At 41.1% G+C, this 576,716-nt stretch overlaps 4 protein-coding genes across 5 annotated transcripts; 2 read left to right on the top strand and 2 right to left on the bottom strand.

Moving 5' to 3' along the window:
- The first annotated feature begins 131,270 nt into the window (after positions 1–131,270).
- rnf32 (ring finger protein 32) lies at positions 131,271–203,609 on the top strand. Its single transcript, XM_073054884.1, has 9 exons — positions 131,271–131,358; positions 163,890–164,027; positions 166,103–166,370; positions 169,458–169,600; positions 171,634–171,666; positions 172,569–172,693; positions 174,756–174,864; positions 189,887–190,054; positions 203,272–203,609. The coding sequence occupies exons 2-9, from the start codon at positions 163,944–163,946 to the stop codon at positions 203,530–203,532; spliced, it is 1,191 nt and encodes a 396-aa protein (XP_072910985.1). The 5' UTR covers positions 131,271–131,358; positions 163,890–163,943; the 3' UTR covers positions 203,533–203,609.
- A 3,460-nt stretch (positions 203,610–207,069) lies between these two features.
- Positions 207,070–423,923, bottom strand: lmbr1 (limb development membrane protein 1). 2 transcript variants are annotated; one of them, XM_073054882.1, is made up of 17 exons: positions 423,657–423,923; positions 410,199–410,271; positions 400,660–400,699; positions 399,398–399,537; positions 387,351–387,454; positions 352,658–352,784; positions 350,268–350,336; positions 323,866–323,930; positions 313,984–314,056; positions 301,038–301,124; positions 291,469–291,545; positions 285,047–285,124; positions 264,586–264,659; positions 264,245–264,335; positions 263,131–263,197; positions 217,041–217,202; positions 207,070–212,497 (listed from the first exon to the last, which is right to left on the bottom strand). In XM_073054882.1, the coding sequence occupies exons 1-17, from the start codon at positions 423,717–423,719 to the stop codon at positions 212,412–212,414; spliced, it is 1,476 nt and encodes a 491-aa protein (XP_072910983.1). In that variant the 5' UTR covers positions 423,720–423,923; the 3' UTR covers positions 207,070–212,411. The 2 variants fall into 2 exon arrangements, with proteins under 2 accessions (XP_072910983.1, XP_072910984.1); XM_073054883.1 differs by lacking the exons at positions 313,984–314,056; positions 323,866–323,930.
- A 235-nt stretch (positions 423,924–424,158) lies between these two features.
- nom1 (nucleolar protein with MIF4G domain 1) lies at positions 424,159–498,332 on the top strand. The gene is made up of 11 exons (XM_073054881.1): positions 424,159–425,089; positions 445,921–446,057; positions 453,313–453,508; positions 456,947–457,270; positions 463,962–464,072; positions 478,870–479,031; positions 482,338–482,459; positions 486,992–487,124; positions 494,387–494,518; positions 495,942–496,051; positions 497,683–498,332. The coding sequence occupies exons 1-11, from the start codon at positions 424,277–424,279 to the stop codon at positions 497,858–497,860; spliced, it is 2,418 nt and encodes an 805-aa protein (XP_072910982.1). The 5' UTR covers positions 424,159–424,276; the 3' UTR covers positions 497,861–498,332.
- A 45,246-nt stretch (positions 498,333–543,578) lies between these two features.
- mnx1 (motor neuron and pancreas homeobox 1) lies at positions 543,579–548,085 on the bottom strand. The gene is made up of 3 exons (XM_073052958.1): positions 547,494–548,085; positions 545,154–545,314; positions 543,579–544,706 (listed from the first exon to the last, which is right to left on the bottom strand). Exons 1-3 carry the CDS (start codon positions 547,966–547,968, stop codon positions 544,419–544,421), a joined length of 924 nt encoding a protein of 307 aa, XP_072909059.1. The 5' UTR covers positions 547,969–548,085; the 3' UTR covers positions 543,579–544,418.
- Positions 548,086–576,716: the final 28,631 nt, after the last annotated feature.

The raw sequence follows: 576,716 nt of genomic DNA, 5'->3' as shown, positions 1-576,716 counted from the left end.
TTTATTTCTTATCCTTTATTCCCTTTACAGAAGAGATGCCTTCCATGACATGTCAAAGCTCTTCTGGTGAGAGCTTTCCCATAATGCCATTGGGTGGGCAGTTCCAATCTTTCAGCCTAGTGATACCAGCAAAACAAACGATATACAGTACTTCTAAACCAGGATGGCATGTGACTTATGGGGGAATCTTCAGATGGTTGTGTTGACTGCCCTCAGCGTTGTTGGTGGTGGTGGAGATCAGAGCTTTGAGGGATGTTGTTGGATTAGCCCGAGGGTGTAACAGCAGTACATTTTGTGGATGGTACAGAGGCTGGATGGTACCATCTGGAAATATCTGCAAAAATAAACACAAATTTTATTGGATGGCAGGCAGTTCCAGATGTGACCATCAGCCTCTGTACACTAGTTATGGAGGGAAAAGGTATTCAGTATGATTGATGAGGTGCGATCAAGCATTTCCCTCATCCTGGATAGTATCGAGTTGATACTGTACTTACCCAGGTAGGATGGGTATACTTCACACAGGCGAATTTGCAGGCAGGTGTGGGTAGTGGTTTTGAGGACAAATGGCGCTATTTATTGCATTTACGTTACAAGGGTTGGACTTCAGAAATGAGGACATATTATTACAGTTGTACAGGGTACTGAGGCAACCGCTACTGGAGCACAGTGCACTGTTTTGGTCCCCAATTTAAGAAAGGATCAATTGGTATTGGAGGCAACCCAAAACAGATTTATTAAGCTAATTCTGAGGATGAGTGGCTCTCATGGGTGGGTAAAGAAATGATCAGAATCAGGTTTATCATCGCTAACATAGAGTTAGTAGTGAAACTTGTTGTTTTTGTGGCAGCAGTACAGTGTAGGACATTTAAAAAATTTACTATCTTACATTCACAAATAAAATAAATAAATATTGCAAAAGAGGAATAGAGAGGTGGTGAACCGTTCTGAAATCTGATGGCAGAGGGAAGAAATTGTTCCTAAAATGAAAAGTGTCCAGGGGACAATACTATCTGGGTGAGGCCAAACACAAACTAGAAGAACAGCATTCTGCCTGGACACTCTACAACCTAATAGCATGAACGTTGAATTCTCCAGTCTCTGGTATTCCTTTTCTCTCTCCTGATCTACCCACATCCTCCAACACCAAACTCTCTTCCCACACCCATTACTTAACTTCCTTTCTCTTCCTCCACCTATTCTATTTGCCCTTCACTCACACCCCATTTGCCTATATTGGTTTCTCTTCGCCTTCCTTCCCCCATTAGCTGCTGCCCTTTGTTGGCTTCACCTATCACCTCGAGGCCACAGCCGTAATATTCACCTTTCTCTCCTCCATCTGCCAGTCAGCCCTCCTCACCTTGTCAGTACTTGTCCCACACCTCCGCCACATGCAGCAAGCAACAAAATGCATGGGTCTTACCTAACTAAGAGCTTCTGCCAGAAATGTTAATTCTCTCTCCACAAATCCTGCCCCACCTGCTGAATGGTTCCAGAACGCAGAATTGTGTTCAGTTCTGGTCACCTCATTATAGGGAGGATGTGGAAGCTATGGAGAGGGGGCGGAGGAGATTTACCAGGATGTTGCCTGCTTTGGAGAACAAGTCATATGAAGCAAGGTTAGCAGAGCTGGGACTTTTCTCTTTGGAGCGTAGAAGAACGAGAGGGGACTTGATAGAGGTCTACAAGATTATGACAGGCATAGGTAGGGTAGATAGTCAGTACCTGTTTCCCAGGGCACCAATAACAAGCACTAGAGGGCATATGTACAAAAATTAAGGGAGGGAAGTTTAGGGGAGACATCAGGGGTAAGTTTTTTACACAGAGGGTTGTGAGTGCCTGGAATGACTTGCCAGGGATGGTGGTGGAGGCTAAAACATTAGGGGTATTTAAGAGCCTCTTGGACAGGCACATGGATGAAAGAAAAATGGAGGGTTATGGGGTAGTGTGGGTTTAGTACTTTTTTTTAAGGATTATATGGGTCGGCACAACATGGAGGGCTGAAGGGCCTGTACTGTGCTGTAGTGTTCTATGGTTCTATGGTTGATGCTCTGTTTTTTATAATCAGACACAAAGAAGCAATCTAAAAGTCTGAAGAAATGGCCCCACATTGGTCACATCACCACGTGTACCGAGTCCCACATAACCCTGTTTATTTCCTTTCCTTTCCCTACTCCATCGCCCACTCACACAGTTCCCTCACCCTACTGTTCACATTTGCCCACCGCACCTGCTTTATTTGATTCCGCGCTCCACTTGCTTTCCCATCCAATTCTATCATCTACAGCCCTTGGTCACCTCCGCCTACCTCCTCCCAGCCTTTATCATTATTTCCACTCTTCCATCCTCCAGCTGCCTATCACCCCTCCCCATCTGGTAGTGTTGATCACTCAACTCAAGTATGATGTTCTCCTCGGGGATTGTCCACTGGGTCTTCCAGTGGCTGTAGAGGCCAGTCCAGGATCTGCATGGTCTGAGGGGCTTCCAGGCCTGCTCCCTTCACCACTTGCTGATCATCACTGGACTTAATCTGGGATGTTAGGATGGATTCCATTAATGGACAACACCTCTGTGTGACTTCGTTTAACACCAGTGATATTAATCCTGATTCTGATTCTGACTGATGCATATGCAGCCCCCACATGATCCTTGACAGATTGGGATCAGGGGCCAGTGGCACGGAATGCAAGACCACTGGAGACCTTTCACTGCTATTGTGATGGGTCACCATCTTACACCAACTCCACTGTTAAGGTCTTGATTGGATCACTCTTTGCCTGGAACCTCCCTCTTGACCTTATTGCCAAGGTTGACCCTACCAGGAACTCAGAAGCTTCCCCACCACAACAAGGTGATGATCCTCAGAGATCCCCATCTGGATCCACCTACTACTCTTCAGTTGTTACTCCATCCTTTTCCTTCGAATATCCCCAATCACCCCTCCATTTTCAGTCCAAATGAAGGGTCTTGACACAAAACATTGACTCTCCATTTCCCTCCACAGTTGCTGCCTGACCTGCTATGTCCCTCCGGCAGTTTTGTTTTGCTAATAAATTGGTCACTTTACAACAAAAGGCTGGAATACAATTTGAGTGAGTTTAGGTAAGGTTCTGGGCAGCACTCCTTAGAAAGCGTCAAGCCAGGTCAAAACCCAGCGGCTGAAACCCTGGATCTGAGTCTGAAGCCCACTGGAGAAGTTAAAGGTCTGTTGTCCATGAGTCTACTGAAGTCCTGGAGACCTGAAGAACTGTCTGTGGGAGTGGGTGGGGGGGATGGAACGAGCTTATTTTGCTGCTTGTTGTGTGTGTTTCGTTGTGTCCTGTATTGTTCTGCCGAGCATTGTGGGAATGCCATGTTGGCACAGAAATACATGAAGACACATGAGGGCTGACTACTGCACATGCTTGGGCTGTGTTAATTGTCAGCGCAAATGATGCATTTCACTGTATGTGTTGATGTACATGTGAAAGATAAATAAATAAATAAATCTGAATCCGAAAGCGTAAACTGGCAGGAGAAAAGATGAAGTGAAAATTCATCACCGGGATTCTAACAATCAGAAGGATTACAAATATAGTCTGAGATCACCCAAAGCATTTGAAATTTTGAGGATGGTGAGGATATTGCTGATAAGGTAAATGGATAAAAACGTTGTTCTTTGTTGGTGTGGTGATCTAGGATTGGAGATGATGCCTTAAGATCAATCACAAGGTATTCTGAAGTGAACTCAGCAATACTTGTTAATGTAAAACTTCTTAGAAGTGCATAACTCTTTCCCAAAGGAGGCAATAGATTTGATCTCAGTAAATGATAACAAATTTAATGCCTGTAGATTTTAAGCGATATAAAACCAAGTACCTGTCAGATCGACGGCAGATGGTAAGAGTAGGCTCCCTCACCTCCACCCCTCTGACTCTCAACACAGGAGCCCGTCAGGGCTGTGTACTAAGCCCCCTCCTCTACTCCCTGTATATCCATGACTGTGTCGCCACCCACAGCTCTAATCTGCTAATTAAATTTGCAGACAACACTACCTTGATTGGCCAAATCTCAAACAATAACGAGATGGCCTACAGGGAAGAAGTCATCTGTCTGACACAGCGGTCTAAAGAAAACAACCTCTCTTTCAATGTTGCAAAAACAAAGGAGCTGGTTGTGGATTACAGGAGGAATGGAGACAGGCTAACCCCTATTGACATCAATAGATCTGGGGGTTGAGAGGGTAAACAGCTTTAAGTTTCTTTGCATCCACATCACTGAGGACCTCACGTGGTCTGTTCACACTAGCTGTGTGGTGAAAAAGGCACAACAGCACCTCTTTCACCTCAGACAGTTGAGGAAGTTTGGTATGGGCCCCCAAGTCCTAAGAACTTTCTACAGGGGCACAATTGAGAGCATCCCGACTGTTTGCATCACTGTCTGGTATGGGAACTGTACCTCCCTTAATCGCAGGATTCTGCAGAGAGTGGTGCGGACAGCCCAGTGCATCTGCAGTTGTGAACTTCCCATGATTCGGGACATTTACAAAGACAGGTGTGAAAAAGGATCATTGGGGACCCAAGTCATCCCAACCACAATCTATTCCAGCTGCTATCATACAGGAAGCGGTACCACGGCATAAAAGCCAGGACCAAAAGGGTCCGGGACAGCTTCTTCCACCAGGCCATAAAACTGATTAATTCACGCTGATTTGAGTGTATTTCTACGTTCCATTGACAGTTCTATTTATTATAAATTACTATGATTGCACGTGGCACATTTAGACAGAGACATAACGTAAAGATTTTTACTCCTCATTTATGTGAAGGATATAAGAAATAAAGTCAATTCAATAATAAAGTGACCACTGAATGTAAGTTCGTGGTCTTCCAGTGCCGTAGCTCACCTACTTCAAGGTTTGATGTATTGTGTGTTCAGTGATGATCTTCCTCGCAACGTATCGTTATTTGTGTTATTGTCGCCTTCCTCTCAGTTTGAACCAGTCTGGCCATTCTCCTCTGACCTCTCTCAGTAACAAGGTGTTTTCACCCGCGGAAATGCCAGTCACTGGATGTTTTTTGTTTTTCATACAATCCTCTGTAAACTCAAAAGTGGGGGTTCCCAACCTGGAGTCAATTAACCCCTTGCTTGATGGTATTGTCCATGGCATAAAAAAGGTTTGGAACCCCTGCTCTAGAGACTGTTAAGCATCAAAATCCCAGAAGAATAGCAGTTTCTGAGATATTCAAATAACCCCGTCTGGCACCAAAGATTATTCCATGGTTAAAGTCACATAGATCACTTTTCTTCCCCATCCCAACTGAACATCTTGACCACGTCTGCATACTTTTCTGCATTGTGTTGCTGCCACGTGATTGGCTGATCAGATATTTGCATAAACAAACAGGTGTACAGGTGTACCTAATCAAGTGTAGATTAGCCACGAACTTGACAAATGAGAGAAGCACTTGGAGGAGCTGAATGGCTCACTTCTGTTCCTGTGTTTCTACCCTGTCAATATTTTAAGCACCAGAATTAGATCTTACAGTAGCACAAAACTTGTTCTCATAACTTAATAATTCTAACCCCTTTATGTGACATAAAGGAAAGTCACCAAAACGTTTTATGCCTTGTGCACAGTAGTTGTATTTGGTCAATAAAGTGGAGAAGCAAATTATAGCAAGAAAATTATGATATGAGGTAATAATGACAGCTGTAATACAAGTAATGTAAATGATTAATATCTTGTTTATACAACCACGTAACTTTCCACAGAATCACATACAGAATCACATCAAAGAGATTTTCATTCCTTATGAGACAGCCTATTGCCTGGGAGCCATGCTATTTCTCTCAAGCTAAGAACTGGTTGTAATGGAATCCAAACAGTACATACTAAAATAGTATAATCTGATCAAATCTATTACACAGAAGGTAGGCAGATCTCAGCCCTTGCAGATAATCGAAATATATGTCTCAACACTTCAGTGTGAAACATTTAAATACTGCTATGCAAGCAAAACACATTCAAAGGAATTTAATCATGCTCTTTAGTCCGTACAAAATTATCTTTGAAAATGTAAAAGACTTTCTTTTTGATGACAAAATATTAACAGGACTGTGTACGTTTCCTACAAGCTCACCTTTGAGTCCCAGCAGAAGTAGTCAAAACAGAGTGATGGATGAATGAAGAACAAAAGGCTCAGCTCCTGCTTGTTCTGATCTCCCAGAAAGAAGCCTTGATGGCATGTGACAGAAAAGGAAGTCTTACTTGTACAGTTGTGGAAAAAAAGTTCATTAGCTCCCAACAGATCATTCATTAGCTCCTAATAGTTCACAAGAAACTGGAGAGGGCTCACAATGGGAAACCAGATGCCTGCAGGTGCTACTTTCAAATTGTTTTGCTCGATGCAAGTAAGTACATGATAAATGTTAATACTTACAAATTTGATCTTGGAGATATATTTTGATCAGATATGCTTTCATTTACTTTCTGAGTTCGAAATTCCTGAGGGGTGGTAGCAAGAAACAGAAGATCAACTAGTTGAGGACGAGAATTTCTTCTGCAGATGATCTGTAGATGGGAGCCATTAATTCATGTCCCATGATACCCATCAAAAATATTTAGGACTTCCTTGGGATGTTTCTGATAAATACAAAGTGGTTAAAAACTTGATGAAAAATACCATCGAGAGCATCTTCAAAAGGCAATGCCTCAAAAAGGCAGTATCCATCATTAAGGACCCCACCACCCAGAACATGCCCTCTTCACATTTCTACCATCAGAGAGGAGGTACAGGAACCTGACGACGCATTCAACATTTCATGTACAGCTTTTTCCCCCTCACAATCATATTTTTGAACAGACAATGAAATTATGAACACGACCTCACTATTTTGATCCCTTTGTGTATTACTTATTTAATTTTTATATAATTCTCATGTACTTTATAGTATAATTTATGTTTTGCATGGTACTGCTGCTACAAAACAACAAATTTTATGACATATGTCAGTGATAATAAATTTGATTTTTCTTCTGATTCTGAAGACTGTACCTCTGCTTCATTGTGACATTCCTATTGTAGCAGGAGCCGATCCTCGGCCAGTCCATGTCACTCCACATGGTATCAGGAAATGGCTGAGAACACTGGCTACAGCAAGGGATATAGGTCCAGGCAACATGCCCACCAGAACTAGGCAAGCTACTGAGTGTCATGGTAGTGTAGCAGTTAGCCTAACATTTTACAGACCCATATGTAAGATGAGGGTTCAATTCTCACGCTGTCTGTAAGGATTTTGTGCCCTCTGTCCGTGATCACGTGGGTTTCCTGCAGGTGCTCTGTACATGCGACAAATAAAGCTAATCTTTCTCTTAAACTCTGACATCTACCTGGCAATTACCCACGTAATTATGCAGAAAATACAAAAGCCTGAAAGCACATACAACCAGGCTGAAGGACCATAAGAGCATACAGCTACTACCCCATCAGGCTATTAAATGGTTCCCTGGTACAATAAGATGGACTCTTGACTTCACAATTTACCTTATTATGAGCTTGCACTTGAGAGTGTACCTGAACTGCACTTTCACTGATGCTGTTACACGTTATTGTTTTAACTTGTTCTCCTTCAATGAACTGTGTAATGATTGAATTCTGTCAGAACAATATGCAAAACAAACTATTCACTGTACACTCTGTGGCCATTTTATTACCTGCTTTTTAACGGTAACATATAATCAGCCAATCATGTTGCCGCAACTCAATGCATAAAAGTATGCAGACATGGTCAAGAGGTTCAGTTGTTGTTCAGACCAAACATCAGAATGGGAAAAAATGGTGATCTAAGTGACTTTGTCTGTGATTGTTGGTGCCACAACATTGTGGGAATGGTTCACTTTGCTTCCTGTAATCTCCTGGGATTTTCACTCATAACAGACTCCTGAATGGTGCAAAAACAAAAAAAAAAACAGTGAGCTGCAGTTCTGTGGGTGAAAACACCTTGTTAATGAGAGAGGTCAGAGGAGAATGGCCAGACTGGTTCAAGATGACAGGAAGGCCACTAACTCAAATGACCATGTGTTACAACAGTGGTGTGCAGAGCATCCCTGAATGCACAACATACCAAACCTTGAAGCGGATGGGCTACAGCAGCAGAAGACCATGAACATACACTATATGTGACAATAACATGTGCCAATGCCAAAACCAAGCTTGTCCTCCTCATAAAAACAGCAAGACAAATTCAATCCAGCTGATTGTCAGTCTGCCCTTAATCATCACAAGTATCAGGAGACGTCATCAGCAGTGCTATCAAGCAGCACTTGTTCATGTCAACTCAGCTCTTGCCAGGGCTATGTACCTCCAGACCTCATAACACCACAGAGCAAAGTGTAGAATTTCAGACATCAGATGAGAGTGAAGGCCGTTAACTGAAACAAAAACAGCATTTGATCTAGTATGGTATCCAGTGCACTGGTGAAACTGAAGTGAGTAGAAAATAGTCCATTAATTATGCCATCTCTCACATGAATAACATGGAGGCCTAGTTAACTGAGCATGGTAGTGGGGGGTAAGCTCCCTCAACCTATTAAATGCTTCCAATAGCGTGCATCTTAAATAGCCTCTGACAACCAAGTCCAGCTCCTGACCATCACACGTGGCTTAACTAAGCCAGGCGGAAAAGTTTCTACTGACAGAAGAAGGGGAAAAGGCAGGTTGCTGCCACCTTAAAGCCAGTCACTTTGGGCAGATGAGGTCCATTAGCCGAGGTTGGCAGCTCATCTGGGAGAAGGCAAACACTGATCTCAAACCTCCACTGACTTGTGGCAATACCCACTCATGGGGAAGGCTTCGGGAGTAAACTCTGAGGAAAGATCCAGAGCTGGAATCCCTAAATCAAACCAGTGTTGAGTTCAATGCTGACTGGCAACTCCTACGACACTGCTGGTGCCAGAATGTATCGGACCTTGTTGTTCCTTTGGATTCATCAGCTGCGTGAACAGGGGGAGCCTGTGACATGAGCAAAAGCTTGCTCTCCTTATCGTATTGCCCTGCATATCATGTAGACAGCTGGGATGCAACACCCATGGTCGACCCCAGTCAACCGGGACCTCATTTGGAATGGAGGAGCAGACTCAATGGGACGAATGGCCTGATTCTGCTCTTAGGTCCTATGATCTTATGGTCTTAATAAAGCTCAGTGTTAGGGCTGGAGGTGAATATTCCCACTCCCAGGATCTCCACTGCAGGAGATCCTCAAGGAAGAGCCTGAGGCCTGACCATCTTTGGCTACTTCTTCAATCTCTTCAGAAGTTCAGAGGTGGGGATGGTTGCTGATGACAGCAGAACGTACAATTCCATTGACAACTCCTCAGCAAATGAACCAACCCAGGCCTGCATCCAGTAAGACCAATACACAAATTCAGGTTTGGGATATTAAGTGGGACAGAAGGGTCAGGCCTTCTACCACCTACCATTGATATTCTATAGCACTTCCGCAACCTGAAATGAGAATCATATTTGATGAGAAACTCTGCTGAACTAGCTACCCCATTCTCCAGCCTTCTCCACGTAACCTTTGATGCCCTTACTAATCAAAAACCTATCAACCTCTGCTTTAAATATACTTTATGATTTGGCCTCCACGGCCACCTGCGACAACAAATTCCACAGATTCACCACCCTCTGGCTAAAGCAATTCATCCACATTTCTGTCCTAAAGGAATTATTTGAATATAACTTTTATCTAAAGTGTTCTTGATATTGACATGCTTAGCCTAATGTACATTTCATTCTGGCATGAATGATCACTTCTGGTAATTTCCTGAAAATATTAGCATATGCCATTCTAATCCTGATGACAGAAACAAATTGCAGATAGTAATTGTGTGGAAATAAGCCTTCAGACTAAGGGGATTAGAACATAGAACATCGAAGAGTACAGCACCGGAACAGGAACTTCGGCCTACAATGTTGCACCAAACCAACTAAAAAGCAAATCAAAAATGTCCAAACACTAATTCATCCTACCTACACCATGTCCATATCCCCCCATTTCCCTTACGTCTATGTGCCTATCCAAATGTCTCTTAAAAGCCTCTAATATATTTGCCTCTACCACCATACCAGGCAGTGCATTCCAGGCATCCACAACTCTTGAGTAATAAACTTATCCCTCACATCCCCTTGAACCTGCCCACTCTCACCTTCAATGCATGTCAACTGATATTAGACATTTCAATCCTGGGAAACAGGTACTCTCCATCCACTATGTCATCTATGTCTCTCCTAGTCTTGTAAACCTCTATCAGATCTCCCCTCAGCTTCCAACGCTGCAGAGAAAACAACCCAAACTCATCCATTCTCTTGTGATAGCACATGCCCTCCAAACTAGGCAGCATCCTAGTAAACCTCTTCTGCATCCTCTTCAAAGCCTCAACATCCTTCATATAGCGGGGTGACCGGAACAGTATGCTACACTTAGATGGGTCCTAACCAGAATTTTATAAATTTGTAACATAACTTCTTGACCTTTGAACTCAATGCCTCAACTAATAACGGCAAGCATTCCATAAGACTTCTTAACCACCTTATCAACCTGTGTAGTCACTTTCAGTGGACTAAGAACTTGGATCCCAAGATCCCTCTGCTCAGCAACATTGTTAAGGATCTTGCCCTTGGCAGAGTATTGTCTCCTTGCATTTGCCCCACCAAGGTGCAACACCTCACATTTATCTAAGTTAAACTCCAACTGCCATTTCTCTCCCCATATCTGCAACTGATTTATATCATGCTATATTCTTTGCCAATCGTCTACACCATCCACAACTCCACCAGTCTTAGTATCAACTGCAAATTTACTAATCCACCCATCTACATTTTCATCCAGGTCACTTATATACACCACAAACAGCAGAGGTCCAATCACAGATTCCTGTGAAACCCCACTAATTACAGACGTCCAGCTTGAATAAGTCCCTCCAACCCCTACTCTATCTTTTATGCTCAAGCCAGTTCTGAATCCAAACAGCCAATTCACGGTGGACCCCATGCATCTTAATCTTCTCGATTAGACTCCAGTGAGGAATGTTGTCAAACACCTTACTAAAATCCATGTAGACAACATCCACTACCCTACCCTCATCAATCTCTCTCATCACCTTATCAAAAAACTCAATCAAGTTGGTAAGATATGGCCTGCCATGCACAAAGCCATGCTGGCTCTCCCTAATTAAGCCATGGGTTTCCAAATGCTCATATCCTTGAGTGGTCCCACCTTTTCCCTTGTTATCCTCTTGCTCTTGATGTATGTATAGAATGCCTTGGGATTCACCTTAATCCTACTTGTCAAAGGTGTTGGCGCGTGGCCAAGTGGTTAAGACGTTCATCTAGTGATCTGAAGGTCGCTAGTTCAAGCCTTGGCTGAGGCTTGCGTGTGTGTCTTTGAGCAAGGCACTTAACCACACATTGCTCTGCGATGACACTGGTGCCAAGCTGTATGGGTTCTAATGCCCTTCCCTTGGCACAAATCCATGGTCTATCAAGACTAACGGAGGCCTACTTACATACTACTTATCAAAGATTTTTCATGGCCTCTCCTGTCTTTCCTAATTCCCATCTTTAATTCCTTTCTGGCTCCTTTATGCTCCTCAAGTGCTTCGTTTGATCCCAACTTCCAAAGCTTTACATACTTTTCTTTTTCTTCTTGACTAAATTCATCACCTCTCTGGACATCCAAGGTCCTCCTATATTTTCATCCCCATTGTTTCTTCTAACAGGAACATCCTTTTACTCTGTGCAATTGATCCTTAAACACGATCCACATGTCTGATGTGGACTTGCCAAAGAAAAGGTGTTCCCAATTAATACCTCTTAGTTCCTGCCTACTGCCCTCACAATTTGCCCTATTCCAATTTAAAACTCTCCCACAAGGTCCATACCTATCCTTATCTATAAGAAGAATTAAGAAGTTGTGATCACTGTTCCCTAGCTGTTCATCTACTGAAAGGTTACCCACTGGCCAGGCTCATTACCCAATATCAGATCCAGTATGGGTCCTCCTCTCATTGGACTGTCCACATATTGATTTAAGAAACTTTCCTGGATACACTTAACCAATTCAGTCCTATCTAAGCTCTTTGCACTAAGATGGTCCCAGTTTATATTAGGGAAGTTGAAATCCCCCATGACAACAACCCCATCATTTTTTTACACATTTCCTTAATCTGATTATATATCTGTTTCTCAATGGTTCCTGGTGGTTATTAGGGTATCTGTAGTACAATCACATCAGTGTGATTGCACCCTTCCTATTCCTGAGTTCTACCCAAGTGGACTCAGTGTCTGACCCCTCCATTATGTATCCCGAGTGCAGCTGTGAAATTGTTCCTGATCAGTAGTGCAACTCACCCCCCTCACACCTACTCTTTTACTTCCTCCTCTATTTTTCCTAAAACTTTGAAAACCTGGTACATGAATCACCCATTCCTACTCCCCTCTCAACCAAGTTTCAGTAATGGCTACGACATCATAGTCCTATGTACTGATACATGTTCGAAGTTCATCAACCTTACCCATAATAGCATTGAAATATAGACGCTTCTATCCAACCCATCATACCTGTTATTTTGATTTTCCCTTTCAATACTTACCCTGACATCTACCTTCTGCTCCGATCCTTCCCTTACTGACCTGGGCTCTGGTTCCCAGGCCCCTGTAATACTAGTTTAAACTCTCATGAGTAGTGTTAGCAAACCTCACAGCCTGGATATTGGTTTTCATCCAGTTCAGGTGCAACCCGTCCCTCTTGTACAGGTCACCCCTTCCCCAGAAAAGGTTCCAATGATCCAGGAAATTCAAGCCCTGTCCCCTGTGCCAGCTCCTCAGCCACACATTCGTCCATACTGTCACCCCATTCCTACCTGCACCAGCCCATGGTGCAGGGAGTAATGTGGAGATTACGACCTTGGAGGTCCTTCACTTCAGGCTCTTTCCAAACTCTATATACTCATTGTGTAGGACTTCTTCCCCTTTTCTGCTTATGTCATTGGCGTCAATATGCACCACGACTTCTGGCTGCTCCCCCTCCCCCTTGAGCCATTCTGATACATCATAGTACCTAGCACCCGAGCAGCAACACACCACCCCCCGTATCTCTTGTGCGGCCACAGAATCTCCTTTCTGTCTCCCTAACTATCAAGTCCACTACCACACTGCTTGACTTCACCCCTCCCTGCAGAGCTTCAGAGCCAGTCACAGTGCCACCAGCCGGGCTGCTGCTGCTGTGATCCACTGGGCCAAACCTCCCAGCAGTATCCAAAGAGCTTGCTGAGGGAAATGGCCACAGGGAACCCTGCACTGACTTCTTAATCCTCTTACCTCTCCTGGAGGTCATCCATCTACTGTGATGGTAGATAAATCCCCAAAGCATGACCACGTGTATTCTAGGATGTTGTGAGGACCTAAGAAGAAATTTTTGAGGCCCTGGCATAGATTTTTGAGGACAGAGAATGGCAGGACCTTGCAGATTGTTATAATTTATGACACCTATGCGTATAGGTGCTTAATTCCCTGAAAGTGGTAACACAAATAAACAAGATTGTGTTCAATTCTGGTCACCTCATTATAGGAAGGATGTGGAAGCTATGGAGAGGGTGCAGAGGAGATTTACCAGGATGTTGCCTGGTTTGGAGAACAAGTCATATGAAGCAAGGTTAGCAGAGCTGGGACTTTTCTCTTTGGAGTGTAGAAGAATGAGAGGGGACTTGATAGAGGTCTACAAGATTATAACAGGCATAGATAGGGTAGATAGTCAGTACCTGTTTCCCAGGGCACCAATAGCAAACACCATAGGGCATATGTACAAAAATTAAGGGAGGGAAGTTTAGGGGAGACATCAGGGGTAAGTTTTTTTACACAGAGGGTTGTGAGTGCCTGGAATGACTTGCCAGGGATGGTGGTGGAGGCTAAAACATTAGGGGTATTTAAGAGCCTCTTGGACAGGCACATGGATGAAAGAAAAATGGAGGGTTATGGGGTAGTGTGGGTTTAGTACTTTTTTTAAGGATTATATGGGTCGGCACAACATGGAGGGCTGAAGGGCCTGTACTGTGCTGTAGTGTTCTATGGTAAGATGGTATATGGCATATGTGCCTTAATCTGTTGGGGTTCTCTGTACAGGAGTAAGAATGTCATGTTACAGCTGTACAACATGTTGGTGAGACCTCACTTGGAGTATTGTGTGCAGTTTTTGTTTACTATTTTAGAGGAAGGATGTGATGACACCAATTGCATCTATGTTGACACCGTTTATTTTTCAGAGCAGACTCGGCTAAACCTGGTCCTTTCTCAGCGGCTCAGCTGCGGCGAGTGTGAGTGAAAGTTGGGGGAGAGTTACAAGGAGCAGATTTGAAGCCTGTAGTCTGGGTAGGACCACTTTTTCAAAAATCTCGTCTATAATACCTCCAACCTTCTGAATGATCCTGAGTACAACCCCAACCCCAGCTCCAACTCCTTGACCCAGTCAGTCGGGTGCTGAAGTTAGATGCACTTCCTGCAAATGCAGTCATCAGAGAAACAGTCGGGTATCCTGAATTTCCATATCGGACAGGAGTCATTCCATTCTCACCACTCAGTACTAAAGAGATGGGGAAAAATGCTTACCTCTTCTTAACTGTGCCTGTTCACGCCAAAGCCTTCACACTCCACCAGAGGCACATTCCAACAACAGCCCCTCCGTTTGAGCTTGCCCTCCTTTTGCTTGCAGCTGTGCAGCCTGTGACGCCAACACTTACGGCATCAGCGCAGCCCAAAAAGATCTGCCTTGCCCAAATCTGCTCCTTGTAACTCTCCCCCAACTTTCACTCACACTCCCCGCAGCTGAGCCGCTGAGAAAGGACCAGGTTTAGCCGAGTCTGCTCTGAAAAATAAACGGTGTCAACATAGATGCAATTGGTGTCATCACATCCTTCCTCTAATATAGTAAACAAAAACTGCACACAATACTCCAACTGAGGTCTCACCAACATGTTGTACAGCTGTAACATGACATTCTTACTCCTGTACAGAGAACCCCAACAGATTAAGGCAAATATGCCATATACCTTCTTCACCATCTTGTTTATTTGTGTTACCACTTTCAGGGAATTAAGCACCTATACCCATAGGTGTCATAAATTATAACAATCTGCAAGGTCCTGCCATTCTCTGTCCTCAAAAATCTATGCCAGGGCTTCAAAATTTCTTCCTAGGTCCTCACAACATCCAAGAATACACGTGGTCATGCTTCGGGGATTAATCTACCCTCATACGTTTCAAGATCAGAATCAGGTTTATTATCACTGGCATGTGACGGGAAATTTGTTAACTTAGCAGCAGCAGTTCAATGCAATACATAACCTAGTAGAGAGAGAGAAAATAAATAAGTAAAATAAAACATAATAATAAACAAGTAAATCAATTACGTATAATTTATTTTAAAATGTGCAAAAACAGAAATACTGTATATTAAAAAAAAGTGAGGTAGTGTCCAAAGCTTCTAAGTCCATTTAGGAATTGGATGGCAGAGGGGAAGAAGCTGTTCCTGAATCGCTGAGTGTGTGTCTTCAGGCTTCTGTATCTCCTACCTGATGGTAAGAGTGAGAAAAGGGCATGCCCTGGGTGCTGGAGGTCTTTAATAATGGACACTGCCTTTCTGAGACACCATTCCTAAATATGTCCTGGGTACTTTGTAGGCTAATGCCCAAGATGGAGCTGACTAGATTTACAACCTTCTGCAGCTTCTTTCGGTCCTGTGCAGTAGCCCCTCCATACCAGACAGTGATGCAGCCTGTCAGAATGCTCTCCACAGTACAACTATAGAAGTATTTGAGCATATTTGTTGACATGCCAAATCTCTTCAAACTCCTAATAAAGTATAGCCACTGTCTTGCCTTCAACACATCCTCTTTTGTGGTTTCAAAGTATTTTAGGACTTCACCGTTCTTTTCCCTGAACTTACTAGCTTTGATTACCTTCACCATGGTAAATACAGGCAAGGGGTATTCATTTACAGTAAGTCCTCACCCCTCTCCCATGATTCCACCCATGGATGACCACACTGATCCTTGTCAGCTCATTACTACATGCAAAAATAAATAATGTGCTTGACATCTGCGAAAAATATGAACTTCTGGAAGCCAAGCTAAGCAAATATGAAAACAGAGCCCACAAGATGAAAAACTACAGGGTATACCACAACCATTCAAACAGACTTTTGTAATCTTCTGAGAGGGTTCTTCAAGAGGTCTTCGTATAAAGGGGGAAAGTTGAGTGTAATGCTCTTGCTTGTTATTGACTCTTCACATGTTTGATATTTACTACTCACTTGTTTATAGAGGTGAATAGAGTGGCATAGAGAATATATGGCATATTTGCCTTAATCAGTTTGGGCACTGAGTACAGGAGTAAGAGCGTCATGTTACAGTTGTTCAAGATGATGGTGAGCCCTCACTTGGAGAAGTGTGGGCAGTTTAGTTTTGCCCTATTATAGGAAGGTTGTAATGACAGCAGATGCGCCTACACTCGGTGGGCACTTTATTAGGTACACCTCCACACCTGCTCCGTTAATGCAACTATCTAATTAGTCAATCACATGGCAGCAGCTCAGTACACGAAAGCATGCAGACACCATAAGACCATAAGAACATCACACAATCAAGATGCAGTTGTGTGTTCGGAACAAACATCAGAATGGGGAACAAATGAGAGCTAAGTGACTTTGACCACGGAATGATTGTTGGTGCCAGATGGGGTGGTTTGAGCATTACAGAAGCTGCTGACCTCCTGGGATTTTCATGCTTAACAGTCTCCAGTGTTTACAGAGAATGGTGTGACGAACAAAGAATAAATCTGGTGAGCAGCAGTTCTGTGGGGAAAAAATGCCTTGTAATGAGCGAGATCCGAGGAGAATGGCCAGACTGGTTCAAGCTGACAGGAAGGTGACAGTAACTCAAATACGTTTCAGCTGTGGTGTGTAGAAGAGCATCTCTGAATGAACCTTGAAGTGTTTTTGCTACAGCAGCAGAAGATCACGAGCATACACTCAGTGGCCCTTTGATTAGGTACAAGGGGTACCTAGTAAAGTGGCTATTGAGTGAATATTGACAGCACCTTCTCAAGGACAATCAGGGATGGGCAATCAATCCCAGCTCCGCCTGAGAAGCCCACGTCCATTGAATGAATATAAAAGAACAACCTAGATGCCTCCAATAACTTCTTTGTTGAGCTATCAAGCCTGAGCTTCATGGAAGGAGGCATATTGTAATGATGGCATGCCAGAAAGAGCCGCAGAATGGGATAGAAAAATATGAGGCAGGAAGGAATAGAGGTAGATGTTGATATAGTGAAGTGGAGTAAAAAAAGATCATGCCCTTTTGGAGTGTTAGTAATGGCAGGGTGTTCGGTCCAACGAGCCTGTTGGGCACTCACCTAGTTCCAACCCAATTCTATGTTTAAAATAAATAATTTTAGCGCTAAAGCAACTTCTGCTAAAGTTAAATTAGTAGAAATAATGTTTAAAGTAAAAGAAGTGAACTCTTGCTCCCCGGTAAAATTTTCCTAATGGACCAGTACCCTGGGGCTTGCACTTGTACCGTACCATTGGACTGTGCATGTCTGCACCAAACACTATTCAGCTGAGCTCCACTGAGCAGTTCTTTAGAACAGGATTACTCTTCAAAGCCAAAAACTGTTTGAATCAAGCTCAGTGGCTCGATATAAAGGGGAAAGGATCTGATACCGAACGTACTTTCCTCTACAGTCCCCTTCCCTTCTAATCCAGCTCTTGGTGAGGGCTCCACATCTGAGCAGTCTGGGCTGGAAAGAAAGCCTCAGAATTGTCTTGGGGCCAATGCACTGCATTTGAAAAATTGCATGAGCATAATCCCCCAAGTTCAGACTGTCCCGATGCTGCAAGAAAAAGGGAAAGACAGTAATCAAGCCCAAAACGGCAGTGGGAATGAGGTCAAAGACTGTTTAAATATAAATGGACCAAGCTAAAATAGACTAGCTCAGGATCAATAAACTGAACTGGTTGGATTAAAATTGTACAGATTGCCCATAATGCTTAATAGTTGGGGGGAAATAGTTTTTGAAATGATAAATAATAGCAATAAAAATTAAATCAGCAATTGACCAAAACAGTAATAAATCATGAAGTTTATGTGTTACTACTATAGCTTGTAATGAGAGGAAATAAAAACCGTCTTAGGTAATTCACTTAGCTGTAAAAATAATCTGTTGTAATGAAGAGAAGATACCTAAGATACTGCTTTGATATTATATTAAATTGCAAATATTATTAAAATACATCTTTGTGTAACTTATAAATAAGACCTTATAGCTAAGTAAGCCAGAATCAAGTCACCTTTATTCTAAATATCTATTTGAATTCTGGGTATATTGGTCATGGATTGGGGTAAAGGTCAGAATATATGGAACACTGGAAAAGTGGAAAGAAAAGTAGTTTGAATGTTTCACCTCAATAACCTTTCGTCAGAACTGGGAAAGTTAAGAAAGCATTACCAGGTGTGTCCACACAGTTCATAACACACCCTTGGACTTATGACAAGATGTCAACCAATATTATCTTGTGGAAGAAATTATTGTCATTATATTCATTCAGCCGTTGTTTAAGCAGCTGATATGAAACAATACCTGTAAGAATATAATGACAAAGTACAGCTAGCTTAGAATTACAATCTAACAGTCACTCCTTTAAAACCAATTAACAGAACTACCTGGGCAATTACTGACTATGTGAGCATTTCACAATGTCAAGTGATTTTAATAAAATCATAGAAATTTTTGCAATTAATGGGAAAACTAGCAGCCATTCTTTCAGCTGCTATAGAGGATCATATCCATTCAAAGGTGTCAATTTGTCGCTTCCCAACTAATCAACTTTCCTGACAATTTCAGACCTACAATTGTGTAAAATTCAATATTTTAAAACAAAATCAAAAACCCAAGAATACATTTTGCAGTGATCTTTGTTTTTTGGTGATTTTACACACCTTTTGTGGACAGCAAACTAAAATATGTTCTACTCTGCTAATAGCATCTAGTTTATAGCAAAAGGCACAATGCCAGACATTTATAACCTCTTTCAGTTAATACACCCTCTAGCATCTTTTTTTCATGATGTGCGGTGATTTATGCTTCTAGACTAAGTCTTTGACTGATTAGACATGCACTATCTACAGAAGTAAAACATTAAGGTCATTAAAATTTCAATAGAAATGTTCTCTTAGCAGTAAGCACAATAGTGACATCTTGTGCCTATCAATACATCTATTAACTAGAGGCTGAGCTTTCCTTGTCTGTAGAGCTCTTCTTTCAAAGCTTGGGGAATATATTAATCAATACAGTTGAGGTACTTTGATTCAAGTATCTTTGATCTCTGCTCCTAAACCAATATTTTGCAACATGTTTGCATGAAAATTAGGGCAGTTCATTTTCTGGATCCATAAGGACAGGCTGAGATTTTCTACCCTCGGTGGCCACTTTATTAGGTACCTCCTGTTCCTAATAAAGTGACCGCTGATTGTATGCTCCTGGTCTTCTGATGCTGTAGCCCATCGACTTCAAGGTTCAAAGTATTGTGCGTTCAGAAATGCTCTGCTGCACACCACTATAATGGGTGGTTATTTGATTTACTGTTGCATTTCTGTCAAATTGAACCAGTCTGGCCATTTTCCTTTGCCCTCTCTCATTACCAGGGCATTTTTCTCCACACAGCTACCATACACTGGATGTTTTTTTTTTGTTTTTCACACCATTCTCTATAAACTCTGGAGACTGTTGTGCATGAAAATCCCAGGAGATCAGTAGTTTCTAAGATACTCAAACCACCCCATCTGGCACCAACAACCATTCCATGGTCAAAGTCAATTAGATCCCATTGGTGCCCCATTCTGATGTTTGGTCTGAACAACAAATGAAATGCTTGATTATATCTGCATGCATTTATGGACCGAATTGTCACCACAGTTGACTGATTAGATATTTGCATTAATGAGCATGTGTAGGTGTGCCTAATAAAGCGGCCACTGAGTGTATGTCATGTTTAGTGTCTTCCCGTACTTGTCCATGTGACTCTCATTGGCACTTACCAACTAAAGAGCGTTTTCACTGGTTTCCGCTTCACTGGTCTCTGTTTCAATTTATAGTTTCTGCAACAAAGCAAAAAGGCAGTGTTGCTGTGATAGAAAATGGCACTCATTTTTAGCAAAGTCGTCAGCCAGTTTGCTAAAGCTATCAATCTTATTGGTGGCTTAGATACATTCTTGACCCTTCCCCAAATAGTTAAATTCTTCCGTTTGGTTTAAAAATGTTAAGGCTTAATGATGGCAGAAAGCTTGATCTTTTGCTACATTAAGACACTTCTTTTCGATCATTTTCTTTTCTTTTCAATCTTCCTTTATTTATTACTTTTTAAAAACAAACATTGCAAAAGGGACATAACGATAAAGATAACAGTGGTGTTGTAAATAAAGGTGTGAGATGAACCAGACTGCCAATCCTGTCAAGTTCAATTAATGTCCATAGATGGAATCCTTCTTAATATTCCCCATTGGGTGTTCTACTCACTACGCCAGTCAAAGAACATTAATTAAGCATGATACCAGTAGGTTGGAGGTTGAACAATTTGAAGAGAAAGGATCAGGACAATTTAATAGCAAAACCTTTCAGATTAGGTTTGTTGAGAATTGGTAAATTGGTTTATTATTGTCACACGTACTGAGGTACAGTGAAAAATTTGATCTGTAATCCATCACATCAGTATATCAGGTTAGTGCAAAGAAAAAAGCCACTTAGATCACTTTGCTTCCCCATTCTGATGTTTGATGTCCTGATGAAAGGTCTCAGCCCGAAACAGTGACGATTCCCATCCATAGATGCTGCCTGACCCGCTGAGCTCCTCCAGCACATTGTGTGTATTGCTTTAGATTTCCAACATCTGCAGCACCTCTTGTGTTTATGTAGAATAAAGTGTTACCATTTCAGAGTAAGTGCAGTGCAGGCAAATAATGAGGTGCAAGGCCACAACGAGACAGTTGGTGTAGTCAAGTGTTTTTCTTGTCACATGAAGACAGAGTGGGATAGAAGCTGTCCTTGAGCCCAGTGCTACTTGCTTTCAGGTTTTTGTATCTTCTGCCCGATGGGTGGGGGGAGAGGAAAGGAATATCACTGGGGTGAGTGGGGCCTTTATGCTGGCTGCCTTTCTGAGGCATTGATAAACGTAGTCATCTATGGCTGGTTTCCGTGATGTGCTGAGCTGTGTCCACAATACTCAGCCTCAGACCATTGAGGTCCACAGGTGCACGTGTATCAGCCCCTTCCTAAGATCAATGACCAGCTCTTTTGTTTCGTTGACACTGAGGGAGAGTTTGTCATCATGACACTGTGCCCATCTCCTTCCGGTACTTGGACTCAAGATTTGGCCCACTGCAGCTGCATCATCATCAAACTTACGGATGGGATGGGTTAGAACAGATTCTAGCCATGCAGTCAGTGGTGTACAGGGAGTACACGAAGGGTATATGGATGCAACCATATTGAGAATAACTGTGATGGAGGTGTTGCTGCTTTCCCTTACTAATTGTGGTCTGTTCGACAGGAAGTCAAGGATCCACTTGTAAATGGAAGTACATGAGTTGTGAATTACTAATTACTCATAATTATGAATTATGAATTACTTCTGGTCAAGATGGCACAGAGGTGCAGTCTCCATCAAGGTTGTGCCTCAGATTTAGTTATTTTTGTTCCGTGTTTGAAGGGCAACAACGTGGATGAGTGACAAAGGACATCCGTGGACATACCTTATGTCGAGCCAACAAGGGCTGTGGACAAAGACCAGCTATGACAAGGTCTAGGGCCACCTGGGTCAGTGAGTACATCAGAACAGCAAGTCCAGTAATTGGAGGTCCATGCAGGCAGGAAGCATGAGGGCCAATGACCCCCAAAGTACTCAAGTCAGCGAGTTGGGTGTTCACGGCCTGTAGCTCAGGGTCCTGTCATCAGCAAGTCCTGGAGCTGGTACGAAAGATCAAAGCCTGAAGGTCAATCGGAAGTCCGAAAGTCGAGGCTTGGGTCTGTGACTCCACTGGGGAAATGAGAGGTATGACATTTGAGAGTCTGCTGGAGGCTGGAGGCCCAGAGGCAGTCTTGGGAGGCTAGAGAGTCTGAGGTTGGAGGACTGATAGTGTATGGGTGGGAGGGAGGTAAGAGGCTTGCTTTGCTGTCGTCATTTTGTTGCTCCTGTTCCATTGTTGCTGTTTGTGTTGCTCTTCTGAACATTGTGGGCATGCTACGTTGACATCAGAACGTGTGGTGATGCTTGCAGGCTACCTGCGGCACATCATGCATTTCATAGAACATAGGACAATGCAGCACAATACAGGCCATTCGGCCCACAATGTTATGCCGACTCTTAAACCCTGCCTCCCATATAACCCTCCACCTTAAATTCCTCCATAAACCTGTCTAGTAGCCACTGCATTTCACTGTATGTTTTGATGGAAATGTGATAAGTAAATGACTAGTATTTGAAAAGGTGCTTGCAACCATTACATGTTAAAATGGAAATACAATGCAAACATGCTGTGCTTGCACATTTGAGTTGATACAAGGTCAAAGGAACAAGAATTACATAGCGCCTTACCCATTTTACAAACATAAAATACTTTAGATCCTAGAAACCTGAACTAAAAAATAAAGGAATCCTTCACTGGTCAGGCAGCATTTATGGAGAGAGAAATAGAATTAATGTTTCATGTCAAAACCCTTGAGTGACAATCTGTCTATTATATTTGTAACAAAAAGTTCAGATCTAAAGATAGATACACAGATATAGAGCTCTGGATCTCCTGTTTCTTAATAACAGGACAGTGGTGTAGCCTTGCTCCTGATTTGAAAATCATTTAAGATTCTCTGCCATTAAAAAAAAGTAAAATTTAGCCCAATCTGCAGCTGAATCCCACAAGAGAGCAAGTCAAGTTGTAAGAAAGGTTAAGAATTATGGTTTTTTTAGTGAAAGTGAAAGTGAGCAAGAGTGAGTGTGGGTGTGGGTGTGAGTAAAAATGAGAGAGGCAGACACACAGAGAGAAAGAGAGAAAGCGAAGGGCAGAGAGAAAGAGAAAGGGAGAGAGAGAGACAGAGACACAGAGACTGTGTGAAAGACAAACAGAGAAACAGACAGGGAGACAGAGACAGTTTGAATGAGAGATAAAGAGAGACAGAGAGAAAGGGAGAGAGACAGAGACAAAGAGAGACAAAGAGAAAGGGAGAGAGACAGAGACACAGAGACTGTGTGAAAGACTAACAGAGAAGCAGACAGGGAGACAGAGACAGTTTGAATGAGAGATAAAGAGAGACAGAGAGAAAGGGAGAGAGACAGAGAGACAGAAAATGTGAAAGAGACGGGGAGACAGAGACAAACAGATAGAGAGACAGACAGAGATATAGAGAGACAGAGAGACAGAGACAGTGTGAATGAGAAAGAGACAGAGACAGACAGACAGACAGAGAGAGTGAGACAGAGACGTAGACAGAGAGAGAGAAAGGGAGAGAGACAGGGAGACAGAGCCTGAGATTGGGGGACAGACAGACAGAGATACAGCAAGTCAGAGCACAGGGAGGGGGAGAGTGAAATCACAAATTTCAGAGATATTAAAGAGTCACTGTCACCTTTCAGTTGCAAAGAAGACTGCTATTGGCAAGGACAACATAACTACCTAGCCTGCTCTTCTGCAAACTAGTATCACAGTCTCTCTTAAAACAACCAAAGGTAACAACAGGGACTTCAATTTATCACTCAAGCCAAAATTGTCACCTTTGGCAGATCAATACCTTGAAGACATTTACAAATCATGAGAGATATAGATAGAATAGTCAGTCTTTTTCCAAGGATATCTAGAGGATAGAGGTTTAAGTTGCGAGTGGATCTGAGATGCAATATTTTTTCATAGAAGGTGGTAGACATATGGAACAAGCTACCAGAGGCAGGTATAATTACAACTTTGAAAGATAATTGGATAGGTATGTAAATAGGCAAAGTTAATGGGATAATAGACAAATACAGACATATGGCATTAGTTCACGTAGGCATCTTTACCGGCAAGGACATTGTGCTGAAGGACCTTTTCCTGTACTATAAAACTCGATGAATCTGTGAATTAAAAAGTCTAAATTATAACATCTGGTTTTAAATGCAGAATCTCTGACAGAAGAGTGCTACCTCTGTGTTTCTATTGTTGACCATGTTTGAAAGGCTATGAATTCTGGCTTCTTTCCCTTCCGTTTCCAGTCCTGATGAAGGGTCTTGGCCCAAAACATCAAATGCATATTCCTCCCCATAGGTGCTGCCTGACCTACTGAGTTCTTCCAGCATTTTATGTGTCTTGCTCAAGAACGCCAGCGTGCGTGGAGTCTCTTGTGTTTATAATCTGGTAATGCCCAGGTGATATCCAAGAGTACCAAATGGAATAAAGTAAGCCCATCTACATCAGTTCCCAATGAAAAATTAAATTACTATGGTCTTGGATTTCTTAGTAAGAGATCTCTTAGAATAATAAGACTCCACGGTACAGAGAAGACCAAATGTTTCACACGGACCTTCTACCGCATTTAAATTAATGCATATTATTCAATTACTTGCCAAGCTTCTTTTTTAAAACATTTATGGTAATCATCATAACCATTCCTTTTTGTGTCAAATTCCACAATATGGGCACACAATCAGAAAACGTTATCAACAGGAGGCCATTCACCTTGAAGGACCCCTTCAAGGTGAAGGAGCAATTCTGTTAGTAACATTCCCCTGTTCTTTCCAATTACTCTAGCAAACTTCTGATTTTTAAGTGTAAACCAAAAATCAAACTGCTGGAGGAACCCAGTGTGTCAGGCAGTGTCTGGGGAGAGAAATGGATTGTCAATGTTTTAGGCTGAGATGCTTTTGGATTAAAATATAGATGGGAGATAGCTAGTATTCCACAGATGCTGAGTTCCTCCATTAGTTTGATTTATGGCCCAGAATCCAACATCTGCAGTCCTTTGTTCCTCAATTTTCAGGTATCCAATTTCATTTTGAAAGATATTAATGTAAGTGAAGTTCTTGGAAATGCTCTGAGAATGGAATAGATTGCTTTATTAATAGACATGCACATGTAGTACATACAGCATTCTTACTGCTGCTTCGAAGAATTTAATCAAATTCAGAATCAGGCTTATTATCACTGACATAGAATGTTGTGAAATTTGTTGTTTTTTTGCAGTACAATGCAAAATATTAAAATAATTACTATCCACGTCAATAATTACTATCCGTGACAATAAAGGAATATAAAAATATAAAAATCAGTAGTGCACAAGAGTACAATGGTGAGGTAGTGTTCTGTCATTCAGAAATCCGATGGCAAAGAGAAAGAAGCTATTCCTAAAACACTGACTGTGTTCCTTCAAGCTTCTGTACCTCCTCCTGATGGTAGTAATGAGAAGAGGGCATGTCCTGGATGATGAGGACCCTTGATGATGGATACTCCCTTCCTGAGGCATCGCCTCTTGAAGATGTTCTCAATGGTGGGAGACTAGTGCCTATGACAGAGCTGGTTGAGTTTACAACTCTCTGCAGATTTTTCTGATCTCGGGCATTGAACAACCCACACCAGACAGTGATGCAGCCAGTCAGAATGCTCTCTATGGTGCATCTGTAAAAATTTGTTGAAACCTTCAGTGATATTTCAAATCTCTTCAAGCTTCCAATTAATTATAGCCAATAGCATGCCTTATTTATGAATGTACTGTATCACTATTTTGGGACCAGGATAGATCTTCAGAGATGTTGAGTCTGAGGAACTTGAAGCTGCTTACCCTTTCCACTATTGTCCTCTCAATGAGGACTGGCGTGTGTTCCCCTGACATCTGCTTCCTGAAGTCCACAATCAATTCCATGGTCTTACTGATGTTGAGTGCAAGGTTGTTATTGAGACACAACTCATCCAGCCAATTAGTCTTACTCTTGCCCTGTAATTTATTATAACTGCCAATCACCAAGTAAATGTTGGTTTTGTGTGTGGGAGGGGGGAGTGTGACCTGCTTCCAAAATTTTCTTTAGGGGTCTTTCATGTATTTATGGGGAGTAGGGCAAGAGAGGCCAAACAAGAATGTTTTAATAATGATGTCTGGAGCTAAAATAGCAACAGTAAACCAAGGCAAGGCCAGACTGGGGATATAATATTGCGGATATTTAATTAGGTATTCTGGAGAAAAGAACGGACGTGAAGACTGACTCTCAGTTCAGGTTTAAAGATATCACCATGACCACAAATAATCGGCTTCACTTTCAGGGAGCTGAAGGGAGAGAGATGGAGTCAGTGTCTAATGGACAAAATTTCAGTCAGGAAACAAATGACAATGGTTATGACCTTCCCGGTATTCAACTGTGGATTCTTCTTCAACCAATACTGGATGGTGGACAAAAATTCTGACCATTTAGAAACAGTAGATAGGTCAAATGTGTAGTTAGCGTGTGGAAGTCTACTCTAAGTTTTCAAATGGAGGTGCAGAGGAATAACACGGAGATAGGAAATAATAAGGGCCTAGGCTTGGGAGACACCAAAGGGATCTGTGTCAGTATAGTAACAGCCTATTTTTTGACTACTTCTTTATAGCCAAGAATTGAATCTGCTGAGGGCAGTCTAATCCAGTTCAGGAGCAGTAAAGATGCTTTGGAAGTGGATTCTATGGTCATCATCATTATTTGCTGTGTCACATGAAGTGGGTGATTATAGTCTTGTGACTATAATTGTTCTGGGCAATTACTTCTGCAGAAGCGGTTTGCCATTGCCTTCTTCCGGGCAGAGTCTTTACAAGACGGGTGATCCCAGCCAGTATCAATACTCCTCAGAGGTTGCTTGCCTGGCATCTACTACCAACTGCTATGGCTTCACATGACCCTGGTTGGGGGACCTGCAGTGTAGCGGAGGAAAAGAGAGCGCCTTACACCTCCTTTGGTAGAGACTTACCTTCACTCTGCCACCCAAATGTGTTAAAAACTGCAAATGGATTGAGAAGGATGAGTGGGAAAGCATGACATGTGTAGCAGTCATCTAGGGTACCATTTGTGACTTTGGGGAGTGCAGTTTCAGTAGCATAATAGGTCGAAAATCTAATTGCAGGATTTCATTCAGAATTACCAAGTAAAATTCACATGAATTTGCATATTCCAAGACTTTGAAGGGGAAAAGAGGAACGAAAATGCGATATTTATTTGCAAGGGCCAATCTTCAGAAGGGAAAGGTGATGACATCATATCTAAGGTATCAGAGGGAACAGTGTCTGAGCAAAAAGAATCATTAATAATGTCAGCTAATATGTGAGCCGGTTGGATGGTTAGTGGGAATGAAGTCACAGAGGTAAAAGGTGGAGCTCAGGGTGAAATGAGCTGAGTTAATAAAAGAGCTGAGTTAATAAAAATTTACCCAAATGTATGAAACTTGCCAACTGCTATATTTTAATAAATCAATCCCAGAGGCCTGTCCTGAGGTTTGAGGACTGTCTGTGTGTGGGTAGGAGAGAGGAAAGGGGACTTGTTTTTTTTTGGAGTTTTGCTGCCTGTAGTGTTTTTTTTTTGTTGTGTTCTCTGTCGTTCTGCCAAGCAGTTTGGGTATTCTATGTTGGCGCCAGAATGTGTGGTGCTGCCCCCTGCACATCCAAAGGTTATATTGCCTTTCACCCTGTGTTCCATGTAAACGTGATAGAGAAATGAATCTGACTCAGAATTTGAAACAGCAATTTAAACTTAATAGAAAATAGAGTGTGCCCTAGGATTTTATATATATTTGTTTTATTGGATGCCATTTTGCTAGCAAGGCCATCATTTATTACCCATCTTAAATGCCCCTGATAAAATGGTGACATGTATTTTTTTTTTAAATTACCACAGTTCAAGTGGCAGACACCCACAGTGTTGACGGGTGTGAGATTCCAAAATATGGACTCAGAGATAATGCGGGAATAGCCAAGTAGTCCCACTTCAGGAATTGTGCATCGCCGGCAGAGAGTGGTGTCCGGATCTTTGTCCACCTTGGTGCTAGATGTTAAAAATAATCTAAAAATGCAGGCGCTGGAAATCTGAGCGTGTCCGAATACTGCTCAGAAGGAAAAGTGGCTGTGGAAGTGACCCACTCAGGGTCAGACGTATGTTCAAAACAGTCCAGCATTTTTTGAGGCAGTGTATTCAACATAAGATCATACAACCATAAGATTTAGGATCAGAATTAGGCCATTTGACCCATTGACTGTTCTGCCATTTCATCATGGCTGATCCATTTCCCTCTCAGCTCCAGTCTCCTACCTTCCCCCTGTAACAGTTCCTGCACTGACTAATCAAGAATCTATCACCTCTGCCTTAAATATAACCAGTGACTTGGCCTCCACTGCCCCCTGTGGCAAAAAATTCCACAGATTCACCACACTTTGGCTAAAGAAATTCCTCCTCATCTCCATTCTATATTGATGTCCCTCTATTCTGAAGCAGTGTCCTCTAGTCTTACACTCCCCCACCATAAGAAGCATCCTTTCCACATCCACTCTATCAAGGCCTTTCAACATTCAATAGGTTTCAATGATTCTTCTGAATTCCAGTGAGTACAGGCCCAGAGCTATCAAATGCACCTCATATGATAAGCCTTTCAATCCCGGAATCACTTTCGTCAAGTCAAGTCACTTTTATTGTCATTTCGACCATAACTGCTGGTACAGTGCATGGTAAAAATGAGACAACGTTTTTCAGAACCATGGTGTTACATGACACAGTGCAAAAACTAGACTGAACTACGTAAAAAAAAACAACACAGTGAAAGCTACACTAGACTACAGACCTACACAGGACTGCATAAAGTGCACAAAACAGTTCAGGCATTACAATAAATAATAAACAGGACAATAGGGCAAGGTGTCAGTCCAGGCTTCGGGTATTGAGGAGTCTGATAGCTTGGGGGAAGAAACTATTACATGGTCTGGTTATGAGAGCCCGAATGCTTTGGAGTCTTTTCCCAGATGGCAGGAGGGAGAAGAGATTGTATGAGAGGTGCATGGGGTCCTTCATAATGCTGTTTCCTTTACGGATCCTTTGAATCCTCTCCAATGGCAGCACATCATTTCTTAGATAGCCCAAAACTGCTCCAAGTGAGGCCCCACCGGTGCCTTATAAAGCCCCAACGTTACATCCTTGCTTTTATATACCAGTCCTCTTGAAATGAATGCTAACATCGCATTTGCCTTCCTTCCCACCAACTCAACCTACAAATTAACTTTTAGGAATTCTTACACCGGGATTCCCAATCCCTTTGAAACCTCATATTTTTGAATTTTCTCTCCATTTAGAAAATAGTCTACACTTTTATTTCTTCTACCAAAGAGCATGACCAAACATTAAGGGCATATCTTCAGGTCCATGCACTGACACATGAATGCTCTTTTCCTCTCTATGAAACAACCCCAATAAAGGCCGTGATAGTCTACAATTCCACATTATCTTTCCAAAAGTAAGTTGGCCTGGAAGTAACATATCTTACTGAATGGCAGAGCAGGAGCTGATCCTATTTCCTAAATTCTTAGGAGTATCTAGCATGTTTGAAGCTTTCACAGCCTCAGTAGAAAGCAACCCCCAGCATTAGAAGCGTGCTGTGTGAAGTTCTTTACTCAATCATTGATTAAACTCTGCACAGCAGACACAGGAATTAAGTCCCATCAGGGGAAGTAAGAGCAAAAAATGACCTCTAAAGTTTCATCCAATCACAGTGCGGGAATTCCTCTGGTCATAGTCCCTAACTACATAGGAAGCATTGTTTCCTCTATTAGGTGCTTCCAATGAAAGGTAAATATATTTCTTCACATTTTGCCAGAAGTGCAAGTGTATAATGAGCCTTGGTGTACATGTGCAATCTCAGAATATGTAGTATGAGGGTAAAATGCTACAATAATCCATTAAAAATTACAACCAGCAAGAGGTGATATAAGAGATTTCCAACTACCTGACTCATTCTGATGAAATTTCAAACATGAAGCTTCTGATCCTAGAATTTTTAGATGACCTAAAATATCAATGCTAGACGGCTTGCTTCAGATTTTCCACCTGAACATGATCAGGATGCAATCTGAACGAATACAAGACGATCTGCAGATGCTGGAAACCCAAGAAACACACACAAAATGTGTGGCCTCATCTCCTGGTGTCCACCCATTTCAATTCTACTTCCCATTCCCATTCCGACATGCACGTCCATGGCCTCTCTACTGCCGCGATGAGGCCACACTCAGGTTGGAGGACCTTACATTCCATCTGGGTGGCCTCCAACCTGATGGGATGAACATCAGTTTCTCAAACATCTGATCATTGCACCCCCCCTTCACCATTCCCCCTTTCCCATTTCCAACTCTCACCTTATCTCCTTACCTGCCCATCACCTCCTTCTGGTGCTCCTCCCCCTTCCCTTCCTTCTGTCCTCTTCTATCAGATTCCCCCTTCCCCAGCCCTTTATCTTCTTTCACATATCAACTGCCCAGCTCTTTACTTCACCGCTTCCCCCCTCCCCCCCCCCCCCCCGGTTTCACCCATCACCTACCACCTTGTACATCTTCCTCCCCTCCCCACACCTTCTTGTTCTGACTTCACATCTTTTTTTTCTCCAGTCCAGATGAAGGGTTTCAGCCCAAAACGTCGACCGCTTCCTCTTTTCCATTGATACTGCCTGGCCTGCTCAGTTCCTTCAGTATTTTGCGTGTGTTGCTTGCTACCAGTTCACGTCACTTCCCTTTCATTAAGCAAAGTATGATTTGTAACATTTGCAAATGTACCAATCAATCAGAGTACAAAAGAGGAACTTGCAAAGGCTCAGCACAACGAGATTCCAATCCATACTGATTGAAGTGTGAGTGTAATTTGGATGATTTATCCTCTTTGATTATTATCCATTAAGGTGACAGGGAGAGCGTACAATACGTTCTGTATTATTCAAATCACATACTATAGCAGTGCAATCAGCTTTCAGGGACACAAGAGACTGCAAGTACCGGAACCTGGAGCCACAGCCTGCTGGAAGAACTCAGTGATTCAATCAGCATCTGATGGGGGAAACGAGCTGTCGATGTTTCAGATTGAAAAATGTGCATCAAGACTGAATGGAGAGGGGAAATTTTATGAGGCTGGCTTATGAAGAATGGAATAGTAATTGATTAACTACCTTTAATGCAGAAAAGAATGCTGAGGGACAATTTTTTTCTTGCTTTGCACTTTCTGATAAAAGTAATTCAAGGCCCAGGGATATATGCTTGTAACACAGGTTACTGCCTCCTCTGCAATTCAAGTGGTTAGCGGAAAGCTTTAAAACACGCCAGCTACAGGACTGAGGAGTGATTCCCGCCAGTGTCTGCGAAGGAGTATGTACATTCTCCACCTGACCACGTGGGTTTCCTCCGGTCGCTCCAGTTTCCTCCCACATTCCGAAGAAGATGGTTAGGGTGAATGAGTTATGGGCACGCTATGTTGGTGCTGGAAGCGCGGAGACACTCGCAGGCTGCCCAGCACAACCCCTTGCTGATTTGATTTGATGCATTTAACTCTATGTTGCAACAAACAGAGCTAATCCTGATCTTTAGAGTCTTTCAGGAGGCTGCAGAAAAGCAGCAGCATTCTGACGGGAGTTCAGTACAGAGGGAGAAACACAGACATGACATGAACTCTTCACTGATAATAACTAAACAGAAATAAGGAAAACAATAAACACTAAACCAACAGAACCACTAACTAAAAACTCTCAAACTAACTGAAAACTAACACCATCACACTAAATCAAAAGTAATGACCTAGAACTAAATTAATTCCACTACTATAACAGTGTCTATGTAAATCACTAATCTTCTTTCCAGGAACATGGACTATTGTCACCACTGTACCTCAATCAAGACTTGGCAAGACTGAGACAACATGAAGAGATTTACATACAATTAATTCTAGTCAAATTTATTGTCATTTAACTGTATACTTGTATATAATATATATAACCATATAATGTATATAGAAACGAGACACTTCTCTGAACCTGACTGAAAAGTGCAGTAGTACACATAAAACACATAGCACAGGATAACTTATGAAGGCAAGGATACTGATGAATCGCACATAAATAACAAACTAAAGTGTATTATTATTAGTTCACAAGCAAATCGGAATTTGTGTGCACAGTACATTTAATAGCCAGCAGCATTTTCTGATCATAACAGAACATGGACTAACTATTACACCTGAGACAAAGTGGTCACTGGATCCGAACATGCCGCCATCTTGGATATCCATCAACAAAGAAACCCTTACAGGCTGGAATGTGTGTAACCTCACACACGTGATCCCTACTTTTAGCTGCCTGCCTACGAGAGTGGCCAGACTCCGCAGCAGTGTCCGCACGTCTGAAACATTCGTGATAAAGGAGCATGCAAACATGTGATTAGAGTGTAATGTGCTGTAAGGTTTCACTGCTAGTATAATGGTTTATCTGTAGCAGCAGTGTTTGGGTTATGATTAGAGATAACAGGGGCTTTGGAATGTGCGCCATCCAATGAAGGGAGTGTTGTTTCTTCGTTGTGTATCTGAGAGGAGGTATTTGTGGGCTTTTGTCGGCGAGAGATGAAGAGAGAAGATGCGAGTGGAGAGTTGGTAGACCGCAGGATGGAGTGGACTTGAAGTGAGGGTCCGGGAGTCGACAACGCTCAGAGGAGGTTGATGGGGAACAAATGGACAGACAACCGTATGCTCCAATGTGCATATTAGACTGTTTCATTAAAATGGGCCCTTTTTCTTTTTATTTTCTTTACTAACCCTACAGTCAGATTAGGACTTATAAAGCTCAGTCGTTTAATTGCATGTGGTGTACCGTCCGATCTTTCGCGGTGTGGATTTGTAACCGGGCAACACATCACGCAACATCCACACAGATGAGATTTCTCAGTTTGGCTGGGCTGGAGGCTGTCTCCCCCTAGACACACGCATGCTGGCCGACCCTGAGGGTTACAGGAGTATTTGCAATATCCACCTAGCTTCAGATTTCTCTGCCTCTCGCCCCCCCCCCCCCACAAATCCCATTTTTAAACAGAAGAATGAGAACCGGAGGAATTTTAAACTGCTGGCTTCAGACTCAACTCAAAGCAGCAACCACAGCCCTATGGTTCACTCACTTGACACTTACAACAACATGGCCAGATTCTGCTGCAGCTCCATTCACAGATATGCAGGCGACACCACCATAGAGGGCCAAAGCGTAAATAACAACAGGTCAGAATACAAGAAGGGGATAGGGAGCTTAGTAACATCAAGTTCTGACAACAACCGTTCCTTCAATGTCGATGTGGCTGTTCCATTTCTTTATGTGGGGAGAAGGGATGTGGGTGCTGATGATTATGCTGCTGTTCTTTTCTTTCTTGGTTTTGTGGCTATCCGGAGAAGGAGAATCTCAGAGTTGTATACTTTAATAATAAACGAGCCTTCGAACCTTTGAACGTATGAATGTCAGCAAAGCTAAAGAGCTGGCCATTGGCTTCAGGAAGAGGGTGGTGCATGTGCTATTGATTATATTGACAGTACCAAGGGTGAGCAGGTTGACAGCATCAAGCCCTTTCGTGTGAACAACAACTTTAGCCTGTCCTGGTCCAACCACACGGATGCTACGGGGCAAGAATGTGCATCACTGTCTACACTTCCTCGGAAGGCTAAAGATGTTTCACATTAACCCGTCGACCCTCACCATTTCATATAGTTGCTGTGTAGAAAGCATCCAATTTGGATGCGTCACAGTTTGGTAGAGTATCTGCTCTGCCCATAACCACAGGACACCATGAAGAGTTGTGGGCATTAATACATTATCTACACTTCTAGCTGCTTCAGTAAATGCAGCCGCCATAGTCAAAGACCCCACCAGACCCTGTCATTCTCTTTTCCTCCCTCCCATTATGTAAAAGGTACAGAAATTTGAAAAATGGCACATGCCACCAGGATCAAGAACAGTTTCTATCCTGCTGTTACAAGATTATTAAATGATAGCCAGTACAATTGGATGGACCCTTGACCCCACAATCCACCTCGTCATGGGCTTGTACTTTATTGTCTGCCTACATGTCAGTCTCTCTATAACTGGTCTACAGCAGATGCCATCACATTGGCTCTTCACACAACCCTGGAACATCTACACAGCAAAGATGCAAACATCAGGATGCTCTTTATCAAATACAGCTCAGCATTTAACACCATCATCCCCTCAAAACTAATCAGTCCAAGACCTGGGACTCAAGACCCCCTTGTGCGCTTGGATCTGGAATTCTTCGTTTGTGGACAGTTCAGATTGGCAAAAACATCTCCTCCATAATCTTCATCAGCACAGAAGCACCACAGGGACGTGTGCTTATCCCCCTGCTCTACTCACCTTACACCTTTGACTGTGTGGCTAAGTACAACTCCAACACCATATACAAGTTTGCTGATGACACCACTTTTATGGACCATATCAAAGGTGGTGATGAATCAGCATACAGGAGGGAGGATGACAATTTGGCTGAGTGTTATCATAACAACAACCTCTCAATGTCAATAAGACCAAGAAAATAGACAACACAAAGACCTATGTTCATCGCCTATAGTTCAGCATTTAACACCATCATTCCCACAATCCCAATTGATAACTTACAGAACCTGGGCCTCTGTACCTCCCTCTGCATTTTGATCCTCAGCTTCCTAACCAGAAGACCACAGTCTGTGTGGATTGGTGATAACATATCCTCCTCGCTGATGATCAACACTGGCGCACCTCAGGGGTGTGTGCTTAGCCCACTGCTCTACTTTCTCTATATCCATGACTGCGTGGCAAGGCATAGCTCAAATACTATCTACAAATTTGCTGATGATACAACCATTGTTGGTAGAATCTCAGGTGGTGACGAGAGGGTGTACAGGAGTGAGATATAGTGGAGTGGTGCCACAGCAACAACCTGGCACTCAAAGTCAGTAAGACAAAAGAACTGATTATGGACTTCAGGAAGGGTAAGACGAAGGAACACATACCAATCCTCATAGAGGGATCAGAAGTGGAGAGAGTGAGCAGCTTCAAGTTCCTGGGTGTCAAGATCTCTGAGGATCTAACCTGGTCCCAGCATATCCATGCGGCTATAAGGAAGACAAGACAGTGACTATACTTCATTAGGAGTTTGAAGAGATTCGGTATGTCTACAAAAACACTCAAAAACTTCTATAGATGTAGCATGGAGAGCATTTAGACAGGCTGCATCACTGTCTGGTATGGGGGGTGTGGCTACTGCACAGGACCGAAAGAAGCTACAGAGGGACGTAAATTTAGTCGGTTCCATCTTGGGTACTAGCCTACACAGTATCTTTAGGGAGCGGTGTCTCAGAAAGGCAGATTCCATTATTAAGGACCTCCAGCACCCAGGGCATGCCCTTTTCTCACTGTTACCATCAGGTAGGAGATACAGAAGCCTGAAGGCCCACATTCAGCAATTCAGGAACAATTTCTTCCCCTCTGCCATCCGATTCCTAAATGAACATTGAACCGGTGAACACGACCTCACTTTTTAAATATATATTATTTCTGCTTTTGCACAATTTTCTAATCGATTCAATATATGTATACTGTAATTGATTTACTTATTTATTTACTTATTTATTACGTATTGCTTTGAACTGCTGCCGCTAACGAATTTCACGAGACATGCCGGTGATAATAAACCTGATTCTGATTCTAACTCTGATTGTAGGCTTCAGGAGAGGGAAACCAGAAGTGCATGAGCCAGTATTCATCAGAGGATCAGGAGCAGAGGCGGTCAGTAACTTTAAACTCCCGAATGTCACTATCTCAGAGGCCCTGTCCTGGATGCCTTATTTGAATATTATTGCAAAGAAAGCATGGCAGCACCTCTACTTCCTCAGGACTTTGTGGAGATTCGGTATGTCATCAAAAACCTTGGCAAACTTCTATGAACGCGTGGTGGAAAGTCTGCTGACTGGCTGCATAATGGCCTAGTAATGGAACACCAATGACTCTGAGTGGAAAATCCTACAAAAGGTATTGTATTGGGCCCAGTACATCACAGGTAAAACCCTCTCATCCATTGAGCACATCTACATGAAACTTTGCCTAGAAAAGCAGCACCCAACATCAGAGATCCCCACCACCCAGGCAGGTCCTGTTCTTTTCTTGCTGCTGCCATCAGGTAGAAGGTACAAGAGCCTCAGGACTCGCACCACCTGGTTCGAGAACAGTTACTACCCCTCCACCATCAGGCTCCTGAACAAAAAGGGATAACTATAGTCATTCTGTTTCTGGTGTTCCCACGACTGATGGTCTCACTTTAAGGACTCCTGTGATCTCATGCTCTTGTTATTTATTGCTATTTATTTAAATTTGCACTTGCACAGTTTGTTGCTCATTGATCCTGTTTACCGTTACTGTTCTGTGGATTTGCTAAGTATGCCCGCAGGTACAATCTCAGGGCTGTATGTGCTGACATGTATGCACTCAGAGGTGTGGTAGGTTTGAGTCGCTTTGCTTGGAGAGGCCACTGGTTCAAGTCGCTGCTGTCAGAGGGGCCACTGAGTCCTTATGCTCCCGGAGATGCTGTTGAAATTCTGAGATTTATGCATTGGACTGTGATTCAAACTAACTGTTTTTCATATTGGCCTTTTTCAGTTCTATGTTTTTTTTCATGTTCTCACCTATTCTTTCTTGTTGCCGATTGCCGGGCTGGGGTTTGGGTTATCTGTTAGTTTTTGGGTGAAGGAAAGGTTGGAGGTGTTTGGGGTTTACGAGTTTTTGTTGCATTTTCTTATTGGGCAAGGGGGATTAATGATTTTCTTTCAACTACTTCTGTGGCTTTCTGTATTCTATGGCTGTCTGGAGAAGACAAATTTCAGAGTTGTATTCTGCATGCATACTTTGATAACAAAATGAATCTTTGAACCTTTGACAATAAATTTTACTTTGAACTTTGAACATTTTATTCTGCATTTTGTTATTGCTTTTCTCTTGTACTAGTTCAGTGTACTGATTTGATGAAATGATGTTTTTGTATGGCATGCGAAACAAAGTTAATTACTACATGTCGGTGCATGTGAAAATAATCAATTTACCAATAAACCGATTTACAGACATCACAATGGGTTTCTCAGAACTGCATTCGTACTTGGAAAGAAAGCCCCTTCCAAGGCTGTTCTTGTGCCAAAGCTCAAGCCGCAATTACAGGTCCAGTCACCTTCTCGAAACGGAGATTTTCAGTCAAATTGTTGATTACTAACCTCAAACTTTAATGTCATGGATTTCCACCGTTCCCATTTATTACTTTAATATTTACTAGATTGATGGCTCATCCAAATAATGCTATTTCAAATGCAACAGTAGTTCTTTCTCTAATGCACTGACGTCACCAAGCTATTTCCAAATGAGGAGGCCATTCAGCCCAATAAGCCTAGGCAAACCCAGCCAGAATAATCCAAAAATACTTCTCTGCTCCTTTCTAAATACTCTGTGCCTTGTCTTGATTTAAAATATTGAGTTTCTAATCTCTTGAGAGGCACAATATTATTTCAAGAAACCATTTCGAATTAGGTTATTATAGACGTAGTTTGGGTCGTAAAACAGGATTAATTAATAATCTCTGAGGCAAAGTGAGCACGGTTTAGAATTACATAATAAATTTGATGTGGTTAGGCCTGAAATAGGAAATAATTCAAAGCCAATTAAGGAGGTTCTAAGGGTAAATTTGCTGCGACAGATTGTGTAATTAGATAAAAATACCTGATAAAGAAGCACTTGTATTTGTGTCGTATCTTCCATAATCTCCAAATATCCTTAAGCATTTCACAGCCAACAAAGTAGATAAGTGGCTGTTCCAGTGACCACAGGAGTGTGATAATCAGTGATTTGACTGTGATAATACCATTAAATTTCAAGGGAATGTGTTAGATTCTTTCTCTGTTGAAGATGTTCATTGCCTGGAACTTGTGATATATAAAGATTACTTGCCATTTATCTGGCCAGGCTTGATATATGCTCAGGTTTTGCTGTGTGCAGTGAAAGACATCATTAACCAAGGACTTGCAAAGGACATCTTCTGATTACAGATTTTGCCACCAAGAGGAAATATATTCCATAATCATCCTGTTGTAAGAATTTTAAATCCCTTATTAAATCTTGCTTTAGTGCATTCAAGTGAAAATTGTTACATCATCAGACAGCTCTTTCAACTTGTGTTTCCAGTATTCTGCTTTAACATTTAACTGGAATGAGCTAAATTATACATAAAATTTCTATTGAGATCAATTGCAAATATAATATAGGACCCACTTGTCCTGAACCCATTGCTCTGACGCTCCATGCACGCGATTGACTGGAGGTGCAGTATCTGTCCCACAAGGCAGAGTGGGAGGGCATAAGTAACTGTAGGCCTCAACCAGCATCTCATAACATCCTGATTGACCCCACTGTCAAAGGCCTTTTTGAAGGCCTTTATATGTCTTAAAGAATCAGAGGCATTTATTTTTATTTTGTTTTACTGAGGTACAGCGCCCAACAATTCACGATTTAATCCTAGCCTAAACACGGGACAATTTTCAATGACCAGTTAACCTACCAATGGGCACGGCTTTGGACTGTGAGAGGAAACCGGAGCGCCTGGAGGAAACCCATGCAGTCACGGGGAGAATCTACAAACTCCTTACAGGCTGCGGCATGAATTGAACCCAGGTTGCTGGTACTGTAAAGCCTTGTGCATATCTCTATGTTACAGTGCCTCTGCTTTATTTAAATCTATTTGAACTGATTTTAAATCAGTAATCTATCAAGTAAATGTAATTGAAAAATAGAGAATTCATAATTTTATTTAACTAATACTAACTAAATCATTAAAATAGAGTAAAATAAAGTGCACAAAACAACCCATTTTTTAATCTAGGCCAAAAACCCAATTTCTACGCAATCAGCGGTGAATCCGGTGATATGCTACTTTACAAGAAAGGTCATGTGACTCTGGCTTAAGCCTGGTTAATTTTTTTTATCTCTGCATTTTCATTTTGTTCTAAATGTATTCTTTCTGGCAAAAATTGTGTATTGCATTCTTGGGGCAATTTCAAGGGAGATTTACGATCAAGTCTTTTTTACACAGAGAGTGGTAGCTGTCCAGAAGACTCTATCAGGCGGTGGAAGTGGTGGAAGAGTATACAGTCATATAGCATAGAAATGGACCCTTCAATATAACTGGTCAATGCTAACCAAGTTTCCCATCTAAGCTCATCCTATTTGCCTGTGTTTGGCCCACATACCTCGAACTTTTCCTCTCCATGTACCTGTCCAAGTACCTTTCACATGTTATTAACCAGTCTCCACCTCTTCCTCTACATTTTTCTCCCTCACCTTAGAACTATCCCCTCTAATTCTGATTGTCTTACCCAAAAAAGTCTGTGTGCACCAACCCTCCTCACAGATCCCTCTGGCATGATGAGTGTTTGGGACAAATGTTACACTTGCCCCTACACTTCCTCCCTCATCACCTTTCAGTGCCCTAAACAGTCTTTCCAGATGAGGTGACTTCACCTGTGAGACTGTTGGTGTCATCCAGTGCTTCCAGTATGGCCTTCTCGACATCAATACAGATCAGGGAATTGCTTTGTTGAGCAACTTCACTCTATGTGCTGCAAAAGGCAGCGTTTCCTAGTGGCAGACATTTCAATTCATCCTCTCATTCCCATTCTGACACCTCTGTCCATGGCCTCCTCTACAGCCATGTTGAGGACAAACTCAGGTCGAAGGAGCAACACCTCATATTCCATATCAGTAGCCTCCAGCCTGATGGCATGAACATTAATTTCCCTAACTTCTGGTAAGTTCTCCCCCCACCCCAACTCTTCTTACTCTTTCCCCTTGCCTCCCCTTCTTATTCTGGATTCTTTTCTCTTTGCTTCCAGTCTTGATGAAGGGTCTCATCCCAAAACATTGATTGTTTATTCTCCTCCATAAATACTGCCTGAAATGCTGAGCTCCTCCAGCATTTTGAGTAGCAGCAATAATTTCCTTCTATCCACTTATGAATCCCTCTAAAGGCCTTAAAGCCTTAAACAAGTCATCTCTTCACTCCCTACATCTCAGAGAATTTATCCTATTTTGTAAACTTTCTCCATATAGTTTAACTCTTCCAGACCAGGAACTCCTCAAGTTGAGCACTTTGGGAGAGGAACAAATCTATACAGTTGAGTGACAATAAACCTGAACTGAAACTTGAATTACTGTAGTGCATTCTCTCCAAAGCCCATATCTCCTTTGTAGTGCATGGCTCTGAGAATCCAATTTGGTCTACTTAGAGCTTTGTATATGGCATATCACCTTGCACTCCAAATATCTGTAAATAAAGGACAGAATTCCACTTACATTCGAGAGTATTTTCTATACCTATTCATCACATTATAATGATCAATGTACAAAGATTTGCCTATTTCTTTGGACAAACACTGCTATTTATTAAGCAAACACGAGGAAATCTGCAGATGCTGGAAATTAAAGCAACGCACACAAAATGCTGGTGGAACGCAGCAGGCCAGGCAGCAACTATAGGGAGAAGCACTGTCGATGATACGGGCCGAGACCGAGACGTTGACTGCACTTCTCCCTCTAGATGCTGCCTGGCCTGCTGCGTTCCACCAGCATTTTATGTGTGTGACTGCTGTTTATTAATATTTTTATATAATACCTTTTTCACGCACAGATTATCTCACATTTGCCTCCAGTGAAAATCATTTGCCAAAGTTTTGACCATTCACTCACTTTATTAATATTGCTTAGATTTGTGCTGTCTACAAAGCCACCTATCTTTGTCAAACTGACCCAGTGTAGATTTTTGTGGGACACCAGTGATCACATCCTGCCAGTTTGAGTACCCACTTTTATAGACAGTTTTATTCCCCCACTGCTCAGCCAATTACCTTTAAGGGTCAATAATCTATCTTTAATACCATGCATTTCAGCTTTAGCTAACAAATTTTTATGCAAGATCGTATCAAATGCCTGTAGAACAGAGCATACAGGGACTCTGTCTCCAACAGTACAGCACATCCACAGCACTGTGTTGGAGAGTCAGATAGACTTTTGTGCTCAAGTTTCTGAAATGGGATGGCCTATAGCTTTCCAGCTTGGAGGAGAAGTCCTATCAACAAAACCAAAGCTGACTTTTATTAATAGCACAAAGGATTCTACAGAAGCTGGAAATGCAGAGCAACACAGACAAAATGCTGGAAGAACTCAGCAGATCAGGTTGTACCTATGGAGAGAAATAGAGACTTGACGTTTTGGGCCTAGACTATTCATGACCCCTGATGTTTATTCCTCTCTATAAGTGCTGCCTGACCTGTGAAGGTCCTCCAGCATTTTGTGTGTGTTGCTGTGAATTAATAATGATGTGATATTCCCACTTTCATTTTAGTAAACTCTGGTGTACTCAGGGCAAAATTACTTTGAGGGGCAGTATATTAACAAGATCTCTAAATAATATATATGAAATTCACCTGTCTGATATTTTCACAAAATTGTTAAACAATTCAATGAACATATGAATATTAGCAAATGTATTTTCACACAGTTTTGCTTTACTCAAATATCGTAAATAATTTCTGAACCCAGCCAATTAGTCTTTGTTGAAAAAGGTGCAAGTAAACAGTGGACTGTTCCTCTTGATTTGAGAAGCTTCATTGGTTCGTGGTGGAAGCAGGCAGTTATGATGGAAAGCTTCGGAAAGGCTATGGTTCTCTCTTAAAGAAGACCCATGAAACATTAATCAAGACGTGCGATCAATAAATTCTGAAGTGCTGATTGCGCTCTGAGAGGTTTGCTGATTTGTGAGATAGTTTATCATTTGTATCATATTGTGTTCTTTATTCACAAAAAAAGGCAAGTGTTAAAACATACAAAGATGTGTGCCACTTAGCAAATTAATTATTAACAAAAGGAAAATGCAGCCACAAGGCTATGACTTCAATTGTTCACAAAAGGACAATGAGAAAGATTATTTCAAACTTTTTTACATGGTTTAAAAACCAAAAATTGTAGCAAAAGTCTTTGTGTTTTGCACCTAAGGGTAGATAATTAATGAGATAAGAACAGAAACAAATGAAACTAATTAATTATTAATTTGAAGAATGGCAGAAGATCAATATTGTTTAATTATTTAGGGATCTATATAAAAAAGAACTAAATGACTTAAAACTTGAGCTATGTCACAAGCTTTAATATTTCAGTAAAAAGTAGAATAGTTCTACAGGATATTTTTGGTTATTGTATTAAATCATTTATAGTGAACTAAAATCAAATGATCAGAATCAGAATCAGATTTAACATCACCGGCATATGTTGTGAAATTTTATGTCTTTGTGGCAGCAGTACAATGCAATACATGATAATAGAACGAAAAATAAAACTGTGAATTAACATAAGTGTGTATATATATATATATATATATATAAAATAAGTAGCACAAAAAATAGGAAATAAAAAATATAGTGAGGCAGTGTTCATGGGTTCAATGTCTGTGCAGAAGGAAAAAACTGTCCCTCAATTGTTGAGTGTGTGCCTTCAGGCTTTTGTACCTCCTTCCTGATGAATCCTAATTTCAATATTCAGTAATTCATTTTTAGAATCAACTTTTTATATTGAATACAAAATATCACTTGTACAACTCTACACTTGTAGAGTTTATACAAGTATTGAGAAAAAACTCTGCTCTAGACTTGTAACTTCACCTTATCTGGGCTAATACTGCTATCTCAGGCTCACGAAGAAGGGCACTTAAGAATTACACTCTATCACATGGATTTGAGAGGTAGAGTTGCACAATCCACAAAAACCCTACAAACTCCTCTTGTACTTGTTGTTATTAGAATAAAGCAAAAATAAATCTCAAACACAACCTTGAGCTTAAAATGAGATACAACTGATAGAAGAGAGTAAATTGAAAAGAGGCTAAGTTCAAAGATGATTGATACACTCAGTGGCCGCTTTATCAGGTACACCCATCCACCTGCTCATAAATGCAAATATCTAATCAGCCAATCACATGGCAGCAACTTTGTGCTTAAAAGCATGCAGATGTGGTCAAGAGGTTCAGTTCATAATCTGAACCAGGTTAGAGTCAGGTTTAATATTACTGAGCATATATCATGATATTTGTTGTTTTGTGACAGCAGTACAACAGAATATATAATAATAGGAAAAAACTGTGAATTACAGTATATATATATTGGTTTAAAATAAATAAGTAGTGCAGAAAGAGAAATAAAAAAGTAGTGAGGTACCATTCATGAGTTCAATGTCCATTCAGAAATTGGATGGGCAGAGGGGAAGAAGTTGCCCTGACTCATTGAGTGTGTGCCTTCAGACTCCCGTACCTCCTTCCTGATGGTAACAATGAGAACAGGGCATCCGCTGGGTGACAGGGGTCCTTATTAATGGATATCCTGGATACCACAGAGGCTCATGCCCATGATGGAGCTGCCTAAGTTTACAACTCTCTGCCTCTTATTTCAATCCCGTGCAGTAGCAACCCTGCACCCCATACCAGACCAAATACTAGAATGGGGAAGAAATGTGACCCAAGTGACTTTGAACATAGAATAATTTTTGGTGCCAGGTGAGCATCTCAGAAAACTGCCGACCTCTTGGGATTTTCACACACAACCGTCCCTAGTGTTCACATGGGATGATGTGACAGACTGAAGAAACATCCAGTGAGTGGCAGTTCTGTGGGTGAAAATGCCTTGTTTATGTGAGAGGTCGGAGAATGGCCAGACTGGTTCAAGCTGTCAGGAAGGTGACAGCAATTCAGGTATCCTCATGTTACAGCAGAAGCGTGCAGAAGAGCACCTCTGAATGCACAACACATTAAACCTTGAAGTGGATGGGCTGCAACAGCAGAAAACCACAAACATACACTCAGTGGCCATTTTATTAGGAACAGGAAGTACCTAGTAAAGTTTCACTAAGTGTATATCTTTTGATGAGTCCAGTAACTCCAGATATTACAGTACCCCTTGAGATGATATTACAACTTTAAGGTGCACATATTCTATTATTTCAACATGTGCAATTTCACAAAATAAAATTTGTCTTACGTTAAGTAAAAAAAAATCACAACTCTGACTCCAAGCAAAAATCTCCACAGGTAAGCAAGCTATTTTCTGCTATTTCTGCTACAGACAATGGAATGCATTCAAAGAATTGCCAAAAATCACAGATGTCAGTCAGTTATTTAGGAGAAGAATGATGGAAAAACGAGAACTCCAGCTTTAACAATAAAAGCTCCAACATGAACAAAGCTGGCCTGTCCTCCACACAGCTCCATGGGCAGACGGTTTTAGCCAGCTACAAGGCATTCAATGTTAGGCTATACACCATTTAGCAAGCACTCCATCACTTATAGTTCAAATTTTAGTTGTGGTTTTAGCCATATTTTAACACAGCACATAGATTAACTAATATTGACTGAAATCTACAAGTAACCTATTGAACCCAATTATTTTTAACTAATTTTCACATCAAATTATATGCATCTACATATTATATCCACACGTCTTATATTCACATATTAATCTCAGAGTTCTAAGAGGGTAAGCTGTCTTCTTTTATATGATTTCCAGCATAGTAGCAAAGATTGATAGTAAGATTTGATGTAATTCTTGTCCTTAAACTCTGTATTTTGTCTCAGTTACCAGTTCACAGACTTTCCAGCTTTAACATTTCCTAGGAAAGGAAATATTGTGTATGGTTTAATGGATACTCACCTTTTTTTTTACAAACATTTGTACTTAGGACCTGTGTTAAATAAATGAGTTAGCAATTTTTTCAACAATGTCAGAAGGGAATTCCATATCACCCTCTTAAATATCTGCATGCAACCATCACACGGGCACTATTTCATCTTCTCTTAAGCATCTGATACAAAGTTTTGTTTGTTACTTAACCAAATCTAAATTAGTTTACTTCTGATGTTTAGAGTTGAATTAATCAAGTGAAGTCCAAGTTAAGCCCCTAAACACTCATTAATGTTGGGCCTAATTCAAAGTGTCCTCATTTCATAACGTCTGCTAACTTCTCTCCCAACCTGTCCTCATCTTGCCGGTAGCTTGATCATATCTGCAACTTATCTCACAGCAAACTTGTTCTCACCATATCAGAGATATCACTTTTGTCCTATCCACTCATCTCTTTTAATCTCTGCAATTTAAAGCTAACTCATTTTCTGTCTTTCCCACTTTTGAGAGAGAATATGAACCACCAACTGTGTTTCTCTTTTTACAGAGGCTACCTGACATTCCAGCAATTTCTGCTTTCATTTCAGGTTTCAGCCGGCTGGTGGTGCAGTGGGATCAGCGCCGGACTTCGGAAGTGAAGGCTCCCAAGTTCGAACCCAGTCGCGCCCACCCCCCCGCCCCCGGGCACACTTTCCATCCATGCCAGGTTGAGCGTCGAGCTAGCCACTCGGCCTCGTAAAAAAACAGAGTCAGGAACATTCATACCGTGACCCGGTTAATCCGAAAGGAGACCAATCCTGACACCACGCGCCAGACAAGAATGGCTGACTGTCTGGTGTGAGAAGCTATGAAATGACCATCTTTTTGATGTTCACATTATTAAAATATTTACATTCAAAAGACCTACAGTATACAGAGGAGAAAACTAATCATGCCAGACAACATCTGTGAGAAGATGTTCATAGCTTCATTTTCTGTTAATGACAAATTTCTGTTTGAGGAGATTCAATATAGTTTGAGGAGCACTTGGAGTTTTGTTCAAAAATTTATTATCCTGAACTTACTTCTTTTCAAAATTAACGGTGGCATTCTTTTGCTAGTCAGTTAGAAAATTATCTCAGAAGACATTATTGACAATGTTCTGAAATAAGCAAAATAAAATTGAAGCAGCAATGAAGACAAGGCTAGGTAAGGAATCAGATTTGCTTCCTTAAAGCATAATAGTGAATTAGTAATGTACATAAAATGCTGGAGGAACTCAGAAGGTCAGGCAGCATCTGTGGAATGAACAAACAGTTGATATTTCAGACTGAAACCCTACTTCAGGACTGTAAATTATAGTGAATAATAAATTAGTGGCTTTATACAATAATCCACTAAAGTCACTATTGCCAGCACTAGCTTTTTGTTCCATATTACTTAATGAACTAAATTTAAATTCCATCCACAGTGGGATCTGAACTCAGTCTCCAGAAAACTGGTCCAAATTTTCAGCTTACTGGTCCAGTAACAGAACTACTATGTTAGTCGAGTCAGCTGTTCCAAATGTCCCTGCTGGGCAAACATTATAATGTGAGATTAATTGTCACATGTACATCGAAATGTAAATATGTACAGAGAAAAATGTTGTTTGCACATATGTGTACTTCTCACTGCCTCAGTAAAGCAACCAAAATAATCAAAGACCACACCCACCCCAAACATCCCCTTCTTCTCCCCCCTCCCGTTAGTAAAGATACTAATCTGTGGGTGTGGGTGGCAGGGTGGAGATACGTCCCCACCAAAGGAGGTGTGAGGTGCTCTTACCCTCTGTTATCCCACAGGTCAACCTTGGGCAAGGTGTAGCACCTGCTTAGCCCCCCAAACAGTCATGGGAAGCCATGAGAGCAGGCGGTGGATGGTCGTATGAGCAGCTGGTGCATATCACCAGTCCTGGTTATGCGACCGTTGGCATCAGGCAGATAATCTCAAGAGTATTGATAATGGCTAGGGTTACCCATTTTGTAAAGACACTGCCCAGAGGAAGGCAATGGCAAACTACTTCTGTGGAAAAATTTGCCAAGAACAATCATGGCCATCGATAGACCATGATCGCCTTAATCATAGAACATGACACATAACAAACGAACAAACAATGGGCTGAAAGCACGAGCCATCAGGCTCAAGGACAGCTTATATCCTGTCAGAATCAAATTATTGAATCATTCTCCAGCATGATAAGACAGTCTCTTGATATCACAATCTATGTAATGATATGCATCTTATTGTCTACCTGCACTTTCTCTGTAGCTTTTGTACTTTATTCTGTATTCTGTTATTATTCTACCTCAAGGCGCTGTGCAATGACAAGTGTGAAGAGTCTGCAAGACAAGCTGTCCACCATACCTCAGTACATGTGACAATAAGAAACCAATGAAATTGAATTCAGATGGACGAGGTTAACGTAGATGGGCATCTGTAAACCAAAAGTGCTATACACTTAGTGGCCACTTTATTAGGTACCCCTTGTTCATGGTCTTCTGCTACTGTAGTCTATCCACTACAAGGTTCAACATGTTGTGCATTCAGAGATGCTCTTCTGCATCCCACTCACTGGATTTTTGTTTTGTTTCTCTCGCCATTCTCTGTAAACTCTAGAGACTGTTGTGCATGAAAATCTCAGGAGATCAGCAGTTTCGGAGATACTCAAACTACCCCATCTAGCACCAACAGTCATTCCAAGGTCAAAGTCACTTAGATCACCATTCTTCCCCATTCTGATGTTAGGTCTGAACAACAACTGAACCTCTTGACCATGTCTACATACTTTTAAAGCTTGAGTTGCTGCCACATGATAGTACTATTCTAAGAAAAATCTTAGTAAAAATATGCCACTGCTGCCAATATAATGGAATAATTTTCCAACATTTTGTCTCCTTCATACAGGCTTCTTCTTTGGAAAGCTCTTGAAAGATTGTAACTGAGAATACAATTTACATGAGATAGCAGTCAAACTTGTTGCAATACTTTGTCTCTGGCTGTATTCAGTTCTCACCTTCTTTTGCCATATTCTTACTGCAACTCAGTCTTATATTGAAACTAATTACTAATGATTGTCAGCAGATAAACTCATGGGTTTCTTTAATTTTCCAGGTTTCAAATAAATTCTTTCACATTTCTGCTAGTTCTCCATTTCTTCCAGATCTTCTACCTCATTCTCTTCACTGTGTGTCATGATGTCTCCTCCATACTATTTGAGCAGTGATTGATAAGTTTGTGGCATAAGGTAGAAAGAATCAATTTTAGAAAACCTAGCACATTTATTTTTCAACATAGTCCCCTCCTACATTTACATACTTAGTCCAGAGGTCGTGGAAAATACGGATCCCTTCTTTGTAGAAGTGGTCCACAGCAGGCATGATTGATACGTTTGTGGCTTAAGGTAGAAGGAGATGAGTTATTAACTTCAAACTTTCTGCATTATCACTCAAAGAGTTACCATAGAACCATAGAACATTACAGCACAGAAACAGGCCTTTTGGCCCTTCTTGGCTGTGCCGAACCATTTTTCTCCCTAGTCCCACTGACCTGCACCTGGACCATATCCCTCCAAACCCCTCTCATTCTGTCCAAGTTTTTCTTAAATGTCAACTTAAATGTTGAACTGCACATACATGTAACGAGAGTGTCTTGGACCTCCAGGTGGTCCACAGCAGGGGTGATTGATAAGTTTGTGGCCTAAGGTAGAAGGAGATGAGTTATACAGCTCTTGTTACATGCACGTGCAGTTCAACTCTTTGAGTGATGATGCAGAAAGTTTGAAGTTAATAGCTCATCTCCTTCTACCTTAGGCCATGAACCTATCAATCATGCCTATCAACACATGGATGGATGTGCATGAGTGACATAGGAAGGAATTTAGCCTGACAAGTGCTCACATTAATATAAATCCACCTTAATGACACTGTTTTCTTATTTAGTCTCTTATTTTTCCTACTCTGTTCACCCACCAAATCAATAGAATTCCATCATTTTAAGTTTGACATGAAGGTCTCTTCTGCAAAGTATGTTTCTGCTTAGTAATTTTTCGCTGACAATATGCACAACAGCAGAGTGTTGTGCATATCCAGAATCCCAGGAATTGTGTTGCACCCACATTATGATGCTTGTAATTATCAAAGTAAGAGGGCTTTATTTTGGAAAGAGTGCTGGGCTGTGGCCCAGATCAACAGTTATTTTATTCACCCGAGACATTCAGTTCTATATCTAAAATTCCCTACATGTTAAATAATTAAAGGGAAGTGAACTCTGAAGTTCATTAACTAATCAATTTGCATTTCAGAATCAAACTATAAAACCTAAAACATTGGTGAATTCCAATTGTTCTACATTGGTATTTATGCTCCAGATTTGATTTCCTCCAGCCCAACTAATTTTGCCTTTCTCTCTAGTTCTAATATTTTATTTCTCATTTGTGCCATTTTATTTGTTTATCTCAATGAGCCAACTAGTGATATAGTAGCATCAGCTCCAGACTTTGAGGTAAATGGTCCCAAGTTCAAATCTGGCCATTTCCCTGTAGAGCGTCGAACTAGCAACTCCGTCTCGTGAAACACAGTCAAATGCTACAAAAACAAGAAAAATGCCACTTGATGTGCCACAAGGCGTGAAAAGGAACAGCAACAATCTTAATTTTCTACTATCAATCTACTAAGTTTTCTGACCCTCCATGAACAGTCAAAGGACAGAAAAGGTAATAACAATAAAAGGAATCTATGCTGACCACGTATTCCTCTGATCTCCACGTGACTGTGGGGTACTCCACATCCGCAATGGTGGGTCTCTGAAGAGAGTTATTACTGCTAGACCATTCAAAGCAACTGCTTTTATGTTGATTCCTTACCTGTTCAAATGTTGCACTTCAGTGCCATTGACTACGGGTCATCTGACTGACATTTAACACTTTCTTATTGGATCTGGTCCTGGCCAGCACCTATTTATTGTCTTTCTTCTGCAAGTGACAACTGGTAGATATTGGCTCTTTGTCCTTTTTGACTCTGGATCAAACCAGTAACCAGCTCAGACCACTCAGGGCAGACAAAGACTACACCATTCATGAACCTGCATTTTATATTACATCAAAGAACACCTCGCAAATAACTTCTTCTTTGGAAGTTATCTCTAATCCAGCAGATTACCTAAAGCATCATTGTTTCTACTTTAAAACACTGACCAAGCCAAGCAACTTCAGTTCACAAAATGGAGGATGCAGAGCAGCTTCACAAAATGGCAGTTTCCATTCCTTTGACCTTATGGAAAGACAAAGACAATTGGTCTGTCTGAGTACAGTGTATTTGATTCATTCAAATTCACTGATTTGAAGCCTGTAGTTCTTTCTGGCCAATACCACCATTTGGAGAAACAAATTATATTTTATATATATGACCTTTTTTGGTCACTCCAACTAATGTAATTATCTTCACTATGCATACCCTTTCAAACTCTTTCCTACTCTTAAAGACCTATCTGGTAACTTCTCACTATAAAACCTAGTCTGCTTACTGTTTCCAGACATATTCACTCAACTTTGGTATTAACTTTTGAAGCATCTTTCTCAATGTCTCTAGGGTAGCACAGGCCCAGCAATTTATGATCCTACCTTGCTGTCTATGCAGAGTTTGCATGTTCCTCTAGGTGCTTCAATTTCTTCCCATTTCACAGAGAAGTGCTTGTTTTAGACTGAATAACTTCTGAAAACTACTCCTGGTGCAGGTGGGTAGTAGCAGAACTGAGAAGAGGCAAGTTGTTGATAGGCATAGATTACAAAGAAACAAGTGGGGAAATGAGATTGCCTTGACTGTTGGCATGTTACCAATAAGATCCCTTTTACATCAAATGCAGTATCTTTTTATGAAATAATTTTATTCACAGTATCATATATCATTTTATCAAGATACTATAGAGATCTAACTTAACCTCCCTACTTTATTTTCCCACTTGTACCATTTTATTCCATCTCAACAATCTAGACTTAGATAAATTGGAAGAATGGGCAAAAAAGTGGCAGATGGAATCCAGTGTTGGGAAATGTATGACAATGCATTTTGGTAAAAGGAACAGTATTGCGGACTATTATCTAAATGGGGAGAAGGTTCAAACATCAGAGGTGCAGAGGAACAGCCATAATGGAATGGCTGAGCAGACTCAATGGGCTGAATGGCCTAATTTGGCTCCTACGTCTCATGGTCCTATGTCTTATAGATTTGCTAACTTGGGTTGTAGAGTAGCTTCAGCATTTTACAGCTAATTTTCAAACTTTGCCCTATTTTTCAGTCCAAGATTTTTCAACCATCAAGCACTCGTCTACACCAATCCTAATTTTCTCATGGCATCTCCATTAATTCCAGCTCATCAGCAGAAGAGATAATTTACCGGAGCCAATTACCCTAACAAGCAGTGTAACTTTGTCATTTAGGAGTAAGCCAGAGCACCTTGAAGAGACTAAACCCCTCCCCTCAACCCCACCATACATGCTCATCACTAGAGATCACCCAAGCCAAGGGGTCTCTGAGGTGGTGGTATTAATTGTGGTACCGCAATGGAGCGGCATAGTAGTACAACTGTTTTCTCACAGCTCCTGTGACCTGGGCTCAACTCTGACCTTTCTGTGTGAATTTTGAACACTCTCCCTGTGAACTGGTAGGTCAATTGGCCACTGTAAATTGTCCCTAGGTGAGTGATAGAATCTGGGGGAAAATACCATTATACTGGGGTAAATGCGTAGGCTAAGGGTCTCGACTGTGCATTCTGGTAATATCTATTTCTCTTTCCTTCTGGTTTGATGATGACTTAATTCCATTCCAGTTCTATGTAGTCCGGGGGTGGCTGATGATGTTAATGTAGGCACCACAGATACTTCCACAGGTAGGACAATAAACATCAGACATGACAGGTTGGGAGGGGGTGGCATGTGAGGTGCTGCACTACTTCTTCCGTTTGCCGAGAATTTTTATGTATTCCCTATGCACAATCTCTAAGTTCCCATTGCCCTCCTGAATGTTACTTCTCTACCTGGAGTGGCCATGAAACCAGGATTCCACACTGGGTATGTTATACTTTCCCAAGAAGCCTCTGAATCTGTTCCTCTGGCCACCTACTGTAGTTACCTCGCTATATGATGCAGCTCAGCATATGGAGGTTCATGAAAATGATTCCAGGATTGAACACCTTGTCATATGAAGAGCATTTGATGGCTCTGGGCCTGTAATCTTTAGAACTCAGAAGAATGAGGGGTGACCTCATTGAAACCTATCAAATGGTGCAAGGCCTCGATAGAGTGGAGGTGGAGAGGATGTTTCTATGGTGGGAGAGTCAAAGACCAGAGGACACAGCCTCACAATAGAGGGGCGTCCTTTTAGAATGAAGATGAGGAGGAATTTCTTTAGCAAGGGAATGGTGAATCTGTGGAATTCTTTGCCACAAGCAGCTGTGGAGGCCGAGTCTTTATGGTCTATTTAAGGCAGAGATTGATAGATTCATGATTGTTCAGGGCATGAAGGGATATAGGGAGAAGGCAGGACAGTGGGGCTGAGAGGAATATTGGATCAGCCATAATGAAATGGTGGAGCAGACTCGATGGGACAAACGGCCTAATTCGGCTCCTATATCTTATGGTCTTATACAGCCTGGTGTCAGGTGTGTGAGCCTGTACAGAGGTAGTCTAGGCGTAATTAGGGCTTCAGTGCTGGAGGTACAGGGCTCAGTAAAGGATACTGGCATTGTTTCATTTACTCTGCCAATATATTTAAAGGATTTGCATTATTGTTTCTCTCCAGTGCCTGTTTTGAAGTCTTTACATATCCATAGTTCATAGGCATATGGGAAGTCTGGGATCACTGTGGTCTATCAGGTATTTTTGTTAACCCAGTTTTCAATCTAGATCTTCAAATACTCTTGTCCTACACAGTCCAAGGGTGGCACAGTGGCATCAGCGCTGGACTTCAGAGCGACGGCTCCTGAGTTCGAATCCAGCCGGCTCCAAGAAACCTGGAGAGGGATGGGCTCTGCCAGGTTTCAGAGGCCCAGGGCACACCGTATGATGAGCCATCACCAAAAAGATCGGTGCAAAAAGCTCGTCATGACGGTGCCCCGACGACTCCACCAGGAGTTAAGGGCGCACACACAGCAGAGCACAGCATAAAAGCAACTATAAATTACAATAAGAAATATATTAAAAATTGAATAAATAGTGCAAAATGAGTGTTTACTTAAAAAGTTAAGTAAGTAGTGTATGGCTTGAGGCTCCTGTGTCTCCTCTCTCCATTTACCTCAGCCTTCACTGAGAGTTAGTGGTCCTCAATCTCTCGATTCGCATTACAGATCCTTATCGTCAAACACCAATGTTGGTCAGAGGGGACAAGTCAGTGCAGGACTTCTGTTCTATGGATGAGGCTATTCCTCTCACAGGCTTTTGTTAGAGTGGACCTCGACTCCAAACATGATCAGGTGCAAACACCGTCTGCATTGTGCAGCTCCATGGCCAAAGCAGGGCGACGCGGTTCTGGAGAGGAGGTGGCGTAGGGTGAACACTTCACAATGCTCCCTGTGGATTAGCTCCACTCTGGGGAAAATTTTGAAAGTAAGGGACAGCACTGTTGTGAGAATGATTGAGAAAAGTATAGTACGATATTCAAAGGACATGTGTCTGAGCTGTAAGAGCCCACAGAAACATTGCTGGTTTAATTAGAACTATTGTACTAATGCTTTGACTTATACAGGATCAAATAGTATACACAATTCAGGTTTGAGATTATTTGACCAATATTTTGGTTACCAGAGGATGTTTTAGATTTGTCTTAAAAATTTTACACTTTGAAAAATTATATCATATCATGGGATGTACAGTATGGGGTGTCCAGGGAGAGGTAACACCTCTGGTGAATAAATTGTTGTGTCCATTCCAGGGCAGCTCGCTTATCTTTGATCCCCACCAGACACTCATCTCTCACCTGTGCCTGCAAGTAGTTGCTTTGCATGCGACAGTAGCCATACCCCAGTACGTGGCTTCGACGGGCGGGCTAAATCAGCTGAGGGTAACCAGCAGCCCTCATACCCCAGTGAGAGAGAGAGAGAGACATGCCTATCCTAGCATGCAAAGTCAGCTCCAGCAGACTATGTGGATGAGATCTACAGTGAGATCCAATGGCCAGGAGAGGGGCTCTGCAACGCTCAGTGATGATCAAAGGGCATGACAAGACACAGAAGAAGCTATGGTCATTCACTGCAACCTAGAATGATCCCAGTTGTGACGCTTGACCGTGCTACTGGAGTGAAGCCGTGCCAGTGCAACAGCTTTTCCACTCTAAAAACTCCCCTGCACACGTTTCATGTCATCATTCCGACACGACAGACAACCACCACCGTGGTCCCATGAAATAATCAGGAGCAAGGCGCATAGAAATAATTGAGTCCAACGTCCAAATGATTTGTATATTCTGAGAGTCACAACTGTTTTAGCGCAGATCTCCCTTTGTTCTCTGTTAACCCGTCCTTCAGATCAGGTGATTTGTAAAAGATAAGGCCTGCAGTTCAGCTTCCTGACAGTTCATGACAACGGTCTGTTGTCACTTTGCCGTAGGTGATGCTAGGAGACGTATGGCTAACAGTAGATGTCTGAAACCTTCGTGCACACAAGCCTTATCATGGGAAATTGCTTCAAATGCACCTGGCAGACATGTGTTTCATTATCTTGAGACGACGTGCTTGACCAGGCTGTTAAATGACATCAGAAGCAAAATGTCATTCAAATTCTACATTGTGTGCCCTTTAGATGCAACCTGCTGCACAACAGAGTCCTTAACAATTGTTTCAAAGTATTCTAAAATGCAGTCTAAAAGGAAAATCAATGGGCTGTGTAGTGTACGGAAAATAACATCTGAGAATTTTTTTCAGGCTATAAATGCCACTTCATAATGTTCAACTGGAAGGAATAAAATATACTTTTCCAAAGTTCTGTTCTGAGGGCAAGGTGCTCCATATAGCAGGCTTAATGGAAAGGTACAGAGGTACAAAGGTAAACTAGCCAAGAATATAAAGGAGGATAGTAAAAGCTTCTTTAGGTATGTGAAAAGAAAAGAAATAGTTAAGACCAAAATTGGGCCTTTGAAGACAGAAACGGGTGAATTTATTATGGGGAACAAGGAAATGGCAGATGAGTTGAACAGGTACTTTGCATCTATCTTCCCTAGGGAAGACACAAACAATCTCCCAAATGTAATAGTGGCCAAAGGAACTAGGGTAATGGATGAACCAAAGGAAATTTATATTAGGCAAGAAACGGTGTTGAATAGACTGTTGGGTCTGAAGGCTGGTAAGTCCCCGAGACCTGATGGTCTGCATCCCAGGGTACTTAAGGAGGTGGCTCTAGAAATCATGGACACATTGGTAATCATTTTCCAATGTTCTATAGATTCAGGATCAGTTCCTGTGGATTGGAGGGTGGCTAATGTTGTCCTACTTTTCAAGAAAGGAGGGAGAGAGAAAACAGGGAATTATAGACCGGTTAGCCTGACATCAGTGGTGGGAAAGATGCTGGAGTCAATTATAAAAGAGGAAATTACGACACATTTGGATAGCAGTAGAAGGATCAGTCTGAGTCAGCATGGATTTACGAAGGGAAAATCATGCTTGACTAATCTTCTGGAGTTTTTTGAGGATGTAACTATGAAAATGGACAAGGGAGAGCCAGTGGATGTAGTATAACTGGACTTTCAGAAAGCCTTTGATAAAGTCCCACATAGGAGATTAGTGGGCAAAATTAGGGCACATGGTATTGCAGGCAGAGTACTGACATGGATTGAAAATTGGCTGGCTGACAGGAAACAAAGAGTAGCGATTAACGGGTCCCTTTCGGAATGGCAGGCTGTGACCAGTGGGGTATCGCAAGGTTAGGTGCTGTGACCGCAGCTGTTTACAATATACATTAATGATTTAGATGAAGGGATTAAAAGTAACATTAGCAAATTTGCCGATGACACAAAGCTGGATGGCAGTGTGAAATGTCAGGAGGATGTTATGAGAATGCGGGATGACTTGGACAGGCTAGGTGAGTGGGCAAATGTATGGCAGATGCAGTTTAATGTGGATAAATGTGAGGTTATCCACTTTGGTGGCAAGAACAGGAAGGCAGATTACTATCTAAATGGAGTCAGGTTAGGAAAAGGGGGAGTACAACAAGATCTAGGTGTTCAATGAAAGCAAGCATACAGGTACAGTAGGCAGTAAAGAAAGCTAATGGCATGCTGGCCTTTATAACAAGAGGAATTGAGTATAGGAGTAAAGAGGTTCTTTTGCAGCTGTACAGGGCCCTGGTGAGACCCCACCTGGAGTATTGTGTGCAATTTTGGTCTCCAAATTTGAGGAAGGACATTCTTGCTATTGAGGGAGTGCAGCGTAGGTTCACAAGGTTAATTCCCAGAATGGCGGGACCGTCATATGTTGAAAGATTGGAGCGACTGGGCTTGTATACACTGGAATTTAGAAGGATGAGAGGGGATCTGATTGAAACATATAAGATTATTAAGGGATTGGACGCGCTGGAGGCAGGAAGCATGTTCCCATTGATGGGAACTAGAGGCCACAGTTTAAGAATAAGGGGTAAGCCATTTAGAACAGAGATGCGGAAAAACTTTTTCACCCAGAGAGTGGTGGATATGTGGAATGCTCTGCCCCAGAAGGCAGTGGAGGCCAAGTCTCTGGATGCTTTCAAGAGAGAGTTAGATAGAGCTCTTATAGATAGCGGGGTCAAGGGATATGGGGGATATGGGGAGAAGGCAGGAACAGGGTACTGATTGTGTATGATCAGCCATGAAGGGCTAGAAGGGCCGAATGGCCTACTCCTGCACCTACTGTCTATTGTCTATTGTCATATTTTGCAGGTTATGGAAAAGGTTGAGCAAGTTAGAACTTTATTCCCTGGAGCATAGGAGAACGAGGAGAGATTTGATAGAGATATACAAAGTTATGAGGGGTCGAGGTATGGTAAATGCAAGCATTGGGTGGCGGGTTGGAGATACGTCTTATCTAAAAGAAGGTGTAAGGTGTCTCCGCTAGTCTGCAGGTCACCTTTGGGCAAGGTGTAGCACCTGATTAACACCCCGATCAAGGTTACATGAGGGCAAGGGAGAAGGTGGTGGATGTTTGTATGAGTAGCTAGTGCAAATCACAAGTCCTAGTTATGCGATCACTGATGCCAGGCAAGCAATCTCTGAAAAGCATTGATAACAGCTGGGTCACCAAACTAATAAAGACACTGCTCAGAAGAAGGTAATGGCAAACCACTTCTGTAGAAAAATTAGCCAAGAACAATCATGGTCATGATCACCTACATCATACAACATGGCACATAATGAGTGAAATGCAAACAGGCAGGCTTTTCCCACTGAAGTTACGTGACACTAGAACTAGAGGTCAAGGGTTAAGGGTGAAAAGTGAACATGAGGGGGAATTTAATCCCTCAGAGAGTGGTGGGAATGTGGAGTAAGCTGCCAGTGGAAGTGATAAATGCAGGTTTGATTTCAAAATGTAAGAGAAATTTGGATCAGTATATGGTTGGGAGGCTATGGTCTGGGTGCAGGTTGATGGGACTAGGCACAATAACAGTTCAGCACAGTCTAGATGGGCCAAAAGGCCTGTTTCCGTGCTGTAGTGCTTTATGACTATCATAATAAATAATTTCCTCTAATCTAAATTCCACTCTTCAGTTTTAACACCTCCTAAATTAAAATACCTTAGGTGTTAAAACTGAAATTATGATCATTGCCTGCACTTATTTCCATTTACAGTGCACCTTTGATGGAATCAAATAAGATTACTGCCAAGAAATAGTGTTCCATGTGACCCATTGTTCAGGTACCACAATTTGACACAAAATTTACATGCAGCGCAGGTATACATAATTTCAGTATGACAGCAGCATGGGTAACATGATAGCAAAGAAGGTGGCAGAGGTAATTAGAAGAGCAGGACTACCTGCCAAAATAGAGAGGAAAAGGACAAAGGACAAAGGAGTTGTGTAGAGTGCTGCAAGTAGGAGGCCATGTTTGCTAAGGGCCCTTAAAAAGCTCTTCATCTAGCGCCAGGGATGAGTGAAGGGAAAGTAGGCGCACACAGAGAACAGCCCCTGGCAGCAGTCACGTGCCAGATATGGCTTGTCGAGGAAAGAGCTAATTCATTAACTTAGTGATATAGCACGGAATAGGCCCTTCCAGACCTTCGAGACTCACTGCCCCAGTAACCCCCACAACCTCAATTAACCCTCACCTAACCACGGGCCAATTTACCATGACCAATTAACCTACCTGGTATGTCTTTGGACTGTGGGAGAAAACCAGAGCACTGGGGAAAACCCTTACATTCCACAGGGAGGATGGCACCAGAATTGAACACCAAACTCTGGAACACTCCAAGGTGTAACTGAGTCGTGTTAACCGCTGCACTACAATGGCACCCACAAAATGGCTGTATAGTGGAATATCAGAATATCCACCACTGGGATGAAAGCAAGTCTCCTCGATTCTGATGGACTGTCTCTGAAGATGAGAAGAAGACCAGACCAGGGATTTCACACCATCTTTTAGCAAAAACCCTATCCTGCCCTGCCTTTGCCAGGGAAGTGCAATATTGTGTCTCCACTTCTAGCCAGCTGTGGGTCTACAGTTTTGATTATATTCCGCTGTTTCTTAATGACTATTTAAAGAAGTAGTTTCTGAGCTTTATTTTTTGGTGTAACACTGTAATTTTTAGAGCACTAATAACTGCTTACAATGTTAGCAGTACTCTGCTGTCTGCTGTTTAATTGTCGATGTTATCCCATTTACTTTAAATGTAAATTCCTCCAGCAGAGCATCTTTTGATTGTGATGTGGTGTACTTCAAAAATGGCATTTCATTGCAATAATTGGCTCAGAACATTACAATCTTCATCAGAAGATGGCTGCCAATATTACTTTAAACTTGTAATCTTCTGCCTTTCAAACTGAAATGTGTACAAAGCATATTGAAGACCTACAAACGGCCATTAACATATTAAACAAACACGCATAACACTATTAGTTATCTTGTTTGCTCACCCTTAAGACTACGGCATGTAAAACAAGAACTCTTATTGATAGACAGCTTTGACATAACAAAGAAATTGAAAAAGCTGGAGTGCAGAGGAACACAAATCACAGAAGTTCAATGTGCAGATGTGGCAAGCAACAAGGGAAGGCAAGCAGTATGTTGGCCTTTAATCCAAAGTTCAAGTAAGATTTATTATCAAAGTTCATAGTGTATATGTCACCATTTACAATCCTGAGATTCATTTTCTTGTGGGCATAATCAATAAATCTACAGAATAATAACCATAACAGAGTCAACGAAAGTCCGCCCAACTAAGGCATTCAACCGGAGTGCAGAAGACAACAAACTGTGCAAGTCAAAAAAGAAGAAACAATAATTATAAATAAATAAGCTATAGATATCAAGTACATGAGATGAAGAGTCTTTGAAAGCGAGTCCATTGGTTGTGGGATCATTTCAGTGATGGGACAAATGATGTTGAGTGAAGTTATCCCCTTTAGTTCAGGAACCTGATGGTAGAGGAATAGTAACTGTACCTGAACCTGGTGGTATATGTCCTGAGGCTCCTGTATCTTCTTCCTGATGGCAGCAGCAAGAACAGAGCATTTACTGGGTGGTGGGGGTCCCTGATAATGGATATTACTTTTCTGCAACAGCATTTCATGTGAATGTGCTCAATAGTTGGGAGGGCTTTATCAGTGATGGACTGGGCCCTATCCAGTACCTTTTGTAGGATTTTCCATTCAAAGTCACAGGTGCTTCTGTGATGCAGCCAATTGAGAAACTCTCCAGCTCTCATCTATCAAAGTTTGTCAAAGTTTTAGATGTCATGCCAAATCTCCACAAACTCCTAAGGAAGTAGAGACACTACCAACCTGTTTTTGCAATTACGCTTATGTGCTGGGTCCATGACAGGTCCTCTGAAAGAATAACACATAGGAATTTAAAGTTGCTGACCCTCTCCAATGAGGACTGGCTCCTGGACCTCTGGTTTCCTTCTCCGGAATTGCCCGTGAAATGGCTTTCCAGAGATTGTCAATGTTTTGTAACTTTCTTGGTCACCGGATTTGAATGGCCCCTGATCTGGCTCTCAGCAGATTGCAGATCTCATCCAAGGCTTCTGATTGAGGAAAACACTGAATGACTTTGTGGGAGCACGCTCATCTACAGCTGTTCTAATAAAATCCATTACAACTATGGTGTATTCATTCAGATCCATGGATGAGTCCTTATACACGGCCAGTCCAGTGACTCAAAGCAATCCTGCAGCTGCTCCTCTGCCTCCTGCGACCACTTCTATGTTGTCCTAATCTTTGCTCTTTACCCTCTGCCTGTATGCAGATATGGGAAGGGCAGCCAAGTGATCTGATTTACCAAAACACAATCTGGGCATGGAATCGTAGGCATTCCTTATCTCAGTATAGCTGTGGTCCAGTGTGTTGGGACCTCTAGTGCTACAGGTTATATGCTGATGGTAATTCCAAGGGGACTTGACTAGAGGAGGAGATAGATACTTTTTTGATCCCAAAGGAAATTCCAATCTCTGAGTAGCATTACAAGTGCACAGATGTGAAAAAATAAGCCACCATAAACAGTCTAATTGGAAGGGGTCATTACATCTCCAGCTATGGGTTGACTTATTATGGCCAAGGATAAGAATGACCTCATATAGCACTCTTTGGAACAGAACAGTTGTCTTTGACTATTACTAAAAGTGCAATTACAAAGATGTCTTCCTGAAATTACACTTGTACCGGGTGAGACAGCACCCTGAGTATTGTCTCTCTCCACATGGAATTGTTTGAGAATTCAATGGAAATCCAGCACATAGATTCTGGGGTTGTGATATGAGGTCAAATTTAAAAGCAGATCCATATGCTCATAAATTCAGAAAAAAGTGAGAGGCAACCACATTGAAATTTACTCTTGCAGACCTTACTAGGGTAGATGAAGGAAAAGTGTTTTCTTTGGCGGGGTTTTTTAAAACCAGGGGTTACTATATTAAAGTAGGGAATTCAAACAATAACACACACAAAATGCTGGTGGAACACAGCAGGCCAGGCAGCATCTATGGGGAGAAGCGCTGTCGAAGTTTCGGGCCGAGACCCTTCGTCAGGACTAACCAAAAGGAAAGATAGTAAGAGATTTGAGAGTAGAGGGGGGAGGGGGGAAATGCGAAATGATAGGAGAAGACCGGAGGGGGTGGGATGAAGCTAAGAGCTGAAAAGGTGATTGGTGAAAGTGATACAGTCCATTGCAAACTGAGAAAAAGGTGTCCCGGAAGGGATTGTGATAGGGACGCCAGGTACCTTCTCATGGCGGAGAGAGTCACCCTCAGAGCTCGACGGGAGAAACAACGGGAGGCAGAGTCAATTAAATGTGAGTACCTGGGATCATCAGAAGGTCCAAATTGAGAAGCTCGAAAACGGATCCTGAAGCCGTCCTGAAAGTAGGGAATTGTCCATTCTTTAAAGGTTGAAAATAAGTTTCTTCTTTAACAGGGAATGTTCAGCTGAGTTGGTCTGAGATGGTTAGTCACTTACTGTTCAGAACCTGTTAACAGAAATTGATAGATTGTAACCGCAGTTTATTATAGACAGGATGAGGTGTAGGTTATTTGATTGCCTGTGTCTGCTCTGCCCTTCAGTAAGATCATGGACGATCTCCTGATAGTGCCTGTTTCACGCATCATCTCAATATATCTTGATTCTCTTAATATCCAAAGACCTAGCCAGTTTTGACATATATAACTCAGCAACTAAGTCTCCAAGGTGAATAAAGTTCTACTCACTCTCAGTATAGGATGGCCGATTCTTACTTTGAGGTTTTGATTTTGGTGCTGGACACTGCAGCCAGGTAAACATCAATCCACTGGGCAATAATTTAGTCAATGTTGACAAAGTTCTTGTCAAATGCCTTTGGATATTTTCAACCATAAATAGTATTACATGAATGAAATCATTCTCTATCATTCATTGCTCTCTCCCTATAGTTCTGGAAGTCATGCATTTTTGGATATTATGAGAATCAAAGGATTGTGGTTACTATAGAAAAGTAGCATTAAAATAGAACATCAGACACCAGGAGCTCAATGGTTCTGGTTTTGTGTTCTTAAAACATCAAAGTACTTCAGAAAAGCAGTACAAAACAACACTTGACACTGAGAAAGATATTGAGGTAGATTATCAAAAGCTTCATCACCAGGGTAGGTTTAAAACAATTTCTTAAAGGCAGAAAGAGAAATCGAAAGATGAAGAATTTGGGAAGAAATTATGAACTTGGCCCCTGAAGACACAAGAGCCAAACATATAAAGATTAATATAAGTGGTGTTGGTTGGTGGTAGAGTGGTGGGGGGTGGTGAAGGCGGGGTGGAAAGCACAAATACCAAAGGATTGAATGGGTAACGATCGCAAGACCATAACATATAGGAACAGAATTAGGGCATTCAGGCCATTCTGTCTGTTTCTGCCACCCAACCATGGCTAATTTTTTGAAACCATTCTCCTTCCTTCTCCCTGCAACCTTTACCCCACCTCCCCTTACAAATCAAATCAAGAACCTAGCAACCTTGGTTTTGAATCCACCCAGTGAAATGTAGCCACTGCTGTGCCTTCTTTGCCATTTCATAGATATGTTGGACCCAGGATTGATCCTCAGAGATGTTGACACCCAGGAACTTGAAATGGCTCACTCTTTCCATTTTCAGTCCCTCTATGTGACAGGGGGAAATAAAGCCATCAACAGATAATGGGAGCTGAATTGATATCAAAAGGATTCTCCCCCTTGAGATGTGCTTCCATACAAAGGAAGCTGTTATTGTCTTTGGCAACACTTAATTGAAATTTACCTAAGGGAACTCCACTAAAAGTGATTGCTGCCCGTGCTGTATACATCTTCGTTTACTACCTGCTCATTAATAGTGATTCGCGGTTGGCTGGTACATCTACAGCGTCAGGACTGGTAATACTAGAAGGAGATAGCAATCTGGCCCAAAGGACCTAAGTTCCAGCAAATTGCAATGTAAATTTACAATGTATGCACATAAATTGAAGGCATATTTGCTTTCTTTTAGTTACTTCCCAACATTTTATAAACCACTAGATTTTATTCCTAATATAATATTTACTCACAGACATCCGCTTTCCCTCTCTTTAATTAAGAGGTGCAGATGAAAAGAAACATTTTGTTCAGATCTCTGCTTCTTGATCTTTTATGGACCATTCTCTTTCAACCTAATTCTAGGTGTCCTCTTTGCAAACAGTCATTATAGGAACTCCCCCCCTCCCCTATTCTCATCTGCCCTACAACTAGTAGCAAGTTGCTGATTCAAATCACTCATTTCACTGATCAGTTATGAACTTTATAATAATTCCCATTTGGATACTTAATATACAAATTTAATTCACCAATTAAATTAAGCATTCTCCTATCACAACAAACAGGGAAATAAATAGAGTGTAAATGGTGCTGATGAAATCACCGGGTTACAATAGAGGCCCATCTTCTCCTCCTATGTATTTTATAGCAGAAAATCTGTCACCCTTATTGGGTTAAACCCATATCTGCATCCTGAGCCACATCAAACTGATTGCTTCTTAAATGTTCTTTGGAACAGCCAACCAAGCTAACTACTTCAAGGGCAATTAGGAATGGACAACATAGAACTGTACTGGTGTAAATGCATAGGGTGAGTGTCCTGTATCTATATTGTGATGATAGTTACAGATACAGTGGATTCCAGTTAATTGGGACACATCAGGACCAGTACATTTTGATCCAATTAACCAGCTGCCCCAAGTTAGCCAAAGTTTCATGAATACAGTTTAAATGTGTAACAAAGGCAAACTACCATGTAACTAAGTAACAAATTATGTGTTTGAATGAAGTTCAGAACAATTAGAACACTACCAATACTACTACAGTATTATAAACTGTGTATTAATTCCTAATAGTTATCGATGGAGGAAATCATCCAATGCACGCACCCTATTCTATTGATTGATCATAAATGAACAAAATTAGAGCAGATGCCTGGTGTAGATAATGGACTGCCTTCATACAACACTATCGACAATTGCATCCTACAAATTTTCATTTTCATTGTAACATTCAAAGTGATTGTTGATACCTTCAAATTCTTCATAGTTCCTAATATGTTAAAGTAGTGAAATTGATTCATTTTCACTCCCAGCCATTCCTGGCAAACTAAGCCTGAAAGTTTGAAACCACAATGAGCAAAATAACTCCGAATCATCTTACAGCTTATTTCTCACCAGCTACCAGTGACAAAAAAGTCACTGCTTTTTTAAATAAACACACACAACTGATGCTATTTAAAAACTGCTCTAAGCACAGTTCATTGTCCAATGGCCAAACAAATGCACACGTCTGATGCTAGTTAGAACCTGTTTGGCAAAAGTCTCCTGTCCAAATTAATCAGCAGAGCGTCCCAAATAAACAGAGGGAAGCCAGGCTATTTTCTTGATTAATTGTTGTTCTTTAAAGTTGTCCCAAATAAGCCACTTCCCGGAATATCCGGAATCTACTGTGTTTCTCGTTTCTTAGGCAGTCCTTTGGGTCTGAGGATAACTTGCTTCCGGTCTAGTTCAGCATGGTTCTAAAGTGGCTAATGAAGCCTACGTGGGAACCGTATGCTGTACACACACACAAAGTGGCATCCTGTGGCCTCATTAAAATGATTTCAGCAATCAGCTAGCAGGAACCAAAGTGTTGTAAGAACCATCGAATCCTGTACTGTAAGCAATCAGCACTATTTCAGGCCAGCCCATTCTGATTGTTGACCTGCATGACTTAAAGAGCAGGTCTTCTTTCTTTCTGAACTGGGACTTTCCCCTGTTTTAGTAGACAGAGCCCTTGATTCCATCTCATATATCTTCCATCATCTAAAGAGTAGGCTGAATCTGTTGTCATTCCATTTGTACTAGCAGATTGTGAAAGACATTACCAAATAATAAGGGTGACATGGTTGAGCATGGCACTACTACAGATTAGGGCATCAGAGTTTGGAGTTCAATTCCAGCATCCTCTGTCACATGAAATTTAGGAATTACATATTTCTTTTGGTAACACCCTGGGAAAGGTTTCACTGCTAACTTAATGGTAGAAGCAGTATTTGGATAGAGGTAATGGGTGCTTTGGACTGTGAGCTAGGTCCTTTGATCAGCAGGAAAGGTAGAGAGAAGATGCTGGAGACAACCGATCGTAGGATTTGACCCAGTGGGGGACCGTGATTCGATGGAGCCAGGTGATCGACTGAGGATCAGTCAATATGAATTTTGGGAAGAGTTGAGCTCTATAAAAACATAGAGACATAGATATAGTTCATTTTAATAGGTCAAATATGATGACAGAATATAGTATTAATGATAAGACTCTTGGCAGTGTGGAGAATCAGAGGGATCTTGGGGTCCGAGTCCATAGGAGACTCAAAGCAGCTGCGCAGGTTGACTCTGTGGTAAAGAAGGCATACGGTGTATTGGCCTTCATCAATTGTGGAATTGAATTACTTTACTTTATTGTCACCAAACAATTGATACTAGAGCATACAATCATCACAGCGATATTTGATTCTGCGCTTCGTGCTCCCTGAAGTACAAATCGAAGTAAATATAATAAAAATTTAAATTATAAATCATAATTAGAAAATAGAAAAGGGAAAGTAAGGTAGTGCAAGTCAGGTCCGGATATTTGGAAGGTATGGCCCAGATCCGGGTCAAGATCTGTTCAGCAGTCTTATCACAGTTGGAAAGAAGCTGTTCCCAAATCTGGCCGTATGAATCTTCAAGCTCCTGAACCTTCTCCCGGAGGGAAGAGGGACAAAAAGTGTGTTGGCTGGGTGGGTCGTGTCCTTGATTATCCTGGTAGCACTGCTCTGACAGCATGCAGTGTAAAGTGAGTCCAAGGATGGAAGATTGGTTTGTGTGATGTGCTGGGCTATGTTCACGATCTTCTACAGCTTCTTCCAGTTTTGGACAGGACAACTTCCATACCAGGTTGTGATGCACCCTAGAAGAATGCTTTTTACGGTACACCTATAAAAATTAGTGAGGGTTTTAGGGGACAGGCCAAATTTCTTCAGCTTTCTCAGGAAGTAAAGGCGCTGGTGGGCCTTCTTGGCAGTGGACTCTGCTTGGTTAGACCAAGTCAGGTCATTTGTGATATTCACCCCGAGGAACTTAAAGCTTTTGACCTGTTCCACCTGTACACCACTGATGTAGATGGGGTTGTGCGGTCCACTACTCCTTCTGAAGTCAACAACCAATTCCTTCGTCTTGCTGACATTGAGGGATAGGTTATTGTCTATGCACCATGCCACCAGGTTCTTAATTTCCTCTCTGTACTCAGACTCATCATTACCCAAGATACGGCTTACAATTGTGGTGTCATCAGCAAACTTATATATTGAGTTTGATGGAAAGTTGGCTACACAATCATGGGTGTACAGTGAATACAGCAGGGGGTTGAGTACACAGCCTTGTGGGGCACCGGTGCTCAGAATGATTGTAGAGGAGAGTTTGTCCCCTATTTTTACAGGCTGGGTCCTGTCTGTGAGGAAGTTGAAGATCCAGCTGCAGATCTGAGTGCTAAGACCCAGGTTCCGGAGCTTAGGAATCAGTTTATTTGGAATTATGGTATTAAAGGCAGAATTTAGGAGCTGAGAGGTAATACTGCAGCGATATAGGACCCTGGTCAGACCCCACTTGAAGTACTGTGCTCAGTTCTGGTTGCTTCACCACAGGAAGGATGTGGAAGCCATAGAAAGGGTGTAGAGGAGTTTTACAAGGATGTTGCCTGGATTGGGGCGCATGCCTTATGAGAATAGGCTGAGTGAACTCGGCCTTTGTTCCTTGGAACGACGGAAGATGAGAGGTGACCTGATAGAGGTGTATAAGATGATGAGAGGCATTGATCATGTGGATATTCAGAAGCTTTCTCTCAGGGCTGAAATGGCTAGCATGATTAGGCACAGTTTTAAGGTGCTTGGAAGCAGGTACAGAGGAGATATCAGGGGTAAGTTTTTTTACGCAGTAAGTGGTGAGCACATGGAATGGGCTGCTGGCGATGGTGGTGGAGGCGGATACGATAGGGACTTTTAAGAGACTCCTGGACAGGTATGTGGAGCTCAGAAAAATAAAGGGCTATGGGTAACCCTAGGTAACTTCTAAGGTCTATGCTTTCTATGTTTCTATGTTTCTAAAACCTACAGCACAATACAGGCCCTTCGGCCCACAATGCTGTGCCAAACATGTACTTAGTTTAGAAATTACCTAGGGTTACCCATTGCCCTCTAGTGTACTCTAACTTGTGCACATTTGACTGTTTAATTATAAAGGGCCTGTTTTGTTTCTTTTCTTTAGTAAACCTTTAGCTTGGAGTCATAAATATAATTCCTTTAATCGTATGCAGTGCGCAGTCTGTTATTTCTTGGCACTGAGTTGTGACAGGGCAGCAAATTACACAGCATCCACACGGACCCGTGTTTGGGGCTGGAGAGCCAGCTCAGTCTCACGGGATTGGTGGGACTGGAGTGTTATTCCGTAGACTTACACCACCAAGATCACCAGGGAGGTTTCATTTTTATAGATCGATGTGCTGTTTCTGAGCTGTGACTCTGGGACTAGGCAGTTTAAATATTTTGACACGGACTGGATGGCCAAAGGGCCTGTTTCTGAGCTGTAGTTTTTTTTTATGACTCTATATAGCTGAGAGCAAGCGCCCCGACTTTTTATCAACAAAACTCTTGAGACCTTCATGGACAAAACGAGAGACAGGGCAGAAGGTTCTTCAAAGACACAATGAGAACGTGGTAAGTAAAAACCAAAGAATGTGGATGCAAAGTGGAAGAAATGTAATCAATCATACCCATGCTCAACGATTACATTTCCAAGTCCATTCCCTCACCTACTGTTTCCATAGCCTCAGACACTACCCCCCAAAATAAATTTCTATCACTCATCTGCCAATACTCTCAATTAATCAGTCATGGGAACCAACACTCACTCCAATGTTCTACGTGACCCACCACCATATCATTCTATCTCCTACATCTCACATTGCTTGTTATTCAACGAGTGGTGCACGCGAGCACAATCTCACTCTTTAAGCGAAGTTTGGATAGTAGGCCAATGTATGGGTCAATGGGACAGTGCAGGTCAATGGGAGTAGACTGTTTCAATGTTTCAGCATGGACAAGATGGGCCAAAAGGCCTGTTTCTGTGGTGTACTCCGTGTACCGAGATACAGTGAAAAACCTTGTCTTGCATGCCATCCATTTCATTTCACAGTTCATTAAGCTAGTACAAGGGAAAACAATAACAAAATGCAGAATAAGATCTTACAGTTACAGAGAATATAACGTGCAGGAAAAGAACCACATCAACATTCAAAATACTCCAAAGACTAAATGGTACATCTCTATAATCAATTCTCTTTCAAGTTGACACTACAAGGACAAGTATTCTCTTTAGTTATCACTGAGGACTGTGTTAATCCTCTGTAAATCCTGAGTTTTCTGTGAATTGAACACAAAAGTTCCGATTGAGATTTGATTTGGTAGAATTGCATAATTGAACACTGATTGATGTTATAATCTGCTTACCTTATATATGCCTGAATCCTTCGTGGATCTGCAGGCATCATGGGATGTTTCTCCCAATGGGACAATCCAGAGGAACAAAAATATGGCCCATTAATTAGATACTTAGCAATGCTGTGTGTCAGAAACAAAACAGACTGTGTCTTGTTTCATCTGTGAAGTTATTCATCTCAGAGTGAACAGACAGAATCCTGTTTCCAATTCTGTCAGTATTCCCTGTTCTTCCATAGTTGAGAATCTTAGTGCAGAAGTCTGAGACTTTAATAGTTAATGATAATAGTTCCATTCGGAACAAGACCTTAACTCAGTCTTAATAACTCAGGTGTTTCAAAACCAACAGACTGAACAACACCTCCGCCCATTAACCCAATTCGCCACCCTCGACCACTATTACACCCACATCAGCCACTCCTCTCCACAGCCCCTTAGCACCCTTCACCCACCCATACACGACCACTTTTTACTTCCAAACTACACCTCACACCTACAGTGACACGCTCACTGTCACACTGTGTTTTCATATACCTGCTGCTACTAGAAGAGTTCCTTTTGCCAAGAGTCACTTTGTCACTCATTTCCTGTCAGAGTCACCTTTTGGACAGATAACCCTACATTTAGCATCACCTTATGTGTGTACAGTCTACGTATATAAGCTAATCTCATGTATATGCAGTCACACTCAAACAGTTATTTGTACAGTATAGGATTGCTTTTATATTTATGTTTTTTGTGTTTTTTTATATGCTGCATCGGATCTGTAGCAACAATCATTTTGTTCTCCTTTATACTCAGTACTGAAGAATAACAATAAACAATTTTAATCTTGAATTAATTTTTTTTAATTTATTGAGATACAGTGGCCCCTTCTGGCCCTTCGAATGGTGCTGCACAGCAACCCACCAATTTAATGCTAGCCAAATCATGGGACAATTTACAATGACCAACTAACCTACCAACCAGTAGTACATCTTTGCACTGTGGGAGGAAACCGGAGCACCCAGTGGAAACCCATGCAGCCACGGGCAGAATGGACAAACACCTTACAGGCAGCATCTGGTAACGGAAAAGAATGAGCAGTCTTTATGGAATACTTCTGCACAGTCAGATTTGATTGCAATTTAATTGAATTTCAGAAGAAACTTACAGTTTAGCATTACCAACTCGTCAAATTTCTTGTGATTCTGCACAACCTCATTTTGGAAGAGGGCGCACTTCAGGATGGGTGTAGAGACTGAAGATCTTTAGATACATGGAGAGCTCAGGAAAGCTGAGGGTGATCAGAACAGAGAGTTTAAACATAGAATTGTTCAAAATCATGAAGAGTTTTGAGATAGTGAACAGAAGGTGAAAGTTCATTCCATTTGTCTTTCTGCAAAGGTGTGGTTTGAATTACATTTGTGACAAAAGAAAAATTCCTGTTTGATTGGAGTTCAGTTCCCACTGCTGTCTGTGAAGAGTTTATACATTATCTCCATGACCATGTGGCTTTGCTCTGAGTACTTCAGTTTCCTCCTACATTCCAAGGATGTACGATTAGGGTTAGTCAGTTGTGAGCATGCTATGTTGGCTCTGGAGGCATGGCGACACTAGCGAGCTGGCCAGCTCAATCCTCACTGACTGATTTTATGGTCTTATGGTCTTATAGTCAAACAATGCATTTCACTGTATGTTTTAATGCGCATGTGACAAACAAAGCTAGTCTTTAATCTTTTTTGTTGCACCCCATCTACAGCAAGTACATCTTTCACCAATTAAAAAGAAAAATATTGTACACAGGCATGGTCACACCAAAGCCGTATTTAACTTCACCAGATTGGTCTTCTGATAATATTCCAACTCCTTTGAAAAAGGCAAAAGATATAATTGTTTTCCTAATTGCTTGTTCTGTCCGCATGCTCATTTTTTTTTTTCAATTCATGCACAGGGATCCTCAAACCTTCCTGAATACCCTCAACCAGTCTCTCACAATTTAAAGACAAAATATTTTTTGATAACACTGTGTCATCAAACAATCTGCTATACAGCAAACTGGATCAATTTAATCCAAAACAACTCATCTAAAGTACAGAAGCAAAAAAAAAATGCAGGTGCATCTGCAAGTAGAACAAAGCAATTTCAACAGGAAAAACACTGACTGGGAAATATATGCTTAGTAGCTCCTGTATTAGGCAAACCTGTATATCTGCTTATTAGAAACATAGAAAACCTACAGCACAATACAGGCCCTTCAGCCCACAAAACTATACCGAACATGTCCTTACCTTAGAGATTACTTAGGGTTACCCATAGCCCTCTATTTTTCTAAGCTCCATGTACCTATCCAGGAGTCTCTTAAAAGACCCTTTTGTATCCACCTCCACCACTGTTGCCAGCAGCCCATTCCATGCACTCACCACACTCTATGAAAAAACTTTCCCCTAACATCTTCTCTGCACCATCTTCCAAGCACCTTAAAACTGGTCCCTCCTGTGCTAACCATGTCAGCCCTGGGAAAAAGTCTCTAACTATCCACATGATCAATGCCTCTCAACATCTTCTACACCTCTATCAGGTCACCTCTCATCCTCCGTCACTCCAAGGAGAAAAGGCCGAGTTCACTCAACCTATTCTCATAAGGCATGCTCCCCAATCCAGGCAACACCCTTGTAAATCTCCTCTGCACCCTTTCTATGGTTTCCACATCCTTCCTGTAGTGAGGCAACCAGAACTGAGCACTGTACTCCAAGTGGGGTCTGACCAGGGTCCTATATAGTTGCAACATTACCTCTCGGCTCTTAAACTCAATCCTACGATTGATGAGGTCAATGCACCAAATGCTTTCTTAACCACAGAGTCAACCTGTGCAGCAGCTTTGTGTCTTATGGACTCGGACCCCAGGATCCCTCTGATCCTCCACATTGTCAAGTGTCTTACCATTAATACTATATTCTGCCATCATGTTTGACTTATCAAAATGAACCACTTCACACTTATCTGGGTTACATAAGAGATAGGAGCAGGAGTAGGCCAATCGGCCCCTCAAGCCTGCTCCGCCATTCAACAAGATCATGGCTGATCCAATCTTAACTCTAGTTTTCACCGAATCCCACAAGGCAACAGTGTCAACCAACAGGGCACCATGCCGCCCATTTTATTTTATTATTCATCCCGCCCAAACCCATGTGATCACCCAGGGAAAAAAAAACCGAGTTGCCAATTGAGGAGAAAAAATCTGGAAAATTCCTCTCCGACCCATCCAGGCTATCGAAAACTGGTCCAGGAGATCACATGGCTGATCTAAACCTAGCCTCATGTCCACTTACCTGCTCACTCACCGTATCCCCTAATGCCATTTTTATCCAGGATTGAACTCCATCTGCCACTTCTCAGTCCAATTTTGCATCCTATCACTGTCCCACTGTAACCTCCACACTATCCATGACACCCTAACCTTTGTGTCATCAGCAAATTTACTAATACATCTCTCCACTTCCTCATCCAGGTCATTTATAAAAATCATGAAGAGTAAGGGTCCCAGAACAGATCCCTGAGGCACTCCACTGGTCACCGACCTCCATGCAGAATGTGACCTGTCTACAACCACTCCTTGCCTTCTGTGGGCAAGCCAGTTCTGGATCCACAAAACAATGTCCCCTTGGATCCCATGCCTCCTTATTTTCTCAATAAGCCTTGCATGGGGTATCTTATCATATGCCTTGCTGAAATCCATATACACTACATCTACTGCTCTACCTTCATCAATGTATTTAGTCATATCCTCAAAAAAATTCAATCAGGCAAGTAAGGCATGACCTGGTCTTGACAAAGCCATGCCGAATATTCCTAATCATATTATGCCTCTCCAAATGTTCATAAATCCTGCCTCTCAGGATCTTCTCCAACAATTTACCAACCACTGAGGTAAGACTCACTGGTCTATAATTTCCTGGGCTATCTCTACTTCCTTTCTTGAATAAGGGAACAACATCCGCAAACCTCCAATCCTCTGGAACCTCTCCCGTCCCCATTGATGATGCAAAGATCATTACCAGAGGCTCAGCAATCTCTTCCCTCACCTCCCACAGTAGCCTGGGGTACATCTTGCCTGGTCCCAGTGTCTTAATGCAAATATCCAATCAGCCAAATATGTGGCATCAATCCAATACATAAAATCATGCATACATGGTCAAAAGCTTCAGTTACTATTCAGACTGTGTTGGCGCATGGCCTAGTGGGCAAGGCATCAGACTAGTAACCTGAAGGTCACTGGTTCGAGCCTCAGCTGAGGCAGCGTGTTTGTGTCCTTGAGCAAGGCACTTAACAACACATTGCTCTGCGACGTCACCGGTGCCAAGCTGCGTGGGTCCTAGTGCCCTTCCCTTGGACAACATCAGTGGCGTGCAGAGGGGAAGGCTTGCAGCTTGGGCAACTGCCGGTCTCCCACACAACCCTGCCCAGGCCTGGCCCTGGAAACTCCAGGCGCAGATCCATGGTCTCTCGAGACCGACAGATGCCATCACCACTGTTCAGACAAAACATCAGAATTGAGAAGAAATGTGATGTAAGTGGCTTTGACCGTGGAATGATTGTTGGTGCCAAATGGGGTAGTTTGAGTATCTCAGAAACTCCTGAGATACTCGCACACAACAGTCTCTGAAGTTTACAGGGAATGGTGTGAAACACAAAAAAAAATCCTGTGAGCGGCGGTTCTGTGGGTGAAAACACTTTGTTAATAAATGAGGTTTGAGGATAGAGGAGAATGGTCAGACTTGTTCAAGCTGACAGGAAAGCGGCAGTAACTCAAATAACCATGGATTACAACAGTGGTGTATAGAAAGCATCACTGAATGCATAGCATGTCAAAGCATTGAAGTGGATGGGCCACAGCAGCAGAAGACCCCTCCATTTCCATTCCTGTACCTAGTCAAGTGGCTACTGGGTGTAGTTATGCACAGTGTCAAGTGAATGCCAGTCACCAACAGCGGTGTCCCTAACCTGGCTGACAGAGAATCATTCCCGTTCTGGCTGATTAAATCATCGTCATCATAAGTAACCCATTTCAGAAGCATTTTGATTTTCTATTATTCTACAGCTGTGAAGCCATTGGGTCCTTGCCTTTAGGGTGCATTGCGTTTGATGGCATTCAGAAACATTCGGGGATTCTCATGCATGTACATAATCAGTTCAAATGGATTTAGTAATGCAAATATATTCCATCCTTTCCATCCCTGTTGCACCTTATATTCCACCAAGATTTACCCTGCAAGCAGTCTGAGCAAAACCTCAGCTGCGGTGTTGCAAATTCACATGTATTTCTTTGCAAGACAGTAGGAGGCCATCCAGCCCATTTTCTCTATCAGCTCTTGGGCCATTCTAATCCCAATTTACTTCCCTGCAACCTATTGCTCTAACATGTCCATCATCTCTCCTCTCGGCCCCTCCCCATTTTCCTGGACCCGGTGGAACTTACAGTAACTTACCAGCGTAGGGCTAGGTTAGAGGAAACCAGGGCACCCAACACAAGCAACACATTCACAGGGATAACTGCAAGCTCCTTAAAGACAACACCTGAGATCAGAATCGAAACTGAGTCAACGGCACTCTGCACTCTTCACAGAAGCAGGCTTAGGTCCAAGACCAAAATAAAAATAAAAAATGCTGGAAAAAAAATTAGCAAGTCAGGCGGCAAGTGTGGGAAGAGGAACAGAAGTCCACAGAGACCCTTCATCAAAATTAATTTTTTTAGCTTTTTATTTTCCTTTATGATTTTCTTAGTTTTGAATTTGCTGTATAGATTTTATTCTCTAAATGACAATATGAAAACAGATTCACCCTTTTAGTCATAGTAATATGGTACAGTACTGTACAAAAGTCTTGGGCGCAAACACACACACACACACACACACACACACCTCACACACACACACACACACACACACACACACACACACACACACACACACACACACACACACACACACACACACACATCACAGGTACTGTAGCTATATATACACTATATTACACTATATATATAGCTAGGGTACCTGTGACATTTGCACAGTACTATATTTGTCAGTGTAGAATGGGGAAAAATTTGTAAATTTCCCATTCTCAGTCCACAATAGAGACCTATATCTGAATCAGGTTTAACATCATTCAAGTATGATGTAACTCTCACTTCGGCTAGTGGCTAAATATAGGGGGTGATAGCCCATAGCCTGGCCAAACTTAAGAATTCTTGTCTGGGTGGATGCTGTGCAATGTGTCCCCCGTTACAAATCAGTACCCCGAAATAACTAATAGTACACAATATGGGATGAAATGATTAAGCTTTATAATTCTTACTTTGACCATGTGGTTAGTAAAGAAAACGAAAAAAAAGAAAAAGGGCCCGATCTTATGAAACAGTCTATTGCACAATGTTGGAGCTCACAGTTACACTGATTGTCCACCATCGATCTCCTTCGATCGTCGCTGCCCTTCAGACCCTCGCTCCAAGTCCACCTCCTCTGTCGGTCTACCAACTCTCTCCATTCACTTCTTCTCTCCTCATCTCTCCCCAGCAAAAGCCCACAAAAATCTCTCTTCCAGACTCACAAGAAAGAACAACAGCATTACAAACCCCGTTATCTCTAGTCATAACCCAAACATTGCTGCTACAGAGAAACCATTACATTATCAGTGAAACCTTACAGCATGTTACAATGATATGTCATGAAATTTGTTTTGTTTTTGTGGTAGCAGTACAGTACAATATATAAAATTACTACTGTACTGTACAAACCTCTTAGGTGCCCTCGCTATATATATGTGCCTAAGACTTTTCATAGTACTGTTGATACTATTGTAGTGTGGATATGATTACATTTGACAGATTATCATGCTACTTTGAGTATAGTTTAATCTTAACATCTGAAAGGTGATTCATTGCACCATCCATAGATTTCTAATAAAATTAATATAATAAATTATTTGTTAGCTTTGCCCTTGCAGGCTTTTAGGAACTGGTATATTTTTTAATCTGTTTCAGCTCTTTGACACAACATTTACTCTTGTCTGCCTCCTCCTGCCTAATTCCGAGCAGAATCCCCTGTTAGTTTGGAGCCTCCTGATCATGTGAAGCAAAAACCTCCTTTCCTCAACTTCATGCAGATGCACCTCCATTATGGGCCAGAACCAGTAAGGACTGCTGATTTTCTTCTTGGAATTGGTATTGGAATTTGGTTATTGTCACGTATATTGAGATACAGCGAAGAGCTTGTTTTGCATATTGTTTATACAGATCAAAGCATCGCACAGTGTATTGGGTAGAACAAGATGAAACAATAGCAGAATGAATGATAAAGTATAGTAGTTACAGAGAAAGTGCAGTGCTGGGAAACAAAAAGGTGCAAGATCACAACGAGGTAGACTGTGAGGTCAAGAGTCCTTATTATAATGAGGCACATTGTGAAGGATTCTCTGAAGGATATCAAGAATATTACAGCATCATGAAAATTTTCACAACTATCTCACAGTGCCATTTAAACTTAAAGGGAGAATAACTCTTGAAAACAAAAAGAAAAAAAAACACTGATTTGTTTAATTAATTTAGTTTCACTAGCTGCCAAACAGAGATTTAAACTCGAGTCTCTGGATCAATAATAGTTCAGGCCTTTGGGCATTAGTCTGGAACTCAGAATGCTGGTCAAGAAATTTTAACCCTGATGGTGCCATAACCAATTGGACAGCAGGCAATTACTTAACTTATTTTAAAAGCTCCTGCCTTACAAGCAATTGCACATGGTAAGGCTTCTATCTGAATATGCTTCCTCACCATCCACCATAATTGATGTCAGAAGTAAAACACAGGATCTATTGGCCAATATTATTAGTTTGTTAACTTTTAACATTGACGCTCATATTCCATACTTGCTACAGCCATTACTAAGAAATATCAAAAGAAGCCAAATGTCAGACAAGCAGTGGAACGTTTCCCAACCTTAATCATCTCTTTAACTTGTGAAATTTGATGGGTATAAACTCAAGCCTGTTTAGTTAATCAGGGAACAAACACTTTACTGGGATGGTGTGATGGGATGGGATGGATGGATCACTCTATTGCAATGTATACTCAGTGGCCGCTTTATTAAGTACGCCTGTAAACCTGCTCATTAATTCAAATATCTTATCAGCCAATTATGTGGCAACAGCTCTGAGCACAAAATCATGCAGACATGGTCAGGAGGTTCAGCTGTTGTTCAGAATGTGGAAGGAATACTGTATGATCTAAATGACTGGCTGTGGAATGATTGTTGGTGCCAGACAGGGTGGCTTCAGTACCTCAGAAGCTGCTGATCTCCTGGGATTTTTGCGCACAACAGTCTCCAGAGTTTACAGAGAATGGTGCGAGAAATGGAGAAAAACACCCTGTGAGCAGCAGTTCAGTGGGCGAAAATGTCTTAGAAACATAGAAAATAGGTGCAGGAGTAGGCCATTCGGCCCTTTGAGCCTGCACCACCATTCGGGATGATCATGGCTGATCATCCAACTCAGAACCCTGTACCTGCTTTCTCTACATACCCCCTGATCCCTTTAGCCACAAGGGCCATATCTAACTTCCTCTTAAATATAGCCAATGAACCGGCCTCAACTGTTTCCTGTGGCAGAGAATTCCACAGATTCACCACTCTCTGTGTCTTATTAATAAGAGAGGTCAGAGGAGAATGGCCAGGCTGGTTCAAGCTGACAGGAAGGTGGAGGTTGGTGGTTGGCATCCGTCTGTCTTGAAAGACAATGAGTGATGATTGTCATCATCACAAGCCTGGGTGGAAGATATGGAGATCATGAGATGTCCAGTCGTCAAGATCCCCCTCTTGGCCTCACCAGTGTAGTCCAAAGGAAAGCTTATGAAGTAATATGTTTGGCACCAGCTTGGATGCAGGAGCAGCTGGAAGGGGCTCCACTCCAAATTTGCTGCCTGGGTTTACTCCTGTAGCCTTCATCTCTCCTGATGCTGCCCACAAGGCAGTGGGGCTAGGGATCTGGTTCACGAGCATCAGGGTGTATCCACACACTGGCGGGCCTGCGTGCTACGTGTGCAGGGGACAGATGTCCTCCCCATCCTTTGTAGTTCAGCCTGAGTCCGAAAGGAGTTCAATTTCGGTGTGTCGCCGGCGAGGAGTTGCCTCCTGTTGGAGAGGCTGTGTACTGGCAGGGAGAGACTGAGACATTCAGCTCTCCTTTTTGCAAGATGACTATCCAGCGGTGGAAGCTGAAAGTGAGAGCGACAAGCACTACCCACTACTGGAAGGTGACAGTAACTCAAATAACTGGGTGTTACAACAGTGATGTGCAGAAGAGCATCTCTGAACGTGCAACACATCCAACCTTGAAGCTGATGGGCTACAGCAGCAGAAGACCACGGACATACACTCAATGGCCACAGGAAATACCCAATAACAGTACCACAGGAAGCAGCCTCAGAGTGTTTAAAACAATTCACCTTGCATGGTTTTGCATTGTAAAATTATAACTGGTCACAGAGTGCAACTTACAAATGCAATATATTTATGTTAAGTAGGAACTAATCATAGTGAGTGCATTACTCTGGCACAATTGTTAGTGATTGAAACTCGTGTCTATCACAAGGCAGCATTATAAAATGGATAAAAGTGTTTGCTTCCTTTGTTTATTGATGCTGACAGCAAGATTAATTATCTCTCCACTGAGACACAGAAACTGCCACCAAGACATGTCACCACTTATTGAGGAAGGCCTTATTCATTACATGTGACAAGCCTGGGGATAATGGAAAACCTTGTTGAAAATTTGTCCCTGTGTGATGCTCAGTAATATAGTTGGAAAACTGCAAGGTTTAACTGCCTATCAACTGAAAGGATAAAAAGAGGAATTTTCTGCCGAGGCTCAACAGGGAATCCAAAACAACGAGTAACTAATTTTTTTCTTTCAATGGACCTCCTTGAATTCAATTAATTTGCTCATTAGGGATTTAAGGAGGATTTGCTACCTAACTCGTTTGCACATTTGCCTTGAGACAAATCCAACAGCCACTGACAACATGCTTTCTTTGTCCTGTACCACACATAATTTGAGGGGAACATGTTTACAAACAGCTTAATCTGTTTGGTACAAATACCCTCTTACATTCTTTTGCCCTGTTAGAACCACGGGAATCAGTTGGAGGCTTCCAAAGTCCAAAGCTGGACTTTGGTGCAACCTGATAGCAATGTATACTTTGTTTGTACAAACAAACAGCACTCAGCAAATTGAATTTCCTGTCTTTTTTTTAATCGAATAAGTAAGTCTCACTTTGGTGCTCTTTGAGCTATTGATGAAGACTACAGATGCATTTTCTTTCCTCACTTCACACACATGGGCAATACCTTGGGCAAAGAGACACCTATTCAGTTTCTCCTTTGAACTGTTCTCCAATTTCTTATATTTAGGACCACTTTAAATGCAGTTAGTTAACCCTTTAAATGCTAGGTGCTGTGCAGGATGTGATTGCGTCTGCTTAATGTGGATTAATTGTAAGACAACATTTGAGAAAGCGGCAATATTTGCTTTCAGCCTTTTTGAAGCAATATGAAAAATGCAAAGGGGGCATTTGCCATGGCAAGGCATCTTTGCTTACTTCATACCCATAATGATTTTGGCATATAAGTGCGTTTATACATGATCAAAAAAAAGATAATGAAGTTTAAAACTGTCTTAACCCAGAATGAAGTGCTTTTGTGAACATTTCTGGATGCCTGGGCATCCATCGGAAAAAGTTCATGAAATTCGAAGTAATTTTTATTTATCAGAGTACATACATGTCACCACATACAATCCTGATTCATTTCCCTGTGGGCATACTCAGCAGATCTATAGAATTATAATGATAACAGGATCAATGAAAGATCAAGTAGAGTGTAGAGGACAACAGACTGTGCAAAAGCAAATATAAATAAATAGTAATAAATAACAAGAACATGAAATATCAAGATAAAGAGTCCTTAAGATGAGATCTTTGGTTGTGGGAACATCTCAAATGATGGGCAAGTGAATACAGTTCTTCCCTTTTGTTCAAGAGCCTGATGGTTGAGGGATAGTAACTGTTCCTGAACCTGGTGGTGCAAGTCCTGAGGCTCTCGTACCTTCCTTCTACCTGATGTGTAGCATTCACACCTATGATGATGAAATGCTTTGGGAGGTTGGTCATGGTTTGAATCATCACCTGTCTCAGGAAGGATCTGGACACAGCAATTTGCCTATCACCACAATAGTTCGACGGCAGACACGATCTCAATGGCTCTCCATGCAGCTTTGGATCACCTGGACAACACAAGTACCAATGCAGGAACTCAGCAGGCCAGGCAGCATCAATGGAAAAGAGTAAACAGTCAATGTTTCAGGCCGAGACCCTTCATCAGGGCGGAGAGGTTTTGGCCCTAAACATCAACAATTTACTCTTTTCCACTGATGCTGCCTGGCTTGCTGAGATCCTCCAGCATTTTGTGGGTATTATTTTTATTTCCAGCTTCTGCAGATATTCTCTTACCTAAGTCAGGATATTGTTTATTGACTACAGCTCAGCATTTAACATCATCATTCCTGCAGTTCTGACTGAGAAGCTACAGAACCTGGGCCTCTGGACCTCCCTCTGCCACTGGATTCTCCACTTCCTAACCAGCAGACCACAATCTGTGCAGACTGGAAATAACATCTCTACCTCACTGATAACCTACACTGAGAGTAGAGTCGTGCTTAGCCCATGACTCTACTCTCTCTACACCCATACAGTGTGGCTAGGCATAGCTCAAATGCCATCTATAAATTTGCTGATGCTACAACCATTATTGGCATATGGTGATGAAAGGGCGTACTGGAGCGAGGTATACCAGTTAGTGGAGTGGTGTCACAGCAAAAACATTGCGCTCAGTGTCATTAAGATCAAAGATGTGATTGTGGATTTCAGGAAGGGTAAGACGAGGGTATACGAAGCAATCTTCACAGAGGGATCAAAAGTGGAGAGGGTGAGAAATGACAAGTTCCTGGGTGTTAATATCTCTGAGGACCTAACGTGGATGCAACCTATTGATGCAGCTATAAGAAAGGCAAGCCAGCGGGTACATTTCATTAAGAGTTTGAGGACACTTGGTTTGTCAACTAAAACACTTGAAAACTTGTACAGATGCACCTTGGAGAGCATTCTGACAGGCTGCATCACTGTCTGGTATGGGGGGGGGGGGGGTGTTCTTCTGCGCAAGATCAAAGTAAGTTGAAGAAAATTACAAAATTAGTCAGTTCCATCATGGGTACCAGCTTCGGTAGTATCCAAGACATCTTCAAGGGACGATACCTTAAGAAGGTGCTGTCCATCATTAAGGATCCCCATTACCTAGGACATGCCCTGTTACCATTGGGAAGGAGGTACAGAAGCCTAAAGGCACACATTCAGTGATTCAGGAACAGCTTCTTCCCCTCTGCCATCCAATTTCTAAATGGACATTGAACCCATGAACAATACCTAACTTTCTGTTAAGTAACAATACCTTTTTATTTCTGTTTTTTTTTGCACTACTTATTTTAACTATTTAATAGACATATATAGACTTAATGTAACTCTGTTTTTTCTCTATATTTATTTAACATGCATTTAATTGTACCGCTGCCTTAAAGATTTTCATGACATATGCTGGTCATAGTAAGTCTGATTCCAATTCTGATTTTGAGGGCTGCAACAAGGAGAAGGCATGGCCTTGGTGAAGGGATCTCGGATGATGGGTGCTGCTTTCCTAGGACAGTGATTAATGTAGATGTGCTCGGTGGTTGGGAGGCTTGTACTGGGTTGAATCCATTACTTTTGTAGGATTTTCCATTCAAAAGTATTCAATGCCCGGGCAGAACTCCCCCGGATGGCATCAGCTGTACTGCGACAGGCAAAATCCATCTGCAGTAACATACTCAAAGTCACTGGTTAGAAAGATGAGTTCCTACTATCTCACAGAACTGCACTGTTTCTCCTGCACCTTAGATTAGATTATTTTAGGCTAGTTTATCTCATAAACAATAGATATCAATAGGTACACTTAATGTCAGAGAACTGTATACAATATACATCCTGAAATTCTTTTTCTTCATCCACGAAAACAGAGGAGTGCCCCAAAGAATGAAAGACAGTTAAATGTTAGAACCCCAAAGTCCCCCCAGCTCCCCCTCCCATGCATAAGCAGCAGCAAAGCAACGACCCCCCCACCAGCAAAAAAGCATCTGCACCCCCCACCGAGCACTCATGCTGCATCAAAGCTTCAATAAAGACACAGACTTGCAGTACACCAAAGACTACTCGTTCACTCGGTATTCGACATACCATACCTAATAAGCAAAAAAGAGGTGTTCCCGTTTCACAGCGAGAGGGGAGACATAACAAAACAACTCGCTGATTTACAGTGATAAAAGTCTGTTGCATCGCTTTTTCTGAGCTCCGTGCCCAAAGAACTCGGGTCCCTGGGCACACAGCCAGCATCCAGCTCGCTGCTTTTGATCTTCTGTGTACTCCCATGACACATCAGGCGACAGCACCGGCCTTGAATCAGCCCGTGTCCAGAGCTACAAAAGGCGCCCCAGGCATTCTTGGCATATCAAAAAGCAGCCAATCGTGAGGCCCCGACAGCGGGTCCCATTTCCGCAAAAAACCGAAGTCGGCTTTTAACTCCAGGTCAGGGTCTTTAAAAGAACCTTGAAAGGGAAAAAAGAGATATGAAAGATAGAAATAAAGCTGTATCTGAAGATGCAAGCAAAGGAGTCGCCGTTAGGCACCATCACCCTCCTAAGCTCCACCCACAAGGTCCATTGAAATTCCTTGTTCGCATGAAGTTCACACGATAAACTTCACATGGTAATAACCAATACAATGATGAGCAAATCAGCAGAATAGCACAGAAATTGCAACCTAAAATAGTGCAAAAAGAAATGCTGACATTTCAATAATGGAATATCCAAGAACAACACGAAAGTGGAAGCACAACTGGAAAGGTGGTGTAATAGAGTTATTGGTTCATGAATCAGAAGCAGTGGAGAAGAAGCTGTTCTTATTTTTGGATGGATTAGAGGCAGATACATTAGGGACATTTAAGAGACTCATAGAGAAGCACATGCATGAAAGGAAAGCGGAGGGCCGTGTGGAATGGAACGATTGGATTGATCTTGGAGTAAATTGGCACAACATTGTGGGTCGAAGGACCTGCACTGTGCTGTACTGTTCTATGTTTAGGATTCCAAGCTCCTATATCTTCTACCAGAAGGTAGAAGGGAAAAAAACGGAATGGCTATTTCAAGGGCCAAATATCAAGCTGCGTTCTTTGTCTCTCCTGAAGCTGTGACCTCCTGCTACCCCATCAAATACAACCTCATCGGTGCCAAGATTACTCCCAGCTTCCGATCATCAGCATCATTCCAATGTCTGCCAAGTCTAACAGTTTACTGCTGACTGCTGCATTTGTGAAATTACCAAAACTCTGTACTCAAAGGAAAACTTTATGTACCTTTCCTCGCGCCCATGAGAGCATGCAATTCCAGTTTTGGCACGGTTTTACACAGAGAAATATCACAATTGTGTGAATTGTACAATTGAAGATCTTGAAATCTATATGACTTACACAAACAATTAATGCCATTAAAAGGCAGCAAAGTAATTTCTAATCCTTTGCTTCCAATCTTCCTTTTCTGTTATCAATTTAGAACAGGCTTCCTATATTCAATGTATTTAGAAAAGCATAGTGGTGCAGCTCGTAGAGCTGCTGACTTATGGTGCCAGAGATCAAGGTTCAATCCTGACTGTTCGTGCAGTCTGTGTGGAGTTTGCCTGTTCTTCCTGTGACCTCAAGGGCTTCCTCTGAAAGCTCTGGTTACCTTCCACATTCTAAAGAATTATGGACTGGTAGTTCTCAGCCCAAAACATCGACTGTACTTGTTTCCATAGATGCTGCATGGCCTGCTGAGTTCCTCCTGCATTTTGTGTGTATTGCTTGGATTTCCAACATCTGCAGACCTTCCCTTGTTTGTAATTGGACTAACAGTATAATCAGCCAGTATAAATTGACCTCCATGTGTTGGTGAATAATAGAATCGTTGCAGTAGAATGCAGTTCAAAGTAAATTTATTCCAAGTACATATATGTCCATCACCATACACAACCCTGAGATTCATTTTCGTGCAAGTATACAGAGTAAATCAAAGAAACACAATAAGATCAATGAAAGACAACACAGAACAGAATGGATGAACAACCAATATGCAAAAGACAACAAACTGTGCAAATTCAAAAGAAATATTAATAATAATAATAATCAACCACATGTACCCCCAGTCCTGAAACAAATCCAGACACATCAGTAACCGAGATTAGGCAGTGTTCTGGTCAGCGTCAGCTCCCCATGTTAGAAGAGGCTGGAACTAAAACCTGGCTGTAGGAATAAAAAGCAATACCCTTCCACTTTCGAAATGGAGAGATGTCTATGGAACAGAGTGATACTTCGCTGCCTGGGGACTGCCAGAGCCTGCCTGGAGCTGGCGCTGGGTGTGATAGTAAGCAACCGCTAGTGGTGTACTGCTGAGTAGGCGGGCAGGCACCGGGGAACCCGGAAAAGATACTGCCAGCACTCAGGATAGTCCATCAGTACCACAGGCTGCGTCTGCCACAAGTGCTCCTCAGGCCACTTACAACTGACACCGCTCGAACAGTTAAGAGAAGAAAGACACCCATGAAATGGTCATTAGAAGTAAACACACTCATAGTGTGAATATATTACTGAGTAACGGAACTTGAGGCCGACATGACAGGATAGAGGGAAAACTTGAAGTCTTACCGGCTTGAGCTAAGAGAAGAAGGAGGAGAAGGAGAAGAGGAAACAACTATCAAGGTGAAGAGTCCTTGAAAGTGAGTTGTTAGGTTGTGGGACCAGTTCAGAGATGGGGAGAGGTTGAGTGAACCCTGTGGTTCAAGAACTCGATTGGTGAGGGGTAATAATTTTTTCCTGAACGTGGTGGTGTGGGTCCTGAAGTACCTCCTTCCTGCTGGCAGAAACAAAAAGAGAGCATGGACAGTGTTATGCTTTGTAACTCCAGAAACTGATTGAATGGAAAACCAAGGAGGTGGGATGCATGTCTATTTAGTTTCCTTTCCTTTTTTTAGTGAGGCGTGCACATATGACATGGTGACATAACGATGTATGCCATTCACATACTTCCTACATACATGCTGAAATGAATTATGTAAACAAACAAAGAATGCATGTTCAAACAATGTATTTACAAAATTACTCAAGTTGATTGAACTGCTAGATGCAGTACAGCCTGGATGGTGGGGGGTCCTTGACGGTGGATGCTGCTTTCCTGTGAACTCGGCAGCATCTGTGGAATAGAGTAAAGAGTCAATGTTTCGGGCTGAGACCCTTCATCAGGACCGGAAAGGAAGGGGAGAAGTATGAATAAGAAGTTGGGGGGACGGGTGGAAGAAGTACAAGGTAGCAGACGTGTGCAAAATGGCAGAGTTGTGGGTGAGGGGAGCGTTGATGTTGGAGGAAGGGAACGCTTCTATTTTGTGCACATCTGCCCTCACCCCATCCTCCTGCCACCCCGCCAGGTAGAGGGTTCCTCCTGTCCTCACCTACCACCCCAGTAGCCTGCGCATCCAGCACATAATTCTCCATAACTTCCGCCATCTCCAACAGGATCCCACCACCAAGCACATCTCTCCCTCTCCTACATTTTCCATTTTCCACAGGGATCGCTCCCTACATGACTCTCTCGTCCACTCATCCCTCTCCTGGTACTTACCTTGCTAGCAGAACAAGTTCCCTAGCTGCAGTCACAAGGAGAATGTACAAACTTCTTACAGTCAGCATCTGGAATCAAGTCAAGTCAAGTCAAATCACTTTTATTGTCATTTCGACCATAACTGCTGGTACAGTGCACAGTAAAAATGAGACAATGTTTTTCAGGACCATGGTGTTACATGACACAGTACAAAAAACTAGACTAAACTACGTAATAATAAAAAAAAACGATATCATTGGCACAGTAAAGCATGACACTTCCTGCTGTGATCCAGTGTTGCTCTATATTGTACAGGATACTCGTTAGTTATTCCTGTCCATGGATTTATTCTGTTTTTAGTCTTTACCTACTAATAAAAGGACCAGATTCATCCTCATCGTCACCACCAAGCAGGCTGCTGGCATCCACAATTATGAACGTCACACAAAGGAGACAGCCTGGATGTGATGCTACATGATTTCCAGGATGTGATAGTAGACAAAATGTTTACAATGAAAAGGGATAATTTAATAGAAATATTCACAACCCTAACTACTGCAGAGAAGGTGAATGAATTAGAAGTGATCTTCCTTAATGCTCTTCCCAGTTCTCAATCAGAATTTAGAGAGTACTTTCAGTGAATGTCCACTATGGAGCCCTAAGGGAATCTGTCCACATTAGATTTAGTACAGTGACGGTATTTACATATCAATGAGTTATGTGGGCTTAGCAAAATAAGCTTTAGTTTTAGCAACACTGCAAAGAGCATAGTGAATGCTAGGAACAGATTGTCAAAAATGGAACAAGACCTACTATATCAGCTAATTAAAGAAATCTGGATATATATCTAGCAAAGAATCTCAATATCATTTAAGCAATATTTTATCTCAGACTATATGAATGGATGAGCAGAGATATAGAACATAAGACCATAACAGATAGGAGCAGAATTGTGTCATTCGGCCCATAATGTCTGCTCCCCGTTCTATCATGTCTGATTTATCATCCCTCACAACCCATTCTCCTACGTTCTCACTGTAACATTTGATGTCCTTACTAATCAAGAATCTACCAACCTACGATTTAAGTATACTGTATCCAATGGCTTGACCTCTACAGCTGTCTGTGGCAATGAATTCCACAGATTCACCACTATAGCCATCTATTCAATCGATTCATCACAGAACAGTACATCACAGTACAGCCCCTCTGGCCAATGATGTTGTGCCAATCTTTTAACTTGCTCTAAAATCAATCCAACCCTTCTCTCCCACACAGCCCTCAGTTTTGCTTTCATCCACGTGCCCGTCTAAGAGTCTTTTAAATGGCTCTACCACCAACCCTGGCAGCAAATTCCACACACACCCTCTATGTAAAAAACCTACCGCTGACATCCCTCCTATACTTTCCTCCAGTCACCTTAAAATTATGGCCCCTCACATTAGCCATTTCCATCCTGGTAAAAAGTCACTGGCAGTCCACTCTATCTACGAGGGGTGATTGATAGGTAGGAGGAGTCAATTTTAGAAAACCTAGCACATTTATTATTCAACATAGTCCCCACCTACATTTACACACTTCGTCCTGCGGTCGTGGAGCACATGGATCCCTTCTTTGTAGAAGTCAGTGCCTTGGGCCTCCAGAAAGTGGTCCACAGCATGGGGTGATTGATAAGTTTGTGGCCTAAGGTAGAAGGAGATGGGTTATTAACTTCAAACTTTCTGCATTTTCACTCAAAGAGTTGAACTGCATGTGCGTGTAACGAGAGCTGTATAACTCATCTCCTATTATCATCTTATACAACTCTATCAAGTTACCACTCACCTTCTTTCATTCCAAAGAAAAATGCCCTAGCTCACTCAACTTATCCTCATAGGACGTGTTCTTTAATCCAGTCGGTGTCCTGATAAACATCCTCTGCACCCTCTCTAAAGCTTCCGCATCCTTCCTATAATGAGGAGACCAGAACTGAACATAATATTCCAACTGTGGCTTTCTCAGAGCTTTATAGAACTGCAACACAACCTCCCTGCTCATGAACTCAAACCCTGACTAATGAAGACCAATGCACCATACTATTCCCTAACCAACTTGCGCCTCAGCTTTGAGCGATCTACGGACGTGGGCCCCAAGAACCCTTTGCTCCTTCACACTGCTAAGAAGCCTGCCATTAACCCTGTATTCTGCCTTCAAATTAGACCTTCCATAGTGAATCACTTCACACATTTCCAGGTCGAACTTCATCTGCTACTTCTGAACACAGCTCTGCATCCTATCAATGTCCCATTGTAACCTACGACAACACTGGCCAAAACACCATAAATCTTCATGTCACCTACAAGATTACTAACCCACCCTTCCACTTCCTCATCAAAATCATTTATAAAAATCACAAAGATCAGGGGTCCAGAACGGATTCCTGTGGAACATCACTGATCCAGACAGAATATGCTCCATCTACCACTACCCTCTATGTTCTGTGTCAACATGCTCCAGCCGATTAGCCTGCCCTGCCCATACATTTGCTAAGGTCCTTCTCACTGGCAAATATTGGAGCAAAGTTTTCATTAAGTACCTCCCCTACCTCATCAAACTACAATCATGTTTCCTCCTTCAATCCTACTCTCAATCTTGTCATCCTGCTGTTCTTCAAGTATATAGATAGATAGATACTTTATTCATCCCCATGGGGAAATTCAACATTTTTTCCAATGTCCCATACACTTATTGTAGCAAAACTAATTACATACAATACTTAACTCAGTATAAATATGATATGCATCTAAAATCACCCTCTCAAAAAGCATAAATAAATAGCTTTTAAAAAGTTCTTAAATAGTTTACTAAAATACAAGTATATGTACAACACTTTGGGATTTTCCTTATTCCTACTCACCAAGGCCTTCTTATGAACCCTTTTAGGTCTCCTAAGTTCCTTCTTAAGCACCTTCTTGGCAACCTTGTAAGTCTCAAGAGCCCTGTCTGATCATTGCTTCCTAAAGCTTAGGTATGCTTCTTTCTTTCTCAACTAGATATTCCACATCTCCTGTCAATTATGGTTCATCCACCCTACAATCCTTCCTCTGCCTCAAATTGAAAGATCTATCCAGAACCCTGTGTAAGTGCTCCCTAAACAACTTTGGCATTTCCTTAGTATTATCAGTTCACAATTTACGCTCCCACGTTCCTGCCTATTAGAGTCCTGTAAACTACAGTGTAATAAGACGATAAGATATAGGACCAGAATTGGGCCATTCAGCCCATTGAGTCTGAATTGCCATTTGATCATGGCTGATTTATTTTCCCTCTCAACCCCATTCTCCTCGTACCATTTGATGCCCTTAGTAAAGAACCTATAAACCTCTGCTTTAAGTATACCCAATGACTTAGCCTCCACAGCCATCTGTGGCAATGAATTCCACAGATTCAGTACTGCTTAATTAAGGAAATCCCTCACATCTCTATTCTAAAGGGACATCCTTCTATTCTAAGGCTGTGTCCTCTAGTCCTAGACTCTTGGAAACATCCTCTGGATGTCCACTCTATCTAGATCTTTCAATATTTGTAGCTTTTAATAAGATCCACCCTTCATTTTCTAAACTCCAGTGAGTACAGGCCCAAAACTATCAAACAATCCTTTCATTCTATATTTCATGGGGAAGAAAGAGAAGGGGGAAAGTATTTTGCAGTTATGAAATTACATTTTGGCAAAATCATCAATGCTATGCTTCAGCTTTATAAAATCTTGGTCAGATCTCAGCTGGAGTACTGTGTACATTTCTGGTTACCAAGGTAATAGGAAGAATGTGATCATGCTGGTGAGAACGTAGATGACATTCATTAGGGTATGAGGAGAGACTGGAGAAGTTAGGTATGTTCTCTCTGGAAGCCAGGATATTAAGAAGGGACATGACTAAGGTCTCAGGAAAAATAGGATTGACTGCAGGAAACTTTAACCATGTCAGAGATAGATAAAACGAGACAACATAGGTTTAGGGTAAGGGAGAAAAAGATTTACAGGGGATATAAGAGGGATCTTCTTTATGCAGAGAGTGGTCTGCAGTTGGCCAGAGATCGAGGCCTAGTGTTTGGTGATTGGCATGTCCTGGGATGAATGCTGAGGACTGAGGCATGAGGGTTGATTCGGAAATCTGAGTCTGCGAATCTCTGTGAGTCCACTGGAGATGTCAAAGCCCAGTGTCTGCAGGCCCGAGTTGGTGTCCGTTGGAGGCTGGAGGCCTGTCCTAGGGTTAAAGGACTGTGGATGCATGTGGGTGGGAGGGAAGAACAGGGTTTGGTTTTGCTGTTGTTTTGTTTCTTGGTGTGTTCTGACTTGTCCTGCTGAGCATTGTTGGCGCTGGAATGCGTGGTGACCCTTGCGGGCTGCCTCCAGCCCACACTCGGGATGTTAACACAAACAACTCTCTTCACTGTATGCTTCAATGTACACCTGATAAATAAACTTGAATCTTTAAATCTTGAAGCTGGGGTGCTGACAGCATTTAAGAAGGGTCCTGATTTTTGAATGAATCACTTCGACATAGCAGGCTATGGACCAAGAGCTGGGCAAAAGGATTAATATCAAAGTTCAAAGTAAATTTATTAATGAAGTATATATATGTCACCAAATACTACCCAGAGATTCATTTTCTTGCAGGCATTCACACTTGAACAAATAAGTACAATGAAATCAATGAAAAACTAGAAACAAAGAGAGATGAGCAACCAGTGAGCAGAAGACAACAAGCTGCAAATAGAAAAATAAGTACATGAATAAATAGGTAAATAAATAATAGTGAAAACATCATTGTAGAGTCCTTGAAAGTGAGTCCATAGGTTGTGTTCAGTGATCAGTTGAGTGTTGAGGTGAGTGAAATTGTCCACATGGGTTCAGGAGCCTAATGGTTGAATAACTGTTCTTGAACCTGGTGGTATGGGACTTAAGGCTCCTGTACTTCCTTCCTGATGGTGGAAGTGAGAAGAGAGCATGGTCTGGGTGGTGGGTCCTTGATGATGGATGCAGCTCTCTTTGTAGATGTGCTCAGTGGGGGTGCAGGGGGAGACTGGGCCGTATCCTCTACTTTGTGTAAGCTTTTCCACTCTTGCTCCCCCGTGTTTCCATACCAGTCAGGATTCTCTCCACTATGTGCAAGCTATAAAAGTTCATGATATGCCAAAGTTGCATGAATTTCTAAGGAAGGAGAGGTGCCACCATGCCTGTAATACAGAAGGATGTCCACTGCTCAGGGAGGACAAATTGAGCCAAATGGCCTGTTTCAATGCTATACGATTCAAAATTTTTTATATTTATAAACCAAATGGCCTTGTTATAAGAAAATAGACTATAAATGGGAGCAGGGTTAAATGACTAGCCAGTGATTATTCCTTTATATTGCATGGTAACTGCCTTCACCTGCTTCAGCTATGATAATACTGTATATCTTGGTCAAATAAATACTCTTCTGTATAAAAGAAATGAGATTGAAATGGACAATTGTCAGTAAATCAGATGCCTTCATGCACTATTGCATCAGCACTTGGCACCTACTGATCTTAATATCTACACATCTTTCCTCTATCATTTTGACAACACTCTACACCAATAGCTTTCATTCCTTAAAACTTGATGAAAATGTGTGATGTTTTTCTGAAACATGAGAGGAAACTGCTTATCTTTTAGATGGTTGTACCTTTGATGCAGGTCCAGATATGTATGGAATGCACACATGCTCATTAAGAAGCATTTAGAGTATCACTTAACCTCTCCCAAATGCTTTACAATAACTGATGTCCACTTTGCACTTGGAGCCAAAGGAAAACGAGTCCATTAAAACTGTGGTTTTGCTAAATATGTAAAATTCATTATCTGCAGCTGATGCATGAACATGGTTTCCTCATTTACAAAAAATGAAAATAAGCAAATATGTAAGTGAACACAAACAAATCTATCAAAATTTACATCTGAACTCATCCATAGCAAAGTTGTTTGTGACTACTCATGCATTTTTATTATTTCAATGTGGTCTTGCCCTTTTATATAAAAAAAATCCCATATCATAACCTTGGCTTCATTGATGAGAGTAATTTTGTGCTTTGAAACTTGACTACATATTCAAAGACTTTCTTTGAATGACGGTCATGCACAAAGCTGAGTAGACATCTGGAGGGTCTTTCTCTGGAATGAACTTCTGTGCAAAGCTTTGGAAAGTTAACAGGTCAATGTGAAGGATCCTGCAAAGCATGATAGTGTAGTGGCTAGCACAAAGCTTGACAGTACAGGCAGCATGGGTTCAATTCCCACCACTGCCTGTAAGGAGTTTGTGCATTGGCCTTGTGACCAGGTGGGTTTCCTCCCTCAGACTGATTGGGAGGTTAATTGCTCATTGCAATTTGTCCCATGATTAGGCTAGGGTTAAATCGGGGGTTACTGGACAGCATGGCTTGAAAGGCCAGAATGGCCTGTATCTCAATAAGTAAATACTGCAAATATATCAATAAATACTATTCAAAGAGAAGATAATTGCTCTCACATAAGTTTTCTTTAACTTCAAAACTGATTAACTGTTGATTCATTTTCTATTTACATGATCTTACTATGAGCTATTTGGCTGTTATATTTGCTGATGGCTTGCTATGGAAACACCAATGCCCAGGAACAGGAAGTAGGGGATACAGCCCAGTCCATCAGAAGAAAAGCCCTCCCCATCATTGAGCACTCTTACAAGCAGCACTGCCACAAGTAAGCAGCACTACCATCAAGGACTCCCATCATCCAGACTATGTTGTCTTTTCACTTCTACCATCAGGCAGGAGGCACAGGAGGCTTATGTCCCATGCCACCGGGTTCAGGAAGAGTTATTACCCTGCAGTCATCATGGATAACTTCACTCACCTCAACACTGAATGATGTGTTAAATTAAATAGAAATGCATTTTTAATAGATGTATTAATCAAGGCACAAAATGGTTATTCTCTCCCCTTCTCCTCCGCTTATCTGCCCATAACTTCCCTCTTGTTCTCTTCCTCCTTCCCTTTCTCCCATGGTCCACTGCCCTCTCCTACTGGATTCCTTTACCTCTTCTATTTATACCCTGCTAGTTTCTCATTTCATCCCCCTCCTCGAGCCACCCACTTTCTCCCTCACCTGGTCTACCTACCACCTACCAGCTTGTACTCATCCCCCTCCCTTCATCTTCATTTTCTGCCTTCTTCCTATTTCCTTTCTAGTCCTGACGGAGGGTGTCAGCATGTAACATCCATCGTCACTGCCTGACCTGCTGAGTTCTTTCAGCATTTTGTTTGCACTGATCAAATGATAATGCAAGCTTTCTATTTAGAACCATAGAACATTACAGCACAGAAACAGGCCTTTTGGCCCTTCTTGGCTGTGCCAAACCATTTTTCTGCCTAGTCCCACTGACCTGCACCTGGACCATATCCCTCCATACACCTGTCCTTACATAAACTTTCCAAGTTGTGGGTGAATGAGAATACCTTTAATCAGAAAATTGTCATTTGTTTATTTCCATGTATTTTGCCATTGCGCATACTAATATCTCAAGTGAAAGGAGGCCAAAGTCACTGAACGTTCTCTTGCTAATTTCCATTAACATTGGCTGATGATTTGGCAGCATTGTATTTCCATGCTTCTGCACAATTTTTCTGTGCTTTTCCCTGATCTCCCATTAGGAAAGTCCTATTGAATTTCCATTGAAGAATCAACATTACAGTCCAAATGAGACCTTTCGTGAAAGGTCTCAACCCTAAATAGCGGATGCTGCCTGAAACATTGATCCACTGCAGCTTTTTGAGTGTTGCTCAAGATTCCAGCACCTGCATTCTCTTGTGTCAATATTTCATGTATCTGGCAATGTTGGTCAGCTGACTGTCTATTTATGATGGAACAAGACACCATATAAAAAATACCAATGTATTGTTAGAAATTGTCTTTCAGCTAATTGGTGCTGGTAGTCCCAGTGAAAATGAAGGAATAGGAATGGGGCAGGGAAACTGAACCAAAGCAGAAGATCAGTCTGAATCTTGCCAAATAAGGAATTAGGCTTGAAGAGTCATATGGCCTACTTCATCTCCTGTTTCTTATCTAAATACGCTAGATCACCAGCCAGGCCAGAGTTGAATACACATAGTTTTATTTTAAGATGCAGGGTGTATTTGCTCACATTGCTCTGGACATCAGGGCGATGTTGGCACAGGCAACAAATTTCGATTTCAATTTTAGATTGAGTTTTATTTTTTGAAAATTGGGCATACAAAATCAGATGTGTAACCTGGATCTTGAAGAAATTTGGATTCTCATTCTGAGTTGTCAGATATCACTGTCGCTATTTCATATTTTAGGGACATAAAATTGTAACTGGATTTCCATAAAGCAACTAAAAGCACTTGAGCTCAATCCAGTTATTCTACAGATCATGACCCCTCTGGGCATCCCGACCTATTCATATAACTTCTTGAATGTAAGACTAGGCATAAAAACTCACCAAGGACAATCAAATTTATTCCATATTTACAAAGGTCATCAATATGAATGTTTACTTTTCATAGAGGGGATATGAATAGAGACTCACTAATATATACTGAATTTGCTATCTGACTTACTGTTTTTATCTGTTTTCAGTTTATATCTGCATGTTTATCCATTTCTTGCATTTAAAATTATTACTGAAGTTATTGTATATAAATCCTCAGTCACATCTCATCAGTCACATTTCCCTGATCCAACAATTTTCCATTGGGTCTATTATCCAATTCCCTCATGGAATCCCTGAATGATTTCACTTCCACCATCTTTGCAAACAGTGTAAGCTAGTTCATGACCACCGCCTACAAAGAAAGTGTTTTCCTCACATCTTTCGCCCAAAACATTAACTATGTAATAAGACAGAAAAGCTGGAAATTCTCCACAGGTCAGGCAGCACCTGTGGAGAAGTGAAACAGAATTAATGATCCAGCTCAATGGGTTTGAACAGAGCATCTGTTTCAATGAAAGGTCGTCTCTTTTCTTTTCCCAGATGCTGCTTGACTACCAAGTATATCTAATGTTTCTGCTTCATCGCCGATTTCCAGCATCTACAATAGGACAGAGTTTTTATGTGCATACATGGAAAAAATCATTGAGGGGAGACAGTGTAAACTAAATGACACTGTTCTAACTGCTTCACATCATAGTTTTTAATTAAATTTCATCCACTAATTGTGTGGCCACGATAGCACACTATCTATACCTTCTTACAATCTATTTCTCTCTTCTCTATTTTACTTTGCGTCATCTGCAAAGTGGAAATTGTTATGTCATCCAGATGCCTAACTCACATCTCCCCAAACAGATCATTTAAAGGAAGATCAGCGAGTCCCTCGAGGTCAAAGGAAACACTTCAAAGATAACATCAAAACCAGCCTGAAGAAATTCAACATTACATCTAAAAACTGGGAAGCATTGCACTCAGTAGATACACCAGAGAAAATCTGTTCAAGAGAGAGCTGTGCTGCACGAGAACAACCTCCGCTGTGCCACAAAGAACAGGTGGCATCTGTGAAAGGAGAGACTGAGAAACCAAAAGAGCCAACCACGATGGCCCCAGAATATGTGGATCCCGGACCAGGCTCTACAGCCACCAGAGAATCCACCAATAGACAACCCCTTAGGGGAACATTATACTCACGTGAGCGATTGCACTAATATTTAAAAAGCACTGTTATCACTGACCCCTGGAGAGTAGCACCTCAAACAAAAGAGGCTTCAAAAATATTTATGAAAACAGAAAAATAAAACTTTCCACAATTTACTAAATATTTCCAAAAGAGAATAAGTTAGGATTAGATCTAGAAGGCCCTTGTATCCAATTTTTCTGGGATAACCAACTCTTTCACTCTCATGTTATCTAAAATTGGCTCTTAAATAAGTCCAGTAGATTGCTTCCATCATATTCCCTGGCGCATTTTTCCAGCTGCTGGATATACACTTTAAATGGTTACACTCCAGCAACTATTTCAGCATTCTCCTTCACCCGTGTCCTCTAAATCTGTTCAAAAAACAGATCCTGAAAATTAACAATCTGCCTCAACCACTACAAAGAGAAAGCTTCACAAACATTTTCGTTTTCTGTTTTTGTTCTTGTTTCGGTTAAATATGAGACCCTACTTGCCACTACCAGTGCCAATGTTCTTTGATGCTGTTGCTTTGATATATTTTCACCTGGCATTTGCAAAACCATTACTTAAAGCTGCAGCAGTTGTGTAGCAATGCACTTTGATGAGGTCAGCTGAGATCTGAGTGAGGAAATTTCCATGGAATCCAGGACTATAACGTATGTGGATACAGTCAGACTTCATTAAGCTAGCTATACAAATTGTCAATAAATTATCTTAGGTCTAAATATTATTTTAAAGAACTGAAGACATTTTAACTTATCTTTAATATCTTATAATAATAGATGAAGATAATCAGATGAGTTTTTAAATATAGTAAGACCATAAAGCACAGGAGCAGAATTTGGCCATTTAGTCCATCAAGTCTGCTCAACTATTCAGTCATAGCTGATATATTATTCCCTCATAATTCCATTCTCCTGCCTTCTCCCTGTAACTCTCCCACTACTGGAAACATCCACTCTATCCAGGCCTTTAAATTTTCAAGTACATTTATTGTCAAAGAATGTAAAAATTATACAACCTTGAGTTTTGCTTGCTCACAGGTAGCCACGAGCAAGAAACCTGAAAGAATCCAAATTAAAGAAGAAAAATAAAAGATCAGCACTCGATGAGCAAGAGAAAAAATACTAATCATGCAAACAATTGAAGTAAACAACAGCATTCCGAAGCAAAATTGAGTCCTCAGATCTGAACCCCAGAGCAATCTAGAGTAGGCCCAAAGCCTCACTTGTCAGTTCATAGAACATAGAATAGTACAGCACATTACAGGCCCTTCGGCCCACAATGTTGTGCCGACCCTCAAACCCTGCCTCCCATATAACCCCCCAACTTAAATTCCTCCATATACCTGTCTAGTAGTCTCTTAAATTTCACTAGTGTATCGGCCTCCACCATTGACTCAGGCAGTGCATTCCATGCACCAACCATTCTCTGAGTAAAAAACCTTCCTCTAATATCCCCCTTGAACTTCCCTCCCCTTACCTTAAAGCCATGTCCTCTTGTACTGAGCAGTGGTGCCCTGGGGAAGAGGCGCTGGCTGTCCACTCTGTCTATTCCTCTTAATATCTTGTACACCTCTATCATGTCTCCTCTCATCCTCCTTCTCTCCAAAGAGTAAAGCCTAGCTCCCTTAATCTCTGATCATAATCCATACTCTCTAAACCAGGCATCATCCTGGTAAATCTCCTCTGTACCCTTTCCAATGCTTCCACATCCTTCCTATAGTGAGACGACCAGAACTGGACACAGTACTCCAAGTGTGGCCTAACTAGAGTTTTATAGATCTGCATCATTACATCACGTCTCTAAAACTCTATCCCTCGACTTATGAAAGCTAACACCCCATAAGCTTTCTTAACTACCCTATCTACCTGTGAGGTAACTTTCAGGGATCTGTGGACATGTACCCCCAGATCTCTCTGCTCCTCCACACTACCAAGTATCCTGCCATTTACTTTGTACTCTGCCTTGGAGTTTGTCCTTCCAAAGTGTACCACCTCACACTTCTCTGGGTTGAACTCCATCTGCCACTTCTCAGCCCACTTCTGCATCCTATCAATGTCTCTGCAATCTTCGACAATCCTCTACACAATCTATAACACAACCAACCTTTGTGTCATCTGCAAACTTGCCAACCCACCCTTCTACCCCCACATCCAGGTCATTAATAAAAATCACAAAAAGTAGAGGTCGCAGAACAGATCCTTGTGGGACACCACTAGTCACAACCCTCCAATCTGAATGTACTCTCTCCACCACGACCCTCTGACTTCTGCAGGCAAGTCAATTCTGAATCCACCTGGCCAAACTTCCCTGGATCCCATACATTCTGACTTTCTGAATAAGCCTACCGTGTGGAACCTTGTCAAATGCCTTAATAAATCCATGTAAAATCCACTGCACTACCCTCATCTATATGCCTGGTCACCTCCTCAAAGAACTCTATCAGGCTTGTTAGACACAATCTGCCCTTCACAAAGCCATGTTGACTGTCCCTGATCAGACCATGATTCTCTAAATGCCCATAGATCCTATCTCTAAGAATCTTTTCCAACAGCTTTCCCACCACAGAAGTAAGGCTCACTGGTCTATAATTACCTGGACTATCCCCACTAACTTTTTGGAACAAGGGGACAACATTCCCCTCCCTCCAATCCTCCGGTACCATTCCCGTGGACAACGAGGACATAAAGATCCTAGCCAGAGGCTCAGCAATCTCTTCCCTCGCCTCGTGGAACTGCCTGGGGAATATTCCGTCAGGCCCCAGGGACTTATCCGTCCTAATGTATTTTAACAACTCCAACACCTCCTCTCCCTTAATATCAACATGCTCCAGAACATCAACCTCACTCATATTCTCCTCACTGTCATCAAGTTCCCTCTCAATGGTGAATACCAAAGAGAAGTATTCATTGAGGACCTCATTCACTTCCACAGCCTCCAGGCACATCTTCCCACTTGTATCTCTAATCGGTCCTACCTTCACTCCTGTCATCCCTTTGTTCTTCACATAATTGAAGAATGCCTTGGAGTTTTCCTTTACCCTACTCACCAAGACCTTCTCATGCCCCCTTCTTGCTCTTCTCAGCCCCTTCTTAAGCTCCTTTCTTGCTACCCTATATTCCTCAATAGACCCATCTGATCCTTGCTTCCTAAACCTCATGTATGCTGCCTTCTTCCACCTGACTAGATTTTCCACCTCACTTGTCACCCATGGTTCCTTCACCCTACCATTCTTTATCTTCCTCACCAGGACAAATTTATCCTTAACATCATGCAAGAGATCCTTAAACATCGACCACATGTCCATAGTACATTTCCCTGAAAAAACATCATCCCAGTTCACACCCGCAAGTTCTAGCCTTATAGCCTCATAATTTGCCCTTCCCCAATTAAAAATTTTCCTGTCCTCTCTGATTCTATCTTTTTCCATGATAATGCTAAAGGTCAGGGAGCGGTGGTCACTGTCCCCCAGATGCTCACCCACTGACAGATCTGTGACCTGACCCAGTTTGTTACCTAATACTAGATCTAGTATGGCATTCCCCCTAGTTGGCCTGTCAACATACTGTGACAGGAATCCATCCTGGACACACTTAACAAACTCTGCCCCATCTAAACCCTTGGAACTAATCAAGTGCCAATCAATATTAGGGAAGTTAAAGTCACCAATGATAACAACCCTGTTATTTTTGCACCTTTCCAAAATCTGCCTCCCAATCTGCTCCTCGGTATCTCTGCTGCTACCAGGGGGACTATAGTATACCCCCAGTAGAGTAACTGCTCCCTTCCTGCTTGAAGCTTGACTGGACTGCCAACACAGATGCCTTGTGCAGGAAGGCACAGAGTCGAATGTACTTCCTAAGAAGGTTGGCGTCATTCAATGTCTGTAGTGAGATGCTGAAGATGTTCTATAGGTCAGTTGTGGAGAGCGCCCTCTTCTTTGTGGTGGCGTGTTGGGGAGGAAGCATTAAGAAGAGGGACGCCTCACGTCTTAATAAGCTGGTAAGGAAGGCGGGCTCTGTCGTGGGCAAAGTACTGGAGAGTTTAACATCGGTAGCTGAGCGAAGGGCGCTGAGTAGGCTACGGTCAATTATGGATAACTCTGAACATCCTCTACATAGCACCATCCAGAGACAGAGAAGCAGTTTCAGTGACAGGTTACTATCGATGCAATGCTCCTCAGACAGGATGAAGAGGTCAATACTCCCCAATGCCATTAGGCTTTACAATTCTACCGCCAGGACTTAAGAACTTTTTAAAAGCTATTATTAATGCTTTTTGAGACGGTGATTTAGATGCATATCATATTTTTTTTTACTGAGTTAAGTATTGTATGTAATTAGTTTTGCTACAACAAGTGTATGGGACATTGGAAAAAAAGTTGAATTTCCCCATGGGGATGAATAAAGTATCTATCTATCTATCTATCTATCTATCTATCTATCTATCTATCTATCTATCTGTTCCTGACTTCCACCCATATTGACTCAAAAGAGGATCCTGCTACATTACCCACCCTTTCTGTAGCTGTAATAGTATCCCTGACCAGTAATGCCACCTCTCCTCCCCTTTTTCCCCCCTCTCTATCCCTTTTAAAGCACTGAAATCCAGGAATATTGAGAATCCATTCCTGCCCTGGTGCCAGCCAAGTCTCCGTAATGGCCACTACATCATAATTCCATGTATGTATCCAAGCTCTCAGTTCATCACCTTTGTTCCTGATGCTTCTTGCATTGAAGTACACGCATTTTAGCTCTTCTACCTTACTACCTTTATACCCTTTATTCTGCTGCTCTTTCCTCAAAGCCTCTCTATATGTTAGATCTGGCTTTACTCCATGCATTTCTTTCACTGCTCTATCGCTCCGGGTCCCATCCCCCTTGCAAATTAGCTTAAACCCTCCCGAACCATGCTAGCAAACCTACCAGCAAGGATATTTCTCCCCGTCGAGTTCAGGTGCAACCCATCCAATCTGTGCAGGTCCCACCTTCCCCAGAAGAAATCCCAATGATCTAAAAATCTAAAACCATGCCCCCTGCACCAACTCCTCAGCCACACACTCAACTGCCATCTCCTCCAATTTGTACCATCACTATCACATAGCACTGGCAGCAATCCTGAGAATGCCACCCTTGAGGTCCTGTTCTTCAGCCTTCTGCCTAGTTCCCGAAACTCACACTTCAGGACCTCATCCTTCTTCCTGCCTATGTCATTGGTCCCAACATATATCACGACTTCTGGTTGCTTTCCCTCTCATACCAGGATGTCATGCACCTGGTCAGAGACATCCGAGACAATCCAAGTCACGGCTGTGATTCCGGAATCTGATGGGCGTTCCGTTCCATCTTAAAATAGCCAGAGCACCAGTCAGAGGCTGAAAGGTCCAAGTCCACGTCCTAACTGTTCAGCTCCTGCTTGGTTCTGGTGACAGTGCAGCAGAATAACCCTCACTTTAATCCCCAGAGCAGGAATCTGTTCCCTCACAGGTTCCACCTTCCTCTCCCCGGGGGCTAGTTGGACAGTGTCCAGCGGAGTGCGGGGTACGTTGGAACGCAGAGACTCCTTTCATAAGGTAGGCTCATCTTTAAACGTCAGGCGACTTGGCATTCTCCTGAGGCACCTGAGCCCGCTCAGCAGTAGTGAGACACAAGGGTGTATGAGGATGGTTTGTGAGGCCAGGAAAGGCTTAACCAGGAATGCCTTCCACTGCAGCTTTCAGTAGCATCCTGGAGATCAGACAACCCCGAGCGACAGGAGCTGGGTAGGAACCTCAGACTGTCCGCCCAAGGTCCGGGCAGAATGCTGATTATCCGGGGTTGCCAGCAGATTGCTCTTTCCTGAGCCCAGGGAGGATCTGGACTGGCTCCATGTGGATCAGAGCAGCTGCGGGAGCCAGCTGCTGGATTGTCTGACCCTGGCAGAGTGTCACCCCGTCGATCAAACACTGACAGGAGGCAGTGTGTCGCCGAAAAAGAGAGACCCAGGAGAGGGTTCAGGTCTATCAGAGTCCCGGACCCTGAATATACTGTCTCTCTGGAGACAGACTGACTTAGCCCCGCTCTGAGTTTGGAACTGGACAATGTCCACTGTACACTTCACTCTCTGAGCCTGTGGAAATGATGTGAGCCCCTGGTGAAGGACACACCAACAGTAGCTGTCGGCGCTTGGGGGCAACCAGACTGATTCTGGTACCAGTGGGCAGAGACTCCTCAGAGCCAGCTGGTGCCAGGCAAGGACCCTTCCTCTATTCGGGGAGGTCTGGGTACCAGTGTGTACCGGGGTTTACCTGACAGTGTGGCCTGGGAGGGGAGCAGCTGGTTGGCGAGTGGCCTGAATCTACTCCTTCCACTCTGCACCATCGGGTGGAATAACTGGGGGGATCCTCTGAGACTCTGTTTGCCTCGGTCTCAGTGTGGATGCCCCAGTGGCATTGCCCAGAATTGACCGAACGGATCGGGCGCTCTGCAGTGCAGAGCGGTAACTCCGAGCAGTGCCCAGCTGAGCCTGGAGCTGCAGCAGGGTCAGTTCCTGTTGCCGATGCGGGGTCACAGTGGCTGGACATGAAGGTCCATACCGGGAGAGAACCCGTTGTCAGATTTCACCAGTTAGCACCGAGAGGTGGATAGGACATAAAGGGACTGACCCGAGGAGCATCGGTTCAACTGCAGTCCGGATCTGCCATCTCAGGTTTGTGTGGTGGACTGGTGACTCACGGTGTCATCACTGGCTCATGCGGAGAAAGCCTCCGTTTCACCGCGCTCACCCAGATGCAACAGGGTCTGGCAGTCTTGTCCCTCCGGGAGAAGAAAGAGGAAGTAAATTCACCGGCTTACAACTAGGCAATGACAGGTCTGTTTCCACTTCAGAGTCTCAGATTTCACAGCACGAGAACCGGTCCACACCTCTTCACAACCCTGTCTACCTGTGTCGCCACTTTCAGGGAAATCCGTACTTGTGTCCCTTGGTCTCTCTGTTCTACAACCCTCCCTGGGACCTATCATTCACTCTGTGTGTTCTGCTTTGTTTTGCCTTCCCAAAATCTATCACATCATGCTCATCCCTATTAAGTTCCACCTACAATTCCTTGGCCCACTTTCCCAGCTGGTTCCTCTCCCATTGTAACTTTAGACAACCCTGACTTTCACCACACACCAACCCTGATGTCATTCACAAACTAATTATACCACCAACATTCTCCTCCAATTCGTTAACACACAGAACAAACTGCAGATCATTTCAGGATGACAAGAAGACCGTTTACGCTTCGTAGGTTTGCCAATTTGCAGTTGGACATTGGGCACCGTCTTCAGACAGGCCCAAGGGGGAGGAGCACAAGCTGAGAGGTGAAAGGTGAGACCCGATGAGGGGAAGGTGAGTATGTGGGGGAAGTAGGTTTTAGTAAGAATCTGGGAGGTGATAGGTGGAAGAGGTAAAGCACTGAAGAAGAAAGAATCTGATAGGAGCACAGAACATTTATTGGGAGAAAGGGAAGGAGGGGTGAGGGCACCAGAGGGAGGAGTTTCCCATGCTCACCCAGATTTCTGGAAGTCTTGTCCCTTTGGAAGAAAGAGAAAGTAGAGTCACCGGCTTGCAACTGGACAATGACAGGACTCTGTGCAGTTGGAGTCACAGATTCACACAGCCTGAAAACCCATCCACACCTTCCTCACTACCTTGTTTACTTTCAGGGAACTCTGTACCTGTACCCCACTATTTCTCTGTTCTACAGCTCTCCCCGGGTCCTGACATTCACTCTGATGTCCTGCTCTGGTTTAACTTCCCATTCTATCTGCTCTCAAGGGTACAGGCTCATTCTCCTTTCACTCTCTCAAAACAATCCCACTCCAGGCCAACACCATTTTGTCTCACAGACTTCCATTTTGTTTTAGCATATACCAAGGAGGAATCACATTGAACTCTTTTCTTACAGGGAGATTCAGTGCTAAAATGGCCCTTGGAAACAAGAAAATGGCTGAAACATTGCACAATTGTTTTTCCTATTTTCATTTGACGTTAAAGATTGAGAAAAAAATGGAATATTAAAGGGAGAAACATAATTGAATCATGTCATACTTCTGGGAGCTTCCTGTGATCATTGTCCCACACTTGGGATCTTGCATCAAACACTCCCAATGTCTCACTGGGTATCTGATGGTCTTTTTTTATTATTCTTTTCGGGTTTCATTGCTTAAGGGCTGCATGTAAGATGAATCTCAAGGTTGTATAATATATACATACTTTGATAATGTACTTTGAACATTGAACTAACCTTTGTGCAAATGCCATACAACTCCCGGAGACCATTTGCAAACTTTGTCCCTTACAGGTGCACTGCCTGTAAATAGTGTCCCATTCGTGAGTGTCATGAATTCTAAATAGAAGAAAGGCCAATTTTGATGGTATCAGAAAGGATCTGCAAGTGTGGATTGGGACAGATTGTTTTCTGGCAAGGGTGTAGTTGGTGAGTGGGAGGCCTTCAAATGTGAAATTTTGGAAGTACGCAGTTTGCATGTTCCTGTCAGAATAAAAGGCAAGGATCATCTGCAAACTTTGTCGCTTTCCAAGTGCACTGCCTATAGTGTCCCATTTGTGAGAGTCACATTCCTGGGCACTCCGGGTACACGGTCCCCCTTCAGTGAATGTAACTGCCTCCACTATTCCTACAGGCATTAGATAATTGAAGTGTAAAAATATATTTACTTTCGTTGCTCTCAGTTCATAGTGTCCTTAACATCTTCATCCTACAAGAACACAACACAAAATGCTGGAGGAACTCAGTATCTATGGAGAGGAATAAACTGTTGACGTTTCATGATGAGACCCTTCACTCAATGCTCTCTATGTTCTTGATCCCATTGCTGATGTGAAGAGTTTCCCTCCCTCTGCTCCACCTACATCCTTCACCAATGTACTTTTCTCTGTCAAATCCCCAGCAAATTTGCCTATTCTGAGAACAATTCCAGAATCTCCAATCCATGCACAGAACATATGTCCTTCATTGGTGGAAACATTTCAGTAAATTTTTCTACTCCCACTCTAGATCTTAATTTATTTACTAAAACATGGCCCCCAGCAGAAAGACATTTGCAGAGTTCAGTAACCCAGGTTTCATGCTGAGCTCGGGTACTGCCTGGTGGAGTTTGTCAATTCTCCCCATGACTATGTGGGTTTCCTCCAGCTGCTCTGGGGTCCTCGCACACCCCAAAGCAGTGCGATTTAGTGGGTTAATTATCTGCTGTAAGTTGCCCCTCGTGTGGGTGGCAGGAGAAAATTTTGAAGGGTTATGTGAAAGGGAATAGGTTACAGGAAATTAGGTGTGGGAACGGGGTTGACTTGGAGCTGGTACAGACCTAACACCATGAGACCATAAGACATAGGAGCAGAATTAGGCCATTCGGCCCATTGAGTCTGCTCCGCCATTCTATCATGGCTGATTTATTATCCCTCGCAACCTCATTCTCCTGCCTTCTCCCCAAAACCTTTCACTCCCTCACCTATCAAGAATCTAACAATCTCTGCTTTAAACATACCAAACAACTTGACCTTCGTTGCCATGTGTGGCAATGAATTCCACAGGTTGACCACCCTCTGTATAAAGAAATTCTTCCTCACCTCTGTTCTAAAGGGACATCCTTGTATTGTGAGGTTGTGCCCTCTGGTCTGAGATGCCTCCGCTACAGGAAACAACCTCTCCACATTCACTCTAGGGTTGCAAAGAATGCCTTTGGCACATTGGCCTTCTTAAATCAATGTATTGAATACAGGGGTTGGGATGTTATGTTGAAGAAGTAAAAGATGTTGGTGAGGCCTAATTTGAAGTATTATTGTGCAGTTTTGGTCATCAGCTAGAGGAAAGATGTAAATAAAATTTAAAGAGAATGTTCCCAAGACTGGAGGACCTGAGTTGTAGGGAAAGAATGAATTGGTTAGGACTATGCCCTAAAACATAAAAAATTGAGAGGAGATTTGATAGAGGTATACAAAATTATGAGGGGTATAGATAGGGTAAATGCAAGCAGGCTTTTTCCATTGAAGTTGGGCGAGACTACAGTTAGAGGTCATGGGTTAAGGGTGAAAGATGAAATGCTTAAGGGGAACTTGAGGGGAACTTCTTCACTCAGAGGGTGGTGAGAGTGTGGAACGAGCTGCCAGCAGAAGTGGTGGATGTGATTTCAGTTTCAACTTTCAGGATAGGAGTACAAGGCGAATGAACTTAGAGCATGGATCAATACGTGGAACTGTGACGTTGCGGCCATTACAAAGAGACTTGGATGTCTCAGGAGCAGGAGTGGCTACTAAGTGTGCCAGGCGTTAGATGTTTCAAAATGAACAGAGAGGGAGGCAAAAGAGGTGGGGGTGTGGCATTGCTAATGAGGGATAGTGTCACGGCTGCAGAAAAGGAGGAAGTCATGGAGGAATTCTCTACTGAGTCAGTGTGGGTGGGAAGTTAGTAAAAGAAAAGGGGCAATAACTCTGCTGGGTGTTTTTATAGACCTCCCCCAATGGTAACAGGGATATCAAGGAGCAGACAGGGAGGCAGATTCTGGAACAGTGCTATCATAATAAGGTTGTTGTGATGGGAGATTTTAACTTTTCTAATATTGATTGGCATCTCCTTAATGCAAGGGCTTTAGATAGAGTGGAGTTTGTTAGATAGATAGATAGATAGATAGATAGATAGATACTTTATTCATCCCCATGGGGAAATTCAACTTTTTCCAATGTCCCATACACTTGTTGTAGCAAAACTAATTACATACAATACTTAACTCAGTAAAAAATATGATATGCATTTAAATCACTATCTCAAAAAGCATTAATAATAGCTTTTAAAAAGTTCATAAGTCCTGGCGGTAGAATTGTAAAGCCTAATGGCATTGGGGAGTATTGACTTCTTCATCCTGTCTGTACAGGTGTGTACAGGAAGGTTTCCTGATGCAATATGTAGATAAGCCAACTAGAGGAGAGGCTGTACTTGATCTGGTATTGGGAAATAAACCTGGTCAGGTATCAGGTCTCTCGGTGGGAGAGCATTTTGGAGGTAGTGACCACAACTCTATCTCCTTCACAATAGCACTGGAGAGGGACAGGAGCAGACAACTTGGGAAAACATTTAATTGGGGTAGGGGGAAATATGATGCTATTAGGCAGGAACTTGGAAGCATAAATTGGGATCAGATGTTCTCAGGGAAATACACGGCAGAAATGTAATACATGTTCACGGAGCATTTGTGTTGAGTTCAGCATAGGTATGTTCCATTGAGGCATGGAAAGCATGGTAGAGTTAAAGAACCATGGTGTACAAAGTATGTAGAAAATTTAGTTAAGAAGAAAAGCTTCATCATCAATAGGGACAGGAAAAGTACCAGAGGACGGGAGGGTTGGAAATGTCGTTCCCTTGTTCAGGAAAGGGAGTAGAGATAACCCAAGAAATTATAGACCAGTGAGTCTGATTTCAGTGGTGGGCAGGTTGTTGGAGAAGATCTTGAGAGGCAGGATTTACGAGCATTTGGAGAGGCATAATCTCATTAGGAATAGTCAGCATCGCTTTGTCAAGGGCAGGTTGTGCCTTACGAGCCTGATTGAATTCTTTGAGGAAGCTACAGCAGTGGATGTAGTGTATATGGATTTCAGTAAGGCATTTGATAAGGTTCCCCATGCAAGTTTCCTTCAGAAAGTAAGGAGGCATGGGATCCAAGGAGACCTTGCGTTGTGGATCCAGAATTGGCTTGCCCATAGAAGGCAAAGGGTGAGTTGTAGATGGTTTTTGTTCTGCATGGAGGTCGGTGACCAGTGGTGTTGAACAGGGTTCTGTTCTGGGACCCCTCCTCTTTATGATTTTTATAAATCACCTAGATGAAGAAGTAAGAAGGGTGAGTTAGTAAGTTTGCTGATGACACAAAGGTTGGGGGTATTGTGGATAGTCTGGAGGGTTGTCAGAGGTTACAGCAGGGCATCGATAAGATGCAGAACTGGACAGAGAGGTGGCAGATGGACTTCAACCCAGTTAAGTGAGAAATGGTTCATTTTGGTAGGTCCAATTTGAAGACAGGATATAATATAAATGGTAAGACTCTTGATAGTGTGCAGGATCTGAGAAATCTTGGGGTCCATGTCGATAAGACACACAAAACTGCTGTGCAGGTTGACAGTGTTGTTAAGAAGGCATATGGTATGTTGGCATTCATCAACTGTGGGATTGAGTTCAAGAGCTGTGAGGTCATGTTACAGCTATATAAGACCTTGTTCAAACCCCACTTGGAGTACTGTGTTCAGTTCTGGTCACCTCACTACAGGAAGGATATGGATACTATAGAGAGAGTGCAGAGGAGATTTACAAGGATGTTGCCTGCATTGGAGGGCGTACCTTATGAGAATATGTTGAGTATACTTGGTCTTTTCTCCTTGGAGCGACGGAGGATGAGAGCTGACCTGATCGAGGTGTATAAGATGATGAAATGCAATCATGTGGATAGTCAGAGGTTTTTTCCCAGGACTGAAATGGCTAACACAAGGGGGCAAAGTTTTAAGGGCTTTAAAATAGGCACTGAGGGGATGTCAGGAGTAAGTTTTTCACACAGAGAATGGTGGGTGCGTGGAATACACTGCCAGTGACGGTGGTGGAGGCGGATACAATAGGGTCTTTTAAGAGCCTCTTAGATAGGTACATGGAGCTTAGAGAAATAGAGAGCTGTGCACTAGGGAAATTCTAGACAGTTTCCAGAGTAGGCTACATGGTCGGCACAACATTGTGAGCCAAAGGGCCTGTAATGTGCTGTAAATTTCTATGTTCTAGGATCTATATATATAGGTACATGGCTGGGTTGGGTATGGAAGGTTATGGTCCGGGTGCAGGTTGATGGGACTAGGCAGATTCATAGTTCAGCATGGACTAGATGGGCTGAAGGGCCTGTTTCTCTGCTGTAGCGTTCTATGACTGTAGGGGGCATGACCTACTGGAGGGAGCTGTAGTGACTGAGTTTCTGGCATTGAGTCCAGTTTTGTGACTCAGAAGGGTAGGAGGGAGAAGAGGGGTGCATTAGTGGTAGAGGATGACGGGTGGAGTTTCTGGGAGCAATTCAGAAGGTACAGGATAGATGGGGGATTTCAATATACAAGAGAAGGATTTTGTAGAATGCCTGCGAGATGACTTTTTAAAGCAGCTTGTGGTTGAATCCACAAGGGGAATCCCAAAGATGAAGAAGTATCATAAAGGGAGGATGAGGCAACTGTGGCTGACAAGGGAAGTCACAGACAGCATAAAAGCAAAAGGGAGGGCATACAATATAGCAAAAACTAGTGGGAGGTTGGAGGATTAGAAGCTTTTAAAAACTAACAGAAGGCAACCAAAAAGCCATAAAGAGAGAAAAGATAAAATATGAAGGTAAGTTAGACAATAATATAAAGGAGGATATAAAAAATATTTTCAGATAGGTAGAGTAAAAGAAAGGTGAGAGTGGATGTTGGAGTGGCAGTAATGGGCACAAAGAAATGGTGGATGATCTTAATAAGTATTTTAGGTTGGTTTTCACTGTGGAAGGCAGTAGCAGTTTGACCGAATTTGACAGTTTAAGGGGCAGAAGTGGGGATCTTTGCTATTACTAAGGAGAAGGTGTTTGGAAAGGTGAAAGGTCTGAATTTTCTGATCGCCAGTATTTTAAAATGTTACAGTAACTGCTATACTACCATGCTGTCTGATAATACTTAAATATTTAATGTACAAGTTTGAAGATTGCTTATTGTCATTCTTCAGAACACAGTGTAAAGGAGAATGAAATAATTGTTACTCTGGATCCGATGCAGCACAAAAAAAACATAATAAACATAAAGAACTCTTTTCATTGGATTGTATATACATACAGTCCTGTGACAATAAACTTGAACTTGATTTGAAATGTAATAATAAAAACAATCCTATAAAACACAATGTACAAGTAACTGTCATACACATAGACTGATTTATGTACATAAAGTGACGCTTGATGATGAGGTTGCGTTGAGGAGGTTGGGTTAGTGGGTGGAGGTGCTGATCAGCCTTACTGCTTGGGGAAAGTAACTTTTTCTGAGTCTGGTGGTCCTGGTGGTCATTATCATTGATTAATAAATTATTAACAGTAATTATGAACTTGAAGGAAAAGGAATAACTCCTGTTGCTTATGTGTGTGTATTCACTGGTTTACTATTGATAAAAGTATAAGAGACAGATGGAAATATATGAAGCATTTTAGAAAACCTGTTCAAAAGTTACTAACATTAATCTTTTAAAGACAATTGGAAAATGACATTATTTTTAAATAGTATTGTTATTGTAACCATTTACTATCCAAAACTGATGTGTACACTAGGTCTGCGATGATTTCAAAATGTATAATGCAACAATACATGTTCCTGCAATCATCTAACTGGCTCAAGTCAGTATGAGATTGTTACCTATGAAAACAGTTCAGTACTCTTGGGTTGTAATTCACTGCTTCATTTGACAGTAAAGATACTGCTTTTATTATGGGCTTGGCTTTAAGTAATTGAGGGGCAGTATTGCATGCCACTGGCCAATAACATTTATGTGTATGTCATGTTGAGCATATGTGCCATAGATTCACAAAATGTACTTTAGGTGATGTATCATCAAAAAGCAAAATGAATGTCACATTTCACCGATCATTTATTTGGTTAGAATTAAAAAAATAACATTGTGCTTCATACATCAATCAATTGCCAGAGATGGTTTTTCTGCATTTTCTGTTTGTCAATAAATAACCAGCAATACTTTCCCAATTTTATCCACTTAAAGGGTATTTTTACAACTGTAACAGGAACAATGGCAGTTGAACAAAAACATTCTCAACACATTAGTGGTCGCAAAAGAAAAAAGTACCCATTTGTCGCTATGGAATGTTTTTACATACTCTGTGTTTATTCTCACCATCTACCCAGAAAATATTTTGAATATTGCACAGTGACGTATTAACTGTATTTCCAAATTTTCTGCCCTTTTCTACTAGCAAGCTGTTTTTGAATGAGGTGGGCGAAGCAAGAAAGCACCAAATACACTGTGGAGTCATTTGAAACATTTAAAACAGACTGAGTCCTTCAGATGATCAAACCACTGTTTTGGCATGAAACAAAGTGCACAAATAAAACAGTTATGTTTGGGTTAGCACCACTGGTTATTTGTCCATGGTAGGCATCAAAGCAATGTCTGTTTGTCTTCTTACTCAATGCAACTATATGCTAAATCTACCACAAATCATTATACAGCTTCGTAGGGTTTGAACCATTGCTATTTCTTTCCAGTAGCTTTCCCATGCCTTAAGGCCAATTATATAGTTTATAACATTATGTCTTCTTGACCAATACCAATTAAAATACACTTGTTCAATAGATACTAATCAAGAACATAACATCATAAAAACAGCAATGTTAAAAGTACTCAGCTATTTTGTAATGCTCTTTTGTTTGATGTATTCATGTATGAACATAGAAATCTACAGCACATTACAGGCCCTTTGGCCCATAGTGTTGTGCCAACCATGTAACCCACTCTAAAAGATACCTAGAATTTCCCTACTGCATAGCCTTCTACTTTTCTAAGCTCCATGTACCTATCTAAGAGTCTGTTAAAAGACCCTGTTGTATCCACCTCTACCATCATCGCTGGCAATGCATTCCAGGCACCCTTTCTGTGTGAAAATCTTACCTCTGACATTCCCCCAAACTACTTCCACGCACCCTTTTATTAGCCATTTCAGCCCTGAGAAAAAGCCTCTGGCTATCCACATGATCAATGCCTCCCATAGTTGAATGACAATTGAACTTGAACTATGATGAAGTTGCGTCTGCAAGAAGAGAAATAGGGTTCTATATCCTCTAGAACGTTGAGCAATTACCAACTGAGGTAGCACAGTTGAGCTGGACTAGGACAATCACCAGCCATTGGATGGTCGAATGTTCAATTCCTGCCACTGTCTGTAAGGACTTCGTACTTTCTCCCCATGACTGGGTTTCCTTGGGGCTTTCCAGTTTCCTCCCATGTTCCAAACGTGTCCAGTTAGGTTAGGATTAGTCATTTGTGGGCATGCTATGTTGGTGCCAGAAGCGTGGCAACACTTGTGGGCTGCCCCCAGCACAGTCCTCGCTGAGTTGATTTGATGCAAATGACACATTTCACTGTATGTTTTGAAGATGGTGAATGTCACACCACTGTTCAAAAAAGGATGTAGGCAAAAGGCAGGTAACTACAGGCCAGTTAGCTTAACATCTGTAGTTGGGAAAAAGCTTGAAGCTATCATTAAAGAAATAGAAAAGCACCTGGAAAGAAGTGAATCCATCAGGCAGACGCAGCAGGGATTCAGCAAAGCCAGGTTCTGTTTGACAAACTTAGTGGAGTTGTTTGAGGATATAATGAGTGCAGTGGATAGAGGGGAACAGATAGACGTTATTTACTTGGAGTTCCAGAAGGTGTTCGATAATGTGCCGCATAAAAGACTTATCCATAAGATAAGGATGCATAGAGTTGGGGGTAAAGTATTAGCATGGATAGAGGATTGGTTAACTAATAGAAAGCAGAGATTTGGGATACATGGGTGTTACTCTGGTTGGCAATCAGCAGCGAGTGGTGTACCACAGGGGTCGGTGCTGGGCCCGCGACTGTTCATGATATACATTAATGATCTGGAAGAGCGGGCAGAGTATAGTCTATCTAAGTTTGCTGATAATTCTAAGTTGAGTGGAAAATCAAACTGTGCAGAAGACATGGAGAGTCGACAGAGAGATATAGAGTGGGGACAAGGGTCTGGCAGATGGAGTACAATGTTGATAAATGCGAGGCCATCCACTTTGGAAGGAAAAATGAAAGAGCAGATTATTATTTAAATGGTAAAAAACTTCACATGCTGCTGTGCAGAGGGACTTGGGAGTGCTTGTATATGAATCACAAAAGGCTGGTTTGCAGTACAGCAGGCTATCAGAAAGGCAAATTAAATGTTGGCCTTCATTGCTAGAGGCATTGAATTTAAGAGCAGGGAGGTTATGCTGTAAATGAAAAGGGTACTAGTGAGGCCACACCTGGAGCACTGCGTGAAGTTCTGGTCTCCTTACTAGAGGAAGCTTTGGAGGTGGTACAGAGGAGGTTCACCAGGTTGATTCCAGAAATGAGGGGGTTAGACTATGAGGAGAAATTGAGTCACCTGGGACTGTACTCCCTGTAATTCAAAAGAATGAGAGGAGATCTTATGGAAACATATAAAATTATGAAAGGGATAGATAAGATGGAGGCAGCGAAGTTGTTTACACTGGTAGGTGAGACTAGAACTAGGGGACAAGATTTGGGGGAGTAGATTTAGGACGGAGATGAGAAGGAACTGCTTTTTCCAGGGAGTGGTGAATCTGTGAAATTCTCTGCCCAATGAAGCAGTGGAAGCTTCCTCACTATATGTATTTCTGCTTTTAATTTAGATTTCCAACATCTGCAGTTTGGTTTTTGATTTTCGTGGACATGACATCTCTTCATACACAAATATTATTCAACAATGTGTCACAGAAAAGGCTGTTAGATGAAACTCAAATGTCATCTTGGTCTGCTGTCTTAAAATATAGAAAATAGAAATTCAAGTACAGCAGTAAAGTAGAATGTTAGCATTGTAAGAGACATGATTCAGTTTTCTGTCTGTATTGCGTTCTGTGTTACATGTTTATTATGGAAACTTGAGAGGAGGGCATAGTAATAATCAAATAGAATCAAAGGAATAAATTTGTTTGTGGCAATTTGAGGCTACGGACCGATGGATATCATAGCTTTTGCTGACCACTCAGTTACGCTTAATTTATACGTAAGTTCTATCACTTCAAGGTTTATGTTTGCTAATTGCTAATAAAGGATCGAGTACGTATCTTCAACTTAGGGAGCAATCATTACTGCATCTGGGGGCACATCATTCAAGCACAAGTCTGTGGGGTTGCTGCAGCGGCAATTGTTTTGGTTAGAATTGGCTGCCACAGCAATATTGGCAGGATGGATTATGTGGGTAAGACTGTAAGTAGATTGGTGAGACATCATTTGGAGTATTTTGTGGAGTTTAGCTATGATATCAGTGTCGTATAATTTCCTAGATTGATTAGCAGATTAAGTCGGTTCTCAAAATTAAGTGAAATGCAGTGGGATTTAAGGCTGATTTATACTTGTGCGTACAGGCTACACCGCAGCCTACGCCGTAGCCCTGATTTTCACTTCTGCATCGCTCTGCACCGTAGCGAGGAGGTGTTGGTGTGCACCAAAACGCTAGTTGGTGGTGGGGTTTCAATGCCACTGTGTCAAGTTTCTTCATGACAGACATGGACAAGGGAATGCATTTCAAACATTTTCACATGTCAGCAGGTAGATTTGACGATTTGGTTCATCTGTTTCGCATCGGCGTACAGACATGGCAGAGAAGAAGCAACCAGAAACGCGTAAGAGGATGCTGCCAAGTGGACCAATCACAGTTGTTGCAGTCATCATCGCCACGACGCGTGAGTTACTTTTTTGGGGAGGTGCACATCACCCTACGGCATAGGTACGCAGTACCTATGGCGTAGATGCAATGCACAAGTATAAATCGGCCTTTAGAAGGAATAAGTGGTCTGAACAGGGAAGATGCTGACAACTGTTTCTTCCAGCCAGTTCTAAAAGGCAATAGATAAGAGTCAACCATTTAGTGCTGTAATAGGGATTTTTTTTATGCAGAGGTTTGTAAATGTTAGCTATCCCTGCATTAGAGAGCTATGAATACTGTTTATACAGAGGGAAGATCAATAATTTGCTGGACACTAAAAGAAATAGAGGATGTGGGGAAATTAAGTGGAGCAGGTGGCAACCAGCCACGATCTAACTGAATGGCAGAGTGGAGTCAAAGGCAGGACAGCTTCCTGCTTCTATTTCTTAAGTTCTTATTACACTGGAGTTCCTCCTCCTGTTAGTTCAGAACAATCCCAAACAGTGTATTATGACTGTACCAGTGGAGTGTTGAAACCATGACTGTAATGTTAGCAATGTACAAACTAGTAAGCTACACTTTATTTCTAATGCTTTTTACACTGCATTTTGACAAAAGCCTCTTTCTGAACATTCTGGTTGACCTAGTGAATACATAGAGACCTACTGGCTCCCCCTGCTGTAAATGTTAATAAGTAATAACATTAAAAGAACAAGATTATAAATGTTTGATATTTATTTGATTAAATGAAATTCACTTCTCTCAGATAGTAAAGCAAAGAGACTTAAACAACTTTTGATCACTTGCTATTCTGAATTTTTTCCAAACAACGATGTTATTTTCCTACATTGGAAATAAAACAACACTGTGAAATATCTTTATCTAAGAACTTTATTCATTTTATTAACCAATATTGATATTTTTGTACAGATCTTTTTTTAGAAGATGCAACACAGGGGAGATTTGTAAATGGGTCAGATCATGCATGATTCAAATTAAATTAATGAAATCTTCAGAGACTACAGTATATTTCTGAGGCAGTTAGGTAGTGCTGAGCATTTTCGCAATCAAATGCCATGCTAGAATTTGGGAATATTATAAAGGAGCTTCCCCATTGTGAAAAAGGAATAAAATGTGTCAAGTGGGGCCAAAGTTGTGCAAGTCAGAATGCTACTTGGAGACTAGCAGAGGCAAAGGTATGATGTGTGCTACTTGACAGTTCTAAATTGACAATGCTGAAATTCTAATTGGAGCTTAATAAGAATAAAATTAATCACCCAAAATACAAAAGTGATTCATATGTCTTTTTCCCTGCTGTTATATTCAAAATCGATATGTTCATTCTATGTGGCAAGTGCGCGCTGGCGTCCTGCTGCCGAATGAATAGATCTTCCATAAAACACTAAATGGTTAGATGAAGGGAACAAAATTCATTTGTTGACCCAGTTGAATTAACCCTTAAAAGGGAATGGACACATTAAATAAAAAGCAAAAAGAACTTAAGGGTTGCTTTGTACAAAGGTCATGATGGCCTTGTCGAAAAAGAAGTATCTTTTAGAGATACAGCGCAGAATAAGCCCTTCTGGCCCTTTGAGCCGTGCTGCCCAGAACAACCCCAATTAAATCCCAAGTTAATCATGGAACACTTAACCTACCTAGTACATCTTTGAACTGTGGGAGAAAACTGGAGCACCCCAGGAAAACCCATGCATTCCATGGGGAAGACATACAGACTCCTTACAGAGGACGCTGGTGCACTCTGACACGCCTAGATGTCATAGCATCATGCTAACCGCTACGCTGCGGGGCTGACCATACTTGAGTGCAGTTGGAAGATCCTTGTTATATGGGAGTGATACTGGAGGTAGGAAATACATCTTCAGTAGGGTGATCCTGAAATAGCAGAGAGCTCATAGGATTTTCCCTCCAACTAAGACTGAAAATGAATCCAACAGAGGTACTGAAAATAACAAAAGGAATAGAGTAGATAAGTGAGGACTAATTATTTCCCTCAGTAGGGAATGGTTGCAAGATAGCTTCTAGAAAAGGGTAATTATGATTTTTAAGAGCTTTTAGGCATCCAGCATGGAAGTAGGGCTTCAATCCAATATTGGACTCATAAGCCACTTGAGAGCCCATAAACAGATCAACATCATCCTCAACCTCGAGGGATAGCCACGATGACGAGGGCTTCCCGCCCATTATTTCCATATGAACCATCAAGCACCAATCTACATTAATCTAAAATAAAAATAAAACAGAAAAGCATAATAAATATAAATACATATGTATGTCCATAAAGTGATGCTAGCCATAGGAGTGTCTATACATAAAGTTTCTCTGACAGGAAATGATAAAGTAGTAGTGGTAGGGAGGTTGTAGGTTAGTGGGTTGAGGTATTGATCAGCCTTTTCTTGGGGAAAGTAACTGTCTTTGATTCTAGTTATCCTGATGTGGATGCAATGCAGCCTCCTCCCTGATAGGAGTGGGACAAACACTCCGGGAGCGTGAGAATGGCTGGGATCCGATGATGCATTGGGTAGTTTTGACTACCTGTTGCTAAGCATTCTTGCTTGCCACAGTGCAGTTTCCATATCATGCAGTGATGCAGCATGTTAGGATGCTCTTTACTGCACATCTGTACAAGGTCAAAGTCTTGATTCATCCCATTACATCACAGATATTACATAATGGAAAGTGGAGAGACAATCCAAACCTCCTGCAAGTAGCAACAAATTAGATCCCATGTCCCTTCGCCTTCTGGAGGTACAGAAGCCTGAAGGCACACACTCAGAGATTCAGGAACAGCTACTTCCCCTTGCCATCTGATTTCTGAATGGGCATTGAACCTGTGAACACTACCTCACTACATTTTTTAGTTCTGTTATTATGCACTATTTATTTTAACCTAACTATTTCATGAACATATATATACTTAACATAGCTCAGCTTTTTCTCTCTATTTATTTATCATGTATTTCATTGGACTGCTGCCATAAAGTTAACAAATTTTACGACATATGCCAGTGATATTAAATCTGATTCTGATTCTGAATCAGCCAATTATGCGGAATCTGTTAAATGCGTTACAAAAGTTTATATAGATGTGAATTCCCTGCCTTCATCAGTTTTCTTAATTACCTTCTCAAAAAGCTCATTCAAGTTAGTAAGGTAGGATTTCCCCTACATAAAACTATGCTGACTATCTTTGATCAGTCCCTGTCTTTCCACATTTACATAGATTCCTTCTCTTAGTATTTTCTCGAATAATTTCATTACCACCTAGGCCTGTAGTTACTTGGCTTATATTTGCTGCCCTTCTCACAAAGGGAGCTTTGCAAACCAGCCATTTTCTGATGTCTAATTGTGCAATCTTTTTACCCCTCTAGAAACAACAGTCATCTCCTCACAAGGCCAGGTCAGTTTATAAAATGCCATGAATTGGTGGTAGGTAAGCCAAGATGAAAGTCAAATAAAAAGGTCTTTAGAAAGCATTTATAAATAAGATAAACAATGGCCCTAGGGAAATAAAGGCACGTACTGAAATCCATTTCGATGACAGTTTTAAGAAAGCACCTTTTATGTATTGCTGAGCCCACCTTTGCTGTGTCTTTTTGATTGGATTGTTTAGCTAAAAACGCAAGCAATGTCCACAGTCTAGCCTGCTACTGCAGCCCTTTGATTTCAGTGAATTAAATCTTTAACTAACAAATTGCTCCACAGCTTTGTCATGAGCAGAAAGGCAAAGGTCTGTAGTTTCCCGCAAGAGCATACAAGTCTCATAAATGTACTGGGCCTTCCTACTTATAAGTCAGGACTGTTGTTGACTTACCGGCTGTTTTGACTAACTGTGCACCTCAGTGGCTTGTTGCTTCTGCCATCTGTGTTTTTGAGTGCACCTAAATCAGATCAAAGTTGAAACCTTTTTCTTAAAAAAAATATGCAAACCACAGCATGACAAATAACATACCTGGTTTGACACTACAAACAAAAAATAATGGGAGGAAATTACTTTCAGTAATTCAAGAAAAGAATTCAGAGATCCTGTGTGTTTTAATGCTGCTTATATCCCTGAAAAATCAATTAGTTCTTGTTAATTAAAATAATACTTCGACAGCTTAAATAACATGTTTCCAAGTTGAAGATATCAAATAATTCACATGTTCATCTAAGACTGGAGTCTTCTCTTAACAAAGTCATTTGCATTGAGTTGATTTCAAGCAGGCATGTTAACTTTTCTGTACCTAAAGCGACATTTCTTTAGTTTCAAAATTAACAGTGGTGGATTAATATATGGAATTGTTGTCTTCATTTCTTAATCAAGCCATTTTCTTTTATCTATTCTGAAACTACTAGCTGTCGTTGGAGTGCACTTACGTATGTTCCAGCTAGCTATGAAGTGGCTATTTGTCCTCTGTTAAATGAAATTGAAATAAAACAGAACTTTCATAGAATTTCATCACAGGTTTAGCTGTACTTATTGAGGTAGAAAAAAAGTTAGTGCTATTCTGATGAACGGTCATTCACTCCTTCCCCCAACCCATCCACAGCCAGCGAAGGAATTTTGGCATCTTTATGCTTATAGGATGATGGAGTCATACAGCATAGAAAAATGTAATTTGGCCCGAAGTATTCACTGAACAGTTAGCATGTTATTACAACTGAGTTGATCTTTTTTCCCACCATGGGTTGGATTTTGTACTAGGGAGTAAATAAATAGGATTAGGGATAACAACAGAGAATCCTGGTTGATGTTTCTCCTGATCAGCCCAGAGATCGCAAGGATAATTGTAGTCCAGCTGGGAAGAGTTAATCCCTATGAGCCGCAAAATGGTTCTGAGGCCTGCAGGTCTGCATGGTTACCCTGTTACCGGTCTACTACACATCAGACCAAGGTTTCCCACCCTGGCGTCCACGGACCTCTTACCTAATGGTATTGGTCCATGGTATAAAAAAGGTTGCGAACCCCTGCACCAGAGTAAAGTGATTTTTATTTGGTTTCAATATTAACAGTGCCAGATTAATACATTCATTTTGTAACCTTTGTTGAAAATAAAGTTATATGCTATATGTGGGACGGCAAGGTAGCGTAATGGTTTGCACAATGCTCTATAGTACAGGTGACCAGGGTTCAATTCCCATCACTGCCCATAATGTTCTCCCTGACAGTTTCCTCCTGGTGCTCTGGTTTCCAAAGTCCAAAGACATTGGTCATAGTAAATTGTAGTGTAGTGGCATCAGCACCGATTTTCAAGGCCAGTGGTCCTGGGTTCGAATCCTGCTAGCTCCTCACACGTTTCCCATCCGTGCTGGGTTGGGTGGTGAGCTTGCAACTCAGCCTCACGAGAAAACAGACAAAATGCTAAAGAAACAACAAGGTTGCCATCCAATGCACCACAAGGCGCGGAGAGGAATAACAGTTATTCACTCCCAAGTCAATTGTTACCAGTGAATGATAATTATAATACAGAATTAATTTGAGTAGTTAGCTGGTTACTAAGAAAAATGTTCTCCCTCCTCTGCTGGGCGCGCTAGAAGATGGTAGTGTCATTAGGCATAAAATCACAGCCTAATCAATTCAATCATCTGATATCTAAAAATTAAAGATGAGCTTTATTTGTCACATGCACAGTGAAACATGTTGTTTGCATCAATGAAGAATTTACGTCATGCAAGACTGAGTTTAATTTTCTGGGTAAGGCCAGGCTCAGCACACCATGGCCTAGCCTCATAGATCATCTGTTCAGCCTCTTTTTATTTATTTATTTATGTAGATACAGCATGGAATAGGGCCTTCTGGTCCTTCCAGCCCTGTTGCCTGGCAACCTCCTTTGATTGACCCTGTAGAAGCCGCTGCTTCCAAGTGCCCCACCTTATCTGTAAGTCTTTCTCTCACCAGTTGGTGTCTTTGCATAGGTTGAAAGATCCTAAAGAAGAACTGTAAAACACATTCAGATATGGATGTTGTTATAATATTGGTTTACTTCAGTTTAATTTATTTACAAAAGATAAATAGTGTCGATGTTGAAAACCTGAAATAAAAACAGAATATACTAAAACACTTACTGCAGGCAGGCAGCATCTATGGAGAGATATATAAAAGTGCTCCAAGTCAATCATCTTTCATCAAAGTAGGAAAGGTAAGAGAGAAATTAAATTTTAGTATGCCGTTTCTGCTTTGTTATAGTCACGCATTCTGTAACATGAATGCACAATCAACACAAGGCACTAGAATGATTGTGCCAACGAGAGCAAAACAAAGGCAAATGCGATGTTGGCATTCATTTCAAGGGGAATAGAATATAAAAGCAAGGAGATAATGCTGCGCCTTATAAAACACAGTTAAAGCTGCACTTGGAGTATTGTCAATGGTTTTGGGCCCAATATCTCAGAAAGGATGTGTTGTCATTGGAGGTAGTTCAGAGGAGGTTCATGAGAATGATGCTGAGAAAGAAGGGGTTAATATATGAGGAGCATTTGGCACCTTTGGGCCTGTACTCACTGGAATTTAGAAGAATGGGGGGGGGGGGCGATCTCATTGAAACCTACCGAATGTTGAAAGGACTAGATAGGGTGGATGTGGAGCGGATGTTTCCTATCATGGGGTATCCAGAACTAAAGGGCACTGCCTCAAAATTTAGGGGTGATCTTTTAGAACTGAGGTAAGGAGGAAGTTTTTTTAGCCAGAGAGTAATAAATCTGAGGAATGCTCTGCCACGGTCTGCAGTGGAAGCAACGTCCGTTGGTATATTTAAGATGGAAGCTGATCATTTCCTGATCGGTCAGGACATCAAAGGATATGGCAAGAAAGCAGATGTATGGGGTTGAGTGGGATCTGGGATCAGCCATGATGGAATGGCAGAGCAGACTTGATGGGCTGAATGGCCCAATTCTGCTCCTATGTCTTATGGTCTTATGGAGAGTACCTAACACTAGATCTTAAATTTGCAGCAATAACATAATTTTATCTAAAGTAATATCCATATCATGCTATACATTCAGGCATACCTGACTGGCACTAAAAATATGGCTCTCATACTGCTTTCTGAGCTTGAGTCCAGGAGTACTGGCCACAGAGACAATGAGAACAGAACTAGCGGAAAGAACTGGGGATTGAAAGAATCAATGCTGAGGGATTTTGGGAAACAAAAATCTGACCCAGTGGTGTAATAACAACAACTTCTCCATCAAAGTCAATAAGACCACAGAACTGATTCAGGGGGGGGAATTCAGGAATTCAGGGATTCAGAGGTCCATGAGCCAGTACCTATCGGAGGATCAGAAGTGGAGAGGGTCAGTAACTTTAGATTCCTGGGTGTCACTATCTCAGAGGACCTGTTCTGGACCCATCATATAAATATAATTGCGAAGAAAGCATGACAATGCCTCTACTTCCTCAGGAGTCTGTAGACGCTCGCCATGTCATCAAAAACCTTGGAAAACTTCTACAGATGTGTGGTGGAGAGGGTGCTGACTGGCTGCATTACAGCCTGATATAGGAACACCAATGACTTTGAGTGGAAAATCCTCCAAAAGGTAGTGTATTGGACCCAGTACATCACAGGTAAAACCCTCTCAACCATTGAGCACATCTACATGAAACATTGCATAGAAAAGCAGCATGCATCATCAGAGATACCACACAGGGCATCCTCTTTCCTCGCTGCTGCCATCTGCTAGAAAATACTGGAGCCTCAGGACTCGCACCACCTGGTTCAAGAACAGTTACTACCCCTCAACCATGAGGGATAACTGCACTCATTCTATTTCTGGTGTTCCCACAACTGATGGTCTCACTTTAAGGACTCTTTATCTTGTTATTTCATGCTCTCGTTATTTGATGCTATTTATTTATATTTGCAATTGTACAGTTTGTGTTCCTTGATCCTGTTTATAGTTACTGTTCTATAAACTTGCTCAGTATGCCTGCAGAAAAAGAATCTCTGAGTTGTATGCGGAGCATGTATGTATTCTGATAATAAATTTTACTTTGAACTTTGAACTTTTTGAGATTTGGGTGATCTTAGAGCAAGATTGGGAGGGGTGATAACCTGATTACTGCAGCATGCAGATAGTGGGTGAGGTGGTTCCTGAAGGATGAAGAGAAGGAATTCATTTACCTGGCCAGCAGCCCAGTCCATTGGAGGTCCATGTTTTCCTGGGAATGCCCAACTACAGAGCAGAACAAGGAGTGGTACGTTAAGGGATCATATTAACCAGTGAGCCCTGAAACATCAGTTTGCAAGGGTGTCTCATGACTGATTAAATTTCCAGATTAGCATTAAATAACTCAGAAGAGTTCATTACTGCGTTTCATTGGAGATACAAAATAGAAGGATTTTTGCATCAACAAAATAAATCAACATTTTGTTATTGATTTTAAAGGTATATTTATTAATGGTTCAATATTGTTAACATAACTTTTATAGCATAGCGAAGATTGAGATTGTAACATTCCATGAAGATTACATCATGTTAAGGTTGAGAAAACTCCTGGTTAAAAAAAAACTTCCACTGAGGAATCAGTGAAAAAATTGTATTTCATTGCTTTATGCATCTGTCAAGTTTACCCTGTGTTACATCTCCCTTTGTCACTGCAAAGCCAATGATAAATCTGCACATGAGCCTACAAAGTCAATCATTATTGCCCACGTCCTCATCAAACATTTTTTGCTTTGGTAATGAACATGTCAAGGTTGACCCTCACATTGTCTACTCTGAGATTATTGAATCACATACACAATGCTGGATCTAAATGCTCATATTTGGGATAGTACTTTCTCTTTGAAGCCTGACCACTTTGTTCAACTGCCAGTCACTTCCCTTTCAACTATAAACATCACTTACAGTTGATCCTCTGGTTTCAGTTCCATGCTTCTCACTAATTTTACATGTACTAACCTTTTGTATTGCCTCAGGATGTTCCCGTTTGTGCAGGTAAATGTGATGTTTGGCAGATGCTGTCAAATTGCTATTTCCCCCATATAGACGGGCTCTGAGGCCATATCTGTACAGGTGTACAACACCTATGCTTTGTAATTTCTCTTCTCCCATTAGTAGTTACTCACATGACCTGAGTTACATAAAGACAGGACAATTATATCCATGGTTATATCCAAAGACGCTGTCAAAGTGGCTTCTAAGTTGTCACCGTGAGACACGTAGTCATTTCTGACCAATTTACTTTCTATACACATAAAACCTATCCAACCCTACAGGGTAGAGAAAGCATAAAGTTATTCAAGTGTCTTTTTGCCCCCAAATTCAGAACCCAACACATCGACAACATACAGCTATGTGACCACTTCATGTCATTGTTATTTTATAATTTACAGTATTACAAGGGATGTCCATCAGTTTGAATTAAAACTTCGAACACTGCTGTCTTAGTAATCATTGCATTGTTATCACTTTTGCAATCATAAATTCCCCTTCTCCATCAGAGGATTCAGTGATCTTTAACTTGTTTAAAATTCATTCAAAAGGCTTTATTCAATTGCAGCCCTTATGTTGATACATACCAATATCGATTCTTTCAACTTTAACCCTCAATGTGCTTCTTTTTTCTGTCAGTGTCTTCATCTAAATGTTCCTGCAATCCATAAGTATTTGCTCAAACACTTGTTCTGGCAAATCACTAAAATTGTCCTCAAAACCTATGTTTAGTCGCCTATTTAATCATCTCTTCCATTTTTCAGGGAAATACACAACGGAATGTGGAGGTTGTTAGGGAGCATTTGCATGGGCTTCTAGATAGGTTGCTTGCATTGAAGCCAGGAAAGGATGGTAGGGCTAAGGAATCATGGCTGAGAGCTAGAAGGGGACATGCAAAGGACTTGGTGAGAGGCAATAAGGAAAATCCCAAGGCATCCTAGACGAAGAACAAAAAGTTGACACAAGAGGATAGAACCAATCAGGGATAAAGGAGGAAACACGTATCCAGAGTCAGTGGAGTTAGGGGAGGACTTTAATAAATACCTTGCTTCTGTATTTGCCAGTGAGAGAGATCCTGACTTTTCTGAGTACAACATAGAACACGTTGATATGCTGGAACTTGCCAACATTAAGAAAGAGGATGTGCTGGAACTTTTGAAAAACATTAGGATCGGTAAGTCCCTGGGGCAGGACAGGATATACCACAGGTTATTACAAGAAGTGAGGGAAGAGACTGCTGTGCCTTAGCAATGATCTTTGTGTCCTCACTAGCCAAAGTAGTGGTACCAGAAGACAAGAGGGTGGTAAAAGTTATTTCTTTGTTCAAGGAAGGTATAGGGATAATCCTGGAAATTATAGACCAGTGAGTATGACATCAGTGGTAGTAAACTATTGAGAAGATTCTTCGAGACAGGATGAAGCATTTGAAGAAGTACAATCTGATGCCTCATGAGCCTGATTGAATTCTTTGAGAAAGTGACAAACACATTGATGAAAGTAGGGCAGTGGATATTGATATTAGTAAGGCATTTGACAAAGTTCTCCATGGAAAACTCATTCAGAAAGTCAGAAGACATGGGATCCAGGTAGACCTGGCTGCATGAATTCAGAATTAGGCTTGCCCAAAAAAGGCAGATGGTGGTAGTAGATGGAGCATGTTTTGCCTGGAGGTCTGTGAGTAGTGTTGCCTGCAGAGGTCTGTTATGGGATCTCTGCTCTTTGCAATTTTTATAATGGCTTTGATGAAGTGGTGGAAGGGTGGGTTATTGTTTGCAGATGACATGAAGATTGATTTTGGCTGGTGTAGAAGGTTGTCATAGGTTAGAAGGCGACAATTATAGTACACAAAGCTGGGCTGAGAAGTGGCAGATGGAGTTGGAAGCTTTAGAGAGGGTGCAGAGGAATTGCTCTGGGGTGTAGATATTTCCAGCATCTGTAGCACTTCTTGTGTAAATGATTTACTGCTCCACTACAAAGTCTCTTCGAGGTATGCCTACTGTGCAGAAGTTTAACTCTACTCTTTGACAGGAGTTCAGTGAAACTCTCTCTCATTGCTCCCCCTCTGTGATCACCAATCACCTGACACTTTATACTTCTTCCTCCCCTCTCCCCACCTTTTTATTCTGACTTCCTTTCCAGTGCTGATGAAGGGTCTCGGTCCGAAATATCTACTGCTTACACTCATCCATAGATGCTGCCTGACCTGCTGAGCTCCTCCAGCACATTATGTATATTTCCAGCATCTGCAGTACCTCATGTCTAAAATTTACTACGATACTGCCTAGATTAGAGAGTGTACCTTATGAGGAAAGTTAGAGCAAGCAAGGGCTTTTCTGTTTGGACCAAAGGAGGATGAGAGGTGACTTGATAAACGTGTATAAGATAACAAGAGGCATAGAATGCTCAGCTTGAACCTTTTACCCAGGGCAGAAATGGCTAATAGGAGTGGGCATAATTTTAATGTGATTGGAGGAAAGTATTGAGGTAGATTGTTTTACTCAGTGAGTGTTGGTGCATGAAACACACTGCTGGGTGGTGGTTGAAGCAGATACATTAGAGACATTTAAGAGACTCTGAGCTAGACACATGGATGAAAGAAAAGTGGAGGGCTATATGGGAGGGAAGTATTAGATAGGCTGAAGAGCCTGAACTATGCTGTACTATTCTCTGTTCTATTTTTCTTCCCAGTTAAATATGATTTGAACATATTGGGGCAAATATTGAGAAGGTCCACTGGGATACTGTTCTTTAAACTGATATATCAAACTCCAGTAGCCTCGGTGTTTACTAATAATCAAAGATCTCCATTTTTTCGTTTATTTCGGGGCACTAGACAAGGTTGTCCTCTTAGTCCATTACTATTTAACATCGCCTTAGAACCTTTGGCAATTGCCATCAGAGAATCACATGATATTTTGGGTATTAATCGTGGAACAGATATTCATAAGGTATCTTTATATGCAGACGATTTATTATTATTCATCTCTAATCCTGAAAAATCTATTCCAGCAGTCTTATCATTGTTGGCTCAATTTAGTGAGTTTTCTGGGTATAAGTTAAATCTTAATAAGAGTGAATTGTTTCCTGTGAATAAACAGGTCCCAAATTATGGTATTTTACCTTTTAAATTAGCTAACGATTCTTTCACTTATTTAGGGATTAAAATTACCAAAAACCATAAAGAATTATTTCGGTTTAATTTTTTACCCTTAATTGATCAGATTAAAGGTTTGTTTACTAAGTGGTCACCATTATCTTTATCTCTGATAGGTAGGATTAATGCTATTAAGATGGTTATTTTACCTAAATTTTTATATGTTTTTCAAGCGGTACCAATTTTTATTCCGAAATCCTTTTTTACTAATGTTGATTCAAAAATTTCTTCATATATATGGCAGAATAAAAATCCCAGGTTAGGTAAAATATACTTACAGAAGACAAAGAAGGATGGTGGGTTGGCATTACCCAATTTCAGATTTTATTATTGGGCAGTTAATATTAGATATTTGATATGTTGGTTGAAAGAATGGGATGGTCCTTTTGGCCCTCATTGGGTGAGTTTGGAAACCAAATCGGTTTCTGCTTATGCTTTGGGTTCTATCTTAGGGACATCTCTCCCTTTTGCTCTTTCTAAATTGCCGAAGCGAATTGACAACCCGATAGTTAAATATACCTTACGTATATGGTTTCAATTTCGGAAATTTTTCGGGTTGACTCAATTCATGTTAAATAGTCCTATTGTATCTAATTGTTTTTTCCATCCCTCAATTATAGATCATGCTTTTTTGGCTTGGAAAACTAAGGGATTATTAAGATTTTCCGACTTATTTTTGGACAACTGTTTTATGTCCTTTGAGCAACTAGCTAATAAATATAATTTGCCTAGATCTCATTTTTTTAGATACTTACAGGTTAGGCATTTTTTAAGTACGGTACTTCCTTCGTTCCCAAATTCTCTGTCTTCAGATACTTTGGAAAGTTTGTTTGAACTAAACCCTTTTCAAAAAGGGCTTATATCAAAACTTTATAATATAATTATGAAGATACGTTCAGTGCCCTTTGATAAGACCAAAAATGATTGGGAAAGAGAACTTAATCTTATTATTCCTATTGAGAATTGGGATAGAATTCTTAAATTAGTTAATACTTCATCTATATGTGCCAAACATTCATTATTACAATTTAAGGTTGTACATAGGGCCCATATGTCCAAGGATAAATTAGCTCATTTTTATTCTCATATAAACCCTATTTGTGACAGATGTCATTTAGAAATCGCTTCTTTAACTCATATGTTTTGGTCATGTCCACTTTTGAGAAAATATTGGAAAGATATTTTTGATATTATTTCGGCGGTATTGAACATTGATTTACAACCCCATCCTATTACCGCAATTTTTGGTTTACCGATGATGGACTTACTTCACTTATCTCCGTCCGCCTGTCGAATGATTGCTTTTCTCACTTTGATGGCTAGAAGATCTATTCTGTTGAATTGGAAGGAAATTAATCCTCCCACGGTATTTCATTGGCTTTCTCAAACTATGTTATGTTTAAATTTAGAAAAAATTAGAAGTGCTGTATTTGATACTTCTATTAAATTTGAAAAGATATGGAGACCATTTATTCAATATTTTCATATGATGTAATGGCCCTGTGCCGGGCTTATTGGTTTTTTTTTTCAGCCTTAATCGTATGTATGTTGAGAGGATCGGAGTTGACGTCATTGATGTTTATGTATACTCGTGAGATACTATGAACAGCCCTTTTTTTTTTTCTCTTTTTAAAAGATTTTTTATTTTTTTTTCTTTTTGGTTTTTTTTTCTTTTTCTTGATACTAGATTAGTAGATTAGCTAACTTCCTTAGATAGATTTTTTTTTTTTCTCTTTTTTACATTATATATTATGAAATATTTAAACTTACCTTGTTCATATATATACTATACGGTTTATGTTTTGGGAAACTTACTTATGCTCTATTCATTGTTTATGTAATACTTTATGTATAATGGGAGTCTATATATTTGTAATCCCTTACCATTATTTGAATTGTATCTCATTCATAATATTTTAAATATTAATAAAAAGATTGAAAGAGAGAGAGAGAGAGAGAGGGATACTGTTCAAAGTTCAAAGTACATTTATTATCAAAGTATGTATATTTTATACAGCCTTGAGATCCGTCTCCTTACAGGTAGCCACGAAACAAAGAAACCCAGTAGAAACAATAGAAACACATTAAAAATAAAATAAAATCGAAAAACACCCAGTGTGCAAAGAGAGAGGAAAAAACAAATTGTGCAAACAATAAGGGCAAGCAAACAACATTCGGAACTGAAGTTCACAAAGCCAGGCATTCATTACAGCTGATCCAAAAGTCCACTAGTTGCAGGCCACAGCCTCAGTCAAGCCCCACAGAGCAGCGAGCCAAACCAGACCATCCTCGCCTCCGATCCCAACACCCTGACCATTTTAATCTGGCCCGGCACTTAAACCATCCAAATCTCAGGTCATTCCTCAATCTCTGCCACTTTGATACGCCCTCAGGCTCGAGCTCCGCTGCCTCGATTTGGCTTTTCCAACTTGGCCCAGCTCTTAAATCCATCAAACCTCAGATCCTTCCTGGACTTCGCCTCGCCTCAGCTCTGCCACATTGAGTTGCCTCCAAGTCCGCTCTAACAACTCTGGCCCAGACACGCTGCAACCATTATGCCTCTCTGAGGCCCCAGCCCACACTGCAAAAATGCTAGGCTGTATAGGCAATACAGCTCAACTCTGACAGGGAAGCCACAGGCCACTCTTTGCAGTGATTGTTTACCAGCAAAAGTGTGAATAGCAAAGTATTGAGTTGCTTTCTTTGTTTCATTGACCACCAGCAAGTAGTCACAGAACTTCAGCAGCACCATCTTAAACCAGAACGTTTCAGGCCTATTCACATGGTGTATTGAGAAAATAGGAAGGAGGAAACAGGAATGCTGAATCAGATTGATTGCATTCCAAAGATAGCAGTGCAGTTGCTAAATTAAAGGCTACCTTATTAATTAAGTAAACAACAATAAAATGCCTATTGATTCTTTGTGGACAAGGACGTGTATCAGAAATACTTCAAGATTTAATTGAAGCAGGCCAAAATGGCATTTGGTTACCCTATAGAATGAATGCTACAAGTTATAGACAGAGGTGAAGATTGAGGCATACAGTTGCCTAAAGACATATGAATCAGAAATTGTGGGCATAGATTGGATGAGTCACTCAGTTTAAAGAACTGCAGGTGTGAAACTCTTAGCACTGGACAGTGAAGAGAGTCGCTCAGTCTTCAGACTGTACTGATTGTGCAAGAAGTCAATAGCTCGCCAACTGGAAGACCCTGACCTGGAGTTACACGCTGACTTTGGTTCCTTGTGGGAATGGGACCCGCTCTTCAGTGCCTCACGTCCGGCTGCTTTTCGGGACGCCGGACTTTTGTGGCTCTGGAGTTGGGCTGATTCAAGGCTGTTGCCACCACTGACTGATGCGTTGAGAGAACACGGAAGTGCGGAAGCAGCAGTTTGCTGCTGGCTATGTGCCCAGAGACCTGAGTTCTTTGGACACAGGGCTCAGAAAAAACGATACAACAGACTCTTAACACCATAAATTAGTAAGTTGTTTGTTATGTCTCCCCGCTCACTGTGAAATGGGAACACTTCTTTTTCCCTTATTAGGTAGAGAGAGAGTCTGTGGTATGTCAAATACCATGTGGATGACATGGGGTACTTTGGGGTACTTCAAGTCTGTGTCTTTATTTATGCTTTGCTGCTCGCTTGAGTGCTCGTGGAGGGTGCTGATACTTTTTTGCTGGTGGGGTTGCGGAGGTCATGGCCTTGCTCCTGTTTATGCGTGGGAGGGGGAGCTGGGGGCCTTTGGGGTTCTAACATTTAACTGTCATTCATTCTATGGGGCACTCCTGTTTACGTGGATGTTTGCGAAGAAAAAGAATTTCAGGATGTACATTGTATACATTTCTCTGACATTAAATGTACCTATTGAACGTAATGAAGTGTGAAGGGATGCATTTTGGAAGGTCGATTTTGAAAGAAGAGTACAGGATTAATGCACGATTCTTAGCAGTGTGGAGGAACAGAGGGATCTTTGGATGTATGTCCCTAGATAGCAAAATAATCATGAAAAATTAGAGTTTGCCACTTAACGGTATGTGGATCATGAAACAAGCAAAGATCTATCACAACAAACTGAAAATTGAAGGAAATTGTGAATATTCTGCAGGCTGATTGCAGAAATGTAAGAAAAAGCACAGCATTAAATTTGTAAAGATTTTTAAAATTGTAAGCATTAAAGTGTCTGCTGATTACAAAGCAGCAAAGAAATTCATTTGAGTTTGCCAAGATTGTTGCTGATGAAAATCCATCACCAGAAGAAGTCACCAGTGCTAATTGATTTTATATTTTACATAAAACCTCAAAAAAAAGTAAAATAAAAAATACAGTGTACTGTAACCTTCTAATCAAAACATAACATCGTTGGTGGAGGCTGAAAGCCCACTATTGTTGTTATTGTTCAATGGCTGATTCAGGTACTCTCCCCATGCTGCTGTGCTGCTTTTGTTACCCTGCACACATTCTATTTTCATTATATTAATGGTATGTAATATTTTTTACTGTTAAGTACATATGTTGATGAACAAGTGTAAGGCAAACACTATTTACCAGTAACACATAAATTCAGAGTCAGAAATGATGACAATCCCAAAATGTCCCATTTTATACTCCATAATCCAAAAAAAATTTGAAATCCGTAACACTTCTATCCCCAAGTATTTTGAATAAGGCATACTCAACCTGTAGATGCCAGAAATTTAAGGGTAAAACAGAAAATACTGGAAACATTCAGCAGATCAAGCAACATCTGAGGAGATAGAAAAAAAAATGTTTCAGGTCTGGTATAAGGGCTTCAACTTAAAGTGTTAGCTGTTTCTCCTTTCTCAATTGCTGCCTACTCTGCTGGGTGTTTACAGTATTTTCTGGTATTAGAAAAAAATATAGTCCAGGATGTGCACAGTAAATAGCAGACAGTTCCCAGAGGGCAGATTACAGATAGTGACATAATAGTACCATTGCAGATGGAATTTGATGGTAATTCATTTGAAAAAGAATGTAAAACTTGGCTGAAACAGCTGAACAGCAAATTTTACTGGGGAGGAGATAAGCCAGAAGATGGGTCACAGCATGAAGGCCATAAATTATAGGAGCAGAATTAGGCCATTTGGCCTATCGTCTGCTCTGCCATTCCTTCCTAGCCAATTTATTATCCCTCTCAACCCATTCTCCTGCCTCTCCACGCATATTTGGATTCTGCATATGATCTTGAAGTCTCTAAAATGCCCCTATCCAACTGAGCAAGAGACTTCTAACACTATAAATCTCCACCTTAGCCCTAAATTAAAACAAACCAAATACCCACACAGAGACCGTCGTTTGAGTTACCAGAAGAATCCTGCGGGAGTTATCTAATAACGACATAATTGAATTTGGAATCCGAATTCAACGAGAAATAAATGCATATCATTTTAGAACCAAGAAGGTATTTAATTCATCAAAGCCACGAAATTTAAACTACGCAGGCTCCGGTTAAACTGATAAAAGCGGGGTTAGGATCGAGTATAAAAAATACTTTTCCCCCAAAATAAGAAACCAATTTAAAAAGTTTCCCCCCAAAATATACGGTATATTGTATTATTACTTTCAAAGAGCTCGAGTTTGTTTTAGGTGAATATTGGCCGCTGGACCGTTGCTAGGTAACAGCCACCGCCTGTACTCGGGCTTGCCTGCTTCCTCCTTCCGCCGGGGCCGATTTTACTTCTTAAATTAACGGGGTGTTGTTTGTTCGACGTTCCTTGTGTATGCGGTTAAGAAGGTGTGTGATCTAGAATCTGCTAAGTTTTATTTAATGTGGATAAATATGTTTAGACTCACTGCCGTTGAGCTTCGTGTGACGGCCACAATTACTGCAAATGCACGGGCTCAGGGAGTTTGGAGCAGTACTGTTTCCCAATGCCTAACCCCATATTTGCCAGCTTAGCCCCCACTGTGATCACCCTAGTTCATTATATTACTAACCGAACCTACAGCATTACTAGCCTAACCCTACCTTTGCTAGCCTAGTCCCCACTATGACCAGCCTATTTCATATTATTACCAGCCTGGAACCCAATATTACTAGGCGATCTCGACCATTCCTAGAACATAGAACAACAGTCCACTATGTTAAGCCAACCTTTTAACCAACTCCACGATCAATCTAACTCTTTCATCCTACATAGCCCGCAGCCCTCCATTTTTCTTTTATCCATTTGCCTAGTTGAGTCCCTTAAGTGTCCCTAAAATATCACTATTACTGGAAGAACATTCCTGATACTTTCCACTCTCTGTGTAAAAACCTTATCTGTAACATCTCCCCTAAACTTTCCTCCTTTCACCTTAAAAGGTTGCCACTTCCACTTTGAGAACAAGATGCTGGCAGTCCACTCCTGTACTTCTTTGATAGTTTAGGTATTGGTCTTGGTTTATCATTGTCAAATGTACAAAGATACAGTGAAAAAACTTTTTGTTTTGTGTTTCATTCATATATAATTACAAGTCATTCCATACATAATTTATTGTTGGTCAGTCCTTAAGTCAAGTCTGACTCTTCATGACCTCATGGACTCCTGCACACCAAGCCTTTTTGTTGGAAACTGTCTCTCTAAGATCCCCCAAGATCATACACATTGAGTAATATTATCTATCCATCATAGCTTCTGTCGTCCTCTCCTTCTTTTACCTTCTGTTTTACCGAACATGAGAGTATTCTCCAAGGAATCCTGTCTTCTCATGATGTGGCCAAAATATTTGAGCTTTTGCCGCATAATCATGCCTCCTAGTGAGCAGTCTGGCTGTATTTCTTCAAGTATTGACTTGTTGGATCTTCTTGCTGCCCAACAAACTCTTAACAGTTTCCTCCAGCATCCAAGTTCAAAGACGTCTACTCTTTTGTATTCAGCCTTTCTAATAATCTAGCTCTCACAGCCATATATCACAACTGGAAATACCATAGACTTGACTATATCGATCTTTGTAGACAATGTTAGGTCTCTACTCTTTATCTAAATTTGCCGTTGCTACCCTCCCCAGAAGTAAACACCGTTTAATATTGTGGTTGCAGTTACCATCTATAGAAATCTTTGAACTGAGGAAGACATAATACATAATTCCATCAAGGTAATAAACAATGTAAAATATCATTGTATTTACACAGGAAGTGCAGTGTAGGTAGACAAAGTGCTAGAGCCACAAAGACATTGATCTGGAGATCAAGAGTTCATCTAATAGCATATGAGAGGTCTATTCAGGAGTCTGATAACAGTGTCTGATGGTTCGTGCTCACAGGCATTTGAAGCTTCTTCCTGACAGGAATGTAGAGAAGAGGAAATCACCAGGGTGAGAAGGTTCCTTGATTATATCGGCTACTTTTAAGGCCTTAAAATATTGGAGTAGATTTAGGCCATTTGGCCCATTGAGTCTGCTCTGCCATTTCATCATGGCTGATCCAGTTTTCCTCTTAGCCCCAGTCTCCTGCCTTCTCCCCGTTCCCCTTCATGCCCTGTGGGACAGCAGAGAGTATAGACAGAGTCAGTGGAGGGAGGTTGGTTTGCATGATGGACTGGACTGTACTCATACCTCTCTGTAAATTCTTGGACAGACCAGTTGCTGAATCAGTTTTTATGCATCTGGATGAGATCCTTTCTGTGGTGCATCTATAAAAATTGGTAAGAGTCATTGATACCAGCATTACCAGCCTAGCCCTCACCATTACTATGTAAACCCCAACAGTTGCCAGCTTAGCAGCCCCCCAACCCAAACCATAATAAGTTCATAAGACATAGAAGCAGAATTAGTCCATTCAGTCCATCAAGTTTTCTCCGCCATTCCATCATGGCTAATTTATTATCCCTCACAATCCCATTCTCCTGCCTTCTCCCTATAATATTTAATGGCCTGATTAATGAAGAAACTATCAACCTTCACCTTAAATATACCCATTGACTTGGCCTGCACAACCATCTGTGGCAATGAATTCCATAGATTCATCACCCTCTGGCTGAAGAAATGTTTTCATCGCCTCTTTCCTAAATTGATGTCCCTTGTATTCCAGGGGTTTCCAATCTGGTGTCCACAGACCACTCAGTTAATTGTAGGGTGTCCATGGCATTAAAAAAAGGTTAGGAGCCACTGCTCTGTTCTGAGGCTGTCCTCTGGTCCTACACTTCCCCATTCTTGTAAACATCCTCTCCACATGCACTCTATCTAGTCCTTTCAAAATTCAATAGGTTTCAATGGCATCCCCTTTCATTCTTCTAAATTCCAGTAAGTACAGTCCCAAAACCATCACATGTTCACACTAACATTTCAGGGATCATTATGAACCTCCTCTGGACCCTCTCCAATGCCAACACAACTTTTTTTAGCTAAGGAGCCCAATGGCTTACAGTACTCCAATATCTTATAAAGTCTCAGGTTTACCCCCTTGCTTTTGTATTCTAGTCCTCTCAAAATAAATGCTAACATTGCATTTGCCTTTCTTACCACCAATTCAAGCTGCAAGTTAAACTTTAGGAATCCCTGCACAAGGAGTCCCAAGTCCCTTTGTACCTCTGATTATTGAATTTTCTCCCCATTTAGAAAATAGTCCACGCCTTTATTCCTTCTACCAGGATGCATGATCATGCACTTCCCTACACTATATTCCATCTGCCTCTTCTTTGCCCTTTCTCCCAATTTGCTTGGGTCCCTCTGAAGACACACCACTTCCTCAACACTACCTGCACAACTCCACCTATTTTCATATTGTCTGCAAATTTGACAAAAAAAGTCATCAATTCCTTAATCCAAATCATTGACATGTAATGTGAAAAGAAGTTGTCACAACACCGGCCCCTACGGCATACCACTAGCCACTGGCAGCCAGCTGAAAAAGGCCCCCTTTATTCCAACTCTTTGCCTCCTGCCAATCAGCCAATCTTCTATCCATTACTAGTATCTTTGTTGTAATACCACAGGCTCTTGTTAAGCAACCTCATGTGTGGAACCCTGCCAGAGGCCTTCTGAAGATCCAAGTAAACAACATCCACTGATTCTCCTTTGTCTATCCTGCCTGTTATTTCCTCAAAGAATTCTAACAGATTTGTTAGACAAAATTTCCCCTTAAGTCAGCATTTACTTTGGCCATTTTTATCATGTGCCTCCAAGTACCCCGAAACCTCATCCTTAATAATAGACTCCAACAACTTTCCAACCACTAAAGTCAGGCTAACTGGTCTATCATTTCTTTTCTTCTGCCTCCCTCCCTTCCTAAAGATTGGAATGCCATTTGCAATGTTCCACTCCTACAGAACTTAAGGACTACATGAAAGCCAAGAAAGGTCATCTAAGGTAGCAAAAGTGAGTGGGAAGTTGGATGATTGGGAAGCTTTTAAAGTCTAACAAAAGGCAACAAAAAAACCTTTAAGAAAGGAAAAGATGAAATACGAGGTCAGACTAGCCAATAATATAAAGCAGGATACCAAAAGTTTTTTCGGTTATATGAAGAGTAAAAGCGAGGTGAGAGTTGATATTGGGCCACTGGAAAATTATGCTGGCGAGGTAGTAATGGGGGAGAAAGAAATGGCAGATGAACTTAATCGGTACTTTGCATCTGTCTTCACTGTGGAAAATACTAGCAGCGTGCCAGTGGTTCATGAGTGTCAGAGAGCAGGAGTGAGTGCTATTGCTATTACAAAGGAAAAAGTGCAAAGCAGACTCAAAGGTCTTGAGTTGGGTAAGTCACCTGGGTCAGATGGACTACATCCCAGAGTCCTGAGAGGGATTGCTCAAGAGATAATGGATGCATAGGTAGGGTCTTTCAAGAATCACTTGATTCTGGCATGGTTCCAGACGACTGGAAGATTGCAAATGTCACTCCACTCTTTAAGAAGGGAGGAAGGCAAAAGAAAGGAAATTATAGGCCAGTTAGCTTAACCTCAGTGGTTGGGAAAGTGTTAAGAGTCTATTATTTAGGATGAGGTTTCGAGGTACTTGGAAACTAATAATAAAATAAGTCAAAGTCAGCATGGTTTCTGTAAAGAGAAGTCTTGCCGTACAAACCTGTTAGACTTCTTCAAGGAAGTAACAAGCAAGGTGGACAAAGGAGAGACAGGGGATGTCATTTACTTGGATTTTCAGAAGGTGTTTGATAAGCTGCCACACATGAGACTACTTAACAAGATAAAATTCTGTGGCATTTCAGGAAAGATGCTGGCATGGATAGTGGAATAGCTGACAGGAGGCAGCGAGTGGGAATAAAAGGGGTCTTTTCTGGTTGGCTGCCAGTGACCAGTGGTATTCCTCAGGGGTCTGTATTGGGACTGCTGCTTTTCACATTGTTAGTCAAATATTTAGATAATGGAATTGATGGCTTTGTGGCAAAGTTTGCTGATGATACAAAGATAAGTGGAGGGGTAGATAGTGCTGAGGAAGCAATGTGATTGCAGCAGGACTTAAACAAATTGGAAGAATGCGCAAAAAAGTATGGAATACAGTGTTGGGAAATGTACGATAATGCATTTTGGTAAAAAATACAATACTGCAGACTATTATCTAAATGGGGAGAATGTTCAAACATCAGAGGTGCAGAAGAACTTGGGAGTCCTCGTGCAAGTCTCGCAGAAGGTTAATTTATAGATTGAGTCTATGGTAAAGAAGGCAAATACAATGTTGGCGTTTATTTCAAGGGGAATAGAATATAAAAGCAAGAAGATAATGCTGAGCTTTTTGACATGAGTCAGGCTGCACTTAAGAGTATTGTCAACTGTTTTGGGCCCCATTTCTCAGAAAAGATGTTTTGTCATTGGAGAGAGTCCAGAGGAGGTTTACAAGGATGATTCTATGAATTAAGGGGTTAACATATGAGGAGCTTTTGGCAGCTTTGGGCCTGTACTCACTGAATTTAAAAGAATGCAAGGTGATCTCATTGAAACCTACCAAATGTTGAAAGGACTAGATAGGGTGGATGTGGAGAGGATGTTTCCTATCACAGCGGTATCTGGAACTAGAGGGCACAGTCTCAAAATTGAGGGGCAACCCTTTAGAACAGAGGTAAGGAGGAATTTTTTTAGCCAGGGAGTTGTAAATCTATGGAATGCTCTGCCACGGATTGCGGTGGAGGCCAAGTCCATGTGTATATTTGAGGCGGAAATTGATCATTTCCTGATGGGTCATGGCATCAAAGAATATAACTAGAAGGCAAGTGTATGGGGTTGAGTGGGATCCGGCATCAGCCATGATGGAATGGCAGAGCAGACTCAATGGGCTGAATGGCCTAATTCTGCTTCTAGGTCTTAATTATACTAGAATTTAGTGATTCTTGAAAGATTATTACTAATGACTCCACAATCTTTTCAGCTACCTCTTTCAGAACCCTCGGGTATAGTCCAGGTGATGTATCCACCTTCAGACAGTCTATTCTATCGTTATCAGCCTCATCTCCACTTTTACTAGCTTAACCATGTCAGTACCACTCTTAACTCTAATCCTTGGCATTTGAAATTTTATGCTCAGTTTTGGTCACTCAGCTGCAAGAAAGCCGCCATTATTGAGCAGAGGAGATTTACAAGGATGTTGCCTAGTTTGAGAGACTGAGTTATGTAGAGAGGTTGAGCAGACTGTGGTTTTATTGATTGGATTGTGGGAGAATAGGGGTGATCATATAGAGATGTATGAAGCCATGAAGGGATTAAATGCACTCAGTGTTTTTCCAAGGGTTGTGGAATCAAGATCCAGAGAACATAAGTTTCAAGTGAAAGGAGAGAAATTTAATAAGGTCTGAATGGGAGTTTATCACCCAGGAGGTGGTATGTATATCAAATGCACTGTCAGAAAAGGTTGTCAAGGTAGGTACATTAACAACATTTAAATGACCCTTGGGCAGCTAATTGGATAGGAGAGGTTTAGAAGGATATGGGTCACATGTGGGAAAATAAGAGTAGCTTAGATGTTTGTCTTACTTGGCACAGACTTGTTGGCCAAATGACCTATTTTCATGTTGTGTGACTCTACAACTCATGACCATGCTTCCTCAAAAATAACATCCTAATCCCCAACTTTCAGCACAGGTTTCCCTCCCCCTTCCCAACAGTAATACCCTGATGCCCAATTATCATCATAAATTCTTTCCGCTCCTGACCATCTCCTGAAACTACTCGGATCTCAGCACTAACCACCAGCAGTAATGACATATGGAATAAAAGCAGGAATAGATCATTCAGCCATCAGACCAGACACTCACAAGATGTTTACTTCTACATCACTTTCCTACAATTGTTTATCTTTACTATCTAAACATCAATCTTCCTTGAATATACTCAGTGACTGAATCTCCACATCACCCTTGCATAGAGAATTCCAAAGATTAACTACCCAATGAATGAACAAAATTATTGTTATTTCTCCTCAATTATTATGCCTTTAAAGTGGGATTAGTGAATCCTAGTTTCCTAGTTACACAGAATATCGAACATAGGAACAGGCTCTTCAGTCAATATTGTCAGAGCAGAACATGATGCCAAATTAAATTAAATCACTTCTGTCTGAACATTCTGCCTGAACATAATCCTTATCCCTCTCTATTCCCTCCAAATCCATGTGCCTTTCTAAAAGCCTCTTGAATGCCACTATTGTGTGTTTGCATCACTACCCTCATCCAAGCACACACCACTCTTTGTGTTAAAAAAAGACTTGCTCACTCATCTTCCTTGAGCTTTCCTCATCTCAGCTTAGTGAATGTTCCTAATGAAAGGTCTTGGCCTGAAATGTCAACTCCATAGATGCTGCCTGACTTGCTGAGTTCCTGCAGCATTTTGTGTGTTGCTCTAGATTTCTCTTGTGTTAAATGAACATCTTCTGGTATTTGACATTTTTATCAGGGGAAAGGGTTCTGACTGGTTACTCCGTGCTCCTCATTATTTTATAAACATCTGTCAGATCTCCTCTCATCTTCTGATGCTCCAGATGCTTCAATTTGTCTGACCTCCGCTTATAGCTCATATTCTCTAATACAAGTAGTATCTTTGTAAATCTCCTCTGTTTCCTTTCTACATCCTTCGGGTAGTGGGACAACCGGAATTGCCCACAATACTCCAGCTGTGGCTTAACTGAAGTTCATTATAAATGCAGTATGACTTCCTTACTTTTATACTGAATCCCCTAACCAAAGAAGGCAAACATACCATATGCCTTCTTTACCACCATATCTACTTGTATGGCCACTTTCAAAAAGCTATGGACTTATCCCTCTACAAAAAACGATGTTAATAGTCCTGCCATTAACAGTATACTTTTCCTTTTGTATTTGACCTCATTAAGTGCAGTACCTACATGCCCAGAATAAATATCAGCATAGGCAATATCATTATACTTAATCTGACAAGCCATTTAGAAATTTCAATAAGATAACGTCTCATTTTTCCAAAGTTGGAAGTACAGCCTCAGTCTTCTTAAACGCTCCTTGGAGCATAAGACTGCCAATCAAGGAGTCAATCTGGTGAATCTTACTGCACTTCCTCTTTTGTAATACTGTATATCTTTTCTTGGGTACATATTGTTCCTGAGTTGTTCCCACCAGGGCTGTAAATAACTGGAGGAAGAAGTCTCTACTTCTGTACTCAAATCCTCTTGCAGTAAAGGCCAGTGTACAATTTACCTTTCTAATTGCTTGCTGTAACGTCATATTAAATATCAATCATTCATGTACAAGGACATCTACATAAATCTCTGAAATTTAATATGAAGGTAGAGCAAGCAATTAGATCCCTCTGAGGGCCAACACTCTTCAATATCTCACCACCAGTCACAGCCTACTTATCAGAAAAAGACTTGTTTTTCCTACATGCTATTTTCAGTTAAACATTTCACAGCCCATGCCAGTGTACCAACCTGACACTATTTTCAGATTTTGTATAATAATTTTTTGCATAAAATTTTATGGAATATCTTCTCAAAATTCAAATATACGATTTCCTATTATCTAAACTGATAGTTACAAATTTAGAAAGCTATCAAATTTATCAAACCCTAACTTCCTTTCATAAATGTGGTTTTTTGCTAAACAACCCTATTATTATTTTCCTGGTGCTTTGTTAACATTTCCTCAACAACATTGCCCCGCATTTTCTCTACTATGAATACCAGTGCAATGTGTCTCAAGTTCCAATTTTTTTCTGTCCCTCACTTATGTGGTAAGATTACATTTGCCTTCTTCTAATCTGTAGAATCTGTAGTATTTTTTTAGTTTCAATAATTGGGAAGCCCGGTAGAATAGTGGTAAGCATAAAATTTTATGGCAGCAGCAATCTGGGTTAAATTTCCTCCACCGTCTGTAAGGAGTTAGTATGTTCTTCCATGGGTTTTCTCTGGGTGCTTCAGTTTCCTCCCACATTCCAAAGACTAGCATTAGAACGTTGTGGGCATGCTATTTTGGCACCACAATGGTGACACTTGTGGGCTAACCCAACACATACTCATCCTGTGTAGGTCGTTGATGCAAGTGATGCCTTTCACTGTATATTTCAATGTACATGTGACAAGCAAAGCAAATATTTTTTTCTTAAAGCTACTACAGTATTTCCAAGGCCCTGGAATGTAGATCATTAGATCCAGGGGATTCATAACATTTTCATCCCATTAATTTCTCCAGTCCTAATTCCAGAGTAATATAAATATCTTTTAGGGCTTCCTTCCTTGTTGATCAGTATTTCAAGGAAGTGTTTTGTGTTTTCCTCCATGAAGATAATACACATACATACTCATTTTAATTTCTCTGGAATTCCCAAAAATGATTTCTCTTGATTCTGAATGTAAGGGACATACAATAGTTATTTTTTTCCTGTTTATATAGCTGTAGAAGTATTTATGTTTCTTTCAGACCATTTTTGTATACTCCTTTCTTTTTTCTTCACCACTAACTTGGTCCTCCTTTGCTGAATTCTGAAACTTCCCCAAACTTTACCCAACCTGTATTTTTCAGGAGAATTATAAACCTTTTTCTTTGCCACTTTAACTTCATAATATTCAAAGCTGATCATCTATTCCTATTTGTTGTAAAGAAATATGTATTTATGATCTATGTATTCTTAACTATTCCTCATTTACCTGTTACCCTTTTAATTTCCAACACCAACAACCCCCCCCCCCCCCCCTTACCAACTCCTCTGGTAATTAAATCCCAAAATATGATCTTCAATACCAACACTTATTGAATTGAATTGACTTTATTTCTTACATCCTTCACGTATGAGGAGTAAAACTCTTTAAGTTATGTCTTTATCTAAATGTGCAATCTTAGTAATTTATAATACATAGAACAGTCAATGTAACAAAGGAATAAACTCAAATCAGCGTGAGCTAATCAGTCTGATGGCCCGGTGGAAGAAGCTTTCCTGGAGCTTGTTGGTCCTGACTTTTATGCTGGTACCATTTCCTGGATGGTAGCAGCTGGAACTGTTTGTGGTTGAGGTGATTCAGATCCCTAATAATCCTTTGGGCCATTTTTTCACACCTGTCTTGTAAATGTCCCGAATCATGGGAAGTTCACAACTACGGTTGCGCTGGGCTGTCCGCACCACTCTCTGCAGAATCCTGTGATTAAGGGAGGTACCAGACAGTGATGCAGCCAGTCGGGATGCTCTCAATTGTGCCCCTGTAGAAAGTTCTTAGGACTTGGGGGCCCATACCAAACTTCCTCAACTGTCTGAGGTGAAAGAGGTGCTGTTATGCCTTTTTCACCAAAGAGCTAGTGTGTACAGACCACGTGAGGTCCTCAGTGATGTGGATGCCAAGAAACTTAAAGCTGTTCACGCTCTCAATCCCAGTAAGTGAGGGGGTCCTGCGTAGTGAGTTCAGGGAGTTAGGTGCAAAGCTGAAGGGCAGGACCTCCAGGTTAACAATCTCAGGATTGCTACCTGTGCCACGTGCGAGTGAGGCAAGGAACAAAAGGATTATACAGATTAATACGTGGCTGAGAGGATGGTGCAGGAGGGAGGGCTTCAGGTTTTTAGATAATTGGGCTTTGTTCCAGGGAAGGTGGGATCTGTTCTGACGGGACGGTTTACACCTGAACTGGAGCGGTACTAACATTCTTGCAGGAAAGTTTGCTAGTGCTTCTCGGGAGGGTTTAAACTAAATTTGCAGGGGGCAGGGATCCAGAATGCGAGAGAGGATAGTGAGATGAAGAATAAAGGACAGGTGGGGACTACACGGTTCCGGAATATTAAGTGTGTAGTAGAGAAAGGTGAGGCGGAACAAGTGATAAGGAGGACACATGTACAGAGGGATGGTCTGACGGAACATGGAGTTAAATGTGCAGAAAGAATAAGTAAATTTAGGAAGGACAACAAAATTCAAGGGGCGTATAGCCCGATGGGAGTTCAGGGAGCTGAGTTAAGCACAATAGGCAGTGATTTAAACAGAGAGAGGAGAAATGGGCTAAAAATTCTATATCTGAATGCACGAAGTGTCAGAAATAAGGCAGATGAGCTTGAAGCTCAGGTGCGAATGGGTAACTATGATGTTGTTGGGATAACGGAGACATGGCTGCAGGGAGATCAGACCTGGGAAATTAATGTACAAGGGTATACGTGCTATCGTAGGGACAGAAATGTGGGCAGAGGGGGTGGGGTGGCCCTGTTGGTGAGGAATGAGATTCAGTCCTTTGCAAGGGGGGACATTGGATCAGGAGAAGTAGAGTCTGTGTGGATAGAACTGAGGAAAAGTAAGGGCAAAAAGACCCTAATGGGTGTTGTCTACAGGCCACCAAACAGTAGCATGGATATTGGGTGCGTTGAATAGGGAGTTAATATTGGCATGTGGCAAAGGAAATGTTGCAGTAGCTATGGGGGATTTCAACATGCAGGTGAACTGGGAGAATCAGGTTGGTGCTGGACCCCAGGATAGGGAGTTTGTAGAGTGCCTACGGGATGCATTCTTGGAACAGCTTGTACGAGAGCTGACCAGGGACAAGGCTATTCTGGATTTAGTGTTGTGTAATGAACAGGATTTGATAAGCGATCTTGAAGTAAAAGAGCCATTAGGAGGTAGTGACCATAATATGATGTTTTTATCTACACTTTGAGAAGCATAAGGGCAGATTGGAGGTGTCAGTGTTGCAGTTGAACAGGGGAGACTATGGAGCCATGAGGGAGGAGCTGGCCAAAGTTAACTGGATGGATATCCTAGCAGAAAAGACAGTGGAACAGCAATGGCAGGTATTCTTGGGAATAATGCACAAGGTGAAAAATCAGTTCATCCCCCTGAGAAGGAAGGATTCAAAGGGGGGAAAGGGGCCACAGTGGTTGACAAAGGAAGTCAGAGATTGCATAGCATTAAAAAAAAGGAATTATGACAGAGCTAAGGTGAGTGGGATGACATGATTGGGAATTTTTTAAGGAACAACAGAACTTAACTAAAAAGGCAATACGGGGAGAAAAAATGAGGTACAAACGCAAGCTAGCCAGGAATATAAAGGAGGATAGCAAAAGCTTTTTTAGGTATGTGAAGAGAAAGAAGATAGTTAAGAACAATGTTGGGCCCTTGAAGAATGAATTGGGTGAAATTGTTATGGGGAACAGAGAAATGGCAGAAGAATTTAATAAGTACTTTAGATCTATCTTCACTAGGGAAGACACAAGCAATCTCCCAGATGTATGGATGGGCCAAGGACATAGGGTAACAGAGGAAATGAAACAGATTGACATTAGGAAGGAAACGGTGATGAGTAGACTGATGGGACTGAAGGCTAACAAATCCCCAGGTCCAGATGGTCTGCATCCTAGGGTACTAAAGGAGGTGGCTCTGGAAATTGCAGATGCATTGGTAATCATTTTCCAATGTTCCTTAGATTCAGGATCAGTTCCTGAGGATTGGAGAATGGCTAATGTTATCCCACTTTTTAAGAAAGGAGCGAGGGAGAAAACAGAGAACTATCGTCCTGTCAGCCTAACATCAGTAGTGGGGAAGATGCTAGAGTCCATTATTAAGGATGAAATAGTGGCATATCTAGATAGCAGTGATAGGATTGGGCTGAGTCAGCATGGATTTACCAAGGGCAAGTCATGCTTGACTAATCTATTGGAGTTTTTCGAGGATGTAACCAGGAAGTTAGACAAGGGAGATCCAGTGGATGTAGTGTACCTTGATTTTCAGAAGGCATTTGATAAGGTTCCACATAGGAGATTGGTGGGTAAAATCAGAGCTCATGGCATTGGGGGGAAGATATTGACATGGATAGAAAACTGGTTGGCAGATAGAAAGCAAAGGGTAACGGTGAATGGGTGTTTCTCGGAATGGCAGGTGATGACTAGTGGGATGCCACAGGGCTCGGTATTGGGACCACAGCTGTTTACGATTTACATCAACGATTTAGATGAAGGCATTGAGAATAATATCAGCAAGTTTGCTGATGATACTAAGCTGGGTGGCAGTGTGACATGTGATGAGGATGTTAGGAGAATTCAGGGTGACTTGGATAGGCTGAGTGAGTGGGCAGATACTTGGCAGATGACGTTTAATGTGAATAAGTGTGAGGTTATCCACTTTGGGAATAAGAACAGGAAGGCAGATTATTATCTGAACGGTGTAGAGTTAGGTAAGGGAGAAATACAAAGCGATCTAGGAGTCCTTGTTCATCAGTAACTGAAGGTGAATGAGCAAGTGCAGCAGGCAGTGAAGAAGGCTAATGGAATGTTGGCCTTTATTACAAAGGGAATTGAGTACAAAGCAAGGAAATCCTCTTGCATTTGTACAGGGCCCTGGTGAGACCACACCTAGAGTATTGTGTACAGTTTTGTTCTCCAGGGTTAAGGAAGGACATCCTGGCTGTAGAGGAAGTGCAGCGTAAATTCACAAGGTTAATTCCTGGGATGTCCAGACTGTCTTACGCAGAGAGGTTAGAGGGACTGGGCTTGTACACGCTGGAATTAAGGAGATTGAGAGGGGATCTGATTGCAACATATAAGATTATTAAGGGATTGAACAAGATAGAGGCAGGAAATATGTTCCAGATGCTGGGAGAGTCCAGTACCAGAGGGCATGGTTTGAGAATAAGGGGTAGGTCATTTAGGACAGAGTTAAGGAAAAACTTCTTCTCCCAGAGAGTTGTGGGGGTCTGGAATGCACTACCTCGGAAGGCAGTGGAGGCCAATTCTCTGGATGCTTTCAAGAAGGAGCTAGATAGGTATCTTATGGATAGGGGAATCAAGGGATATGGGGACAAGACAGGAACCGGGTATTGATAGTAGATGATCAGCCATGATCTCAGGATGGCGGTGCAGGCTCGAAGGGCCGAATGGTCTACTTCTGCACCTATTGTCTATCTATTGATGTCAATAGGGGTTAGCCAATCTCCATTCCTCCTGTAATCCACAACCAGCTCCTTTGTTTTTGCAACATTGAAAGAGAGGTTGTTTTCTTTACTTTTTTTTACTTTTCTGTGTCAGAAGATGACTTCTTCCCTGTAGGCCATCTCGTTATTGTTTGAGATTTGGCCAATCAAGGTAGTGTCATCGGCAAATTTAATTAGCAGATTAGAGCTGTGGGTGGCAACACAGTCATGAGTATACAGGGAGTAAAGAAGGGGACTTAGTACACAGCCCTGAGGGGCTCCTGTGTTGAGAGTCAGAGGACTTGGAGGTGAAGGAGCCCACTGTTAGCACTTGCCTTCGATCTGACAGGAAGTCTAGGATCCAGCTGCACAAGGCAGGATAAAGGCTGAGGTCTCTGAGCTTCCTACTGAGCCTATATCAAATGATGGTGTTGAATGCTGAACTGTAATCCACGATCAGCTTTCTCGCATAAGCATTCTTCTTCTCCAGATGTATAAGGACAGTATGTAGAGCAGTGGCTATTGTGTCATCTGTTGATCAGTTGTGTCAGTAGGCAAATTGTAGGGGGTTCAGTTTGGGTGGTAGCATTCCCATACTCTACATTAAATTTCTAATTATCAACACCCTAACTTCATTAATTCAGCATTTGTAAAAATTGGCATCAACACCCTAACGCTAGCACTTCTATTTCATGTTTCCTTACAACATAGAAGCAAACCATCATACCATAGATCAGGGGTGTCAAACTCATTTTAGGTCACGGGCTGGATTGAGCAAAATGCAGCTTCATGCGGGCCGGATCAGTCGGACGCGTGCGAATGCAGCTTTCGTTGCCTCCGTTTTTTCAGCCTGCTCTCATGTGTCTCAGTCTCTGCTATAACTACAAAGTGTTTCACTTTACAAATTCCGTTTCTTATGAAGAAGACTGCCGAATAAACACTAAGAACCCTGAAAACCTGGTACCTGAATAAACTCAGCATTAGCCATATCATACGCCATAGGCGCTTCGATTACTGGGGCCAGCTTTAATAGTAATTAGATATTATCTCGCGGGCCAAAGATAATTCCACCGCAGGCCGGATTTGGCCCGCGGGCCTTGTGTTTGATGTATATGCCATAGATGGTCTCATACCATTCTGGTTTGTCCTATTTCCCCACTTACTTCCCTAAAACCTATTCTCTCTCCATCAATACCACAAATTTCCCAGCAGACATCTACACAGGAGCCATTTAACATATTAACCAGCAAACTTTAGGGACAGAGTAATAGTGGGTGATGGGGATGTTCCAATGTACACTACTGGAACATCTCCATCAGTCCTCTGTATTTATGCCAACTATAATGCCTATCTCTGCTAATCTCGCTTTCCTATATTTATATTCTCTATGCCCTGCTCTTTCAAGTACTTATTGAGAGGTCACTTAAATGTTGTTACTGTTCCTGCCTCCACCACCTTATTTGCTGCTTCCCTTGGGAAACATACAGTGGCTATATATCCAATCTAAAGTTCTTATAACTTTATACAGCTCTTATCATGCAACATTTCACCCTGTTTCATTCTATTGAAAAAAGATCAAGCCTATCCAGTATCTGATAGCTCAAGTCCTCCGATCCCAGTAACATCATTATGATTTTTCTCTGCACCCACTTTATGTCCTTCCTACAGTGTGGCAACTTGAACTGTATCCAATACTCAAGAGCAGCCAAACTGTAACAAATCATAAACACGAGAAAGTGTGCAGAGGCGGGAAGTTCAAAGCAAGATACACAAAAATGCTGGAGGAACTCAGCAGGTCAGGTAGCATCTATGGACAAGAATAGAGAGTCAACATTTTGAGCCAAAACCCTTCTTCAGGACTAAGAAGAAAGGGGAAAGATGCCTGAATTATAAAGTGGTGGTGGTGGGGGAAGAGACTAGCTGGAAGGTTATAGGGGAAGCCAGGTGGATGCAAAAGGTCAAGGGCTGGAGAAGAAGGAATCTGAAAGGAGAGGAGAGTGGATTATAGGAGAAAGGGAAGGAGGAGGGGACCCAGGGAGAAGTCATATGCAGGTGAGAAGAGGTTATAAGTCAGAATGGGGATAGAGGAGGGGGTGGATTTGTTTACCAGAAGGAGAAATTGATATGCCATCAGGTTGGAGGATACCCAGGTGGAATACAACATGTTGCTCATCTACCCTGAAGGTGGCCTCATCTTGGCACAAGAGAAAGCCATCGACTGACGCATCAGATGGGAATGGGAATTAAGATGTTTGGCCACTGGGAAGTGTTGCCTGTGGTGGAGGTGCTCGATGAAGCAGTCTCCCAATTTACAATGGGTATCACTGCTGTAGAAGAAGCCACATCGGAATCACTGGGCAAGCCCAGCAGATTCACAGGTGAAGTCTTGCCTCACCTGGAAGTTTGGGGTCTTGAATGGAGGTGAGGGAGGAGATGTATGGGCAGATATAGCACTTAGGTGCTTGCAGGGATAGGTGCCAGCAGAGAAATTAGTGAGGAGGGATGAATGGACTAGGGAGTGATCCCTGCAGAAAGTGGAGGGCAAGGGTGGTGGTAAAGGTATGTTTAGTGGTAGGATTCCTTTGCAGATGGCAGAAGTTGTGGAGGATAACGTTTGGATGCAAAGGCTAATGGCGTAGTAGGTAAGGACAAGAGGAACTCTATCACTATTGAGCTGGTGGGAAGATGGGGTGAGTGCATGTATGGGAAATGGAGGAGATGCGAGTGAAGGCAGCATCAATAGTGGAGGGAGGGAAACTGTGTTCTTTAAAGAAGGAGGACATCTCTCATGTTCTGGAACGGAAAGCCTCAGCCTGGGAACAGATGCGGCAGAGGTGAAGAAACTGAGAAAAAGGAATAACTTTTTTACAGGAGACAGGGTGGCAAGAGGTACAGTCAAGATAACCATGGGAACCAGTAGCTTTATAAAATAGGCTGGTTGACAGTTTATCTCCAGTGATGGAGAAAGAGAGATCAAGAAAGGGAAGGGAGGTCTCAGCAATGGGCCAAGTGAATTTAAGGGCTGGGTGGAAGTTAAGAGGCAAAGTTGATAAAATTGATGAGCTCACTACAGGTGCATGAAGCAGCATCAGTGTAGTGTAGGAAAAGGTGGGGAGTATAACCGGGGCAGGCTTTCAACATGTTTTGCACAGGTTTAAGTCTTATACTCAGTACCATAGCCAATGAAGACAAGAATGTTGTACATCTTCCATGACAATCCTACATCAACCATGTGTACCATTCCTTTCATTCTCCATCATACTACCAATTTTAGGGTCATCAGCAAGCCATTTCATTAGGTCACCTTCATTTTCATTCATTAATATACTGTATCTGACAAGCATCAGAAGGACCCAACACTGAAACCAGAGCACAGAGGAAAAACTTACACATTCGCATTAAATTCCTTAGTTCTTCGCACTAATAATTAATATTGTTACCCTAATGCTTCTACTCTATTCTACAGTGTTACCATCATAACACTGGCATTGTAATCTACATGATCCTCTTTCCATTCCTAATACCTTAATTTTAATCAACATAACATGTACTCTTAACCCAGTTCCCTAACCAATAACAGCAGCAATTTAATCTCAAATCCCATCCCATCACTATTCCCAAATGCCCACCTTGGTCCAAAATTCCTGCATCTTCATTAGATACAGGAAGTTTTTATGTTCCAGGTGGTACAACAAGCCAAGCATATTAAACTAAAAACCATACAGCATAGTCATTACTGTCAAGAAATTGTGGATCTTGCTAAGTAGAGAAAGGGTTTGCTGGATAAAATTTCCTTTGTACGGACATATTGCCAACAAGTGCTTTAAATTTACATACATTAGTAGGCAAACTGAAATGCTAGCCATAAATAAACTTATTTATTTATTAGTATTATTATTTATTTTGTTTTTGTCTTCTATATTATGTATTGCATTGAATTGCTGCTGCTAAGTTAACAAATTTCACATCAAAGCCAGTGATAATAAACCTGATTCTGAGATGTAGGGCAAGGTTATGATAATTAATTGCTAGAAGTAGGTGATGGTTGACAATATTTGAAACTATTGTACAGTTACTCACATCCTGTGAAATGGTGCTGTTTGCAGAAGTGAATTATAGACAAGTGGTAAGCTGAGCTTCCTTTTTTTAACAAATAACAGCTTGTAAAATCTGGCCCAGTGGTTCAGAAAAGAACAGGACAAAATTAATGATTTTCCTTCTTTCAAATTGTTTCAACACAATAAGCATGTCAATCGAGAAGTACAATTGAATAATGCTGTTTTTGTTGATATTGTATGATTGCAAATTGATTATTCCTTGAGCAAAATGCAATGGCTATTTTCTTTTTTATTATTATTATTAATCTGTAAAGTTACCTAAGCCCATATATTGTACTTGAGCATCCTTGCAGCTGTGATGCATCTTCTTATCACATCAATTATATATGATATCATTCCATGTACAGTGTTCCCTTTGAAACTACATGGGTTCCCTTCATCAGAGATACTCTCCAAGTCTTTGATCCTCTCATATTCCTGAACCCCTGAGAATCTCAGATCCTACCAATTCCCAAATGGACAAGACCACCTCAGTGTACTTGAAACCTATACATTGGCCATGATTTCTGTTCCACCCCTGGCCACTTAATTGATGGCCTGCTCTCATTGTAAGCACACATTCTTCAAGACTCCACCACTGCATCCCCTAGTATTTTGACATACCTCAGCCTTTGATCAGAAGCCCCAATCCTTCTAAATAACCCATACTACCAATGCAAGACCTTATCAGACTCCGCCATCAAACCCAGAGTCAATTCCAAGAGGCAGGATTTGTTATTGAAATTTATATCTTACACTATCATTTGAGAGCACTGGAATTTCAAGTCTGTCTTCATAAGATGCAACTTCAAGAGATTTTGTTTTAAATGAATTATAAATCCATTGGAATGCAAAAAGGATCTAGGGATCTCCTCGTCTGCCTGCTGCGCCTCCGCCAGTGCTTCATAGTCTACCCCCTGGGACAGGGCTTGGATGTTAGGGCGGGAGAGGGCGTCCGCCACAACATTGTCCTTTCTCGAGACATGCCGGACATCCGTCGTGTATTCAGAGATGTAGGACAGATGTCGCTGCTGGTGGGATGACCAGGGGTCGGATGCTTTCGTGAACGCAAAGGTAAGCAGTTTGTGGTCTGAGAACGCAGTGAAGGGCCTACCTTCTAAGAAGTACCTGAAATGCCGGATTGCCAGGTATAGCGCCAACAGTTCCCGGTCGAAAGCACTGTATTTGAGCTCGGGTGGTCATAGGTGTTTGCTGAAAAACGCCAGGGGTTGCCAGCGACCCTCGATGAGTTGTTCCAGCACTCCACTGACTGCCGTGTTGGATGCGTCCACTGTGAGGGTGGTAGGGATGTCCATTCTGGGGTGCACTAGCATCGTGGCATTTGCCAAGGCTTCTTTGGTTTTGATGAAAGCGGCAGTGGACTCCTCGTCCTAGGTAATGTCCTTGCCCTTACCCGACATCAGGGTGAACAGCTGAAGGGAAGAAATGGTGGTAGAAATTCACCATACCCACGAATTCCTGAAGGCCTTTGATTGTGTTGGGTCGGGGGAAATGGTGGACCGCGTCTACCTTGGCGGGCAGAGGGGTTGCCCCGTCTTTAGTAATCCTGTGGCCCAGGAAGTCAATGGTGTCGAGCCCGAACTGGCATTTGGCCGGGTTGATTGTCAGGTCGTATTCACTCAGTTGGGCGTAGAGTTGACTGAGGTGGGACAGATGCACCTGACGACTGCTGCTGGCTATGAGGATGTCATCCAAATAGATGAAAGCGAAGTCCAGGTCATGTTCCACTGCGTCCATTAACTGCTGAAACATCTGTGCGGCATTCTTTAGGCCGAACGGCATGCAGAGGAACTCGAAAAGGCCGAAAGGGGTGATGAGTGCCGTTTTGGGGACGTCGTCTGGATGCATCAGGATTTGATGGTATCCCCAGACGAGGTCTACCTTGAAGAAGATCCGTGCGCCGTGCAGGTTTGCTGCAAAGTCCTGAATGTGCGGCACAGGGTAGCGGTCCGGTGTTGTAGCCTCGTTCAGCCTGCGGTAGTCGCCGCATGGTCTCCAGCCCCCTGTTGCTTTGGGCACCATGTGCAGGGGGGAGGCCCATGGGCTGTCGGACCACCGTATGATCCCCAATTCCTCCATCCTCTTGAACTCCTCCTTCGCCAGCCAGAGCTTGTCCGGGGGAAGCCTTCGAGCGCGGGCGTGGAGGGGTGGTCCTTGTGTCAGGATGTGGTGCTGTACGCCGTGTCGGGGCATGGCTGCCGTGAACTGCGGTGCCAGAACCGATGGGAAATCTGCCAGGACTCTGGTGAAGTCATTGTCAGACAGCGTGATGGAGTCTAGGTGTGGGGCCGGCAAATGGGCTTCACCCAGGGAGAACGTTTGAAAGGTCTTGGCGTGGACCAGTCTCTTCCTCGGCAGGTCGACCAGTAGGCTGTGAGCTCGCAAAAAATCCGCTCCCAGGAGCGATTGGGCTACGGCGGCCAGTGTGAAGTCCCACGTGAACTGGCTGGAGCTGAACTGTAGCCACACCGTACGGGTGCCATAGGTCCTTACTGTGCTGCCGTTCATGGCCCTCAGGGTGGGACCCGGTTCTCTGTTGCAGGTGTCGTAACTCGTCGGAGGTAAGACACTGATCTCGGCTCCGGTGTCGACCAAAAAGCGGCGTCCTGACTGCTTGTCCCAGACATACAGAAGGCTATCCCGATGGCCAGCCACCGTAGCCATCAGCGGCGGCTGGCCCTGGTGTTTCCCGGGAACTTGCAGGGCGAGCTACAGCAGCGGGCTTCTGTGCCCCACCGCTGGTGGTAGAAGCACCATTGTTCGTTGGTCTCCTCACCCCTGCCTTTGGGGTTAGCGGGCTCTGCGGCCAGGTCTGGTCTGGTTTGCTGCTGGGAGCGTGGCCTGGTGATCTGTGCGACGGACGCCCCACTCTCCTTCTTGGCTTTCCACCGCACGTCCGCCTGGGCCGCCACCTTCCGGGGGTCGCTGAAATCCGCGTTGGACAGCAGCAGGCATATGTCCTCGGGCAGCTGCTCCAGGTATGCCTGCTCAAGCATGAGGCAGGGCTTGTGACCTCCGGCCAGGGACAGCATCTCGTTCATCAAAGCCGACGGTGGCCTGTCCCCCAAACCATCCAGGTGCAGTAAGCGGGCACCTCACTCGCGCCGCGAGAGTCCGAAAGTCTTTATGAGCAAAGCTTTGAATTCTGTGTATTTGCCGTCTGCTGGGGGCAATTGTATGAACTCCTCAACCTGGGCGGCTGTCTCCTGGTCAAGGGAGCTCACCACGTAGTAGTAACGTGTGGCATCCGAGGTTATCTGCCAAATGTGGAATTGGGCTTCTGCTTGCTGGAACCATAGGTGAGGTTGCAGCGTCCAGAAGCTTGGCAGTTTTAACGAAACTGCATGAACAGATGCAGCGTCGTTCATCTCCGGTCCAAATATCGTTTGGGCTGTCGGGGTCACCAATTGTAGCGGTGTGCTACACGCAGCACTGAAATAACGACACGGAGTCGGTGAGCTGCAGTTGCAAAAGAGGTTTATTCAAACTTGGTGGCCTCACTTTAAAGCCTTCCTGATCCCGCCCTCCCCGGGCGGGAATGCTGTAGGGGGCGCGTATTCACAGTCCCGTCCCGCGCGCGGGCTTTTCCCCTTGCTGGTGAAGCAGGCTTGGCGCCCTCTTTGGGACCAGCCTCAATGCCGGCGCGCGCCGCTTTGTGAGCCGGTTCGAGTGCGCTGGGAAGTGGGTCGCCACAGTATTTTATTTTTAAAGAGTGAGACAAGATTGCTTCCAGCCCAAATTGTGACTCACTCCAAAGAGACAGAGAGACCTACTTAACAAGTCTGGAGATTATCCTCATTATTTGATCACATAAAACTGGTTTGTGGAACTGCAGTTTATAACAATCACTTCTCAATTACACGTTATAACTTTCAGTAAGCAAGATGCCTGCAGGAGTTATCTTGAGATATGCATGTACTTTACACGTAGCTGGTAAGGTGTGCAAGAGGTTTTGTTTCATGTCCTAGGAGAACTCCAAGAAGAAAGGAAAATGCATTCATATACTGTACCATCTTTTATGACTTTGGCTTGTAGCCAGTTAAGTATTTTTGAATATTACATTTGTTTTAGCATAAGAAATGTGACAGCTTGTTTTTATATAGTAAGAACTGTCAATTGACATGTGATTGTGACCAGCTAATGTGCTGTGGTAATGTTGCTTGATTGGTAAGTATTGGCCAGAATTCCAGGCAAAGCTCACCAGCTCTTGCATTGAATTACATATAACTTTAACCACGTGGCTATTTAGCATTCCATTCTAACCATTGGCAAATCTTTTAAACTTCCCTTGTGTTTACTTGCCTAATTTCTCTTTACCTGTTTTATTCCCTTTATCATGTTCATCCTCTTGCCGCATCTTCTCTCTGTGTAGAGAGGTCAATGTTTTCATTATTCACTTTAGAAAGAAGGTTCATTTTAATTTCCTATTTGATTCCTTTCTGACTACATTATTAGGCCTCATTGTTGGCAATGTAGAACAGTCCCTGTTTCAAACCTTGTCCAGTGCCACTCCCCAATTTTTTCTCCATTACATTGATTATTGCATTTTTTGCTATTTTCTGCATAAACACAGAACTCATCAGTTTTTATCACTTTTGCCACTAACTTCCATTTGCTTTTAAATTCATGTGAGCAACTTCTGACATTTCCCTTTTGTAACTCCTACTCAAAAGCTAAACTATCCACTTACTGGGATAACGGGGAGAGAGAGAGAGCCTGCGGTATGTCAAATTACCGAGTGAACGAGTAGTCTTTGGGGTACTGCAAGTCTGTGTCTTTATTGATGCTTTGCTGCATGTTTGAGTGCTCAGTGGAGGGGGGTTGTCGCTTTGCTGCTGATCCATGGGAGGGGGAAGCTGTGGGGGGGAGGGCTTTGGGGTTCTAACACTTAACTGTCATTCATTCTTTGGGGCACTCTGTTTTTTGTGGATGTTTGCGAAAAAAAGAATTTCACGATGTATATTGTATACATTTCTCTGACATTAAGTGTACCTATTGATATGCAGTACTATGCAAAAGACTTGGGCACAGATATATAGCTAGGGTGCCTAAGACTTTTGCACAGTACTGTAAGTAATTTTATGTATTGCACTGCACTGCTGCTGCAAAAGAAACAAATTACATGACATATGTGAATGATGATAAACCTGATTCTGATATGGGTCTCGATTGTGGACTGAGAGTGAGAAGGGGACAGGGAGAGGGGAAGAAGCAGGAAGCACCAGAGAGACATTCTGTAATGATCAATAAACCAATTGTTCGTAATCAAATGACCTTGCCTGGTGTCTCAGGATTGGGTTTGTCTGCACAGACCACAACCCCCCCACCCCAGCACTGCTTCTGTACCACATGTTCCACATCACTCCCACGGCACTCCACCCTCACCATTCTCAATGTCCTTTGCTCCTGCCAGATTTACCAACTCACTCTGTACTGCACGTTGACAAATACAATATTGTGCAAACATCTTAGGTGTGTATGTTTTTATATAAAAATATAAAATAAGAATAGCTAGTGTTTCTAAGACTTTTGCATAGTACTGTATAGTGGATTTCCTACACTTCCTACAAAGCGAAACCCTATAGTATGAATGGCAGCGATGCTTCACTACCAGATGAACTCAACGCCTTCTATGCCCGCTTTGAAAGGGAGAACACAACTACAGCTGTGAAGATCCCTCTGTCTCAGAGGCCGATGTTAGACTGTCTTTAAAGAGAGTGAAACTTTACAAGGCAGAAGGTCCCGATGGAGTACCTGGTAAGGCTCTGAAAACCTGTGTCAACCAACTAGCGGGAGTATTCAAGGACATTTTCAACCTCTCACTGCTATGGCAGAAGTTCACACTTGCTTCAAAAAGGCAAAAATTATACCAGTGCCAAAGAAGAATAATGTGGGCTGTCTTAACGACTATCACCCGGTAGCACTCACATCGACAAGTGATGAAATGCTTTGAGGGGTTGGTGATGACTAGACTGAACTCCTGCCTCAGCAAGGACCTGGACCCATTGCAATTTGACTATCGCCACAATAGGTCAACAAAAGACGCAATCTCCATGGCTCTTCTCACAGCTTTCGACCACGTAGACAACACAAACACCTATGTCAGGTTGCTGTTCATCAACTATAGCTCAGCATTTAATACCATAATTCCCACAATCCTGATTGAGAAGTTGCAGAACCTGGGCCTCTATACCTCCCTCTGTAATTGGATCCTCGACTTCCTAACCAGAATACCACAATCTGTGCAGATCGGTGATAACATATCCTCCTCGCTGACTATCAACACTGGCGCACCTCAGGAGTGTGTGCTTAGCCCACTGCTCTACTCTACATATACACATGACTGTGTAGCTAGGCATAGCTCAAATACCATCTATAAATTTGCTGACAATACAACCATTGTTGGTAGAATCTCGGGTGGTGACACAAGGGCGTACAGGAGTGAGATAGGTCAACTCATGGAATGGTGCCACAGCAACAACCTGGCACTGAAAACATCAGTAAGACGAAAGAGCTGATTGTGGAAGGGTAAGACGAAGAAACAAATACCAATCCTCATAGAGGGATCAGAAGTGGAGAGAGTGAGCAGCTTCAAGTTCCTGGGTGTCAAGATCTCTGAGGATCTAACCTGGTCCCAACACATTGATGTAGTCATAAAGAAGGCAAGACAGCAGCTATACTTTATTAGAAGTTTGAAGAGATTTGGCATGTCAACAAATACACTCAAAAACTTCTATAGTTGTACCATGGAGAGCATTCTGACAGGCTGCATCACTGTCTGGTACAGAGGGGCTACTGCACAGGACTGAAGGAAGCTGCAAAAGGTTGTAAATCTAGTCAGCTTCATCTTAGGCATTTGTGGTGAACTATGTATACCTGTCTGGACACGCCCCTCTGCTGACTGCTCCTGTGGCTCCTCCCACAGACCCCTGTATAAAGGCGATTGGAGGCACTGCTGCTCCCTCAGTCTCCGAGATGCCGTGCTCCGTTTTGCTGCTAATAAAAGCCTATCGTTCACCTCCCGTCTCCGAGAGTTATTGATGGTACATCAATTTTATTAGCAGCAATTTTAAAACATGGAGAGCATTTTGAGACCCGACAGATTGGATCTCAACCCTCAATCCCAGGAAGCTGGCGATCCTTTCGAACTCTGGCTAGCATGCTTCGAATCGTACCTGGAGGAGATTCATGTGATCGACCCTGCCACGATGCGCAGGGTTCTCCTCTCCAGAGTCAGTGCAAGGGTCTACTCCATGATCAGAGACCAAACGGCATGGGGGTCGCCATCATGGTCACCGCCATCTTGCCTGCCCACCGCGTGTGAAGCATGGGGGTCGCCATCTTGGTCGCCGCCATCTTGCCTGCCCGCCGCGTGCGAGGCATGGGGGTGGCCATCTTTGTCGGCACCAACTCGCCCCACCTCCGACCCACAGGTGCTTACCGGGCACCAAGACAGCGATTCAACTCTGGCCTTTGTGACCCTCGACCAAAGCGCTCCACACCAGCTTGCAAGGTCAATGATGGACATCCTGGTGGAGGGGCACAGGACTAGCTGCCGATTTGACACGGGCAGCACTGAGAGTTTTATTCACCTGGACACGGTGCAACGCTGTGGACTCGTGACACAGCCGGTAAGCCAGAGGGTCACCATGGCTTCTGGATCGCATTCCACAGACATCCGGGGGGGTTGTGTAGTGACACTGGTGGTGCAGGGCACAGAATATCGGGACTTTGCGTTACTGGTCATGCCTCAACTGTGTGTGCCTGTGCTATTGGGGTTGGACTTCCAGAGCCACCTAAAAAGTGTGACAATGGAGTATGACAGGCCCCTCCCACCACTCACTGTCAGAAATCCTCAGTTCTGTGGGACTTCGTCATATACCCCGCTACTGACCACACACACACACCAACCCGCACATCCCACCATGGATGTTTTTTAATATACAGTATTTCTGTTTTTGAACATTTTTAATAATCTATTCAATATACATAATTGATTTACTTGTTTATTTATTATTATGTTTTATTTTATTTTTTTCTCTCTCTCTGCTAGATTATGTATCGCATTGAACTGCTGCTGCTAAGTTAACAAATTTCATGTCACACGCCGGTGATAATAAACCTGATTCTGATTCTGGACTTACACCACCATTCCCACAACTACTTAGATAACTCCTCTTCCCCCCATCTTCTGCAAGGATTCTATCCCTTTCTTCCAGTTTCTCTGTCTCTGCCGCATCTGCTCTCAAGATGAGATCTTGCGTTTAAGGATATCTGAAATGTGTTTTTTTCAGGAAGCATGACTGTGGCTGTTGAAGCCTTATCTTACACCTGTTTCTCATTCGTCCACTCTCCACCCATCTCTGTGTGAACAAAGCTGACATAGAGATCCCTTCATCCTTGCCTTTCTTGATATAAGCCTCCACTTCCAGCATATTATCCTTCACAATTTCCATCAGCTGAAGTGACACCTCCACCACCTGCCCCATTTCCACCCCACAGAGACCACTCCCACCGTGATTCCCTGGTCTACTTATCCCTCCCCATCAACCCCTCCAGAGATCAAAGTCATCTGTGTTTCGAGACCCTGATGTGGCCTTCTGTACATCAGTAAAACCAAGCACAGACTGGGCACCTATTTCACAGAGCACCTATGCTTGGTCCACAGCGGCTATCCTGAGCTCCCTGTTGCAAGTCATTTCAATTCCTCTTCCCACTCTCATTCTTCTCAATTCTAGCATGATACTCAATGCATACTGGAGGAACAATACCTCATACACGAGGAAATCTGCGGATGCCGGAAATTCAAGCAACATACACAAAATGCAGGTGGAACACACTATGCCAGGCAGCAGCAGCCTGGCCTGCTGCGTTCCACCAGTGTTTTGTGTGTGTTGAAGAATTCCTCAGAGTCTGCTTGAATATTTTACAATCCATGACATGAACATTGAGTTTTTAGGTAATCCTCCCTTTGGTGAATGCATCTCTTTTTTAATCCCTTTCCCCCACCTCTCTTTCTTCTGGTCCTCCTATTTTTGTTCCCTTTCCCTTAACCATCCCTGCTTCCTGTCCCCCAACACCCGCCCCCCAAATCCAACTATCCACTACACATTAGTTCACCCACTGTCTCCCCCCCCCCATACCCCTTCCCCATTTGGTTCTGGTTTGGGATACATCTGCCATTCACCTCTCCCTTAATGTTTCCCATTATCACCTTCAGACTAAAGCACTGGTAGCCCTTCGTGTTTTGTTTTATCTCCCTCAAGCAGCTGTCTCCAACCTACACACTTCCCCTCCCCACATCACTCCATCTGCCTCTCCATTTTGTTTTGTTGTCTGTCTCCCTTCTTACTCACCTGTCACTGTATCCCACCTCCTACTTGTTACAACCTGCCTGTCCACCAATCACCTCAGATATCGGTCTCACCTCTCTCCCTCTCTATACGAGCCATCTGACGTCTCCGCTCTCACTTTTAAAGCAGAATTTCAAGATGAATCACTGGTATTTCCCTCCCTCCCACTGAATGAACTCAACCCACTGAGCTCTTGCAACAAATTGTTGGACTTCTAGTTCACCCCAGAAGTAGAAATGTGTTCATTGTATCTCTCAATCAGAACCATTCCTTCCATAAAGTCTTTCACCAAGTTACCCAACAGCCTTCTATTTTCAATAGTGACTACCTACATTGAAATTGAAATAATATCAGGGATCTCTGATTTCCACTCTACTGACATGGACTCTGTTTAACTTTTCATTCAAAAGTTGATCCGCCACCCCCCCCCCCCCCAATAATCATTGGAAACTTGAAGTTGATAAGGTATATTTCAACAGTAACAGTTACTCTTTATCTACAGTATTTATAAACTGAGATTTGAAAAGCTTTACAGGATGCTTCACAGAGTCATAAGAGTGGTCGGGGGTAGGGCATGAAGGAAAATTAACTATAATCTGATAAAGGACATTTTTAGAAATGCCTCTAAAATGGTTTTGTAGTCAACACTTGTTTACACAGCATATGAGGAACAATATTAGAGCATTTGGATCGTCCATGCAGGGTTTCAAGAATTACTTTCCTGTGCAATCTGCCATGGTGATTACTCTTCAGCTGTGGTCCTCAGTGGGAAGTCTGCTTCAGACAGTGTCTTAAATCTGCTGGTATGCTTAGGTGGGGTCAAAGAAGTATTCAAGGTTAAGCTGAGAAGGACTGGATGAAGTAGATTGTTTGCAACTTTCCAAAGAAAACACAGAGCATCAAATACAGAGATATCTGGCCTATCAGCGGCATCAACAGAGCTTTACCAAGAGGGATTTCTCACAGGTTAGCGGCAGTTATTTAAAAAGGGAGCTTCAAGAGCGTTTGTCCATTGTACATGGCCTATCAGCAGCTATAACCAGAGCACCAATCGTGAGTTAAATAGCAGGGAAGGTTCCAGCATAAAAGGGAGACGCTGCCTAGTGGAGTGGTTATCAAAGGAGTGATCTGAGGCAGAGTAGTATAACGCTTTGGCGATAACAGGTTGAGGCGAGGTAAGTTACCTGTGAGGAATAGAAACAGGAAGGATGTCTGTGAGGCTGGGTTCTGTACTGGATGTCAGATGTGGGAAGTTCGGGACAATCTCCCGGATGCCACATCTGTGCCAGGTGTGTTGAGCTGCAGCTCCTTAGGGACCATGTTAGGGAACTGGAACTGCAACTGGATTACCTTCATCTAGTTAGGGAAAGTGAGGAGGTGATAGAAGTTATAGCCAAGTAGTCACACCAGGGCCTCGGGAAACAGGTAAGTGGGTAACAGTCAGGAGAGGGAAGGGCAAGAGTCAGATACTAGAGAGTACCCCTGTGGCTGTGCCCCTTAACAATAAGTACTCCTGTTTGAGTACTGCTGGAGGGAGGGGGGATAACCTACCTGGGGGAAGCAACAGTGGCCGTGTCTCTGGCACAGAGTCTGGCCCTGTGGCTCAGAAGGGTAGGGAAAGGAAGAAGGCAGCAGTAATAGGGGACTCTGTAGTTAGGGTGTCAGACAGGCAATTCTGTGGACACAGGAAAGAAACGCAGACAGTAGTTAGCCTCCCAGGTACCAGGGTCGGGGACGTTTCTGATCACGTCCACGAAATCCTAAAGTGGGAAGGTGAACAGCCAGAGGTTGTGGTACATATTGGTACCAATGACATAGGTAGGAAAAGGGAGGAGGTTCTGAAAACAGACTACAGGGGTTAGGAAGGAAGTTGAGAAGCAGGACCTCAAAGGTATTAATCTCAGGATTACTGCCTGTGCCACGTGACAGTGAGTATAAGAGTAGAGTGAGGTGGAGGATGAATGCATGGCTGAGGGATTGGAGCGGGGGGCAGGGATTCAGATTTCTGCATCTTTGGGACCTCTTTTGGGACAGGTGCAACCTGTACAAAAAAGGACAGGTTGCACTTGAATCCCAGGGGAACCAATATCCTGGCAGTGAGGTTTGCTAAGGTAGTTGGGAAGAGTTTAAACTAGAATTGCTGGGGGGTGGGAACAAAACTGAAGAGTCAGAGGAAGGGGCGGTTGGCTCACAAATAAAGAAAGCTTGGAGACAGTGCGAGAGGGAGGATACAGTAGGCAGGTGATAGAGAAGGGATACACAGACTAATGGTTTGAGATGTGCCTATTTTAATTCAAAAAGCATCATGAACAAAGTGGATGAGCTTAGAGCATGGCTCAGTACTTGAAGCTATGATGTGGTGGCCCTTACAGAGACTTGGATGGCTCAGGGACAGGAATGGTTACTTAGAGTGCCAGGCTTTAGATGTTTCAGAAATGACAGGGAGGGAGGCAAAAGAGGTGGGGGCATGGCACTGCTGATCAGAGATAGTGTCACGGCTGCAGAAAAGGAGAAAGTCATGGAGAGTCTCTGGGTGGAAGTTAGAAACAGGAAGGGGTCAATAACTCTACTGGGTGTTTTTTATAGACCATCCAATAGTAACAGGGACATCAAGGTGCAGGTCGGGAGACAGAGTCTGGAAAGGTGTAATAATATTAGGGTTGTTGTGATGGGAGATTTTAATTTCCCAAATATTGATTGGCATCTCCTTAGTGCAAGGGGTTTAGATGAGGTGGAGTTTGTTAGATGTGTTCAAGAAGGTTTCCTGACCCAATATGTAGATAAACCGTCAAGAAGAGAGGCTGTACTTGATCTGGTACTGGGAAATGAACCTGGTCAGGTGTCAGATCTCTCAGTGGGAGAGCATTTGGAGATAGTGATCACAATTCTGTCTCCTTTACCATAGCATTGGAGAAGGATAGGAACAGAAAAGTTAGGAAAGTGTTTAATTGGAGTAAGGGGAAATATGAAGCTATCAGGCAGGAACTTGGAAGCATAAATTAGGAACAGATGTTCTCAGGGAAATGTACAGAAGAAATGTGGCAAATATTCAGGGGATATTTGAGTGACATTCTGCATAGGTATGTTCCAATGAGATGGGAAGAATGGTAGGGTACAGGAACCGTGGTGTACAAAGGCTGTTGAAAATCTAGTCAAGAAGAAAAGAAAAGCTTACAAAAGGTTCAAAACAATGAGGTAATGATAGAGATCTAGAAGATTATAAGGCTAGCAGGAAGGAGCTTAAGAATGAAATTAGAAGAGCCAGAAGGGGCCATGAGAAGGCCTTGGTGAGCAGGATTAAAGAAAACCTCAAGGCATTCTACAAGTATGTGAAGAGCAAGAGGATAAGACATGAGAGAACAGAGCCAATCAAGTGTGACAATGGACAACTGGAGGAGATAGCTGAGGTACTTAATGAAAGCTTTGCTTCAGTATTCACTACGGAAAAGGATCTTGCCAATTGTAGAGATGACTTACAGTGGATAGAAAAACTTGAGCATATAGACATATAAGAAAGACGATGTGCTGGAGCTTTTGGAAAGCATCAAGGACCACAAGATGTACCCCAGACTACTCTGGAAGGTGAGGGAGGAGAATGCTGAGCCTCTAGCAATGATCTTTGCATCATCAATGTCATCAATGAGGATGGGAGAGGTTCTGGAGGATTGGAGGGTTGCAGATGTCATTCCCTTATTCAAGAAAGGGAATAGAGATAGCACAGGAATTATAGACCAGTGAGTCTTACTTCAGTGGTTGGTAAGTTGATGTAAAAGATCTTGAGAGGCAGGATTTTTGAATATTTGAAGAGACATAATATGATTAGGAATAGTTAGCATGGCTTTGTCAAAGGTAGGTTGTGCCTTACGAGCCTGATTGAATTTTTTGAGGCTATGACTAAACATATTGATGAAAGTAGAGCAGTAGATGTAGGGTATATGGATTTCAGCAAGGCATTTGATAAGGTACCCATGCAAGGCTTATTAAGAAAGTAAGGAGGCATGGTATCCATGGGGACCTTGCTTTCTGGATCCAGGACTGGCTTGCCCACAGAAGGCAAAGAGTGGTTGTAGACAGGTCATATCCTGCATGGAGGTTGGTGGCCAGTGGTGTGCCTTAGGAATCTGTTCTGGGACCACTTCTCATTGTGATTTTTATAAATGACCTGGATAAGGAAGTGGAGGGATGGGTTAGTAAATTTGCTGATGACACAAAGGTTGGGGGTATTGTGGATAGTGTGGAGGGCTGTCAGATTTTACAGTGGGACATTGATAGGATAAAACTGGGCTGAGAAGTGGCAGAAGGAATTCAACCCAGATAAGTGTGAGGTGGTTCATTTTGGTAGGTCAAATTTGATTAGTATTAATTTGAAATAGTATTAATGGGAAGACTCTTGGCAGTGCGGAGGATCAGAGGGATCTTGGGGTCCAAGTCCATAGGACACTCAAAGCTGCTGTGCAGGTTGACTCTGTGGTTAAGAAGTGGTACAGTGTATTGGTCTTCATCAACCGTGGGTTTGAGTTAAGTGCCGAGAGGTAATGTTACAGCTATATAGGACCCTGGTCAGACCCCACTTGGAGTACTGTGCTCAGTTCTAGTCACCTCACTACAGGAAGGATGTGGAAACTATAGAAAGGGTGCAAAGGAGATTTACATAGAAACATAGAAAACCTACAGCACAATACAGGCCTTTCGGCCCACAAAGGATGTTGCCTGCATTGGGGAGTATGCCTTATGAGAATAGGTTGAGTGAACTCAGCCTTTTCTCTTTGGAGCAGCGGAGGATGAGAGGTGACCTGGTAGAGGTATATAAAATTATGAGAGGCATTTATCGCGTGGATAGTCAGAGGCTTTTACCCAAGCCTGAAATGGCTAACACAAGAGGACACAGTTTTAAGGCACGTGGAAGTAGGTACACAGGAGAGGTCAGGGGTAAGTTTTTTACACAGAGAGTGGTGAGTGTGTGGAATAGACTGCCTGCAATGGTGGAGTCATCAGAACGATAGGGTCTTTTAAGAGACTCCTGAATAGTTACATGGAGCTTGGAAAAATAGAGGGCTATGGGTAATCCTAGGTAATTTCTAAAAGTAAGTACATGTTTGGGTCAGCATTGTGAGCTGAAGGGCCTGTATTGTGCTGTAGGTTTTCTTTTTTTATGATCAGAGAAAAGTTCCATGATGACAGTCATTGGTGGACCCTTTCACAGTGGCTCTGTAGCAATCTCTAGAGATTCTGGAGCAAGGAGAACATTTCCCCTTTGAAATATAGGGGGCCAATGGGGACAGAAAAATAAAAGTCATACTAGGAACAGGAAGGAGAATACTGAATAAAAGTTGTATTAGACAAATTGCATCTTTATGGAATCTTTGTGTAAACTGTATTAAATAAACATCTTTATTTTGGCAACAGGGCTTTTCTCTGCCTTTCTGTGATTGTATATTAATGTATGAATCAAAAGTGCATTGTATAAATGGGAATAATTTAGTACATTTATAATGTAAATAATATATTAATAATGTTTGTTTTATTTTAGATAAACTTCTGGATAAATGAAATTTCCTGTTGAGGTCAAAGCTTTGCTTTAAATATGGATTTAAGTGCAACAATATCCAAATCACTGAGCACATCTTTGATGCCAGGCCCAAGTAGCAAAACACAGGGGAAGGATAAGGTACATGTTCGAACTCTTGAGTATTTGGCTTTATAAAGAGACTCTGTTAACCACTTTCCTATTCTTTATGATATATTCTACAAATAAAAAAATATTTTCTTCTTACACAGAGGATTCACTCAGTCACGTTTTACTTTGTCTAAAATTAAACAGGTTAAATAACGTTATTGTATTTTTTTTGACCTGCCGAGGTGGACTAAGCATTCGAATATTCTGAAGATTGAAAAGTTAGCACTTAACCAAAACAAGAGTTGTTGTATCCACAACCTCTAGTTAAGTTAGGAGGCATTAGCACCAATATTTCTAACTCCTTTCCTGCTGCTTTGTTAGACTGCCAAAAGCCTCTCTCAAGTAATGTCATTGCATATAAGCCTCTTGAGTCTGCAGCTTTCTAATTGTTCACCATGGTTGCAGAACACAATGTGTTCAGCTACAATGAAAGTGCAAAATATTTAATTGTATCCCTTTTGCATTATTTGGCAAGGTCAGCTGTATGGGATCACTGCTTTTGCCCAATATTTTTCTTTGTTATTTGTATTCCATGCCTTCATTTGAGCGCCTAGAATCCACAATTGCAACATAAACTGCAGTTACTTTCCATGGCTACTCAAACAGCAACTTCCAAGCGCATAACTTCTACCAGTAGGAAGGCTAAGAAGGGAGGCAGGTGCACAAGTTCATTGCTCACTTGCAGGTACCCCTCTAAGTTACAAAACATCCTGATTTGAAATTAAATTTCATTCCTCCCCGACTCTAAATCTTGGAAATCAGTGTGGAAGAACCTTCACAAGAAGGATTGGCTCATCACCACCTCTCAAGGGCAGTAAAAACTGACCCTGCAAACAATGCCCCAAAAATGATTGAATGAATATATAACATGGGCTATAGCAAAATTTGGAAACTGTTTTATTACTGTTTAGGACAACATTGTGGTATGGCTTTAACAGAAACGTCAACTGCAGCTTGTTTGCATGTTTATTTAAAGAAGCTTGTTATGATTATTTTCTTGTCGATGACAAGTTCCCTTCTTGGCAAATATTGAATAACTAATTCCAAAATTATATATCTTTATTTCTGATTATTAATATTTCTGTAAAGAACAGATTACTGTCTAGATTTTAATCATGATTTAAAAGTGCTTCTGTTCTCCAAATTATGGCTTATTATGTTTTGAACCACATTTTAAACAAAGATATTTGACCTCTGTTGCATATGCTAGGATTTGTTCAATGAAAAACTGCTTTTGAAAGCTTAATTTACTTCTTATTCAATGAATTCTGCATTCCCAAAGATGCTCATTAGCAGTGATCTCTATTCATTACATTTTGTTATGGTAATATTTTGAAATTCAATGGAGAAGAAAAAGGCCAATTTAAATTTAATATGTTTATTATCAATTTTAAACTCCCTAAATCACAGGGATAATATAATGCTAGAGTAATACTAGTATCTGATATGTGAGTCCCTTACAAGTGGCTGGAGACTGAGAAGATTTGTAATGAATATTAGCCTGTACCTTTTCCTGGTTTTAACTGCAGAAGACCTCTTCGAAGGTATAAGTTATAGCCAAGTCTTACAGACCAGAAACTGTTCTTCTCAGATCTCATTAAAGAGGGAAGGATATGTATAATTTGTATATTTGTTTGTTAAAATAGCATTACGTCTTTTGTGCTTTACGCCTTTGGGCTGATTGTGGTAGCTCCAGTTGAATATAAAGGCTGACTGTACATAGGACCCCTAAATCGGAAACTGATTGAGGAAGGAGAGTGTTTATGGGATGTAATTTAGCACATAAACACTTTCATTTCTCAATCAGCTCCAATGTATCCACCAATGTAGTTAGGCTTTCTGGAATTTAGCAGGGAGAGACGCAATCGTTTTTTTTAATGAGCTCTCTTAAAATAGACCATAAAATTTGTAAGGGGATGGAAGGAGAGCAAGTCATGAAACATTAAATGTATACCCCAAAATAAGTGGATAACAATTTGTTGGACATAAGTTACTCAGTTAAGAGGGCTTCTCAAATAAAAAATAATTAGTTGTTCTTGCATTCTCATTTCCATTGTACCCTTTAGCGTATTTCCACAAAACCAGACACCACAGTGCTCACTGCTGTAGCTTTGCAAGATCACATTATTAGGAATCTGCAGCTCCAAAATCATTCATTGTCTGATACTTTTAAGACAAAAGAACGGAATAAAATGAATTGTTACAGGCTTGTAAACCGAAACACTGTGAAGCCTGTCGTGGATACAGGGATAAAAAGAAATGAAAAAAAGGAAATAAAGGAAGATGAGGAAAGAGAGTATGTTTTGGATCCAAAACCTCCAGGCCTTACTTTAGGTAAATATATTTAACATTTCGTATTTCAGTTTTATTAACTTTGTAGGGTACAATGTGCAACGAACCTTGTGGATGAGATGGAAATATGAAGTCCATAGATAGGAAGTTGTTGAAGCCATTATTCCTACTTAATGCAACATGAGATAATTTATTAACATTACAGAAATTATTTTCACCCATTTTAAGGTTTGCCATTTTGAAGCGGACTCATTGATTCAGCTGCTTCAGAGTCAAAAACAACGTTTAATAATGATCGCAGCACACACAAAATGCTGGTGGAACACAGCAGGCCAGGCAGCATCTATAGGGAGAAGCACTGTCAACGTTTCGGGCCGAGACCCTTCTTCAGGACTTTTAATAATGATATTTTCTAGAAACTTTTTATGATATTTGATGCAGTGAAGATATAAAATTCTGTGTGCTTTGATAAGCAACTTAGCAGAAAACTAAGTTCTGATAATGTCAGGAAGTATCTCTACCTCCATCTCTCAATGACTTACACAGCTTGTTGGCAGCACTGCACAGTGACGCACCTGGAAGAGCTGCTCGCCCCTAGCTCTGGTTACCTGGATTCAGTCATGACCTCCGGAGCTGTCTATGTAGTGTTTGCACAGTCCCCTTGTGCATTGTCCCGTTGCTCAGGTTTCATCCCAAACTATACAATAGTTAACTAACTGAAAAGTGGTCACTGCAGAGATAAGCAGTAGGAATGTGCAGTAAATTGGGGAAAATGTGGAACTAGTGTAGATGAATGCTTGATTGTTGGTGGTGAATGAATAGCTGAAAGGCTTGTTTTCATGCGGTATAACTCTGAAATGATTCTACATTGGATGGCTCTACCAGTAGCCGTATGAAGATGGTGCAGAGAGGCTTCACAGGAGTGAAGAATAGATGAATAGATGAGAAAGAATATAATGTAAAGCAAAGCAGTCATCCAATTTTAAAGATGAAAGCACTGAAAAATAAGGTAAATGGTGTGAAATAGTGCAAAATCAAAAGATGATTGATATTCAGAATGATGTCAGTGTACACACTGAAATTTAATGAGTACGAGAGACATCTTGTTACAATTATATATAGCCCACTTGATGCTACAAATGGAATACTGAGGACCATTCTATTTTCCCTGCCTGAGGTATACCTGCAGTTGAGGAAGTGCAACAAAGGTTCACCAAATTGATTCCTGAGATGATAGGCATGTCTTAAACTGGGAGATTAAATGACAGGACCAATATCCTTCTGAATTCAGAACATTGTGAGAATATAAAATTCACTTGAGATACAAAATTCTGTAGGGCTTCATAGATGAATATTGTGACAATGATATGTCTGGCTTGGTTTCTAAAACCAAGGATCACGGTCCCAAAGTAATTGTTGGCCATTCAGGGCAAATGAGAAGATACTCATTCACTCAAATATTTGCGAATCTTAGGATTTCTCTGTGCGAGAAAGCTATAGAAGCTCAGTTTCTGAGTACATACATGATACCAGATGACAGATTTTTAGCTATCAAGTGAAATGAGGTTGCTGCAGAAATTGAATTGATTTTATTTCTTACATCCTTCACATACATGAGGAGTAAAAGGCTTTATGTTACAGCTCCATCTAAATGTGCAATAATAGTAATTTATAATTTATGATGAACAGGACTGTCAATGTAACATAGAAATACACTCAAATCTGCGTGAGTTAGTCAGTCAGGTGGCCTGGTGGAAGAAGCTGTCCCAGAGTCTCTTGGTCCTGGCTTTTATGCTGCAGTTCTGTTTCCTGGATGGTAGCAGCTGGAATAGACTGTGGTTGGGGTGACTCAGGTCCCCAATGATCCTTCAAGCCTTTTCTTCACACCTGTCTTTGTAAATGTCCTAAATCATGGGAAGTTCACAACTACAGATGTGCTGGGCTGTCCGCACCACTCTCTGCAGAGTCCTGTGATTAAGGGAGGTATAGTTCCCATACACCAGGCAGTGATGCAGCCAGTCTGGATGCTCTCAATTGTGTCCCTGTAGAAAGTTCTTAGGATTTGGGGGTCCATACCAAACTTCTTCAACCGTCTAAGGTGAAAGAGATGCTGTTGTGCCTTTTTCACCACACAGCTGGTGTGTACAGACCACATGAGGTCCTCGGTGATGTGGATAGCGAAGAACTTAAAGCTGTTTACCCGCTCAACCCCAGATCCATTGATGTTCAAATGATGCAGAAGTAATAGATCAGTCAGTTCCTTAGGTTGTTATAGACAGGGGCTGATAGTGGGGATAAGCTCTTGCTACCTATTAAATGCTTCAAATGGCATGTGCCTCAAATAGCTTCTGACAACCAGATTCAGCTCCTGCCCGCCACATGCAGCTTAGCTACTAAGCCCAGTGGAAGAAATTCTACTGACAGGAGGAGCAAAGGTGGGTTATTGTCACCTTAAAACTAGTATCTTCAGGCAGATAGGGCATGTCAGCTGTGGTTTGAAGCTTACCAGGAGAAGGAAAACTCTGATCTCAAACTTCAGCTGCCTTGCGGCTATACCCACTAATGGGGAAGGCTTTGTGAGTAAACCCCCGAGAAAAAAATCCAGAGCTGGAGTCCCTAATGCAGATCTACATAGAATTCAATGCTGAATGGCAACTCCTGCAATGCCACTGGTGCCAGACTGTATCATGGAGAGGGTGAGCTTGCTGTCCATACTGTACTGCCCTACCTTTAAGTATCACATGGATGGCTGGAGTGCAGCACCCACGGGCAGCCCCACCAGTGGAGGGTCTCAAATAGATCAGCCATAATCTTACTGATTGGTAGAGCAGATGCAACGTTCTGCTTCTAAGTCCTATGTTTTGAGTGTTTGCCGGCCTTGTGCATGGACTAAAATATTTTTGTTTGAGTGTCCTTGATTTGAAACAGATGAATATTAAACTTCTGCTGGTAATGCCGTAACTGGGATTTGTGCATTCTTAGATAATGCATTTGTAAATTCGATTTAAATATCTTCATCTTTTATTATTTCCACTTATAATTGTCAAATAGCAAGATAATTGGATGAACTCGAGTTTTACTTAGAGCAAATTCTGAGACATATTTCTACTATCAATCTTATCCTTTCAGCTCAGAAAATGGGTCTGGTTGAGGCACCTAATGCACCCTTGACAGCTAATGAGTGGCATCTAGTAAAGAAGAGATCTGTACAACAGGGAGATTCAGCACAGCCTTGTGCTATATGCAGAGAAGAATTTGGATTACAACAACAAGTAAGCACCTTAACTGATTGAAGAGAAAAGCATTTTTACTGTACCAGAAAACCTCTACACTATGCGACAATGTTGCGATTTAAGTCACTATGTACTTGGAATTGTGGTTAAGTATCCCTTATCTAAAATGCTTGGGGCCAAAGTGTTTTGTATTTTTTTCATATATTTTTTGGAATATATAATGAGATAGCTTGGGATCGCCATAATTTCCGACTCTGAATTTATGTACTACCAATGATTGTGTTACACTTGTTCATCACACATATGTACTGATGAAGCCATTCAGTGTGTTTGATTTTCATCAGCAATGATCTTAGCAAACTCATCAATGTTTTTCTCTGCTGCTTCGTGATCAACACTTTATCACCACAAATCTTTAAAAATTTAATACTGTGCCTTTTCTTAAATTTCTGCAACCAGCCTGATGAATATTCACAATTACCTTCAATTTTCAGTCCATCGTGATAGATCTTTGCTTGTTTCATGATTAGCATGCCATTAAAACAGCAAATATTCACTCTGATACTGATGAATCCACTCTTCCAATACACAATCAAGATCTTCGTTTTTTTTGCTTTATGTAGATTGTTTTTCTAGTTTTCATTAACTTCTGTTCATTACGTACTGTATATGAGGTCACTTCTCAGAACTGCCCGTGGTGCGCAGAGATCTACACATCACCTGGGAGCCTCCCCAGCAACTTGTGGAAATTTCCATTTGTGACTTCATAACAGTGCTCAAAAAAACTTCCAATTTTGGAGGCTTTTGGATTTTGTAATTTCAGATAAGTACTCAACCTGTAGCTATAAAAACACTGAATTCCATACAATGTATTGAAATCACAAATATTGTTTCCCTTCCAAAATGTAAATGTGTATTCTATTCTGTTATGATCACAAAATACTTCAGGTGGTTTACTTTGATTTCATTTTAAAAATTGAGTTAATTTGGGATTATTTTCTATCTCCTTACAAACCTATTGCCAGTATATGTCCTTCTCTTATGGGGATTAAGACCACCAGGACTTCAGTAGTCTCTCTAAGTGCTTGAATTTAAATAAATCTACCTAAAAAATGTTGGTGTATTTCCTCACTAAGAGGGAACATCCCACAACTATTTGGCATGCCATCTAGTGGTGTAGGAAATGCTGAAATTAATCCAAGTAGTTTTGCTTTTTATATAAATAGTACTAAATACACGATGCCTCCCTCTTTTGATGGTCAGTTAAAACAGGTGTTGTTAAATTTGTTAATTTGAGCCTAATGATTGTTGAAAAATTCCTTCAGGAACCATGTTATAGTTAACATTTTATCTATCCATGGAGCCGGGAAGAATAAGTCTGCTCCCATCAATTCCTTTGTCATGCCATTTTGTCACTTTGCTTAGTATTGAATCACTTTTAGGCTGAGTTGTCAAGGATACTACAGTCATACATGAAATCAGGTCATTATTCCTTGACATATTTGGACTGTGGCTCTGAACTGCTACATCAAAGCCTGAAAATAATTAAATGAGCAAAGCAAGCTCCAGAAAGCACAACTTTAAAAATTTAATTATTTACAAAATGGTAATAAAACTAAGAACTGCTCCCATTAAGAAAATGCCAATGAAGAAGTCACATCGTTAAAAATAACTCAGCTGTTCACAGATGCCCCTCAGAAAAAGAAACCTACTTCCTTAACCTCACTTGGCCAGGTGTGATTCTAATCTTTCCTGTGAAGAAACTCATCATAGTTGTATCAAACTCTGCTAGTAGCATTCAACAATCCATTAGCATCATTGAGTAACTAGGAGAGGCAACCAACATGGCCTTTTTCTCAAGAACACGAGTTTTAAAAAAATAATTGTATTGATGATTGCCAGTCTTATCATTAAGAATCCTGATCATTTCTGTCATTGTCTGCCATTAGGAATCCTGATAATTTCTTTAGCATTAAAGAGGGTAACATTAAGGGGAAACATTATTCAGTACTTTTTATACTCATACATAAGATTACAAATTAATGTACAAGTATTTTTTTTCTGTGCAACAGGTTTTGCTGTCTTGCTCACATGTTTTTCATCGGGTAAGTACAAAGGTTTGCAGGGAAATAATGAGAATATCTATAAATAAATAACAATTTGATAATTTGTGGTGCTTGGGGAAATAATGAAACCCAGATTTAGGGTTTGCATGAACAGAGAGATTTGATATTGTTTTTAGTTGTAACAAATAACAATCAGCAAAACAAGCCCAAAAATTGCTTTATAAAATCGATACAGCACAGAACCGTTATTAAGACTATCCTGGCTCCTATTACATTAGTTTATTTTTCTTGGTTACACTTTGTATTGCGAATATGTTTTGTATGTCAATCATGCATTTTTCATTAAGAACATTGCTTCATAAATGTGGATTATGTAGTGACCATTTACGTTTGTCATGAGCACATGGTCAGTGATATCAGGGATGGGATGGTAAAAATGCAGAAATTTTTCCTTTTAATTTTTATCTTTATCCAGTACCTGGGTGTTACTGGCAAGGCCAGAATTATTTTTCTTTCCTACTTGCCGTGGAGAAGGTGCTGGGGATCCATCTTCCTGAATCACCATCACAATACTGCTAGGTCCTGATTTACAGCATTTAGATACAGCAATGATGAAGGACTGGAGGTATATTTCCAAATCACAGTAATCTGTGAATTGGAGGAGAACCTGCAGGCTTATTGCCCGTCTTTCTTGATAGTAGAGGTTGAAGATAAGATAAGATACTGCAACTGTAGTCTGAGCAAGGTAATTGCAGTGAGGTTGGTGGAAAGGCCTTGAGGTGTCACTTGGTAAGGCACTTACCACAGAATACCTAGCCTCTGATTTGTGTTTTTTTAAAACCTACTTTTTATTCAAAAATGGCTTTTGAGGATCAAAAATAGTAATGTAAGGAATTCCTGAATTTCACAATTTACTTATTATATTTAATTTATACCTTAAGATTTGTCTGCAAGCCTTTGAGAAGTTCTCTGGGAGAAAGAGTTGCCCCATGTGTAGGAAGGAACAATACCAGACCAGGGTAATTCATGATGGAGCTCGCCTATACAGAACAAAATGTGCTACAAGGTACCTTATTTAATTGAAGCATCTCATTTGTAGATACTTTGTTGTGTTTCAAAACTGTTAATAGGGTGGAGGCAAAATGAAAGTCTTGTTCCATGGAGAAAAGTGAGTATTTTTTATGCTAAGAGACCATCCTCCTCAATTTGAGGGAGACTGAAGTAAAGAAGTTTCCTTCCAGTATGTAAGGAAATTTTGGTGATTTTATTATTGGATTTGTTTGTGCATCAAAGGTTTTCTACACATTGGCTGTTCTTGCTAGTCATGTGTCTATTCAAAATTAAAACAAGACTTAGAATCATACAGCACTGAAATAGGTCCTTTAACCCCACCTTATCTATGCTAACCATGATACTTATCTATGCTAATCTTATTTCCTTGCATTAGACATTTCCTAAGTACCTGTCTAAATGTCTTTTCGATCTGCCTCCATTGCCTCGTCTGATTTTCTGATCCTCTATAAGATCAACCCTCAGTTTCCTACATTCTAGGTGAAATAGACACAGTGTGTCCAATCTTTCCTGAAACTACAGCCCTCAATTCCAGACAGTATTCCGATGAATCTCATTTGTACTTGCTTTATTGCTTCCACATCCTTCATGTAGTGTGGGGACCAGAATTGTACATACTTTGAGAAATAGTACAACAACACACACAAAATGCTGGAGGATCTCAGCAGGTCAGACAGCATCAATGGAAAGGAATAAAGAGTCAGAATTTCAGGATGAGACCCCTCATCACCCTCAATACTTTTTCATTTTTTTTACAAAAATTTCAAACTTACTTTTCCATAGATGTGAACACGAGGAGTCCTGACGAAGGGTCTCGACCCGAAACGTCGACAGCACTTCTCCTTATAGATGCTGCCTGGCCTGCTGTGTTCCACCAGCGTTTTGTGTGTGTTGATTGGTTTTCCATTGATGTCCTTGGATTCAGTTTCCATTATTGCATTATCAGCGAATAGCTATGTGGGTGCTGTGTATCCTGACATCACCCCTCAGATGCGGCAGAGACTGAGGAATTGATAGAAGGGGATGGCATTTTTACAAGTACAGGGTTGGAAGAGGTATTGTCCATCTAGATGTGAGAGTCAATGGGTATATGAAAGACATGAGTAGATAATTTGTTTTCAAGCAAAAGAGACAGATTGAGAAAGAGGAGAAACGTGTCAGAAATGGACCAAGAAATTTGAGGGCAGGGTGGAAGTTGGAGGCAAAGTTGATGAAGTTGACAAGATCCGAGAACAAGTGCTACACCTGCCTCTACACCTCCTCGCTCACTACTACTCAGGGCCCCAAAACAGTCCCTCCAGGTGAGGCAACACTTCACCTGTGAGTCTGTTGGGGTCATTTACTGTAACCTATGCTCCCAGTAATTTCCCCTTCACCATTCCCCATTCCCCCCCTCACCTTATCTCCTTACCTGCCCATCACCTTTCACTGGTGCTCCTCCCCCTCTCTTTCTTCCATGGCTACGTATCCTCTCCTATCAGGTTCCCCTTCTCAAGCCCTTTATCTCTTTCATCAAACGACTTCCCAGCTCTTTACATCTGCCCTCCCTCCTCCCACTTCCACCTATCACCTACTACCTTGTATTTCTTCCTCCCCTCTCCCACCTTCTTATTGTGATTTCTCATCTTTTCACTCCAGTTCTGCCCAAAACATTGACTGTTTACTCTTTTCCATAGATGCTGTCTGCCCCGCTCAGTTTCACCAGCATTTTATTTGTGTTGCTTAGATTTCCAGCATCTGCAGATTTTCTCTTGTTTGTGAACAGTAAAGTAACTGGCTTTTCTATATCTTTTCAATTTTCCAATAGCTAGTTTTTTAACTAAATCTCTGATCTTTCTAAATATTACTAAAGGAGTAAATAATCGTGTCAAATAAAGTTAGCCTAAGTATTACTGAAAGACATAAATTGATTGATGCAAGCAACCCACACAATGATCTCCCTGTTTCCAGAATTAAGAATTGTATTCCAATGGTACATTAAGCATTTATTTGACAATCTCTTAGTATTGGAGGATCAATTTTAATGTTGGTTTAACAATTCACACTTTTTAACTTAGAATTCAGAGTCACTGGCGTGGATATATTGTTCGCAAATGGTACAAGCAACTGAGGCACACTGTGCCTCCAAAAGACAAGAAATTACGAAAGCGATTCTATGAAGACAAGGTATGGTGATAAGCTTATAATTGTTATTGTAAATAAGCAGTGAATCTCAACCATCTGAAATAACTGGCACTTCCACTTCTGAGTTCAAGCCTAGTTCACAATGGCTTAGATAATAAAGTATTAGCAACTTTTCTAAGTCTAGACATTTGGGCAATCGTCATCTGGTTGAAAGTTTGAATACACACTAATCAACTTAGGGAAATGGTGGAAAATGTGATATAAATTATTAATTAATTTGAGACGGTAAATAGTGTTATTTATTTTTCAGCATTGCGCCAATGCAAACGACAAAGCCAGCACAGTAAAATAATGGCAGCTTTTAAGAATAAAAGAGTGGCTTGGACAATACAATCAAAGCATTACCTTTATATAGAACTTTTTGCATCCCACAATCAATGATGTACCTTGAAGTACTATCATTCTGAAGTGTAGAGAAATATTAGTTTAACTCATTGATGAAATTATAGGTTTAAATTTTAAAACTGGGATGGCCTTTTAGAGGACAGCAGCGGCAGCAGTTAGGTCTGTGGCAAAATTGGCTCTGTTGCACAGCAGGAGAGGATGGAGACAAAGAAGATTTAGTGATAGGAGAATCAACAATAGTGGGACAAATGGGAGATTCTGTGGCTGCAAGCACCACTGCAGGATGGTATGTTGCCTCCCAGGTGCCAGGGACCAGGGTCAAAGATTTCTCTGAGCGTTTGCAGAACGTTTTCGGGGGGTGGGGGGTGGGGAAGAGGGCAGAGGTCATTGCACACCTTGGTACCAATGATGGCATTGGTAGAAAAGGTTAGTCATGCTAAGCGAACATAAGGGATTAGGCAGAAGGTTAATCGAGCAGGACATCAAGGGCCGTAATCTCTAGCTTGCTTCTGGTGCCATGTGTTAGTGAAGGTAGAAATAAGAAGGTACAGGAAAATAAGGACCCCCATCACACAGGACATGCCCTCTTCTCATTGCTGTCATCAGGGAGGAGGTACAGGAGCCTGAAGGCAAACACTCAATGACTCACGAATAGCTTCTTCTTCTCTGCCATCAGATTACTGAATGGACATTGAACCCACGGACACTACCTCACTACTTCTTTCTCTCTTTTTGCACTACTTATTCAATTTAGCTTTTTTAATATACGATATATCTATCTTTCTCACTGCAATTTACAGTTTTTATTATTATGTACTGCCGCCGCATAACAACAAATTTCACAACTATGCCAGTGATATTAAACCTGACTGATTCTGATAAATGAGTGGCTGAGGAGCTGGTGCAGGAGGGAGGGGTTCAGGTTTTTGGACCATTGGGATTACTTGGGCAGAGGTGACTTGTTCAAGAGGGACTGGTTGCACCTGAGCATTGTACCTACAGGAAGAGTTGCTAATTCCAATCAGGAGGGTTGAAATTAGTTTGGCAGAGGTGGTGGAAACCAAAGCAGTGTGGCAGATGGGCAAGTTGAGGCAAATATGAAAGCTGAAGTGAACATGTTCAGTAGACAGGACGGCTGGACCAAGACAGGAAGTGAGGAAGGTTTGATCGACTAAACTGTATTTATTTAAAATAAAGAAACCTACAGATAGACAATAGGTGCAGGAGTAGGCTATACAGCCCTTCGAGCCAGCTCTGCCATTCACTGTGATCATGGCTGATCATCCACAATCAGTACCCTGTTCCTGCCTTCTCCCCATATCCCTTGACTCCGCTATCTTTATGAGCTCTATCAAACTCTTTCTTGAAAGCATCCAGAGAATTGGTCTCCACTGCCTTCTGAGGCAGAGCATTCCACAGATTCACAACTCTCTGGGTGAAAAAGTTTTTCCTCATCTCCATTTTAAATGGCCTACCCCTTATTCTTAAAATGTGGCCTCTGGTTCTGGACTCCCCCAACATCGGGAACATGTTTCTTGCCTCTAGCGTGTCCAATCCCTTAATAATCTTATATGTTTCAATCAGATCCCCTCTCATCCTTCTAAATTCCAATGTATACAAGCCCAGTTGCTCCAATCTTTCAACATATGACAGTCCCACCATCCCGGGAATTAACCTCATGAACTCCCTCAATAACAAGAATGTCCTTCCTCAAATTTGGAGACCAAAACTGCACACAATACTCCAGGTGTGGTCTCACCAGGGCCCTGTAAAACTGCAGAAGGACCTCTTTGCTCCTATACTCAACTCCCCTCGTTATGAAGGCCAACATGCCATTAGCTTTCTTCACTGCCTGCTGTACCTGCATGCTTACTTTCAGTGACTGATGAACAAGGACACCTAGATCTCGTTGTACTTCCCCTTTTCCTAACTTGACACCATTCAGAAAGTAATCTGCCTTCCTGTTCTTGCCACCAAAGTGGATAACCTCATATTTATCCACATTAAACTGCATCTGCCATGCATCTGCCCACTCACCCAACCTGTCCAAGTCACCCTGCATTCTCATAACATCCTCCTCATATTTCACACTACTAACCAGCTTTGTGTCATCTGCAAATTTGCTAATGTTACTTTTGATTTTTTTTAAAAAGATAAAGTAGAAGACCTCAAGTTATGCTATCCAAGGCATGGGACTGGGGCATTGTAGCATTAACAGAGACATGGTTGAGTGAGTGTTAGGATTGACGGTTCTGTGTTTGAGGGTATAGATGCTTACAGATGTGATAGAGGTGGAGATAAGTGAGGAAGAGGTGTTGCATTTTGCTTAGGGAGAACATCACAGTGGCACTTAGACAGGATATTCTTGGAATCATCCTCTGAGGCTGTTTGGATAGAAATTAGAAATGAGATGATCACTTTGACAGTAAGTGGAATTAGAGGGTAAAATATGTACAAAGAACGCAGATAGCTGTAAGAATAAGGACGTTGTAGTAGGTGATTTCAACTTCACCCGTATTAGCTGATACTTCCATAGAGCAAAATTAGTTTTATGTATCCAGTAAAGTTTTCTTGAACAGTGTGCAAGTGCTCCATCTAGAAAGTGGTAACAAACTACCACCTGCTGGAAATAAAGTAGGAACAGTAACTGAAATGTCAGTGGGGGTACAGTTTGGAACAAGTGGCTGTAATTCCATTAGTTTTTCCATAGTTATAAAAAGAGATAGGACTGCTCCACAAATTGAAGCTTTAAATTGGAGCAAGGCAAATTCTGAAGATACTAAACAAGAGCTTGCAAAGTTTGTTTGGGAGTGGCTGTTTGCAGGTAACTGGCTGTCCAGAAAATGGAAGACTTTTAAAAATGAGATGGGGACAGTTCAGGGACAGCATGGTCTTGTTAGAGTGAAGGGCATGGCTGACAAGATTAGGGAATGTTGGATAATGAGGCAGACTGAAGCATTGGTCAGGAAAAGGAGATGGTGTATATCAGGTAGAGGCAGCTGGAATCAAGCCAACCCCTTGAAAAGTAAAAGAGCTATAGGAGTACACAAGAGAAATCAGGAGGGCAAAAAGAGGACGTGAGATTGCTTTGGCAAATAAGATAAAGCAGAATCCTGAGAGATCTACAAGTATGTTCAAAGCAGAAGGGAACTAAGGAACAAAACGTTCTACTTAAGGATCAAAGGAATCATCTGTATGTAGAGCCACAAGAGAAAGGCAAAGTGTTAAATGAATATTTCCCGTCTGTACTTACTGTGGGTAAAGTTGGAATTAGGGGAAATGAATAATGATGTAACACACAGAAAATGCTGGAGGAATTCAGCAGCCCAGGCGGCATCCATGGAAAAGAGTATAGTCGACGTTTCGGGCTGAGACCTTTTGGCCAGACTGGAGAGACAAATATGAGAAGTAGAGTTAAAAGGGTGGGGGGGGGCGGGGAGGGAGAAACACAAGGTGATAGGTGAAACTGGGAGATGGAGGGGTGAAGTAAAGAGGTGGGAAGCTGATTGGTGAAAGATATACCAGGCTGGAGAAGAGGGAATCCAGTCGGAGAGAACAGAAAGTCATGGAAGAAAGAAAGGGAGGGAGGAGCACCAGAGGGAGGCAATGGGCAAGGCAAGGTGAGAGAAGGAAAAGGGGATGGGAAATAGTGAAGAAGGGAGGGGGAGGGGCTGCGGGGACATTACCAGAAGCTTGAGAAATCGATGTTCATGCCTTCAGGTTGGAGGCTACCCAGCCAGATTATGTGTTGTTCCTCCAACCTGAGTGTGGCCTGATCGTGACAGTAGAGGAGGCCAAGGATGGACATAGCAGAATGGGAATGGGAAGTGGAATTAAAATGGGTGGCCACTGGGAAGTCCTGCTTCTTCTGGCAGATGGATCATAGGTTCTCAGCAAAGTGGTCTCCCAATCTACGTCGGGTCTCTCCGATATACAGGAGGCCGCACTGGGAGCACCAGACATAGTATGTGACCTCAACAGACTCACTTGAAAAGACTCTTTGGGGCCCTGAATAGTAGTAAGGGAGGAGGTACAGGGGCAGGTGTAGTACTTGTTCTGCTTGCAAGGATAAGTGCCAGGAGGAAGATCATTGGGGAGGGACAAATGGACAAGGGAGTCAGGTAGGGAGCGATCCCTGTGGAAAACAGAAAGTGGGGGTGGGGGGAGGGAAAGATGTGCTTGGTGGTGGGATCCCATTGGAGATGGTGCAAGTTGCAAAGAATTATGTGCTGGATGCAGAGGCTGGTGGGGTGGTAGGTGAGGACAAGAGGATCCCTATCCCTGGTAGGGTGGTGGGAGGATGCGGTGAGAGCAGGCGTGTGTGAAGTGGAAGAGATGCGTTCGAGGGCAGCAATAATGGGGGAAGAAGGGAAGAAAGACATCTCCTTCATTCTGGAATGAAAAACCTCATCCTGAGAGCAGTTACAGTGGAGGTGGTGGAATTGAGAGAAGGAGAGGGCGTTTTTACAAGTAACAGGATGGTAAAGGGTATAATCCAGGTGGCTGTGAGTGTCAGTGGGTTTATAATAGACATCAGTGGTTAAGCTATCTCCAGAGATAGAGACAGAGAAATCGAGAAAAGGGAAGGAAGTGTTGAAAATGATGCAGTTAAATTTGAGGGCAGGTTGGAAATTGGAGGCAAAGTGAATGAAGTCAACTGGTTCCTCATGAGTGTAGGAAGCAGTACCAGTGCAGTCGTCAATGTAGCGTAAGAAAAGTGGGTGGCTAACAGGGTAGGCTTGGAACATAGACTGTTCCACGTACCCAGCAAAAACGCAGACATAGCCGAGATCCATGCGAGTGCCCATGGCTACACCTTTTGTTTGAGGGAAGTGGCAGGAGCCAAAAAAGAATTTATTAAGAGTGAGGACAAGTTACGTTAGATGGAGGAGAGTTGTGGTGGAGGGTACTGGTTGGGTCAATGATGTGTTAGAACATTTGTAAATTACAGTAGAGGAGATACTGGCAGTGTTAAGGTATGTTCAATGTTCAGGCCCCATGGCCTGAAAAAGTTTATACTTGGACATTGTGGAAAGCTAATGAAAGGCTTTGGCAGAGAAATTAGCAACTGGATGATAGTTAATATTGTGTCTTTATTTAAAGAAGGGCTGCAAGGACAAGCCAGGGAACTACAGGCTAGTGAGTCTAATAGCAGTGTTGGGAAAGTTACTGGAGGGAATTCTGAGGGGCAGAATACACCAGCATTTGGAAATGTGTGTTCTAATTAGGGATAGTCAGCATGACTATGCGCAGGAAATCATATCTCACAAATATAAGTTTTTTTTGAAGAGGTAATGAAGACTGACAAAGGTAGGGCAATAGACACGGCCTACATGGATTTTAGCAAGATGTTTGACAAAATCCAGCCGTTCTGGAAGGTTAGATCATGTGAGATCATGGATAAATTAGCCAATTGGATACAAAATAAGCTTAGTAGAAGGAGACAGAGGGTCTCCTGTCTCCTCCTGTGAAGGATTGCCATTCTGATTAGAGGCCCCTGACTAGTGGTGTGTGCAGGGATCAATACTGCATCCATGCTTGTTTGTCATCTATGCTAACAACTTAGATGACATTGTTTTTAACATAAGTAGTAAAATTGCAGATGACAGGTGGTGAAGGATTATGATGCAGAACATAGAGACCTATTGGGTACAAGTACATAGTTCCCTGAAAACAGGTAGACAGGGTGAAGATGACAACATTTAACATGCTTGCTTTAATTAGTCATGGCTTTGAGTACAGGAGTTGGAACATCATGTTGTAACTGTTCAAGTCATTGGTGAGACCACCCATGGAGTATTGTCTGCAATTCTTGTCACCCAGCTTTAGATCTTATTAGGAAGCTTAATGTAAAGGAACCCTTAGGAGGCATAATATGATTGAATTCATACTGCAATTTGAGAGGGAGAAACATAAGTTCCATGTATTAGTACCGCAGTAGAATAAAGGGAATTACAGAGGCTTGAGAGAGGAGCTTGCCCAGGTGGATTGGAGGGGGATACTGGCAGGGATGACGGCAGAGCAGAGACAGCTGAAGTTTCTGGGAATAGTTCAGAAGGCGCAGGATAGACATGTCCCACAAAAGAAGATGTTCTCCAATGGTAGGGCTAGGCAACCGTGGCTGTCAAGAGAAGTTTAGGACTGCATAAAAGCCAAAGGGCATACAAGTTAGCACAAGTGAGTGAGAAGTTAGATAATAGGGAAGCTTTGAAAATCCAACAAAAGGCAACTAAAAAAGTTATAAGAAGGAAAAAGATGAAATATGAGGTCAGACTAGCCAATAGTATAAAGCATGATACAAAAAAAAATTTCAGTTATATAAAGAGTAAAAGGGAGGTGAAAGTTGATATTGGACACTGGAAAATGATGCTGGTGAGGTAGTAATGGGGGACAAAGAAATGGCAGATGAACTTAATCAGTACTTTGCATCTGTCTTCACTGTGGAAGACACTAGCAGTGTGCCAGAGGCCCGTGAGTGTCAGGGAGTAGGAGTGAGTGTCAGGGAGTAGGAGTGAGTGCCATGGCTATTAAAAAAGAAAAAGTGCTAGGCAACCTGAAAGATCTTAAGCTGGATAAGTCATCTCGGCCAGATGGACTACATCCCAGAGTCCTAAGAGAGGTTGTTGAAGAGATAACAGATGCATTGGTTATGATTTTTCAAGAATCACTTGATTCTGGCGTGGTCTCAGAAGACTGGAAGTTTGCAACTATCGCTCCACTCTTTAAAAAGGGAGGAAGGAAAAACAAAGGAAAATATAGGCCAGTTAGCCAAACCTCAGTGGTTGGGAAATTGTTGGAGTCTGTTATTAAGGATGAGGTACTTGGAGACTTATGATAAGATAAGTCAAAATCAGAGAAATCTTGCTTGACAAATCTGTTGGAGTTCTTCAAGGAATTAACAAGCAGGGTGGACAAAGGAGAGGCAGTGGATGTCATTTACTTGGATTTTCAGAAGGCATTTGATGAGGTGCCACACATAAGCTGCTTAACAAGATAAAATCCTATGGCATCACAGGTAAGATACTGGCATGGATAGAGGAATGGCTGATAGGCAGGAGACAGCAAGTGGGAATAAAGGGGGCCTTTATTGGTTTGCTGCCAGTTACTAGTGGAGTTCCTCAGTGGTCAGTATTGGGACGCTACTTTCACATTGTTTGTCATTGATTTAGATAATGGAATTGATAGCTTTGTGGCAAAGTTTACGAATGATACGAGGATAGGTGGAGGGGTAGGTAGTGGTGAGGAAGCAATGCAATTGTAGTTGGACTTAGACAAATTGGAAGAATAGGCCAAAAAAGTTGCAGATGGAATACAGTGTTGGGAAATGTCGATAATGCATTTTTGGTAAAAGGAACAATAGTGCGGACTATTATCTAAATGGTGAGAAGTTTCAAACATCAGAGGTGCAGAGGGTCTTAGGAGTCTTTGTCCAAGACTCGCAGAGGACTAATTTACAGGTTGAGTCTGTGGTAAAGAAGCCAAATGTAACGTTGCCATTTATGTCAAGGGGAATAGAATATAAAAGCAAGGAGATAATGCTGAGCCTTTATAGGACACTAGTCAGGCCGCACTTGGAGTATTGTCAACAGTTTTGGGTCCCATATCTCAGACTGGATGTGTTGCCATTGGAGAGAGTCCAGAGGAGGTTCACAAGGATGATTCTGGGAATGAAGGGGTTAACATATGAGAAGTATTTAGCAGCTTTGGGCCTGTATTCACTGGAATTTAGAAGAATGCAGGAGGATCTCATTGAAACCCACCAGATGTTGAAAGGACTAGATTAGGTGGATGTGGAAAGGATCTTTTCCATGGTGAGTGTATCCAGAACTAGAGGGCACAGCCTCAAAATTAAGGGTCAAGGTGCAACCCTTTAGAACGGAGATATGGAGGAATTTCTTTAGCCAGAGAGTAGTAAATCTGTAGAGTGCTCTGCCACAGACTGCGGTGGAGGCCAAGTATGTGGGTATATTTAAGATGGAAGTTGATAGTTTCCTGATCAGTCAGGGCATCAAAGGATATGGTGAGAGGCAAGTGTATGGGGTTGAGTGGGATACAGGATCAACCTTGATGGACCAATGGAGCAGCCTTGATTGGCCAAATGGCCTAATTCTGCTCCTATGTCTTATGGTCTTATTGTGTAATAAAGCTGAAAAGGGTACAGAAAAGATACACATGGATGTTACCGTGATTGGACAGCTTAACCTATGAAGAGAGGCTGGTTAGTATGGAACCATTTTCTCTGGAGTATAGGAGGCTGAGGGCTGATCCCATATAGCTGTGTAAGATGGTGAGTGGTGCATTTCTCAATGGTCACAGTCTTTTTCCCAGGGCGGCGTAGTCTAAAAGCTGTGAATATATATCTTAAGTTGAGAGAAGAAGCATTTAAAAGGGGAAATTATATTTCCACACAGGTGGTGGTGGTTATGTGGAATTACCAAAGGTATTTGCAGAGACAAGTACAAATACAGTGTTTAAAAGGGATTCAGACCGGTACATGGAAGGGAAAGATTGAAAAGGATATGCATGCAAATGGAATGAGTTCAGATATCTTGGTTGGAATGAATGCATTGGGCTGAAGGGCTTCTTTGCATGCAACACAACTCAAAACGTGACTCAGAATTTATGGCATTTGTCAATAATTACGTGTGATATCTCATGGTCCACCAGAAGTAAATTTGAACTCTGATGTAATTTGGGAATGTTAGATTAAAATAGAATTCAGTTGTCCTATTACACTGATAAGAATTCCTTTGGAATAATTGGTCATATTTGCACATTCAAAATTAATTGAGGAGAAACTAATTATATTTTTAACATATTTATTAGTGCAGCCTGATTTAGCTATCATTCTACAAACACAGCTTTAAGTTAATCAGAACATTTGTTCAGAGTCTTAAAATTCACAAAGTTAAAAAAGAAAATAAATACAGTAAGCAAACAATTCTAAAACCTACTGAGCTAACAAAACTGCACCATTATACTTTGGACCAATTAGTCAAATAATATTGCAGTTTGTGGATTGGAAATACCCACTGTTCACATGTTTAAACACAAGTTATATCAAACAGCTTTGGACAGCTTTATGGTTTGTGTTGGTGATACAGTAGTTTCCAGTAATCCATTTAAGTTTCTTAATAATTTAGATCAAAGTTGCCTAAAAGGTCACTGAAACTTTGTTATACCAATACACTATACAAGAATGTTTACCTGAGTGAGACGTGTTCCTTGGAATGTAGGGTTCTTCATGGTACAGTTCTTTGATCTTTATCTATAAAATCTTTGTACAAATGTCATGTAATTGAAGTATGACCATTTATTGCTGCAATTAAATCTATTCAAATGCATCATATTATCAGCAGCTTTACTGGTTGTATAGATGTTTTTAAAAGGTGGTAAGTCAGAGTCTTTTGAGAAACAATTTGCTCAGCTTCATTTATTTCCCACAAAAGGAAGGCAGCCTTGTTTCAGGATTTGAGCAATTTTGACTCAAATCTCACCAAACAGTGTAATGGTTTTGAGGTTTGCTTAGTCGGGGAGCTTCCTTTATCACTCAGAGATAGCAAACAATCTGTTGCTAACTTGAAGAGGTTTTGAAGAGTGTGACTGAGAAGATATTAAACCAATCAAGTCTTATCTTCATTGATATGTTGTAAATTCCTTGTTTTTTTTAGTTTAGTTTTGAGGCTTACTGGAGGTCAACACATTAGTAACCAATTTGTTGGCGTTTAAATGAAAGTTTTCTGAAGTGAGCAAAGTCCACCAACTTGCATTTATTTAGACAGTTTACAGATTCTGAAATAACTTCATATTGACTCTTCCAAAATTAAAATAGTGATAAATTATAAATGTTTATTCTGCAAGATTGTTTATAACTGAAAATAGCATCTGAAAGTCAGTGCAATATCATGAGCTGTTATGTATACAAAATTAAAGAAAAATGAACATCTTGCAATTTTAGTTTGATTTGCTGAGGGTGAATTTGAAAGGCTACCATTACAATGACATGCTCTTTTTCTCTCTCCTGTGATGTCTTTCAGACCCCACGTACTGCCACAAAGCCTTGCATGCCTCAATCCTGTCACTATCAGGACACAAAATGCATGCATGAATCCAAGCACAGATCCTGTTATACCCTAAAATTTCTAAAAAGTTGCTACACTTCCTGAGCACATACTTACCCCATTTAGCTAAAACCTACTTTATGTCATCAAACATTGTCCTATTATACTTTGAATCTTAAAAAAAGTTCTAAGTAATAATATGTAATTCTAAAATCAGGAATCATAATCTAGATAGGGGAAGAAACACGGGTGGAGGAGACTTCTCGTGTACCTCAAAATTCAAAATAAATTTTATAATCAAAGTACATATATGTAACCCTGAGGTTTATTTTTCTGCAGGCATTCTCAGCAAATCTATAAAATAGTAACTATAATAGGATTAATGAAAGATCAATGTATAACTATCTGCTAACCTCATTATAATTTGGCAGATTTGGCCAATTGATGAATTTTCAAATACTTTTTGTATACATGTGGCCTTATAGATTGTACTACCCTGCACTGTTTTGTGCACTTTATGTAGTCCTGTGCATGTCTGTCTGTAGCCTAGTGTAGTTTTTATGCTGTTTTACATAGTCTAGTGTAGCCTTGTGCTGTCTCACATAGTCTAGTGTAGTTTTGTGTTGTTTCATGTAGCACCAGGGTCCGGAGGAACGTTGTTTTGTTTTTACTGTGTACAGTACCAGCAGTTTGTGGTCGAAATGACAATAAACTCGACTTGACTTAAACAAAGTATATTCTGTAGGGAGGCTTGCTGCTTAAACCTAAATGATGAATGTCCACATTAGGAGGAATTAAGAATGTAGCTGATGGAAGAAAGAAATTGATTTTGATTTTAGACGGTTTAAATAGCTTTAAAATTTGTCAGTCTTTGCAAGGTTAGTTGGTGGGAATCGATGCAGGCAAAAAGGAAAGCAATAGCTAGTCTGATGTCAAGCCATGAAATAGGGAAGTATTGGCAGATGCTGAAATGCTGCAGCTCCTCATTCTTTAATCATTGGCTGATGATATCTGTCCACCAAATGGATGGATGATTAGCATCCCAGAATTCTTCCAGGAGAAGATGGCATGGCAACATGTCTGGTAAGACATGATAACAAACTTTTTTTTTTCTTAACTTGACCCCCCAAAAAAGCTGTTGGAACATCTCAGTAGGTCAAGCAGCATTTAGGGAAGCAAAGGGATGGCTGACAGTTTGAGGTCAAGACCTTGGATCAGGATATCAGTTTTTTGCTCTAGTTTCTAGCATCTGCAGTTTGCCTTCTACTCAAACTAATCCACTTATGATGCCATAGCCTTGGCCCTCCAGTCCATTCTGTCCCACTTAGAAAATGATGCTTCATAATCCAGAAGGTTGTTCATTGATTTCAGGTCAGCGTTTAACACAATCATCCCTCAGAGTTAGGTGGGTAAACTGTCCTCGTTGGGACTCAACAACAAGCTCCGTAACTGGCTCTTAGACTTCTTGACAGAAAGACCCCAGTCAGTCTGAGTTAGCAGCAACATCTCAAGCTCCATCACACTGAGCACTGATGCCTCCTCTCCCCCCCCCCCCCCCATAGTTGTGTGTTCAGCCCGCTGCTGTTCATGCTGCTGACTCTGCACTGCCAGATCCAGCTCAAACCACATCATCAACTTCACTGATGATACAATAGTGGTTGGCCTCATAACAACAATGATAAGTTGGTGTACAGAGAGGAGAGTGAGAGGCTTGTCAAATGGTGTAAGAGCAATATGCACCCGAGTCTCAACGTGGACATGACAAAAGAAATGACCGTGGACATCAGGAAGGAGCAGGCCAACCACTCTCCATTGCACAGCAATGGCTCTGCCATGGCGAGAGTGAAGAGCGCAGCTTTTTTCAGTGCATACATAATGGATGAACTAATCTCACCCCACAACACCTCCTCGTTAGTCAGAAAGACACAGCAGAGTCTACACTTTCAGAGCAGATTGAGAGGCGCAAGGTTCCCTGTCCCCATTCTAACAACTTTGAACAGGAGCACTATCGTGAGTGGCCTGTCTGGCTGCATCATATAGGAATTGCAAGACATCAGATCACAAGACCCTACAGAGGATCACCAGGGTCTCCCTCCCCCAGTATTTGTGACATTTACTGGGATTGTTGTATACGGAGAGCCCAAAACATTGTTGAGGATCCCTACCACCTATCCCATAATCTCTTTGACCCACTACCATCAGGCAGGAGGTACAGGAGCATCAGGATAAGGACTGCCAGACAGGGTAACATTTCTTCCTCCATGCTTTGAGACTAATGAATACCCTGCTACCTCATCACTAGGACAGTAAGCTGTTTACTGTTTGCCTATGTGGCACAATGTGCTCGATTTTGAATTATATTTTATTAACATACTTGTGGTAAAATTCTCCCCATAGGACAATCCTATCCATTCCAGGGATCAACCTGACAACATTTCATTATAGAAAGAACAGTACAGCACAGAAACAGGCCCTCTGGCCCACAGTGTTGTGTCGAATGAAATAGCTAACTAAACTAATCTCTTCTGCCTACACAATGTCTGTATCCTTCTATTTTCCTCACATTCATGTACCTATCTCAACATCTCTTAAAAGTCCCTACTATTTCTACCTCTATTAGCATCCCGTCCATTCCCCTCTCCATGTCCCTCACATCTCCTTTGAAATTACCCGCTCTCACCTTAAATGTGTGCCCTCTGTTATTATAAAGATGTTGTCTGTCTATGCCCCTCATAATCTTATAAATCTCTATCAAATCTCCCCTCAGCCTCCACCGCTTAAGGGAAAACAACCCAAGTTTGTCCAGCCTCGCGTAGCAAATGCCCTGTAATCTAGGCAACATCCTGGTATGCGTCTTCTGCACCCTCTTCAAAGCCTCAACATTCTTCCTGTAACAGGATGACTGGAACTGTGTGAAAGGTGCAGCCCATCAAGAGTTTTATGAGCAACACACAAAACATGTTGGCGGAACTCAGCAGGCCAGGCAGCATCTATGGAAAAGAGTACAGTCGACATTTTGGGCCGAAACCCTTCAGCAGAATTTCCGGCATCTGCAAATTCTTGTTTGTTTTTAGTTTTATAAAGCTGCAACATAACTTCCTGTACTTTACTGCAGGTATAAATTTTCTGCTTCCAGAATATTTCAAGTGAGGGGTTTGGCCTAATCTTTTTCCACTTTATATTTTATGCACCATGTCCCTATACATTCAGTTACTTTTTCCAAATTTATCGCTTTCGGTCAAATCATTTTAAACCAAAGATATTTTAATTTCTTGTAATGCCCAATTCATTGTTGACTGAGCCCAGTACTCTAGGATGTTCTGTGCAGCTTTGTAAAGATAAACAAATTATTTTTCTGCATTTCCTTATTCCCCAATAAATAATTTCTTCTATTACAGTGTCAGGAAGCCATGTAAGTTTTTTGCTAATTTGTTATTCATACATCTATAGAAGCTTTCACAGTCCTTCCAGGTTTCTTGGTAACTTACTCTCATGTTCTACTTTATATTAACAATTCCTTGGTCTTCCTTCACTGACGTTTGAGGTTTACTTGATCCTCTGACTCACTGTACTTATTTCCGCAACCATTACAAGTCTTTTCCTCAGCTAATGCTTTCTTTAACCTCTCATCAGATACAGCTGGACCACTTATCTCGGTTGGCTTAGGTGCCTTAAGGTACATATATTTGCTATCAACTATGTACTAATACCTGAATTGGAAGCTGTTTGCCCTCTAGTTTTGGACTGCCCTCTCCTAAGTAAAAGACTATTATCTTATCTCATATTTCAAAACCCTTCATAAGGTTGCCCATCATTAGAGTCATAGAATAGCACAGCACGGAAACAGGCTCTTCAGCCTGTCTAGTCTCTGTTGAACAACTTAAGCTGCCTGCTCCCATCGACCTGCACAGGGACCATAGCAATCAATAACCCTGTCATCCATTTCGCTATCCAAACTTCTCTTAAACATTGAAATTGAGCTCACATGCACCACATGCTGTCAGTTCATTCCACACTCTCAAGACCCTCTATGTGAAGAAGTTTCCTCACATGGTCCCCTTAAACATTTCACTTTTCACCCTTAACCCATGACCTCTAGTTGCAGTCCCATCTAACCTCAGTGGATAAAGCCTTCTTGCACTTGCTCTATCCATAACCCTCACAATTTTGTGTACCTCTATCAAACCTCCCCTCAATCTTCTACATTCCAAGGAATAAAGTCTGGCCAACCTCTCTCTACACTCAGACCTTTTAGTCCTGGCAACATTCTTGTAAAATGTCTTCTGCATTCTGCTTTGATATTAAGATGGTTGGACTGGTCATGTCTATTCGAAGCCCTGCTATAAATAAAGTCAGTGGACATCAAGGCAAAATACTCAATGATTGCAGTCACATGTACAAAAGGAAGATTAATGTATTTGTTGAAGATTATCCCTTATCTTAACTCTCTCTTTCCATTGATGCTGTTAGACCTACTGCTTATTTCATGCATTTTTTTTATTTGAGATTTCCAGCATTTTTACTTTTGCAACTGAGCTGTCAAGTTCTGTTTCTACTGGCAGTCTACTAACCAACATTTTTATTATATATCTCCACAGTTGCACGAGATTAATGACAGGTTAGTGAGATCGTGCAACATAAATATCGATGACCTGTTTTCTGAAATTGACCACTCAGTGGCTACAAGCAGAAGGGTGTTGCAGCAGTTTGAGAGACAATATGTTCGGACCATATCTGAGGAAGAATGGGTGCAAATACAGATTAAGGTCAGTAACTGAAAAGTGTTCTAGTTTAATTATGGAGGCTTCACAGTAGCTATTAACTCTGAATATGTCATTGCTGGACAGATACCGTAATGCAAACATAAACCTCAGAATTCAGAAAGGTGTTCTTGCAGTGACCAATTCTAAAGGAACAAAACATGAGCAGGTAGAAAGGCAACTGTCATGCAAGATTTTCTTTATCTGTAGCACCTAAGGATATTTTTTCATGATATCAAGAACATCTGCCTAAAGTCATGATGATAAAAATTAATTGAAATGAGATGGGAGGGGAAAGCATGTGGAAGCTCCCCGAATGCCAGCAGTTTTTGATGAACCCTCCATAATGTTAAGCATTTTTTCTTTCTTATATTTGTTTTCCATTAGAAAATCAGTTCTAATGGAATTAAACCATTCAATGGTATCAGAAGTTATTTAATGCACATTGTTCATAAACTATTATACTGAGCCCACCAAGCTTTTGAACAGGAGAGGTTCTCTTTCCCCCAAACCCCATGTTTTTCCAGCAAGTTCAGATATCAGATAATAAATCTTGCTGGGAATATTCCAACTGCTGTATTAGCAGGGAAGCCTTTCCTAGCAGCTAGCAAATACAGCAAGCTTGCAATAGTCCTGGATATCCAACACAGGCTCTTGACAGCACAACAGATCTGGCCTCAACTAATGTGTTGAAAGCAATGCCATGGGTGCCTTTGGTCACTCTTTCTGATAGAGCTCCTTCTGGGAATCGCACCGTTGATAAGGAGGAGAATTACCCTATGCATTTCTTTAATGACCCAAGTAAAAGCACCACGCAAGTTCAGGTGGTTTGGCATGTTGTTCTTTTCAGCACCTGTAGTATCACATTAGTGCTGGAAGTAGTCTTTTTAGACCATAAGACCATAAACTACAGGGGCAAAATTAGGCCATTTGGCCCCTCAAATATGCTCCACCATTTCATCATAGCTGATCAACTTTCCCACTCAGCCCCAATTTCCTACCATCGCCCTATAACCTTTCACACCCTGACTAATCAAGAACCTATCAGCCTGTGCCTTAAATGTACATCAAGATTTGGCCTCCTCAGCTGCCTGTGGCAATGAGTTCCACAGATTCACCACACTCTGGATAAAGAAATTCCTCCTCATTTCCATTCTAAAAGGACACCCCTCTAATTTTGAAGCTGTGTCCTCTGGTATAGACCCTCCCACCACAGGAAACATCTCTCCACATCCTCTCTATCAAGGCCTTTCACCATTCAATAGGTTTCAATGAGGTCACCAGTCATTCTTCTAAATTCCAGTGAATACAGGCCCAGAGCCATCAAACACTCGCCATGTGTCAAGTCGTTTAATCCTGGAATCATGTTCCTGAACCTCTGTTGAACCCTCTCCAGTTTCAGTACATCCTTTCTTAGGTAAAGGGTCCAAAACAACTCACAATACTCCAAGTGAGGTCTCACCTGTGCTTTATAAAGTCCCAACATTACATCCTTGCTTTTATACTCTATTCCTCTTGAAATGAATGCTAACATCACATTTGCCTTCCTCACCACAGGCTCAACCTGCAAATTAACCTTTAGGGAATCCTGCACAGGCGCCTCAGATTTTTGTACTTCCTATCTATTTAGGAAACGGTCAACCCTTTCATTTCTTCTACCAAAGTGCATGAACATACACTTGCGACACTGTATTCCATCAGCCTCTTCTTTGCCCATTCTTCTAATCTGTCCAAGTCCTTCCTTAGCCTCCCTACTTCCTCAAAACCACCTGTTTCTCCACCCATCTTCCTATCGTCGGCAAACTTTGCAACAAAGCCATCAATTCCATCATCCAAATTACTGACATATAACGTAAAACGGATCAGTCCCAACAGAGACCCCTGTGGAACATCATTATTCACTGGCGACAACCAGAAAAGGCTCCCTTTATTTCCAGTATTTGCCTCCTGCCAGTCAGCCACTGCTTTATCCATGCTAGAATCTTTCCTGTAATATCATGAGCTTGTAGCTTGTTAAGCAGCCTCATGTGTGGCACCTTGTCAAAGGCCGTCTGAAAATCCAAGTACACAACATCACCCAATTCTCCTTTGTCTATCCTGTTTGTTTCTTCTTCAGGCAAGATTTTTCTCTGAGAAAACCATGCTGACTACAGCCTATTTTGTCATGTTCCTTGAAGTATCCTGAAAGCACATACTTCATAATTGACTCCAACATCTTGCCAACCACTGAGGTCGGACTAACTGAGCTATAATTTCCTTTCTTCTGCCTCACTTCCTTCTTGAAGAGTGGAGTGACATTTGTAATTTTCCAGTCTTCCGGAACCATTCCAGAATCTAATAATTCTTGAAAGATCATTATTAATGCCTCCACAATCTCTTTAGTCACCGCTTTCAGAACCCTGGAATGTACTCCATCTGGTCCAGGTGACTTATCTACCTTCAGACTTTTCAGTTTCCCAAGAACCTGCTCTCCAGTTATGGTAACTTCACGCACTTCATAACCCCTGAAACCTGGAACTTCCATCATACTGCTAGTGTCTTCCACAGTGAGGTCCATTGCAAAACACTTAATCAGTTTGTCCATTTCCTTGACCCCCATTCCAACCTCTCCAGCATCATAGAACATAGAAATATACAGTGCATTACAGGCCCTTCAGCCCACAATGTGTGCCGACCATGTAACCTACTCCAGAAACTGCCTAGAATTACCCTACTGCATAGCCTATATTTTTCTAAGCCCCAAAGGGTCTCTTAAAAGACCCTATTGTATCCGCTTCCACCACCCTCACTGACAGTGCACTCCATGTATCCACCACTCTCTGTGTGAAAAACTTAACCCTGACATCCCCCTTGTATCTACTTCCAAGCACCTTAAAACTATTCCCCCTCGTGTTAGCCATTTCAGCTCTAGGTAAAAGCCTCTGGAAATCCACACGATCAATGCCCCTCATCATCTTATACACCTCTATCAGGTCACCTCTCATCCTCCGTCACTCCAAGGAGAAAAGGCTAAGTTCACTCAACTTATTCTCATAAGGCACGCTCTTCAATTCAGGCAACACCTTTGTAAATCTCCTCTGCACTCTTTCTATAGTATCCACATCCATCCTGTAGTGAGGCGACCAGAACTGAACACAGTACTCCAGGTGGGGTCTGACCAGGGTCCTATACAGCTGCAACATTACGTCACGGCTCTTGAACTCAATCCCATGGTTAATGAATGCCAACACACCAACATGCCTTCTTAACAACACTGTCAACCTGCGCAGCATCTTTGAGTTTCCTATCGACATGGACCCCAAGATCTCTCTGATCCTCCATACTGCCAAGAATCTTACCGTTAATACTGTATTCTATTATAGTATACTTCAAGCAGTATTCTATAATAATATATTCTGTATTCCAGCAGCCGACATCCACTCTCACCTCTCTTCTACACTTTATTTACCTGCAGAAACTTTTGGAGTACATTAAACATTATTTATGCAGTATTTGAAATTTAAGTAGTATTTTGGCATAATTTCTGCAGCACAAAAACATTGTGAAGAACAGGTAAAAAGTGAGATTATTTAAAGTGACAATATACATTTAAACAATTAAAATAGTGAATGAATTTATTAGGCTCATTAACACAAATTATATGAACTGTGCTTTATTCATGATTACTACTGCACAGTGAAAACTGAACACTGATAATCCTACTGGGCTGCAATTGGATCAGAACTTTACATGGAGATTTTTAACTTGAGAATTCAGCATTTATCTTTAATACTCTTCCCTACTTTTGACAGAATTTGGAACGTTCTATCTGAAAATGTAACAAAACCAGTTCCATAAATAGTTTGTGAGGAGTTGAATAGATTCAGTTATATTATTATTGACATTCAGTACTGTGGAAAAATTTTAGGCACATGTATACTGTGGCTAGTGTGCATAATACATAATTTTATGTATTACACTGTACTGCTGAAGAAATAAAAAGAAATTTGATGACTTTTATAAGTGGTGATGAACCTGATTCTGATATGGTTCTCTACTGTGGACTAAGAGTGTGCTCACAAAGACTTACTGTACATTCCCAAACCAAAAGCCGTGGATGAACCAGGAGGTACTTTGTCTGCTGAAGGCTAGATCTGTAGCATTCAAGTCTGGCACCCCAGGCCTGTACCAGAAAACCAGGTATGATTTGTGGAGGGCTATATCAAGGGTGAAGAGACAATTTCGAACGAGGTTGGAAGTGACATTGGATGCACAGCAACTCTGGCAGGGTCTGCAAGACATGACTTCCTACAAAGCGAAACCCAATAGCATGAATATCAGTGATGCTTCACTACCAGATGAACTCAACGCCTTCTATGCACGCTTTGAAAGTGAGAACACAACTACAGCTGTGAAGATCCCTGCTGCACCTTGATGACCCTGTGATCTCCGTCTCAGAGGCCAATGTTAGACCGTCTTTAAAGAGGGTGAACCCTCGCAAGGCGGAAGGTCCTGAAGGAGTATTCCCAACCAACTAGTGGGAGTATTCAAGGACATTTTCAACCTCTCACTGCTACGGGCAGAAGTTCCCACTTTCTTTAAAAAGGCAACAATTATATCAGTGCCTAAGAATAATGTGGGCTGCCTTAATGACTGTCGCCCGTTAGCACTCACATCTACAGTGATGAAATGCCTTGAGAGGTTGGTGATGACTAGACTGAACTCCTGCCTCAGCAAGGACCTGGACCCATTGCAATTTGACTATCGCCACAATAAGTCATTGGCAGACGCAATCTCAATGGCTCTCCACACGGCTTTAAACCACCTGGACAACACAAACACCTACGTCAGGATGCTGTTCATCGACCATAGCTCAGCATTTAATACCATCATTCCCACAATCCTGATTGAGAAGTTGCAGAATCTGGGCCTCTGTACCTCCCTCTGCAATTGGATCCTCGACTTCCTAACCGGAAGACCACAATCTGTGCAGATTGGTGATAATATATCCTACTCACTGACGATCAAGACCGGTGTACCTCAAAGGTGTGTGTTTAGCCCACTGCTCTACTCTCTAAATACACATGATGTGTGCCGAGGCATAGCTCAAATACTATCTATAAATTTGCTGACGATACAACCATAGTTGGTAGAATCTCGGGTGGTAACGAGAGGGTGTACAGGAGTGAGATATGCCGACTAATTGAGCGGTGCCGCAGCAACAACCTGGCACTCAACATCAGTAAGACGAAAGAACTGATTGTGGTCTTCAGGAAGGGTAGACGAAGGAACACATACCAATCCTCATAGAGGGATCAGAAGTGGAGAGTGAGCAGTTTCAAGTTCCTGAGTGTCAAGATCTCTGAGGATCTAACCTGGTCCCAACATATTGGTGTAGTTATAAAGAAGACAACAGCTATACTTTATTAGGCATTTGAAGAGATTTGACATGTCAACAAATACACTCAAAAACTTCTATAGTTGTACCGTGGAGAACATTCTGACAGGCTGCATCATTGTCTGGTATGGAGGGGCTACTGCACAGGATGGAGAGAAGCTGCAGAAGGTTGTAAATCTAGTCAACTCCATCTTGGGCACTAGCCTACAAAGTACCCAGGACATCTCTAGGGAGCGGTGTCTCAGAAAGGCAGCATCCATTATTAAGGCCCTCCAGCGCACAGGGCATGCCCTTTTCTCACTGTTACCATCAGGTAGGAGATACAGAAGCCTGAAGGCACACACTCAGCGATTCAGGAACAGCTTCTTCCCCTCTGCCATCCGATTCCTAAATCGACATTGAATCTTTGGACACTACTTCACTTTTTTAAAAAAAATATACAGTATTTCTGTTTTTGAACATGTTTTAATCTATTCAATATAGATAATTGATTTACTTGTTTAATTTATTTTAATTGATTTACATTATTTATTTTATTTATTATTATTATTTTCTCTGCTTGATTATGTATTGCATTGAACTGCTACCGCTAAGTTAATAAATTTCACGTCATATGCGGGTGATAAGAAACCTGATTCTGATTCTGAGTGTGAAGGGGATAGGGAGAGGGGAATCATGGTTGGGAAGAGGGGAAAGAAGGGAGGGATCAGGAAGCACCAGAGAAACATTCTGTAATGATTAATAAGCCAATTATTCGGAATCAAATGACCTTCCCCTCTTCCAGCTTCTTCCCCTCTGCCATCCGATTTCTAAATGGACATTGAACCCATGAACACTGTTAATTTTTTATTTCTGTTTTTTTGCACTACTTATTTTAACTTAACCTTTTAAAAGACATATACAGTCGGCCCTCCTTATCTGCGAGGGATTGGTTCCGGGACCCCTTGCGGATACCAAAATTTGTGGATGCTCAAGTCCCTTATTCAACCTGTCGCAGTGCGGTGGACCTTAGGGCCCAGTGGAACCCAAGACCTTATTTAACCTTTCTCAGTGCAGTAGACATTAGGACCCAGCAGCAGAGACCTGAATCCGCAGTGTTTCTGTTCACGAAAATAATCACGATAACGATTGAAAATAAAGTGGAAATAATAAAGCGATCAGAAAGAGGTGAAATGCCATCGGGTCATTGGAAAAGCGTTAGGCTACATTGGTCAACGATCGGAACAATTTAAAAGTATAAAGTGAGAAAGGCTGTGCCCCGATGAAAGCTGCAATTATTACTAAGCAATGCAGTGGTTTAATTATTGGGTTTTGGGTTTTTGATCCTCCACATCAACCCGGCACAGTGGAGAACGCCCTCGATAGCGATCTGTCACTAGATCGAACTCGGGAACTTACCAAGCCCGGCGCTGAAACATACATTCTTAAGTGTTTTATATGCATAGAGAGGTAAAATATATACTATATACAAATGCAAACGTTCGACTAACTGACACTAAATCATACTGGATGTATCTGTTTCGACTTACTTAGTAAGAGAACTTCCGAATTTTTTCGATCCTGATACACGAAAACCCATGCACATCCTCCCATACACTTTAAATCATCTCTAGATTACTTATAATACCTAATACAATGTAAATGCTATGTAAAATAGTTGTTATACTGCATCATTTAGGGAGTAATGACAAGAAAAAAAGTCTCTACATGCTCGAACAACAAGTGCTGGAAGAGCACTTCCGGGTTTTCGCGATCCGCGGTTGGTTGAATTCGCGGATAAGGAGGGCTGACTATATATACTTAATGTAACCCGGTTCTTTTGTTCTCTATATTTATTTATCATGTATTTATTTAGAAAGAAGGCATGGGATCCAGGGAAGTTTGGCCAGGTGGATTCAGAATTGGCTAGCCTACAGAAAGCAGAGGGTTATGGTGGAGGGAGTACATTCAGATTGGAGGGTTGTGACTAGTGGTGTCCCAGAAGCATCAGTTCTGGGACCTCTACTTTTCGTGATTTTTATTAACAACCTAGATGTGGGGGTAGAAGGGTGGGTTGGCAAGTTTGCAGACGACACAAAGGTTGGTGGTGTTGTGGATACTGTAGAGGATTGTCGAAGATTGCAGAGAGACATTGATAGGATGCAGAAGTGGGCTGAGAAGTGGCAGATGGCGTTTAACCCGGAGAAGTGTGAGGTGGTACAATTTGGAAGGACAAACTCCAAAGCACAGTACAAAGTAAATGGCAGGATACTTGGGAGTGTGGAGGAGCAGAGGGATCTGGGGGTACATGTCCACAGATCCCTGAAAGTTGCCTCACAGGTAGATAGGGTAGTTAAGAAAGCTTATGGGGCATTAGCTTTCATAACTCGAGGGATAGAGTTTAAGAGTCGTGGGGTAATGATGCAGCTCTATAAAACTCTGGTTAGGCCACACTTAGAGTACTGTGTCCAGTTCTGGTCACCTCACTATAGGAAGGATGTGGAAGCATTGGAAAGGGTACAAAGGAGATTTACCAGGATGCTGATTGGTTTAGAGAGTATGCATTATGATCAGAGATTAAGGGAGCTAGGGCTTTACTCTTTGGAGAGAAGGAGGATGAGAGGAGACATGATGGAGGTATACAAGATATTAAGAGGAATAGGTAGAGTGGACAGCCAGTGCCTTTTCCCCAGGGCAACACTGCTCAGTACAAGAGGACATGGCTTTAAAGTAAGGGGAGGGAAGTTCAAGGGGGATATTGGAGGAAGATTTTTCACTCAGAGAGTGGTTGGTGCATGGAATGCATTGCCTGAGTCAGTGGTGGAGGCAGATACACTAGTGAAATTTAAGAGACTACAAGACAGGTATATGGAGGAATTTAAGGTGGGGGGTTATATGGGAGGCAGGGTTTAAGGGTTGGCTCAACATTGTGGGCCGAAGGGCCTGTACTTTGCTGTACTATTCTTTATTCTGTGTTCTATTGCAATGTAATGCTGCCATAAAGCTAACAAATTTCACAACATATGCCGGTGATATTAAACCTGATTCTAATTGTGATTCTGACTTTGCCTGGTGTCTCACAGCTGAGTGCATCTGCATCGGTGCCATCCCCAACCCTTGGCACTCCTTCTCTGCCACCTGTCTCACCCCCTCCTGCAGCACTCCACTCGCCATTCCCAAATTCCTTTCCTCCCACTGGATTTAAAAACTCACACTCCACTCAACATTGACAAAAAACAATACTGTACAAAACACTTAGACACCCTAGCTATAAAACATAGAAATAGATAGATAGATAGATAGATACTTTATTCATCCCCATGGGGAAATTCAACTTTTTTCCAATGTCCCATACACTTGTTGTAGCAAAACTAATTACATACAATACTTAACTCAGTAAAGAATATGATATGCATCTAAATCACTATCTCAAAAAGCATTAATAATAGCTTTTAAAAAGTTCTTAAGTCCTGGCGGTAGAATTGTAAAGCCTAATGGCATTGGGGAGTATTGACCTCTTCATCCTGTCTGAGGAGCATGTAGAAAATAGGTGCAGGAGTAGGCCATTTGGCCCTTTGAGCCTGCACCGCCATTCAGTATGATCATGGCTGATCATCCAACTCAGAACCCTGTACCTGCTTTCTCTCCATACCCCCTGATCCCTTTAGCCACAAGGGCTCTATCTAACTCCCTCTTAAATATAGCCAGTGAACTGGCCTCAACTGTTTCCTGTGGCAGAGAATTCCACAGATTCACCACTCTCTGTGTGAAGAAGTTTTTCCTCATCTCGGTCCTAAAAGGCTTCCCCTTTATCCTTAAACTGTGACCCCTCGTTCTGGACTTCCCCAACATCGGAAACAATCTTCCTGCATCTAGCCTGTCCAATCCCTTTAGAATTTTATACGTTTCAATAAGATCCCCCCTCAATCTTCTAAATTCCAGTGAGTATAAGCCTAGTCGATCCAGTCTTTCTGCATATGAAAGTCCTGCCATCTCAGGAATCAATCTGGTGAGCCTTCTCTGTACTCCCTCTATGGCAAGAATGTCTTTCCTCAGATTAGGGGACCAAAACTGCACACAATATTCTAGGTGCGGTCTCACCAAGGCCTTGTACAACTGCAGTAGAACCCTTCTGCTCCTGTACTCAAATCCTTTTGCTATGAATGCCAACATACCATTTGCCTTTTTCACCACCTGCTGTACCTGCATGCCCACCTTCAATGACTGGTGTACAATGACACCCAGGTCTCGTTGCATCTCCCCTTTTCCTAATCGGCCACCATTCAGATAATAATCTGTTTTCCTGTTCTTGCAACCAAAGTGGATAACCTCACATTTATCCACATTAAATTGCATCTGCCATGAATTTGCCCACTCACCTAACCTATCCAAGTCACCCTGCATCCTCTTAGCATCCTCCTCACAGCTAACATCTCCGCCCAGCTTTGTGTCATCCGCAAACTTGGAGATGCTGCATTTAATTCCCTCGTCTAAATCATTAATATATATTGTAAACAACTGGGGTCCCAGCACCGAGCCTTGCGGTACCCCACTAGTCACTGCCTGCCATTCTGAAAAGGTCCCGTTTACTCCCACTCTTTGCTTCCTGTCTGCCAACCAATTCTCTATCCACATCAATACCATACCCCCAATACCGTGTGCTTTAAGTTTGCTCACTAATCTCCTGTATGGGACCTTGTCAAAAGCCTTTTGAAAATCCAGATATGCCACATCCTCTGGCTCTCCCCTATCCACTCTACTAGTTACATCTTCAAAAAATTCTGTAAGATTCATCAGACATGATTTTCCTTTCACAAATCCATGCTGACTTTGTCCGATGATTTCACCTCTTTCCAAATGTGCTGTTATCACATCTTTGATAAACGACTCTAGCATCTTCTCCACCACCGATGTAAGACTAACCAGTCTATAATTCCCCGGTTTCTCTCTCCCTCCTTTTTTAAAAAGTGGGGTTACGTTAGCCACCCTCCAATCCTCAGGAATTAATCCAGAATCTAAGGAGTTTTGAAAAATTATCACTAATGCATCCACTATTTCTTGGGCTACTTCCTTAAGCACTCTGGGATGCAGACCATCTGGTCCTGGGGATTTATCTGCCTTTAATCCCTTCAATTTACCTAACACCACTTCCCTACTAACATGCATTTCTCTCAGTTCCTCCATCTCACTAGACCCTCGGTCCCTTACTATTTCCGGAAGATTATTTATGTCCTCCTTAGTGAAGACACAACCAAAGTAGTTATTCAATTGGTCTGCCATGTCTTTGTTCCCTATGATCAATTCACCTGTTTCTGACTGTAAAGGACCTACATTTGTCTTGACCAATCTTTTTTTTTTCACGTATCTATAAAAGCTTTTACAGTCAGTTTTTATGTTCCCTGCCAGCTTTCTCTCAATCTTTTTTCCCTTTCCTACTTAAGCCCTTTGTCCTCCTCTACTGATCCCTGAATTTCTCCCAGTCCTCAGGTGTGCCGCTTTTTTTGGCTAATTTATATGTTTCTTCTTTGGACTTGATACTATCCCTAATTTCCCTTGTCAGCCATGGGTGCACTACCTTCCCTGGTTTATCCTTTTGCCAAACTGAGATGAACAATTGTTGTAGTTCATCCATGCGATCTTTAAATGCTTGCCATTGCATATCCACCGTCAACCCTTTAAATATCATTTACCATTCTATCTTAGTTAATTCACGTCTCATACCTTCAAAGTTACCCTTCTTTAAGTTCAGAACCTTTGTTTCTGAATTAACTCTGTCACTCTCCATCTTAATGAAGAATTCCACCATATTATGGTAACTCTTACCCATGGGGCCTCGCACGACAAGATTGCTAACTAACCCTTCCTCATCGCTCAATACCCAATCTAGAATGGCCTGCTCTCTAGTTGGTTCCTCAACATGTTGGTTCAGAAAACCATCCCGCATACATTCCAAGAAATCCTCTTCCTCAGCACCCTTACCAATTTGGTTCACCCAATCTATATGTAGATTGAAGTCACCCATTATAGCTACTGTTCCTTTATTGCACGCATTTCTAATTTCCTGTTTAATGCCATCCCCAACCTCACTACTACTGTTAGGTGGCCTGTACACAACTCCCATCAGCGTTTTCTGCCCCTTAGTGTTATGCAGCTCTATCCATATCGATTCCACATCCTCCAGGCTAATGTCCTTCCTTTCTATTGCGTTAATCTCCTCTCTAACCAGCAATGCTACCCCACCTCCTTCTCTTTCCTGTTTATCCCTACTGAATATTGAATATCCCTGGATGTTGAGCTCCCATCCTTGGTCACCCTGGAGCCATGTCTCTGTGATCCCAACTGTATCATATTCATTAATAACTATCTGCACATTCAGTTCATCCACCTTGTTACGAATGCTCCTCGCATTGACACACAAAGCCTTCAGGCTTATTTTTACAACACTCTTAGCCCTTATACAATTATGTTGAAAAGTGGCTCTTTTTGCTTTTTGCCCTGGATTTGCCTGCCTGCCACTTTTACTTTTCACCTTACTACTTTTTGCTTCTACCCTCATTTTACACCCCCCTGTGTCTCTGCACTTGTTCCCATCCCCCTGCCACATTAGTTTAAAGCCTCCTGAACAGCAGTAGCAAACGCTCCCCCTAGGACATTGGTTCCAGTCCATTCCAGGTGCAGACCGTCCTGTTTATACCGGTCCCACCTCCCCCAGAATTGGTTCCAATGCCCCAGAAATTTGAATCCCTCCCACTTGCACCATTTTTCAAGCCACGTATTCATCTGAAATATCCTCCTATTTCTACTCTGACTAGCACGTGGCACTGGTAGTAATCCAGAGATTATTACCTTTGTGGTCATACTTTTTAATTTATCTCCTAACTCCCTAAATTCACCTTGTAGGACCTTTTTTTACCTATATCGTTGGTACCTATGTGCGCCACGACCAGTGGCTGTTCACCCTCCCATTCCAGAATGTCCTTAAGCCGCTCAGAGACATCCTTGACCCTTGCACCAGGGAGGCAACATACCATCCTGGAGTCTCGTTTGAGGCCGCAGAAACGCCTATCTATTCCCCTTACAATCGAATCCCCTATCACTATAGCTCTCCTGCTCCTTTTCCTTCCCTCCTGTGCCGCAGAGCCACCCATGGTGCAATGAACTCGGCTGCTGCTGCCTTCCCCTGATGAGACATCTCCCCCAACAGTATCCAAAACAGTATATCTGTTTAGGAGGGAGATGACCTCAGGGGACTCCTGCACTACCTGCTTACTGCCACGCTATCTAGTGGCCACCCCTTCCCTTTCTGCCTGTGTAGCCTTTACCTGCGGTGTGGCCAACTCACTGAACGTGCTATTCACGACTTTCTCAGCATCGTGGATGCTTCAGTATGAATCCAATTGCAGCTCCAGACGTATGTTCCTAAGACTCGTGCACGGTACTATATGAAATTTGTTTTGTGACTGCAGTACAGTGCAAGACAAAGGTCAAATTATAAGAATATGGCAATGATATGGCTACAATCAAAAAGTAATGTTCCACTATTTAGCAGTGGATAGTGATATTTGAAATGGCCCTGCTCAATGTCAAGAAGCCTTGTTTAGAAAATGTATTGTCTTCTTAAAAAGCATCGACCATTGTGGAAATCCTGGTACATTAAATACAGCAATTACACTGAAAATTTTGTTTTTGTTTAAAAGGGACCAATACCTCTACCAAAGTAGTAGACTGAATAGTTTGATATTTAGTGAATTTTAAAAATAAAAATTCCGTTTATATCTTTGTTGAGTATATTCAGTATTGTGTAGCCATTATAGTAAACTTACATTTGTTGTTTTGTCAAATGTGTTTTTTTTAAACCTATTTTCAGGCAATCCAGAGAGAAACATTTGATTGTCCAATTTGTATCACCCCATTGGATCACTTAAGCAACATATTGTACCAAGCTGAAGGACCTGGCAGAGGAGAGAAAAGTGGTTCACTTGTGCGTCAAACAGTGCTACTGTCTTGCTCACACACCTTTCATTACGCTTGCCTGCAGGCCTTTGAGGACTTTTCAGAGGGAGAAAACCACATTTGCCCATTATGTAGATCAACCTATGAAAAGAAGATTTTGAGTAACAAGCTATAAATCTCTACTCTGTCCAAAAAAAGGGAATTTTCATCCCTGTTCATTTGAGTTCTCAATAAACTTGATGTGTCAAATCATTTTTGAGAAGATTCCTATTCCTCGTGGATCTCTCTCCTAAAACTAAACTTTATAAAGATAATAGAAGTATAAATGCTTTGACAATTTAGGGAATAGATCATCTTTTATCATAATGAACTCCACATACTATATGTTTCATGTCTTCAACAATTTTTTCCAATTGTTTCATGGTCAGCTTGAAATTCTTGATTTCTGACTGCTTCCCATATTAAATCTGTTTATTCTACTCTGTAATGGTACATAAGCATTCTACCCATAATATGCTGCATCACAGATGATTAACCACTAAAAGCCCACAAGCTGCCTGTTTACACTGAGGCCACTATTCTCATTGGTTGGAATAGTTGGTTGAATGGGCAAATTATGGTCAGTTTGTCAAGAAGCTGCGTTTTTTTAAAAACCAGAGATCTCATCTTTTGACAGCCGAGTCAGATGGGTATGTTTCCTGTGGATGCTGCAGTTATTTGCCACTGAGATCCAAATTTAAAAGATAGACTCGTCACTGCATCAAATCATTCCAGCATTGTGGAAACATACTCTTGTCCCTTTTCACTCCTCAACAATTTAGAATGTTGACCATATTTAATGTGCTTTTTTTATTCCAGAGAATACAAATATTCAATTTTAATTGTTATATTAAAACCCTAAATATTAAAAATGCATAATATTTCATTTCTCTGTCAATAGTAATGCCAGCATCTTTAGCAAGACCTCATAACTACAATGTACCATTCTACTATAATCTTGGTGAATTTATAACCTTTACGCTTCCCTTTACTGGACTGACCAAAACTACTGTGACTTGACTTTACAGATGGATGCCAAACCATTGTCTAGAAATGTGAACCCTTTATTCCTGCAACTATTCCCAATTTATCTAACATATAGCTTAGGGATTAATTTGAAAATGACAATCATTCAGGGCACGTTTCTACATTTTTAAACTCCCTGTCCAAGACAAAGTAGAAATATATTTATACCATTGGTTCAAATTTGGCCAATGCTGGTTGACTGGCTTCTTTCCTCCCAAATGTTTTCTAAAAAAGTTTCATTACACTCCTCACAACAGTAGGGAAACAACTTATCATCTGGGAGCCATAGTCAACATCGACATTATAAATAGACATGTCAGCACGATGCACAACAGTATAATGCTTTATAGCACCAGTGATCAGAGATCACTGGATGTCATTGAGGCTACTTGTTACAAAATGATGCATTTGACAGCATAATCTTACCAAAAGTTCTGCATAGAAGTGCAATTAAAAAGCTTTGTACGATGAATGAGAAGCTTCATTCTTGCGAGAGTTGAACACTTGATGGAATTTGTTGAGCAGTAAATATTTTTCAGCTCAGTGGATATATAACAATTCACTTCAGATTTTAAAAATTCCCCTTAATTGACATGGTCACTCTTCAGTCCAGGACCAATGCTGTATCAGGTCCAACTCTACATCAATACAGTATGACCTTAAATTTCTTCTGTTGAATATCTGAGGAAACGTTTATTGGGACTGGGCTAAGAATTTTATTTTATGCCGTAACAAAATAAGGAATCATTCCAGCTGTTTCTCAAATTGTTTCAGCCTTACAATTTTTTTAAAAAATCCTCAGCTAGTACAAACATTCTAGGCAGATAATACACAAAGGCAAACTATGGCATAAATGAAAGTATTTTGTAATCTGATTCTCAAGCCAAACAGATTTTAAATAAAAGGACAAGTTTTCTTCACAGCCTTGAATGTAGTTACTGTCTGATCTGGATATTTTCACTCTTGGGTAGAACACATTTCAAAGTTCAAAGTAAATTTATTATCAAAGTACATACTGTGTATGTCATCATATAAAGATTTGTTTTCTTGTGGGCATCTTCAGTAAATCTAAAAGCCATAATAAAATCACTGAAAGACTGCACCCAACAGGGTGGACAACCAGTGTGCAAAAGATCACAAGCCATATAGATTCTTCAAAATTGCACTATTTAATATTTAAGATGATGTAATGTTAGAAGCCAAAGTAGACTTTAAGTGAAATAGTGACAGCTGAGCAGGAATTGGAGAGTAGAGCAGCCAGCCAGCAAAATATTCTAATATAGTGTGAAGTTTATAAGGACATGGCTGAGGACTTCGGTAGAGAAAATGGGTGAAAGGGTCAGTAACTTAAGGATATGCAGATTATTTGCTAGGTTACCTTTGTAACTTGCAGGAGATTTGGGAGATTTCTCCTTAGTGGTTTTACCGTAGTTCAAATTTCTGATCTAACGTGTGAGGCACAGAGATTCTTCATTAGCAAGAAAACTCCTGGATTAGAGAGCATATCTTAGGAGGAAATGTTGAGTGAACTGGGGCTTTCCCCTTTGGAAAGGAGGATAAGATACGACTTGATGGAGGTGTGTAAGATTATAAGTGGTACAAATAAAGTGAACATTCAGTGTTTTTTTTCCCCAGAGCAACAATGGACAATACCAGAGGACATCCTTTTAAGGTGACTGGAGGAAGGTTTAGGGGAGATGTCAGAGGTAGATTTATTTATTTTACACAGGGAGTGGTAAATGTTTGGAATGTACTGCCAGGGTCATGTTTGAGGCAGATCCATTAGGGACATTTAAGTAACTCTTAGATAGGCACGTGGGCTGTGTGGATAAGAAGGGTTAGATTGATCAGGCAATGTGTGAGGGAAGGGTTGAATTTGCACAATACTGTCTAGTGCATATATTCATGTTTACATCAACATTGCTAAGGGAGAGAGGGTTGAAAGCTTCAAGTTCCTAATGTAACACCATTAGTAGCCTGTCCTGGTCTAACAATGTAGATACATGGCCAGGAAAGCACACCAGCATCTCTACTTCCACAGGTAGCTAGGGAAATTTGGCATGTCCCCTGTGACCAATTTTTATGAATAAACTACAGATGTATCTATCTGAATGTATTATGTCTTGGTATGATAACTGCTCTGCCAGAGACTGAAAGAAACTGAAGAGTTATAGACGCAACTTGGCACATCACAAAAATCAGCCTGGCCTCCATGGACTTACACTTCTCGCTGCCTCGGTGAAGCAGCCAGCATAATCGAAAGACCCCACCCATTCTGGGCATTCTCTCTTTTCTCCTCTCCACGTGTGGCAGAAGATTAAAAAGCCTGAAAGCACTTACCTCCAGGCTGAAGGACACCTATGTCATGGTTATGACTATTGAACAGTTCCTTTGTACAATAAGATGGCCTCTTCACCTTGTTAAGGCCTTGCACCATATTGTCTTCCTGCACTACAATTTCTCTAACATTTTATTCTGTTATTGTTTTCCCTTGTACTGCTGATGTGATGAAGTATTCTGGGTGGACAGCATGCAAAACAAAGATTTTCACTGTATTTCAGTGCGTGACCATAATAATAACAAAACCACATTACCCACACAACACTGCATTTTGACAGATTGAATAAATATGGAGAAGCACATGACACACAGTTAACTGAATTTATTGTAAACACTGGAGTCACAATGTAAGATTTGATTACAAACTATTTTACAAAATAAACTATAAACATAAGATAGATGCAATGTTGATGTTACATTCTCAGTTGCAACAATGAAACAAGGCTAACATGCAATATGTCAATAACTGGAACACACAGGATCTGTACCCTAGATATCAAAATTATCCTAATGAATTGGCAGCTACTGGCTTGAGTTTCTGCAAGCTACATCTGATTAAATTCTGCACAAGAATCTAGTTTGCATTAGAATAATGTGTAACAAATGTAATTATAAAAAATGTTCTACTGATATGGGCGCTATTGGGAAGCAGCATTTGAGAGATATAGGAACCAGCTACTCGTCAAAATCTTTGGAATGCTGAGCAAAACGACTGTTAAACTGCTTACACTATATGATCATTTCCGGTGTACAGTAGAGGAATCTCGACTTAGCATGAGAAAACAGATGTTTACTCCTTTATGGACAAAAAAGAACAACCAAGTGATGAAAATAGTTCACACGAGTCCGTCATACATAACACAAAAGCTCTGCCATAACACAAAGAATAGATAGGTAAAGCTAACATCTTCAGTAGCCTACTAATATGTTGGAAAATAACAACTGTTGTTTTATTTCCACCATATCCAGCATAGTAACTAATATTAATGGGGTGTCTACACACCTATAACATAATTTTAAGTGCCCAAAAGAAAATTAAATGTTAAATTTTGGTAAAGCCTGAGCTGCTTGGCATTCACAAACTATCACACTATTTGATAATAAGAAAAATTATTGCTTGTTTATGAACAGATCCTTTCTTGACTCTGCCTAATTTTTCATAAAATGTCACCATCTAAACAAAAAATTGTTAAGAAAAATCAGAACCCTTTTCAATACCACTGTAAAATTCCTATTTAAATAACCAAGTAGGTGTTTCTCAAAGCAATTGCATCAACACATTGAATCTAAACAAACATGACTCTTCGCAGTGATGTAATTACAACTTCAGAGTTGGTAATGGAAACAAATACGCAGCTGCCAATTCATCAAACTGCAATCTACCACTGAATATTGTCCACAAGAGGAAACAATCTAAAGTGTTGTTTCACAGCCTAGTTCTCAAAGTTTTCACATTTGAAATGGTTGGATTTATATACACATTTGAAAAAAGGTCACAATATGCTTCCATTTATTTTCCCAGTAATCCAACTATGAATGGAAGTCAGATAAATTCCAAGTCTGCAGACACCGGTACAACTATGGCCTTTATCCAACATTAATTTTACTGGTATCACATAATGGGCTGTTCTAAGTTTACTCAAACAGAACAGAATTATCTGTATTTTGCAGTTCCTTTTAATTGCAATATAACAAGAAAATATTTCTACATGTCAGATCACAGTACATAAGACAATAAAGATGCAATTTACTATAATGAGCTCCATCAATATATGTACACAAAAATTGCTACAAAAATGTGATCAAAAGATAACTCACAAAAACAACTTTGAATTGAGAGTTATGAAGAAAAATCACAGTGTATTTGTCATTAAAGAAACTCTTCATAGGTAAGATGCTGGGATGTTTGTAACTGGTTAACATAACACCACACACGTAGACATTTTTGGTCACTAAATAATTGTACATAAAACAGCTATGAAATCTATTGGACTGATTTTTATTATCATATCAGGACCTTTTGGTTTCAGTAGCAAAGCCAACTAAACATTGGAGATTTGCTAAGGTAAAAAGGTTTGCTAGGGTAAAACTCGTGACTAAAACAAAAGTTATGGTACATTTCCTGACAATCTGTTGCCTTTCCTCTGATCTTGTTCTTACTGCACCAGACTCACAAGTAGCTGTCACCAGGCAAAAACCAAATTAACTCAAATACTGCCTGTCATGATAACTTGTTTTTATTTTCATATTCACAAGTTTGTATTTTCAATGCAGGAGAATTCTGTGCTAGCAACTTTAGACTGTATTTACTTCATCTTGTGCATTCACACCACTGGCTTTTCTAATTCATGCTTGGTGAGAATGATCTCCGTGGATATCCTCTTAAAAAGCAGCCAACTTCCATAAACCAGCAGGGCACTGCTGTCTGACACACTGGTCCAGAATGCAAACACACTGATCAGCTGTCACTTAATTCCTCTTGAGCTGATGATGAAAACCTGATAATAGCTTATATGCCTGCAATAACTTTGTCTATGAGATTATGGTTTTGTAGCATTACCATCCCCTCCCCCACTCCGCCATCCCTACAAATTATCATAGGCCTGCCTGCCAACATAATGCATTCCTCTCACATAGAAAGTGCCTCAAATTCAATGGATTAAACACTGCTTCCTAGCCCTCTCTCAGGAATGTAAAACTTTTCAATGCAAATTAAATTTGAATTCTAGCAACATACAGCATAGCACTCTTAAAAAGTACAGGAAAGCAATATCACACTAACAGTTCTTTCCCATCCCCCCCGGGGCAATCCCACCAAAAACATGCTAGGTCCCTAAAACTGCTTCAGTAAGTGATGGATACAGGTCTGCATTTGCTGATGATGCTAAAAATCCTTGATGACGTCTGATTTCATTATAGCAGTAATCTTTATGCAATTTTATTAGGTTCAGCTAAGGACAACGCCATCAGCCTGTGCATATTTGCATCCAAGTGACTTCATTGGAAACTGGAAGCAGTTCCACAGGCAACTTCTACAAGGAATTATCACCACCAGGTACAGTTAAGGAACAATGAGTGGTAATGAAGTAAAATAGAATTGAGAATATACAATATATTGTACTATCAATACAACAGAAAACAGTACTCAGACCACAAACAATTTAAATGGCAAGAGCAGCATGTGTCAAGGTTCTCATCAACATTTTGAAGATTCACCAACATGTTAGTGATTCAGAGATTTTAAAACTTACAAAAAAAGCCAAAGCAGCATAAAATGGGATTTATTTTGCTCTCCCATTCCAAACTTCCCATTTCATTGAAAAGGCCAAGCTAAATTTCCCACACACCTAAATGTACTCCACAGTCAATCCTTTTCCTATTCTTTTCCTGAAAGCAATGTTCATGTGGACAGATTGTCTGATACTGGTGAAAAGAACCTTCAGTCAGACATTGCTTCAAGTTATTTCCACACCACACATTTAACCTAGAACTACACAAATGGATTTGTCAAAATGGATCACAGTTAATGTAAACAGAACTAGTATTTAACCTTGATGCAAGCAAGGTCTGTGGAACTCACAATGTGATCAGCATCTTCAAATATATTTGAACAACACATCTCATCTTCCTGGAATAATGCTATCGTTATTAGTTTTCAGCCCAGTTTTCCAACAGCAGACTAGGAAAATGAAATTTCTCCCCAACAATCCAAAATCACTTACATTCCAATGACAAATATGAAGCATTTTCCAAAAAATACTTCCTACACCAATCAAATTAATCTGTTTGGGTAACAGTGATAATTACAGCATTAATTTAGTAGTGTTTAGTTTTTCATACAAAAACAACTTAAACAATTCCTTTTTATCTGGAACCTGAAATACTACCACATTGAGAGGCAACTCAAATATTTCACTAAATGGGTATCAACTCAAATAAACAAAGCCATTAAACAGAATGCCAAGTGAAATTACTGAAGAATTGAGAAATCAACTTGTGGTTACATAGCACCTTTCTATATCCTCAGTATATCCTGTTCACTTTACTCTCTCAGTATTTTTAAGAATGGTTACTATTATCATGTAGACAACATCCTATATGCATATTTAGGAGAAAAATACTGAAATAGGTTGTAGACAGGAAGTGAGTTCAGGGATAACTCAATTTACATTGCTGGTATCATCCCAAATTAATCACCGGTATAAAGGATGTTCGGTAAAGGTACAAAATGAGTATATCAGATTTTGAATATTGGCAAACTTGTTCCTCTCTCTCCTTTTCTTCACCCCCATCCCTGCCAAGTGCATAGGTTAATTTGCAAGTGTAATAATATGCAAAACTTTTTTGGGATATCCTTTCACATTTGGATCAGACCACCACAAATCACCATATTGTGTTTACAATTTTCAAAAGAAAATAATGTTAATCGTGGTTTAGAAGGGCTTTATGTAATCCATTTAGTAGTGAGCCAGGAAATGGTTACAGAAAATGCTTTAGGAATGATTTTCAACAAACAACTTGATCTGGGATCCCCAGTAGCCAAACTTGTGGCCATTTAACCTTTTTCAAATACAGAAACCTCAACAAATTCAAGCCTTCCCTTGAAGTTGACTCCAGCATAACTATTTAACAATATCATGCAGTAGGGCATTAAAACTCATTGCACTGTAGATGAATATTCTAAGCTAACCACACAATAAATTATTATTGATATAGGGGAATTATAAAATTAATACTTCAAAACGTTGGATATAAATTCCTAGCTGATCTGTACACCAGAATGGGAAAGCCAGGCAGAATCTTCACAGCAATCAGTTCATTTAACTCCATGGGCCAAGAGGTCTGACAGCACCCACATCTTTTCATCAGAACCAACTGAAACCTGGACCATGTTGGGAAACTGCAAGAGCAGAGGTTTCCAATTGCTAGCATAAAAGAGCATTTACTTAATACCTACAGTAATCCATTTGGAAGTTTTACTTTTTTAAAAAATACAATAGCAGACTGAAAACCAATTTGTTGTAATGCAATAGAAGAGCTTAGGCAACAAACTAAACAGATTTTCTTTCTGCTGACTGTTACTTTCCTGTATTCAACAAAGTACAGTGACTAGAATTATCACAGAGTTCAAGCTGGCTCAACTGGAAAGTCAGATTCTGTTCAAATGCAGTAAATGACAACAGCTCCCCAATGTCAATGCGAGTAACAGCCAGAATTCCAAAGATCTCCAAAATAGCACACTTGCAGTTAAGACATTGCCAGAAGTGGTTCAGGGCTTAGATTAACAAAGATTTCAGGGACAGACTAACCAACTGGCTCTGAAAAGAATCTTTAATCACAGCCAAATGGATCCCAAATTGTACTCTGATGTTTTGTAATGGTTAGTCTGAGTGCTGCATGACACTTCAAGCTAACTTGGCACATATTCAGAATCTGACTGCAAAGCAGGGAGACCTAGACATTTACCTCCTGTGCATTTCCTAGTTTGAACTTTCCCACAGCTGAACCTTTAATTCCTTCTAGCAGCCGAAAATAAATGACCATTAAGACTCAAGATGGTGGAGTGGAACGTCATCCAACTGAATCATTTGCTTCCTCCTCCCTTCTTTACGCACACACAAAGTTGTCTTTAAGTTGCCGTTGGTAATCTCAGAATGATTTTTGATGTCCATTTGCAGAATGCAGGACCTTCTCCGTATCTTTTGTTCTATTTGAAAGATGCAAATTATTCAGACCTAGAGAGAAAAAAGAAAATATAGTATTTAAGATTCATACAGTTTAAGTCAATGATGTACAACCATTATCCCTGTATTCAAGTTCATTGCCAAAGACATTTATGCTTAGTATTTTGGCAAAAAGATTGAAAAAACATTTTGCAAATATTCACACCACATGGAACAAGATATATTTAATAACATCTTCATAATCTAAAAGCCCAATATTGTAGATGCTGAAAATCTGAAATAAGGCTCAGCAGGCCAGGCAGAGGATAGGGATCAAAGAGTTGATATCTCAGTTTGTCAAAATTGGAAAAAGACATTTAAGCAAATGAAGGAAATTACAGAAAAGTTATTAGTTAGCAGTGAGGGAAATCCTAGGCCATGGAATAGCATCAGAAATGATGCAGGATTTCAACCTGAAAAGTCAACAAGTCCTCTTCCTCCCCACAGATTCTGTCTGTCTGCTGTGTTCCTCCAGTAGATTTCTTACTAATCCAGATTCCAGCACTTGCAGTGTGTTGTGTCTACATAAAACTCTGTTTAGGCCATATCTGGAATGGAGTTTGTGCAATTCTGATCCCCACACTATAATAAGGATCTGACCACACTGGAGAGGGTGCAGAGAAGATTTGCCATGTTGCCTGTGATAGAACACTTCGGTTATGAAGAGAGACTGGACAGGCAGAGTTTGTTTTCCTTGGAACAAAGCACACTCTAGAGTTACGTAAAATTATAAATGACACATATAGGATTGACAGTAAGCCACATCCCTACAACAGAGGTGCCCGTGGCTATAGTCTATAGGACAAGTGATTTAAAGGGATCTGAGGGACATCCAGGGGTTGTTGCTTTCTGGAATACATGAAATTCAAAGTAAATTTATTATCAAAGAGGGTTCTCAAAACACCTAGGCAGCAGCTAGACAAGCAGCTGAATTGCCTAGGCATAGTAGGATATAGTCCAAGAGCTAGTAAGTGGAATTAGTATAGATAGCTGGTTGATGATCAGTATAGCCACAGTGGGTTGAAGGGCATTTACTGTACTGCACATTTCCATCAAAGGGTGAAAGTTAGTTGTACAAGTTAAAGGAAGTGGATATGAAGAAACAGAACTGCCCAGAAATTCTCGTCCCTACAAAGGGGCATCAGTGGGGTGGAAAACTATGCACTGTACAATTCCTGATTTGGAGATAAGGAGCAACATTTGGGGTTGGTGGAAGATTTGGTGCAACACAACAAAGTGTTGAGTAAGCCTCAAGGGTTTACTTATCGGATAAATAATGAACCAGAATACCTAGCAGTTAAGACAAGACTGTCCCAACAGTCCCAAATGGTCAAGTCTCCCTCCACTGCTTTCGACTGACTGACTTGGAAATCATGCCTGAAATACGTTGATGAATCATACCAGTCAAAATTCCAGGAGGATGCAAATGATGATTGCCAATTACATTTCGAGGCAACAGGAGCAGCACAAGTTTTATTTATTTATTTAAATATACAGCGAAGAATAGCTCTTTCTGGCCCAATAAGCCACACAGCCCAGCAACCCACCTATTTAACACTAGCCTAATCACAGAACAACCTACAATGATCAAATAACCTACTAATTAGTACACCTTGGGACTGTGGGAGAAAACTGGAACACTCAGGTGAAACCCACTTGATTCTCGGGGAGAATGTACAAACTCCTTACAAACGGTACCAAATTTGAACTCGGAATTCTAGCACACCCCGAGCTGTAGTAGCATTGCACTAATCGCTACACTATTATCTTAAATTGTTGAATTCAGCACAGAGCTTTAAAGGCTGCAATGTGCCTTGCTGAAAAAGGAAGTTTATTTTCATCAATCTGGTGTTTAATTTTAATGCAGCCAAATAGGAAGGGACAGAACACCAAGTTGACAGATGACCCTGGGCGGTCTGAATACAAGTATTCTGCAAAGCAGCATCTTGATTTGCACTTGGTTGTGCTATTGTAGAAATTAAGTTCTGAACAACAAATACAATATTCCAAATTACCAGCATAATTAAATCACTTCCACGGAATAGAGCAACTCTAAGTAGTCAGCAAGAGCAGTACTCTGCTATCTCATCAGGAAGGCAAAGTGAGAGCATGCACACAAAATTTACAACTTTGTGACATCAGGGACACGCAACGCGTGTGGCAAGGTAGACAAATCATAACAGATTACAAGTCCATCCTGCACGTCAACAACAGCAACAACTCCCTTCCTGATGGGCTGAATGTCTTCTATGTATGACTTCATGCAATGAATGATGTGACATCGAGGAAAGCCCACTCTCCCCCTGAACAGACTCCCTGTTTGGCCACAGCCGAGGTGAAGAGGATCCTAGCCAAGGTAAACCCATACAAAGCTGTGGGGCCGGACTACATACCTGGTCAGGTGCAGAGGGGTTGTGTGGCCCAGCTAACAGAAGTTTTAATATACATCTTTAACATCTCTTTAAAACAATTCACTGTCCCTGCATGCTTCAAGGTATGTGCCCAAGTGAGTGACAGTAGCTGGCTGAAATGATTACTGCCCAGTGGCACTGACTTCAAAAATTATGAAGTCCTTTGAAGGCCTGGTAATGGATCATATAAAATCCCCCTTCCAGCTAAATTGGACCCTTTCCAGTTCATCCACCATTCAAACCAGTCCACTAATGAGGCCATAGCCTCAGCCCTCCACTTCTTCCTGTCCCACCTAGAAAACGATGCCTCATACACAAGGATGTTGTTGATCAACTTCAGCTTGGTGTTCAGTACAATCACCTCTCAGAGGTCGGTGGGTAAACTGTCCTCGTTTAGGACTCTTTTTGTAACTGGATCTTGGACTTCTTGACGGAAAGACCCCGACAATCCAAGTTTGCTGCAACATCTCAAGCTCCATCACACTAAGCACTGGTTATCCCCAGGGCTGTATTCTCAGCCCAATGTTGTTCACACTCCTGACTCAAAATTGCATTGCCAGATCCAGCTCAAACCACATCATCAAGTTCACTGATGATACTACAGTGGGTGGCCTCATCAGCAACAATGAAAAGTTGGCAATACAGAGAGGAGGCAGAGAGACTTGTCAAATGGCGTGGGAACAACAACCTGAGTCTCAATATGAATGAGACAAAAGAGACAACTGTGGACTTGAGGAAGGCACAGGTCAACCACTCTCCATTGCACATCGTTGGCTCTGCCATGGAGAGAGTGAAGCATGCAGAGTTCCTTGGTGCACCCACAACACCTCCTCATTAGCCAAAACGACACTGCAGCATCTTCACTTTAAGGAGACTGGAGCACCATCAAGAATGCCCTGCCTAGTTGTATCATTGTGGGGTTTGGAAACTGCAATACATCAGACTGCATGATCACTACCCCCATTTGTGATATTTACCAGGAATGTTGTAGATGAAAAGCCCGAAGCATTGTTAAGGATCCCTACCACCTACCCTACAATCTCTTAGACCCACTACGATCTGGACAGAGGTACAGGACCATCAGAATTAAGTCTGTCAGACTGGGTTACAGTTTCTTCCCTCAGGCTGTGAGACTAATGAATACCCTGCCACCACTGAGGTCTCATCACTGGGAAAGTAAGCTATTTACTGTTAACCTGTACAGCAGACTACATATATTTTGAATTATAGTTTATTAACTTATTTATGATAATAATTTGTTTTACATGCCATGTGTGATATATGTTTTATGGGTGCACTGTGGTCTGGAGGGACATTGATTTTGTTTGGTTGTATGTACATAGTCAGATGACAATAAACTTGAGTCTAGCATGTGTATTTGCATAGTGAAAAGGGAGAGAGCAAAAGGTCAAGCTTCTCTCTACTCCAATGCTACTTGACCTGCTGAGTAATTCCTGAAATTTCATTTTTATGGAAATTTCAGAATTTCAGCATCCACAAGGATTTACCATGTAAAACAACAAGAAATACATAGAAATGCAGAAAACTGAAAATTTACTTGTGAGTTGATGGAAACAAGTTTGAGATCCACAAAAGTTGCAGTTTAACTCAATAATTATACACTTTTAACTTCCCAAAAGCCAAGAAGAGCACAATCCCTCCCAGCAGTTTGAGCCAAAAAGAGTACAGATTTTAATAAACCAGTACAAAGCTACATCTGTAGATGTAGGCACTCATTCTGATATTGCAATTTTTTGCATGAAGTGTACTGATAAAATATGTATACCTACAGGGTATTACTTTCTTCTATCATTAACCATTCAGAAAATATCTTCATGATCAATCTCAGCACGTACTGCATTAATAGTTAACCACAACAGGCACCATAACTTGTGTCTAGCACATGAACTTGCATCATCCAGTTAATTTAATAGCAACATAAAATTGTGATGCCAACTTTAAATTAAACAGAATTTTTAATGCTAAGCAAAGATATGAATTTTAAGATATGTTAAGAGGTGAGAAATTCAGCAGTTACAATGCTTAGTTTCAATATGGGCTGAAGGGCCTGTAATGTGCTGTACTATTCTATGTTCTATGTTCTAATATTGAATGAAAGAGGGTTAATAGTCATTGCCCCTTACCTAAAGCTTTAAGCAGTTCTTCTCTGACTGCGGATGTAAATTTTCTGATCAGGCACAGAGTCGTTACCACAGCAAATAACAGGTTGTAAGAGAGTACAATGTAAAAGTTGCCAAGCCAATTGAACCTTCCAAAGTCTCCAAGTAGGTCAAATCTGGTTATTCCTGTTAAAAACAAGTATTTGCAAAAAATAACTAAGGAGATTTCACACAAAGAATGTAACATATCAGTCATACTCTCTGATACAAGCACACATTTCTGTATATCGAGAGCAAAAACATGATGTTTCAAAATAATGCTGGTAATGCTTGGGAGCATATACTCAAGACAGCATTTGACATTTACACTGTTAATGAATAAATTTAAAAGTTCAAGTTAAATTTATTATCAAAGTACATATATGTCATCACTTACATCTCTGAGATTCATTTTCTTCTGGGTATACACAGTAAATGCAAGAAACAATGGAATCAATGAAAGGCCACACTGAGCAGGACGAACAACCAATGTGCAAAAGACAACAAACAGTGCAAATACAAAAAGAGAGAAAAAAATAAATAAACAATAAATAGAGCACCTAAGATAAGAGTCATTGAAAGTCAGCAGGTTGGTTGTGGGAACAGTTCAGTGATGGGGGGAGTGAAGTTATTCCCTGTGGTTCAAAGCATGATGGTTGAGGGATAATAATTGTTCCTGAACCTGGTGGTGTGAGTCCTGACGCTCCTGTACCTTCATACTGATGGCAGCAGCAAGAAGAGACAATGAATAGGATGATGCAAGTTTCTGATGATAGATGCTGCTTTCCTGCAACAATGCTCCGTACAGACGTGCTCAATGGTGAGGAGGGCTTTACCCATGATGGACTGGGCTCTACCCACTACTTTTCATCAGACTTTCCGCATGAAAGGGTCTAAACTGTGCAATGGAAGATGATGCCAACTATTATTTGCTTGGCTGACATTTAGTTTCATTGAATTCACTGGAAGTAGACATTTGGTTGGCAGAGAACATTATGCCACCTGTTTTGAGTTACAACTGAAAGCAAAACTCCACTGTATAATGGAGTGACATCTCCACACGGCTTATTAAATTTTTGATCCTCATTTTAGTGTTTTTTAAACTTCAAAGACCAGATATAATTATGTCCTTATACACATTTTTCTGTGCAAGGAATTTTATTCAGCTTCAGATACTAGAAATACCGAATTGAAATGGGGAAGATTTTTTTCTGCTCGTGGATTAAGTTATACTGACCATAACTGCAGTAGCCCAGCTATTACAGTAGCAAATCCAACACAGTTTAAATGGAAGGAATGGTGATGTTATGCAGTTGGTGCATAGTTATGTGCAATAGAAGCTAATTTTCAGAGAGCTGCAAATTCTTTTGGCATCTGCAGCCTTGTGCGATGATTAGTAACATCTTTATTCATAGAGCACAGGGAGAATCAAATCTTTTTTTAAAAAAGTTTTGCATTCATCTGTCCCAAAATTTCTATTTTAAAGCAATACAACTACAATCACCTTCATCTTTCCACCAATATCATATGATTTCCTTTGTTCCTAAAGATTTATTGATCAGTCTATTTTAAATAAGCTCTGAGGTGGAGAATTCAAACAGATGAACCAGTTCTTCAGTCCTAAATATATTACCTCCTATTTACCATCCCTAGTTTGACTTTTTAGCCAAATACTGCAGCTTCTCAGTATCTACTTTTTAATTCTTTAAATTTTCAAGTGCAATTACTCTTTAATTCTTTTAAATTAAAAAAGTGTAAGTCCATTGTATGCTTTTGATTAGCCAGTTCGTTCAAGTACATTATTTAATTTGAATCTGGTTTTGATGATATCGTTATTACTTCTTTAAGTTGACAGACGTGAGCACAAAATATGATTGGGATGCTTCCTAGAGTACAGTAAATGACAGCCTAAAACTAAAACAAAAAAATTATAGAAACACTCAGTAGGTCAGGCCGCAAATGTACAGTAAGATGCTTGAATCAGAAGTTCAGATCAATCACTCTTCAGTAGAACTGGAACTGTGAGAAAGCAAGTACATCCAGTACCTGATAAAGTGGCCACAGTGCATATTCATGGTCCTCTGCCATGGTTTGAAGTGCTGTGCATTCAGAAATGCTCCTCTGCATACCACTGCTGTAACGTGTAGTTAGCTGAGTTACTGTCAGCTTGAACCAGTCTGGCCATTCTGCTTTGACCTCTCTCATTAACAAGGCGTTTCAGCCCTCAGAACTGTCACTCACTGGAAGTTTTTTTTTCATTTTTCACACCATTCTCTAAACCCCCCAGGCAATCACCAATTTCTTAGATACTCAAACAACACTGTCTGGCACAAACAATTTTTTCATGGTCAATGTCACTTAGATCATATTTCTTCCCCATTCTGATGTTTGGGCTGAACATCATATGAACCTCTTTACCATGTCTGCATGCTTTTATGCATTGAGTATTGCCACATTCTTGGCTGATTAGATATATACATTAGCATGTACCTAATAAAGTGGCCATTGAGTAAATTGTGAAGTGGCAGTAGGTTGGAGAGAAAATGCTTACAGCAGGGTGGAGACCAAAATTATATTGACTACATAATTTCTACCTGTGTCAACAGTTAGAGGAAAATTTCAGTTGAAAATTTAAAACAAGAGCATATACTGGCAGCAACTGAGAGAGAAGAAAAGTAAATTAATTTTAAAATTAATTTTAAAAAGGACTGGAAGGGAAAGGGACCTAAAATTGTTGAATAGAATAGTCATCTCTGATATTTGCCTCATTGGAAGATGAGATATGTCGTAAGGCAAGGAACATTGGAAAAACACCACAATGGTGTAAGTGTAACTGAATTAACCTGACAGCAAGGTTCTTCTTTGTGTAAACTGGACATGAATAATAACCTCATCACAACTGAAAAGAAATAAAAGACCCTAAATTCTACGTACTAACAGCATTTACTGTTTCAACATAAGACAAGAGTTCGGCTGATTCATACAGTAATCTTTTAAGAGTTCATTCTTCTACATCTTCAAAAGTGACAGATAGGAAAAATGTTCTCATAAGCCACAGATCTATTACTTAGCATAGCTTTAACCGACATTGAATAAAATAAGGATATGATTTTGGAACAAAGCCAACACAAAAACATTATAGCATTGGATATGATTACAGTATTAGAGGCTTAATGATACCTAGATTCCAATATATCAAGTATAGATTTCAAATTGAATTAAAAAATACTTGGCTCACATTCAGGAAATAGCTGTTCAATATTCTCCCAGTCATAATATTTTAAACCATAGACTTCATCAACTTTATATGAGAGGCATAGTTGCTATAACAGAAGATTTTTAGCATATGTCAAATAGTGTGCAACACCAAGGATATTTTCCTAATGTTTGATTCATAATTGTGGACGTTAAGATGTGTTTAAAAACTGCTGACTATTTTACCATTATGTAGCAAGGCATTTTGTCATTTTGACCAATGAGAAAAAAAATCTGCAAACAAAAACTGCTTACAAGATTCCTTTTGTATTAATGTTATACCCTAAATGCTGCACAAGAATGCAAGTAGTATTGAAGTAACAGACATGGACGAGTATTGCAAATACCTGCTACTTGCATGTTTCAGTATTAAAGGCTCTACCATAAGCAGTCATGCCATAAATATTAAATCCACATTGATATCTACACATCTGTGCATTTTAAGACAATCTCAAAGGACCTGTGGATAGAAGACAGTTCTCCCTCAATTTAAATTAGCATACATTACACTGTCACATCCAATTGTGCGTCAACCCCATAGCAGGCAGCGCCACACACCTACAACATCCAGTTCACGGTGATGCTTTGTAGAATGCGTAACAGGCAAGGCAGAGATCAGTACATGATCAAGTCCGCTGTCAGTTTTTGGCACATCACCAAGCATACTGGCTAAGGGGAGATACTTTTCATCATGACTGCCTTGAAGTGCTGGCTGCTGCTGGGACATGAACCCAGTGACAAAGCTCCAAGGCAAATGTTAAATCTAGCACCAAAAGATCAAGATGAGCCAATATCTTAGAGCATTCTGATGAGTGAAATATGTCCATTTTTGTCACACTGGAGTGTGCATGACTGATTACTTTTCAGCTAGAGAAAGATAACTCCATTATGCACCTTAAATTGTATCATAGTAATTGGGAAGAGAATGTTCAAAAAGAGTCATTGTGCGCAACAATATCTATTGCTAGCAATCTATTTGAACTAGTAAAATGAAGCCACATTTGCTTTAAAGAAATTGAGCTTTCCATCTTTTTTTTGTGCATATTATTAAGTCTTTAATCCCGAGGAAACTATGTTGGCTGAGACACATAAAGCCAAGTGTCCTTTATATCCATCCAATGAGCTGAAGGAATCACTGTCTGCTCAGGTTGCTGTATTTCAACTTTAAAGGCAAGAGAAACTATTGGTTAAGTAGATACTTTCTCCAGCTGCTCAGAGACCATTTGCACTGGGCCCTGCAGGGGAAATTTAGGAGGCATTTTGATGCCAAGTTAAGCATTAGTTAGCCAGATCTAGCCTACAGCAAATGACATTCAAAGTCCAAAACGACAAAATAGTAAGCAGAATAAAAAATACTTACCATCTCAGTTTTACACATTAATTCATAATGCATACCTACCTCCTGTATTAAATATGGGAGAACATCATACACAACTCTTTAACCCACTACCGTCAAGAAGGAGGTATAAAAACATCAGGACTAGGCCTGACAGGCTGGGTAACAGCTTTTTCCCCTCAGTCTATGAAACTAATGAATACACAGACACCACTGAGGTCCCGTCATTAGGACACCGAGCTGCTTACTGTTCACTGTTTACCTATACTGTACTTTACAACATTGATTTTGTAATTTATTAACTTATTTATAGTAAAAGATTTTGGTTTATGTGCTGTGTTCGATACATTTTGTGTGGGTTTACCATGGTCCAGAGGAACATTGCTTCACTGGGTTGTATATATTCACAGTTAGATGGCAATAAACTAGAACATCCTTACCACATCTACTTATCTAGGTCTTTCAACATTTGAAAGGATTCAATGAGATCCCCCCTCATCCTTCTGAATTCCAGCGAGTTCAGACCCAGAGCCATCCAATGTTCCTCGTATGATAACCCTTTCATTCCTGGAATCACCCTTGTGAATCTCCTCAGGACCCTCTCTAATGCCAGCACGTTTTCTAAGATGAGGAGCCCAAAACTGTTCACAATACTCAAAATGAGGACACACCAGTGCCTTATAAAACCTCAGCATCACATCCTTGCACTCGTTTCCTAGACATTGAAATGAATGCTAAAATGGCATTTGCCTCCCTCACCACTGACTCAATCATCAAGTTAACCTTTAGGGTGTTCTGCACAAGGACTCCCAAGTCCTTCTGCATCTCAAATTCCTGGATTTTCTCCCCGTTTAGAAAATAGTCTGCGCATTTATTACTACTACCAAAGTACATGACCATGCATTTTCCAACATTGTATTCCATTTGCCACTTTCTTGCCCATTCTCCTAATCTGTCTAAGTCCTTCAGCATTCTACCTGTTTCCTCAACACTACCTGCCCCTCCACTAAACTTTGTATCATCTGCAAACTTGGTAACAAAGCCATCTATTCCATCATCTAAAACATTTATATACAGCATAAAAAGTAGTCCCAACACCGACCCCTGCGGAACACCACTAGTCACAGGCAGCCAACCAGAAAAGGATCCTTTTATTCCCATTCGCTGCCTCCTGCCAATCAGCCAATGCTCTAACCACATTAGTAACTTTCCTGTAATACCATGGGCTCTTAACTTGGTAAGCAGCCTCATGTTGCACCCTGTAAAAGGCCTTCTGAAAAGACCAAATATACAACATCCTTTATCTATCCTACTTGTAATCTCCTCAAAGAATTCCAACAGGTTCATCAGGCAGGACTTTCCCTTAAGGAAATCATGCTGACTTTGTACTATCTTGTCCTCTGTCACCAAGTACTCCATCACCTCGTCCTTAACAATTGACTCCAACATCTTCCCTACCACTGAGGTCAGGCTAACTGGTTTATAATTTCCTTTCTATTGCCTTCCTCCTTTTTTAAAGAGTGGAGCAATATTTGCAAATTTTGAATCCTCTGGCACCATGCCAGAGTCCAATGATTTTTGAAAGATCATTTCTAATGCCAATCTCTAACGCTACCTAGGGTGTAGTTCATCTGGTCTGGGTGACTTATGTACCTTTAGGTCTTCAGCTTTTTAAGCATCTTTTCTCTTGTAACACTAACTGCACCCACTTCTCTTCCTTCACACACTACAACATCATGCATACCGCTAGTGCCTTCCACAGTGAGACTGACGCAAAATACTCACTTAGTTCGGCAGCCATCTTCTTATCCCCTATTATTCTCCTGCCTCATTTTCTAGCACTTCTATATCCACTTTTATTTCTCCTTTATTTTTAACATACTTAAAAACTTTTACTATCCACTTTGCTATTATTTGCTAGTTTGCTTTCATATTTCATCTTTTCCTCTCAAACGATTTTTAGTTACTCTCTGTAGGTTCCCAGTCCTCTGTCTTCCCACAAATGTTTGCTTTGTTGTATGCCCCTTCTTTTGCTTTTACAATAGCTTTGACTTCTCTTGTCAGCTATGGTTGTACTATTTTACCATTTGAGTATTTCTTCATTCTTGGTATACACATGTCCGGCATCTTCTTCATTTTTTCCAGAAACGCACACTATCGCTGCTCTGCTGACATCCCTGCCAGCAGTTCCTTCCAATTTACTTTGGCCAATTCTTCTCTCATATAACTGTAATTTCCCTTACTCCACTGAAATACTGCTATATCAGACTTTACTTTCTCCCTATCAAATTTCAAATTGAACACAATCATATTGTGATCACTGATTCCTAAGGATTCTTTTACTTTAAGCTCACTAATCGCCTCCAGTTCATTACATAACACCCAATCCAGTATAGCTGATCCCCTAGTAGGCTCAATGACAAACTGCTCTAAAAAGCTATCTCTTAGGCATTCAACAAATTCACTCTCTTAAGAACCATTACCAACCCGATTTTCCCAATTGACCTGCATGTTAAACTCTCCCATAACTACCATAACATTGCCCTTTTGACTTGTCTTTTCTATTTCCTGTTGTAACCTGTGGTCCACCCCCCAGCCACTGTTGGGAGGCCTGTATATAACTGCACCAATGTCCTTTTAACTCTTGCATTTTCTTAACTCAACCCACAAGGATTGAACATCTTCTGATCCTATGTCACATCTTTCAACTGATTTAGAAACTGAGAAAAAACATAGAAAATTTACAGCACAATACAGGCCCTTCGGCCCATAATGCTGTGCTAAACACGTACTTACTTTAGAAATTACCTAGGGTTACCCATAGCCCTCTAAGCTCCATGTACCTGTCCAGGAGTCTCTTAAAAGACCACAATTGTATCCACCTCCACCACCGCTGCTGGCAGCCCATTCAATGCACTTACCATTCTCTGTATGAAAAGCTTTACCCCTGACATCCCCTCTGTACCTACTTCCCAGCACCTAAAAATGTGCCCTCTCGTGTAAGCCACTTCAGCCCTTGGGTAAAGGCTCTGACTATCCACCCAATCAATGCCTTTCATCATCTTGTACACCTCTATCAGGTCACCTCTTATACTCTGTTGCTCCAAGGAGAAAAGGCCAAATTCACTCAACTTATTCTCATAAGGCAGGGGTGTCAAACTCATTTTAGGTCACGGGCCGGATTGAGCAAAATGCAGCTTCATGCGGGCCGGATCAGTCGGACGCGTGCGAACGCAGCTTTCGTTGCCTCCGTTTTTTCAGCCTGCTCTCATGTGTCTCAGTCTCTGCTATAACTACAAAGTGTTTCACTTTACAAATTCTGTTTCTTATGAAGAAGACTGCCGAGCAAGACTGCCGAATAAACACTAAAAACCCTGAAAACCTGGTACCTGAATAAACTCAGCATTAGCCATATCATACGCCATAGGCGCTTCGATTACTGGGGCCAGCTTTAATAGTAATTAGATATTATCTCGCGGGCCAAAGATAATTCCACCGCGGGCCGGATTTGGCCTGCGGGCCTTGAGTTTGACATATATGTCATAAGGCATGCTCCCCAATCCAAACAACATCCTTGTAAATCTCCTCTCCACCCATTCTATAGTTCCCACATCCTTCCTGTAGTGAGGTGGCTAGAACTGAGCACAGTACTACAAATGGGGTCTGACCAGGGTCCTATACAGCTGTAACATTACCTCTCAGCTCTTGAACTCAATCCCACATTTGATGAAGGCCAATACACTGTATGCCTTCTTAAACATACAGTCAATCTGCACAGCAGCTTGGAGTGTCCGATGGACACAGACCCCAATATACCTCTGATCCTCTGCACTGCCAAGTGTCTTACCATTAATACTATATTCTGCATCATATTTGACCTACCAAATGAACCACCTCACACTTACCTGAGTTGAACTCCATCTGCCACTTCTCAGCCCACTGTAACCTCTAACAGCCCTCCACACTATCCACAACACCTTTAACCTTTGTGTCACCAGCAAATTTAATAACCCATCCCTCCACTTCCTCATCCATGATTTATAAAAATCATGAAGAGAACAGATCCCTGAGGCACACCACTAGTCATCAACCTCCATGCAGAATATAACCCGTCTACAACCACTCTGCCTTCTGTGGGCAAGCCAATTCTGGATCCACGAAGCAAGGTTCCCTTGGATCCCATGCCTCCTTACTTTCTCAATAAGCCTTGCATGGGGTACCTTATCAAATGCCTTGCTGAAATCTATTTACACTACATCTACTACTCTACCTTCATCAATGTGTTTAGTCACAGCCTCAAAAAATTCAATCAGGCTCGTAAGGCACGATCTGCCTTTGACAAAGCCATGTTGACTATTCCGAATCATATTATGCCTCTCCAAATGTTCATAAATCCTGCCTCTCAGGATCTTTCTCCATCAACTTACCAACCACTGAAGTAAGCCTCACTGGTCTATAATTTCCTGGGCTACCTCTACACCCTTTCTTGAATAAGGGAACAACATCTGCAACCCTCCAATCCTCCAGAACCTCTCCCATACCCATTGACGATGCAAAGATCATTGCCAGAGGCTCAGCAATCTCCTCTCTCACCTCCCACAGTAGCCTGGGGTATATCTCATCCAGTCCCGGTGACTTATCCAACTTGATGCCTTCCAAAAGCTCCAGCACATCCTCTTTCCTCATGTTTGCTCTTAATATTTATAATCTGATCCCATTCTTTACTAGTAGAGCCACACCATTCCCTCTGCCTACCTTCCTATCCCTCCAATACAACGTGTATCATTAGACATTCAGCTCCCAACTACAACCATCCTTCAGCCACAATTCAGTGATGGCCACAACATCATACCTGGCAATCTGTAATAGTGGAACAAGATCATCCACCTTATTTCTTATACTATGTGCATTTAGATACAAGACCTTGAGCACCATATTTGTTATCCTTTCTAACTCTGCATCCCTAATGATTTGATATTCAGCATGTTGGCTGCAACCAAGTCCCATCACCTGCTTGCCCCTCCTAATAATCTGACTGCATGCTATCTTCATTTTTTTACCATCCGTCCTTTCCTGAGTCCCTTCATTCCAGTTCCCACTCCCCTGCCAAGTTAGTTTAAACCCTCCCCAACAGCTCTAACTAACCTGCCCATGTAAATATTGGTCTCCCTTGGGTTCAGGTGCAAACCATCACTTTTGAACAGGTGATACCTTCCCCCAGAAGAGATCCCAATTATCCGAGAACCTGAAGCCCTGCCCCCTGCACCAGTTTCTCAGCCACGCATTTATCCTGTTTCTACCCTCACTGGCACGTGGCACAGGCAACGATCCAGAAATTACTATCCGGAAGGTTCTGCTTCTCAGCTTTCTACCTAGCTCTCTAAACTCTCTTTTCAGGACCTCATTGCTTTTCCATCCTATGTCACTGGTACCAATATGTACCAAGACATCTGGCTGCTCCCCCTCCCTCTCCAAAATGCTGTGGATGAGCTGAGACATCCCTGACCCTGGCACCTGGGAGGCAACATACCATCCAGGTGTCCTGTCATGTCCACAGAATCTCCTGTCTTCTTAAAGTTTGCTGCAATTGTATATTTATATTGGTCAGGCTGCGCTTGGGAGTATTGTGAGCAGCTTTGGGCCCCTTCTCTAAGAAAGGACATGTTGACATTGGAGGGTCCAGTGGAGGTTCAGGAGAATTATCTCAGGAATGTAAAGGTTAGCATATGAGGAGTGCTTGATAGCTCTGGATTTGTATCACTGGAATTCAGAAGAATTATAGGGGATCTCATTGAAACCTATCAAATATTAACACACCACACCATTGAGTATATTGCTATTACTCTTTGACTCTAGCTTAGAATTGCATCTTCATCAGCAGTTTGAATTAAGCCAAAGGGCCTGTTTCAACGCTGTGTTGCTCTATGACTCTGTCTTAACTTAATGCAACTGGAGTTTGAAGCAAGGAACTCATCTTAAAGCCAGAGACTGAAATGAATGAAATTCAGTCGCTATGTACAAGTCAGAAAGAGGAAAATCAGTTTTGTAAGCCAGCTTAGATTGGAATATTTGACTTTAAAATAACTGGATAAGGCCAAGGTCAATTTGTGTAACATGTCATCTAATCCTTGTTTTGTAAAGATGCTAAACAAAGTTCCTTGAGTGAAGATAGTATAGTTGCAGAGACATACAGCACAGATAAAGGATTTCAGCCCAATATGCCTATGTCAACTACCAACCACCTATTTACATTAATTCTAAATTCATCCTTTTGTCCGTCTCACATTGTAATCAATTGCCCCAGATTCTCCAACTCACCTACATACTAGTGTCAATTAACCTATCAATCTGCATATCACTGGGATATTAGAGGAAACCCTCAGACAAATGTGTGAACTCCATGCAGACACTACCCAAGATTAAGATTGGAGTTCTGATGCTGTGAGGCAATGGCTCTACTGGCTGGACCATTGTGCCACTCAATGTGGATGGACAATGAATAATAGCTTTGACAAATCTCCAAATATGAATTAAAAATGTTGTTTTCATCCTCATGAAAGCACATGAAGTTTCATTGTTAAACATAGGAGCAGGCAGCATCATTGTACCTAACAGCAAAGGCACGGATTCCCAACCATTTTTATGTCATGGAGCCTTACCACTAACTAAGAAATCCATGGACCCCAGGTTGGGAACCCTTGAGCTAAGCAACTGTAGTGATTCAATCAAATGTAAAATGGATTAGCTGTAATTCCTTTCCTTGATTTGTACCTTAATACAAGTTACATTACAAAGCCTCTCAAAAACATTTTCCAAAGATTCAATTGGCATTAATAACTAGAGCAAGTACCAGTTGTAAAACACTTGTAGTTACAAGCATATTAATCATTCCTAATTGTGACTACTGGAATATGCATATGTGACAATGTGGCATTGAAACCAGATGTCAAAGTTGAAGTGATTGAGTTGATAAAAGGAAATACTCCATTGATGATATATGAGTATAGCATTGAATCCAAACTAAGAAAATAAACTATTAAAAAACTGCAGAGAAATGCACCTGCAAAAGTTCCATGACAAGTTAATTGGGCATTTTTTTAATCTGTTGAAGAATTCAAGAAAATTGTGAATTTGAAGAAAATTTGCTTATTGCTAAGCAGCACTTTAGGTATATTGACAGAGAACAAAAATCAATGTGAGGGTGAAGTGTATCAAATGTTGCACATTGAAGATCACATGTTTGCAAGGTGGATAGAAATATTTCAATAGAACAATGCATTACTTATGATCAAACATGCATGTCCCTGTCATGGCATCTTAGATAATGATATCTATGGTAACAATGAATACCGCATTATGGGAGTCAAGGAATTTCAATGTGTTTGAAAGAAAAATAAGTCATGACATGACATGATGTTCAAACTTCAAACTGTTGCACAGGAGAAACATATCTTTCTGGCATTTGCCCCAATCCTCACCTTTCAAAGCTGCTAATATACAATGTGGTTCAGAAACAATTCCACTTTTAATCTGTGGGTTTAATTAATGAATAAAATGACAGAGGAAAATACTTCATGTGACTGTTTTTAAGTGTACACGACAAGAAAGGAATTACAGCTTCAAGATGTTACAGTTTAATAAAAGGGTCATTAAAGTAAATTAGTGTTTGGAATAAATATACTAGAAACAACAATGTTGCATCTTCCACGAACGATTTCTTAAAAGAAGAAATGGTGGGATACACTTGATTAATTCCATAATGCAACAGATGGAAAGTTTTAGTCGGGAATAAAAGTTACAGTGATTTGACCACCATGCTCCTTGTCAGCAAAGTTCCCTGCTGGAAATGCAGTCCTTATATCCTAATTATATCAGTCATGAACAGATGCCTGTGGAAAAGTAAATGGAAAAATTTGATAAGCTGCTGAAGGGCTATAAAGCAAACACATGCGACTGCTTTATATTTTGATGAGTTGGGTGGAAGATAATAAAAGTGGATTTAATAAATGAAAGACAAGACCTGGCATGCCACTCATGTCATTAGTTACCAGATAAATGACATCTCTGGAACGGCAGTCAGAATGCTAAAGCAGCATTCCACTCTCAACAGTTTTACAATCACAAATATAAAATTAATCGAATCGAAGTAATAAGGTCCCATTTATTTCAACACACAAGTATTATTAAGGTGATAATTTTCTTTCTAGTATCAGTGAGGAGGTATTTATGCTGAGCCTTTGTTTTCATCCCTTCTGTTTCACATAATTTTCATTCTTTTTGCTCTCAAACATAATATCTGCCTTACATCTAATAAGATTATGGACAACCTGCATCTCAATCTCCTTCAAATGCTTTTATTCTTTATCCCTCAGTACTGTTGGTTAACAAAAATTGATCATTCCATTTTTTCCATCTGCCCTTTAATATTAATAAAAATCTGTCTGATGAGCAACTTCCCATGCCATAATTTGGAAAGGAACAGAGCTATTTTGAGCTAACATTTCTTCTTTTTTATCCAACATGGCTAAGAGATTTGCTAATTAATTAACTTGCTAATTATCTGTTTTTTCATAATGAATTATCAAGTATAAATTTCCAATGAAACAGCCTACTCATCATAATTCACAGGTCGTGAATGTAAATTGGTTCTGAACTACTTGGGAATGACTATCAGACATTGCATGCTTTATAAATATGCCACTCTTCTGGCACTCTGGTTCCTATCCCCTGCAACTCTAGTTTAAACCCCACTGCATAGCATTAACAAACCTTTCGACTAGGTTATTCATCCCTCTCCTGTTCAGGTGTAAACCGTCCCTTCTGTACCAGTGCCACCTTCCCTGGAAAAGAGCCCAATGATTCTAAAATCTTATGGCCTGCCTCCTACATCAACTCTTGTGTAGACTGGATTTGTTAGTTAGCAGAACGGATAGGAGGTTCTGTGTACAAGAACAAGATTCCTGGATGGTATGCTGCCCCAAGGGGTGCCAGGATCAAATCCTCAGCATTCTGAAGAGGAAGGATAAATAGCCAGAAGTCATGGCCCTTGTAGGTACCAATGACATGGGTAGGACAAGTAACAAGGTTCTGCATAGGGAGTTTGGTGCTAAGTTAAAGGGGGAGACCTCCAGGGTTGGGATTTCAGGATTGCTACCCATGCCAGGTGCTAGTGAGGCTAGAACCAGGAAGATTATACAGTTTAATACATGGCTAGGGAGTTGGTGTACAAGGGAGGGCATAAGATTTTAGGATTTTTGGGGTCTCTTCCAGGGAAGATGGGACCAGTACAAAAGGGACGGTTCGCACCTAAACTGGAGGGTGAAAAATATCCTAGTGGGAAGATTTGTAAATGCTGCATGGTGAGGTTTAAACTAGAGTTGCAGGAGTTGAGAACAAGAAGAGTTAGTGGAGAGATTGTGGAGGCAGATGTTGGTAAGACCTCAGGCAAAGTTAGGAATCAAAAGGTTGAGCATGGTGCAACAATCGAAAAGGGTCAACACAGGACTGAAGGTGTTGTATCTGAATGCACACGGTATATGGAATAAGGTAGATGAATTTGCAGCACAGTTGCAGATTGGCAGGTATGATGTTGTAGGTATAATTGAATCATGGTTGAAAGATTATAGTTGGGAGCTTAATGCTCAAGGATACACATTATATCGAAAGGATAGGCAGGAAGATAGTGTTGTTCTGTTGGTAAAAAAATAAAATCCAATCATTAGAAAGAGGTGACATAGGGTCAGAAGGTGTTGAATCATTGTGGATAGAGCTAAGGAACTGCAAGGGTAAAAAGACCCTAATGGGAGTTGTATACAGACCCCCAAACAGTAGTAAGAACTACAAATTACAATGGGAGGTAGAAAATGAATCCCAAAAGGACAATATTACCATTGTCATGGGGGACTTCAATATGCAGGTAGATTGCTGGGTTTGTGCTGGATTACAGGAGGGGGAGTTTCTCGAGTACCTGTGAAATAACTTTATGAGCAGCTCGTGGTTGAGCCCACTGGAGGATCAGCTATTCTGAATTTGGTGCAATGCAACGAACCATATTTGATTAGAGAGCTTAAGGTAAAAGAAGCTTTAGGGGAAAGTGATCATAATATGTTCAAATTTGCCACAAAATTTGAGAAGGAGAAGCTAAAGTCAGATGTGTCAGTATTACAGTGGAGTAAAGGGGATTAGAGGCTTGAGAATGGAGTTGGCCAGAATTGATTGGAAAAGAACACTAGCAGGGATGAAGGCAGAGCAGTAATGGTTAGAATTTTTGGAAGAAATTTGGAAGACACAGAATATATACATCCCAAAGAGGAAGAGGTATTCTAAAGGAAAGATAATACAACTGTGGCTAGCAAGTGAAGTCTAAGCCAACATACAAGCCGAAGAAAGGGCATATACAGTGTCATGCAAAAGTTTGGGCACCCCTGGTCAAAATTTCTGTTACTGTGAATAGCTAAGCGAATAAAAGATTACCTGATTTCCAAAAGGCATAAAGTTAAAGATGACACATTTCTTTAATATTTTAAGCAAGATTACTTTTTTATTTCCATCTTTTACAGTTTCAAAATAACAAAAAAGGAAAAGGGCCCGAAGCAAATGTTTGGGCACCCTGCATGGTCAGTACTTAGTAACACCCCCTTTGGCAAGTATTACAGCTTGTAAATGCTTTCTGTAGCCAGCTAAGAGTCTTACAATTCTTGTTTGGGGGATTTTCGCCCATTCTTCCTTGCAAAAGGCTTCTAGTTCTGTGAGATTCTTGAGCCGTCTTGCATGCACTGCTCTTTTGAGGTCTATCCAGAGATTTTCGATGATGTTTAGGTCGGGGGACTGTGAAAGCCATGGCAAAACCTTCAGCTTGTGCCACTTGAGGTAGTCCATTGTGGATTTTAAGGTGCATTTAAGATCATTATCCTGTTGTAGAAGCCATCCTCTTTTCATCTTCAGCTTTTTTTTTTACAGATGGTGTGATGTTTGCTTTCAGAATTTGCTGGTACTTAAATGAATTCATTCTTTCCTCTACCAGTGAAATGTTCCCCGTGCCACTGGCTACAACACAAGCCCAAAGCATGATCGATCCACTCCCGTGCTCAACAGTTGGAGAGGTGTTCTTTTCATAAAATTCTACACCATTTTCTCTCCAAACATACCTTTGCTCTTTGTGGCCAAAAAGTTCTATTTAAATTCATCAGTCCACAGGACTTGTTTCCAAAATGCATCAGGCTTGTTTAGATGTTCCTTTGCAAACTTCTGATGCTGAATTTTGTGGTGAGGACGCAGGAAAGGTTTTCTGCTGATGACTCTTCCATGAAGTTCATATTTGTGCAGGTGTCGCTGCATAGCAGAACAGTGCACCACCACTCCAGAGTCTGCTAAATCTTCCTGAAGGTCTTTTGCAGTCAAACAGGGGTTTTGATTTGTCTTTCTAGCAATCCTACGAGCAGTTCTCTTGGAAAGTTTTCTTGGTCTTCCAGACCTCAACTTGACCTCCACCATTCTTGTTAACTGCTATTTCTTAATGACATTACGAACTAAGGAAACAGCTACCTGAAAATGCTTTGCTATCTTCTTATAGCCTTCTCCTGCTTTGTGGGCATCATTTATTTTAATTTTCAGAGTGTTAGGCAGCTGCTTAGAGGAGCCCATGGCTGCTAATTGTTGGGACAAAGTTTGAGGAGTCAGGGTATTTATAAAGTTTTGAAATTTGCATCGCCTGGCGTTTCCTCACAATGACTGTGAACAAGCCAAAGCCCTAACAAGCTAATTAAGGTCTGAGACCTTGGTAAAAGTTATCTGAGAGCTCAAATCTCTTGGGGTGCCCAAACTTTTGCATGGTGCTCCTTTTCCTTTTTTTTACTCTAAAATTCTACAAAACAAAAATAATACACTAATTTTGCTTAAAATGTTGAAAAGAATGTTTTATCTTTAACTTTATGAGTTTTGGAGATCATTTCATCTTCTACTCACTTAACTATACACAGTAAGAGAAATTTTGACCAGACGGCCACTCCTTTGCTTGTATCTAAGGAAATAGCTCTATTTCCATCTTTAATATCACTATTTTTCCCTTTCAGGGTCCCTTTGAAGACTCTGACCTGGAGTTAAATGCTAACTATGGTTCTTTGCAGGAATGGGACCCACTCTTGGGGATCCACGAATGGCCATTGTTGTTCAGCATGACAGAGGCTCGGCCAAAGAATCCAACTCACTCACCACCATTCAGGGCCCCAGACAGTCCTTCCAGGTGAGGCGACACTTCACCTGTGAGTCAGCTGGTGTAGCATACTGCTTTACCCCACCCCCTCCTGTCTTCTATCATTTCAGATTTCCCCCTCCCCCTCCTACTTTCAAATCTCTTACTATCTTTCAGTTATTCCTGACGAAGGGTCTCAGCCCGAAACGTCAACAGTGCTTCTTCCTATAGATGCTGCCTGGCCTGCTGCGTTCCACCTGCATTTTGTGTGTGTTGCTTTCATCATTTGATAGGTTTTAATAAGGTTACCCGTCATTCTTCTGAATTCTAGTGAATACAGGCCCAGAAACAATAAAAGCTCATCTTATGACAAGCCATTCAGTCCTGGAGTCATTTTCATGAACTTCCTTTGAACCTTCTCAGTTTCAGCACATCTATTCTAAGATAAAACTGCTCACCAGTGCCTCACCAGTGCTTTATAAAGTCTCAACATTACATTCTTGCTTTTATTTTCTAGTCCTCTTAAAATGAATGCTAACATTGCATTTGCCTTCCTCACCAGTGATTCAACCCGCAAATTAACCTTAAGGGAATCCTGCACAAGGACTTCTAAATCCTTTTGTACCTCTGTTATTTGTATTTTCTCTCCATTTAGAAAATTCTTAACCTTTCATTTTTTCTACCAAAGTGAATGACCATACACTGTATGCCTTGTCATTTCTTTGCTCATTCTCCTGATCTGTCTGTCCTTCTGTAGCCTCTCTACTTCCTCAAAACTACATGCCCTTCTACCTATCTTCATATTGTCTGTAAACTTTGCAACAAAGCCAATCATTCCATCATCCAAATCATTGACATATAAAGTAAAAAGAATCTGTCCCAACATAGACCCCTTTGGAACACCACTAGTCACCAGCAGCCAACCAGAAAAGGCTCCCTTAATCTTCATTCCTACTAGAATCTTTCCTGTAATACTATGGGCTTGTAGCTTGTTAAGCAGCCTCATATGTGGCACCTTGTCAAGGGCCGTCTGAAAATCCACGTACTCAACATCAACCAATTCTCCTTTGTCTATCCTGCCTGTTATTTCTTCAAAGAATTCTGACAGATTTGTCAAGCAAAATTTTCCCTTGAGCAAACCATGCTGACTACAGCCTATTTTATCATGTGCCTCCAAGTCTGCTGAGACCTCATCCTTGATTATTGTCTCTAACCACTGAGGTCAGGCTAACTGGCCTTTCATTTCCTTTCTTCTGCCTCTCTCCCTTCTTGAAGAATGGAGTGGCATTTGCAATTTTCCAGACTTCTGGAACTATTCCATAATCTAGTGATTATTGAAAGAATCTACTACTACTACTAATAATAATAATAAGTACTTTATTGATCCCGAGTGGGAAATTATTTCAAAACGACTGCCACAATCTCTTCAGCTACCTCTTTCGGAACTCTGGGGTATCTGGTCCAGGTGAGTTATCTATCTTTAGACCATTCAGTTTCCCCAACAGCCCTCTTCCCTAGTAATGGTAACTTCACACACTTCATGCTCACCGACACCCGGAATTTCCACCATACTGCTAGTGTCTTCCACAGTGAAGACTGATGCAAAATACTTATTCATTTCATCCACAATTTCATTACTACCTCTTCAGCGTCACTTTCCGGCAGTTCAATATCCACTCTCGTCTCTCTTTTACACTTCATGCATCTGAAGAAATTTTTGGTGAACTCTAATATTATTGCCTAGCTTACTTTCATATTCCAATTTTACCTTCTAAATGACTTTTTAGTTGCCTTCTGTTGGTTTTTAAAAGGTTCAAAGGTACAATTTAATGTCAGAGAAATGTATACAATATACATCCTGAAATGTTTTGTCTTCACAACCATCCACAAAAAGAGGAGTGCCCCAAAGAATGAACAACAGTTAAATGTTAGAACCCCAAAGTCCCTCTCCCATGCATAAGCGGCAGTGAACAACAATCACCCCTCCCCCCACTGGCAAAAAAAAGCAACAGGACCACCACCGAGCACTCAAGCGTGAGCAAAGCAATAGCAAAGACACAGATTTGCAGTTACCCCAAAGACTTCCCTTTTCACCCAGTATTCAACATACCACAGGTTCTCTCCCTCCCTAGTAAGGGGGGAAGAGGTTTCTCCATTTTCCCAGTGAGCAGGGAGACATAACAAACAACTCACTGGCTTACAATGTTAGAAGTCCGTTACGTCGCTTTTTCCGAGCTCTGTGCCTGAAGATCACAAAGATCCCGGGTCTCCAGGCACACAGTCGCAGGTAACCTGACGACACATGGGTCTCCTGTCGTGACACCAACCATTGATCCGCCCATCTCCAGAGCCCCGAGATCCTAGGCATCTGCATCCGAGTGAAAGTGTAAGGGCAGGTGTAGCACTTGTTCCGCTACTGCGTGCGGTGCTCCCGGTGCGGCCTTTTATATATTGGTGAGACCCGACGCAGACTGGGAGACCGTTTCGCTGAACACCTACGCTCTGTCCACCGGAGAAAGCAGGATCTCCCAGTGGCCACACATTTTAATTCCACATCCCATTCCCATTCGGATATGTCTATCCATGGCCTCCTCTACTGTCAAGATGAAGCCACACTCAGGTTGGAGGAACACCACCTTATATTCCATCTAGGTAACCTCCAACCTGATGCCATGAACATTGATTTCTCTAACTTCTGTTAAAGCCCCTCCTCCCCTTCTTACCCCATCCCTGATTTATTTATTTCCCCCCTCCTTTTTTTCCTCTCTCTGCCCATCATTCTTTGCCTGTTCTCCATCTCCCTCTGGTGCTCCCCTCCCCCTTTCTTTCTCCCTAGGCCTCCCGTCCCATGATCCTTTCCCTTCTCCAGCTCTGTATCCCTTTTGCCAATCACCTTTCCATCTCTTAGCTTCACCCCACCCCTCCCGTCTTCTCCTATCATTTCAGATTTCCCCCTCCACCTCCTACTTTCAAATCTCTTACTATCTTTTCTTTCAGTTAGTCCTGACGAAGGGTCTCAGCCCGAAACGTCGACAGTGCTTCTTCCTATAGATGCTGCCTGGCCTGCTGCGTTCCACCAGCATTTTATGTGTGTTGCTTGAATTTCCAGCATCTGTAGATTTCCTCGCAAATGGTGAAAGGCCTTGATAGTGGTGAATCTGTGGAATTCTTTGCCATAGGTAGCTGTGGAGGCCAAGTCTTTGTGTACATTTAAGGCACAAGTTGATAGATTCTTGATTGGTCAAGGAATGAAGGGATACAGGAGAAGGTAGGAGATTGGCGCTGAGAGGAAAATTGGATCAATCGTGATGAAATGGCAGAGCAGCCTATATCTTATGGTCTTAAAATTACCAAAGCTTCCTGGCAATTTTAATCCATCAGTAAATGTTTCTATACTCTAATTTCCATCATTCTAATGATATTTTCTCAAAACATGAAACAAAAATAAAAGGAAGTGAACAGAATTAGCTGCCCAGATGACAAAAAAGTACTTCAGTTAAAAACACATTGATTAAATTTCATCATGTATGAAACAAAGATCAAGAACCGTGCAAGAAAATTTGGACAAGTGTTTTCTCATATTTGCTTCAAAGTTTCTTGAACAGGCACCACAGGCATCAAATGTAATAATTTAACAGGTCAATAGCGGACTACAGAAACCTAACGCCCTATCCTGGCCACCACAAAATGAGAAAACTGTCTACTTCCTCATTTCTGGACAAATCTCATTACATAAAGATTAAAATCATTAAATATTATACAAACATAACTTCCAGAAGACAAATTTCTTTGAAGTGTTATATTCTGCTCTTGTGGCCAAGCCATGGAAATATTATTGATGGTGCATACTCAGTTTTTAAACAACTATTAAAAGGTTAAAAGATCACTAGAAATTGAGATAATTAGACAAATCATTATCATTCATAAAAATTCTCCAATTTAGACAATTCAGTTATAATAACATTTTAAAAGTAATCATCTTAAATAATTATCAAGCAGCCTTCTCCATCACACAACTGATATAGAACTGCATTATTACAAGAAAACTTTCTAAAATTTCCCCCACATTGTAGGCTGATCCAGAAGATTGAGGTGCATTTGACTTAATAAATTGTAATCAAAACTAACCTGGCCTTGGAAGAATGTAGTTGTGGATGGGTGTTATTCAGACTGGAGGTCTGTGTTCAGTAGTGTTTGTGATATACATGTTCTGGACAAAAACATATGTAGCTTGATTTGTAAAGTTTCAGACAACACAAAATTTGACAAGAGTTATGGATAGTGAAGAAGGTTGTATTCAGAATATTCAGCAGGATATTGACCAACTGGAAATGTGGGCAGATAAAGAGCAGAACTTAAATCAGACAGTTGTGAGGTCTTGCATTATGGGAGGTCAAAAGTCAGATGAAAGCATACAGTAAATGGCAGGGCCTTTAGGAGCACTGATGTACAGAAGGATCTTGAGGTACAAGTCTGCAGCTCCCTGAAAACCTCAACAGGACTAGATAGGGTAGTGAAGAAGCATACTTGCCATAATCAAAGTTTTGAGTATAAAAGCTGGGAAGTCATGTGCTTCTGTATTAAACTTTGGTTAGTCCAAATTTCAGAATCAGAGTCAGGTTTAATATCACCAGCATTCGGCATGAAATTTGTTATTGAAATGTAAAATTCTGCATGCATTTCTGCTCATCGCATTACAGGTAGGATGTGGAAACTTTGGAGACAGTACAGAAAAGGATCTCCAAGATATTCCCTGAATAAAAGACATCAGCTTTAAAGAGAAATTGGTCAAACTTGGATTGGTTTCTCTGGAGTATTGAAAGATGAGAAGTGAAATAACAGAAATATATAAAATTATGAGAAGCATAGATAGGGTAGACAGCCAGTATCTTTTCCCCAGGGTGGAAATGTAAATAGAAGATGGCATTAAGATGGAGGGAGGGGCAAGGTTAAAGGAGATTTATGAGGGAAGTTGCATTCTTGCACAGAGAGTGGTGGGCACCTGGAACTTGTTGTCAGAGGAGAATAATGGAAGCAGATCAATAATAACATTTAAGAGGCACTCAGACATGAGCAAGCAGCAATTGGCAGGTTATAAACTATATGCAGCTAAATGGAAATAGTTTGGATTGGCATCATGGTCAAAACAGAAACCGTGGGCCAAAGGGATTGCTTCTGGTCCATTTCAATCAGCTCACTGCACTCACACGTACATCCAAAAACATTTTTGCTTATGAGTTAATAGTAAGAAAGGAAACCTGAATAAGATTTGAACAAAGAACATTCTACAAGGACTCACTAAGATCAACAATCTGAAATCCACCTCCCAAATTATTATTCAATTCTCTTCCCATCTGAAAAGCTAAAGACATGGAGTGGACTTGTTCAATAACTGAGGATATTTTACACAGAAGGATCTGGGTCCACAGCCACAGGTCGTTTAAGACCTTCATTGGTCCTGATGAAAGGTTTTAGTCCTAAACAAAACTATTCATTTTCATTCACAGTTGCTGCCAAACTTGATGAGTTCCTCCAGCATTCCATGTGTGTTTCTCCAGATTTCCAGCATCTCACGTGTTCCATACACCCACCTACTTAAATCTTTTAACAATTTTGTATATTTCCAGAAGATTACACATTATTCATCCAAACTCTGGAGAAAAGTATGCTGTTCAACTCAATTTCTCCTCCTTATAGAATGCCCCATATCCAGAACCCACATACTGAACCTTGGTTGTACTCCCTCTTTGGCAAGTATTTATGAAGAAAGAAAAACAAAGAACTAAAATTAGTTTTACAGCTTAATGCCCTATTTAATGGAAAGTAGATCTACCCTTAAACTCCAGGTTTTCGCAATTAAAGAGTATTTACCCAACAGCTTCTTGAATCATAATGTTAATTTTCTATGATTTGCCTACAAGGCAGTTCTGTCTATCTTGAAACCGATGTATGAACAACCCACATTATCCAGTCTTTCACAATTTAGAAAATACTACCCTACTTTTCTTCTACAGAAGGGAAAAACTTTACATTATATCCCACTATTCATATTCTTAAACAGCAAATTACTTGTATATATACACTTTTACAGGTTTTATTTTAAATGTGTTGTTCATTGCTTACTCAATTTCTATAGCCAATAAACATGCAAATATCACACTCGAGTCTCTTGGCCAAGTCACTGATAAAGATTATATACAAATCCTGGAGTCCCGATCGATTTAATACAGACCTGAAACATTAACTGATTTTCTTTCCACTAATCCTGCTAACCTACTGAATGCTGCAGGCATTTTGCATTTTGATTTCAGCATTTTCTGTTTTTTTCCCACTTTAAAAAAAATTGGAGGAGAAGAATTTAGGCTATTTGGCCAATCAGGTCTGTTTTATCCTTCGATCAAAGCCGATATTTTTCAAAACCATTCTCTTACCTTCTACCTGTAACCCTTAAACCATTTACTACTCAAGAACCGATCAATCTCTGCCTTAAATACACTCAATTAAGGCCTCCACAGACCTATGGCAATAAATTCCAGGGATTTACTGCCCTCGGGTTAAAGAATTCCCTCCTCATCTCAGTTTTGAAAGGAGGTCTGTTTAATATGAGTCCGTCCCCTCAGATCCTAAATTCTCTTACTCGTGGGAACATCTTCTCCACATCCAAGCATTTCAATATCTGGTAGGTTTCAGGTTCCTGAACTAGGACTTCCATTTGTATTTATGGTTTTTGAATTCTCTCCCCAAAGTTTATAACTGCACACTTCCCCATGCTATAATTCCATCCGCCACTTCTTGGTCCACTTTTGCAATTTGTCAAAATCCTTTTACAGACTCCCTGCCTCAACAAGATTACCCATTCCTCCACCTGTCTTTGCAAACTTGGCCACAAGGCCATCAGTTCCTTCATCTAGATTATTAATGTAGTGTATAACATGGGAAAAGTTGTAATCCCAGCACTGATCCCTGTAGAACTCTACTAGTCACTGGCAGCCAACATGAAAAGGAACCCCTTATCCCCACTCTCTGACTTCTGACAGTCAGCTAATCCTCCATCCGCACAAGTACTACCCCTCTAACAACACAGGCTGTTACCTTTTTAGCAGTCTCATGTGGCATCATGTCCAAGGCTTTCTGAAAGTCTAAGTAAATAATGTACATTGACTCTTCTTTGTATAACTCCATCAATTACTACTTGATAAAAATGACTAGCTTCATCACTTTGGCAAAATACTACAGATCTAGAAATCTGAAATCAAAGTAGAAGATACTTAGCATGTCAGGCAGCATCTGTGGAATATGGAACATTTAACATTTCAGATTGATGACGTTTCATTGATACGAAATATTAAGACCTCTTCTCTCAACACAGATTGCCCTGTTTTTATTTCTGTTCATTACTCCTTTGTCTTCAATGACCAATCCAATATACCTCAGCCTGATAGCCACTCATTCTTATCAAATAATCTTTTCTAAGGCATCTTAGCAACTGCTTTCTGAAAATCCAAATACAATTCTTCCTCTGGTTCCTACATATATACCTTTCTATGTACTGCCTCACAGAACTCTTCACACCATTTCTCTTTCAAGAACTGTGCTCATTCTACTATTTTATGATTTTCTAGGTACCCTGCAATAGACTTTGCCATTTTCCCACTCAACATCAAATTATGAATATGAATACATAATTATACAATTTCTTTCTCATCTATAAATTTCCCAGATTTCCCAGAGAAATCCAGAGTTTTTGAATCATTATAGACTAGGACCCCAAAAGCATGAAATTATTTAGCTTTCTCACTCTCCTCCCACCTAGAGCCATTACTTGGGAAATTCAAATATGCCAATGCATAATCACTTCCTTCATATTTATTCTTTCCCTCCTTTATTGCTTCTAATTTAGATGGTTTACAACTCAATGATCTTTTCACCTTTCTCAAGATAAAACACAATTTTCCCTCACTGAACAATCAAAACTACACCCGTCTGGAATCTTTTCAATCTCCACACTGTTTTGCGTATTGTGTCGCAACCTTTGAATTTGCTAAATGCATTTATTTCTTTTCATCTATTGAGTGCCACTCAGCATAACCTACAAAATGATGCATCTTGATATTTTCTGAAGCATTGCTTGAATCACTGTATTCTAATACATCCCATTAATCTTGTTTGGACAGCTGTGTCCGTGCATTTGGTAGCAGAATTTTAAATTGTTCAATCACTTCCTTTTTTCTCCCCTTCTATTCTTTACATAAATCCCTATAGTAAACGATTCAGGAAACTCATTCTTTTAGTTAAAGAGATGGCTGATTTTTGCCAACATACTAACTTCTTAGTCACAGCATGTGCTATGATACAAAGCCTCACATGCAAATTACTTTAAATAAAAAATTGGCTTAGGTGTTTAACAATCTTCATTAGACCAAGCTGTTTTCTTTCCATGTCGAGATTTGATCACAATGAAAAAGACTTTGTAATCATCCATAAAAATCTTCAAAATTGAATCTTATCTGTGATAACTCATTATATACAATGAATATACTTCCTGACATAGAACAGACATTTTTATACATCTTGTTTTAATTTCTATATTTTGGAAATTCACCAATTTGAACAATATTAATTTCAAAATATTTTCAATATCCCTCTATTAAATATTAAAAGGATTCTTAATATTCTTAATATGGTGGAGGATTACAAATACCTGGGGATACGAATTGACAATAAACTGGACTGGTCAAAGAACACTGAGGCTGTCTACAAGAAGGGTCAGAGCCGTCTCTACTTCCTGAGGAGACTGAGGTCCTTTAACATCTGCCGAACGATGCTGAGGATGTTCTACGAGTCTGTGGTGGCCAGTGCTATCATGTTTGCTGTTGTGTGCTGGGGCAGCAGGCTGAGGGTAGCAGACACCAACAGAATCAACAAACTCATTCGTATGGCCAGTGATGTTGCGGAGGTGGAACAGGACTCTCTGACGGTGGTGTCGGAAAAGAGGATGCTGTCCAAGTTGCATGCCATCTTGGACAATGTCTCCCATCCACTCCATAATGTACTGGTTAGGCACAGGAGTACATTCAGCCAGAGACTCGTTCTACTGAGATGCAACACTGAGCGTCATAGGAGGTCATTCCTGCCTGTGGCCATCAAACTTTACAACTCCTCCCTCCGAGTGTCAGACACCCTGAGCCAATAGGCTGGTCCTGGACTTATTTCCACTTATCATAATTTACTTATTATTATTATTATTATTATTATTATTTATGGTTTATATTGTTGTATTTCTACAGTATTCTTGGTTGGTGTGACTGTAACGAAACCCAATTTCCCTCGGGATCAATAAAGTATGTCTGTCTGTTTTGCTGAATTCCATCAGAAACTGCTTTCTTGATTTACTTTATTGATACAACCTAAAATAATTGTAACATAAAATGCATCATGTAGTACTGAACATACATTCATTCAATTTCCCTTCCATTTAAGTCAACAGAAAAAAATTCTGGAAGTAGAAAAAGATATAAAGCTACTATTGTACCAGTGTATCCCACCAGATCAAAATTCACCGATGTGGGTAGTTTTCAACTGCAGACCATGAGCGGGGCAGCAATAAACAATACATACAATATCATGAGATGCTACAAATTTTGAAATTTTGGCTGGTACAATCAGAAAAAGGCAAGTTTTACAAGTATAACTTTAGTGCATCTCCACAAAAAAAAAGAGAATTAAATGTAATTTTAACTGAAGTACTTTTGGTTACCAGGTTTTTAGCTATTGTGTGGTGTAAAAGCTCATTTTCTGAGCACAACTGGTTGAAAGAAATAGAGGCTCGAAAGAGAAGAAGACAGGCATTGTAGTAGACAAGTACTACTTAGAGATGAGAATTTTAGGTTGTTAAATCCATACCATTTCAATTTGGGAAATTTCCTATCAGCCTCTATAATTGCTCATATATCTGGGACAGAGACTTTTATTTTATTACTTATTCGGAGGATGTCAGCTTCACAAGCCGTTTCAACATTTCATTGCTCGTCCCTAGTTAACTTTGAGGTGGTGGTGGCAAGTCAGTCTTTTTGAATGGCTGCAGTCACTGAGGTGTCAGTAAGCCTGAAATGGTGCTAGACAGGGAATTCTAGCAATCATGAAGAAACAGTGATAGATTTCTAGGTCAGTACAGTGGTTTTATACACCTTTACAAGATTGTCCCTCATCCTCTTATGCTCCAATGAATAAAGTCCAAATCTCTCTCCAAAACTTATCCCCTCTAGTCCAGCAATATCCCCACATATCTTCTCTACATGCCTTCCAGCTTAATGCTATCTTTCCCATAGCAGTGTGACGGAAACTGAACGCAATATTCCAAATGTGGCTTCACCAACACCTTGCACAGCTGAAACATAACATTTCACTTTCCATATTTGAAGACCTGACTGATGAAAGTCAGGATGCCAAAAAAGCCTTCTTCACTACCCTGATTTTCTGCAAAGCTACTTTCAGGAAACCATGCACTGGTACCCTACATGTCTCTGTTCTATTTCATTTCCCAGGGCATTACTGCTCATTCACCATCACAAACTTCAATACCTTGCACTTTACTGAATTAAACTCCATGTGCCATTACTCAGCCCACCTATCCAGCTGATAAAAATCCCTCTGTAAATTGTGATTATTATCTTCAATTTCTACAAAGTCTAATTTAGTGTTATCTACAAGCTTACAAACAGAACCTTGTTCATTCTTATCCAGATCATTGATATAGATGACAAATAGCAATGGGCCTAACACTGATGCTTGGGGAACAATAACTACAGGACTCCAGTCTGAAAACAATCTCTCATCACCAACACCATCTTTTCCTACCATCAAGCCAATTCTGTATCCAGTTAGCTAGCTCTCCCTGGATCCCATGAGATCTAACTCTCCATAGCAGTTAACCATGCAGAACCTTATCAAAGGCCTTTCTGAAGTCCGTATAGACCACCATACTGCCCTCATAGAACTTCTTGGTTACTTCATCAAAAAAACTCAATCAAATTTTGAAACATCATTTCCCATGCACAAAACCATGCCGACTATCCTTACTCAGCCCTTCTTTCCAAATGCTTGTATAACTTATCCCTCAGAGTTGGAGATTAACTACTCAATAAAATGACATTAACCTGCCAAAAGACAAAGACAGAGAATGACAGAAATACTCAGCAGGTCAAGCAACATTTGCACAGAATGAAACCGAATTAATATTTTAATTCAGTGACATTTCATTAGAACCATAAAAAGTTAAAAAGTAAATATGTTTTATATTGTAGATAAGGGAAGAACACAAAAGTTCAAAGTAAATTTATTATTAAGCCACATCTATGTCACCATATACAACCTCGAGGATAATTTTCTGTGAGCATACCCAATAAATCCATAATATCGAGAACAAGAGATGAAGAATCCTGGAAAGTTAGTCCATAGGTTGTGGGAATACTTCAGTGATGGGGCAAGTGAAGTTGAGTGAAATCATCCCCTTTGATTCAAGAGCCTGATGTTTGAGGGGAAATAACTTTTCCTGAACCTGGTCACGCAAGTTCTGAGGCTCCTGTACCTTCTTCCTGATGGCAGTAGCAAGAAAGCATGACCTGGACGGTGGGGTTCACTGAGGATGGATGCTGCTTTCCTACAACAACACTCCGTATAGATGTGCCCAGTAGAGGGGAAGGTTTTCCCCATGATGGTCTGAGCAGAATCCACTACTTTTTGTAGGATTTTTCGTTCAAGGGCATTGGTGTTTCCATACCAGGCTGTGATGCAACCAGTCAAAATACTCTCCACTGCACATCTACAGAAGTTTGTCAAGGTTTTGGATGACATGCCAAATCTTCACAAACTCTGAAGGAAGTAGAGGCACTACCGCGCTTTCTTCGCAATTGCACTTGTATGCTGCGCCCAGGATAGATCCTCTGAAATAATAACGAGGAATTTTAAGTTGCTGACCCTCTCCACTTCTGATCCACGGATGAAGACTGGCTCATGGACCTCAGGTTTCCTCCTCCTAAAGTTAACAATCAGTTCCTTAGTCTTGCTGACATTGAATAAGAGGTTGTTGTTGCAGCACCACTCAGTCAAATTTTCAGACTTCCTCCTATACGCTGATTCAGCACCAGCTTTGATTTGGCCTAAGAAATCTGCAAACTTGAATATGGCATTGAAGCTGTGCTTACCCTCACAATCGTAAGTATAAAGCGAGTAGAGCAGATGGTTTGTAGTGCACCTGTGCTAACGGAGATTGTGGAGGAGATGTTGTTGCCAATCTGAACTGACTGGGATCTGCCTAACCGGGATAAAAGACTGAATACAGGACAAGTGTTGCCAGCTGAGAGGATGGTGAAAAGTTGTTAATGATGACTGATCAGATGGAAAAGTAAATAGAAGGAGGAGGTGGATAAGAGAGAAATAAGGACTTGTGAAACAGATACAAAATATGACAGCTGCTAGAAATCTGAAATGAGAATGCTCAAAGTACCCAGCAGGTCAGCCAGCATATTTGACAGAAAACTACTTGATGTTGCAAGTTGATGACACAGACCTGAACTGACCTGTTGGATATAAACTGGAAAGGCTCATTATGTGGAATTGGTAAATTCAATATCACGCTCTGACTGCCTGGCAAGAAAGTGAGACAGTGTTTTTTGAGCTGAACGTATTCTGAACAGCACAGGAGGTCATAACAGAGAGGTCAAAGTGGGAGTGGAGATGAGAATAAAAGTGACTAGCAACTGGAAACTTAAGGCACTTTTGTTAACTGACCAGAGGTGTTCCACACAGCTGTCGCCAAATATGCCTTTCATTAGGAGCATGAACGTAGTACAGCCAAATTGAAAGTAGTACAAGTGAATCTATTGCATCACTTGGAAGGCATGCCTGGAGTCCAGCTTGGTGGGCAAGAGATGAAAGAAAAGTGCCACAAATCCTGCGATGCCTTGGAAGATACTGTAAGATGGGAAGCAAGAAGTGGTGAAAGTGAAATTGAATGTAGAAGGAATAGTACCTTCAAAAAGGAGAGTGGAGATGTGTCTGTGGTGGTGTCATGTGAATTTGGTGGAAATTATGAAAGATGATCTGTGAATGTGGGAGCTAAAGGGCAAGAAAAGAGGACAAGGGAAACATAACCCATGCCCTGGATGGAAACTGCAGGGGTGACAGCACAAATGCAAGTGATAGAACAGAAGTGGTTGAAAACACTGTCAGTTATGGTGGAGGGCAAAGAGCAGTTAATGAAAAAGGAAGCAATCTCAGAAACAATATTGTAGAGGGCAGCTCATTATATTAATTGATGATACTCTTCCAATACTTTTGAATTCTAACCCATGTGGAAAATTTGGATTTTGTTTCAGGGGAATACAGAACTGCAATCTCATTCATGCATTCACTCCCCAAAACAAGTGGATCATGCAAACACAGACAGAGATGGACCAGAGACAACGCAAACACAGAGTACAGTTAATCATGAGGAAGTGACTCAATGATCATTACAGCACAGACAGTTGCCATTTGGTCCATCAATCTTGTAACTAAGTTTCTGTAAAAGAACCATTCCCTGCATAAAACTGAGAAGAAAATTGTTGACAACTTAGCTATTGCTCATAAGCAACCACAAATCCAGAACGTTTACTAGGATCGAATTTTGCATTCCACACTTTGCATAGTTCCAAAGTTCAGACTTGAATCATTCCTTGATCATTACTACAGCACTTTAAAATGTTCCTACAGTGTTTGCGTAGCATTTTTTGAAATTCTAATAAACCCTGCTTCAGTTGCTCTACCATCCAAGTCAAATATTGTTCCACACATAAAACTGTCTATGGAATAAAATAAGTAGACCATTCTTTGGCTAGCCGATTATGTGTGACATACTCTATTTATCCACTGAAGACAAAGAGCCATCCAAGATAGAGGAGTCAGCACAGCAAAAGACATTTAGATCAAATCATTCATTTGTGTACTTTCTCCACAAGTTAACCTGGTTTAATCCCACTAACTTGCTTTTTCCCCTTTCCTCCACAGTTTCTCTTTATTAAACAAGTATCTAATTCTCCTCCAAAAAAAATTAGTTGTTGAATGGAGAAAAATTAAAACAGTCTAGTTCCTCTCTGCAAAATGAGACAGTAGATTAAGATTCCAATTAATTGGCCCACTGGTTAATTGGGGCAACCTCTTATTTGAGACAACTCTTAAAGAACAAAATCTGATCAAGAAAATAGCCTTCATTTATTTGGGACACTATGCCACTTATTTGGGACAGGACACTATAGACCATAAGACATAGGAGCAGAAGTAGGCCATTTGGCCCATCGAATGCTCCACCATTCAATCATGGACTGATCCAATTCTTCCAGTCATCCCACTCCCTTGCCTTCTCCCCATACCCCTTGAAACCCTGGCTAACCAAGACCCTATCTATCTCTTGCCTTAAATGACCCAATGACTTGGCCACCACAGCCGGTCATAGCAACAAATTTCACAGATTTACCACCCTCTGACTAAAGTCATTTCTGCACATCTCGGTTCTAAATGGATGTCCTTTAATCCTGAAGTCGTGCCCTCTTGTCCTAGACTCCCCTACCATGGAAAATAACTTTGTCATATCTAATCTGTACAGGCCTTTTAACATTCGGAATATTTCTATGAGATCCCCTCTCATTCTCCTGAACTCCAGGGAATACAGCCCAAGAGCTGCCAGACATTCCTTACACAGTGACCCTTTCATTCCTGGAATCATTCTCTTGAATATTCTCTGAACCCTCTCCAATGATGGTATATCCTTCCTAAAATAAAGAGCCCAAAACTGCACACAATACTCCAAGTGTGGTCTCAAGAGCGCCTTATACAGCATCAACGTCACATCCCTGCTCTTATATTCTATACCTCCAGAAATGAATGCCAACATTGCATTCGCCTTCTTCGTCACCGACTCAACCTGGAGGTTAACCTTTAGGGTATCCTGCAGAAGGACTCCCAAGTCCCTTTGCATCTCTGAATTTTGAATTCTCTCCCCATTTAAATAATAGATTACCCATTTATTTCTTCCACCAAAGTACACGACCATACACTTTCCAACATTGTATTCCATTTGCCACTTCTTTGCCCATTCCCCTAAACTATCTAAGTCTCTCTGCAGGCTCTCTGTTTCCTCAACACTACCCGTTCCTCCACTTATCTTTGTATCATCACAAATTTAGCCACAAAATCCATTAATCCCACAGTCCAAATCACCGTAAAAAGCAGCAGTCCCAACACTGACCCCTGTGGAACTCCACTGGTAACTGGCACCAGCCAGAATAGCATCCCTTTATTCCTACTGTTAATCAGCCAATGCTCTGCCCATGCTAGTAACTTCTCTGTAATTCCATGAGCTTTTATCTTGCAAAGCAGCCTCATGTGCAGCACCTTGTCAAAGGCCTTCTGAAAATCCAAGTACACCACATCTACTGCATCTCCTTTGTCTACACTGCTTGTAGTTTCTTCAAGAAAAATTACAGCAGGTTAGTCAGCCAGGATTTTTTTCAGGTACCCAAGCTGGCTTTGGTCTATCTTGTCATGTGCCTCCAGATATACCGTAATCTCATCCCTAACAATCGATTCCTACAACTTCCCAACCACAGATGGCAGGCTAACAGGTCTATAGTTTCCTTTGTTACGAAGGATGAACAACTCTGATGGGCAGAAGGGTGCAGAGTCACCCATGCCCCCCCCCCCCTTTTGGAGAATCGCAAATCGCTACTATTTTGATGCTGGTATCAAGGAAGTAAGAGAGACAAAGGAAATCTGCCAGAGCAGTTGTTATTGATAACAGCTCATGAAAGTTAATGAGAGAGAGACACACAGCTAAGAGTTACCCAGGGTGGATCGTCTCCTAGTGACAAAAGAGGGGCGGAACCATTGATTACTGCTATTGTCTTTTGGAGAAGGATTGTTTACTTGGTACTGTTCTATTCATTGAAACCCCTCAGCGGGCAACCAGAGTGGGCTGGTTTGATGGGTTACATCATCCCAACCTGATTGACACCTGAGACCCCGTGAGTGGGGATAAAAGTGAGGTCTGGGGAACACCCCTCAGACGCACCAGGAGAAACGCTAGTGAGCAGCAGAAACCCACGAGACAGTGTGGGACATCGGAGACTGAACGAAGGGTCAGTAAATTTTAACTCTCAGTGTTTATAGTGAGACCGGTGGGGGCTTGTGTGTGTGTCCACCCTTGCCTGGGTGATGAGTCTACCACGGAAGAACGGTCTAGCTAAAGGACGGAGGGGTCACACTTGAATGGCCACAACAACAACGCATCGACGGATCAAAATCATAAAGGAAGGTTGGCATTATAATAGCTGTTACTGTTCACATGTTTTCTCTCTCTCTCTCTCTCCAACAATTGCAACACATCGACAAACAAATACCGCAGCCTGCATGAACTGAACTGAACTTTATATTTCCATCTGACAATTCATTATCCCCTAGACAACGATAGAGCTTGTTTCATTAGTGATTATTATTATACCCGCACTTTTAGGTTTAGTATTACTAACGTATATTCTCTGTATATTCGCATTGATATTATTTTGTATATTTTTGCTAATAAATATTGTTGAAAATAGTATAACCAGACTCCAACGGACACTTCTATCTTTGCTGGTAAGACACCCAGTTACGGGGTACGTAACACCTTTCTGCTGCCTCCCACCGTTCTTAAACAGCGGAGTAACATTTGCAATTTTCCAGTCATCCGATACAATGCCAGAATCTATCAATTCTTGAAAGATCGTTGTTTATGCCTCTGCAATCTCTCCAGCTACTTCCTTCAGAACCCAAGGATAAATTCCATCAGGTCCAGGAGATTTATCCACCCTCAGACCATTAAGCTTCCTGAGCACTTTCTCAGTCGTAATTTTCACTGCACATACTTCACTTCCCTGACACTCATGCATGTCCGGTATACTGCAGATGTCTTCCACTGTGAAGACTGATACAAAATACGCATTCAGCACCTCTGCTATCTCTGCATCTCTCATTACAATATCACCAGCATCATTTTCTATTAGTCCAATATCTACCCTCAACTCTCTTTTACCCTTTATATACTTAAAAAAAGCTTTTAGTATCTTCTTTGATATTAGTTGTCAGCTTCCTTTCATAATTCATCTTTTCCTTCTTAATGACCTTCTTAGTTTCCTTCTGCATTTTTTAAAAGCTTACCAATCCTCTACCTTCCCACTAGCTTTGGCTTTCTTGTATGCCCTCTCTTTTGCTCTGACTTCACTTGTCAACCACGGTAGTGTCCTTTTTCCATTCAAAAATTTCTTCCTATTTGGAATATATGTCTTGAACTTCCCTCCTTTTTTTGCAGAAACTCCAGCCATTGCTGCTCTGCTGTCCTTCCTGCTAGTGTCCCTTTCCAGTCAACTTTGGCCAGTTCCCCTCTCATGCCATTGTAATTTTCTTAATTCCACTGAAATATCGACACATTGGAATTTAGTTCTCATTCTCAAATTTCAAAGTGAACTCAATCATATTGTGATCACTGTTCCCCAAGAGTTGCGTAACCTTAAGCTCTCTTATCAGCTCCAGATCATTGCACAACACCCACTCCAGCAGAGCCAATCTGCTAGTGAGCTCAACAACAAGCCATCCCTTAGACATTCTACAAATTCTCTCTCTTGAGGTCCAGTACTAGCCTGGTTTTCCCAATCCACTTTTATGTTAAAATCCCCAATGATTATCATGACATTGCCCTTCTGACATGCCTTTTCTACCTCCTGTGGTAATTTGTAATCCACATCCCAGCTGCTGTTTGGAGGCCTGTATACAACTGCCATTAGGGTCCTTTCACCCTTGCCATTCCTTAACTCAACCCACAGAGACTCTACACCTTCCGATCCTATGACTTCCCTTTCTAATGATTTAATATTATTTCTTATACACATGGCCACACCACCCTCTCTGCCTACTAACCTATCTTTCCAATACACCATCTATCCTTGGACATTCAGCTCCCAATGGCAGCCATCCTTTAGCCAAGTTTCAGATATGGCCACAACATCATACTTGCTGATCTGTAGCTGAATTTCAAGATGGTCCATTTTATTTCTTATGCTGCGTGCATTCAAATATAACACTTTCAGTCCAGTATTTCTTGCTTTCTGTTTTAACTGTACCACGCCTCTATTGCCCTGCAAATAATCCCATTAGCTGTGATTATGCCTCATTTCCTGCCAGTCCTTTCTATCATCTCTGTCGCACGCTATCTTTGAGTTATTTCTGCTTTCCCTTTCCTCAGCCCTATCACTCCAGTTCTCATCCCCCTGCCAAATTAGTTTAAACCCTCCCTTACAGCTCTATTAAACCTGCCTGCTAGGGATATTAGACCCCTTTGGGTTCAGGTGTAACCCGTCCTTTTTGTACAGGTCGTACCTCCTCCAGAAGAGGCTGCAATGATCCAGGAAACCGAGGCCCTGCCCCCTACAGCAGTCTCTCAGCCACGCATTAATATGCCTGATCATACTATTTTTGCGCTCATTAGCATGTGGCACAGGCAGCAATCCTGAGATTACTACCCTGGAGGTCCTGCTTTTCAGCTTCCAACCCAACTCGCTGAATCCTGTCTTTAGGACCTCCTACCTTCTTTTACCTATGTCACTGGTACCAATGTGTACCAAGACTTCTGGCCGTTCACCCTCTTCCTTCAGAATACTCTGCACCCGATCCAAGGCATCCAGTACCCTCCTGGCACCTGGGAGGCAACACACCATGGGGGTATCTCTATCAGGCTGACAGAACCTCCTGTCTGTTCTCTCCCTATGGAATCCCCTATGACTACCGCATTCCTCATCTTCTCTCCCTTCTGCACCACAGAACCAGGCTCAGTGAAGGAGACCCGATCACCATGGTCATTCTCTGTCAGGTCACGCCCCCTGAACAACATCCAAAATGAGATAACAATTACTGAGGGTGGGCGGCCACAGGGGTGTTCTCTACTATCTGAGCTCTTCTCTTCCCTTCCCTGACAGTCACCCACTTGTCTAACTCCTGCAGCCTTGGGGTGATTAACTCCCTGTAGCTCCAGATCCCTAACACGGTCTCTCAGGAGCTGCATTACGGTGCACCTGGTGCAGATGTGCCCATCTGGGAGACTGGAAGATTCCCAGAATTCTCACATCTGACACCCAGAGCAAAGTACTAACCCTACAGACATGCTCCCTATTCCTCAAAAATACAAGGAAAAAAAAAGTCCACTTACCCATCTACCTCGCCAAAGCCCGAATGAGTCAGACCACTCCATCTATGACCATTCCACGAGGCAGTGTCTCCCTTTTATACCTGAACCTTCCCTGCTCTCCAACACAGCTGTTGCCTAACTGTTTCTAACTAGTGCAGTTTCATGCACCTGTGTGGCTGTTAGATACTACACCATACTAAGAGAGAACAGTTTTAAATAATGTCCCCATTCCTGATGAAGGGTCTCGGCCCAAAACGTTGGCTACTCTTTTCTCACGGATGCTGCCTGACCTGCTGAGTTCTTCCAGCGTTGTGTACATATTCTTAAATAATGTCAGTTGTATGTGTTCAAAAATCAGTGACTCTTAGTTTGCAAGAAATAAACAGAAAGATAATTCAGAACTATTTTCAAACATTGAAAATATGTTTCACTATGGTTTCAAACATTTAGGTCGGTAGTGAAAATGAAATGATGGCGCTACGAAGAATTAAGGCATTGACAATCATCTTAAAGTTACACTGAAGATGGAAAATTTTGTGCACCTTTGTGGCTGTGAGATACTACAAATGCTTAGAGTGAACAGCTTTTAAATTGCGTCAGTTGCGTATGGTTGTATTACGTTATTCATTTGGGTCGACCAACGCAGAGCTAAAAAGCAATGGTTTTTGACACTATATAGGAAAGCAATGAAGGTAGTCCATTATCTGCACTAGCTGTCTCTGTCTCGCTGAATTTGTTCATTTACAATCAAAAGAACACAGCAGTGTACACTGTATGAATTCTGCTGTCAATAACTATTAGGAACTAATACATTGTAGTTATATTGGTAGTGTTCTAATTTGTTCTGTACAGGTTTCCCCCGCAATCCGAAGGTAGAGCATTCCTATGAAACCATTTGTAATCCGAAATGTCGTAAATCGAAGAAGCAATTACCATTAATTTATATGGGAAAAATTTTTGAGCGTTCCCAGACCCAAAAAAAAACCTAACAAATCAAAGCAAATAACACATAAAACCTAAAATAACACTAACATATAGTAAAAGCAGGAATGATATGATAAATTTACACCCTATATAAAGTAGAAATATTGTAGGTACGGTGTAGTTTCACTGATCAAGCTCGGGAAGGCAGCTAGCCAAAATCGATTTGGAGGGGGAAAAAAAAAAATCGGCACATACACGCATATGTACGCACATGCATACACACATACACGCATACGCACTTACACGCATGCACAAACAACTACCCGCACAAGGCTTCATGGTCACTGTAGTCTTTCTCAGGGTAAACACACGTATAAAGCGGGCATCTTTTTTTCGTAAAAGCGAAAATCCTCTTTGGTTAGCAAAAGCAGGTACTAATGTAAGTCTTTCGTAACAGCGAGTTGTCGTAAAGTGAACGTTCGAAAAGCGGGGGCCACATGTACATTTAAATATGTACATAATTTGTTACTCAGTTAAGCCTAGTTTGTTTTTTTTAAGCAAGAAGGCTGAGAGTGGAACGTCTGAAGGGATTTTTGAAGAGAAGACATTTTACTACTCGGGGTTAAGAGAGGCAAGACTGCGCAGGCACATGACATCAGCCATGTAGAGAATGGGAAGACTTTAAAAAGAAGTCCGCCATATACAGCGGGCAGTGGAGTGAGAGGGCTTTGGCGAAGAAGGGTCAAGGCAAACAACTGATTCGCAGAGACTCACAGATAACAGTTTTCGACTTCCCCATGCACATTCCCTTTCTCCCATGGTCCTCTTCCGCTAACATCTGTTGCTCTGACATGGCAGGTGAGCTCAGACCCGTGCCATGCTCCTTCTGCAACATGGGAACTCAGGGAGGCTGACAGTGTCCCTGAAGACCACATGTGCAGGAAGTGTGTCCAGCTGCAGCTCCTGATAGACTGCATGACAACACTGGAGCTGCACATGGACTCACGTTGCAGCATCCGCAATACTTGAGCGGTGTTGCAGGAGGGAGGGTTTCAGATTCTTGGGGCATTGGAACCGCTTCTGGGTGAGGTGGGACCAGTACTGTCCGAACGGTCTACATCTGGGCAGGGCCAGGATCAATGTCCTAGGGAGATTATTTGCTAGTGCTGTTGGGGAGGCTTTAAACTAATATGGCAGAGGAAGGGGAACCCACACAGAAAAGACGGAAGTGATGCAGAGAACCAAAGCTAGAGTTAGTGCAGAAAAAGAGTAGAGTGCATAAAAGTAAAAAGCAAGAATCACATAGGTCACTAGATTCTAAAAGGACAATGAGTATAAAGGCATTTTATCTAAATGCCTGTAGTATTAGAAATAAGGTTACTGATCACAGATCAGTACCAAGGGATAGGATTTAGTGGCCATTACAGAAACCTGGTTGCAAAGTGGAGATGACTGGGAATTAAATATTCAAGGGTATCAAGTAATACGGAAAGATAGGCAGGAAGGCAGAGGAGGTGGAATGGCACTCTTGATTAGATCTAAGATATAAGATCTACAGAGCAGAATGTTGAGTCCATCTGGGTAGAGATTAAGAATAGTAAAGGGGAAAAAAAATCACTAATGGGTGTTGTCTATAGGCCACCTAATAAAAATATTGCAGTGGCAGAGGCAATTAACCAAGAAATAACTGAGGCTTGTTAGAACGGAATGGCAATTGTCATGGGGGATTTTAACTTCCACATAGATTGGGTGAATCAGGTTGGTCAAGGAAGTCTTGAGGAGGGCTTCATAGAATGCATCCATGATGGCTTTCTTGAGCAGCATGTTAGTGAACCTACAAGGGAAAATGATACCTTAGATCTAGTCCTGTGCAATGAGACAGGTACAATTAACTATCTTGTAGTCAGAGATCCTCTTGGAAAGAGTGATCATAGTATGTTTGAATTTCGCATACAGATGGAGGATGGGATTACACTAGTTAGACCGAAAACTAGTGTATTATGCTTGAACAAAGGAGACTACAACGGGATGAGGGAGGAGTTGGCTAATGTGGATTGGGAGCACAGGCTATTTGGTAGGACAATTGAGGAACAGTGGAATACTTTCAAAGAGATTTTTCACAGTGCTCAACAAAAGTATATTCCAGTCCAAAGTAAGGACAGTAAATGTGGGGAGAGCCAGCCTTGGATAACTAAGGAAATAAAAGATAGTATCAAATTAAAAGCTCGTGTGTACAAAGTCGCAGAGTAGTGGGAGACTGGAGGATTGGGAAAACTTTAAAAAGCAACAGAGAACAACTAAACAAGAAATAAGGAAAGGGAAGATAGAGTATGAAAGTAAATTAGCACAGAATATAAAAACAGAGAGCAAAAGTTTTTATAAATATATAAAGCAGAAGAGGGTGGCTAAAGTCAACATAGGTCCCTTGGAAGACGAGAAGGGGAAATTGACATTGGGTGATAAGGAAATGGCTGAGGCATTGAACGACTATTTTGTATCAGTCTTCACAGTGGAGGACACGTCTAATATGCCAAAGAATGATGTTATGGACGAAATGGGAGGTGAGGACCTCGATAAAATCACTGTCACTAAAGAGATAGTGATGAGAAAACTAGACGGCCTGAAGGTAGGTAAGTCTTCTGGTCCTGATGGGATGCATCCCAGGTTGCTGAGGGAATTGGCAGAGGTTATAGTAGACGTGTTGGTAATCATTCATCAAAACTCTCTAGACTCTGGGCAGGTCCAGGCGGATTGGAAGACAGCAAATGTCAGGCTACTTTTTAGAAAAGGATGTAGGCAAAAGCCGGGCAACAATAGGCCAGTTGGTTTAACATCTGTAGTCGGGAAAATGGTTGAAGCTGTCATTAAGGAGGAAATAGCGAAACATTTAGAAAGGACTGGTTCCATTAGACAGATGCAGCATGGATTCAGAAAGGTCAGGTCTTGTTTGACAAACTCACTGGAGTTCTTGAGGACATAATGAGTGTGGTGGATATCATATATTTGGATTTCCAGAAGGCATTCAATAAGGTGCCTGACAAGAGACTTATAAATAAGATACAGATGCATGGAGTCAGAGGAAGTGTATTGGCATGGATAGTGGATTGGTTAACCAACAGAAGGCAGAGAGTTGGTATAAATGGGTATTACTCCGGTTGACAGTCTGTGGTAAGTAGGGTACCGCAGGGGTTGGTGCTGGGCCCACAGTTGCTTACCATTTACATTGATGATTTGGAAGAGGGGATTGAGTGTAGCATAGCAAAATTTGCTGATGACACTAAGCTGAGTGGAAAAGCAAACTGGACAGAGGATGTGGAGAGTCTGCAGAGGGATCTAGATAGGTTAAGTGAGTGGGCCAAGGTCTGGCAGATGGAATACAACGTTGGTAAATGAGAGATCATCCACTTTGGAAGGAATAATAGAAGAGCAGAATATTATTTAAATGGTGAAAGATTGCAGCATGCTGTTACGCAGAGGGACTTGGGAGTGCTTGTGCATGAATCGCAAAAAGTTGGCTTGCAGGTACAACAGGTTATTTAGAAGGCAAATGGAATGTTGGTCTTCATTGCTAGAGGGATTGAATTCAAGAGCAGGGAGGTCATGCTGTGGAAAGCGGCCAGTGAGTGAGTGGGCCAGTGAAGGAGTGGAGATTTGAGGCTTTGACTGGAGAGATTCTGGCAGTTCTGGCAGTTGGACTGTGCAATCAAGTCAATCAAGATTTGAATAGCTCAGCAGAAAGCCATTGATTAGACAATCAAGATTTGAATAGCTCAGACTCAGCAGAAAACAACTGATTGGGCAATTGAGGTCAGGTGACCAAGCAGTTTGAAAAGCTCAAAAAAAATAGAGGGTTACCTCAAGCGGAGCAGCCTGTAGAAAGCGGCTAGTGAGTGAGTGGGCCAGTGAAGGAGTGGAGATTTGAGGCTTTGACTCGAGAGGCGGAGGACGAGCTTCACTACAAGTGAGGTAAGGCCTGGTAAGTTCCTTTCAAAGGAGAAAGTTTCAAAAGTTGAGGCAAGTATTGGGTAGGTCATGGCAGCTGAGATTGGCCCCGTGGTTTGTTCATCCTGCAGCATGTGGGAAATCAGGGATACTTCCAGTGTCCCTGATGACTATGTGTGCAGGAAGTGTGTCCAACTGTGGCTTCTCGCAGACCGCATTGAGCATCTGGAGCTGCGATTGGATTCATACTGGAGCATCCGCGATGCTGAGAAGGTCATGAATAGCACGTTCAGTGAGTTGGCCACACCGCAGGTAAAGGCTACACGGGCAGAAAGGGAAGGGGTGGCCACTAGACAGCGTAGCAGTAGGCAGGTAGTGTAGGAGTCCCCTGAGGTCATCTCCCTCCTAAACAGATATACTGTTTTGGATACTGTTGGGGAAGATGTCTCATCAGAGGAAGGCAGCAGCAGCCGAGTTCATTGCACCATGGGTGGTTCTGCGGCACAGGAGGGAAGGAAAAAGAGTGGGAGAGCTATAGTCATACAGGATTCGATTGTAAGGGGAATAGATAGGCATTTCTGTGGCCACAAAAGAGACTCCAGGATGGTATGTTGCCTCCCTGGTGCAAGGGTCAAGGATGTCTCTGAGCGGCTGCAGGACATTCTGGAATGGGAGGGTGAACAGCCACTGGTCGTGGTGCACATAGGTACCAACGATATAGGTAAAAAACGGGATGAGGTCCTACAAGGTGAATTTAGGGAGTTGGGAGATAAACTAAAAAGTGGACCACAAAGGTAATAATCTCTGGATTACTACCAGTGCCATGTGCTAGTCAGAGAAGAAATAGGAAGATATTTCAGATGAATACGTGGCTTGAAAAATGGTGCAAGGGGGAGGGATTCAAATTTCTGGGGCATTGGAACCAGTTCTGGGGGAGGTGGGACCATTATAAACAGGACGGTCTGCACCGGGCTGGACTGGAACCCATGTCCTGGGGGAGCGTTTGCTACTGCTGTTCAGGAGGCTTTAAACTAATGTGGCAGGGGGATGGAAACAAGTGCAGAGAGACAGAGGGGTGTAAAATGAGAGTAGAAGCAAAAAGTAGTAAGGTGAAAAGTAAAAGTGGCAGGCAGGCAAATCCAAGGCAAAAAGAAAAAAGAGCCACTTCAACATAATTGTATAAGGGCTAAGAGTGTTGTAAAAACAAGCCTGAAGGCTTTGTGTGTCAATGCGAGGAGCATTCGTTACAAGGTGGATGAACTGAATGTGCAGATAGTTATTAATGAATATGATACAGTTGGGATCACAGAGACATGGCTCCAGGGTGACCAAGGATGGGAGCTCAACATCCAGGGATATTCAATATTCAGTAGGAATAAACAGGAAAGAGAAGGAGATGGGGTAGCATTGCTGGTTAGAGAGGAAATTAACGCAATAGAAAGGAAGGACATTAGCCTGGAGGATGTGGAATCGATATGGGTAGAGCTGTATAACACTAAGGGGCAGAAAACGTTGGTGGGAGTTGTGTACAGGCCACCTAACAGCAGTAGTGAGGTTGGGGATGGCATTAAACAGGAAATTAGAAATGCGTGCAATAAAGGAACAGTAGTTATAATGGGTGACTTCAATTTACGTATAGATTGGGTGAACCAAATTGGTAAGGGTGCTGAGGAAGTGGATTTCTTGGAAGGTATGCGGGATGGTTTTCTGATGGTTTTCTGAACATGTTGAGGAACCAACTAGACAGCTGGCCATTCTAGATTGGGTATTGAGCAATGAGGAAGGGTTAGTTAGCAATCTTGTCGTGCGAAGCCCCATGGGTAAGAGTGACCATAATATGGTGGAATTCTTCATTAAGATGGAGAGTGACAGAGTTAATTCAGAAACAAAGGTTCTGAACTTAAAGAAGGGTAACTTTGAAGGTATGAGACGTGAATTAACTAAGATAGACTGGCAAATGATACTTACATCATACATGGCTGTGTATGATCAGCCATGATCACAGTGAATGGTGGTGCTGGCTAGAAGGGCCGAATGGCCTACTCCCGCACCTACTGTCTATTGCCTATTGTCTATTAAAGGGTTGACGGTGGATATGCAATGGCAAGCATTTAAAGATCACATGGATGAACTACAACAATTGTTCATCCTAGTTTGGCAAAAGAATAAACCAGGGAAGGTAGTGCACCCGTGGCTGACAAGGGAAATTAGGGATAGTATCAAGTCCAAAGAAGAAACATATAAATTAGCAAAAACAAGCGGCACACCTGAGGACTGGGAGAAATTCAGAGACCAGCAGAGGAGGACAAAGGCCTTAATTAGGAAAGGGAAAAAAGATTGTGAGAGAAAGCTGGCAGCGAACATAAAAACTGACTGTAAAAGCTTTTATAGTTACGTGAAAAGAAAAAGATTGGTCAAGACAAATGTAGGTCCTTTACAGTCAGAAACAGGTGAATTGATCATAGGGAACAAAGACATGGCAGACCAATTGAATAACTACTTTGGTTGTGTCTTCACTAAGGAGGACATAAATAATCTTCCGGAAATAGTAAGGGACCGAGGGTCTAGTGAGATGGAGGAACTGAGGGAAATACATGTTAGTAGGGAAGTGGTATTAGGTAAATTGAAGGGATTAAAGGCAGATAAATCCCCAGGGCCAGATGGTCTGCATCCCAGAGTGCTTAAGGAAGTAGCCCAAGAAATAGTGGATGCATTAGTGATAATTTTTCAAAACTCCTTAGATTCTGGATTAGTTCCCGAGGATTGGAGGGTGGCTAACGTAACCCCACTTTTTAAAAAAGGAGGGAGAGAGAAACCGGGGAATTATAGACTGGTTAGTCTGACATCGGTGGTGGGGAAAATGCTAGAGTCGGTTATCAAAGATGTGATAACAGCACATTTGGAAAGAGGTGAAATCATCGGACAAAGTCAGCATGCAAAATCATGTCTGACAAATCTTATAGAATTTTTTGAAGATGTAACTAGTAGAGTGGATAGGGGAGAGCCAATGGATGTGGTATATTTAGATTTTCAAAAGGCTTTTGACAAGGTCCCACACAGGAGATTAGTGTGCAAACTTAAAGCACACGGTATTGGGGCTATGGTATTGATGTGGATAGAGAATTGGTTGGCAGACAGGAAGCAAAGAGTGGGAGTAAACGGGACCTTTTCAGAGTGGCAGGCAGTGACTAGTGGGGTACCGCAAGGCTCGGTGCTGGGACCCCAGTTGTTTACAATATATATTAATGATTTAGACGAGGGAATTAAATGCAGCATCTCCAAGTTTGCGAATGACACGAAGCTGGGCGGCGGTGTTAGCTGTGAGGAGGATGCTAAGAGGATGCAGGGTGACTTGGATAGGTTAGGTGAGTGGGCAAATTCATGGCAGATGCAATTTAATGTGGATAAATGTGAGGTTATTCACTTTGGTTGCAAGAACAGGAAAACAGATTATTATCTGAATGGCGGCCGATTAGGAAAAGGGGAGGTGCAACGAGACCTGGGTGTCATTGTACACCAGTCATTGAAGGTGGGCATGCAGGTACAGCAGGTGGTGAAAAAGGCAAATGGTATGTTGGCATTCATAGCAAAAGGATTTGAGTACAGGAGCAGGGAGGTTCTACTGCAGTTGTACAAGGCCTTGGTGAGACCGCACCTAGAGTATTGTGTGCAGTTTTGGTCCCCTAATCTGAGGAAAGACATTCTTGCCATAGAGGGAGTACAGAGAAGGTTCACCAGATTGATTCCTGGGATGGCAGGACTTTCATATGAAGAAAGACTGGATCGACTAAGCTTATACTCACTGGAATTTAGAAGATTGAGGGGGGATCTTATTGAAATGTATAAAATTCTAAAGGGATTGGACAGGCTAGATGCAGGAAGATTGTTCCCGATGTTGGGGAAGTCCAGAACGAGGGGTCACAGTTTAAGGATAAAGGGGAAGCCTTTTAGGACCCAGATGAGGAAAAACTTCTTCACACACAGAGTGGTGAATCTGCGGAATTCTCTGCCACAGGAAACAGTTGAGGTCGGTTCATTGGCTATATTTAAGAGGAAGTTAGATATGGCCCTTGTGACTAAAGGGATCAGGGGGTATGGAGAGAAAGCAGGTACAGGGTTTTGAGTTAGATGATCAGCCATGATCATACTGAATGGCGGTGCAGGCTCGAAGGGCCAAATGGCCTACTCCTGCACCTATTTTCTATGTTTCTATGTTGCAACTATACTGGGTACTGGTGAGGCCACACCTGGAGTACTATGTGCTGTTCTGGTCTCCATACTTGAGGAAGGATATACTGGCTTTAGAGGCAGTGCAGAGGAGGTTCACCAGGTTGATTCCAGGGATGAAGGGGTTAACCTACGAGGAGAGATTGAGTCGCCTGGGATTATACTCTCAAATTCAGAAGAATGAGAAGGGATCTTATAGAAACATACAAAATTTTGAAAGGGATAGATAAGATAGAAGTAGGAAAGTTATTTCCATTGCTAGGTGAGACTAGAGCCAGGGGACATTGCCTCAAGATTCAGGGGAGAAGATTTAGGACGGAGATGAGGAGAAACTGTTTTTCCCAGAGTGGTGAATCTGTGGAATTCTCTGTCCAGGGAAGCAGTTGAAGCTTCTTCACTAACTATATTTAAGAAAGAGTTAGATAGGTTTTTATACAGTAAGGAAATTAAGGGTTATGGGTAAAAGCCAGGTAGATGGAGCTGAGTTTACGGACAGATAAGTCATGATCTTATTGAATGGCCGGGTGGGCTCGATGGACCGGATGGCCTACTCCTGCTCCTATTTCTTGTGTTCTTCTGTTAAACTATTTCCATGAAACTTCAACATCTCAATATGTCCTAATTAACCAGAATCCACTGTATTTTATAATTTGTCCCTTAACTTGTTTTTGAATCACAAGTTTATGCTCTCACATTTACCATCTCACCAACAAGACAGAGTATTTCACCACTGTAAGCAAGTAATTTTATTATAACCCACTGAAATGTATAATACACTTTCAAATTACCAGTGATAAGTAGTTATGGTGGTATATTTAGTAACAATGGCAGAGGAACGCTACGCCAACTCACATTGCATCTGGCTTGAAAGCAACCCAATTTCCTGACAAACACTAGTATAAGTGCAGTAGTAAATACTATTCTCAAGATTAATTATTATAATTAATCTTACCCAAAGTTCTTGACATTACAGGGAGTGCTGAACTCAGAACCAATATCGAAACACAATTTCCAATAATCTGTTGGACAGAGAAAGCATTTTCATTAAAACAGCTCCTTAAGTTTCTGACTTGTAACTTGTTTAACTTTACTCTGAAGGATTTTTAACAATCAAGCTCCATTTGTACTTAATAAAATATCCCAAAACAGAAAATGACTGCTATTGTTTGAATGAATACCATGCATAGGAAGATATAATAGAAATGTAACAGAACTCTTTATCTCTACACTGATCTAGTATAAAAGCTAAACAATGGACAAATCTGCTTAGTGGTCAACTGTGATGCATACCGCCTCAGTAAAAGAAAATCAAATATCAAATTCAGCAACAATTAATCCTCTTCAATAAAAGTATTGGGATTAGATACCAATCATGGTAAAATAACTTGTATTTAGGACTTTAGTCTACCTTATGCTTGAAGCTTCTTATCAAACCTTCTAAAATTTTAAGCTGTATTGGCATCTTAGTAGGGTACAATACATAAAACAGTACTGGTGCTTCATTGAGATTTGCAACCTATCCAAATAATAGACAAAAGGGACCACTGCAATGTCATTACAGAGCTTATTTTATAGCATTGGTCTTAAACTGCTAGTTTATATATGCAAATCAGAGATGGCACCATCTGTCTCAAAGTATTTCTGAAGTTTTAAATCTTCAATCTTAGTGGTGTGCTTTGAAGAATAATGTTCTGTGGACACTCTAAATAAATTGGATTCTATGACTTGCATGCTAGCATTAGAGATACAATTAGTTCAATTAAAGTTACTCATTAGCAGATGTTCCCTTTGAGGAAAAGTCCTTTCACTGGATTTCTATAGATAGTTAACAAGCCTTTCCATCCCAAGCTATTTACAAGTGAATGGACACTATCCAAACCAAACAGAGTACATCCTTTTCCTCCACTACCTAGTTTTATGAAAATCTTCCCATTTATGTTTACATACCACACAAACAAATATTATCATTGCAAGTGAGCCATTAAAGGTAATTATGTGAGGAAAAACTGCCAGCTGTGTAGTTACAAGAGGGGCCACAAATACATCATCACCACTGTCCACCATACCTTTGTCATGGTTGTATCGTCTTTTGTGGGAGCGAGGACTGCAAAAAACCGGAGGCTATAGAAGCCGACGACAGAGGACACCATCAGATAGCTGTGAGAATTAAGGAGAACCTCTGCAGGATGAGGAATGCAAGGGTTTCATTCATATCATTTGCCACCCCCTTCACTTCCTTAGAATGGGAAATAACAAAGAATTTCACTGAAGTGTCTCCATAGTAACATGGCCCAAGCCTTCACCACTGTTTATCTAGCTCTAACTCTTAAGTAAAATACCACTGTCCCAGAAAACTGCATATAATACTTGTTAACAGACATGACTGGTTTTAAGAAAAAAAGGATACAAAATCAGGATGATTTCAATCGCCGCACCAACAAACCCAAATGCAGACAGAGAGGCTTTACCAAGGCCTAGTTCCTGAAAAAGAAAAATGTTTTTCTCCCATGAAATAAATCTAAATACCCAAACACTGCATTTTAGACATAACTTGGAGAAAGTACATTAAAACAATGGCTACGCTTAATCTTGAAACCAACAGGTCAAAGTGAATAATCTCATCCCTTGGAATAGTTGTAAAGGTGCAGAATCATAGAATTTTATTAATTTAAAAAATGAAAAATACAAAATCAGGTGTACCAGAATATAAAAAGGACTGATTTTGTTTTTTTAAAAATGAATATTGTTCTTTGCGTCAAATAACTAAACTGTTGTTTAGTTTCTAGTTGACATCGGAGTTTGCATATTAATGTTTGCATAGTTTGGATCATATTAAATAACCTGTTTGTAGAATTTGCATTTTTAGCTTTTTCCTCTCCAAAATTCTAAATTTCCTTATTTTAGTTTTTTTTGTTGAGTCAATAAATTAAGTGCCATGTGCCCTCTGAAGTGGGTGCAAATGACCCTATTGGTTGCATTTGAATGAGACCTTCATTTTCTATTGATACTTACTGATAAACAACTTGTCATGTCAGTTTTGTGTGTGAGAGAGATAGCCATTTCCAGCTTTGCCATCACTAAGATAGTGCGAATTACAAACACCTGAGAGAAAGATATGACTACTACAAGAAATAAACCTAATTACTGTTTTTTAAAAGAGCATTTAAAAGTAGAATCCTCACCTATATTTTTGCAAGTACTAAAAGACTTTGACCATATATAGAACCATCATTCAATGTATGGTAAAATAAAATCTTTTACTATTAAGCAAGCTTATTTTATAGTTTCAGTAATATATCAAAACAATTTATTTAGAGGTCTGTATTTGGATAAACTGTTATGAATAATTAAAAGATTATGACTGATTAGCAGCACATGATCTGCCAGCTAATGAATATCACAGTTTTTGTTCAATCAGTAAAGCAATAAGGAGTTACAGAGTGACACCATGTGATAGATACTATTATGTAATGTATTCCATGAAATGAGAAATACACTGGAATTTGCCAAACAGCATTCAGTTAAAAAGTTTTAAAGTAAAATAATACAAAGTAGCCACAAGGCTATCAGATTTTCATATTAAACACAATTAATTGACTGCTGCCCTTCATGGAAGGAAACTTGTTACTTAATTACTTTATCTGATTTACATATGACTGCAATACTCAAAATATTTTTAGTTGGTCACTTCAGTGACCATTTAATTGCACTGAATCACTGAGAACAATAAAAGAGAACTAAATCAGGCAGACACAAGTAGTTTGTAAAGGCTCTCCACAACCCCCTCAAAGACCACTGGACATAGGCAACACATGACCTTACACCAACCATCACATACAATCCAAAATTGAATTATAACATTCAACTGCTTTAAAAGAACAGACAACCTCCAAGAAAACAGCTGTAACTAAAGAGACCCCTCAAAAATGTGCAAATTAAATAAGTGTACTTATAATTAATATTTGAACCAGATTTATACATCTTAGTGCTGAGCTTGCAGAGAGTGATGGGACATTTATATTAAAAAGTGAAATTAAATCCGTAGTGCAAAAAAAGCAGCGAGGTAATGTTCATGGGGTTCAATATCCATTCAGAAATCTGATGGCAGAGGGGACGAAGCTGTTCCTGAATCATTGAGTGCGTGCCTGCAGGCTCCTGTACCTCCTCGCTGATGGTAGCAATGAGAAGAGGGTATGTTCTGCATGCTGGGGGCTCAACAATGGATGTCATCTTTTTGAGGCATTGTTCCTTGAAGATGCCCAGGAAGTTAGTACCCATGATGAAGCTGAACGAGTTTACAACTTTTAGCAGCTTATTTCGATCCTGTGCAGTGCCCCCACCCCCATATGAGATGGTGATGAAGCCAGTTAGAATGCTCTCCATGGTACATCTGAAAAAAATTTGCACGTGTCTTTGGTGACATACCAAATCTCCTCAAAGTCCAAATAAAATATAGCACTGTTGTGCCTTCTTTGGAACTGCATTGTTATTTTGGCCCTGGATAGATCAGAGATGTTGACACCCAGGAATTTGAAATTGCTCACTCTTTCCACTTCTGATCCCTCTATGGAGACTGGTGTGTGTTCCCTCGTCTTACCCTTTCTGAAGTCCAATATCAATTTGTTGGTCATCTTTGTGCTCACCTATTAACTGATATTTGTATCAATGTTGGTAATAATGGAAAGGTGGATTAATTCGGTTGTGCTGCTACACTCACTTCAACCTGTCCTTATTTGAATAACCCACTGAGCTAAATCACTGAAAGTACAAGTAAACCTCCATCTCACATGCAAAGTAGCAATCCCAGACTAAACTTAAATCACAGAGAGATGCTCAGCAACTATGGCAGGGCTTGAATGTCATCATCTCCAACAAAGCAAAACCAAGCAACATAAATGTCAAGATTTTGATCCCAGATGAACTCCATGCCTCATACGCTCACTTTCACTGACAGAGCATGGAGATACTTTCACAAACCCCCACATCTCCGATGACTTTGTGATCTCGATCTCTGAGGCCGATGTGAGAGCATCCTTCAAGAGGGTGAATTCAATGAAAGCATTTGGCCCAGGCAGCATACCTGGCCAAGTATTGAAGACCTGTGTTATACAACTAGCTGGAGTGTTTTCAACCTCTCATATGGCAGTCTGAGGTACCCATCTGTTTCAAGCAGGCTTCAATTATGTTGGTACACAAGAAGAATGTGGTAAGCTGCCTCAATAACTATTGTCCAGAAGCACTTATATCCACTGTAATGAAGTGTTTCAAGAGGTTGGTCAAGAAGCATATCATCTGCCTGTGGAGTGACAAGGGTTCCTTGGCAGTATCATATCAGAGGATCTGTCACGGTTACCCTATAACCAAGCTGTTGAACCGGTGTGGATTAACTTCACTCTCCACAACTCTGAACTGATTCTTCAATCTACAAACTCACTTTCAACGACCCTGCATTTTAAGCTTTCAGTATCTTTTTATTTACACAATTTCTCTTCTTTTGTACAAGGATCTACACTAATTGATGGTCAAAATCAAATTCTATTTCATTGGCCTTCCACTTAGCTCTGGAACACCTGGACAATGAAGATGGATACATCAGGATACTCTTCATTGACTACAGCTCAGCATTCAACAATATCATCCCCTCAAAACTGATCGCTAAGATTCAAGGCCTGGACCTTGATACCTCCCTGTACAACTGAATCCTTCATTTCCACACTTGCAAACCCCAGTCAGTACGGATTAGCAAGAACATCTTCCGCAGACTCACATCAGCACAGATGCACCAAAGGTTGTGTGCTTAGGTCACTGCTTTACACACTTTACACATATGATTGTGTGGCCAAGTCCAACTCCAACGCTGAACTAAGTTTGTGGACAACACCACTGTTGTTGACCAAATCACAGACAGTGACAAATCAGCATACAGGTGGGAGACTGAAAATCTGGTTGAATGGTGCCACAACAACAATCGCTCACTCAATGTCAGCAAAACCAAAGAGTTGATTATTGATTACAGGAGGAGGAAGCTGGAAGATCATGAGCCAGTCCTCATCAAGAGATTGGCAGTGGAGAGGGTCAGTCGCATTAAATTCCTTGGCAGTATCATTATCAGAGGATCTGTCCTGGTTACCCTGTAACCAAGCTGTTGAACCGGTGTGGATTAACTACACTCGCCACAACTCTGAACGGATTCTTCAATCTACAGACTCACTTTCAATGACCCTGCAACTTAAGCTTTCATTATCTTTTATTTGACACAATTTCTCTTCTTTTGTACATTAGTTATTTGTCAGTCTTTGTTTATGCATAGTTTTTCATAAATTCTATTGTATTTCTTTATTTTCCTGTAAATGCCTACAAGAAAATTAAACTTACAATAGTATATAGTAACATACACATACTTAGATAATAAAATTTTACTTTGACTTTGAGTAAAGAATGATAACAGCTGCAGAAACGGCCATTCGGTTTTCTTTACCACAGCAATTTAGTTAGTCTAACTCCCTGTCTTGTAGCCTTACCATTTTCCCCCTCTTTCAAAACATTGAGCCAATAATCCTTGGGGTGCGGGGAATGTTCAGATTGTTGTTATCAGCATGATCAGTACATCTCACAAATTTTTAGGGAAGGGTTGAAAACAAAGGAGAAAAATTCTGTGCAAAGATGTACCATTTTTAAATGCTGTCACAATTCCCAATCCCTTCAATGGGGATGGAAAGAACAGGAAATTAGATGAATTGTTTAAAACCTCACTGACAAGTTATTAGCATGATTAGTCAGAGTGCACAGCCAACATCAAAAGAAACCAAAACTGAATTATCTTTTTCCAAAGGAAAAAGATATCGTATGGATTAAAAGGTATTTTGTTGTACTTAAGAACAAGGATCCTGTCACAACAGATGAAAGTATTTACTGGTAACCAGTCACTAACAACCTATTTACTAAAATCAGACTAAAAAAGGTATTTACACTGTACATGACCTTGTACACTTCAGAGTGGCAAATTCAATACACTTCATGCTGCAACAAACACCAAAGAAGTTGCTTTGATGCTTATGTACTACAGTGCAGAAGTTCATTATCTTGAAACATTTAGCGTTCAATAAATCCATATTTTATCAGCTGCATTTTTTGTATTTCTTATACGCCTTTCATGTTTCTTCTGTGCTTCACACATCAGTACTAAAAACAGGTGAAGTAGTAATCCAGCTTTTTGAAATCATATACCATCCTATGTTGAAAAAAAGGTACAAAAAGAAATTAAGATCCCAGTACTGATGGTTAAAGCAAGCTCAAAAGTAAGTCTCTTTCTGTTGACGAACTTCTCTTAACTTTCATGAAAAGATAAGAACATTGTTGGTTTATAAAGAATTAATTTTACAATGGAGAAAACAAAAACTGGCAGGTATTATGATAACTTCAAACATCTCCAAATTCCTCAGCATAACTTAGGTACTTGACAGAAAGATAATCAATGTCATTTGTGACATTAAAATACATATGTGCAAGCAGAGGTCACAAGGGCCAGTGATACCCCCCTCAGTACACAATCGGTGATACCAGAATTCGAGGTCAAGTGTTAGGGGTCCCGACATGAGCAAGTCTGGAATTCAAGGCCTGCAGCTCAGGGTCCTCATTGGTTAACATCAGCAAGTCCTGGGAACGGAGATGGAACCTTAAGATCAAATGGAAGTAAAGGCGCAATGGGTGAAGCCCAAGGTCTGCAAGTCCACTGAGGAAGTCAAAGGCCTAATGCTTGTGAGTCCACTGGAGGCCTGGAGACCATCTGTTCTGGGGTTAGAGGAATGCATGTCCACGTGGATGAGGTAGGTAAGAGGCTTCTTCTGCTTTTGCTGCTGTTGTTGTTTGTATTCTGTGAATATAGTCGGCCCTCCTTATCCGCGGAGGATTGGTTCCGGGACCCCTCCCCCGCAGATACCAAAAATCGCGGATGCTCAAGTCGGTGGACTTAGGACCCAGCAGAGCTCCGGAGCTTATTTAACCTGTCTCAGTGCGGTGGACTTTAGGACCTGGCGGAGCTCATTTAACCTGTCTCAGTGCGGTGGACTTCAGGACCTGGCGGAGCTCATTTAACCTGTCTCAGTGCGGTGGACTTCAGGACCTGGCGGAGCTCATTTAACCTGTCTCAGTGCGGTGGACTTCAGGACCTGGCGGAGCTCATTTAACCTGTCTCAGTGCGGTGGACTTCAGGACCTGGCGGAGCTCATTTAACCTGTCTCAGTGCGGTGGACTTCAGGACCTGGCGGAGCTCATTTAACCTGTCTCAGTGCGGTGGACTTCAGGACCTGGCGGAGCTCATTTAACCTGTCTCAGTGCGGTGGACTTCAGGACCTGGCGGAACTTATTTAACCTGTCTCAGTGCGGTGGACTTCAGGACCTGGCGGAGCTCATTTAACCTTTCTCAGTGCGGTGGACTTTAGGACCTGGTGGAACTTATTTAACCTGTCTCAGTGCGGTGGACTTTAGGACCTGGTGGAACTTATTTAACCCGTCTCAGTGCGGTGGACTTCAGGAACTGGCGGAGCTCAGGACCTGCCACCCGCAGTGTTTCTGTTCCAGAAAACAATCACGATTGAAAATAAAATGGAAATAATAAAGCGATCAGAAAGAGGTGAAACGCCATTGGTCATTGGAAAAGCATTAGGCTACAGTCGGTCAATGATCAGATCAATTTTAATAGAGCATGTGAAAGCCCTGCCCCGATGAAAGCTACGATAATTACTAAGCAACACAGTGGTTTAATTATTGAAATACATACGTTTCTTAAGTGTCTTATATGCATAGAAAGGTAAAATACTATATACAAAGACAAACATTTGACTAACTGATGCTAAATAATACCGGATGTACCTGTTCCGACTTAGAGAACTTCCTTTTTTTTTCCGATTCCCGATCCGCAGTAACCTATGCACATCCTCCCATATACTTTAAATCATCTCTAGATTACTTATAATACCCAATACAATGTAAATGCAATGTACATAGTTGTTATACTGTATTGTTTAGGGAATAATGACAAGAAAAAAAGTCTGTACATGCTCAAACAACAAGTGCTGGACGGAGAACTTCCGGGTTTTCCCGATTCATGGTTGGTTGAATCCGCGCATGCAGAACCCGTGGATAAGGAGGGCCGACTGTACTGTGGACATGTTATGTTAGCACAGGAATGTGTGGCGACACTACAGTGCTGCTCTCAGTACATCCTTAGGTTATATTAGTTTTTAGTGCCGGCAATGCACATCACTGTGTTTCAATGTACAATTGAATTTGTCAGAGTACTCAAAAAATGGGAATGAAGATGAACATTTCTAAAACTTTGCAAATGTACTAACCCAGACATGATAAATATTATAGAAAAACAAATTAATGGTAGGGTGTTCAAAGATATCATCAGAGAAAAGTTCTAGACCAAATTATCATCTGACACTGATATAGGGCCACTCATTGGATTTGCATTCCATAACTTGACAAATTTATTTCAGTGAAACTACAGGAAGCAAAAAACTACATTGTAAGAAAGCAAGTCATTTTAGGATAAAATTGCATTTCAAGCAAAACAAAGCCTACATTGAAATTCTTATAATTTATTTATATAACAGTATGGCACAGAGCAGGTCCTTGCAGCCCTTCGAGCCATGCCACCCCAACAACCCTGATTACCCCTAACTGAATCAGGAGGCAATTTACAATGACCAATTAACCTACCTAGTATGTCTTTGGACTGTTGGAGGAAACCAGAGTACCTGGGGAATATCCACACATTCCACAGGGATGACGTACAAAGACTCTTTATAAAATGGTGCTGGAATTAAATTCCAAACTCCAGCAAGTGATTACAAAGGACTTACAAAACATAAATATCATTACATAGGCTCAACATGGTGTTACGAAAGGGAAGTTTATCTTCAAAACAAATTAGAACCCTTCAAGGATGTAATTGCAAAGTCAGTTAAAACCAGAATATGCAAGTCATAGAGTAGTACAGCACAGAAAAAGGCCTTCGCCCACCTAGTCCACGCTGAAAGTATTTAAACTGCCTACTCCCATCGACTTTGCCTATTTAACCTGTTTAAACTAAATTTGCAAGGGGCGGGGATCCAGAATGTGAAGAGGATAGCGAGAGGAAGAATAAAGGACAGGTGGGGACTACATGGTTCCGGAATATTAAGTGTGTAGTAGAGGAAGGTGGGGCGGAACAAGTGATAAGGAGGACTCGTGTACAGAGGGATGGTCTGACGGAACATGGAGTTAAATGTGTTGAAAGAATAAGTAAATGTAGGAAGGACAACAAAATTCTAGGGGCATATAGCCCAATGGGAGTTCAGAGAGCTGGGTTAAGCACAATAGGCAGCGATTCAAACAGAGAGAGGAGAAATGGGTTAAAAATTCCATATCTGAATGCACGAAGTGTCAGGAATAAGGCGGATGAGCTTAAAGCTCAGGTGCGAATGGGTAACTATGATGTTGTTGGGATAACGGAGACATGGCTGCAAGGAGATCAGACCTGGGAAATTAATGTACAAGGGTATACGTGCTATCGTAGGGACAGAAATGTGGGCAGAAGGGGTGGGGTGGCCCTGTTGGTGAGGAATGAGATTCAGTCCTTTGCAAGGGGGGGACATAGGGTCAGGAGAAGTAGAGTCTGTGTGGATAGAACTGAGGAACAGTAAGGGCAAAAGAACCCAAATGGGTGTTGTCTACAGACCACCAAACGGTAGCATGGATATTGGGTGCAAGTTGAATAGGGAGTTAACATTGGCATGTGGCAAAGGTAATGTCGCAGTAGTTATGGGGGATTTCAACATGCAGGTGAACTGGGAGAATCAGGTTGGTGCTGGACCACAGGATAGGGAGTTTGTAGAGTGCCTACAGGATGCATTCTTGGAACAACTTGTACGAGAGCCGACCAGGGACAAGACTATTCTGGATTTAGTGTTATGTAATGAACAGGATTTGATAAGCGATCTCACAGTAAAGGAGCCATTAGGAGGTAGTGATCACAATATGATAAGCTTTTATCTGCAATTTGAGAAGGATAAGGGCAGCTCGGAGGTGTCAGTGTTGCAGATGAACAGGGGAAACTATGGAGCCATGAGGGAGGAGCTGGCCAAAGTTGACTGGATGGATAGCCTAACAGAAAATACAGTGGAACAGCAATGGCAGGTATTCTTGGGAATAATGCACAAGGTGCAAAATCAGTTCATCCCACAGAGAAGGAAGGATTCAAAGGGGGGAAAGGGGCCTCAGTGGTTGACAAAGGAAGTCAGAGACTGCATAGCATTAAAAAAAAAAGGAAATATGACAGAGCTAAGGTGAGTGGGAGGACAGATGATTGGGAAGTTTTTAAGAAACAACAGAACTTAACTAAAAAGACAATACGGGGAGAAAAAATGAGGTACGAACGCAAGCTAGCCAGGAATATAAAGGAAGATAGCAAAAGCTTTTTTTTAGGTATGTGAAGAGAAAGAAGATAGTTAAGAACAATGTTGGGCCCTTGAAGAACGAATTGGGTGAAATTGTTATGGGAAGCAGAGAAATGGCAGAAGAATTTAATGAGTACTTTAGATCTATCTTCACTAGGGAAGACACAAGCAATCTCCCAGATGTATGGATGGCCAAGGACATGGGGTAATAGAGGAAATGAAACAGATTGACATTCGGAAGGAAACAGTGATGAGAAGACTGATGGGACTAAGGTCCAGATGGTCTGCACCCTAGGGTACTAAAGGAGGTGGCCCTGGAAATTGTGGATGCATTGGTAATCATTTTCCAATGTTCCTTAGATTCAGGATCAGTTCCTGAGGATTGGAGAATGGCTAATGTTATCCCACTTTTTAAGAAAGGAGGGAGGGAGAAAACAGAGAACTATCGACCTGTTAGCCTGACATCGGTGGTGGGAAAGATGCTAGAGTCCATTATTAAGGATGAAATAGTGGCATATCTAGATAGCAGTGATAGGATTGGGCCGAGCCAGCATGGATTTACCAACGGTAAATCATGCTTGACTAATCTGTTGGAGTTTTTCGAGGATGTAACCAGGAAGTTAGACGGGGGAGATCCAGTGGATGTAGTGTACCTCGATTTTCAGAAGGCATTTGATAAGGTCCCACATAGAAGATTGGTGGGTAAAATCAAAGCTCAGGGCATCGGGGGGAACGCATTGACATGGATAGAAAACTGGTTGGCAGATAGAAAGCAAAGGGTAGCGGTGAATGGGTGTTTCTCGGAGTGGCAGGTGGTGACTAGTGAGTTGCCACAGGGCTCGGTATTGGGACCACAGCTGTTTACCATTTACGTTAACGATTTGGATGAAGGCATAGAAAATAACATCAGTAAATTTGCTGATGATGCTAAGCTGGGTGGCAGTGTGACATGTGATGAGGATGTTAGAATTCAGGGTGACTTGGATAGGCTGGGTGAGTGGGCAGATACTTGGCAGATGGCGTTTAATGTGAATAAGTGTGATGTTATCCACTTTGCGAGTAAGAACAGGAAGGCAGATTATTATCTGAATGGTATAGAGTTGGGTAAGGGAGTAATACAAAGAGATCTCGGAGTCCTTGTTCATCAGTCACTGAAGGTGAATGAGCAAGTGCAGCAGGCAGTGAAGAAGGCTAATGGAATGTTGGCCTTTATTACAAAGGGAATTGAGTACAAGAGCAAGGAAATCCTCTTGCATTTGTACAGAGCCCTGGTGAGACCACACCTGGAGTACTGTGTACAGTTTTGGTCTCCAGGGTTAAGGAAGAACATCCTGGCTGTAGAGGAAGTGCAGCGTAGATTCACGAGGTTAATTCCTGGGATGTCTGGACTGTCTTACGCAGAGAGGTTAGAGAGACTGGGCTTGTACACGCTGGAATTAAGGAGATTGAGAGGGGATCTGATTGAAACATATAAGATTATTAAGGGATTGGACAAGATAGAGGCAGGAAATATGTTCCAGATGCTGGGAGAGTCCAGTACCAGAGGGCATGGTTTGAGAATAAGGAGTAGGTCATTTAGGACAGAGTTAAGGAAAAACTTCTTCTCCCAGAGAGTTGTGGGGGTCTGGAATGCACTGCCTCGGAAAGTAGTGGAGGCCAATTCTCTGGATGCTTTCAAGAAGGAGCTAGATAGGTATCTTATGGATAGGGGAATCAAGGGATATGGGGACAAGGCAGGAACCGGGTATTGATAGGAATTGATCAGCCATGATCTCAAAATGGCGGTGCAGGCTTGAGGGGCCGAATGGTCTACTTCAGCACCTATTGTCTATTGACTTGCAACAGGACCATTGCCTTCTGTACCCCTACTATCCATGTACCTCTCCAAACTTAGCTTAAACGTTGAAATCGAGCTCACATGCTGGCAGCTCATACTATACTCTTACAACTCTCTGACTGATGTTTCCCCTCATGTCCCACTTCAAACTTTCATCTTTTACCTTTAACACATGACCTCTGGTTGCAGTCCCACCCAACCTCAGTGAAAAAAGCCTACTTGCATTTACCCTGTCTATACCCCTCAATTTGAATTTCCAAATGGCAAGTCATAACAAAGCACATAAAGTTTATAAGATATCGGTTCATAGGATTGATAGTGATGCATCTGCCCCAGCAACTTGTGAATGCAGAGTCATTAATTTCAAAGCTGACATAAATAGATTTTTGAACCAGAGTGCAAACCAAGGGTTACAGGTTTCAAGGAGAAATTGGGATCAGATCCACTATAATCTTTCAGTTAGGGGAGCAGACTTACAAAGGCTCAGCTAGTAGAGCTGCCACCTCACAGCTCTAGATAGATAGATAGATACTTTATTCATCCCCATGGGGAAATTCAACTTTTTTCCAATGTCCCATACACTTGTTGTAGCAAAACTAATTACATACAATACTTAACTCAGTAAAAAAAAAATATGATATGCATCTAAATCACTATCTCAAAAAGCATTAATAATAGCTTTAAAAAGTTCTTAAGTCCTAGCGGTAGAATTGTAAAGCCTAATGGCATTGGGGAGTATTGACCTCTTCATCCTGTCTGAGGAGCATTGCATCGATAGTAACCTGTCGCTGAAACTGCTTCTCTGTCTCTGGATGGTGCTATGTAGAGGATGTTCAGAGTTATCCATAATTGACCGTAGCCTACTCAGCGCCCTTCGCTCAGCTACCGATGTTAAACTCTCCAGTACTTTGCCCACGACAGAGCCCGCCTTCCTTACCAGCTTATTAAGACGTGAGGCGTCCCTCTTCTTAATGCTTCCTCCCCAACACGCCACCACAAAGAAGAGGGCGCTCTCCACAACTGACCTATAGAACATCTTCAGCATCTCACTACAGACATTGAATGACGCCAACCTTCTAAGGAAGTACAGTCGACTCTGTGCCTTCCTGCACAAGGCATCTGTGTTGGCAGTCCAGTCTAGCTTCTCGTCTAACTGTACTCCCAGATACTTGTAGGTCTTAACCTGCTCCACACATTCTCCATTAATGATCACTGGCTCCATATGAGGCCTAGATCTCCTAAAGTCCACCACCATCTCCTTGGTCTTGGTCTAGAAACCCAGTTCTTTCCTGATCACAGGTTCTGTCTGGCTGCAGTTTGCACATTCTCCGTGACCATGTGGGTTTCCTCAGCTACTCTGGTTTCTTCCCTCAGTGAGGGTGGGAGAGGGGGCGAGGGAGAGAGTGGGGAGGGAGAGAGAGAGTGGGGATATGGAGTGGAAGAATTGCTAAGTTACTTGGCTGCTGTAAACTGACCTTGCTGTATGAACAAATGTAGTGGAAGAATCTGCTTTACTTTAATTTCAGTATTTTAATGACTGTAATAATTAGACTCCCCTGTCTTGCACACATTTTATTTTTCCTTTATTCTCCATACTTTTTCATGCAAGGACAAGGATTAGAGGGCCAACTGACGGAAGAGAGTTGGGGTCTTCCTGCCAAGTTCCACAATTGAGCAGTTTAGAGACCAGAAGCCAAAACTCTTTTCAAAATCCTAATTAGATTTATCACTGATGTACATGTTGTGAAATTTGCTATTTAGTGGCAACAGTACAGTGAAAATATAAGCCATTTTCTTGAACCTTTGTATTGATTCTTCTTCTTTCTTACAAAAAGAAAGTACAAAACTTCACAATAGGATTTCTTGATTTGATGAGTCTATGCGAATTGGCATATGGCCATCCTATCAAGCCAATATCACTGAGTCATCAACCTAGAATACACAGCTTTACTTATTTCCAGTTCCACTTGAGCCATGTGCAATGAGACTTGCAAATCCTTACAAGATTCAACTTAGAAGAACAAGCTACTTCATGATTCGTTGCTCTGCCAGAACTATTTGATCATGTGCACGCTCATGACCATAGCCCAAATACAGACTACAAACAAAAATTTCAAAAGTGGCAAAAGCTAGTCTGAACATAACCAAAGTTCTTGTAAAAATATATATACTTTCCTCAGATTCTGATGAAAGAATGAATTCAGTTTTATATAAAAAAGTGGTTAAAAATTTATACGAGGATTAAAGTTAGTAATGCATTCTATTTCATTGTAAATCATGTATTTTTTTAAATTTGAGTACATTTTTAATTATGCCTACAACGTACAGCATAGTAAAGTCTTCTTTCTTGAATGACAGTTTTGGTAGATCCTTCCATCATTACCTTATATAATCTGACTGCCTTGCTCTCACATTGAAAGGCTGGTCTATTCACTTACTTCACCCACAATCAGAACCTTATACAGGTTCAAACCCACCTCATCTCTTTGTGCAGTTTGTTTTCATCCTAAATGGAACCCCCCCCCCATTGTTTCATCTGGTATAATGATTATAATATAGAAACATAGAAAACCTACAGCACAATACAGGTATATTTCATATCACTCCTTACTCTCCGTCAGAACTCAGAATCAGAACAGGATAATTAACATTGGCTTACATGACACGGGTGGTGGGCTGGAGATATATCTCTATCGAGGGAGGTGTAAGGCGTTCCTTCCCTCCACCAGCCTGTAGGTCACCTTTAGGCAAAGTGTCACACCTGCTTATTCTCCAGATCAGTCACATGAACCCATGGGAGCAGGGAGTGGACGGTCATATGATCACAAATGCTGGTGCATAGTTCTGGTTATACAACCACTGACACCAGGCAAACTATTTCTAGGGAGTATTGAAAATGGCTGCTAGGTCACCTGTCTTATAAAGACACTGCCCAGTAGAAGTCGATGGCAAATCATTTCTGTAAAAAAACTTGCCAAGAACAATCATGGTCATAAACCATGATCGCTCACATCATACGATACAGTACATAATGATCATCGTATGACACAAAATCTATTGTAGTGTGGAGGAAGTACACAGCAAAGATATAAAATTACTATAAATTACAAAATATACAAAAAAGGAATAATGAAATAGTATTCATGGATCGTTCAGAAATCTGATAGCGAATGATATCAAGCTGTTTCCAAATCATTGAATGTGGGTCTTCAGACTCCAGTACCTCAGCCCCCAGTAGTAGTAACAAGAAGAGGGCACATCCTGGATGGTGCTAATTCTCACCCTACTCTTGTTTTCTGCAAGGTTGGCATTTATTTCAAGGGGAATAGAATATAAAAGCAAGGAGATAATGCTGGGCCTTTATAAAACATTACCGTAGATTCCGGACTACAGAGCGCACCTGATTTTTAGCCGCTGGCACTAATTTTAGAAATAAAATCATTTTTTTAAATGTAAAGGCCGCACCGGATTTTAGGCCGCAGGTGTCCCACGTTGTAATATGAGATATTTACACAGAAAGATATTACACGTGAGGATTTTTTTAACTTTTAATTAAATCCATATGGTAACAAAAACAAATACATATTGCAAATGCTTTTTTTCGAACCGTGCCCGTACGCGGCTACTTTTAAATATACGTTGCGTATACTTCTTTACTGAACAACATTCCAATATCTCCTAACGACTGGTAAAAAATATATATACTGCAGCCTACCAGGAAAAGTTATTGATACCTTTAACTTAAAAGCAGATTTCGCTCGGATCCAAAGCCGCTCGCGGAATCCGCTCCCCCCTCCTTTCCGTTTCATCGCAAACGGCATTTAAAAGCAGAGTTCGCTCGGATCCAAAGCCGCTCGCGGAATCCGCTCCCCCCTCCTTTCCGTTTCATCGCAAACGGCATTTAAAAGCAGATTTCGCTCAGATCCAAAGCCGCTCCGCCGCTCGACCCCCTCCGTCCCGTTTCATCGCAAACGGCATTTTCCCACAAGACGCCGCGAAACCGGGTGTGTCGTCATAGCATCCCGCGATGTAGTACAGAAAACAAATATAGTTAAAACTAAGAGGGTAGGTAGCACAATGCTTCGAGTGTTTTCCATGTTGATGAGGGTGAGTACAAATGACTGATTTACAATAATTTAATTGTGAAAGTGCGCTTGATTTATCGTACAATTTCATTGGACCTCTGTGAACTACTCATCAATTTTATTGGTCTACTGTTACGAGGCAAAATGTTTACGAGGCGGCATGAAAAAAACTTTGCATTAGCCGCTCCGGATTATTGGCCGCAAAGTTCAAAGCTGTTCAAAATGTGGGAAAAAAGTAGCGGCTTAAAATCCGGAATCTACGGTAGTTAAAGCTGCACTTGGAGTATTGTCAATAGTTTTGGGCCCCATATCTCAGAAAGGATGTGTTGTCATGGGAGAGAGTCCAGAGGAGGTTCACAAGAATGATTCCGGGAACGAAGTGGTTAACATATGAGGAGCATTTGACAGCTTTGGGTCTATACTCACTGGAATTTAGAAGAATAGGGGGGATCTCTCTGAAACCTACCAAATGTTGAAAGGAGAGGATTTTCCTATGGTGGGAGTATCCACAACTAGAGGGGACAGCCTCAAAATTGAGAGGCTACCTTTTAGAACAGAGGTAAAAAGGAATTTTTTAGCTAGAGCGTAATAAATCTATGGGATGTTCTGCCACAGACTTCAGTGGAGATCAAGTCCGTGGTGTATATTTAAGGTGGAAGTCGATCATTTCTTGATCGGTCAGGGAATCAAAGGATATGATGAGAAGGCAGGTATATGGGGTTGGATGGGATCCAGGATCAGTCATAATGGAATGACAGAACAGACTTGATGGGCTGAATGGCCTACTACTGCTCCTCTGTCTTATGGTCTTATAGAAGCAGGATGAAAATTAGAACTCACAGCGATATGTTCCTTATGTCATAGGCTAGGTTGATAGCCAAAGTTCACAGACTTATCCAAAAAGAATGGACCTTGCCCCTTATTTCTGTAAAATCAAATAGTGGATTATGTATTAGTAGGAAACTATAAACTGTAGGGGAGTAGAATTCAAAAAATAATGGGGATCCTTAGAGAGGCACATGGATGACACAAATATGAAAGGTTATGTAGGAGGGAAGAGTTATATTGATCTTAGAGAGAAAGGGTAAAAAGTCAGCACAACATCGTGAACCAAAGGGCCTGTACTGTGTTGTAATGTTTTATGTTCTATATACTTTGAGGAATCAAATTGAAGCAGTTTATTTTAGATTGTGGAATGAGAAAGTATCAATTAATAATCTTATAGTGAAGGATGCTGTGGAAAGAGTGTAAATATTTCATCTCGCATATTCATACCCACACTCAGCCTGTTCATATACCTTTGAAGTCTCTTTGATTACTCTATATTTACATCCCACCTAGTTTAATATCATTAGCAACCTTGGAAATGTCATAAAAACAAGAGATTCCACAGATCACACAACAAAAGGCTGGAGGAACTCAGCAAGTCAGGCAGTATCTATGGAGGGGAATAAACAAACAATGCTTTGGGTCAAGATCCTTCATCAGGGCATTGGAAATGTCAGTTTGTTTTACACAACCAAACTGGTGATATGGATCATGAATAACAGTACCCAACTATCACAGCTTGCCCACTTGAGAAAGACCCATTTGTCCCACTCTTTATTGTCTAAAAACAAGTTTCCAAACCATGTCAGTACAATACCCCAATTCGATGTGCTCTAACTTGCTTAATCATCCTCCAGAGTGGAAACATCCTCTCCACATCCACTCTACCTAGGCCTGTCAACATACAATAGGTTTCAATGAGATTTTCCCACATTCTTCTAAACTCCAGCCAGTATAGTAGTTAGTTAAATGACAATAAACTTTACTACAGAGCCTAGAGCCATCAAACACTCTTCAAATGTTAACCCTTTCATTCATGGCATCATTCTTACGAATCTCTCCAATGCCAGCACGTATTTTCTTAGATACACAACCTATAACCCTTCATTTTTCTTTCATCCATGTGCCTATCTAACAGTACTTTTTTAATGTCCCTAGTTTATAAGCCTCTACCACCACCCCTAGCATCACCTTCCAGACATTTGCAACTCTGTAAAAAAAAACTACCTCTGACATCTCCCCTGAAACTTTCTTCTACTATATGCTGTACTACTCTATGACTCCATATTGGGGCTCATTAGCTCTCAATGGACACCACCCCTAAAATGGCTTTGGAACACCAAGACAATGGATTCCGGTTATTTGGGGCATCGGTTAGTTGGCAGCCACTTACTTAGGACAACTCTTAAAGAACAAAAGCTAAGTGAGAAAAAAAGCCAGGATTAACTTCATTTGTTTGGGACGTTATGCTGCTTAATCGGGACAGAACAACAAGAGACTACTGCCAAACAGTTTCTAACTAGTGTCAGTTACATGCACTTGTGTGGTCAATAAACACTACACTGTGCTTAGATTTTAAATAGCATCAGTTGCATTTGTGGTCAAAAATCAGTGATTTTTGTGAATGACAGTTAGCAAGAAATAAGCAGTAAGACAACTCAAAACTGTTTTACTCGTGGTGGTTTCAAGCATTCTGGTTTGGAGATGCCAGTAACCTCCAGGAGTGAAAATGTAACGATTTCACTACTCGAGCAAGTTTGGAGCAACAAAGAATTTGAAGATATCAACAATCATCTTGAATGTTAAAATGAAAATGAAGATTTGGAGTGGGTAATTGTCAAAAGCATTTTATGAAGGCAAACTATTATCTGCACCAGATGTTTGCGGTGATTTTGTTCATTTACAGTCAATCAAAAGAACATGGCAACGTAAACTGGATTAATTCCTCCATCGATAACTACAAACGTTTGTATTAGGAACTAATATACAGTTTTATAGTACCGTAGTAGTATTGGTAGTGTCCTAATTTGTTCTGTATTTCATTTAAATACATAATTTGATACTTGATAGCTTTTAACAATTTCCAATAAGCTTTGGCTAGTTAGGGAAACCACTTAATTGGACCAAAATGCAATAGTCCTGATATGCCAATTAACTGGAATTCAAATTCATCCACCATTAGTAACCTAAATGTGCTTTGTGGCCATAATGGCTTTCACAGTCTGAAATTTATTTAATTGAAATCCACTGGAGCTTTTCAATGGCCTCATAGTAGTTGATACTCATGCACTTGGTTGAATGAGCTTAGAACTATTGAATATAAAATTATAAATATAAACTATATAAAAACATAAGTGAATGAAATATTAAAATGGTTTTCAGTATTGGCCAATATGTAACTACAAGGACAAAAATGAGAAAAGTGACAGAAATCAGCACAAAGTGGCTGGTATTGCATTTGAACAGATAATGTTCCCTGTTACTCAAATAACTCCTTATACTATTCAGAATGATTCTCTTCTACAACCATCATATTTTTAACATATTTTCATCCCATTTAATACCTGTACCTTTTTCTTCACCACTGATGACCGATACACATTTTTCTAAAGTATTCTCAAAATTTAAGTTTATACAAGAAAGGAAGAATATAAATTTTTAAATTTCAGGGCATTCCAAAGAATCTACTTCCCACACAGTCAGATACTACAAAAGGTAATGGGAATAGTGATTACTTAATGGAACTTTTGTTGATGTTGGGGTATATGTTGGACACCATCTTAACGAAGAACTACCCCCGTGCACATGTTTTTCTTTGAAATAATGCCACAGGATCTCTTGAAAGGCGCAAACTTAAGAGATCATAGAGTGCAGTGGCACAGCCAGTAAAAATATTGCCTAACAGTGTCAAGGATCCAGGCTTCCATACCATCTATACAGCTGGTACATTCTTGTGGCTGCCTTGGTTGCCACCCACATCCCAAAGATATGATAGTTGATAGGTTTATTATCCCCTGTAAATTTTACTAGGTGGCAGAATTGAAGGGAGGAGGGAATGCTCTGTGAACAAAAGACTTGATAGGCAAAAGAATCTTATTCCATATCGTAGGAAAAAAAATGAAAATATGGGCAGATAGGCCATAGTTGACGGTTCATCAAAGAGGAACCTTATCCAACATCACAACACTTACTCAGCTCTGCTCCATTATATGCTCATATCCTGAATAAGAACAAACTATGTCTCTGGTAACCTTGCAAACAGTGTTACAAAACCACAATCTGCTCATGTTGGAAACATCTTTGAAAATCCCCACACTGTTTGAAGATAATTTTCTTTTTTATTTTCTTCAATCTTCAATTCAAGTATTTATTCTGAATAGCATTTAACAACTTCAGATAATTTAATTCCTACACATAATTACTTTTGATGCATGTAAGGTTATGAAGCTAACAAGACTATAATGCTAATGCATTCAAAGTCAAAAATTGAGTTCTAAGTGGAATTTAAATTTACAAGACTATTCCACATTGATATTATACTTTTAAATTAATAATTGATCTCATTGGTATTCCCAATGATTACCATATTTAAAATTTTCTATTCAACATCTTAAATGTCTGTATTTAATGTACCAAATAGTTGGCATAAAAAGCTTAATCCATTTCCAAAACTCAATTCCATTAAAAATGGCAAAAATTAATAAAAACATTTTGACATTGAATTTAAGGTGTCCAAGATTTATAATAGATAGAGAGATGTACCATGCTTTATTATCTGCAACACAACAAAAACAGTGTAATACTTTGAAATCCGATAAAGAGGAACACCTCAATTTACTTTGATTTTTTTTTTACTTTTACTTAATCCCTCCTAGAACTAGATAACTCTCAAGTTATGGCTTAATCTTGGATCCAAACGTAAAAGGCATTGGATGCTATAAACCTGAAATAAAAGCAAACTAATAATTGAACAGAATTCAAATCCAAATTCAGGTATTTTAAAACCCAAATTCAGACATTTTAGATTAAAACACCAATAACTCACTTCAAAAGTACTTTACTGGCTCTGAAGCTCTTTGGGACACCCTAAAAGATGTTTATAACAGAAAATGCAGAAATTCATAACATGTTTGTTATGAAAATATATTATATTTTCCGATCATCTTTTTACAGCAGATAGACTAAATTCAATCAGCTGTACATTCAAATGCATCAAGTGTTAAAATTATTTTAAGCCAATTATCAGTCATTGGTAGTTTGATAAAACAAGTTTCTAAGCTCAGCAGAGGGAGCTTCTTCTCACAAATTGCTTTAGTGCATTAAGAGTTCTGCTTGCTAGCCAACCTCAAGTTACTTTTCTCAACCCCACAAGCTTGAATGTATGAAGCTGCAGAACAGAGAGCAGCTGTATCAGTGAACCATACAATATGAATACACTTTGTAAAAGTACTAAGCTGAGTATTTAAAATAAAACTACAGTATATACCATTAATCTATATTTTTCATATATTTATGTTCAACAAGCATCTAATGGAAAGGTCAAACAAAAGGAAAATACAAGACTAAACTCAGCAGAAGACAAATCAAAAACTACAATTAAAGGTAAAAAGAGATCAGTGCAGCATCCAAGTGTAAGGATATCAATGGAACATTTTTTTAAAAGCAATCCATTACCTGTGATCCTTTTGGCATTGCAGTTTCATCAACCAACAGAGTAAGAATATTGAAAGCAACCAAGAGGACAGAGATGGTCTGAAAGTTGTAATAATGGGGAAAGATATTTATTAGTTTCAGTAATTATTATGCAATTATAATTTTTAAGAGACAAGTTGGAAATAATACAGAATTACCTTAACTGAATTTGCAGAATGAAAATAGTTACTGTAAATGGACAGCACAAATTTGACAGATTTATTTACTTTAACGATTTACAAAACATTCCTTGTACACCTGCCAGCTCATTGTTACGGCTGAAAGGCAATGCCAATTATAAAGAGCAGGGCTCATACATCCTTGGTTATCTGCTCACTCACACCAAATACTAACAGAGGCACCACACCATAATCTTGCCGTCTGTTACTTTCACTCCATATAACATAATCTACTTTTGGAGGTAAAGAAAATTTAAAAATTACCAGAGATGCAGAGATTACCCTCCTGAGTTATGACAATAATGGAAAAAATTATTATAACTGGTGGTGCGGCAGTTACATTAACAGATTACAAAAACAGAGGTCTGAACAAACATCAGAATTCAAACCTTGCAGCTACAGAATTTAAATTAATATTATGGAATTTATGGGAAAATCAGGATAACTATTAAAAAATTAACAAATTTCCATAAACATGTCCTACAGAGGAGGAAATCTGCCTTTCCTGGCCATTTGGGTCAATATGCAACTCTAGATCTGCTCTCAGCTGTTGACATCAAAGTACCTGTAGTCACTCAGCTGGACCATTACCACTATATTCAGAATTTGATTGCAACAGTTCAAGAAAGTGCTTCACTGTCACTTTCTCAAGAACAAGTATAAGCAATAAATACTGGTCTTGCCAGCAATGACCAGTGCCTGAAAAATCAGTAGAGCAGGATATGAATTAAGCCCAATTCAGGCCATGGGGGTGCAAGAGCTGAGAAAGATCCAGTCAGGTAGCCAGACAGCATTAAAGCTGGAAGAAATAAAATCTGAAGCACAAAGCCTTATTAAAATACTTAACTGTATGACCCAACAACAGGATTTGGGTTTACACACACAAAATGCTGGAGAAACTCAGCAGGTCAGGCAATTATCTATGGAGAGGAATAAACAGTCAGTGTTTCAGACGGAGACCCTTCATCAGAACTGGAGAGGAAGGAAGAAGCTAGAATAAGGAGGCAGGATAAGGGGAAGGAATACAAGCAGGCAGGTGATAGGTGAAGCCAGGTGAGGGAGAGGGAACGAAGTAAGAACCTGGGTGGTGATAGGTGGAAATAGTAAAGGGCTGAAGATGGAATCTAGTAGGAGAAGAATGGATCATGGGAGAAAGGGAAGGAGGAGTGGCACCAGAGACAATAGACAAGTGAGGAAAAGAGAAGGGGTAAAAGGGAAGTCAGAATGGCAAAAGAAAGAAGGGGGTGGAAAGAGAAATCACTGAAAGTAGGAGAAATCGACAATCATGCCACCAGGAGACAACCTAGAGAGAATATGAGGTGCTGCTCCTCCAACCTGAGAGTGGTCTCATCGTGAAAGCACAGGAGGCCATGGACTGACATGTCAAAATGGGAATGAGGAGTGTATTAAAATGGTTGGTCACCAGGAAATCCTGCCAGTTGCAGACGGTGCGAAGGTGCTCAAGTGAAGGATCTACGTTTGAAGCTTTCAGAATTTTGAAATTCTTCATAATCCAAACCTATCAATTTTGAAATTATTTCATAGTTTCTGACATGCATATTTTTCCATGCACAGGACATATGCAACAGTTTACACTTCACTCTAATATGGCAAAAATACCAGGCAAGAAAGAAAGGTGCAGAAGGTCAACACAAAGAATACAAAGATATAAAGTTTATAGAGAAATCACTGACTAAAAACTTCAAGAAAAATGACAAGATAAGCTATTAATCAAGTCTCCTTACTAGCTTATTTATAATATGCATTTAATTTTCCATTACGTGTTGTAGTAAATATAAAAATAAATGTGTCTCTCATAAAACTACCTTTGTGTAATCACTTGTTAAAAGATTATAAGATTACCCCCACCCTGACTTCCCACATTAACATATTTTTGTTGAATTATATCATTGTTACAGTAAAATCCCAGATAAATAGCTAACTTAGTTTACAATGTTAAGTTCAAAAATAAACCAGCCATGTTTAACATATAAAAAACTATGTTGAAAAAACATTTCTGCATGAAACTGTAATTCTTTGGTTCACATTGAATCAAAAACAATTTGTGTTGACAAGATATATGTTAAGAAACACTTAGCCTCAAGTAGCACAAAGCACAGACTGTGTAGAACCGAACATTGGCTTACTGGATGGTCTCGTATTATATCTCAATACTTTTGTTTTCATAAATAAACATTATGGTAACAAAAAGTTCTATTTATGTTATGTAATGCATACATATATACAGTACATTATAGTAAATAACAGAAAATAAAAATTACAGAATTTAAACTGCAACAATTTTTCTGTGCATTATTTACAAATGTTTATTTCAATCAACTGTTGTGGCTTAAATAAGGAATGAAACTGATTAGAACAGCATGATTTATTCTGTTGTTAAAGGAGCCAGAAAAGTTGAAATGGTATTTTATATACACCATCCAGCACACCAAGTGATTCTTTTTGTTCAAAAGCAAACAGTACAGTTCAACAGCTCATCTAGCCACTGATCACTTTTGACAAAAATACTTCCATGCTGAGTAAAACAGGATTATGTCTTCAAAGCTTAATAACATGGTGGCAAAAACTGTCCAGATGCACTTATCAAAATGATCAATTAAATCAGAAAGGTTTTTTTTGTACTTTAAGTCAAGTACAGATCTTTTTTTTTTAATGTTCTTTCCCTGCACCAATTGTTTTGCACTTCTTAAAAGTGCTAACTTCTTACAAAGAAAAATAAAAGATGCCAAAGCATTGACTGGTACATCATTTGAGAAGACATTTCTAATTTGACCCTTCTGTAGAATTTCTTTGTTATCTACTTAGTTTTGTACAGCTTTGTCACTAGCAATGCCAGTAATAACTTACGATCCCTAGTACCCATGAGGAAGCTCTACTGAGCCTCCTTCTTGAACCATCTTTCTTGGTGATTTGGTTTATTACTGTCACATGTACTGAAGTACAAAAAGAAGCTTTGTTTTGCATGACATCCTTGCTGGTAGATGTTGCAGGTTTGGGATGATGTGCTTGATATTGTAGATGGTACAGACTGTCAGTGTATAGGAAATTAATGGTTGGGGTGCTAAATTCAATAGCAATCAAGCTAGTTGCTTTGTTGTGGATGGTACTAATCTTGTTTTTTGCTGGAGCTGCACTCATCTATAAGAGTTATCTTCATCACACAACTGAGTCATACCTTTTAAATGGTGTGCAGGTTTTGCAGTATCTGGTGAATTATTCTTGAAGTGTCTCTAACCTATTCTCGTAGCCATATTCTTGTATGCGGCTTGTCCAGTTGTTCTTCTGGTCAATGATGACCACAAACATCAAAGAAGATCCAATGGATATATTTTTAGGCATTTGCAGAATCAAATGGGATGTCTTGGTTTTTATTATGCAAGGATCAGTAAATAGATACTTTACTCCAAATACGTACAAAATATAAGAGTGCACCTGAAATACCGTATACAATTTTGGTTGCCTTGCATCAAAAAGTAAGGATAAACTTGATATAAAAGGGTGCACAAAGATTCAGAAATGTCAAATAAATTGAGATAGAATAGAGAAGACCTATATTCTCTGGAGTTCAGAAGAACGAAAGAAGACCTCATTGAAACTTATAGGATAGATGCAAAGAGATGTTTCCCTTTGCCAAAGAGTCTAGAATCAGGGGTCACAATATCAGAACAAGGGATAAGTCATTAAGAAAGAAGCTAATGAGAGTTTATTTCTCTAAAGTAGTTAATCTTGAGAATTATCTATGTCAAAGGATCGTGTTATTGAATTCATTAAAGATGCTGATTGATAGATTTCTGTATATTAACAGAATCAAGGGATATGGTGATAGTGTAAACAAATTATATCTGATCTTCTCCCTCAGCTCCACTTAATTAAAGATGGAGCAGGCTTGACGGGCCAGAAAGCTTACAATATTTTACTGAATGGGAAAGCATAAGAAGCCAAATAGTCTCCACTGCCCTTCCATTTTTTTGTTTTCAAGGTTCAGAATTATTATCAAAGTATATACAGTCGGCCCTCCTTATCCACGAGGGATTGGTTCCGGGACCCCTCGCGGATACCAAAAAACGCGGATGCTCAAGTCCCTTATTCAACCTGTCTCAATACGGTGGACCTCAGGACCCAGCAGAACCCCAGACCTTATTTAACCTGTCTCAGTGTGGTGGACATTAGGACCCGGTGGCACAGCTCTGAATCTGCAGTGTTTCTGATCACAAAAATAATCATGATCACGACTGAAAATAAACTGGAAATAATAAAGCAATCGGAAAGAGGTGAAACGCCATCGGTCATTGGAAAAGCGTTAGGCTACTTCGGTCAACGATTGGAACAATTTTAAAGGATAAAATGAGAAAGGCCCTGCCCCGATGAAAGCTACAATTATTACTAAGCAACGGAGTGGTTTAATTAATGGGTTTTGAGGTTTGGGGTTTTTGGTCCCCCTGGTGCTGAAACATACGTTCTTAAGCGTTTTATTTGCACAGAAGGGTAAAATATATACTATATACTACAATAAACGTTTGACTGACGCTAAATAATACCGGATGTACCTGTTCCGACTTACTCAGTAAGAGAACTTCTGATTTTTTCGATCCTGATCCATGATAACCCACAGACATCCTCCCATATACTTTAAATCATCTCTAGATTACTTATAATACCTAATATAATGTAAATGCTATGTAAAATAGTTGTTATACTGCATTGTTTAGGAAATAATGACAAGAAAAAGAGTCTGTACATGCTCAAGCAACAAGTGCTGGAAGAACACTTCTGGGTTTTCTCAATTTGCGGTTGGTTGAATTCGCAGAACTCGCAGATAAGGGGGGCCCAATGTATATCATATACAACCTTGAATCTTAATTCTGCAGCTCTATATTAAATAAATCTCTCCAACCCAAACTTTCTGTTCGAGATGCCAGGAATGCAAAAGTTGATTAGAGTAGCTTTGAGGGCATCCATCGTAGGTTACATAACTCAATATAGACTGATAGAACCTTTAAAAAGAGCTCATCATGCACAGGAAACATTCAGCCACAAAGGGATATTTAGCTATAGATTTTTATGAGTAAAAAATTGAAGAACTTAATCATAACACCAAAAATTATCACCATCATCAAGAACTAGATCGAAAAGGCTAATATCACTACAATTTATAATCTGGTCATTCAATTTCTCATTTCATCATGCCATCCAAATCTCCTTCAATTTCCCATTTAAACAATACTGTTCAAAGCTGAAAAGCTACAGTCAATGCACCATGTGGATCATTTGTTTTATTCCAAGTGAGGTTTTTTTTTAAATTTCCTTTGGAATGCATGAGATTTAGAGTTGGTAATGTGTTTATGTCCAACCTTGTGACACTGGATGGATAAGTTAACAAAGCTGTTAATAAAGCAAATGTGACCTTGGGCTTTATAAATAGAGCATAAGAGTACACATATGCCAAGAGGTTACATTAAACTTACATAACTCAATAATTCATGAGTTATATACACTTAATGTAATTGGAGGAGATTTGGATAGCACAATGGCAGATTTACCAGAATGATTCCAGGGATAAGAGATTAAGAGTTCTGAGGAAAGACAGAAGCTATATTTGTTCGTTAGAAAACAAGTTGAGAAAAGACTTAGTAGCATAGTTAACATCATGCAGTGTTTAAATAAAACAGATAAAAAATATTACTTGAGGGTAAACCAGCAAAAGACAATACTAGAGAAAGCTTGAAAATCAAAAATAAAATGCAGATGTTGGAAATCTGAAGTAAAAGATACAAAGTGCTGCCCAGATGCGGGGCCTTTGATCTGAAATGTTAACCCTGTCTCTCTTTCCACAGATTTTGAATCAAGTGAAGCAGTGAGAAGAAAACTGGATAAATTCTTGATTAGTAGAATTTAGTTTTTTTTTAAGTGTAATTTTATTGTAAAAGAGCCTGAACAGGCTGAACATAGTAAACATTTTTCTGTCCTGAACTATAGTACACAACCTATCCATTGATTAAGTTGAAAATGTGATTAAAAAAACATAAATAGAAAGTGCTAGAAATACTCAGCAGATGATGCAGCATCTGTGGAAACAGAAATAAAGTCAATGTTCCAAATAGAAGCCTCTTTGTCAGAACTGACTTTGACTTTCAGTTGCCTATGGAAATAAATGAAAATAAGATAAAAGTTCCAAATGAAATAATGAACAACAAAACAGCTTACCGTTCCAGATAATAGTATCAGCATGACAACAGGATAAACCAAATTCCTCTCCCACGCAGAAGCTTTCTTGCGACGCTCTTGTAAGAGACAGACATAAGATTAGATAGTAATACAATTGTAATGTGGTGTCGTGCCTGAATTGTAAACCAAATTTAGGTATACAAAATTGTTTAAAGAAATCAAAATACCTCAGAACAAGCCAATTCCCCTGTTTAATATGGGATAGAGAAATGCCATTTCTTTCTGCTTGCCATCTTATACCTTGCAAGGTAGACTTCTTAACATTAAGGTTATTACATTTAAGTCTATTCACCCTCTCACTTGAGAAACTATAAATAAGTAAATGGAAATCCATACAATTTGCCACCAATAGGTCTGCTTTCAACTGCATTTACTCTCAAGATTCAGTAACAAAAATAGTTGATGAGGGAAATGTGGTTGGGGAAAAGGCATCTGAAGAGGCTTGTAATGATGTACATATGGACTAGTTACTAAAATTGAAATCATGTGATCAAAGTGGTGTTAAGAAAGCAGAGGGCAGTAGAGAGTGCCTGCTGTACAGAATGGAGTGGGTAGCGTAGCCATATTCCCCATGGATCAGCGTTGGGACCATAGTACATGCCTGAAGTTGGGTCTTGGGGCACATTTTAAAAGTTTGCCATTGATACAAAACAAAACATAGCAAGAAAAGTAAAAATATTGTTGCAGGTGCCAGGAGACAAGCACATGGAATAGATACACAGGTGCCAAATGATATCTAAAAAGAAGTGTGAAGTGATTCAATTTAGGAGAGATTGGTGCAGTTTTAACAAGGATCTAAAGATACCTGCAAAATCCTTTTAAAGATGACAGGATGAGTTCAAAAGACTGTTTAAAAAGGGATACACAATACATAGCTTTGTGAAGGCATATGGTATAAAAGAAAGCTATCTGTTGAGGACTCTAGAATCTAGTGGCAAAAGACTATAATGAAATGTCACAACGTGAAAACTTTGTTAACCTTTTACAGATACATACTGAAGAATAAATGTGACATGCTAGAGCCAGAAGTCAGTGATCCCACAACAAAGCTTCATAATAAAGTCCGGGGCCATACATTCAAATCCAGTGAAAGCAAACAAGGAAACCCACAAATGAACCCATTCTCAACCATGACAGAGTCTCCAGCATGTGCAGCAGATGAGACCAATATATGAACTCATTTTCATTGCCAAGTAAAAGAATACTTCAGCTTCCTTCCAAAGACCCCATACAACTACCACCTGCACCCCCATCACATCACAAAGTCATCAGCCAGTTCAATTCATTTCATACTAAAAGAAATGGATAATTAACATATCAACAACCAAGTTAGGTATGTCTACAACATTTAAGCACTGGATAAATACTTGAAGCACCAGAGAACTGTTAAGTCCAAAGTGAATTTATTATCAAAGTTCATATATGTCACCATATATAACCCGAGATTCACTTTGTTGGTATACTCAATAAATCCAATAACCATAATAGAAGCAATGAAAGAATACACAAACTGGGTATACAATCAGTGTGCAAAAGACAATAAACTGTGTAAATATAAAAAGAGCACGGATAGACAGAAAGCTGTATCAGTGAGTCCACAGGTTGTGGGAACATTTCAGTGCTGGGACAAGTGAAACTGAATGAAGTTATCCCCTTTGGTGCGAGCCTGATAGATGAGGGGGAATAAAGTGTTCCTGAACCTGGTGGTGTGATTCCTGAGGCTCCTGTACCTTCTTCCTGATGGCAGCAGTAAGAAGATAGCATGACCTGAGCGGTGGGGGTTCCTGAAAATTGATGCTGCTTTTCTGCAACAACACTCCATGTAGATGTGATCAACGATGGGGAGAGCTTTACCCGTGATGGATTGGGTTGTATTCACTACATTTTGTAGGATTTTTCGTTCAAGGGCATTGGTGTTTCCATACCAGGCTGTGATGCAGTCAATATAGTCTTCACCACATACCTACAGAAGTTTGCAAAGTTTTAAATGATATGAAAATCTTCACATATTCCAAAGGAAGTAGAGCTGCTGCTGTGATTTCTTCATAATTGCACTTACATGCCGGGCCAGGACAAGTGCTCTGAAATGATGACACCGAGGAATTGAAAGTTGCTGACCCTCTCCATCTCTAATTCCCCAATGAGGATTGGCTCATGGACCTCCAATTTCCTCCTGTTGAAGTCATTAATCAGCTCCTTATTCTTGCTGACATTGAGTAAGAGGTTGCTAAGGCACCTCTCGGCCAGATTTTCAATTTTCTTCCTATATGCTGATTTGTCACCATGGTTGATTCGGCCTACAACAGTGGTGTCGTCAGCAAACTTTGGTATGGCATTGGAGCCATGCTTAGCCACAAAGTCATTAAATGTAAAGCGAGTAGAGCAGGGAGGCTAAGCACACAGTCTTGTGGTACACCTGTGCTGAGGGAGATTATGGAGGAGACATTGTTGCCAATCCAAACTCACACGGGTCTGCAAATGAGGAAATACAGGATCCAATTGCACAAGGAGGTATTGAGGGCAAGGTCTTGAAGCTTATTGATTAGTTTTGAGGGGATGATAAAATTGAATGCTGAGTGGTAGTCAATAAGGACCATCTTGATGTATACACCTTTACTATACAGATGTTCCAGCATTGAGTGAAGAGCCAATCAGATGGCACCTGCTGCAGAGGATCCAAGTTGTTTCTTAGGCATCTCTACCAAACTCTCAAACTACTTAATCACTGTGGATGCAGGTGCTACTGGATGATAATCACTGAGGCACATTACCACGTTCTTCACAGGCACCAGTATAATTAAAAACAGCTTGAAGCGAGTAAGCATCTCAGACTTCCAATGTCGGGGTCAAAGATCTCAGTGACCACTCCAGCTAGTTGATCAGCACAGGTCTTTAGTTCTCAGCCAGGTATCCTGTCTGGGCCTGTTGCTTTCTGGAAGTTCATCCTCCTGAATGATGCTTGTATATCAGCCTCAGAGACTGAAATCACAGGGTCATCAGGGGCTGTGGCAGTTCATCATAATTCCTCCATCTTTTGACAGTCAAAATAAGCATGCAATACATTAAGATGAGCTGGAATTGAAGCCCTGTTATCACCTATGTCACTTGATTTTACTTTATAAGAGGTGATACCATTCAAGCTCTGCTACAACGGTCAAGCATCCTTTGCTGATACAAGTTTAGTTTGGAAATGCCACTTCGTCCACGAGATGGCTTTCCATAGATCGCACGAGGGGACATAGCCTCAAGATTCGGGGGAATAAATTTAGGAAGGAGATGAGGAGGAACTGCTTTCCCCAAAGAGTGGTGAATCTATGGAATTCTCTGTCCAATGAAGCAGTGGCGGCTACCTCAGTAAATATATTTAAGACAAGGTTGGATAGATTTTTGCATAGTAGGAGAGTTAAGGGCTATAGGGAAAAGGCAGGTAGGTAGAGACGAGTCCATGATCTTATTGAATGACACAGTGGGCTCAACAGGCAGAATGGACTAGCCTTGTTCCTGTTTCTTGTGATCTTATGTACCTGGTCCTCTTGTAAATTTCTTGGTCACCAGACCTGAATGGTGAGATTGCAGATCTCATAGAACATCCAAGGTTTCTGGTTGGGGAAGGCCTCTGAATGAATTTGTGGGGACACACCTATGTACAAATGTTTTTATAAAGTCTGTAACAGCAATGGTGTATACATTCAGATCCACTGATGAGCGTATAAGGAGCGTATCAGTTTGTGTATAAGGAGAAGGTGGGAGTGGAGGATGCTATCACGTATTTGCTGCACAAATCACTCTCTCACCTAGATGGGGTCAGTGGTGCTGTGAGGATTACATTCCTGGACTTCTCTAGTGCCTTTAACACCATCCAGCCCAAGATCTTAAGGCACAAACTAACGGAGATGGGAGTAGACTCTCACATGGTGGATTGGATAGTGGACTACTTGACAGATAGACCTCAGTATGTGCGGTTGGGAGACTGTAGGTCTGACACGGTGGTCAGCAGCACAGGAGCGCCGCAGGGGACCGTGCTCTCTCCGGTCCTGTTCACCCTGTACACATCAGACTTCCAATATAACTCGGAGTCCTGCCATGTGCAGAAGTTCGCTGATGACACGGCCATAGTGGGGTGTGTCAGGAATGGACAGGAGGAGGAGTATAGGAAACTGATACAGGACTTTGTGATATGGTGCAACTCAAACTACCTGCGTCTCAATATCACCAAGACCAAGGAGATGGTGGTGGACTTTAGGAGATCTAGGCCTCATATGGAGCCAGTGATCATTAATGGAGAATGTGTGGAGCAGGTTAAGACCTACAAGTATCTGGGAGTACAGTTAGACGAGAAGCTAGACTGGACTGCCAACACAGATGCCTTGTGCAGGAAGGCACAGAGTCGACTGTACTTCCTTAGAAGGTTGGCGTCATTCAATGTCTGTAGTGAGATGCTGAAGATGTTCTATAGGTCAGTTGTGGAGAGTGCCCTCTTCTTTGTGGTGGCCTGTTGGGGAGGAAGCATTAAGAAGAGGGACGCCTCACGTCTTAATAAGCTGGTAAGGAAGGCGGGCTCTGTCGTGGGCAAAGTACTGGAGAGTTTAACATCGGTAGCTGAGCGAAGGGCGCTGAGTAGGCTACGGTCAATTATGGAAAACTCTGAACATCCTCTACATAGCACCATCCAGAGACAGAGAAGCAGTTTCAGCGACAGGTTACTATCGATGCAATGCTCCTCAGACAGGATGAAGAGGTCAATACTCCCCAATGCCATTAGGCTTTACAATTCAACCGCCAGGACTTAAGAACTTTTTAAAAGCTATTATTAATGCTTTTTGAGATAGTGATTTAGATGCATATCATATTTTTTACTGAGTTAAGTATTGTATGTAATTAGTTTTGCTACAACAAGTGTATGGGACATTGGAAAAATAAGTTGAATTTCCCCATGGGGATGAATAAAGTATCTATCTATCTATCTATCTTACGCACAGCCCAGTCCACCAACTCAAAGCAATCTTGTAGCCACTCCTCTGCCTCCCGTGACCACATCTTTGTTGTCCTAATCTCAGGAGCCTTGCTCTTTGGCCTCTACCTGTATGCAGATAGGAGGACAGTCAAGTGATCAGATTTCCCCAAATGCAGAGTGGGCATGGAACGGAAGGCACTCCTTATTTCAGTATGAACGTGGTCTAGTGCATTGGAACCTCTGGTGCTACATGTAATTGACCACAAGATCATAAGACATAGGAGCAGGATTAGGCCATTTGGCCCATGAAGTCTGCTCTGCCATTCCATCATGGCTGATCTTTTCATTCCTCTTCTCAAAACCACTCCCTGGCTTTCTCCCCATAAAGTTTGATGCCGTGTCCAGTCTACAACCTATTGCAGGGCAGCACGGTAATGCAGTGGTTAGCAGGACACTTTACGGTACAACCTATTGAGCTCTGGCTTACATACACCAAATAACCTGATCTCCATAGTTGCATGTGGTAACAAATTCCACAAATTCACCACCCTCTGGCTAAATAAATTTCTCCACAGCTCTGTTTTAAATGGATCCTCTCTGTCCTGAGGCTGTGCCCACTTATCCTGGATCCCCCCCACCATGAGGAAACATCCTTTCCACATCTACACTGTCCAGGTCTTTTAAAATTCAAAATATTTCAAGTCAAGTCAATGAGGTTCCCCCCCTCATCCTTCTAAATTTCAGCAAGTACAGACCCACAGCCATCAAACTTTCCTCGTATGTTAACCCTTTCATTTCCAGAATATTCCTTGTGAACCTCCTCTGAACCATCTCCAATGCCAACATGTCATTTCTTAGATGAGGTACCCAAAACTGTTCACAATGTTCAAGGTGAGGCCTCACTAGTGCCTTATAAAGCCTCAACATTACATCCCAGCTCTTATATTCTAGACCTCTTAAAATGAAAGCTAACATTGCATTTGCCTTAATCACTACTGACTCTACCTAAAAGTTAACCATTAGTGTGTTCTGCAAAAGGACTCCCAAGTCCCTTTGCATCTCAGATTTTTGGATTTTCTCCACACTTAGAAAATAGTCTACACATTTATTGTTACTACCAAAGTGTAAGACCATGCATTTTCCAACATTGTATTTCATTTGCCACTTCCTTGCCCATTCTCCTAATCTGTTATACCCGTTTCCTCAACATTACCTGTCTCTTCACTAATCGTCATATCATCTGCAAACTTGAGAACAAAACCATCTATTCCATCATCTGAATCATTGATACACAGCATAAAAAGAAGCAGTCCCAACACCGACCTCTGCAGAACACCACTAGTCACTGGCAGCCAACCAGAAAAGGATCCTTTTGCTCCTACTTGCTGCCTCCTACCAATCAGCCAATGCTCTAACTTACCTGCAATACCATGGGCTTTTAACTTGGTAAGTAGCCTCGTGAGTGGCGCCTTGTCAAAAGTCTTCTGAAAGTCCAAAGATACAACATCCACTCCATCCCCTTTATCTATCTTTCTTGAAATCTCCTCAAAAAATTCCAACAGGTTCATCAGGCAAGATTTTCTCTTAAGGAAGCCATGCTGACTTTATCCTATCTTGACCTGAGTCACCAAGTATTCCATAACCTCGTCCTTAACAACTGACTCCAACATCTTCCCAACCACTGAAGTTAGGCTAACTGGTCTATAATTTCCTTTCTGCTGCCTTCCTCCTTTCGTAAAGAGTGGAGTGACACTTGTAATTTTCCAGTCCTCTGGCACCATGCCCAAGTCCAATGATTTTTGAAAAATCATTACTAATACCTCCACAATCTCTACTGCTATCTCTTTCAGAATCCTAGGGTGCAGTTCTTCTGGTCTGGGTGACTTGTGTACCCTGAGGTCTTACAGCTTTTTTGAGCACCTTCTCCCTTGTAAAAGTAACTGCATTCACTTCTCTTCCCTCACACCCTTCAATATCTGCCACACTGCTAGTGTCTTCCACAATGAAGACTGATGTAAAATACTCATGTAGTTCATCTGCATCTCCTTGTCCCCCGTTATTATTTCTCTGGCCTCATTTTCTAGTAGTCCTATATCCACACTCATCTCTCTTTTATTTTTTTACCTACTTGAAAAAGCTTTTACTATCCACTGTAATATTGTTAGCCAGCGTGCTTTCATATTTCGTCTTTTCCCTCCTAATGATTCTCCTAGTTGCTCTCTGTACGTTTTTAAAAGCTTCCCAATACTCTAACTTCCTGCTAATGTTTGCTTTTGCTTTTACATTGGCTTTGACTTTCCATTTCAGCCAGTTGTACTTTTTTGCCATTAGAGTACTTCTTCGTTTTTGGAATACATCTATCCTACACTTTCCTCATTTTTACCAGAAACTCTCACCATTGCTCCTCTGCCATCATTCCTGCCAGCATCTCCTTCCAATTTACTTTGGCCAATTCCTCTCTCATACCACTGCAATTTCCTTTACTCCACTGAAATACTGTTATGTCAGACTTTACTTTCTCCTTATCAAATTTCAAGTTGAACTCAATCATATTGTGATCACTGTCTCCTAAGGGTTATTAAGCTCCCTCTTTACCTCCAGTTCACTGCATAATCCAGTATAGCTGATCTACTAGTAGGCTCAGTGACAAACTGCTCTAAAAAGCCATCTTGTAGGCATTCAACAAACTCACTCTCTTGAGATCCATTACTAACCTGATTTTACCAATCGACCTGCATGTTGATATCTCCCCTGCATATTGAAATCTCCCATGACTATCATAACATTGCCCTTTTAACACACCTTTTCTATTTCCTGTTGTAATCTGTAGTCCACATTCCAGTTACTATTTGGAAGCCTGTATATAACTGCCATCAACATCCTTCTACCCTTGCAGTTTCTTAACTCAACCCACAGGGAATCCACATCTTCTAATCCTATGTCACATATTTTTGATGATTTGATACCATTCTTTACCAGCAGAGCCATACCACCCTCTCTGCCTACCTCCTATCCCTCCAATATTATGTGTCCTTGGACATTCAGCTCACAACTACAACCATCCCTCAGCCACAATTCAGGAATGGCCGCAACATCATACCTGACATTCTGTAATTGTGCAGAATGTCCACCTTACTTCTAACAATCCGTGCAGTAATATATAACATTTTGAATACTATATTTGCTACCCTTTTTGATTCTGCAGCCCAAATGCACTGATATTCACCCTGCTGGCTGTAATTTTGTCCTATCATTTGCCTGCCCTTCCTGACCATCTGACTGCATGCAATCTCTGATTTTTTTTAACCATCCGTCCTATCCCGAGTCCCTTCTTTCCAGTTCTCACCCCCATGCCAAAATAGTTTAAACCATCCCCAACAGCTCTAAGGACCTGCCCGCAAGAATATTGGTCCTCCTTGGGTTCAGCTCCCCTATCATTAGCTCTCCCCACTTCTCCCTCTTTCCCTTCTGCACGATGGACCCATTCATTCCCCTGGGAGGTCATCTCCCCACAAGAGTCTCCAAAATGGTATACTTATTTTTGAGGGAAATGGCCACAGGGTGCTCTACACTAACTGCAATGTAGGGGTGAACTACTTCACTATAACTCTGATCGACTATTTCCTCTCCCATATGAGCCAAAGGTCATCTAGCTGCTGCTCCAGATCCCTAACACGGTCTTCAAAGAGCTGCAGCTTGATGCGCTTCACACGGACACAGTTGCCTGGGATACTCTGGGTCTCCCAGGATTCCAACACCTGGCCATTTACTGCACTAGGTACAGTAAGAGGAAATAAAAAAAGCAGGGATTTCTTCAAGCAAGCCTGACTGAAATCTCTGACTAAGATATGAAATGCATTCACATAGACTGTTTCTTGTTTGGAGATGGCCTCATGCAGTATCTAAAGCACTTGATTATAGTTGGCCACTGGAGGTATACAAACTGTGCTCAGGATCACAGAGAAGAAGTCTCTTGGTAAGCAGAATGAAAAGCATTTATTCATTAGGTACTCATGGTCTGGGAAACATGAGTTCGACAAAACCACCTCATCAGAACACCACAGAGAGTTTATCATAAAACACACACCTCCTAGAATACTACTAGAATTGTAGGCTACAAACCAAGTGCTAGTGAATGGAGGCTGAGCAGACAGCAGATGTTGGAATATGAAGCAACTCACAAAAACAACGTAGGAACTCAGCAGATCAGGGAACATCTATAAAAGGGAAAGGATAGTCAAAATTTTTGGGTTAAGACCAAGAAGAGTTGATCTAGGGAGGGTGTGGCTTGAATATTCTCCCTGTAACTTGTGTCAGTTTCCTCCCACGCCATGAAGATGCAAAGACTGGTAGGTTAATCAGCCGGCCACCTGAAACGTAGAATCGGTGGAGTTTTGAATGGAAGATGGAGAGAATGAAATGATGGAAAGAATCAGGTAAATGAGTGGCTGCTCCTCAATGAAGACTGTGGGACACAGGACCTCTTTCCACACTAAAACCCAACTTATCCTCTTCTATCCAATTTTTATTTTTTGCCAATCTGTCCATCATCTCTACTGTTCTGTAATAGCAGTAAAATAAACATGAAATATACCAAGCTTTGACTTCTTGTTTCTTACAGCATCTAATTCCTGTTCAAGGTCCTCAGAATTGTATTTTAAGTAGGATGTCATATAAGCACCTGAGGAAGGAAAAAAATCGTATTAATTTCTAGTAACAATCATGAGTCACTTCTTTAAAGCTGACATTTACATAATTCTAACATCTAAAAATACGACAGATTCACATACAGTATTCAGCCTCTTTTCATTCATTGCTAACATTCAGAAATATCAGAAGGTAATATCTAGTATATTACTAATATACTGTTAAATATCAGAAGGTAATATCTATTAAAGTGAAATAAATCAGTGCTCCACACTGGTGTGCTAAACCAAAATTCCTGTTAAGCATATATGTCAAACTCAAGGCCCGCGGTGGAATTATCTTTGGCCCGCAAGATAATATCTAATTACTATTAAAGCTGGCCCCAGTAATCGAAGCGCCTATGGCGTATGATATGGCTAATGCTGAGTTTATTCAGGTACCAGGTTTTCAGGGTTTTTAGTGTTTATTCGGCAGTCTTGCTCAGCAGTCTTCTTCATAAGAAACGGAATTTGTAAAGTGAAACACTTTGTAGTTTTAGCAGAGACTGAGACACATGAGAGCAGGCTGAAAAAACGGAGGCAACGAAAGCTGCGTTAGCACGCATCCGACTGATCCGGCCCGCATGAAGCTGTATTTTGCTCAATCCGGCCCGTGACCTAAAATGAGTTTGACACCCCTGATCTATAGGTTATATCTGTTGCAAGCTTGGTCATCTGAATTACTCCAAAATCCAACTGTCCTTCAAATGCAAAAATTCTTATGACACATCAAGCTAGGCAAGTTAATGATACACTTATTTGTAATAACAATTTACACTTTTCTCAAAATACTGCAATGTACTTAAGCTTCCTAGATCTACGTAGAACATCCAATCACGCCTACATTATTGGGGACATTATGAGAAGGATTTGCTGGTCATCTGGTTACAAGCTCACATGGCACCCACTTGGTAACAGCCTCTTGTATAGCACCATTTCCCAAGAAAAATAATTCAAATCTTCATACTGTAGCTTTAAAGGATTGAATTCTCCACAGTGACCAATATTCATCACCACCTTCGATCCGTCCAACAACAGTGGTGTTGTGAGCAGACTAAAATATGGCATTGGAACTGTAAAGGCCTCACAACAGTCATCAGTATAAAGTGAGTAGAGCAGGGAGTTAAGCACACAGGTTTATACTTTACACTTAAACCCTATTCACTTTATACTTATGACCATGAGGTTAAGCACAGCTCCAATGTTATATTCAAGTGAGCTGATGACACCACAGTCATTAGTCAAATCAAGGTTGGTGACAAATCAGCACATAGGAGAGAGACTGAAAATCTGGCTGAGTGGTGCCACAACAACCTCGAACTCAATGTCAGCAGGACCAAGGAGCTGATTATTGACTTCAGGAGCAGAAAACTGGAGGTCCATCAGCCAGTCCTTGTCAGGGGATCGGAAGTGGAAAGAATCAGCAACTTTAAATTCCTCAGTGTTGTCTTTTCGAAGGATCTGTCCTGGGGCCAGCATATACGTGCAATTACAATGAAAGCACGACAGCACCTCTACTTCCTTAGGAGTATGTGAAGATCCTACAAGACGTCTAAAATTTTGACAAACTTCTGTAGACATATGGTGGAGGGTATATTGACTGATTGTATTATGACCTGGTATGAAAACACAAATGCCCTTGAATGGAAAATCCTACTAAAAGTAGTGGATAGGCCAAGTTCATCACAGGTTAAGCCCTCCCCACCACTGAACACATCTACACAGAATGCTGTCACAGAAAAGCAGCATCCATCATCAAAGACACTCACCACCCAGGCCAAGCTCTTTTCTCGCTGCTGCCATCAGGAACCTGGTACCAGAGCCTACTAAGGACCCACACCACCAGATTCAGGAAGTTATTACCCTCAACTGTCAGGATCTTGAACTAAAGGGAATAACTTCACACAACTTCACTTGCCCATCACTAAACTGTTCCCACAACCTTTGGACTCACTTTCAAGGACTCTTCATCTCATGTTCTCAATATTTATTGCCTATTTATTTATTTGCACAGTTTGTTGTCTTTTGCACATTGGTTGTTTGTCCATCCTGTTGGGTGCAATATTTCACGGATTCTATTATGCTTCTTGGGTTTACTGTTTTACTGGGTTGTATATCGTGACATTTATGTATTTGCTAATAAATTTACTTTGAACTTGCATAAAGGAAACTTGCAGAATGTCTTAGCAATGATTTCTTAGCAATAAGGAAATAGTAAGATGGCTCCTATATGATTAGCTTGCTGAAACTCAAGTTTGCCCCATTATAATTATGGCAATGTTCATTCTACGACTCTTTAAATTTAAGGGGAAAAAAAACACATTTTCATATTAATCCTTTTATTCTCAACTCATCACCATCTATCTATAATGTGGCTCAGATGGGGATATTATAAAATTAAATTACAAAGGAATGTAACACCAAAACCACCAACTTTTCATTCAATTGCCTAGAGATGATTGCTGTTACCATGCAGAAAACAATAAATGTGTACAGCATAAACCCCTGTGCACCGCCAAGATAAGAACATTTGTGGGCATTGTAGTCAAAAGCTTCTAAAGGGTGTGTACACCAGCATAGCTCTTCTTACTTGGCTTCTGAAAAGCAAAGACTTTTTCCTGTGACAACTAAAGATCAGCTGAATTAATGAATGAGTACATTTATAAAAAAATAAAACCACCAGAGAAAGAGCAAGACCTAAATAAAATCCATTAAGAGGAACACTAAGAAGAGGAGCAAGAGGACGAAGCCGTTGGAAAGCAAAGCCTTCAAGTATTATTGGCCTAGGGAGTACCAAATACATTAGAGACTGCAGTCTTTTGAACTACAAATATATTTTGCACCTCACATATTCTGGATATGGGGCCTCAAGTAGTCTTAGTCATGAGACTTCTTAATCAATATACTGGATTCCCTTTTCTCAATGATAACATGCCATTTGACAACCCATATAGAATCTACAGCCAGGAGTGCCCATTGCATAGACAAACAACACTTTACCATTGCTAGCAACATAAAATGCTACTGCTATACTTTAGTTGGAGGCACTGAAAAACTATGCACCACCTAAATTTACGATTGGGCACACATAATGCACTGAGTTCATCAATCTACCTTGACAAAACTATGCTGTATGATTCACTCCAATGTGCTACAGGGCAACATAAATTGTTGGAAGTTAACTGTGAATTTGAAGGCTAAGCTGAGGGGACCAAGAGAATTGCACTTGAATCAATAACCAAGGTAAAACACCATTAATTAGTATGTAAGAAATACAGCTCGAGGTAACCTTGGCTTTCATGTGTGTCAGATATAGAAACTCCGCAACTTCTTATGTTGTGAAATTCCAAGTGCAGGGTAGGCATCAGGAGGAGTAGTGTTTAAAGGTGGCACAGCACCATCACCTTCTGAAAAGCAATTTGAAATGGGCAATAGTGGCCTTGCCAGTGATGCCAAGGTCCATAAAAGATGTATAGAACTATGGTATATAGCTCCTCCAAATCCATTAAGGCAAGTTCAGTTCAATGCAAATGGCCAGAGACCAAACATACTGAATTACCAACACTTTGCAATTGCAATAATAGCAGTCACTTTATAAGGCACCTCATCTTGGCATCAGATACCATAATTTACTGAAGAACATAATATTTCTACTATTATTATTACAGAAAATAATAAACTATTATATTATATTTCATCAACAATACTGCAATAGTCAGAAATATAAAGGATAAATTACAACAATTTTTACCTTTGTTATGGACTACACATTTTACAGAGGTCAAAACAGTATAGCAAAATTGCACACATGAATTTTATAGATCTACACCTTTAAAACAAAACAAGGCATATTTCTGACTGGAAGAGAGGACAGGGTAAGCATATTGGAAAGTAATGATTAATAGTTAATTGCTCAATTCAGAACAATACAATCTTCTATAACAACCACAACTCATTGCCTCAGCTGATGAAGGCAAGTATGCTAAATGCCTTAATACTGAAATTAACTCCCTTGATTTTCTCCACTTTCCTAAGATCTATTCACCTTTTTCTTGAATGCACTCAGTGATTGAGCCTCTTGATAAAGAATTCCAAAGATTCACAACCTTCTGAATAAAGAAATCTTTTCTCAGCTGTCCTCAATCACCAACACCTTGAGGCTGCAACCCACAGGTCTAGACAACCCAGCCAGGGAAACCATCAACCATCTACCCAATTAAATTCTCTACAAGCTCAGTGTGCTTCAAAGAAGCGTCTTCCCACTTTGAGGCCCAGCTTTCTTTTTAGATCATAAATGCACTCCCACTATCATAACTCTCAACCCCCTTGGGTAAAAAGACCAATCTGCTTGCTCTATCTGCATTGAACAATTAACATACTGGTGTATGTGGTGACACTGGTGTCTCTGAAATGCAGCACCTCTCAAACTCTCAGCATTTCAACAGCATTATTCTTTTTTCAATTTTCCTTGACACGTTTTTTCCACAATATCTTGCCTTTTCCCTGACCAGGCATGGCCCAAGATATACCACTGATGGCTCTATACATGCATCTTTTCTTAAAGAGCACAAATCCCCTCTCAGTTATCATCACTGTACATGCTGAATGCCCGAAGTCATGGTTGGAAGCTCATCTAGAAGGTAAATTCAAACCTCTGATGCTTTGCGGCTATACCCACTCACGGGGAAAGCTTTGGGAGTAAACCCACCGGGAAAAATCTGGAGCTGGAGTACCAAAGGCAGTCCTACATTCAGTTCAATGCTGACTGGCAACTCCTGCAACACTGATGATACAGAACTGCATTGGTCTCTGCCATTCCTTTGGGTTCATCAGATGCATGGAGAGGGGGAGCTTGCTACATAGGTAACAGCTTACTCATCATATTGTACTGCCCAGGCTGTATAAGTAGACAGCTAGGATGCAACACCGTGATTGAGGCCTCACTCATTTGCTGATTGAAGCTTCCCTCAGTTGTTCAAAATATTTTCAGATTTTCCTTCTTGTTTTGTTATTCCTATATGACTTTCCATGGAACACCATTACACACTGACAGCCAACCAGAAAAGGATCCTTTTATTTCCACTTGCTGCCTCCTACCAATGAGCCAATGCTCTAACCATGCCAGTAACTTTCCTGCAATACTATGAGCTCTTAACTTAGTAAGTAGCTTCATGTGTGGCACCTTGTCAAAGGCCTTCTGAAAATCCAAATATACAACATCTACTACATCCCCTTTATCTATCATACTTGTAATCTCCTCAAAGAATTCCAACAGGGTCGTTTGGCAAGATTTTCTCTTAAAAAAAATCCATGCTGACTTTGTCCTATTTTGTCCTTTGTCATCAGGTACTCCATAACCTGATCCTTAACAACTGACTCCAATATCTTCCCAACCACTGAGGTCAGGCTAACTGGTCTATAATTTCCTTTCTACTGCCTTCCTCCTTTCTTAAAGAGTGGAGTGACATTTGCAATTTTTCAGTCCTCTGGCACCATGCCCAAGTCCAATAATTTCGAAAGATCATTACTAATGCCTCCACAGTCTCTATCACTACGTCTTTCAGAATCCTAGGGTACAGTTCCATCTGGTCTGGGTGACTTATGTACCCTTAAGCCTTTCAGCTTTTTGAGCATCTTCTCCCCTGTAATACAGGTCCACAATCCCTTATCTGAAATTCTGAAATCCAAAAAGCTCCAAAAACCGAAGTTTTTTTGTGCCAACAGCTGACATCACTCAGGCGTGACGTGGCAACACTAGCAGAGGCCACCAGGCGTCAGTGGTGGCTCAGTGCTCGTACTGGTTACACATGCATTTGCTGTTCGCTGATATTTTGTGTTCACTGTTGACTTTGTGTTTAATTTCACAGTGAAAATGTCAAAAAGAGCTACAGATACTCCTATGGGTAACAATAAGAAGAGAAGGAAGCATCTATCATTATCAATAACACAAAAAGTGGAGTTATTGCAGAAGCTTGATCGTGGTGTGTCTATGAGGTGTCTTACTGAAGAATATGGTGCCAGAACTACCACTGTATATGATTTAAAGAAACAGAAAGACAAGTTACTGAAGTTTTATAGTGACAGTAATGTTCTACATTTATTCCAATAAGTCATTTACCATTTTGATTCAGTTCGTCTAAAGCTGTATATTTTTGTTTTATTGAATGTTTTTGTTGGAAATAAAAAAATTTTCTTGTCATTATTCCCTAAACAATACAGTATAACATCTACTTACATAGCATTTACATAGTATTAGGTATTATAAGTAATCTAGAGACGATTTAAAGGATGTGCCTAGGTCTGGAGCTCCGCCGGGTCCTTAAGTCCACCCACACTGAGACAGGTTAAATAAGGGACTTGAGCATACGTGTTTTTTGGTATCCTCAGGGAGTCCCGGAACCAATAAGGAGGGATTCAGAAATCTGAAAAATTCTGAATTCCAAAATGCAACTGGCCCCAAGGATTTCAGATAAAGGATTGTGGACCTATAGTTACTGCACTCACCTCTCTTCCTTCACACTCTACAAAATACTCACTTAGTACACCTGTCATCTCCTTGACCTCCATTATTATTTCTCCAACCTCATTTTCTAGCAGTCCTATATCCATACTCGTCTCTCTTTTTTTTTTGTTTTTTTTTTTTACACACTTGAAAAGCTTTTACCATCCACTTTGATATAGTTTGCTAACTTGCTTTCATAACTCATCTTTTCCCTTCTAATGATTCTTTTAGTTGCTCTCTGTATGGTTTTAAAAGCTTCCAAATCCTCCAACTTCCTGCTAATGTTTGAATATAGAACATAGGACATAGAAATTTATAACACATTACAGGTCTTTCGGCTCACAATGTTGTGCCGACCATTAACCTACTCTGGAGACTGCCTAGAATTTCCCTCGCGCATAGCCCTCTATTTTTCTAAGCTCCACGTACCTATCTAAGAGGCTCTTAAAAGATCCCAAATGCTTTGTTGTATGCCCACTCTTTTGCTTTTACATTAGCTTTGACATCCCTTGTAAGCCACGGTTGTACTATTTTGCCATTAGAGTATTTCTTAGTTTTTGGAATACATCTCCCCTACACATTCCTCATTTTCCCCAGAAACTTTCTACATTGCTGTTCTGCCAACATCCCTGACAGCATCTCCTTCCAACTTACTTTGGCCAAATCCTCTCTCAACCCACTTTACTCCCCTGAAACACTGCGATGTCAGACTTTACTTTCTCCCTATCAAACTTCAAGTTGAATTCAATCTTGTGATCACCATCTCCTAAGCTTTTACCTTGAGCTCCTTAATCACTTACATTACATAACACCCAATCCAGTATAGCTGATCCCCTTGTAGGCTCAACAACAAAATGCTCTAAAAAGCCATCTCATTGGCATTCAACAAACCCACTCTCGAGACCAATTACCAACTTGATTTTCCCAATCAACCTGCATATTACAGTCTCCCATGACTATCATAATATTGCCCTTTAGACGCATCTTTTCTATTTCCCGTTGTAATCTGTGGTCCACATCCCAGCTACTATTAACTTTCAACATAACTGCACAAAGATATTGTATATTAATTATTCTGTATTAAATGTAAAGGAAGACTTGTGGCACTTTCAAATTTCCCCCCAAAATTAATGATCTTCTCAAAACAATCCAAAACTAACAAAAATTGTTAAGCACTGTGAACTTTTCATTTTATGGTCAGCTTCAAAAGTTAATAAGGTCATTTAAAAAAGGGGTTCACAAAATACTTGTGCAAGGACTAAAGAAATTTTCAATCTTTCTTAATATTCACAACTTTTTGACTCCATATAGAAACACAGAAAAACCTGCAACACAATACAGGCCCTTCAGCCCACAATGCTGTGTCGAACATGTACATACTTTAGAAATTACATAGGGTTACCCATAGCCCTCTATTTTTCTAAGCTTCATGTACCTTATCCAGGAGTCTCTTGAAAGACCCAATTGTATCCGCTTCCATCACCATTGCCAGCAGCCCATTCCACGCACTCACCACTCTCTGCGTAAAAAAAAATACCCCTGATATCTCCTCCGTACCTATTTCCAAGCACCTTAAAACTGTGTCCTCTCATGTTAGTCATTTCAGCCCTGGGAAAAAGCCTATCCTGACTATCCACACGATCAAAGCCTCTCATCATCTTATACAACTATCAGCTCACCTCTTGATATATGTTTAACAATATCCTACAAAAATTATTTTTCCCTCAAATACATATAAGCTCCGCAATTAGTAATATAGTTTGCTAACAAAATGATCAAATTTACTTGCTTGGGCTTGTTCAGATACTTAATGTGGGCTCACAATTGAATCAACTATACAGATCATTTAAAATCACTTAACAGATTAATTTTGTTATCTTCCCAGCTCTGAGACAAAGATTCAGTTGCTCAAAGAAAAACATCCAAGTGGCTTGACTGCTAACACCCCCAGGCAACTGGGAGAGCGACACCAATTAGTTCACTCCTAACACTGTAAGTGGCATCAAATACAACAACCTTTCATCTTCATTGAATAGGTAATGAAAATTAAATGTCTTTGATCAAGTAAGCATTTGTGCCCACCACACCCTGTGCTTCTTGAACTTGGAGAACTAATAGCTATAAGCAGGGGGGCAAACCACTCTTATAATTAGAGATGTCTATTATACAGGATAAATCATTTAATTGTTCCACCTATTCAACATACAGTGAAATTATCAAAAATGGTCTTTAAAAATACGTCAAGTTATCAAACCAAATGGAAGAACAAGTCACCAGAGCTTATTACATCTTGTCAAGCAGAAATTTAAGTTCCTGTTTTAAGTTTCAAATAGGAAAAGGATCATCTTATTATACGATTCAGTGTCACAGTATACACTGTACATCTCTCTGATGAATACATTTATCCTCTCTTATGAGCAGGTACCACTCTTCAGATACATATCTAATTCACTGAAGTTCTTCAGGGAAGAAAATTGTTGTCCTTATCCATGCATGATTTCAATATACTGTAATTGTCTCTTAAAGTCCTATAAAATAATCTATATACACCAAGCCACTGTGGATAAGGAATACATACTGGTCTTGCCAAGGATTCCTAGGCGGTGTTGAACACAATTCTGAAGACACTGGCTTTTCACACTGTTTTCACAAGTCTTCATTCCATTTTGCTTCTATTCATAATCTCGCTTCCTTTTCCCTCTCTGACTTAAGCCCCATGTGTACACATCATCATAACTCAATATCAAAAATACCTGTTCTCTACAGTAATGAAATTAAAGGGAGTCAAAAAGAAAAAACATTTAAGATGTAGATGAGGAGATGAATGACCAAGTTATTTTAAGGCCAATTACTGGTAAATGGGATTGGAATGGATAGCCTTGGTTGGCATGGTGACCCAAAGGGCTCGTTCATTTTTGTAGTTCATGACTATGACTAAAATCTCCCTGAGGCCTTCATTCCTCACAAGGTTACCAAGTGTTTTGTATACAATTTATGGCACTCATACCATTAATGAAAACTAACAAAAAACAAGTAAGGAATTCAGAAGAAACTTCTTTAGTTTACTCACACTAGTGAGAATGTGCAGCTCAGTATCAGGGTGTGATTCAGGCAAACAATATAGGTATTTTTCTTGGGAATCCAAATAAATGAGGGGATAAATATTGATGGAGATGAAAAATCAAGGTGACAAGAGAGACAAGTTAAACACAAAATATTTGTATGACTGGTAGGGCAAAATGGCACATGGCTACATAACCCATGCAAAATGACTGTGGTGACAAATAAGTTAATAGATGAAACTTGTGCTCAGTCAAACCAAGAAACACTGGAAGTTGTGTCTAAAAATGGATATATTGCCAAAAATGATATATTATTCATTATAAGAAATGGTACTTCTTTTTGCCTTCTCAAGTATATAAACATCTTTAAATTTTTATTTAGGTAAAGTTTTTTTTAAAAATCCAAATAAAGACTAAAACATCAAATATCCACTATGAAAGTACAATTTCTTTTTATATTTTCAAGGCATGAAAATCAGTTGATCTTCATTTGTTCAATAAGCTCTAAGTTTTTATCAGAAGAAAACTGATGTTTTATTATCATCATTCGTTGGATCTTCGCTGTTATTTTACTTTAAATAGTAAACAGTCACTTTGCATCAATACACCAGTTACTTGGTGCATACAGCATCTTGGCCTTAACCCAGTGGATGAAATATACAAGAATAATCGAAAGTTCAACAAGCCTGCTAAAAGCATCACAATGTCTTTTCATGTATCTATACGTGGAGGACGTGCACAGCCCATGAAGCCACCCACAGTTAAACATTTATCAGTGCATCTTTTTATAACAAGCACAAAAATAAGTTATCAGTAGAAAGTTCACAAACTATCAATATTGTATACGCAGTCCAAATATGTTTGTTACAAAACAAACTACATTTCATATTTTCTTTGAAGTTCCAGGTCATCTGTTTTTCTTAGGACATGGCCAATATTTAATTCTATTTACAACTCTTCAGAAAACAAAGATGTCAGACACGTAGGCAGCAAGACAAAGACACCATTCAAGTACTCTAGTCAATAACCATCTTCATAGGTGAGAGTCCAACTACCTAACCTTGAGGGATGCCTGGGACCTGGGAATGCAAGTACATAGTTCCCTGAAATCATGATGTTGGAAGACAGGGCAGCGAAGGCAGCCACCAGAGACGGCACAGAGTATAGGAGTTAGAGCCTTATGTGGTAGTGGTACACAATATCAGTGAGGGCACATGTGGAGTACTATATACAGTTTTAGGTATTTTGATATAGCAAAGACATCATTAAGTTGGAAACAGTACAAAGAAGGTATATAATAATGTTACCAGGATCTCAAGGGGCTAAGTTTCAGGGAGAGGTTGGGCAGGCCTGGACTTTTCTTTTTAAAAACCATGGTGTGTAGGAGACTGAGCTGTAACCTGATAAAGGTGTACAAAATCATAGGGTGAATGAACATTCTTGTTCCCAGAGAAAGGCGACCAAAACTAGAAAACAGATTAAAAGTGAGAAGTAGAATCAGAATCAGGTTTAATATCAATCACTAAATGTTGTTTTATAGCAGCAGTACATTGCAGTGCATAATAAAACAATAAATTACAAAAAGAAATATATATATTTATTTCTTATTGTCCTGGGTGATGCTGGTCCTTAATGATGGACATTAAGGCATTGACTTTTAGAAACATAGAAAATCCACAGCACAGTACAGGCCCTTCGGCCCACAATGCTGTGTCGAACATGTATTTACTTACTTTAGAAATTACCTAGGGTTACCCATAGCCCTCTATTTTTCTAAGCCCCATGTACCTATCCAAGCGTTTCTTAAAGGACCCTATTTTATCCACCTCCGTCATCAGCATGCACTCACCACACTCTACTTAAAAAGCTTACCCCTGACATCTCCTCTGTACCTACTTCCAAGCACCTTAAAACTGTGCCCTCTCATATTAACCATTTTGAAAATGCTGGGGAGGCTAGTGTCATGATGGAGCAGGCTGAGTTTACAACTTTCTACTACATTTTCCGATCCTGTGCAGTGGGCCTTTCATATCAAAGATGCAACTAGTTTGAATGCTCTCCACAGTACATGTGTAGAAATTAGTGATAGTATTTGGTAACATACCAAGTCTCCTCAAACTCCTAATGAAATATAGCCACTGTTGTGCCTTCTTTGCAACAATATGTTGGCCCAGGATAGATCTTCAGAGATGTTGACAGATCAGAACTTGAAACCCTCACCTTTTCCATTACTGATTTTTCAATGAGGACTAGTGTGTGTTCCCTCAACTTCCCATTCCACAATCAATTCCTTGGTCTTACTGAAAGTGAGTGCAAAGTTGTTGTTTCAACACTACTCAACCAGCTGATCTATCTCACTCCTGCACACCTCCTCATCACCATCAAATTCTGCCAACAATAGATGTCTCATCGGAGGATTTAAAGATGGCATTTGAGCTGTGTCTAGCAACACAATTATGGGTGTAGAGAGGGTAGAACAGTGGGATAAGTATGCATTCTTGAAAATTCACCAACGTTGATTGTCAGCAAGGAGGAGATGTTATGTTTTGCGAAGTAAAAGATTAAAAAATGAATTGAGGGGCAAGTTTTTCCACAGAAGATGAGCTGCCAGAGAAAGTGGTTAAGGCAGGTACAATAACATTGAGCAAGTTACTCAAATGAGCAGATTAACAACTTGACCAGTTCCTGGAATGGGCAGGTTAAACAATCTAGACTTGTGTCAGCTAGAGTTTAGCAGAATGAGAGGGGATTTAATTGAAACATCTATATTTTTGAAATGGTGGATATGGAGAGATGTTTCCTTTATTGGGGAATTTAGAACTGGTCACATCAGATTAGCCATGATTTTATTTAACAATGAAGCAGATACAGGGAGCTGAGTGGCCAACTTCTGATTCATAGGTTTGTAATTAAGCCTATTCAGACAATACACAAATAGGCAAAATATATATTTTTTCTCTTCCTTGCTTCTCACAGTGCTCATAATTAGCATCAATAGGAGGTTCATAGACGCTTTCTTACCGTCTCAGGAGAACCAAGAGCTAAAAGTTAATCTGGTTATCAATTAATAAAGGCTGTGATAGAAATTGATTGTACATTCTGTTCCTTTTCTTCTGGAATTGTGACCATTAATCCCATTACAAAGCCTAATGTTTCTAATATAAATCAGACTGCTTCTAAAAACTGAGAGCTTCATGCAGTTTATCATTTCAATAAATTATCTGTTCTCAGTGCAACTTATCAGTTATCTGCCAAAATGCAAAAAAAAAATTACCAGTCTGGACTGCATACCATTTAATCTCCTTATAAGTGCTTCCTCCTGAAGGCCAGTACAATAGATTTGCTCATCCAGGTCCTCTAAAATCTGAAATTATAAACAGTTAAGCTAAATAAAACAGTTCTTGGTCACAGTTTTAATTGAAATACCCACAAAATTAAAAGAATTGTTACATCATTGAACCAGCAAACATGGGGGAATTTAAAAACTGGTAGCTGGAATTTAGCTGAAATTATCCAAATGCAATTTCTTGCATTTTCCTTGCATAGCTTATATACTTTTTTAAATTATTTGTTCAGTGTCATTTTGTAAAAAAAAATCTTTCAACCATTGTTTATGATAAGCTCTTGGTAAAATATTATATATTACTGTATCTCGAGTGAAATTCCAAACCTTTCAAGACCATTTTACCAACTGGAAAATGATCTTTTGTGTTTCTTCTGCTCAAAAATTCTAACTGTTTAAACTCCCAAATACTCCAGCCTTACCTAATAATTATAACTTTTCTTTCCTGTCATCATTTGAGTTGCAGAAGATGCAACACTTGTCCTTACAATTCCTCCCTCATCACCATCCAACGACCAAACCAATCTTTCCAGGTGGGGCAAAGGTTCACATGAGCTCTTCCAAACTTGTCTTCTGCATTCAGTGCTCCCAGTGTGGCCTCAACATCAATGAGATCAAGTACAGTCTCGGCACCCATTCTGCAGAGTACCTACGCTGAATCCACAATGGCCATCCTGAGCTCCCAGCTGCCAATCATTTCAAATCCCCTCTCCATTCCCACACTAACCTGTGCATCTTGGTCTTCTCTACAACCAGGCTGAAGCAAAATGCAAACTAGAGGAGCATCACCTTATATTCCACCTAGGTACTCCACAACCCAATAGCATTGAGTCCCCCTCCCTTTTACCTCTCTTCCTCTCCCCTTACCTTTTCTTCCCTCTTCTCCTTCTGATCTCCCATTGCTGATCCTCTTCCTACCCTCCTCTCAGCCTCCCTTCATGCATTTTTGTCCACTCCTCCTTTCTAGTCCCATCCAGCCACTTCACACACTGGTTATTTTTCCCTCTGGTTTCAACTGTTGATTACCTCTCCCTGCTGCTCCAATGGGTCTCTCATTCTAATCTCTTTTCCTTATATGAATCCAGTTCTGATAGCACTTCGTGTTCCTGCTCCTCTCTCTCCAGCAGCTGTCATCCACCTTCACAAATCTTCCCCCCCCCCCCCCCCAATCTTACTCTATCATGTTTTCTCATCTTTTTACTCTTTCTCATCTGCTGGCTACATCTACCATTCACCTGCCAGAGTCTTCCAATTCCACCCTTGCTCACCTCCCTTACCTGGAAATGTCTACATCAGTACTGTGGAGCATTTTAACTGGCTCTATGACCGTCTGGTATGGCAGTGTGAGGGTCTGGAGGACTACTGCACAGGATCGAAATAAGATTCAGTCAGCACCATCAAGGCACTAGCCTCAGTAATATCCAGAACATCAAGGAGTGAGGTTTCAAAAAGCAATATCTATCATTAAGGACCCACATCACCCAGGTCATGCCTTGTTCTCACTGCTACCATCATGAAGCCTGAAGGCACAAACTCCACAACTCAAGAACAGTTTCTTTTCATTTTCCAACCAGTTTCTGAATGGACATTGAACCCATGAACACTAGCTCACTACTTAGTTTATTTCTATTTTAGTAGTACTTATTAACTAATTAATATATATATTTACCATAGTTCACATTTTTTCCTATTAATAGGTATTACACTGTACTGCTGCCGCAAAGACAACAAATTTCACGGCATATGCCGGTAATATTAAACCTGATTCTGAACTACCTGCCCCATCACTTTACACCTTCTTCAGTCCACCATCAACACAGAATCCTTTCTTGCCAATCCCCTTTTCTTCTTTGTGCTGGCCAGTTCACCTCTCAGTTACGATGTAGGGCTTCGACCTAACATGTCGACAATATTTTCCTCCCTCAGATGCTGCTCAACATATTGAGTTCCTCCAGCAGATTGTGTGTTGACCATTTGAATTCATCTTTCTGTACTTTTGATCAATAAATACTTAAGAGTGCCAGGCTTTAGGTGTTTCAGAAAGGACAGGGAGGAAGACAAAAGAGGTGGGGGTGTGGCACTGCTGATCAGAGATAGTGTCACGGCTGCAAAAAAAAGAGGAAGTCATGGAGGAGGTATTGTCTACTGAGTCTCTGTGGGTGGAAGTTAGAAACAGGAAGGGGTCAACAACTTCACTGGATTTTTTTTTAATATAGAGCACCCAATAGTAACAGGGACAACGAGGAGCAGATAGGGAGACAGATTCTGGAACGGTGCAAAAATAACAGGGTTGTCATGATGGGAGATTTTAACTTCCCCAATATTGACTGGCATTTCCCTAGAACAAGGGGTTTAGATGGGGTAGAGTTTGTTAGATGTGTTCAGGAAGATTTTCTGACACACTATGTAGGTAAGCTTACAGAGGAAAGGCTGTACTTGATCTGGTATTGGGAAATGAACCTGGTCAGGAGTCAGGTCTCTCAGTGGGAGAGCATTTTGGAGATAGTGATCACAATTCTATCTCCTTTACCACAGCATTGGAGAGGGATAGGAGCAGACAAGTCAGGAAAACATTTAATTATAGAGTAAAGGCAAATATGAAACTATCAGGCAAGAACTTGGAAGCATAAATTGGGAGCAGATGTTCTCAGGGAAATGTACGGCAGAAATATGGCAAATGTTCAGGGGACATTTGCGTGGCATTCTCTAATGAGACAGGGAAAGGATGGTAGGTACAGGAACCATGGTGTACAAAGGCTGCTGAAAAGCTAGTTAAGAAAAAAAGAAAAGCTTACAAAAGATTCAAAAAACTAAGAAATGATAGAGATCTAGAAAATTATAAGGCTAGCAGAAAGGAGCTTAAGAATGAAATTAGGAGAGCCAGAAGGGGCAATGAGAAGGCCTTGGTGAGCAGGATTAAGGAAAACCCCCAAGACGTTCTACAAGTATGTGAAGAACAAGAGGATAGAATAGGACCAATCAAGTGTGACAGTGGAAAAGTGTGTATGGAATTGGAAGGTGTAACCAAGGTACTTAATAAATACTTTGCTTCAGTATTCACTATGGAAAAGGACCTTGACAATTGTTGGGATGACTTACAGTGGATGGAAAAGATTGAGCATATAGTCATTAAGAAAGAGGATGTACTGGGAGCTTTTGGAAAGCATCAAATTGGATAAGTCACTGGAACCGGACAAAATATACTCCAAGCTACTGTGGGAAGTGAGGGAAGAGCTTGCTGAGAAACGATCTTTGCATCATCAATAGGGACGGGAGAGGTTCCGGAGGATTGGAGGTTGCAGATATTGTTCCCCTATTCAAGAAAGGGAGTAGAGATAGCCCAGGAAATTATAGGCCAGTGAGTCTTACTTCAGTGGTTGGTAAGTTAATGGAAAAGATCCTAAAAGGCAGGATTTATGAACGTTTGGAGAGGTATAATATGATTAGTAGTAGTCAGCATGTATTTGTAAAGGGCAGGTCGTGCCTTACGAGCCTGATTGAATTTTTTGAGGATGTGACTAAATACACTAATGAAGAAAGAGCAGTAGATGTAGTGTATATGGATTTCAGCAAGGCATTTGATAAGGTACCCCATGCAAGGCTTATTGAGAAAGTAAGGAGGCATGGGATCCAAGGAGACATTGCTTTGTGGATCCAGAATTGGCTTGCCTACAGAAGGCAAAGAGTGGTTGTAGACAGGTCATATTCTACATGGAGGTTGGTGACCAGCAGTGTGCCTCAGGGATCAGTTCTGGGACCCCTTCTCTTTGTGATTTTTATAAATGACCTGGATGAGGAAGTGAAGGGATAGGTTACTAAATATGCTGATGATGGGGGTGTTATGGATAGTACAGAGGGCTGTCAGAGGTTACAGCAGGACATCGATAGATGCAAAACTGGGCTGAGAAGTGACAGATGGAGTTCAACCGAGTTAAGTGTGAGGTAGTTCATTTGGTAGGTCAAATTTGATGGCAGAATATAGTATTAATGGTAAGACTCTTGGCAGTGCAGAGGATCAGAGGGATATTGGGGTCCGAGTCCATAGGACACTCCAAGCTACTGCACAGGTTGACTCAGTGGTTAAGAAGGCATACAGTGCATTGGTCTTCATCAACCATGTGATTGAGTTCAAGAGGAAATGTTACAGCTGTATAGGACCCTGGTCAGACCCCACTTGGAGTACTGTGCTCAGTTCTGCTCACCTCACCACAGGGAGGATGTGGAAACCATAGAAAGGGTGCAGAGGAGATCTACAAGGATGGGTCTCAGCCCGAAACATCGACAGCGCTTCTCCCTATAGACGCTGCCTGGCCTGCTGCGTTCCACCAGCATTTTGAGTGTGTTGCTTGAATTTCCAGCATCTGCAGATTTCCTCGTATTTACAAGGATGTTGCCTGGATTGGGGAACATGCCTTATGGGAACAGGTTGAGTGAACCTGGCCTTTACTCCTTGGAGCAGCGGAGGATGAGGTCACCTGATAGAGGTGTATAAAATGATGAGGGGCATTGATCATGTCGATAGTCAGAGGCTTCTTCCCTCAGTGCTGAAATGGCTAACACAAGGGGGCACACTTTTAAGGTGCTTGGAAGTAGGTACAGAGGAGATGTCAGGGGTAAGTTTTTTTTTTAAACGCAGAGTAGTGAGTGCATGGAATGGGCTGCCGGCGACGGTGGTGGAGGCAAATACAATAGGGTCTTTTAAGGGACTCTTGGATAGGTGCATGGAGCTTATAAAAATAGAGGGCTATGGGTAACCCTTGGTAATTTCTTAAGTATATGTTCAGCACAGCATTGTGGGCTGAAGGGTCTGTATTGTGCTGTAGGTTTTCTATGTTTCTAGTCACTTTAAATTCCTAGGTGTTACTATCCCAGAAGACATGTCCTAGACTGATCATATAAATATAATTGCTAAGGAAGCATGACAGCACCTCGACTTCCACTGGAGTCTGTGGAGATTCAGCCTGTCATCAAAAACTATGGAAAACTTCTATAGATGTGTAGGTGGAAAGTGTGCTGACTGGCTGCATTACGGCCTGGCATGGGAACACAAATGCCTTTGAGCAGGAAATCCTACAAAAAGTAGTGGATTGAGCCCAGTACATCATGAATAAAACAACATGAAACGTTGTCATAAGAATGCAGCATCCAATAACAAAAGTCCTCACCACCCAGGTCATGCTCTTTTTTTTTGCTGCTGCCATCATGTAGGTTCAAGTGCCTCAGGACTCCTCAACCAGGTTCAAGAATAGTTACTACCCCTAACATCAGGCTCTTGAATAAAAGGAGATAACTACACTCATTTAAGGACTCTTATTTTGTTATTTCATGCTCGTTATTTATTGCCATTTATTTATATTTGCATTTGCAATTTGTTGTTCATTGATCCTGTTTACAGTTACTGTTCTATAGATTTGCTAAGTATGTTCACAGAAGAAGAATCTTCAAATTGCATGTGGTGTATGTGCTCTGATAATAAATTTACTTTGAAGTTTGAACTATGGTATTCCAGTTTACATTATTCCTTGCTTAATGTTATGACATCCTCCAGTTCTTTGTATTTTCTTTCTGAAGCTCTTAAGAAAGATTCAGTTACACTTTTGGTTATTACCGTACTCAAATTCTTTGGTATTCATTGTAACCTTAATTATTTTATCAGTGACACCTGATCACAAATAGCCAAATATGTTTAATGGGTCAAGTGACCTACTCCTGTTCCTATTTTCTGTGAATATGCCCTTAGTTTCTGAGATCCACCCATATGACCTCACTTGAAGAACTTGCTGAGATATCCTATCTCCTTATTGCAGTAATGGACTCCTTGATTAACATTACAACACCACATCCTCTTACTGACAGTGCCTGGTAACATTTCAGAAGTTCAGATGGATGAAAGTATAGAGGTCTATGCTCCAGGTTCAGGTAGATGGACTCAGCAGAAAATCAGGTTGGCATGGACTAAATGGACTGAACAGTATGTTTCTGTATTAGAGCTTAATAACTTTTTAATTTATTTAACATGCACTGTGCCAAGTATGAGGCTAACAGTGAGAGAACAGGACCCTCAATGAAGATGTGAACATACGTGTAAATTGACATTACCACCCATCTTAGGTAACTTCCTGGGATCGAGGATAACTTGCATCAACTGCTGAGATAGCCAATGAGAAAAATCTGGGATCCAGAGACTGCCACTGATGGGAAAAGGTGGATTATGAGGTAATGTGCTCCTTCTGCTGCTTCTGAATGGGCATTGAACCTATAAACACTACCTCCCTACTATTGTTTTCTCTTATTGCACTATTTATTTAATTTAACATTTTATACACACACACAGTAAAGTTTTTATTATGTATTGCAATGTACCTTTGCCACATAACAAATTTCACTAACATATGCCAGTAATATTAAACCTGATACTGATCATTCCAAATTCTCCTCCTCCACTGAGTGGTCATGCAAAGATTTCCATCAGTCAGTTGCATTTCTTTATGGGATGTTTGAATAGATTCTCAAAACCTTCCTCTGTCCACTTGACAGTGAATGGATTAGAGCTCCCATTCTAGGAATCTGATGACAAGAATGCAACTATGTAACCTGCTAAATTTAGTCAACTGAATGTAACTAGGGGTCCAATGCTGGGACTGGAATGAATTTATCAGGAGTGATCATGATGAATATCCAGATCAGCTAGTAATTATTTCAGGACTGCACACATAGACTGCCGCTTTAGGTTTATCCAACAACAATAATAACTGCAAAACTTTCTTATTACATCTTACGCATTTGCTTTTCCATCAAAGTCTCTGTATTCTAAGCATTCTCCAAAGGGACAAGATCAGTGCTTTTGGTACATTGACTTGGGTACAAGTTTCTTTTTTTTTTGAAAATCATTAGGGACTTTACAGTTAATTGAAGTGAATGAAAAAATGGGTAGTTTGGCATGTACAGCACCACAGCAGAAAGCAAGCACAAAAAGTCTTTGGTGACTTTTTAAATGAATAATTAATATTTAATTTTCTATTTTCAACTGAATTATTTGTTAGTTGACAGTTGAAATGGAAGAAACCCAACTAGAACAATAGAGACAAGTTGAAATTATTACAAATTAAATCCAAATGCATAAAACTTGTGCTTATGAAAGCACATTACTTTACATTAAACAAATACTATTTGCAACATTATTCTATTTGGACAATTATCTTTTTTGCACATTGGATCAAAATGCTGAAACATTAATTTATTTATACTCTCAAACATTGAAAACATCAATAGAATTGTAGTTTAAAAAAAAAGAGGAAATAAAAATTAGGGTTGATCATGTGCATCTTTAGCTGGAGTATCCAGTGCAAGACTTACCCTCTGGCTTCAATATTCTTCATTTTGAAAGAATTCAGCATCAACTTTACAAAATACACCAACATTACAGCTATAAAGCAACTTATCAGAACCCAGGGCATAATAGAACAACTACAGAACAGTGGTTTTCACATCATTCAAGAGTCATCGGTCACATCTCATTTATTTTTCATGGATAAACATTTTCCAACTTCAGCAAATTCATGTTCTCCTTCAAAAGAACAGCCCATTTTTACTGAATCTGTAATACTAGTTCAACTTTTCTCTCAATTCAAACTGCACAACTCTTGTTTACACTTTTTGCATGTTCTTTTGTTTCTTCAAAAAGCTCAAAGTTCAAAGTAAATTTATTATCAAAGTATACCATATATAATCTCTCTCATTTTTGTTCCTTTTTTCCTCTTTAAGTAGCCCCATTAATCAGATTATCTGCACAACCCCAGCCACAATTTTTGATAATATTGCCTTGCCCTTCACACTCCTCACACAGCTTATATGCAAGTTAAGAAATTCAGCTGAAATTAAAAGATGAACTATGTTTTACTTTAAATTAATGCTGCCTGATTTAAATGGAATTTTTAGTATTTTTGCTTTTAGTTCAGATTTCCCATTTTCTATTCATAGTCAACACATGTACCAGGGCAACATAGCAGTTAACTTCAGAAACCAGTTTTGATCCCACCTCAAGTGCTACCTATGTTGAGTTTACACATTCTCTCCATGATTGTGTGCATTTCCTTCGATTTTTTTGGTTTCCTCCTTATCTCACAGACACACTTGTGGGTTACTTAGTAAATTGAAATTACTCCTTTGATGACTAATGTGAAAAAGAATCAAGAGGAAGTTGATGGGCATGTAAGAGTTATTGCAGGATGGAAAAACATTGAAAAGGATCGCTGTAAGGACAAAAAGGCTTTGTGTGTGGGAGATCATTTCTTTTGGACTTGACTGATTTTTTTTTGGTGAGGTGATGAACAGTGCCAATGAGGGCAGTAGATTCAGTTTATAAGGACTTCAGGAAGGCCTTTGATAAGGTACCACATGGTAGGCTGTTAGATCACAAGGAATCCAGACAAAACTGACAAATGGATTAAAGTGGAAAGTTGACAGTGATGGTGGAAGTTTGTTCCTTGTCTGGATGCTATGACTAGTGACCTGCATCAGGAATCACTGCTAGCCCCATTGCTCATCATCTATATCAGTGACTTGGATGAGAATGTACAAGGCACAGTGAATAAGTTTGCAGATGGCACTAAAACACATGGTATAGTGGACAATAAAGGCGACTATCAAAAATTATATTGGGATTTTGATCAGCTGAGTATGTGACTGGAGTAATGACAAATGGAATTTAATTTGGATAAGTGCCAGGTGTTGCTTTTTTTTAAAAAAAAGCTGCCAGAGGAAGTACAATAACTACTGTTAAACATTTGCTCAGGTACATGGATAGGAAAGCTTTAGAAGATTATGGTCTAAGTCCTGGCAAATAAGACTAGACTGAATGGAGAACCTCATTCATCACAGACCAGTTGGGTTGAAGGGCCTATTTCCATGCTGTTTAACTCAGATCAGAGATGTAGAAGGAAAATAAAAAGAAAATTTGAAAGAATCACAAGTATGGTAGAAGGATTAACACTGATTCAACTGATAATCATCATATTCCAATTTATATTCTTGCCTTATTATAATGCTACAAACTGAGGCCAAGGAGAAAGAAAGAAACACCACAATAGGATGTAATATCCGTTAATACTTGAACTCTTGAAAATGCATAAAATGGAGAATTGACATGCTTGTTGTAACATTGTGACACTAGGATTTGATTTGGTTTGACAGCTTCTGTTTTAAACGATTTCCACTAGAATAACAAATGTGATCACTATACATTTACCAACTTACAGAAAAGCAACATAAAAAACATTTTAAATGGAGAATAAGACAAAACAGAAATGAGATTAAATGAAAATAATATAAAAATTCATGGCTTGAAAATTACCAGCTCATTTGCTCTTTTGTTGGCCTTATAAGGGAATATTTCACAAATCAAACCATCAACAAGCTTGTCCAAGTTTCTGATGATCTCTTACAACCTTACAGATCTTGTTAGTGATTCCAATTAGAGCATATAACAAAATATGACAGAAGCTGTCAAGCTTGAATGCTTTGTGATGAGAGATACATGGCTGAAATGCACATATTATTATGCATATATTCCTTCAAAAAAAAACAATAGCACAACTTGTGGGCATGTTAATGTGTAATGTTTGCAAGCTGCCCCAAGCACATCCTTGGGAGTGTTGATTGTTTACACAAATGATAATTTGACTACATATTATGATGTACATGTGACAAATTAACCTGTATCTGAATCTGAAAATATCTTCAGTATGTACATAAGGCAATTTACAAAGAGACACTTTTTACAGTAGCACCTTACAGCAGAATTATTATACTTAGTAATTTTGATTACTTACAGTTGGCTTTACAAGTAACTGTCCCATTACTGTGAACATTCTGGAGAGACCAACCGGAGTACATACTGAAAAGAAAAAGGCATTTACAGTACCCCATTCACAAAATAATTAAATTAGTGCATTAAGATTCTCCATTAGAAATCAGAAATGTGAATTTCAGTATATACAGTGTTGGCTATGCTGCCCTCTATTATAGGTGTGAACACATACTTATGGCACGAACAAAGCACTTAGAATGAGCATGAAGTGCTGAGGTAATCTCTGTGACCTTGTCCTCAATCTAACAGTCAAAGGTTCACTTTTCCATGTCAATATTACTAATTTTCTATTGTGTAGCCCACAAGGGAAGAAAATTCTCTTGATGCAATGATCATCTTTCATTATCTAGTTTAATTTCAAGATTAACAGGTTTTGTCTAGCAACTCATAACCAGGCTTCCAGGAGACAACAGATTATGATTAGCCGAATTCAGTATCATCACAATCCGTATAAAGTGGATGATCAACTTAATGGTCTTTGCAAGGTTCCCACCATCACCGCTATTTTCAAACAAGATTCAGTGTGCAATATTAAGTAGCAAGTGTACCTAATACAGAAAACAGTAAGAGCTACCAATAACAGGGCAGAACAGTTACATAATCGGTTGGCATATTATAACAGTGCCAGCAACCCTGGGTTAATTCCGCCACTATCTGTAAGGAGATTGTTTATTCTAACCTTGATCGTGTGGGTTTCCTCTAAGTGCTCCAGTTTCCTCCCACATTCCAAAGATGTATGGGCTAGTAGCTTAATTGGTCACATGGGTGTAAATGGGCAGTACAAGTGTGCTGCACTAGAAAAGCCTGTTATTATACAGTATTTAAATAAATGATGTGCCATCGGTGGTGATAAAGATTTGCTGTTCAGAATTAACTGGGTGGCTAACTAGGCTGTTGTTCAATAGTACGGGGGCAAAATGCTGCAACTCTCAACAACACTAAGAGATCCTTTACTGCATTGACTCAAGATGCTGCACCACCAAAGGTAATTGAGGGATAATTAATGCTAGGCTTGCCAAAGATGTCCACTTCCCTTGATTTAATAAAACAATTATCTAAATACCATGATCACATTCAACAAAGACAATATGAAACACATGATTTTTTTAAAATCTACTATAAGAATCAAAATACCAGGGCTACTCAGCATTCAATAGCAAAGAGTAAACAGTCAACATTTCAGGCCAAAACTGGTCTCGGCCCAGAACATTAAGTGTTTACTCTTTTCCATAGATGCCACCTGACCTGCTGAGTTCCTCCAGTATTTTGTGTGTCTTGCTTGAGAAATCTGCTTGATACAACTCCCAGCAAAACAAAAAAAATCCTGTCCAACTGAGTCACGAGAAAGCTGAAAACTATGCCAGACTTGACCATACATTCCATGAATTACATTTACTACAATGCAAATGAGATTTATCAAATTTGTACAGTGCTGCTGCAAAGTCAAATTTCTCAAAGCAAAAGTCAGGAGCAAATTGGTGGCTTGCAAGATGGAAAGACTCAAGGGCTTTGAGTGTGCTCAAGTGTGCTTGCTTGCTTGCTCAAGGGCACACTGAAGTGTGCAAGGCTGACATAAGGAATAGTAACCTGTGAAAGTGGAAGAGTTTAACAAGTTCTTTGAGAAAGTCTTAGTTTAAAATAAACATTTGTTAATGATCCGGAATGATACGACAGGAGGGTCTGTAATCTCTTGCTCATATAGGAAAATTAATTTTTATCTCCAAAGCCTTTAAATTATATTGTCTAATCAACATGTTTGAGTCTTAAAACTGAAATAACTGGCAATAATCAAATGCAATAATCTTGTTCACAAGGTCCTGCAGATGTGGATGACTGGGATGTGATTTGAGACAATGCTGCCGGTGCTTTGAAAAACCCAAATCATTGGTATATGCACTTGAAATTTTGTCATAGAGCATATCTAACACCGAGAATTAGACATCAAATGGGACTAGTTCCTGACTTATATTGCTCATTTTGCCCCCATGGAACTGTTGGCTCTTTTATTCATGTTGTATGGGAATGTCCAGGGATTTTTGGTTTGTGGGGGAAGGTTATCAGTACTCTTACAGAACTAATGAGGGTACAATTACCAATGGATCCTGCTGTACATCTTCTAAATGATGACTCCTACCTTTCCCTTACGGAAAAAACACGCAAAATTGGGCTGGCAGGTCTGACTGCAGCTAAGAAGATTGTAGTCCAGCGTTGGAAACCTCTCCATGATATTTCAAGTACTCACTGGCTTCGGAGCTTTTTGGACATTTCTTACCTGGAATTATCATCAGCAAGAGTAAATGATGCACGACCAAACACAATCTTAATGTGGACAAATTTGATATCTAACTTAAAAGATCTTCTGTTAAAATAGGAATGCTCTGTCTGTGTATGCAAAGACAGAGGGTAGAGGGGGGTGGGGATGAGGGTTGGGGTGGCTGGGTTAAACAGTCAAAATATAATCGGCAACTGGTTGTATTGAATGTAATTTGTTGGTGTTGCAATAAAAATCAGTGATAAAAAATTACAGATAATTAAAAATTAAATAAAATCCAATGTGAAATACCATTATAAAGAATAGTGCATTTGATAAAATGCTGCATCACAGATTACTTCAGAAAATTAAAAAATGATACTGCCTATACTGAACTTTTAAGTAGGTAGGAGACTGGATGGCCAACAAGAAACACTAAACAATTGCAACTGGCAAGATGTCATGAATACATTGGAATTAATGCAGGTTGGAAGATTGCTAACTAGAATGGGTAGCTTGACTAATGTGGAAAATTGAACACATTAAACGTATCCCCTAAAGTTCAGGACTTGATTGAGGTGTAGGACCTGGAGAGGTCTAAATAGGGTGGATGTGGAAAGGATGTGGGAGAATCTAAAACTAATGAGTCACTGTTTAAAAATAAGGTGTCTTAATATTTAAGATGGAGTCTTGAAAACTACCCAAATAGAGTTTTTGAATATTAAGGCAGAGAGAGATAGATAAATTAATAAGAATAGCCAGGGCTAAGAGATTAGAGGAATGTTAAGCAACTGTGGCTGAAAGGAAATTGATCAGCCACTATTTTTCTAAGTAGCAATTAAGGCTTGAGGGCCTGAGAGGCCTATACGTGCTTTAATTCATTTTCAGGTTTGTAAGCCTCTTATACGATTTTGACCAATCAAATCCCGTCCAATGATCCTTCCAAATAAGCTACATAATCTGAGAGGCAGGATGCAATGTATGCTCAAGCATTCACAACACAACCAACCTCAGTGATGAGTTCAAAAGTAAAGCAAAGGATACACAATCTATCTATAGAAAGTGATAAAACCAAAATATAAAAAGTTTAAAGTAAATTTATTATTCAAGTACATACATGTCACAACATACTACCCTGAGATTCATTTTCAGGTAGGCATTCACAGTAAATACAAAGAAACACAGTAGAATTGATGAAAAAATGCACAGAGATAACAGACAAATAACCAATGTGCAAAAGGCAACAAACCATGCCAATACAAAAAATAAATAAATAATAATAAATATTGAGAACATGGTTTATAGGGCTCTTGAATGCAAGTCTAAAGGTTGTGGAATCAGTTTGGTATTGACGTGACTAAAGTTATCTGCACTTGTTCAGGAGCCTGATGACAGAAAGGTAAAAACTGTTCCTGAACCTGGTGATGTGGGAGCTTTGGCTCCTATACTCCACCTTGATGGGAGGAGCAAGAAGAGAGCATGCCCTGGATTATGAGGGTTCTTGATGATGGATCTGCTTTCCCATGACAGCATTCCTTAATGTGTTCAATTGTTGCGTGGGCTTTACCCGTGATGGACTGCGATGTATCCACTACTTTTTGTAGGATTTTCCATTCAAGGGCATTGGGGTTTCCATACCAGGCCATGATGCAAACTGTTAATATACTCTCCACCACACATCTATAGAAGTTTGTCAAAGTTTTAGATGACATGCTGAACTTTTGCAAACTTCTAAGATTGTACAGGTGTTCCAGTGTTTTCTTGACCCAAGACAAATCTTCTGAAATGATTAACCGAGGAATTTAAAATTACTCTCTCCTCCTCAGGTCCTCCAAAATGACTGGCACATGGACTTCCAGTTTCCTCCTCCTGAAGTCAATAATCAGCCCCTTGCTCTTGCTGACATTGAGTGAGGAGTTGTTGTTATGACACCACTCAGCCAGATTTTCAATCTGCCTCATATGCTGATTTGGCACCACCTTTGATTTGGCCAAGAACAGTGGTGTCATCAGCAAGCTGAAGTATGGCATTGAAGCTGCACTCAGCCTCACAATCATAAGTGTAAAGCGAGTAGAGCAGGGGGCTATGCACACAGTCTTGTGATGCACCTGTGCTGATGGAGATTGTGGAGGTGTTGATGCTAATCTAAAAGGACTGATGTCAGCAAGTGAGGAAATAGGGGATCCAGCTACACAAGGAGGTCTTCAAGCTTATTGATTAGTTTTGAGGGAATGATAATATTGAATGCCGAGCTGTAGTCAATAAAGAGCTTTCTAATGTATACATCTTTACTTTCCCAAAGTTTCGGGATTGAGTGAACAGCCAGTGAAATGGCATCTGCTGTTGACCTGTTATGATGGTAGGCAAATTGATGTGGATCCAAAATGCACCTCAGTTCTAACGAACAACTGCCATTACGGCAAGTTACTGTGTTCTTCTTGGGCACTGGTATAATTGAAGCCTGCTTGAAGCAGATGGGTACCTCAGACTGCCGATGGGAAGGGTAAAAGGTATCAGTAAACAGTCCAACCAGTTGATTAGCACAGGATTTCAGTAGTCAAACAGGTTAACTGTCTGGGCTAGATGATTTTTAGCGGGTTCATCCTCCTGAAAGCAAACTGTGGTGTACTAGCATACGAGGCGAGCGGTTCTGGGTTCAAATCTGGCTTGCTCCCTGCATGCTTTCCATCCATGCTGAACTAGCAACTTGGCCTCAAAGAAGACAAAAATGCCAAAGAAACTGAAAGGTTGCTGCCTGATGTGCCACAAGGCACAGAAAGGAACAACAACAACAAACACCCTCTTGAAGGATCTCTCAAGTTGGCCCCAAAACTGAAATCGCAGATTGCCAGGGCTGTGTGAGCTCATGAAGGTGCACTCCATGTTTTGTCAGTCAAAGTGAGCAGAAAAGGCATTAAGCTCATTTGGGAGCGCAACCTGGCCATCCCATCCATTGCTTGTTTTTACTTTGTAGGAGATGACAGCATTCAAGTCCTGCCACAGGTGTCGAGGATGTAATTCAAGTTTAATCTGGATTTGCCACTTCACATGTGAGATGGCTTTCTGGAAGTCATACCTGGACCTTTTGTATTTTCCTTGACAGTTAGATCTGAATGCCGCCAATCTAGCCCGCAGTGGATTAGTTGTAGTTGTAGTGATAGTGGTAGTAGTCACATCTCTGGCACCAAGACTGGACCCTCAGCTCAGAAAGGAAAGAGGGCAAAGAGGAGAGCAGTAGTGATAGGGAATTTGATAGTTAGGACAGTTAAGAGGTTCTGTGGGAAAGATCGAGAATCCCAGATGGTCTGTTGCCTCCCTGGTGCCAGGGTCCGTGATATCTCAGATCACGTTCTTGGTATTCTCAGGAGAGAGGGTGAGCAGCCAGATGTCGTGGTCCACATGGGGAGCAATGACATAGATAGGAGTAGGGATGAGGTCCTGAAGAAGGAATATAGGGAGTTAGGAAAGAAGTTAAAAAGCAGGACCTCAAGGGTGGTAATCTCGGGATTGCTGCCCGTGCCATGAGACAGAGAGGGTAGGAAGAGGAAGTTGTGGCAGATGAATGAGTGGCGGAAGAGTTGGTGCAAGGGACAGGGGTTCAGATTTCAGGATCATTGGGATCTCTTCTGGGGAAGGTCTGACCTGTACAAAAAGGACGGCTAGTTTGGCAGGGGGGTGGGAATCAGAATGTGAGTGCAGGGATTAGGGTAGAAGGACAAGGGTATGATGTTATGTGTTCTGAGTTGGTGAGGAAGAACAGGCAGGGGACAAAACATAAATGTAGCCAGTTAGAGGGTATAAATTGTGTCTATTTCAATGCTAGGAGTATTAGGAATAAAGGGGATGAACAGAGCATGGATCAGTACGTGGAACTACAATGTTGTGGCTGTTACTGAAACTTGGCTGGAGGAAGGGCAGTATTAGATGATGCAGGTACCGGGGTTGCATTACTGGTCAGGGATAGTATCACGGCTATAGAAACGGAGGACACAGAGGGAGTGTCCAGAGTCAGTCTGGAAGTCAGAAATAGGAAGGGATCAATCACTGTGCTGGGAGTAGTCTATCGGCCCCCTAACAGCCCTCTGGACACCGAAGAGCAGATAAGCAGGCAGATTTTAGAAAGGTGAAGGTAATACAGAATTGTAGTTATGGGTGATTTCAACTTCCCTCATATTGACTGGCACCTCCTGACTGCAAGGGGGATAGATGGGGCTGAATTTGTCAGGTGTGTTCAAGAAGGATTCCTGACACAGCATGTGGACCAGCCGACGAGAGGAGAGGCCATACTGGATCGAGTTCTAGGTAATGAACCTGGTCAGGTGGCAGACCTCTTGGTGGGGGAGCATTTTGGTGAGAGTGACTACAACTCCCTCAGCTTCAGCATTGCTATGGAAAAGGATAAAAACAGATAAAATGGGAAAGTGCTTAACTGGGTAAGGGCTAACTATGAATGGATGAGGCAGAAACTAGTGAGAGTAAATTAGAAACAGATGTTCAAGGGTGAAAGCAGAGAAGTAATGTGGAGGAAGTTTAGGGACCACTTGAGCTGGGTTCTGGATAGGTTTGTCCCACTGAGACAAGGAAAAAATGGTAGGAAAAGGGAACCGTGGCTGACGAAACACGTGAGGCAACACGTCAAGAGGAAGAAGGAAGCATATGTTAGATATAAGAAGCAGGAAGCAAGAGGGGCTCATGAGAAATATAGGGTAGCCAGGAAGGAGCTTAAGAAAGGATTTAGGAGAGCCTGAAGGGGACATGAGAAGGCCTTGGCATGTAGGAACCCCAAGGCGTTCTATGCATATGTGATGACAAGAATGAAAGTGGGGCTGCTAAAGGATAAAGAAGGCAACGTGTTCCTGGAGGCAGAGGAGGTTGGGGAGGTCCTAAATGAATACTTTGCTTCAGTATTCACAAGTGAAAAGGACCTTGATCAGGGTGAGGTCGAAATAGAACAGGCCTGTGTGCTGGACAATGTGGAGATTAAGGAAGAAGTAGTGCTGGAACTTCTTAAAACATCAAGATTGATAAGTCCCCAGAGCCGAATGTGATATACCCCAGGTTCCTGTGGTAAGTGAGAGAAGAGATCGCTGGAGCAGTAGCTATGATCTTTGAACCCTCTTTGGCTGCAGGGGAGGTGCTGGAGGATTGAAGAAACAAGTTCCCTTGGTCAGCAGCACTGGGGCTCCACAGGGACTGTCGTCTCCCTTTCTCTTCACCATCTACACCTCGGACTTCAATTACAACACAGAGTCTTGCCATCTTCAGAAGTTTTCTGATGACTCTGCCATAGTTGGATGCATCAGCAAGGAAGATGAGGCTGAATACAGGGCTACGGTGGGAAACTTAGTCACATGGTGCGAGCAGAATCATCTGTAGCTTAATGTGAAAAAGACTAAGGAGCTGGTGGTGGACCTGAGGAGGGCTAAGGCACCGGTGACCCCTGTTTCCATCCAAGCGGTCAGTGTGGACATAGTGGAGGATTACAAATACCTGGGATACGAATGGACAATAAACTGGACTGGTCTAAGAACACTGAGGCTGTCTACAAGAAGGGTCAGAGCCGTCTCTATTTCCTGAGGAGACCGAGGTCCTTTAACATCTGCCGGACGATGCTGAGGATGTTCTATGAGGCTGTGGTGGCCAGTGCTATTACGTTTGCTGTTGTGTGCTGGGGCAGTAGACTGAGGGTAGCAGACACCAACAGAATCAACAAACTCATTCGTAAGCCCAGTGATGTTGTGGGGGTGGAACTGGACTCTCTGACGGTGGTGTCTGAAAAAAGGATGCTGTCCAAGTTGCATGCCATCTTGGACAATGACTCCCATCCACTCCATAATGTACTGGTTAGGCAAGGGAGTACATTCAGCTAGAGACTCATTCCACCGATATGTAACACTGAGCGTCACAGGAAGTCATTCCTGCCTGTGGCCATCAAACTTTACAACTCCTCTCTCGGAGTGTCAAACACCCTGAGCCAATAGGATGGTCCTGGACTTAGTTCCACTTGGCATGATTAACTTAATATTATTTAATTATTTATGGTCTTATATTGCTATATTTCTTCACTATTCTTGGTTGATGCAGCTGTTACAAAACCCAACTTCCCTCGGGATCAATAAAGTACGTCTGTCTGTCTGTTTGTCTAAAAAAGGTAATAGGGAGAATCCTGGGAACTATAGACCAGTGAGTCTTATGTCGGTGATCTGCAAACTATTGGTAAGGATTCTTAAGAATAGGATCTATGAGTATTTGGAGTACAGTCTACACAAGGATAGTCAACACGGCTTTGTGAAGGGAAGGTCGTGCCTCATGAGCCTAATAGAGTTTTTTGAAGAGGTAACAAAAGAAATTGATGAGGGTAGGACAGCAGATGTGTTCTACATGGATTTTAGCAAGGCATTTGACAAGGTCCCCCACGAGACACTCATCCAGAAAGTCATCAGGCATGGGATCAGTGGAACCTTGGCTGTTTCGATAAAAAAATTGGCTTACAGGAAGAAAGCAGAGGGTAGTAGTGGAAGAAAAGTATTCTGCCTGAGGGTCGGTGACTAGTGGAGTGCCGCAAGGATCTGTCCTGGGACCCCTGCTCTTTGTGATTTTTATAAATGACCTGGATGAAGAGGCGGAAGGATGGGTAAGTTTGCAGATGACATGAAGATTGGAGTTGTGGATGGAGCTGTAGGTTGTCGAAGGTTACAAGAGGATAGAGACAGGATGCAGAGTTGGGCAGAAAAGTGGCAGATGGAGTTCAATCTGGATAAGTGTGAGGTGATGCATTTCGGAAGGACAAACCAGAAGGCTGAGTACAGGGTTAATGGTCGGTTACTTAAGAGTGTGCATGAACAGAGGGACCTTGGGCTTCAAATCCATACATCCCTCAAGGTCGCTGCACAGGTTGATAGGATAGTTAAGGGGGCCTATGGGATGATAGGCTTCATTAATAGGGGGATTGAGTTCAAGAGTAGAGAGGTCACGTTACAACTTTACAAATCTCTGGTGAGACCACACTTAGAGTATTGTGTTCAGTTCTGGTCACCTCATTATAGGAAGGATGTGGAAACTATGGAGAGGGTGCAGAGGAGATTTACCAGGATGCTGCCTGAATTGGAAAACAAGTCTTATGAGGCCAGGTTAGCAGAGCTGGGTCTTTTCTCTTTGAAGCGTAGAAGGATGAGAGGGGACTTGATAGAGGTCTACGAGATTATGAGGCGCATAGATAGGGTGGATAGCCAGTAACTGTTTCCCAGGGCACAAATAGCAAACACCAGAGGGCATATGTACAAAGTTAAGGGAGGGAAGTTTAGGAGAGACATCAGGGGTAAGTTTTTTTTTGTTTTTGTTTGTTTGGTTTTTTTTTTTACAGAGGGTTGTGGGTGCCTGCAGTGACTTGCCAGGGATGGTGGTGGAGGCCAAAACATTAGGGGTATTTAAGAGCCTCCAACCTGATGGCAAGAATATTGACTTCTCTAACTTCTGTTAAAGCCCCTCCACCCCTTCTTACCCCATCCCTGATATATTTAGTTTTTCCCCCTCCCTTTTTTCCCACTATCTCTCTGCCCATCACCCTACCTGTTCTCCATCTCCCTCTGGTGCTCCCTTCCCCCTTTCTTTCTCCCTAGGCCTCTCGTCCCATGATCCTTTCCCTTCTCCAACTCTGTATCCCTTTTGCCAATCACCTTTCCAGCTCTTAGCTTCACCCCACCCCCTCCAGTCTTCTCCTATCATTTCGCATTTCCCCCTTCCCCTCCTACTTTCAAATCTCTTACTATCTTTCCTTTCAGTTAGTCCTGACGAAGGGTCTCGACCCGAAACGTCGACAGTGCTTCTCCCTATAGATGCTGCCTGGCCTGCTGTGTTCCACCAGCATTTTGTGTGTGTGTGCAAGTAAAAATACTACTGAGAACATGAGTTGTAATGGGTTCTTGAAAGTGAGATCATAGATCATAGAATCAGTTAGAGTAGTGGTGAATGAAGTTATTCATACCAGTTTAGGGGCCTAATGTTTGAAGGGTAATAACTGAAGCGTTAAGTAGCAATCTATTCCCTAAAATTATAGCCTTTATGAGGTAAAAAAAATTTAGGGATGTAAAACAAAGCTGACTAAATCAATTCAATGTATAGATCAGTATACAAAAGAGCCCAAGTGGTTGAGGGGAATCCAAATGTAGTTTGTTTCAAGTTCAAATGATTTCTGATATTGTGACAAATACCTTCCAGACCTTCTTAATAAAAATCAAAAGTTAACTGACTCTCCAAGCCTAACTGATTAAAGTTAATTCAAGCTGCTAATGGATGCATATTGTATATAGTTACATATACACACATATCCATATATGCACAGACTGTATATATACACACAGTGATTTGATAAGATGCTACATTCATTAACACATTACTGCAATGTCTATTAAACAAAACCGAGGAAAATAACCTGATCCACAAAAACATTGGAGGGTTTTGAAAGATCTTTGATCTTTTTGATGGGTACTTTGTGGATTTCCCATTACTCCACCTCTCTGACAGAAGGGTGAACGAAATTATGGCCTTCTGATACAAGAACAAGAATTAAGCTTCAGTTAAAATTTCAAGGATGAAAGAATATTCCCTTCTCCTGTCTGATAATATGGCAGGTGTTTTAATTCCACCTGGAACTCACCAATTCTCAACCGAAACCAGGATTACAACACATATCCTATAATACTGAAAAGTTCTTATTTTTTAAAAAAACATTAAATTCAAATACAATAATTTATACAGAATTTCGACACGTTAAAGCCTGCTTTATAAGTCATCAACACAAGAGATTCTGTAGATTCTGCAAATTTTGAGCAACACACATTAAATGCTGGAAGAACTCAGCAAGTTAGGCAGCATAGATAAAGAGGACTAAATAGTTAAGATCTTTCATCAGTTCTGAAACATCGACCGTTTATTCTCCTCCATAGATGCTCCCTAATTTGCTAAGTTCCTTCAGCATTTAGTGTGTTGTTTAATATGTGAACCCTTTTCCATTACAGCAATCAAGAGATTAAAGCGAGAAACTTCTCTCCACTGTGTAAACTGGAAATTCAGCCCTCAGCCTGTTTGCATGAGAAATTATATTCAGTTTGGGCACCTGTATATTGTGGTAGTTCAGTAATTAAATTTGCCCTTAAAGAACTTGCATCACTATCAGAAAATCTAGACTATGGAATTATGAATTTGCTCTTAGAAAACTTGTGATAAAAGTCATCTTTTGTTTATCTCTTACCTTAATACATGTGCAGATGACATGGCTTCATGTTATGAAAAATAGTGGTAACAGACTATTTTCTAGTTTATGTAAAATACAGAGAAATTTCTATGTATAGTTATTAAAAATTTTAGTCTTTGCCTTTAATGAACAGCAGTGCTCCTGCTCAATATACCTGTTGGGGACAGGTATAATTTCTAAGATACTTGTCTGAAAATCTTTCCAATTCTTGACACACAAGTGGCTAAATAAAACTGTTTTTAAAGTGAATTTTGCATAATTTCTTTCCTAATTTATATTGACTGCCTTATGATCTCTATCCAGTTAGGGTTCCATTTACAGAGCAAATTTCACACAAGCTATGCTCAGTTCTGGTCACCTCACTACAGGAAGGATGTGCAAACCATTGAAAGGGTGCAGAGGAGATTTACAAGGATGTTGCTTGGATAGGGGAGCATGCCTTATAAGAATAGGTTGAGTGAATTCGGCCTTTTCTTCTTCGAGCGACAGAGGATGAGAGGTGACCTGATAGAGGTGTACAAGCTAATGAGAGGCATTGATCATGTGGATAGTCAGAGGCTTCTTCCCGGGGCTGAAATGGCTAGCACAAGAGCGCAGAGTTTTAAGGGGCTTGGAAGTCAGTACAGAAGAGATATCAGAGGTCAATGTTTTTTTTTAAAAACACAGAGAGTGGTAAGTGCGTGGAATGGGCTGCCAGCGGTGGTGGAGGCAGAAACGATAGGGTCTTTTAAGAGACTCCTGGATGGATACATGGAGCTTAGAAAAATAGAGGGCTATGGGTATGCCTAGGTAGTTCTAAGGTAAGGACATGTTCGGCGCAGCTTTGTGGGCCAAAGGGCCTGTATTGTGCTGTAAGTTTTCTATGTTTCTAAGCTTAAAACATCATAAAACCCTTGTTATAGCAATGAAACAGCTGTTATAACTTAAGAGAATGTAGCAGACAACTAAGTACAGCTACCATCAATGGGTGGATAAATCTATTTCAGTTACGCTGGTAAAAGAATATACAGTGGCCTAGGCATTCGGACAACTTCTCTGCATTCCTGCAAGTAAAATTCAGGAAACTTTTACTCTTACTCAAGAAGAGGCACAAGGTACTCCTATCCAAAAGTTAGGAATAGAGGTAATGTTCATCAATTTATATTGTCGTCTTTTAGAGTATTAGTTGAACACATTAGCATGCTGATCCAGAAGCAAAATTATCATCCCCGAGCAATGACTAACACCTAGCATCAAAACAACCTCTGGCATGGTTAGTACCAAGGGTTTGAAAGGAACTGTTGAAAGTTAAACACAAAGTACACTGCAGATGCTGTGGTCAAATCAACACGTACAAACAAGCTGGATGAACTCAGCAGGTCGGGCAGCATCCGTTGAAAGGAGCAGTCAACGTTTCGGGCCAAGACCCTTCGTCAGGACTAAAGGAGGAAGGGACAGGGGCCCTATAAAGAAGGTGGGGCGAGGGGGAAGGTGCAGGTGAAAAACCAATCAGAGGAAAGATCAAGGGGTGGGGGAGGGGAAGCTAGGAGGGGATAGGCAGGAGAGGTGAAGGAGGAATGTAAGGGGAAAGCACTATGGTTAGTAGAAGAAGGCAGAATCATGAGAGGTGACAAGCAGCTAGAAGAGGAGGCAGAGTGCCCCTGCCCCCTCCTTCTTCAGTCCTGACGAAGGGTCTCAGCCCAAAACGTTGACTGCTCCTTTCAACGGATGCTGCCCGACCTGCTGAGTAACTGTTGAAAGAGTTTGTACAAGTAATGACAGTACAGTTAATTGCCTAAGTTTTCTGAACTTCTAGTGGTTGCTGGGATAACTATCCCCTCAAATCCATGTTCTCTTGTTTTTGATACTCATAACATGGGAAAAAGATTCTGACCATCTACCCATATCACTACTTCTTATGAATTCATATAATTCTGTTCAGTCACCCTCAACTTTGTTTCAGGGACTGGTATTGGTTTATTATTCTCACATGTACTGAGATACAGTGAAAAGCTTCTGCATGCCACCCAGCTAGATCATGGACGCATAATTATGAGGTAATAAAATAAAAACAGAATGCAAATATAGCATTACAAACAGAGAAGTTGGGTAAATAAAGTACAAGGCCAAAATGCTATAGCTAGGGAGATCAAGAGTTTATCTTTACCATAAAAGAGGTCCATTCAAGACTCTGGAAACTGTCCTTGAGCCTAAAGATCTGCGTTCTCAAACTGCTGTAGTTTCTGTCCAATAGAAGGGAGAGAAGAGGTGGGAAGGATCCTTGATTACGTTGGCTGCTTTCCCAAGGAAAAGGGAAGTGTAACAATCAAAGGAGCAGACTGACCAATGCCTTATGAAGCCTTACCATTACATCCTTGCTTTTAAATTTCTGTCCTTTTAAACTGAATGCAACATTCTATTTGCCTTCCTTACCACCAGCTCAACTTGCAATCTAACCTTAAGGGACTCCCAAGTCCTTTGCAGTTCTGATTTTTGATGTGTGTGCATGACCATACAATTCCCTACACTGTATTCCATCTGCCACTTCTTTGCCCATTCTCCCAATCTGTCCGAGTCCTTTTACATACCACCTTTGTCCTCAATGCTACCTGCCCCTCTACCCATCTTTGTATGATCAGCAAACTTGGCCACAATGCCATCATTCAAGTCATTAACATATAACGTAAAAAAAGTGATCCCAACGCCAACCCCTGCTAAACATCACTAATCACCTGCAGCCAACAAGGTCACCTTTATTTCCATTCTTTGTCTTCTGTTAGTCAGCAAATCTTTTATCCATGCTAGTATCTTTCATGCAACACCATGGGTTCTTATCTTGTTAAGAAGCCTCATGTGCAGCAACTTGTCAAAGGTCTTCTGAAAAACCAAGTAAACAACATCCACTGACTCTCCTTTGTCTATCCTGTCTGAAAGATCATTACTCATACCTCCACAATCTCTTCAGCTACTTTCAAACCCTGGAGTTAGTCCATCTGGTTCAAATGCCTTACCTACTTTAGACCTTTCAGCTTCTCCTTAGTAATAGCAACAACACTCACTTCTGCCCCCTGACACTCTTGAATTAATGGCTAGTTTCTCCCATAGTGAAGACTGATGCAAAATACTTAAGTTCATCCACCACTTTTCTCCCCCATTACTACCTCTCCAGTGTCATTTTCCAGCAGTCCAATATCCATTTTCTCCTCCTTTACTCTATGTATCCCAAAAACAACTTCTGGTAACCCCTTTTATAATATTGGCTAGCTTTCCTCCATATTACATAGAACACAGAACACAAATTTACAGCACATTACATGCCCTTCCTTTCTCTTATGGCTTTATTTTTAGTTACCTTCTGTTGGTTGTGGGTTTTTTTTAAAAAGCTTCCCAATCCTCTAACCTCCCACTGAAGTTTGCTATTTTATAATTTTTGCTATCTTATATGCCCTCTTTTTTGCTTTTATGCTGTCTTTGATTTCCCTCATAGACCAGTTATGTCATCCTCTGTTTAAAATACTTAATCTTTCATATGTAGGCATTCTACAAATTCTGTCTCTTGGGATCCAGCGCCAACCTGATTTTCCTAATCTACCTGCAAATTGAAATACAGACATACTTTATTGATCCCGAGGGAAATTGGGTTTCATTACAGCCACACCAAGAATAGTGAAAAAATATAGCAATATAAAACCATAAATAATTAAATAATAATAAGTTAATCATGCCAAGTGGAAATAAGTCCAGGACCAGCCTATTGGCTCAGGTGTCTGACACTCCAAGGGAGGAGTTGTAAAGTTTGATGGCCACAGGTAGGAATGACTTCCTATGCTGCTCAGTGTTACATCTCGGTGGAATGAGTCTCTGGCTGAATGCACTCCTGTGCCTAACCAGTACATTATGGAGTGGATGGGAGTCATTGTCCAAGATGGCATGCAACTTGGACAGCATCCTCTTTTCAGACAACCCCATCAAAATCCCCCATAAGGCACCAAGTAAAGTTGAGACTGACAAAGATGAGAGCAGAGGATGGGTGGTTGTTCAGCAATGGCTGCCTGCATTTGACTGGTCTTCCTCTCCCTGTCACTAACTGCTGTCAGAGGAAAGTACAGGAATCTTGGGATCTACTTTGCAGGGATTGATCGGTGAGGCTCGCGGCTGTGGACCCATTTTCGGAGGATTTAGCTTCATGTTGCATGTGTTTCTGGATTCTGGTTACTGTTTTTTGCTGTTTGAGTGGTTTGATCAAAGTACTCAATGCAGGCTTTGGCAACAATTAGCTCTGTAGCTTGTAATCAGACAGCGACGCTGAACTGAACTAAACTAAATATTGGACTCTTGGCTTGATGCTTGGTTTCTTGGTTATATGTTGTTCGCTCGCTTTTTGCCATTTGCACAAATTGAGGTTTTTTTTAAAGTGGGTGTTTGATGTTTTCTTTGAACGGGTTCCATGGTGTTTCTTAAGTTTCATGGCTGCCTGTGGGAGGACGAGTCTCAGACTTGTATTCTGCATACATACTTTGATAATAAATGTACTTGGACTTCAATCTTCCGATCCTATGTCACTTCCTTCTAAGGATTTGGTTTCATTTTTTACCAACAGAGTCACACCACCTCCTCTGCCTACCTGCTTGTCCTGTTAATACAATTTGTATCCTTGAACGTTAAGCTCTCAACTATGATCTTCTTTCAGTCACGACTCAGTGATACCCATAATGCCATTATCTGCCATTGTTAACTGCACTACTAGATTATCTACCTTATTCCATATACTGAATACATTCAAATATAAATATTGTATTTATCACCCTTTTTCAGTTTGTCCCCATGTTACACTTCAACTCATCCCACTGACTGCAATGTCTCACTATACATTGCAACTACTTGCATACTAATGGCCCCATCCTCAGCCCTATCACCCAGTTCCAGTTCCCCGTATGAGAGGTTCTAATGGGAACACTCTAAAAGTTCATCACAGACTCAAATGGAGGAAATGGCCTTTGTGCCATAGGATCTCACTTTCCTACTTTCCTGTTGTTCTCTTGCATTATTGACTTCTTGGTGCTGGAACCAGTCATTTCCAATTTTCCATTTATTCCTTGGTTACTCAGCTAGATCTTCACTTTTTTTTTTAAATCCCCCCCACTCTTGCCATTTATCTGTGGTGAATTACTAGCCACTAGACACCACTCCTTCAGAAAATAGAAATGAGGATAACCAAAAACAATATGATCTTCCTGAATTATGATGCTTAAGGCTTATATAAAACAACAAGCACACAATTAATGCATAATCAACAGTCCATTTCTTCACACTAAGAAACAAAACAGCTCGGAACTGGAAAAAGAGACATCAGGGAAAAAAAGATATTGATATACCCTGTAAATATAGCTATACAAAATATAAATGGAAATTGGTTCAGCACTCAAGACCATCAAAATGTATAATCCACCACACTACAGCTCTGAACCTATGTATCTGATTAAAGCTTACAGGATATGCTAACATACAAGCTACACAATATGAAATGGTCATGTTAGAAGCTCAGGAACCTAACTTAGTTTGCCAGATTATTTTGGACCAAAATAACAACCATGGTATGTTGAATGGGAAATGCGGCCAATCTCCTCACTGTGTGCATTCCACACATAATTAAATCAATTTGTACCAACACCCATTGACCAAGTTCTTCATATGTGAGTCCAACTGTGAAACAAACAGATCTTTAATAGAGCAACAATACATCATATACCAATTTTTGATGAAGGTTATTGAGACTTAATAATTCTTCAATAATTTTTAAAATAATTAGATTAATGCACAAATTAATTCCAATGTTTCATATATACGACTGTGGTAAGAATGCAGACAGTTGTGTTAAACTTTTTCATTAATATTTGACCACTGCATTCGAATGTGAAACAAGTGGAATATTGCAACTACATTGAGCAATATAACACAAAATACAAACCAACAACAAATGCAATACACCATTTGTTTTGCCACATGTTTGCTCCATTTAGTTATCAAACTTGAAGACTAGTGGGAATGCCAAACAGAAATCCCATAGTTGGACTAAAAATGAAATTTTCAGACTAATGTTTATTTTCCCAAAGATCTTGTTTGCACACCCAAAATATTCTCTTGGGATCTTTACACAGAAAGGAGGAATCGGGCAACATCAGGTCAGCTAATGTAATATTCATGGACAATGGAACATATTGAAGACTATAGGGAGTTTGCCTAACACTCTGTGGTAGATGGGTCCAAATGACTGAACATCAATCTGACTTGCGCATGAGTAGACTTCCAATTATAGACAATGAAAACCATCTTCCAGAGAAGAAGGCACAGTTGCTCATCATTTCTTTCCCCTATGAAACGACTGCCCAAATTCTAACAATCCACTTTCCGTGAAACAGCAAAATTATTAAAATTGACAATTCTGTGTTGCAAAACAAAAACTTCCAATCATAAAAAAATGTAAAATAAGTATGATTACAATAATCAATAGTCAACTGTTCTGATATTTCACGGTAATCTTTCTTCACTTCTCCAAAAAGGGAAGTAAAATTGCAATCACTGTGCTGCAACAGGTTAACATAGGCCAAGCTCACTTAGATTTGAAGTGCTAAAATAATACTAATATTCACTTGCCAATTGCTGCTGAAATATTAGCCATGGTTCTGCAATATCAAAACACTAGGGACTCAATTGTTCCACTGCAGTTTAGAAAGTCATTAGTGACCTCTGCTGGTTGATACACAAACATACAGGAGCAGCCTGACGTAAATATGATAAATGCTCCATGTGAGGGGCATACAGTAACAGAGAGACCTTGGAGTGTATGTACATTTTCAGATTCTTTAAAAATTAGCATGGCAGTTAAATAGGGTGGTTTTAAAAAGGCATGGGGGAATACTTTCCTTTATTACCCGAGACACGGAATACTAGATATAGTAAATTTCTTGCATACTTCTGCTTCCTTTGTATTACTTTAGTTTCAGAGTGACTGATGAGACTAATATGGGAACGATAAACTCTAGAGCACTCCTTTAGCTGCTCAATGCACAGCTTCAAGATACTTCCAGTGTCTGTACCTGAGGTCTATAATGTTCCTCCACTTTGTGTAGTCATGGTCCAGGAATTCCCACCTGTCAATGGAGATGGCAATTTTTTTTTGAGAAGGCTTTGAGCACATTCTTGAATCTTTTCCTGCTTACCTGGAAATTTTCTCCCCAATACAAACTGGAATAGAGCTCCTTTTGTGCAAGTCTGTGGTGGGCATGCAAATGATAAGACATGCCCAACTGAGCCAGAAATGTTAGCCTTGGAGAAGACACTGTCAAGTATTCATTTATCCTTTCAGTGAATTCGGAAGTTACTGCAGAGAAACAAATTGTAGTATCTTTCCAGTGCTTTGCCAGCTACAGTGGTTCCAACCTCAGAATTGTATTGAATGTTCATTGCCGCCTGGTTTAATGTCAACTGTAAAAGCCTTGATTTTCACAATCAGCTTTTCCTCAATCAATAGTGGTGCTAGTGAATTCCATCAATATCTGCCTTCACTAAGAGGCAAAATCGTACTTAGGAGTGGTTGACCATGTTCTCCAGGGTCTTAGAGTGAAACTTGTCAGAAGGCAGTGTTGCTAAGTTTGGGTAGGTTGGTAGTTGACCTTGTCTGGTGGATATCAATTGAAAGACAATGTTACAACACAGGAATCAAATCTTGGCTTGGAACTGCTCCATTCATGGGCAAATGTAAGAATAGTTTACATACTTCAGCTCAGCTTCTGTGATTCACATGATCTTTGTTCTCAACTGCAATCTATGCATTTCCTTTTAGTTCAGAAGATTAACTGCTGAAAGAAGTTTGTTGGGTGAAAAGTACAGCAACGCCATGAAAATTTTTCCCCAGGGCTGAAATGGTTGCCACAGGAGGGCACAAGTTTAAGGTGCTGGGGAGTAGGTACAGAGATGTCAGGGGTAAGTTTTTTTACTCAGAGTGGTGAGCGTGTGGAATGAGCTGTCGGCAACGGTGGTGGAGGCGGATACGATAAGGTCTTTTAAGAGGCTTTTGGATAGGTACATGGAGCTTAGAAAAATAGAGGGCTATAGGTAAGCCTAGTAATTTCTAAGTTAGGGACATGTTCAGCACAACTTTGTGGGCCGAAGAGGCTGTAGTGTGCTGTAGGTTTTCTATGTTTCTAAGTACTACATTCATTTTTCAGCATCATCTTAAGGAAATATGCAACTGCACTGGAGAGAAGGCATTTGATATTTTAGCTACAAGTAATAGAGAACTGAGATTGCTTTCTTCGTAACAGATCTGACTGAAATAATAATTAGATATAAGCAATTACAGGAGCACTAGATACATTTTATAAATTCAAAACCAAAGTACATAGATTTCAAATATATTGGAAGGAGGATTAGAGGGGAGATGAGGAGAGATTTCTATCCCTCTATGCAAGGAGTAGTAGAGATCTGTGACTTACTGCGTGAAAGTGTGGTAAAAGCAAAAATCTTCACCACATCTGAAAAGTACTTGGATATGTACTTGAAGAGCAGAGCTTCAACTCACACACACTGTACTTTTTCTGTACAGCAAACTTACTATGATTCCAAGAGCTTTATGAATACTAACTCTCAAAATGCAAGATTCACCTGAAAGAACATAGATTTGCATTGACAATCCACTTTTAGTAAGAGATTGAATTGATTCATAAAATTCACAGAATCTTATAGCAGACAGCGGACACGTTGAAAGAATCACCCAATTAGTCACAGCCTCATTCCTGCTCACTCAAACAGCCCTACAAATATTTCAAGTGTTCATTCAAATCCCTCCTAATAGTTATGAGTTAAATCCTTCCATCATTCTTTTAAAGTCAGGCAATGCAGATATCAACACACAGTCTAAAGACCAAGTCACCCTTTTTATTTGTACCCTCTCATTGTTGATCATTTTGTAACTCTAAAGCAATTTTCAAGTGCAGCCCATTAAACCTTGTATGATTTGGCATACCAAATCTGGCCTTAGTGCTACTATGGTGTAGCAGTGATTGCTGCTGTTTCTCAGCCGTGGAGATTCCATTCAATCCTAATCTTGGGTACTGTCTCTGAAGAATTAGTCATGACTGCACGGGCTTTCACCAAATGCTATTTTCCTTCCACATCCAAGATATACTGGTTGAAGCATTCTTTAAAGGCATGCTGCTAGATCAAGTCAACAAGTGGGTGGCACTGTATAGTCACAATTTACCGTACCAGCAACAGGGGTTCAATTCCCACCGACATCTGTTAGGAGTTTGTATGTTCTCCTCGAGACCACACGCTTTGGTTTCCTCCGACATTCCAAAGGCATAAAGGTTAGGGTTAGAAACATGCTCTGTTGACGCCAAAAACATGGTGACACTTGCAGGCTTCCCTCAACACAACCTTGTACTGTGCTGGTCGTCAACGCAAATGATGCATTTTGCTGCATGTTTCAAAGTACATGTGACAAATAAAGCTGATCTTTATGCTTATCTTCTGCAGATTGCCCCTTAATGAAAATAAGCAGCAAAGAAAAAAAAAATCAAACAGGAATTGACAAGAATTCAAGAGAGAGAAGCTGTGGAGTGGTAGACAAGACCAGCTCTATTGCACTTCGTTATTTCAGTGACTTACCAGTAAATTTCCACTATCAATGTCCCTAAATTGCACCATCTAGAATTAGATAACATATTGCAGATGGGGCCTAGCCACCATCATGAAGGGAGTAACATACCCTCATTTTATACCTTGTGTCTCTCTGGTTACATATAATGTATGCCTTCAAAATAGCCCACTTAACATGCCCTGCCATCTACCAAGTCTAGACCTTTATGTTCTTGCACCTAATTCATAACCTCACTATTGTCTAATCTCTTCCTCCCACTAATTGATCAAAGCTGCAGTATTTTAATAGTGAGATCATCAAAAAATTATGCCTAAGAAACTGATAACCCATTCTTCAACGACTTATTTGCTGTGTACTCCATCTAGTGGCAAGACTGGATATTAGTACAGAAATTATAGAGACCGATCCCAACTGCCTTAAAATGGTGTTTTAAAACTGAACACAGATGTGTTAGAAGGCAACTCCTGCCTGAGAAGAAACTTGGATCCACTCCAATTTTCCAGTCATCACAACAGGTCAACAGTAGATGCCATTTCATTGGCTTTCTACTCAACGCTGAAACATCTGGACAGTGAAGATGCATACATCAGGAAGGTAGTCAGTGACTACAGCTCAGCATTCAATACTGTCATCTGCTCAAAACTAATCAACATACTTCAAGACCTAGGCCTCAGTACCTCCCTGTGCAACTGTATCCTTGGATTTCCTCACTTGCAATCACCTGTCAGTTCGGGGTGGCAGCAAAATCTCCTCTAAAATCTCCATTGGCACAGGTGCACCACAAGGCTGTGTGCTTAGCCCTTGCTCTACTCGCTTCACACTTATGACTGTAAGGCTAAGCACACTGTCACTGACAAAATCAAAGGTGGTGACGAATCAGCATATGAGGAAGATTCAAACTCTGGTTGAGTGGTGCCACAACAACCACCTCTCAATGGCAGCAAGAACAAGGAGCTGATTAATGACTTCAGGAGGAGGAAACTGGCAGTCCATGAACCACCTCATTGGGTATCACAGGTGGAACGGGTCAGCACCTTTAAATTCCTCGGCATTATCATTTCAGAGGATCTGAAATGATCCTGCAAACAAGTGCCATTAGAAAGAAAACACTGCAGTGCCTCCGCTTTCTTAGTTTACGAAGGTTCGGAATGACAACTAAAACTCTGACCATCTTTCATAGATGTGTGGTAGAGAGTATATTGACTGGTTGCACCATGGACTGGTATGGAAACACCAATGCCCTTGAATGGAAAAGCCTACAAAAGGCTCAGTCCATCACGGGTAAAGACCTCCCCATCACCGAGCGCAACTACATGGAGTGCTGTCACAAGGAAGTAGCATCCATCATCAAGGATCCCCACCGCCTCTGTCATACATTCTTCTCGCTGCCATTAGGAAGGTGATACAGGAGCCTCAGGACAGTGCAGAAGCAGTTATTATCCCACAACCATCAGGCTCTTGAACCAGCAGGGACAACTGCACTCACCCCATCACTGAACTGTTCCCACAGCCTCTGGACTCACTTTCAAGGTCTCTGCAACTCATTTTTGATATTTATTGCTTATTTATTTACTAATAATATTTTGAGGGCTTTTTTTTACATTTTGTATTCACAGTATGCCATCTACTGCACATTGGTTGCTGTCCATCCTATTGGGGGCCAGTTTTTCATTGATTCTATTGTGTTTTTTGTACTTACTTTGAATGCCTGCAAGAAAATGAAACTCCGGGTTGTATATGGTGACATACATGTACTTTGATAATACATTTACTTTGAACCACTGAATTTAGGATCTTGGTAACTAAGTGTATTGCCACCAATGATGGCATAACATAATTTTTTAAAAAAAGGTAATCAGGAGATCCAAGTTAGTGAATGACAAGTGTTCCTTGTACTCAATTATAGACCAAACTCTATAGTAAGCATTTATGTGCTTGAAGAAAAATTTCTAGAAGGAGTTTCCCCAGTTCTTTCAAAGACACTCTGAAGATACCCAGTAATAACCAATCCACACATTTTACCTGGTCATGAATTGCCTCAGGTACTTGCAGTGGGTGCTCCTCCAATCCAGGTGCTTGTACTCCAATTTTTCACAAATATCATTAGGCAAGAACATGTGCTACTTCAACCAGCTGTAGGCTAGTGGGGTCTTCCTTTAACCTACTGTGTTTGACTAGAAGTTGCCAGTCATACACAAGTTATTCTACATTTGGATTCTCTTGCTCATAATATCAAAATTAAACTTTACCATTGCCAATGATCCATGCTATGTGTTTTTAGTTGGAAGAAAAATTAGTTAGTTCTGAGACCCAGCCTTTTCAGGTGAAGCAGCAATCATTTGCCCTCCTTCCAATCTAACATAGCCTCATGTATATTGGAGAAAAAAGAGGCATATTGAATAATCACTTTATAAAGCACTTGCGTTCAGACCACAGTTGTAACCCTGAGCTTCCAGTGCCTGCCACTTTAATTCACCATCACATCTCCACTATGACCTGTTTCTTTCTAACAATGTGGAAAGGAACAATGCACGCTCAAGGTACAGAAGTCTGAAGGTACACTCAGCAATTCGGAACAGCTTCTTCCCCTCTACCATTCAATTCCAACATTGAACCCTTAGGCATTACCTCACTTTTTTTTAATATATATATATTATTTCTGTTTTTTGCACGATAATCTATTCAATTACATATACCGTAATTGTTTTACTTATTATTTTTGTTGTTCTCTTCTATATTATGTATTGCATTGCATTGAACTGCTGCTGCTAAGTTAACAAATTTCACAACACATGCCAGTGATAATAAACCTGATTCTGATTCCTGGACTCTTATCAAATTTTCCAGCTCATTCTTTATCTGTATCTTACCTGTATATTTCTGCTCATTAACATTTAGCTCGATTCATTCTTTCTGACCTGCTGGGCAGGGATAAAGTTAGCTTGTAAAATCTACATTAATTAATTTGGTCTCACCCCATCAAAAATATTTCCCTTTTCTCTAACCAGTCCTCTTTCACCATCTCTGCCATTCAAAAACCAACTCTATTTCTCCATTTCCCAGTGCGCAGGCTTGAAATGTTAACTGTTTCTCTTTCCACAGATACTCTGACCTACTGAATATTTTCAGCATTTTCCATTTCAGATTTCCAGAAAGGCCATCTTTAATGAGAAAATGATTTTAAAGGAAACCAGTCTGTATGCAACTTTTCAAAATATTAACCTAAAATAAACTCTTACATCATAGCATTAATGCTGAAATATGAGATACTGCATTTTTTTACACCCTAAATGTGATTTTTTTAAAAAGTTATAAAAATAGGATGTGCATTATACTTAGTAGACGCAGTTCAAGCAAACACGAGGAAATCTGCAGATGCTGGAAATTTCAGCAACACACACAAAATGCTGGTGGAGCGCAGCAGGCCAGGCAGCATTTATAGGAGGAAGCACAGTCGACGTTTCAGGCCGAGACCCTTCGTCAGGACTAACTGAAAGAAAAGATAGTAAGAGATTTGAAAGTGGGAGGGGGAGGGGGAGGTCCAAAATGATGGGAGAAGACAGGAGGGGAGGGATGAAGCTAAGAGCTGGAAAGGTGATTGGCAAAAGGGATATATAGTTGAAGAAGGGAAAGGATCATGGGATGGGAGGCCTCAGGAGAAAGAAAGGGGAAGGGGAGCACCAGAGGGAAATGGAGAGCAGACAAGGAGTGATTGTGAGAGGGACAGAGAGTGAAAAAAGAGAAAAAAGGGGGGGAATGAATGAATGAATAAAGGATGGGGTAAGAAGGGGAGGTGGGGCACTAACAGAAGTTTAGAGAAATCAATGTTCATGCCATCAGGTTGGAGGCTACCCAAACAGAATATAAGGTGTTGTTCCTCCAACCTGAGTGTGGCTTCATCTTGACAGTAGAGGAGGTGGCCATGGATAGACATATCAGAATGGGAATGGGACGTGGAATTAAAATGTGGGGCCACTGGGAAATCCAGCTTTCTCTGGCAGATGGTAGGTGTTCAGCGAAACAGTCTCCCTGTCTGCGTCGGGTGTCACCAATATATAGAAGGCTGCACTGGGAGCGCCAGACACAGTATATCACAGGTGAAGTTTCGCCTCACCTGGAAGGACTGTCTGGGGCCCTGAATGGTAGTGAGGGAGGAAGTGTAAGGGCAGGTGTAGCACTAGTTCTGCTTACAAGGGTAAGTGCCAGGAGAGAGATTGGTGGGAAGGGTTGGGGGGGATGAAGGGAGTCGCATAGGGAGCTATCCCTGCAGAAAGCAGAGGTGGGGGGGAGGGAAAGATGTGCTTGGTGGTGGGATCCCGTTGGAGGTGGCGGAAGTTACAGAGAATTATACGTTGGAGCTGGAGGCTCCACTTCCAGCTCTTAGCTTCATCCTTCCCACTCCTGTTTTCTCCTATCATTTCAGATCTCCCCCTCCCACTTTCAAATCTCTTACTATCTTTTCTTTCAGTTAGTCCTGACAAAGGGTTTCGTCCCGAAACACCGACTGTGCTTCTTCCTATAGATGCTGCCTGGCCTGCTGCGTTCCACCAGCATTTTGTGTGTGTTGCTTTCAGCTCAAGCAAATTGAACTTGGTAACATCAAATGGAAAAGAATTTGAAAAACTGAAAACAGCCATTTGGCATTGCATGTTTAGTTCTTGCATGTTTAGATCAGAGGAAAACTTTCTAAAAGTGAAAGAGAGTTACTAGAACCAATCATGGTCAACACCACAAGAATATATTCTACACCATAATTCCACAAATTTTCAAAGCAGAATAAAACATTTTTTTGCAAATTTGACACTTTTGGAAAATATCTTCAACAGCTCATTTTTCCTAAGGATGTGTACTTTCCATTACAACCTGTACATATCTTTTCAAAGTCCATTCAATCATTTTGGTAGCCCAGCACCCAATTCATTTGAGATCTAAATCCAACTGGCTTTTTCCATTGGAACTCATCCTGTTCAATTAGGCATTGGGCTCTGTCACTTTCTTTTTAGGGCTCCACAAAAACATGACCCTTCTTAATTTTAATTTCTCATTTACAGCCTGGGTTTTATGGTAGGGTAATGGTTCCTTACATTCCTGCTTTAGTCTTCTGTATTCTACCACAGTGATGCAGTCAAAATCACTCCACCTAAAAAATGTATCCAGTTTTGTAGCAATAAAAAAGCAATAAATAAATTCAATTTTTATCTTTACTGAATAGTTACTTACACAATAGTAGTAATCCACCCATCAACGAGATGCAGGAATACAAATAAGGAAGATAAAATTCCCAAAGGTCTGTAAGAAGAAACAACCCAGTAATAAGATACCTTAAGAAAAAGTGTCCATTAGTGCTTCAAAAAAAACAGCCAACTAAGTCATAACAATTTTGGAATATACAAAACAGGAGTTAACAAAATGTAACTAGAGTTATAATGGCAGAAAATAAACAAATGGACGGTACTAGATTTTACTCAAAGTTCATGTCTTCTTGAAGCTGACTGCTTAAAGACAGTTGTAAAAAAAATTCCATAAGAATTTATAAAGCCTATGATATAGCTATCTGAACAAACCAGCAAACTCTATTTTTTTTAAATAAAAAGAGTCACCGAATCATAGAAAAGTACAGCACAGAAACAGGTGCTTTGGCCCAATTAGTCTGTGCCAAAATTCTTTTGGTTTAACAGTCTTCTGGTTCAGGGAGAATGCTCACCAAATCATATCGCACTTTCAACAGAAACAGAAGGAACCAAGAATCAGACTTCCTAGATTCATGAAGTATGCTCAAAACTTAATAGACATGAAGAGCACAGTCTGATCTTGAAGATCATCTGATCCATAAACAATCATTTATACTCTTCAAAATAATATCGGAATTCCACAGTCTAATTACTGCTTTGGGATGGACCCCATAAAAGTATTTTAAAAATCTGACAAAGATCTTAGTGTGGAAGTGCACAAAAATTATTCATAGCCAGAACTACCTTAAAGCGTGCAATTACTACATTTAATTTAGGTAAATGTTGCAGCTAATTTACACACCTACTATAAATCCCAAAGACGTTGTAATTGTTCAAATAGTAGTGAAATAAATAACCTGATGTTTTCATACTACTTACAGACTTCTGTAAAAGGAAAGGATGTCGAAAAATATTTCTGAGGTTGCATTTGGATCAGCCATGACCTTACCAAATGACAGAGTAGGTTTGAGAGGGTTTGTAACCCACTCTTGCTCTGGCACTTAAAATTTGTAAAGACAATTACATTTCAAAATTCACCAACAGTCCTATACAAAGCTAAAGTGATAAAGAAGTCTCCAGCAATTGGCATTTTTATGGTCATCAAACCCCTTATATTTATCAAGTTCAAATGTTGGAGCAGGTAACCCTGACAAAATGTACAGTAATTACTTATTATGCCCAATAAAGCTAAGAGTTCTCCAAACATTCCTGAATAAACTGAACATTTGCATTTCTGTTAACAGTTGTATAGTTCAGTAATAATGCATCAACATTACCCCAACACAAGAAGAATAGTGCTACTTCGAGATACTAGACCAGTGAGTTGCTTCAATTTTTGACTTGGATGTTTTTGAAGATCAGTAACCAATGCTGTTATCTGCCCTAAAAACACTTTTTTGATTTAATAGATTGTAGGGATGATGCATGGGATAGAAAACAAAATCCAAAATGTAGCATTACATCATTTTTAATTAATATAATTTGATTCCAGTTAATTGGGACACATCAGGACCGGTACACTTTGGCCCAATTAAGCACAAAATACCATTTAACTGAGTCACAAATTATGCACTTAAATGAAATAGAGAACAAATTAGAACACTACCAATACTACTACAGTATTACAAAACTGTATTAGTTCTGATAGTTATTGGCGGAGTAACTCATCTCTAAAACAAAATCAGCGCAGACACCTGGTGCAGATAATAGACTACCTTTATTGCCTTCCTGCATGAAGTCAAAATAAAAACAACAAAATTATCAAAAATAACACGAGTGAATCTGCAGATGCTGGAAATAAATAAAATCACAAAATGCTGGCAGAACTCAGCAGGCCAGACAGCATCTATGGGAGGAGGTAGTGACGTTTAAATTATCAAAATTCACTGCTTTCTGATTCAGCATCTGTCAGCACAAATGGAAAACATAACACAAGAATATGCTACTGACACCATTTTAAAACTGTTCATTCTGTAATGTCTAAAAGCTGATTCTGGCATCATCAAGCCCGAGTGCTTGAAAACTATTCTGAATTGTCTTGCTTACTTCTCACCAATTATCAGTGACAAAAGTCACTGCTTTTTTGAACACAAACACACGCAACTGACACTAGCCCATGCTGATCACGCTAAACGTGGGTGAGTGTCACACAAGTGTACACAACTGATGCTAGTGAAAAACTGTTCGGCAACAGTCTCTTACCCCAGTTGAGCAGCAGTGTCCCAAATTCTGTAAATGAAGGGAATCACAGCAATTTTAACAATTTATCTTTGTGTTCTTTAAGAGATGTCACGAATAAATGGTAGTCCCGATTTACCAATGGCCCAATTAGCTGTATATCCACTGTATATCAAAATTTTGATTTCTTAGATCACATACCATACAAAGATTCCATGCTGGCAGCATCATTATCAATCAAGGCAGAAGCTACCCAAACTATTCCGAAAATGAGGAGCCCAAGAAGAATAAGCATGACTACAGTCTCCAGAATTCGTGCTCTAATTCCCTGAAAATAAATGGAAAACATGTCGATATATTAAAACATGATCTTTGCACTTGAGGAATGCAATGATTTAATTAAGTCAGTGAAATATAACACTTCGCAAAGATGCTAAGCCGCATTAACAGAAAACAAAAGAACAATCACATTATCAGTAGGAGATGAAAACATTGCCTACATTGGAGTGGCGACTGCAAGTGAAGCTGTATATATCCTGGACAGTACAATGAAATTGCATAACATTTCTGATATTATTTTAATAGCAAATAGAAGTCAAGCAAAATTCAATGCAGAAATCAAGACAGCAAGTAAATTTTCTATGTTTAAGTTTACAATAGAAAGAATTAAAACAAATGGAAGCCCACTTCTATAAAGACACAATGTCTTTCAGCTCCTACCCACTTCATAAAACAAGCTGAAGCAGTCCAACCAATTTCAAACCTCATCTCCAAAGTAGCCCATTAATTAAAAACTATATATACGGTAATTATATTATAAAAACTACATACTTTTCAAGCTTCTAATAATTTCTCCCATCTCCCTTTTTTTCCCCCCATTTCCTATTTTGGTTCCCCTTACATCTCTTCTCCTCACCTGCCCATCATTTCCCACTGGTGCTGCTCCTCCTTCCCTTTCTTTGATGGTCCACTGTCTTCTCTCAAATTCCTCCTTCTTTGATCTTTTATCTCTTCCACCTATCACCTCCCAGCTTTTTACTTCATACTCCATCTTCTCTCTCACCTGGTTTCACCTACCACCTGCTAGCTTGCACTCCATCCCCTCCCCCCAACTTCTAATTTTGGTTTCTGCCCCTTTCATTTCCAGCCCTAATACAGGGTCTTGGCCCAAAATGTCAACCATTTATTCTCCTGCACAGATGCTGCCCGACATGCCGAGTTCCTCCAGCATTTTGTATGTGTTGCTCAAGTACGTCAGCATCTGCAGAATCTCTTTATACAGACCTTAAGAAACAAGAGCAAAATTAGGCCATTCAGCCCATCAAATCTGCTCTGCCATTTGACCATGGATGATTCATTTCCATCTCAACCCTATTCTCCTGCCTTCTCCCTATAATCTTTCACACCCTGACTAATCGAGAAACTATCAACCTCTGCCTAAAATACACCCAATTACTTGGCCTCCACAGCTGCCTGAGACAGCAAATTCCACAGATTTGTCACCATTTAACTAAAGAAATTCCTTCTAATCTCCATTCTCAATGGACGTCCCTCTATTCTGAGGCTGTGCTCTCTGATCCTAGACTCCCCCACTACAGGAAACATTCGGTCCACATCCACTCTATCTAGGTCTTTCAATATTTAATAGGTTTCAAAGAGATCCCCTCAATCTTCTAAATTCAAGCAAGTACAGGCCCAGAGCCATCAAACATTCCTCGTATGATAAGCCTTTCATTCCCTCAATCTTGTGAAGCTCCTTGGAACCTTCCACCTAGGGGCCCAAACATTCTCACAATGCTTCAACTGAAGCCGCGCCAGTGCTTTATAAAGCCTCAGCATTACATCCTAACTTTTATATTCTGGTCCGCTCAAAATGAATGCTAACACTGCATTTGCCTTCCTCATCACCAACTCAACCTGCAGATTAACTGTTTGGGAGTTTTCCAAGGATTCCCAAATCCCTTGGGGCCTTGGATTTTTTAATTTTTTTTCCTCCTTTTGAATAGTCTACACTTTTATTCCTTCAAGCAAAGTACATGATCATACACTTTCCAACACTGTATTCCACCTGCCACTTCTTTGTCCTTTCTCCCAATCTGTTCAAGTCCTTTTGCAGACTCCCTTTTCCTCAACACTACCTATCCCTCCACCTATCTTTGTCCATAAACCTAGCCACAAAGCTATCAATTCTGTCATCCAAATCATTAACATACAACACAAGCAGTCCCAACACCAATTCCTGTGGAACATTGCTCATCACCAGCAGCCTATCAGATGAGGCTCCTTTTATCCCCATTCTGACTCATGCCAGTTAACCAACCTTCTAGTATATTTCCGGTAATATCATGTGCTCTTATCTTGTTAAGCAGCCTCATGTGTGGCACATGAAAATCCAAGTAAACAACATCTGCTGACTCTTCTTTGTTTGTCCTGTCGAATTTCCACAAAGAATTCCAACAGATTTGTCAGGCAAGCTTTCCCCTTGAGGAAACCATGCTGACTACGGCCTATTTTGTTATGTGCCTCCAAGTACCCCAAAATCACATCCTTAACAATTGACTCCAACACCTTCCCTAACCACTGAAGTCAGGTTAACAGCCAATAATCTCCTTCCCCTCTTGAAGAGTGATGTGACATTTGGAATTTTCCAATCCTCCAAATAATTATTTTCCAAATAATATTCAAAAGTCAAGATGCCTTTGTTGAACTATTCCCCCCATAGAAAGGATTTTGGCATCATCCCTGTTAAATAATCTTTTTGTGTTATAAAAAGCTAGTTTGTGCACCCAAGCTGCATTTTGAGTTAGTCAACAAACATAAAATTTAATTGTTTCAGCATGGATAATTGCTTTGGACATGCCCCAAACAGTATTCACACCTCACCATTCAGAAAAATATTTTGGACAATGGTGTAAACAAACTCTTTTGATCTCCACTAGTCTTTGATGAATGGCATTCTTTCATGAATCAACAAATATCATGGATGGAAGGGATACAGAGAAACAGCACTTGGGAAATTAACAGCTGATTCAATCTATGAAGTTGTATTATTTATACTAGTACCCCAAAATAAGTGCTATTCCATTTTTCAATTTGTCAGTCAATCTAAACTCATGACCTACTTTTTAAAATAACTGCAGGATCCTATCCCTAGAAGTGCATCAGTGAACCAATCAGAATCAGATTTAACATCATTGGTATGTCATGAAATTTGTTAACTTTACAGCAGCAGTACAATGCAATACTTAATAGACAAAACTGAATTACAGTAAATATATACCAAATAGTTAAATTAAATTAGTGCAAAAACAGAAATAAAAACGTAATGAGGTAGTGTTTCAATGCCCATTCAGAAATCGGAAGGCAGAAGAAAAAAATCCCTTCCTGAATTACTAGGTGTGTGCCTTCCTGATGGAAACAATGAGAAGAGAGCATGCCTTGGGTGGTTGGGGTCCTTAATGAAGGAACCCACCCCCCCATGTTTTTGAACCTAGTTTTCCCGAAAAGTAACAACCCAGCAACCAGTGCAATTACAGGTAGTCCCCGAGCTACGAAAGTCTGACTTTATGAACAACTTGCACTTACGAACCGAGGAAGGAGAACGCCATCCACCATTTTAAGTTGGATCGCGATGCTGTCCACCATTTTAAGTCATTGCCATTGACACTGTTGAGTGTGTCACTTTGTATTTGGCTTAAATTTTTCTTAGCAAGATTCACCCTGACCCCACCACCCCCTTTTCCAGTCAGCTGGTGGCACAGTGAGATCAGTGCCAGGCTTGAGAACAGAGGTTCCCGAGTTCGATCCAGTGACAGACCGCTCCCGAGCGCGCTCTCCATCCATGCTGGGTTAATGTTGAGCTCGCAACTCGACCTTGTAAAAAAACACTGCCACCTCCAGTTTAAATTCCCACACGGAGTATTGTGCAGGATCAAATACCCAAACCCAGCACAGACCCCACTTGTCCCATTTAACCTGTCTCAGTGCGGTGGATTTTAGGACCCGGGGAATTCAGTGCGGTGGTACTTAAGACCCAGCGGAGCTCAGGACCCGCCGCCCTCAGTGCTTCTGTTCCGATGACAGGAAGCCATCACGATTGAAAATAAAGTGGAAATAATAAAGCGTTTGGAAAGAGGTGAAACACCATCGGTTATTGGAAAAGCGTTAGGCTACAGTCGGTCAACGATTGGAACAATTTTAAAGGATAACGGATAAAGTGAGAATAATGGAGCATTTGAAAAGCCCTGCCCCGATGAAAGCTACAATTATTACTAAGCAACGCAGTGGTTTAATTATTGGAATACATACGTTTCTTAAGTGTTTTATATGCATAGAAAGGTAAAATGTATACTATATACTAAGACAAACGTTCAACTAACTGACGCTAAATAATACCGGATGTACTTGTTCCGACTTAAGTACAAATCCAACTTAAAGACGGACTCAGGAACGGATCTCGTTCATAACCCAGGGACTGCCTGTACACAATTCAGTAGCCTGCTGTAATTTGAACTCATGACATCAGAATCATTAGTTTAATACTAGAAAAGATGTCACACATTATTTAATAGTAGAATCAATTGTACAACAATCATTAAACAAGGCAAAAATGTACTATACTTAAAATAGGTGATTCTCACTGGTAATGCAAGTTGAAACAAAGACTACAGCCTGTATTTACAAGTATATACTATACATGAAATTAAGTATATGGTAAATTCAAAGTCCAAAATTACCTCTAGACTGAACAGATTGCTTTACATTTGTACTCCTAATAGCAACAAGAATATTTTAAACATGAAAGCTCAGAAACATTTTCCCCTATCTATTCCAACCAAATATACATCTGGACTTAAACTGTTTACACTGAGATGGAACTGATAGTATTTTACTGACAATTTTGCAATTCCATTATCACTTCAATTGCCAATAAAACCAAACATTGAGAAAATCATATCACAAATCAATTTAAAACAATGTGGGAAAACAAACAAATGGAAATATCAAACAACACACATAAAATGCTGGTGGAACACAGCAGGCCAGGCAGCATCTATAGGGAAAAGCACTGTCGATGTTATAGGCCGAGACCCTTCGTCAGGACTAACTGAAAGGAAAGATACTAAGAGATTTTAAAGTAGGAGGGGGAGGGGGAAATGCGAAATAATAGGAGAAGACCGGAGGGGGTGGGATGAAGTTAAGAGCTGGAAAGGTGATTGGCGAAAGGGATATAGAGCTGGAGAAGGGAAAGGATCATGGGACGGGAGGCCTAGGGAGAAAGAAAGAAGGAGGGGAGCACCAGAGGGAGATGGAGAACAGGCAGAGTGATGGGCAGAAAGAGAGGAAAAAACAAACAATTAAATATGTCAGGGATGGGGTAAGAAGAGGAGGAGGGGCATTAACAGAAGTTAGAGAAGTCAATGTTCATGCCATCAGGTTGGAGGCTACCCAGGTGTATAAGGTGTTATATAAATGGATATATACCAATTGCAAACCAGCAGTTCTGACACCAACAGCAGGATGTGTGTTGAATTAAAAAACATTATCCTACTTCAGTAGAAAACATTGTTTTGGAGTTGGGATGACAACAGAATTTTCCAAGGTTTTTTAAGTTAGATTTTAGAACCTTATGCTCAATACATTGATCTTTAGTATAAAAGTGACAAAAAGTATTGAATTCTAAAACTCGAAGAACATGAAAGCTGCCTGCTGGAAGGCACAGCCCTACCAAGTGACAAGCTACTGTTACTTACATCTTCACGTTTTTTTAAAATATGAGCCTCACTGGGCAACTCTCACTCAAACACTAAATAGTTCATCGATAAAAAATGAAAATGAGTAACTTGCTGTGTGACCCATGGTCCTTGTCCTTTAAATGCAATAGTTAAAAGAGGTGACAATCATGAAGTAGTAAATAGTTGTGATCTAGTAAAGAATGCCTTGGTCTGTGACTCGAGCCGAGATTTAAATAACCTCAGTCTTGAAGAAACCATCATAAGTAAAATCTGTCAAAATACTGATGTCTTGCTTTCCTACTCACTTGAGAACTGCTACTGATATTTGTTTATGCATGAAGAAAGGCTAATGCTCACTGTATGCAGTAATAATTATCTAGATATACACAAGCAAGTTTCCTGTCTTACCTCATCTTCTTGGTAAATACAGAGCACAAGTTATATAGATGTCACATCCAAGATGCAATCATGCAAATTGCTTATTAGCAACCCATCAAAATAGGCCCAAATCCTCAAAAAATTCTGTCAGAAATTGATGGCACACAAGATGGAAGAATATTTAGTCTGATAATAAAAATAGAGAGATGTGCTTTTTAATTTTTAGTTTATTACATGCAACATTGGGGCAACAACACAATGACACAGCTACCACAGCTCCAGTGATTCAGGTTCAATCCTGACTTCTGGTGCTGTTCGTTTGCAGTTTGTACATTCTCTGTATGAGCATGAGGGTTTCCTCAAGGTGCTCCAATTTTCTTCTACATCAGAAATGTGTTAGTAATTCAATTTCCCACTGTGTATACAAGTAGTAGAATTTGAGTGGATGTTTGAGGGAAAATGGGGAGAATAAAATAGATTAGGATAAATAAATAGGCATTTGATGCCAGCATAGGCTCTGAGCCAAAAGGACCCATTTTCATGATTGAGGTGAGGAGGGCAAGAACGTTAGCTGCATCAGAAAGGTAAGAGTTGGAGAAATTGAAAGTGTATGGATAGGACCTACGGAGGATGGAGATTGAACCACAGAACCATAGAACATTTCAGCACAGTACAGGCCCTTCAGCCCTCCATGTTGTGCCGACCCATGTAAGTGATTACATTGCTTGATGTAATCTCCTGGAAAAGTCCCTAACGAGGAATGATCTGTTCATATCAAGTATCTTATTTTAGCCCAAAACCCAATCCAAGGAACAAATTAGAGAATGTATCAATTCTCAACAAGAGAAATAAAAATTCTGAAAAACTGCAGTTGCTGAAAAAAAACAAATAAAAGCAGAAAATGCTGCAAATATTCAGGTGATCAGGCAGCATCTAAGAAAAGGTCAAATACCTATCATCGCATCAAAGTAAGGTTTGTGACTCAAAACAAGCTATTCATTTCCCTCCTTTGATATTGCTGGTGTGCTCCATTGCCTTACATAGCAGAAATTTGCATTGCTTTAGAAATTAGACATTTTGTTGAGGGCCAAGAGACTGATTCACAAAATATGTTGGTAGCGCCAGTTGAACATTGGTGATGAAGGCTCATTAATGACAGGTGGTCTGAACAGAGCTGCAAATTAGGATGAATGAGGACAGAGAAAATGCTGGACCTGTGAGATACACAACACAGTAAGAAACTGAAATAAGAACATTTTAAGTAGCTAGCAAGTCAGGCAGCATCAGTGGAGAAAACCATGATTAATAATTCTTCAAAAGAATTGACAGAGGCTGAAAAGGTTAATTTTCTAAAATTATTGAATCAGATATAGAGTCCCAGAGGCTCAAACATGCCCAGAGATGCTCTTCTTCAGACTTGCACTGGGACTTGCCATTTTTCGTACTATTGTAGATGAACGCATTAGCACAGCCATATTTGCTGCTTCACCAAAAGATATTTTTCTTTCCTTTCAGATATCAGAGAGGATACACTTAAACTATTAAATTCTATTACTCCCCGGATCTTTTTCCACTTTACATTTATGCCAGTTTTCTCAGTCTTGCACTTGCCATGTCTTCACTATCCCTTCTGATCTTCTCTTTGCTAATCCCAAACTATACATCCTCAACTTCACCAGCCCCCCATGTCACCATCCCTAGGATTCACATTTCGCATGATGTTGTTCTGATAACTTTGCTTCAATATCCAGTTATCTATTTTCAATATGGACTATGGCAGCATTCCTAACCTCTCATCTCTTCTAGATCTGAAAATCTGCAACTACCAATGTGATAGAGACCATAAGTTGGCGCATGGCCAAATGGTTAAGGCGTTGGTCTAGTGATCTGAAGGTTGCTAGTTCGAGCCTCAGCTAAGGCTGCATGTTGTGTCCTTGAGCAAGGCACTTAACCACATATTGCTCAGCGACGATACTGGTGCCAAGCTGTATCAGCCCTTGTCTTTCCCTTAGACAACATCGGTACAACCCTGCCCAGGCCTGCGTCCTGGAAACTTTTTTTTAGTCTCTTGTAGTCTCGGATGCCTACTTATTTATAGACCATACTAATTTTTTTTCGTCAAATAATCATACTCATCCTAGCCCAGCCAACATCCTTCCCAATACAAAGAAACAGCCCCAATTCTGTCATCAAATCTCTTGATAATGGTAATGGTGTTCTTTGTAGTGAACTGATCTCAGTCTTGAAGACCTTGAGACATAGGAGTAGAACTAGTTCATTCGACCCATCCAGCCTGCTCTGCCATTCATCTTGATTTATTATCCCTCTCAAAAGCATTCTACTGCCTTCTCCTCATAACTTTTACCACGCTGACTAATCAAGAAACTCTCAACTTCCACTTTAAATATATTCAATGACTTGGTCTCCATAGAATAAATAAATAGATAACATGCAGGATAGACAAATGAATTCCACAGGTTCACCACCCTCTGGCAAAAGAAATTCCTCCTCATCTCTGTTCTAATGGGCATACCTCCATTTTGAGGCTGCTCCCTCTGGTCCTAGAGTCACCCATTATAAAAGTACAGAAACTGAATGGTGCAATAACCGTAACTTTTCACGCAACATTTTTTAAAAAATGATTATTGATTTCAGGAAATCAAAAAGGTATGAACAATCTCTACTACTCAAAAGGTGAAGCAGTGGAAAGGATCTCCAGCTTTAAATTAAGAGCACACTGACCTACTGTATGATAATACTGTACGCTAGCTGCAACAAGATAGACCAAAAAGCACTTCAGCAAGTGATCACGACTGCACAACGACCTTTGTCTATCCTGCATGTTATTTATTTATTCTATTTTTATTTGTAGATACAGTGGAGAATAGGACCTTCTGGCCCTTCGTGCTGACCTGCCCTGCAACCCATGACAACTCCAGTTTAACCCTAATCTAATCGCAGGACAATTTAAAATGACCAATTAACCTACCCGGTATGTCCTTGGATTGTGGGAAGAAACTGGAAGTCTAGGAGAAAATCCTCACGTTAGACCACCAGACATAGGAAGAGAATTAGGCCATTCAGCCCATCGAGTCTGCTCTGTCATTCCATCATGGCTGATCCCAGATCCCACTCAACCCCAGACACCTGCCTTCTCACCATATCCTTTCATGCCCTGACCGATCAGAAAACAATCAACTTCCGCTTTAAATATACCCACAGACTTGGCCTCCACCGCAGTCTGTAGCAGAGCATTCCAGATTCACCACCCTGTGGCTAAAAAAAATTCCTCCTTACCTCTTTTCTAAAAGGTCACCCCTCAATTCTGAGATTGTGCCCTCTAGTTCTTGAATCAGAATCAGAATCAGGTTTATTATCACCGGCATGTGACATGAAATTTGTTAACTTAGTAGCAGCAGTTCAATGCAATACATAATCTAGCAGAGAAAAAAATAAATAATTTTTTAATAAAATAATAAATCAATTACATATATTATAATCAAAAATATCAAAAAAAGTGCAAAAACAGAAATAATGTATATTTTTTTAAAAAGTGAGTTAGTGTCCAAAGATTCAATAACCATTTAGGATTCAGATGGCAGAGGGGAAAAAGCTGTTCCTGAATCGCTGAGTGTGTGCCTTCAGGCTTCTGTACCTCCTTCCTGATGGTAACAGTGAGAAAAGTACATGCCCTGGGTGCTGGAGGTCTTTAACAATAGACACTGCCTTTTTGAGACATGCTCCCTAAAGATGTCCTAGGTTCTTTGTAAGCTTGTGCCCAAGATGGAGCTGACTAGGTTTACAACCATCTGCAGCTTCTTTCAGTCCTGTGCAGTAGCTCCTCCATACCAGTGATGCAGCTTGTCAGAATGCTCTACACAGTACAACTATAGAAGTTTTTGAGTGTATTTGATGACATGCCAAATCTCTTCAAACTCCTAATAAAGTACAGCTGCTGTCTTGCCTTCTTTATAACCACATCGATATGTTGGGACCAGGTTAGATCCACCGAGAACTTGACACCCAAGAACTTGAAGCTGCTCACTCTCTCCACTTCTGATCCCCCTATGAGGATTGGTATGTGTTCCTTTGTCTTACCCTTCCTGAAGTCCACAATCAGCTTTTTCGTCTTACTGACGTTGAGTGCCAGGTTATTGCTGCGGCAACACTCCACTAGTTAGCATATCTCACTCCTGTACACCCTCTCGTCACAACCCGAGATTCTACCATCAATGGTTGTATCGTCAGCAAATTTATAGATCATGTGTATACAGAGAGTAGAGCAGTGGGCTAAGCACACACCCGAGGTGCGCCAGTGTTGATCGTCAACGAGGAGGATATGTTATCAGCAATCCGCACAGATAGTGGTATTCCAGTTAGGAAGTCGAGGATCCAATTGCAGAGTGAGGTACAGAGGCCGAGGTTCTGCAAAATCTCAAACAGGATTGTGAGAATGATGGTATTAACTGCTGAGCTATAGTGGATGAACAGCATCCTGACGTAAGTGTTGTCCAGGTGGTCTAAAGCCGTGTGGCGAGCCATTGAGATTGCTTCTGCTCTTGACCTATTGTGGCGATAGGTAAATTGCAATGGGTCCAGGTCCTTGCTGAGGCAGGAGTTCAGTCTAGTCATGACTCCACCATAGGAAACATCCTCTCCACATCTACCCAATCTAGTCTATTCAACATTTGGTAGGTTTCAATGAGATCCCCACGCATTCTTCTAAATTCCAGCAGTACAGGCCCAAAGCTGCCAAATACTCCTATGTTAAACCCTTCATTCCCAGAATCATCCTTGTGAACCTCCTCTGGACTCCCTCCAAAGACAACATGTCCTTTGAGATATGGGGCCCCAAACTGTTATCAATACTCCACGTGCAACCTGAAATAGTAACTTATAAAGGTTCAGCATTACCTCCTTGCTTTTATATTCTATTCCCCTTAAAATAAATGCCAAAATTGCACTTGCCTTCTTTACCACAGACTCAACCTGTAAATTAACCTTCTGGGAGACTTGCACGAGGACTCCCAGAAGACTCACACATCCCAACACTGTTTTCTGCCTGCCATTTTTTTTGCCCATTCTTCCAATTTGTCCAAGGCCTGCAGTAATCACATTGCTTCTTCAGCACAACCTACCCCTCCACCTATCTTCAAATCAGCCATTCAGAGGGCAGAGCTTAGTTAAGATGGCGCTAAACAGTGACTCCTTTGCTTACATCTTCGGAAACAGTTCTATTTCCATCTTTAATATCTCTATGTTTCCTTTTCAGGGTTCTTTTGAAGACCCTGACTTGGAGTTACACACTAACTTTGGTTCTTTGCAGGAATGGGGCCCGCTCTCACACTGGCTGTTATCTGACATGCCAAGGGCATGGCCTAAGAGTTCGGCTTGCCTTTGGAGGCCTAGGATCTTGGGGCTCTGGAGACGGGTGGTTCAAAGGTCAGTGTCCCGAACCCTTGTGTCGTGGGAGCTGGAAGATCTTTGGCTGTGCGTCCAGAGACCTGAGATCTTTGGGCACAGAGCTCAGAAAAAGCAACGCAACAGACTTTTAACATCGTAAACCAGCGAGTTGTTTGGTATGTCTCCCTCTTCTGTGAAACGGAGGCATCTTTCTGCCTTATTAGGGAAAGGGAGAGAGAGAGAACATGTGGTACGTCAAATACAAGATGAATGCGTAGTCATTGGAGTATTGCAAATCTGTGTCTGCTGTTGTTTTTGCTGCATGCTTGAGTGCTCGGTGGCAGGTGCCGATGCTTTTTTTTGCCAGTGGGGGGGCGGGGGGGGATCGTTGCTTGCTGCCACTTACATGCAGGAGGGAGGGGAGCTGGGGGTGGTGGAGAACTTTGGGGTTCTAACATTTAACTGTCATTCGTTCTTTGGGGCACTCTGTTTTCGTGGATAGTGGCAAAAAAAAAGTATTTTGGGATGCATATTGTATACATTTCTCTGACATTAAATGTACCTTTGAAACCTCTGCCACAAAGCTAGCAATTCCATTATCTAAATCATTAACAACCAATTTGAAAAGTAATGGTTCCAATACTGGCCCCAGTCACTGGTAGCCAATCAGAAAAGGTCCTTTTTATTCCCACTCACTGCCTCCTGCCTGTCAGCCATTCCTCTATCCATGCCACTACCTTTCCTGCAGTGCCACAGGGTTGTATCTTGTTAAGCAGCCTCATGTGTGGCATCTTACCAAACGCCTTCTGAAACACCAATTAAATGACATCCATTGCCTCTCCTTTCTCCACCCTACTTGTTACTTCCTTGAAGAATTCTACAGATATGGCAGGCAAGGTTTCCCTTTACAGAAACCAAGCTGACTTCTACTTATTTTATCATTACTCTCCAAGTACCTCAAAACCTCATCCTTAATAATAGACTCCAACACTATCCCAACAACTGAGGTTAGTCTAACTGGCCTATAATTTCCTTTCTTTTGCCTTCCTCCCTTCTTAAAGAGTGCAGTGTTACGTACCCGTGACACATGACAGTGGTACCCTTGTCACGTGACTGGGGTTGAAGTTATACTGGACATGAGGTAATGGTGGAGTGATGTCATTTTCCCGCCAGTAGAGGTCATGTGACAGGTTTTTTCTACAGGGTATAAAAGGGAGAGCCACCCTGTCAGGTGGGGCAGTTCGTGGCTGGATTTGCCAAGATGACTTCATATCACTGTGTGATTTAATGTGATGACGCAGTTTAGTTAAAAATGAAGTTTTGTATAATGCCTAAAGTTTAAAAGGTCAGAGCCAACGGTTTCTTTGCTAAGGGAGAGTGAAGAAAAGTTTGGAAAATGGAGATCGAGAAGAATCGATTTTCGATGGATTGACTTCGACCTTGTTTGATCCTCATTCGGAAGGATTTCGTTGACTATTCTCGCTGTTGACCCCTGGGATGACCAGAAAGGGTTTGAGAATAGTGTGGAAGAGAGGTCAGTCACTTTAAGTTGTTATATTTAATAAAATTCGACGTGGGAGTTCGACGCTGGGAATCGAAGGACATCGACGTGGAAGAGAATTTAAATCGCTTTAAAAAGTCTCTCCTTTTAAAAGTACCGTGAGCTTTTGAACTGTCGGCATATCGTTTTAAAATACTGCTTTCTTTCGACATATCGTTTTAAAAAAGCTGAGTTTTTTTCAATACTACTTTAAAGACTGTTTGAGACTGCAAAGCTATTAAGAACTGTCTGACCAGCTGTCAGCAGCTGAGCTCGGATCATTGTTTGGGTTTGTTTACATTTGAAGGGGGTTTGTTATCAGTGTTTAATAAACGTGTTATTCGTTATAAAACCCCTTGCCTAACTCATCTATATTATTGTTGCCCGAATACGTAACAGCAGTGATATTTGCAATCTTCCAGTTCTCCAGGACCATGCCAGAATCAAATGACTCTTGAAAGATCATGACCAATGCATTCCTCATCTCTTCAGCAACCTCTCTTTTGACCTCTGGGATGTAGTTCATCTGGTCCAGGTGACTTATCCACCTTAAGACCTTAGGTGCCAGGCAAACTCATTCTCTTTTTGCAATAGCAATGGCACCCATTCGTGCTCCCTGACGCTCACGGACCTCTGGCACACTGCTAATGTCTTCCACAGTGAAAGATACCCATTAAGTTCATCTGCCATTTTTGTTCCCTATTACTATCTCGCCAGCATCATTTTCCAGTGGTCCAATATCAACTCTCACCTCCCTTTTACTCTTTATATAACCGGAAAAAAAAATTTGGTATCCTGCTTTATATTACTGACTAGTCTGCCCTCATATTTCATCTTTTCCCTTCTTATAGCTTTTTTAGTTACCTTTTGTTAAATTTTAAAATCTTGCCCATCATCCAACTTCCCACTCACTTTTGCTACCTTATATGCCCTTTCCTTGGCTTTTATGCAGTCGTTAACTTCCCTTGTCAGTCACAGTTACCCCTGCCATTTGAGAACTCTGTGGACATATACATCCTGTACCTTCTGAACTATTCCCAGAAACTTCAGCCTTCTCTGCTCTGCCATCATTCAGTCAGTATCCTCCTCCAATCCACCCAGGCAAGTTCCTCTCTTGTGCCTCTGTAATTCCCTTTATTTCATTCTGATACTGATACATCTGATTATGTTTCTTCTCAAATTGCAGTATGAATTCAATCATATTATGATCACTGCCTCCTAAAGGTTCCTTTACATTAAGCTCCCTAATAAGATTTGGGTTATTACACAACACCCAATATAAAATAGCCTTTCCCCGAGCAGACTCAAGCATAAGCTGCTCTAAAAAGCCAACTCATCGGCATTTAACAAATTCCCTCTCTTGTGATCCAATACCAACCCAATTATCCCAATCCCCTTGCATACTGAAATCTCCCATTACAATTGTGTCATTACCCTTATTACATGTCTTTTCCAGCTCCCTTTACAAACTCAACCCCACATCTTGGCTACTACCTGAACACCTATATATGATTCACATGTTTTTTTACCCTTGCAATTTCTAACTCCACCCACAAAGATTCAACATTCTCTGACCCTATGTCACCGCTTTCTAAAGATGTAATTCCATCTCTTACCAACAGAGCCACAACACCGCCTATGCCTTCCTGCCTGGCCTTTCGATACAAAGTATATCCTTTCATGTTAAGTTCCCAATTATGGCCTTCTTTCAGCCACAACTCAGTGATGCCCACAATGTTATGCCAACCATTCCATGGCAAAGACAGAAAGAGACTCGTTGGAGAGGAATCCAGGGCTGAACTTCGAACTCTAATTCCATGAACTGTAATAGCTTTGTGCTAATCGCTGTGCTACCATGGCACCTAAAGAATTATTTGTCAGGCAAGATTTCTCCTCACGGAAACCATGCTGACTTTGGCCTACTATATCATGCACCTCCAAGTATCCTGAAACCTCCTCCTTAATAGTGGATTTGTATATTTTCCCAAACACTTAAGCCATAATTTTCTTTCTTCTGGCTCCCTCCCTCCTTAAAGAGTAGAGTTTTCAATTTTCCAGTCCTCTGGAACCCTTCCAGAATCTAATGATTCTTGAAAGATTCATTACTAATGTCTCAAAATCTCTTTAGCTACCTCTGTCAGAACCCGGAGGTGTAGTCAATATGGTCCATGCGACTCAACTAACTTCAAACCTTACAGCTTCCCAAGCACCTTTTCCTTAGTAACAGTGACAATTGATGCAAAATAACTTAAGTTCATCCGTTTCTTTATCCCCATGACTACCTCTCCAGCATCTTTTTCTAGGAGTCCAATAGCTACCCTCATCTCTCTTTTACTCTTTACGTGTCTGAAAAAAACTTTAAAACCACTTATATTATTGCTAGTTTAACTTCAGATTTCATCTTCTCCCTTTTTCTAAAATGTTGTCTTCTGTTGATTTTTAAAAGCATCCCAATCCTCTAAATTCCCACTAACTGGTGCTTTTATGCTGCTTTTGACTTCCCTTGTCAGTCACAATAGCCTCATCTTCCCTATAGAATACTTTTCATCTTTGGGATACATCTATACTGCACCCTCAGAATTGTCTCCAGAAACTCCAGCCATTGCCATTCTGTCATCATCCCCGTTGGTGTCCCCTTTCCAAACAACTTCAGCTAGCTCTTCTCTCATGTCTCTGTAATTCCTTTTACTCCAATGTAATACTGACCTATCTGACTTCAGCTTCTTCCTCTCAAACTGCAGGGTGAATTCTATCATTATGATTACTGCCTATAAGGGTTCCTTTACTTTAAGCTCCCTCATCAAATCTGGTTGATCAGGCAACACACAATGCAGAAGCGGCTTTATGCTAGTGGTTCAACCACAAGATGCTCTTTTTTTAAAAAAAATCAAAAATAGTCTTGTGGGCATTCTACAAATTCTCTCTTGGCATCCAGCACCAACCTGATTTTCCCAATCTACATGCATATTGAAATCCCCCATGACCATTGTAACATAGCCCGTTTTACATGCATTTTCTATCTCCTGTGGAAATTCATCCTTGATTATGTCCTTTTGATATTAAGTTCCCAGCTATGATCTTCTATCAGCCATGACTCAATGTTGCCCACAATGTCAAATCTGCCAATCCCTAACTGCACTGCAAGGTCATCTACCTTATTATGTATACTGCATGCATTCAAATATAACACCTTCAGTCCTGTATTAATCACCCTTTTCAATTTTGCCCCCAAGTTACACTTCGACTCATCCCACTGACTTCAATTTTCCTCTATCATCCCACCTGTCCTTCCACAGTCTCACGAAACACAATCCATTGTCTGGTATAGCAATTGTCCCATCCTCAGTTCTATCACTCCAGTTCCCATCCCCCTGCCAAATTAGTTTAAACCCTCCGCAGCAGCTCTAGCAAACTTGCCCAGAAGGATTTTGGTCCCCCTTGGATTCATGTTTAACCTGCTATTTTTTCAATACTTGTCATAGCTCCCCCAGAAGAGATCCCAATGATCCAGAAATCAAACTCTGCCCCCTACACCACTCATCTAACTATCATCCTATTCTTACCCTCATCAGCATATGGTACCGGAGTAATCCAGAGATCACTATCTTGGAGGTCCTGCTCTTCAGCATCTTCCCTAACTCCCTATACTCACTGTGCAGGACGTCTTTCCCCTTTCTACTTATGTCAATGATGCCAAAGGGGTTCTCACCCTTCCTCTTGAGAATCTTCTCAGCTGCTCAAACATCCTGGATCCATCACCTGGGAAGCACACACCATCCTGGCTTCTCTTTCACAGCCATAGAATCTGCTTTCCATTCCTCTATCAATCAAGTCTTCTATCCCTCTATCACTATCACTCTGCCTGATTTTACCCTTCCCTGAGCCTCAAAGCCAGCCACAGTACCACTGTGTTGACTGTTGCTGTGCCCTGATAGGTCATCAGACCCAATATCCAAAAGGGGTATACTTGTTGCTGAAGGGAATTACCACAGGAGAACCTTGCACAAACTGCCCTGAGAGGTACTCTCTGATAGACATCAGAGTAGACACTAGTTCTGATACTTCACATTGCATTCAACTATGACCCCACACTAAGCCATTATTTCTCAGATAGTTGCTCGCCATGTTTTCTCCCAATATATTCCCTTCACAACATTATATTCAGAAGACTGAGGCTCAAACAACCCACTCTTCCCCTAGTACCATAAGCAGGACTATCCTCACTGACTCATTGCTTCAGTTCATTTTCTTCAGAATTTCTTCCAACCAACTACGAACCCTGTTCTTCCTACTTGCATCCACGATACCTCAGATGCTGTCTGTCACTTTGACGGTGTATAGTTTCCCAATTCTAACTGGTTCATTTCCATTACAGGCATCCAACTTCTACAATTCTATTCTCTATCAGGGCCCTCACTTCTTTCTTGTACAGAGGACCAATGAGATTACGTTCAATATCACTCTCCTTCACCTGGCTCAGTTCATTCCCACAATGAATACCTTCTTGAATAAGAGTAGCTTTTGGCAACAACATTCCCCTTCAATAAAGGCAAAACAAAGAGCTGGTAATAGCCTTCAGGGAGCTCAGCAGTGCACACATTACTGTTTACATCAATGTTGCTGAGGATGAAAGCTTCAGGCTTCTAGGAGTAAATAACATAAATAGCCAGCCCTGATCCATGATGAAGAAAGCACACCAGTGCCTCTACTTCCTCAGGGGACTAAAGAAATTCACCATCTTGAAGAAATTCAGAATGACCATCACCAATTTTTTATATATGCACTGTAGGAAGCATTATACCCAGATGCATCATTGCTCAATATGCAACTGCTCAGCAGCTCCAAGATGCAAGAAACTGCAGAGTTGTGTATGTAATTCAGCACATCATGAAACCCAGCCTCCCTTCTGTTGGTTCTGACAACACTTCTTGATGCCTCAGTAAAGCAGCCAAAATAATTAAAGACTCCTCCCACCCGACATTCTAACTTTCCCCTCCTCCTCAAATCAAGCAGAAGATAAACACCTGGAAGTACATATCAAGAATAGCTTCTTACCTGCTGTTATGACTATTGAATGGTCCCCTTGTACGATAACACAGATTGTGAGTTCAAGAGTCTGTGATGCCCTGGTTCACATGGTTCATATTTTTTCTCTTATGCTTTTCTGTTTTCTGTACAAGCTGCTTGTTTGGGTTACAGTTGAAGATAAGAGACAGGAGAAATGTGTGCCATCCAGTTGGGGTGAATGGATTCAGGGGAGGTTTCTCTGGTGAGGGACACTAAGGTTGGGCTTGGGGCTTTTGAAAGAAGACGTGGAGAGGAGAGGTCGGAGGAGTCGACCCAGAGTGGAACTGTGATTCGATGAAGCCCAGGAAGATCGAAGGAGGATCAGTGAAGGGGAAACCGTGATCTCCAACTTGTGCACATTAGACCGTTTCATTTTAAATGGGCCCTTTTCCCTTTTGCTTTTCCTTTACTAACTCTTTAGTCAAATTAATTATGAAGCCAAATCTTTTAATTGTAAGCTGTGTACTGTCTGTTATTTCGTGCTACTTATTTGTAACAGAGTAACAAATCACACAGCATCCACACAAGCAGAGGGATTTGGGAGGCTTGCACTTCAACCTCCCTTGCTTGGCAGGGCCAGAGGGTGTCTTCCCTAGACTTATGCAGCCAACGTTACTGAGTGTTACAAGTCTATTTCATTGTGGCCTTGTACCTTGGTGCCTGCACTGCTCTTCCTTGCTAACTGCAACCCTATTTTCTGCATTCTATTACTGCTTTTCCCTTTTTGCTACCTCAATGTACTGATGTGATGAAATGATCTGTATGTATGACATGCAAAACATTTTTTTTTAATTATACTTCGGTGGATGTAACAATGAAAAGCTTCATCAATTAGCTGCAGAAACTCACATGGGTTCCAAACTCTGCTCATCTCACTGTGGGGAATAGGGAAAGAGGTCTTGTTTCAGTCCTACTCAGGCTCTTCACCTATTCGTTGGATACCCTAATGACTATACTAATGTTGCCTCCTGCTCTCTCACAGAAATCCAAAGTTACATAAACTGTGCAGACAAACTCCATCCTGTTCAAGTTCACATGGTCCATCAGACAGCTTTCTCCACATTCTCAACAAAAAACTCTCTCCGCAGATGCTGCTTTTATTTGCAATCTCCAGCAACTACAATCTTTGTCTCAAATATTTTTCTTTCTCACTTTTCTGCACTTAAACATCTACATTACCATCAGACCAATCAGCTGCAACTCATCCACAACATGTGATCTCATTCATTGTCTGTTTCCAACCAAATCGAAATAGCCTGTCTCCACCGTCTTCCAATAAAGTAAAAAAAATATTTTTAAGCTCTTCTTTGTTCTGATGAATGATCAGTAACATTAAGCAGTCACATTAATATCCTAGCATTTGAAAATAAAGCTCACAAAAATGAGGTTGTCAAAAGTTGGCAACCTGTCAAGTCATGCTCAAGTAGGCAACTACATAAAACAGCATGAGACAAGAAAATTTGGAGGTACTTAAGGTAAATTTCATGCTGCAAATTAAAAAATCATGACTGCTTTATTATATTTGTCCAGTTTGTGGATGAGTAATTGTGATATGCAGACTAATACTAAATTGTTAAAGACATTCAGGAAAAGTAAAATAACTTTTCCCCTTTATAATTTTATCTCCATTTGTAATAAGATATTATGTTCTACTCAGTCATTAGCCATGCCTCTTGAGAAGCACTTCACAATGGACGTAGCCCAAGCACAAACATCAGGTGCACAGAAATGCATTTGTTCAAAGTACCTAAGCATTCCCAGTGGTGCTCACATACTCATTTTCCTAAACACTGACATACAAACTATTTAATGTACTTCGAATCTCCTAATTCCTTTATAATCAACATCTGTGTAAAATTTTCAAATTAAAATTAACATTTCTCTAGACAGTCAGCCATGGTAGTCTTGGATTCAATTTGTGCCAAAATAAATTTGGGCATCTACCTCATTCTAGAGTACCAAGATTATAAATCTAAAAGTTCAGCCTGATGCAAACAACATTGATGTTACCCAACAAATAAGGAATTGTCAATGGAACATAAAACGTTGAGCACTGCAGTTTGTTCTGCTAATGTAGATAATGATGCAGATGACTATACACAATAGTTCTAAAACAAGTGCTAATAATATTGTCAAAAACTGCCAATGTCATTCAATTAAATCCTCTCATTCTCAAAAAACCAGGCTGTCTTCAGCACATTATTTCCTCTGATTTATAAACCCTCAGAGACACTGCTGACTGTAAATTACTCAAAGTGGAGAGAGAGCTTTTACTGCCACCATTAATCAGCCACAGATAAACACACGGGAGCAAAACGCAGCCAACTGCCCATCTCTCCATTAACTGCTGTAATCTGGAGTTAGAAGGTCCCAAGAGGAAGCCTCCTATCAGTTCATCGCTCACATATACTTTAGTTAAAGACACACCAGATGTCAAGCTTACTTATTAGTCGATTCTTCAACCAAACAAGTGCTGCACTGTGTCAGAGATGAAAAGCAGACCGCTACTGTTCATAATAAAACAAGGACAGTGAATGGCACTTTGATGACATACTTCCTAATGAAGATTTCACACAAGTTAAACCTCGTTTACTTCACAAATATGATAAAATATTACAAAAATTACACTTATTTGCATTGTGGAAAAACTGGGGAGAGAGGCAAGCTGTCAGCAAATGGTCCAAAATATATCTAGAATTTGTTAGTGGTACCCCACTGATCTACAATAGTCTGTTTTTCTACCAAATCAAAAGAAAACACATAACTACTAAAATTAACATTGGTCATACTTAACATTCAAATTGTAATTTAATGTAAATCACTACTGCAATAAATACATTTTCTTCCTGACTAGTTAAAACTCATTGCTTCAAGCCCCAATGAAACAAAATGGTAATTGGCAGTGTTCAGTCAGGCAATCCATATAAAAGCTAATAGCACCATTATACTTCAACATAAATCTTAATTATCTAAAAACCAGAAAAAGTAATAGAATTTTGTAAAACTGAGTAAATGAAATTTTTGAATGTAACTACGGTAAAAACTCATTTCAAATATTTTGTACTTCAATGCAATTTAATGCACTATTTGTATACATTTTTTAAAAAGCAAGGTTCACAACCAAAGGTCCAAAGTGCAAGATGCAACTCAAAGCTAAAATGACCTACAAAGTGTGCTTGGGAAAATGTAAGGTCTGAAGAGAATACACGAGAGACAATTTCATGATACTTTACAGACTGAGGGGGAAAAATATCAGCAGGCTATTTCAATGCATGAAGGCAAAATTAACCACTCGTAACTTCTTAGTAGATTTAGGCTTCTTAGGCTTGCAGTAACACTGACTAAATAGATATTATAAAATTTAGGAAAATTGATGAAAATATCAAAAAAATTTCACTTAAAATGGATAAATATCTTATCCTAAAATGATAGACAAATTAATCAATGAAATTCTAAGCTGTATATACATTCTTCATGTAACAATTTGACGGTTCTCTTGCAATTACAGTATTACTTAAGATCTCATTACACACCACTATTACTGGATTTTCATATTTCAAATACTTGTCAGGAGACATCAAAATATTGCAATTATGAATTTACCACCCAACCTCTGCATACATTTCACTTGGATATTCCACAATCAACAAATTTCTCTCCAAATCATGCAAGATATAGTTTTGAAGTATGTTACCAATGCTCGACCTCAACAGGGTCAAAAACACAACTGTCTACCCTATTACATTGTGGGAATAGATAAAAACACAAGGACTAAAGTAGCTCAAAGCAGTTGCTCATCAGAATTTTTCAGGACAACTAGGAATGAGCATCCAATGCTGTTCTTCTAGGTGACATCTGGATCCCAGAAACAAATGAAAGGAAATTAATATTTAAATTGTTTTAGCATACAATAAAGACGCCTAACAAATACCAACTCAAATCATATCAACTGGTAACCCATACCTCATTTATCAGTCCAACTACTCCCACCAATATTTGTGTTAAGGAAAATTATTTATGTGCAATAACTGTACCACATCATCAACTTGCATCAGACATTTACAGATACAATAGATTCCGGTTAATTGGGCCATTGTTTAATCGGAGCAGTCACTTATTTGAGACAACTCTCAAACAAAAAAAACTGATCAAGAAAATAGCCAGAATTCCTTTCATTTATTTGGGACACTACGCCATTTAATTGGGACAGGATGAACATCAGTTGAATGCACTTGTGAGACAGTTAACCATTACAACAATTAGACAGTAGTATTTTTTAGTGTCAGTTACATGTGTTTGTGTCAAAATACAGTGACTTTTGTTACAGATAGTTAGTGAGAAATAAGCAGCAAGACAATTAAGAGCAAACACAATAATTAAGAACTGTTTTGCCATTTTCAGTTTCAAACATTTGGGCTTGGAGATGCTAGAAACAGTTGGGAGCAAAAATGAAAAGATTTCACCACTTCAGAAAGTTAGGAACAACACAAAATTTGAAGGTTTCAACACCATCTTAAATGTTACAATGAAATGAATATTTGGAGAATGCAATCTTTGAAAACATTGCACGAAGGCAATCCATAATCACCACCAGGTGTCTATGCTGATTTTGTTCACTAATAGTCAAAAGAACATAGCAGCATACACTGGATAAATTCCTTTGTTGATAACCATTAGGAACTAATGTGTCCTTATAGTACTGTAGTAGTATTGATAGTGTTCTAATTTGTTCTGTATTTCATTTAAATACACAACTTGCTACCCAGTTAAAATTATTTTGTTTTTTTAAAATACCTTTTTAGCTACTTTAACAAAACTTTGATTAATTGGGACAGCCACTCAATTGAGCCAAAATATATTGGTCCTGATGTGTCCTAATTAATAGGGATCCACTGCATTATAAATCAAAATTTTATAGCCTTTGATAGTTATTTCACTTAAAATGCCATCAATATTTTATTTCTATTTCTATTGAGTATAGAACAGAAAAATCCGTTCAGCCCACGATATTGTGCCAACCTTTTAACCTACTCCAAGATTAATCTCACCCTTCCCTCCCCCATAGCCTTCTATTTTCTTTCATCCATGTACCTATCCAAGAGTCCCAAATGTATCTGTCACCACCACCCCGGCAGTGCATTCCACGCACCTACCACTCTAACCCCTCCTACATTTTTCTTCAATCACTTTAAAACTATGCTCCCTCATAGTACCCATTTCCACCCAAGGAAAAAGTCTCTGGCCATCAATGCCTCTCATCATTGTACAGCTCTATGAAGTCACCCCTCATCCTCCTTTATTCCAAAGGGAATATCCCTAGCTTGCTCAACCTATCGTATGATCTACTTCCACAGTGAGGTTTGTCCTTGATCAAATGAAGTTTCTAATTGAACTTAAAATCAATAAGCATATTAAATATTTTCAATATTAACTGAAAATAATGCCAGAAAGAAAAAAAATAACTTATTTAAAATTGACCACTCTTTATAGTACCTTGGTGCCAACCCCACAGCATCCCAAAAACTACACAATCAGCAACAGAAGTTAGATGCTCGATTAACATGCTAGATAATGATTCATACTTTAAGCCAAACCAGAAGTACATAAAAGCACCAAAAGCATTAATAAATAGAGCATTAAAGTTGTGACACTAAACTTATGCAAACAATTTATACAACCACTATGCTAACAATGGTTTAATAGAGCCACCTACTTAGGCTGCTGAACTATTTACAATTTTATTAGCTTCCTATGGTAGCTCATTTTGGAAGTTGGAGATAAAGCATTTTCAAGAATTAATATCCCCAATCTGCATGAAGCACATCTTAACAGTTCAAAAAATATTGCCATTTATCAACAAGATACTTATTTAAAATGTGTATACCTTGATCACCGATCTTTACATTCACAAATAAAATCAGTAGCACCATCTGGTTTTACTCAAAGGTTCACTGACGCCAAATGATACAAGCAGGAAATAAATAGTGTTAATTGTCCTATTTCAAACTGCAGAGATGTATTCTTCCTTTTCTATAACATTTAACACCAAGTACGCCCAGTATATGCTGCTTTGAAGATATGAAAGTGGTGTTGGAGGACTAAATGTAGATGATTCACCAGGGCCTAACCAAGTGTTTTCTACGATGTTATGGGAAGAAATAGAGCAGACTGTTTGGACCTTAGCAGAAATCTTTGGTAGCACCTGTGAAGCATCAAAAGGCAGGAGGATAACTAACACTGTGCCTTTATTTTAAAAGGATTCAAGAATATACCAGAGAATCTTTCATTACTGGGTAAAAAAAGTTATAGGAAAGGATTCTGAGAAACAATTCATTTGCATTTGGAAAGGCAAGGACTAATTGGGAATAGTCAGCATGTGCTTAAGCATGAAAAAAGGGTAACCAAGCAGACTGATGAAGGGAGAGCAGTAAACACTGTCTACATGGACTTAACAAGACCATTAACAAGGTCCTACGTTGTAAGCTGGTCCTGAAGGCAAAAACATAAAGGATCCATCATCAATTAGCCAAATGAATGCAAAATTGGCTTGGTGGTATGAGGCAGAGGTACTAGATGGAAGATTTTCACAGGAAGCTTGTTATCAGTGGTAACAAATTTAACATATATTAAATGATTTGGACGAGAATGCAGGTGACTTGATTAACGGCTTATGTGACACAAAAATTGTTAAATTAGTGGACAGTGAAGAAGGTCATAACAGAATCTAGATAAACTGGGAAAGTGGGAAAAGGAATAGCAGATAGTATTTAACTAAGACAAGTGCAAAAAGTGATGCATTTTGTGAATTTAAACCAAGTCAGGATATCCACAATGAATAGAATGTCCTCGGGAAGTACTGTTAAACACAGGCCTAGTGCTAATTCCCAGAAAGCACCAATACAGTTAGACAGGGCGGCGAAGGTAACATATGTCATGCTTGCCATTATTAGTCATGGCATCAAGTACAGAAGCTGGGGCATCATGTTACATTTGCAGAAAACTTTGGTTAGGCCAAACTTGGAGTACTATATGCAGTTCTAGTTGGCACACTACAAAAAAGATATGATCAAGAGAAGATGCAGAAAAGAGTCACAATGATTTGCCTAGATTGACGGGCTCAAGTTACCAGTTGAGATTGAATAAACATTTTTCTCTCTCTGAAGAGAAGACCGAGCAGCGACATGTTTGAGGTTTATACAATTATTTGAGGAACAGACAAGTTAGACAGACAATGTCTGTTTCCATTGGTAGAAGTGGCTAAAAGTACATCACATAGAAGGAGGAATTTCAGAAGAGGATTCAGGGCTAATTTCCACCCCCCCCCCCCCCAACACACACACACGAAGAGGAGCTGATGTCTAGAATGATCTGCAGGAGGTAGTGGTGGAATAGTAATAATAACAGCATTTAAGCAACATTAGGAAAAGTACTTGAGTGAGCAAGGCATACAGGGATGTCAAATTAATACAGGCAAGTGGGATTAATGTTGATAAACATGATGGTCAACACAGTGAGCTGAATGGCTACTTTCTAGACTGCACTGCTCTTATAGCCCTATTCAGTTCTCATCGCCTCACTACAGGAAGGATGTGGAAGCCATAGAAAGGGTGCAGAGGAGATTTATATATAGAAAAGATGTCAACAAAATAGAGTACAGAGAAGATTTACTAGAATGTTACCCGGGTTTCAGCACCTAAGTTACACGGAAAGATTGAACAAGTTAGGTCTTTATTCTTTGCAGCATAGAAGATCGAGGGGGGACTTTAGATAGAGTTGATGTGGATAGGTTTTTTTCCATTGAGAGTAGGGGAGATTCAAACAAGAGGACATGAGATGAGAGTTAGGTGGCAAAAGTTTAAGGGTAACACGAGGGGGAGTTTCTTTACTCAGAGAGTGATAGCTGTGTGGAACGAGCTTCCAGTAGAAGTGGTACAGGCAGGTTCAGTATTGTCATTTAAAGTAAAATTGGATAGGTATATGGACAGGAAAGGAATGGAGGGTTATGGGCTGAGTGCGGGTCAGTGGGACTAGGTGAGAGTAAGCGTTCAGCACGGACTAGAAGGGCCAAGATGGCCTGTTTCCATGCTGTAAATGTTATATGGTTACATGGTTATATACTTACAAGGATGTTGCATGGATTGGGGAGCATGCCTTATGAGAATAGGTTGAGTGAACTCGGCCTTTTCTTCTTAGAATGATGGAGGATGAGAGGTGACCTGATGGAGGTGTATAAGATGATGAGAGGCATTGATTGCGTGGATAGTCAGAGGCTTTTTCCCAGGGCTGATATGGCTGCCATAAGAGGGCACAGGTTTAAGGTGCTTGGGAGGAGGTACAGAGGAGATGTCAGGGGTAAGTTTTTTTTTACCCAGAGAGTGGTGAGTGTGTTGAATGGGTTGCTGGCAATGGTGGTGGAGGTGGATATGATGGGGTCTTTTAAGGGACTTTTGAATAAGTACAAGGAGCTTCGAAAAAGAGGGCTATGGATAAGCCTAGTGATTTCTAAGGTAGGGACATAGTCGGCACAACTTTGAGGGCCGAAGGGCCTGTATTGTGCTGTAGGTTTTCTATATAACCTGATTTGTCCACCACCTTAAAACCAGCTTTGCTTCTGAGCAACAAAACCAAAAAGAAATACCATGAGTGAATCTCCAAAAATTTTGCAGGAGTTAGAGACACACAGTTTTATCTGTCATCAACAGTTGCTCATGTGGCAATTTGTTATTTATTCACTGATTTATCATGAACGTCATCACTGGAGGGCATTTCTAATACACCTGTTCATATTCTGCAATCTGTTAATGTGCCACATTCCTATAGGCCCTCATTCAATCAACCAAGGACATGGAAAAATATCTCTCCAAGGTCTCCAGGAAAGGATTTCAGCAAAAAATGGTAGTCATCCTTAATAAAAGTGGATGACTTGATTCCACTTACAATCTTATGGATTCTGATGCAGTTAAGCAAACAAATGTGGGAACTATAAAACTCTTCCACAGATGGAGAAGATGCAGACAGATAGTTTGCAAGGCAAGGCTTTTCTTTCCACTGCTTATACTTTTGTATGTTCCAGTGCATGGCATCAATGCTCCAAATACCATTCTAAGTGCTCTTTTTCTATTGGGAGTAGTCATAGGCTACAAGTTTCTGGGAGTCAATGGAGAATGTTACACTGCTTCAAGCACAGGCTCAAGTCTTTTTCTCTGCCTGGTCAGTAAAACAAAGCTTAGAACAGAGCGCCTGCTGTGAGAGTCTGATGTGTATGAGATGGTTTAATCACAACTTCCAGCTTTCAACCCAGAATGTCAATTCTCTCTATCTACAGATGTGGCTTGACCCTTAACAGAGTCTTCCACTCAGCAAGAGTGGTAGCAATAAAATCAACAGCTCACCATATAGAAAACAGCATACGCAGGTCTGTTGCCATCATTAAAGAGTGGAATGTTAGAATGGAAATTGATGAGCATGTCCAAAAAGCTCAGGAAGCCTTGAATATGCACATCATACAATAGTTGAAAAACAAATGTACATTGTTAGAAATGGATCATTATTAATTGCATTAAATGCAATTGTACATTTTTAAATTAATTTGTATAGTTTCTTTATATTACAGGTCAATTGAATTTTTATTTTTCATTGACACGATTCACATTATTGCGATGCAGATTAACTGCAATGATTGTTAACAATAATCACATTAAAACTTCAACTGGGTAATGGTAGCAAAAGTCTACAACATTGCACAGTTGAATCCTTAATCCTTATTCTGTAGCCCAACACAAAATACATCTTAAATGCAGTATAGTTATATTGCATTTTCCTTACACCAGCCATCTTGAAGCAAGAACGTTAAGTTAGATCTAGCCCTTGTGGGTACTCAAAATTCAAAGGCCAAAGGAGAAGTCCAAGGTTGCCAAACTCAACCTAATCTGGATTAGTTACACATTACCCAAATAAATAATTTTTATTCAAAGTTGACTGGTTTTTGAAGCAGGCAACAGAATTGAAAGCTCTGATCACAACCTAGCATCCATTCCCTTTTCAAAGTAATTTAAATGACACTTCCTGAACAATATGATGTAATATTTAAGAAAAAGTGTCATGTGATTATCTATCCCCATTATTATGCAAGTCCAATTTATACCTTCACAAATTTCTTTCATGTTTTATTCCTAAACTCTTAATTTATTGTACACTGCCAGTAAACACCATCCCCTCACACTTCGTAAAAAAAAGTCTGTCAGCAGGAATATTCATTCTGTACCATGCCATGCATACTACAATACCATTATAAAATTAAAAGCTGCTTTCAATACCAATTATATTACATCTCCAGCTATTTCAACAACTGGAATTCTGCATGACATAAGTTTGTAGGAAGAGATGGACAGTGGATCTTGCCTTTATATACCACCATGCCATTAATTAAGTAAACATGGACAACAAATTACTTTTAAAGGAGTAGACATTACAGATTTACTTACATTTACAAATATACAGCAATACATATATCGTATGTATATATTGTAATTATATACAACGCACACCATGAGAGAAGTAGCTTATTCTTTTTGGGGCTATATAAGAAATCTGTTGCCAAGTATGCCTTGCACAAGAGAAATAGCTTCATTCTTTAAAAAGTACATGGAATCTTTTATGTGCACCTAACTAGTATAACAAATGGAACTTTAAATTAATCCAGTGTTTTAGAGTCGGAAGCTCCAGAGCAGCTAAACCCATTAATTTGTAGACAGAGAAACCAGAGTTACCACTGAGCAATTCTAGCATTTCAGCATAATATAAGTAGGCATTTGATAATAAAGCAGATTTGAAACCAATTACATACAGCAGGGGTGTAATGTTTTTGATGAAAATGATTGATTCTTTTAACTCAGTCCAAATCGAGTTTTGTGTTAGAACCGTACAAGATGTGATAAGACTGCTGTTGGATTACATCACTAAGCTGGAAAGGGTGTAGACAAGATCCACAGGTATATTACCAGTACAAAGGGACACACTATTACAAAGGAAATAGTGCTAGGCAAACTGAAAAAGTCTTAAGGTGGATAAGTCACCTGGACCAGATGGATTACATCCCAAAATTCTGATAGACGTTGCTGAAGAGGTAACTGATGTATTGACCACGATCTTTCAAGAATCATTTGGTTCTGGCATAGTCTCAGAGGACTGGAATTTTTCAAATGTCACACCACTCTTAAAGAAGGGGGGGAAATTACAGGCTAGTTAGCATAACCTCAGTGGTTGGGAAAGTGGTGGAGTCCGTTACTGAGGTTTCAGGGTACTTGGAGAATAATGATAAATTAAGTCAAAGTCTGTAAAGGAAAATCTTGCCTGACAAATCTGTTAAAAGCAAGGTGGACTAAGGAGAGGCAGACGGTGTCGTTTACTTGGATTTTCAGAAGGCGTTTGATAAGATGCTACACGTGAGGCTGTTTAACAAGATAAAATCCTATGGCATTGCAGGAAAGACATTGTCATGGATAGAGGAATGGCTGACAGGCAGGAGGCAGCAAGTGGGAATAAAAGGAAATTCTTCTGGTTGGCTGGCGGTGACTTGTAATGATCCTAGTGTCAGTACTGGGACCACTGCTTTTCACATTGTTTGTCAGTGATTTAGATAGTGCAATTAATGGCTCTGTGGCAAAGTTTGCAGATGATAGGAAGATGGGAGGAGGGGTAGGTAGTGCTGAGGAAGCAATGCAATTGCAGCAGGACTAAGACAAATTGGAAGAATGGGCAAAAAAGTAGCAGATGGAATACAATGTTGAGAAATGTATGATAATGCACTTTGGTAAAAGGAACAATAGTGCAGATTATTATCTAAATGGGGAGAAGGTTCAAACATCAGAGGTTCAAAGGGACTCAGAAGATTTTGTACAGGACTTCCAAAATGTTAATTCACAGGTTGAGCCTGTGGTAAAGAAGGCAAATGCTATGTTGGCATTTGTTTCAAGGGAAATAGAATATAAAAGCAAGGAGATAATGCTGAAGCTTTATAAGGCACTAGTTCAGGCCACACTTGGAGTATTATCAACAGTTTTGGGCCCCATATCTCAGAAAGGATATACTGTCATTAGAGAGAGTTCAGAGAAGGTTCACGAGGATGATTCCAAGAATGAAGAGGTCAACATATGAGGAGCGTTTGGCAGCTTTGGGGTCTGTACTCACTAGAATTTAAAAGAATGCATGGGGATCTCATTGAAACCTACTGAATATTGAAAGGACTAGATAAGGTGGATGTAGAGAGGATGTTCCCTCAGTTGGGGGTATCCAGAACTAGACAGCACAGCCTCAAATCTGAGGGACAACCTTTTACAATAGAAGGAGAATTTCTTTTTTAGCCAAAGAGTGGTGAGTCTATGGGATGCTCTGCCACAGACTGCGGCAGAGGCCAAGTCCGTGAGTATACTTAAATTATAAATTGGTAGATTCCTGATTGGTTGGGGCATCAAGGGATACAAGAGATCAGGTATATGGGGTTGTATAGGATATGGAATCAGCCACGATGAAATGGCAGAGCAGACTCAGTGGTCTAATTCTCCTCCTTTGTCTTATGGTCATAGAGGCAGACACAAGAGAAACTAGAACTTTCTTCCCTGGAGTACAGAGGCTGAGGGGTGATATTATAGACATATACGCCCCTCATTCTATTTAAGGTGGATGGTTATAAACCCTAAACTAGATTCCGATTCATATTTTCCCAGGATTAAGAACTCTAAAAATTAGAGGGCACAGATTTAAAGGGTACTTGAAGGACATCTTTTCCTAGAGGAAAAAGTGGGTATGTGGATCAAGCTGCCAGAGAGAGTGGTGGAGGACAGTAAAATACTGGAGGAACTATGATCAGGCAGCATCTTTGGAAAGGCATAAACAGTCAGCATTTCAGCCGAAGGGTTGTGGCCTGAAACATTGACTGTTTATTACTTTCCATAAATGCTACCTAACCTGCTGAATTTGTGCAGCATTTTGCATGTGTTACTCTGAATTTCCAGCATTAGCAGAATCTCCTGTGTTTATGCTAGCAAGGGTTCAGTGGACCAACTGCAAACTAATGTGACAAGGCCAGGGGTACAACTTGATTGGTGGACAATTTGGACCAAAGGGTACTGTCATTACTAATTTTTTGTGGCTGACTTGCTTCCACTGTTTCTGTGTGGAACCGTAGAACCCCATCTACTACAACCAGCCCAAGGGGTACATGACAGAGGAGGAGGAGGAGGAGGAGGCTGTGGCAGGGGCAGAGGCTTTTTGGATGGAGAGCAAATGTAAATATATTGGAGCAGGTGACCCCTGTGTTCTAACTATTCAAGGATTCTATGATCATAACCCTGGCCTCATCCTTTACCCTACACATTGCTCCCTTACCTTCCACAAACCAAAGCTAACACAATTTCTCTCTTTTCCCCATTTTGACAAGAGGATTTTGACCCAAAATGTTAACAGATGCTACTTGGCCAAAATTCAGATTTTCAGCATCAGTAATTCTATTTTTGAGTTTTTAAGGGTCTTTACTTTAAATCTGTGTTTCTTCACTTGCATCTCTACTCATTTTCCTTTGGGCAAATTAAATAAATGCACTTTTAATAAAATTAAAATGACTTAGGAGGTAAACCAATCAACACATGAACCTTTTTCTCACATTTAGAAGTTATGCAAATCATCACTGTTCAGGATTATCTTTGATGATAAGACAGGCACAGAGTTGTAAAAACAGAAGTAACACTTTTCAGCACCTGCTTTTTGGGTTGATTTTAATGATTTGTTCTAGTCATAGCATCATTCATGTCACTGGTACATAAAGTTTTTAAACTCGCAATGAAGTAAAATTTAAAGTGCTGGCAATCTAGCTAATTCTCAATGACATTAGAAGAATTTGTGCAGAGTAAGATTTGTTATCCCAAAAAGCTGCTGTAGGCGATTTCAAGTCTGTACTGTCTGCACCACCACAACAAATCCATATATATGATAACAAAGCCAAATATCCTAAGGCACTCTGCAGATATATTAAACAAAAATTGATGCCAGGTAAATGATCAAAATTACAGCCAGGGAAATTGGTTTCAAAGCATCTTTAGTGCAAAGAAACAGCAAGGTTCAGGCAGAGAATTTGAGTTGTAATCATGACAGATTAAAGATAGCTATCATTGGTGGAGCAATCAAGGGACCAGAATTTGATTAGCAAAACTATCTCAGAAGAACAAAAATAGATTGCTGAGTTAGTAGAGGTAACATATGGGACGATATGAAAATAAGAATGAGTATTTTCAGATTGTGGTATGGCTTAATTTGGACCAAACTAAGTCAAAAAGCATACAAGTGGCTGGTAAAATGGTACAAGTTAAGATATGGGCAGCAGTGTTTCAGACAGACCTCAAGTTTATGACAGCAAAAGAAAAGATTAGAATATCTATGTGACCAGCAGCCAGGGTGATTAAACTAAATCAATCACTGGGTGACAATTGACAGCTAAAACTACAAATAATCATATATTCCTCTGGCAAATACTACCACTTATTCAGCTGCCCGATAGAAGATTTCACCTCAAGAAATTAATGTTATCAACATTAGAGTGAACTAGCTATCAACATATTTACCAATTTATTTAAAACTCCATAAAGTTCAAACAGCAATTAAAGTTGCTTTAGCCTCAACCCAATTTGGAATGTTAGCAAGTTAATTAATGCCCTTGAAAGGCTACTGAGCCAAGATACAAAGAATTCCAGATATCATAAATTGAAATTCCTCATCAATCACAGACATGTTGAAGTCATAATGACTGAAAACCATAGCTACTTCAACACCAATGTTACCACAATTAACTAGGATGAAATCTGAGCTTTTAATTAAGATATTTTAAATTATAAAGTTATATATCTCAAAATCATTTAAAACTAAATCAATTTGTTTCTAAATTTAAACAGCATCAATATTGCTTGAAGTAACACTTTTATTCAATCAGCTTTCAATGTGGTTAGTTTCACTACCCAAATGAACAGCAAAAATATGCACGTGCTATTAACACAAAACAGTGCTTCCGTAATCAGTCTTTAACAACAATTTATGGATCATCAATGGGGAGAAAACAAGTTTAAAAAAATGAAAGAATGCAATGAAAGAAACTGACGAAGCAGACTTGTACTTCCTACTGATTTTGAAGTCTCTTTAATATGGGTCTGATACAAATTAACTTCAATGAGCACTACAAAAAAAGTCATCTGGTCGTAAAATACAGTACATGGTCAGTTTTATGTAAGTTTGCCAAAAGGGATGCAAACCAGGACAATCTCAAACTGCGACGCAGGATTGAAGTGTATTAAAAATCTTTTTTTCTCATCCATTGTGCTGTCTTTTTGCTCAGGTTTATAGACATTTTGAGCACTATTATTGGCCTCTTCACTTCCATCTGGTGGATCTAATTAATTAAGCAAGGAAATCACTGCAAATTTCATACTGCTCACTTTATTGATAGGCCTTTTTCAAAAAAAACCATTTCACTTTGACTTAAACTCACAGATGCGACATGAGAGTTCAGTGTTTTGTAATGTCTGGATAATTGGTATAATGGTTTAGGATGCTGATGTCATCCGACTGCTGATGAACATGTGGATAGTATCAAACTCAGACTATATTCACAGATTTATGCAAAGTAACTGTCACATGCTTATTTTTGGAATAAAACAAAAAAATCAGTTCTTCCTTTTACTTAAATCATTAATATTTTAAAATATAGGAACTTTTCAATTATTCAATAGATTGTCTATAATATTGCTCAATTCACCAAACTAAGCCAAATAAAACTGGTAAATGCATAATTTTTTAAATATTGCCACATTTACCAAGGTACGGTGAAAAACTTATCTTGCATACTGTTCAAACTGATCATTACAACAGTGCATTGAGGACGTACAAAGTAAAACAATGAGAATGCAGAATATCGTGTAAACAAACTTTGAAATTCTCCCACTATTTAGTCATGAGTAATATTAAAAGTGTTCCATTTGTATTTGGCAATGAATCAATATTGATTTATAACTATTACTCAAACTCAACTTGCTGATTCATTTATCAATGTGGAGAAGTAAATATTCTCTGTATGCAGGACAACTTAGCATACCTCAGTTCATTTACTGGAAGCCCAATGCATTTGCCAAGTGCTTTCAGCGATGTAAGCTATCAATGCAAATCAAATTATGTTCATCAAGACCACAATTATGATGATGCTAAAAAAAGGTTGGGTTGTCAAGGCAAAACACGTTCATGGGCATTGTTGATCAAAGCCAAACAATATTTTAGTCTACAAACAGCATCTCATTTTTCTTGTATTTCCAGAAACCTGAGCTTTTTGAGATTCCAGGTCTATACAACCTACAATACCTCTCTAGCCTACACACAAGTCCTAACTTACACAAAAAAGGTACAGCCTTTAGAAACAGTTGTTTGATTACTTCATTGCTCTGTAAAATATCATAAGAAATAGGAGCAGGAGCAGGCAAGGGACCAGAATTCAACATGATGATGGCTGTCATGCCCCTCCGAAAGTGTGAAGGACAAGCAAATTCATTCTTTCTTCATTCAACTATGAAGAAAAAGCCATCTTTGCAGTCTAGTCTCATCTAGACTTGGGCAACTCGTGTCTTACATGGAGGGTAGAACCTTACTATTCCACATGCTTTCATTCATATTTTCCAATGTTTGTTACACATGTAGGATGACAACTAAGGGTTAACAACCACTTAAAACAAGAACCTACCTTCTTTGATCCAGCAAATCCTTCAGATTCCAAGAAAAAGTAGGCAAAAGGCATCAGCACAAATAAAGAAAGATTGGAGAAGAGTGATACGAGATTCCACAGACCTAGAATAAACATAAGCATATTGTATAAACAAAATATCAACATCTGCAAATCAAAAAAGTGATGGGATTATACAATAAATGTGTTTCTTATTACATGTGCTGTCCTCCTACAATTATTTCACCGTTTTGCTTTTCCGCATAACAACTGCACATGATTGTTCTGATGGAACTTCAGCCCCCGAGCTTATGTAACAGGTTTAAGATTCACCAAATTCCCTATAATCTATCTAAGGAAAGATGTGCTGACCCTTGAGAGAATCCAGAGGAAGTTCACAAGAATCTTAGAAATGAAAATGTTTGATGGCTGTCTGCCTATATACAATGGAATTTACAAATACTGGGGTTGGGAGTGATTGAAAGGGAAAGAGGATCTCCACTGGTTTCCCAGATGTTCATCACAGGGGGGCTATACACAAGTGGCGCTTTCGTAACTTGGGGAGGATTTGTATTAGAACAATACAAGCTATGGAATACTAGAAGGAATATAGAGTAGATGTGGAAAGGATATTCTCATTAGTAGGAGAGCCTAGGAGCCAAGAGCATAGACTTAGAGTAAGGGATGTCCCCTTAGAACTGAAATGAGGAGGAATTTCTTCAGTGAGAATGTTGCAAATTCAGCCTAATTCAGTCCCTATTGCGCAGAATCAGATTCAGGTTTAATATCACTGGCATATGCCATGTAATTTCTTAACTTAGCAGCAGCAAATGCAATGCAATACATAATACTGTATAGGGGAAAAAAATCAATTAAAGTACATGTGTATATTAAATAGTTAAATTAAAAATAAAAATAATATAAACAAATGAGGTAGTGTGCATGGGTTCAATATCCACTTAGGAATTCAATGGCAGAGGGGAAGAAGTTGTTCCTGAATCACTGAGTGCGCACCTTCAGGCTTCTGTACTTCCTTCCTGAGGGCAACAATGAGAAGTAGGCAAGCCCTGGGTGATGGGGGCTCCTTTCTGAGCCACCACTCCTTGACGATGTCTTGGATACTACAGAGGATAGCATCTAAGATGAAGCTGACTGATTTTACAACTTTCTGTAGCTTCTTTTGGTCCTGTGTAGTAGCACTCTTCCCCCTTCGCCCCACTATACTGGACAGTGATGCAGCCTGTCAGAATGCTCTTCGCTGCACATCTATAGAAGCTTGAGTATTTTAGGTGACAGACCAAATCTCCTCAAACTCCTAATGAAATATAGCCACTGTCTTGCCTTCTTTAAAGCTGCATCAAATGCTGGGATCAAGCTTGATCTTCAAAGATCTTGACACCTAGGAACTTGAAATCGCTCAGTTATGAGTTTCTGCTTCTATTATCCTGATAGATGGAGAGTTCCAAACTTTTCCCACATCACCAACTGGGAGAAAAAAAGTTTCCTTCTTTCATTGCTAACTCTTCAAATAATGACTTTAAATCTACAGCTGTTTTCCTTTCACATTTCTTACAAGGGTAACTGGCCTTTCTACTTGGTCTACTAGGGCTTTATACTTAGCCCAGTCACCCATCAGCCTCCTTTGTTACATTAACAGTTTACCCAACCTTTCTACATAACTATAACCTTGATACATTTTCTCTATATCTTCCTCAGTGCAACCATATTTTTCCTTCAATCAAAGAAGACATCTCAAATACCTGCTTTAACCACTTTATCAATTTGTCCTGTTATGCTTTATGAAGTTGGATTTATACTTCAAGTTCCTCCCAGGAGTCAATATACCATTTGGTTTACATTCCTTTACCCAGTTGCAATTTCCCTAATGGCATTACTTTAAGAGTTTTCAGAATTAAAAATCAGGTAAAAAACATTGCTGAAATGCAATCTATGTCAAATGTACTGCCATCATCAGCTCGACTTGATACCTCTTCAAAAAAAATTCCAAATTAGACAAATTTCCCATAACAAATCCATGCTCCATGTCCCTGATCAATTTATGCCTTTTCTAAAAAAGGTTTTCATTATTCATTAAAACCCATTCCAATTATTTACTCACAAATGAAATTAGACTAACTGACCCACTTATCTCTTCCTCCATTTTCAACAGTAGTTATCGGATCCTTTTCCATTATTCCATGAGCCAAGAATCGAACAGTAGTCAAATACTTACTTCAACAGACTGAAATATATTTCAACTGGCCATATCAATTTATCCATTTTCTAAAAAATCTTAAACCTCCTCTTTTGCTAGTGGAGGGAATCAACTTGTAGAACAATGTTAACTTTAGAAATGGAAGTTTCTGAAGAAAAACTAAAAAGGTCTTGAGTTTCAGTATCTGTTGCAACTCATCTCTCCAGTTGGCACAATGGTTATTCAACCAGCCTTAATAAAATTAAAAACTGAAGTTACACATAACTGGAAATCTGAAATAAAAAGTATACTGGAAACATTCAGGTAGAATCTGTGGAAAGAAAAATGGTTAACATTTCAGGCCTGGGAGACCTCATCAGTCTTACTGAACTCAGCTTCAACACAAGCAAATTCAAGTAAAATGAGAACTATGTTAAACCATCCATTAACTTGGCTCAAAATAAAAAATAATGGCCAAATAAAACTTCTTAAGGAAATACCATGCTGATATATTTTGGTTATATAGAAGTCTGTGCGGCATTTATTTTAAAATGAAGCACACAGTAAAGTAATGCCGATTGTGATGGATTAGTTAGCAGTTGATGTAGTTAGCACAACACTGAAATTTTAACTAATTGCTTCACAGTTTCAAAATAAATCTCAAACATATTTTTTCTGTACCATGAAGAGCACATTAAATGGTATCCATTATATCCATAATTCCGCCAAGAGGGTTTGGAGGCTCACTTGCCTCAATGACCTGGAGAGTTATGTTGGCTGAAGTCAGGGCTTTATGCTTTGATTCTTGGTACGGCCACCCATGCCAAATAGGTCAAACGGTAAAGGACAGACCAAGAGTGGTTCACCCGCCCTCCAGGTTCAGGGATTCAGCTCATGGCCAACAATCCCGAATAGCAAAACAAAATAGTTATGGAAACAGCAAAGAGAAATCCTTCCACATCTGAGTGCAATGGTATTCCGGAGTCTCCACCTGGGACTTGCATGACTGACAGTTGTGAAAAATGAGAGGAAGTTACTTACACGGTGAAAGAAGCCCTGACCGCTGCTAGAGATGGAGGACCTTGATTGCTACCCTAAATGCCAGCAGCATTTAAGTATATCCATAAATAATATACGTAAAAATGTGCAAAGTGTATTCCATATCTTTTCTCAATACCGATACCATCTTGTACGGGCCTAGTTAGGCCTTTTGGGAAGCAGGTGAAGGTGCAGAATCGCTAAACTGATTAGTTGTTATGACGTATTAGATTGCCTTAACATGGGAAACTTCAACAGACCTACAAAATGATTCCTTTTGATATAATCCTTACAGAGAAAAACAAAGTACAATTAAATAAAAACGAATATCCAAGAGGAAAGATACATGCTTAAAAGTGCGAATACATGCTTAATCAGAAATGGAAGTCATAGAAAGATTTATGCATCTCACCAAAACAGCAAGCCAACTTCAGGGAGGGATACATATTGAACAGATAGACAACCTTGAACTAATTGGCAGCCAGCCCTTGAGCAAACATCTCCTTTGTCTATGAAAAGCCACCACTTTTACTTCTGGTAACCCCAATACAAAGTGCACTGGCATACAAAAACCACAAGCCCCTAAAAAGCTGAAAATATCAGATTTTCTAGAGTAAATCACGTCTCAAATAAAGTATCATTAAGGCAACATTAAGCTGACTAATGAACAAACAGCTGCCAGCTAAAGATGAATTGGAAGTTGGATATCAGTGCATCTGACATTGTATTTTGACATTGGATTTACCCTAGAATCCAGCAGCTGGAATAAAAAAAATATACAATTCCTGGAGGAACTCAGCAGGCCGGGCAGCATCTATGGAAAAAGAGTACAATCGATGTTTTGGGCTGAAACCCTTCAGCAGGACGTTGACAGCATTTTGTGTGTTGCTTGGATTTCCAGGATCTGCAAATTTTCTTTTGTTTGTGCTAGAATAAAAATCATGCTGTAAAGAAATCCTGGATACAATTCACATCCAGTCCCTTCCTTATATGCCAGAGAATACTCACATTCTAATAGTCATTCATTCCTTTGAAGTGGATGGCTAATTTAAGTGGAAAAAGATGTGCAGGTTAAGAGTTTAAGTTAGATTATTTTAGTGTACCTGTTTTTATGCAATTTATTTCTAGCAGTTTTTGCTATTATTTACACCTATTTGAAAAGAAATTTACAATCAGAAAGTTGTTGAAAAGCAGTTCAAAAGGCTTGACATTGGTGAGGTGTCAAATATTCACAATACACTGCCCGAGGCCTACTTGTCCTTTGGAGCCTGCTCCGCCTCACAGGACACCTCTAGGGTGCAGAGAGAGGGTCAGCTCATTTAGCCCACTACATCCTGAAAACGCAAGTGTGGACAAGCAGGCACCACGAGTTCAGGCCTGTGTCTGGTCTAGAACAATCTGATCCAAAAAAAATTAAAATGTAAGTAGTTTGGTGATCCGGGACTTCCTGTTGCTTGTCACTTCAATTCTCAATCCCACTCTTATTCTACAGCCTCCATCACTGTTAATGAAGGCCCAATATAAACTAAAGAAAAACATCTCATCATCTTTCTGGGCATTTTGCAATCTTCTGGAATGAACACAAATTTTCAACTTCAAGTAAACAGTATTCTAATAATTTTCCAATACGAGGTGTTTGCTTTGTACTGATCTTTATTATATAAAATGTCCCCTGCTCTAACTGACCCCATCCCCTGATGGTCTTTTGTCTTATACTCCACTCCCACCACACAGAAAGGTCAGCAGATCTTTTAAATATTCTTTCAAATTTACACATTAACAAATTTAAATTCCTCATCTGCTACACTACCACTAACACCTACTTACAGAATCAGAATCAGGTTTATTATCACCAGCATGTGTCATGGAATTTGTTAACTTAGCAGCAGCAGTTCAATGCAATACATAATATAGAAGATGCAAAATATGTGGGTGCAGTTCAGTGTACTATCAAGTGTGCAAGGGAGCAGACAGCCACATGAATGAGGCAAGGGTGACAATAGATAGGGATGGTTATTAAAGTGAATGACAGCTGTACATAGGGGTTTTCAAGAGACTGCAGATCTTGGAAAAGGGAGCAAAAAAAAAAAAGCTACTTGAACACAGCAGGTCAAGTAGCATCTGTTCATGCAAAGAACTGCAATAGAACTGAGTGTACAAGAGAAGATAGCTAATAAATCAAGAGAGGGCTGAGACAGAGCCTGGTAGGTGATAGGGGGAACCAGACAAAAGTACCCATCTTCCATGCGTCTATAGACCTCAGTGAGGCCAGTAAACTTATCCATGACACTGGGGGCTTCACTCTCAGTGCTCAACTCAATGGCAATTATGCTTGATATTCTTCAGGGAGAAATGAAATTGTACGGCATTGTCTCCACACTCTTATTGATTAAAGTGACCCACAATATACACCAAAATAAGTATGCTTGCTCTCATTCATACTCCTTCATAACTTCCTCTCAGTATCTGCAACCTTTTGCAATGTTACTGTTTTCAAGCAGTGAGCACCTTCTTTCTACAGGCATAGCTACAATCACAAACACAAGAAAGCCTGCAGACGCTGGAAATCCAAAGTAACACACACAAAATGCTGGAGGAACTCAGCAGGTCAGGCAGCATCTATGGAAAAGAGTAAACAGTTGACATTTCCGGCTGAAACCCTTCTTCAGGACTGAGACTATAATCCATCATGGACAATCAGATACATCCTCTCCAAGACCTACTGAATAAACATCAGAGCACCCTACCGAAAAGGCTCATTCAGCTCTGCTGTCATAAGGATTGTTACAGAAAATCTTTCCTACCAATGCAATAAATATACAGTATACAAAAGTTCATCTCTGTGTGACCAGAAGAACACACATCATAGTGGTCTGTTTTATTATTTCATACATTATTATTGCACAATATTGGACACTGATAAATTGTGTATATTATTGAGTACTTTAATATTATTTATTATGTTTTTAAATGTGCTGCTGTAACAAAGCAATTTCCCATTCAGGATCAATAAAGTACTTATTATTAGAAAAAAAAAGGGGAAGATGCCAAATGAAAGGTCTTGGCCTGAAATGTCGACTGTCTGCTCTCTTCCATAGATGCTGCCTGACTTGCTGAGTTCCTCCATCATTTTGTGTGTTCCTATAATTTCATCAGTTCCTAATGCTTCAATTGACATCAGCCACTCAAAATGGAACACATGCCAAGCTAGGCAGCGGTATTAATTATAACTTGATACAAAAATGAAGACAAAGACATAGGGGGCATGAATTTTGTGTCCCTCTACTGGGGCAATAGGATCCTAGTTAACAAAGCATTCCAGTGTCATCCAATTGCTCCTCAAAATTTTAATGTTGTGCACTACCACCACCTGCTGGTTTTCTAGTGCAAAGCAAGATATCTGAAAGCATTTTAACACTGAATCCATCTCTCGAGACAGATTATCCATCAACATTTTTACAAACCCACTGACTCTTGACTAACTCTCCAAACACTGTCACTTGTAAAAATGCTATTCCCTTCTCTCTGTTCCTCCATAGCTGTTCTCAGGATGAGCCTTTCTATTCCAGAACAGTTGTCCTCCCTTTTTCAGAAAATGGAATTTCCCTTCCAGCACTATCAATGCTCTCCTCATCCTATTTCCTCCCCCAACTTAACAGGAATAGGGTTCCACTTCTCCTACCCTACCACCTCCCAAGCTTCTGCATCCAAACATCATTCTCTGCAAATTCCACTATCTCTAACATGATCCCACTACCAGTCACATCCTTTGCTACACCCTGTCTCACCTTTCCACAGACATCATTTGCTCCATGACTCTACTGTTCACTCTTCCCTCCCCACAGATCCTCCTCCAGGCACTTTTCCCTACAACTGTGGCAAGTGCCACACCTGACCCGACATATCCTCCCTCACTACTATTTGAGGCCCTAAACACTCCCTCAGTTGAGGCAGCGCCTCACTTGCAAGTCTGTCAAGGTCATTTACTGCATCCGGTGCTGCCTCAAGACAGTGAAACCCAACATAGATGGGGGAGGAGTGGAAAAGAGGGGGAAAATGCTTCATCAAGCACCTTCATTCTGTCTGCCACTACAGCCAGGATTTCCAAATGGTCACTCAATTCAACTTCCCATTCCTACACGTTTTTCAACATTCCCCTTTACTGCCACAATGACACCAAATACAGGTTGGTGTATCAATGTCTCATATTCTGTCGGGGTAGCCTCCAACCTAAGGCATGAGCATTGATTTCTCCAACTTCTGGTAACCACTCCCTTGTTTTCCCTCAGCCCCCAAAATCTTCCCCCCCATTCTTGTGACCCCCCCCCCACCCCTTCTCTTCCTCATCCCTGCCCTCGTGACCTGCCCATCACCTCCCTCTGGTTCCCAACATATTTCTGATGATATATTTCTGATGATTTTACAGACAAAATAGAAGTTACTAATCCCCGTTTTACCACAAGAATGCAGAAATTATCTGTTTTGCATATTCAAAACAGATCAGCACCAGAGTTCAGGTTCAAGTCAAACTGTGGAAGTAATCTTATCTGTATGCTAGAGCCCTACATCGGCAACTTTATAAAATGTGAAGTTTGGAGAGTATTAACCCACAAAAATAAACTAATTTAGCAAAGCATACAGTTATTTAGACATGCAGCTGGGAAAGAAGCCATCTTGTGCATCATCACATCCATAACAATCTAATTCCATTTCCCAGCATTGAACAATATCCTTCTATACCCAAACGTTGTAAGTGCTCGGCTACAGACATCACTTAATTCTGTCAGCATCACACTTCAACCACTCTTGAGCAGTGCATTCCAAGTACTCACCGCTTGCTAGTCATAAAAGATTGCCCTCCCATTCCTTCCAAATCTCTTGCTCCTTACCATAAAACTTTGTCCTCTAATTTTATCTACCACTGAATGGCAGTTTACCTTATCTATACCCCTCAATTTTAAATACCTCAATTTCCCTTAACCTCCTCCACTCTTTGGAGAACAGATTTAGCTTCTCCTGTCTCAACTGAACTACTCCACTTCAGACAACATCCTGCTGAATCTCCTCTACATGTTTTTCAGTACTATTACATCCTCCTTATACTTTGATGACCAGAACTGCATATTCAATACTCCAGTTATGTTTGAACCACTTCAATATTCAATACACTGAATGATAAAGGCAAATATCCTATACGCCTTTCCAACCACATTATCTACTTACTCTGCCACCTTCAAGAGTACAACTTGAAGTACAAGAACCCTCTGCACATCAATGCTCCTGAAAACCCGACCATTCAAGGTACATGTCCTTGCCTCATAAGGTGTAGAGCTGTGTGGGAGTCTAGCATTGCAATTCAAATGGGGTTTCATTATTCATTCACTGACCTCAACAATGTCCCCTTAATTAGCACCATGGAGAGCAAGTAGCTTGACTACCACCTGATACCCAAAGCTTTACCTCCAGCTACAAAAGTAGGAAGTGTAAAATATGCTGGAACATCCTTGAAGTGTGTGGCTCTAACACACTTGAGCAATTCCACAGTGCAAGCATAAAGCAGGCAGCTTAACTGGAATTATAATTTTCACTTTCATCCACATTGCGTTCACCGCTGGCAAATGATGCCCACAAAATTCACTGCTGTTACTCACCTAGGCCACACTGACAGAAACTCCCAACTATGTGACCTCTACCACCATGAAGAATAAAAGGTTCAAGTTCATTGGAAAACCACTACTTTCATGTGTTCCATCAAGTCGCACATCATCCACTTTGAATGGCCTTCTTAAGTTGATTCCAAAGCCCAGAACTCCCTCTCTAACAGGACTATGGAAGTACCTTCATGAAAAGGACTGAAGCAGTTCAAGGCAGTAGCTCTTCCCCACCTTCTCATGAGCAACATGGATTTGCAATAAGTGCTGACCTTACCAGCAACATACAAATTCTGAAAAATAAATTGTTTAGGAAAAGAATTTACATCAGCTTTGCATCTAAATATTCTTTCCCACACCTATGAGGACAAAGTGAATGTTGGCACAGTGGTTACGTTACAGGAATAGTGAAAAAGGCCTGAATGACTGAACTAGAACCATGTATTCAAGTGCTTACAATAATGCTTGGAATTGTAAACATACAGCTAATTAAATGTTAACAATTACTTCATTTACCTTACCTTGTAATAACTGCATACGACAATGTGGTTGCCTTGTGATATGGTCTTACAAGCCATTTAAGTGCATCAAGGTAATATGTTTAAAGTTAACAACAAAGCACCATGCTGATTATCACCCTAAACATTCACACCCACCCTTTTCTCTATTATCAGTGTATTACATCTGCACTGTCATCATCAACATAATGAAATGCAACAAATTACCATGATTTCTTCAAGAGCGTTTCGCAGAGCATCAGTCTTTATCATTCATGATATGTGCAGCTTTCTAACTCAAACACAATCTTGACACAGAAATATACTAAACACAAGAAAATCTGAGGATATTGGAAAGCCAAAGCAACACACTCAAAATGTCGGAGGACCTCAGCAGGTCAGGCAGCATCTATAAAAGAGAGTGAACTGTCAACGTTTCAGGTCGATCAAAATCCTGGTACTGCCAAACCAACAGCTCTGAGGAATTATTTTCACGATACAGAACTTCAGAGGTGATAAACCACACATCACCCTAATGGGCAATTACAGATAGACAATAAATGTTGACATTGACCGCTTGGGTTTTCTCCGGGTGCTCCGGTTTCTTCCCACATTCCGAAAACATCAAGTTACGGCTAATGAGTTGTGGGCATGCCATGTTGGTGCTAGAAGCATAGCAACACTTGTGGGCTGCCCTCAGCACGATCCTAGGACTCTGGTGGTCATTGATTCAAATAACAAATTTCACTGTACATTTTGGTGCACATGTAACAAATAAGTTGATCTTCAAAATTCACCTGCTGTATTAAACCTGTTCCTGACTTAGTGAGTTCAAACCAAAAAAAAAGTACTAACATAACATTTATAACATTAAATGTATAACCTAAGAAAAAAAAGTTGACACAAATGCTCCAAAAGTGTAACGAAGATTCATGACAATTTAACAGGAATCAAAGACCCATGTTTTGGGGAGGGGTTGGGCAACTTCATACCTTGGACTGAGGAGTGACCCCATAGAGAGTATAATATCATAAGGGGCATAGACAGGATGAATGCACGCAGTTGTGTCCTCTAGGGAAAGGGAAACAAACTATAATTTTAAGGTGACAGAGCAAAGACTTAAAACAAACCAGATGGGCAAATTTTTCATGCAGAGGATAGTAAGTATATGGAATGAGATGCCATGCAAAGTAATTGAGACAGGTACAATAACATTTAAAAGACATTTGGATATGTACATGGATAGGAAATGGTGGAGGGACATTAACCAAACACAGGGAAACATTTTGTTGGCATGGACAAATTGGGTCTGTTTCCACTCTTTTATTGTATGATTCAAGATCCTCTAATATTTTTGAAAGAAGCTCAGTGCAATCAAACAAAATATGAAGGACAAATGTCATCTTCCAAGATACCGTAACTGAGAAGACAATTTAGTGAATGAAAAAAAAACAACGCACTTAGAGCAATCTCTCTGTAACTAAGCAGAAACACAAATAACTGGAGAATTAGAATCTTCAGTGCAACATCAGTCAGATAAACCAATAAAACTATCAGGCTTGATTGACAGTAGGATTATCCAATGATGCCCACTCCTTCTACAACTTATTCATTAAAAAGTCTTTCATAAAAAATACCTAGTGGCCAAGACAAAAGCATAAACTGCAGTGTCAGGATTTCAAGATCCTTTAAGGAGCTGTATAAATTCTTAACTGCTCCACAAGATGGAGCTTGCATCAAGTAGCAATTGGGGTCATCAAACAGTTCTGACTAAATAGAAGGATGTCGAAGATGCTGCTCCTTCTTGATAACACAAAGTCAAAAATGGTAAGTACATTATGATCACTGAACAGGCGCACCTGCAGAACCTCAAGTTTCGCTCTGCAAGCAAGTATTTAACAGCTTTACAGGGTCTGAATTTATGCATTTAATTCTTGCACTGGAAAGAAGCCCACGCACCAATATTTTAAAACAGTATTATCATATCCAGAAAGTACTGAACCTATTAATCTGATTCTGATTACAGCAAGCTTGCTATAAACATTCAATAAAGCTTCAGGCAGTGAAAGGTTATAACGAAATTTCAAAACAGTCTCCAGGTTCCTTTCTTTAAAATTAAAACCACCTGGATGAACTGAGTGCATACTTATAGAAAGGATCAGAAATGGAAACAGAGTATTTGGGAATAAGCAGCATCGCTACATGCAGAAGCTTGTTAAAGGGAACGAAGTCGCCAAGATGTTGTGGGCTGCTGAAATTAGTTTGACTGTCTTTGAGGAAGAAACTGGAATTTCCCATAGACCTTTACTCAAATTGACCTGCAGATTTCATTCTGCTGATCGTTCCCTCCCCAAGAAGATAGCAGGCTGCATTGATGGGAATAACGATGATGCAAGCACAGTACAATGCAATATTTCACTTGCTTTTTTTCATGCCCCTCAGTCCTTTTTACACACCCCCCCCAGTTCAAAGCAACCAGCAGTAGAAGCTAATTTAAAACAGCATAAAGGGGAAGAGGAAATCACTGCAATAATCCCATTAACAAAATTGCTGTAACAAAATTTAATGTTTAAACCAGGGCACAGACAAAATGTATAAGATAGGGCTTTGTGTACTCATGTTTAGGAAGTGGACTAAACGGCATACAACTTTTCAGATAATGTGAGAAACAAATTAGTATATACTAACCGTGAATTAATGATCCATTCAGCCATTGTATATAGTACATTTGTGGAAAAGAAAGCAGGATCTCATTGCTGATGATAGAAAATGGCAACAACAAGACTGCACCAGCTGAAACAGCCAGAGTAAATGTGCAGAGGTACAACCTAAAAATGTGTGAAAAACAAAAATTAGAAAAACAATTGATTTCAGCTAACAATTAACAATGAGAACAAATGAAACCACACATCACTCCAACTAAATTAGTGTCATTCTATCCTACTAGAGAAGGGCAACATTTAAGGAATGTAGTCAATGGTGAGAGTCAGTGGGAGAGCCTCAGAATCAGATTGAATATTTGGCAAGAAACTATTTGTTTAGTGGCAGCAGTACAGTGCTAAGTCACAAAATTACTATTACATAATTAAAGACTGCAATTTTAAAAAAAGGAACAACAAAAGAGGGCTCATGGACTGTTTAGAAATCGAATGGTAGAGAGGAAGAAGCTGCTCCTGAGTCATTCAGTATTGATCCTCAGAAGCACCTGATCTCCTCACTTAAAGTAGCAACAAGAACAGGGCCCTGGAGAGGAGGGCATTTAGTGATGAATGCCACTTACAGTTGGTAAACAAGGAAATTAACCGAAGGATAAGGATGATGATCAAATTAAGGTACTGGACTGAAGGACAGGGCCTAGTTCAGTTTTGCATGACTGAACTTGGGAAAAGTAAACTGGTGACAAGCACTTGCAGTTAAGTGGACAGGTAGCAACATAAATTAGGAATACTGAGCGCTGAAATGAAGGAAAATCCTACAAGTGTATTTAAAATATAGGAGAATTTTTAAAAAGAAATTATGAAAGAAAAGTAGGGGCACAAAATAGCCCAAGATGAAGAAAAATCCCAAATCGATTAGAGACCAAACTGCTAAGTATGATTGGAGCCACAGCTCGTAGATGCGCTCAAATGGATACTTCTTGTCTGTACTCACTAAGGAAGGCAAAGTGATTGGAGAACTCAGAGAAAGTCAATGGAACTCTATAAGCAAATTGCCATTGAAAAGGTGTTTTTATATCTGCTAGAAAACTTAAAGTTTGGATAAATCTTCTGATCCTGATGAGATGAAACTTGTGTTGGGAGGCAAGAGAGAAAATTGTGGGGTCCGCAACAGGCATCTTTTCTAGCCACAGATATCCAAACTCAGCATATGACTTATAGTCAAAGTACACTGAAGTTAAATGGAAGAACATGACATTAAATGGAAAATGAAAACATTTTATTGGTACATACGAAATTCTGTTCACAATGGCATCTTCATCCTCATTATCATCTGCAAAACAAGGAAAGCCTTAAAACTGAACTGCACAACAATTCAATTGTGTGCAGTCAAAAATAGTTTAAAGTTTAAACTGAATTAAAATTACTCAATACAATTTGCTTACAGTCACGAGATAAGATTTTTTATACAACTCTGGAATAGATTTAGATAAAATACTACAAAATTATTTTTCAAAAACTGCAAATGTGTTTCATTTTACAACCACAATTGTATTTCAAATGTCTACAAAAGTTAAAAGGATTTACTTTCAGAAACAAAGGCCACAGCCACAGTTAAAATTAAGTTAAGGAGAAATCAGTGAGAAATTGCTATTCTGATATACAATAAATAGTTGCATTATATACATTTTTTGAAGAACAGCACATAATGGTTTTCATTTGAGAGGTTCCAGTTTGTTAAAAGGTTGATTTAGAACACAATCTCACAGTTTCCATGTCTACAATGCTGCTTGAAGTGTCACGGGCTGACGATTTTCAGCTACTTCAAACTTCTTGTTTTCTAAAGCTGGAGTTTTTTTTCTTTATGATCCTACTATTTACTGGGTACTCCCTTGCCTTATTCCGCCTCTAGAAAGGCATTATTACACACTTATCTGTATTAAATTCCATTGGCCACCATCCTACTCAACAGACCTCACCATCTACCTTGCAGTTTAAAGCTTTTCACCTCACTGTCAACCTGAAGAGCAATTTTTGTCATATCTTTAAATTTCTTTTGCATGCAAAAGTTCAACTAAATAAACCTAATAATTTCATCCTGATAAATGGTCTCAGCCCAAAATACCAACTCTTCATTTCTCTCTATGACGCTGCCTGACCTGCTGAATTCCTCCACCATTCTGCACGTTGGTCTGGATTTCCAGTATCTGCAGAATCTCCTGTGTTAATAATTTCATCAGCATGTGCTGATGTAAACTCAATGTAATTCATTATAAATACTTCCACTAACCAATCAGAAATATTAAACAAACCATAAATGGTTATTACTATTTAGAAATTAAGACTTCAATAAAATTGTCTATTAACATCTTTAATAATTAGAATGCTAATAAATATGAAGTTGAAGTATTGCTAAATATAATTAATAGGATTCTAAATGGTATTCAAAATTAATTAGAAAAATGCAAATATAAATGGTCAAGGCTTCATATTTTCCTGGATTTAAAACAAAAATTGCTTGACAAAAAAAAATTAGGATTACATTCGTAGATTTAACATTGATAGTATTGATTTTGCTTAAGTGCATTAAATTTTCATTTGAAAATAATTAAGCAAAATTGAGTACCTGTAGTTGGTCACTGCAAAAGCGGGATTATGTCATTCATTACATGATTCACAAAAAAGCCTTTTGTAAACTGTCAGTCTTGGCTCAGAAGGTTGAGAGCTCAGACTATAATACAGGCTGCCACATTACTGCATAATCTGCTCATTCATCTCACTTCACAAAACTTTCTTATGCACCACTTAGCTGCTGCGTTTCTCTATAAATTAATAGTGACAAGTTTCAGGAAATATTTAATTGACTAAAATCTTCACTGGGACATGCCAAGAACACACAAAACACTGCATAAATGGTTTTCTTCAAAGCACAGAGCCACTATCAATGCAAACTAAGAAATTCTGAGCAGTAGCAATAAAGAGCAGCATATGGATAATCTTTGTTTCCATTTATAACCTAAGTAGTTTTGCTTCTTCACTTTATGACATTTCGGCTTACAAACAGTTTCATAGGAACACTCTACATTCAGATAGCGGGGGAAACCTGTATATACACACACATTTTATATATTATAATATAAATAATCCATCACTCCAGAGTAAACAGCCCAGGTCATACATATAGACCTGGGTTGTTTACTCTGGAGCAGCAAAAGCTGAAGGGAGATCTGATAAAGGTTTATAAGATTATGAGAGGCATAGATGGAGTAGACAGACAGTATATTTTTCCCCAGGGATCAAAAGGTTGAATGCTAGAGGGCTAGCATTTAAAAGGCAAGAGAAGGCAAGTTCAAAATAAATGTTCAGGACAATTTTCTATTTACATACACAGTGCTGAGGTACCTGGAATGCATTGCCAAATGTGATGGTAAAGGCAAATATGACAAGAGGCATTCAAAAGGCTTTTAGAAAGGTACATGAATTTGTAGAAAATGATCAGAGAAAGACATTGTGTAGGCATAAGGCATTAGTTTTGTTTAACATTTAAATATCTGTTTAATTAGTTCAGCACAACATTGTGGAATGGAGGGGGTGCTATTCCAATACATCTCATGTTCAATCCAGAAAATGCAGTTAGTAACTTCATATGTTTTTTTAGCCTTGGGTCATTCATACCTCTATACCTTTGTCTTGCCTTGAGTGCTCTCAGATTACTCCTTTTGAGCATCTTCTCTGCACTGCCTAATCAATCCAACATTAACAGAATTAACCTTAACCTCCCGGCTCTCCTCTTATGTGCAATACATCTTTCCCTGTCAATTCCTAACTTCTATTCACCTATTTTATCATAGTCATACAACATGCAAATAGATTTCTCAACCCACAAAGACCATCAAGAACACCCACATGAACCCCGCTGACTAACACTTGGAATTTGCAGTCTTTTATGCTGTGGCAATTCAAATGGCAGTCCAGATACTTTACAAATGATACAAGGATACCTGCTTAATCTTCTCAGGCAATACAATGCAGATTGCTGGAACACTTTGGTTATAGTCAGAGCTGTACAACATGAAAACAGGGCTTTCAGCTCAGCTCATCCATGGTGGCCAACAGTTCCACTTGCCTGCATTTGGGCCATTTCCCCCTTAAACTTTCCACTGAAGCCCATTGCATTTACCAACCATTTGCCAAAAAAAATACCTCTCCGGCGCTCTAGTTTTTTCCCGTCTCACCTTAAACCTCTGCCCTCTAGCTTTAGAATCCATTATCCTGGTGAAAAGAGTGATTATACACCACATACATGCCCCTCAAACTTCTGTAAGGTCACAACTCAACCTCCTTGACTTTGGGGAAAGCAGTCCCATTCTAACTAATTTCTTCTAACTCAAGACCTCCAATTCAGGCAATACCCTTCTAAATCTTTCATGCACCCTCCCTAGCTCAATTACCGGTACATTGCATGACAGCATGAAGTGCATAGAAGGCACTTCAGTACAATCTCACCAATGTCTTGCACATTTGTAAAATGATGTCCCAACTCTTGCACTCTTTCTCTTAGTCGATGATGCCAAGTTTGCCATATGCATTTGTCACCACCTTGCCTAACCATGTAACCACTTTCAGGGAACAACAAACTTGTACATTCCACCTGCCAATCTTTTGCATGCTTTCCCAGTTGTACTTTTTGTAACCTCAGATCCTATTGCAACAGATCATGTTTAACCTCAGGCAACTTTCTTCACTGTCCATTATGTAGCCAATTTTGGTGTTATCCACAAACATTCTAATCTTGCCACCTATGTTCTTAAACTTTTTCTCTGATGCCTTCTATCCCTTTGATGCCTCACCCTAAACTTACAGGAAAAAGTTTCTCATTATACACCCCATGTCCTTTAGCACTTAATTTTGTACACCTGATCAGGTCCCTCTCAGCCTACTGCATTTCAAGAAAAACAAACACCACCTATCCAATCTCTCCTCATAATTAAACCATTCTACTTACACCCTCTTCAGCACTCTCTCCAGTGCAATCACATCATTCCTACAGTCCTTCAACTAGAACTGCCACAGTACTCCAGCTATGGCCTAACCAAAAGTTCTGTAATGCTGTACCACAAACTACTTATACACAGCAAATGAAACTCAACATCTAATATGCCTTCAACTATTTACCTGTGCTTCCATCTTCTAGGAACTATGCACTTGTGAACCAAGGTCCCCAAAATCCAAAATGCTCTCAGAAGCCTTGTCCTACCCAAAGTGTATCACTTCCCACTTATCAGGATTAAATTCCATCTCCCAGAAAATGTAAATCACCTCATTGCCCTTGATAACACCTAAAAATACTGCCAATACTTAATAAATCTCTCGAATTGGCATAGTCTGGGATTTGTTACGTGAAATTGACAACCATCATGCCTTTTATTGATTAATAACAAAAGAAATCAAGTTTATTCTATTCATCTAAATACCTTTGAGTACAAATAAATCTTATTATTTTATTTCTGAATGTAAGCAGCTCTGTAATAGCACCATTAAGTACAAACCACTGAACTGTAATAATGCAGATTCTTTTCCAGTGGTGCATACATCAACTTTGTCAGGCTCATTCCCAATAGTTCTGAAAACTATTCCCTCACCACTCTTTACCCCTTCTGGCACCAACTCTTACAGGCAATAGATTTCAGTGATTTTCTCTCACCTTGCATCCCATTTCTTTTTATTTTTGGCCCAAAACTTGAAACCAATGCCCCTGATCCTTGTACCACCTGCCACTATAAATAGCTTTGCTCTAGCTACCTTAACAATTCCCTCTGCAAAATCTGAAAAGTTAGTTCGGTTTATTTTTCCTTCAGATGCTGTCTGGCATGCTGAATACTGCTATCACTTTCTCTTGCATTGAGAACAACTCTAGCTCCTCATGTCTCAACTTACTTGACATCCCTCACTGTGTCACGGTTTCTAGTAAATATTTTCTGAGCCATCATATCCTCCAGAAATACCCATAAATGGATGGAATATTCCTGTTATGTCCAGTGTTTTGCACAACTTAACCTAAACTCAGTTTCTTTTGTACTCTGTACATCATTTCTTAATCCAAGGAATTCATAAGCTTTACTCCCTCAAAATATGTCACTTTCAAGGATTCATACCACCCAGGTCACTTTTTTGCTGCAGGCTGCCATGAACATTCTTCAAATTATCACTTGATTCAGGAAATCCTTACTTCATCTTCTTGTCAAAATGTATCTCTTCATAGATCTGTCTTCAATTTTCAGCCCTACCTATCAGTACATTTATCAAACCACCTCTTTATATCGTCTTTCCTCAAGTTTATTTAGCACACTTCCAAATTTTGTATCAGCAGCATATCTGGAAATTTTACTCTCCACACCCACGTCTCGATATAGACATGAAAAGATACTCTAGACCCAACACTGACTTCATGAGGGGAAAAATTACTTTTCCCACACAGTTCAAGTATTACCATCCACTCAATATGAGCAAGTTAACAATCAAAATTTTGGCATTTAGTTTAAAAAAAATTAAATAAGTTTAAGGGCCGAATGATTTCTGCAACCACAGCACAAAAATTAGGCAATTAGTTAATGTACTGCAACTTCCTAATGAAGAAAAAGTAACATACTGAAAAATCAAGTAATTTCTAAAATACAATATTTACTAATACATTTATCCAATGTTGACCTTGTATTAATGCATGTCCATCAATTAGAAATTGCATTACTAATTTTTTCCCGTTATGCTCTATATGACTCAGTACACAGATCCATTTTACATCTGAATACATACATCGGCACTAATGTCAACCAATTTTTTTTTTTTAAAAACACAAAATATTGAAACAAAACCCTCAACTTACTGGATAAAAAAAAGTAACTGCAACAAGCTTTCTGGGCAAACTTCAATGATAAATGTAACCCCAACCTATTGACTTGAACTAAGGAGATTAGAGAACTTCAATGACAGTTGAAGACTTCAGTGGTATCGCCTTAAATTGAACATTTTTGTCAATTAAAGAATCAGAAAAAGCAAACAATGAAACAGATTCATTCTTCATGCCATACTCTGGTTCAATGAGCTCCAGACATTGCTTCCTACTAAAATAATAAACAAGGTGCAAACAATGGCTATTTATCCCTGTACCAGATAAAACACTGCCCTGTGTGAGAAACACCGAAATACACACTCAGTGGCCACTTTATTAAGTACATCTGCTCATTGATACAAGTATTCAATCAGCCAAATATTACCAGCAACTCAAAGCATAAAAGGTATGTAGGCATGGTCAAGAGATTTAGTTGTTGTTCAGATAAAGCATCCGAATGGGGAAGAAATGTGATTCAAGTGACTTTGACCATTGGAATGAATATTGGCGCCAGATGGGATGGTTTGACTATCTCAGAAACTGCTGATCTCTTGGGATTTTCACACACAACATTCTCTAGAGTTTACAGAGAATGATGCAAAAACAAAACAATACAGCAAGTGTGGACAAACACATCTTGTTAATGAGAGTGGTCAAAGAAAAATGGCCAGACTGATCAAGCTGACTGGAAGGCAACAGAAACTCACATAACCACTTTACAACAGTGGAATGGAAAAGGGCATCTCTGAATGCAGAACATGCTGAACCTTGAAGTGGATGGGCTACAACAGCAGAAGACCACACAGGGATTCACTTCTGTGGTTAGGTAGACTCTTGTAACCAATAAAGTGGCCACTGAATGTATAATTTTATAGGTTTTTCCCAGTCTTTCTGGTTGGTTACCAAATAGAAATTCTTCTGGTAAACAGTCAATGAGACAATACTGAACCAAGCAAACCACACAAAATGCTGGTGGAACTCAACATGACTGGCAGCATCTATGGAAAAGAGTAAACAGTCAATGTTTCAGGCTGAGACCTTTCATCAGCAAGAAGGTGGGGGAGGGAAAGTAGTACAAGGTGGTAGGAGATAAGTGAAACAGAGGAGAGGGGTGAAATAAAGAACTGGGAAGTTGAATAGGGAAAGAGATAAAGGGATGGAGAAGGGGGAATCTAATAGGAGAGGGTAAAAGACAATAGACAATAGGTGCAGAAGTAGACCATTCGGCCCTTCGAGCCTGCACCACCATTTTGAGATCATGGCTGATCAATTCCTATCAATACCCGGTTCCTGCCTTGTCCCCATATCCCTTGATTCCCCTATCCATAAGATACCTATCTAGCTCCTTCTTGAAAGCATCCAGAGAATTGACCTCCACTGCCTTCCGAGGCGGTGCATTCCAGACCCCCACAACTCTCTGGGAGAAGTTTTTCCTTAACTTTGTCCAAAATGACCTACCCCTTATTCTCAAACCATGCCCTCTGGTACTGGACTCTCCCAGCATCTGGAACATATTTCCTGCCTCTATCTTGTCCAATCCCTTAATAATCTTATATGTTTCAATCAGATCCCCTCTCAATCTCCTTAATTCCAGCGTGTACAAGCCCAGTCTCTCTAACCTCTCTGCGTAAGATAGTCCAGACATCCCAGGAATTAACCTCGTGAATCTACACTGCACTTCCTCTACAGCCAGGATGTCCTTCCTTAATCCTGGAGACCAAAACTGTACACAATACTCCAGGTGTGGTCTCACCAGGGCTCTGTACAAATGCAAGAGGATTTCCTTGCTCTTGTACTCAATTCCCTTTGTAATAAAGGCCAACATTCCATTAGCCTTCTTCACTGCCTGCTGCACTTGCTCATTCACCTTCAGTGACTGATGAACAAGGACTCCGAGATCTCTTTGTATTACTCCCTTACCCAACTCTATACCGTTCAGATAATAATCTGCCTTCCTGTTCTTACTCCCAAAGTGGATAACCTCACACTTATTCACATTAAACGCCATCTGCCAAGTATCTGCCCACTCACCCAGCCTATCCAAGTCACCGAATTCTCCTAACATCCTCATCACATGTTACACTGCCACCCAGCTTAGTATCATCAGCAAATTTGCTGATGTTATTTTCTATGCCTTCATCCAAATCGTTAACGTAAATGGTAAACAGCTGTGGTCCCAATACCGAGCCCTGTGGCACCCCACTAGTCACCACCTGCCATTCCGAGAAACACCCATTCACCGCTACCCTTTGCTTTCTATCTGCCAACCAGTTTTCTATCCATGTCAATGCCTTCCCCCTGATGCCCTGAGCTTTGATTTTACCCACCAATCTTCTATGTGGGACCTTATCAAATGCCTTCTGAAAATCGAGGTACACTACATCCACTGGATCTCCCCCCGTCTAACTTCCTGGTTACATCCTCGAAAAACTCCAACAGATTAGTCAAGCATGATTTACCGTTGGTAAATCCATGCTGGCTCGGCCCAATCCTATCACTGCTATCTAGATATGCCACTATTTCATCCTTAATAATGGACTCTAGCATCTTTCCCACCACCGATGTCAGGCTGACAGGTCGATAGTTCTCTGTTTTCTCCCTTCCTCCTTTCTTAAAAAGTGGGATAACATTAGCCATTCTCCAATCCTCAGGAACTGATCCTGAATCTAAGGAACATTGGAAAATGATTACCAATGCATCCGCAATTTCCAGGGCCACCTCCTTTAGTACCCTAGGGTGCAGACCATCTGGACCTTAGTCCCATCAGTCTTCTCATCACCGTTTCCTTCCGAATGTCAATCTGTTTCATTTCCTCTGTTACCCTATGTCCTTGGCCCATCCATACATCTGGGAGATTGCTTGTGTCTTCCTTAGTGAAAACAGATCTAAAGTACTCATTAAATTCTTCTGCCATTTCTCTGTTTCCCATAACAATTTCACCCAATTCATTCTTCAATGGCCCAACATTGTTCTTTACTATCTTCTTTCTCTTCACATACCTAAAAAAGCTTTTGCTATCTTCCTTTATATTCCTGGCTAGCTTGCGTTCGTACCTCATTTTTTCTCCCCATATTGTCTTTTTAGTTAAGTTCTGTTGTTCCTTAAAAACTTCCCAATCATCTGTCCTCCCACTCACCTTAGCTCTGTCATATTTCCTTTTTTTTTAAATGCTATGCAGTCTCTGACTTCCTTTGTCAACCACTGAGGCCCCTTCCCCCCCCCCCCTTTGAATCCTTCCTTCTCTGGGGGATGAACTGATTTTGCACCTTGTGCATTATTCCCAAGAATACCTGCCATTGCTGTTCCACTGTCTTTTCTGCTAGGCTATCCATCCAGTCAACTTTGGCCAGCTCCTCCCTCATGGCTCCATAGTTTCCCCTGTTCATCTGCAACACTGACGCCTCCGAGCTGCCCTTATCCTTCTCAAATTGCAGATAAAAGCTTATCATATTGTGATCACTACCTCCTAATGGCTCCTTTACTGCGAGATCGCTTATCAAATCCTGTTCATTATATAACACTAAATCCAGAATAGTCTTGTCCCTGGTCGGCTCTCATACAAGTTGTTCCAAGAATGCATCCCGTAGGCACTCTACTAACTCCCTATCCTGTGGTCCAGCACCAACCTGATTCTCCCAGTTCACCTGCATGTTGAAATCCCCCATAACTACTGCGACATTACCTTTGCCACATGCCAATGTTAAAGGCCACAGGAGAAAGGGAATGGGGAGGTGCACCAAAGGGAGGTGATGGGTAGGTAAGGAGATAAGGTGAGAAAGGGAAATGGGAACAGGGGGAAATGGTGAAGAGGGTGCGTGAGGCAATTGCTGGAAGTTCCAGAAATATTAACATCTTTTGTTCATCCCATTAGATGTTTATAATCATTTTCCCCATGAACAGTTATTGCTGCAAATTCAATTTATGGCTGAAAATCTTCACTAACCTGGTTTCCTCTTGTACTTGGTGATAATGAAGTAGGAGATTGTGTACAGAATAGTAAATAAAAGGAAGCAAATCTAAAAAAAAACACAAAAAACATTCATTTGAAAAATCCAAGTGATTAGCTTTTTCTTATGAACATCTACCTGCAAATAGCACATTATGCATTTTAACACTTCGTAAGAGCACGTCATCAGTCGAGAATGGTAGTTTACTGAAAATGCAAAACTACTTTGATAATCATAATCTTTCTAACCTATGCCTCAAACATTCACTTCAATATGGAGTTTCCTCACTAAACCATGTTCTGCTGAACAACATGATCTGCCTTAGCAAATCACAATATGTCACCCAGTTTCATTCTTAACATTTCCAGCACAACATTAGTATTACAGGTTATACAAGACAATAGAAACAGAACTAGGCCATTCAGCCCATTAAGTCTGCCGTCCCATTCCATCAGGGCTGATTTATTATTTATTATCCCTCTCAATTTATTATCTCCTGCCTTTTCACCATAACCTTTTGACGCTCTGATTAATCAAGAACCTATCAACTTCTGGCTTAAATATACACAATAATCCACTGCCATCTGTGGCAATGAATTCCACAGATTCACCACCCTCTGACTAATTTTTTTTTTAAAACTTCCTTCATCTCTGTTCTAAATGGATGCCTTTCTATTTTGAGGCTGCATCCTCTAGTCCAAAACTCCTCCACTACAGGAAACATCCTCTCCACATCCACGACCTACACCTTAAAATATTCAATACGTTTCAATGAGATCACCCCTCATTCTTCTAAACTGCAGCGACTACAGGTCCTCATATGTTAACTCTTTCATTCCTGAGATCATTGTCAAAAACCTCCTCTGGACCCTCTTCAATGCCAACACACGTTTTCTTCGATAAGAGGGCCAAAACTGCTCATAATATTCCAAATGTGATCCAAGCAATAACTTATAAAGCCTCAGGTTTCCAACCTGGCTTTTATATTCTAGTCCTCTTGAAATGAATGCTAACATTGTATTTGCCTTCTTACCACAGACTCAACCCACAAGTTAACCTTCAGGGAATGCAACACGAGGACTTAAGTCGGTGGTGAAGGCAGCAAATGCTATGTTAGTATTAATTTCAAGAGGTCTAAAATACATGAGCAAGAACGTGATGCTGATGCTTGAAAAGGCACAGGTGAGGCCTCACCTTGAGAATTGTGAACAGTTTTGGGTCTCTCATCTTAGGAAAGATATGCTGGCATTGGAGAAGGTCCAGAGGAGGTTCACAAGCATGATTCCAGGAAAGAAAGGTTTATCGTACAAGGAATGTTTAATGGCTCTGGGTCTGTACTCACTGGAATTAAGGAGGATAAAGGGGGATCTCATTGACACCTTTCAAATGTTGAAAGGCCTAGACAGAGTAAACATGGAAAGAATATTTCCCATCGTGGGAGAGTCTAGGACAAGAGAGCATAGCCTCAGGGTAGAGGAACACCCTTTCAAAACAGAAATGTGGAGAAATTTCTTTAGCCAAAGGTGGTGAATTTGTGGAATTTGTTGCCACGTGCAGCTGTGGAGGCCAGGTCAGGTCGTTGGGTGTACTTAAGGCAGAGATTGATAGGTTCTTGATTGGACATGGCATCAAAGATTACAGGGAGAAGGCCAGGAACTGGGGTTGAGGAGGAGAAAAAAAAAAGACCAATCAACCATGATTGAATGGAGGAGCAGACTCGATGGGCCAGATGGCCTAATTGTGCTCCTATGTCTTACGGTCTTGTAGATTCCAAGTCCTTCTGCACATTTTTGAATTTTCTCCACATTTAGTAAATAGTCTACACCTTTATTCCTTCTACAAAATGCATGACTATGCACTTCCCTACACTATATTCCATCTGCCACCTCTGTACCCATTCCCCCATTTTGTCCACATCCTTCTGCAGGCACCCTACTTCCTCAACACCACCTGCCCCTCCATCTAACTTCAAATCATATGCAAACATGGCTACAAAGCCACCAAATCCTTTATCCAAATCATTGACAAAAACGTGAAAAGTGGTCCCAACACCAATCCCTGCATAACACCGCTAGTCACCAGCAGCCAACCAGAAAAGGTCCACTTTAATCTGCTCTTTGCCTCTTGCAGTGAGCCAATCTTCTATTCATGTTAGTATCTTTCTTATACCATGGGTTCTTATCTAGTTTTCTTGTCTTGTTAAACAGCCTCACGTGCAGCACCTTGTTAAAGGCCTTCCAAAATCCAAATAAACATCTACTGACTCTCCTTTATAAGTCCTGCCTGTTATTTCTTCAAAGAATGCCAACAGATTTGTCAGCCAAGATTTCCCCTTAAACAAATTGTGCTGATTTTGGCCAACTTTATCATGCATCTCCAATTACCTCAAAACCTCATCCTTAATAATCATTTCCAACCACTGAAGACAGGCTAACCTGCCTATAGTTTCCTTTCTTCTACCTCCCTCCCTCCTTAAAGAATGGAGTGCCAATTGCAATTTTCCAGTCCTCTGGAACCATGCCAGAATCTAGTGATTCCTGAAAGATCATTACTAATACCTCCACAATCTCTTCAGCTACCTCTTTCAAAACCCGAGGGATGTAGTCTATCTGCTCCAAGTGACTTGTCTATCTTCACACCTTTCAGCTTCCCAAGCTCCTTCTCCTTAGTAATAGCAGTGACGCTCACTTCCACCCCGACACTCTTCAATTTCTGACATTCTGCTAATGTCTTCCACAATGAACAATACTCAAGTTTGACATCAATTTCTTCATCCCCCATTGCTACTTCTGGAGTGCAATTTTCCAGACATCCAATATCCACTCTCATTCTCCTACTCTTTACATATCTGAGAAAAAACACAATTTCGGTTTTGGTATCCTTTTTTATATTTTTGGCTAGCTATCCTTCATACTTCCTCTTTCTGGTTTTTTCTTAGTTACCTTCTGTTGTTTTTAAAAAGCTCTCCAATGCTCTACCTTCCCACCAATTTTCATTATATTATATGCCCTCTCTTTTGCTTTTATGCTGTTTTTGAAACATACCTGTTATATCACATTACCTTAAAACAAAGAACTTAATTCATTTTTGAGAAATACCAAAGCAGATAGTGAGAAATAACAAAGACAGCAAATGATAATTTTTAAACTGTTGTCTATTTCTGAATTGTAAATTCAATAAACCTTGTACGTTAGAAGAAAACTAGATGATATGCACATAAATGCTCCAAGTATCTTACAGAACTGGTGGCCTAGTTCAACATGTAGAGTGAAAGTGAGAAATGAGAGAAACATCAAGCCTCAAGCTTTTAAGATCTAAAAACAAACCTTAGTTTAGCATCCTCTCAAATTATCCTTCAAAAAAACCCTCCAAATGAATTTGAGGGTACTGCTATGTTTTTCTAAAGGTAATGCTATACATCAGGAATTCCATGTACCAATCTAAATATATCATGTCAGATGCATTTCTATTCTGGAAATGATGCAACTCCAAACATGATACAGTCAGCCCTCCTTATCCGCGGGGGATTGGTTCCAAAATTCCAAAATTCACAGATGCTCAAGTCCCTTATTTAACATGTCTCCGTGTGGTGGACATTAGGACCTGGCGGTGCAGCTCTGAATCCGCAGTGTTTCTGTTCACGAAAATATTCACGATCGGGATTGAAAATAAAGTGGAAGTGATAAAGCAATCGGAAAGAGGTGAAACACCATCGGTCAGTGGAAAAGCGTTAGGCTACAGTCGGTCAACGATCGGAACAATTTTAATGGAGAATGTGAAAGGCCCTGCCCCGATGAAAGCTACAATTATTACTAAGCAATGCAGTGGTTAAATTATTGAAATATGCATGTTTCTTAAGTGTTTTATATGCATAGAAAGGTAAAATATGTACTATATACTAAGAAAAACGTTTGACTAACTGACGCTAAATAATACCGGATGTACCTTTTCCGACTTCAAATCCAACTTAAAGACGGACTCAGGAACGGAACTCATTCATAACCCGGGGACTGCCTGTACTTTTAAGACATTTCTAGATTACTTATAATACCTAATACAATGTAAATACTATGTAAATAGTTGTTATACTGTATTGTTTAGGAGATAATGACAAGAAAAAATAGTCTGTACATGCTCAAGCAATGAGTGCTGGAGAAAGAACTTCCGGGTTTTCCCATTCCGCGGTTGGTTGAATCCGTGCATACAGAATCCGCAGATAAGGAGGGCCGACTGTACTATGATTCAGTGCTCTACACTTAAACCTCAGTGGTTAAACAATTACCTTTTGTTCCGTTGTTCAACAAGCTGTCAGATGCTTGTCCCATCAGCTCACATTCCAGAATCTTTTTGAATAAACTAATACCATACACCCTGACAATTTCAGCCAAATGGCCAATGTCTGTTATACGTGGCAAGAAACTGATATTGTTCCGTTTTATCTGCATTTCCTTTGGTCAAGTTAACTCAATAAAATGAAACCACTGTCCAGGCATCTCCTACATCCTCCTCCCATATCTTCTTTCTTGCCCACATGAATTTCACATTGTTCAGAAGAACCACCTCACAATAACATAAAGCAGAAGTGAGCTAAATGGTTCCTCAAACCTGACAGAGCAAGCACTATGATCATGGCTGAAAGGCACCAGGTCTCAGTGGCTCTGCCGTGCCAGTTCCCCAGAGCAATAATTCTACAATCTTTTAAATATTTTTTCTATCTCCATTTTGAATACTTCCAATTAACTAAACTCCATAATTGGAACTGGAAATGGTATTGCTTTATTATCACATATACTGAAATACAGTAAACAGCTTATCTTGCATATTATTCATAAAGTTCAAGAGTTCGCACTAAATAGAGACAAAACAATATTGTAGCAAAAAAAATTGTAACAGCTACAGAGAAAGTAGGTAAACAATAAATGTAATATGATAAGGAGGTAGCTTTGTAAGGGTCGATGGGGACATGCCAAATTTCTTTATCCTCTTGAGGAAATAAGAGTTTTCTTGTTCATGGTGTCCAAAAGTCTGGACCAGAACTGGTCTATTGATGATGGTCACTCCTAGGAACCTGAAGCTCTCAACAAATGATGTAGACAGGAGAATGTGCACTGATTCCCTCATACCAGCCCTTCTGTTTTGCTGACATTGATGGAAATGTTGCTGTGACAGCACATTCCTAAACTCTATCTCAAACATTATTTGAGATATAGCTCAGTACAGTGACAACATCTACAAACTTGAAACTAGAGCAGATCCGGCCACACAATCATGAGGAGATGTTGTAGATTAGGGGCTGACAACACAACCTTGTGGAACATCAGTGTTGAGAATATTCATGATAGAGGTGTTGCTGCCTATCCTTGATGATTGTGGCCCATTGGAGAATTCCACAAATCCATTATTTTCTTCAAGGAGGAACTTGTTAGCTCTATTTTAGATGACAACTGTCCAACCTCTTATCCATGCCACTAATTGAAATATCTCAACCACAATTCCCTTGCAAGATCAACTCACATTCTTCTATACTCCAGAAAACACAAATCCAACTTCTTTAGTTTTGCAGTTAGGACAATCCTCCCATCTTATGAATTAACCTGGTAAATTTCCTTTGGTCTGCCTGCATTAAGACATTATTTTGAGTGGACCAAAATGGTTCACAGAGATTACTGAATTCACCAACACCATGTACAGTTGTAACAATACTTCCCTATTTCCAAGCTCTCATGCAATAAATGTCAATATGTTGTTTGCCTTAACCACTTGTTTCACCTGTTAGTTAATAAATTATACAACCTTGAGATCTGTTTGCTTACAGGCAGCTACAAAGCAAGAAACTTGAAAAAAAATTAAAGAAAAAGAAATTAAAATAAATACATTTCGAGGAGACTTTGGCAAGTTTTCTCAGGGCCGGTACTAATGGTATTGGAAGAAATGTGTTTGCATGAATTGAAGGTTGAATTTGAAGATAGCTGGAATATATGGGCTGCTTTCAGACTGGAAAGATTGATTTAACAATATAGCCAAAGGATGTTATTGACCCTCTTTTTATAAAAAAAAAATGTACAGACCATCTCCAGGTTGTGAATGTTTGGCTTATGGACACCCTTATGTGTGAACATGTTCCATTAAAATATTAAATTTAAAAGTCTGATGTACATTTGTTTCTACCAATGATAAAACTAACTTCCTCTCTTTTAGTAAATGTTGTTTCTTATTTGTCTTGTGTGCTATTCATTACAATACTGTGGAGTTAAGATTACCATACCATGTTTTGTTTTTGTCTGCATATTTGTTGACTTCCAGACAAAATCATTGTATCGACATCTACAAAAATAGAACCAGTTTGTTATCTGGGGAACGGCCTGTATATTAATGATTGGAAGAGTGGTGGAACGTTAATGACACAAAAATAGGTGGAAGGGCATGTTGCATTAAGGGCACTGGGTTTCTGAAACAGGATATAAATTGATTAAGTGGGCACAAATTGGTAAATGCAGTTTGAATCTTTGAATCTACCTGGGCTGTCAGCTTCAAACTACAACTAAAGTAGGCATGCAGGATCAGGTGATGTGATGGAACTGCATGACGTGGGAGCAGGTGGACCCCATTGTAGTTCCTGGTGACAACATTTGCAGGTCGCTCGAAGAGCTTAAGCTCAAAGTTGATGACCTGGAATCTGGGAGAAGAAAAAGTTACCTGGACTTAGTTTCAGGAGACAGTCTCACCCATTAGATGAACTACTTCAAACTCAATGTGTGGTCAGGAACAAGAGAGTGTGACTGCAGGTAAGACAAGTAGGAGGACCCGAAAGGTAATGCTGAAAGAGCCTCAGCCTTTGAGCTTGCCCAACAGGTGTGGCCCCCTGTGAGGATGAGTGACAGCTGAAGAAAGGATGAACAACTGAACTGTGGCACCATGGTTTGGAGAGCTATTCAACAGAGGGAAATAGACACAATTCTCTGTTGCAAGGATCAAGGCTGTTCTGTTTGCCTGGTGCCTGGATTGCACATTTCATCTTACCAACAGAAGAATTTGGAGAGGGTGTTAACAATCCAGTTATCATAGTCCATATGAGTACCAACAATGCAGGAAGAATAGGGAAAAAGGTTCTGCTAAGAGAATCTGAGCAGCTGGAGACTCAATTAAAATGCAGCATGAAAAATTAATAATCACTGGATTGTTACCTGAGCCATGAGCAAATTGGCACAGGGTTAATGAGATCAGAGTTAAATGGGTGGCTCAAAGGTTGATGTGGAAGAAGTAGGTTTGAATTCATGGGACACCGGCACCAGTATTCAGGAAGGGAAGAACTGTTCGATGGGACAGCTCCACCTGAACCATGCTAAAACCACGGTCTTGGCAAATCACATAACTAGGGCTGTGGATAGGGCTTTAAACTAAGTAATTGAGCCTATCCTCTCTACAACCTGTATAAGTATGAACAAAGTAAAAGGAAAGGAGAGTATTGGAGAGGTTACTGAATGCTCCAGAATAAAGAACAAGACATACATTTTAGAAAGGGACAACTTCAGGCAATATGGAGACAAAATTGAAGAGTGGTGAATACGACTGAAGGTATTATATTTGAATACATGCAGTATACAAAATAATATGCATAATCCTAAGGCAGTTAGAAAGTATACATCATATCAAGAGGACAGGCAGGTGGGCGGATATCTCTGTTGGCTTAAAAAAATGTCAAATCAAATACCTCGAAAGAACTGATATAGTGTCAGAAGATGTAGAATCATTGTTGGTAGAATTTTTTTAAACTGCAAGGATAAAAAGACCCTGATAGGAGATGTGTAAAGAGGGACTTTTCTGGATGGCTGCCAGTGATTAATGGCACTCCACAGGGGTTGGTGTTGGTCCACTGCTTTTTATGTTAATAATCTGGTTGACAGAATTGACGGCTTTGTGGCCAAGCTTGTGGATAATACAAAGGTAGGTGGAGAGGCAGGCAGTGCTGAGGAAGCAGGGAGTCTGCAGAAGGACTTGGATTAAGAAAATGGGCAAAAGAAGTGGCAGATGGAATAGTGCAGGGAAATGTATGGGCATGCACTTTGGTAGAAGGAATAAAGGCAAAACAATTTTCTAAATGGGGAGTTAGTTCAGAAATCAGAGGTGCAATGAACTTGGGAGCACTCATGAAGGATTTTCTATTGGTTAAATTTGTAGTTAGTGTGAAGGAAGGCAAATGAAATGAAATTTAAAACCAAGGATATCATGTATAGGGCATTGGTCAGATGATACTTTGAGTATTGTGAGCAGTTAGGTGCCCTGTATCTAAGATGTGTTGACTTTGGAGAGAGTCCAGAGGACGTTTACAAAAATGATCCTAAGAATGAAAAGATTAAAGTAGTTGATGGCTCTGGGTCTGTTCTCTCTAGAGTTCAGAAGAGGGGGAAGCTCATTGAAACTATTGATTAGTGAAAGGCCTGGATAGAATAGACATGGAGAGGAAGTTTCAAATCATGAGAGCATAGGACCAGAGGGCATGGAAAACAAGGACAACCCTTTGGAACAGAGATGAGGAGGAATTTCTTTGGCCACAGGGTGGTGAATCTGTGGAATTTCTTGGCACACAAAGCTGTGGAGATTAAGACATTGGGTATATTTAAAATGGAGGTTGATGGGTTCTTGATTAATAAGGGCATCAAAGGTTACAGGGAGAAGGCAAGGAAATGTGGTAGAGAGATAATAACTTCCTCCTGGCTGGCTCCTGAGTCAGCAGAGATAACTTGACTAATCCAACACTACACTGATTCTACAACCTATGAACTCATTTCTCAGTATTATTCATAGTTTTTTTTTTATATTTGCAGTCTGTCTTCTGCACATTAGTTCTTGGCCTTTGTGTGTAGTTTTTCATTGATTCTGCTGCATTTCTTTGTGCTTTGTGAATGCTTGCAAGAAAATAAATATGATCACTTTGATTTCAAAGTACGAAGTAAATTTATTATCAGTCTGATCAAATGGTGAAACGGACTCAATAGACCAAAGGATTTTATGTCTTTCTATGACTCTGCTTGCTACACTGAGGAACTCACACATATTCATCGAATGTGGCTTACTTTTCACCAAACCACAAGAACTCGGTTTGTTTACATGAAGATTTTCAAACCATTAGCTACTTCACGTTTTGGCTCTACCATCCTACCAAATTTATGAAACTTCCTATCACTGGAATCCAACCCCAACCCCTCCAATTAATCTGAAATCTTGTCTATGAATCTATTAATGCCATTTCCCAGGAAACTGTACCAGCACAGTTCTGATGAAGCCAATCCCAATAGAATGGCCTCCTTCCACAGATAGTGCCTCACGAAGAAGAACTCCCTACTTAGACCATTGCAAGTGGATCCTTCACATCACACTTCAAGTTCTTCTCCAACCCAGAAGAGATGTCCTTAACTTGGCATCAGGCAAGAATAGACCCTTCAGGACTTTGTTGCAGCAGAGAACAGTGTCTGTATTCCCAACTATGCCATCAGAGGCTGTATACAAGAAGGGCCAGAGTCACCTGTACTTCCTGAGGAGACCGAGGTCCCTTGGAGTACGTAGGCCTTTTGTTCACATGTTCTACCAGTTTGTTGTCGTCAGTACAATCTTCTATGCAGTGGTGTACTGGGGCAACAGCATCAACACAGGCAGAGTGTTGCCTGATCAGAAAGGGTTAGGGTGGCTCTGTTATAGGAGTCAAACTGGGCACACTGGAGGCTGTGGTAGAACAAAGAATCCTACGGAAAATCCTGGCAATTCTCGACAATATTTCACACATTCTGCATGCCACCTTGACTGAACAGAGGAGCACTTTCAGTAATAGACTAAGACAACTGTCGTGCTCCAAAGAGCGCTATATGATATCATTCTTAACCTGGACCATTAGGCTCTATAATCAGTCAACCTATAGCCGGGGAAGTGATGACCCCTTCCTGTTAGGTTATTTGTGGAAACTTGTTTTTATTCTTTCTACTTATTTTCTAATATTTCTATTTGTGCGCTGTATAGTACTGTGACACTGTAACATTGGGATCAATAAAGTATATCTATCTTCTTGCACTCCAACAATATTTCCTACTCTCTCCTCCCCCCCTCACACATGAATGGTACCCTGTGCTGCTGTGTACAGTCTGCTCACATAATTGTTGGAGGAACTCGGCAAGTCAGGCAACATCTACAGAGAGGAATAAACAGTCGACATTTCAGGCCACTGTTTACAGTTTGCACATCCTCCCTGCAGCTCTCACCTTTGTTCAACAGGAAGCAAGAACCTCCTACCAGCCAAATAAATGTTAAAGCTCCTCAAAGACTACACTGTGATCCCCCAACCTGAGCCTCTGGGCCTTAAATAACAGCCTCTCAAATCTGTCACTTAGGAGGAAAAATGTGAGGCATTGCATGGGAGCTGCTGGAACTAGGGTATCATATATAGTGCCTGTAAAAAGTATTTACCCCCTTGGAAGTTTTCATGTTTTATTGTTTCACAACACTGAATCAGTGAATTTCATTTGGCTTTTTGACACTGATCAACAGAAAAAGGCTCTTACCTGTCAAAGTGAAAACAGATCTCTACAAAGTGATCTAAATTAATCACAAATATAAAACACAAAATAATTTATTGCATAAGTATTTAACACCTTTAATATGACACACCAAATCATCACTGGTGCAGCCAAATGGTTTTAGAAGACACATATTTGGTTCAGATGTCCTAGCTACATATAAATCTGTGTGCAGTCAAGATGTTTCAAAATACACCTGTATCTGGAAGATACAACTGCTGGTGAGTCAGTATCTCGGCAAAAAACTACACCACGAAGACAAATAAAAATACTCCAAGCAACTCCGCAAAAAGGATTTCAAAAAGCACAAGTCAGGAGATGGATACAAGAAAATTTCCAACTCACAGAATATCCCTTGAGGTACAATTAAGTCAATCATCAAGAAAAGGAAAAAATATAGCATAGCTGTAAATCTGTCTACAGCAGGCCATCCTCAAAAACTCAGTGACTGTGCAAGAAGGGACTAGTGAGGGAGGCCACCAAGAGACCTATGACATCTCTGGAGCAGTTACAGGCTTCAGTGGCTGAGATGGGAGAGACTGTGCATACAACCATTATCCTGGTGCAATGGCAAAGAGAAAGTCACTGTTGAAAAAAAACACATGAAATCTCAGCTAGTTTGTCAGAAGACATGTATTCAGCTTGTCTAAAGTCAGCTGGAAGAAGGTTCTATGCTCTGATGAAACCAAAATTGAGCTTTCTGGCCATCAGACTATGTTTGGTAAAAGCCAAACACTACACATCATCTAAAACACATCATCCCTACAATGAAGCATGGTGGTGGTTGCATCATGCTGTGGGGATGCTACATTGGCAGCAGGGCCTGTAAGGCTTGTGAAGGTACAGTGTTAAAATAAAAGCAGCAAAATACAGGGAGGTCCTGGAAGAAAAACTGATGCAGTCTGCAGGAGAACTGCGACTTGGCAGAAGATTTGTTTTCCAGCAAGACAATGACCCCAAGCATAATGCCAAAACTACACAGGAATGGCTTAAAAACAAATGTCCTGAAGAGGCCAAGTCAGAGGCAAGACCTCAATCCAATTGAGGATTGGTGCCAGGACTTGAAAATGGCTGTTCACTCACAATCCCTATGCAATCCAACAGAGCTTGAGCAGTTTTGCAAAGAAGAATGGGGTAAAACTGCAGTGTCCAGATGGGCAAATCAACCCGCACAGAATCACTGTCAAAGGTGCATCGACTAAATACTGACTTGAAGGGGTTGAGTAATTATGCAATCAATTATTTTGTTTAAATATTTTGTGTTTTGACATTGATGAGTGTCAAAAAAGCCAAATTAAATCCACTGTAATTCAATGTTGTAAAACAATAAAACATGAAAACTTCCAGGGGGGGGGGGGGATACTTTTTATATAGGCACTGTAAATAGGCTTAATAAAACAAACCCTAAGTAAATGTGGTTTTGTAAAATGTTAAAGGTATTTGACCAATTTGTGAGAATTCCTCAATCATGTACCAATACATTTAATTACTGGTACAATGAATGTTTTGGAAAACATAACCCATTTGATTATATCTGTTATAAATAAAGCACATCTGTAGAGGTTAAGTAATCTTTTCGGGAATCACACAATCCTATTCCTGACTATTTGTCAAACTCAAAGTTTATAGAAGGCATGCAGCTGCCATTCAGAAGTGTGCAGGTACAGTAATTCTCTCCCTCCCTGTCATGTCACAGTGTCTGAAGTGTGAATTGTTGGGAACACTGAGCTGAAGTTCCTTAAACAGCATAAACTTACTGCACACTTCATACCAATTGCTGTTTAATGCACTATAACACAGGCTACCTAGCTATCTATGTTCTATTCAATGACTTTCGATTGGTTTTTGCTACATCCACCTTGCACAGCATTTACATTGTACACCAAAAAGTAACCTGTAATTACAGAACTTCAGGAAACCACTGAAACTGTGATCACAATTGATAGGGGAAATTAGTAAAGAGAAAAAAGTGCTAGAAGCGCAGCAAAGAAACAGATGCAGAAAACAGGTATTAATCAATGGTGTAATAAACAGTCAAAAGGAGATCTTGAGGCAAAACAATGTGGAGGAGTGAGAGGCACAGAAGTGATAAGTTTTATAATCATTAGTAAACCTGTCATGCCACTTATACCTTTCCAGATACAATTGGGTAATGGGGTGCGAGAAAGATGATGACATTACAACTTGTATATACAAGATGGTGAACACATTACTAGCCAATCTTCTATATTACACGGAAACTGGTAGAAGTTGTTTAATCATATTTTAAGTTAACATTTTTTGTCCGTGAAATGAGAATCGGATTTAATGTTCCAGATCTATGACTTTTCGTCAGAACTAGATATTAGTTTTATTTATGAAATGTGTTAACAAGAGGCCTATCAAAGTAAATATAAGCAGTAATACCGACAAAAATATTAAGATACCCTCATTCCTAATATCATAGATCAACAATAGCTCTTTGTCGAACCAGTTCCCTTGACACTTCCTCAATATATTCTAGGCCTATTCGCTGTAACATTGGCAGCCTTTGCGATAACTGCAGCTGCATCTCAAGCCAAGAAGCTATTCTGTAACAACTACAGGAAGAGAATAATCAGAGGAAACGTATCAAACTTCAAAACACTGAGACCATCCGCACGTTCGTAACAGTCGGTGAGAGGGCTATTCAAAAGTCTTGCAGAAAAAAGAAAAACGCAAATAATCATCTACGTGCTCAAGACAACAATGCAAGAACCCTCCGCTTTGTGGGAGTAATCTCAATAGAATAAGACCAATTTCAACAGCCACCAGTATTCATCTTGTTCTTCTTGGTCGATCATTCGAGAAACTGTAAGAAAACAACACTGAATGATACAGTGAAGAGACGGCGCAGGTGTAACTACTTACAATGTACTCGCGGACCTGGCTGTGAAAGTTTTGCTCTCTGATTGTCACATCGTCGGCGTCCATCCTTCAGTGAAGCTTAACATTTAAGTCAAAGACAAAAATAGAAGCCACATAACAATCAATTTAGAACCAAATACATTCAACGCTCGAGTAGAAAGACAGAACCGGCGGCACCGTATTTCAAACGGTAGCGCAAAGCCAGGACATCACATCCTCACTCGCTCTTCCTTCATCACGGCGCGACGGCAACCTGAAACAGTAACAACACCGGTCATAGGCTAACCGATCCCGCAAGATAACGGCACCCTGTTATATCCCTTCCGCCTATAGGTTAAACGTGGCATCAACCTAACTTGAAGAGTACGGAGGCGGGGTTAAACTGATTGACGTGTATAACAGCCAATGACAATGTAACAGTGTGAGAGTCTAGGCCAATCGCGCTGGAAGATTGACGGGGAGCGGTACTTTATTGGAGAGTCAAGGTAGGATGTACCCATCCAACGACATTTTTTTAATTGCTCATAGCGGTTCTCGCGAGTGACTCTGAATCACGTCGTGCGTCGCTGAGCTTTCACCGCGTGTGGCTGCGATTGGGAGTATTGCAAGCTGGTGGTGCGGCAATGAAGGGGAAGAGATGGCAGGGCCGCTCCGGCCCGTTGAAGCAGTTTCAAGAAGCGATCCAGCAGTTCGTGGGAACGGCGGAGGCCGAGCCAGAACAGTCTGGGGCTCGGCACCACGAATACGGCCTTGGCCCGAGCAGGCCGAAAAGTCGGAAGGAGTTGCGGAAGGAGCAGAGGCTGCTGAAGAAGCGCAGGGTGAGGGACTATTATCAGAGGAAATACCTGAAACCGAGCCCCGAAGAAGCTCCGGACAAGAGCGTGAAAATACTGGCTCCGAAAGAGAAAACGTGTGAGGGAGACAATGAAAGTAGACCCAAGTCCTGCCAGAAAAAGAAAGCGACGGCAGCCTCTTCCAAGTCCGTTAAAGGGAAGTCCTCAGCCAAAGTCCGGAGACTGGGCTTACTGGAGGCCAACCAGGAGGAAGACAGGGAGATCAAGAGGTTAGAAAAGGCTTTGGGATTGAACAAGCGTAAAAATAAAACTGCCGTCCCGCAGGCCTTCGCCCGAGATGGCCTGGATTACGTCCTAGGGATTATAGATGAGGCTGTCACTTCCATGTCAGGCTTGTCTGACGAGAGTGAGGATGAGATGGCCGCATTGCGAGGTCTTATGACTGAGGCTGAAAATGACCTGGGTCAATCTGATGATGAACAGATGTCAGAAGAGAGTTCATCACCGTCTAACGCGGATGATGTGAAAGAAGATGATAATTTGATGGCAGCGACAGCATCTCCCTACCAGGATTCTGATCTATCTAGTGATGACGCTGACGAAAGTTCCCGGCCAAGTCAACCATCACCTGAAAACGAAAAGGTATTTGATGTAATTGTTGTCATGCATTTCCAGAATGGTTAAGAGCTATGAAGGTCGTTGCGTAGCTTAAAACAGCTTGGGTTTCCTCCCTAGAGTTTTTCAAGAATCTCTTACTCCGGTAATAATGTCAGGCTCTGACCTTGCATTTTTTTTTAGTGATGTGTTGCTGAGCAACTTACTGATTTTTTTTATCGTTTCCTTTAAATTTCCCTTTCTTCCCCCCCCCCCCCCTTCCTTATTTTAGCCTTCATACTTATTTTTTTTCCAATCACTCATTTCACAAATTGTATTGATCTCATTTGTGGAAGATATTCATGAGGTCCTGTCAGATTTCATGGACCCACTGTTCTCATTATAACTCAGAAACCGGAGAGACAGTGAAGTTCTGCATAGTAGGGGCAGTTTAAAGGTTTACTCAACCAAATTATTAATTTAGATGACAAAAAACAATGGACCCAGCTCCTTTTGCTACAGGACACCTCTATTCACAGACATCCTTGCTTAGATAGATAGATACTTTATTCATCCCCATGGGGAAATTCAACATTTTTTCCAATGTCCCATACACTTGTTGTAGCAAAAACTCATTACATACAATACTTAACTCAGTAATAATATGATATGCATCTAAATCACTAACTCAAAAAGCATTAATAATAGCTTTAAAAAAAGTTCTTAAGTCCTGGCAGTTGAATTGTAAAGCCTAATGGCATTGGGGAGTATTGACCTCTTCATCCTGTCTGAGGAGCATTGCATCGACAGTAACCTGTCGCTGAAACTGCTTCTCTGTCTCTGGATGGTGCTATGTAGAGGATGTTCAGGGTTTTCCATAATTGACCGTAGCCTACTCAGCGCCCTTCGCTCAGCTACCGATGTTAAACTCTCCAGTACTTTGCCCACGACAGAGCCCGCCTTCCTTATTTATACGCCTCACGTCTTAATAAGCTGATAAGGAAGGCGGGCTCTGTCGTGGGCAAAGTACTGGAGAGTTTAACATCGGTAGCTGAGCGAAGGGCGCTGAGTAGGCTACGGTCAATTATGGAAAACCCTGAACATCCTCTACATAGCACCATCCAGAGACAGAGAAGCAGTTTCAGCGACAGGTTACTGTCGATGCAATGCTCCTCAGACAGGATGAAGAGGTCAATACTCCCCAATGCCATTAGGCTTTACAATTCAACTGCCAGGACTTAAGAACTTTTTTTTTAAAGCTATTATTAATGCTTTTTGAGTTAGTGATTTAGATGCATATCATATTATTACTGAGTTAAGTATTGTATGTAATGAGTTTTTGCTACAACAAGTGTATGGGACATTGGAAAAAATGTTGAATTTCCCCATGGGGATGAATAAAGTATCTATCTATCTATCTATCTATCTTATCAGCTTATTAAGACGTGAGGCGTCCTTCTTCTTAATGCTTCCTCCCCAACACGCCACCACAAAGAAGAGGGCGCTCTCCACAACTGACCTATAGAACATCTTCAGCATCTCACTGCAGACATTGAATGACGCCAACCTTCTAAGGAAGTACAGTCGACTCTGTGCCTTCCTGCACAAGGCATCTGTGTTGGCAGTCCAGTCTAGCTTCTCGTCCAACTGTACTCCCAGATACTTGTAGGTCTTAACCTTCTTAACCAACTGCTTATACAAACATCCCCGACGCATACCGGGCAGAGCTCTGCTCCCACCTCGGTTACTCAGACCACATCTCTGTTACGCTAATCCCAGCATACAGACCACTCCTCAGGCGCTCCAGGCCAGTTCAGAAGCAGGTGAAAACCTGGCCAGCAGGAGCCACCTCTGCTCTTCAAGACTGCTTTGAGCACACTGACTGGCACATGTTCAGGGAGGCTGCAACCGATGGCAACTCTACCAGTTTAGAGGAGTACACAGCATCAGTGACCAGCTACATCAGCAAGTGCATTGATGATGTTACTCTGTCCAAGACCGTCACTACGTGCGCTAACCAGAAGCCATGGATGACCGCGGAGGTGCGTGCACTGCTGAGGACCCGCGATTCCGCTTTCAGAGCAGGTGACAAGGCAGCCCTAACAACAGCGAGGGCCAAACTGTCCCAAGCCATCAGAGGGGCAAAGCATGCATGCACCCAGCGAACCCACAGCCACTCCCAGGACAGCGGCGACACTCAGCGCATGTGGAAGGGCATCCAGGACATCACAAATTACAGGACAACATCACCTGACTGTGCAGGTGATGCCTCCCTCCCAGATGCGCTGAATAACTTCTACGCCAGTTTTGAGGCGGAAAATGACGTGGCGGCGAGGAAGTCCACCCCTCCTACAAATGACCAGGTGCTGTGTCTCACTGTGGCCGATGTGAGAAGAACCCTGTGCAGGGTCAACCCACAGAAGGCTGCTGGACCAGACAACATTCCTGGTAGAGTGCTCGAAGGATGTGCAGACCAGCTAGCAGATGTTCTCACTGACATCTTCAGCATCTCCCTGAGCAGCGCCACTGTTCCAACGTGCTTCAAGGCCACCACCATCGCCCCCGTGCCGAAGTCTTCAGTGTCCTGCCTAAATTACTACTGTCTCGTTGCACTCACATCCATCGTCATGAAGTGTTTCGAGAGGCTTGTCATGAGGCATATCAAGACCCTGCTGCCCCCTCACTGGACCTCCTGCAGTTTGCATACCGTCCCAACCGCTCAACAGATGACGCCATTGCCACCACCCTCCACTTGGCCCTAACCCACCTGGACAAAAAAAAAAGACACATACGTTCGGATGCTGTTCATAGACTTCAGTTCAGCATTCAACACAATCATCCCTCAGAAACTGATTGCAAAGCTGAGCCTACTGGGCCTGAACACCTCCCTCTGCAACTGGATCCTAGACTTCCTGACAGGGAGATCTCCGTCAGTCCGGATCGGGAGCAGCATCTCCAACACCATCACACTGAGCACGGGCCCCCCCCCCCCCCAGGGCTGTGTGCTCAGTCCACTGCTGTTCACTCTGCTGACCTACGACTGTGTTGCAACACACAGCTCAAACCACATCATCAAGTTCGCCGATGACACAACCGTGGTGAGTCTCATCAGCAAGAACGACGAGTCAACTTACAGAGAGGAGGTGCAGCAGCTAACGGACTGGTACAGAGCCAATAACCTGTCTCTGAATGTGAACAAAACAAGAGATGGTTGTTGACTTCAGGAGGGCATGGAGCGACCACTCCCCGCTGAACATTGATGGCTCCTCGGTAGAGATCGTTAAGAGCACCAAATCTCTTGGTGTTCACCTAGCGGAGAATCTCACCTGGTCCCTCAACACCAGCTCCATAGCAAAGAAAGCCCAGCAGCGTCTCTCTGCAACGGCTGAGGAAATTCCATCTCCCACTCCCCATCTTCATCACATTCTACAGGGGTTGTATTGAGAGCATCCTGAGCAGCTGCATCACTGCCTGGTTCGGAAATTGCACCATCTCGGATTGCAAGACCCTGCAGCAGATAGTGAAGTCAGCTGAGAAGATCATCGGGGGTTTACATTTACACTACACGCTGCATCCGCAAAGCAAACAGCATTATGAAGGACCCCATGCACCCCTCATACAATCTCCCTCCTGCTGTCTGGGAAAAGGCACTGAAGTATTCGGTCTCTCACAACCAGACTACGTAACAGTTTCTTCCCCAAGCTATCAGACTCCTTAATACCCAGAGCCTGGACTGACACCTTGCCCTATTGTCCTGTTTATTATTTATTGTAATGCCTACACTGTTTGTGCACTTTATGCAGTCCTGGATAGGTCTGTAGTCTAGTGTAGTTGTTGTGTGTTTTTTTTCTCTCTTTTACGTAGTTCAGTCTAGTTTTTGTACTGTGTCATGTAACACCATGATCCTGAAAAAAGTTGTCTCATTTTTACTGTGTACTGTACCAGTAGTTATGGTCGAAATGACAATAAAAGTGACTTGACTTGATCCTAGTCTGAGAAATATCCTTTGACAATCACGACACACAAATTGTTGGAGGAACTCAGTGGATCAGGCAGCATCTATGGAGAAAAATGAACAGTTAACATTTCAGGCTGAGACTCGTCATCAGAATGGAATAACAAGTCTGACATAGTGTTCCTCCAGCAGTTTGTATGGGTGCTGATCCAGATTTTCAGTATCCGCAGTCTTTTGTGTCTTCCACCATCATCCTTCCATCCAGCTAATTTTTAATCCAGTTTGCTAGCTCTCCTTGGATGCCATGCGATCCAACCTTCTAGAGCCATCTGCCACGTGGAACCTTACCAAAGGCCTTACTGAAATCACACCTTCTGTTATCCCCTCGTCAGTCTTCCTTTATCACTTCATCAAAAAGTTTAATCAAATACATTAGACAACGCTACCCTTAATCAAAAAAAAAAGAGTGCCTGGTGTGGGTGGGCTCTGTCATCATGTTGGCTGATTTACCAATCAGTGAGAAGTGCAGATAGAGTAGACTGGTTTCTGTCTGTACTGAGTAGTGTCCACAACTTACTGCAGTTTCTTATGGTCTCTGCCAGGGCAGTTACCATAGATAGTGTGCTTTCTGTAGTGTATTTTTTTTAATATATTTCTTCACCCTCCTGAGGAACCAGCAGTGCCAATGCAATTTCTTGATTGTGCTATCTAGGTACTCAGACCAGGATAAGACTGTTGGTGATGTTCTCATGTAATATTAAGAAGTTAGCATCTCGTAGGCCACTTGTGACCCTGGCTATTTTTTTGTAAGGGTCATAGCAGCTATGAGCTTGAGAAAAAGAGTATAAACGCACAAATGCTTTCTCATAAGATAAGCTGAGCGGGTGACATCATCTTTGGTATGCGATCTGCACTTAACTTCGGTTTTGCTTAGAGTGACTTGTATCATTGCCTGATTAATTGCTGTGAGAAACCTGTTGTGCCTTGTATTCCTTATGGCACCTGCAAGATAAGCATAAAAAGAGTGGCTATTTCCAAGGGCAACAGGCTTTGGATGGTAAGCCTGTGCCTGTCTGCATCCAGATATAGTAGCAATTAAAACTGTTATACTAACAATTTATGACTGGTTAAGTTAACAATACTCATTTTTAGAGAAACTAAGGGGGGGTGGTGAACCTACATGTATCTGTGTACGTGACTGCATGATATAAAAAGAACTGTATTTGCTTCAGGAGAGAGAGACCCTGGGATCAGCCTCCGAGAGAGAGAGGAGGGTTCTCTCGAGTAACTTGCTAATAAAGAGTTAAAGTTACTTTCACCATAGTACGTGGTGTCTTTGCATCGGGTAGATTGAAAGAAGTTTACAACAATTTATATGTACACAACGCTGGAAGAACTCAGCAGGTCAGGCAGCATCCGTGAGAAAAGAGTAGCCAACGTTTCGGGCCAAGACCCTTCATCAGGAATGGGGGGAAGAGAGGGCCAAAGCCCAGTAATAGAGATAGGGGAGGGCGTAGGGCCTAGAGGCACCAGGTGGAAAACAAATCAGGAAAGATAAAGGGGGAAGGAGGAGGGGATAAGCATGAAAGAACTGTAGAGATAAAGGAGCAGAAAGTTGAAAGGGGAGAGAGGCAGAGAGGGACCTGGGATGGGGGAGGTGGAGGGAATTACCGGAAATTAGAGAATTCAATGTTCATCCCACCAGGCTGGAGGCTACCCAGACGGTAGATGAGGTGTTGCTCCTCCAACCTGAGTTTGGCCTCATCATGGCAGTAGAGGAGGCCATGTATGGACATATCTAGATGGGAGTGAGAGGCAGAGTTGAAGTGGGTGGCAACCGGGAGGTCCTGTCTATTGTGACGGATGGAGCGGAGGTGCTCGACGAAGTGGTCCCCCAATCTGCGTTGGGTCTCGCCGATGTAGAGGAGGCTGCTCCGGATGCAATAGACGACTCCAGCAGACTCGCAGGTGAAGTGTTGCCTCACCTGGAAGGACTGTCTGGGGCCCAGAATGGTGGTAAGGGCGGAGGTGTGGGGACAGGTGTAGCATTTGCGCTTACAGGGATAAGTGCCAGGTAGGAGTTCTGTGGGGAGGGACGTGTGGACCAGGTAGTTGCGGAGGGAACTATCCCTGCGAAAAGCTGAAAGGGGTAGGGAGGGAAAGATGTGCTGGGTGGTGGGGTCCTGTTGAAGGTGGCGGAAGTTGCGGAGGATAATGTGTTGGATCCGGAGGCTGGTGGGGTGGTAGGTGAGGACAAGGGGAATCCTGTCCCTGTTGTGGTGACGGGAGGATGGGTTGAGGGCTGAAGTGGAGGAGATGTGGGTGAGGGCATCTTTGATGATGCCAGAAGGGAAACCACAATCCTGATAGAAAGAGGACATTTGAGAAGTCCTGGAACAGAAAGCCTCATCCTGGGAGCAGATGCGGCGGAGACGGAGGAACTGGGAATAGGGAATGGCATTTTTGCATTGGGCAGGGTGGGAAGAGGTATAGTCAAGATAGTTATGGGAGTCATTGGGTTTGTAGAAGATGTCAGTGGATAGTCTGTCTCTGGAGATGGAGATCAAGAGATAAAGAAAGGGGAGAGAAGTGTCTGAGATGGACCAAGTGAATTTAAGGGCTGGGTGAAAGTTAGAAGCAAAGTTGATGAAATTGACGAGCTCAGCGTGGGTGCAGGAAGCAGCACCAATGTAGCGGAGGAAAAGTTGGGGAGTGGTGCCAGTATAGATTTGGAGCATAGACTGTTCCACATGACCCACAAAGAGGCAGGCATAGCTGGGGCCCATGCAAGTGCCCATGGCTACACCCTTGCGTTTACATTACTTATTCCTATCTCTATTACTGGGCTTCGGCCTTCTCTTTCCCCCCATTCCTGATGAAGGGTCTCAGCCCGAAACGTTGGCTATTCTTTTATCACGGATGCTGCCTGACCTGCTGAGTTCTTCCAGCATTGTGTACGTATCCTTTGATCCACAGCATCTGCAGTTGTATTTTTGTGTTACAACAATTTGGCGAGCCCAGCCAGGAGCTCAAGACAAGGTACATCCGTAAAGACAGTGTCAGTGGTCGACTCTGTGGCAACGACCTGAGGTGGATGGGCCCACGAGGTAAGAATTACCTCGATCCCTCTCATTAGTTGACCACTTTGGTGACCCTTTCGTCTGATGGGTGACCCTTTGACGAGCTCCTGAAGAACCACAATTAAACTACCCGAGTACTACGGTAACTAAGAGGGTGAGGTTTGAGTCCTCAAGATCAAGGTATAAGGTGAGGTTCAAGTCTTCAAACTTAAGGTAGCCCTAAAAACTTTGAAGTATACTGGATAATATTGTTTGAAAGTGTCTGTCTCGGATACCCTGCCTTAGACCGGTTGTTAAGAGGGGAAATCCCCCACACGAAGGTCAGGACCCTGAAGTGGGTGCAGAGAGACACAGCACTAGGTTACAAAAGGGTGAATAATTTGAATTCTGAAATGGGTCAGACCCTTGATAAATTGGGACCTAATACACCTTTATTTAAACTTTGTAAAGGCAACCCGGGGGATGAAAATGATTTTTGCAGACTGTCAGCATCATTAAATAAAAAACTAAGGAATGAGATATAGCCACTAGATGTCAGCTGGGATTTGGATAAATGTATCAAAGCAGAGGAAGCGCTGTAGAAACTGGGGGTCTGCAGAAAGGTGGAAAATATTAATGTCGACAGGGAGAAAGACATGAAAGGAAAGAGAAGTGGGGAAATAAAAATGGTGATCACAGAGGTAAAGTGGAGGTACCTCCCGACATGTCTGGTTTGCCCCTGTTGTTTCATAATGATGAAACTGAGGAGGATTGGCTGATCCGCCCCACTGCGCCTGTATACCCCCCGATCCCGCGTACCTCTCAAAAGGATGCAACAACCCCACCCCAGGTACAGTACTGCGACCCTGTTGCAACATGGACCAGGAGTCAATCGAAACAGAAAAAGCCCCCCCTCCCCCAGTAAATATACTACCAAGAGTTCGAGCAAGCGACAGAACTTTTTTGGTGGGCGACGAACCCTTGGTTGACCCCAATATGGACACTGAGTATGACCCCGACACATGATGATGACCCTTACAAAAAAAAAAGTCAATCAAAATCCAGAGGTGGGTATCTTACACATCCCAGAGCCCCAACACATGGATCCCTGTATGCACCACCACCAAATTTCTGCGGCCGACTTATGCCTAAGGGAAACCTGAACTATGGACTTCCACCGTCCGGGCCCCAGCAACCACCCTTAGCAAGCGTTAGGGTTACAGGATGCTACCTCTATGGCGCCTCAAAGGGAATGTCCCAATCGCCAACAACAGTCCATGCCCCAGGTCGGCGGCAACCATTCACTGCCCGTAAGCCGTTTTCTGCCTGACTAGTTGATCAGCAGGATACTGGCTTGATGTTCCCTGTCCTCACTGATAACCCTGAAGAGGAGCCCATATTTAACCTACTAGTGGAAGGCAACAGTGTCCCCTTTATGCTCGATACTGGAGCAACTACGTCAACACTTGAATCTTCCTGCATCAATCAACATGGTTTCAGGATGTCAGACACCTCAGTGATTCTGAGTGGTTTAATTGGACAAGAAAAATCCTACCCACTGACAAAACCCCTACGAGTACAATTTGGGGACCAACAGAGTACAATTCAGTTTGCCCAAACCCCGTACCTCAGAGTTAACCTAGCAGGGAAAGACCTGCTGTGCTCCCTCCGACTTAAAATAAAATGTCTTGATGTTGGAATTACTATTAGTGGTCCCGACTCCAGAAGGACCTTTTGGGTCTACCATCCTCCTCATTGTTGGGCTGTAGACCTTCAGCTCGAAGATTTTGACCCACCCCTGCAGGTTCCCGATGCACATGTAACATTGGTGTATGATCCCTCAGGGGTCTCACAGGAATTAGAAACCCAGTATGCCCTCTTTGTGGGCAACATGGTCAGCATTACTGTTCTGGGAGACAAAGGGTAAGGAGAGAGCAGCATTATTAGTTCATGCCTACTGAGATGTGGGGCCAGTTGGGTCTTGTGTCCCCCCACATCACCTTGTCAGTGACTGCGGGATACAAACCAAAGGAGTTAGGGTTACTAGCCTGCCAACTGTGGGAACAGGCAGACCTGAGCCTCCTCGGAACTCACCAGATGTTACCGGAAGGAATTTTGACTTATTACCTTACCCCTTTTTCGGTAACAGGCTGTTACCATCGTCACCAGCCTCACCACCTCACCTCGGATGAGCCAGCCCCTGACTTATGGGCCGCATCAAAGGTTGAGGTAGGACTAACCTCTGTGACCCCAGTGCAAATTCGGGTTAAACGGAGTGTAGCTGCCCTCCATTCCACAGTACCTCCTTCGGAAGGACAGTGTCACTTCTTTGGTGGACTGCTTTTGCAAACAGGGTATCTTGGTCCCTTACCAATCACCTTGTAACACCCCTATTCTACCTGTCCCCAAACCTGGACAGACGGAGTGGCACCTGGTACAAGATTTACGGAAGATAAATGAAATAGTTGAACCTTTACATCCTGTCGTTCCCAACCCCGCCACCATCCTTGTCCTTGCGGACTCTTGTATTTTCACTATCGTTGACCTGCAGCATGCGCCTTTTGCAATTCCCCATCCCCCGAATCCCAGTATTTGTCCATTCCCCGACCATTTTCTCTCAAATCGTACATAACCAACTTAAGGACTTGCAGCTGCCAGGGAGGTCATCCATTATCCAATACATAGATGACCTGTTGCTCGCCAGCCCTTCTGAACCCGCCAATGAACAAGACACTAACAGGCTCCTTAATGCCCTCCACTCCTGGAGATATGTAATACCCCCTTATAAGGTGAAACGTGCTCAACGTCAGGGGAAATTCCTGGGCACCCTATTGAGTGCATATGAGAGAAAGCTCACCCCTGAATGAGCAACACCCATCATTGCTACCCCACCAAAGAGTATGAGGGCCTTTTTGGGTCTAGTGAATTTTTGCAGACAGTGGTTACCCAATGTTGCCCTCCTAACTAAGCACCTCTCACCCCTGGCATCCAGCCAGATGGCAGGACCTTTCGAACTCACACAAGAACAAAGGGATGCTTTTGGCCAACTCAAACAGGCGCTGGCCAGTGCTCCGGCCCTGGGACGTCCCCTCTATGACTGCCCCTTCCAGTTATTTGTTAATGTCCTGGAAGACTGCGCTACAGCAGTCCTTACTCAGACCCGTGGAGCTAGGAAAAGACCGGTGGTATATTTCTCCACCCGCTTAGACCCAGTGGCAAGGGGTCTCCCACCATGTTCACAGATGCTCCCAGCCATTTACTCTCTCGTAACAGCAGCCTCCAACATAACTCTGCAGCAGACTGTAGTTGTTCATTCCTCACACACTGTAACTGCACTTTTGACCTCCCATCACACCCAGCACCTCACCAAGACTAGATTGAACAGATATGAGGTAGCACTCCTTAATAACCCACTTAACACCTTTGCCTACTGTACTATCATCAACCCCGCTACCTTTTTAGAAAGCCCACCTGAGGACCTCAGGGAGCCACCCCATGACTGTTTAATGAGGAACCACTTTCTGACTGCCCTCAGCCTGGATAGCTCAGATAAAGCTTTCCCGTCTGCAGATTTAATCCTTTACGTTGATGGTAGTTCTTCTGTCTCTGAGCAGGGCAGCCGCCTCAGCACTATGCAGTTGTAAACGACTCAGCTGTGCTTGAGTCCGCATCCTTGCAGCCCTCTGTATCAGCCCAAAAAGCAGAACTTTTTGCCCTAACCAGAGCTTGTATTTTGGCTAAAGATAAAGTGGCCAACATTTTTACTGACATTTGGTGTCGCCCATGACTTCAGCCAACTTTGGGCACACCGGGGATTTCTCACTTCCACAGGAACCCCTATTCAGAATGCTTTGTATGTACAGAACCTCCTCAGGGCCATCCTCCTCCCAAAACAAGTGGCTATTATTCAGTGCTCAGCACACCTCTCCGATTCCTCCGCAGTCACCCAAGGCAACAACCGGGCGGACGGGGAAGCTAGATTAGCGGCACAAACAGCCATTCACATTGTCTTCACGGCAGAGAAATTGGCCTTGGCCTGCAAGCTGAACACAACGACGAAGGGCATCCCAGACCTGAGGGCTGTGCATCGACTCCAGGGGGGCGCCCCTGAATCAGAAAAACAATTATGGAAGGCATGGGTGCTTGCACTCTGCGTCAGCAGGCCTCTGGCTTATGCCAGTCGGCCAAGTGTGTATACCTGATACTTTATTACCAATGCTCATTGACTGCTTACATACTGATACGCACCTTGGCAGGGAGGGAATGAGTAACATTTTGCTACGCACCTGGTGGCACCCTAGGTTGAATGAGGCGACACACAAAAAAATACGGTTGTGTTTAATATGTCAAAAAAATGAATGCGGGAAAAGGGTTAAAGTGCTCCTCAGGAAAAACCCCCTTGCCAGGTGGTCTATTTGAATGCATCCAGCTTGATTTTATTGAATTGCCATGTGTACAGTGTTATACGTACAGGTAGTCCCCGAGTTACGAACGTCCTGACTTACAGACAACTCGTACTTACGAACCAAGGAAGGAGAATGTCGTCCACCATTTTTAAGTTGGATTGTGACACCGTCCACTATTTTAAGTCGTTGCCATTGACACTGTGTTGAGTGTTTAACTTTGTATTTGGCTTAAATTTTTCTTAGTAAGATGCACCCTGACCCCTGCCCCCCCCCCCCCCCAACCGTTCCGGTCAGCTGGTGGCGCAGTGAGATCAGTGAGTTCGATCCAGTGACAGACTGGATTGATGTTGAGCTCGCAATTTGACCTCATATTAAAAAAAACACTGCCACCTCCAGTTTAAATTCCCACACGGAATATTGTGGAGAATCAAATACCCAAACCCCGCACAGCCCCCACTTGTCCCATTTAGTCTGTCTCAGTGTGGTGGTCCTTAGGACCCAGCGGACCACGGGAGCCGGCAGAGGTCGGGACCCGCTGCTGGCGGTGTTTCTGTTTCATTGACGGGAAATGATCGTGATTGAAAATAAAGTGGAAATAATAAAGCGGTTGGAAAGAGGTGAAATGCCATCGGTCATTGGAAAAGCATTAGGCTACAGTCGGTCAACGATCGGAACAATTTTAAAGGATAACGGATGAAGTGAGAATAATGGAGTATGTGAAACACCCTGCCCCGATGAAAGCTACAATTATTACTAAGCAATGCAGCGGTTTAATTATTGGAAGACATACATTTTTTAAGTGTTTTATATGCATAGAAAGGTAAAATATATATACTAAGACAAATGTTTGACGAACTGACGCTAAATAATACCAGATGTACTTGTTCCAACTTGCATACAAATCCGACTTAAAGATGGACTCAGGAATGGAACTCGTACGTAACCCGGGGACTGCCTGTATTGTTTAATAGTTGTAGATGTGTTCAGTAGATGGATTGAAGCCTATCCAACCACCAACAACAAAGCCTCAACGGTAGTGAGACTGTTACTCACAGAGATTATACCAAGATCTGGGGTACCCTGACAGATAAGCTCAGATAATGGTACTCACTTTATAGGAAGGATAAATAAGGAGTTATGTGAGGTACTGCATATCAAGCAACAGTTCCACTGTACTTACCACCCTAGGGCGGCAGGCATAGTGGAAAGAGCTAATGACACCTTGAAAAACAAATTGGCCAAACTGATGTCTGAAACTGGCCTAAATTGTCTGAAGGTTCTCCCATTGACACTGTACCACATGAGGATCACTCCCCATTCGACTACTGGGGTGTCGGCTGCCGAGGTCGTTTATGGGCACCAGGGAAGAACCCCATGGGATGCCAATACCCAACCCCCTACCCAAGTTGATCTCAACATCATGGGGGACGAGTTACAAAGGTATTTCAGGCAATTAACATCCTCAAGTTTCTTCATTCACAGGTACAGGAGGCGTTCATGCCACAAAGAGGCTGAAAAGCAGAGTGGCCTGACTTAAAGGTTGGAGACGCGGTATTGATAAGGGACCGGGAGCGCCCCGAGCTTGGACCTCAGTGGAAGGGACCCCTCCAGATACTTCTCCAGACACCCACAGCGGTAAAGGTACAAGGTCACAACCGTTGGGTTCACCTGAATGATTGCAAGCGATGGCCGCCAGAAGAGAAGTGATTATTGTTGGACTTGGACTCTTTATCGTTGCCGTCACCTTTATGGTGGCCGTTCTAGAGGAAAATCTGTTCTATAAAACCCATATGCAGCTGCATGGTAATTGTACTATATGTTATCCACTTGCCAAATCAGTAGAAGCCCTGTTTGTAGCCACCCCGGGATGGAACCCTAAGACTCTGTACACCATTGATACCTCGGACACCCCCTGCATAGGAAGGGCAGGCAGGTTCTGGCAGGGGACAATAGGGCAATGTGTAGAACTTGTATATAATGATAGGAAATCCCGAAGATCCAACTGCGTTGGGTCTCATCCCGTTAAAGGAACAAAGGCTAACTGTTCTGACCCACAGAGTTACGTATACTGTTTTGGAGGGGAAGGCTGGGGCTGTGTAATAGGTCTAGTTCCTAACAATGTCTCTTGCGCAATCACTCATTGCTTACGCCGAAGATGCAGAATACAAGGAGGATGGCTTAGTTGCACATGTACAGAACAACAGTGTGTTAATGTGACCATGGGACCACAGAGGGTCTGTGGGAAGTGTAACGGAACACACGTTACTGCAGGTTCCCTGATATGCCCATATAACACTTCAGATTTTAATCCATATGCAGGAATCAGTAACTGGCACAAAAAACAGATGGCGGGAGCCAGGAAGTCTACCATAAAATGCTACAGGGCTAAGGAGGGGTTCGTTTTCCTTCTTTAATGGGACTTTAACCACCGCCACATCCAGTCTGACAGCCTTGTTTGCGGTAGGAACGATTGGGCGGATCACGGTTCCTTGCCCCCAGAAGGCTCATGTCTGATGAAGACTCGTTGCCCGGTCAGTAAGTAGGGAGTTCTGTGCGGACTGGAAGGATCTGGTCACGCTGGGCTCCTCTCTAGGCTATGGGTTTCTGAGTACTCTCTAGGGGGTTCGGCAGGGACCATAGCCGCAAAAAATCGGAACTACCTAGAATACATACACAATGCTGGAAGAACTCAGCAGGTCAGGCAGCATCCGTGGGAAAAGAATAGCCAACGTTTCGGGCCAAAACCCTTCATCAGGAACTACTTTATTTGTGGGCTGACTATTTGCTACATGGGCTTATTCCAGTCATGATCGCTCTTATTGCTATGTGTGTGTTATTAATTTGTATTAATACGTGTTGCAAGTTGTGTCTGCATGAACTAAGAAATTCATTCTCGGCCCCAATCTGAATGTATTATCATGGAATTATAAAAGGAGGGAATGTAATATTAAGAAGTTAGCATCTCGTAGGCCGCTTGTGACCCTGGCTATTTTTTTGTAAGGGTCATAGCAGCTATGAGCTTGAGAAAAAGAGTATAAATGCACAAATGCTTTCTCATAAGATAAGCTGAGCGGGTGACATCATCCTTGGTATGCAATCTGCGCTTAACTTCGGTTTTGCTTAGGGTAACTTGTATCATTGCCTGATTAATTGCTGTGAGAAACCTGTTGTGCCTTGTATTCCTTCTGGCACCTGCAAGATAAGCATAAAAAAAGAGTGGCTATTTCCAAGGGCAGGAGGCTTTGGCTGGTAAGCCTGTGCCTGTCTGCATCCAGACATAGTAGCAATTAAAACTGTTATACGAACAATTTATGACTGATAAAGTTAACAATACTAATCTGTAGAGAAACTAAGGGGGATGACCCCACATGTATCTGTGTACGTGACTGCATGATAGTAAAAAGGAACTGTATTTGCTTCAGGAGAGAGAGACCCTGGAAGCAGCCTCCGAGAGAGAGTGCTTAAGGAGGGTTCTCTCGAGTAACTTGCTAATAAAGAGTTAAAGTTACTTTCACTGTAGTATGTGGTGTCTTTGCATCAGGTAGATCGAAAGGAGTTTACAACACTCGGAACCTTAAGGCTTCAACCCTCCTGAACTCAGTAGTATTGAGTTAAACAGGAGCATGTGCCTTGCCCCAATAAAGTCAGTTTCTTCTCCAGGTTCATGGAGTCTTTTCTGAATAGTCATTTATGTTATCTTTGACCTTACTGTGCAAACACTTTCAGATTCTGTGACCAGCATATACTGTCATAGAGCAATTTAAGGGTCTTGCCATTAACAGTGTACTGTGGCCTTGCATTTTCCCTACCAAGGTGCAACACTTCATACTTATCTGGGTTAAACGCCCATCTCCAATTTCTCTGCCCATGTCTGCAACTAATCTTTATTTGCACTGTATCCTTTGCCAGCCTTCTACACGATCCAAAGCTCCACCAATCTTGGTATTATCCACAAACTTACTAACCCATCCATTTATATTTTCATCCAGGTCATTTATATACATCAAACAGCAGAGGTCCCAGCACAGATCCCTGCAGAACTCCAGCTCAAATAGGTACCTTCAACCAGTACCCTCTGACTTATATGCGCAAGCCACTTTTGAATCCAAACAGCCAATTTACCTTGGACCGCATGCATCTTAGTCTTCTGGATTAGCCTTCCATGAGGGACTTTGTAAAATGCCTTACTAAAACCCATGTAAACAACATACACTGCCCTACCTTCATCAATCTCTCTCGTCACCTTGTGAAAAAAAACTCACTCAAGTTGGTAAGACATGGCCTGTCACAACAAAGCCATGCTGGAGCTGGCTCTCCCTAATTAGGCCAAGGATTTCCAAATACTCATATATTCTATTCCTAAGAATTTTCTTCAGCAATTCCCTACAACTGACATGAGACTCACTGGTCTGTAGTTCCCAGGATTTTCCCTTGTTCCTCTCTTAAATAGAGGTACAACATTAGCCACTGGTCAGTCCTCCAGGACCTCACCTGTGCCTAGAGAGATACTAGTCAAGGCCCCAGCAATCTCATCTCTTGCCTCCTTCAATAACCCCTGCCCCCTCTTTTACCTTTCATCTTTTCTAAAAATTCAATAATCTGGTACATTAGTCACCCATTCCTGCCCCTTTCTCAACCAAGTTTCTGTAATGGCCACAACATCATAGTTCCATGTACTGATCCATGCTTTAAGTTCATCAACTTTACCCATGATACTCCTAATATTAAAATACATACATTTCAAACTATCTGACCCATCATACCTGTTATTTCAATTTTTACCTTTCTGTAGTTTCCCTGACATCTACCTTCCTGTCTGATCCTTCCCTTACTGACCTGGTCCTCTGGTTCCCAGCGCCTGCAGAACTAGTGTAAACCCACCTGAGTAGCATTAGTAAACCTCCCAGTCAGGATATTGTTTCTGGTGCAACTGCCCCTCTTGTCCAAGTCACCCTTACTTAGAAAAGGTTCCAATGATCCAAGAACTTGAAACTCTGCCCCGGTACCATCTCCTCAGCTACTCATTCATCTGTGCTATCATCCCATTCCTACCTGCACTAGCCCATAGCACCGTTGAGTATTCTACCTTCTCATAAGCCTCTTTCCAATCTATAATCCTCACTACATAGGACCTCTTCCCCTCTTCTGCCGATGTCATTGGTGTCAATATGCACCATGACCTCTAGCTGTTCACCCTCCCTCTTGAAAATATTCTGATACATCCTGGACCCCAGTACCCGGGAGGCAACATCCCATCCTGGTGTCTCTTTTGCAGACAGATTCTCCTGTCTGTCCCCTTAACTATCATGACTACACTGCCTGACTTTATCCTTCCCTGCTGAGTCTCAGAACCAGCCATAGTGCCATTAGCCTGGCTGCGGCTGCTGTGCTCTAATAGGCCAATTCTCTTCCCTCTGTCACCCAGCTGTATCCAAAAGGGTATACATGTTGCAGAGCGGAACCCTGCACTGACTTCTTAATCCCCTTATCTCCTGGTGGTCACCCATCTACTGACCGAAGCCTATACTCTGAGTGTGACCACCTCTTCAAAAGACTCATCTATTCAAAAGTTTGGTTGATCACTGAGCTTGGCAAAATGTTTGCAGACGTTTCAGCTCCAATCAACAAGCCATCAACAGTGCACTGTTGAGGGTGTTGTCTCCTCAGAATCCCAGCTTAGATACTCCTCCAAGGTCCAAATGGATACTAATTAGATGTCGCGATCTGGTTGGCTGATTCAAAACACTGTGAACCGTTTAGCAATAGAAGATTCCAGTTAGCTGGCTACAAGGAATGTCCATTGGAAGTGATTGCTTCACTGTCCAGATCCTAAGATTCATGGATTATTGGCATTTCTCTTTTTGCCATAAGGATTCATATACTGGATCTACGTTAATGTGGTTGTTGATGGATCCGTCTGTAGAGAACCACGCTTTAAGAAATTCTCGTTCTTGCTTGAGTCAAGACTCTACTGTGCCTATTGTCTTGTTTATTATTTTTGTAATGCCTACACTGTTTTGTGCACTTTATGCAGTCCTGGGTAGGTCTATAGTCTAGTGTAGTTTGTTTTCTGTGTTGTTTTTACATAGTTCAGTGTAGTTTTTGTACTGTTTCATGTAGCACCATGGTCCTGAAAAACATTGTCTTCTTTTTACTGTGTACTGTGCCAGCAGTTATGGTTGAAATGAGAATAAGAAGTGACTTGACTTGACTTACTAGAATGGGTCGTGCCTTCTGGTCTGCTAGCTGATGCTCATGTAGCCAGGTCAATAGTATCCTTCCTGTTTGACTAACATAGTATTTGTCACAGTCACTACACAGGGTTTTATACATAACATTTGTTCATCAATGACATTTTGTTGTGCTTTTGAGTTTTACATAGAAACATAGAAAACCTACAGCACAATACAGGTCCTTCGGCCCACAATGTTGTGCCGAACATGTATGTACTTTAGAAATTCCCTAGCATTACCCATAGCCCTTAATTTTTCTAAGCTCCATATACCTATCCAGGAGTCTCTTAAAAGACCCTAGCGTTTCTGCCACCACCACCATCACCAGCAGCCCATTCCACGCACTCACCACTCTGCGTTTTTTTTTTAAACTTAACCCTGGCATCTCCTCTGTACCCACTTCTAAGCACCTTAGAACTATGCCCCCTCATGTTAGCCATTTTTAATAGATAGATACTTTATTCATCTCCATGGGGAAATTCAACATTTTTTCCAATGTCCCATACACTTATTGTAGCAAAACTAATTACATACAATACTTAACTCAGTAAAAATATGATATGCATCTAAAATCACCCTCTCAAAAAGCATTAATAATAGCTTTTAAAAAGTTCTTAAGTAGTTTACTTAAATACATTGAGTCCTAACCCCGGCACTTTAACATATCTTACTCCTGGCGGTTGAATTGTAAAGCCGAATGGCATTGGGGAGTATTGATCTCTTCATCCTGTCTGAGGAGCATTGCATCGATAGCAACCTGTCGCTGAAACTGCTTCTCTGTCTCTGGATGGTGCTATGTAGAGGATGTTCAGGGTTTTCCATAATTGACCATAGCCTACTCAGCGCCCTTCGCTCTGCTACCGATATTATACTCTCCAGTACTTTGCCCACGACAGAGCCCGCCTTCCTTACCAGCTTATTAAGACGTGAGGCATCCCTCTTCTTATTGCTGCCTCCCCAACACGCCACCACAAAGAAGAGGGCGCTCTCCACAACTGACCTATAGAACATCTTCTACAGACATTGAATGACGCCAACCTTCTAAGGAAGTACAGTCGACTCTGTGTCTTCCTGCACAAGGCATCTGTGTTGGCAGTCCAGTCTAGCTTCTCGTCTAACTGTACTCCCAGATACTTGTAGGTCTTAACCTGCTCCACACATTCTCCATTAATGATCACTGGCTCCATATGAGGCCTAGATCTCCTAAAGTCCACCACCATCTCCTTGGTCTTGGTGATATTGAGACGCAGGTAGTTTGAGTTGCACCATATCACAAAGTCCTGTATCAGTTTCCTATACTCTTCCTCCTGTCCATTCCTGACACACCCCACTATGGCCGTGTCATCAGCGAACTTCTGCACATGGCAGGACTCCGAGTTATATTGGAAGTCTGATCGGTTCATCCTCAAAGTTGCAGTGGGTTTGTCGGCAACTGATGATGTGTTGCTAAGGCAGTCTTGCTGGAATTTTTTAGATGTTCTTTATGTACTGCAATAGAATTCATTCATTTGTCGTTCGTGTAGTTTGTATATTTGGGTTTCTGACCTTGAGGTACCATCGGTTGAAGCTTCCTGGACATCCATTCTGTTGAAAGGTGCTTTTCTTCCAGTTTTGTATCTGTGGTGTTGCAATGGGATTCAATCCTCTTGAATAAGGTCTTCACACAGCTTTATTTGTGATACTTTGGGAGATTGCTATTGAAGTTCAGAATTTGATTGGTGTAGACTAACGATTGAATGGTGGATCAGTCTGATGGGTCAAATGGCCTCGTTCTGCTCCTCTGAATTATGATCTACGAACCCCACATTGCCAGCACTAATCGATACTTCAGTTATGATAGTTCCTGATGCCCTGAGGGGCTCCCTGAAGTCATCCTCTACGCAAGTTGTGTTTGCTGTAAAAGTGGATGATTTGTACATTCTCTGCAGCTAGACCCATGGGACTCACTAACTGGAGGCAAGAATGAATTGATCTATATTTCTCAACCAAAGATGGTGCTTGCATACAAAGTCAGAAAACTGTTCTCAATAAAGGATCATACTAAAATACATTAAACATTTAATTCTAAAACAAAACATAAATCTCCATATGATTCTACTATTTGGGTCTCCAATTCAATACAGGCAGTCCTCGGGTTACGTACGAGATCCGTTCCTGAGTCCGTCTTTAAGTTGGATTTGTACGTAAGTCGGAACAAGTACATCCGGTATTATTTAGCATCATTTCGTCAAACGTTTGTCTTAGTATATAGTATATATTTTACCTTCCTATGCATATAAAACACTTAAGAAACATATGTATTCCAATAATTAAACCATGTGTTGTTTAGTAATAATTGTAGCTTTCATCGGGGCAGGGCGTTTCAGATGCTCCATTATTCTCACTTTATCTGTTATCCTTTAAAATTGTTCCGATCGTTGACCAACTGTAGCCTAACGCTTTTCCAATAACCGATGGCGTTTCACCTCTTTCCAAACGCTTTATTATTTCCACTTTATTTTCAATCACGACCGCTTCCCGTCAATGGAACAGAAACACTGCGGGCGGTGGGTCCCGGGGTCCACCGGGTCCTAAGGACCACCTCACTAAGACAGGCTAAATGGGACAATTGGGGGCAGTGCTGAGTTTGTGTATTTGATCCTCCACAATATTCCATGTGGGTATTTAAATTGGAGGTGGCAGTGTTTCTTTTACAAAGTCGAGTTGCGAGCTCGACATCAACCCGGCACGGATGGTACGGGAGTCACTGGATCGACATCAACCCGGCACGGGAGCAGTCTGTCACTGGATCGAACCTCTGTTCTCGAGCCCAGCGCTGATCTCACTGCGCCACCATTCAACCGGAACGGTGCGGGGGTGGTGGTGTCAGGGTGAATCTTACTAAGAAAAATTTAAGCCAAATACAAAGTTAAACACTCAACACAGTGTCAATGGCAACAACTTAAAATGGCAGACGGTGTCGCGATCCGACTTAAAATGACGGACGGCAGTCTCCTTCTTCAGTTTGTAAGTACAAGTTGTCCGTAAGTCGGATGTTCGTAACTCGGGGACTGCCCATATATACAAGACAGACTAGTCTTTCAAAGCAGACTTTTCTTATTAGATTGGGACATTGAATTTTTTCTTAAATAACCTGTAAGAGATAAATTCACTTGTGCCCTAGGGAGTAGAAGAGTGAAATACAGTACACTTCAGCTGGTACAGTTTGTTCAATTATTTCTTTTAGGATGAAAGATCAAATGATGGCACTGTTTCGGGGAAGTATATACCTCCACAGTTACGTGAGTTATCCGAAACTATGACTGAGAAAAGGAAAGAAGAACTTGCAAGACTGAGGAAGAGTGTAAAAGGACTTCTGAATAGGTACAGATATGAACATTTTGTAGTGGTGCTTTTGGAAAGTAGAGAATTTTATTTTAGGAATAAGAATTGCTTCTTTGTGTTCAGATCTTGCAACTGTTTTTGATTTTAAATAAAGTTAGCAATTCAAAGTCATGAAGTACAGGAGTAGATCCTTCGCAGTAATCCAGACTGAGGTGCAAATGTACATTAATCTTATTTTCCAAGTCAATTCAAAGTTGAGTTTATTATCATATGCATAAGTACATATACCGTATACATGGGTGCAATAAAGGCTTGAATGCAGATTACTTATTTTCTTGCATTTGGTCCATATTCCTCTACTCCTTTCCTATCCATGTAACTGCCCAAATAAATTTTTAAATGCTGTGGTTGTATTTACATCTACCACCTCCTCCGGCAACTCGTGCCATATATGTCGGAAAACTTGTCCTCGAGATCTCATTTAAACATTTTTCTTCTCCCCACAAACTATGTCCAGTAATTCTGGATTTTTCTTCAGATAGAGAACACTATCTACCTGACTTATGCCTTTATTATTTTATAAAACTTAGCCTTCTGCACTCCAGTGAGAACAATTCCATCCTTCCTAATTGCTTATAACTAAAGCCCTGCATTCCAGAAAACATCCTGGTGAATCCCGAATGAAGTCTTTCTAACGCTGTTACATGTGGTGACCAGGACTGCACACGGTGTTCTGAGCGTGACCTAACCAGTGCCTGGATGGCTGCAAATTGATATCACAACTCTCATTCTCTATATCTGCCCAAGAAAACAAGCAAGCTAAATGTTTTCTTCACTGTCCTATTCAGCTGTGTTCCTATTTTCAGGCATTTTTGGATTGCATGTCCAAAGTCTCATCCTTCTACAGTGCCTATAAAAAGTATCACCCCCTTGGTAGAAGTTTTCATGTTTTTTTGCCACTGATCGACAGAAAAAAACCTTTTTTGTGTCAAAGTGAAAGCAGATCTCTACAACGTGATCTGAATTAATTACAAATATAAAACACTAAATAATTGCATAAGTATTCACCCCCTTTAATCAATATTTAGTAGATGCACTTTGGCAGCAATTACAGCCTACAGTCTGTGCAGATATGTCTCTTATCAGCTTTGCACAGCTGGACACTGCAAATTTTCCCCATTCTTCTTTACAAAACTGCTCAAGCTCTGTCAGATTGTATGGGGATCATGAGTGAACAGCCCTTTTCAAGTCCAGGCACAAATTCTCAATTGGATTGAGGTCTGGACTCTGACTTGGCCACTCCGGGACATCAACTTTGTTGTTTTAAAGCCAAAACTACACGGGAATGGCTAAATGCTTGGGGTTATTGCTGGATAATAAATCTTCTCCCTAGTTGTAGTTCTCTTGCAGACTGCATCAGGTTGTCCTCCAGGATTTCCCTGTATTTTGCTGCATTCATTTTACCCTCTACCTTCACAAGCCTTCCAGGGCCTGCTGCAATGAAGCAGCTCCACAGCATGGTGCAGCCACCACAGTGCTTTACGGTAGGAATGGTGTGTTTTGATGATGTGTGGTGTAGCAGTAGTCTGATGGCCAAATAGCTTAATTTTGGTTTCATCAGAACATAGATCCTTCTTGCAGCTGACTTCAGAGTCTCCCACGTGCCTTCTGACAAACTCTAGTCAAGATTTCATGTGAGTTTTTTTCAACAGTGGCCGTTTCTTTGCCACTTTCTCTTTAAGCTGTGGCAGGTGAAGCACCCGGACAACAGTCTCTCCCATCTCAGCCACTACAGCTTGTAACTCCTCCAGAGTTGTCATAGCTTCTTGGTGGCCTGCCTCACTAGCTCCTGTTACGTACCCCGTAACTGGGTATCTTACCAGCAAAGATAGAAGTGTCCGTTGGAGTCTGGTGGTACTATTTTCAACAGTGTTTATTAGTAAAAATATACAAAACAATATTAATGCAAATATACAGATAATATACGTTAGCAATACTAAGCCTAAAAGTGTGGGTATAATAGTAATCAACACTAAACAAGCTCTATCATTGTCTAGGGGATAATGAATTGTCACATGGAAATATAAAGTTCAGTTCAGTTCATGCAGGCTGAGGAGGTGGTTGGTCGATGTGTTGTAATTGTTGGAGAGAGAGAGAGAGAGAGAGCGAACAGTAACAGCTATTGTCTTGCAAACCTTCCTTTACGATCTTGATCCGTCGATGTGTTGTTGCTGTGGCCATTCAAGTATGACCCCTCCATCCTTTAGCTAGACCGTTCTTCTGTGGTGGACTCGTCACCCAGGCAAGGGTGGACACACACACAAGCCCCCACCGGCCTCGCTATAAACACTGTGAGTTAAAATTTACCGATCCTTCGTTCGGTCTCCGATGCCCCACACTTTCTCGTGGGTGTCTGATGCTCACTAGTGTGTCTCCTGGTGCGTCTGAGGGGTGTCACCCCAGACCTCACTTTTATCCCCACTCACGGGGTCTCAAGTGTCAATCAGTTTTGAATGGCTTAGCTCATCAAACCAGCCCACTCCAGCTGTCCACCGAGGAATTTCAATAAATAGAATAGTACCAAGTAAACAATCCTTCTCCAAAAGACAATAACAGTAAATCAATGGCTCCTCTCCTCTCTTATCAGTAGCAGATGTTCGAACTTGTTTACCTCTTATCTGTGTGTCTCTCTCTCATTCTCGCTCATGAGCTGTTATCAGTAACAGCTGTCCTGGCATGTTTTCTTTTGTCTCTCTTACTTCCTTGCTAGCAGCATCGAAATAATAACGGTTTGCGATTCTCCAAAAGGGGGGGGCATGGGCAACTCTGCACCCTTCTTCCCATCAGAGTTGTTCATCCTTCGTAACACTCCCTTCTTGCACAATAACTCAGTTTTTGAAGACAGCCTGCTATAGGTAGATTTCTAGCTGTGTCATATTCTTTCTATTTCCCGATGATTGACTTAAGTATACTCCAAGGATGCTTCACTGCAGCAGGCAAGGGATGTTCAATGACTTGGAAATTTTCTTGTATCCATCTCCTGACTTGTGCTTTTCAGTAACCTTTTCGTGGAGTTGCTTGGAGTGTTCTTTTATCTTCCTAGTGTAGTCACCAGCAGTTGGACCTTCCAGATACAGGTTTATTTTGAAACGCCTTGACTGTACACAGGTCTCCAAAAACAGATCTCCATTTAACTAATTATGTGAATTCTAAAATCAATACGCTGCACCAGTGATGATTCGGTGTGTCATATAAAAGGGTGGGGTGAGGGTGAATACTTATGCAATCAATTATTTTGTGTTTTATATTGTAATTAATTTAGATCACTTTATAGAGATCTGTTTTCCCTTTGACATGAAAATGTCTTTTTTTGTTGATCAGTGTCAAAAAGCCAAATGAAATCCTCTCTGATTCAATGTTGTAAAACAATAAAACAAGGGGGTGAATACTTTTTTTATAGGCACTGTATATCCTTGGGCAAGCAACCTCACTATCTGCAACTCCACCAATCTTCATTTCGTTATCAAGCTCGCTTATCATACAACAAACATTCTTATCCAAGTCATAAGATACCCTTCAAAGTCCCAGCACTGGTCTCTGTGGTACATTTCTGTACATAAGTTTCCAGTTAGAAAAACAGCCATCCACCAGTACATCCTATCACAAAACCAATTTTGGATCAAAACCTTGGATCCCAGAAACGCACACAAAATACTGGAGGAATTCAGCAAGTTAGGTAGCATATATAGAGGAGAATAAACAGTCAATATTTAGGCTGAGACTCTTCAGCAGGAAAGGAAGGGGATCCCAGGTGTCCCAATGTTCTTGACCAGCCTACCACATGAGACCTTGTCAAACGTCTTAGTAAAGTCCATGAATGTCACATCTATGCATCTTGCCTTCGTTGTTTTTAATAGCCTCTTCAGAAAATTCCAAAAAATCAAAGAGGCAGGTTTTTCCTTGCACAAAATCATGTTGGCAGCAGCCCATCCCCGACCACAAGCAGTCCTTTGTAAGGCATCCCCTCACCTGCTTCAAGCATTTCAGTTTCAATCAAATTTCACCATGTGGAAGTATATACGGTAGTACCTTCTAGATGACAAAAAGTTGGAAACATTCGAGATCCAGAGTGACTTAATTGTATTCATAGTATTGTTTCTGGTTTCCTAAATCTAGAGATGTTAACTGATTGGCTAAGTGCTTCCAACATATTTTGTTCTTAAGATAATAAGCATTATAAATCAATTACGACAAGAAATTATTAAATATATTGTATTAACTTTTAAAGAACAATAACTTCCATAGTAAATTGACTAATTACAATGTTTCTGAGCTTTGAGGATTGCTTTGTAAAGAAAATGCTTAATCTGGAAGGAATTGTTTGGTTCTGAACATGTCTTCTCATACAGTTCAGTATAAAATAGATGTAAATGCTGGAAGTACCAGGATTACATCGCATACATGCAAAGAAAATACGTTCATATTTCACAATGATGATAAGTAGGACAGCTGTATCTTTCTCCACAGATGCTGTCTGACATGCTGAGTATTGCCAGCATTTTTAGTTGTTATTTCAAGTTCCTAGTACCTGCAGTTTTTTTTGCTTTTCAACCAGTATAATCTAATAGTTTTATCAAGCTGAATCATTTCTAATGTGACTTATTTAATTAAATAACATAAAGCTAAAGTAATAAGCTTTCAGTTAAATTTGAAATATTTTCAAGAAGTAATGGATTATAAGATAGATTTTATATTTCCTTTACTGAAATGGTGAACAGTCAGAGAACGTAGTTCATATTGATACCAATGACATTAGTAAATAGACATAATGTTTCATGGGCAGAATTTAGGGAGTTACAAAAAGATAAGGATCAGGACCACAAAGTTGGTAGTATTTGTTTATATCAGTGTCACGTGTTTTGAGCACAGGAATAGGAAGGTAAAGCAGATTAGTGCATTGACTAGAAAGACATAGGAGGTGAGGGCTTCGGATTCCCAAGGAACTCAGACAATCTCTGACGGAGATGGGACCTCTACAAACAAGGTGTACTACACTTCAGTGAGAATGGAACCAATATCCTCATTGGGGTTTAGTGGTGTTGGCAAAGAGAGGGTAGAATCAGAATGGGGAAAAAGACTAAACAGGAAATGGAAAATTATTACAAAATTCCAAATACAAAAAATAGGAGGTGCTCTCATCAGGAAAGAGGAGGAGCTAGCAATTTGAAACCTATTAAGATAGATAAATCAGAGGCCTGACCACATGTATATCAAAGCATTATGGGAAGCTAGAGAAGAAATGGTGACATAGAGGAGTCTAAAACTAGACAGCAGAGGTTTAAAATTAGCAGAAAATATTTAAAAGGCACGTGGGCTGGTGGGTGTATGCGGCAAGCTGCCCAAGGAAGCTGTAGAACAGATACAATTACAAGTTTATACAACATATAATCACGTACGTGGATAAGAAAGATTTGGAGGGTTATGGGCCAAACACAGGCAGACAATTTGGTCAGCAAGTATGAGATGGTATGGAGGGCCCATTTCCTTGCTGTATAACATTCTGATGCTATGACTGTAAAGTAGAGGCTTAACTGAGGGGATATTCCAAAGGGGGGTGAGGGGGGGGGATCCCTGAATTGTGCATAACACGACAGCCAGACCGTATTGGGAGGGGAAAGAGGCAGAATACACCAGCAAATAGAGTCAGAGCTAAGAAAATGATAAAACGTAAGGCAAAAAAGTAAAAAGAAATAAAGACAAGAATTTGCCGAGCTGCAAAGTGGCTAGGAATGGAACTAGTGAATTATTCTGGGGAAGAGATGGTTAGTTCATTCTATGCTGTTAAAGTTCAAAGTTCAAAACTTCAAAATAAATGTCCTTTGATAATAAATGTACAGTATCACGATAAACAACCCTGAGATTCATTTCCTTATGGGCATACTCAGTAAATCCAGTAACTATAAAAGAATCAATGAAACACTGCACCCCACAGGGCAGACAACCAGACAATAAAGTGAGTTAAGCAGGGGACTAAGCACACAGCCCCGTGAACTAAGAAATTTATCTTTTAATTTGGGTTTGGATATACAAATGAAGCTTGTATTCTGTACTCTAAAGGAAACAGCATCTCTTTGAAGGTTTGGTGTGTAAGTAATGAATCATTATACAAATCTCGTCTCTCAAATGTGAAGAAATATTAATTTGCAAACTGCTCCTCTTGATATTTTCCTCTTCAGAACACTAGAAGCAATTGTTTCAGTTTCACTAAACAAGTAAATGTTGGACGGTGTTCAAACTCTTCTTGAGAATGTAGAAAGGTAGTTCTTTCTAAATGACGAAATGCCAGAAATATTGCGGATCAGAAGTGCCTTTATGGTTCGAGTTCATAGATCATGAAAATATCATGGCACAAAATAAAGGCTAATGAAAATTTATGTTTGTAAATAGACAACTAGAGGATCCATACCCAAGTAATACAAAGCTCTTGCTGACTGCACCTATAATACTGAGAGCAGTGTTAGATATACAGCATAGTTGTACTAGAATGGTACCTGAGTAAAGTGATGGCATGTTGGCCTTCATAACAAGGGGAGTTGAGTATAGGAGCAAAGAGGTCCTTCTGCAGTTGTACAGTGCCCTGGTGAGACCACACCTGGAGTATTGTGTTCAGTTTTGTTTTCCAAATTTGAGGAAGGACATTCTTGATATTGAGGGAGTGCAGCATAGGTTCACGGGGTTAATTCCTGGGATGGCGGGACTGTCGAAAGATTGGAGCGACTGGGCTTGTATACACTGGAATTTAGAAGGACGAGAGGGGATCTGATTGAAACATGTAAGATTATTAAGGGATTGGACACGCTAGAGGCAGGAAGCATGTTCCCGATGTTGGGGAAGTCTAGAACCAGAGGCCACAGTTTAAGAATAAGGGGTAGGCCATTTAGAACGGAGTTGAGGAAAAACTTTTTCACCCAGAGAGTTGTAGATCTGTGGAATGCTCTGCCCCAGAAGGCAGTGGAGGCCAAGTCTCTGGATGCATTCAAGAGAGAGTTAGATAGAGCTCTTATAGATAGCAGAGTCAAGGGATATGGGGAGAAGGCAGGAACGGGGTACTGATTGTGTATGATCAGCCTTGATCACAGTGAATGGCGCTGCTGGCTCGAAGGGCCGAATGGCCTACTCCTGCACCTATTGTCTATTGTATAGGCTAACCACTCTATTGAATAAATATCGAATTATACTGATATTTACAAGTATTTCATGTTATGTGTATTAAATCATTGTTATCTGCTTTCAGACTGAGTGAACCAAATATGGCCTCTATTAGTGGCCAGCTTGAAGAATTTTACATGACAAATAGTCGTAAAGACATGAATGAGGCCCTAACCGATATGCTCCTAAATGCATGTGTCACACCAGCCTTGATGCCGAACAGACTGATGATGGAGCATGTTCTGCTGGTTAGCATTCTTCATCACAATGTTGGAATTGAGGTAATCTCATTCCTCAGATGTCTATTAAATTGCTCATGAACTCTTTATGTGTGTGATTTTGTTTTAAACTTGTCTTTAATCAGCATAGTTGAAATTTTCAGGAATTGAGTTACATTTTTTGTAGAAAAAATGCAAATATTTTATTTTGGCAGTACATTTAAAATGACTCTTAGTTGATCCATTTTTCAATTCTGATTCCTAGAAAAAATATTACAGCTTGTTAAACGGGTTTCTAGATCTATCGAAGTCATGGCATATTTTCTATTCTGAAAGGAGTGTGGATAGCTTTAGTGGTTGTGAAAGGCTTAATCAACATTAAAAGAATTCTCATTACCTTGAAATACGGCAAGAAATTGTGAAAACTTGCAGTTTCTAAATACTGGATCTTTTCCTATGTGGTTAAAAGAAAATTGAATCATGTTAAATAAGGGATCTAGAAACCCAATGCTTTGTTAATTTCCTGAAATTTTATGTTTCAAATAGACTAACCAATCAATAGAAGTCTTAGAATTCAAATTGTATGTTTTTGTCCACTTTTCTAACTATAGGTACATGACTTTCAGATAAAAGTGACACATTTCTAACCTATATGGCTATAAATAATTCAGTGGGGTGATATGACCACCAGGGGTGGCAAACACATAAAATGTTGGTGTGGGCCATGCAATGCCACCTCTCAATTTAAAGCCTACCCATAACAGAGAGATTATGATATCTTTATTGCTAAAAGAAGCAGCAAATTACTCTTACAGATAGTAGTGCGATGTTTTCACAGGTAATGTCTCACCTACTTGACGCCAGCTAGACAGTTGCAAGAACATATGACATTTGACAATGCAATTTGAAATCCTCACAGAACTACACTACACATCAGTATTTGGAAAATGATGGTTAAAATAAACTTACTATTTAGAGCTCGTCTACACCTATCTCCTGTCAAAAGGCTATTCCCTTTTTTGAGTTTCTTCACCTCTGCCGCATCTGTTCCCAGGATGCAGCTTTCTATTCCAGGACATCAAGATACACTCCTTCTTTAAAGAAGAAGGTTATGTTGCTGCCCACACCCGCATCTTCTCCATTTTCTGTACATTTGCGCTCACCCCATCTTCCTGTTGCCATAATAGTGATAGAGTCCCTCTTCTCCTTAACTACCACACTATCAGTCTCTGCATCCAACACATCCTCCGCAATTTCCACCATCCCTTCTCTTCCCCAGGCTATCTGCAAGGATCATGATACCCTCATACATTAGTCCCTCCTGTCATGTACACACAACCCTGTAAAAGTATCAGCAACAATAGAACACACCTGGAGTCTGGTTTCGCTGTTAACAATCACTATTTTATTAGTAAGCACGTCATATAGTAACAAACCAGGTAAATCAAGAGTTAACGGTGTTATGTATATATAGGTGTAAATATATAAATCCCTAAATTTCTTCAAGCTTAGATGGTAAATGATACAGTCTTACGATGATATGTAAAAAAAAGTTCAGTTCAGGTGCACGAGATTGAAGTGAGAGAGAGATATTTGTAATCTGAATAATCAGGTGTCGTCGATCCTCCTCAATGTCCTCCAAATCTTCCAAGTTAGCCAAACGTGACCAACTGAAGAGCGCCGTCTCCAAGTGATAATCTACCAACCCAGGCAAGGGTTAGACACACCGGTAGATTCCACAGGGTCGCCCTTACATGCACTGATAGTCACGGATTGATTCCTCTCAATCGATTCTCAGCCCCACCCTTTGTGGGTACTTGAAAGTTCAGTGGCAATTTCCGCCACCAGCCTTTGTGCGTCTGCGTGTCCTTGTAAAAAGTAAACAGGCTGCAGAGAAACCATAACATTTGTTGTCCATCAAATAACACACTCTCTCTCTCTCTCTCCCTCTCTCTCTCTCTCTCTCTCTCTCCTCCCCTCCCTCTCTCTCTCTCTCCTCCCCCCTCTCTCTCTCTCCCCCTCTCCCCCTCCCTCCCTCCCTCTCAGCTCAAACAGCATCCAGAGTGGCAGTCGACAGAAAATATGAACCCAAGGGGTACATAATACTCCCCACTAATCTCCCTTCACGAACTTATCCCTGCAAGTGGCTTGAGTGCTACATCTGCCCATACACGTCCTGCTCACCTCCTTTCAGAGCCCCAAACAGTCTTTCCAGGTGGAGGCACTACTTCACCTGCGAATCTGATGAAGTTGTCTTTTGTGTCCAATGCCTCCGCTGCAACCCCCTACATTGGTGAGACCTGTCGTAAATTGAGGCACCACTTCATCAAGGCTTCTACACCATCCGCCACAAGCAGGACTTAGCAATGGCCAAACATTTTAATTCCCATTCTAACTTGTTGATCCGTGGTCTCCACTTGTGCCAAGATGAGGCCACCTTTAGAGTGGGGTAGCAATACCTTGTATTCCATCTGGCACTGTTGAACCTGATGGCATGAATATTGGTTTCTCCTTCTGGTGAACAAATCTTTCCACCACCCCCCTCTATTACCCACTCTGACCTTACACTTATTTTCATCTGCCTATCATATCCCCCTGCTCCCCCCTTTTTCCTGTTGTCCACTCTTTTCTTATCTCAGAGTCTTTCTTTTCCAGCCCTTGACCTTTCCCACCCACCTGGCTTCACCTATCACCTTCCAGCTAGCTGCCTTCCCCTGCCCCCCACCTTTTTATTCTGGCATCTTCCCCCTTCCTTCTCAGTCCTGAAGAAGGGTCTCAGCCCAAAACATCGTGAGTTTACTCTTTTCTATAGATGCTGCCTGATTGCTGAGTTCCTCCAGCATGTTGTATGTGTTGCTTACTGTTTAGAAATAATTTTAAGTTTCAATTGTTTTCTTAAAAGGTTAATATTAATAAATTTTGAACAGGTTTTCTAAAATGCTTCGTTTATTTCCATCTGAATCCATTATAGTTTTTTTAAATAGTAAAACAATGTGTGCATGTAAATAAGCAACAGGACTCGTTTTTCCTTAAAGTCCATAATTACTGTTACTAATTCATCAAAAATTATCTCTGCCCAAAATTAGCATGGCATGTGACAGATTTTTTTTTAAATTCATGCCATTTGGGCATAAGCTCTCAAAGTTTCCCCACCCCTGACCTACACTAATACCTCAATGCAGGACTGAAACACCGCGATATTTTTAAATGAGGTCTTCAGTCTAGATCCTGTTTGCAGCCTTAAGTGGATATTAGAGATTCTGTAACATCAACAAAGAAAATATAGCAGTTCTCCTGGCATCCTTTGTTCTTGAATCTACATCTAAAATTGGTCACTTAGTTCATTGTTGCTCCTGAAAATATTCTTTGCGTAGTGTTATTCTATGATAACAATTATTGTCTAATTTAAATACTTGGTGGTTACACCACATGATCATGAATTTTGAGCTGTAATTTGTAATAGAATTATAGGTACAAGATTGTTGCCTTTTTGTTTTACAGGTTGGAGCACATGTTTTGGAGGCAGTGGTGAAGAAATTTGAAGAACATTCTAAAAATGTTGGTGAAGGGAAGGAATCTGATAATCTAATCAATTTGATTGCACATTTTTACAACTTCCACGTAATACATTCCACGTTAGTGTTTGATATTCTGAGAAAACTTATAGATGGCTTTAAAGAGAAAGACATTGAACTAACACTTTTCTTATTGAAGCATGTGGGATTTGCTCTTCGGAAAGATGATGCTGTGGCATTGAAAGAATTTATCTTAGAAGCTCAAAGAAAAGTTAATACTGATGGGAGACAGTTTCATGACCAGACCAGGGTAAGAAAGATTTCAAATTTTCATAGTTCATTAAAGGACTAGCAGTCTTAACATAGGTTTAAAAATTTAACAGGAGCATTACACCTACATTTATGAAATTAAAGTATACTTCAAGCTTTGAAGTTTCATTTTTTAAGTTCCTAATTTAGTTATACCATTGAGAAACTGATCAGAAATTGGGGAAATGATAATTGACATTAATGCAGATCAGGGATAAAATGAAGGATCTTCAGTTTTCCATTTAGCTACAGTAGATTTGATCTCAATTGCTTGGAATGAAAAGAATTGCAGTGAACTCTGGTTAATTGGGACACATCGGGACCAGTACATTTTGGTCCAATTAAGCAACTGTCCCAAATAGGTGAAATTTCATGGAAATGGTTAAAAGATATTAAAAAGACAAACTACCATTTCACTGAGTAACATATTATGTATTTAAATAAGATACAGAACAAATGAGAACACTACCAATTCTACTACAGTGCTCTAAAACTCATAGTTGTGGATGGAAGAATTCATCCAGTGTACACTGTAGTGTTCTTTTGATTGCTATAATGGGGAAAAAAAACTCAGCGCAGACACCTAGTGCAAATAATGGACTACCTTAACTTTTCATAGTTCTTAACTTATTGAAGTAGTGAAATTGCTGTGAGCAAATCAGTTCTGAATTATCTTACTGCTTATTTCTTGCCAACTGTCAATGAAAAAGTAACTGGTCTTTGAACACAAACATACCCAACTGATGCTATTTCAAAACTGTTCAACAACAATCTCCTATCCCAATTAAGCGACATAGTGTCCCAATTAAGCATCTGGTCTGATTAACTGATGGCCCAATTAACCAGAATCCACTGTATATGCTTAAAACATAGGTATGCTATTTGGCTGCATAAATGTCTTCTACCCTGCTGTTATGAGACTATTAAATGGTTCACTACTATGCTAAGTTGGACTCTTGACATAACAGTCTACCAATTATGATCTTACACTTTATTGTCAGCCTACACTGCACTTTCGCTGTAGCTGTTAGACTTTATTCTGCATCCTGTTGCTGTTTTATGGTGTACTACTTCAGTACACTATGTAATGAATTGATCTGTAAGACAAGTATTTCACTGTTCTTTGGTACATGTGACAGTTATAATCCAATTCTAGTTCTATTGCCAACCCCATTATTCAAATTATCTTGGCCAATCTTTTCCCTACAGTACTGCAATATCCCAATGTCCTGCAATTACCCTAACATCAAAGGTCTTGAAAATAACTGTGCTTGTAGAAAATTCCCCAAGATTTACTATTTCTTCAAAGTTCAATGTAAAATTTATTATCAGGATTATTTTTAACAGGATCAATGAAAGAGCAAATAGAGCATAGAAGACAAGAAACTGTGCAAATGCAAATATAAATAAATACCAATAAATAACCAGAGCATGAAATAACAAGACAAAGGGTCCTTAATATGTGATCTTTAGCTGTGGGAACATCTCAATAGCTGAGTGTAGTTATCCTCTTGTTCAAGAGGCTCATTGTTGAGAGTAAGTAACTGTTCTTGAATCTGGTGGTGTGAGTCCTGAGGCACTTGTACCTTCTACCTGATGGCAGGAGCGATAAAAGAGCATGACCTGGATGGTGAGGATCTATGATAAAGGATGCAGCAATGTTTCATGTAGATGTTTGGGCGGGCTTTACCCATGATGTACTGAGCTGGATTCATGTGAAGAAATATTTTTTCATCTCGGTCCACAACCAACCCTTCCCCCACTCCAAATCCATTAGAGGAATCAACCTTGTGATCCTCTTTATACTCGCTGCCTTGTAAGTGTATACTTCCTTCTGTAGGAAGACAGATTTTCGAGGTGCTAACTTTCTCAACCAGATTCCAGGTAATTGACTGCTGTACTCATGATTTCTTGTAATAAAGGTTTCAGTAGGATAATGACCAGTGACAAGTCCTCAGAGTTTATGATCGAGCTTTCATTCAGGCTTTAGTGGGGGGATATTCTTGGGATACCATAGTCTGCTAGATTGACAGTAAATACCTCAACAACTGACTCACATTTATGGCTATTAATTTTGCTATGCAGATTAGAGGAAATGTCACCCCACCACCACCCCTTACTGCTGCTGTGTTATCTAATGTTGTAACTGACCTTTGTCGCCTTTATCTCTTTCCTAATGTCCTTGTACCATGGATTAACCCATTTATGTCTGGCATTGGTAATGTTTAATGTCTTTAACATTGCAATCCACACATGGCTATAATTACTGTTTATCCTACAAGCAAGTGCAGTCATTTTGGTGTTTGCTTATTTTGATTGCTTGTTGATTACATGTTAATTTTCAATGGTTCATGCTTTGTGTGCTTAGATCTGCACTCCACAACCTTGCAGATCTCCATTTAACTTCCCCTCTTAACTTAGTTATGTCCCCTTCTATTTGACATTTGTAGTCTCGGCCAAAAAGACTCTATCTACCCAGTTCATGCCTCCCATAATTTTAGTCTTCCTACCTCTGATGCAAAATGGACTATCTTGCCTTTATATTCCACCTGCCTTGTCTTGAACTTCTGGTAACTGCGCCCCACCTCCTCTCCTTCACCATTCCCCATTCCTGTCTCCTCTCACCTTATCGCTTACCTGCCCATCATCTCCATCTGGTTCTCCTCCCCTTCTCCTTCATGGTCTTCTGTCCGTTCCTATCAGATTCCCCCTTCTCTGGCCCTTTATTTCTTTCGCCAATCAATTTCCCTTTACTTCACCCCGTCACCGTCTCCCAGTTTCATCCAGTGGCCCTGACCTCACACATCATGAAGACCCTAGAGATGCGGTCCTGGCTCACCTCCGACCCCCTGGTCAGGTTAGCCCTCAAAACCCTACAGTTTGCCTACCAGGAGCACACTGGAGTCAGCAATGCTGACATCTATCTGCTGAACAGAGCCTGCTCCCATTTGGATTAGCAGGGCTCATGTTACTTGATTTCTCAAACACCTTCAATACCATACTGCTTTCAATACTGGGGGAAAAGCTTTGTTCAATGCAGTTCCATTGTATCCTGGATAATGGACTACCTGACTGGTAGGCCACAATTCGTGCAGCTTCTGAGCTGTGTGTCAGACATGGCTATAAGCAGCACTAGGCCCCCCTGGGGGACTGTATTGGCTCCCTTCCTATGTACCCTGTATACCTCAGACTTTAGATACAACACTGAGCCACATCTCAGTGGTGACTCATTCAGTGATCAAATTCTTTGATGACTCAGCAATAGTTGGGTGTATAAAGGGAGGGTGGGAGGATGAATACAGGGCCCTGGTGGAGGACTTTGTCAAATGGTGCAAGCTGAATAATCTGCAGCTCAACATCAGTAAGAAAAAAAAGATAATGATAGACTTTAGGAAGACCAAGCCTGCACTGCTCCCAGTTACTATTGATGGTGAGGACCTACAAATACCTGGGAGTGCACATGGACGACAGACTTGAGTGGAGCACCAACAGAGGCTATGTTCAAGAGGAGCCAGAGTTGCCTGTACTTCCTGAGGAGACTGAGGTTCTTTGGAGTATGCAAGCCTCTCGTTCACATGCTCTGCTGTCACCAGCACAATCTTCTATGCAGTGTTATGTTGGGGCAATGGCATCAACATGGGTGATGCCAACAGGCTCAATAAACCAATTAGAAAGGCTGGCTCTATTATAGGAGTCAAACTGGGCACACTGGAGGCTGCAGGTGAACAAAAGACCCTGCAGAAAATCCTGGGCAATGTTTGCATGCCACTGAAGTTGAACAAAGGAGCACTTTTAGTTTCTTTTAAAACTAATAGAGAGCCTTTCCACTGTCCCCTCCTAGCTGAAGAATCTTGGTGAATCTCCTCTGCATGCTGCCCTATACATATAACACAGAACAGTACAGCACAGGAACAGGCCATTCATCTCACAATGTTGCGCCGAACCAGAAGAACACCAACACTAATCCTTCAATACAGTCATTCTCTTCCTGTAACATGGAGACCAAAATGAAACACTGTACTCCAGCTGTGGCCTAACCAATGTAGACACACTGACTATCTTTGATTTAATCCCTGCTTTAACAAGTGCAGATTAATGCTGTTTCAGTTTTTTTCTAGTAACTTCCCTACTGACATTAGAGCGAAAAGATTGAAATTACTTGGTTTAACCATGTTGCATAAAGCTACTGTATTTGTTGTCCTTCTGTCTGGAATGCACTGCCTGAGTGGGTGTTGAAGGAGGCTGAGCATTAAAAATTATGTAGATGAGGTATTGATTTGCCAATGTACAGGCAGACCCCAGGTTACGTACGAGTTCCCGTTCCTGAGTCCGTCTTTAAGTCGGATTTGTACGTAAGTCGGAACAAGTACTTCCGGTATTATTTAGCGTCAGTTAGTCAAACGTTTTTCTTAGTATATAGTATATATTTTACCTTTCTATGCATATAAAACACTTAAGAAACATATGTATTCCAATAATTAAACTACTGCATTGCTTTGTAATAATTGTAGCTTTCATTGGGGCAGGGCCTTTCACATGCTCCATCATTCTCACTTTATCCGTATCCTTTAAAATTGTTCCGATCGTTGACCTACTGTAGCCTAACGCATTTCCAATGACCGTTGGTGTTCCACCTCTTTCCAAACGCTTTATTATTTCCACTTTATTTTCAATCGTGATCGCTTCCCGTCAACGGAACAGAAACACTGCGGCTCATGAGGTCTGCTGGGTCCTAAGGACCACCGCACTGAATTCCCCTGGTCCTAAACTCCACCGCACTGAGAAAGGCTAAATGGAACAAGTGGGCTCTGTGCTGGATTTGGGTATTTGATCCTCCACAATATTCCGCGTGGGAATTTAAACTGGAGGTGGTAGTGTTTTTTTTTACTAGGTCGAGTTGCGAGCTCGACATCAACCCGGCATGGATGGTACGGGAGTCACTGGATCGACATCAACCCGGCACGGGAGCGGTCTGTCACTAGATCGAACTCGGGAACCCCCATTCTCGAGCCCAGCACTGATCTCTCGGCGCCACCAGCCGACTGGAACGGGGTGGGGTGGGGTCAGGGTGAATCTTACTAAGAAAAATTTAAGCCAAATACGAAGTTAAACACTCAACACAGTGTCAATGGCAACAACTTAAAATGGCAAATGGTGTTGCGATGCAAATTAAAATGGCGGATGGCTTTCTCCTTCCTCAGTTCATAAATACAAGTTGTCCATAAGTCGGACGTTCATAACTCGGGGACTACCTATATAGAAGACAATGAACCAAGTTGTAGTAAATTGGGGTAGCATTGATATGTACTTGATGGTTAGCATGGACATAGTGATTGAAGGGCTGTTTTCTATGCTAAATGATTCTGGTGCTTGCTTTGGATTGCTTTGCTTAAGACATTTGATCCCAATTATCTTTGTTTCCTAGGCTCCCCATAATTTTATGCACCTCAGTTATATCTCCTTCAGCCTCACCTGTAGAGTGTTTATAGACCAAGGGTTGCAGGCTTTTTAGCTCTTGAAAATGGCAACATAGGTAGACAGTGGTGAAGGTAGCATTAGGCACACCTGCCTTCATTAATCTGGGCACTGAGTACAAGAGTACCTGTTGTAACTGGTAAGACCACACTTGGACAGCTCTGGTCACCCAGCTATAGGAAGGATGTCATTAAGCTGGAAAGGGTGCATAAAAGATTCACTGGGATGGTTCTGATACTGGAGGGCTTCAGTAACAAAGAGACGCAAGACAGCCTGTGCCTCTTTGCCCTGGAGCATGGGAGCCTGAGGGGGGATCTCGCAGAGATTTACAAAATCATGAGCAAAGTTAAGGTGGATATTCGGTCTATTTCCAGGGTAGGGGAGTGAAAACCTACAGAACAGATTTAAGATGAGAAGGGAAAGATTTAAAAAGAACCTACCATACAGAGAGTGAAACCTGTCCATTTTTCACACAGGGTGGTAGGTCTACACAACAAGCTGCCCTAAGAAGCTGTAGAGGTGGGTAATATTACTGTGTTTGAAACATATTTAGACAGCTACATTGATATAAATGGCTCAGTGGGATATAGGGCAAATGCAGGCAGACAAGAAAAGATTTTCTAGACCTCTTGGTCATTCTGGATGAGTTGGGCTGAAAGGCCAACTTCCATGCTGTATAACTCTGCTTCTTGGTTTCAATCAGAACTTTCCGATTGCTAACCTTTTCCAGTTCAGCGTCCCTGTGAATATCCTCGTCACCCTGCACAGTGCAGTTACAACTTTTCTGTCATACATTTTACCAACCCCCATTGGATTCTGTGGGCTTTTAATTTTCTGACCTACCAGTAAATAACCTTTTCAAAAGCATTACTAAAACCCACGTAGACAACATCAGGAGTAAATAAAAGTTGGATTAGCTGGAAGTACTCAGCAGTCAGACAGCATTTGTGAAGAGAGCCAAAACTATCATAATGATAATGAGTTGGACTGCAATGAAATCCAGCTCATTTCATCAGTGGTACCATGAATATTTTCAATGGATTATCCGGAATGGCAAATGAAGCAGATAATACCAGCAGCATTGCCAAGTATTTAATAGTGAAAGTGGTTGGACTGTGAGTAATGTTTTTTTCTCTCTGTGTATTGTGCTTTAGGATCAGCCAAATGAACCAGAATAGTCTTACCAATTTACATTGCAACTCATTTTCTTTTTCTAGATTTGCTTTATGCTGGAAATCTTGTTGGCATTGAAGAATAATGATATGAGAAAAATTCCAGGCTATGATCCTGAACCAGTGGAAAGATTTCGAAAACTGCACAGGAGCCTGGTAATGCAACAATATTTTTAAAACAAGTACAGAAAATAAATTCATACTTCAAACAAGTGGAAGAATGCTAGGACTTTTCCCTAATTGAGGTTTACTGATTTGAATATAACGAATCATAGTCTGGGTATTTTCATTTGGCACTTCCTCCACTTATCTTTCAAAACCTGTTCACTATCTCCATCTTAACAACATTTTTCTCAATCTCTGAGAAACTTCCCAAATCTTTGTTGTCAGGCTGCTTCACTGATGCACAACACTGGTTGTTTTACAATTATTTTCATTTAACACGAGAAGTGCCATTATCAGCATCTTGCCTAGCATCAGAAATTCTGTTTCCTGACATAGACAACATCTGATCTGTTCAGAATTTCAACATTGTATAAAATTATGTGATGAGCTAGAGAGAAGGCATACAATATGGCAAATATTTGAGGGAAGCCAGAGGATTAGGATGACTTCAAAAGCCGACAGAGGGCAACTGAAAAAGCTACAAGGAAGGGAAAGATGAAATATAAGGATAAACTAGTCAATAAAATATAAAGATTGCAGAAGTTTTTGTGAATACATAAAGGATAAGAGAGTGATCATTGGATACCTTGAAAGAGAATTGAGGGGCAGAGGTGAGTGTACTGGATTACTGGGCAGAAGGTGCTGGGGAAGCAAAGGTCTGAAGGTAGGTGAGTCACCTGGAGTAGATGGGCTACCCCACAGAGTTTTGAGAGGTAGTTGAAGAGATTGTGAAGGCATTAGTAGTGATCTTTCAAGAATCACAGGAGTCAGGGTCCCAAAAGACTGAATAATCACAAATATGACACCGCTGATTAAGAAGGAAGAGAGGAAAAACAGGAAATTATAAACTGGTTAGCCTGATTCTGGTGATTTTAGAGTCCATTAAGGATGAAATTTTAGAATACTCAGAAGTATAATAAGACAAATAATAAAATAATGATAAATAAGACAGTCAGCAGGTTTGCCTAAGGGATGACCTTGCCTGGCAAATCTATTAGAAGAATGTAACAAGCAGGTTAGATGAAGGTTTGATGAATGTAATTTACTTGGATTTCAAAAGGCCCTTGATAAAGTGTCACACACAGGGCTGCTGAAAAAGATAGGAGTCCATGACGTTAACGGAATGGATTGAAGATTGTACAATGGGCAGACGTCAGAGAGATATAAAGAGGTTACCAATTACCAGTACAGATCCACAAAGGTCAGCATTGCAACCACAACTTTTCACTTTATACATTAATGATCTGGATGAAGGAACTAACAGCGCTGTGGCTAGCTTTGCAGGTGATACAAAGATAGGTAGTGTCACAGGGGCAGGGAGTCTGCAGAAGGACTTTGGCACGTTGGGAGAGTAAGCAGAGAAGTGGCAGATGGAATATAGTGGAGGGAAGTTTGGGACTATGCACTTTGATAGGAAGAATGAAGGTGTAGATTATATTTTAAATGGGAAGAGAATTCACAAGTCGTAGATGCAAAGGAACTTGAGTCCAAGTTCAGAATTCTCTCAAGGTTAACTTGCAGGTTATGCTGAAAGTTCAAAGTAAATTTATTATCACAGTACATACATGTCATGATATACAACCCTGACATTCATTTTCTTGTGGGCATGCTCAGTAAATCCATAATGGAATCAGACTGCACCAACTTGGCCTTTCAACCAATGTACAAAAGAAACTGCAAATTCAATACAAAAATAAAAGTAATAAAATTAAGAGTGAAGTTATCCCCTTGTATTCAAGAGCCTGATGGTTAAGTGATAATAACTGTTCCTGAACCTGGTGGCTCCTGTACCACCTTCCTGATGGCATCAGTGAGAAGTGAGCATGACAATGTTCATGGGGGTCCCTGGTGATCAATGGAGCTTTCCTGTGACAATGCTCCATGTACCTGTGCTCAGTGGTGAGGCGGGCTTTACCTGTGGTGGACTAGGTTCTGTAGGATTTTCCGTTCAAGGGCATTGGTGTTTCCATACTAGGTTGTGATGCAGCCAGTCAATGTACTCTCTGCCACACATCTATAGAAGTTGTTGAAGTTTTAAATGTCATGCTGAATCTCCACTAATTCCTTTTATATATTTTTTTAAAAATTAGAGGTGCTGCTATGCTTTCTTCGTAATTGCACTTTAGTGCTGGGCCCAGGACAGGTCCTCGGAAATAATAACACTGAGGAGTTTAAAATTGCTAACCCTTTCCACCTCTGATCCTCCAATGTGGTCTGGCTCATGGGCCTCTGGTTTCCTTCAACTGAAGTCTACATTCAGCTTGCTAACATTGAGTAAGAGGTTGTTGTTGTTGTTGTTGTTGTTGTGGCACCACTCGGCCAGATTTCTAGTCTTCCTCCTATAAGCTGATTCGTCACTACCTTTAGTAGTAATGAAGGCAATAGTCCGTATTTCACGAGGACAAGAGTATAAAATAAAAGTGTGCCAGTGTAGTGTAGAGTTAAGCATGACGCTATTACACCTTGGGGCATTCAATATCAATTCCAGTACCATCTGTATAGAGCATCCTCCTTGTGGAGTGCTTGGCTTTTCCGCAGTTACTCCAGTTTCCTCTCACAGTCTAAAGATGTACAGGGTACGTTAATCGGTCATTGTAAATTGTCCAATGATTAGATTTGGGTTAAGTCGAAATTGTTGGGTTGCTCAGGTGGTGCAGCTCGAAGGGCCGGTAGGGCCTATTCAACACTGTATAACTAAATTTTTTTTTAAAGCAAGAATTACTGTACTGCTGAAGATTTTTTCAAGGTGTTGGTCAGAAATTTTGGACCCTGCTTCTCAAGAAGGATGTGCTAACCCTAGAGAGGGTCCAGAATTAGATTCACAGGGATGATGCCAGGAGTGCAAAGAAACATTTGAGCCTCTGGGCTTGTACTCGAAGGAGTTCAGAAGTATGAGAAATATATTGTATTGAAACCTACTGGATACTGAAATACCTGGATAGCGTGGATATGAAGAGGCTGCTTCCATTAGTAAGAGAGTCTAAGATCCCTGCACACAGCCTCAGAATAAAAGGATATCCCTTTAAAACAGAGCTGAATAGGAATTTCTTCAAGCAGAGGATTGTAAATCTGGAATTCATTGACAAGGGCTGTGGAGGTTAATAAGTTATTGATTGCTTATGGAGCAATGGAGAGAAGGTGGGAGAATGGGGTTAAAGAAATTATCCATGATTGATTGTGGAGCAGACTCATTGGGCTGAATGGCCTAATTCTGCTTCTAAGTCTTACGGAACTTCCAATTGCATATCCACTATATTCCAAAGCGTTAGAGTCACAAGGCAAGAAGTGAGACCTTTGGTCCAGTGCAATCATATAGCCATCACATTCCTATCAACACTAATCCTATCTGCCATCATTTAGCCACCCCTGTAACATTCTGTGTCATTATGTTCAGTTTACTCATTTAAATAGCTCTTAAATACTTTGAGAGTATGTACCTACAGCTTCTGGTGATCTGCAAGACAGCACTCACATTGCAATGCTCCCTTAACAATTCACAGAGCCACCTAGATATTGTTCAGAAATCGCTCAGGTAGGATTGGAAGTCACAAAATTGTGACTGACAGGAGTTGTCAAGAATCACAAATGGCAAAAGTGACTAGAAGTGGAGATGGTTGAGTTTGGACAAATAGTTCCATCTTTAAGAAATACAGTTACGTCCGATCTTCATTTCATAAGACCCACACATTTTCTCTCACACATTGAACTTCTTGCTCTGCATCTAGGAAGAAAAAATTGTGTCTGATAAAATAAATTTCACTTACTGAACATCTCTTCCGAATGTAATTGTCTTTGAAGTTTCTTTACTTGAATGTCTTTGAACTAGTCTGCAACATGTCCCCTCCACCTCCAGACATTTTAAATGAGCTACTAATTCTCAGTCAATATTCAGCGGGCCTTCATGTTTGTAGATGAACTGTTGGCATTATGTTAAAACAAGTGGCAAGCTCCTGAAAGATGCTTGCTGATGTGATGCCACTAGGTGGCAGTGTTGCATGCTCCACATAAATTTGGCAATCTCATAGATCAGACTCAACCGATTGCTTGATGAAATATGTCATAAAAAGAATTGATTCTCGACATGTCTATCGGTGTAAATAAATATTAACAATTTTCAGCATTGATTCTGACATTAGAATGTTTGTTCACTGTCGACATTGATCTCAAATGTTATTCGTGAGACTACTTGCAATATTAATTGCAGTTTACCTCTTCCACCTATCACCTCCCAGTTTCTCGCATCATTCCACCTCTCCACCTTCCCCTCCCTTCTGGTCTTACCTATCACTGCCAGAATGTACTCCTCCTCTTCCCCCACCTTCTTATTCTGACTTCTGCCCTTTCTTTCCAAACCTGGAAGGGACTCAGACTGAAATGTTGACTGTTTATTTCCCTCCATAGATGTTGCCTGACTGCTGAGCTTCTCCAGTATTTTCTGTGTTACTAAAGAATTCCAGATTCTGCAGAATCTCTTGTGTCTTTATATTGCTGTTTAAAACGTGTATTGAGTTTCCTTCTCATTTGTTTTCCATGGTGCTTTGTCATGATCCTCCTGCTAGTGTAGGTGAACTTCACTTATCTGTGTTTCCATACATGCTTATGACAAGAGGCTTCAAGTGTAGAGAATTCCTAAGTGTTGGTGAAGTTGCATCTGGAATATTATGCAAAAGATTAACCTCCCTACCCAAGGAAGGACATACTTCTGATAGAGAAAGTGAGTGGAATTCACCAGAATGGGTCTATTTTCAGAAGAATTAGAAAAGATCTGATTAATCAAGACAATGTCTTCTCAGTGGTAGATTGGTATGTGAACAACTGATATTTCCTCTTGACTGGAACTCGAGAACTCCAGTTTCAAAACAGCATGTTTGCCATTTGGGACAGGGGTGAGAAGAAATTTCTTCACCCTGAGGTGATGAATCTTTGTATGTCTCTACTCAGCAGATCTGTAGAGGCTCAGTCACCCGGTGTAAGTAAGACTGAGGTCAATGGACATTAAGGAAATTGATTAGTGCAGAGATGTAGTGCAGTTGAAAGATCAGCCATGATATTACTAAATGGCAGTTCTGATGCAAGGGGCCAAATGGCCTTGCGTGATTCTTTCTTATGTTATTCTCAGCTCTTATTGCTTCCTTCTTGATCAATTGTATGGTACTTGTACCTCTGGTAGTTCAGCTGGATCAATCTCCACCCTGTTATCAGGCATTATATATTTGATGGGCCTCACAGCCAGCTCTCTTTAAAACACGCCGCTATTCCTCCGCTTGGCAGACTCCAAATCCCAGCTACATGTTATTTAATTCTGAATTAATTCGAACCCATTTTCTTGTCTTATCTAGGACTAGTGTTCTTCGTGGTTCTTACAAATGCCCTGCAATTTTATCATTTTTTTGGCTCAGTATAATTCGAGAACTGTTAATGTCTTCCAGTATCAATAAACGATGCTGGAGGAACTCAGAAACTCAGGCAGTGTCAGTGAAGGTAAATGGACAATCAGCAGTTTGGATAGTCCCTCGATCTGGACTGAAGGATAAAAGCAAGATGGCCAATATAAAAAGGTTCAGTGGTTCTGTCCAATATCAGAGAATGTACACAGTATGCAGCCTGAAATTCTTACTCTCTGCAGACATTCACAAAACAGAAGAAAACTACAAAGAATGAATGGCAGAAAGGTTAGAACCTCAAAATCCCCACCCGCACAAGAAGCAACAAAGCATCAATCTTCCCCCTCCCACCCTGTGCCTCAGCAAAAAGCATCATCTCTCCCCACCACCCGCCATGCAAGCAATAACAAAATGCCCAATGAGACCATGATGTAAAGTCCATCTCACAGGCATAATCAAGGGAGAGAGATGTATTGCTCCTGCCAAAGCGACAGGGATACCAACAGCTTGCTGTTTTGATGTTGCAGTCTGCAGAGTCACTTACTTCAACAGCAGCATACACTGCTCTCCCAATGTTCTGATCTTCCACGGTGCTCAAGTCGGCGACACCGCCGTGGAACAGTTTGTCTGCAGGACCACACCCCAAAGGTGCCTGTCTTCCAGACCACTCCTTGGATCCAGAACTGGCTTGCCCACAGAAGGCAAAGAGTGGTTGTAGACAGGTCATATTCTGCATGGAGGTCGGTTACCAGTGGAGTGCCGCAGGGATCTGTTCTGGGACCCCTGCTCTTCATTTTTATAAATGACCTGGATGAAGAAGTGGGGGGATGGGTTCATAAATTTGCTGATGACACAAAGGTTGGGGGTGTTGTGGATAGTGTAGAGGGCTGTCAGAGTTTACAGTGGGACATCGATAGGATGCAAAACTGGGCTGAGAAGTGGCAGATGGAGTTCGTAAGTGTGAGGTGGTTCATTTTGGTAGGTCAAATATGATGGCAGAATATAGTACTAATGGTAAGACTCTTGACAGTGTGGAGGATCAGAGGGATCTTGGGGTCTGAGTCCATAGGACACTCAAAGCAGCTGCACAGGTTGATTCTGTGGTTAAGAAGGCATACGGTGCATTGGCCTTCATCAGTAATGGGATTGAGTTTAGGAGCTGAGAGGTAATGTTGCAGCTATATAGAACCCTGGTCAGACTCCACTTGGAGTACTTGCTCAGTTCTGATCGCCTCACTACAGGAAGCATGTAGAAACCATAGAAAGGGTGCAGAGGAAATTTACGAGAATGTTGCCTGGATTGGGGAGCATGCCTTATTAGAAAAGTGAACTCGGCCTTTTTTCCTTGGAGCAGTGGAGGATGAGAGGTAACCTGATAGAGGTGTATAAGATGATGAGAGACATTGATCATGTGAATAGCCGGGAGCTTTTTTTCTCAGGGCTAGAATGGCTAGCACAAGAGGGCACAGTTTTAAGGTGCTTGGAAGTCTGTACAGAGGAGATGTCAGGGGTGTTTTTTACACAGAGAGTGATGAGTACGTGGAACGGACTGCCGGCAACGGTGGTAGAGGAGGAAACAATAGGGGCTTTTAAGAGACTCCTGGACAGGTACATGGAGCTCAGGAAAATAGAGGGCTATGGGTAATTTCTAAGGTAGAGACATGTTCGGCACAGCTTTGTGGGCTGAAGGGCCTGTATTGTGCTGTAGGTTTTCTGTGTTTCTATATCAAAAATACTAGGCTGCTCAGCAAGCTCCAAGAGCAGGAATCCGCAGAACCCACCACTGTTTGAATGCAGCTGTAGGTCACAGACTCCAACAGGACTCCAGCCAACTTGCAAAGGAAAGAACAGACATTAGAGAGAATTTTAAACTGTTCTGCAGAAGTACTGAGAGAAGTCACCCTCTGGTGCCATCTTTAGCTCCTCCCACAGAAGGTGAAGGGAAGAAATGGAACAAGAGCTAGCATGTGGATTATTTTTGCCATTTCATCACAACCACTTGCAAATTTATCTGATAGTTGTACCATTCCAGTGTTTTGGGAGGTGATTACTGTCATACAAATTGAGTACAGCAAGAATGCCTTAGCAAACTGAGTGATTAGGTGGTAGTTTAATGTTATCCATTTTCAATGAAAAGTCCCCACATCAACCAATTTGACTAGAGAGAGGCAAAAAACTCAGCTGAGTTTCTTACTGAGTAGCTCACAAAATTCCCCAGTAGATATATTCATTGAGTTGGATAGTGTTCTTAAGGTTAGTGGGATCAAAGATGATGAGGAAGAAGCTGGAACAAAATACTGAGTTTGAATGATCAGCCATGAGCCTGTTGAATGGTTGAATAGGCTCAACCACCAAATAGGTCCTATTTATCTATGTCTTGAATTTATATGCAAATGACAGGAAAAGAGGTCACATAGAACAGACTAGCAAAGCATAGGTCCTTCAGCCCAAGGTATTGTGCCTACTTTTAACCTACTCCATGATCAATCTAATCCCTCTCTCCCACATAGCCCTCAGCACTCATTCACATTCATTTCAAACAAAAGCTCACTGCACAAAATTAGTGCTGTGCAATATAAAGACCAGCTTCAACCCTGACTACGTATTCGAGAGTTAATGGTAATGTGAAATCGGGCCCATGTTATGCTAAATGTTTGAAAAGATTAAATGTAGGTGAGTCACTCAAATCTTTCGAGTAAAAGTATAAATAAGGATTCGGCATAGAATTTTTCTGTCCTTAAAATAATAATTAAGTATTTTATGTAGTAAGATGGTTTTATTAACATTGAATGCTGAAAAGGCATCATTGATATGAATACAGTACTCCCTATATGAAAAAGCTTATCTAGAACTTCGGTTCATACCCCACATTGAACTTCTATCTCACAATCTATTATCACAAAGTCATATTGATACCTTTATTTCATGACTGACAACAGATCCATCTCCACACTGTCCTGTAAACCATTTGCAGAGAAGTATTGCATGAGTTATAGTATTCTACTCCAAAATATATCCAGACCGAAATTCTCATATCACCCATCTGAAAGGATGAGTTTTTCATTTATAATATTCTTGATTGTAGCACTGAGTATCTAAAGTACAGATGGGGCTAGTCAGCCGTGGGTGGCACCTCCCCTAGGAGAAGGAAATCAATAATCTCAAACCTCCTGCTGCCTTGTAGCTACCCCCTCTCATGGGGTTTACTACTGAAGTCTTCTCCAACGGAAAATCTGCAGCTGGAGTCCCTAAGGCAGTCCTATGTTGAGTTCAATGCTAACTGGTAACTCCTGTGGCGCCGCTGGTGTGAAACTGCATGGGCAACAGCTTACTCTCCATATTATACTACCCTGGGTTGCTTATTAAGTAGACAGCTAGGACGCAGCATCCATGGTCAACCCCAACCAATGGAGGGCCTCACTCTAGAGTACATAATAGAATTGCAGATCCCGATTGCTGATTTTCGTATTTTTTTCCCATTAGCATCAATTTATCCTCTCCCAGCAGATGAGGATACACAGGGAGCAGTGAAATTTGACTTTAATTGTGATGCTAATTAGTGACTAATGTGCTGTAAGGCTTTTTTGAGTAATTGTTTATGTTAGTACCTTTGTTCATCTTTCATACTATGTATAGATCTGATCTTGGAGATGGGGAGATGAACACGCTTTGGAGAAAATATAAAGTGGGGATGTGATTCATTCTAAAATAGGGAATGAGGTTTCAGGAAAATTAGCAAAAAGATGTTCAATTATGATTAATACAAAGCAATGTGAAGGTGTAAGTTTTGGGAGAGGCTCCCCATTAAGTGATTAAGTAGCAGAAGAAATTATTGATTGTATGAATTTGATTATGGTTATAATATTGCTTGGATGTGGAAATTATCACCATTAGAACATGACAAGTCACTAGCTATGGAACAAATCATTTTGAGAAGCATTAAGTATTTAATGCATCATTATTCATCAAGGATAATAATGCTGTGTGACTAAACAATGGAATGGTTTTGTTGGCCCTCATCTACTCTTCTAGATATGTACACGGTGTTGAAAGATCCACAGAAGCAGAAAACACAAGCACAAAATTTTGTTGAACTATAACTCTACGTTACGCTGATGAAAAGGTTAATGTTACTATGTTTGAAAAGTGAATTTGTTTTTATATCCAGACTGTAAATCTGTCTGTTTACTTGACAGTTAAAAGGGATCATTATAAGAACACTTCAGATGATATGTGTTTTATAGCTTCTCTACTTCCAGGCAAATTTTGCTTTATGGGCTGAAAAATAAACATTATTTAACCTGATGTTTCTTTTTCCTCCAACTTTATTATTTCAGTTTTAAGTAAAATGGAATATTTGGTTCTATGAAACATCTGAACATCTGGTGTCTACTAATGCAACCCAACTGTATTTTGCTGAGGCAGATCTGTGTAATGCGAGGGAACATTATTTAAAAAGTAATGTAAGGAAAAAAAAGGTGCCAAATATTTTAGATTTCAGTGTAAATGGGAAGAATTTTTCCTAGGGTGAAATATGGAAAAGGAGGAGACATTTGAAAATGAGAAATTATTTTTGGCAACTAAAGCTAATGAATTAACATATGTTAGAATCATTATAAATGCATCATAAGTATCTTTTGTATGTAGTGACCATTACGAACATAGATTGAGTCAATTCTATGGCAGATGCCCAGAGAGTGGGACTTAGTGAATAGATGCCAAAAATTATTTTAGATGCCATTATTCTTTGGTTAAGGACAATTACTCATTACAACATTTTAAATTAAAATCATAAAATCATTACAACATGGAATGTAGCCATTTGGCCCATCACATCAGCTCTGTGTGGGAGCACTCTGAGTCCTGGTCCCCTGCTCTTTTCTTGTCTTGACACTTTTTCCTCCCTCAAATATACATCCAATTCCTTTTAAAAGTAGCAATTAAATCTCCTTCTACTGTCCTTTTAGATACTGAATCACAGATCACAGGTTCTCACTGAATGGGAGCAGTTCTTTCTGTTGTCTTCTACTTCAGTCAATCCACCTTTTAACAAGTGTGTCTTAAGCAGTGTAGTGCTTACTGTACAAAAGAATTTGAAGTCACCCATCGCAAGGAGCATTCTACTCTTTTTTTTATCAGTGCACTTTCCAGGTCTCCAGGGCCTTCACCTCCTTCCTCTAAAGCAATGACCAGATCTACATGCAATATTCTGTCAGCACCCAAACCATATTGGCATGCTTTGAAGAGGTTTAATGTAACACCATGCCTCTCAAAAAAATCTGCAATTTGTTTTTTTTAAACTTGTTTTGTCAAACTATCCTGAAATCTAATATTTCTATATTCAAGTACTCAGAAATTCGTATTTGCTAAAATGAATGTTAAACTGGTTAGCCAGTGGATACTTTTGTTGCAGAAGGTTACACCTTTTCAGTTTTTCAGTTTTCTGGCATTACACTAATCTGTTAGGAGAACTGTAAGATTGTGACCAGAATCTCTGTAATTCTGATCCATGCCTCTCTCACTATCTGAGGAAGCATGCTGTCCCAACCTAGTACACTTGGCCTTTTAGTACAGTGGTGCTAGAAAGTTTGTAAGCCCTGTAGAATGTTCTCTATTTCTGCTTAAGTATGATCTGAAATTTGATCATATCTTCATGTAAGTCCTAAAACTAGAAAAAGAAATCTCAATTAAATAAAATAACACATAAAACATTATACCTGTTGATTTAAAGAGCAAACACAAGGAAATCTGCAGATGCTGGAAATTCAAACAACCCACACAAAATGCTGGTGGAACACAGCAAGCCAGGCATCATCTATAGGGAGAAGCACTGTCAACGTTTCGGGCCGAGACCCTTCGTCAGGACTGAAGAAGGAGGGGGCAGGAGCCCTATAAAGAAGGTGGGGGGAGGGGAAAGTGCAGGTGAGAAACCAATCAGAGGAAAGATCAAGGGGTGAGGGAGGGGATAGGCAGGAGAGGTGAAGAAGGAATGTAAGGGGAAAGCACTATGGGTAGTAGAAGAAGGCAGAATCATGAGAGAGGTGATGGGCAGCTAGATGAGGAGGCAGAGTGGAAGTGGGATAGGGGAGGGAGAGGGAGGGAATTACCGGAAGTTGAAGAATTTGATGTTCATACCAAGGGGCTGGAGACTACCCAGACGGTATATGAGGTGTTGCTCCTCATCATGACAGTAGAGGAGGCCATGTATGGACATATCCGAATGGGAATGTGAAGGAGAGTTGAAGTGGGTGGCAACCGGGAGATCCTGTTTGTTTTGGTGGACAGAGCGGAGGTGCTCAACAAAGCGGTCCCCCAATCTGCGTCGGGTCTCACCGATGTAGAGGAGGCCGCACCGAGAGCACTGGATGCAATAGATTACCCCAACAGACTCACAAGTGAAGTGTTGCCTCACCTGGAAGAACTGTTTGGGCCCTGAATGGTGGTAAGAGAGGAGGTGTAGAGACAGGTGTAGCACTTAAGCTTGCAGGGATAAGTGCCAGGTGGGAGATCTGTGGGGAGGGACGTGTGGACCAGGCAGTCGCAGAGGGATTGATCCCTGCGGAAAGCGGAGAGGGATAGAGAGGGAAAGATGTGCTTAGTGGTGGGGTCCTGTTGAAGGTGGCAGAAGTTGCGGAGGATAATATGCTGGATCCGGAGACTGGTGGGGTGGTAGGACAAGGGGAACACGGTCCCTGTTGTGGTGACGAGAGGATGGGGTGAGGGCCGAAGTGCGGGAAATGGAGGAGATGCGGGTGAGGGCATCATTGATGATGGCAGAATGGAAACCACGATTCTTAAAGAAAGAGGACATTTGAGATGTCCTGGAAAGGAAAGCCTCATCCTGGGATGATTTATTTTTTGAGAAAAATAATCCAATATTACATGCATTTGTTGAAAAGGTATGTGAACCTTTGCTTTCAGTAACTGGCGTGACCCCCTTGTACAGCAATAACTTCAGCCAAACATTTCTGGTAACTGTTGATCAGTCTTGCACATCGGCTTGGAGGAATCTTAGACTATTCCTCTTTACATAACTGCTTCACCTCTGGGATGTTGGTGCACTTCCTTACGTGAACTGCTTGCTTCAGTTTCTTCCACAACATTTCTATAGGATTAAGGTCAGGACTTTGACTCAGCCATTCCAAAACACAAATTTTCTTATTTTTTAAACCATTCTGTTAATTTGCACATATCTTTCAGATCATTGTCTTGTTGCATTATCCAACTTCTATTAAGCTTCAGGTGACAGCTACCCTGACATTCTCCTGTAGATGTCTTGATACAATTTTGAATTCATTGTTCCCGCAAGGATTGTGAGCTGTCCGGGCCCTGAGACAGCAAAGCACCTGCAAACCAGGATACTCCTTCCACCATGCTTCACAGTTGGGATGAGGTTTTGGTGTTGGTATGCAGTGCCTTTTCCCCTCCAAACATAGCAATGTGCATTTCTGCCAGAAAGTTCAATTTTTGTCTCATCTGTCCACAGAGCATTGTTTCAGAAGTGTTTATAGAACATCCAGGTAGTCTTTTGCAAACTTGAAACATGCAGCAATGTTTTGTTTTAGAGAGCAGTGGTTTCCTCTGGTGTCCTTCCATAAGCACCATTTTTGTTCAGTGTTTTTCTCATAGTGGACACATGAACAGAGACTTCAGCAGGTTCTAGAGATTTCTGCAGGTCTTTTGCTGTTACCCTTGGGTTCTTTCTCACCTGTTTCAGCATTGCATATTGTGCTCTTGGTGTGATCTTTGCAGGATGCCAAACAAAAGTAGCAACAGTACTGAATTTCCTCCATTTGTAGACAATTTCTCTTACTGTGGACTGATGAACACTCGGGTCTTTAGAAATGCTTTTGTAGCCTTTCCCAGCTTCATAAATCTCTACAATTCTTCTGAGGTCCTCTGAAAATTGCTTTGATGAAGCATGGCACACAAAAACAGATCTTTCTTGAGAAGAGCAGGCTCTGTCAGTAACCAGACTTTGTGTCTTTTTATAGGGCAAGGCACCTCTACAATCCACATGTCCAATCTCATCTCATTGATTGGGACACCTGACTCCAAATAGCTTTTGTAGAAGGCATTACCCCGGAGGATCACAGGATTCACAAACTTTCTAGCACCACTGTACATTTTCAGGATCAATATTGTAGCCTTTCCATTATCTCAGCTATTCCCTCTTTTGCTCTGACTGTGGTAAATATTTGGAAAGTTACCAAGCTCCATTTGTAAATATCCATTTGGCTATTAATCGGCGCTAGCTCATCTCATTTAATCTTCATTATGTATATGCTTGCTTTATTGTTTGAAGATATCAGAAATGTCAGGCTTCTCTGTCAGGAACTTGTTTTTAAGTGTCAGTGCTTATGTGATACCCAGCTAGAGTGGGGCCAATAGTATTGCGATGATGAGATTGTAGAACTGTACAGCATAAAAATGAGCCCTTGGGCCAAACTTGTCTATGCCAACTGTGATGCCTTTCTTTGTAAATCCCATTTGCCAAAGTTAGCCTGATAGTTCTGTACTCTTTACATGCACCGATGGCTTTTAAACATTGTAATTGTCTCTTATTTTTTCTGGCAGCTCATTCCAAATAATCACAACTCTGTGTGGAGGGGAAAATGCTTGCCCCTCAGATCTCTTTTAAGCTTCTCCCCTCGTACATTCGAACTATGACCTCTGATTTTGGACTTGCATACCCTGAGAAAAAAAGATCAGAATATCAACCCTATTGATATCCTTCATAATCATAGATCTCTACAAAGTCACCCTTCAGTGTCCTATTTTCCAGTGAGATGAAGCCCGGCCTCTTCAATTTCTCTTTGTAACTGCAGCTCTCTATTACAAGCAATGGCAGTGACTGTTCTGCACTCATGCTGTTGCCTTTGCCTGTGGCCTCTTATTTCAGGCTGAAATGTTGACTGTTTATTTCTCCCCAGATTTCCACCATCTCAGTTTTCATTTTGAATTTTTACCATTTTGTCGGATTGTACATGTGTTACAATTCTCTACAAATCATATATTTTTCTGAATAAATAATCCGTTTCTCATTAGGAGGAGTTTCTACATATGCTGTCAAATTATGTTTTTCTGTTTAAGTTTATTTGGGCAGTTCTGCGTTCAACTTTAGGTCCAGTTTTACTTCACAATGCATGTGAATTGCCCACTAGAATCCATGAATACTGACTCTCCCAGAGCAATCCATAATTAACAAAGTGTACAGAAGTAGCTAGAACGTGGGGATAAGAGAGAGCTACACTAGAAACTAGACCATTCAGAATTCCAAATTAACCATTTTAAAGTAGCATAAATATTACCAAACATTTATCATTGCTGATTCAAATTTTTGGAATCCTTTTTAAATATGTTTTGTTTATGGAAAATAAGACCTACAGCTCATCTATTTTCAGATCCATAACAATCGTGGTGACTTCCAACTCCGTGTAACATTAGAAAACCTCCTTTCAGCGGACCAAGTTGGACGATGGTGGATTGTTGGATCTTCATGGAGTGGTGCCCCTATGATTGACTCTGCGGGTATTAAACCACAACAAGACATAGTTGTTGGTGAGGTGAGTATTTGGTTTACTGCTGTATCATGGGAAAGAAGCTGAAGAAAGCTATTATTTAAATAATGAGATTGAGAAATGTTGAAGTACAAAGGGATCAGGATATCTTTCTACATCATTCAGTGGCTGTAAGACAAATGGTACATTATCATTCATTGCAAAAGGTTTTGAGTACAGGAACAAAATTGCCCAATAATTTGCCAGATTTTGAAGGGTATAGATGGGGTTAATGCAAGCAAGCTTTTTCCACTGAGGTTGGGTGAAACTAGAACTAGAGGTCGCAGGTTAAGGGTGAAAAGTGAAGTATTTAAGAGGGCGGTGAGAGTGTGGAATAAGCTGCCAGTGGAAGTAGTGGATGTGGGTTGGATTTCAACATTTAAGAGAAATGAGGATAAGTATATGGATGGGAGGGATATGGAGAGCTATGGTCCAGATGTGGGTCAGTGAGACTAGGCAGAATAACAGTTTAGCAGGGATGACATGGGCTGAATAGCCTGTTTCTGTGTTGTCGTGCTCTATGACTGCAGGCAATATGAGATCATTGTTCATGTATGTCATGCCTTGGTGAATTTACACCTGGCATATTGTGTGTTGTTTTTGTATCTACTCGCCTTTTTCTTCTTCAAATCTTAATTCTTTCAAATATGTTTATTACAATCATACTGTATTGTTGAGCAGTTTTTGATCTTTGTACTTTTCCTGAAGCCTTACTTAGTTCTTCTCCCCCTGTAGAATTAAATAGCCAGAGGCCTGGCTGCATCACAAAGCAGAGCCGTGTTCCCATGAAAGCCGAGTTGCAGAAAGGTCTTTGGCAAATCCTCAACTCCCATCCCTGCACCATTCTAGTAGACTTTCAATAGTTGCTCTCAACTGAAAGTGTAAGAAATCTATTATCTGAAATAAGTAAACCACACTTTATCAGTGAAGGTTAATGTCCCCATTACTGGGCTCACATTACATCTGGCAGCTATACCTGGAGCCAAATATATACGTCCGACAATCCAGCTCAGGACATCTGTCAGTCCATTGGCAGTCCAGGGAATTGGACGCACCATTACATTGTACAGGGTTTGAAGTGAAACACAAGCATACCCATGAAGAGCTTGGAAATGCCAGTTCTCTGCCACCCAAACCACTTAGCTTTATGTATTGTTCGGATATTATCTTATTGATTTAAATTAATAGCTTGAAATTTTCCACTGGCATGTGGACAAAGATGTGCCAAATAGATGTACCGTCCCAATAAAGTAAAAATAAAAGGGATTCAAGAGTAGCATCAGCAAGTGGAGCTGCTTTCTCAGAGCTCCAGCAACCAGGGTTCATTCCTGACCTCCAGTGCGATCTGTGTGTTTGCACATTCTCTCTGTGACTTCATGAGTTCCCAACCTGGGGTCCATGGGCCCCTCCATTAATGCTAGGGGTCCATGGCATTAAAAATAGGTTGGGAACCCATTTGGGGCTATGATTTCCTTCCCAAAATATGCACCTTGACAGATTAATTGTTGTAAGTTGCTGCCCATGTATAGATGAGAGTGGTTGTTTGCAGTGGGTGGGGAAAGATAGGCAGTGCAGTGTTGATGGGACAGTGGGAGAATAAAATAAAGTAGAATTAAGGTAAAGGTGAGTGCTTGAACGTCCGCATGAACTGACAACAGGCAAACAGGCCCTTTGGCCCAACTCACCCATGCTGACCACCATGCTCATCCATTTACTCACAATAGGCACACATCTTTCTAATCCTTTCTGATGGACGTACCAGTCCAATTGTCTTAAAATCAACAAGGTGGACCCCAGGGCTTGCTTCCATGCAGTACCTCTCTGTGACTCCTGGGTATGTTAAACTGGACAACAGAAGACCAAAGAAAATAAAAATGTTGTATTTAAAGTTTGTATTCTATGAACATTATGTGGAGGAAATATTCAACACATCTGGTAACATCTAAGGTTTTCTTTTAAAGTAATGCTTAAGTTTTAGTTTAAAGATTTATCACAGCAGTTAAGATTCTTCAGATAGCCCACATCCTTTTTGATGCTTTTTGACACCATATAATCAATTGTAGTAACTTTCACTGATGACATTATCAGAGCTGTTTGAAAAGGCTACAGAAAGGTAATAGAACATTACATATATTCAGATAACCATGGAGTAATACAGCATTAGGAACCCTCTCCAATGCCAGCACACCTTTCCTTAGGGGCCCAAAGCTGCTCACAATACTCCAATGCTGTACAAAGCCTCAACATTACATCCTTGCTTTTATATTGTAGTTCTCTTGAACTGAATGCTAACACTGCATTTGTCTTCCTCGCCACCAACTCAACCTGCAATTTGACTATCTACCAAAGTGCATGACCATACAGTTCCCTACGGGACAATTCACAATGACCAGTTAACCTACCAACCAGTACTGCTGTGGACTGTGGGAGGAAACCTATGCAGTCATGGAGGGGAGAATGTACAATCTCCTTATAGGCAGCGGTAGAATTAAACCCAGGTCGCCTGTACTGTAAAGTGTTGTGCTAACCGCCCAAGAGGAATAAACAGTCAAAGTTTTGGGCTGAGTTCTGATGAAGGGTCTTGGCTTTTTATTCCTCCCCGTAGATGCTGTGTGATCTGCAGCATTTTGAGTGTGCTGCTCTGGATTGCCAGTATCTGTAGAATCACTTATGTAACTGATAGAGTGAAAAAAAAACTAATGTTGCGAGAGGTAGCGAGAGAGGTGCACAGAGCATGGAAAAAGGCCTTTTGGCCCATCAATCTGTGCAGCACTACATTAATCTTTGTTTTCTTTATCCTCCCCACGTACTTACACTCCTCAGAGATTTCAGTACTCACCCAGAACCAAAGGTTAACTTATTATGGCTAGTTAAGCTCTGACCCACACGTCTTTAGGGATGTTGGAGGAAACAACTGCCCTGAGGTGAATGTGCCTCGGAATGTGCAAATTCCACACAAATAGCAAATGAGTTCAAGAGTGAACCCAGGTCTCTGGTGTTGTGAGGCACTATCTTGGCTAGCTGCACCACTGTACTGATTAAATCAGGTAAATCAGATGCGCTGCTGCTCTCAAATTAAAGATCTAAAATGTGGTGATATTCTCAAGTAGACCTATTGACAATGATTTGCCAATTTACGGATATTAGCATGCTATAAAAGTAATCATGGATTTATCTTCACTGTAACATCTTAGTTTGTTCAAAGCATTCTAGGTTTTAAATATGCTTTCCACCCAACATCCAATTAAAACCTCATAATGTACTTCAACAAACAATATTTCCCACACTTGATGACTATTTATTCGATTTTAGCTAAGTGGAAAAATTTTGGAGTTGGCACGCAAACAGAGGATGAATACAGATATACGCAAACACATCTTCTGTGTCCTGATGACCAGTGAGGATTACTTAGATGCTTTTGAAAAACTTCTAAGGTCAGTAGCTTCTTGTTTCTTTGAGTGTGAAAGAACTTGATACAACTGAATAGTAGATGTTGGCCCATATTGTGCCATCAACCACAATCACCTTGGTATAGCCTTTGAGAGTCAGCAGACATTGCTGAATAAGTTCAATCCACTTTGCCAGGTGCCTTTTGCGTGTAGATAGTCAATTCATCCAGGTTTCACAAAGTCATGGAGCACTACATCACAGAGACAGGCCCTTTGACATCTTCCGTATCCTTAGTCTTCCATACCTTTCCCACCCACGTACCTATCCAAATTTCTCCTAAGTGTTGAAATTGAATCACATCCACCACTGCCCCTAACAGCTCATTCCACTCTTATCATCCTCTGAGTGAAATTTTCCCTCAAGTTTCTCTTAACATTTTCACCTTTCACTCTTAACCTATGACCCCTAGTTCTAGACTCACCCAACCTCAGTGGAAAAAGCCTGCTCATATTTACTTTCTATACCCCTCATAAATTTTATGTGCTTCTATCAAAATCTCTCCACAATCTTCTGCATTCCAGGGGATATTCAACCTTAACCTAGAACATCCAGATTAAATTAAGAGTAAATGAAGTAAAACAAGTTATTTGGTAATATCAATTAATAAAGTTTAGGACTGGAATGTGTCATCCAAACGGGTACTTCCATGCATTAATGTGTCTTATTCATACAGTCCTCAGTTTTCAGTTAAAACTTCAAGCCAACTGCTTATATATTAAGATCTGATTATCCTATTCCAACAAGTGTATAGAAGATAGCCCAGCCAAAGCAGATTTAACTGATAATTTAATGTAGCTCCTGCTGATATGGTCAATAAAACAAGGTTTATGGATGTTACTTTACTTTGATAAAGTATTTGTTTAGGTTCTAGGTAAGAGAGACTGATAAGAAAATAGAATCAAATGGAATTGGAAACAGTCTCAAAGTCAGAGAGTGAGTGCAAGAATATGTATTTGTACTGGCAGAATATAAAAATATGGTGTTCTTCCAAGGACTTATGCTAAAGCTTCGCCTTTCCCTTGAATTTAATTAGAAGAATGAGAAAAGAGCCTTGGTTCCAAGTTTGTTCATGACACTAAGTTATGTGTCACAGTTTTATAGAGGAGGCCGAAACAAAATACTACAAATAGTGTGGGTGAAACTGACAAAAAATAAATGGATAATAGCATTTTCTACATGGTGGAATAACTTGGAACTATAGTGGGCAAAGTACATAGTAAATTGGTAAATTTATTACTGTCACATGTACCAAGCAAAAGCATTATTTTTGCATAGCATCCATACAGATTATTTTATCACATTAGTGTGTTGAGGTAGTACAAAGAAGATAAATGACAGATTACAGATTAAAGTGTTACAGTTGCAGAGTGCAATGCCAGCAGACAATAAGGTGCAAGGGCCAAGATGAGGTTGATTGTGAGGTCAAGAGTCCATCCATATCGTACAAAGGTGTTGTTAGTAGTCTTATAACAGTGGGATAAAGATATCCTTAAGCCTGATGGAACATAGATTTGTTTGCGGTATAATAAGTTATCAAGAAGGCAAGCAGAATGTTGGCCTTCCTTGCTAGAGGGATTTAAGAGCAGGGAAGTTGCTCTGCAACTATTTAGGGTATTGTTGAGGCACCACCTAGAGAACTGTATGTATTTTTAGTCTCCTCACTTGATGCAACACACACAAAATGCTGGTGGAACTCAGCAGGCCAGGTAGCATCTAGGAAAAGAGTACAGTCGACATTTCTGGTCGAAACCCTTCAGCAGGACTGGAGAAAAAAGCTAGGGAGTAGATTTAAAAGGTGGGTGGAGGGGAGAGAGAAACACAAGGCGATAGGTGCAACCTGAAGGTGGGGGGGGGGGGAGATTGAAGTAAAGAGCTGGGAAGTTGATTGGTGAAGGAGAAAGAAGGCCATTGAAGAAAGAAAAGGAGGGAGGACTATGGGCAAGCAAGGAGATAAGGTGAGAGAGAGAGAGAGAGAGAAAATAGGATGTGAAATGGTGAAGGAGGGGGGTGGGCAGCATTACTGGAAGTTGAGAAATCAATGTACATACCATTAGGTTGGAGGCTATCCAAACAGAATATAAGGTATTGTTCCTCCAACCTAAGTGTGGCCTCATCACGACAGTTGAGAAGGCTATGGATGGACATTTCGGAATGGGAATAGGAAGTGGAATTAAAATGGGTGGCCATTGGGAGATTCCACTTGTTATGGCCTTTCGGCCCAATGAGCCATACCGCCCAATTAACCCACCAACCTGTATGTCTTTGGAATGTGGGAGAAGACTGGAGCACCTGAAGAGCCCCAGCCGTTACAGGGAGAATATATAAAGCACCTTAGAATTGGCAGCGGAATTGAACCCAGGTTACTGACACAGTAATAGCCTTACATTACCGTGCTGACCCTAAATCATGACACCATGCCACCAGACACTCTATCCCTTTTGTGTACTCCAACTCATCATTACTTGAGATTCAGCCCATTATGGTCGTGTAATCTACAATCTTGTAGATGGAGTTGGGGCAGAATCTGGTCACACAGTCTAGAGAGTAACTGAGGGTGTTAGGGATTATTGTGGTGGAGGTGGTGCTGTCTGTCCTTATTGTGGTCATTTGGTCAGGAGGTCATGGATCCAGTTGCAAAGGGGGGTGTTAAGTTGTAGGAGTTTGGAGATGAGCAGAGAAAATAACTAAACACTACAAGGTGGGTTAACAAAAATAATTTAACATTAATTTTAAAAGACTGTAAATACTGGAAACCTGAAATAAAAATAGAAAATGCTCAGCAGGTTAGGCAGCGACTGTATAAAGAGAAATAAAGTTAATGTTTCCGGTCAAAAGCCCTTTGTCAGTATTGGGAAAGTGAACACTGGATGTTATCTCCTGTACATGTCAAGTTCAAATTCAGTTATTGTCATTCAACTGTACACACGTATACTGCCAAAGAAAAGAACATTCCTACAAACTAAGGTGCACAACACAGTACAAAAAACAAACACACACACACACACACACAAAAGTGATATTACCACAAATAAATTAATAAAAAGGCCCATTTACAATGCAAGTCAAAAAGTAAACGGTATAACGCTACTGGCACTTCATACGTGATGATGAGACCTGGAGGTGGCAGGGAGTTCATTAGTCTTACCACCTGGGGGGGCTGGTGCTGTTTCCCATCCTAATAGTTCTTGTCCTAATGCTACAGCACCTCCTGCCTGATCGTAGGGGGTAGGGGGTCAAAGAGATCGTTGGTTGGATAGGACAATGCTAAGGGCCCTGCATATGCAGCGCTCCAGATAAGTACCTCTGGTGGAAGAGAGACCCCAATGAACCTCTCAGCAGTCCTTGAGATCCTTTGTAAGGACTTGTGGTCAGATTCTTTGCATTTCCTGTACCAGAAGGTGATGTAGCTGATCAGTACACTCTCGATGGTGCTCCTGTATTTGATTACCATGCACTGAAAGTTATACAGCTGAAGCTCCACATAATTCCTTTTTTGGAATACAGTGTTCAGTTTTGTGTGAAGTACTTTAGGTTAGCATCATACGATCATACAGCACAGGTTCTTGAGCCCATCTGGTATATGCTAACCAAGATTCCCATCTATGGTAGTTCATTTTGCCTTCACTTGGCCCATATCCCTCTAATTGTTCACATCCATGTACCTGTCCAAGTCTCTTTTACATGTTGCCTGCTTCAGTTGGCAGTTCTTTCCATGTACTCACCACTCTCTGGGAGAACAGGCTGTCCCTCAGGTTCTTAATAAATCTCTCCCCTCTCACCTTAAACCTATACCATCCCCCTAGCTCTTGATTCCCCAAACCTGAGGAAAAGACTACACTTTCACCCTATCTATGCCGCTCAAAATTTTATACACCACTATAAGATCACCCCTCAATTCTCCTACGTTCAAATTAAAAACTTTCCATCATTCATTCCCTCGAGTCCTGGCATCGTCTTTATAAATCTACACTTTTTCCAGTGTAATGGTATTTTTTCTATAGCAAGCAAACTGAACACAGTATTCCAAATGCAGCTCACCAAAGTCTTTTGCAACTGCGACATAACATCCTAATTTCTATAATCAATGCAGGATGAATGTGTTCTTAAAGAGGTTGTGGTGCACCATTGCCAAGAACATTAAATTGATGACTGGTTGAATTGACTAGGTTGCATTATAGAAAATTATAGAAAAAGTTTCCTAAATCAATTTTTACTGATGTATTTATCCCCATTTTTGAATATTAGAATGTAAAGCCATAGAAGCAACTAAATGTTATCGAGTGATTAATTGTAATGATTTTTCTAACCATCTGCTGTCACTAAATTGTTATCAATGTACTTTTATCTGTGATTAACTTTATATTATTCAGCACAGCCATCAATTAAAGCTTTGATACCACTCTTGCATGGATTCTACTCAACCTATTTGCCCAGCCATCCATTAAGTTAAAGATATTTAAAATTCTTCCTGGCTTAACCATTTTCCAGATTTTACATTTAACTTTTATTTTCACAGGCTTGGGCTGAAAGATCAGCAGGAAAGGGAGATTATTCATGTCCTTGTTCATTGTTGCCTGCAAGAAAAGACTTTTAATCCTTTTTATGCTTTTCTGGTGGAAAAATTCTGTGAATATAAGAGGAGATTTCAGGTAATACTACATTTACAATGTTCTGGTGGTTCATAAGCTGCTGGGTCTTTAATTATTTTAATCCTTTTACCAGCAGTGTTAATGAAATTAGAAATTTAAAGTTTGCCAATATTTATCATTACTGAATTATTTATTTAAGCATTAGAGAATTTGTACTTCTGATGGCCAAGTCATTTACACTGGTGATTATAAAACAAGGGCTGACTAACTCCTTGGGCAAGCAATCGCAGTACTAATGCAATAATGATGTCTGCTGTTAATTTCATTTGCTTGCCTTGTTGTTCAGGTAATTTACACAAAGGTATTAAGAGCCTGACAACATTAGTCATCATTAGCACCAGCTTGGAACATAATTGTTAGTTTTGGTATCCCAGTATAAGGGAATATTCACTCCATTGGCCCATTGATAGCCAAAAGTAATTATGTTGCCAGATCCCAGGAAATGACTCTTCCCTCTCTCTCTCCCCCCCCCCCCAACTTTTGAGTTATTAGGATTTATTACAGTTATTACAGCAATTGATAAATTATTGACAGAACAAGGCTAGTCCTATCCTGGAAGACTCTGGGTTAAAGTTTAATCTTAAACTCCACACAGATAGGACCAGAAGTCAGGATTGAACCAAGGTCCCTGGAATCATGAGGCAGCAGCTAATCGGAATTAAAGTGTCTGGCCACCAGGAAGTTCTGCCCTTGGCGAATGGAGCAGAGGTGCTCATATCGGGACTGGAGTCTATTGTCTCTAGTCCCCCAATTTACAACAGGTGTCGCCAATGTAGAGGAGGCCACATCAGGAGGACCAGGCACAATAGATGACCCCAGTAGATTCACATTTCAATTCCCATTCCTACTTCAACATGTGCAAGGTGAGGCCACCCTTGGGGTGTTGGAACATCATTTTTTCCATCTGGGTAGCCTCCATCCTGATGGCATAAATATCGATTTTTTTTTCTTCTTCTAAAAAATTCACTCCCCCCTCCCCTCCTTTTGTTCCCCACTCTGGCCCCTAGCCTCTTCTTTCCCACCTGCCACCTCCTCCTTCCCTTTCTCCATGGTCCACTCTCCTCTGCGATCAGATTCCTTCCTGTCCAGTCCTTTATCTTTTCTACCCACCTGGCTTCACCTGTCACCTTCTGTCCTTCTTCCCCTCCCCCCACTTTTTCACTCGGGCATCTTCCCCCTTCCTTTCCAGTCCTGAAGAAGGGTCTCAGCCCGAAACGTCAACTGTTTGTTCACTTCCACGTATGCTGTCTGACTTTTTGTGGGTGTTGCTTCAGAAATCTGGTGAATTGTATTTTGAGAGTTACAAGTCATAGGAACTTGCTTCCTCAGGGCAGTAGAATGAGAGTCTTTGAATAATTTTAAGTCAGGTGCAGTCAGATTCTTTAAGGTAGGTGGAAATGTAGAGCTGAAGCTACATTCAGATCATTCATGATTCTACTAAAAGGCTAACAGGCTTAAAGAGCCAAGTAGTCTCCTACTTGCATTTTTGTATGTATTCTTGCTCATATTTCCTACTTTCTTATGATATTTTAAACTTCTTATCATCTCAAGTGGCAGTGAGACAGGCAGAAATAATTTACAGCCTGCTGAGGTCAGGGACACTCACATAAAGCAAGTCAGAGACAATAGAAGACAACTAAAGGTCCTTTCCCCAACTTGTCCATGCCAACCAGGTTGCCCAAGTGAATTCATTAACGGTGTTGTGGTTGAAGAGACCTTCCATTGGGTGTTGACTCAACTGTAAAGTGAAGTTAATTAATTTAGCCTACAATAAATCATCTTGAGCCACTTTTGAGTGCCCTGCCTTTTAACATACCTTTGTTCAAAGGAACAACAGGATCCAGGAACTTACAAACCCTACCTTATTTGGATGCCTAGAACTTAGGGGGGAATAGAACTTCTACTGTTTTTTTACGATACTGATAAGCACGAATTACATACAAACATGACTCAGGAGCAAGAGTAAGCCACTCAGACCCAATTAATAAAATCATAGATAATCTGATTGTGTCTCACAACTCTTATTTATTTCTAACTACTGTAACCCTTCACCAGCTCGTAAAGAATCGGATTCCAGTGCCTTTTGGGGAAGGCATGTCCAAAAACCAGTGACCTTCTTTGTGGGGCGGGGGGGTGGCGGGGTGGAATTCTCAGTTCTGGGTTTTTCCATGGACAAAAACATCTTCTCCACATGTAAGTTCTTTAAAGTCTAAACTTTTGAGTGTTTCAATCAGTTCCCATTTTACTCCTCTGCACCCAGTGGGTAAAGCGTGCCTGTCCAACCTTTCTTTAGAAGACAAATCCGCCTGTTCCAGGTATCAGTCCAGTGTACTTTCTAAGAACTGCTTCCATTGTATTAAAATCATTAAATGAAGTGACCAATACCATAGGCCAGGCTCCAAATGTGATTTTGCCAGTGTATGTGATGGCACTGCTAACAGGGTTGTTGCATTAGAGCTCCAGGATCCTGGCTGTCAATGGTGTCTGCTGGTTCTGTTGTGGGTTTCCTCCCTCATCCCAAAGGTGTTGGTTAGTAGGTTAATTATTCCCTCAGCAACAAATAATTACATTCTGTTAGCTTTCCTAATAACTTGTTATATCTGTTGTGTTGGCAAATTGTGAATCAGACAGATTCTCAGAGCACAACAAACTCTTGCCATTTAGGTAATGCTTTTTGTTTTTCTGGCCAAAATAGAAAATTCTGTTTCTCCAAATTGTATTCTATTTATCTCTATCTCCTTGCAGCCTCCTTCCATCCTCTGCCACTTTGCCATCCTCTGCCACACGGACACTTTGCCATCCTCTGCCACACGGACACTTTGCCATCCTCTGCCACACGGACACTTTGCCATCCTCTGCCACACGGACATTTTGCCATGCCCTGCCACACGGACACTTTGCCATCCTCTGCCACACGGACACTTTGCCATGCCCTGCCACAAGGACACTTTGCCATCCTCTACCACACGGACACTTTGCCATCCTCTACCACACGGACACTTTGCCATGCCCTGCCACACGGACACTTTGCCATGCCCTGCCACAAGGACACTTTGCCATCCTCTACCACACGGACACTTTGCCATCCTCTACCACACGGACACTTTGCCATGCCCTGCCACACGGACACTTTGCCATGCCCTGCCACAAGGACACTTTGCCATCCTCTACCACACGGACACTTTGCCATCCTCTACCACACGGACACTTTGCCATGCCCTGCCACACGGACACTTTGCCATGCCCTGCCACACGGACACTTTGCCATGCCCTGCCACACGGACACTTTGCCATCCTCTACCACACGGACACTTTGCCATGCCCTGCCACACGGACACTTTGCCATCCTCTACCACACGGACACTTTGCCATCCTCTGCCACACGGACACTTTCCATGCCCTGCCACACGGACACTTTGCCATGCCCTGCCACACGGACACTTTGCCATGTCCTGCCACACGGACACTTTGCCATGTCCTGCCACACGGACACTTTGCCATGCCCTGCCACACGGACACTTTGCCATCCTCTGCCACACGGACACTTTGCCATGCCCTGCCACACGGACACTTTGCCATGCCCTGCCACACGGACACTTTGCCATCCTCTGCCACACGGACACTTTGCCATCCTCTACCACACGGACACTTTGCCATGTCCTGCCACACGGACACTTTGCCATGCCCTGCCACACGGACACTTTGCCATGCCCTGCCACACGGACACTTTGCCATGCCCTGCCACAAGGACACTTTGCCATGCCCGACCACACGGACACTTTGCCATCCTCTGCCATACGGACACTTTGCCATGCCCTGCCACACGAACACTTTGCCATCCTCTACCACACGGACACTTTGCCATCCTCTACCACACGGACACTTTGCCATGCCCTGCCACAAGGACACTTTGCCATGCCCTGCCACACGGACACTTTGCCATGCCCTGCCACACGGACACTTTGCCATGCCCTGCCACATGGACACTTTGCCATGCCCTGCCACACGGACACTTTGCCATCCTCTACCACACGGACACTTTGCCATGCCCTGCCACACGGACACTTTGCCATGCCCTGCCACACGGACACTTTGCCATCCTCTGCCACACGGACACTTTGCCATGCCCTGCCACACGGACACTTTGCCATGCCCTGCCACACGGACACTTTGCCATCCTCTACCACACGGACACTTTGCCATCCTCTACCACACGGACACTTTGCCATGCCCTGCCACACGGACACTTTGCCATGTCCTGCCACACGGACACTTTGCCATCCTCTACCACACGGACACTTTGCCATGCCCTGCCACACGGACACTTTGCCATGTCCTGCCACACGGACACTTTGCCATCCTCTACCACACGGACACTTTGCCATCCTCTACCACACGGACACTTTGCCATGTCCTGCCACACGGACACTTTGCCATGTCCTGCCACACGGACACTTTGCCATCCTCTACCACACGGACACTTTGCCATCCTCTACCACACGGACACTTTGCCATGCCCTGCCACACGGACACTTTGCCATGTCCTGCCACACGGACACTTTGCCATGCCCTGCCACACGGACACTTTGCCATGTCCTGCCACACGGACACTTTGCCATGCCCTGCCACACGGACACTTTGCCATCCTCTGCCACACGGACACTTTGCCATCCTCTGCCACACGGACACTTTGCCATCCTCTACCACACGGACACTTTGCCATGTCCTGCCACACGGACACTTTGCCATCCTCTACCACACGGACACTTTGCCATGCCCGACCACACGGACACTTTGCCATGCCTGACCACACGGACACTTTGCCATCCTCTACCACACGGACACTTTGCCATCCTCTGCCACACGGACACTTTGCCATCCTCTGCCACACGGACACTTTGCCATGCCCTGCCACACGGACACTTTGCCATGCCCTGCCACACGGACACTTTGCCATCCTCTGCCACACGGACACTTTGCCATGCCCTGCCACACGGACACTTTGCCATGCCCGACCACACGGACACTTTGCCATCCTCTGCCATACGGACACTTTGCCATGCCCTGCCACACGAACACTTTGCCATCCTCTACCACACGGACACTTTGCCATCCTCTACCACACGGACACTTTGCCATGCCCTGCCACACGGACACTTTGCCATGCCCTGCCACACGGACACTTTGCCATCCTCTGCCACACGGACACTTTGCCATGCCCTGCCACACGGACACTTTTCTGAAAGCCTGGATTTGGAAAGTGCTAACTGAAAATTATTGAACCTGTGAAAATATGTATTGTTTTCCTATTATGGTGTTAAATACAGCAGATTTTCCACAAAGGAACATGTGTGGAATACCTTCAAAAATGGACTGGGTTATTTTTTCCTAAAGCTATTTAGGAATAAATTAGATACTACAAACATCAGGACAAAAAGGTGCCATTCTTTACTTATCTTGATATTGTGGCCAGGTAATCCAAAGTGACAGTTGATGTTCCTCTAAATTATACTTTATTTCATTCCTTTCTGAAACTAGTTGATTACATCTATTCATTCAGCTGTACAAGTTTACAAGTGAATTAGAATGCACTTACCTGACAAGATTCTTCCGTTGAAGATAAACATGACCACCCTCAATATTTGTTTTCTGCAAGCATTAATCTCTGTGCTTAAAGCTGCTCTTGAGAAGTAAATGCTCACATGTCAACAGTTTGAGAGATGTCAGCGAGAAAGTTCTTCCATTATAATACAGGTTATATTATATACTGCAAGTTAAATTGCATTTTACCTCCATTTAGCATATCACGATATTGGTACTTTGCCTTGTTGTAAAAGATGCCATTTCCTCTAATAACACAAGTTGATGGATTTTCATGATGTAATGTTGGCATTGAAGTAGATTGTCTGAAAGGTTTTAGCAGTTCTAACAATACAATAATGTATTTATGATTGTATCAGTTAGCATCACTGCAATAAATAGCTTCACAATTTTCAATACATAATATACTAGCTGCGCAGGTTCTGTTACTAAGAACTGTTCATAAGTTAGAAATGAACAAAAATAGTATGTGAAAGAAGGTCAGAGATACAACTAAAAGATTAGCTTTATTTGTTACATGTACATTGAAACATACAGTGAAATGTATTGTTTGTGTCAAATCAAGTAAGTGAAGGCAGCCAGGAAACGTTACCACACTTCTGCTACCAATATAGCATGCCCACAACTCACCAATCTTAACCATATATCTTCGCAATGCGGGAGGAAACCCATACTGTCTTGGGGAGAACATACAAACTCCTTAACAGACAGCAGTGGAAATTGAATCCAATCTGTGATCACTGTAAAGCTTTGCGCTAACTACTACATTACCATACCACAGCTGTAACAGTTGTGGGTAGAGCGACCGCCAACTGACCTCACTGACTCAGTGAGCGTATCTGCTCAAAGCTCCCAGCTCTACTCCACTTGATCCTGCCCTGAATTGTTGCAGATTATAGTTGGGTGAAGGTGAGGGGTGGCATGAAGATGCTCCATTCCCACCCAGCACAAGATGCATGCAGCCCCACAGAAACTGTTAAATCCATCCCATCTATTCTGTCAGTTTCCCAAATGCTCTCTCATTTGTATGGAGTATCCATAAGTCAGGCAGTCATAACCCAAGGAGGATCTGTAGACAGATACAATATGCTGAAAACAAATCTCATTTTTGTGTGAAGAACTAATATCAGATACGGCTTCCTATCTCAACATCAATCGCTGCTGGGCAAATACTAATTGACAAGGTTATCCACACTTTTTAAATAGTCTTGGATTCAACTTTAAACTTATTTACTAACATTATCAAAATAGACATTGAACGTTGATGGAATCAGATGATTCATCCTCTCCATTTGGGTTCTGTTTCCATATTAATCTGTGGCAAACTCTTAGGAACCATTTAGATAGCTTGAGAAGTTAGCATTGTAGTTTCAATGACAGGAGTAGGGGTGAATATGATGTACAGTGGTGGCAGTTCGTCTCCTGTATTCTGAAACTCATGCTTCAATAGTACGTGTGGTTATTTTCATTTTTAATTACAAATTTAAAATACTCTTTACGTGTTTGAGAGTGGGAGAGCTTGTGCAGCATAATTAATAATCTAAAATCTTGCAGATGGAGACCTGTGCTCTCAGTCTTGTTGACTCATAAAAGTGTTTCAGTTCATTACCTATCTGCAGTCATTTTTAATATTCTAACTTACAATTCTTAACCTTGAATAGATGACGTTCCAATTCAGCTTGTGGGATCGTTTCCGAGAATTGAAGGGCATGACCAGTCTGGCAACCACAAATTTGGTTCTTCTTCTTGTTCACCTTCTCAGTAGGAAAGTGGTGTCTCTAGCCATCTTTAAGGTAAATGCATAGCGGATAGTAATTCAATACTGTTTAAAATGTAATTGATCATTGTTCAAGATAATGTAATTGTTTCTTTGTTACCTTTTATGGCACAATGTGTAACTTTACATCTTGGTCTGTTGAAAGGTCACTGTTACAACTAACAGAAAGCAAACATATCTCCGTGTTACAGAGATCTTTATCTGAATAACTTGTGTAATCTTGCTTGTCTGGGGATCTAGAATAATAGATAGTAATGCAAACTTTACATATTTTTTCATGTAAAGGTATGCACAGTTTGCACAGAAGTGTGAGCACAAATAGAAATTATAGTGATGATTTTTATCAGGGTAATGAGTAGTGGGCAAAAGGTGAATCATGAGGGTCTTTGTGTGCATCATTGAGAAGTCTTTATTTCAAAAGTAAATTGTAACATCACTGTAAATGTAGTGGGATGCTGGGCTGCGCGAGTTAGAATCTGACCAAGAACTAATTCCACAGTAAAATTGTTTTGGATACTTCCTTTCAGCATGAGATGTTAAGAAATATGATTGGATAGTTTTAAAAAAAGTCTTAAAACCACAATCCCATCTCTCAATACAAGCCTTAACTCTCACAATTGCGTTTTAGTTTTTGTAGTTAGTCTGTGAACTGGATGAGCCTTTGTCACTCTTTGTCTAGAAAATTCGATGCCATAAAATGTCCCTTCAAACACAGGTGGCTGTAATAGGAAATAGATTGATTAAATGACTACCTTGTATCAGAGAAAGATAACAAAATACAAATAAACCTTTTTTTTAAATCAAGTTCTATCCCAGTACATTTTTTCTGGTCAGAGTGCACTTTTGGACATAACATCAATACAGCACATGCCAATCACTCAACGAAGGCTATATTAACCACGAAGGGTGAGAAGAAAATAAATAAATGAACTAATGGTGCTGTTTGAGATGATTCGATAGAGGCGAGAGCTAATTGCACATTGGAGCACACCTTCCAATGCTGTAAGATTGCCAGTTATCCAGACCTAATACACCACAGGGTTTCTTCCAGCACATCACCAGTACAGCCATAGATCTCTTTCCACTATTGGGGTATGAGGAGTCGGTCGTTCAGGCAGTGCAACTTTAAAACTAAATCTGGACTGAACAGGTGAATTCAGGAGGCAGGGCTCTGGAAGAGGAATATTGTAAATCTAGAAAACTCAGTCAAAAAGCAATTAATACTAGGTTACATTTTTATTGAATATTAGAGTCCTATAGCACTACTGCACAGAAACATGTCCTTTGACCCATCTAGTCATACTGTGAAGTGTAATTATACAGGTCAGCCATGATCTAATTGAATGACAAAGCAAGCTTGATGTGCTTAATAACTACACCTACTCGTTTTTCTAATGAAAGCAATCTTTATACATAAATCATCTGTTCCAATATTGCAGGTGATTGAGTTCAGTGAGCTGGATAAACCTCGAGTCAAGTTCCTAAGACAGGTTCTCCATAAGCTACTAATGGATACAGAACCAGAAGAATTAGTAGCAATCTTTCAAAGGTAATTTTATTCTGATACATAATAACTCTGATAATCCACCATCTAACCATTCAGAAATCCTAAACACAAAGTACACTGCAGATGCTGGGGTCAAAGCAACACGTACAACAAGCTGGAGGAACTCAGCAGGTTGGGCAGCATCCATGGAAACGGTGACTGCATTACTCGACTCGAATGTAATGTTCTCCCATAGAAACATAGAAAATAGGTGCAGGAGTAGGCCATTCGGCCCTTCGAGCCTGCACTGCCATTCAGTATGATCATGGCTGATCATCCAACTCAGAACCCTGTACCTGCTTTCTCTCCATACCCCCTGATCCCTTTAGCCACAAGGGCTATATCTAACTCCCTCTTAAATATAGCCAGTGAACTGGCCTCAACTGTTTCTCGTGGCAGAGAATTCCACAGATTCACCACTCTATGTGTGAAGAAGTTTTTCCTCATCTCGGTCCTAAAAGGCTTCCCCTTTATCCTTAAACTGTGACCCCTTGTTCTGGACTTCCCCCAACATCGGGAACAATCTTCCTGCATCTAGCCTGTCCAATCCCTTTAGAATTTTATACGTTTCAATAAGATCCCCCCCTCAATTTTCTAAATTCCAGCGAGTATAAGCCTAGTTGATCCAGTCTTTCTTCATATGAAAGTCCTGCCATCCCAGGAATCAATCTGGTGAACCTTCTCTGTACTCCCTCTATGGCAAGAATGTCTTTCCTCAGATTAGGGGACCAAAACTGCACACAATATTCTAGGTGTGGTCTCACCAAGGCCTTGTACAACTGCAGTAGAACCACCCTGCTCCTGCACTCAAATCCTTTTGCTATGAATGCCAACATACCATTTGCCTTTTTCACCGCCTGCTGTACCTGCATGCCCACTTTCAATGACTGGTGTACAATGACACCCAGGTCTCGTTGCACCTCCCCTTTTCCTAATCGGCCACCATTCAGATAATAATCTGTTTTTTCCCAAAGGGGTTATTCCTTTAATGGCGAGTGCATGCGCTTGATTTTGTTTAATGTGGGGAGATTGATGTACGGGCAGCCACCACACAGTCCTTGACATATCGGGCTCGGAGTCCAGTGTCTGGAACCTCCCCCTTGACCTCACCGCCATGGGTGACCCTACCAGTAGCTAGGCTCTGGGTGGCATCGATCTCTGGATCACACAAGCCTCTTCGCCATGACAAGGTGATGATCCTCAGAGAAGTCTCAAATGTAGTGTTGCGTGTTTGATGGAGGGCCTGTTTCTGTGTTTTATTTCCCTGATGAGGACCGCATTGAATGCTGTTGAACAAAAGGACCTTTTTCCTTGTTCCATATCTCTAAGATTAAGGCAACACCAAAATCACATTATTGGTGGCTCTGTAGCAAATACTGTTTTACAACTTGTGCTCAGGAATTGCCCAGTTACTTGTCTCTTATTTCAGCAGAAGATTTGCCACATTATTGTAAATATCTGACATTGGACTGAAGATTCCTATTAAAAGTTACAAATTTTAAATAATCTTTGCAATTTATTCTGAATTCTGTTCTCTATATAAGAATTGCATAGCAGAACGCTCCAAATATTACAGCCACTGATACAAACTGAAATTGTGTTCTTCAAAAGACCTTTGAATTTTGTTTTTACAGGATCTCTGGAATTCCAAATCTGGCAATGTTACGAGAAGGTCTGAAACTCTTCATTTCCCATTTCTTATTAAAGAATGCCTCCAGCCTGGGCACTTCAGAACAAGCTAATTTGCTCAAGGAACGTGTGGACATTGCTGAAAAGGCTTTACAAGCAAAAGATGCCAGACTAAAATGTTAACAATGAAGAAACACTGAAAGATTTTATCCCAAACTGTCGCCTTCCTGTCAGCTTGATCCAGTCTGGCCGTTCTCCTCTGACCTCACTCATTACCGAGGGAACTATGCCCACAGAACTGTTGCTCATTGGATTTTTTTTTTTTTGTTTATCGCAATATTCTCTCTGAACTCTAAAAGACGTGCGTAAAAATCCCAGGGAATCAACAACTTGTAAGACATTCAAACCACCCCGTCTGGCACCCATGTTCATTCCATGGTCAAAGTCACTTAGCCGTTTCTTCCGCATTCTACTGTTTGGTCTGAACAACAACTGAATCTTTTGACCATGTTTTGACTCAATATTGTAATGCATTGAGTTGCTAATATTTGTATTAAAAAGAAGGTGGCCACTGAGTTTATGACCCAGGCAGAAAAATTCTGCAGAACTGTGTATATAGTTGTCCATTGAAATAAACTATATGTGATTCAAATGATCAATTATAGGTTTAATAATAACATGAAATTCTGTTTTGGTACTTTTAAAAGATAAAAAAGGCCTGGATTCTCCAGTAGTCATGGCAATTATTTGATTCTCATAAGATGCTTTGGAGCATTGCAAAAACAGGTGCTGAGAAACCTGCAAATGAACATGAATGTTTCCTTAATATTCCTTATTTCCAACAGAATAAGGAATTCTGCCTTGCAGATTGGCAGGTATGATGTAGGCATCACGGAATCATGGCTGCAAGTTTATAGCTGGGAGCTTAATGCCCAAGCATACACATTGCATCAAAAGAATAGGCAGAAAGGCAGAAGAGCTAGCATTGCACAGTTGGTAAAAAATGAAATCTTGTTAGAAAGAGGTAGCATAGGGTTGGAAGGTGTTCAACCACTGTGGATAGAGCTAAGGAACTGCAAGGGTGAAAAGACCTGATGGGAGTTGTATACAGGTAGATTGGGAAAATCATATGATGCTGGATTATAGGAGGGCGAATTTCTAGAGTGCCTACAAGATGGCTTTTTAGAGCAGCTCGTGGTTGAGCCCACTAGAGAATCAGCTATTCTGGATTGGGTATTGTGCAATGAACCAGAATTGATTAGAAACCTTAAGGTAAAAGAACCCTTGGGGACAAGTGATCATGATATGATCATTCACCCTGAAATTTGAGAAGGAGACGCTAATGTCAGAGGTATCAGTAGCACAGTGTAGCAAAAGGAATTTGCCAGAATTGATTGGAAAAGAACATTGGCAGGGATGATGGCAAAGAAGCAATGGCTGGAATTTCTGAAAGCAATTATGAAGGGACAGGATATATACATCCCAAAGGGGGAAAAAGCATTCTGAAGGGAAGATGACAGAACTGTGGATAACAAGTGAAGTCAAAGTCAACAACAGAGCAAAAATTGGAGGATTGTGAAACTTTTAAAAACCAACAGAAGGCAACTAAAAAAATTCATTAAGAAGGTAAAGATGGCATATGAAAGTAAGGTCGCCAATAATATAGAAGTTACCAAAAGTATCTTCAGATACATAAAGTGTAAAAGAGAGATGAGCATGGATATTGGACCACTGGAAAACAATGCTGGAGAAGTAGTACTGGGGAACAACGAACTGACATATTTTGCATCAGTCTTCACTGTGGAAGGCACTAGCAGTATGGTGGAAGTTTCAGGTGTCAAGGGGCATGAAGTGTGTGAAGTTATCATAACTAGAGAGAAGTTTCTTGGGAAACTGATGGTGGATAAGTCAACTGGACCAGATGGTATGCACCCCAGAGTTCTGAAAGTGATGGCTGGAGAGATTGTGGAGGCATTAGTAATGATCTTTAAAGAATCTCTAGATTCTGGAATGGTCTGGAAGACTGGAAAGTTGCAAATGTCTCTCCACTCTTTGAGAAGGGAGAGAGGCAGAAGAAAGAAAGCTATGGGCCAGTTAGTCTGACCTCAGTGGTTGGGAAGATTTTGGAACTGATTACTAAGGATGAGGTCTCGGGGTGCTTGGAGGCACATAATAAAATGGTTTCCTTGAGGGAAAATCTTACCTGACAAGTCTGTTGGAATTCTTTGAAGAAATAACAAGCAGGATAGACAAGGGAGAATTGGTTGATGTTGTATACTTGGATTTTCAAAAGACTTTTGACAAAGGTGCTACATGAGGCTGCTTAACAAGCTATGAGCCCATGGTGTTACAGGAATGATTCTAGCATGGATAAAGAAGTGGCTGATTGGTAGGAGGCAAAAATGGGAATAAAGGGAGGCTTTTCTGATTGGCTGCAGGTGGCTAGTAGTAGCAGGTGGCCACAGGGTCGATTCTTTTCACCTTGTATGTCAATGATTTGGATGATGGAATTGATGGCTGTGTTGCAAAGTTTGCAGACAGTGTGAAGGTGGAGGAGCAGGTAGCTTTGAGGAAACTGAGGCTACAGAAGTAGACAGATTAGGAGAATGGACAAAGAAATAGGAGATGGAATACAGTGTCAAGAAGTGTATGGTCATGCATTTTAGTAAAAGAAATGAAAGGGTTGACTATTTTCTAAATGGAGAGTAAATACAAAAACTGGGGTGCAGAGAGACTTGGGAGTACTTGTGCAGGATTCCCTAAAGGTTAGTTTGCGTCTGTGGTGAGCAAGGCAAATCCTCATTTCAAGAGGACTGGAGTATAGAAACAAGGATATAATGTTGAAACTTTTATAAAGCACTGGTGAGGCCTCACTTGGAGTATTGTAAGCAGGTTTGAGCCCCTTAGAAAGGATGTGCTGAGACTGGACAAGGTTCAAAGGATGTTCACGAAAATGTTTCCAGGTTTGAATGGCTTGTCACGTGAAGAGCATTTGACAGCTCTGGGCCTGCATTCGCCAGAATTCAGAAGATTGAAGGATGACCTCATTGAAACCTATCAAATGGTGAAAGACCTTGATAGAGTGGATCTGAAGGGGATGTTTCCAATGGTGGGAAAGTCTTAGACCAGAGGACACAGCCTCAGTATAGAGAGATGTCCTTTTAGAATGAAGATGAGCCACTTCTTTAGCCAGAGAGTGGTGAATCTGTGGAATTCTTTGCCACAGGCAGCTGTGGAGGCCAAGTATTTTTGTATACTTAAGGCAGAGGTTGATAGGTTCTTGATTGGTCAGGGCATGAAGGGATGGGGGGGAGGCAGGGGATTGGGGCTGAGAAGAAAATGGGATCAGCCACGATGAAAGAGCAAAGCAGACTTGATGGGCCAAATAGCCTAATTCTGCTCCTATAACTTATGGTCTTAAGTATGCATTGTTTAACTGTCCCAAGAGTATTAACTTCTGTTCTCTGTTGTGAACACTGCAAACAACCATGTATGAATAGTGGTGAAGTCAGCTCTGAGGCTGACTCCTTTAACTTATCTGATATGAACACAAAGACTTCTTGGCTGCTTCAGTGTAGATCAGAAGGTTGCTGGTGCCCCAAGACCCCCATGGAAGTCACTGCCTTCCCTGGAGAAATAATAAAACTAGAACAATAGTTCCCATCTATTAGAAATCGGGAAGAAAAATGAACATGTTGAAAGATATTAGCTGGGGTCTTGATGGTTGTATTTTTAATCTCTTTTTCAGAACTTTCACATAAATTCCTTTCAACTGTCTAACTTGTAGGCTCTTTCAGTGGACATTTAAACATAGAATTTTTTTTAAAAGAAGCAGGAATACATGATCCAGCCCTTTGAATTTGCTTTGCCATTCAATACAATCATGGCTGATCCTCTTTGCAATACCATATTCCCACCTCCCCCATACCATTTTGTGTTGAGAAATGCCTTCTAAAATACATTCTAAAATACATGCAGCTATTTGGCTTCTACGTTGTTGTGTGGAGGAGAATTCCACAGGTTCTCCACCCTCTGCTGACATTTCCCCACATCTCAGTCTTAAATGTCTTAGCCCTCGTTTGAAATTGTAACCTTTGTCCTTGAACCTACCTGCATCCATTCTATCTATTCCTGTTAGAAATTTATACATTACAATGAGCTCTCTACCTCTCATTCCTCTATTGTACCTGAGCCTCAATGGTCCTTGAGTCTGATTCACTACTATTCAGATTCAGATTTATTATCACATGTACATCAAAACACAGTCAAATGTCTCGCTTGCATTAACATCCACCACAGTCTAAGGGTCTGATGGTGGCAGCCCACAAGTGTCACCAAACATATCGGTGCCAACATAACATGCCCACAACACTTGGCAGAACAACACAGAGCATAACAAGTGACAAAATAACCATAAAACACACCTCATTCCTTCCTCCCACCGGCCCACACCTATGGACAGTTATCCAGGCCTTCGTTAATCTGTAGGTTTGGACTACCAATCAACCTTAAGGATTCGATCTTAGGACAAGTATGTCCTTTATTAGGTCAGGAGACCAAAACTGCAAACAGTACTCCAGATGTGGTCTCAGCAAGTTCCTGTACAATGACAGTAAAAGATCTTTTCCCCAGTACTTAAATCCTCTGCTGTGAAGGCTAACACATCATTTGCCTACTCTAACTGCATCATCATTTCCAGAGAGGTGGACAAGCACAATATCCTTTGTTCATAAATGTTTCCCATTCTATCATCACTTATACAATGCTCTGTGTCTTTCCTACTGGATAACTCTACACTGCATCTGCCTTGTGTTTGCCTGCTTAAAACTTGTCTAAATCACCTTTAAGTTTCTTTGTGTTCTCCCAAAACTCACTATGCTGCCTGTTTTTGCATTTTCAGCAAGTGCAGAAATAAAACATTTGGTTCCCTGACCCAAATAATTGAGATTGGCTTTATTTGTCATGTGAACATTGAAGCGTAGAGTAAAATGCATTGTTTGCATCAATGACCAACACAGTCTTAGAATGTGCTTGGGATAACCTGCAAGTGACACCACACTTCCTGCACTAGCATAGTATGCCCACAATTTACTAACCCCAACCAGAGCACACAGAGGAAACACACGTGGTGAACATACAAACTTCTTACAGATTGTGGAAAGAATTGTGAAAACCTGATCTTACAGCTGACACTTTAAAGTATTACATTAACTGCTACACTACCATGCCTCACATAGATGTGTGTGTGTATGTAATATAGATAACCTAATAAAGTAGCCATTGAGTGTATGTTTGCGGCCTTCTGCTGATATAGCTGTTTTTTAAAAAAGAACATTCTTCCTGTACCTCCCTCAATCGCAGAACTCTGCAGAGAGTGGTGCAGACAGCCCAGTACATGTAAATGTGAACTTCCCACTATTCAGGACATTTACAAAGACAGGTGCGTAAAAAGGGCCCGAAGGATCATTGGGGACCTGGGTCGTCCGAACCACAAACTGTTCCAGCTGCTACCATCCGGGAAACGGTTCAACAGCTTCTTCCACCAGGCCATCAAACTGATTAATTCATGCTAACACAATTAACTATGTTATACTGACTGTTCATATTTAACCATCTTGTAATTGTCCTGTTTGTACATTCTATTTATTACTTACTATAAGTTGCACATTTAGATGGAGATGTAACGTAAAGAGTTTTACTCCTCATGTACATGAAGGATGTAGGTAATGAAGTCAATTCAATCCCAAAACAATTGTAGTAGGTTTGTCAAGTATTATTTCTCTTTCATAAATCTTCTGTTGGCTATGTCAAATCCCACAAATATTTTCTCAGAGTCCTGTTTTGAATGCTTTGCAATAAACTCTAGCAAGAAAGAACTCGAGCAGAGAATTAGGACAGCCAAAAGGGACCATGAACTGTCCTTGGCAAATAGTACTACTGAGAATCCCAGAACATTTTATATGTGCATTAAAAACAAGAGGACAACTAGGGAACAGGTAGGATCAATGAAGAATAAAAGAGGGATTTATTTTTGGAGTCAGAGCATGTAGGCAAGGTACTGAATGAGTGCTTTGCACTGCCGTTCACCAAAGTGAAGGGCCTGGAGAATAGTGAAATCAGTGTGGGGTCCACTAATACGATGGGGCATTTTGAGTTCAAGAAGGAGGTAGTACAGGGTCTCTTGAAAAACATTAAGGTGGGTAAATTCACAAGAGACTTGAGGATTTTTTTAAAACTGGAGAGTTGTCCCAGATTATTGAGAGAGCCCAGAGTGGAAATTGTTCCGGCCTCAACAAAGATCACTGTGCTTTCTCCAGCCACAGGCAATGTCCCAGAAGACTGGAGTATAGCCAATATTGTTTCTTTCTTCAAGGAAAATGGAAATAAACTAAGGAATTATAGGTAAGTGAGCTTCACATCAGTGATAGGGAAGGTATCCTCCATTAATCAAATTGTTGCACATTCTTAATTTGACTTCACTTGAATGTCTAACAGTGTAGAACAACATCGATCTTCCTTTCCAACTTGTTTCAGGTTGTGATCTGCAACTTGCGACCTCTCTCCTTCCAAGCGTTTTCCTCCGCAGAACCCAGGTAGGCAAAATTATTTCTCTCTCTCTTTCTCGCTCTCTCTCTCTCTGCTTGTTGACATTATTGGCTCTGTCACTTAAATAAAATTTGTTGCCTTGGGGCCCCGCTCGAGATAAGACGTTGCACTCCTTTTGTTCCGACCCAGCTGGGCAAACCTAAACTTTTTTCTCCGAATTGGTATCTTAATCAATAATTGATACTGGTAATCCAGGCCGTGCTATAATCACACTAATTGCCGTGAAACTTGCAAAGGAACAGGTTGCACCTTATCTGGTTTTAGAGCCCCTAACTCATTGTCCTATTAACTCGGTAAACGAATCGGAGATAGGCCTGGTGTCACTGTCCTTTTTTAACAGGTCATCATGAAAGGAAATGAACTGATTTATCAGAATAAACCAATAACGTTGTAGCGGATTCTCACGGCTCCTGCACCATTTATCAGGCCGGAATGGTCGGAGATTTTCTTTGCAAGACCTCAGTAATTTTCTCATTCAGATTCAGACGCCTGATTTAATTTTTATGTGGTGAGTTGTGGCTTTGGCGGCAGTGCAGAGGAGGTTCACCTGGTTGATTCCAGAGAAGAGGGGGTTAGACTATGAGGAGAGATTGAGTCGCCTGGGACCGTACTCACTGGAATTCAGAAGGATGAGAGGAGATCTTATAGAAACATAAAATTATGAAAGGGATAGATAAGATAGAGGCAGGAAAGTTGTTTCCGCTGGTAGGTGAGACCAGAACTAGGGACACAGCCTCAAGATTCGGTGGAGGGACGGAGATGAGGGGGAACTGCTTTTCCCAGAGAGTGGTGAATCTGTGGAGTTCACTGCCCAGCTAAATAGTGGAGGCTACCTCAGTAAATATATTTAAGACAAGGTTGGATAGATTTTTGCACAGTAGGGGAATTAAGGGTTATGAGGAAAAGGCTGGTAGATGGAGATGAGTCCATGGGCAGATCAGCCATGATCTTACTGAATGACAGAGCAGGCTCGACGGGTCAGATGGCCGACTCCTGCTCCTATTTCTTACGATCTTCTGTTGCCTTAAACAAGGACCTTCCCATGATTTGACCAGCCTTAAAAACTAGAATAAAATGTTGGACGCAGTCAATGAAGTCATCAGCTTCCGTGGAGAGAGACGCAAATCTAACCTTCCAGTTAAGTTGGTTCAGTCGGTAGCTGGAACTTTCAGGAGAGGAGAGAGCAGGGAATGTGTCAGCGATCGGCGTAAACCTTTTTACAGTAAAATGATTTTTCTAAGTTTTCAGACCCAAAATAAAACAATCAGCGACTAACCAAACTTGGCGCTGAATTTCGATTACCCCCCTTGGTATGATTGGCGCTAGGGGGAAGGAATGGACCTTTCCTTACTTTCTTCAACGTTCTTTTTTTGTTGCCGCCTCACTTTATGGGGACACATTACGTATCCCAAAGCAGAAAGGCTGATCCGCAGTAATTTACTGTGGTGTGTTCAGCTGATATTTCCAATGCCAAACAATCAAGGTGGGGGGGGGTGGAGGAGGCGAGGGGCACACAAGAAGGCAGGGAAGAAGGAGCAGGAGTCGGTTACCAGTTACCTCTCAGCTGTCCCGCCATAAAATGACATCGTCGTTTATCTACCAGAGGCCTGGTCTCATCTTTTGTGCCATTTCCACGGCCTTCAGTTCCCGATCTTTCAAAAGAAATAGCTACCACCTTTTAATTAAATCCACTGATCTCACCTCCACAGATTTCAAGCAAAGAGAATTCATTAAATTCACTACCATCCGGACATCGCCTTTTCTGAGAGAAAACGACCTGTTTTCAAATGACAAGCCCCCTTTTCTTGTAATCATTCAAGACTTTCCCATAAAGGACAAACAAGAGAAAATCTGCAGATGCTGGAAATCCGAACAACACACATAAAATGCTGAAGGAACTCAGCAGGCCAGGCAGCATCTATGGAAAAAAAAGCACAGTTCGACTTTTCAGGCCTAAACCCTTAGGCAGAACTGGAGAAAAAAAGCTGAGGAGTAGATTTGAAAGGTGGGGGGGAGGGAGATCTGATCCTCAGCTGCTTTTTCTCCCCAGTCCTGTGTTTTAAATATGTCTAATGGGGTAGCCTCCACTGCTTAATTGGGCAGAGAATTCCACAAATTCACTACTCTCTAGGAAAAGCAGTTTCTCCTCATTTCCATTCTAAAACCATTCCCCTGAATCCAGAGGCTATGTCCTCTAGTTCTAGAATCACCCACCAGTGGAAACAACTTTCCTGCCTCTATCTTCTCTCTCCCTGTCATAATTTTATATGCTTCTATAAGATCCCCTCTCATTCTTCTGAATTCTAGTGAGTATAGTCCCAGGCAACTTAATCTCTCCTCATAGGCTAACCCACTCATCTCTGGAATCAACCGGGTGAACCTCCTCTACAATGCCTCCAAAGGCGGTATATCTTTCCTCAAGTAAGGAGACCAGAACTACACGCAGTACTCCAGGTGTGGCTTCACCAGTACCCTGAATCGTTGCAGCATTTTCTGCTTTCAATTCAGGTTTCCATCTTCTGCAGTTGTTTTGATTTTTTTCTGGTGAATGGGGAGCTTAGGGCTGAGTAGGAGAAAGGCAGTTGGTGGACAGCATTGGACACAGTTGGCCAAAGATCCTGCTTCTCGGTGAAAAGCAATGATTCTTATTTTCATGCTGAAGACGCTGATCGGGCCACAACCGGAGTAATGGTTCCATTTCTTATGGCATCACTCCTGGAAGAACATGAGGATCCCAGAAAGGGTGCAGGGAAGACTGGCTGGAGTGGCTCCAAGGATGAGAGGTTTCAGCAGTCAGGTTATTCAAGTGAAGCGGAACTTGTTTTCCACAGAGCAAATTTGCTAGAGAGAAAGGAAAAAGAAGTTGCTGGATGAACTCAGTGTTTCAGATCGACACCCTGCGTTAGGTTTGATGGTGTAAAGGGCAGATAGTGAGACAGGTCTCTGGAGACCTATCAAGGGGCCAGCATGTTGATGCAATTACAAAGAAGGCACAACAGCGGCAATACTTCATTAGGAGTTTGAGGAGAACTGGTATGTCACCAAAAGACTCACAAATTTCTACAGATATACTGTGAAGAGCATTCTAACTAGTTGCATCACTGCCTGGTATGGAGGGGCCACTGCACAGGATGGGAAAAAGCATCTATCCCGTCGAGCCTGCTCCAGCATTCAATAAGATCATAGTTGATTTAGCCATGGACTCAGCTACACCAACCTGCCCTTTCTCCGTTACCCTTAATTCCCCCACTATGCAAAAATCTAGCTAACTTGAGTCCATGGCATTCGAAAAGGAGAGGGTAAGCAGGCAAACATTCTGGTACATATTGGCACTCAGGCTGCAGAAGGACAGATTAGGAGAATGGGCAAGAGAGTGGCAAATAAAATACAATGTTGGAAGGTGCATGGTCGTGCACTTTTCTAAATGGGGAGGAAATCCAAAATTCTGAGATACAAAGGGACTTGGGAGTCCTTGTGCAGAACAACATAAAGGTTAACTTGCAGGTAGAGTCAGTGGTGTGGAAGGCAAACGCCATGTTAGCATTCATTTCAAGAGGTCAAGAGTACAAGAGCAGGGATGTGATGCTGAGGCTTTATAAGGCACTGGTGAGGCCTCACCTTGAGTATCGTGAACAGATTTGGGCTCCTCATCTAAGGAAAGCTGTACTGGCATTGGAAAGGATTCAGAGGAGGTTCACAAAGATGATTCCGGGAATGAAAGGGTTATCATACGAGGAACTCTGGTTATCATGCGAGGTAGCTCTGGTTCTGCGCTCACTGACATTTAGTAAAATGAGGGGAGATCTCATTGAAACCTTACAAATCTTGAAAGGCCTAGACAGAATAGATGTGGAAAGAATGTTTCCCACGGTGGGAGAGTCTCGGACAAGAGGGCATAGCTTCAGGATAGAGGGGCGTCCATTTAAAACAGATGCAGAGAGATTTCTTTCGCCAGATTTTGGTGAATTTGTGGAATTTATTACAACAGGCCGCTGTGGAGGCCAGGTCGTTGGGTGTATTTAAGGCAGAGTTCGATAGGTTCTTGATTGGGCATGGCATCAAAGGTTACAGGGAGTGGCCTCCTCAACAAATGAATCAGCTCCTGCCAGCAGGCAGCAAGACCTGGATAACATGAAGTTGTAGCAGGACCTATTCAACAAGTAGCCTTCACACTACAGAAGGGCCAGGTACTGACTAACTCCAACAAGAGAGAGTCCAGCCCCTCTCCTTAACCCTTGCAGTTGAGGAGGATAATAAATCAGCCATGATGGTATGGCGGAGCAGACATGATAGGCCAAATGACTTAATTCTCCTCCAATGTTTTATGATCTTAACATTCATAGAATTAAATTTATTGATTTATTTAGTGATACAGCACACAGTAGGCCCTTCAAGCCATACTGCCCCAGCAACTCCACAATCCCGATTAACCCTAACCTAATCACTGGACAATTTACAATGACCGATTAACCTACCCGGTATGTCTTTGGTCTGTGGGAGGAAACTGGAACACCCATGGAAAACCCACACGTTCCATGGTGAGGGTGGACAGAGGCTCCTTACAGAACGGCATCGGAATTGAACTCCACACTCCGGAACGTCCCGAGCTGCAGAGGTGTCACACAAATTGATAGACTACGATGGCGCCCGTACATAGAACATAGAACACTACAGCACAGTACAGTCCCTTCGTCTCATGATGTTGTGCTGACCTTTTAACCTGCTTCAAATCAATCTAGCCCTTCCCTCCTACATAACCCTCCAATTTTTGCTATCGTCCTTGTGCCTGTCTAGGAGTTTCTTAAAAGCCTTAATATATCTGCCTCTATCACCACCCCTGGCAGAGAGTTCCATGCACCCACCACTCGATGTAAAAAACTTACCTCCGACCACTCTATATAGTTCAATCACCTTAAAATTATGCCCCCTCATATTAGTCATCTCTACTTCAGAAAAAAGCCTCTGGCTATCCACTTGACTATGCCTCTTATCATCTTGTACACTTCTATCAGGTCACCTCTCATTCAGTGACGTTACCATCCCCATTATCAGAAAGCACGGTCATGGATGATTCAAGTTTGGCTTGGGGCATCACGGTGATGTGCCATTTTGCGCTACACTGTTACAACGGCTGTGACCCAGTCTGTAGCTGTCGGCAGCTCTGCATCTCTCTGTGTGGAGTCTGTACTTTCTCCTCGTGGCCGTGTGAGTTTCCTCCAAGTGGTCCAGTTTCCAAAGATGTATGAGTTAGTAGGTTAATTGGTCACATGGGTGGAATTGGACGTCACTGGCCAGAAGGGCCTGTTAATGTACAGTGTCTCTAAATAAATAAAAATCAATAAATTCAGCTGAATCAGTCTCATAAATATCACAGACATGTCAGACACTGGGCATCGAGCAGCAGACAGCTCACCTCCTGTTGACCTAAGACCTCTCCACTATCTACAACACATGTCAGAAACATGGTGGAATTATGTCTACTTGCTTGCTACATCACCAGACACTCTCATAAACCTTGACACCAGCCAGCCGCTGATGCAGTCCCCCTGACCAGCATCCCATCCACCACTCTAAACCCTCCACCTGGGTGCACCATACCTGCAGGGGTTGCCGCATGCAAAATGTACTGGATTTTTTGTGTCTGGGAACGTTTCGCAAAGCGACGACGTCGTGTACTTAGAGTGATGAGGGCAGTAGGTGCAGGGGGTAGACACAAGTGATTCTGAGAATGATGAAAATCTTGAGCAACACGCACACAAAGTACAGCCAATCAGGCAGCATCTGTGGAGAGGAATAAAATGAAATTCATCAGGACCGGAAAGGAAGGCGGCAGAAGCCTATATAAGAAGGTTCCCACTGCTCGTCACAGGCCATACTGATCTGGAGGCAAATAGCCAGTCCCTTGTCATACCTGGAGCTCCCTACCTTCACCCAACGACTGCCACAGTTCCAAAGAACAGCCCAGTACCAATTGCTGAAGGGTGATCAGGGCTGGACAATAAGTTTCAACGTCAAAGGTGCTCGGATATAAAACAAGTAAACAAGTACAACAAGTCTGAGGGCGAAGAATGATTTAGATCAAACATAATGTAACTCTTAAGACATCACTGATATTTTCCCATAAAGCTAATGGAAGAGACTTCTGAAAATTGAGAAACCAATTAACAAATCAACTAATCAGAATGTTGGGCTGCATGTCAGAAAAAATGCTCACACATCTAATTAAGCCTTAGATAATATTGATACGATGGTCCTGGCATGAATCCGACAAATAACAAATCAGTCTGTAGCTAGCAAAGGTCTCGTTGCGCTGGCTAATCAAACAGTACTCCCACAGTTGGAAAAATTCATGTTTGCTCAACTCATTCTCAATAGATAACTTCACTGGCCACAACTCCAAACTGATTCTACGACCTACCAACTCACTCAAGGACTCCTTTACAACTCATGTTACCAATATTATTTCTTTTATTTGCACAGTTTGTCTTCTTTTGCACATTAGTCGTTTGCCAGTCTTTCTTATGTGTGCTTTTTTTTTTGTAGATCCTATTGTATTTCAATATTTTGCCTGTAAATGCCTGCAAGAAAATGGATCTCAAGGTAATATATACAGTATATGTATAATAAATTTGCTTTGAACTTGTAAAATTTGAAATAGTAACAGCTAAAAGTTACGATAGCATTGGGAGCTGGATATCTTGGTACATATTGGTGGCGATGACATAGGAAGGAAAAGCAATGAGGTCCTGAAGAGAGAATTTAGAGAGCTAGGCAGAAAGCTGAGAAGCAGGACCTCCCGGGTAGTAATTTCTGGATTGCTGCCTGTGTCACACAACAGTGAGGGTAGAAACAGGATGATTTGGCAGATAAGTGCGTGGCTGAGAAGCTGGTGCAGGGGGCAGGGCTTCAGGTTCTTGGATCATTGGGATCTGTACTGGAGGGGGTATGACCTGTTCAAAAGTGACGGGTTGCACCTGAACCCGAAGGGAACAAATATTCTCGCAGGCAGGTTTGTTAGAGCTGTTGGGGAGGGTGTAAACTAATTTGGCAGGGGGATGGGAACTGGAGTGCTGGAACTCAGGGTAGGATGGATGGTAAAAAAGTAAAGATAGTGTGCAGTCAGACTGTCAGGAAGGGCAGGCAGGTGATGGGACTTAGTCGCAGCCAACAGGGTGAGTATCAGTACATTAGGGATGCAAAATCAAAAAGGGTAGCAAATACAATACTCAAGGTGTTGAATCTCAATGCGTAGAGTGTAAGAAATAAGGTGGATGATCTTGTTGCACTTTTACAGATTGCCAGGTATGATGTTGTGGCCATCATTGAATCATGGCTGAACAATGGTTGTAGTTGGGAGCTGAATGTCCAAGGTTACTCATTGTATCGGAGGGATAAGAAGGTAGGCAGAGGGGGTGGTGTGGCTCTACTGGTAAAGAATGGCATCAAATCAATAGAAAGGTGTGACATAGGATTGGAAGATGATGAATCCTTGTGGCTTGAGTTAAGAAACTACAAGGGTAAAAGGACCCTGACGGCAGTTAAATACAGGCCTCCCAATAGTGGCTGGCAGGTGGACCACAGATTACAACAGGAAATAGAAAAGGCGTGTCAAAAGGGAGAGGTTGCAATAATCATGGGAGATTTTAACATGCAGGTCGATTGAGAAAATCAGGTTGGTAATGGATCTCAAGAGAGTGAGTTGAATGCCTAAGAGATAGCTTTTTAGAGCAGTTTGTCATTGAGACTATTAGGGGATCAGCTATACTGGATTAGATGTTATGTAATGAACCAGAGGCGATTAAGGAACCAGTGATCACAATATGATTGAGTTCAACTTGAAATTTGATAGGGAGAAAGTAAAGTCTGATGTAGCAGTATTTCAGTGGAGTAAAGGGAATTACAGTGGTATGAGAGAGGCGTTGGCAAAAGTGAACTGGAAGGAGCTGCAGACAAGGATGTCAGCAGAACAGAAATAGTGCGTGTTTCTGGGAAAAATGAGGAAGGTGCAGAATGTATGAATTCCAAAAATGAAGAAATACTCAAATGGCAAAATAGTAAAACCGTGGCTGACAAGGGAAGTCAAAGCTAATGCAAAAACAAAGGAAGGGCATACAAAAAAAGCAAACATTAGTGAGAAGGCATAGGATTGGGAAGTTTTTAAAAACCTACAGAGAGCAACTAAAAGTCATTAGAAGGGAAAAGATGAAATATGAAAGCAAGCTAGCAAATAATATCACAGTGGATAGTAAAAGCTTTTTCAAGTATGTAAAAAATAAAAGAGAGATGAGAGTGGATATAGGACCACTAGAAAAAGAGGCAGGAGAAATAATAATGGGGGACAAGGAGATGGAAGATGAGCTAAATCAGTATTTTGCATCAGTCTTCACTGTGGAAGACACTAGCAGTGTGCCAGATGTTGTAGTGTGTGAAGGAAGAGAAGTGGGTGCAGTTACTATTGCAAGGGAGAAAATGCACCCCAGGGTTCTGAAAGAGGTATCGTTAGAGATTGTGGCGGCATTAGAAATGATCTTTCAAAAATCATTGGACTCTGGCATAGTGCCAGAGGACTGGAAAATTGCAAATGTCATTCCACTCTTTAAGAGGAAATCAGCGGAAAGGAAATTATAGACCAGTTTGCCTGACCTCAGTGGTTGGGAAGATGTTACGAGTCAATTGTTAAGGATAGGGTTATGGAGTAATCGGTGACACAGGACAAGATAGAACAAAGTCAGCATGGTTTCCATGGTTCCTAACCCTAATGAACCTGGTGGAATTCTTTGAGTAGATTACAAGTAGGATAGATAAAGGGGATGTAGTGAATGTTGGACCTTCAGAAGGCCTTTGACAAGGTGCTACACATGAGGCTGCTTGCCAAGTTAAGAGCTGTGGTATTACAGTAACGTTACTAAGATGGTTAGAGCATTGGCTGATTGGTAGGAGGCAGAGAGTGGGAATAAAAGGATCCTTTTCTGCTTGGCTGCCAGTGACTAGTGGCGATCCGCAGAGGTTGGTGTTGGGACCACTTCTTTTTATACTATATATAAATGATTTAGATGATGATATAGATGGCTTTGTTGCCAAGTTTGCAGATTATATGAAGATTGGTGGAGGGGCAGGTAGTGTTGAGGAAACAGGTAGGATGCAGAAGGACTTAGACAGATAGGGAGAATGGGCAAGGCAGTGGCAAATGAAATATAATGTTGTAAAATGCATGGTCATGCACTTTGGTAATAGATAGATAGATATATACATATGCCATTTTCTAAATGGGGAGAAAATATAGGGATCTGAGATGCTGAGATGCAGTGGGACTTGGGAGTCCTTGTGCAGTACACCCTGAAGGTTAACTTGCAGGTTGAGTTGGTGGTGAGGAAGGCAAATGCCATGTTAGCATTCATTTCAAGAGGTCTAGAATACAAGACCAGGGATGTGATGCTCATGCTTTATAAGGCACTGGTGAGGCATCACCTTGAGTATTGTGAACAATTTTGAGCTCCTCATCATAGAAGAGATGTGTTGGCATTGGAGAGGGTTCAGAGGAGGTTCACATAGATGATTCTGGGAATGAAAGGGTTATCATACGAAGAACGTTTGATGGCTCTGGGTCTGTACTCGCTGAAATATAGACGGGTGAGGAGGGATCTCATTGAAACCTTTCGAATGTTGAATGGCCCAGACAGAGTAGATGTGGAAAGGATGTTTCCCATGATGGGAGAGTCTAGGACAAGAGGGCACAGCCTCAGGTTAGAGGGGCGTCCATTCAAAACAGAGATGCGGGGAAATTTCTTTGGCCAGAGGGTGGTGAATTTGTGGAATTTGTAATCACGTGCAGCTGTGGAGGCCAGGTTGTTGGGTGTATTTAAGGCAGAGATTAATAGGTTCTTGATTGGACATGGCATCAAGGGTTACGAGGACAAGGCCAGGAATTGGGTGTTGAGGAGGAGACAAAAAAAGATCAGCCATGATTGAGTGGCAGAGCACTTGAAGGGCCAAATGGCCTAATTCTGCTCCTATGTCTTATGGTCTTATGGAAGGCATCTTCCAGTCTCTCAACCCTGCTTACCAGGCACCTCCAAAGCACATCTTTACTATCCACAGTTAGACATGCTGTCAAAAACACAAGTGATTTGACAGATGCTGAAAATCTAGAGTAACACACAAAATGCTGGAGGAGCTCAGTGGGTCAGGCAGCATCTATGGAGAGGAATAAACAGCCGACGTTTCAGGCTGAGACCCTTTCATCAGGACGGGAAAGATAGGAGAAAGAAACCAGAAGGCTGGGGGTGGGTGGGGGCAGGGGGAAGGAAGGAGTACAAACGAGAAGGTGATAGGCTCTGTGGGGAATTTAAAGCTGATTTGTGTCTTATAGCCTAAGAGGTACAACTGTGTCTGTGTAAACACTTTATTCAATATCCACACAATCATATTGTGAGCCATGTTGCTGAATAGATACAGCCTTTCCAAAGAAATCCAGTCCAGAGATACTTAGGAAAGTATCATAAATGATTACTTGAGAGTTTATATTCTACAACTCAGTATTTGCACCAGGCATAACCTTCGGAATTTTTCCATCTTTCAAAAACACCTGATGATTCCTCCAATTTAACATTTTGCATGTTAAACTATAGTTTCAAAGCTCATGCACCCTGGGTGAAGATTGGCCGCTCTTTTGACATGGAGTCCACACCTACTAGTGAATTATTGAGTATATTGCAGATAACGTGGGTTTTTTTGATCCACAGAGTGAGGAAATTTTTCCACATGTCATTCCTAACTGGCTGACTCACTCACTTGAGATTTTGACTTGAGTTCTATGCATCTAGCATTCACCCTCTTAAAAGAACTTTGTACGTTTCAGTAAGATTGTCTCACATTCCAGAAATAATCCCTATTCTTTAATCCTTCTGACCTAGTAGCCAATCTATGGATATAGTCCAGAGAAGGCTCACAAGAATGACCCTGGGAATGAAAGGATTAATATATGTGATGCTTTTGACGGCTCTGACCCTGTACTCGCTGGAGTTTAGAAGAATGCTGGGGGGTGGGGTGGTTCTCATTGAAAATTATCAAATAATTAAAGGCTTAGTTAGACTGGACGTGGTGGATGTTTCCAATAGTGGAGGGAGTCTAGGACTAGATGGAAAAGCCTCAGAATACAAGAATGTCCCTTTAGAACAGAGATGCAGAAGAACCTTTTCAGCTAAATGGCAGTGAAACTGTGGAATTCATTGCCACAGATGGCTGGGAGGCAAAATCATTGGGTATATTTAAAGCAGCGGTTAAAAGGTTCTTGGTTGGTAAGGCCATCAAAGGTTATGAGGAGAAGGCAGGAGAATGGGGTTGAGAGGGAAGATAAATCAGCCATGATTAAATGGTGGAGCAGAATTGATGGGGGGTAAATAGCCTAATTCTGCTGCTGTGTCTTATGATCTATGAACCAACCCGCTTAGTCGACACAGCCACGATGGGCTAAAGGGCATGTTCTTGGGCTATACAGTTCTGCGTTCTATGGTCAGAGCATGAACTCACTGCAGACCCTTGGATCTGGAGCAAGGTGTGCTTATTTTCCAAGCAGTTTGCAATAAAGAGAAATGGATGTTTTTTAGTTGATTAATTTTTGTTATTATGGGTGTACGCACTTGTTGCTCATTCCCAATTGCACAGGAGATGGTGATAATGATGGCCTTGTGCTGCTGCATCCTTTCAGGTGAAGACGCTCCCACGATGTATTGCTTGATTTGATCAAGAACTGGTACAATTCTACACTGCCCATCATAGAGAGCCTCCTCACACCAGACGTTACTGATGGTTTGATGCAGCATTCTCTCACAATAGGCGAAAACTACAGCAAACTGTCAGGTCAGCAGACAAAGTCATTGATGGATGTCTGCCATCACTGGAGGACACTTACGTGTCCAGGACAAAGAAGCAGGCAGGGAAATCATTGCAGACTCTACCCACCCTGCAAACCGCCTTTTCCAAAAGCTCCATTCTGGATAGCACTGTAGGGCTATGAAAACAAACTCCAGACCATCTTACAAGTTTCTTCCCTCAGGTAGTTAATCCGATCAATCCTTCTAGTTAGACCACCCCTCCACCTCCCTTGATCTATTACCTCAGTCACTGCTCTTTAAACCACTTCTTATAATGTTGTTTACAATGTAAATACATGCTGGGTTGTGTGTATTTATGCACACTTATTCCATATCTGTACTTTAAACTGCAACCCTATTTTTCATATAATTCTTCATAATTGTTGAATGTTGTTTTTTTGTTGCATGTCATGCCCACACACCAAAGCAACCTCCTCACACATGTAAATGTGTGTATATGGTGAATAAATTGAAGATCCTTCAATAAGGTGAACTAGGAGTTGCATAGTGTGGTCCTGGAGCAGGAAGTGCCCCTCAGTGTAGCTCTGGAAGGGCAGTGCCCCGGGAGGTGGGTGGGCACAACTTCAATAGGTCTGGGAGAAGTTGCTCCAAAGTAGTCTCAGGTGCTTGGGTTAGAAGCAGTTGTCCAATGCAGAAACACAAACTTTGATCAGTGGGAGGATGCCTCAGGTAGAGAAACAAAGACCATAAGATATCAGAGCAGAATTACACCATTTGCCCCATCGAGTCTGCTCTGCCATTTCATCATGGCTGATCCATTTTCCCTCTGAGACCCAATCTCCTGCCTCCCCCCCCCCATATCCCTTCATGATGCCCTGATCAATCAAGAATATATCAACCTCTGCCTTAATAAGGACTTGGCCTCCACAGCTGCCTGTGGCAAAGAATTCCAAAGATTCACCACTCTCTGGCTAAAGAAATCCCTCCTCATCTCTGTTCTAAAAGATCGCTCCTCTATTCTGAGGCTGTGTCCTCTGGTCTTAGACTCACCCACCATAGGAATCATCCTCTCCACATCCACTCTATCAAGGCCTTTCACCATTTGATAGGTTTCAATGAGGTCACCCCTCATTCTCCTGAATTTGAGTGAAAGCAGGCCCAGAGCTATCAAACACTTTTCATATGACAAGCTGTTTAATCCTGGAATTATTTTTGTGAACATCCTTTGAACCTTCTTCAGTTTCAGAATGTCCTTCAGGAAGATGGGAAACTTCTTGGAGGTAAAGGGAAAGTTTGGAGAATGCAAGATTAATAAAGAGAACTGTGCAATAGCACAACTCAGGTTGGTACTGGACCCCAAGAAAGAGAGTTTGTGGAGTGCCTCCGAGATGGATTCTTAGAGCAGCTTGTACTGGAGCCTACCAGGGAGAAGGCAATTCTGGACTTAGTGTTGTGTAATGAACTGGATTTGATAAGGGAATTCAAGGTAAAGGAGCCATTAGGAGTTAGTGACCATAATATGATAAGTTTTAATCTACAATTTGAGAGGGAGAAGGGAAAATCAAAAGTGTCAGTATTACAGTTGAACAAAGGGAACTATGGAGCCATGAGGGAGGAGCTGGCCAAAGTTGACTGGAAAGATACCCTAGCAGGGATGACAGTGGAACAACAATGGCAGGTATTTCTGGGAATAATGTAGAAGGTGCAGGATCAGTTCATTCCGAAGAGGAAGAAAGATTCTAGGGGAGTAGAAGGCGACTGTGGCTAACAAGGAAAGTCAAGGACAGTTTAAAAATAAAAGAGAAGTATAACATAGCAAAGATGAGCGGGAAGCCAGAGGATTGGGAAACTTTTAAAGAGCAACAGAAGATAACTAAAAAGTCAATACAGGGAGAAAAGATGAGGTACGAAGGTAAGCTAGCCAAGAATATAAAGGAGGATAGTAAAAGCTTCTTTAGGTATGTGAAGAGGAAAAAAATAGGGTTAAGACCAAAGTTGGGCTCTTGAAGACAGAAACGGGTGAATTTATTATGGGGAGCAAGGAAATGGCAGAAGAGTTAAAGAGGTACTTTGGATCTGTCTTCACTAGAGAAGACACAAACAATCTCCCAGATGTAATAGTGGCCAGAGGACCTAGGGTAATGGAGGAATTGAAGGAAATTCACATTAGGCAGAAAATGGTGTTGGGTAGACTGATGGGACTGAAGGCTGATAAATCCCCAGGGCCTAATGGTCTGCATACCAGGGTGCTTAAAGAGGTGGCTCTAGAAATCGTGGATGCATTGGTAATCATTTTCCAATGTTCTATAGATTCAGGATCAGTTCCTGAGGATTGGAGGATAATCTTATCCCACTTTTTAAGAAAGGAGGGAGAGAGAAAGCAGGGAATTATAGACCAGTTAGCCTGACATCAGTGGTGGGGAAGATGCTGGAGTCATTATAAAAGATGAAATAGCGGCACATTTGGATAGCAGTGACAGGATCAGTCCGAGTCAGCATGGATTTACGAAGGGGAAATCATGCTTGACTAATCTTCTGGAATTTTTTGAGGATGTAACTATGAAAATGGACAAGGGAGAGCCAGTGGATGTAGTGTACCTGGACTTTCAGAAAGCCTTTGATAAGGTCCCACATAGGAGATTGGTGGGCAAAATTAGAGCACATGGTATTGGGGGTAGGGTACTTACATGGATAGAAAATTGGTTGGCAGACAGAAAATAAAGAGCAGGGATTAACAGGTCCTTTTCAGAATGGCAGGCAGTGACTAGTGGGGTACCGCAAGGCTTGGAGCTGGGACCGCAGCTGTTTACAATATACATTAATGGTTTAGATGAAGGGATTAAAAGTAACATTAGCAAATTTGCTGATGACACAAAGCTGGGTGGCAGTGTGAAATATGAGGAGGATGTTATGAGAATGCAGGGTGACTTGGACAGGTTAGGTGAGTGGACAGATGCATGGCAGATGCAGTTCAATGTGGATAAATGTGAGGTTATCCACTTTGGTGGCAAGAACAAGAAGGCAGATTACTCTCTGAATGGTGTCAAGTTGGGAAAGGGGTAAGTACAACGAGATCTAGGTGTCCTTGTTCATCAGTCACTGAAAGTAAGTATGCAGGTACAGCAGGCAGTGAAGAAAGCTAATGGCATGTTGGCCTTCATAACAAGGGGAGTTGAGTATAGGAGCAAAGAGGTCTTTCTGCAGTTTTACAAGGCCCTGGTGAGACTACACCTGGAGTATTTTGTGCAGTTTTGGTCTCCAAATTTGAGGAAGGACATTCTTGCTATTGAGGGAGTGCAGCATAGGTTCACGAGATTAATTCCTGGGATGGCAGGACTGTCATATGTTGAAAGATTAGAGCGACTGGGCTTGTGTACACTGGAATTTAGAAGGATGAAAGGTGATATGATTGAAACATATAAGGTTATTAAGGGATTAGACACGCTAGAGGCAGGAAACATGTTCACGATGTTGGGGGAGTCCAGAACTAGAGGCCACAGTATAAGAATAAGGGGTAGGCCATTTAGAATGGAGTTGAGGAAAAACTTTTTCACCCAGAGAGTTGTGGATCTGTGGAATGCTCTGCCTCAGAAGGCAGTGGAGGCCAATTCTCTGGATGCTTTCAAGAGAGAGTTAGGTAGAGCTCTTAAAGATAGAGGAGTCAAGGGATATGGGGAGAGGGCAGGAACAGGGTACTGATTGTGGATGATCAGCCATGATCACAGTAAATGACGGTGCTGGCTTGAAGCACCGAATGGCCTACTCCTGCACCTATTGTCTATTGTCAACTTTGCAGGACCCCAGTTCTCAATGTGATAGGGCTGCGATGGGTCTGCAGGTGAGGATCTGGGTTTCCATATCATGCTGGAGCAGAGGACCACTTGAAGACAACCAACTTTCAAAAGGAACCTGAATTCCTCTTAGCTGATAAGGGCTTCTGTATGGCTAAACATGTAGGTAAAGCAATTAGTTCAATCCAGCTAAGAACTTATACTGGAGAAAAGTTAACTCCTGTAGGGATGATGTTCATGGCAGTGAAATGCAACAACCAACAAGTTACATTGAGCTTGTATGTGCTAAAAACAGGAGGACCTGCATTGTGAGACAGCTACAACTTGATTGGAGATCCATCAGCCATTTGCATGCCACATTCCCTGCAATGAAGCCATCTGAAAGCAAATTAAGAAAGGTACTGGATGATGCCAAAACTGTCTCCATGCTGTACACTGTGAACTGTTCCCCAGCTGGGGGCAAACAGATCTTGGTGCCAACCTCTATGCCTCCGGTTGGAAAGCATATTGGACCAAGGAAGGACCATGCTGGTCAGAGGAAGTGTGAAAGTGATGAAAGCAGTGGTCTGATTACAACAGTTTTTGTAGGCAACGTATCTGAGAAAGCTTCTGATATGTTAATCAGGCAGTTACTTGCTAATTGTGACTTGGTTTTAAGCTGGAAGAGAGTTCAGGGAGCTCCAGGGATGTTGCAAGCATTCGGCTTTTGTGGGTATAAAGAACCTGAGTCTGCTCTGCATGCATTAAAGTTATTGGGTGAACTTCAAGTGGGAGACAAAATGCTGCTTGTAAACGTAGTTGCGAAGACCAGAGCCCAGCTGGATGAATAGAAGGTCAAAAGAAAGGAATCAGTGGAGAGATGAAAGCTGAGGATTTGTCAGATGATGTTGTGGATGAGGAAACCAAGAGGAGAGATCGGGTTGTAAGGGATAGATAGAAGGATTAATAGGAGAATACCCTAGATGGACTAAATGGACCTTCCCAAGATCAAGATGAGCAAACTAGAAGAAGCAAAAGGAGGGAAGAAATGGACAGAAAGAACATGAACAATGAAGAATTGTATAATAAAGAGAGAAGGAGTGTGAAAAAGGAAAAGAAAGTGATTGAAGCAGATCTGGAGAGGGAACAGGAGAAGAAAGGTATCCAAAGCTGTCAGAGAGTGCAGTCTCAGAGTCAGCTCCTACGTGGAGAAAGCCCCAGGAGCAACAGTATCAGGAAAGATGTTCCCCCCACCCCAAAAGCAAGAAAGCCTCCACAGCAATTAAATCTTCAGGCCTGAAGGGGACAACTTAAAATTTACTGCGCTGTGTATGTCTGTATATAGTAGCCGTATTATATAATATACTATGTATACAGTTGGGATGCATTCTGTATTGATTTGGAGCTTATGTTTGAGTAATCTTATACATATAAGTTGATTAAGCATTCTTGTTCATTTAAATAATTCATATGTAAAGCTATGTGAATTACATATGTCATCACGCTGCAATGTGATACCTGCACACCTCACTTGAAGTAAGCTCGAAGTTAGACTCATGTTTCGGACTCCTTGGTTTCCTTTAAATTTGTTTAATGTTTTGAAGTTACAAAATATAACAATATGGGTTTGGGTTAGTAAGTTGTAAGCATGCTATGTTGGTGCGACATTTGCGGGCTGCCCTCTGGGGTGTTTTGGTCGTTGACACAAGGGATGCATTTCACTTATTGTTACAATGTTTCAAAATTCATTTGACAAATATAGTTAATCTAAGTCCATAAGTTGAGGGAATATTTCAGTGAAAGGATAACTCCATTCAACTTCATTTGCCTCATCGTTGAAATGTTCCTGTAACCTATGGACTCCCTTTAATGGACTTTTCATTTCATGTTTCCAATATTTATTGCTTATTTATATATTATTATTATTTCCCTTTTTTGACAGTTACACAGTTTGTGTCTTTGGATATACACACAAGTTGGTACGGTCTTTCATTGATTCTGTTACGGTTATTGTTCTATGGATAATGCCCACAAAACAATGAATCTCAAGGTTGTATGTGGTGACATATATGTACTTTGATAATAAATTTACTTTGAACTTTGAACTTTAATCTTTATCTTTCTGAAACTCACTTTCATGCTAGGGGAAACTTATAGCAGCTGATTAACTAGAAGCCACATTGACAGAGTAGAGGGAGACAGAGTAGGAAGGCTTTGGCTCGAGAGGCTTCGGCGAGCAAAGGCTGATGACAAGCTTCACTCCAAGTGAGGTAAGGCCGGGTAAGCTCCTTTAATTAATTTAATTACCTTAGGAGCAGGTAATGGAGGCAGCAGTTAGGGCAGTTGATTGCTCCGTTTGCAGTATGTAGGAAGTCAGGGCAAGCACAATTGTAACTGATGACTACACCTGTAAAAGGTGCATCCAGCTGCAGCTCTTGACAAACCATGTTAGAGAGCTGGAGCTGGATGAACTTCAGATCATTCGGGAGGCAGAGGCAGAAATAAACAGGAGTTACAGGGAGATAGTCACCCCTAAGAGTCAGGAGACAGGTAGCTGGGTGACTGTCAGGAGAGGGAAGGGGATTAGACAGAATGAGCAGAGCACCCCGTGGCCGTTCCCATCAATAATAAGTATACCATTTTGGATACTGTTGGTGGGGACAACCTACCAGGGACAAGTTGCAGTGGTTGCGTCTCTGGCACCGAGACTGGACCCTCAGCTCAGAAGGGAAGGAGGGAAAAGAGGAGAGCAGTAGTGATAGGGGATTCGATATTTAGGGAGAGAGATAAGAGGTTCTGCGGAAGAGATTGAGGATCCCGGATGGTTTGTTGCCTCCCTGCTGCCAGGGTCTGCGATATCTCAGATCGAGTTCTCAGTATTCTCAAGAGGGAGAGTGAGCAGCCGGATGTCGTGGTCCACGTAGGGACCAATGACGTGGGTAGGAAGAGTGAGGAGGTCCTCAAAGGTGAGTTTAGGGAGTTAGGCATCAAGTTAAAGGACAGGACCTCCAGGATAGCAATCTCAGGATTGCTACCAGTGCCACGTGCAGGTGGGTTTAGAAATAGTAAGATAGTGCAGATCAACATGTGGCTGAAGACATGGTGCAGGCGGGAGGGCTTCAGATTTATCGATAATTGGGCAGTTTTCCAGGGAAGGTGGGACCTGTTCCAGTGGGACGGTTTACATCTGAACTGGAGGGGGACAAATATTCTTGCAGGTAGGTTTGCTAGAGAGGCTCCAGTGGATTTAAACTAGATACAAGGGGGGAGGGGAACCAGAGTGCAGGAACAGATGTATGGGAGAAGGAAGAAAAACAAGATAGTAAAGTTGTTTGCACTGTTAATGATAAACAGAGAGTAAGAGGTGGAAAATTTCTTAAATGCATTTATTTTAATGCTAGGAGCATTGTAAGAAAGGTGGATGAGCTTAGAGCATGGATTGTTACCTAGAAATATGATGTTGTAGCTATTAGTGAAACATGGTTGCAGGAGGGGTGTGATTGGCAACTAAATATTCCTGGATTTCATTGCTTCAGGTATGATAGAATTGGAGGGACAAGAGGGGGAGGTGTTGCATTGCTTGTCAGAGAAAATATTACAGCGGTGCTCTGGCAGGAATGGATTAGACGGCTCGTCTAGGGAGACTATTTGGGTGGAATTGAGGAATGGGAAAGGTGTAGTAACACTTATAGGGGTGTATTATAAACCACCTAATGGGGAGTGAGAATTAGAGGAGCAAATTTGTAAGGAGATAGCAGATATTTGTAGTAAGCACATGGTGGTGATTGTGGGAGATTTTAATTTTCCACACATAGACTGGTAAGCCCATACTGTAAAAGAGATGGATGGTTTGGAGTTTGTAAAATGTATGCAGGATAGTTTTTTGCAGCAATACATAGAGGTACCAACTAGAGAAGGGGCAGTGCTGGATCTCCTGTTAGGGAATGAGATAGGTCAGGTGACAGAAGTAAGTGTTGGGGAGTGCTTCGGGTCCAGTGATCACAATGCCATTAGTTTCAATATAATTATGGAGAAGGATAGGACTGAACCCAGGGTTGTGATTTTTGATTGGAGAGAGGCTAACTTTGAGGAGATGCAAAAGGATTTAGAAGGAGTGGATTGGGACAACTTGTTTTATGGGACGGATGTAATACAGAAATGGAGGTACGTAATTTAAAGGTGAAATTAGATAGATAGATAGATAGATAGATAGATAGATACTTTATTCATCCCCATGGGGAAATTCAACTTTTTTTCCAATGTCCCATACACTTGTTGAGGCAAAACTAATTACATACAATACTTAACTCAGTAAAAAATTTTGAGGGTACAGAATTTTTATGTTCCTGTTAGGTTGAAAGGAAAGGTTAAAAGTTTGAGAGAGCCATGGTCTCCAAGGGATATTGGAAACTTGGTTCAGAAAAAGAGAGATAGCTACAATAAATATAGGCAGCATGGAGTAAATGAGGTGCTTGAGGAATATAAAGAATGTGAAAAGAATCTTAAGAAAGAAATTAGAAAAGCAAAAAGAAGATACGAGGTTGCTTTGGCAAGTAAGGTGAAAATAAATCCAAAAGGTTTCTACAATTATATTAATAGCAAAAGGATAGTGAGGGATAAAATTGATCCTTAGAGAATCAGAGTGGACAGCTATGTGTGGAGCCAAAAGAGATGGGGGAGATTTTGAACAATTTATTTTCTTCAGTATTCACTAAGGAGAAGGATATTGAATTGCGTAAGGTAAGGGAAACAAGTAGGGAAGTTATGGAAACTATAATGATTAAAGAGGAGGAAGTACTGGAGCTTTTAAGGAATATAAAAGTGGATAAATCTCTGAGTCCTGACAGGATATTCCCTAGGACCTTGAGGGAGGTTAGTGTAGAAATAGCAGGGGCTCTGACAGAAATATTTCAAATGTCATTAGAAACAGGGATGGTGCCAGAGGATTGGCATATTGCTCATGTTGTTCCATTGTTTAAAAAGGGTTCTAAGAGTAAACCAAGCAATTATCGGCCTGTAAGTTTGATGTCAGTGGTGGGTAAATTAATGGAAAGTATTCTTAGATATGGTATATATAATTATCTGGATAGACAGGGTCTGATTAGGACCAGTCAACATGGATTTGTGCGTGGAAAGTCATGTTTGACAAACTTTATTGAATTTTTTGAAGAGGTTACTAGGAAAGTTGACGAGGGTAAAGCAGAGGATGTTGTCTATATGGACTTCAGTAAGGCCTTTGACAAGGTTCCGCATGGAAGGTTAGTTAGGAAGGTTCAATCGTTAGGTATTAATATTGAAGTAGTAAAATGGATTCAACAGTGGCTGGATGGGAGATGCCAGAGAGTAGTGGTGGATAACTGCTTGTCAGGTTGGAGGCCAGTGACTAGTGGTGTGCCGCAGGAATCTGTACTGGGTCCAATGTTGTTTGTCATATACATTAATGATCTGGATGATGGGGTGGTAAATTGGATTAGTAAGTATGCAGATGATACTAAGATAGGTGGTGTTGTAGATAATGAAGTAGATTTTCAAAGCTTGCAGAGAGATTTAGGTCAGTTAGAAGAGTGGGCTGAAAGATGGCAGATGGAGTTTAATGCTGATAAATGTGAGGTGCTACATTTTGGTAGGACTAATCAAAATAGAACATACATGGTAAATGGTAGGGCATTGAGGAATGCAGTAGAACAGAGTGATCTAGGAATAATGGTGCATAGTTCCCTGAAGGTGGAATCTGATGTGGTTTTTTTGCTGGCCTTTATAAATCAGAGTATTGAGTATAGGAGTTGGGATGTAATGTTAAAATTGTACAAGGCATTGGTAAGGCCAAATTTGGAGTATTGTGTACAGTTCTGGTCACCGAATGATAGGAAAGATGTCAACAAGATAGAGAGAGTACAGAAAAGATTTACTAGAATGGTATCTGGGTTTCAGCACCTAAGTTACAGAGAAAGGTTGAACAAGTTAGGTCTCTATTCTTTAGAGCGCAGAAGGTTGAGGGGGGACTTGATAGAGGTATTTAAAATTATGAGGGGATAGATAGAGTTGACGTGGATAGGCTTTTTCCATTGAGAGTAGGAGAGATTCAAACAAGAGGACATGAGTTGAGAATTAAGAGGCAAAAGTTTAGGGGTAACACGAGGGGGAACTTCTTTACTCAGAGAGTGGAAGCTGTGTGGAACGAGCTTCCAGTAGAAGTGGTAGAGGCAGGTTCGATATTGTCATTTAAAGTAAAATTAGATAGGTATATGGACAGGAAAGGAATGGAGGGTTATGGGCCGAGTGCAGGTCGGTGGGACTAGGTGAGAGAGTAAGCGCTCGGCATGGACTGGAAGGGCCGAAATGGCCTGTTTCCGTGCTGTAATTGTTATATGGTTATCTTTAGAATGTAGGAAGAAGCTTAGAGCACACAGAAAGAATACAGATGATCCCGGGGGGGATGTGTGAACACCACTCTAAAACCACCCAACGTCAGGATGGTGAGGCAGCTGCTCTCCTGTGTCACTCAATGCTCTTGCTGCTACTGTCCTCTTTGGTCGTAGAGATCATGAGTTAGGGTGGTGCTGTTGGGATAGCCTCAGCAAAGTTCAAAGTAAATTTATTATCGACGTATGTTCATGTCACCATATATTGATTCCATTGCATTCCTTTGTTCTACTGTGAAAGCCCACAAGAAAATGAATCTCAGAGTTATATATGGTAACACTTCAACAAGTACCAGAAGTGAATTTCTTGGCTGGGTTTACATTGTAACCAGAGCGTTGATGATGGATGGAGTGAATGTTTCAGGTTGTGGGTGGCATGCCAACAAATAGGTACTTTATTATGGATCGTGCTAAGGATATTGTGGCACTTTTTCAGTGATTGCCCAAGGCCAAGTCATTTTCAACTGCTTCATCACTGAGGGCCTTCCATCATTAGGTCAGAGGTCGGCTGCTCACTGATAAATGTCCAATTTCATTAACAACTCCATTAGCAACTCCTCAGCAAATGAAGTACCTGCTAAGGACTCAACCTGAATAACTTGGGCTAATAAACAGCAAGTATCTTACATGCCACACAAATTCCAGGCATAGACCATCATCCATACAAGTCGAGAATAATCCATTATTACGGTCTTATATGATGTGAAATTCGTTGTTTTGCAGCAGCAGTACAATGCAAAGACATAAAATTGCTATAGCTTACAAGATAAATTATTACTTGCCAAAAAAAGGAATGACGAGATAGTGTCCATGAATTGTTCAGAAATCTAATGACAGATGAGAAGATGCTGTCTCTGAATCATTGAGTCTGGGTCTTCAAGCTCCTGTGTCTCCTCCCTGATGGTAGAAATAAAAAGTGAGCATGCCCTAGATGGTGAAGTCCTTAGTGATGGATGATGCCTTCTTGGGGCACTGCCTACTGAAGATTGATGGGGAGGATTGTGTCCATGATGGAGCTGCCTGAATCTATAACCCTCCACAGCCTTTTGCAATCCTATGCATTAGAGCCTCCATGTCAGGCTATGATGCAAGCAGTCAGAATGCTCTCCACTGTACACCTATGAAAATTTTCAAATGTCTTTGTTAATATATTAAATAACCTCAAACTCCTTGCAAAATATAGTCGCAAGCATGACTTCTTCGGGATAGCATCCTCTGAGATGCTGTTCACCCAGGAATTTCAAGCTGCTCAGCCTTTCCACCATTGACGCCCTCAATGAGGACTAATGTATGTTCTCCTGACTTAGCCTTCCTCACGTCCACAATCACTTCCTTGGTTTTGCTGACATTGAGTGCAAAGTTGTTGATAAGACGCTATTCAACCAGCTGATGCAGATTACTCCAGTCCACTTTTTCATCACCATCTGAGATACTGTCAGGTGTCATCTGAAAATTTATAGATGGTGTTTGAACTGTGCTTAGCCACACAGTCATACATGTAGAGGGAGCAGGGCATTGGGCTAATCATGCCTTTGTTGCTTGTCAGTGAGGAGGAGATGTTATCATGGACCCATACTGACTGTGACCTCCCAATGAGGAAATCAAGAATCCAGCTGCGGAGGGAGGTACAGTTTTGAAGCTGGTTTTGAAGCTTGGTAATTAATACTGAAGGATGATAGTGTTGAACACTGAGTGCAATCAATACACAGCAGCCTGACACCTGTTTTGCTGTTGTCTGGGTGCACCAAAGCAGAGTGAAGAGCCAGTGAGATTGCATCCACTATAAATGTCATGTGGCAGTAGGTGAACTGCAAGGAGTCTCGCTCTTTGCTTAAGCAGGAGTTAATTCTGGCCATCACCAGCCTCTCAAAGCACCTCAAAATTGTGGATATGAGGGTTTTCAGTCGACAGTCATTGAGGCAACTAGCATTGTCCTTAGGAAGCAGATGGGATGTGACTAAACACATTGATGAACATAGAGCAGTCGATGTAGTGTACAGGTATAAGGATTTTAGCAAGGCATTTGATAAGGTACCCCATGCAAGGCTTATTGAGAAAGTAAGGAGGCATGAGATCCAAGGAGACCTTGTTTTATGGATCCAAAACTGGTTTGCCCACAGAAGGCAAAGAGTAATTGTAGACGGGTCATATTCTGCATGGAGGTCAGTCACCAGTGGTGTGCCTCAGGGATCTGTTCTGGGACCCCTACTCTTAGTGATTTTTATAAATGACCTGGATGAGGAAGTGAAGGGATGGGTTAGTAAATTTGCTGATGACACAAAGGTTGGAGGTGTTGTGGATAGTGTGGAGGGCTGTCAGAGTTTACAGTGGGACATTGATAGGATGCAAAACTAGGCTGAGAAGTGGCAGATGGAGTTCAACCCAGTTAAGAATGAGGTGATTCATTTTGGTAGGTCAAATATGGCAGAGTATAGTATCAATGGTAAGGCTCTTGGCAGTGTGGAGGATCAGAGGGATCTTGGGGTCGGAGTCCATAGGACACTCAAAGCTTCTGGTTAACTCTGTGGTTAAGAAAGCATATGGTGCATTGGCCATCAATCGTGGGATTGAGTTTAGGAGCTGAGAGGTAATGTTGCAGCTGTATAGGACGCTAGTCAAACCCCACTTGGAGTACTGTGCTCAGTTCTGGTCACTTCACTTCAGGAAGGATGTGGAAACCATAGAAAGGGTGCAGAGGAGATTTCCAAGGATGTTGCCTGGATTGGGGAGCATGCCTTATGAGAATAAGTTGAATGAACTTGGCCTTTTCTCCTTGGAGCGATGGAGGATGAGAGGTAACCTGATAGATGTATGTCAGATGATGAGAGGCATTGATCGTGTGGATAGTCAGAGGCTTTTTCCCAGGGCTGAAATGGCTAGCACGAAAGGGCACAGATTTAAGGTGCTTGGACAGAGGTGCAGAGGAGACGTCAGGGGTAAGTTTTTTTTATGCAGAGTGTGTTGAGTGCCTGGAATGGGCCTTTGGTGATGACGGTGAAGGCAGATACGATAGGGTCTTTTAAGAGACTCTTGGATAGGTACATGGAACTTAGAAAAATAGAGGGCTATGGGTAACCCTAGGTAATTTCTAAAGTAAGTACATGTTCGGCACGACATTGTGGGCTGAAGGGTCTGTATTGTGCTGTAGGTTTTCTATATTCTGTGTTCTATATACCCTTGTCCTTCTAGGTGGCAGAGGTTGTGGATTTGGAAGATGGGGGCTAAAGAATCTTGCTGAGTTGCTGCAGTGTATTCAGTGTATAATACAAATCAGTATCTTGAGCTTTGGATAGATGTTGATGAGGTGCCTATCAAGCGGGCGCCTATGTTTATATGGTCTCGAGCTTTCTGAGTGTTGTTGAAGCTGAACATACGCAGGCAAGTGGAGAGTGTTCCATCACACTCTTGACTTGATCCTTGCAGATGGTGGAAAGGGTCTGCCTTCGCCGACACCCCACTTCCATTCTTAGAACCATTTCAGTCTACAGGATTCTCATCACCAACACCTCCAGAACCCATGTAGTCAGGAAGAGCTTCCTTTAATCCCGTGATTGCATGAGTTAGTGGAGAAACAACTTGTGTGCCTTCTGCAGAGCAGCTGACCACCAACACATCAAATGCCCATTGCATCCAGGAAAAAGCACCTCCAGGTAGAGATGAGAGGCTTTCTATCTGGCAAGCTCTCCCTGCCCCTCATTCCAGCATCATAGCCCATCTCACTCTCTCTGTCCTCCTCCACATTCTATCGGCCATATGCACACAGGAAGCTCTGGTGGATTCCATCGCAGCAGAGAACTTTCTGGGTCGGTCTCTGCGTGTGCAGTGTGGACTCCCTACCAAATCCGTCTCTCACCCCTTCAACATCACATCCATTGATGGACATCCCTCAGGGTCTGGGATAGTCAGAGTGCACACAGCCTGTGCTCGTGAGTGTCGGAGAGTACTGCGGGTCAATCCAATTCATCCTCATTGACTCACCCAACACTGATCTCATTCTGGGTCTCAAGAACCTCACTTCACCTAGTTATTCAGTACACTGCAGAGTTGGGCACTCACCAGCTGGACCACTGGCCTGCAACCTTAGCTAATTTCACCCCCTAAATCTGTGAAAATGGAGGAAACACTCAGCCTCACCAAACTCCCACAGTAATGTCACAACTTAGCCATTGCTTACAGTAAAATGATGACCAGCACACTGCCACCTTATAAACCACATAGCTGCACAATTAACCTCTTCCCAGGCACCACCTCTCCCTGAGGCTGTCTGTTCTCCTTCTCTCCAGCTGAGATTCAAGTCATGAATTACTACATCGCCAAAATACTACAGTATGGCTTCATTTGCCCATCTCAGTCTCCAGCCAGTGCAGATACTTCTTTGTCAAAACGAAAGATGGGAGTCTTTGCCTCTGCTTTGACTACCGTGGACTCGGCTGAATCACCAGTACCCTCTCCTCTTGATGGATAATGCACTTGGAACATTCCTGTGGGGTCCAGATCTTAAACAAGCTGAATCTGCAGAGTGTGTACAACCTGATCGACATCCATCTGGAGAATGAATGCAAGACAGCATTCATATCACCCTCTGGGAACAACAATTACTTGGTGATACCTTTTGGACTTTCCAACAGTCCAGCTATTTTCCAGCCTCCGTCAATGAGATCCTCCGAGACATGTTGCACAGATACAGGTATGTGCTTGTCCATCTCAATAACATCCTCATCTTCTCCAAGAACCCCCAAGACCATGTCTGTCACGTCCATTCAGTCCTTCAGTGTCTCCTCGAAAACCATCTGTACTGCAAGTTAGAGAAATGCCAGTTCCACATCTGAGTCATTTCCTTCCTGGGTTACGTCCTTTCACCCCAAGGCATAACCATGGACCCAGAGGAAAAAAGATTCAAAATTCAAAGTAAATTTATTATCTAAGTACGTACTGTATATGTCACCAGATACAACCCTAAGATTCATTTTCTTGCAGGTATACTCAATAAATCCATAATAGAATAATAATCATAATAGAATCAATGAAAAGAAGCATTTGCTTTTTGCTCAACCAGTGTACAAAGGACAACAAACTGTGCAAATACAAAAATAAATAAATAATGATATAAAGAAATAAGCAATTAATATAGAGAGCATGGGATGAAGAGTTCTTGAAAATGAGTCCGTAGGTTGTGGGAACATTTCAATGATGGGGCAAATGAAGTTGAGTGAAGTTGTCCCCTTTGGTTCAAGAGAGGTAATAACTGTTCCTGAACCTGGTCCTGTGAGTCCTAAGGCTCCTGTACCTTTGTTCTGATGGCAGCAGCAAGAAGAGAGCATGTTGCAAGGGGTGGGGGTCCCTGATGATGGATGCTGATTTCCCGTGACAATGCTCCATTTAGATGTGCTCAATGGTGGGGAGGGTTTTACATGTGATGGACTGGGCCATATCCACTACTTTTGATAGGATTTTCCAATCAAGGGGATTGGTGTTTCCATAGCAGCCTATGATGCAGCCAGTCAATATATTCTCCACCACACATCTGTAGAAGTTTGTCAAGGAGTTAGATGTCATGCCGAATTTTCACAATTCCTAAGGAAGTAGAGGCCCTGCCATACCTTCCTCATAATTGTATGTACCTGCCGGGCCCAGGACAATTTCGTTGAAATAATAGGACCAAGGAACTTAAAGAACTTAAAATGTGTGCAGTCATCTATTGGACCCAACCTCACACCTTCGAATGGCTACAGCTCCTTGGGCCTCAACCTGTTGCTCCTAGCTGTCACTCTCCCTGCCTAAAGTTCACCTCAATGCCTGTTGTGTTTAGTTTCTGTTCTCTCTTGTTTTGTGGCCCCTTGTGGCTTGTTATTTTGTAGTCTACCATTAAAGTAACCTCTGAATAGTCTCCAATGCTCTGCTTTTGCCTCAAGACTCCTCTACATTTCCTGACACAGGCTTTAGGGAATTAGGAGCTGAGTTACTCGCTTCAGGATTCCTAGCCTCTGAACTGTTCTTGTATTCACTGACCTACTTACCTGGCTCTGTTTCTGGTCAGTGATAGCCCTCAGGATGTTGATAGTGAGGGATCTATCGAACGTCAGGGGGTAATAGCCGGATTTTGTCTATTTGAATACCATCATGCCGGTGATATTAAATCTGATTCTGACCCATTACCTGGCACTGGTGTAGTGTGAATGTTACTCGTCACCTGTCATCCCAGGTCCAGATCCTGCTGCGTTTGGATGCAGACTGCATCACTACCTGAGGAGTTATCGATGGTGCTCAACGATGTGCTGGCATCAGTGAACATCCCTCATTCTGACCTAATGATTGTAGAAAGGTCATTGATGAAGCTGCTAAAGAGGTTGGGCTGCAGCCAATACCATGAGAATCTTCTGAAGAGATGTCCTGTGTCCTGATATTTATATCTTGAGAGTACCTGCCTCCACCATCTTCACAGGAAGTTTGTTCCAGGTTACCACTATCCTCTGAGTGAAAAATGTTTTCTTCAAGTCTCCTCCTCTGCTCTTAGCCCTTACCTTAAGCATAAGCCCTCCAGTGCTAGGTGCCTCTCATATGGTGAGAGGTTTCTTACCATCCACCCTATCTATGTTCCTCAATTTTGTGTTGCTCTAGAAGATCCTCCCTTACTTTCCTCCATTCTAAGAAGAACAAACCTAGCCCATCCAATTCCTCCTCATAAGTGAAATGTTCCATCCCAGACAGCATTCTGATAAATCTTTCTGCATCCTGTCCAGTGTGTTCACAAAGTTCTCATAGAAGAATATTCCTTTAGAACAGAGGTGAAGAGGAACTTTATTACTCAGTGGCTGGTGAATCTGTGGGATTAATTGCCAAAAACAGCTACGGAGGTTAGGTTCTTGATGAATAAGGGCATCAAATGTTTAAGGGAGAAAACAAGAGTGGGGTTGAGAGGAATAATAAATCAGCCATGATGAAATGATAGAGCAGGCTCGATGGGCACAATGGCCTAATTCTGTTCCCTATGTCATTTGGTCTTATAGAGTGATTGCCAAAATTGCACACAGTAGTCCATCTGTAGCCTAATCAACGTTATATCAAGTAGTCACGTGACCTCCACACTCTTATATTCTTTGTCCAGCATTCTCTATGTCTTGTTCACCATCTTGTCTGCCTGGCTTGCCACCTTTAGTGGTCCTTCTAATCCTCAATACCTTCTAGGGCCCCACCATTCATAGTGTGCATTCTATCCTTACTAGAATTCCCAAAATGCATTACCCCAAATTTATTGGGATTAAACTCCACCTACAGTTGCTCTGCCCAATTTACCAGCTGATCAATAATGTTCTGTAACCTATCATTCTCACCATCATCCTATCAGCAACACCATCAATATTTGTGCCAATTGCAAACTTATTGTTCCTGCTTCCTACTCTATATTTGTATCCAATTCATTAATGCATATGACAAACAGTGAGGGTCCCAGCACTGATCCCTGTTGTACACCAATGGTTCAGTCTTCTGATCACAAAGGCAACCCTCCACCATTACCTTGTGACTCCTATAACCAATTTTAACTCCATTTAACATTTTTGAACCAGTCTGTCATATGAAACCATGTGAAGCATCTTTCTGAAGTCAATGCAAGCTACATCAGCCTTAATATTTTGTTTTGTTTCCTCAAAAAACTCAATCAAATTAGTCAGATAGGATCTCCCATCAACAAATCCATACTGACTATTGAGACACAGCATTGCTTGTTGCTCCATACTGACGGTATGATATAGGAGCTTCAATTATACAGGTGTCCAAGAAGATTGACCTGTATCAATGACTATCACGCAGCAGCAATTACATCCACATGAAACTATCGTGGTTATTATTCTATCGATTTATTGAGTACTGTATGTATAAGAAAGTGAATCTCAGGATTTTATATGGTAGCATATATGTACTTTGATAATAAATTTACTTTGAACTTAGAACTTTGTTATCTGGAGAGTGTTTCCTTTGATGTCCATTGACTTCATTTCTACCTGAGCACCATAAATATCCCACTTGGTTAAACACTGCTTCCTGTCACAGACAATCGCACTCACCCTACACCTGGAGCTCAGCTCCCTCAGCTGAGTTTTGACCAAAGCGGTTATGTCTGGGCCTGGGTCAGCTCAATCTGGCCATTAGAATGCAGATGATTCTCCACATTGCCAGTTGGACTGGTGCATTTTGCCCAGAGATACAGCTAACTTTGAAGCATAAGCCACTGCTGGTTCGTTATCAGGTCGCACAGCCCATAGCTGAACACGTTCACTTCATGTTAGAAGTGAAATGAATTAGATGGTTTGAACAGCAGGTTTCTGTGCTGTACTGCCCTATGCTCTATGCTAATTAACATTGTAGATTCCCAAGGACATCCAGATCTCTCTGTGTGCCGACATGTATTGTTCTTTTAGAGAACTATTTTTTCTATCGATTATTCATACCAAAATGAGTAATTTCATTGTCCTTTGGTAAGCACCTGATAGAACAGAGAATATTACAGCATTGTACAGGCCCTTTAGACCATAATGTTCTGCCAGCATTTAACCTGCTCCAAGATCAATCTAAAGCTTCCCTCCCGCATAGCCTTCCATTTTGCTTTCATTCATGCACCAATCTAAGAGTCTCTTAAATGCCCCTATTATATCTTCCTCTACCACCGCCCCTGGCAGCGCATTCCACGCATCTACCGTTCTCTGTGTAAAAAAAAAACTACATTGGCTTCATAAGACATAGGAGCAGAATTAGGCCATTTGGCCCATCGAATCTGCTCCACCATTCAATCACGGCTGATCATTTTTTCCCTTCCTCAGCCCCACTCCACAACCTTTGATGCTATGTCCAGTCAAGAACCTTTCCCTTAAATACACCCAGCAACCTGACCTCCGCAGTTGCCTGTGGTAACAAATTCCACAAATTCACCATCCTCCGGCTGTAATACATTTTTCCGCATCTCTTTTAAATGGACGCCCCTCTATCCCGAGGCTGTGCCCTCTTGTCCTAGATTCCCCCATGTCAGCTCCCAGCAGAGCAATCACCCTTCCCCCAATTCCGATTGCCTCTCGCGTGTCCATTAACTTCCTTTTGGTGCTTACACGAAGAGATCATTTACAGTAGCCAATGCAAGATCGGCAATGGCTAATACAAGAGGACATATTTTTAAAGCGATCGGAGAAAAGTATAAGTGGGATTGTTAGTCAGACAGCTGCATTCGCATGGAACTCTCCAGCGGAGGAGGTGGTAGAGGCAGATGCATTACGTACGTTTAAGAAATTATTCGATGGTCACGTGGATGAATGGAAACTGGAAGACTCTGCAGGATGAAAGCATTAGATTGATCTCGGTCAAAAGGTCGGCATATCGTGAGCCGAGGGGCCTGTACTGTGCAATGCCCTATCTTCTAACCTACCAGCAAGACTTCAGGAAGTGGCAGGAAACACGGACTCCCGGACAGGGAGAACATAGAACATAGAATAGTACAGCTCATTACAGGCCCTTCGGCCCACAATGTTGTGCCGAATCTCAAACCCTGCCTCCCATATAACCTCCCACCTTAAATTCTTCCATATACCTGTCTAGTAGTCTCTTAAATTTCACTAGTGTATCTGCCTCCACCACTGACTCAGGCAGTGTATTCCACGCACCAACCACTCTCTGAGTGAAAAACCTTCCTCTAATATTCCCCTTGAACTTCCCTCCCCTTACCTTAAAGCCATGTCCTCTTGTACTGAGCAGTGGTGCCCTGGGGAAGAGGCGCTGGCTGTCCACTCTGTCTATTCCTCTTAATATCTTGTACACCTCTATCATGTCTCCTCTCATCCTCCTTCTCTCCAAAGACTAAAGCCCTAGCTCCCTTAATCTCTGATCATAATCCATACTCTCTAAACCAGGAAGCATCCTGGTAAATCTCCTCTGTACCCTTTCCAATGCTTCCACATCCTTCCTCTAGTGAGGTGACCAGAACTGGACATAGTACTCCAAGTGTGGCCTAACTAGAGTTTTATAGAGCTGCATCATTACATCGCACCTCTTAAACTCTATCCCTCGATTTATGAAAGCTAACACCCCATAAGCTTTCTTAACTACCCTATCTACCTGTGAGGCAACTTTCAGGGATCTGTGGACATGTACCCCCAGATCCCTCTGCTCCTCTACACTACCAAGTATCCTGCCATTTACTTTATACTCTGCCTTGGAGTTTGTCCTTCCAAAGTGTACCACCTCACACTTCTCCGGTTTGAACTCCATCTGCCACTTCTCAGCCCACTTCTGCATCCTATCAATGTCTCTCTGCAATCTTCAACAATCCTCTACACCATCTGCAACACCACCAATCTTTGTGTCATCCACAAATTTGCCAACCCACCCTTTTACCCACACATCCAGGACGTTAATAAAAATCACGAAAAGTAGAGGTCCCAGAACCAATCCTTGTGGGACACCACTAGTCACAACCCTCCAATCTGAATGTACTCCCTCCACCACGACCCTCTGCCTTCTGCAGGTAAGCCAATTCTGAATCCACCTGGCCAAACTTCCCTGGATCCCATGCCTTCTGACTTTCTGAATAAGCCTACTGTGTGGAACCTTGTCAAATGCCTTACTAAAATCCATGTAGATCACATCCACTGCACTGCCCTCATCTATATGCCAGGTCACCTCCTCAGAGAACTCTATCAGGCTTGTTGGACAGATCTGCCCTTCACAAAGCCATGCTGACTGACCCTGATCAGACCATGATTCTCTAAATGCCCATAGATCCTTTCTCTAAGAATCTTTTCCAACAGCTTTCCCACCACAGACATAAGGTTCACTGGTTATAATTACCCGGACTATCCCTCCTACCATTTGTGAACAAGCGGACAACATTTGCCTCCCTCCAATCCTCTGGTACCATTCCCATGGACAACGAGGACATAAAGATCCTAGCCAGAGGCTCAGCAATCTCTTCCCTCGCCTCGTGGAGCAGACTGGGGAATATTCTGACAGGCCCTGGGGAATTATCCGTCCTAATGTATTTTAACAACTCCAACATCTCCTCTCCCTTAATATCAACATGCTCCAGAACATCAACCTCACTCATATTGTCCTCACCATCATCAAGTTCCCTCTCATTGATGAATACCGAAGAGAAGTATTCATTGAGGACCTCGCTCACTTCCACAGCCTCCAGGCACATCTTCCCACTTTTATCTCTAATGGGTCCTACCTTCACTCCTGTCATCCTTTTGTTCTTCACATAATTGAAGAATGCCTTGGGGTTTTCCTTTACTCTACTCGCTAAGGCCTTCTTATGCCCCCTTCTTGCTCTTCTCAGCCCCTTCTTAAGCTCCTTTCTTGCTACCCTATATTCCTCAATAGACCCATCTGATCCTTGCTTCCTAAACCTCATGTAGGCTGCCTTCTTCCACCTGACTAGATTTTCCACTTCACTTGTCACCCATGGTTCCTTCACCCTACCATTCTTTATCTTCCTCACCGGGACAAATTTATCCCTAACATCCTGCAAGAGATCCCTAAACATCGACCACATGTCCATAGTACATTTCCCTGCAAAAACATCATCCCAGTTCACACCCGCAAGTTCTAGCCTTACAGCCTCATAATTTGCCCTTCCCCAATTAAAAATTTTCCTGTCCTCTCTGATTCTATCTTTTTCCATGTTAATGCTAAAGGTCAGGGAGCGGTGATCACTGTCCCCCCGGGAGGTCGTGCCAACTGCGCGCAGACATCACCCACGGTCTGGATTGAACCCAAGACTGGCTGCCGCACACCACCGTGCGGCCCATTTACCAGTCGCGCTGCTTTCCCGCGACTCAATGGAGCCGACGCCACGTTCTGACAAGGCCGCATGCTTGCAGCAGCTGCGGGTTACTTTGCTAAATCTCGAAGCCATTGTGCGATGAGACCACTGAAACTAAATCTTGACTTATCAACCCGACACCCGCAAATATGATCGGTAATATACTTCGTTGATGAAATAATTTTAAATTTTACTCTAAAAAATCTTACCTTCGACGTGTATGTCAACTAAATTCAATGCTCTGTGCGATCAGGAGATTCAAAAATAAAGGCGAACTTTATAAGGATGTAATGCCGAGGCTTTATAAGGTTTTGGTCAGATCGCAATTAGCGTATATTGAGCAGCTTTGGGCCCCATATCTAAGAAATATGGGGCTGGCATTGATGATGGATCCCGGGAATTAAAGGGTTAACGTATGAGGAGCATTTGATGGCTCTGGGTCTGTACTCGCTGGAGTTTAGAAGACTGAGGCATATCTCATTGACACTTATCGAATATTGAAAGGCTTAGATACAGTGGACATGCAGAGGATGCTGCCGAGAGTTCGGGCGTCTAGGACCAGGCTTCCTTCAGATCGGAGAGACGAGGAGTAATTTTTTTTAAAAAGCCGGAACGTGGTGAATCTGAGGACTTCATTGCCACAGGCAGCTGTGGAGGCCAAGTCAGTGGATATATTTAAGCCAAGGTTGACAGATTCTTGATTGGTAAGAGCGTCAAAGGTTACAGGGAGAAGGCAGGAGAATGGGGGTGAGAGGGTTAATAAATCAACCAAGGTAGAATAGAGAGGTAGACTCGAGGGGCCGAATGGCCTAACCGTGCACCTGTGTCCTATAGCCTTCTGGTAAAGTCCGACTTAGTTTGGTAAATCTCGAAGCTAATGTGCGATGAGACCAGCTGAAACTAAACCTTGACCTTATCAGGTCGTCATCTGCAACTGTGATCAGTAAAATATAGCAGGTCACTGAAATAATTTAGAAGATAGGTCAATTAAATTTAATGCTCTATGCGGTCAGGAGATTGAACAATAAAGGCGAACTTCCTGCCTAACGAGGCCTCTCTACTCGTTCACACCATATCTCGTACAAGTATAATGAATTATTAAAATTGCTATAAATTGGTCTTGATTTCTCTCCATTTTTCCTCGACTTCCCTGACGACCAGTAAGTGTGTTTATTTCCTATCAAGGGTGAGATGCTGAAACGGTGCCTTGCTGATCTGGGACTGTTAAAATCGGAGTTTTAAAGGATTAGTTTGTTGACAGATACAACACTGCGTTGAGACTTGGGTACAGAGTCCGTGAGCAGGGCCGTAAAGGTGCGCGTTCTTCATAAATGACAGCCTTGTGTAGATCATTGCGCGGAAGGAATGTCAGATATAATTAGACGTCAGCCATATCAGAGCAATTGCAAGTTTATTGAACAGTTTCTTTCATCTCTGTGAAAGATTATTGCTCCCACAGAGAAAAAAAAACTCATAGATCGTTAACATAATCATTTCCAAATCATGTGGTTGTGGCTAACATCTGTTAAAGTGCCCTCTAGTTTATTACTCGGAACTCACCATCAGGTTGCTATAAAACAAAACCAGCCAAATGTATATGGTAACTGAAATGTGATCAGGTTTGGATGGTGTTGAATAAATCTCAAGATCGGCCATCTTCAACGAAGCAAGTCGGTTCCTTGCTGCGGTATATCATCCCCACAGTGCCCCATGATTGGCAGCAGTACTGTTGATGTGTTTGAATGCAACAGAAGGCATTGACCATGAGTGTAAAGAATGAAAAGGTTTATTCATGTAATTTTTAAAATAATGAATAAAGGTTATTTTGTTAAAAGTAAAGTGATAGGGTTATACTGCATTGGAACAGGCTTTGCGGCCCAGTTCCTCAAGGCTGACTGAGTTTCCCAACCGGCTTGTCAATTTGCCTGTCCTCGAAACCTCTCCTATCCATGTACTTAACGGGAAGGATGGCGGTCCAAAATGTCGACTGTCGGTTCCTCTCTTGACCTGACGAGTTCCTCCAGCTTATTTTGTGTGTTACTGTGGATTTCCCGCATCAGTGGAATCTCGCTCTTGTATTTAATGTTGCTACTGTGCCTGCCTCAGCCGTTTCTAGCAGATCATTCCAAATACCCTTGCGCGAAGAACGTGCGTCTGATGTTTCTTCTGAATCTCTCACCTCTGGTCTTAAACCTGTGCCCTCTTATTCGAGCAATTCCCCCCCCCCCCTCCCCACACACACACACACACACACACACACACACACACACACACACACACACACACACACACACACACACACACACACACACACACACACACACACACACACACACACACACACACACACACACACACACACAGGGAAAAGAACGCTGTGCTTCGCCCTGTCTCTGTCCCCATGAAATATTAATTCCTTCCGTTAATGATGCTGGGGTGGGGTATGTTGACTTTCGGACCACCCGATGTAATTGAGAATTCGGGGTACATCCTGGTCAGTGAGAGAGATCACCATGCCTGAGGAATGCGCGGTGAAAGAACAAAACTGACGTACTTAAGGATAACTGTAACTGGACCATAACGATAAATACAGTTTGCTCGTATTGCGGGTATTGATCTCAATTATTGTCATACTGAAAGATCCTTTAATTGTTTTAGAAAGCATCTGAAAACGTTACAAAGCTCCTACGTTTTCTACACCCGTGTTCCTCTCTTCCATACACCGTTAGCAATTTTAGCCTTTGCCCCACGACTGTGAATGGGTAACAGCTTAGTGAGGCAAGTGGAAATCTAATAATTATCTAAGTCATGTGCATCGATTCGTTATTTATGTATCTGATTGAGGCATATTAAAATGTCATATTACCGTTGTTCTCAAAAGCTTTCATCGCAAGTGTCTTCGCTTGTATTTTAGTTCATGCCGTGAATTCGGGCGGATGACAGATAAAATAAAACGCTGTAGCCAAGTGTGCGAGCGCCAATGATAAGCAGCTTTACTTTGTATTGCAATAGGAAAGCAAGAACATTATTTGCATTGTATCCACGTAATGGCCGAGGCAAGCTTACATTTAAAATACGTGCACCAAGCAGTTTTGTACTATTGTTTTATTAATCATATTCTCGGGTGTGTAGAGATAGGTTTCCATTATATTTCTAATCAGAGGCATCTTACCCACACAGACATTGATTTGTAAAGCCAGTGAAGAAACGAAAGCTGCATGATGTATAATTGGAACTGAATTACCAATTGGCGAGTACAGCCGGTGATTATATTTAATGTTACTGTAATTGATTGCAGGATTAGCTGAGATGACAATAATGAATCGATCTTTAATTTATCGCCAAACAACAGCCACAGACTCCAACTCAATGTGCATGAATTTCTGCTGAGTTCATATTGGAAGTATACGAACTTTGTGAACTCAAATATGGAAGATAAGCGAACGGCCCTGCCATGTTTTGGCTAGTGATGGCACAGGCTAAAAGCACAGCAGTGTGGACCCATTAGTATCAAACAGCATTGCTTTTAATTCTGTGGTAGCTATCAAATAAGCAAGATCGAAACTAGTTTATTACTTCACTGATCGTGGCGGGAAAACAGCGGGAAATGCTTGAATTGATGAATTGTCATAGTCCATCGCACCTTACACGTAAGATGTATGCTTTTGAGATTCGCGGCGGTAAACTAAGTTCTTCCATCGAGTAGCATAGTTTGCTGATGGAAGTTGGAAGGCTTTTTCCCTCTCTGTTACGTAAAAAAATGCTTTATACGTTTGCCAAATTCTGACACGGAGTCTTTAAATTGGACTTGGACTTGAATTTATCGCTTTAATCGAATAGTGCTTCGGACCTTGAGAATTGCGGGGGCTCAAGAACTAGCAAGCGGCAAGTGTGAATCAAGGCAAGTGAAAAAAATATGAGTGGAGCAATTTATCCGTAAATAGGCTGTAAAACGATAAATACTCACTCACAAATGTTGATACTTTAGAATAACAGTGGAAATTCGTTCTGTGGTGAATTGCAATAAAACGGCGGGTTGATAGCAATGCTATCGAAGCCACTGTTACTCGACGGGCTTCATTCCCTTTACCATATCTTCAATAATTCAGACACAAATTAATGCATCTTTCATTCATATCTCATCCCCTTTATAATGTTCATCTTCATCCGTTCCCTTGAAAACTGCATCTTGCGTGGATTTATTGGGGCTGTGGGCTTCCTTCTCCTGTTTTGATTATTGATCACTTTAGCCGGAAGACCGATCGCTTTATAAGTTTTTTAAAATGACACTTTCACCACTTACCGCCTTACTGGCTAATTTTATATTCCGGTATGGGGGTGGGGGTGGGGGTGGGGGTGGGGGGGGGGAAGAAAGCTGTTCTATGTTCTAAAACAACTTGCGTGCAATGTATAAATCTCGGGTTTGAAAATTTCGCCGGGAAGCAGACTGACGCCTTAGTTCCTGGGTCTTGAGATCGAGGATGGTTCGGTTCCGCTCCAATCGTGTGGGCACTGAGGACAATGAAACTGAATAAAAGGACGTTGTGCTTTCAGAAGTTTATATTTCCTGTCAGGCTTATAAACCAGCGAATTCTCAACCTGCAAGTACTCATTGACATTGATAACTTCATGGTCCAAACACCTGTACACTATCTCCAGCGCGACCCTATGGCTTTTAAGAAAACGTCATTACTTATTTCCATTGACATTCTAGAGAATAAGGGTTATGTTTGTGGGATCGGTGGAAATATTCTTAAATTTCCCCTGTAATAATGTTGACTTGCGGGGTCTCGCCACACTATCGGGGAACAGAGAGAGTGAGAGCTATTTCGCGATCGAGTGAAACAGAACTGAACACAAAACGAGTCCTTAATTCACCGCCGCATTTCGCAAAACGCGATGATCCTGGGCCAACGCAGGGCACAGCTCACGCACACAATATCTTTATCAAAGTACACTCGGGGCGGTTCAAAACAGATTGACGTTTAATGTTCGGGTGCTCCCCCACCAGCGGTGAGATCGGGGCTGAAATTTTACACCCCATTTGCCTGTCCGCTAAACTGCACAGCGATTGAAACTAAAACGATCTTAGAAATAAAGTCTACCTTTGAGAAAAATGATATAAAATATGCCTCCATCTTTTCTGTCTTTATTTTGATCGAATGGAGACAAAGGATGGAATTTATATATGCAGTTTACTCTCGCAGACCCAATCCGCAGTTGACTGGAGGAAGTTATCGCTAGCTCCTTTGCGTATAATTTTATTTGCAAATATTTGAAAGTTTGAAAAAAAATCAATAAAATCAACGAAGGGGAAAGTGATAAATGTTTGATTTATCTGCTGAACATATGGCCCACGAGCGAACTTCCACATCACAGGGGAGAGCTCTACCTCCACAGCGGTGATTAATGACTGCCGTTCCGAAGGTTTATTAAAATAAAGCAATTTCAACCCGGGTGTTAAATGTTTCTGCAGTTTTTACTCGATCTTAATGTTTGCCGAACGGCACATTCGCATGGATCCGACAGAATCATTAACATCCGCCCTTCAGAGAGAGGAGAGGTGATAACGTCCAGGGCACAACGGCCTCGCCCACAGAATAAAAAAGCAGACGGTTGGGAGCGCAGCAATGCAGGCATTTGTACCTCTAGCTCCGGTTTTCGTTTCAACTTTCTCTTCTACACCGATGTGTGCGCCGCCTCGTTCGGGTTTAGGCAGCGGCGTTTAATTCTGTAATTCTAAACGTAGCAACGTTTGATTCTCGGATTGAGGAGCGCTGCTGTGCAGGGCTTTAAAACGGTGCGGTCAACATTGAGTCTTACCCTGTTTTATTTTATAGTAAACTTGGCTCCATAATTTTTGCCTCGACGTTATGTCATCTATGGCGAAGGAGTCGGGGCGGCGTAAAGTTTACTCAAATGAATCGCAGCGACGAGTTCCATAGAAAACATTTATTGTGCGTTATATACAGCGGTACTTGCAATATACTGTATTGGGGGGAGAGGAACGAAACAGCACACTATAGCTAAACAATAATTTAGCATGCATGACTATGGGCCAGTTCTTATAAATACAATATAAAAATAAAGACGGTACAGTCTTGCAATTTTCCACTTTTTAACGTTCAGAGTTACACGAACCTGTATGTTTATGGCAATTGGTTAGAGACGAAGAAACATCGTCAATGGAGCAACTTCAGCTGCAAAAACACAAATGAACCTGGCTTCAGAGAAACTTGCCAGTCCAGAGCCTTCCTGAGACGCTGTGCAAGTGAAGCTATATGACCGAGGGCGTGATCTGCTCTATTTAGTTTTCATGGTTGGGCCCTGATGTGTGTGAACCTGCTCGGGTTCTTCGTCTGAAGAACATTCGGACGAGGGACACGATAGACTCCCTCCTTCCTCGTCGCTGCCCCGAACGTTCCTTAACCTGGAATTTTTGCTCTGGTCGCTTTTGGCAATGTCAGGTTTCTCGTTCGCCATGTGCTCAGTGGTTTTCCCCTTCTGTTTGACCGTTTCCTGGGCCGCTTGTTCTTTGGCCTTCTTGCTCCGTTTCCACTTCATCCGTCTGTTTTGAAACCATATTTTAACCTTTTGGGGTTTAAGAGAGAGAAGGAGATCGAGATTTTAAAAAAAGGAGACGCGCAGGTGAGAAAGGAGGACAGTGTAAGACATGGGACATAACAAACAGCAGGAGACAGTTTCCTTAAAACCAACCCACCACATAAGTCATACAAGAGATTCAGGAGTGACTGGAAATCCAGATTAACAAACGCAAAATGCTGGAGGAATTTATCTTCATCTGGACTGCAAAGAGGAAGAAGCCAGAATAAGAAGCTGGGGGAGGGGAAGGGGTACAGGCTGGAAAGCCATACAAGCACATAGTTCACACACACAACACACAGATTCAAACGAAAACACAGTTCGAATTACACGGTTTGAAAAACACGGTTCTGAATTAAAACTGAAAGCTTAAAAGTTGCCGACGGTTTATATCAAATGACTGGTCTGTGCTGAATATGCGCCGGTGGCTCCTACCTGTGTTTCTGTGAGCATCAAGGACGTGGCCACCTCGAACCGTTTGGGCCGAGAGAGGTACTTATTCAGCTTGAATTGGTGCTCCAGTTCCAAGAGTTGCTGGCTGGTAAAAGCCGTTCGCGGCCTGCGGCATTTCCCCAGCATGCTGGACTGTGTCTGTGCTGCGGAACAGAAGCAACAATATGACAGATGAACAGCCCTTAACAAATTAACATTCCTGCCATAGCTACAGAGTACAACGGCTGGAGTGAGGGAGGGGAGAGGTAAGCGCTAGTTTTCTGATCAACCTATCCGTTTGCGGTCTGGGAGGGGAGTTTATGTATTTTTCTATCCTTAACACATTTAGATCGTTCCTAAAGGCTTGGTTTTAAAATACACACACTCTGCAAAACTAAAAAAAAAATTGTAAATTAATAAACCGGATTGCCAAATGACAAGTGTTTTATTTTTGTAATTTTAAACATTGAATAATAACCAGATTTTGAATCAGTTCGTGGAAACGTCAAATCTGCATTTTCGAACTACCTGCTATATTTTTAAATATAGCATCGTCCTTAAACTGGAATGTAAAACTCGAGTCTTTATTTAAGATGATTTTGGAACAGTTTCAGGTGTGATTATGGCAATATTTATCATTTGTGGGATGCAATTCCAAGAGTGGAAATGAAATCCATATCATTTGCGCGGCCTGTACTAAGATAACAATTTATATTCGCTGGTTGCACGACACCGAATCATCTGTTAAGTGTAATCGTCATTAGCAACATGTAGAACCTTTTCAGTGGACATAACGGTGATTTCTTGGTGTATTAAGATATTACATTGGCCAGCAATTTAAAAGCAGTTCTTTTAGAAAGGACGATGATTTCCCACAGGACTAACATGTGCCAGACAATGAAAGGTACAATAGAAGAGAGGTGAAATTAGCTTCAGATCCCCAGGGAAAGTTGATTGGCTCTGTTTAGTGAGAACGCCCACCGTTTATCGGCATCCCCTCTAAGCCCCAGTGTAAAGCAGACAATCCTTTAATTAAATCAATACCAACTAACACACAGGGATTAAATATCGTACACGGCTAACCCCAAATGTGAAAACACCTATAGGTTCATTCCAACATATAAATAAAACGACACTGAGAGTTTAAGAAATCATTTCAATTCCTATCAATATTAAGATACCATGAGAACGTTCAGATTGTTGATATTTTAATAGCATCTGGATTTTTTTTTAAACTCTAAGGAATGTGCTTATTTTACCCAAACCAAGAGAAAGGATCCTAACACGTAGAAAGAATCCGTGTCACAGGGTACTAAAATCAGGTCGAATAAAGAATCGTTTGCAAAGGCTAATAAATAAGCCACATGTTGGATTTGTCAGCTCATTGTTGCTGGGTTTGCATAGAGCCCGCCATTCACAGCAAACGGTGGAGAGAAAAGGTGCTATTTACTGCCTCATCTTGAACAAACCTGCTCCAATAGACAGAAACAAAAAGCCCAGTCTCTCTTCTGCAAACAGCAACAGTGCTGAGATTTTAACACCACCTTGCCACTTTCAGCCGGCTATTATCCGCCCATTTTGCTTCCCCTTTTCCCCATTTAATCGCCACCGAAACCTTGTTTGAGATTCAGGTTTGGAGGATATTCGCTCCTCACCGAATTAGTATTTTTTCCCCACTCAGGAATTTTTCACACCAAAGGGAAAAAAAATCCAAAATCACTTTTTCTTTTTTTAAGTATTCTTAAAATCAGTACATTGCACCATCTCGCATCTTTGCGCCTGAACGATTGTTTTATTTACACGTAAGCTATTGTATCTAAACCCACCATTTTGCATTTTCCACAATCAAGCACCAATCTGACTATAAAGTTGGGGGGGGGGGGTGGAAGAGAAGAGAAAGTGAACTTCGTAATTGGAAACCGAGCTGATATAGGATTCTTAGAAAGAAATATATTTCATTTAGCCGAGGTTGCAATTTGTTTTTCAAATGCACAGCGACAGCTGTATTGTATATTCGCATTTACAATATTAACGTGTACAGTTGGTATGTTTATTTTGCTGTTGTTTCCCTCGTAAATAATTTTAATGCAGTAAAAATGCGACCTGAAAACTTATTTACGAATGGTTTGCTGTCAAATGGCGGTCAACTAATCTAAGATTAACAGAGTTTAACGATTATGCAATACCACTGTTCTGATATTGTTACATCCTTTAGAGGTCTAATCATACAATCAATAGTTCAATATCTTAACTGATTTTATAATTTCTAGATACAAATAGTAAATTTTGCAATTGCATAAATATTTTTTCACTTCTATTTTTAGAAAGTAAGGGGACGCTTACCGTTGAAATCCGGCATTTTAGGCAGCATCATGCCGGCTGTCGAGGCTCGAAGCCACTGGTCTATCTGAAACGTCCCGGCCGTCACTTTGACTGGCTCCGAGTGATGAGTGCCTGCTAGCTGGGGATAAGGGTACGGCAAGGCGCCGGACTGGCCCGTCAGCGCCGAGTAGGTGTATACCGGGTGGCCGTAGAGAGCCGACGCTGGGATGGCCCCGTGGGGATGAAGGCTGGTCATCCCGGGATGCTGCTGAACACTCAGGAAGCCAGGTTTAGACATGAGGTTCCCGAGAGTCAGCCTCGGCGGTGACGGGCTATCAGTGCGCAGGCAGTCGGAGGTGGCCGGGTGTTGGTCAAGCATAGGAGGGCTGGCACTGGAAGACGGGGGTGAAGTTGCAAGAAGGGGCGAACAAGTTTGCGGTTTGGGCAGATCAACGGCGAGGAGCGCGTCGATTCGGAAGTTTTTGGATTTTTCCATCGGCTTTTTTTATTCCACACCGTGGGAGGAAAAGTAACACGCCAGATTTTGTTGGAAAGAAAATGATGCCACGATCCGTTCTCCCTTCCTGCAGATACGGTTAGTTCTTTTACTGTATTTACTAGACAGCAGCGTTCAGCTCCACCTTGGTTCAGTATTTCACACTTGAAGATCCTGACCTCTATCCCATTGGTGAAGCCATTCTTCCCTGCGCGTAGCTAAGTTTCTATTGGTCACTGCTCTGAAGCTTTGAAACATTTCAATAGGTTGAATCTGCTGATTTCAAGAGCTCCCCTGCTCAACTTCTCACACCTTCCGATCCCCATTGGTGGATAGACAAACTTGCGGGAAAGAATCAGCGAACTCAGATTTTTGATTGGCCAATTCTTGGAACGTCACGCCTATTTACGGCATTATTTACGACGATTGGTCCACTTATTGACACCTTCCTCGCCCATTCGTTGCCGTCATCAACATCATTTGAGAATAAGCCACTGTTTGTTATTGGAGGAGATAATCTCCATAATTAAAGTAATTAAAGGTGTTAGTTCTTTTCCTCCCTCTGAGATTTAACACCAGTATGAGGCTGGGAAATACTTTGAAATTTGGAGAACTCCAGCGAGGCCTGTTCCTGTGTAATTAGAAATAAAATAGAAAGCAAAAGACCCAGTAGCATTAAAAGTCTGATGAGGGGTCTTGACTCGAAACGTTGACTGTTCATTCATTTCCATAGATGCTGTCTGACTTGTTGAGTTCCTCCAACGTTTTGAGCGCGTAGCTCTGGACTTACAGCATCTGCAGAATATCTTGTGTTAATGTTACAGTCTGTGCTTGTGTCATGATTTTTAAGGATGGAAATTGAAGGTTTAGACTGTTTCGTCTATAGTCGATGGTATATAAACAAACAGAATTTTAGGCCGCAGTTCATTATGAGAAGGAATCCGGTGTGAACTGTTCTGCTAAAACTTACCACTTATTTTGCCCGCGGTTATTTCACCTAACACGAGTTCATGCACCTGTGTTGACTGAAGATATTGTTAACCAACCCCCATGTACTAATACCAACCACCTCCCCTCCCCCTACATACACACACACACAAGAGGTGTGAGAACGCAAGCAAATACCTACTATGTGCTTTATTTTATGAAAAGGACACATTGTAAGCGACTGTGCAAAATGCACTCTTCGGGCTTTCTTTCCTCAGTTCCATGTGAAGCTTTTCTCTCGTTCAGCTCTGAGATGGTTGATTGGATTAAATAAACAACCCGGGGACTAGGCATTAAGAGTGCAGCTAAGAAACAAGATGCAGATGCTGGAAGAGTAGACCTAAAGTGACTTAAAACAAAAAAAATGTAACATTTTTGCAAGTGTTTTGTTTGTACCATGTTGCACTTATCAAAATACTGCAACGTATTTGCAACAGAGTTGTGAATAGCTTGAAACGTCAGTGGATACCACTCATTTGAAAATCCCGGCAGTTCGTTTTTACCTGAGCTCGTTTTCTTCAGGAAGGTTAATAATAAACTAGACCTTCTCATCAGCAATCCCCGAAGCCTTTACTCCCACATCGTTAAACCCCCTTCAAATTTACAAAGTGTTACAAAGTGAAAAAAACAATATCTCGATTACGAATCGTTTTCATAGTTCTACTGTAAAGAGTCTTGATTCTTATGTTCTGTGACTTCTGCTAACTTCTAATTATACACCAGATAAGCGTAAGAACGTAAGGAACTGAAGCAGGAGTGGGTCACTGGTCCCTCGATTGACTTGTTATCTTAAAATCTATCGTAACATTCTGTGAAAAGATTTCTTAATTTTATTAACCACAAGGATTCCATTTTTTTCACAGCTTCAAAATGTAATGGACAGTTTACGTTAAATAAGTTTGCGTAAGTATAATGTGGTATATTTTTTTAAAATCGGACGAGACCGTTTCTTTAAATTCTGAATAAGGAGTCACCAACTTTAAAGTACTCTCGGTTGCGAAGCTGTTTCACTAGACCAGTACTGCAGCATTGTGATTTTTTTCTCTCTGACACATGGACAGGAACACCGAGAAGAAAGGAACCATCGCCACCACCTTTCCCCGTTTAATTTGGGTTTGCGGCAGCCGCTTTCGCAGCATTTCGAGGATTGATTCTGCTGTAGATAAAGGCATTTGTAAAGAAGATGTCGTAGAACGTGATGCAATCATCGATAGTCAGCTAAACATCAGGACCCCATCTACTGCAGGCAGGCCATATTTGTGATACAAATCTGTCCGTAACATTTTGACATAAAGTAACAAGATTGTGATATATTACGATGTTGATGGATGACGACCCTTCTGCCTCATCCCCGAAGAGGCAGCTTACATAGACGGATAATAATGGTAAGTTTATGAAAGCAATTTCTTTACAGAACGCACCGGACCTTCATCGGCCTAATCAGACAGCTCCACTTAATGGATGAACGGGTCATGATCGGAATTATTGACACCCAGCTCTCCGTAACCCGTTTCCCAATAAAGCTGATTACATTTTGTCAATTCATCAGCTAACCACTCTCACTGTGACTGCATCAAAGGCTTATTTGCTCAGGGGAAATCAACAAGGCACAGATCAAATCCATTACCTTCCCGAGGATTTCTGCTAGTCATTTTGCGGGCATTTTAGTTCCCCATCGCCCGTGTCGTTCCAATTTAACCATTTGAAAATATAACTGACTCCGATCGGTTTTTAAAATAAAACTTCACAATTTCCTTTGTTTTAGAAACAAATAGCCACAAGTAGTCAGAACTGTATCAATGGTTGATGTTTTCAAACTTGAAAACACCTTTATTGCAAGAACTGCGACCATGAAGATTTAAGTTGTTCCGCAGGCATGTTGCACCCTTGAATAACTTCGTCTCCTTTTATTTTGAGAAATTCATGCCACGTTAAGTGAAATGAGTGATCTCTATCTCTTTCCCGTCATAATTTGGGAACGCGCAAAATAATTCGTTATTTATATTGATACAATGGCCCGATTATTTCATATGATGTTAATTAACGCGAGGGATCTCCTGCTATTGTGGTACTGGTGGTAAATATGGAGGGTAAAAACAAGAGTTTTTCTAAGGAAAATCACAATCTTTCTCTCAGCTCTCATAGTCGGATTTTTGTTTTACGCTTTACTGTTAGTTGGAAACAAAATAGCTTCTTAAACAAAAATAATGCAATACTTTGTGCTGTGCAGCCGGCCACACGGAAGAAAAAACATGCGGTAAAGGTGTTCAATTGAGATTAGAATAGATTCCATTTCTTTTTCTTTTTCAAGGTCACATTCCTGTAAAAGAACAAGCTATACCAAGCTGAAGCTCAACGAACTCGGATATGCCAGCCACCCTGACTTTCTCTTTGTTTCGATCACTGTTTCTCCCCTTTATCGCCCCTTTCTTCCCCCCACCCACTTTTTCTCTCTTTCCCGCCCCACCCCTATCTGGCCTGCTTAATTTACTGACCCCTTTCACACCAAAGTCTCTATACTATTCGGAAACGCGAACAACAGAATTGGTTTCTTAAAAACACAAAATGCTGGCAGAACTCAGCAGGCCAGACAGCATCTATGGGAGGAGGTAATAACGACGTTTCGGGCCGAAACCCTTCATCAGGAGGGTTGAAAATAAGAAACCAATAGGAATTGGTTTCTTATTATTTCTTCCCCGGGAACATATTAAGCAAAATAAAACTTTTGCTGCAGGTCCTCGTGTTGCTTGGGATGTGATACACAATGTAGCAGCTTGGAGTATAAAAGTTACCAGTTTCCACAACACACGAATATTCCACACACTTGCAGCCGTTGTAAATGGATGTGTTTAGTAATCAACTTTGAAGAGTTGTGAAAGAGCTAACCACTGATAACTAGCATGGTATCCAAGGGTCTATTTTTATTACTACAAGAAATTGTAAGATGAAAATGCTGGACTTGGCTGTGCGTTCAGTGATTCTTGTACGGATGAGCTTCTTAGCTTAAGGAATTCCTCTGCGTCTTTCAGCGAACGTTCCACTTTGAAGTATTTTCATGAAACTTAAGATGCGGAATAGTAGGGAATAATTCGTATCATTTTACCAATTTACTAAATATTCTTAACTAAACACATTTTCTGTGTCCTTTTCATAACGTCCTGCAATGCTTCAATAAGACACTGCGACGCGCGGTCACGGTTGTTTGGGGGCCGGGGGGTGGGGGGGGGGGGGGTTGGTATTGCAGCATATCTGAGTCCGGCAATTCCTAGCAGCGCCAATTTGGTAATGGGATGTTGGTGGAGGGGCATCAAGGGACGATTTTTTCCATGATGTCCATTACATCAGAGATCCAATACGAAGGGCATAATTTGAAGATGATTGGAGGGAAGAATAGGCGGGACGCCGGATGTACATTTTTTGTACAGAGGGTGTTGGGTGTGTGGAGCGCCCTCCCAGGGGTGATGTTAGAGGCAGATACATTAGGGACAGTTAAGAACCTCTTCGATAGGCACGTGGATGATAAAAGAAATTAAGAGCTCTGTGGGAAGGAAAGGTTAGATTGATATCAGAGTAGGTTAAAAGGTACAATATCGCGGGCCGAAGTGCCTGTATTGTGCTTTAGTGTTCTATGTTCTAGAATAGAAGAGTCAACTTTGGCAAAGTGGAACTTGAACAAGGGCAGGAGATTTATAGGGAACTTGAAGATTCTCTTCTGTCCACCCTGAGAATGGCTAGAACTTGGGGCGCACTATCCGTAACGGTGGCAGAGAGAAGCATTCTCACAACATTTAACACATTTCTAGACGAGAACTTCAAAAAAAAAAAACAATCACATAGGTTGAAGTGCTAGCAAATAGCAAAGATATGTTAGCAGCATCTGTGGACGAAAGCATCTATTTCCTTGTTCTATGAGTCTATAACTCTAACATCATTACCATCTGAGCCACATGCAGCAATAAAGTCGATATTGGTATAGATTAAAGTCTGTCCCTTATAGGCTCGTCAGGCTGGAGCTTATGCTGGTTTCTGTGGCGTGAAGCGACTGAGAGTACGAGACTCCCCCCCCCCACCCCCCCCCCCCCCAGTCTATCGCGAGGTTAACCCCCAGCATTTTGCCGGTACCCATTTTCAGCTGGGTGGACTGGAGCAGTGTGTGGTTCGGTGCCTTGCTCAAGGACACAACACGCTGCCTCGGCTGGGGCTCGAACTCACGATCTTCAGATCGCTAGTCGAACTCCTTAACCACTTGGCCACGCGCCACACATTGGTGTACATACGGACATTAAACTGATCAGATTTCCCCCAAAGGCACCCAATGCAGATGGCTAATATAGCTACCGGTGAAAATAGGTTCATTTCAGGAAAGATCTCAATTCAAGACAAAAGCTTGTTATCTGGCGACGTGGTACTGGTGAATGCATAGGTTTAGCATGGGTTCCTGAATATACTGTCAGAAGACAGCTTGACTCCAAAGACCTTCAATGAAAACCTCACATCAACCACATCGAAATCAAACTGTTATTCATTGTCGTCAAATGACAGAGATAGCTGGAGTGACTTATTATTCACCTAGAGACACAGCGCAGACTAGGCCGCGCCGCCCAGTAACGCACCTATTTAACACAGGTAACAGACCCACTAACTGTGTAGGTCTTTGGAATGTGGGAAGAAATCGGAGCATCCGGAGGAAACCCGCGCGGTCACCCAGAGAACATACAAACTCCTGTACAGACGGCGCCCGAATTAAAGTCCGAACTCGGACGCTCGGAGCTGTAATAGCGTCGCGCTAACCGCTATGCTATGGGAGCGCTCCGTGGAATAGGAAAATCTCAAACCGTGCCCAACAGCATTCACGCACACGTTTAAAAGGGCCACTCAACTCCTCTGGGTCCGGCAGGTGAATAATTGAGGTGGTAGTTATAGTGGATGAGGCTTGCCCAGACTATATTCACGTTGTCTTTTGCAAGTCTGCAATGATGCTCCTTTTAAAGTCAGGCTGAAGGACGGATTTTGTCCCCCACATTCATGTTAACGAAAGCTTTGATTATTTTTTTCGTATGGGAATTTCTTTATTCGTTTTCCTCCTCTCTTTTTCATTTGGGTTCTGTACCATTTTAAACAGAACGTGCCAGGCGGAATCTTTTTGCTATACGTGTATCAAATAACTTGTGGGAGACTCTATCGTACATTCACACAGGCGAAAACATTCTCAGGTCATTCCTTCACGACGAAGACGGCTCAGAGAGGCGGGCGGTAACAATGGAAAATAAGATTGTTAGACGAGGTATAAGTAAAGGTAGTCTGGGTGATAACGGATGTGGGAGTGGGGATGGGATGGGGATGGGAGTGGGGGGTCACTGTTTTCTGAAAAAGGAGGGCAACTCGAATGTCCTGGGATAGAAAACCTCATTTCGAGAACAAATGCGGCGGAGAAGAAGTTCACCGTACAGAAACACAAATGGGGTGGGGGTGGAGTGTCTTTCCAATGCTTTTCAAATAACATCAAGATATAGAGTGAAATAATTTTAATCTTGCCATTGATGTCTCAGAAAGTGGAACAACTATATTCTTAAGGCAACATTAGAGTACGAAATGTTTAATATCGGGTAACTCTGCGGCTTGTTTTAAGTACAAGAGATCCTGCAGATGCTGGAAGCCCAGATTCACACTGATACACACAAAATGCTGGACTGTTGAAGGATCTGGACACCAAACGTCGACTCGTTACCCCTTTCCCTAGATGCCTCCTGACCCGCTGAGTTCCTCCAGCGTTTTGTGCGTGTGTCTCTGCGGCTTGTCTCACCCTGGAGCACAGAAACAGAACAGAATAATCCGCGTACAAAGTTTTCGTTCAATTATAAAAGAGACGGAAACAGTTAACTTTTAGCTGGTGGATTGGGATCACCTCCAATTGTGAGTTGGCAGGCAGAAATCATCTCCTGTTCCTTTCACTGATAGAGTGTGGATCACGCCAGACAGCATGTGAAGTCTACATAAAGCAGATGTTCGCAGAATCGGGACCAGTCGACGTGTTTAATTGATTGTCTATTTAAATTATCGCCCAGCATAATTTTATTGAGGTATTAAAATACCCGTAATAAATAGGTGGGTCGAAATTTGGATGCTTGATACTTCTGCACTTTATTTCCTCTAACTTTTCACCGTGCGGCTTGCTAGAAGTGTAAAGCAATTTAAAAAGACAGAACGCATTGAATTTGATACGGAGCGGACAATGCTAGTAAGAATCAACGCACCTCTATCTGAACGGGAAGTGCGAGGCGCAGCAGTTGTGAAACAAATTGCATAGCGTTGGGAGTTTATTTTGCACGGTTTGCCTTCAACCTAAGCAATCTCTTTTCTATGTAAAAAAAAACGTCTTCCGCCCTTTAGGGGCCTAACACCTTCTGTTCAGTTTAATTTCATTAACCAGCCACTGATTATTTCTATTAAACCCGGTGATATATGAAGCCATTTAGCTCCGCCGCCGCCGCCCTTCAGTCTGATTTATGACTCGCGATGCCGCTGCTGGCTCAGATGAAAAGGCTGGGAGAGAATTAATTTCTGTGCAACTTGGGTTAAAGGGGGGAGAGGGAGAGAATGAGGGGGGAAAACCTCACACTGGGCCCTTTTTCCGGATGCTGTAAATTTGTATTACTAATTACTTTCACAATTAACTAAAATACAAATCAAGCTGACAAATTGTCCCAGTTTATATTTAATTAGCCACTCTAAATTTATGCATTATGAAAAGAGAGCTAAAGGGTGAAAGACCTTTCTGGGCGTCCTCTTTGGCGCAATAAATTAGCCCGAGGAAACGAGAGCCTAAAATGTACCATTTTGTTATAAATCTTTTATATAATTATTTCTCAAAAATAAAGACATGATGAGCGAATCATAATATCATTACACGATTACTTTAAATGCATCCAAAAGACAAGGCTTCCCGCGTTGATTTAGTGGGACATCGATATTCTCATTCAGCTTCTATCCGCCGTGGATCTGTGCAAATGTTCGGTGGCTCCATTATGGAATAATTCTTCCCTCATCCCGCCGCTGTCCGTTTCTTTTTATTTTAGCCTAAATAATTAGTCAAAGCGGTCGTTTTAAAACAGCAGTTCTATTTAGTCTTGAGGGTTCTGAAGTCGAGCGGAATCAAAAGCAATGGCATTCAAATGCCTGCACATACCGCGTCAGACATCAAATTGCGGATTCTAAATTGGGTTCAGTTGGGAGACGACTGGGTTATTTGTTATTTTTAAAAAAAATATATATATACCGGAGTTCAATTATTTTCTTTGTGCAGCCATCAAGCTGAGTTGATTTTCAACGAAGAAGCGCGTTGGAGGAGAGAACTCCTGGTTCTGAGGGTGATGGGAGGTCCGGGCTTTCCTCACGAGGGATGCCGGAGCCGGCTGAATCTCCCTCATTCTGTGGCGAAATTAACCAGATTTGCGCAGGTTCAGGATGTGGAAGGGTGTCAACGTATAATGCTTAAAACATATTCCTCACGAAAGTAAAGCGTGCATTGAAATTTAATATGATCCTAAAATACTGTGAATACCATGCGTTGTAGCCACTTGCCTGCTGTAACAGGACTAATCAGTAAATAGTCAGGAATGATGCGAAGCAAATACAGGTACAGATAGAGGCAACTTCCCGGTGAATTATTTTAATTTGGCAAATGTCTTTTTTTGCATTTTCATTTATTGAACGGATTTCTCACTAAGTGATATTTGCAGACATGAATAAAGGCTGTAACTGCCTCCTCTTACCGAGTAATCATCATCCCAGTTACGAACGGGATGATAAATATATCTTACTCTGATATGCGCGAGGTTGATTTCTCTCCCTCTCTCTCTCTCTCTCTCTCTGGAGCGTCGGAGGCTGAGAGGAAACCTGATGGAGGCTCATAAAGTTATGAAAGACAAAAAAAGCGTAGATAGATTGTTTTCCCCAGGGCTGAAATGTAAAACACCAGAAAGTATAGCTTTAAGGTGAAGTGGTGGTGGTGATAGTGGGTTGTGAGATTAGATAGAGTTTAAGAGGAGATGTGGGGGTAATTTTTTTTTAACACAGTGAGTGGTAGATGCTCGGAACACGCTGCCAGGGTGGAAGCAGCTACGATAGAGGCGTTTTAGAGACATTTAATCTTGGAACAGAGGGATATGGATCATTTGCAGATAGGTTTAGTTTAATTTAGTATCAGGTTGGCACCGGCACTGTGGGCCGAAGGGCTTGTTCCTGTATTGTGGCGATCTATCATTACTATCACGTCAACTGATTCTTTTACCAGGTGCTGGACTCGTCTACCTAGCAGTGCCTGAATTCTCCGACTAGGCGACAACCCCAGAATGACAATTTTATTATTTGTAAACGCTTAAAATTATGGCCCTTCAGAAGAAAGGTGCGATCTCGGCACTACTGCGATATCACAAAATGGACTCCGTAGGTTTATCTCAGGCTGTTTAACCCGGCATCATGTTCCTCAGTGTCGTGTTCTGCACACAGCAACACACATAGACACAGGCCTCCAGATCTGTGTCTTGTGTAACCGTGATACGCTGTTGACCTCTGGCATAACGGACGTTTTTTATGGCTTCTCGCTAATAGAAAACCATTAAAAAAAACCTTAAACCAGCATTTCAGTCTGATCCAGGCACGGCCTTATAGAGGAGACCAAAGAAGGGACGCTGATTACTGGAAGCCCACATTCAAACAAGTCTTTCGATACAAATTAATGAAGAAATAAAGGCTAATTTCATGTCATATCGCCACACTATCTGTCGCGGCCACAAGATTAGGCATCACACAATGCGTGGTATAAATGTAAGCTTAATGGTTTTACCTGGAATTAAATCAACTCCATCCTACACCAAGAATAATTAATATTTTCTGCAATTTCTTCTGTTGACCTTGCTCATATATTTTATGTCCTCGTGTACAAAGTTCATTCGGGAAACGCCACATGTCCCTTCTTTGCCTAACTAATAAGAAGCATTAAACGATATTTCAGCTCATTCACGTTTGCTTATCTATATTTATGGCCCCGAGGTTCTGAATTCATTGTCACATATTTGATGTTCTGCATCCCAAGCGCAATTTTTTTTAAAAAGAAAGGAATTGCTAAAATACTTAAAGAATAAATGGACATTTCGGATGATGGAAACTAGGTGGTGGAAGCGAGACATGGCTGATCTTAGACAATTAGCAAAATTAATAACGAGAACGAGATTGAAATTGCACTTAAGAGTGGAAACTGGATTGGAATTGTGCATGGAAGGGGTGGGTTAGAGCGTGAGGAGCCATACATAGAAATTAGGGACAACATATTTAAGAATGTGTGGTGGAAAGTATATTGACTGATTGTATCACAACCTGGTATGGAAACACCAATGCTCTTGAGAAGAAAATCCTACAAAAAGTAATGGATACGTCCCTGTCCATCACGGGTAAAGCCTTTGCCACCATTGGCCCTTGCAAGGAGTGTTGTTGCAAGAAAACAGCATCCATCATCAGGGGCCTAAACCACCCAGGACATGCTCTCTTCTCACTGCTGCCATCAGGAAGAAGGTACAGGTGATTCAGGACTCACACCACCTGGTTCACAAACAGTTATTACTCCTCAACCATCAAGCTCTCGGACCAAAGGGGATAACTTCACTCCACTTGCCCCATCACTAGACAGTTCCCACAATCTATGGACTCACTTTCAGGGATTCTTCATCTCATGTTCTTGATATTTATTGCTTATCTATTTATTATTATTTCTTTCTTTATGTATTTGCACAATTTGTTGTCTTTTGCACACTGGTTGAATGCCCAGTTGGCGCAGTCTTTCACCATTTCTATTATAGTTATTAATCTATTATGGTGTTGGCACGTGACCTAGCGGATAAGGCATTGGTCTAGTGATCTGAAGGTTACTGGTTCGAGCCTCAGCTGAGGCAGCGTGTTTGTGTCCGTGAGCAAGGCACTTAACCACACATTGTTCTGCAACGACACTGGTGCCAAGCTGCATGGGTCCTAGTGCCCTTCCCTTGGACAACATCGGTGGTGTGGAGAGGGGAAGGCTTGCAGCTTGGGCAATTGCTGGTCTCTCATACAACCCTGCCCAGGCCTGGCCCTGGAAACCTTCCAAGGCGCAAATCCATGGTCTCATGAGACTAACGGATGCCTATTAATCTATTATGGATTGGTCGAGTATGCGCAGAAGAAACTGAATCTCAGTGTTTTATATCATGACATATATGTACTTTGATAATAAATTTACTTTGAATTTTGAACTTTTTGCATTCATGAAGGTCATGGATGTCCTATATTCAGTATACATTCCCATCCAATCCCCATATTCCTTGATTCCCGTAGTTCCCAAACAACCACCATAAGGGCACAGAACTTAAGAACATAGGAACAGAAATAGACCATCAGGTCTCTGGGTCCTGCTTGCTATTCAGTATTAATATGTTGATCTATTTTAAGCCTCATTTCCTCTTCTACGCCTGTCATTAGTTAGCCAGTGGAAGTGGTGGATGGGGGTTCAATTGTACCATTTAAGAGAAGGTTGGATAAGTACAAAGATTGGAGGGGTATAGTCCAGGTGTGGGTTGATGGGGCTAGGCAGAATAACAGTTCAGCACAGACTAGATGGGTAGGATGGCCTGTTTCTGTCCCGTGGTGTTCTATGACTTTATGACTGTCGTCTTCTGTCTGTGCTTCTTCATTGTAACTCATGGTTTTGATTATTTTTCTAAATGTCTTTCTTTCTGAATCCAAGGAAACAGTAGAATATTTTCAATTGCTTTTCTAGCAAGTTGACTGAACCATCACCGCTGCAGTTAGCACTTCCGTCTGATGGATAACTAGCAGAGCATTTATCAGGCTATTGACCAAGTGTGCCTTGTTATTAGCAGGAGCAAGAGGCCAGACAATGCATTAAGGACCGCAGCAGTGATTAGGACCAGTATGATGTGCAGGGTGAGGAAGAAGGAGCGTGAAAGACTGCAGATGGCAGGTGACCGAATGTGGGAAGGACAAAAGAAGGAGGAACAGGAATATTACAAAAACCTGTAGATGCTGGAAATCTGAAATAAAAACAGAAAATGCTGGAAAACTCTGCAGATCAGGAAGCATCTGTGGAAGAGTTAATGCTTCAGCTCAAAGACTCTTCATCAGAATTGAGGAAGAGCAGCCGAACCTGAAAACTTTGCAATGAAAACCACTGTACAGGCAGGACCAGTGATCAAGAACTTTGAGGGTAAAGTGAGATTGCACACAGAACAGACCAGAAAAAGCTTCAAAAGTGATCAAGATTAGGGTGGTGAACTGTCGGTGGTGTGGTGCTACATGAGCAAGAGGATGTGAAGAAAGCCAGCCACTAAGAGCAATGTGTATTATAGGAGTGAGACCATGAAGCACAAGGACCAGCGACAGGACTAGAGCTCTGATAATAAAAGAATAATCAAATCCTGATGTCACAGAATTTCAGGTAAGTTATTAGCATTTGAGTCTTTAGCATATTCAGTTAATTTAATTTTTAATTTGCCCTCATGCTTGGTGCAGACATAAAATTAGACTTAGGTTTATTATCACTAAGAATAAGAGATATATTATATATATATATATGTGTGTGTGTGTGTGTGTGTGTGTGTGTGTGTGTGTGTGTGTGTGTGTGTGTGTGTGTGTGTGTGTGTGTGTGTGTGTGTGTGTGTGTGTGTGTGTGTGTGTGTGTGTGTGTGTGTCTGCAAGAAGAGAGCAAAAGTAGTAAGCTAGTGCTCATGGGTTCATTCTCTGCTCCGAAATCTGATGGCAGAGGGGAAGAAGCTGTTCCTAAAATGTTGAGTGTGTGACTTCAGGCTCTTGTACCTCCTGTATGATGGTATTATTGAGGAAAGGGCATGCCCTGGATGGCAGGGATCCATAATGATGGATGGCATCTTAATGATGGGCCAAAGGGCCTGTTTCACTGCTGTTCTGTATTCTACTTATTCTTTGGCCTAGTCTACAGGCTGGTAAAATTTAACCATTACTTCATTAAATAGTAAATGTAACTAGATTAACTAGTAATAAAACCTTATGAAATTAGCAATTGAAACATGATCAGATAGGGATGTCAATGTAAGTGACACTCATACTGATAACATAAAAGACTAGGTGGAGATCAGTGGGATTCTAAGCAGTTTTATTTGGAGCAGATTCTGGATTATCATGGAGCTGTTGAGGTGAAATTTGAGCTGCAGAGATTGTATTGATAAGTATTTAAAGTACTTGATTGACCAGAATGTAGCCAACAGGTTTTTGGCTTTTCCACCCCCTCCCACTGAGTAAGATTTCCTTCCAGTTCTTCACATGACAGAAGCTACATCCTGATCAGCTGCTCCTGGTCCAGATGTAAGGATGTGCTTCAATCTAGGGCTGCCTCAGCATACGGACAATCTCTTTCATTCTTTTCTTTAAGAGACTCATAAAATGGTTTAGCAATCAGCAAAATGTCTTATAAAACTCCTCAAATCCTCCACCCACACTGAAATGATTGTTTTAGTCAAGGGCAGAGTTGACACTTGAATAAATTCTAATTTGTTCTGGTTTAAAATCGCACTGGTGAAGAACAGCGATGACTTGCTGGCAGCAAACACAACTATTAATGACTTTATTAATCACACTTTTCCTCAAAAATGATCACTGCAATCAATAGCCTGTAACATCCCTTTAGGAGTCGAGCTTTTGAATCGCCTGTATGACCTGGCATTTTTGCAATCTGAATTGAAGTCTCGAAGGTACAGGATGGTTCCAGCATGGCACGTATGGGCCAAATCAAGTGGGGCTCAGGTCTGAGAGTGGAGAATGAGCCAATATTTGACTGCTGGAGTGGCTTGAGGCAATTCGAAGTGGCAGAACTGAGACAAGGTGGCAGGTCCCAGGCCCAAGAGCAAGATACGACCCGCTGTTTGGCCGATTTAAGCACTGGGCCAGATTGAAAGGGCCAGGTTGTTGGGGACAGAGAAGGATGGGCCTATGTTCAGCTCACTGCCCACAAGATTTACTTGTCTCTATGCTGAACTGAGGCTGTGGCCTGCAACTAAAGGTTCTTGCATTGGCTATGGACTCGCTTCTGTGAGCTTCAGTTTTGAATGTTATTTGCTTACTTTTATGGTTTGCACAATTTGTTTTTTCATTGTATTAGATGTTTGATAGTCTTCTTTTATAATGGGTTCTATTGGGTCTCTATGTTTTGTGGCTGCCTGTAAAAGAGAAGAATCTCAAGGTTGTATAAAGTATGCATACTTGGATAATAAAAGTACTTCAAATTTTAAAATTCAAATTAATGGGTATCTCAGGTTTGTCCAGTGGTTGAGAGAGAAAGAGATGATACTTATTTTGTATTAGTTTATCCTTCTGAGTATAATGTTTTAACCCTTTCACTTCAAGTATTTCAAATAGCCCATCAACATTGTTTTAGTCATTTAGTCAGATGTCACCACCCCATTGTTAACACCTATTGACCCAGTACAGAGCACTTCAAGATGATCTGTCAGCAGTTACAATCAAATGCTGCTGCAGTGGCATACCGCTGGCTTCCTTGGTTTCACTGGTCCCTCTCTGTTTCTTTTCACTTGGCATTTACTTTCATTTTGCAGCTTGCAGCAAATTATCTACATGTTGGAACAAATGTTCTGGTTTGGAGGTACACTTAACATCCCATTGTCTTTCATGTACGGAAGATCATTGAGGTATAATGGGAATTTCTGAATAGATATTTACAAAGGTCACCAAATGTAAAACAACTCCAAACATTTTAATTCCACTCCTCATTCCCATTCTGACATGTTGGTCCATAGCCTCCTCTATTGCTATGATGAGACTCTCAGAATGAAAGAGCAACATTTCATATTCCACTTGGATAGCCTCCAACCTGGTGGCATGAACATTGATCTCTCCAACTTCTGGTAATTTATCTCACTCACCCTTCTTTTTTATTCCATTTTCTGGCTCCTCTCTTACCTATTCTCTTCTCCTCACCTGCCTATCACCTCCCTATGGTACCCCTCCTCCCTCCCATGGTTCACGCTCCTCTCCTATCAGATTCCTTTTTCTTCAGCTCTTTACACTTTCCATCTATTGCCTCCCAGCTTCTTACTTTATCCATCTCCTCCCCCACCCATCTACTTTCCCTCTCACCTGACTTCAACTATCACCTGCCAGCTTGTACTCCTACCCCTCAACCCACCTTCTTATTCTAGCTTCTTTTCAGAACTGATGATTTTGGTCTGAAACTGTGACTCTTTATTGCTTTCCATAGATGCTGTCTGCTCTGCCAAATTCCTCCAGGATTTTGTGTGTGCTACTCAAGACGACTATTCACTCCAAACTCTATGAGTAACTATAAACCCACTGATTCCCTCAACGACCTAGACCACTCTTCCTTCCACCCTGTCTTGTGTAAGGACTCTATCTTATTTTCTCTCTTTCTCTGTCTTGGCCACATCTATTCTCAAGATGAAGCTCCTGTTCCGTGACATCTGAAATGTCCTTGTTCTTCATGAAAAATGGCTTCCCCTCTTCTGTGATTAATGATCTCCTACTTATGGCACTTGTGTTCTCACCCTGCCTTTCCCTCAAACAGAAAAAAGGAGGAGTTCCCTTGGTCCTTACCTTGAACCTTATTACCCTCAGCATCCATCACATTCTTTGACACTTCAACCAATTGATATATGATCTATCACCAATCACATCTTCCTATCTTCATGTCTTTGTGATTTCCACAGGATCCACTATATTTGTGAAGCCATGTTCACTCACCTCCTAACCAACCCTCCCTCCCAGTCCTTGCACTTTCCCCAGCAACCTTAAGGAGGTACCACCCTCACGTCTAACCAGGGACCTGAACAGCCCTTTCAGATCAGGCAGAAATACACTTCTAACTTTGTCTATTGCATTGAATACCCATGATCAGTGAGATCAACTGTATACTTGGCTACCATTTTTCCAAGCATCTGAGACCTATGGTCACCTTAGTTTTGAGCTTTTTTATTGTGTTGTACTGTTTTATGTTTTAAGGTCCCAGTTACAAGCTCCCCTTTTATTCCCACACTGACTTGTCTGTTCTCAGACTTCTCCACTACCAGGGTGAGGCCAAAGACAAACTAGATGAACAATAGCACATAATCCACCCGTGTTACCTACAGCCCAATGGTATGAACAATGAATTTTCCTATTTCAGGTAATCCACACTCATATCCTTTCAATTCAGTTGAGTTCTCACATCCATCCTTGATTCCAACACCCTGCCCTTCCCCCAAACCCCTGATGTATTTACTATATCCTTTTGCAAAACAAAAGAGATGGTTGTAGACTTCAGGAGGGCATGGAGCGACCACTCTCTGCTGAACATCGACGGCTCCTTGGTAGAGATAATTAAGAGCACCAAATTTCTTGGTGTTCAACTGGCGGAGAATCTCACCTGGTCCCTCAACACCAGCTCCATAGCAAAGAAAGCCCAGCAGCATCTCTACTTTCTGCGAAGGCTGAGGGAAGTCCATCTCCCACCCCCCATCCTCATCACATTCTACAAAAGTTGTATTGAGAGCATCCTGAGCAGCTGCATCACTGCCTGATTCGGAAATTGCACCATCTCGGATCACAAGACCCTGCAGCGGATAGTGAGGTCAGCTGAGAAGATCGTCGGGGTCTCTCTTCCTGCCATCACAGACATTTACACTACACGCTGCATCCGCAAAGCAAACAGCACTATGAAGGACCCCACGCACCCCTCATACACTCTTCTCCCTTCTGCCATCTGGGAAAAGGCTCCGAAGCATTCGGGCTCTTATGACCAGACTATGTAACAGTTTCTTCCCCCAAGCCATCAGATTCCTCAGTACCCAGAGTCTGGACTGACACCAATTTACTGCCCTCTACTGTGCCTATTGTCTTGTTTATTATTTATTGTAATGCCTGCACTGTTTTGTGCACATTATGCAGTCCTGGGTAGGTCTGTAGTCTAGTGTAGTTTTTTTGTGTTGGTTTACATAGTTCAGTGTAGTTTTTGTACTGTTTCATGTAACACCATGGTCCTGAAAAACGTTGTCTCATTTTTACTATGTACTGTACCAGCAGTTATGGTCGAAATGACAATAAAAGTGACTTGACTCTCCCCCTCCCTGACCTAGTTCCATCAGCCAGCTAACTGCCTCCATGCCTAGTTCCACCCTCCCCTCCCCCTCACCTTTTTACACCTGTCTCCCCTCTACACTTTCAGTCCTAATGCAGGGGTCTCAACCCCAAAATGTTGATTATCCTGAACCTGTACTTCATCCTGAAAGTACCTCCGTAGCTTCAGTCTGACCTGTTGAGTTTTTCTGGCAGCTTTTATTTTGCTCCGGATTCCAACATTTGTATTTCCGTGTGCCTCCTGTCAGCAATATCCAGGGTGGAGAAACACTTCAAGCTAATTTGTATCTGTCCATATTGCGTAGGTGAATATGTTCAAAATTTAATGTTGCATGTTCAAACACCAAGTATTATTTGCCTTTTTCTTCTTGCAAGCCTAATTACAACCTCCATATACAGATGGTTTTCTTTAGGGATCAGATATCGATTAGCTGATGGGTGTGGAAGTTTGTTAATGTGCTCCACTCCCTCCACTTATCTATTATCATATTTACTTGTCATTATTGCATCTGCCAAATTTCAATCATATTTAGAGTGTCTGGGTCCATATGAAGTGATAAATATTTTGGTCTTGTTACTATTTAGTACTTGTTATTAGTCAGATTGTGCTATGACTAACCACAAACAATCATTAGCACATTCAGCTGCATTGCATAATTGTGGGCAGAAGACACAATGTAGAACATTGAAGGGTCCCCATTCATATATTGATCCCCATTGACTTCAATTCTACCTGTGGTCAATTTTGTCACACTTGATTAAATTCTGTTTGTTGTCGAGGACAGCCAATTTCACTTCACCTCCAGAATTAAGCTCTTTTAACTAGTTGTATTGATGTCTGGAGGTCCTGATGGGACTGAGCAATGGGTTTGGATTTAGTTTCAGAATTAACTCGGAAGAAGGTTTGGTAGTGTGCATTAAATAGACTGGATAAGGGGGTGAAATTGTACACAAATGTTAATGAGCAATATTTAAACTTGATTTAATGAGCAAAGGATTTCAAATTGTATCTGAAATTTTCTGGTTGAAATTATTTATTAGTTAACGGACAATGAATTTGAGTTTGGAAATGGTTATTAGACTAAGTATCAGGTTTATATATGTATAAACCACTACTAACTCTTGGATTACAAGGACAATGGTACATTACTGCCTGTAGATTCTTTCCCCCACCTAAGTCACAGCTTCCTGATTAGAAAATATATTGTCATTCCTTCAGTGTCACTCAATTTGAATCCCAGAACTTCCTCTCCAGGAACTCTGTGAAATCCTTCAGTAGAAGGACTGGAGTAGTTTAAAGGGTCATCTTTTCACCATCTTTAGAACATGATTGCATGGCATAGGCAGTAAGGGTGTTTTTCACAGTGATGCCCATAGCTCTAAAATGAATAGGAAAAAAGGTCCTGGAATAATATTGGATGTCAAGGAAGAAGACATGCAATAATTGTGTGCAGTTTGGTTTACTTATCTACAGGGAAGAAATACTGTAAATAAGAGTGAAAGAGTACAGAGAAATTTTACAAGGATGTTGCTGAGACTTGATGAGACAAGTTTAGAGAAAGACTGACTTTATTCCCTGGAGCGTAGGAGAATGACAAGAGATTTGATAGGAGCATACACAATTATTAGCAGTATAGATAAGGTTGATGCAAATAGACCTTTTCCACTGAGGTTAGATGAAATTAGAACTGGAGGTCATAGGTTAAGGCTGAAAGGTGAAATATTTAAGGGGAACCAGAGGGGCATCTTCTTCGTGCAGAGAGTGAAACAAATTGCCAGAGGGAGTGGTGGATGTGGGTTCAATTTCAACCTGTAAGAGAAGTTTAGATAAGTACATGGATCGGAAGGGTATGAAGGTATATAGTCTAGGTGCAGGTCCAAGGGACTAGGTAGAATAAAGCTTAGCATGGAGTAGATGGGCCAAAAGGCTTGGCTCTGTGCTCTAAGACTATGACTAAAATTTATTTCCCTTAAGTGTTCTGCTCAGTCAAATATAAACACATACTTTAAAAGCAATTAACGGATCCTGAAGTTTTCTTGCATAATAAGGATATAATTGTATCCTCAGACACTAGATAAAAATCCTTGTCTTTGTGGCAATTTTTATTATTACAAAATAAATTACTCCATGCAAAGAGCTATGGACAAATAAGATTGACATTAATCCTGAAATAGTAAATTCTACATACTTGGAACATTTTCAGTAAAGTTGCTTCTGATGAAGGGGAATTAGAGAAAATGAACTTTAATTAAACAGTCAACATCAATCATGTAATATATTGTTTTAATTCACTGCATCAGATTTAGACAATAGTTCATTCTGGGGTTCAAATGTTAAACGACGAAGCACAACAAATCTCCCTTCATTGAAATTGCCAGCACAATGCAAATATAATTAATGGCTTACATCAGGCTAAAGGTACAACGAATACCCTTGTATATCCACAGAACAAATCACCTGCAGGGAAACGATGATTAAAATCATGAATCAGTTGCCATTAATATTTGTGTTGCCGTGAGTTTTAGTACTGTTCTCAGTATTGGAAAAGGTCTTTATGTGTTGCTACCTATTTTGTGCTCATATTTTTGATAGTTTAGGTTGTACGAAAAGGCATATCTGGATTAAATAAAGAGGAGATTCATTCTAGTCTGTAGTGTTATTTTAGCAGTTGGGGAAGGCATTTTACATTCCACTCCTTTTCATTTTTAGTCTCAAGCCTTCAATTCTCCTTTACATTCGCAAGAATGAAAAAAGGTCAATCAATATAGATGACATTTGATAATATATTTAGAAACAATTTTTAAAAAATCTAAAGTTGTAAAAGAAGCATCATATTGAAAAAATGTAATTGGAAGGAGCACTATTAGTAAATTAGCACGGTCTTGAGGTAAATGCCAGTTTGATGAATCTTTGCAGAATTATTGATCAATTTGTAAATGGCACTTCTCAATATCTAACCTTTATTGTTTTGGCAATCACTTTCATTTGATTTGCAAGTTTGGTAGAAATGTTTCTTAAAATGATGTGAAAATGTTGTGTTTGTTTCATGGGCTTTGTACTGCACTTGTGGGGGGAAAATTCTATAGGTAACATCCCTGGAGTCTTACTGGCAGTGTCAATCTGTGGATTTAAAAAAAAACCATATGCCAGTGGCTTGGGCAAATGCTGGAATAATTCTCACCTTTTATGATCCATAACATCTCACAATCTCATTGATTTATTGTCTGCCTGCATTACACTCTCTTTGTAACTGTAACACATTATTCTGCATTCTGTTTTCCCTTGCAATACCTCAATGCAATGTTGTAAGAAAATGATATGCATACTGTTCACATAATTTCACAGTACTTTGGTGCATATAACAATAATAGACCATTTAAACTAATTTCCCTCAAAAACCACGGAAAGGGCTAAAATAATTTTCTTGCCTGCCTGGGTTTCAGAGGTTACATGATGTTCTCACTCTTGTTGGGCTGAGCTGAAATGCAAATTTAATAATGTGCTGTAACCTGAAAACAACCCTATCTGCAAGAATAAATAAAAAAGATCAGATAACAAACCAATATTATTATAAAGTTAATCAAACATCAGCAATTATTTGAATATGCTGATAAGTACACATAATAAATAGAAGAGTGGCATTATGAGTGAATAATCTATTGTCATGGTTAAGATTAGGAAAAAGTCTCTTTATTTAATACCCTACTAATCAATCTAGTTTACGTAGTGAAACTTGGATAAGGCTATATTCTGAGAATATAGCCTTATCTGTCCAAACTGATTTTATCAGTTTCAGTGTACCAACTGGCACAGGAATTAAAATAGATTTTTAGAAATGCAAATTTGTAATAATTTTAAAAATTAGTTTGATAATAATTATGTGACAAGCTGCTGTTCTTGATATCCAACATCTAAATGTTAAGAGGTCTGTTGACAGCAATCGAGATTAGGAACTGTAACTAAAACTTTGTTTAGAAGCAGATTCACCTGCTATGAGTATTCTCAGCAGACCATGCTTTTCATTATTAACACTGGCAAACTGCATACCATCACGGACACTAAGAACAAAACAAATTCTCCACCGTTGCTCAACCAATGTTGGGCAAAAGGAGGAAAAAGGTACACAAAGTGAGAAAGTCATTACAGTATAATACAGATTCAAACTAAGAGAATGCACTGTAGGACCCTAGGAGTAATAAGGAACCGAGGGAGCTTGATGTACCTGTCTAAAGATCCCTTAAGGTAGCAGCACGGGCAGATAAGGAGGTTGGGAAGGCTTTGTTGGGGCTTATGAAGGGAATTGGTAGGTTACCTGACAACTGTACAAACCATTATTTAAGCCACAGTTAGAATACAGTATGCAGCTCTGTTCACCACATTACTGGATGTGATTGCACAAAAGGGACGGCAGAGGTAGACTGTAATGAAATGCTTCAGCTTCGAGAAGAAGTTGGATAGGGTTAGTTTGTTTTCTTTGCTGTAGAGAAGGTTGGGGGGGGGGACATCTATACAAAATTATGAGGGGCATGGAGTAGGTAGATGGTAACAATTATCTTCATCAGAGGTGACAATGACCAGTGACCATGTTAAATGGTAAGGGGTAGAAGATTTAGTGGGGATTTGAGAATCTTTTTTTCATCCAAAGGATGAAAATCTGGAATATATTACCTGTGTGATGGTGGAAGGAGCTCTCATAATATTTAAGAAGTATTCAGATGAGCACTTAACACACCAAAGGCTACAAAACTATGGTCCAAGTACTAGGAAGTGAAATTAGTATTTATGGGTACTTGACAATAGCTGGCACAGACACAGTGATGTATAACTTTGGCTTAGGCAAAGTACAATGTCCAAGGCAGGTTTACAGTGCATACACATAAATGGAGGATATTTCAAGCAAGCTGCAGGCACATTTATCAGCACTGGATTACAATATTATGGCAACAAAAATGACTAAGATATAAAAGGGCCAGATTGGGGACCAAATGTTCCTGGATAGAAAGTGTTCAGAAAAAATAGGGAAAGATGGATTGGAAAATATTGGCAGCATTGTTTCACATGAATACCGCAGAGCTGAAGATGACGTCCCAACGCAGTAGAGAACAGAATCTATTTCAGTTGGGTCAAGTATAGCCATTGCACTGCTGGCTATACTCTATAGCCTGTTGCCTACTGGGAAGGATACAGATGAGAAAATTTGCACAAAAATTACAGAAATGCATAAAGGGCATAGATTGTGATAAAGGGAACTTATAGTTACCCAATATATGCTGGGATAGGGAAAAACACAAGGTAAAAAGCAGAATCAGAATAAGAATCAGGTTGATTATCACTGACATAGACCATGTTGTGAAATTTATTGTTTTGTGACAGCATTACAGTGCAATACATTAAATATACTATAAATTACAATGAGAGATATATGAAAGAATATTTATATAGATTTAAGACTTCTTATCTATATAAGACTATAGCCTTGTCGAAGTCTATGCTAAAGGTCAGGGAGTTGTGCCCACTGAGAGATTTGTCACCTGACCAGGTTCAGTTGCTAATACCTCTTGTTGGCCTGTACCCTTCTTGGATACACCCAACATCTTCTGCCCCATCTAAACCTGTTATACTAAGGAAGTGCCAATCAATATTAGGGAAATTCAAGTCAACCATGACGGCAACTCTGTTATTTTTGCACTCTTCCAAAATCTGACCAATGATATTCTCCTCGGTGTCTCTGTTGCTATTGTGGGGAGGGGAAGTCTATAAAATACTCCCAATAATGTGTGTGGTTTCTTGTTTCTGACTTCCACCCACCACGATGTACTTCCTTTCTGCAGCTGTCTCATTGTCCCTAATTTGCAATGCCTCTCCCCCACTCTTTTATCTCCTTCCCTGTCTGTTTTGAAACATCTAAACCCCAGAACATCCAGTAACCTTTCCTTCCCTTGTGACAGTCGTCAAATCTCTGTAATAGCTACAATATCGTAGCTATAAATCTGTGATCTAAGCACATCACCCATGTTCTAAGTATTATCCTGGTACTTAACATTGCTATGTTTTATAACTTCAAAACATAAAAACTAATTGAAAGAAAAACTAGAGAGTAAAGGGAAACTCTTGTACATTTGTTTTTACTTTAAGTGAGGTGCGCATGTATGATGTGGTAGTATTATGACGTATGCAATTCACTTATTTTTACATATAACTTGTAATGAATTATTTAAACAAACAAAAATGCTTAATCAAACAATATAATTACAATATTACTCAAATATTACTGAAATAATAAATACACAAAGCTCCTCCCTGTTTAGCTATAAATTTCCACTTAATATAGAATGCATCTCAACTATATACACAGTAGACTATATAAGACTACTAGTATATAGACACCCACAGCATAGCATAGTAAATTTTAAATTGTCCCCATTCAGGCCTAAAGATTTAATCACTGAGGAGGCTTTCTTACTCTTGTTGGATAACGTCTTTCCTGACAAAAGGTGTCAATCAATCTGCTTGGCAGGTGAGACTTGTGCCTGTGAAACAATCCCAGGTTCTGGGGCCTCTTCCGTAGTGGTTGTAGGAGTTTACTCTGGGACTAGAGGAAGTAGATCTGACAGCTCTGGAAACCTTTCTTATGGATGTGTTGGCTCGTCGAACAGTCCATGGCAAGCTTCAATGGATGATATGGATAAATATGTGTGAGTACAATGTCTGTTGTCATCATTTTCTTTGTCTTTTAAAGGCCACCTCATACTGCTTTGTCCATTGCTATTTCTTCTCATCTGTAGTAATCAGTCCAATGGGTGGAGCGCAGTAGCCAGGTTTGGCAGAAACCTGTTATAGACGTTGACAAATCCTAAAAAGGACCACAACTGTGACATGTCCTTTGGCCTTGGGACATCCATTACTGTTTGAATTTTCTCAGCACACTTGTGTAAATTCTTCTGCATCAGTGGTGTGATCACAGTAAATAAGAATTCACACTTGCTCCATTGTGGTCAGAGCCTGTAATCTTCTAAACTTTTTAACACTGTCTTGAGATTTTTGAAATGTTCCTTGTCATCCTTACAGGTAACAATGATGTCATCCAGGTAACACTGGGGTCCTAGACACTGGGGGTCCGTAGTTTTCTGCCAGAGTGCTAGTGCAGATGCTACTCCAAAAAAAAGCCTATTATAGCAACAAAGCTCTTTGTAAGTGTTTATGGTGAAGAACACTTTGGACTCTTCTTCTATCTCCATTTGTGGGTAGACCTCAGCTAAGAACGCTTTGCTGAAGTGATTCCCTCCAGAAAGATTTCCAAAGATACCCTTTGTCCTGGGCAAAGGGTATTGATTATGTTCAGTACTGGGTGATGGTGACCTAAAAATCATCACAGAACCTGACAGACTCATTCTTCTTGGCTACTGGGATCACTGGTGTTCCCCTTGGGCTCCACTCAACCTTGGAAAGTACTGTATTCCTTCAACCTCCATGTGATCTAACTCACTGGCTACTTTATCACAGATGGTATCAGGAATCAGACGGGCATTGCAAAACTTAAGTGTGGCATTTTCATTTAGCACTATGTTACCATTGATATGTTTGAGTTTTCTAATGCCATCCAGCAGCTTTCTTAATTTGCTTTCAGTGACTCTATTGTGGGGGATGTGGCATGCAAATAGCAGACGGCTTTCCAATCAAATAGTAGTTGTCTCAGCCAATCATGACTCCACAACATTGCTGGCCCTTTTGTTTTTACCATGTACAAGCCCAATGTAGCTTGTTGTTTGTAACAAATGTCATTCCCACAGGTGTTAACTTTTCTCCAGTATAAGTTGTTAGTTGGATATCTGCAGGCTTCAGTTGAGTATCTTTGAAATGCCGTTTAAACTCATTCTGTAGAGTGACTGAAACAACCAAGCCAGTGTCCAGTTCCATTTTAATTAATTTGCTGTTCACTTCTGGTGTAAGCCATATTGCTTTCTTTTGTTAGTTTTCATATTGTAAATCTCAAGTGCTCAGTCTTGTGTCCCTCTCATCATTATCAGATTTTTCATCAATAGCATGCAGATTAGTGCTCTTTTTGAAACTGCAGCTTATCTTTTGATCTTTTTCTCTTCCCGGTTCAGACCATTTATTTTTGTCTGTTGAAATGCTCTTTGTATGTGTCCTATTTTTTGCATTTTCTGCAAATTCCACCCTTAAATCTGCATTGGTCTGCTGTGTGTGAGCTCCTGCCACAATGGTAACGCAATTTCTTTGGCCAGGCAGGTTTCCATTTAGACTTGCATTTTTGTTTACTGTCATTCCTGACTGCAACTCAACCGTGTCTCTGTCTGTGGTTTCCATCGATACAACAATTTCAATTGCTCTTTTAAATGTAAGTAGCGTTTCAGTTAGGAGCCGTTTTTGATAGCTGTCTTGTAAGTTTCCACAATCTAAACAATCTCTCAGTGCATCATTAAACTCATGACCTAACAGGAAATGCTCAGACAACTTCTTCAATTCAGGTATGTACACTGAAATGGACTCTCCTTCCTTTTGACTCTGCTTTTGAAACCTAAAGCATTCTGCAATCAACGATGATTTCAGTTCTAAATGTTCATGCATTACTTTCATAATGTAATAAAGCTCATTTCGGCTGGTTTGGTTGCAGTGGTCAAACTTCTATGCAAATTGTATGCCTTTAAACCTAATGCACTCAGCAAAACCGGTACTTGTTTCTCATTGGCTATTTTATTTGCTTTAAAATACTGCTCAATTGACTCAGTATACATATTCATCTCTTGTGCAATCAAATACATCAATCTTTCTGATGTCACCAGCCATTTCTGTTCTTTTATTTTTATTTATTATTATTATTATTATCATCCGGTACTTGATGTTGATGGACCTATGAATTTGTCCGCTTCCTGCCTTTTTAAAAACTTAATCATCCCTGTCTACTTTGCTGAAGAGACATTTGCTGCGCTGCTTCTTTTAAACTTGAACATCTCGCTGCGCTTCAACAGGTAGGTAGTCGTCTTAAGTTTGTTTAAAACTCACTTGTCACCACTGTTCCAGTATGTTTTGTAACTCCAAAACATAAAAACTATTTGAAAAGAAAACAAGGGAGCTGAGAAATAACTCATGTACATTTGTTTTTACTTTAAGCGAGGCGTGCATGTATGAGGTGGTAAGCATCATGACGTATGTAATTCACCTATTTTTACATATAGGTAAATGAATTATTTAAATGAAGAAGAATGCTAAATCAAGTAATCTATTTATAATATTACTCAAATACTACAGAAATATTAAAATACACATTTCAACACACCCAGCTGACTGTATGTATGCCCTATCCTTCCTCAGTCTCTCTATACGTTGTATCTACCTTTACACCAAATGCTCCATCATCTAGTCCATCATTCTGGTTCCCATTTCCCTGTTAAACTCATTTAAACCCTCATGAACAGCTCCAGCAAATCTGCCTGCAAGGACATTGGTCCTTCTCAAGTTCGGGTGCAATCAGTCATACCATTCCCAGAAGAGATCTCAATGATCCACAAGTCTGAAACCTGCCCCTGCACCAGTTTTTCAACCACACATTTATCTGCCACAAATGGAAAGGGGCAAAGGGAGAGTATGAGAAAAGAATGATGGCAAAGATGTGAATCAAAGAATTCTCCTTCGGCATATTAGAGTAAATGGGAAGTAAGAGGAAAAGAGAAGTGTATCAGGGACCAAAAAGGAAATTTAAAGATGGGTGGTACTTTTCATTGGTCGTTACAAGGAAGATGATGCTATTAGTTTCAGCAAAAGATGTACAAGAGAGTCTGTATGGGTTAAAACACTGAAGAGACGGAGGTACTAGTAAGGCTAGCTGTACTTAAAGTGAAGAAATTAGCTAGTTCTGATGAATGTATCTCAGGTTGTTGAGGGAAATATGGGTAGAAAATGCAGAGGTATTGGTGTTAATCTTCCAGACATCTGTAGATGGTAACACAAACAAAATGCTGGAGGAACTCAGCAGGCCAGGCAGCATTTACGTATGGAAAAGAGTAAACAGTCGATATTTTTGGCTGAGACCCTTCATCAGGACTGATCCCAAAAGCCCAAAAAAGGAAACATTGGCTGCTTCCTCTTTTCCATAGATGCTGCCTGGCCTATTGACTTCCTCCAGCATTTTGTATGTGTTGCTTTGGATTGCCAGCATCTGCAGATTTTCTTGTATCTGTAGATGGTAAATTGAAGCTGGAGAACCGAAAAAGATCACTGTCTTGTTAAAAAGGGGTGCAAAGACAAAGCTAGTAACAATTGTGATGTGAGTAGGCAAAGATTAGCAAATGGGGTATAAAGCAGTAAATGTGAAATTGTACATTTTGGTGGGGGAAAATAGCTTATTATATAAATGGTGAGAGATAGGAGAACTGAGATACAGAGAGACTCAGATGTCCTAATGCATGGTTCACAAAAGCTTAATGTGCAGATACTCCAAGTGGTTAATAAAAGGATATTATTTCTTACTGCTGGGGAAATTGAAAACAAAAATAGAGGTTACAGTATACTTCAGTTACATGGGGCATAAGTGAGACCTGAGACCTCGTTTGGAGTATTAAAAGCATGTCAATATTTTGGAATTAGAACAAAGAACACCTAGAAGGCTGAGAGGGAATTTAATTGAAATAGATAAAATATTGAGGGGTCTTCGGTGAATGTAAAGATGATTGTGAGAAAATCTAGCATGGGGGTAAGTTTTTTGAAGAGAGGGGAGGTTAACAGTCTTTAAACTTTTTTAAAAGGCAAATGTAGACAGTTGATTGCAGAGAAGTAAAAGCTTATTGCAATTCAGAGGAAGTTTGAGGGACTGAGTGTCTACTCTTGCTTCAAATTGGTACATTCACAATGAAAGATCAGTCAGTTTACTCTTAGTTTAGTTTTAGTTATTTCCCTCAACAACTTGGGATACATTCATCAGAACTAATTAATTTCATCATTTCAATATGTGTGAATTTTTAAGGGAAATGTTAATGGAAAATCAACTTAATATGGTGACAGGGCATTGATGAGGGAAATGCAATAGAGCAATATGACAAAGAATACGACACAGAATACAACATAGGCCCTTTGGCCCAACCAGTCCATGCTGACTATAGTGCCAATTTCCTGTGATCAGCCCACATCCCTCCAATTACTGCCCTTCCATGTACCTATTCAACTGCTTCTTAAATGATACTGTTGTATGTCTTTAACCATTTCTTCTCGCAATGTAAGTGTTTTCTCCCCTCAATATTGAAGATCATGGAATAAATTACTCTAGCTGCAGAAAGAGAAAATTAGTACATGACAGGAAATGGAACGGAGTAATGTTAGTATTTTTGTTCAGACGGGAAATGTAAACCGGTGTTCCCCAAAAGTCAGATTTAGATTTACTTATCATATGCACATATAAACATAGTGAAATGAGTCATTTGCGTCAACAGCCAATACACTCAAGGATGTGCTGAGGTCAGCCTGCAAGTGTTGCTCTACATTCAGGTGCCAATATAGCATGCCCACAATGTTCAGCAATACAATATTATAGCTGGGAGCTTAATGTCCAAGGATGCACATTGTATCAAAAGGACAGGCA

The sequence above is a fragment of the Hemitrygon akajei genome, chromosome 8 (assembly GCF_048418815.1).
Source record: "Hemitrygon akajei chromosome 8, sHemAka1.3, whole genome shotgun sequence".
Taxonomy (NCBI): Eukaryota; Metazoa; Chordata; class Chondrichthyes; order Myliobatiformes; family Dasyatidae; genus Hemitrygon; species Hemitrygon akajei.
This window is presented reverse-complemented; position numbering and strand designations above follow the sequence as displayed.

Bases quoted from the DNA above. Each gene is read 5' to 3' on its own strand.
- rnf32 (XM_073054884.1), top strand. From the start codon at position 163,944: ATGGATTTAAGTGCAACAATATCCAAATCACTGAGCACATCTTTGATG. The intron at 171,667-172,568 runs GTAAGTACAAAG...TTATACCTTAAG, and splicing joins GCTCACATGTTTTTCATCGG to ATTTGTCTGCAAGCCTTTGA. The intron at 190,055-203,271 runs GTCAGTAACTGA...ACCTATTTTCAG, and splicing joins GGGTGCAAATACAGATTAAG to GCAATCCAGAGAGAAACATT.
- lmbr1 (XM_073054882.1), bottom strand. From the start codon at position 423,719: ATGGACGCCGACGATGTGACAATCAGAGAGCAAAACTTTCACAGCCAG. The intron at 352,785-387,350 runs GTAGGTTCTTGT...ATTTATTTTCAG, and splicing joins GATTTGCTGGATCAAAGAAG to GGAATTAGAGCACGAATTCT. The intron at 323,931-350,267 runs GTAAGTAACTAT...TTTTCTTTTCAG, and splicing joins GGGTGGATTACTACTATTGT to TATGTACTCCGGTTGGTCTC.
- nom1 (XM_073054881.1), top strand. From the start codon at position 424,277: ATGAAGGGGAAGAGATGGCAGGGCCGCTCCGGCCCGTTGAAGCAGTTT. The intron at 457,271-463,961 runs GTAAGAAAGATT...TTCTTTTTCTAG, and splicing joins AGTTTCATGACCAGACCAGG to ATTTGCTTTATGCTGGAAAT. The intron at 496,052-497,682 runs GTAATTTTATTC...TTGTTTTTACAG, and splicing joins TTAGTAGCAATCTTTCAAAG to GATCTCTGGAATTCCAAATC.
- mnx1 (XM_073052958.1), bottom strand. From the start codon at position 547,968: ATGGAAAAATCCAAAAACTTCCGAATCGACGCGCTCCTCGCCGTTGAT. The intron at 545,315-547,493 runs GTAAGCGTCCCC...TCTGTTCCGCAG, and splicing joins TAAAATGCCGGATTTCAACG to CACAGACACAGTCCAGCATG. The intron at 544,707-545,153 runs GTAGGAGCCACC...AAACCCCAAAAG, and splicing joins TGATGCTCACAGAAACACAG to GTTAAAATATGGTTTCAAAA.